The sequence below is a fragment of the Eulemur rufifrons genome, chromosome 18, assembly GCF_041146395.1.
Source record: "Eulemur rufifrons isolate Redbay chromosome 18, OSU_ERuf_1, whole genome shotgun sequence".
Taxonomy (NCBI): Eukaryota; Metazoa; Chordata; class Mammalia; order Primates; family Lemuridae; genus Eulemur; species Eulemur rufifrons.
Genome location: NC_091000.1, coordinates 29,757,733 through 30,334,448, shown reverse-complemented (window position 1 = coordinate 30,334,448; position 576,716 = coordinate 29,757,733). Strand labels below are relative to the sequence as shown.

Below are 576,716 nucleotides of genomic sequence, written 5' to 3'. Positions count from 1 at the left end.
AATGTCTAGTGAGCATATGCACCTTCTTGCAGCATCCTGGCAAAAATGATGAACAGCTCTCGCATACCTCTTTTATAGGGTCATTGATTTCATTCATGAGGACTCTGCTATCATGAGTTAATCACCTCCTAAAGTCCCCACCTCTTAATACCATCACATTGCTGATTAAGTTTCAACATATTAATTTGGGGGGGACAGATTCAGACCATAGCAATGGCTAAACACCCTTTTAAAAACTGTATCACACTGAAAAGGAACAGCATACAGTACACATAGCCATGTGTACTCTCAGGCCTACCATCATAAGAAGAAGAATAAATGATTGATGATAGGCATTCATTGTTTTAAGAACTACTGCTGACTTCCATTTATGGGTTTTTTTTTTTTCAGTTTTTATTTTTATTTTATTTTATGTTTTTTCATTTATGGGTTTTTAATTCTAGATACTGGGAATATAGCAGCCTTCAAAACAGACAGATAATCCTGTCCTGTTGGATGTTATGACCCAGTAAGAGAAAACATAGTATAAGCAAAATAAATAATTGTATAGTATTCTATAAAAGAACCATGGACAAAAGTAAAGCTGGAAAAGGGTATAGAATGTCTTTAGGTGGGGGTAGAATTATATATTTAAATAAGAAGGCCTCCCCTCCTTATTGAAATATGAAAGGCCTCCCCAAGTAGATTCTATTTGAGCAAAGACCTGAAGGAGGTCATGGGGCCAATGAATGGTTCTGATTAAAAGAATGAGATGATCTGACTTTCTGTTTACCAGGCTCACTCCAGCCACCCTTTGAGAATCAACAGAAGGGAAGGCCAGTCATTAGGCTATTGCAGTAGATGGTAGTGGCTGGGGCCAGGACGGTCGTATTGGAAGTGATATGTTCCAGAGATAAAGTTCAGTGTGAGTGCATCTCTAAGGCCCATGCTCTTTTCTGCAGAAATGCCAGGAGTTCAGGGGCAGACTGAAGGAGAGAGACCAGGGAATAAAATCTAGAGAGAAACACCAGGGAGATAGGAGGGGAATCTTTAGAAAGTGATGTCACAGAAGCAAAGACAATGCAAGTTTTCAGGAGATATGAACAATGCTCAGCACTGTAGAGAATTCAACTGTGAATGTATCTTAAGGGGGTACATCAAATTTGACAAATAAAAGGCCATTGGTTACATTATCAAGAGGAATTTTAGTGGGATTTGCTGAAGCAGAAACAACAGATTGATATTGGAAACTAAAGAGGATTAGACAGACTAGCCTGAGCAAGAGTGAGAACCCGTCTCTACTAAAAATAGAAAAAATTAGCTGGGCAACTAAAAATAGAAAAAATTAGCCAGACGTGGTAGTGCATGCCTGTAGTCTCAGCTGCTTGGGAGGGTGAAGCAGGAGGATTGCTTGAGCCCAGGAGTTTGGGGTTGTTGTTAGCTAGGCTGATGCCACAGTACTCTAGCCCAGGCAACAGAGGAAGTCTCTGTCTCAAAGAAAAAAAAAAAAAAGAAGAAGAAAAAAAAGAAAAAAAAAAACCAAAAAATCAAAAAACCAAAACTAAAATCAAACAAGAAAACCCACCAAAAATCAAAAAACAGAAAAAACAAACAAAAAAGAGATGTAGACAGAGAATATAGATTACTCTTTCATGAAGCTTGATAGATACAGATAAGTGACTTTAAAATTTTTTTTACCACAATCCACAGTATGAAATACATCTTATACTGTGATCTACTATACATGTACACATACCCCAAGATATATTGATGAAAATAATATTTTGTGACCTAATAACTACTTTTTATATGTGCAATGCACTGTGATATTTTCCATTCTCTTTCATATAATTTCCTTTTAAAAATGCTTGCCACATTCCAGTAAGCTAATCTTATAACCCACTGTAGGGTTTTGACTCACAATTTGAAAAACATGATCAGAGGCGGCAATCAGGATAGAAGATTACATCTTAGAACCATTGCCCACATTCTCTACCACGTCTTTCACTACTATATCTTGGCCTTTGTGCTGAAATTTTCAGAAACATAATCTCTCCCTTACGTATTGAATTTTTACCCTTTAATTTGTAGTCACAAACTGATAATCAATAGGAACGCCAATCCAAGCTTATTTTAATATCATTAAGACTCAGTGCACAGTTAAAGGCATTGGCTATGCTCATAGGTAAGTATTTCCTGCCAACAAAACAGTATGGGCAGGGTTTCCTTCTTTGATTTTATTCTGTCTGTGTGACTTCTGAGCTGGAGATCCAGGACCTAGGCACAGGGCGGTACCTGTGCTGGGGAGCTTTGACTTCTACTTGGGTTTAGAACGGATTTTTCTTGAGTAGTATTTGGCATGTACTAGAGGCTAGTAAATATCTATCAAATAAACAAATGGCATTGAGTAACTTATGTTTGAAAGAAAAGTAAATGTAGGCCAATAAAAATGATTATTGCTTCCTGGACTATAAATCTATACTAATATAATAGTAAAGTTAGTAGAACACTATCACTAATAAACATTGATCTAAAGAAAATGAGGGGTAGGCAGTAGGCAGAAGGGATTGGAAGCTCAAAGCAGGACCTGCCCTTCAGGATGGGACTCTTAATAAGTTGGGTAGAAAAACATAGTTAAAGATTCTTGAAATAAAGAATAATTAATTAGGGCCACCGTATTAGGGGAAAAGGTGGGAGGATTCCTCTTAAAGAAAAGAAAGTCCACCTCTCCTATGAGGTTAGATGGTTCCAATTATAATTAGGTTTATAGATTAGGAATGGGAAGATGAGAGGTTGTTTACCAATATCTCTGATTTTCTTTATGAATCAGAAATCAAGACCTTTTGCTGAGAGTGGAAGGGTGTATGTTAACAGAGTGTTTGAGGATGACACTGAAGTTTTTGGCAGTAATTGAGTAGAAGATGTTGATTCAGTATAAGGCATTGGTGTATATGACAGATTAGTAGTTACCTATCAGCAGTTTCCAATTCTGTCTTCTTTCTCATTGGTTTAAAATTAAGGTCTTGAATTGATAATTCACAGGAGCTGGATAGGGCCCACATATTTGTTTTATCTGTTTCCTGTTATTTTAATAAGCCAAGTTTAAAAATGAGGCACTTCATATGCAAATTTTAGATTTCCAGATTTAAAAAACCAGTCAGACAACTGGTAATAATTCACTGGAGTTGAGCAATATCTAGTCCTTTTAGACAAGGCCTGTATTCTACTTTCAGCTCAGCTCCTGCCATTACACGATACACATCTACAGGGGACTCATATCACTCATTCATGATGCTTGTCTGGCCCCTACAGATGCATGAATGTGAGATCCCTGCTTTAAACCTCAGCTGATGGGATTTGTCTTCGAAGTAAGTAGTAAAACCAGGCTTGCTTATTTAGCCTTAGTCTAGGACGATTGCAGCTTAATGGATTAATGGTTTTTAATGTCTGGTCATCAGTCCTGGTGTCTGAGCTCTAGGTATTGATTCATGTCAGCAAAACACACAGAAACAGAAATAGAAACACACACCCCTAACCAGACTAGACAATGAACAGGGCACCGTTTTCTGTGTGTGAAGGCCATTAAGGAGACTAAATTATTTATTCATTTACTGATACAGTCTCTCAAAATTGTTATTAAGTACCAACCATGAGCCAAGAAGTTGGCCATTTTCTGGACTTACAAAAGTAAACAAGATACATACATACACTCCACTCCCTTGTAGAGTTTAAAATCCAGATGGGGAGGCAGACGGCTTAACAATTAGAGCAGTGCTGTGCTCCAAGGATGCCAAAGTACTATGGTATTCACAGCCAAGGGAATAGCCATGAAGGCTACAGTCTGAGAGTGTTAGCCAGGCACAGAGGAGTGGCAAAAGACGTTCAAATGTGGAGAATTACATTTGTGAAGTTTGGAGATGTGAGAGCACGAGATGTGGGGAAAACTGAAAGAAATCCCCTGTGACTATAACAGAAGACAGGAGTAAAGGTTGAGAGATAAGGCTGAGAGGAGGACAAAGGCCAGTCCTGAAGGATCATGTGAGCCATCTTAATGGATTTGGATCTTATCCCACATGCAAACAGGGGCCACCAAATGGCTTTAATTTAGAAACTTTATTAGATTTCTATTGAGGAAGGTCACTCAAGTTGTATTGTGGAGAGTATATACCAAGCAGTAAAGCCGACATCATGGAGATACTATCTAACACAGTGAACTGAGTGTTTAGCTACTTGCCAGTGTTGTGACAGGACCTTGTACATTAGCTCATTTAGTTATTACAATAGTCCTATGAGACTGGGCTTTATAATTATCCCAGTTGTGAAGATAACGAGATGAAAGTTAAAAGACATTAAGTAGCACAATGAGTAAGTGGCAGGGGTAGAATTCAATCCCTGCCTGAAAAACGCATGCTTTTACACCATTAGGCTACATTACCTCCAATTGCAGTTTTCCAGGAGTGACACGTGGTGTAGGGTATGAACATGGGCTGAAGAGAAGTAATCTGGTGTTGGAAGTAAGAAAAATATGATTGATTTTGTGTGTGTGTGTGTGTGTGTGTGTGTGTGTTTGGGGTGGGGATGAGTAGGAGGCTTGGCAGGAAGAGAAGGATAATATTTAAGCTTTTTACTAGATCACCTAAATCGATAGCTTTTATCATTCACTGAGATACACAAAAAGGCAAAATCATTCTGTAGGAGGTGACAAATTCAGTGAATGTTTTGTATTTAAGGTCCATGGGTACACCTATAGGAACTGCCCAGTGCAGAAGCATGGTCTGGATTAGCAATAGAGAACTGACGGTGCTAAACACCAAGGTAGCCACCTCATTCAGAGCAGTGGCAGACATTTCCCAGGACATATGTTTGGCTTGGAAACAAATGACCTGGAAGAAGCAGCAGTTTAAGAGAAGTCAGAGGAGGAAAGAGCCAGTGGAGAAGATTGAGAACAAGAATCAGAGGGACATGCAGGGGAGAGTGGTGATCTTCAAGAAGCAGATAATGGACAATAACAATAAATGTTTTTGAAGTGCTAAATGAGATAAAAACTAGGGATTTATTAGATTTAGTGAATAGTCAAGTGGCAAAGTGATGGTCAAGTGACAAAGGGATGCAAGGTAGGGGCAGAAGCCAGATTACCAAGGATCAAAGAATGAGGAGAGGTGAGAAGTTTATAAAGAATTGACATTTATTTCAAGAGGTTTGTGAGCTGAGAGAATAAGTTCAGTGACCATCGGGAACCAGGAGTTGAGGTAGAGTTGTTCTTGTCATTTGTTCAGAAAAAAGGAATCTTCAGCATGTTTACCTGGTGACAGAGAAAAGTGAATAGAAAAGAAGGTGAAAGATGCAGGGAAGAAAGACCTACAAGTGACAGAGCTTCTTTACGGGAAGTCATACAGAGCATTGGTGGAAAATTAGCTTTAAAGTTAATTTCCCCCCAGTTCTAGAAGGAAAGAGGAAGAAAAACATATGTGTAGAAGCCCGCAAATGTGTAAGTTTTGTGGCAAGAATTTAAGGGAATTCTATGTGGTGGATCTGTTTGTTCCATGAAGTCATGAAGGCCATATATGTGTTGGTTATACAGGATTTAAATAAATGTCTCAAGGAGTAGTTTTTACCAAATTCTATATATGATTCATATATCATTGTACTCACCATTATGTAACTAAATGCAATTAAATTTTTATAGCAAAATTCTTACAGCAGAACTTCTCCAGGGATTTATTGCTGAAAATTCACTCTCTCAAAATGTTTTCAATGTGTTATTTTATCATCTCCATTCTGTACCTCTCCCTCCCCCATCATGTCTCAGCTTGTTTTGTTTTGTTCTTAAAAGTTTGCTTCATAGTGTTCTGGAACAAGTTCCTGTGGTTTGTCCATTATGACCTCCTTATGTTGCCATCCTGCGGCATCCTGTGTTGCTGGTGAGGCCTGGCTTTGTCTGCTCTGTGAAGCACAGCTCATTCTATTAGATATTCCTACTGATGCACCCTCATTGGCTTTGGAGAGTGGTACTAGCCTCCCTCTGTCCCATGGTCAGTCCTTGCTCCTGGCTAGCTAAATGCCAGATTTTGGAGACACCATCTCCTTCTACACAGTGAAGAAAATGTTCTCGTTATTGGGCTGCCTTGAATGGTACAGCTTCAGAAATTGGCCACTCTTCTGAGTTGCTTGTCTGGTATTACTGGAAAAAGGCAAAGACTGTGTGGTTCTCTTTGCTTCCAGCCTGAGATAGCTTCCTTTCACTACTGGACTGTGTCTGGTCTCCTTTATGCATTAGGGGATGGTGCCAATGCACTCTGTCCTCTGAGAGAAGAGCCCTTTTTTATTCCAGGATGAAATAATTCTTAGTAATGTTAATAATTGCAACACTCATTCTCTCAGGGATGATGGCACATGCTGTAGTAAGTTAAACTACCCCAGAGAAAGCAAGCTATATATTTATATACCGACAAACACCCAACCCTCTGCATCAGACCCTGTGCTGATTTGTTTAATGGGACTCTCTGGACTGATACTACATTTGGGAGTGCATTTTACTTCTGTTGTCCTGAAGCTCTGTTCTCCCTAGCCTTCCAAACACTCTGTTAAAGGCTGACCCTGCCATCTTTGCCCCTCATAAAGTCCCCCTAACAGTAAATCTGATCATAATAGTATTATGGACTAAACAATTAATCCAACTAACTGCAAAATGTAATATTGTTTTTGTAAGGTATTTGCTCATCTTTTTAAAACACGGAAAATTGTTTATTAATTAAAAATTCTAATATTTCAAATACAGATTTGTTGTTTGGAGAAAGTGGCTGTGTTTGGAAAGGCAAATATGACAGGGGCCCATTCATGAAACTGCTTGGATTTAAATTTAAACTGTCTCCAGCTGTAGAGTTTGTACAATCACTTCTGTCACAGTTTGGAAGTTGAGGACATTACAAATATCTCACTTATGTTAACTAAAGGATAGAAGTGGCCTTGAAAGTCTCATAAAGAGAGCAGGAGAGAGAGTAAGAGGCCTTGTACCAAGTTTTTTCCACAAGGTCTCCTTTTTAATCATTATATATTATTATCTCCGTTTTGCAGGTGAGGGAATCAATGCTAAAAAATTAAGTAACTTTCTCAAAATGACACAGCTGACAAGTTTCTTAAGCCCACATTTTTATGATTCCAAAGCAAGTATTCTGTCCAATTCAAGTGCTCTAGATATACTAGTGAGCTAGTCCTTCTCCAACAAGAATAGATATTAGTACTTCTTGATAAAAGACCTTCTTCAGTGTCATCTTACTTTAGATGAAGTAAGCACCAAAGTCAGTAAATCTATGGGACCAAATAAGAGGGATTTTTTTTTTTTTTGCAGATATCAATCTTTATCCAAAAAAATATGATAGTTTGCCAATCCAAAGTAAATTCAAAGGCCATGTCTTTAAACCACCATCTCTTGAAAATTTTCAATTATTATACATTTTAGAATAAATAATTTGGCTTTCTGGAATATGACATAATATGGTATAAAGAAGAGTAGATCATTTTTACAATGGCCCCATCAGTAAGAATTCTGTGAACCACGTACATAAAATAAACTCTACCCAATGCCTATTTGGAGTCTCTCGTGTCTAACAGAGAATAACTTTACTTAAAAAAACTACTAAAGCTTAAAGAGGTCAAAGCTGTGAAAGAACAGAAAAGATGAAAGGTGATATGTGTGGAGTTACAAGTTAGGAATACCTCGAATTATTAGGACTGCTAATAAGTCTCTCAGACTCCTCACTTAGGCTTGGCTTGGATAAGCTTCATTGTGAATAGGAACCTAAGACTTTTCAATAATCTGATTTCATTTAGTTCATTTTTTATTGAATAATCATAATAGCTAGTACTTTTAATTAACTTTCTAGTACTATCATATTTATATACTAGTATACCTCATATGTTAATGTAGATATCAAAATATCTAGCATATTTGAGTAAATGCAAACATTCCTTGTATTTAGTCAAGTTGGAGGAACTGAGGTAGTTCACTGTCAACTTATCTGTGTTTATTTGATAGATATTTAAAAGGGTAGGACCAGATTTTCAGCCTCTCCATAGATGACTCTGTTCTATGCACATCAGGATAGGGTGCTAAACCCTGACTCTTGGGAACTTTGAATATAAGCAATGATACAGGAAGGTATCTAGTAGGATAAATGGTAACTTTCCAATTTTTCCAACTGGAGTGCAAAACAAGATTCACAATTTCATATGTGTCAATATATACTTGATGAAACAGAAACAAGCCCGAACTGTCATCAAACAAGGCAAATCCTTTTTCCTTTCCATGAAACCTTCCTTTTTTTTTTCGCGCTCAATGCATCTTGCTACCATTTTTCATTTTCAGAGTGTTTCTGATAATCATTGCAGCCTGATTGCTCCATGGCTTCCCTCTGTGTGATTGGATCTGTGTGGCATTCCTTTAAGGATGACCTAGAATTCACTTGCCTCATTTTCTTGGCTGTACCACATCACTTCCTCTCTCCCTTTTATGGCATCTCCTTCTGTGCACAGAAGGGTGAGAGGAGAGAGTGTCCACTAACTACTATGGAAGCGAATGATTATGATATCCTCTCCTCTTGCCTTGGAACAGTCTGGGTTGATTATGACATAGCTTGGTTATCATCTGCATTTTCCCGACATGTCCATGTAGAGGCTGTGCCAGCAGTGGCATGCAGACCAGATTGTTCTTACAGTGTGATCTTCTGTGATTCCTGCTACCTTCCTGGGGCTCTCTTCTTCCCACCAGTTCTCAAAGACTGGATCTCTAGCCTCCCACCATCCTTGATATCTTCCCAATAAATTCCCTTCTGGCTTAAACAGAGCTAGAGCCAATTTCTCTTGTTTTCATTCTGAAGCTCTAACTGATACATGATCTTAACTATAGCAAGTTCTGAATGTTTAAATCACCTAAATAAGTGTAAAATATCAACATTTTGCAATATTTTAGACATAATAATAACTAAGTACTCTTGACCCAGATAGTAGTTATATTAAAAACTGGCATGAAAATATAAATTCAAGATATTTCACTGATGTATAAACACAAAACCACACATACGTTCACAGAAAGATCATGTGACCAGCTTCTAAGAAAAGATTATAATCTGAGGTAAGAAAAGCACCTGCTGTAAGAATAAAAAAATTAGTTCCATGCAAATGAACCAGGGCAAAAACAAAAGAGTAAAAGTGTGAGCAAATGTATGATAACTAGCTGCTTTCTTAAAAAAGAGTGCTCTTATTTAAAAAAATAAAGAATGAAGGAGTTAATAGAATTTGGAACAGATACTTAGAAGAAGATAAGAAATTATCCTACTATGGGAAGAAATATAGAAATATAATTTGATAGGAATCAGACTGATTCCATCATTGAAGATATAACTCTCTATGGGTTGAGTTGAAGGAATACCAGATGCACCACAAAGAAGAGATATTAAAGCCACATTTAACTCAGTATTGCACATTTATGGAAAAGAGAAGCCATAAAATCTGTCCAACTAATGCTCTTATTTTTTAAGTTAAAATTGATGCCCTATTTTAAATAATAAAAGGTTATCATTACATACACCCATGGACTGATACCAAATTCCTCATTTATTGAGCCTTGGGTTTGTTTTTTTTTTTTTTTTTTTTTTTCTTCACCTTTCTTGTGGTTCTAGAAGTTACTGTATGGCACCACCATGAGCACAAGCTAAAGGCATTCTCTGACCCTTGCATCCTGTCTTAGTGAGAGAGGCGAATCACTGTTCATTGGCTGGAAACTTTACTGACTGGTTAGCTGTTAGGTGTATGACCACCACTGGTTAGACAACAAGGATGCCACTGGTGATCAGATAACAGACTTTTTGATAGAGTGAAGAGTGGAAAAGCTTGACTGGAGTGATTTCAAGAAAAAATTGGAAAAGAAAATTTGAGGACCAAGAGTACAGGCTAATCTAGCAAGATGTTTTGCTGTACAGGGAGGGTGATTGTTGAAGTAAGTATTTTTTGTCTTGTTTTTTAAGATAGGAGGAATAAGAGCCTGTTTGCATACTGATAAAAAGGAACTAGTGGAGAGGGGGAAACTGTGTGGGGAAAAAAGGGAAAAATGCTAAAATTATGCTCTTGAGTAGGCAAGAGGGGTTGAAATCTAGTATACAAGTAGAAGGGCTGGTTTTAGCCAAGCATGTATAGCGTTCAGTCATAATAATGGAGAAGAGGCAGAATATATAGGTGCAGATGAAATTAAAAGGGTAGATATTGTATACCTTCTGATGAGAGCTTGCATACCTTCTGATTGCTTATATTTTCTTGTTGAAATAGGAAGCAAGGTTGTCAGAGAGACATAAGGATGGAGGAGGTTTCAAACGTTTAATAGGAAACATAGATTTGTAATAGTCCTGAGGTATGTGAAAGAGTGAATGGACCAGCAATATATAGTATGATTGCCAGGCTTATGATTGCCATTGAGGATGGAGATCATGGATATAAAGTGACACCTGTTAGCATGGTTATATTTTCTCCAGATACATTCAACTGCACAGTAGAAGGGCAGAGTGGGGAGAGAATTGCTTTTACCAAGTGCATGATTTTCCCAAGTGAGTATGATGAAGTGCAAGAGAGTGAAGGTAGTTTGGGGTTTAATTAAGTGGCTGAATGCAATGAACAACCATGACATTTAAGTTGGGTAAGAATGGAAGTGAGGACAGGAGGAGAGAAGGTGATTGTACGATGGATTGTAGATGTCAGGGACCAAGCTGAGCTGAGCTGCCAGGTGTCAGATAGCTGATTAAGACAATAAGCTAAAGTGAAAGTAACAGTCAAGCATTCACTCACTCACTGTAATAGTGTAAGCAAGAGGCTAAACCAGAGAAAGCACTGACCACTTCACCACCACCACACCCCTACACCACAGAGGTCCGTTTTTCTAATGAAACAGTGCTGGCTGAGGGTGAGGTAGGTTAACACAGATGTTGGGAATCACTTTATTGCCAAGGGAGCCCTGAATAATAGGCTCCTTTAATTTCATGTACCCAGGACCCGGGAGAAAGGGTGAAAAAGAAAGGGTAGGAGTGAAAAACTACTATAGAGTCAGAGTGTAGGAAAATGTCTTCAAGTTTCCTTTTCTACTCTACCAGTAAGACATGCTCAGCAGAGATTCCAGAAGGCCTTTGCCAAAAGTTCCTGATAAAGAATCCTCATGCTGATGTGCATAAGAGCATGGCTAGCCCTTGGGGGCCTGAGTCGCTGACAGCAATGCCCTTCAGCAACGTACCAGCTGCACAAGTCTGGTATGGCCAGGGCGGCATAGACCTCTTAGGTAGTCTATGTAACTGCATAAGGTTAATCCTGAAAGATCACACCTAAGTTTTCAGCCGGAAGCTGGATTCCTCAGTAGATACTGATGCAGTCTAAAGATAGTTGGACACAGAAAGTGAGTTAGAAAAATTAGGAAGTGAGATGCTTGCAATCAAGATCTGGAGAAAACCTGGATATTGGTAACAACAAGATCTAGAGTCTGGTAATGAAAATGAATAGTCCTAATAAAGTGGAAAAAAATCATTTAAGACACAAGACAGGATCATGTCCATGAAAATTGAAATTTCAAATAGTTATGACGAGAATAATGCTGGAAGGATAAATGGTGACCTATTCTTTCAGTGCTAAGGTTTAAAAATTTATATCATTTGTCTTTTATTCCATGAAAAATAGTTTATGAAAACTTTATTGATTTCAAATCTATCAAAATGATGGATTTATATCAGGAATTTTTTTTTTTTAAGTTGTAAGATATGTAAATGCATTGTTTTCTTTTACTGGTAGGGCATGTTCATTCTCAGAGTAGCCCTTATAAGATGGCTATGGTTGCTGATCTTGATTAAAACCAAGATTCATTTTAGCCTGAGTTTTTAATAAACAGACCAGAATTTTAACAACTTGTCTTTATACACTACTCTCCTTCTAAATTCAAGTACGTGTCACATTCTAAGAAGCTAGTCTTAAATTATATAGCCCTTTATTTTGTTAAATATTCAGTGTTCTGGGAATTTGAAATTCTCAAATGGAGTGTTTAAAATTCTGAGTTTATCTGATAAGGATGTTGTTATTGTTATTTGCATATGAATACAGGAGCAAAAAGGGATTTAAGTAAGTCAGTACCTTAGGAAGTGATTTGTAATGTCTTGTCTTGTCCCTATATAAGAACTTTTACCTATGCCAAATGATCTAAGATTTATTCTTAAGCCAATTTAGGGATCTGGATATGTTTAATACATGGTATTGGGAAATTCTCATGGATGCATTGTCTTCTACTCCTTGCACATTGCTTACTTTTGTCTACTGCTTTCTTGTAGGTTCTCAGTATATGCTCTGATCACAAAAGTAATGAAAAGCAGTAAGCTTTTGTCTTTTAATCATATAGAAAAGCCCACAAAGAGTACATTGTTCAAGCCTTTTTCAGTGAAGATTGGTTGACAGTTTTATCTAATTGGATGAGATTTTTAAGAGAAGATTAATAGAACATTATCATGCATGTGATTAAACCTACTTCCAGAAACAATAAACCTGGCTTACCTATTTTGACAGAGTATTAATTTGATTTATTCATTCATGTATATAAATCACTTTCACAGTTGATACCAGAATCTTTTTTATTGATGGCAACTCAGTAAGTTTAGGTGGCTTTTCCAGGAGTAAGGTTGTTGGCATTGGTGTAAAATAGGGAAAGCTTAACAGTATCCAAGGGAAGGATGATATTAGGGTACTTGCCTTATGTTCAGTCACAAATGTGTTTTCATTAGAAATAAATTATTTAAATGTCTCCTTTTCCTGGAAAATATGAAGCATTGTACAATAGATAATTTAATAACAACTTAGGCTGCTTGCAATCGACATCAACATGCATAAGATGTGATTGCAAGATTTTTTTCAAATTCATCATTTGGATAATAAACTATAACTGACATATTTTCAAACTAACAGAAAGTGAAAGCTTGCCAACTCCCCTATTGTGTTTCACTCTCTCTGACTTACCATTCTTAGAATAAATGCATACAATGGAGTGTGCTGGGCTGCACACTGAGGTTTTATCTGCTTCTTTGTTGGGGGAAAGTACTTTTGTAAAAACAAGTAAAACATGCAAAAGGAAGTAATATAATAAGTAATTTTACAACAAAAGAATGGAACTATAAACCTACTTTTTCTTGGACACCCTTAGTGTTATCCAATTTGCCTTCTCACTACGCCCCTCCACTGGCTGGCTGTAAAGGGTTGGTGAATTGAGAGGAACAGAAGTCTATGGCTCGATTTGAAATGTTCAGAGAGCTACGTAGGTAGTAGTTGATGGCAAGGCAGAGGGATGCAGGCTGATAGGCACTGCAGATACCAGGACAAGACAGTTTAAGTGGGTGTAAGCAGTGACGGCAACAAAGTCAGGGAGGCACTGATGGTGCAGCTTGTGTAGGAGGCAGATGTCAGGGCTGGGGTGGGGAAAGAGTGTCTGTGCCACAGGATTAGGCCCTGGGTCAGTTAGTGCTTTGCACTGATATGTGTGTATATTTTGTCCCCTCAGACAGATTTTATGCTCTTCAAGGGTAGTAGCCATGTTTTATAATTGTTCATATGAGCTGCTGGGCATAGTTAGGGAACAAAGTTGGTTGTTGCATGAGGATCTCTTGATAAGTTCTTCTGAGGCTTTCTGGCCTCTCCAGGATTGTTTAAGTAGCCTAGGCACACTCTCTGTCTTATCAGAGAACATGGAAAAGAGCAGAGAGGAAATGATTTGTTTTAGGATCATAGTACACCTCAGTTCATCTAATATGCTAGCGTCATCACCTGACTTCCTAGACCTTAGACAATGCCTTTCTACGCTCCCACTATCTTTCTAACCTTTCTTCCTCTGACAACTCCATCAGTACTTAACATTTTCCTGCTCGACCCAGGGGCACCTATCTAATTCTCATAGTCCCAGCTGGCTCTCTTGGAACTTGACCTCTCACCTGATCAGTTTTTAGGTTTTTATTCCTTCTGGCCTATCCTGTCCCTTGTGATATACCATCCTGATGAGAAACATTGCCTGGATCCCTATGCCCAACAATGAAGATTTAGTTCTAGATGACTTAGTACTGTGTTGGACAGAGCATAGTTTCTGTCTTAATGAGTAGTATATAACTGATTTAAATTCTATGACAGTTTATTAAATCATGTCTGTTGGGTAGATTCCTGTCTTTGAAGCATGCTGCTAATAGCATGTTATAACATCTTATTTTTCTTTTAACCAATTACTTATACCATAGACCTGTACATAGTATTTTAAAAATAAACTAATAATTTATAAATATGTCAACCTTAAGTAATGAGATTCAGAAAAATGTTATTAAGTATAGAGTTTATTTGAGCACAAAGCTTGAAGATGGCCACCTGGAAACACTGACTCTAAATGAATGGGGTCAGTATTCCAAAGTGGAAAAGTTAAGGTTTCACTTACGTAGAAATTTTAGCAGGATTACAGCATTTTCCACCCAAGACCAGTGCATACACCACAGAGCTTTAATAGGTTACAGATTGCTGTATTCCAAGGAAGATTACTTTCTTACTCTGTGGGGAGGGGCAGTGATCTTCGGGGTCTTATCTTGGTGCCCTTTGGTCTTAATTATTTATAGGAAAAAACAAAAAGGAAGTGGCAGCTGCATGCTGTATGACTCAGGCTGCATAGCCACATTCCTATCAAGGCTCAGAATACAGTTCCAATAGCTTTAAGTGTGGATTATTTTAAGTTTGAATTATTTAATTTTACAATTGCATCGGGAGAGTGATAGCTGTATTATACTTGATCCTTTACTTACAAACCACATTAAGAACTAAGAGACTTTTAGATCTTTTACATGGTGAAGAATGTCTTCAGAATTATTAAAATTTACTTCTATATATTAACTTTTTGAAAAATTTATATTTAGGGAAACAAAATAGCTATTCAATTTAGCAGAAGTGTTTGTTCTGGGATTCTGGCCAACAGAACCCAAGTTTCAACTTTGTCAGAGCTGTTCCAGTGTTAGCTCCATGTTTGGGACTTCTCAGTTCCTGGGTCATTGTTGGGCCTCAGTTTTAGAACTCTCTATCTTTGTGCAATCCTGAAATAGGGTGAGTGATTTTGATGTCTCCGTAATGGAACTTATTTTGTCACATAATGCTCTGTACAATTTATACATAATTTTATAGTTTTTACTACACAAACATAGATGTTATTTAACACTCAAAGTGAATGATTTTAAAAAGGTGTCTAAGTACAAAAACTTGTGCTGCAATTTTTGAAAATATCCTTGACTTTATAGATGTGAATAATATTCCTCCCCGCTTCCCTATAAGAGCGTATTTTTTTACTGGACCAATAGTGAAATATAGTGTTTTTAAACAAGAAAGTGGCTTCTCTTAAGTTTTTGCTCCTAGTATAGAAAGTATTTTCCTGAGAGCCTTTAGTTGATATCCTCCCTGTACATAGTAAAAGTAAGTACATTTTTCAAGAATGTTAAAGAAAAGCCAATTTGATAAATTTAATACAAGAACATTTTTAGGTTGACTGTAAATCTTGTCAGCAAATAGAAGGTGGAAAATTATAAAATAGTAGAGAGGATACTTCCTATTTATATTCCATATTTTTTAGTCTTCAATATTTATTTCTGTTTCAGTATTTTTTGTTTGTTTATTTCTAGACATCTATTTAAAGTAACAATAAGGCAGGTGAGTGAACGAGGAACTTTACCCCAATTAATCTGCCTTTTGTCAGTCGATTTTTTAGCAAAACTTTAGAGGTCTAAGGGGAAATTTTCCCTTGGCCCCACAAGAGAACCCAATCTGATTGTTTTATCTGTGGCTTCCGAATAGAAATCTTTAGTGGGACAACGAAATAATTTTACATGGCCCATAAAGTTTCTTTTTTGTGTCAAGATCCAGTATCAATCCATTTTGAAAACACTCTGTAATTCTTCATAGATTTTAAATTGGAATGGTTGGGGGAGGGTGTCTCCAATTCTCTAATTCATCCCCTTCATATCTTTTGTTCTTTGTGCTACAGGAGATGGCTCCGCCTTGACCTGGCAGAGGGAGGTCCTGGGTGGAAGTCATGGGTTTGTCTTCAGAGGAGATGGGAGGGAGATGGGAGGGAGATGGGACAATCAGAATCATCAACTGTACTTGAACAGCAATTGCCTGAAACTGAGAACTCACCCTTTAAAAGCTCTGCATTTCTGCTTATTATTGGGATGATGGCATTTCAGACAGGAGTCTCCATCCTCCTCCTTTGCCAGCAAATTAATAAAACTTCTCTTTCCTTCTCTTAAACTATTTGTTCTCCTTTTTCTGATGTGGCCTCGAGGAAAAGTGCTGAGCTTTCAGTAACACTTCCAGGTATCCTAGAAGGGGAAGCAAGAACAAAGAAGTCCTTGTAATCCAAGGTCAATAGGTTAGGGATTTTTGTAGTTGATAAGTATCCACCTCACACTCTATTTTCTGAGTTAGCCTGAGGAAATACAGAGAAGAGAGAAAGAAAGTAGATTAGTTAGTAGTCAGGGGATAAATTGAGGTTATCTGAGCCACGTAACTAGGATTCTGAGTTTGTATTCTTTCTAAATCTGGATTGTCGATGGATAAGGAGGCTCCATTTATTAATGACTTTGAGACATAGGGCACATTTTCTTCAGTGTTCTTCATTCCTTTGCTTGTTTCTTGTAAATGTGTGTCATGGTTTGACCATATATTAATCAGGGGAAGTTTTTCAAGTAGCATATGTTTTCCAAACACGGGCCTTGTGGTATATATCATATTATGTGAGTCCTGAGAGACTAAAATTGAAACAAAAACAGAAAGAAAAACTTTGCCCTTCCAGGCATTTTGGACCCACTGTTCTTTGCTTTTTTCCATAAGATTTCAAATTCACATTCAAGTGTCAGCGTAAGAAGGCCTGTCATTAGCCTCTGAGTTTTTTCCACTGGGTTTTTAGAGTTTGCTAGAAAACATGATGACAGGAGCAGCTAAAGGATACTGTTGCCATGAGAAGGAAAAGAACCCACTGGAGGGCCAAGATGTGCTTAGAGCTTCATGGTCTTGTGGTAGTGGATTTAAACAGATGGTTCCCACTGAGTTTTTAGCTCTGTGGAGGCCTGTAGGTTAGCTAGTCATCACAGGCTGGATCGTACACTTTATGGGAACTCGGAATTATATTCAGAACCTGTAACAGCAGTGTGAAAAACAGAGGAGTTGCTTTCTATAAACAGCTTCTGGGTGTGCTTTTCTAAAAATAGTTGGAGGGAAAAGGTCTTGGACTCTGGTTTCCAGTTTCTGGAGGTGGGTGAGGAGGGAGGTGCTGGGAGTCCTCAGAACTTATTTCTAACCCCTGGCTGTGCTGTACAAAGAGGTCGATTTCACTATTCACTGGGATAGAAAAGTGGGCATTGGGAGCCATTTTAAAAGTCTAAATTGGCTTCTCTAATGAAGTTGAAGGAGGCAGGGGAGGTGCTCTTGGAGGAATGGAAGACAACCATTTACAATTCCTTCTCTGGTTCTTTTTGCCAATTCTCCAGCAGTTCCCTGCAGGGGAGCCCAGGTTTCTTTCAAGATTGTTTCAGTGTTAAGTGGACACTAAATCAATAGCGCAGTAAGCCCCAAACTAGTCTTTTTAAGTGAAAAAAATGTTGAAGGCAACCAGGTCTCCTGGGGGCAGTGGGTGCAAAAGCAGCGAGGCAGCAGATAAAACCAGGGAAGAGGGTAGGAAGTAGAAATTAAAAGGCTTTTACATTTATTTCAAAATATGTCATCTGTCCTCATAGTTTTTTATCTCACTGCGTCCTCAAGTTTTATTTGTTTTATATGATGAATACTTTCCCTAGTCCAAAATAACAAAAATTACCTTTGAAACATTCTTCTCCATGCTCTGTTCCTTTATCGACCTGCATGGCACCTTGTTGGCTCAAGCTCTCAACCAGTGTCCTCGTGCTTTGCAGCACACCTTAGTCATATATTCATGGATCAGTAAAAGATGCCCTATTGTGTTTTAAAAGGATGTTAAGAATCAGATCCTGACTTGAAGTCATGTTGCTGGTTGATGGTGACTAAATAATCTCTTTTCTTTTTCTTGCAAAATATAGCCAAACATGTCACTTACTTGCTTAATAAAATGCCAAAACAATTTACAGGACAGTGCATCATTGTAAAGATTATTAAATGTACAAATGCCAATTTATTTTGTTATGTAGACAATAGTTGCCCTCTAGAGCTAGCTAGCTAGCTATCATTTTGTAGGTAAGGAAAGTTCATTTGACTTTTAAAATTGCATGAAACCAGAATTTAGTATTTAGTGGTGAACTTAGTTCTATAGGAAACGAGGAAGATAAATATCATTTTTAAAAGAATTAGTTGTGCATGAATATATGCATTTATGTACTATGAATTTGTTTACTCACAAAAGTTTATCTCTAAGAAGTATGAGACTTTTTAAAGCTTTAGAATGTGAAACGTATTTTGTGGCCATTCTATACCATCAACTTAGGATACCTCTTTAAGGAGTTTAACATCACATATCTTAAAAAATAACATCACTAGGTAGAGAAATACCACTAGCTCTTCAAATATTTTGTGGCTTTTTGTTTCAAAATGATCTGGAAACAAAGTTTTGGTAACTAACTCTGTTGAAAGCATCATAATTTTTTGTTTTAAACCTAACAAAATAGGTTATCATAGGCAATTTAGCACTGCCTGTTGAAAACACTCTTAACATATTTTTTGAGTAAGACATTGCAATTTTAGAAAATTTCATTTATTTCACAAATACTTATTGTCTGCCAGTGTGCTGAGACCTTCACATGGTCCTGGGTACTAGTCCTGTTTCTAAGGCATCCATAACAAATGAACATGTAAATTGATTGGTATGAGAGATTCATCTCTCTTTAGTGGCTACACAAGCTTCAGCAGTGATGCAAAGGAGCATCATTAGCTTCCTGATGTGGTTTCAAGGATGCATACAAGAAACACGGGTACTCTTGGCTGCATCTTGAAGGAAGAATGTTTTCCAGATAAAAATGTTATAGGAAGGAATTTCAGGAAAAAATATGTGCAAAGTCATGGAGGCAAGAAATATCATAGTGTATTTTGGGAGAACTGTACATAGCCTCACAGTGTTTCCTGAAGATTGCTCTCATTTCAGTATTCATAAGGGAAACAAATCATATTGCCTATAGCAGGTGAGATAGGAAGACAAGGAAATGGCCTTCAATTAGCTACTAAGGAGGGTGGCTTCATATCGATTACGCAGTTGACTGTGGTGATGAAGTGAGTCTGGAAAGTGTTATGAAGACAAAATTAAAATAATAATAATACTATAAGACTAAAAAAAAAAAAAAAAGATGGTGTGGAAGGGACAGTCATCTGCAGGAGAAGGCGGAGTGCAGCTCTGGTATCTGTCCACAGACTGGGGATCATGGGAAAATGAGTAGGGAGAGTAGTGCTGTTGGCGGAGAGTTGTTTCTTTCAAGGCACTGAGTGAAGTTTAGTCAGGTCTGTCACATTGGAACAAGGGTTACATAGGACAGGGCAGAAAGGACTAGGTGAAAGAAGGAACACATGAAGGATGAGGGAGGGAGCAGGTGGAGATTGGTATGAAGACTAGGACAGTGTCATCCTGACAATGTAGGTGGTGCCTGAGCCTGACAGGGGTGAGAAGTTGGGCTTTGGGTGTGCATCTGGTGATTGAGTCAGTCCCACAGCATCCATACTGCCTAGAGTGCCCAGCAAATATCTCCATGCCATTCATAGTCACTGCAACTATGTCTTCTATCCCTGGCAACTTAAATGTGACAACCTACACCTGTTGGGTGGGAGGCCCTGGTGTTCTCCAGGCCTCCCACCTACCTACTATTTCTGGCTGTCACCTCCCTGCCCGGCTTTGACCTGCAGAAACCTCATAACTCACAGGACTGGCCTAGCCCCAGGCTTTTGTTTTTCCTTCAAGGGTTTTCCTGAGGAAGGACGACTCGGTAAGACAAAGAATTAGCAGTCTCACTAACCCTGCATCCTTTTTTGCTTTGAATCCTAGAAGGATTAAAGCTGAATATGTTTCCTAGCTCAACAACTCTATAAGACCTTGTGCTATGTATTTCTTTGTGCACATCTTAGAAACGTATTTAATTACCTCTGGTTATTTTCACCTTTTCTTGATTTTCTCATTGTATAATTTTGGGCTTTAGTTTTAGAGCTATTTTAGAAAGTTCTCTGAAACCCTTTTGGAATGAGTTGAAAATAAGTAAAAATAATAAAAAAATCTAATTCATGAGTCCTCAGGCATAATTTTCCCAGTTTTTGGAGCACATTCCTGATTTCTTGTCAGTGGGTCAATTTCATATGTTCTTTTGTCTGATGTTCTTTCTTAATAACTCTTAGCACCCATAGCTTCTAAAAAAAAAAGTCCCCTATCTTACTAGAAACAAAGAAACTCTTTGTTTTTTTCCCAGTTTTCTCAAGAATAGCAAGATTTTTTTTTTCTCCTGAAATTATCACTGTTTCCCGTAAACCAGAAAGAATACCTTGCCATTTTTCCCCCTAAATCTATCTTATTCCTAAGAACAAGTCTTGGTCTTTATCCCCTATCTCCAGTGAAATGGACATTTTCTGCTGTTCATAATGGCCTGCTTTCTAATCTCTGGAGAGGGGAGGTAAAGGAGACACATAATCATCTCTCTGTTGGGGTTATTTTCTTTTAACAAAGACTTAGTTTTTTTCAAATTACAAATAGCATCTGAAACCCAAGAATAAATGAAGATTATAATTTATAATTAAAGCTGTTTTTCAGGTATGTTACCTGATCTTTGAAATGCATTTTATACTATGGAAGCTGTATAATATTTGAGGATGAAACTTAGCAGTGATGATAAAATTCAGAATGGTTGATAGACAATGTCAAAGATTTAACAGTATTTCGGGGATTGCCACTGACCATTTCTTTGCATTAAAATGGTGTGATGAGGTTGTTGCCCTGTGTTTTATTACTCAGTGGCCCTTTGATCCTTTGACCTTGTCTGTACTCCAGCCTCCATTAGGAGTCCTGATCTCTGAGTGTCAGAGCAGCTCACACAGAAAGCCAACTGGACTCTTGGCCTGGCCTCTACTTGGGCTTTTTCTCTTGGCTTTGACTCAACATACTACTATATATTGCTTATCCAAATTGGCAGCCAAGGTTATTAGAATCATCATTTCTCCCTACTCAGGATTCTTAACCTACAATTGATGAGTTTTTGGGTTTGTCATTCCCTGCCTGAGCTTGTCTTAACTTTCACTTTTTGTTATCTGAGACCGTGACTATCATCCTGTACCAGTCTAGCATTTGAATTCTGTCATTATACAGAATTTCACAAATCATTATGGGCCATCTAGGGAATAGAAACCATAGTCCTACTGTCTTTGAAACATTTCCAGTCCCAATTCCAACCTAGTTCTAGGACATGGAAAATCTGGGTGATTAGGGTTCAGGTGTATCCAACACTGCAAACAAGCCTTCTGGGCTTTGTGAGCTTTGTAGTTTATTGTAAAATTCAAAAATCTAGTTTTCCAAATCATATTTGTTTCTTCTTTTTAGAGACAGAGTCTTGCACTGTCACCCAGGCTGTAGTACAGTGGTGCAATCACAGCTCACTGCAACCTCAAATTCCTGGGCTCAAGCAATCCTTCTTGTCTCAACTTCTAGAGTAGCTGGGATTCCAGGCATGTGCCCACCATGCCCAGCCACCAAATAAAATATTTATTTAAAGCACATATATTCTATTTGGTCAATTTTTTGATATTTATTATATAACTATGGATAATTTTCTAGACTTACTATTTAAGTCAATTGTCTTGACACATTTAAAATGCAATGGGAATTGGGAACCTATTTGATTTTAGACTAAGTATAACTGGTTTGGAAATTTAAAGATGACTTTATCTGGAGAATGTAAAAAAAAAAATAAAGATAACTTTAGGTTAGTAAAAAAAATTCTTGACCATTTGTATTTTTAGAAATGATTATAGGTAATGGAATTTCAGCAGATTGAAAGTAGATCATGTCAAAAACCATACTGCAAACCTTGCACCATGGAAGTCACTAAAATATTTATTGTTTATAAAACACTTCTTTCTCCATTGAATAGTCTTTGAAATATTACTCGCTAAAAACGTCTCCCCAATGAAGGATTATTCTAAAGCGCAATTGACTGTTTTTCCTCTTCTCTGCGGTCAGGGAGGATCTATAAAATGGTAAATATTCAAATGTTCTTCTTGTAAAGTACTATATATTTGCCTGTCTCAGGCAAGTGTGGGACTGTGTTGGCAGAAGTCAGCTTCTGCTTATTAAGTAATATTGCTATGGCTTGTAAAATTGGGAAGCAGCGTATCTGAAGCTGCAGTACTCCTTTGATATATCACCGACTGTTATGCCTTTCAGAATTATTGAAGACATACTTAAGTCTGAATCAGGGAATAATGTCAGAGAAAATAAATATCCACTTTTTGGCAGCAGTTTAAAATATATTAAATTTTAGAAATGTTCAAAGTCACACGTATGTTCTTTGATTTATTCCCTTTTATTAATATATAACCAGCACGCAGTGTTCAAACTGACCTTTTGAGGTTTGGATTATCACTCTGGCTAATTTTTTTGTAGTCTTGTGCCAATTTAGTCCAATTATAAGTTTGCCAAGTAATTAGTAATGTGGAAGTGCCTTTTTTCTTATACAGGAATAATGTGACCAAGGCATATTTAATTAAATATATTTTGGCTCTTCATTTAAAATCTGAAATGGCTGTGGCTGACTATCAAAGATACCTTTTCAAAAATAATATCCCCGAATACTCAGGGAAATTGCAATTAAATATTAATGGTATGTACTATGTCATAATTAAATTATTGACTTTTTATTTTTAAATTATTAAATTACCTTACTCTCTTAAATTCTCAGGCCTTTCTTAGTTTTATGGTTGTCGAGCTATTTGGGAATTACTAGTAGTGGAGTTCTTTTGCCTCAGTAAGGGTGAGTGCTGGAGATAAGAGAAAATTTTATGGAAGACTTCATTCATACATTCAACTTAGACTGATCTCCAGTCTGAGAATATTGTCATACTCATTGCTCTGCAAACAAGCAATCACGAGCTTTTGGACAAGTTACATGAGCCTTTTCGATCTTGTTATCATGGGTCCCCACAAAGAGATCATATCCATCCAGTCCCTTTTGGGAGAGCCATTAAGGAATGCTCAGGTTGCAATCTAAGAATGTCTCATTTTGTCTTGTTTCATAAAACCCATCCGAAATCTTGTCAAACCTACCTACTGGGCAACCTTATTGGCTGGCAGCAACTCTCTGACTTGCAATCATCATGACCACAAAAATCCTAAACAAAGTTTTATTATGTATATAAATTGAAGGGGTTTACAATGAACAAATCCAAGTTATAGTTTCCAGATTTATTTTTTGTCACTTCATCTCCATATATACACTGTGCTTTAGCCTTCCCAAATAATGGCTAGTGCTGAAACACACCATGTTCTTTGTTGCCTTTGTGTGTTTTCCTCAAATGTCTGTCAATCCTGTTGCTGATAAATGTATACTCTCTTTTTGTGACTCAACTCAAACACCAGTTTCTCTGTGAAGTTCTCCCAAATTTCTCTCTGTTTACTCAGCACAGAATGGTTTTGGTACTCCTTTTTTTTTTTTTTTTTTTTTAAAAAATCACCCTATAATTATATCTGTTACAATATTTAACAGATTGCATTAAGATTTATTGGTTTGTTTACATGTATGATTCATATATCTTCAGGTCTTCCCCACCTAGACAGTAAAACATAGGGTCATGATATCTTGACAAAAAGGTGTTTGTTTGGCTTCATTCTCAAAAGATGATAGTCATGGAGTTGTTTCATATGAACCTATTAAATAGTCCTGTTAGTTACCAAGTGGTGGATATAAAAGCATTTTTATCTTCTACAGCATGTTTCTCTGATGCCCCTTGAAAGCTACCAAAGCCCAGTACCCTGTACTTTGTCTTTTCTCCTCCACATGGAGGTCTGTCTGGTGTTCTCTTAAATCACCATGTTCATTCCGGGCACCAGTGTCCTCCTAAAGCCTCCGTGATGGGGAAACTCTTTTCACTCTCTCTGGTACTGTGTTTATTCCACTGTCACCAAGAAGTCCTGTTTTGTGCTCTTAGTACCTTACAGAAATTTTTCTAAAATAACTGGTATAGTTCCTCTTCTGCAACAGAAATACAAAACACACTGACAAAAGGTGTTCTTTTTGTCCAGGGCTACAGCATTTAATTATAGGAGGTTGTTTGTATATCTAATATGCATGAACTGTATTAAAGATGACTAAGGAGTTTAAGAACACTATGGCAGAGAAGCAAAAAAAGAATAAGAAAAGCTTTTGCTGAGTTAACCTTCATTTATCTAGAAAATTATCTATCCCAAATCTTAAGAGAGAAATTCTTCTGAGACTTTTCATTCCATATATATATATGTGCATGTACATATGCATAATATATAATCATGCAATGCATTTTTTTTGTACGACATACTCTGCTTATTTTTCAAAAGCTAAAATATTCTTATTTTAGGCTGCCTTTCATACCTACTGATTGATATCTTATAGTACTTTCTTAGTACTTATAGTACTTAGTACTTAGTACTTATAGTACTCTTATAGTACTTATAGTACTTAGTACTTAGTACTTATAGTACTCTTCTTAGTACTTATAGTACTAAGAATTTTTTGTAATATAAAATTTCTGAAATGGAACACTCTTCTTTTTGAGGATGAAATTCCAGATGTCAATTCCTTGTCTTTCTCTCAAAATCCCATGGTAAGAGTCCCTGGAAAAATGATATTTTTAACCTCAGACACCGATACTCTGAGGGAATATTTTCTGCTTCCATGCAATAGAGAAAAAAGCTTTGTTTTTCAAGGGATTATACTCTTTTGTTCAGATATTGGTTGTAATAATCACTAAGTAAACAAATTTAGACATTTTGAAAATTGATAAAATATGAATGCAAAAGGAGAGAATTGGCCTTATTCTAAATTGATAAAATTTATTCGAATTAATTTGAATCACTTGTAAAGAGTTAATAAAAACTGCCAAAATTGGTGTGGGCAAGACAGCATTAATAGATAAAGGAAGAATTATAAAAATCTAGCTTTATACTATATCAGATTATTTTATAAGTATTTTCAAATTTTCATTTTTGTGTTGGAAGTCCCAAGTGATTATTCCCTAGAGGGATTCGCAGAACTTGGAAAAGCTGTTATAGTTACAGTTTACTACATTTTAAAAATGCAGATGAAAATCAGCAAAGATAAAAGGTGCAAAAAGCAGTGTATTAGGGTTTCCAGAGAAACAGAACCAATAGGAGATATAGATCTGTCTGTCTTTCTCTCTCTCTCTCTCTATCTATTGAGAAATTTATTATAGGAATTGGCTTATGCGATTATGGATGCTGAGAAGATCCACTATCTGCTGTCTGCAAGCTAGGGAATCAGGAAAGCTAGTGATATAATTCAGTCTGAAGGTCTGGGAACTAAGAGTGCTGATGTCTAAGGGCAAGAGAAGATGGATGTCACAGCTCAAACTGAGTAAATTCACCCTTCCTCCACCTTTTTGTTCTGTTCTGGCCTTCAGCATTCAATGATGATCACTTGTCTTGGAGAAGATGCTCTTCTTTACTCAGTCTACTGATTCAAATGCTAATCCCTTCCAGAAACACCCTTACAGACACACCCAGAAATAATGTTTTACCAGCTATCTGGACATGGCTTAGTCTAGTCCAGTCCAGTTGACAGATAAAATTAACCATTACAGGCAGAGCCCAGGAGAGAGCAGGCATGAGCTGCAGTGGAAGCTTTCATAGTGGAGTTGCATGGCACTTAGTTCTCCCAGCAATGATTTGTGACATGTATGAAATATTGCAAGCCAGGGAACCTCACTTGAACCTTGGTGTCAAGAGATTTCATTGGGGGTTAGATATGTAGCATGAGAGAGGGTACATCTCTCTCAGAGGTCAAACTGATACAGTAAACAACACAGACATTCACCATATAATATTGTTAACATAAACTACTTGGTATTGCCCAAGGTATACAAAGACAGTCTTATCAGCCAAAATGTTCCAATGGCTTATAAGCTATCTCCCAGGATCGGTTAAGAACCCATTCTTTCTTTGGATTTTGCAGGGTTTGAGCACCTCAACCCTGCTTAGTTAACCTTTTATTAAAGACTTCACTTTGGAGACCCCCCAACCTGAAATGATGCATTATAGTTGCCTTTTATTTAAGAAAGATGGTGATCTACCAATCAGAGAAGCTGTACTCAAAGAGAAGGCCTTTTTTCAACCTCAGAAGACAGGCAACTATGTATGCATGTTTATATCTGAAGTTAAAATAAACTGTTTAAAGCAGCGGATATCATTTTTATTTCTCTCTTTAACTGTTTTTTTTTTTTTTCAATTTTCTTACTACCTGTGCCAATCTCATCTGCTAAAAGACTTCTAATGAGCTTAAAATTCTCATATTCATGAAATGAAGCACAACATTAAGAATGAGGTGAAGATAAAAATATATGAAGTAACCAAATTATTCTCAGCGATCACAAATAGATGTGCTGCACAAATCATCGTCAGCATCCAACATGTTTAAATACCAATCAGCATCTGGTACTCTTCTTCACAGATGTGGCTCCAGGTTTCCATATCAAGCAAAATGTACCAAAGTAGATAGATGTGTACAGAAACAAATAACAGCATTTTAGTTTAGAGATGTGGAGGATCCTCTCCTTGTCCTTGTACTCCAAAGCATAGTACAGTGAAACTGACCTGTCTACACCCTGCCCCACCCTTCCCCATAGGCAGATGGGGGGATGTTTACAGCAAGTCCCTGTGATTGGATATTTTCATGCCCGCACACATTTTGCTTTATGCAACAGTATGTAACTTCTCTCTAAAGAATCCCTCTCTTCTACACATAAGTAGGGGCACTGCCAGAATTCTTAATACTGGAGGGAAGCATCAGCAGGACTACTCTAAAGATGTTCAGCTGTGCAATATATTGTTAAGGCCACGGTGCCGTGACTGTTGGTCATTGTCAATGCCCTGACATGGAAGCCAGAGATTGCCAATGAGTGAGCTATCGCTATTTTTATAGAAGTTACTTATATTTTATTAAATCAGATATAGAGCCGGACTGACAAATTAGTTAAGAAGTTATCCATTTAGATTGTGCTGTACTGAGCTTCAAGATATCCTGATCATCTAATGTTCCATATTTAATCTTATAGAAAAATTATTCTCATGCATAATTCACAAATTCCATTATAGACCTTTGCAAATATCTCTATACTGATGGTAAAAGTATAAAATAAAGAAAATTTAAATCTTAAATCAGCTTCAGAATAATTTTAAGAAAAATGTGAAGACAAACAGAAAAATATTAATAATCATACTTTTTATCCCTGAGGAAGATAGACATATTGAGTAATGAATTATTGACTCAGTATTGATGAACCTGAGTTTACCTTGAAACTTCTACCTTCAAATGGGGAACAGCTAGAGCTTAACCTCTTTTTACTGATTATGAACCTGGGTGAGATTGGAATAGCTCCAAAGAATATTTTATTAATATTTCCTTGACAAGGATATCTATGCATATAATGTACTTCATCCAACAAATATTTATTGCCATTTCTGTGCACAACATAATACTGGGTGCTGCTGAGAGGAAAAAAATCAATATTGTATTGGTTAAATATATACACAAGAGAATGGTGCTATGAAAGTAGACAATATAGAAGCAAGGCAATAAATTTTATTTCCAAACAAATATTAAATATTTAAAATATACACAAAATTATAAGACTGTTTTATGTGATAAGTCTGATTATTTCCTCTCCAACTAAAAATTGCCATAAAATGTAATTATCAACTTATACCTCCTCATATTTCATGCATTGCATGAAAATGGCATATTAGTATGCATTGATACAATATTTTATATGTTGAGAATTTATTTCATTTCTCATATTTTTTTTGCCTACATATCAAAATAGTTAGTCCATGATAAGCCTAGATGGTTATTTTGTCTGAATAAGCTTGTGATAGTATAAATGGAAATTATTTTTATACAATTGTACATCATGATAATTAAAAGTCCTGAATCAACTCTACTGATATGACCATCTCATATCACATAAAATTAATGTTCATTTTCTTAATTAAACTCTTTTATCTTGATTAATATAGCTTTATCTTATATTTAATAAATAGATTGTTGATTTTGTCATGTAAATTATTGCATAGTTTACTTTTCATCTATCACTGAATCTTGAGTGAAGTTATCATTCATATAAGTGATGTGCATGAAGATCTCAGGGTAATAACTCAATTATCTTGTTGCCTAAGTTGTTCTTGTGAAGCTTGCTGTGCAAGTCATCGCAATGGTGTCTTTGCATGAGAGTGAACTGTTTTAGGTAGGAAATGTTATGGGTGAATTAGTGATGCTATTTTAATGAAAAACACAATATTATAATTGTTTTACCACTGATACAATTTAATTACTTTTGAGGATCATAATTGTATTTGTAATATAGAAATATTGATTTTTTTCAAAGTTTATTTTTATTGATGTTAGAATATTCAAAAAAGAATATGATAACACACTTCAGATTTTTTAAGATGTCATTTTTTTGCATTCCTTGTTTAAGTTTAACTTGAGTAGGTATTGTTTTATAGCTGTAAGTGTGGGAGGAAGTGGGGAGAGAGAGAAAGAGATTCTTGCCAAGTAATTGCATTAAATATTCTCTTGGTGGAAGGGGGAATGTCAAAAAACGAGAGAAATTGTGGAAATTTATAGAATAAATTAAGTCTTGTAAAATCATTTTCCACATCATTAGAACATTTGTTTTCAAATGTCAGAAGCAGATGAAATAATTTTACTACAGATACTGCTTCAAGGGTAAAGCTAAAGCTCACAGAGCACTAGAACAATGAAAGATGCAAAACATCCCAAAAGTGTACATTAAGGTTAAACTGCACATTGAACAGAAAAATAGTGCTCTAAAATTGAACTTTTGAGTTGTTTCTGTATGGATTTAAGATAAGTATACATGCTGAAATATTGTAAAGCATAGACAGTAATATCTGCCAGCTGTATTTATTAAGATTGAATGCACTTTGGAGCATTAAAATGCCAAGTGATACAATTTGTTATGTTGAATTTTAAGAAATTTCAGGCAGATTATTAGAACATTAGAACAAATCACCTGTGTTTATTTTCTTCTATCCATCTTCCCACTATTGTTTTTTTTCTTTTTTTCTCTTTCTCTCTCTCTTATCATTAACAATCTTCATTTCTTTGGCAGGCATTTGCAGAAATTCACCTTCTTGAAAGCTTTTCTTTTACCTTTCCTTTCTTTTTTTCTTCTTTCTTCCTTCCCTTCTGCTCCCTCTCTCTCTTCCTTCCTCCCAACTTTCTCTCTCTCTCTCCCCCCCTCTATCCCTTCCTCCTTCCTTTCTCGAACTCTCTCTTTTTTCCTTGATGTTCTATTATCCAGATATACTTTAATGCCAAAATGAATGCTACTTTTAAATTCATTCTTTCATTTTAAGCTTTAAACACCTGACCTTTCCTGCCTATTTAATCTCTTTTTTTCTTCAGCTTTACCCAGTAGTTAAGGGCAGCTAATTAATTAGCATCCACATCAGAGGAGGAAAAACGGCTGTAACTGCTTGAAATGCCTTTTATTTCACTATTGAATTGTATTTAGAATTTTGCGAAGTCTGGTTTGGTTCAGCAGGCTTTTCCCTGTTTGTTAAGACCCTCAGTCTTGGCATCCTCAGGTTAAGTGGAATCGCTTGCTCTGAATGGGATAGTTTTCTTCTCTACATGATAATAGCCATATAATGTTTATGCTAGGAAAGGACATTGACTTCAGATTCATGGCTCATTACAAGACTGTGCAGAGTTTCCAAAAAGGACGTAAACATAAAATGTGCATGTTTTGGACTATTTAAAGAGGCATGTCATTACAATCAATAAGAATATATACTGAGTAAAACTACAGGAAAGTAGAATTTTATGTATGCAACCTGACATGACAGTGTAATTACATACATGGTCTGTGGACTTGAATGAAAACTAAGCCAGCCCAACAGCCTTTTCCTATAAATGTATAGCCCCGGGGCTAGGCAGGATTATTCCACTTGGCTCCTGAGAAGGGGCTTCATCAAGAGAATTCACTAAAGAGGAAATGATACTTGGATTTTCTTCCTATCATGAATGGCTGGGAAGAGTGTCTGGCTCACCTTTGTGTTGTGGGCACAAGTCAAAGCTGGTCTACTATGGCAGCAACTGGAGTACTAAAGTGAACCATGAATGAAAGGAAAGAACCACGGCCACCTCCATCAGTTCCAGTTTGTCCTGGAGGTCCAAGAACCTAAGCCTAAGCCCAAATAAGATCCCTGGGAAATGGAAATACGAAGACAGTTGATAAAGGAGACATTTCTTGTATTGGCAGCCCAATTCCGGAGTTGCATTTGATGCAACTAACACATCTCTCATAAAAATAGTACAAAAGTTCCTTTTTTTTTTAAAAAAAAAAAAAAAGTGACTTCAATTCCTAAATAGCATGTAGGTAACTTGTTAAATAAAGAGGCTTAAGTTATGCATTTGTTGGAAATGATTTCATGTCAAGTAGGAGCCTTTGATTCTAGAATTTTCCATCTTTTTATTTTTCATGGTTATTTAGAGATGAATATCCAACTATAAATATTTGGGTTGTTTTGCCATAGATACTTTAGGGGGGGAAATAAATGATTTTTTAATTTGGAAGCAAACTTAAAACAAATGATCATGTTAGTTGGAGTGCTTCCCTTGGGGGATGTGGTAGGTAAGCATGGGCAACAGGCTTTGGCATGGAGTAGGTAATTTTGGAATGCAGTGTAGCTAAGGAATATTTTGATCTGCTTTCCTGTTGATTTCTTGGCTGAGGTTCCTGGCACAAAAGGAGGAAATCAAATTAATAGAAATATGTGAAGTTTTAATATTTTATATTAAAATGTCATTTTAAAATGTAAAATGTAGTGACACAGGAAGTACTGTTGACGGGTGTGCAGCTCTGTTATAGCCCACTTGACTGACTGAAGGAGAATGCTCTCTTGGTACAATGAGGTGATCACTAGTATCTCCTGGGTAAGCCCCGAATCCTACATAGATAGCCTGAAGAGTTGTCTCATAGAGTAGTGCTTTCTCTAGATGAGGGCTTGTCAACTCTTCATCTTCTAGATCTCAAACCTCTGTATGAGTGTGAGGGGTTGATGGCACTGCGGAAGGGTTTGCCTACGGTTAAACACACACCAACCACAGCACCCCTCTAATATTTATTTTAATTAGTGCTTCTCAACCTTTCTGTTAATATAAAAACTATTTTAGAAGACCTGCTCTACTACTGTAAAATAAAATTTAGAAGTAATACAACCTACCTACACACATAATTTAGAAAAAATCAATCAAATGCCCTAAATGGAAAATTAAAAAGAAAAGTAAGCCATCATAAAATAATGTGTCTAGTAATAGGTATATACTTTACCAGAGGACCAAAAGTAGCCCCACAGTTTCCAAGAGACTTTTAGAGGAGTGTGCTAATCCCATTAGGATTCCTGCTTCAAAGAAAACGTACAAAGTATCTTGTCAAGCTCTTGGGTTCTAGATAGATGTTTTCCTGACTTGCTAAAGCAGCAGGATCCTCTCCTCCAAAGAAATCATTTGCAGGGGTGTAATGTATTAATATAAACAGTATATAAAAACTTTCCCTTAGTTCCTGTGAATTGCAATGGCTTCTTTCTGAGGCATCTCTGGTCTAGGGGTCTGGATAGCTGATTGAATCAGTGGTATCTTGAGAGTTAAAAATAAGTTGAAGTAGATGAAAGGAAATCTGTTTTTATTAGTAAGGAAGTGACTTCTTCCTTGAACATTCTTTTCCTTTTTTCTTAGAACAATAGAGAAATTTCCCCAGTCTTATTGAAAGGAATTTTTAAGGATTGGAGAAGATAAATTAATGTCTCTTGGGACGATGACTCAAGGAATGTTTCATACAATTAATTCTTCATTGCACATCTAAAGGAAATAGCAAATGTTTGAGTAGATGAGACATTTAACTTGCCAAATGCTCCGGGGTTGGTCTACCTCAGATCACTTATTCATGTTGAAAATGAAGCCGTTTGAGGACAGTCTTTCAACATTCCTTCTAGTTCAGAATACAGATTAAAAATTTGTCTCATGTGGATGGATATGTTATACATACAATTTTTCACTCTAACTCTTTCTATATCTTACATTAAGCATCAGATCTCTCTTATAATTAGTCTTCTGTTTTGGAGCAACGTATCATTGGATCATAGTCTTTTAGAGCCAGAAGAAACTTAAGGGATATCTAGTTCAGAATCATAAGGGAATGAGGCCAAGAGATATAATGTGATTTGCCCAAGATCACTCACAGTCATTTGTCTAATGGGGAACACATGCTGCCTATAGAGTATAAAACCATCTAATAAATCCCCTCCCAAAAGGAGCTTAAATATTTGTTACTACTTTGGACATTATCAGAGTCTGTGAAATGAATGGTTATTTTAGCAAAATGAGATTTGTTTTATTAACTGTTGGGAACCAGGAATGTTGTAGGATTAGAAGTCAACTGTGGTTGATCTCTTTGTGTATTTCTAATAGCCATTTATTAAACTTATGGATATAATTCAGCAGCTCATCATCATATTCTAATAAATAATGTCATGATGTCTGCCTTTATATTTATATTTCTTCTGAAAAGATAAAAATTTATATTGTCACCATTAATTGGTCTCAACATGACAAGACTGTTTTTACACATACTCTACACCCTTAAAAAACATATATATATATTTTTAAAGTTACTCCCAAAACTTAATCCATACACTGGTGGTTCTTGGTCAGGAGTGTACATTGTGAACAGCTGAGGAAGGGTTAAGACTATATAGGGCTAGATGGCACCTCAGAGTTAATCAGAGAGGACCTCTAGAGATGGGATGCATGCAGGTGCAAATCTGGACAGATCACCCAGGAAACAGATTCTGAACAGGTTCACATTCAGAAGGTTTATTGGAAAATTCTCTTGGAAGTAACCCTGTATGAAATTGGGAGAAGCAGCATGGGCAGAGAGACGTTGAACTGAAATGTAATTGCAATAGAGGCCTCAGAAATACCACGTGGAGAGCCTTGGAGTGCCCCTGGGGTGACCTGCCCATCAGACTGGTCCCAAAATCAGAGAAGGGAGCAGGGCTTCTAGGTTATACTCACCCTTGGCTGGAATCTCTGCTGGTCTAGGGGCTTACCTGGCAGACTGATCCAAATCTCTAAGGGATCTGAGCCCCTATTCCTATGTCCTGAGTAAGAGTGAGACCCCACGTCTACTGAAAAAAAAAAAAAATAGAAAAAATTAGCCGAGTGTGGTGGCATGCACCTGTAGTCCCAGCTACTCGGGAGGCTGAGGCAAGAGGATTGCTTGAGACCAGGAGTTTGAAGTTGATGACACCACTACACTGTAGCTGGGGTGACAGAGTGAGAGTCTTGTCTCCAAAAAAATAAATAAATAAAAATAAATTGGACTATCAAATTTGGAATCTTCTGCTCTTTGAAAGACATTGTTAAAAGAATAATAAAGGCCACAGATGGGAATAAAAATATGCAAAACACATCTAATAAAGGACTTGATTCAGCAACATATAAAGAACTTCCAAAACTCAATAAGAAAACAAAATGACCAAATATAAAGTAAAATATTTAAAGAGACACTTTGCTAAAGGAGATATACAGATGGAAAATAAGTACATGAAAAGAAGCTCAACATCATTAGTCATTAGGGGAAAGCAAATGAAAACTGCAATGAGATACTACTAAATGTGTGTGTGGGGTGGGGGAAAGAACCATTCTAAGAGCTGGCAAGGATCCAGAACAGCTGGAAGTCTCAAACACTGCTGGTAGGAATGCAAAATGAAACAAACAGCCACTGTCAAAAACAGTTTGGAAGTTTCTTATAAAAGTAAACATTCATTTGCCGTATGACCCAGCAATCTCTCTCCTAGGTATTTGCTCAAGAGAAATGAAGACTTATGTTCCCACATAGTACGCAGAAATCTGTATGTGAATGTTTATAGCACCTTTATTCATCATAGTCCCCAAAATGAAAACTATGCAAATGTTCTTCAGGTGGTTAATTGGTAAAAAACAAACAAACAAACAAAAAAACCGAATATGGAACATTCATATAATGGACTACTACTCAGCACTAAAAAATGAACTGCTGATATATTTAACAACATACGTTATACTAAGTGAAAGAAGCCAGACTGAAAAAATTACATGCTTTACAATTCCATTCTGGAAAAGATAAAACTATAAAAACAGAAAACAAATCATTGGTTGCTAGGCATTGAGGATGGAGTAGAAGTTGACCACAAAGAAGCATGAGGCAATATTTTGGGGTGATCTAAACCTTGATTTGGTGGTGTTTACTCGACTGTATGCACTTGACAAAACTCCTAGAATTGTACTTTAAAATTTACAGTATGTAAATCATTGTGTCCCCTGGTGGAAGTATTACCATCTAGAAACTAAGACTTCTAAACCTACAGAGGCTGAAGTTATGAGGACAGGTACAAATTTTCCAAGTGTGACTAGCAATGACAGTAAGAGAGACCACTTCCACTTTCTCTCCTTGCTTTCTGGATGCACACATTCTACTCAGTTGGTGCTGCAGCATCATACAGTGAAACTGAATTCGAGATGGACCTTGAAGGGAACCAGTTACAACAGGTTTATGAAGAGGGAGGAATTTCTGGGAAAAAGAAATTGTAGGAGCAAAAACTTGAAGGTAGGAAAATGCATAGTGGGTTACAGAGCGCGTTTCATTGGAGCACTATTAATGCTACTAACATATTAATAACTATTAATATGAATATATCAGGAAAAAGGCTCAAATGGAAAGTTGGATCACATGATGATGTGGTGCTGAAAGACTATATGTAATTTTGTGATCCATTCAAGAGCTTGGAGAGGCAAACTGGCTGATGATCGTAGCTGCACTTTAGGGAGACTGATGAACCTGCAGTCCTTAGGATGGATTTATATGGTTCAAGAGAAAAAGTCGTTATTATGCTCTTCTGACTTTCTCTCCATATAATGTGCCTCCAACCCACAACACTTTGGTGTTTTTACTTACCTCTATATTCTCTTCCTTACCTGGTACTCTAGAAATTATTATCTTTCCTGCTGGGCAAAATTTAAGACCTAGGTCAGCATTTCAAGTAGGTTTACATTAAGGTAGTCTTACTTTTTTTCCTGTCACTGACCTAATTATCTAAGCTTCTAGATTTTTGTCCCCCATTAAAAAAATTAAGTTGACAGATAAAATTGTATGTATTTACCATGTGCAACATGATGTTTTGAAGTATATATGAGGGCCATCGGAAAAGTATCCAGCCATGTAATATGATCTTGTTATATTAGCAATGGCTAGAGAGTTTCTGTATAGTCCTTGTGTGTATATATATATATATATCGTGGAATGACTAAATCTAGCTAATTATTATGCACATTACTTCACATAGTTATCATTTTGGTGGTGAGAATAATTTACATCCACTCTTCGCATTTTTCAGTAATGCAATATACTTTTAGCTATAGTCACCATGTACAAGAGATCTCTTGAACTGATTTCTCCTATTTAACTGAAATTTTGTATCCTTTGACTGACATCTCAATTCTCCCTCACCCCCACCCCAAACCACCTCAATTCCTGGTAACCATCATTCTACTCTCTACTTCTATGAGATCAACATTTTTGGATTGTACATATGAGTGAGGTCATACAGTATCTGCCTTTTTGTGCCTGGCTTATTTCACTTAACATAATGTCCTACAGTTTCATCTGTGTTGTAAATGACAGGATTTCCTTCTTTTTATGGCTGACTAGTATTTCATTGTGTATATGTACCATATTTTCTTTATCCATCCCTTGATGGACACCTAGGTTGATTCCATATCTTGGCTATTGTGAATAGTGCTGTAATAAATATGGAAGTGCAGATATCTCTTTGATGTATTCATTTCATTTCCTTTAAATATGTATGTCCAGTAGTGGTATTGCTGGATCATACAGTAGTTCTACAGTGGTCTCCCCTGATCTGCAGTGGATAAGTTCCAAGTCCTCCGATGTATGCCTGAAACCACAGATAGTACCAAACCTTATATATATTATGTGTTTTTGATTTGATAACTGGGATGGCTATTAAGTGACTTACAAGCAAATAGAGTATGCAAGGGGTATGCTGGACAAAGGGAGGATTCACATCCTGTATGAACACAGTGGGACAGCATGAGATTTCATCATTCTACTCAGAACAGCATGCAATTTAAAACTTATTTATTTCTGGAATTTTCCATTTAACATTTTTTGACTGTAGTTGGTTGACCACAGGTAACTAAACTCACAGAAGGAAAAACTGCAGATAAAGGGAGACTATTATTTTTTTTTATTTTTTTAAGAAAACTGCCTGTTATTTTCCATAATGGCTGTACTAATTTATTAGGACATTTCCGCTAACAGTTTAGAGTTCCCTTTTCTCCACATTCTGGCCCAAACTCATCTTTCTTCTTTTTAATAATAACCATTCTAATAAGTGTGAGATGATATCTCATTGTAAGTGATATTTCATTAATTTGCATTTCCCTGATGATTAGTGATGTTGAGTTTTTTCATATACCTGTAGTATGTTTGTATGTCTTCTTTTGAGAAATGTCTTCTCAGGTCCTTTGTCCACTTTTTAATCATGTTATTATTTATTTATTTATTTATTTTTTACTATTGAGTTGTTTGAGTTCCTTATATGCTTTGGATATTAACCACTTATCAGATGGGTTGTTTGCAAATATTTTCTCCCATTCGGTAGGTTGTCTCTTCACTCTGTTGATTGTTTTCTTTGCTGTGCAGAAGCTTTTCAGTTTGATATAATCCCATTTATCTATTTTTCCTTTTTTTGCCTGTGATTTTTGGATCATATCCAAAAAATCTTTGCCCACACCAAAGTTGTGGAGATTTTCCCCTTTGTTTTCTTTTAGTAGTTTCATAGTTTGGGGTTTTACATTTAAGTCATTAATCTATTTTTAGTTAATTTTTGTATGTGATGAGAGAGAAAGTTCTATTTTCATTCTTTTTGCATGTGGATATCTAGTTTTCCCAACATCACTTGTTAAGGAGACTATTCTTTACACATTGTATGTTCTTGGTGTCTTTGTCTAAAATCAGTTAGTTGTAAATGTGTGGAATTATTTCTGGGCTCTCTATTCTCTTCCATTGGTCTATATGTCTGTATTTATGCCAGTGCCATGCTGTTTTGGTTACTATAGCTTTGTAGTATATTCTGAAGTCAGGTAGTATGATGCCTCCAGCTTTGTTCTTTTTGTTCAAGATTGCTATGGCTATTCGGGGTCTTTTGTGGTTCCATATAAATTTTAGGATCTTTTTTCTACTTTTGTGAAGAATGACATTAAAATTTTGTTAGAGATTGAATTGAATCTGTAGATTGCTTTGAGTAGTATGGACATCTTAACAATATTAGTTCTTCCAACCCATGAAAACAAGATATTTTTCCATTTATCTGTGTCTTCTTCAATTTTTTTCATCGGTGTTTTATAATTCCGTGTACAGATTTTTCACCTCCTTAATTAAATTTATTCCTAAGTATTTTATTTTTTATAGTTTTTGTACATGCAGTTGTTTTCTCAATTTCTTTTTCAGATAGATCACTGTTAGTGTATAAAAATACAACTGATTTTTGTATGTTGATTTTATAACCTACAGCTTTACTGAATTAGTTTATTAGTTCTAACAGTTTTTGGGTGGAGTCTACAGGGTTTTTCATATATAACATCATGTCATCTGTAAGCAGAGACTATTTAATTTCTTTTTTCTCCATTTGGATGCCTTTTATTTCTTTCTCTTGCCTAATTGCTCAGGCTGAGATCTCCAGTACTACATTGAATAGAAGTGGCAAGAGTGGGCATCCTTGTCTTGTTCTGGATCTTAGAAAAAAAGCTGCCAACTTTTCCCCTTTGAGTATAATGTTCTCTGTGGGTTCATCATATACAGCTTTGTTGTATTGCAGTATATTCCTTTTATACCTAATTTATTTATTTTAATCATGAAAGGATGTTAAATTATTTTTCTTCATATATTGAAATGATCATATGCTTTTTGTCCTTCATTCTGTTAATATTATTTATTACATTTATTGATTCACATATGTTGTACCATCTTTGCATCCCTGGAGTGAATCCCACCAGATCATGATGAATAAATAATCTCCTTAATGTGCTGTTGAATTCAGTTTGCTAGTATTTTGCTGAGAATTTTTGCACCTATGTTCATCAGGGATATCAGTCTGTAGTATTCTTTTTTTGTGTTTTCTTTGTTTGGCTTTGATATCAGGGTAATGCTGGCCTTGTGAAATGAGCTTGGAAATATTCTTTCCTCTCCAGTTTTTTTGGAAGAATTTGAGAATAATTCATATTAGTTCTTCATTAAGTGTTTGGTAGAATTTATTAATAGTAGTGAAGCCATCAAGTCCTGGGCTTTTCTTCTATGAGAGACTTTTTATTACTAATTTTTATTACTCTTATTTGACTTCTAGATTTTCTGTGATCAAGATTTAACCTTGAATCATCATCACAGAAGTTTAGTTCTTGAATTGTACTCCTATACCCAATTATTTCTACCCAATCATCTACTCTGAGGCCTCCTTCTTAGACAGAGGGACTGTGCTCTCTCATCATTCTTTATTCTCTTGAAGGACTCACATTCTTCATTATCCTCAGATATGTTGCTCCTAGATCCCCTTACCAAGTGCTGACCATATGCAAGCCTCCTTTTGTGGAATCTCATTTAATTCTCAAAATAACCCTCTTGGAGATATTTTCCCAGATGTAGACACAGGTTTAGAGAAGTTAAGTGACTCATTTCTCTTCACTCAATCTATAAGCAGTTGAGATAGGACTAGATATCAGTAGTTTGACTCCAGAACCTGCACTCCTACATTCTCTAACGTCCAGGTAGCAGCCATATTCAGACAAGCCAATACAAGGCATTATAGTTATTGGGCTTGATGATTTGTACTTCGTGGATTCAGATTCTGTCAGCATCAAGAGGCACATGATGGTGGAAGCAGCCTTCAATATAAAAATATCAAGGTCCTAGACATTTGCATCAGGACGCTAGGGACACAAACTTGAGTATAGATCAGGAAACAAGAACAAAGCTAAGATATGAATATTGGATAAACACAACAGGGACAACAGTTGGTAGGCACACTGATTTTGAGAGCTAGCCCCTGTCATTCTATTTAGGGAATACTGTTACTTATGATGCCCTCTGATGGTCTGAACCTATTATGCTGTCAATATGGTCAGCATTGCCCCAGAATTTAGGCTTTCAAGTGCCAGACCACAATGATTGATCCAGGCTAAGGAAGATAGATGTTGACAAATACATGTCATGTTTAATGGTTTCCTTTATTTATAAAGTTCATGCTTAAGAATATGGGTGGGTATTTTGTGTGTGATTTATAGCAACTGAACTCCAGCAGCCATTAAAATCTGACAGAACAGCATGAAAATAGTCCCGGGCTATGTTGACCTTCCTTTCATATAAAATGGCTTATTTATTGAGCAAATGAATATTAAGGGTTATTAGTCCTCCTTAAGGAATGTTAGCAAATTAAAGGGTTGATAGATTACCCTTGTCTTTACCCTTTTGTTCCCAAGGCCAGTGCTGGTGATGTAATTGGACATTAACAAATTGTAGGTGTTCAGCAGCAAGGTAAGTACACACACACACAGACATACACACAGAATGTTAATCCCATGTTAAAAATTTTTATTTTCAAGAGCTGAATCTTAGAACAACTTCAAAGGTGTTAGAAAAAGGAAATTCATGTGTTCAGTTTTTTGGTTTTAAAAGTATCATTGTTCTCTGTGTTTCTAGGTTCTGAGCAATGACACCAATGAATCCATTTTAAAGAAACAGAAGAAAAGCTTAATTTTATGAGTTACCTTTGCCTTACTTCCCTCTTCCAATCTTATGTCTTTTATATTACATAAAATTATTGGTTTCAATAACTGATTTATATTTTATATTTTTAAATGTTTGATCTGGTTTAAAAAATAACACATTTGTATGTAAGTATGAAAATATGCTATGGACATCTTTAAAAAAATCACTTAGAACAAATCACTCAAGGAAATCAATATCAATTATCAATATTTTGCTGTGTCTCTTACAGTGTACGTTATATGTATTATACACAATGTAATCGTATACAACTTTATTACATGTATGTTCAATACATTATTTTAATATAATATATATTGCATAGCTTATTAATTGTTCTTACACTATACATACTATTTAGTATTTTATATGCTTAATATTGTATTATAAGATTTTTATTAATATAATAAAATATTAAGAGAAAATTTGATTTTAATGGCAGTATAATATTGTTAAATAACTGTTTCTTAACTCATGTAACTCATGTAACTTTATTTTTGTGACTGTATCCCTGATTACTTTTTATTTTAATTTACCTCTGACCTCTTTCTCATCTTTGTTTTTAAACTTTTTAAAATCATTTTGCTTTAGATGTAACTCTTGGAAATAGGTTTTTAAAATATTATAAAACTAACTTGAAATTATACACACATTTTTAACCTTTTGTTGCAAAAAGTCTGTTTCTTGCTGAATGATTAGGGATCAAACATTTAAAAATATAAAATATAAATCAGTTATTGAAACCAATAAGTTGAGGTGAATCCTTCAAGTAAACAATTAAAGCCACCAGGCCAGTTAGGTGCTTGGCATTCCTTATGTAGTGTCAAGTTACACTAATTGCCTCAAAGAATAGAAATAATTAAGCCATTTCTCTGATATATTTTGGTGCTTTGTCACCTTTTTGGGAATATCTGGAAATATTTTCCCAAGCTAATTAGTTTATTTAAGCACAAATTTTAAAAAATACTTTTCTTTTTTCACTTTCTTCTCACATTCCATATTCTTTAATTTTATCAGAGTGAAAAGTCTTTCACTTACTGAAAGGTTTTCTGCATTTTTGAAGAGATTTGTCTGAAAATCTAAAAACTATGGTGACAGTAGCTATAGAAATTCTTAGAAAAAGATCAAAACACAATTAAAATGGTCTTTTCAGCTTACAAATGAATACAAATCTATTAATTTTCCTTTATGAAAAATAATTTTTCCATTTAAAAAATACTAAATATAATTATTTTAGCAACTTGGATAGATTGCAAAATACACAATTAAGTGACTGTTTTTTAAAAGACCTACTGCTTGTATTAAACATAAAAAACCCTGTCTAAATATTCTTGTTCTCTAACAAAAATGTATTCCTTGCATTAAAATGTCAACTTAGTCAATTCTTAAATATATCACTTACCTTTATTCTCACCTCTCATTTTACTTCTAGACTTCTATATCCTATATTAGAATGTGTAATTATAAATTTCCTTGAACTTCCAGATCTAATCTGAAAGATAAATGAAATTAATTTAATCTTATTATCCTTCAATATACAGACCTGTTCTAATTACTCTAATTTATTAGCAATGATATTGATTTACTTTTCTTAGTACTTGACAGTTTTTAAAGAGCTGTCATATCTTTTTTTCTGACTTGACCTTTTAAGATAAACAAGATAGATATTAATCATTTCAAGAAGGAAATGGAGATGGAATAACTTGCCTGACTACTTCTGGTCTAGAAAAACAGCCATCGTCCTTTGTACCTTTCTCTCCCTCTCATCTCCATCTAGGCTTTTAATGTCTTTCAATTTCTCAGTTGCTAAATTGAATTTTTTCTTTATCCTGATAATTTATTTTGACAAGGGACCCCAACTTGTTTCAGTAACTTTTCACTCCTTACTAAAAAGGTTACTGTTAATATTAATTAAATATTTTGGACTAATGAGATGCCTTTTGATAGTTAAAACTTTTCAATGATTAGAAGAGCCCATGTATTTTAAGATTGTAACCATATATCTGACATTTCCACAGCTAGGAATCTTTTAAAATTCTATATATCAAGTTTTCTTTTACTTTACTTTTAGATTTGGAGTTATAGAATTACTCTAGCTTCTACAATTAATAAACGCTGAATTTTTATTTCTCAATTCTGTAAGGGTCCAATGTGGGTATTCCTGATTAATGCAAAGTTTTTCTCCATGCAGTCATTCAGGGAACTTGGGCTCTTTTCATCTTTTGATTCCACCATCCTCTGGTGCCTCTGAATTCTCTACCTCAGGTACATCTGCTTCTTTTTAAAAGCTTTAGCATGGAGGTGATGCAATCTCTTCTCTCATTCCTTTGGTGAGAACTGGTCACATGGGACACATTTGAATCCAAGTCAGCTAGGAGGTGTATCTCTAATTGGGCAGCTACCTTCCAGAATCATCAACTCCATACTCTGAAATAGAGAGGGAAAATTTTTGGTGGACAATAAGTCATCAATGCCATAGAAGATTAAAAATGTGAACACATACCCCAATGGTAACATATGTGATGCTCTTTAATAATCAGGCAATAACTAGGGAGCTTTAAGATTGTGCAGAAAAGTTTTCAACCTGGGTTCAACCTCTCTTACTCTACTGACTGGTTATGTTTTAGGATCCTGTTCATCTGGGTCCCTATTTGATCATTTTGAAGACTTCCGCTCAAGGTAGCATTTCCTGGGCTCCATATAGGTTATTTCCCACTATGCATCTGCTAATAGCTTCAAATAGACCACGTCCTGTGGTCTCTCTGAAGGGAAAGACTTCTAGCATCTGTAACTTCAGATGGAGAAAAGTCTTGTCTCACTCTTGCCTAGTCGGTAGCTGGTGCACTGAAGCTGAATGGGTTTGAAGGATTTCTGTTTTAAATAACCATCCTTAAGATCTCACAGAGCATGAAAGGAAGATCCAGCTGTATTTTAAAATGGTTTTTCAATTCTGAAAGAATTGCTAAGTTAAGAAGCCCACATTGATTATCACAAAAGATATAATATTGCAAGTGGAAAGACTCTCAAATATGACCTAGTATTCGGATTATAACCTATTTTTTCAAATTCTGCCACATCTTGTTGATATCCGTTTTAAGAACTCAATATCAGGGATCCATACAGTGTCTGATTGAAATTCCTTCTACTATAATTATTAATTAAGTCCATTTCTCCTTGTGCTCTTCTTCTGCAAAATAGAGACAATATCTGTTGATGATATTTGGCCCATTGAAAATTATTTTATCACTGCCCATATGTTTTTATTCCTTTATTGATAAGGTTAAACCCTCCCTAGGATTATGATTTAGTTTTGCCTTCAATCTACAGTACTTATTTTACCTGTATTTTGCATTAAGAATTAATGATCTATCAAATATTATATATATTATCATTGTCAATATGTAAGAAATAATATTAGCTTTCTAACTGACAATAGGTCTGCTTTTAAAAACCAACAAAAATGGAATAAGCTAGTAAGAATACAAGGAAAAAAGCAGCAAAATTAGAGTATAATAGAAGCTCCCATACCCTTCATATGGACTTTAAAGGAATAACACACACGAGACAAACCCAATTAAATTAAGTTTGTGATATACAATATGTTGTCACAGATTCCCATTTTTTATGCTCATATAATTAACTGTGCCACTCATTAACTTTACAGAATCCTTTTAAGTCTTGTTACTTAACCATAGCCTCATGCTAGTTAATTATGGAAAATGTAAGGCAAAGTTTTTTTTTTATTTTAAATATAATTCATTCAGGTGCCTTAAAGCATTTAACATACAGGGTACACAAAATTAGCTGCACTTCTCAGATGGTTTTCAAGACAGATATTAAGAATGAGCGTGTGGAGGATCCTTTTACTTACTTAGACTTGGGCCAAGTCTGAAAGAGTGTGTTTCGTTGAAATCGTGGTTCATGGTGTGCTCCATAATACAAAGAAGATTCACTGAAGACAGAAAATGTTAATCTGCTATTCCCTGTAAATGAAAGTTTAGAAAATAAAATGACAAGAACTGTAGAACTGTGGAGATAATGGAGCTCGCCTACTGAGCTGGACCACCAGGCGAGATGATTTTCATAAGTATCGTTTTAACCAGGAAAATTGATGCCATACAGCAATGATAAAAGGATTCATAAGGGAGTTTTTATTGTTTTTTTGAAGAGCATTAACTACTGAAACCATGCCTTAATGCAATGAATTCAAAGACCCAGAAACTCTGAATTCTAGATAAAATGTGTAACTTTTTATCCTACATACTGTTGGTGTGAGAATTGAATGAGATAATATATCTGAAAGAGACTGATGCATATATTAGATTCAGGAATCCTTCTAATTATGTGCGATCTCCTTTTGGAAAGTATAGTGGATCATTTCCCTGATGGTCACGCAGGAATTGATCTGCTGTGTGTTGTACTTACTTGGATATTTGTGTCACTTTGTGCTTTGAAACATTACTTTGAGGACAGAGTCTCTACCTTACTCACCATTTTATTCACCTCATTGCTGAACACATTTCTTTTGAAATATCCCCAAAATATATTTATTGATTTTAATTGACTAATTGGGTTTCAAATGAAAATGAAACTGTAGGCCTAACTTTGTTTATTCCTTTGTAATGTTAGGTGGGAGACACTATTTAGGGAATGAGGGAAGTCCAGGTTTGAAAACAAGAACTTTAGAAAATTCAAAAGGATGTGGAATAGGAAACAGTAAAAATGTAATTAAGCAGGCTTTTGATATTCCCTTGAAATGACAAAATTGTATCATAGTTTTGAATTTGTGGATCCCCTTAAGATCAGTTGGTTATCGTTGTATTTGCGTGGACCTGTGAGCAGAGAGGTAAGAGACCATTGCCCTTGATGGTCTCATTCCTAACTCATTTTATGTATTTTTCTGCTAATCTAAGCCTATTCAGTTTCATAGCCTTGCGTTGAAAGCAAATGTTGTAATTTAGCAGTTTATTAGGCAAAATAGTCCAGAAAACACCTGTTTGTATAGGGGATGGTCAAGAGAAGCAGTGATATCCTTATAATCAATTGGACGTTAAATATTTTCATGGTAAGCCTTGAAGAAGGTACAGGCTTGTTATCCACCAAACAATGAAGTCAGTGAGAAGAGCATTGAGCAAGGAACTATCATTTATCTGTTTTTTTAAAAAAAATTTGAAATATAACAAAATACCGAAAAATACACAAAACAAAAACAATCTCCACAATGATTTATCACAGTGAACACCCCTGTAGTGTTCACATCATCATCAGGTCGAGATTAAAATATCGCCAGCATGTTAGTGGTTTTCTTTGTGCCCCCACGGAATTGCTCCCCTCCTCGAATGTGCTCACTAGCATTACTTTGATTTATTTACTTCATTTTTCTGTATAGTTTACCACTTAAGTATGTATCCCTCGCCATTTATGTAGCTGCTTCTATTTTGACCTTGACTTTATGCAAATAATGTGAAGCAGACACTATTCTTATCTTCTGTTCCACATTGTTCGCAGTATTCATTCCTCATGTTTTTGTGAGAAGAATTAGTGGTTTTTTTCTTTTAATTTTTTAGGACTGTATAGCATTTCCTTGCATGAACAGGCCACATTTTAGCTATCTATTATTGATGAATATTTGATATTTGAGTTGTTTCCAGTTGGGAACATTATGGATAATGCTGCTATAAACATTCTTGTGTATGTCTTTGGGGGCACATGTATGTGCATTTCTGATGGGAACATACCCAGGAGTACAGTTATCGCATCTTAGTTGTGTTTATCTGCCACATTAGTAGATATCACCAGTTTTTGAAAGTTGTACTGATTTATATTTCTGCCAGCAGTAAAAGAGAATTTCCACTACTTCATATCCTCACCAAGAAATGATGAGGAGTCTTTTTAATTTTAGCCAATCTGCTACCAGTGGCATCTCATTGTAGTTTTTAATTAGCTTTCCCCTGATGATTAATGAGCTCGAGCACTCTTTCATATGATTATTGACAATTTCATGTCTTCTTTTTTCAAAATGCTTTTTAAAGGCCTTTAACCCTTTTTCTATTGTGTTATCTTTTTTAATTGTTATAAATCCTTGGTTGTATGTTTTGCAAATATCTTCTCCAGTTTTCTGAGTTGTCTCTTTATTCTATTGAAGTGAATTTTAATGAAAAAAAGTTCTTAATTTTAGTGTAGTTCAATTTATCCCTCATATCTTTTATGCTTAGTGCTTTTTAAATTCTTTTAAGAAATTTTTCTCTTTGCTGAATGGGAAAATCAGCAGAATTGTTGTTGTTGATGTTGTATCCCTATATATTACATTTTAGAAGCTTTATTGTTTTACATTTAATATTTAGATCATTTTTTCATATAGGTATCCAACTGTCCTAGTACAAATTATTGAAAATAATCTTTACTTCACAGCGCTGCTGTGTCAACTTTCTCATAACTCAACTATCTGTATATTAACTATTCTATTCATTCATCTATTTGTTAATCCATCACATAATTTTAATAACCATAGCTTTGTAATAAGTCTTAATTTCCAATAGAGCAAGTCCTCTCACCTTATTCTTCTTTGAGTGTCTTGATTATTTCTTTGGCATTTTTATATACATTTTTAAATTAGTTTTGCTAGGTACCACTGGAAAGCCTGTTGGTATTTTTATTAGGATCTCACAGAATTATAGAAATTATGACATTGTTTCTTAGTTTGCCTAGGAGAGTCACAGGTTATGCCTATAGTCCTGGTATCCTATCTAATTTAGTATTTATCTGAGGTTTTTCATCCTTCCACTAATCATTCAAATTATTACTGAATTACAATAAGCTGGGAAGGGTTTGGTACACCTCTACTTTGTAATTCCAGCTTATCCATGGTCTCATTTAGAAATGGATGAGACTTAGGTTCAGTGATCAGATTTCTCACTTTTACATGTGGTTAAATCTGGGAAAATGACCAGCAATGATCCACCTCTATGTCAATCCTTTCAAGTCTCAATGCTATAAAAACCTACCACTCAAAGACAACAAACAGGATGCTCCTTGATAAAATGAAATGAACTTGAAGAGCTAGGAGTAGCTAACTCATTCTGATCCAGGGTGGTAGTGGCAAAATAGTTGACTTTTCTATCTCTGCTAGAAACCTGCTCGGCCTTTGGTATGTTTGACATATTCTACCTTATGAAAACATTTGTCAAAATAAAAGGGCTCTGAAAAGAGGCAGAGTCAATACTTATGAAAATATTTGGGTGGATGCATTTTAATTAACAACTCTATACCCACAAATTTGATAACCTAGATAAAATGGACCAATTCCTTTAAAGACATAATCTACCAAAACTCACACAAGAAGAAATAGAAAATTTGAATAAGCCCATATAATCAATAATTAATAACCTTTCAAAAGAGAAAGTGCCAGGACCAGATGGGTTCACTGGTGAATTCTTCTGAATATTTAAGAAAGAAATGATGCCAAGTTCTCTACAATCTCATTCAGATGATAGAAGCAGAGAGGGTACTTCCTAATTCATTCTATTAGGCCAGCATTACCTGAATATCAAAGCCAAACAAAAACATTACAAAAAATGAAACTGCAGACCACTATCTCTCATGAACATAGATGCAAAAATCCTCAACAAAATATTTACAAATCAAATCCAAAAATGTGTAAAAACAATTATATATCACAACTAAGTGGGATTTATTTCAGGTATACAAGACTAGCTTAACATTCAAAAATCAACCAACGTAATCCAACACACCAACAGGTAAGGGACCTAAATGCAAAATGCAAAACTATAAAACTCTTAGAAGATAGCATAGGAGAAAACCTAGAACTTGAGTATGGTGATGACTTTTTAGATACCACATCAAAGGCACAATCCATGAAAGAAATAATTGGTAAGCTGGACTTTGTTCAAATTTAAATTTCTCCGATGTGAAGACAATGTCAAGAGAATGAAAAGATAAACTACAGACTGGGAGAAAAAATTTGCAAAAGACAAATATGATGAAGGACTATTATCCAAAATATATTTAGAAAACTCTTGAAATTTAACAATGAGAAGACCAACAAACTGACTAAAAAATGAGCAAAGGACTTGAAAATATACCTCACCAAAGAAGATATACAGATGGCAGGCAAGCATATAAAAAATGGTCAATATCATCTGACATTAGGGAATTGAAAATGAAACAACCATGTAACACCAACACACACCTTTTTGAATGGCCTAAATCCAAAACTCTGATGACACCAAATGCTGTTGAGCATATGGAGCAACAGGAACTCTCCTTCACTGCTGTTAGGAATGCAAAATTATACAGCCACTTTGGAAGACAGCTTGGCAGTTTCCTACAAAACTAAAGATACTCATATGATAAGATCCAGCAATCATGCTCCTTGCTATTTACCCAAATGAACTGAAAACTTATGTTCACACAAAAACCTGCACATAAATGTTTATAGCAGTTTTATTTATAATTGCCAAAACTTGGAAGTAACCAAGATGTCCTTCAGTAAGTCAGTAGATAAACTGTGATATATTCACAGACAATAGAATATTATGCAGTGCTAAAAAGAAATGAGCTATAAAGCCATGAAAAGACATGGAGGAAATTCAAATGCATATTACTAAATGAAAGAATGTAATCTAAAAAGGCTACATAATATCTGATTCTTACTATGTGACATTCTGGAAAGGCAAAACTATGTAAACAATAAAAAGATCAGTGATTGACAGGGCTTGCAGGGTAGAGAGGGCATAAAAGATTTGGGGGGCAGTGAAACTATTCTGGACCATACTACTGTGCTGGATATCTTCATTATACATATGCCAAAACCCATAGAATATACACTAAAAGTAAACTCTGATGTAAACTGTGGACTGGGTGATAATGATGTGTCAACATAGGTTCATTGATTGTAACAAATATACCACTCTGGTGCAGGATGTTGATAGTGGGAGAAGTTTTGTGTTTGGGGAGAGGTGGTATATGGGAGCTTTCTGTACTTTCTGCTCAATTTCGCTGTAAACTTAAAACTGCCTTAAAAAATAAAATTTAGGCCAGGTACAGTGGCACACACCTGTAATCCTAGCACTTTGGGAAGCTGAGGTGGGAGGATTGCTTAAAGTCAAGAATTCAAGATCAGCCTGGGCAACATAGCAAGGCCCTGTCTTACAAAAAATTAAAAACAATTTGCTGGGCATGGTGGTGTGCACCCATAGTCCCAGCTACTCAGAGGCTGAGATGGGAGGATCGCTTTAGCCCAGAAGTTTGAGGTTGCAGTGAGCTGTGATCACACCACTGTACTCCACCCTGGGTGACAATGCAAGACTTTGTCTCTAAAAAAAAAAAAAAAAAAAAAAAGAAAACCTTTTACTAATAGATAAAAAATAGAATTTAGAATATGACCCGTTTAGCAGATTTTAATGAGTGTACTTTAGCCATATTTAGAGAGTATTTGCACAATTAAAATATAACCTACAGGAAAAGTCATTGAAGATGTCAACAATTTAAATATCTGTAACCACAAAATAAAATTCTATAAATAATTGCAGGTAATTTTATGAAAATTTAGAAATAATAAGACCATATTCAATGAAAATAAAATTTTTTTTGGAATTGCCAGAGACATCGCATTAGAGATAGATAGTACTAAGAAATGGATTAAAGTTTACAAATATATAGCAAAAATAATTCTGCTTATATGATTTTTATAGTTTAGATAAGCTATATAAAAAGTTTTTTTCCTTAATGTATACCATTTAAGGTTATTTTAATTTTTTAAAAAGAATATCATTTTTGAAGAAAGTTGACCAGAAATATAAGTCCACCACTATAATAAAACTCATATCTCTTGGTCAATATATCAATATTTATAGCCTTCCTTCACTGGACTAACAATAATTGGAAAGAATTTGCATCTTAATGATACTGAGATTTTGAATTCATGAAAATAATATTTCCCTCTATTTATGTAGGTTTTCTTTAGTGTTTCTCAATATTTTATATATTATTTGTTATATTTATTTCTAGGTATTTAATTTTTATTTCATTTTAATGTAAATAATATTTTCTAAAAAATTAGTTTTTTTTACTTCTAACGTGTGGAAATGCAAATATTTTTGTTGATTTTATAAAAATCTTTCAATACTTATTCTAATAATGCATTGTACAATCTTTTGAATGTTCCAAGTATACAACCATATTTCTAGTAAATAATAATATTTTTATTTTTTCTTTCCAATTCTTGTACCTTTTATTTCTTTTTTCTTTGCTATGGCACTGAATAGAACCTCCACTACAATACTGAGTAAAAGTGGTAATAGTGGTCATACTTTTTAAAATTCCCAATCTCCGAAAGAAAGCTTTCAATATTTTACTATTAAAGGTGATATTTTATGTAATTTTTTCCATAGATCTCTTTTAACAGATTAATCATTTCTAAAAAAAATTTAATTAGGAATAGTGAATTTTGTCAAAATTTTCAACATATATTGAGATAATCGTATGGTTTTTATCCTATGTATTCTGTCAATGTGATGAATTGCAATGTTAAATTTTACATGTTAATTTTACCTTGCATTCTTGGGTTGAATTGGTTGTGTTGTACTATAATTTTTACATGTTGTTGGATTTGATTTTTACCACTATTTGTTTAGAGTTTTTGCATCTATGGTTATGAATTAATTATACTATAATTTTGATTTCTCAAAATGTTCCTGTTTGGTTGGGCTTCAAGGAAATGCAAGATTTGAAAAATGAATTAGAAAGCGCTTCCTCTTTTTCTATTCTCTGGCACTTTGTGAAAGAGGGGTTTTTTGTCTAAAGTGTTTCATAGAATTATCAGGAAAGCCATGAAATCTGGGGTTTTTATTATAGATCTAATTTTGTTAATACTGAGTTTTTATTATGTATCTAATTTTGTTAAGAGTGGTAGGATTATTCAGATTTTCTGTTTATTCATGTGTCAGATTTGTTAACTTTTATTTTAAAGTAATTTGCATTCTTTTAAGTTATTGAATTTATTTGCATTAAAATGTTTCTAATATACATCTTTTATCTTTTAACATCCTTTAATCCACAGGCTCTTTAGTGATGCTTCTCTTTCAGTTTATTTTATCTTATTTTGTTTTATCATTCTCTACAGGTTTTTACCAATTTTATGTAATTTTACCTTTTTGATACTCTCTAATATATGTTTTCTCCTTTATTAATGACTCTTTCTTATTTCTTCCTTTTACTTTGAAATTTTTATTTTACTCTCCTTTCCCAGCTTTTTGATGAACAATTTGCTCATTGTTTTCAGCCTTTCTTCTGTTATAATATAATATATCCATTTAGGTCTATAAACTTCCCACTAATCATGAGGTTAGCTGCTTAATTACACTGTTGACACACACTGTACTTTGTATGATTGTAGTTCTTTTAAGTGTGCTGAGATGCCCAGCAAGTGTCTTCAGTATTTACTTATTTATTTGGTTTGCTTATGTTTTCATAATGAGAAGATTGTGTTAGAATTTCAAACTGTTACTGAATAGTTTGTTTTTTATTTCTGCAAAGATTTGCTTTCTATACTTTGAAGCTTTAGTATTAGGTGTTTACAAATTTAAGATAGTTTAATCCTAGTGAATTAAACGTTTTTTTTTTTTTTTTTTTTTTTTTTTACTTAAGATTGCTTTGCCCATAATTATATGTTTACACCAGCATTTTTTTTTGGAAATTATTTATAGCTCATATGTATTTCCCATTCTTTTGCTTTCAATCTTTCTTTGTCCACATAGTTTATACTTGATTTAATTACTGGGATATTTTAATTCAATTTATCTTCTTTTAATTTTAAGTTTTAAAATTTAATATATTTATGTCTATCATCATTTAAATTTTGATTTTAAACCTACCATTTTTCTGTGATCCTTTTGTCTTGTCTTTTCTGTCTTGGATTGATGAATTATTTTTTTCTATCACATTGGTAGGTGGTATATTCTACCATTTTAGAAGTTATTCTAGAGCTTATTTTTTTATCAAAATTTAATCTTAATTGATATTTTCTTCTCATCCCTGATAATGCAAGGACCTTTGAGCATTTTAACTCAATTTATTTATTTATTTTATTTATTTATTTTTTTTTTTTGAGACAGAGTCTCACTCTGTTGCCCAGGCTAGAGTGAGTGCCGTGGCGTCAGCCTAGCTCACAGCAACCTCAAACTCCTGGGCTCAAGCGATCCTCCTGTCTCAGCCTCCCGAGTAGCTGGGACTACAGGCATGCACCACCATGCCCGGCTAATTTTTTCTATATATATTTTTAGCTGTCCATATAATTTCTTTCTATTTTTAGTAGAGATGGGGTCTCGCTCTTGCTCAGGCTGGTCTCGAACTCCTGAGCTCAAACGATCCGCCCACCTCGGCCTCCCAGAGTGCTAGGATTACAGGCGTGAGCCACCACGCCCGGCCCTCAATTTATTTTTGTCTTTAAGTACATGCTAGTGTTGTTGGGTATTTAATTCTTCATATATATTTAAACTAAAAAATTATTTTTATTTCATAGCATTAAAATTCATTTAGATATCTACATATTTATTATTTTCATTGTTCTTTATTTCTTCCTATATTTCTAACCTTTCATTTTAATTCATCTATATCAAGTACATAATTTAGCATTTTTTTTAGCATCTTCAAGCACCTTTGATATTTTTTAATATTTTATTGATACATAATAGATATATACATTTTTAGGTATATATAATAATTTAATACATTTATATAATTTCTTTTGTCTTTATTTTGGACTGTGTTGTAAAGTAGTATTTTTAAATTGGAGAAATAATTTGGGTCCTATCATGATGTTATTTTTCTCCAGTGAGGATTTATGTTGGCTACTGCCAGGCACCTGTTGGCACTAGCAATACAGGAGTGCCTCAATTCTATTCCAGTTATAGTGGCTTGAAGCTAAACTGCAATTTCAGTGAAGGGATGTTCACTTTTGGTTCAATGCCAATCCTAAGATTAAGCCTTTTCGTATCTCAACCCAAAGAGGCAGATTTACCTACCTCTCCACCATAGTAGGCACTGGACTCCAATCCCATTTTTCCTAGTGCTGCCAAGCTATGTAATTTGCTTCTTAGATGATCTTCCAGATTCCTAAGAAAAGTGGTCCCAAAGTCAGGCTTATCTTCCCGGACTTTTCCCCTCCTCTATAGCTAGAACTGGTAATTTTTCATTCTCTTATTAGCTCTGCAAAGACATAAAATGCATTATTTTTTATAACACTTCATCCAGATTTTTTAGTTGCTCTCAGTAGCAGTACTGATTTGTATTAACCAGCCTGCCATTAGCAAAAGTAGAAGCCTTAGTAGAGCTTATTTAGTTTACCTGTTAAAAACCTGAATCCTGCCTCACCTCCCAAACAGAATAAAGTATCACTAGTGTTTTTACAATTTAAAAATAAAGTACCTGAAATTTTTTAAACATTTAATTTGGCAAAAACTAAAAGACACAAAATAGAATGCAGACTTACTGTTTTGGTTGTAAATAACAGAAATCCAATTTTAATTAGCTTGAATATGAAAGTGTTGGCTTATTTAACCAAATTATTGAAAAGAACTGTAACAGGAATGACAAAATTGAAAGAACAAAACACTATGAGAATGACACCTTCTTTGGTTTTCATGCTTCTTCTGTCCTTTAGGCATTGACTTCCCCCTTCTGTGGACAAGCTTTCTCATCATGGCAAGGAACGTAACTACTGATGGCACTACTGCACTTATGTCTTTATGCCTTGCCTCCAGAACGGGGAAAAGGGGGTCTTCCCCTCCACTTGTCCTTCCATCCACCAAAAGGATTCAATGAGAGGAATCCTAGGAAATGTCTAGAACATGCTTGGTTGTAGGTCCAATATCTATCTTTGGATCATCACTGTGGTCAGTTTCTGTTGCTTGACTTAGATCCTGTGTTCATCCTTGGATCAATTTCTCTAGCGGGGGCTATTCTGATTGGCCACAGCAGGTGCTAACATTGGTATCACAGTCTGTATATAGCAGAAAAGAAATGGAAGAGGAGGACAATTGGACAGAGGAAAAGAGTTACTCCTGTATTTTGCTACATAAAATCTTTCACAAACAAGTTCCATCCTACTTCCGACATCACATTTTACTATTGTCCCTTTCATTCCTTAATTCTTGTCCAGTAATCTGCCCGTTCTTTCCCCCAAATGTGTCATGTCTTCTCATAACTTCATACTGTTTTTTTTTTTTTTTTTTTCCTAGAAATATGTTCTGTTACCCAACCTAGCATTGCCTAATCATTGTAAAGACTCAGCTTAAGTATCACCTCAGCGTGTTCTCTCTGCCGCCTCACTCGAATGCACACACACACTCTACCATAGATTCACACACACTCTGGAGTTTTCTTCAACTCATCTATAAATAAATAATCCCTCCTTCCTGAAGCAGAAGCTCTGCATTTATCCTGTTGAACTAATGTCATGATCATTTATTTTCTTATACCAGACTATGATCAACTCCAGTTCAATTGCCATTTCTTATCCTCATATGTACTCTTATCCTTTTCCACATCAAAAAAAGCCTATAAACATTTGTTGAATGAGTAAATTAAAAGCAACATCCTTCAAGGTTTAGTGCTTGGCTCAATAATTACTCAATATTGATTGACTGCCTATTCCCCGGGAAGCAGTTTTAATACATGCCCAATAATCTCCTCACTTTTCTAGCAGACTTGGTTTGAGAGCAGAACCACTGGGCATGCTCTTTACCCATTAATTACCTCTGTGTACACCCTTAGCCCTGCACGAGAACAGCACACTCTCATCTGCACTGTGGTATATTCTGTTTGCTGGGTTATTATTTGCAGGGTAGTGGGTTAAATTCGCTTCCATAAAAAGTGGACGGGATGAGAGAGGAATAAACAAAATGTGAGAGAGATATATTTGCCTCCTATGGACATATTGTGATTGTATTACAGTTGTGGATTATTTCTTGTGAAATGTTTTGTGTCATCTCTTTGATGCTCTGTGTGCCTCCCCAGCAAGCCTTCCTGGCAATGTTGCCTGGGCACTTATTTGTGTTTCTTATTTACGTGGGGTGGACTCCTTTGGAAGAATAAAGATGTTATAGAGAATGAATATATCTTCCATACAAAGAAACTATACATTAGGAATTCCATAATATAGTGGTACCCTATCTTTTGAAATGCCTGTAAGAAAGGACGAATCAAAGAAAAATATAAAACAACCTGTGCACCCACAGAATAATAATGGCAGGAAAATGCTGCTATTGAAACTGACAATCAAGGAATAAGTCTTGAGAGTGGCGCAGTTGGCTGAAGTGCACTGATATTGCAAGAGAGGTACCAAGATCGAAGAATGTCATTTTAGGTAATGTTTCAGTGTCACAGTGAAGGGCTCTTGTTTAAAATCTGGCAGCTGTGTATCAAAAACTTCAGCGGTAGCATGTATAGCTCTTACAAAAGTCTCTCAAGCAGGATCCTTTAATCATACCCAGTTATTTGGGGCTTTCATTTGGATGAGAAACACATTGAGGAAACTTAGATTATAGGTATTTTTGGGTAGAGATATAAAACAGGGAATGGGAGAAATATAACATCAAATGATATTTATTTGAGGAAATTTCACCAAGTGTTAAGAACAATTAACTTATTCTGCTATTTTGGGGAGCTAGTTAGAATTTTTCAAGTAGAAAAAGACAGAGAGGATATATTAGGGCTTTTTTATTGTTGTATAACAAATTCTTAAAAACCTAATGGCTTAAAACAATGCCCATTTATTTGTTCATGGTTCTGTAGGTCAGACATCTGGGCATGGTGTACCTGGGCTCTTTGCTCAGGGTCTTGTGGAGCTGAAATCAGGTGTGAGCTGGGCTGAATTCCTCTGGAGCTGAGGGTCCTTTTCCAAGTTCACATGGTGGTTGGCAGAATCCAGTTACTCATGGTTATAGAACTGAGGCCACTGCTTTCTTGTTGGCTGTTGTCTGGGGTTTAGTCCCAGTCCCTCGTGGCTGTTCTCACATCCTTGCCATCTGGCTCCTATATCTTCAAAGTCAGCACTGAAGAATCTCTGCTACGTCAAAGCTCTCTGCCTTTGAGAACAGCGCTGTCTCTTTTAAGGATTTGCCTGATTAGGTCAGACTCACCTAGGTAATTTCCCTTTTGAATAATTCAAAGTCAACTGATTATTAACCTAATCATGGGATGACAGTCCAGCGTGTTCACAATCCTCCCATTCAAAAGGAGGGAATTATAGAAGACGTGTAACAGGGATGGGAATGTTCAGGGTCATCTTAAAATTCTGCTGCCACAGTGGACCTCTGTTTTAGGAGGGTGACCGTGGCAAAGTATGAAGAATAGATTAGAAAGGTATGGAGATATAGCCAAGGTGTCAGTCACCTTGTGTGTCAATTCCAGTCACGTGGTGGGGCTTTCTGGAGCATGGTGCTGTGCTGAGGATTCACCAAGCCAGGAAGATCACTGTCATTAAGCAAAAGAGAGTGAAGTGGCATCAGATGCACTAGGTATTTACCACCCTGGAATTTTAGCAGGTGTCCCAGTAGTTCTGGAAATGGGACAACATCAGCTTCAATTGAAGTAGGTACAACGGAATTGGAGAAGATGCAGAAGATACACAGACTCTGAGGCTGTGACGGACCTTGGGAGAGGAAATCAGAGGGAGAAGTGAACCTGAGTCTGCTCTGCAGCATCTATGTCCAGGATTCCCACAGGCAGTCGGGTGTGTATGAGAACCTGGGATATGAGGATATTTAGGAGCCTACAGAGCAGTCTCAAGGGCCAAAACATCCCTTTTGGCAGAAAGTAATTCGTACAGGCTTAACAGAAATTTTAATTGATTGTGGTGAAGCCTGCACGATACTGAGTACTCTCTTTGTATACTTTAAACAGATGAATTTTATGATATATGAATTACATCTCAATAAAGCTGTTCCAAAAGTATCTGTGGCACAGAACTCAAAATGTATTCAGTGGAAGAAATATTTTTAATAATACCTGAATAAGGTTCTGAGATCTTGTGGTGTCTTCTCTTTTCTGCGGAGGCCATGACTGGCTGTGCCAACGTAGTTCCTTCTCTTGCATCATCACTGATGCTCATTGATGTTTCCCCCCTTGCTTCCCTTGCCGACCCTCTTCTCTCGGTCAAGGGGTTTACATGATGGGTCGGTCCTTTCTCCTCCACTCTCACAGTTTCATCATCTCTCTTCTTGCAGTAAGGCGATTCATTTATCAGAACTGGACTGCAAAACCTCCCATTTATGCTGTTTATTTTATGCCCCATCTCGTTTATCTACCAAATTCCCTATTGCTCTAGCCGTTGTGAATATGTGAGACATGCACATTGAGGTGTTGGGAGTAGCTGGGCATCTGGGTCCGGGCTCAGGAAAGAGGTTAAGGGCTAGGGACTTTTTTATTTTTTAATGGAAGCCTTCACTTTTGATTAACATTGACATTAAAAAGAAATCTCTGACTTTGTCGAAGGGAAAAATGTAATGAAAAGTATCAGTGTTAGCAAAATGGTTTTATTTACATAATTAACATTTGTAGCCCTGGCCCACATTGAGCTTCATGGGAGTCCAGTGAGATTAATTTGCCATAAAAAACACAAAGCTGCAGTTACAGCAGCAACCACTAATTGAGCATCTACTCTGTGCCAGGTCACTTATACATGAAGTAATAATGGTGAAGTTGTTTAAGCAGATGAACTTTGGAACGAGGATGTTTGGGTCCAAATCTTAATTTTTAATTCACTGACTGTATGACCTTCATTAAGTTACTTAATCTTCTGTATCTCAATTTTTCTATCTATAAAAGTAAGATAATAGCAGCACTTGCCTCTATATATTTTCTGCAAATAAATTATACTATTTACAGCATTTAGACTAGTGTCATGTACATGGCAAACACTAGATGTTAACTGTTATTATTTATATACATCATATTTTTGTTGATTACATATTTATAGAATACATGTGATACTTTGTTTCATGCATAGAATGTGTCATTATATCATCATATTTAATCCACATAAGTATCCAGCAAGGTAGGAAAGATTTTTATACTTAGTGAGAGCACAGAGGTTCGGAGATGTTAAAAAAAGCATGTCAGATATCTCAGAGTGAGCAGAGACTGAAGAGGCAATTTGAATCCCATTGAATAACTCTGGCAATCATGTCCTTTCCTCTTTGCCATGATCTTCTCTATTTATCTCCTATATTAGTACTAAATACAGATGACTGACATCCAAAACTATTTCTCTTTTTTCCTGAATGGTGATTCTGGACTAGATGTAATTGACACCCATCTAATGCAGTTTCAAGTGCACAGGGACTTTATAAATGGTGGGTAGTTGTAATCATCATCTATTTTACCATGAGGTATTTAGGACTGGCCTAAATGGATATAATTTTCTAAGTCTTCTAGTAGATCCACATTGCTTACCCCTCTACTGGCGAGTTTTTAGAAATGATATATTTTTGGGGGGAGGGGGGAGAGATTTGGTCAATAAAACAGGGAGAAGAACTTACATTTCATTCTTATTTCTTTATTTTGTATTTACATTTGGTGGTAGAAAAAATTGCTTATGATAAAGTTGTAGGCAACTAAATAAAACAGAATCAGTGAATAACAGACAAAACGGTTGAAACATAACTGCATTTTGTTCTTGATTTCCTACTGGAAATGACTAAGACATTACAGTGAAAAAGTCAGATAATAGATAAAATATTAGCTCATTCAATAACATCAAAGGTTAATTTTTTGATGTTTTTCATTTATTTTTTGCAGTGTACAGTTCTATGATTGTTAACAAATGTATGGACTTGTGTAACCACAAATGCAATGAGAACAGGGAGCAATTCCATCATCTTAAAATGCTCCCCCAAAAGGTTATATTTCAACTGAGTCTTTGGAAAAAAAATAAAATACAAAAGTTAAACTCAGAGATACAGACAGTAATGTGGAAATAATGAAACAAATTAAAACCTTGAACAAAATCTGAAAATCTGAGTTCTTCTCCTGATTCTGTTGCTAATTAGCTGGGTAATTTTGTGGACAACCTTAACTTTTTAAAACCCAATTGCTTCATCTTTTTTTTTTTTTTTTTAAAAAAGGAGGTTAGGCTAAACGAGTCCTACTACTCTTACCTGGTTTCAAATTTTAGGACTGTGATTCTGTGTTAAATTATGTGAGCCCAAACATTTCTGAAAGAATTATGACTTTAATTGCTAAATAAATATGTTTATCTCACTTCCTTTTTTTTCTTATGATACACTCCTGAGATGTAGTGCTTAATCTCATGTTTATATCTATTTCTCTTTTTTATTATTGTGATAAGAACACTTAACTTGAGATCTGACTTCTTAATGAATTTCTAAGTGTATGATACAGTATTGTTAACTGTTGGCATAATGTTGTATGGAAGACCTGTAGAACTGAGTCATCTTGTGTAACTTTATTAATAAAACTTTATGCCCATTGAATAGCAATTCCACATTTCCCCCTCCCTCCCATCCCTTGGCAACAACCATTCTGCTCTCTGCTTCTATGTATAATATTTGATTCTTTTATATAACTCATCTAAGTCTGTGACAAGATTATTTCACTTAACATAGTGTCCTCAAGGTTTCTCCATGTTGTTGCATATGGCAAGATTGCCTTCTTTAAGGCCAAATAAAATTCCATTTTGTGTATATTACCACATTTTCTTTATCCCTTCATCCATCAGTGGACATTTACGTTGTTTCCACATCTTGCCTATTGTGAATAATGCTGCAATGAACATGGGAGTGCAATTATCTTCTTTGAGATCCTGATTTCAATTCTTTTGGGAAAACACCCAGAAGCAGAATTGCTGGATCATATGGTATTTCTATTTTTAATTATTTTGAGGAACCTCCATACTGTTTTCCAAAGCAGCTGTACCATTTTACGTTATCAAGAATGTTTGAGAAATCCAGTTTCTTCACATCCATTCCAACACTTTGTTTTTGTAATAACCATTCTAACATGTTTAAGGTGATATCTCACTGTGGTGTTGGTTTGCATTTCCCTGATGATTAGTGATGTTGAGCATCTTTTCATATGCCTGTTGGCCATTTGTAAGTGGTCTTTGGAGAAATGTGTATTCCAGTTGTTTGACAATTTTTTATTGGGTTATTTGTGGGTTTTGTTTTTTGTTAGTTTGGTTGGTTTTTGCTATTCAATTATATGACTACCTTATCTATTTCGTATAGTAATCCCTTACTAGATATATGATTTGCAAATATTTTCTCCCATTCCATACATTGTATTTTCAATTTGATGCTTGTTTGCTATGCAAAAGCTTTTTAGTTTGATATAGTCCCACTTGTCTACTTTTGCTTTTGTTGCCTATGCTTTTGGTATCATATCCAAGAAATTGTTGTCAAGACCAATGTCATGAATCTTTTCCTCTATGGGTTTTACATTTTTTAGGTTTTATGTTTAAATCTATGATCCATTTTGTGTTGTTTTTTGTATATGGTGTAAAAAAAAGTCCAATTTTTTTTGCACATGCATACCTAATTTTTCCAACACCATTTGTTGAAGAGACTATTCTTCCCCATTGTGTATTTTTGACACCCTTGTCAGAGATCAGTTGACTATATCTGTGTGAGTTTATTTTTGGGTTTTCTATTCTGTTCCATTGATCTATATGTCTGTCATTATGCCAGTACCATACTGTTTTAATTACAGTAGCTTTGTAGTATATTTTGGTATCAGGAAGTGTGATGTCTCCAGCTTTGTTCTTCTTAAAATTGTTGTGGCTGTCAGGGTCTTTTGTGGTTCCATATGAATTTTAGAGTTGTATTTTCTGTTTCTGTAGAAAATGCCATTGGGATTTTGATAGGTATTGTATTGAATCTGTAAATCACTTTGAGTAGCATGGACGTTTTAACAATATTAAGTCTTCCAATATGCATTTTTAATATTACCCTATTAGAAATATTACTATAGTACATGAAGTATATAATTTTCCTTTATAAAATATGATTTTAATTACCATTCCATCATTCTAATGACATTTTGCCATGATACTACCTGACTGTGATATTTTGATTGTTAAATTATAATAATTTGGAGTAGCCTATTTAAACAAAAGAAGATAAAAGCTGAAGAATGACAAATGATATGAGAATCTCCAACTTCCATGCTATTTTCTCTATTGTATTGCCTGGAAGTGTGTTAACCTGACTACCTTGGCAAGGCAAGGTGAAGGAAGGTAAGTGTGTCCTTTAAGCCAGGGTTTTCTGTAGGATTTATGTTGTGGCTGACTATTTTAACAGATGATTTAAGCAGATCTATTTTCTTCTTTCATCTGTGCTATTTTCTCTGAACTTCAGGAGACATGTGCTTGGGAAGTAGACGCACAGTGCCTGGGATAGTGCCAGCTCTTCATTTATTGCTTGCAGGCTAACCTTTATGAAATTAATGGCAAAGCCTTCTCTCCCTATGTCACTGGAACTCATTTCCCCTGGTAGCTGTTTAGCATTCACTCTGGGTGTGAAGGTCTGGCTAGAATGTGGCTCTCCAGGAGTGGACTACTTCCTCTTGATACCATGCTGGTCTTCCTGTGGGGAGGGGAGATTATATTCTGGTCAGCAAGCAGTGGTCCCTGCCCTCAGGCATTCCCTGTCCCAGCTGCCGTCCCTGAGAGAAGGTGACCTGAGGGGGTTAGGGGGATGGATGCAGATGAGCTATGAATGTGTGCAAGTTGGACTGAATGTACGTCAGCTATGTTCATATCTCCACAGCCAGGGAATGGGTGGGATCTGCCTTTTTTAGTGTCAGTTTGTCAGTAGAAACAGTGGCTTTAGGCATAGAGCCTTGTGGCAGGCTAGAAACTGTTAGTATTCAAGCTGCTGGGTAGAGTTAGGAGTGTGAGGGCTCTCAGCTTGAGCATGCTTGGGTCAATTGAGGGTTTATTTTGATACCTATGTACCGCCCCTTTCTTATAACCATCACTGCTGAGTTTAAATACGAGTTTTTATTAACCAAGAATCTTACTGTGGCATGGTAGGATGCAGTGCATGTCTGACTCCTAATACAACAAACCCTTGATATTTGTGGATTTGGCCTTGGAGGACTCAGCCATTTGCAAACAACCTTAAGGATCATGACATATGATTTTTTTTACAATTTAATCAAGGTATGGATTTGAGTAATAGGCACCATGAGGCTGATGTGTAGGACTAAGTTATTAATTAACAAGCGAATCTAGCCAAGCACTCAGCATCTAAATATTAATGCTTTTTACATTCTCCATTTGTTGTCATATAGCTTTTTGTGAAGTAATTTAAACACTTTTGTAATGTGGTGGAAGGATATATTGAGGGAACATGAGACTCTGGACAGAAATTACATCTGTGAAAAGTCAGGGGTCTTTACAAAGATATATGTGTTGTGAATTTTAGATTTCCCAAGGCTCTGTGATCATAGATCCCCAAAATATTAAGAATTGACTGTAGTATAATTAGTATATGTAGATGGTAACTCATGAAATTCTAATGATTTAAAGTAGAGATGACCTTGGCAGTGGCATGTAACAGTCCTTTAACCCTGTGATCTCCAAGCTATTTTATTATACATCCTATGAAAAATAAAGAGCATGCATACGTTATATTTATGTTAATATATGTCTTATAAAATGCACTAATACGAAATCTATGTGTATCAGTTAAGCTTAGGTTCAGCTGCATACAATAGAAAAATTATTTAAAACAGATAGCAGAGTCTTAAACTAGATGAAATTTTATTTCTCTTCCATGTGAAATCTTGATGTTGGCACCAAAGGACTGTTTGGTAGCTCCATGAGATCATCAAGGGAAAATAAAAGAGCTCTTTTTTTTTTTTTTTTAAACTTCTATTTTCAACATGGGTCTTCTCACTGATGTTCCAAAGTAGCTGCTGCTGGGTCTCTAGCCATTACATTCACATTCTAATTAGCAGGAAGGGAGAATGGAGAATAAAGGCCACGCTTCCATTTGAGGAAGTTTTATGGATGGCACATTATTTCTTTTTTCTTTTTTTAATTTCAGAATATTATGGGGGTATAAAAGTTTTGGTTACATGGATTGCTTCTGTGCTGTTTGAGTCAAAGTTATAAATGTGCCCATCACGCAGATAGTGTACATTGTACACATTAGGTATGATTTCACCCATCCCCTCATCCTCCCTCCCACCTACTTGATTTCTATTGAGTTTTAGTTCCATATGTGCACAAGTGCTGTTTGGTTACTTCCAGTTTAATAGTGAGTACATGTGGTGTTTATTTTTCCGTTCTTGTAATACTTCACTTAGGAAAATTGTCTTGAGTTCCATCCAAGTTGTTACAAAGGTATTAATTCATTTTTTTTATGGCTGAGTAGTACTCTATGGTGTACATATACTACATTTTATTAATCCACTCATGAATTGATGGGCCCTTGGGTTGATTCTACATCTTTGCAATTGTGAATTTTGCTGCAATAAACATTCCAGTGCAAGTGTCTTTTTGATAAAATGCCTTTTTTTCCTTTGGGCAAATACCTAGTAGAGGGTTTGCTGGGTCAAATGGTAAGTCTACTTTAGTTCTTTCAGGAATCTCCATACTATTTTCCATAGAGGTTTTACTAGTTTGCAGTCCCACCAACAGTGTGTAAGTGTTCCTTTCTCTCCACATCCACACCAGCATCTGTTCTCTGGGACTTTTTGATAAAAGCCATTCTCTCTGGAGTTAGGTGATATCTCGTGGTTTTGACTTGCATTTCCCTGTTAATTAGAGATGCTGAGCATTTTTTCATATGTTTATCGGCCATTAGTCTATTTTCTTTTGAAAAGCTTGTGTTCATGTCTTTTGCCCACTTTTTAATGGAGTTGTTTGATTTTTTTCTTGCCGATTTGCTTGAGTTCTTTGTAGATTCTGGTTATCAGCCCTGTATAGGATGTATAGCATGAAAATATTTTCTCCCATTTTGCAGGTTGTCTATTTGGTCTGTTGATTGTTTCCCTGGCTGTGTAGAAGCTTTTTAATTTAATCAAGTCCCATTTATTAATTTTTGTTGTTGCTATGATTGCCCTTGGGCAAAGAAACCAACACACAGAAAATACAAAAACAATTTCTTCAAAAATTTTTGCCTAGACTGATATCTAGAAGAGTTTTTCCAATATTTTCTTCTAGTATCCTTATAGTTTAATGTCTTAGGTTTAAGTCTGTTATCCATTTTGAATTAATTTTTATGACTGGTAAGAGATAAGAATCCTGTTTCAATCTTCTACACCTCAGCATAGTCCCTTCCAATTCAAGCAAACAAGATGTGGCTGATTTATACTCGTAAGTACCACTCTCTATCTTAGAGGAAAAGCTGGGGGATGCAACCCAATTCACACTGCTGGGAAGAGGTGAAGACATCAGGTCAGAGGCAACCTGAGAGGTTCATCAAACCTGCTTGAACACTCTATAGGCAACTTGGGACCAGCACTTCTCTCCCTGCCAAAGTCAGGCATTGATCTTTGGGGACCCAGGGACAGGCCAGCAAGCCAAGCTTAATACCTGCAGGACTCTATTGAGAGGCCAGATGAGAAGGAATCAGCAAAAGAACTCCAGAGATATGAAAAATCAGAGCAAAAAGACACACCCAAAAGAAAACAATAACTCCTTACCAATGAATACCAACCAAAATGAAAATATTGAAATGACTGATAAAGAATTCCAAATATGGATTATATAGAAGCTCAACAAAATACAAGAGAAAATGGAAAACCAACACAAAGAAACCACAAAAACAACACAGGAAATGAATGAAAAATTCACTAAAGAAATCAAATTATTTAAAAAAATCAAACAGAACTTCTGGAAGTGAAAAATTCATTCAAGGAAATAAAAAACACCGTGGAAAGTTTTAAGAATAGACTAGATAAGGCAGAAGAAAGAATCTCAGAGCTTGAAGACAACACTTTTGAATTAAACAAGTCCGTCAAAGATAAAGAACAGAAAAATAATAGGAATGAACAAAGCCTACAAGAAATATGAAATTATGTAAAGAAGCTTAATATAAGAATAATAGGCATCCCTGAGGGTGAAGAAGAAAATACACAAGGGCTGGAAAACCTATTTGAGGGAATAATTGAGGAAAACTTCCCTGGTCTTGCTAGAAATTTAGATATCCAGGTACAAAAAGCTCAACAAACTCCTGAGAGATCCATCACAAAGAGGCAATCACCATGGCACATAGTCAGACTGGCCAAAGTTAAAATGAAGGAGGAACTTCTGCGAGCTGTAAGGTGAAAACATCAGGTAAGTTACAAAGGAAAACCCATCAGGCTAACTGCACACTTCTCAACTGAGACCTTACAAGCCAGAAAGGATTGGGGCTCCATACTCAATCTTCTCAAAAAGAATAATGGCCAGCCTAGAATTCTATATTCTACAAAACTAAATTTCTTCTATCAGGGAGAAATAAAGACTTTCTCAGATAAGCAAACACTGAGGGAATTTGTCAAGACCAGACTTGCCCTGCAGGAAATACTCAGATCTGCATTTTACATCTATCACCACAACAGACACCCAGCAGACACCCACCAGTGTAAAATCACCCAAAAGCTAAATCTCAGAGCCCATATACCATAACGCATCAAAGGTAGAACAAAGCAATAAGGTTCTACCCAACAGGATAAACACAAATCCACCATACTTATTGATTCTTTCAATAAATGTGTATAGCACATTACTTCTGATTACATCATAAGGTCCAAACTTAGTTGAAATCAAGTCCAGGAATGGCAACTTTTATTCTAAATGGCAACATATAAAGCTATGAATCAGAGTTCCATTATTAAATGAAAAGGAAAGTGCTATAGACTGAATGTTTTTTCCTCTAAATCCATGTTAAATCCTAACAGCTAGTGTGATGGTACTTGGAAATGGGGCCTTTAGGAGGTGATTAGGTCCTGAGGGTGGAGCCCTCATGAACAGGATGAGTGCTCTTAAAGAAGAAGCCCGAGAGAGTTCCCTCAATCCTTCCACCAAGTGAGGTTATGGTGAAAAGATGTCAGTGAATTAGGAAGTAGGCTCTCACCAGACACCAAATCTGTTGGCACCTTGTTATTAGACTTCCTGGTCTCCAGAACAGTGAGAAATCAAGTTCTATTGTTTTTAAGCTACTCAGTCTATGATATTTTTGTTATAGTAGCCTGAAAAGACTAAGACAGAAAGAATGGATCTTGCAGTAGGCAAATAGTGTCTACATATTATGTGTTAAATGTTTGTAAGGCCTAATTTTTCTTAGTTTTATATAAAAACTAGATATAAGTAAGAGTTTTAATATTTTTTTTTCTTTCTGCATACAAATGCATCATTATACACACCTACCAGAATATGGCCCCCTCACTTTGGAGACAGAAGCATCAAGGGAGGTTCAACTTGCTTTGCCAAGTCACTAGCCATTCACAAGAGAGGCTCAACCAGGAGGCACTTTCCTCCTCTCATCATTCCTCCTCCTGAAGGTGGTTAGTTGAGCGGAAGTGCTAATCACTGCACCTGTGTGTGCAAATGGTGTGTAAACCGGTGTGTGCTATACAGTAGGCTATAGAAACTTGTCCTTTGTGCACATTTGGGAATAACACCAATTGGGTATCGGACAGAGGTGGGGGCTGGGGGGAGGGGATGAGTGTATACCTACTTGATGAGTGTGATGCGCACTGTCTAGGGAATGGGCACGCTTAAAGTTCTGACTGGGGGGGGATGGGGGGGATGGGCAATATATATAACCTGAACTTTTGTACCCCCATAAAAGCTGAAATAAAAAAAAAGAAGATGCCAATTTATTTTTTGTACACAAATAAAACATTTTCACACATGAAAAAATAAAAGATATTTATTTTAAAAATACCAGGACAGAGTGTTTAATTCATAGTTGTTGTGTTATATGTTTGCCGTTACTTGCTTTTCCTTGAAGCAAACAAAACAAACCAAACAAATCTAAACTATTACAGATAATTATTTATAAAATATCAGCATACTGTGGTGGTTCAGAAAAACTTTTGAACTAAAGTTTCAGCCTCAAGATACTAGTAGATTCAAAAATTAGTGATTTTGAATCATATTTTTCTTTAATTATGCTTCCATTCTATGTAACTTTCCAATTAGCAAACTGCTCAAACATATGTATATATTTTTCATTTGATTCTCAAAAATATCCTCAAGGTAGTAACAGTAATATGAAGCCAATATAGAATCAAATAATTTCAGAGTTGGTGATTGATCACATGTTCTACGCTTTTGAGGTCTAAAGAAATAAAGTAGTTTTCCTAATGCTGCGCAACTAGTTAGAAATATGTAAACATACATCTTCTGACTTCTAAGGATTTTTCTGATCCACAGTCAGACACATTATCCATTGCACAACTGGCCCCGTGCTTAAGGATTTTTCTTTGTAAATATTTGTTTTTATTTATCCAGATATATGTGAACTACAAATATGAAAAGCATTTGCTGTTAAAATAAATGTCATTTTATCCTAAATTTATTTATTTATCCTCTGTATTTTAGTAAATACCTAATCTTAACAGTTTAATTATATCAGAATTACACTGTCTGATGCAGTAGTCACCAGCCATGTATAGCTATTTAGAGTTAGCTAACATAAAAAACCAATTTCTTCAGTCCTGCTAGCCACATTTCCAGTGCTCAATAGCCGGATATGGCTAGTGGCTACCGTATCCACCAGTGAAAATTCTACATTTCCATCATCATAGAAAGTGCTATGTTAGAAGGCTGTTAAAGTCACGCTTCTGGGGGAATTATAATTACATTCTTACTTCAGCTGGTGCATGGGAGTGTTATGAACAGTGAGCAAGCAAACTAGCAGTATCAAAGGGCTTAGAAAATAGTTGACTCTTCAAGAAACAATTTTCTATTCAAGAGAAAATAAGTATGCATGAAATTAGAATAATAAGTGCAACTAAGCAGTTAAATGGTTTCTAGGAAGTCAGCACCATGGATATTTTTAGATGGTACCCTAGATAAGCTTTTTTGGGAAAACATTTTGTATCATAATTTTTTATCAGCGATAAAGCCTTTTTGGGACAGTGTTATAAGTGTTCACTTCAGGGCCCTATCAGCAAAGTTTTAAAGTTAATATGATATCAACAATGCAAGGCTAAATATGATAATCCTTTGAGAAAAGGGAACAGAGAAGTACTCGGGGAGAAACCAGAGAGAAACCTGGGTATTTTCTCTTTTAAGATAAAAACACGTATTTACTTGTGCATACACAGTCACATACTTAAGGTCTTCATTGTAATTGCGCTGAAACATTCAAATTCATTTTTATAGCTTATACATGGCAATATTGTGCGTTTGGCTGGACCTGGCTGGTGAATTAAATTAGCCTCTCAACGATTAGTGGGTAGCCTTAGTGAGCTCTGAGCCTTCCACAGACAGCCTTGCAGCAGCCTGATGTTAATTACATTAAGACACTGCCGGAAAATTATTGGGAGCTATGAGGGGGAATCTATAATAATTGGAGAAGCAAACCACAGAAAAACAATAAGATAACAAAGTAATAAGTATGAATTCAAAGAGAGGAAATCTCAATATAAAATAAGAAGAAAAATGTTTCATGAAGCAAGACTTGAACTTCATTTGAGACATAAATAAGATTTTGAGAGGAGAGAAAGGAAGGTAGGCTCTTCTGAGTCAGGGATGAGCAGTCCCGAAGATTTAAATTTGCATGTAATTTGGCAAGGGTGAAGGCTGGGGAACAGACTCTGAGGAGGCTTGATGGGAACAGGAAGTGTATGTTTGTTGTTAGTAATAACAGCTTATTTTGAGTGCAATGGGTGGAAGATTATAGGGTATTAAGAAAGGAAAAGATAGTCTATAATGTATAGGAAACTTATAAATCCCTTATATTCAGAATGTTGGCATCAAAAAAGAGGTTGTTTTCTTTTATTAGGCTATTAATATTATCATATTCGGTTTAATCCTGTTTTCTCCAAATTCATCATAATGCCAAAGGTGTGATACTTTCATGGAGGTGAGAGAGGAACTGCTCTTTTATTGGCTTTTGCCGTATGCAAGAGGGTCAATGAAAGAAAGAAGTCCTGGTAATTCTGGCAGGAAACTCCAAAAGAAACCTCTGCCTTCATTTTTAGGAAATCGTTAACTAATGGGCAGGTGCAGCAGTCACTGCAGCTGTTTATAATTAGAAGGCAAAAGGCCCTTGATGCTTCATTCATTTAAGAAAAAACAACTTCTTTAATGTTTTAATGTTTACCTTGTGCCCTGAAGATATAGCAATAAATATGTCAGATAATGGGAAATTATATTGGTGTTGGCAGAGTGCCAGGGAAACATAGAACAAGGTTTGATGCTGGTGTCCTGGGAGAGTTTCATGGTGTCCTTGTCTGTAGAGGAAGCCGTTACGATTTGTACCCTAGAGCAGGAGCATAATCATTCATGTTGAAAAACAGATTTATCAAGGAATTGAGGGTGATAGTGAAGGAGCCTTTTCTTTCCTTCATCCTTAGCAGGTTATATGACTTCAACCCTCCTGATCCTAGAAGCTAATATGTATTCCTAAAAAAATGTATATCTTGTGTATAAATTTGTGTATCTTCTCTATAATCATTCTGTAAAACAAAGCTAATGTCAATGTGCAAAAAAAAAATGAAAGTACTGTAAGTCTGTACATAAAGACATGACATATTATTAGTTTTAAACTTATTTTGTACACAGACATCTGAAAGTAAAACTCAAGACTTATATTTTCATCTTGGGTCAGAATGATAGACCAGAATCCAGTGTGCATCCTCTAGAGATCAAGAGGTTTGGATGCAGACCGATGCTGGTGTCAAGCTTTATGTCAGCCAGGACTGGAGCACTTTAAAAAATATGTGAAGCTACATCACATACACATAAACACACATGACAATTTATAAATGCTTTACATTAACTAAGTAGAGAATGCACAGAACATGTAGTAATAAAAAAAGCTACCACTATAGCCTTTAGTGTAGCTCATTTGTACATTCACATATATTCAATTTATTAGTTTTATATTGAAATAAAATGTTTACCTGCTTTGTGTATATTTTGAAAATATCCAAGTAGTGAATAATTAAATGAATTATTGAATACCCATAGATTGAAATTTATACAACACTAAAGTTTGACTTTTTTATTTTTATTGAAAGGTATGGGGATACACTTATGCAAAAATATTGAGAAACATATGTAAGATTGAAAACAGTATTACAAAATATAGGATGAACTAATAATCATGTTAATACAATGTTATGTAGATTTATTTGTATTTGGGATTTATTTGTTTATATTTTTAGATTTTCTAATTCTATATTGATTATACAATCTCCTTTAATAAGAAAAGAGAAAAAATAAAATTTAAAATATTTAATCATAACTTTTCTTTGTGTCTTAAAGAATTTGGCTCTGATTTTTCAAGTATTTAAAAGATACATGTGCCACACAGATGGCTGAAATTGTCTTTTTCAGTACTTCTCATTTTATAGTTTGATCAGAGTCCAAAGTAAACTGATTTCAGTATTTTTTCTCTAATGAAACAGAAATATTGCCAGCAGCTTCCTCGTGGAATTTTAGTGCTTTCAAGGCCAGAATGTTGCATGTGAAAAGACTGAAAAATTCCTTTAGGCAAACATTCTTAAGATCCAAAATATTTGAAAATATGTATTTAAAGAGCTGTGGTTTAATCTGATAATTTTAAATTGTTTAGCTCTTCTTGATGTAGGAAGAATGCCTTAGTTTTGATTTTTTTTTTTTAACTAGAATAGTGATATTTCTAAAACAAATTTACTATAGAATTGGGGATACTTAGTTTTCAAATTGTAAATTCTTATTAATGAAAGGAAGGGAGTTAGCTTCCAGCTTTGTGGTATTTTAGTTGTACTTACAGATCTTGGTGTTCCAAAAAAAGGCTCATTGGCCTTAAAGATAGATAAACAATATTTACTATAGCAAAAAAAATTATTAATAAGTTACTACAGATTCTTATTTTTATTCAAAAATATTAATAATTCAGGGAGTGAAAGTGTTTTTGTTAAATGCATACCAAGTATAATGTTTAAGTCAGGGCTTTTGGTGTGCCTATCACCAGAATTCCCACCCTCCCCTCTTTCTTGGTTTCTCATGTCCTTTATATGGCTTTGTGCCTGTGTGTAGCCATCCATTAGCTTCCACTTATTAGTGAGAACATAGGGTGTTTGTTTTTTCATTCCTGAGATACTTCACTTAGGATTATGGTCTCCACTTCCATCTAAGTTGCTGCAAAAGACATTATTTCATTCCTTTTTATGTCTGAGTAGTACTCCATGATATACGTATACAACATTTTCTTTACCCACCCATGAATTGATGGGCACTTAGGTAAATTCCAATCTTTGTGATTGTGAGTTGTGCTGCAATAAACATTCAAGTGCAGGTGTCCTTTTGATAAAATTAGTTCATTTCGTTTGGGTAGATACACAGGAGTGGGACTGCTGGATGGAATGGTAGGTCTACTTTTAGCTCTTCGAGGAATTTCCATACTGTTTTCCATAGAGGTGTACTAATTTGCAGTCCCACCAACAGTGTTTAAGTGTTCCTTTCTCTCTGCCTCCATGCCAGCATCTATTGTTTTTGACTTTTTAATAATGGCTATTCTGATAGGGGTAAGGTGGTATCTCATTGTGCTTTTAATTTGCATTTTCCTGAAGATTAGTAATGTTGAGCATTTTTTATGTTTATTGGCCATTTGTTTATCTTCTCTTAAAAAATTTCTGTTCATATCTTTTGCCCACTTTTGACAGGATCATTTTTGTTTGTTTGTCTGTTTTTTTGTTTTTCTTGCTGATTTGTTTGATTTCTTTGTGGATTCTGGATAGTTGACCTTTGTCGGGTGTATAGTTTGCAAATATTTTCTCCCATTCTGTAGGTTGTCTATTCACTCTGTTGATTATTTCCGTTGCTGTGCAGAAGCCTTGTAGTTTAAGTCCCATTTATTTTTGTTGTTGCTGTATTTCCCTTTGGTATCTTAGTCATAAATACTTTGCCTATGCTGATGTCTAGAAGAGCTTTTCCTATGTTTTCTTCTAGAATTTTTATGGTGTCCTGCCTTACATTTAAGTATTTTATCCATCTTGAATTAACTTTTATATATGGTGAGAGACAGGGATCTCATTTCACTCTTCTGCATGTGGCTATCCAATTTTCCCAGCACCATTTACTAAATGGAGCTTCCTTTCCCTAGTGTATGTTGTTGTCTGCTTTGTTGAAGATCAGTTGGTTGTAGGTAGATGGTTTTGTTTCTGGGTTCTCTATTCTGTTACATTGGTCTATGTCCCTACTTTTATACCAGCACCATGCTGTTTGGTTACTATAGCCTTGTAATATTAATATAATTTGAAGTCAGGAAATGTGATACCTCCAGATTTGTTCTTTTTGATTAAAATTGCTTTGGCTATTCAGGCTCTTTTTTTTTTCCAAATGAAGTTTAGGATTATTTTTTGTAGTCTGTGGATTATCATGCTGGTATTTTGGGGGGGATTGCATTGAATCTATAAATCACTTTGAGCTGCATAGGGATATTTTAACTATGTTGATTCTACCAATCTATTATGAGCAAGGGATGTTTTTACAATTTTTTGTGTCATCTATGATTTCTTCCATCAGTGTTTTTTAGTTTCCCTTGTAGAGATCTTTCTACAAGGAAAGTATATTCTTATGCATTTGATTTTCTATGTTGCTATTGTGAATGGAATTGAGTCCTTGATTTCACTCTCAGCTTTACTGTTATTAGTATGTAGAAATGCTACTGATTTGTATACATTGATTTTGTAACCTAAGACTTTGCTGAATTTATTTCTCAATTCCAAGAGTCTTATAGTGGCATCTTTAAGGTTTTCTAGATACAAGATCATATTGTCACCAAACAGGGATAGTTTGACCTCCTCTTTTCTGATTTGGATGCCCTTTATTTCTTTCTGTTGCCTGATTGCTCTAGCTAATAGACTTCCAATACTAAGCTGAATAGAGGCAGTGACAGTGGGCACTATTCTCTTGTTCCAGTTCTTAGGGGTAATGCTTTCAACTTTTCCCCATTCAGTATGATGTTGGCTGTGGGTTTGTCATATATGGCTTTTATATTAATAATTTTGAGGTATGTTCCTTCTATGTCCATTTTGCTGAGAATTGTTATCATGAGAGGGTGCTGGATTTTATCGAATGATTTTCTGCATCTCTTGAAATGATCATGTGATCTTTATTTTTGTTTCTGTGGTATATAACGTTTATTGATTTGCATATGTTAAACCATCTTTGCATTTCTGGGGTGAAACTCACTTGATCATGATGGATTATCTTTTGATGTGTTGTTGAATTGATTTTGCTAGTATTTGGTTGAGGATTTCTGCATCTATGTTCATAGGGATATTGACATGTAGTTTTCTTTTTTTGTGTTGTGTCTTTCCTATTTTTGGTGTCAAGGTGATACTGGCTTCATGGAATAAGTTACGAAGCATTCTCTCTTCATCAATGTTATAGAATAATTTCTGTAGAATAGCTACCAGTTCTTCTTTGCAGGTCTGATAGAATTCTGCTGTGAATCCCTCTGGTCTGGGGCTTTTTTTGATGGGAGATTTTAGTTAGTACTTCTTCAATCTAGCTGCTCATTATTGATCTGTCCAAGATTTCTATTTCTTCCTGATTCAGGCTTGGGAGGTGTGTGTTTCCAGGAATTTGTCCTTTTCCTTTTCATTTTCTAGTTTGTGTGTGAAGAAGTTTTTATAGTATTCATGGATGATATTTTATATTTCTGTGGTATGAGTTGTAATGTCTCCTTTTTCATTTCTGATTGAGGTTATCTGAGTACTTTCTCTTTTATTTCTGGTTAATCTGGCTAGTGGTCTATCGATTTTGTTTACCTATTGAAAGAACCAAATTTTTGTTTCATTGATCCTTTGTATTGATTTTTTGGTTTCCATTTTGTTTAGTTCTGATCTGAGTTTTGTTATCTCTTTTCTTCTGCTGGCTTTGGCTTTGGTTCATTCTTTTTCTGGTTCCTTAAGATATGACATTAGGTTGTTAATTTGTGATCTTTCTGTCTCTTTGATATAGGCATTTAAGATTATGTGTTTTCCCCTGAGGGATGCTTTTGCTGAGTCTCATAGATTTTGAAAGCTTGTGTCCCCTTTGTCATTCAGTTTTAGGACTCTATTGATTTCCATCTTAATTTCATCATTGACCCAATTTCATCATTGATCCAAATTTCTATGACTTTGTGTAGTTTTGAGTGTTTCTCTAGGAATTGATTTATAGTTTTATCCCACTGTGGTCTGAGAAGATAAATAGTATGATTTCAATTTTTCTGAATTTGCTGAGACTTGTTTTGTTTTCTAAGATATGACCGATCTTGGAAAATGTCCCATCGGGTTATGAGAAAAATGTATATTCTGTAGTTTCGGGATAGAATATTCTGTAAATGTCTGTTAGGTTCATTTGTTCCAGAGTCCTGTTTAAATCCATTGTTTCTTTATACATTTTCTGCTTCAATGATCTGTCCAGTTCTGTCAGTGGAGTGTTGAAGTCCCCAGCAATTAAGATGCCAATGTTCATTTCTTTGCTTAGATGTAGAAGAATTTGCTTTATGAAACAGAGAGCTTGCTTCTGTGTTGGATGCATATATATTTAGGATTATTATGGCTTCTTATTGAATAGCTCCCTTTACTATTTTATAATTACCATCTTTGTCTTTCTTTACCACTGTTGATTTAAATTCTATTTTATCTGATATGAGAATGACTACACTGCTCGTTTTTGATTTCCATCTGCGTGGAATATTTTTTCCAACCCTTCCTCTTGAGTCTGAGTGAGTTCATATGGTTTAATTTTTTTCTTGGAGACAGCAAATACATGGGTTTTGTTTTTTTATTCATTCATCCGGTCTGTGCCTTTTGATTGGGACATTCAGACCATTCATATTGAATGTTAGTATTGATATGTGGTGTGCTGTTCTGTTCACCATGTTGGATGATACCTTATCATTTTGTTTTCCCTCTTGTGCTATTTTTTTCATAAGAGCTGTGGCTATAACTTTTGAATTTTTTTACACTGGTGGGCATCTATTGTGCTGTGGCATGTATAATGTACTTTTGAGCATTTCCTGTAGGACAGTTCTAGTAGTGACAAATTCCCTTAGTGTTTGCTTGTCTGGAAAAGTCTTTATTTCCCCATCATTCATGAAACTTAGTTTTGTAAGAGACAATATTCTTGTCTGGCAGTTGTTCTATTTAAGAAGATTTAAAATGGGTCCCTGATCCCTCCTGTCTTATAAACTCTCTGCTGAGAATTTTGCTATTAGCCTGATGTATTTTCCTTTGTAGTTTAGTTGTTGTTTTCATCTTGCAACTCGTAGAATTTTCTCCCTCATTTTGACTTTGGCCAGGTTGATGACTGTGTGTTTTTAAGATGTCCTATTTTCTGTGACTCTTCCCTAGTGCTCAATGACCATCTTGTGTCTGTATATCTGAATCTCTGGTGATACCATGGAAGTTCTCTCAATAATTACCTTGAATAGGTTTTTCATGCTTTTTGCTTTTTCTTATTCTCCCTCCAAAATACCTATAATTCAGATATTGGCTCATTTCACATAGTCTCATTATGTCTCTTAATGATTATTCATTCTTCTTTATTCTTTTTTTCTGGATCTTTGACTGACTGGGTTACTTTGAAAGCCTTGTCTTAAAGCTCTGAGATTCTGTCTTGTGCTAGGTCTTTCAGAAGCTTTCTCTACATTTTCTAATTCCCTAAATGATTGTTTCATTTCTTTAAGTTCTGTTATATCCTTCTTATGTAGTCTATTGCTTTAGTGAGTTTTTCATTTTTTTCATTCATGTCCTGGAACATTTTTTATGGCTTCTTTGTGTTGGTTTTCAGCTTTCTTTTCAATTCCATTCATCTCGTTTGCCATCCATATTCTGTATTCTATTTCTGACAATTTCCTTTTGGTTGGGGTCCATTGCTGTGGATAAATTGTGATCCTTTGGGGGTGTGGAAGTTGCTTGTTTTTTCATGTTGCTAGAATTTTTTTGCTGGTTTCTTATTTGAAACCTCTTCTCTCAGCTCAGGGCTAATAGGTTTGCAGAGCACCTGTTCTCCTTTACTTGGAACTCTCTTACTTTGTGACAAGGAGGAGAGGTCCCTAGATAACGCATTTGTGCCCTGTTCCTGGAGGATTGACCTGATGGGAGAGGAGCAGATGCACTGAGAACCTGTGACACAGCTGTTCTCCTATGTCATCTGAATCTCCTGTAGTTGTCACAATCCAAGCTAATGCTGGGGGATATTCATTCAGATTGGTGTATTGGTCCCCAGGCTACTGTTGGAAGCTCAGGCAGGGGGCTGTGTACATATTTCTCCACAGAGGCAGGTGGTGTGACCTTGGCTGGTGCCTGGGTGGGTCTTGGGACCTTGACAGGTACCTGGGTGTGACCCAGACCTAGGCCAGTGCCTGGGCAGGTCAGGGGATTTGGGCCAGTGCTGGGGGATCTTTGTGTGGAGTGGTGGATTGGTCCTTATGCCACTGTTGGAAGCTCAGGTAGGGGACTGCATGAGTCCCTCTCCACTGAGGTGGATGTTGCAAGAGATTGTTCTGCCCAGGTCTCCCAGTGGTGGTTGGAGTGGCTGTTTGGTGAGGCTATCTAGGTGTGGTGTGTGTAGGCTTCAGGGCTGCCAGCATTGGCTCCATCCAGGTCTAGGTGTAATGGCAGTACAGGCAGGGTGTGGCTTGTGGCTGCCTAGTATGTTTGTGGTGGAGAGCTTGACTACAGGCATGGTGTCATGGGGTGCTGTGGGGACGAGGCCTGTTGGCCCAGTGCATAGGGCTGGGGGACTGTTCAGCTGGTTGGCTGCCTGGCACACCGAGCCAAGTGGTGTAGGCTGCCCAATGGCTTGTGAGTCTGCAAGGGTGTGACCCACCATGTGGAGCAACGGTGGGGGGCGTGGCCTACTGGCTGTCGCATAACCACAGGAGGAGACTTGGCCTCCCCCCACCCCCGAGGCAGGTCTGCAGGGGCATGGCCCTCTGTGCAGCGTGCAGGGCAGGGGCTAGCTACCACAGATTCTTAAATGATGCTTGTCATGGTGTTCTTTGAGTCTTCCCATGTGGAAAGATTCTTAGAAATAAAAGGATTTATACGCAGTAGCAAGTATGCTTTTCAAACCTGCTGACAACTGCCTTCTAGAAATTAATCTTATCTCAGAAAGGATTATCTAGTTTAGGATAAAGAGGAGTTCCTAGTGATTAAAGGAGCCAAGCGAAAAATCACATAGCCCTCAGTCATCTAAGGCCTATTTATCTCAATTATTATTTCTTCTGACATTGTCTGAAAAGCATAGACAATTTATTGAGAAATGTTTAAGTACTAGCCTTAGCCTCATCTAAATCCTACGCCCGGTACATGGTGGCAACATTGATTCCCAGTTATGACGGTTCTGTTCATTATTTTCCGTATGAGGAATCATGAAATCTGCAGGTCTTATGGAAAGCCCCTTGAAATAAATCAGAACCCTCTTAATTTAGAAATTAAAGTAGATAAAGATCAGGAAATTTTACAAGTTCTAATATAAGATAGTTGTTGAACTGGAGTCCTCTCAGTTACCATTTGGGGAAACCTGAGCAAAAAATTTATTTTCTCCAAAGTCACATGCATCTTGGTGTTTTGAAGGTTGGATTATATAAATCCTCCAGCCCAACTGATAGTAGCTTTAATGAATGATCAGTGGCTTTGGAGCCTAGGAGGGAAAAGATGTTGCTTGTTTGGGAATAACTGAGATAACATTAATTTTGGAGACCAGAACAAAAAGCAGAAAATAAAGCCCTTTAATCTGTGCAGTTGTGTTGCCTAAAGGAACATGAGAATGGACACTGACTTGATACAAACTAAGCTCTCTATTGGTTTTCACAAAGAACTGGCCAAGGCAAGGTTGCCACTTTAGCTGATAGCAGAGGGGCTGTTTGCTAAGGATTGTGGTGGTTTTAAAACGTGCAGTCTTTAAAACTTGGCATCTTGGATAAATCCCAAATGGCTTTATTGTTTTTATTGAACTACAAGTACAGATGGGAGGAAAACATAATTTACTTTAAGCATGTGTTTTTAGTTATCTTTTGTTGTATAACAAAGTGACCCCAAACTTACTGGCTTAAAACTAAATGAGATTCATTATTTCTCACAATTCTGTGGGTTTCCTGGATGGTTCTTCTGCTCACATTACCCAGGCTCAGTCATTCGCTGCTGGTGAGTGGGGGCTGACCTCTGATAGGACAGGTAGGCCTGGCTGCTGAGAGTGTTCATCCTGAGCTTCTTCACATGAAGTTGGTCTCGGAGCAGCACTCAAAGATACCAGAGGAGAAGGCTGCAAAGTGCTTTGAGGCCTATACCCCAGACATCATGTAAGACCACTTCCTCCACATGTTGTTGGTCAAGGCCAGTCCAAATTCAAGAGGAGGGAAAATGGACTCTGTCTTTACTGGAATAAGTACCAGAATCACATAGCAAACAAGCACAGAAATAATTGTTGTGGCTATTTTTGGGGAAAAAAAAGTAGACTCTACTTCAGCATTTCATAAAGAAGTAAGGTGGATTTATACTTAGAAAAGTGATGTTATATGCCAACAATGTAGGGGAACTTGCTGATATGAAGAGTGAAAGCACAAAGCTCCCTCAAATGACTATGTAATCACTCATACTTTGCCAAGTTGATTGTTTGCCACAACTAGGATGACTATGTGTCCAGGTTTGCTCAGGGCAGTTCTGTTTCTGTCTGCTGGCCCAGAGTAAAAGAAAAAATAAATCCCACTTTCCTTCTCAAAATATCCAGTTAATAAATTTTATGTTCACATTCACATAATTCAATTCTGTACATTTTTTACCTTGAGATTCCATCATGCTGTGATAAAAATCATTTTGCCCAGCCTTTGCCCTTTGTGTACCACTGTGGACACTTTGGAGGAAGGGTGTATGGGCAGAGGGGAAATTAGAAAATATTCACCATCCCAGGGCCGTCTGTCATTGACATATTAGTCTGTAGCTATAGAAACTGTTAGCAAGAAGGTGTCTGTTGAGTGAGACTCATTATAGGAGCTGCCCAAGAGTACACTTCATCTAAGAGCAAGAATCAGGGAGAAGAGATACCACCAAGAGAGCAAAAACTCAATGTCTACCTCCTTTCACTAAGAATTAGGTGATGTACCAAACTAATTTTAACTAATTATTGAAGAAAATATACCCAAACAGGCATTTTATTTAAAGGGAAATACAAATAAAGCAAAGTAATGACAATAATAAAAATGTTGGAAAAGTCAGTGCAGGGAATAGTCAAAGAAATAAAAATGAAGTAACTTTGACATAGTATTTAATGCCATTAGCACTCCCCTTTTATTGCCCTCCTCAATTATAACATCTAAATGTTTGACATAGCATACCTAATTAGTCAATGAGAGAGGATAATTAAGGGGCCCAGTTCCAAGGTCAGACTGTCTGTATTTAAATCCAGCTCTACTTACTAGGCATGTAACATTGGGCAAGTTGCTTTCTCCCTGTGTCTCAGTCTTCTCATCTGAATAAATAGAGTTGACAATGATAATAGTATCATTGTCATATATGATTTTTGTGAGGAAAAAAATGAGTTGATAGATATAAAGCACTTATAATAGTAACAGGTACAAAATAAACATTTGGAAAATATAAGCTATTATTTTGCAGCTATTGACATTGACACACTTTTTAAAATACAAAATGGCAGTACATGTCAAGCCCTATAAAAATGTTCTTCTCTTTGCCTCATTAAACACATTTCTAAAAGTTTACCTCATGAAATAATTCAACAGAAGGAAAAAGATCTATACTGGGAAATCTTTAGGGCAATGTTATTTCTCTTTCATAAAAAATACTAGCAATTGCTTTAATTCCCAGCATTGTTTACAATGCTTGAGTTACTTGGGACTATTAATATTTTTCTTTTCATGTTACAAATTAGAAAACTTGGATTCAGCCTCTGGTGAATTCCTAAATGTCACCAATCAGTGACTAGTTCAATTTATTATGGTATATCCATAAAACAGATGTTATATATTTATTAAAAAGAATGAAGGAAATCTGGTTTTAGATACATGGAAAGATCTGAGATATAGTACGCAAGAAAACAAATCATTCAACACTATGTAAAGTATGACCCCGTGTGTGTGTGTGTGTGTGTGTGTGTATGTCTACATGTGTATTCAAGCTAAGAACATGCTGGAAGAATATGTAAATAACTATGGGAGGGGGAATAGAGTGAAAGGATGCTTTGACTTTGTGTTTTATGTGCTGCTTATTTTTTAAAAAATAACATGGAATAATTTAATGATTATTATTATTAGAAAAGGAGAAAAATAACTTTGATGGAGCAAGAGAGAGAGAGCTGAGGAATGGAAAGCATGCTGTATTCTAGATCCTATTTTTGCTAAAGTCTTTTGATTTTTACTGGCAGCAGGCTGAAGGATGGTGACTTTTGCCAGCCATACACAGTGGCCTAGGGTCATTGCTTGATACAGAGTTAAAGTTTATGCCAGGAAGTTGAGATGAGAAAATTGAGAATATTGGCCACAGAGTCATTGTAATGATGGGTCAGTCTGTGGATGGGAAGAATCAAAGACAAATGAGGGCTGATAAGGAGAAAGAAAGGGACCAAGTATCTGTAAATCCTGAGAAAGTTAAAGAACATAAGCACAGGAGGTGACTGAGTGAGGAGCTTGCAGAGGAGGAGGGTGGTTCTAGGCACATGATCTTTGCAATAGTCCTTTCTAACTTCCCTCTATTCTTTACCTCTGCAGTCCCCAACCTCTGGGTTGCAGATCGGTACTGGTACCCATCCTCCATGGTCTGTTAGGCACTGGCCCACACAGCAGGAGGTGAGTGGCAGGCAGTGGAGTGAAGCTTCATCTGTATTTGTTAGGTAGTTAGTGAGCAATTCTGGGTCTCCTAGGGACGAAAGTGGGAGTCTTGCCTTGGTGTAATTGCCCCACCTGGGAAGAAAGACAATGGTGGGCCCCAGGTCCCTGTCTTGGTCCTGCCCCACCTTAATCCTGTCCCAAGATACTACCATATCTGGTGCAGGTGGGAACACCCTATGATCTGCCAATCAGAACTTAGCAGACCAACTCAAAAGAATGCAGAAGACTTTAGCCCACAGGCCGAGCAGCGTGTACAATAGAGTCTGGAAAGTGACCTGAAACAGCCAGCTTTCAGAGAGGCTCATTGGAGATCCGCATGTATAGTAAGACTCAGGTCATATAACTCCCAATTATCCAATCAAAGTGGTTCCATGGTAATATCTGAACCACAAGGGAAATCTAATAAGTGTGTAGTATATCTTATTACTGTTTTAATTTGCAATTTTCTAAAGATAAATGATGTTGAGCATCTTTTCATTTTCTATTTGACATCTGTATATGTTCTTTGATGAGGTGTCTATTCAGATCTTTTGCCCATTTTTAAAATTAAGGGTTTTTTCTTATTCTTAATTTTAAGGAGTTCTTTATATATTTTGGATTTAAGTTAGGTATGTGTTCTGCAAATATTTTCTCCTACCCTATGGCTTGTCTTTTGATACACTTAATAGTGTCTTTGCAGAGGAAGTTTTTGATTTTAACAAAGTCCACCTTACCAATTTTTTTTTCATAGATTGTGCTTTTGTTGTTATATTTAAAAACTCATCACCAAACCCAAGGTTATCTAGATTTTCTCCTATGTTTTGTTTTGAAAGTTTTGTAGTTGTGCATCCTACATTCGGATCTATGTTACATTTTGTTAAAGGTGCAAGTATTATAGCTAGGTTTATTTTTATGTATATGGATGTCTATTTGTTCTGGCATATTGATGAAAAGACTATCTTTTCCCCATTAAAAATTGTTTCTTTGACAAAGATCCGTTGACTATATTTGTGTAGGTCTATTTCTGGGCTCTCTATTCTGTTTCATTCATCTATTTTTCTTTTCCTTTGCTATTTTAATACTCTGTTGATTGTTGTAGTTTTGAAGTAAGTCTTTGAAATTGGATATTATGAATCTTACAACTTTGTTCATTTTTAGTATTTTGTTGCCTATTTTATAGTTTTTTGCCTTTCCATATAAGCTTCAGAATCAGTTTGTTAATATCTACAAAATGGATTGTTGGGATTTTGATTGAGGTTTTGTTGAAACTATAGATCAATATCTTTCCATTTATTTAAATATTCTTGGATTTATTTCATCAGAATTTTGTAGTTTTCTGTATGTAGATCCTGTACATATTTTGTTAGATTTATACCTATTTAATTTTTTGATTCTTTTATAATAATTACATATTATAAAATTATATATTAGAAAGTTATACAATTTTTAATTGAACTTCTAGTTGTTCACTGCTGGTATATAGCAAAGAAATTGACTTTTTTTTTTTATATTAACCTTCTATCTTGTACACTTACTCTTCTCCCTAATTTGTTTCAGGAGTTTTGTACTGTTGTTGATTCTTTGTACTGTGGTTGATTCTTCTTGTTGATTTCTACATAGAAATCGTGTCATCTGCAACAAAAACAATGAGAAAAAAGACAAATTTATTTCTTATTTTCAGATCTGTATATTTTTTATTTCCATTTCCTGTCTTAATTTTCTAGGACTTCCAGAAAAAAGTTGAATAAGTGTTGTAAGTGAAGATATCTTTGCCTTTTTCCTGATCTTAGGGGGAAAGTATCTACTTTCTTACAACTAAGTATGATGTTAGCTGAAGGTTGTTTGTAGACAAGTTAAGGAAGTTCTGCTCTATTCCTACTGTTCTGAGAGTTTTTATCAGGAATACATGGTGGCTTTTATCAAAATGCTTTTTTTCTGTGTCACTTGATACAATCATATAAGTTTTCTTCTTTAACCTTTTGAGGTAATGGATTACATTGATTTTCTAATGTTGGACCAAACTCGCATAAAACTTTAATAAATCCTCATTTTCCATGTTGTATAGTTTTTAGAATAAGAGGACATGTTATTTCTCCTTTTGTTTTTCTGGATGGAATTGTTTAGAATTGCTGCCATTTCTTTCTTAAATATTTGGTAGCATTCGTCAGTGAGCTCATCTGGACCTGATGCTTTCTTTCCAGAAGGTTATTAATTGTTGATTCAATTTCTTTAATAGAGATAGGACTATCCAGATAGTAAAGCTCATTTCCCTATGGGCTTTCTTTTTCAGCACCATTTTGAAATCACTATACCCCAAGTAAGACCAAACATCACAAATGTACACATAGTGGCAACCACCAAAACTAGTGAGTTTTGTGGAAACCAGTGGTATAAAAAAACTATGACTTCTTAAAATGGATAGGGTATAATCTTATTTCTCTCATTTTCCCTCCTCACTACCCACTTCCCATTGCAAGATAAACCTCTGTGTTCCCCTATGGTTAAATTTACTTCTATTTAAAAAAAAAAAAAAAAACAGTTAATTCATAGTGGAAAAAGATTCCACCAACTCAATACAAATATATCCATAAACTTATTCATAGTTTACCATGTGATTCCCATCAAAGCCTCTCCATTTTGAAAATAGCATTCAAGGCCCCATATGCTCTCTGGCCTCAGTTCTCAATATACCTCTTCTCACATCCTACACTTCCACCGTATTTCAGAATTCATAGTCTTGCTAACAAGCACTGCCCTCCTTGACTTTCAGGATTTTGTGCATGCTATTTTTTACCTGTAACATGCACTTGCTTCTCTGCTGGTTAATTCTAAAACATTCTTCAGATCTCAGCCTAAATATCACTTCTCAGAAGTCTTCCTTAGCTGCACATATCATCAATTCCTTCCTAGCTCCTCACAAGGTAAAAAAAAAAAAAAAAAAAAAAAAAAAAAGTGTCTCTCCCATATTTTTATCATTATTGTACATTAATATCTATGACATAAAATTGCTGAACCTTCTTTCTTGCTACCAGTACTTACTACGACTAGCCTACGTGTCTCTGACTTATCATCCCCAGCACCTAGCTCAAAGCCTTGTGTGTTGCAGATGCTTATTAATGGAACAGAATGTGAAAATGTGACACTTTACCTGTTTTCAAAATTCTATTGACGATAATGGAGAAGGCAAACAAGAATCTACCACTTTTACAGAGAAGGGTTAGTCAGTTTGTCCGGGATTTGGAAGGTATATAGTTCCAAACAGGTTCTAGGATCCTTTGTCCCTCACTTGCCTCCAGGTTACATAAGAGGAGACTTAAGGATTCTGTGGGAAGGTTTTTAGTGTAAATTTCTTTGGAGATAGTTGTAATATCCTCTCCCATCTCTTATGCTCTCTGTCTGCCTCTCAAGTCAAGAGTTTGACTTATGCTCCTAATGTGTGGAGGACACAGAGGACACTGCCTGATTCACGCATTGTAAAGTCTAACAGTGAGAGTCTTTCTGGAATTTTTTGTGACAGCAAAGAAAGAGGAGGGGGCCAGAGAGGGAACATGCTGGACTTCTTCCAATGGTTGAGCAAGAATATGTGAATGTGGATATGTCTACTTCTCTTGTGGGCTTGAATAACTTTGAGAAGACCTCAGCCAAGACGTTTGCTTTTCTGGCTTAGATGATCCCACAGAAAGAGTTTGTTTGGGCTGTCCCACCAGAAGCAATATCTAAAGTCGTAGGTGTTAAGCTAAGGGAACATCAACTGTGCTAGGACTGTACAGTAGTAGGTTTCCAATAGGTACTTCTTTGAATAAATCATAAAAGCACTGCATAAGGAAGACAGAATATCTTCCAAGAAGCGAGCATTCTACAGCCAAGAAAGAATCACAGACAGCATTAGATAATTAAAAAAACAAAACAAAACAACAGATCTTGGTTTCTAATATTATTCTTCTATAAAAGGACCCAAGGAGAGTTGAGTCTGGGTTGAGTCTAGGGCCAAGACAGTGAATACAAAAAAATGGGCCTGGAGTATCTTGTGCTCCCATAAGGTAAGAAATTACTGACACCAACAATACACAACACCACCACCATCCCTTTGCCCTCCCCCACCTACCACATATACAATGCTGGGTATGTGTCAAAGGGATACAGGAGCCAACTGAAAGAACTCTTAGTGGCCAAAGCTGGAACAATTTGAGCAAGAAAATAAAGTAGTATCGGTTTATAACTCAAAGTTTAAAATAAATGCTCATGAGTTTATACAGATATAAATAAATAACTGAACACATAAACAAACAGGGGAGAGTAGATAAATCTCCCAGGTAGAAGGATTCCAAATAATTTGTGAAGATAGTTTGCCCTCAAGGAGGTAGAGCATAACTCCCCCTCCTAGATCTATGTGTGGTGGCTTCCTTCCAAAAACTACAGTAGGCAAAGGGGAAAGAAAGGAGAGTAAGTTTACAGTAGAGAAACCTAACAAAAGTGCCTCATCCAGGTGATTGAGGTCAACATCAACATTGATAAGTCATGCTAATAATATGTGATGTGATGAGAATGACACTTCACCTCTGTGTATTTCCTCCCCAAATCCCAATTTAATCATGGGAAAAACATTAGACAAATCCCAATGGAAGGACATTCTCCAAAATAGTTGACCAGTTTTCCCTAAAACTTGCCATCAAAAACTAGGAAAGTCTGAGAAAATGTCATAGCCTAAAGGAACATAAGGAATTATAATGCCTAAATGAAATAAGGTCCACTGGATGGGATGCTAGAATAGAAAAAAAAGACTTAAACAGAAACTAAGGAAATCTGAATAAAGTCTGAATTTTAGATAATAATGTATCAGTATTGGTTTATTAATTACAAAACATGCCATACTAATGTAAGATGTTAATAATAGTAGAAACTGGGTACGAGGTATATGGGAACTCTCTTCAACTATCTTAGCAATGTGTCAGATTATCTGTTCCAAAATTTTAAAACAATTTTGTTTTTAAAAAGTTTGTTATAAAGAAAGCAAAGCAAAACTCTTATTATCTTTTCCTTTAACCTTTTTCCCTATCAGAAAAGTAGAGTACAAGGAATATAGAATAAGAAGGGCCAAGGACAGAGCAAACCCATCTGTACTATAGGTTTCTAAGGCTGAGACAAGAGCCGGAGAGAAATGAAGAGAAGCTTTAAACTTACTGAGAGATTAAAGTGTTCGTTTTGAGTGGAATGGAATTGTTTAATATCTAATAATACAACTGAAAAAAGAAACTGAAAAGGCTATGGGACTTTTCTGGCATAGAATTCAGGGGAAGAAAGGGTTATCCAAAAGAGTGGATTTGAAAGCTACTTTATGAGGCACATGATATTGTTTCTTGATTCCACTCTGCAAATCCATCTAGTTCAATAAACTTGTCAAATAAAATACTTGTTGGGTAAATGAACATCCACACACAAACAGGTATTTCAGCTTCATGTGCTGTTTGTATATCATGCCTGCCTTTCAATTATCACCGGTATTTGTTTGGACTCATATACTTGCTCAGGGGCTTGTGTTTGGAAACTGGAAAACCTTGATAATCGTTTTGTTTTAGGTAAGGAATGGGAGAAGACAGATGGTTGGAAAGCATAGGAAGACATTTCTTTTCAGTTCCTTGGCCTGGGTTGATCTCCTATGGAAAGAGAGAAGGCTCAAAATAATTGCTGCAGTGGTGGGGGCAAGCTCCCTTTTCCTAGGAAGATTTGGGCAGTAGGAGTGGCAAGTGGGCTGGAAAGAAAAGGGACCATGACTGCAGTTGATAAAGTCCCTATAATAGACTTTTAAAACATAATTGATAGAGTCTGTAAGAGGGCTGATTTCTTGCTTAGGCAGGTGAGGTCTCAGAAGTTATTGTAATTTTGACCTAAAAATAAATTTGATACCATTCAAAATAAAAAAAATTGGCAAGGCTAGCAGCATTCGAGGTACATATACAGTGATCCTTGTTGGTAAGAGGCATATTTTTCTTACATCCATTTTTATGATAAAGGAAATGAGGCTCAGAAAAGTTCATATTTGCTTAAAGTCACACACCTAATAAACTAGAAAAACTGAGATTCAATCATAATTTATTCTCTACATCATATAACGTAAAAGCCAATATAAGTAGTAATTAATCTCTGATTAGAAGAAATTATATATTGGTTGAGCATCAATAGCAGAACATGCACTAAGCAGAATGCCACACTTCTAGGGTGTTATGACTTGTTCATGGAGATGGTATTAATCACTTTGGTTTTATAGGGAACTTATGGGGGCAGCTGTTCTTTATTTATCCTCATTTTTATTTAGCAATCACCGATCAACAAGGGTGGAAAATGCCAGATGAGGACGTGCGTCATGCCTCCTGCCTGTGGCCTGGCCTATGCCCATTTTATGAAGAGTTTGATTTCATACTCACCAAGCTCACTATCAAAATGCTTTTTACAAAAGACCTCCTTTCCTCTTTGGTTAGACCATTTTCTTTACAGATTGATTAAGCTACTATTAATAGTTACCACCATCCCCTTCATGAGTCACTGAATTCTTTTTGGAACACATCTAGTTCCAGGTGACATAAATTTCAATTTGCATCTTCTCTGCCCAACTTCTCCCACATATGGGAAAATATTGTGTGAGCATATTACTTAGGGCTTCATAGACCTCTGGTTACCTAGGTTTCTTCCCACCCACCTAAACAGGACCTAGGTAGAGCAAATGAAATTATATATGCTCCTTTCTCGTCTTATGTATTTTTGTGGCTTTACTTCACAGCTTTAATAAATGTAGGGCACAAATTCTAGGTCCAGTTTTGGGTCTTTAAAATCTAATTTATAATTTTGTAACATCTGCTTTTTCATAACATGAAGCCATTCGTAAGTAGATTTATTTTCTTAACCATTAGCTGATTATGTTTTTAGCAAATTAGGGGAATGAGTGGAGAAAGTGTTCAAGACCACTAAGGCTTTTACAGTAAGAACAAGTTGGCAGCAGCAGGTGTAATGTGTTTGGGAAGGGAAGTGGCATGTACAGCATGGCGTGCCAAATTGCCAAATAATACAGCAGTTGCTGGCTCCTGCAATGCACAGTGGTAGCATATCTTATTTTTTTAAGTAGGTTTTTTCCCCTTGGTGTGATTAATATTCTTTCATTTTAACACAATTGCGAGATACAGTGAGCCTCTCTCATGCCAGCCATTACCTCTAGTAATTTCTAAGTAATATCCACTGCACCATCCTCTACCCCTGTAGATTCAGGATCAGATGGTACAGGAGTCTTATCATTGTAAAACTCTGGGATAATCTCATATAAAAACAATATGCTTATACTGATGCCCAATTTGGAATAGCTGCAGTGGTCTGTTTTGCTATCAGGTAATCTGAAGGAAAATGAATTATTGGAAATAATGGTAATGGGCAGAAAATATAGCTCCCAACCATTTCTTGGTAACCCAGAGTTCATAGAGAATGGTTGTCTGCTGACCTTGATGATTTGAAAGATAGCATATCAATCAATAACCTATTAATCCGACAGTAACTTGGGTAGACTCTTTGCTTGCCCTTGTTTTCCAACAGGACTTGGGAAGCTGGATCTGAGCGATAACAACTGTGCAGAAATACTTGTGGGCTTTGCTTGTGCAGCACAAAAGTTGAAGAAAAAGCCTCTAAAGCTCTTTGAGGAATACAAAATAGGTCCTTATTTTTGTCCTTCTGGATTTCATATCCTTTCTTCAAAGTGTAAACCAGAGTATATTTTTCTAAGCCTGATGAATTTTTCCTGGCTGTCTTTTCTTTGGTCCTGTTCTTTATACTATAAATAATGACAAGATATGCCACTCTCCCTCCTGCATGTTCCAGTTCATAGTCCACACTTATTTTTAACATATTTCTTTTGAAAGTCTCACAATGATGAAGTCAGAGAAGAGTTCTAAATTATTCTTTGATCTAAGGATAAATCCTACCCATATCGCATAAGTAGGAAATGTCTTGAACGTGGAGGCAGATTCCACGTAGTAAGATAAAGTTCCATATAACGATGTTTGTATCAGGCCTGATGAATTATGAAACAGCACCTTGTAATCTGCCTCGGAAGCTGAAATTGTGTGGAAGGTGGATTAAATGATTTTAGCCCAATTTATTTAGTGTATCTGTCTCTCTCTGTTTTAACTTTATCCCATAAAATGGAATAGATTCTGCCTTATCTAAACCATCCAAATGTCTCAGGCATTTTGAGGGGGTAAAGTGAAACCAGTGAGAAAAAGTTTGATATTCAATACATGTTTTTGTCTTCCTTTAATATTTGAACATAAAAGTGGACCACATAAACACATTAATTGTTACCTGCACTGGGATCACTTTTTTAGTAGGATTCACACCTAGGTTTTAACCACAGCTATCACATGAAGTCTTTAACTTTCAGTTCTCCCGAATTAACTACATCTCTTAATTAGAAATTCTTAATTCAGAAAAACTTTAACTGTTAGAATTATCTCTTCAGCTGCATTTTAAAACAGGAAGTAAAATAAAGAGAAGAAATTGTGTGTTGGGCTTGTTTCATGTTAAGATTACTAATATTTGCTGGGCATGATGTGCCAGATACTAAATACTTTACATTGTTTAACTCATGTAATCCTTGCAGTGACTCAGAAATGCAATAACTCCTCTCTACTTTTAAAGTTAGAAAATTTTGTCTTAGTTAACAAAGCTAGTAAGTGGCAAGGATGGGATTTGAACCCAAGTATTTCAACCACAACCAAGCCCCTAGTGCCTGGGCCTGCCCGTCTTGACCACAATGTGCTACTAGGTAATGCTTGTGTGTGTCAGTTACTAGACAGCATCAACAAGACCTGCCCCTTTTCATTCCACCCCTCTGCTGTTTCTTTACTATGTTTTAAGGTCCTCAAACACGCAAAAGTCTGTCTGTCTTGCCTTGGAGGTCTTTGCATTTGCTGGCATCTGTATAGTAGGGTTCTCCAGAGAAATAGAAGCAATAGGATACACACACACACATACACACACACCGCACACACATATATGTGTGTGTATGTATATATAAAATTTATTATAAATAATTGACTCATGTGATTATGGAGCCTGGCAAGTCCCAAGATTTGCAGAATGAGTCAGCAAGCTAGAGACCCAAGTGAGCTCATGGTTTAGATCTAGACCAAAGGATGGTAGGCATGAGACCTGGGAAGAGTCCATGTTTCAGTTCAAGTCTGAAGGCAGGAAAAAAGCCAATGCCTCAGTTCAAAGGCAGTTTGGCAGGAAGAATCCCCTGTCACTCAAGGGTGGGTCAGTCATTTTATTCTACTTACTCCCTCAACTAACTGTATGAAGCCCAGTTACATTATGGAGGGCAACCTGCTTTACTGAGTCTACTGATTTAAATGTTAATCTTAATCCACAATTACTCTCATAGAAACACCCAGAATAATGTTTGACTAAATATCTGGACACTCTGTGGCTCAGTCAAATAGACACATAAAATTAACCATCACAGTTTAATTTGGAACCACTCCTTCCTTCCCTCTTTGCACAGTTGGCTCTTTCTTATCCTTATGTTCTTGAGGGAGATGTTGCCACCTCTTAGAGGCCATTCTTCCCCAACCTATATAAAATAAGTTTCTTCTCCTCCCACCTACTGACATTATCTTCTTTACGGAATTTATCATTTTTTTATAATTCACATTATGAATGCGATATGCATTTATTTGCTTGTTTGTTTAATGTGTGCTTCCCTCTTCTCTTCCTTTAGTTAAATATTGGCTCCACAAGTGTAGAGAACATGCAGACTTTGTTTTAGGCATTTAATACATTTTATTAAATTAATGAAGGCAGATGTTCAATATAATGTGTAACAGTGTGGGTTTAGCAAAATTGCAGTTATCATCTGTGTGTGTGTGTTTGTCTCTTTTGGCAGGGATAGATCATAAAGCATGTTCACTTTTTAGTTACAGGAGGCCACATTAACAAATTCCCTGAGAACTTAAAGCTAAGAGGACTATGATTTATTTTGAGACTTAAAGTTTCCCATGAAAATGTAATGGATTACAGTCAAGATGGGTAAATCACTTTAAAGAGGTTGCAGTAAAGTGAGGCCCAATTGTAAAGTCATTGATGTTGTAACATTTCTAAAAGACAGCATCTGTTATGGGTTAAAAGTTGTCCTCCCCCACCCTGCCCCAAATTCATATGTTGAAGCCCTAACCTCTAGTACTGCAGAGTGTGACTATGTTAGGAGATAAGGCTTTTCAAGAGGTAAGTCAACAGGAAGCCATTAGTGTGGGACCTAATCCAATCTGGCTGGTGTCCTTATAAGAACAGGAGATTTGGTCACACAAAGAGATGCTAGGGATGTATGTCTGTGCTTGGAGAGAAAAGACCATGTGAGGACACAGAGAGAAGACGGCCATCTGTAAGCAAGGAGAGAAGTCTCAGGAGAAACCAAACCTGCCAAAATTTTGATTATGGACTTCTATCCTCCAGAACTGTGAAAAGATACATTTCTGTTGTTGAAGTCACCGTCCATCATATTGTGTTCGGCAGTCATAGCAAACTAATACAGCATCTAAGAATCAGGGGAACGTTGGACCATGGAAAAAGAGATAAGATAGTCACACAGGCAGACCTCATCGTTAGCTGTTTAAGTATTCCTCAAGGAAGAAAAGCCCATGAAATTTGTGTATTTCTACCTTGCTGATAGGATTTTCTGTGATGGAGATGAGGTGAATTCATCAGCCTGCCTTATATCATTCACAAAACAACATCATTAAGTGGTATGGCAAACAGACTTTTCAGGTGGCCCTGTGACCTCCAGCCCCTGGTGTTTACACCCTTGTGTGATTTCTCCTCTCCTAGAGTGTGGGTGAAACCTGTGAGTTTCTTATGACCAATACAATATGGCAAAAGGTGCCAGGAAATACATGGCTACACATGTGTAACATGTAACATTATGTGTTTATGTTATATACTATTGCAGTGTCGGTATTGCTGTATATTATATACGGTATTATATTATATTATATATTATATATATTATATGCGGTATGTTATATACTATTGCAGAGTCTCCTTTGCTAGTTTAGAGAAAATAGCATGCTGGGAACCCAGGGAACCAGGAACTCTAGATGAGTTCTTGCAGCTTCAGGCCAACAGCCAGAAATTTGTGCTTTCCAATTAAAGTAAGAATGAAAAAGCCAACATTTATCAAGTTCAGGGCAAGATTCTATACTACACATAAAAGCAAATTCAATTCTAGAGATGGGTACCAATATTATGCCCATTTTACAGACAAGAAAAGCCAGTGCTGAAAACTAAAGTGATTTGAGTAAGCTGTCAGGACTGGTCAATGGTAGAGCTGGGACTCAGTCTGATTGTGCTGACTTTCACATGTTAAAATGTCTTTGTCAATAAAACCAGTCCCATCTTAACTCATGACTCCATGCATTACTTTCTTCTTTCTCTTCCCATTTGTGTTTTCTCTAATAGACAGAAAAACTCTTCTAGGACAGAAATTATGTAATGTGATTTTATATTGTCTGTAGAGATTAGCATAAGGTTAGAACTAAAAAATGAACTACATCTTTTGGACAGAAAAACCATACAATGGCATATTACTGAATATATCTTCCCAACTTTGCCTTCAATGATCTCATGTTGGTCACCTGAAATTAGCTATAATAGGAGTATTTTCACAACAAATAGCAAACACTGCACAGCAAGGCTTGACTTACTTTTTGTTGATTATCTAGACTTAAAAAAATGATGGACAGTATGCTAATTGTGCAGATTAAACTTAAAAGTGTTTAATAGCATAAAGAAAAGGTCACTTCATAGTTAAATTGGAGTCAGGTTGATCGGATATAAGAATAAGGGAAATTAGTGAAAACATTATTTAAGAACCCAATGGCTATATGGAATTTAGTATACTGCATATTTTAATATTTGTAAATTATGTGCTACCTTTGTATCTGTAAGATTTATAATAAATGTATACATGAGTATGTGTATATAGACATATATACATTTATTACTCTCATTACAAGTCTCCATTTTTTATATATTTTTAAATATTAAATAAAATGTTTACAAATAGCATGAACCTTACAACAGGAAATATAGCACTATTATGCTTGAATTGTTCCTTGTATGTGAAAACTTTAAGTTTAGATTGATGTTTCTATTGAGGTGGGTGCGGAGAGTGGGGTGATAGGTTGCAGTGCAAACCTTGAGTGTCATCACAACCACAGATGTGCTTTTGGTGGTTTAACAAGTTTAAGGGCATGGGCACTAAAAGTGACTTTTGTGCTTTATTGTCCCTTGGAGACATGATTATATGCCTTCCTTTTAAGGGTTTGGCATTTCTACTTTAAGTTATCTATACTTATTATCTTCATTACTGATAGATTTTTCTCATATCATATTTTTTTATATATTACTCTCTTTTATAATCCCTGGTACAAATTGGGAAGTTAAAAAGAATATCAGGAAAAAAATTGGTCATAATGTAGAAAGCCATACCTAAGATCTTACCAGATAGATTGCGTAATGTCAAGGTAAAAGACATCTTTTTATTTAAAAAAATCTGTTTACTTCAAGGGAAGCTTATACTTTGGGCTTAGTCGAAGGCATTTCCAAAGATATAAACACTCTTACTTCCACCTTTTATTATTTGAATCATTTCTCCACTAGAATGCAATTATAATAGGTCAGGGTTTTTTGCCGGCTTTTTTCACTGCTATATCCCGGCACCAAGTAAATTCTTGGAGCATATTAGAAGTTCAATAAATATTTGTTAAATAAATGAATTAGCCCCAGCTGCATAGTGAGTGGAAATGCAGCGGTGTTACATGTAGACTATTGGGAGATCACAAAAGGTATACAGGCTAGTTAAGCATTCGAATGTCCATCCTACAACTTGGTATATTTGTAACAACTATAAAAGGGCAGAGGTGGGAATTCAATCTCTTTAAATGTAACCTGGGCACAGACAATATGTGGTTTGGCACACAGCACTTTGAGTTATTTCAGTGACTAGGTAGGTGATATACATAGTAGCCCTGGGGCCAAGGGTACAATGGTAGAATGTAGTTATCATAAGCTTCATTTTTTGTGACATGGCATAGAATATGTCATATTGGTACTAGTTCTAGTTTCATGCCAGCTTTTCAGGAAGATCTATATTGATACAGACATATAATTGAAGCAGATGATAGTAGCTAATAATAGTTATATTTACTGAGTGTTTCCAAAAAGCCATTTCTGCCCTATGTACTCATTATCTCATTTATACTGACAAATTCTCTTGTGAATTACCTATTCTGATCATTCCATTTTATTGATGAGGAATTAGGGACTCAGAGGTGTTTATATTATTTTAAGTATTCATTTTTTACTCTAGAACTTTTAAATTCATGATATAGCAACAATAAAAATATATTAGAAAGGCAGTAAAATATGGTGGAGAAAGTAGATGGTTGGTAGAAAACCTAGGTTCACGTAATCAATCTTGATCAACTCACAACCCACACCAGGCCTCAATACTCTCATCTGTAAAATTAGAATGGGTCTTCAAAATCCTCTGCAGTTGAAAAACATTTCTATAATTCTTATTTTAATTTTATCCTTGAGTGGGTCTACCTATTGTTTCTTTCAAATGGAAAGTCTTCTTGTTCTTCTTTTTCCTCTTTTCTATTTTTTTTTTCCTTTTGTTTGGCCTCTCATCTTTATTCTGTTGTACTATGGGTCAAATGGGATTTGGAGCTGAACTGAGAGCCAAATGACATGGCTAGCACTTCCTAAGGGAAGCCATATTCCACAGTAAATTTTTCTTCTTTTGACCCTTATAAGAATTGAAAGTTGTTTCAGCCAAATTAAGAATTAACAGAGCTTCTGTTGGGTAGCTTGAGACTCTCAGTGCTAACTAAATGTTATTAAGAGAAATTGTGTTCTGGTTTCCACTAAACCTATATTTTCTTTCATTTATTCATCCATTAATTCCTTCACTCAGCCACAAGACAAACATTTAACGAAGCCTGGAGCTAATACCATAGTGGATCACTGTGAGTGTTACCTGCTTTACCTTCATGCAGGGAGCTCTGCAGCTGAAGGCAGGAGAGGCTGTATAAACAAATAAACTGAAGATTTAATAGCATATTGTAGTAAGCGCTGTATAAGAAGCATGTGCTAGTTATTATGGAGATGTAAGAAAGCTTACTGAATTCAGACTCAAAAAGTCAGAGGAGTCTTTATTGAGGATAGGATATTTGAGTTGAATTCTGACAATTTTGGAAAGTATTCTGTTGAAAAATTGGTTATTTCCTATCTCCAGTGACAGCACAACAGAAGGTGAAATGAGAACATATGTCTCAGGGGATAATCTTATTCTATGAATTTCATGTAACTTTCTCTGGCCAGGGTAAGGCTGCCAGTGACTGTCGAGACAACATTTAGTGTCAGGACCTACTCATAATGCCCACATGAGACATAGAAAATAACTGAATAGAATTCTAAAGGAGGAGAAACTGTGCTAGACTGTACAATGTAGGAAGGCTTGGAGGGAGGGTGGGATCTGAGCTGGATCTTAAGCAGATAGCAGATGGCAGAGATCCCAGGTTAAGAAACAGAGAATAAGGAGGCTGGTTGAGATTACAGAGTATGAAGGAGGGAACCAGTCCCCTGTATGAGTTTATTACAATGGGGGGCTAGCTTTACTAGAGTGAAAAGGTTAGCTGTAAACAGCTGGATATAATGTTGGAAATGGATGAGTCCAGATTTTGTAATGTCTTGAATGTCATATTGAGACATTTGGTATTGATGAAAACACCAGTCCAAGAGTTAAATGGTTTGAGTTAGAATTTTAGTCATGGTACTTTTTTTTTTTTTAATCTTTTGACCTCTGTAATGTGTCCTAAGTTCTTTGAACTTCACTTTACTCATTTTGAAAATGGGGATAACATCATATGCCCTGTAGGTTTGTTTCAGATAAATAAGTAAAAGAAGATGTATGAAAGTAATTTGTAAATTATGAAATTCTATACAAATAAATAGGTACATAGTAGCCAAGAAATTTTAAGTAGAGAGACATGAGAAGATCAGAGAATGGAAACTGTCAGTGGAATTAGAGATGGATTTGATGAGGAAGAGATTAAAGTCAAGAAAACAGGTGGCAGTATCAGTAGTCCAATATGAGGGCCTGTTTTCAGGGATCTTTTATGGCTACACTCAAGCTACATTTGGTCAACGTGTGATTTAGCACAAAAATCTATAATGGTGTACTAAATTCCCCATCATAAACACACATCCTTTTCACCAAATGAGTATGGCCCAAACCAGTGGTAATAGATAGAGGTTTTTTAAAAAATGGAATTTGAAGGTGAGAAGCTGACAGATATTCTTTTTTAGCACAGTAAAATTTAGAAACAAGCTGATGGAGGTAACTTTTCTCTGAGCTAGGTATATGATTGATTTTTAGAATTTTTATCTACAGGCTAGAATAACTTGTTGCCTCAAGAACAAAATCCTCCTCTTCCCCTGTCCAATTTCAAGGAACAATGGGTTGCTATCCATCCATGGTGGGGCCTTGAGGATGGAAAAGAGGCGAAGGTTTGCTAAAAAACAACAAAGCAACTGGGTAACACAAAGTAAGCAGACTCAAGTGACAAAGATGTTTTCTGCTCACAAAGGTGGTGGCTATGGAGTGTGTCCTGAGAGCACAGGCCGATCTGAAAGCTGCTCAGAAATACTTTTCAGATAGACCAAGGAAGGTACTTCTGAATCCCATCCCCCTAAGGACTGTCTGTGGGTTGACTTATACTACTTTAACCTGATATATTAATAACAATTAATTATTCTCCAGGTTTCCATTTATGTGTTCAACTGGCCATCTTGCAGGCCCCATCCCACTTCTTGTCACCAACACATAAATGTGTAGTTCTCTACTGTAGAAAGCAGTGGGTGCAGAGAGCCATATAAGGAGAAAGTGCACTAGAGGAAGAATGAGTTCTTTTTTAGTTTTACCTACCTAATGACGATTCTCTTTTCCATGATAAAGAGCTTGGTACTGGAGTTGGTATTTCTGTTTTCTCTCCTTCTATAGTAATCAAAAGGCTTTCATATATGGGTTGCAATCAGTGGAAGACAGTTGTAGGGGGAGAAGGATATATATTTATGTATTTATACTTATAGACAAATGCATATCTATTTACATTTTATTCATAAATGTATATACATTTTCCCATATTATTACACATGCATTTATTGAGTACCTGTTTAATGCGTGTAAGTCATTGAATATTTACAGAATACCAACCATGATACTCATAAACATGGATGGTAAGTATTATTTTTTCACATTTGTACAATAAGTTAAAGAGAGGTACAGGGAGTATAAGAATCTAGTCTAATATTATAGAGCTAGTAAGAGAGGGGCTGGAGCATTCTCATCCACATAAAATGTTCCATACTCTTGAAAATCTCAAATCACTAAATCCTTGCTCATTTCTCTGTATCTATTCTAATTCTTCAAGCTGAGAGGATCAGAGTAGTTTTCTGTAAATAATATTCACATATAAATTTCTCACTGATTTGTACTTTTTTTCTTTAATTATTTATTTCAGCATATTATGGGAGTACAAATGTTTAGGTTACACATATTGCCTTTGCCCTGCCCAAGTCAGAGCTTCAAGCATGTCCATACCCCAGACAGTGTGCACTGTACCCATTAGGTGTGTTATATACCCGTCTCCTCCTCCCCTTCCCATCTGCCTGACACCTGATGAATGTTATTACTATATGTGCATATAAGTGTTAATCAATTAATATCAATTTGATGGTGAGTACATGTGGTGCTTGTTTTTCCATTCTTGTGATACTTCACTTAGTAGAATGGGCTCCAGATCTATCCAGGGTAATACAAGAGGTGATAGATCACCATTGTTTTTTGTGGCTGAGTAGAACTCCATGGTATACATATATCACATTTTATTAATCGATTCATGTATTGGTGGGCACTTGGATTGTTTGAACATCTTTGCAATTGTGAATTGTGTTGCTATAAACATTTTAGTGCAGATGTCTTTATTATAGAATGTCTTTTTTTCCTTTGGGTAGATGCCTAGTAGTGGGATTGCTGGATCAAATGGTAGTTCTACTTTTAGCTCTTTGAGATATCTCCATATTGCTTTCCACAGAGGTTGTACTAGTTTGCAGTCCCACCCTCAGTGTATGAATGTTTTTATCTCTCTGCATCCATGCCAACATTTGTTGTTTTGGGACTTTTTGATAAAAGCCATTCTCACTGGAGTTAAGTGATATCTCATTGTGGTTTTGATTTTCATTTTCCTGATGATTAGAGATGTTGAGCATTTTTTCATATGTTTTTGGCCATTAGTCGTCTTTTGAAAAGTTTCTGTTCATGTCCTTTGCCCACTTTTTAATGGGGTTGTTTGATTCTTTCTTGCTGATTTGTTTGAGTTCTTTATTGATTATAGTTATTAGCCCTTTATTGGATGTGTAGCATGTGAATATTTTCTCCCATTTTGTAGGTTGTCTGTCTGCTCTTGTGATAGTTTCCTTGGTTGTGCAGAAGCTTTTTAATTTGATCAGGTCTCATTTATTTATTTTTGTTGTTGCTGTGATTGCCTTTGGGGTCTTCTTTATAAATTCTTTCCCTTGGCCAATGTCTATAAGAGTTTTTCCAACATTTTCTTCTAGAATTGTTACAGTTTCATGCTTTACGTTTAAGTCTATTATCCACCATGAGTTGATTTTTGTGAGAGGTGAGAGGTGCAGATCCTGTTTCAGTCTTCTATATGTGGCTCTCCAATTTTCCTAGAACCATTTATTGAATAAGGATTCTTTTCCCTTGTGTGTGTTTTTGTCTGCTTTGTCAAAGTTTAGACGGCTATATGAGAATGGTTTTATATCTGGATTCTCAGTTCTGTTCCATTCATCTATGTCTCTGTTCTTATGCCAGTACCATGCTGTTTTAGTTATTATAGGCTTGTAGTATAGCTAGAAGTCTGATAAATTGATGTCTGCCAATTTGATTTGTGCTTTTATCAAAACAGTGTTTTGGTTGTGAGAAGCAATGTTACATTTTGGTGTCTTTTCAAATTCCCACCTACTCTTCAGTATCCCTAAGAGATCACTACACCAGTATCAGTGTAATGTCTCTCTTATTACTGGAGGAACCTTCAGGAATGGAGATGCTCACAGCTATCTCCACAGGTAACCCTTCCTCTCAGGCTTTCCTTGGCGGTGCACACGTGTCAACATCTAGCACTTCTTAGGAGACTTGAAGCAAAATCACATCCTTGTAACTCTAGCTGTTGAGCAGACTTTCATTGTTTTATGTGCCAATGATACAGAGCTTTTTAGACCTAATTGAATTCAACAATAGGGCAGTATGACAGGTAATCTTCACAGACAGGAAGGGTTTGGAAAGAGAAGACAAAATTAATGGGACTTGCTACTGACAATCAAAGAAAATGAATCTTTAGCACTGACTGTCTGTGGAGCAGCAATACACAAATGAAGAATGTAAAATGGTTAAATATTTACAACTTATTTTAATAGTCCTGGTATAAACTAGAAAAATAATTCATTCATTTATTCATTCATCCACTTATTCACTGATTATTTAATTAGTAAATATTCACTGAGTGCTTTCTATGTATCAGGCAGTATTAAGCATCATGTATCAACATAGTCTTTAAAAATGCACTTGGCTAAAATATAGATCTTTTTTTTAACTAATTGGTGTTTCTTTTACTTTTGGAATAATTTGATAGAAATTAACTCTTTGCCACCCCTTTGCCAAAACCCTCAAAGTATCATTTTATTTAATTCCATGACTATTAACTTAATTTACCGCTTGTTGGGCCATGGTTTTCAATCTGTAGGCAGTTGTAAAATAATATTTCTTTGATTGTTTTTGCAAGAAGATAATTATTCTACTTGTGCAAGAGCTTATAAAGATTGAGCACATGTGATAAGAATATTGTTATTAAATGAAACAAATTCTCAGGCATTTATGATTATATATAATCGTTATTGATTTACTTTAAACATAAGTGTTAATCATGATTTGCCAACTTTTCTCACGTAATCAAATTAAAAGGAAGGTGATGGATAGGTTAATTTGCTTGACTGTAGTAAGCACTTCACTATGTATATCAAAACATCAAGTTGTATGCTTTAAATATGTACAAATTTTAAAAATTAAAAAAGTGTTCTCAGACTAACTAGGTTAGTAAGGTGAGAAGTCAAGGTGTGGTATCAAAATGAAAACTCAGTGGGAGGAAAAAAAGAGAGAAATTAAGAAGATGGGTGCTGGGTGGATGGGAAGCTTTTCTGAATGTATAAGGTAAGGTTTCCAGCTGGAAGTGCCAAGGCCCCATTGCCCACCTCCTGTCCCAATCTGTACTCTTCTATTTTGGGGAAACACCAAAGGACTGAGTGGGGACGCCTGGAAATCTTTGGGTAGGTGGCGTGGGGATAGTGAAAAGAGAATTTTTGATGGGAGCTAGGAAGAAAAATAGGAAGGTAATTATAAGATGCAACTTTAGGATAAAAAAGAAGGTCTGATGAGGGACTTTGGGTTTTTATAGAGGAAAAGTATATGTCTTCCTTTAGGAGCAGGGTAGGATTGATGAGATATAGAAAAGAGAAATTGGCCTGAAATGATGGGAGAAGGAAGTAAAATTCATTTACAGGTTGGGTGTGCTACACGTGTGCTATGGGTGGTGAAATCTATGATTCAGAGTTCATCTGAGGTGTGTAAGAGCATTTAGCTTTATGCAACAATGTTGAAATGACTTAGACTATTTAAAGATTGATAATGTATTTTTTTTTACTTCTTCTTTAAATATAGTATAAAATGGCTTAATCATAGGACATCTTCTGCATGTTTAGGTTTCCTATCACCTCAGATTCTGCCTTCATCCAACTTACAGTCAATTGCAGGGTACTGAGTCTTCTCCAAACTCAAATTAACTAAAAATTATTTTTTATCATACTTTCAATTTGTATTTTATCTGCCCCTCCAAATTATAACATTTTAGAAAGGTTAGCCCTATTACTTCCTAATGAAAAAAAATTGCAGTAAAGTATTACTTAATTTTCATAATGTGCTGAAAATTTTCAGTGACTATAGAACAAGTGTAATGAGAGCTGTAAGTTAACTTTCAAATGAGTGTTCAGGGATTTTTTTTTTTTTTTAAGAAGAAGATGGGACTCCTGGGATGTGGTTGTTTAGCAAGAGTACATATTATTAATGTCATTGAAAATCAGTTCATTATCTGGTATGAAACAAAATACATAAAGAAGCAATATTAGCTTGTTTCCGTTGGTTCACAGACACTGAAAAATGATATGACTTCTTAAGTACATATTGTGGTTCTCTAAGGGGAGGCACAAACAAATTTTTCTCTTAGTTTTATTTATTTTCTACTTCCTACAATTGTTTTGGAGGAGAGATTCTTATTGATTCTTGCACCTAGCTACTCAATCAAAACAATAAATCATATTGGAAAAGGGAGAGAAGAAAAATAATGTTGATTTTATTTTATTACCTATGTATTTCCTATATATAGAAAATTTATGTATGAGAAGTAGCATTTGTTAAGTGTATATATATTTTTCTAATGTGTCTAACCACTATATTCTTTATCAGTGGTAGGATGAAAGCATCTTTCATATGGACTTCTGTTTTATATGAAAGCTTTTCAGGAAAGAAAGCACATATTCAATGAACTACCAGAATGTGAATGTAGATGTCAGTGATAACTTTGACATTGAAGTGAATCTTCTTAGAACATAATCCTCAATTTTGAGTTACCTATATTTTAGAGAAATTTTTATGACTACATTGCAGAGAAAGGAACCAATGACCAGCGTACCGTGGTATTAAGGCTAGAGATACTGTTACAGACTGCCTGAGTTTCAATCCTGTCTCTTTAGCTAAGTTTCCCATCTGTATTTAAGTAGGAATGATAACAGTGTTGACCACATAAGGTTTTTTGTTAGGAAAATTCAGTGCTTTAATATTTATAAATCACTTAGAAAAGATTTAACACACACATAGCTGTATGTAGTTGTTAATAAACAAAAGTAAGCAAATCACTCCTTGGTGGGGTAGGAATATATTTAAACATAGAGAGGAATATATTGTTTTTCACCACAAAATTCATGCTTATTTGCAGTGGTAGGTATGTTTGCATGTTGATTTGATGTTCATTTTTGTGTACCTGTCTCCAATATTGTGATCTTTTTACACTTCTTAGGTGCTGATGCTGTCCCCACACCTTCCGATTCTACTTAACTTATTTTTCAGTTTGCTGCATGCTGTAAAACCTGAGTATGGCACATGGTTTACAATGTCATATAAGAAAATTTTTTTCTAATAATGTTTTCATTAGGAAAGTGGCTCTGCTGTGATGGGAGTAAATGGTATAGTATTGCTAAGAAATTGATATTGCCTGTTGTAGAAGGCTATGAAATTGAACAGACACTGGCCAGAATTATTCTTCACCTTTCCCAAATACAAGGTCAAAATTGAGATAAATAAAGGAAGGCTATGTAGTTTTCCCTTTCCTTCTTTCCATCCGGTGGCCATCTGGAATTTGTAAGACAAAGGGACAAAATGTGTACACGTGGGTGTAATCATGTATAATGCAGAAAATATTCTTCCCATTCATGCCTAAATACAGACTTAAAAATTATGTAGTATATTTAAATAATTCATTAATCTGATCTCTCATTTATCTAAAAAATTAGATAAATGTTACCACATTTAGTTTATTTTTAAACTCTAGTCTCAGCAAACAGTTATATTTGAAAAAGTCAAGTCTTATGACCTGTAAGTATTAATAATCCTTTTGCAATTACCTACAAATTTGTTCCATATGCCTATAAAATATGATTCTGAGCTACTGAATTATCACCTACTGAGAAGTTAAAAAATATCCATTTGATACTTTTTCAAACTGAGAAGCAATTCTGCTTCAATCCCAAGTAGTGCTGAATTGTATATTGAAGTAGGTCCTATCAAATAATATTATCTTCAATAGCTGTTAATTATATATCTATAATTATCTAACAGGATTATGTATTTCTTCTGCTCTCAATATATCAGTGATAAGAAAGAGACCATTTGTTTTGAAAGTTGTCACTTTTCGAATTCATATATTTTTGGAAAAATACATTAAGTGCCCAGGCTTAGAAATGTACATGATATTAAGAAGAGAGAAAAGGAAATGGCGATGATAGCAATGAAGCCCAATATCTAAATCCTTTCTTTATTTCTTCATTTAGTTATTGCTTAAAGTGTCTGAATCCCATTTTGTATATGAGGGAAAACAGGAAGAGCTCCATGCCAGCATGCCAATTTCTGGATGAGTCAAGCATTCAGGTAGTTCTGTGGCAGACTTTGGACCTTGGTGAGTCACCAGAAGTGATGAAGGTTCAGATCTTACAAAGGAAGGCTGGATTGGGGAACCAACTTAGAAATGCAAGAAACGACTTTAGAAAAACAACTTTCTTGGTAAGATCAGACTGCTCTTTCTGCATAAAATTTATAATATCCAACAGCAAATAGAAAGAAAGAAAGATAAAGGGGAAAGAATAATCATAGCCAAGCTAAAATCAGAGGCAAAGAATGCAGAGGGGAAAGGTTCAGCCCTGAGCTTATAGGCTCTCTCAGTTTAGCTCTGCTACGATAATCCTTCAACTGAAGCTTTGCTCTGTTCCCAAGCATTCAGCTGTTCCTAACAAATCTAATGGACTGTTTAAAAAATGTGATTGTTTGAAGCCAGCAGTGTCTTAAGTAAATTTGTGTTTTAATTGCAAGAAGCTAGAGTATGATTTGAGACTACCTGAATTAGAAATGTCTTTTAATTTCCTTTCAGGAGCATAAATAAATAAACAGCAATAATGAAAAACTTCCTTAGGGTAAGTAATGAGCTGTGGTTAGAGAAGGACTTAAGAATGTGATTACTTTGGCTGTGGTCATTTAAGACAAGTGCTGTGTTTATATAAGGAATATGCCTTTTTATGTGTACTTTTCCCAATATGTATATATCTATTTCACTCCCATTATAGGTATCAGAAATAAGAAAAAGCAATTTAGTGTGAATGTTTCAACATATATTTATTCAACTTTTTAATGTATTAGCAAAAATGAGAGATATTTTTCTTGTTCATTCTACCCTTTCTGCAGAGAGGCTGACTCTCTCCGTTTCTTTTAGCCTTATCATCTCCCATTGATGGAAGGCTGAAGTGGGAAATAGTGGGCTCAAAAAACAACTCTCGCCACCAGGAGGGAAGTTCTAGGAGAATGACAAGTTATAGTTAGTGATCAGCAACTTCTGCCTGGGCCATCTCTGTCAAGGCTGTTATGCCCTAGGACCCAGTGCATTGAGTGGTGGGTTTTCTGCCCATCCTCAGAGCTGACCTCAGTTGTATTGCTGCATATGGATTCAAACTTATCCGAAGAGTATCCAAAGATACTCTTATACAATGTAATTATTCTGGACATAACACTTCCATCAATTTGTATGGGAATTGAGACCAAAAACTCTAGCTTCTGACTAGAGTTTTTGGCTTCAATTCAAATAGGCTGAGTCAGTGGTCCCCAACTTTTTGGTGCCAGGGACTGGTTTCATGGGAGACAATTTTTCCATGAACATGGGGGTGCAGAATGGTTTTGGGATAAGCACATTAAATTTATTGTGTAACCAAACCTCTCTGCTAATGATAATCTGTACTTGCCACTGCTCCCCAAGTCTAGCATCACTGCCTCAGCTCCACCTGAGATCATCAGACATTAGATTCTCATCCCTCGCATACAGTTTACAGTAGGATACGTGCTTCTGTGAGAATGTAATGCCACCACTGATATGACAGGAGGCAGAGCTCAGGCAGAGACGCAAGTGATGGGGAGCAGGTGTAAATACTGATGAAGCTTTACTTGCTGGCCTGTGCTCCCCTCCTGCTGGGCCACCCGGTTCCTAACAGGCCAGTCCATGGCCTGAGGATTAGGGACTGCAGGGCTGAGAGATTTAGTGAACATTAAGTTACTTATAACAGTATCTTTCCCATCTAGCCTATATACAAATATTTGAGTGTGCAGGATCAGATTCCTTATCTGCAAAATGATAGCGTTTGCATGGATGATCTCTGAGCTTGACTAGGCTCTGGCAGTCAATCAAGTGACTATCAAAAACCCCTATGAGGCTCTGAGCGTGGTCCTCACTTCTGTATAAAGCCCGATGGAACTCACACATGAAAAGGGAACTTCACTTATTCTTTTGCTTTTTTAAAAAAATGAATTGTACATAAATCTGATTGTTCTGTATACTTAGAAACTGATAACTGCAGAGGTTTATAGTTCTTTTAAACCCCCTGGAGAGTCAAAATATGCACAGAACTTCATACAGGCCAAAGAAACATCTGAACTTAGGATAGTTGGATTTAAATACTAGTTCTGTTCCTTACTGGCTTTGTAACACTGGACAGGTTACGTATTCTCTTTAAACTCGGTGTCATGTCAAATGCAGTTGTCCCTATGCGTTATTCCCTCTTTCCCAGACAGCAATCTCGCCTTTCCTGCTACCTGATATTTCCTTTAGAATATTCCTTTAGAATAGATAATACCTCAAATATCTGTCTAGAACAGACCTTCCTTACCTCTCCTTCTATTGACTCACCTTCCGCCTAGGCACTCGGGTGCCTAGTTTAGTAAATAAGGACCTTTCTTTCCCTCTTTCTCCGTTCCCTTCACATTCAATGAGAGGAAAAATCATTTTGATTATTCTTCATCTTATTTCTCTGCTCACTCTCCTCTTCCCTATTTCTGTGGCCATTACCCTGGTTGAGATTATTATAACTATGTGCCTGAAATAATGTAATAGATCACTTACAGGCATCAATGCCTTCCAGAGCTTTCATTTCCACCCCCTTCATTTTGTATCCTACCCTCTGCTGCCAGTTTAATCTCCTTGAGGCACAGCTCTCATCCTATAATTTTTCTTCTTAAAAGTCCTTAAATGAATCTCTTTGTGAACTGAATGAAGGCCAAACTGAAAGTGCATCTAACGTATATGAGTGTACTCTAGTATGTCTAATACCAGGTTAACTAGGCTCTGACAATTGATACATTTTCTCTGATGTTTCCTCATATTTAAATTGTTTTGCATTTTTGGCAAGGATGCTGAAAAGTGAGGTTCTGACCTTCTCAGCATATCATATCAGAAGGCACTTGATGTTGATTGTTCCATTACTGAAAATGTTAACTTTCATCACTTAGCGAAAGTGCTGTCTGCCGGGTTTCTCCACTACAAAGGTACTGTATTTCCTTATACTTAATAAGTATCTTAGGGGGAAATAATTTGAGGGTATTTAAATATCCTGATATTTATCACGCCTTTACCACTAATTTTAAAAGCATCCATTAATGATTCTTGCCCGAAACGGTTATTACTGTGGCATTTGCCAAGTAGTCATTTTCTGTTTTAATCATTCTTTAATCTATAGATACTAATTGGAACTTTATGGTAAGGAAAGGTTTTCCCTTCTTCTTTATTCACTTATTTGTTTGTTCATTCACTTATGTATGTTAGTACAGACACATACATCCTTATGTTACTCTGTGGGTTATAATCCATTATAATTATGATTTACTTTGTTGTTCAGTGTTCCCAGTTTTGATCTTTAGGAGCCCATTCAAGTTGGCTCTCATGTCTTTTTGGAGTGTGCCTATTCACTTTTTTCTGTTTTAGTTTTTTTTTAAGCACTTCTGTAATTTCTGGCCTAAGATATTTCAGGCTCATCTCGTACTTTCTCTGCTCTAGCCCTAGATTGAGCTATTTCTTCAAGGAGCTGTGCTTTTCTTTTATTGGAGAATAGTATCTAGAAACCAAGGTCTGTGCATTAGGTGGGCTCATTGGTCCTGGGATCTCACAATACTTGGCCAGTACTCATGAAAATTGTCAAGGTCATGAAACACAAAGAAAGACTAAGGAATGGTGTCATATTAAAGATGACTAAGGAAATGATAACTAAATGTGAAGTGTGTTTTTGAATGGGATCCTGGACCAAAAAGAGCATTAGAGGGAAAATTGAAGAAATTTGAATAAATTCTATAGATTAAATAATACTGTATTATAATTTAATACATTTTTTCCAGATTGCAGCCAGAAAAAATCAGTCTTAAATATTGACCTAAAAATAATATGAGAGTGCCTGAGTCACTCCCTTTTGAAAATCACTTTAGGAGACCTCCTGTTGCCTACAGTGATGTTTTCAAAAGTGTGGACCATGAACAACCTGCATCAGACCCTCCAAGGTTACATACTGAAAATGCAAAATTAAAAAATTTGAAGCCCAAAGTCTGGGGTCCATCAGAGAGTTACTGAATCAGAATTTATGGGTAATAGAGTCCTCAAAATTTCTATTCTTAACAACAATACCAGATGATTTTCATGGACCCTAATGTTTGAGAACTACTGTCTTGTGCCTATATTAATATACTTCTATCCAAGGTATTTATAGGAGCATCTGAGGCCTTTCATGGTCTGGTTCTTACTAATTTCTTGAGTCTCACTTCTTGCCATCTGACTAAAACATTAAATTTTACTGCTCTAAATTCCTGCACCTCTCTGCTTATACCCTGCCATTCCACTTCTTCATACCTCTACCATTCTCTTTGCCTGACCTACCTCTCCTACCTTACTTCACCCTGGTCCACTCCTAAATCACTCAGGTATCCTCTAGTCCAAGCCTTCTTGGCAAACTGTGTGCCCTCATTGTACACCAGGAAGTTCTGTCTCCCGAAAGCACTAGTATTACGAAGCTTTGTTAACATGCTTGCATATAGTTCATGTTCAGTAACTGTTTGGCAAATAGACTTGTATGAAGCTTGTAAGAATATATGGATTCTATACATTGTCTTTTGTTGAACGAATCACTATTGAATTTCGTGGCTTTAAAATAACAACTACTTGTTTTGCTTATAGTTCTGTGGCTTGGCAGTTTGGTCTGGGATCACCTGGGCAGTTCTTCGGCTGATACAACTGGGCTAACTCATGTGTCTGTGGTCAGCCGCTGGTCAGCTAAGAGGCTCTGCTTCTGGGGATTGGCTGATTGTTGGGTAGAACAATAGCAATAGCTGTGCCGTGACTCATCAGCTGGAAGGCTAGCCTGGGCTTGGGGCTTGTTCAAATGGAGGTGACAGATTCTGAGAAAGAGAGAGAGGGAGAAGTGGGGTAGAGACTGCAAGTTCTTTTCACACTTCTACTCAGAACTGTCACAATATCATTTCTGCCACTCTCTGTTAGCCAAAGTAAGTCAGAGCAACAGCCCAAATTCAAGGATAGGCAAAAAGACTCCACTTTTTGATTGGAGGCACTAAAATGTATTATGATCGTTTTTGCAATGTACCCCATGGGTCTAATGTATATGAATCGATTATTGTTATTTGCAATGTAACTATAAACTGGATTCTAATTTTCTATTACTATCACTAGCTGTTACCTTATACATAGGCCTCATTTCATTTTAATCTTCAAACCATTCCATTGCCAAATGTTGCTGTTTCTTTTCCAGCTCTGTCATCTTATTCCTCTTCAATTAGCCTATTTTGGAGAACCCTTTGCATCTATTTATGAGAAATACAGATAATGATGTACTATTCAATTAATTACTTGGGTTTAGTTAAGTCTTAAAAAGAAGCCAACATTCCCAGGCACAGCAAACTGTAGGCTCTAAGTATAATACTGGATATGTTGCCAATAAGAAAACACACCATTTTTGTATTCTTGAATTTTACCTTTCATTTTCAGCTTTACTGCCTTAAAAATCGACAAAACCCTGCTTTCATTCTGTCATATCAGTTGACCTATTTCTTTTTAAAAGCGGTATTCATCTTTCTGCCTACTAGAGAGACTCTTCATTGCTAAACAGAGCTTTCTTTAAAGGCAAAGCCATCCTAGGGGCTTGTCACTTGGCCTCTTTCCTAGTAAGGTGAGGGATACTTTGACTTAGAGCTTGCACATTGGACCCTAGCATTTATTATTGATGTCTGAACCTTCTTATCCTGATTTCCATGGTCACTCTGGAAACTTCAACTACATTGGCATTTATTTAACGTTTTCATCAGGCCTTAGAAGGAAATACAGCAGTATCTAATATTTTTGAAAATAACATGAGAAGAGAGAGTGTCATGAAAATTAAGTAGATTTTTGGGTTTTCGACCCTCTAGCCTTTTTTTTTTTTTTTTTTTTTTTTGCTTTATTGCCTATCTAATTTTCCTCCTCATAGATTCTGAATAAAACTCTCAGAAATCCTAGCTTTTTTTTTTTCTTTAACACAAAATGGATTTTATGCAAGCGGTTGAGGACTGGACAATTTTTTTTTTTTTCAAAAGCAATAGGATTTCTTTCTTATTTCCAAGGGCACCTTGGTCACAAGTATTTCCCTGCTCCTGGTCTCCCTGAAGCTTGGCATCCAATCCTGGTATTCACTGCGGGGAAAAAGCCCTAGAATTTGCTCTGTGACCTGGGATATATGGGATGTAAGCGTGTGCTACAAAACTTAATGCATAAAGCTGCTACTTTTGATACAGTCTGGCTCATGGAGAGATGGGGTTTAGCTGCTTGTAATGAGAATTTGATGTGACTGGAAATTGAACAGAAGCATCTTTTTATTGAAGGTGCTGAGGCTTATAACAATCATTCAGTGGCAGAAGTTATTGTTTTTCACATTACTTTTCAACTATAAAACCTTTCAGAGCCTCATAAGAAAATCCTTATTTTTGTTCAAGCAACAAAAACCTTGGTAACTTTTCCTTTACATGCACTTAAAGCAAAATGATGTGGTGACTCCCTCCCCTCCCCCACCTTAAAGATCCATTCCAGTTTTTCTCTATCTTAAAAGACTTCTTTTCCTCTTTCTTTCCTCTTCTAGGGCAGAACTGTGGCTTTATGAGATTTCACTTTTCTTCTTTTTTCCTCTGTGAGAAGTGAGAATCTTAAGCCAAAAAAAAAAAAAAAAAAAAGAAAAGAAAAGAAAGAAAAAAAGGAAAAGAGAAGGAAAAAATAAATCTAGACATTGAAATGACCATAGAAACTCTTCACACAAAAAAATGTTTTTGAACCTTTAATTAGAACCTTTCTTACAATGTGCACATAAATAAACATTTCAGTATTTACAGATTTTTAGAACAAGATGAGTTCCTAAAAGATCTTGAATCAGGTAGTTGAAATGATGTTAGAAGGAAAACATTCTGTTTTTTGCTCCATTCACAAATCAACTTTAGAAACTTGAACAAGTCACATTATCTTTCTCCTTCCGTGTTTCTATTTATAAAATGGATATCTATTCAAGTAAAGGAATTTTGTGAATTGATTTTTGCTTTAGAAGTATATTTTCATCTCATCTCAATTCTCTACTTAAGCAGTATTATATTTTAAACTTCCCTTACAGAGAATAAAAAATTCAGTGAATAGAGAATTTTATAATATTTAATTTTGATCTTCCACCATGTTGAATAATTAAAAAAAAAGTTCTGATCTCTTATAAATTTGGGGAGTATCCTATTAGTGAGTTTAGCTCTAACGTGTATTTTTTTGTTAAATTTAAGTGCTGTCTTATGAAATGTCTTTTTGGGGAATTTATAATGTGGATTTGGCAAGTATTCCAAGTAGAAAAATGAATAATATTAAAAGGATCACTTCAGGCCAGGCCCACTGGCTCACACCTGTAATCCTAGCACTCTGGGAGGCCAAGGTGGGAGGATCGCTTGAGCTTAGGAGTTCAAGGCAAGCCTAAGCAAGAGCCCATCTCTACTAAAAATAGAAAAAATGAGCCAGGCATGGTGGCATGAGTCTGTAGTCCCAGCTACTCGGGAGGCTGAGGCAGGAGGATCACTTGAGCCCAAGAGTTTGAGGATGCTGTGAGCTATAGTGATGCCACTGCACTCTAACCAGGGCAACAGAGCAAGACTCTGTCTAAAAAAAAAAAAAAAAAATTAAAAAAAAGGGAATCACTTCAGTTTTCACCAAAATCACATTCAAAATTTTATCAACCAATGTGAGACTGATTTTGTTAAAATCAATAGTAGCATTTGTGAGCTTTCAGGATTAAGAAATACCTTACATTCCTCAGACAGGGCTGATTGCCTTGTGCCTGTGCACTCTGAGAGCTGCAGAAGAGAGGACCATGTCAAGGCTGCCTCTCCTCTGGCTTCAGCGTGCTTAGAGGAGGCCCATGGTGCAGCAGAGAAGGACTTCTGGTGTTGAGGATTAGATCTTTCTACTTCACTTCTATAGAATCTCAATAGAGAAAACAGTGCTCAATAAACCCCCTTCTGTGACATTAAAGAGGAACTGTTTGTTTATTTTTATTTCCTGCTGCTTATCTGATGTAGTGTCAGGAGATGGGATGAGGCTTTCAGAGATACCAGTCCTGCCGTACCACTCGGATGGCTCTAGGCAAGGGCGATGGACAGAGTGGCATGGACTTGATTCTTGCTATGCATTTTTAAAGTGTATAAAACTTTAACTCAGGTTCATGAGTTAAATGTAAATACATAACCGAAAACTTTTTTTTGCATATAATCCAAGGAAGTAGAGCAAGCTAGAATAAAGGGAAGTTCAACAGCTTTCTCTTCTCATTATTTTTAGTGTACTCTTGGCAGAATGATCAATTTATATACTGAGAGTTTAAAGTATTTTAATGCCAGGTCTAGTTAAACTAGTGGCATAATTTTTATATATGTAAATTATATATATAAAGTATATATATATATAGCAATCGTAGGTTTGTGTGTAAAGGGCTGTGATTATAAGTTAAATATATGTAGAAGTGTGGGTGATACTCTAGAATTAAATTACAATATTGATAAAAACTGATGCATATGATTTCACTATTTGCAAACCTGCTGTCATATTAAAATAATAAAAGTTGCTTTTAAAAAGACATCCTTGCTATTTTATGCTTTTTAATATTATATGCCATTGCACATAAAAATGAGAGGTTAAATGCTCCATTTTATCTCTCATTTTTTCAATGCATTGCAAGTGAATCTCAAATTAATCTCAAGTTTCATATTTTTAATGAATCTTAATTCATTAAATACAATGTACACTTTAGGAACTAACATTAAATAAAAATGAAACAAACAAAAACAAAACAGTGAAATGAACTTGCAGCAGCACCACCACTTTCTGATACCTTAGGTTCTCTCACCTTTTAACGTATGTGTTATCATTTCATCATCCTACTAGTTCATATTAATTCTCTTTTTTTATTATATTTTTTATTTCAGAATAATACGGGGGTACAAATGTTTAGCTTACATATATTACCTTTGCACCGCCCAAGTCAGAGCTTCAAGCATGTCCATGCCCCAGACGGTGCGCACCGCACCCAGTAGATGTGAATATGCCCATCCCCTCCTCTCAACTCCCACCTGCCTGACACCCAATGAATGTTATTACTATATGTGCACATAAGTGTTGATCAATTAATACCAATTTGATGGTGAGTTCATGTGGTGCTTGTTTTTTCATTCTTGTGATACTTCACTTAGTAGAATGGGCTCCAGTTCCATCCAGGATAATACAAGAGGTGCTAGATCACCATTGTTTTTTTGTGGTTGAGTAGCAATCCATGGTATACATATACCACATTTTCTCAATCTACTCATGTATGGATGGGCACAATTGTGAATTGTGATGCTGTAAACATTTGAGTACAGATGTCTTTTTTATAGAATGTCTTTTTTTCCTTTGGGTAGATTCCTAGTAATGGGATTGTTGGATCAAATGGTAGGTCTACTCTTAGTGCTTTGAGGTATCTCCATACTGCTTTCCACAGAGGTTATACTAGTTTTCAGTCCCACCAGCAGTGTATAAGTGTTCCTATCTCTCCACATCCATACCAACATTTGTTGTTTTGGGACGTTTTGATAAAAACCATTCTCACTGGAGTGAAGTGATATCTCATTGTGGTTTTGATTTTCATTTCCCTGATGATTAGAGATGTTGAGCATTTTTTCATATATTAGTTGACCATTAGTCTGTCTTCTTTTGAAAAGTTTCTGTTCATGCCTTTTGCCCACTTTTTAATGGGGTTGTTTGATTTTTTTTCTTGTTGATTTTCCTGAGTTCTATATAGATTCTAGTTATCAGCCATTTATCAGATGTGTAGCATGCAAATATTTTCTCCCATTCTGTAAGTTGTTTGTTTGCTCTCGTGATAGTTTCCTTGGCTGTGCAGAAGCTTTTCACACTTACTGCAAATCACTTTGTTTACTGCCAACTATATAAAAATGAGAAGTATTGTAAGGACTGCGTTAGTCTTTTAAAACAATTGTAAAACTTAGGAAGCCACATCAACTGAAATAATTGTGCTAATAATTGTTAGCATCCCCAACCTATAATTCTCCTCCCCTTTTTGGCTACGTAGAGAAGTTGAGCTTCTCAGAGCCCTAACAGATGGACAGGACCCTATGACCATTTTAGGTAAGAAGCAGGACAGAAAGTGAAATGTGTTAGGTCCAGGCTGAGGCAGCAAAAGCTCTCATGTGACTCTTCAGTCTGTCTACCTGCCAGGCAATTGAGAAGGACACATGTGCTTGATGAAGAAGCTGCAAGAAGTTGTGACCTCCTTTAACCCAGGTCCCTGGTTCCTACATAGAGTAGATTCTCCTCCACCTCCCAACACCTGTTGAATATATACCAAGAAGGAGAAATAAACTTATCTTGTGTTAATCAATTAAAATTTCTAGGTTATTTTGTTAACAGTGTCAAAGCATAGCCTACCCTGAATAATACCTAGGGATTGTAGAATTTCCTCCCCTTTGGTCTTCATATTTAGATGTATTATTAATAACTGTTTCTAAAAGAAGCTGTATTTCTTACCTTTCATTTTTTATCTTTCTTCTTTCCTTGTTTTGTGCTGCCAAAACCAAATTTTCATGATCACTATCTTATTTGGGACCAGATGGTGAGATTTGTGAGATAACAGGGTAGTAAGGAATGGGGTTCAGTACAAATAAATGCCATGAATGCAAAGGACTGAGGAGGATCAGACTGGATATTAAGCCACAAGAGACAAATGGACAAAAAGTGGGCTGAGTATAAAGGCTGAACTTGGAATTTGGGGGTCAATGTTTTGAAAACGGCTTGGACAGGAATGGTGTCATGATTAGAGAGAGCTTGTGGCTCCTCAAGAAGATTGAGATGGTGGTTACAGTATGGAATTCAGAGTAAAAGACTGGGACTGGTATGTCAGGGTGGAAGTGGGCAAGTATTGTTGTCTTGGCTGGCACCAGAGATGCGGGTCAAAAGCTGTTAAGGAAGTAGAGCTTTGGATACAGAAGAACTAGGCAGTGAAGTCAAAACTGAGCTCCAAACCCACCATGCTTCAAAGACAGAGGTTAGAAACACAGTTCACCTTGTTGCTGGACAGCTTGTTTCTAAGCAGAAGTTCCTTGTGGTTCTGGGAGCCAAGACCAGAACCTAGAAGGGGTCATGGGCAACTGAACCCATTGATGAGACTAGAAGCTCTGCAAGAAAAGATACTAGAGATCACTGGAGTGGGGGAACCCTACCATTTATGATGGACTTATTTTGGGGGTCTCCATTTCATTGTATATGGAAAATAAGTTATCTCAGTTTCATCTTATATTTTATCACAGATATTCCTTATTGTTACCTCTAAAATCTATTCTACTATTTATCAGACACCTCTAATGACTCCTGACAATTTGGGTGTTAATATTTGCCATGAACACATCTCAAGCAGGTTTTGTGATGTAGTATGGAGCTTTTCCTGGACACCTGGGACACATATCTGCAAACCTCAGTGTGTTCCCAGATTCTGACGCCAACACTTGTCCACCAACTCCCATCTGGGCATGCAGCCTCTCTGGCCCCAGTCTCTTCTTTGGGGAGGTTGTGTGTCTATGTGTGAGTGGGAGGTGGGCAATGGTGGACTAGGTGAACCTCAAGGCCTTCGTGTCTCTCTGATTCTCTGAAGTAATTCTCTGCAGTGAGCCTGACTTTCACAGAAGTTCCATTTCTGGGAAGTAAAGGAGCTTTTACACACTCCTTTTGTTCTCCTCTTATCCATGTTGATCTTAACATCTGAACCTAAATTCAGCTCCAGCTTTTATCCATTCTTTCTATTCTCCTCTCCACAACCCTTTACAACATTTCCTGTCAGCAGCCCTACAGTGGAACACTGCCAGCCTGCCTTCCTTCAGCCACGTCAGCAGTGTGAGTCCTTACCAAGATTCTCAACCTTGCACCCACAAACCTCTCCAGGCGGCCTCTTTGAAAGCATCTCTTAGGTGCAACTATGTGAAAACCTGACTTGGGGTGTGAAATTGGAGGTTGACTGCTGGGCCTCTGGTGGTCACAGCAGGGCAGCTGTGAGGAGCAGCTTTGTGCTGTATCACTTTTGATGCATCAGAAAAAGAGAAGAAAGAGGCCCTTTCAGCCTTCTGTCCTCTATTTTCTTGCCTGAATATGTGAGGAGTTAGTGCAGGTTTCCCAGGTATCAGCTTAGGTGATAAAAACTGCAATCAATACTTTCCCCTGCAATTTGTGCACCTCTTTCAGGACCTTATCCCTCCTACCGTAACCACTAAGCTTGTCTTTCTGACTCACAGTGAATATAAAACTGTCTTAGGTGATGTAAAACATTTCCCTAAATAACACATCAGCAGGAAATTACATGCATATTTCACCCTCTTTTCAAAGTTAACTTATCCCAGACTGAACTAATAGTCTTTTTCCCTGTGACCTGGGTGACCTCTTCGTCTCAGGTGACCCCATTTTGGTCATTGGTACCCACTTTCTTCCCAGTCTCGAAGTCTTAGATTTTTCCTTTATACCTCTTTCCCCTTTGTCTTATACCCACTCAGATATTAAGTTTTTTCATTTTTTCCCCGAACTGCCTTTTCTTCTATTTAAATTACTATAACCCTAATCCATACCCCCATTGTAAAAAGTAACTATTTTTCTCCACTTCCATATAATTAGAACTCCCATCTGGAGTCTGGAACCCAGCAATGATCTGCCTTAGCTACCAAGGGGTGATGTGGTGGTGTCCCCACACAGTTGGTGATGGTGGGAACAGAGCATACTTGGGCTGGAGAACTTTCTTGGCCTTGCTGGTATGGAAAGAGCAGACTCTCATGAATCATGCTTAGGAACCAAACCTCTGACCATGCATGCTATAGTAGACAAAGTCTCCCTCTAGCTGGCTGAAGACCTGGTGTCTGATTGTACCTTTTATTCTTATTTTATACTACAATGGAGTTCTGAGTCTCTCTTTCTTACCTACCAAGTAAAAGGTTCAAATTTATCTCATCTCTAAAGTCCTGCCTCTGCATCCAGCTGAATAGGAAAAAAAAAAATATATATATACACACACACACACACACACACACACACACACTTTCTGCTCGTAGGCAGAAACAGGAATGCTTTTTCCATTTTTTTTCAACTAGCCTCAAGGTCCTCACCCTATTAAAAGTTGGCTCTGGAGTCTATATAAATCAGCCGTAAAATTCCCATTTACAACTATTTAGAGTCTAATAAACACATGAGATAGACTGCATTGTAATCAAATCTTATAGATTATCCCTCCTTAACATCTTCCAGGTTTGCCCCTCCTCTCCAACCCTATAAAGTTTCTATATTTACAGATATGTTTACCACCTCTCACCTGGGCTGCTGAACTAGCCATCTAAATAGGATATCTTTGCCGTAGCAGTTTCAACCTCTGATTTGCCCTTCATAGTGTGCCAGAATGTCCTGTAGAAGCCCCAGTGGCTATGCTCTGATGGCATGAGGACCTTCTGCAGGTTCAGCTTCCTGCCCTCTCCCCCGGCCCATCTCCTTTGGCTTGCTGTGGTTTGTAGCCACCCTGAAGCCTGGTGTTTGACTTCTTCATGGTTTTTACTTTTAATCTTCCCCAGTTGTTGAATTCTCTTCAGGTACATTGGGTGCTGCCTGGGGGCCAGTCTTTTAGATACTGACGCCCTCTACCCACTACCCCTTTAGGACCCCAGCATGGATGCAGCTGATATTAGGAGAGTATATAGGAATTCCTAGGCAAAGAGTTTGGGGCAGAGCTTTCCAGGCAGAACGAATAGCATCTGTTGAAGTTCAGTGGCAGGAGAGAACATAGTATGTTTAAGGAATTATTTTCCTGAAAAAAAAAAATAAATAAAATATATATAAAAAAAAAGGGGAATTATTTTCCAAACTCTTTTGACTTTGATCTTTGATTACAAATATAATTTTCATCATGATGGAGTACACATATATTTGAAAGAAAAGTTCTAACAAATTATATTCTGGTATTTTTTTTTCCACCCATTTCTTTAAAATTGAATTTGAACAACTAAATTGTTTTCACACCTCACTAAAATCCATTAATGAGGCTGAAAAAACAAGAACACTAGCTCAAGGTTCATAGTGGGTGGAGCCCAGGGTGTGAGAGGTAGTTTGATGCAAGATGAAGCTGGGAAGGAAAACAAAAACAAATCCCACAGTGCTTTGAAATCCACTAGTTCAGCTCACTTACCAGGAGCCTGAAAGCCACTGAAGGGTTTAAACGCAAGGTGCTTGGGGAATGTGGTGTGAGCAGAGTTGCATTATATTCTTGCTGAGTTGAGGCGGTCAAGAGTGTAGGAGACCAGTGAGAGGTATCTTTTACTATCGCAGGTGAGAAAAAGATAGTAACTGGACTAGGAGGGTGGTGGAGGATATGGAGAAGTGGGTGATTTGAAGCTATTTCATAGACAGAAGTTGGAGGACTTGGTGATGGTGGATCTGGAGTGGAAGGGAGTAGAAGAGGTGAAGGTTGACTCAGGGTTTTCAGCCAGTGGAATTAGACTGATAGTACCCCCATTCACTGAGAAGGGAACACTTAAGAAAATCAGAGGGAAGATATGTCTTGGTCTTCTCTGGAAGCAGACCTCAAGACAGGGTTAAGGACATGTGGCTTATTAAACATCAGTGGGGGAGGGAGGAAGTGAGACAGAGAAGGGAAGACCAGAAATAAAAGGTACCTTTTTGATGAATTTACCACTGTGGAGTACAGTAGGCTATGCCTGTTGGGGAACTCTAGAAGCCATCATGGAATATGTACCTCAGAGTTATCCCACCTGAAGGGAAGGGGAGCTGGAGGATTTATGCCCCAACTCCTCTCCTGTCAATCATTAGCTAATTAGTGGCTATCGATTCTCTAGCACTTCACCTTGCCCTGTCGGGTAAGCAAAGTGGATTCCAACCAGGGAAAACCTTCAGACAGAGATACAAGTCCTGGCAGTTGGAAGTTGGGGGTATGAACTGAAATAATAAAGCCAAAGGAACAGGCCATAGAAAGCAACCTCTGCTGTGAGGTATGTTGTGGAAAGTGAAGATGGAGGCAGCAATCTTGAACTTAGTTTTAGATTTATTGCATTTGACCTAACTTTTCAGGCATGCAAGTCAGATATATGAATCTGGATTTCAAAAGAGACTGGGTATGTGGAGTCTTCTCAGAGGTGACAGTAGTTAATATTGTCTATTGGAAGAAAGAAAACAAGAGCGCTTCTGACTTAGTCTTAAGGAATTCCGACATTTAGTTGCCAGATAAGGAAGAATGGTACTGAAAAGAAAACTGAGACGAATTCTAGAAACATAGAACAGAATCTAGGAGAGTTCAAGCCCTAAAAACCAGGGAAGGATGATAAGATATTATTTAGAGAAGGAAGGAAAGGCTTACAGCATCCAGTGTTGTTTAGAGGACCAAAAATGCCTATTATATTATTATCTTGCATCATGGAAATTTATTGGTCTCCAAATCAAAAGCTTTTTGGTGGTGCAATGAAAACAGGAAATGGAGAAAGCATAGTGACTATGAGTGTGGACTGTAGAGCAGGACTGCCTGTGTTCCAGCGCCGGTCCAAGGCTGTGTGACTTTGGGCAAGGAACTTGGCCCCTCTGAGCCATAGTTTCCTCATCTCTAATATAGAGATAACAGTTGCTCCTACCTCATAGAGTTGCTGTGATATTAAGAATTAATGTGATAGAATACTGAAAACAGTGCCTGACAGATTTATTTTTTATTTTCTGTTTATGTCTGAGAGTCAGTACTTCCTCTTCCTCTGGATTCTCCCTAGTCTTTGGAATTGCACTTTCCAAGACTATCCCTGGTTTTTGGTAATATGTGACACCTACTAAAGACTCAAAAGCCTGCCTCATCACCAGTGTGCTATAAAAATCTAGTTTCTTTGAGCCTGTGCTCAGATAGGTAGTTCAATAAGTACCTTCTTTTTTTTTTTTTTTTTTTTTTGTGAAACAGAGTCCCACTCTGTCATCCTTGGTAGAGTGCAGTGGCATATTCATAACTCACTGCAACCTCAAATTCCTGGGCTCAACCCATCCTCTTGCCTCAGACTCCTGAGTAGCTGGGACTACAGTCACACACTACCACAACTGGCTAATTTTCTATTTTTAGTAGAGACGGAGTCTCACTCTTACTCAGGCTTGTCTCAAACTCCTGACCTCAAGCAATCCTCCTGCCTCACCCTCCCAGAGTGCTGGGATTTCAGGCATGAGCCACCGTGCCCAGCCTTCTTTATTCTTCCAAGAAGACTCCAAGTTTTAAGGAATTCTATATATGATGAGGTTAGTTTATTTAATAAGTTTCAAGGTCCTACATTGCTGATATCCCCAATCCCCAGGCTGCAGACTGATACCAGTTCGTGGCCTGTTAGGAACTGGGCTGCACAGCAGGAGGTGAGCAATGAGCAAGTGAAGCTTCATCTGTATTTACAGCTACTTCCCGTCGTTTGCATCACCACCTCAGCTCGCCTCCTGTCAGATCTGCAGTGGTATCAGATTCTCAGGAGTGTGAACCCTGCTATAAGCTGTGCATGTGAGGGACCTAGGCTGTGTGTTCCTTAGAGAATCTCATGCCTGCTGATCTGAGGTGGAGCTGAGGCAGTGATACTAGTGCTGGGGAGCGGCTGCAAATACAGATTATCATTAGCGGAGAGGTTTGACTGCACAGAGACCATAATAAATCAATTTCTTGCAGACTCATATCAAAACCCTATCAATGAGTGGCAAGTGACAATGTAATAACAGTAGAAATAGAGTGCACAAGAAATGTAATGCATTTGAATCATCCTGAAACCATTCCCCCTTCTCCTCAACCCCAGTCTGTGGAAAAATTGTCTTCCATGAAACCCATCCCTGATGCCAAAAAGTTTGGGGGCTGTTGGATATTTTTTTGTTATTTCATGAGAGACTTTATCCTTGTGATTCTAAGTGTGGACCCCAGGCCAACAACCTCTGCGTCATTGGGGAGCTGGTTAGAAATGCAGAATCTCAGGTTCTACCTCAGACCTACTAGTCCAAATCTGCACTTTAACAAGAATTCTAGTTGATTTACATGCACATCAGAATTTAAGAAGCACTGCTCTTGAGAGCTCATTTGGCATTTCATATTCTCGGTTTTCTGCCACAAGGATTTAATCGCGAACAGTTTCCTTACCCAAGTTCTGTAAGAGTGATATCAGAGTACTTTCCACAGCATTCCTGTGACTTTGTGGCAGAAATTCTATGACTGTGGTTGACGCTGAGTCAATCGGACCCCTCTGAAATAGGCCTGCCACAGTTTGCCACTAATGCTTCTGGTTCAGAAACAGGGCAGGGATTTAAAGAGGGTACAACTGTCTGTCACATCAGAGTTATAATGAAGCTGAACAGAACCTAAAACAAAGGCCCAGGATTATAGCGCACCCCTTCCTTCAAAAATAGGTAAAATTGACTCAAATTATGATTTCATACCCTGGGAAAAAGTCCCTCTCACCGTCCAACTTTCTGAAGTTTCCTATATGTGATTGACATTCTCTTGGCCATATGTCACTCTGAGCCTCTGCTGCCACTGAGCTGGTTTAGCTCATGGATCGGGCTGCCAATCCTAGCATGCTGCTACAGTTCCGCTCTGTGGCAACACAGACACAGAGCGCAACACTTGTCTCACTTTCCAGAAAAACAAATAAACAGAAACACTCACACAGGACCTTTGTGTGTGTAACACGTTATTACAGGTTTGAGAAGATGGGAAGCACTTACATCACTGAAATACAAACAACTTAATAGTAAAATATTACTCAGTCCTTGCCTTCAAATGCCCCCTTGCACAATTTTACAACTTGGGACCCAAGTTCCCGCCTTGTCCTTCCACCCTCCCTCTCTCCTTCCTCCTACTTCTGTGCAGTCTCAGAAAGGAAATCACAAAATGAAAAGGCCACCACTAATTCTTTTCATTGTTTAATGCACTTGAATTTGGTATTTGGGCTCCCTTTGTAAGCCCAGATTCCGCTGAAGCTTTCAAAGGCTACTAGCCATGCCATGGAACCAAAAGTGGAGTCAATTCCCTCAGAAACACATGGGCTGAGTGTCGGGGACAGGTGCCTCGTCCAAGGAAATTGGAGGCTGTTGCCAAAGAAAGGATGTGTGCTTGCTGGGCAGCCATAAAGCAACAAATGTCCACTTCATAAAACAACAAATGTCCACTTCATAAAGCAACAAATGTCCACTTCTTCTGGGCAGAGCCGCCTCCCCTTTCCTTTGTTTCTATGACTATTATTTCTTGGTTAGAATACTTACTAGTTTGTATTATCACTTCCTATGTTGTCTTAAGTATCTAATATGTGCCAAGAATACTACTCAGTGATTTATATACTGTGACTCTTTCATATTCACAACACCATTGGCAAGATAAGTATCATTATTGTCATCTTACATTTGAAGAGACTGGAATTATGGAATTTAAGTTTTACCCATAGTGACACAGCCAGATAATTATCTATGTAATTTATTTGCATTTCTGTCTGCCCAACTAGACTAGACTTTGTGAAAGCAAGAACCGCATGTTAGCATGAGGCTTTCAAGTACTTACTTGGTCCCCTGGTACGTTGCAGGGCCTCAGTAATTGTTTGAATTGAATGAACACTTCAAAGTGCACAGGATGAGAGGAAAAACCTAGCTTCGTGGTGTAAAATAAAAAAAAATTATATATGTATTCATATATATTTTTTTCATGATGGAAGTGAGAGGTAGGAGAGAAAAAACTTGAAAAGAATTTCTATTCTGGGCACATTCCCTATCTCAGAGACGTCGAACTCTCCTACCTCAAAGAGATTAAAATAAAGAGTAAGGTATGGCTGCCCTCTTGAGCCACTCCTCCACCAAGATTACTAACATCCTGGCTTGCTCATTTTGAGTTCACAGACCTTAATTATGTACCACACAGCATGAATCATCCTGTCTGTTCTTACAGGGAATACCAATTTGTCTTCCAGACTATGCAGCAAAGCGAAACTTCCTTCAGGCCCTCCGGGAAAGAGGGAGGAAGACAGCACGACAGAATCTCCTTTGCCTACTGTGTAGGGAGCGTTTTCCTCCCTGAGATGACAATAACCTGACCTATGAGCACCACTTGGAGCACTGGGCTCTAATATTTGATCCTTTAATCAGAGGCAGTAGTCTTGCCACTCACTGTTTCACCCTGGACAGGTCATTTCCCCCCTGGGAGCCTCAGTCATCTCATTTTAAACAAAAGGGCAATTCTTTCTGAGAGTGAAAACTCACCATCCTGCTAGAACAGGCTCAAATGCACCTGGCCTTTAAAATGCCATTGCTCCCTCTTCCTAATACATTGGGTTGTTGCCTTGTCTGTTTATTGACATGGAAACCAAAGCATAAAGTAACACCTCACCTACGTAGAATTTAATTGTTCTGAAATCTCAGAGAGCTCTGGACAAAGCCAGGAAGAACTATTTACCAGAGAGTAAGCAAATAAGACTAATGAACTGCCACAGGCTCCCTGCCTCATAACCAACGCCTATTGTCCATAGTTAAGCCTGTCAAGTTACTCACCCAGATCGCCATGACACTCCTGTCCAACCATCCAAGGAATGAGTTCTTTTCTAATCCAGGTTCAAATTAGAATAGTTGAGGGGCTTTAAAAACAAGCACCATCCCTCCCTTCCAGTGTGCTTATTTTCAATGCATAATCAACCTGGGGTGACGTTAAAAGACGGCACAGACATCTCAGCCATTGGAATTCACCCAGACCACTTCCCCTGGCTTGCTCCTTCCAATACCTTGTGCTTGGTACTTTGGTTTCTGTGCCCCCTCCTCACTTTGGCTTTATACCTTCCACCCCAACCTTTGGTTAGATCCATTGACTGAGCTCCAGGGTTAGAATACTCTTTAAATTTTGGCTCATTCTACTAAATTTTATCTGGACACTCCCTGAGAAACTGACTTTCAGCCATCATCCTATGATGCCCATGGGCTCCCCACACTCTCCCACACACCAGAACCACCCCACCCATCACTAGAGTACACAGTTATGGGAGGAGGACATGGTGTCACCAACAACTGTGAGGTGGGTGAGCGTAGAACATAACCAGGGAGAACAGAGAAAAACTGTAAAAAAGCAGGAAGAGTGAATGAAAGCATAGGTTGTGGTGTTGTGCAGTGTGGGTTAAATGAAAAGGCTCTGGATAAGAACTTGGCATCCTGGGGTGGATCACTGTTTGTGTCCCCTTAATTAAATCACATCACTCTTCTCTTGACATTAGTGTTCTCATCTGTAATTGAGAAGGCAAGACAAGCTCTCTAGTCCTGTTTAATTCTGACATTCTATAATTCTAAGGGCAGTAGAGAGTATACATTTTGGAGGGGCTCACAGGCATAATTTTATTACAGCACAGTATAATAATTAATATTCACAATGATGACTTTGGGTCATCAAGGAAAATCACATTATACCCAATGTGCTTTTAAGGAAACCTCATAAAATTTAATACATTTTAGAATGATTTTCTGTCATAATGTTAAATGAAATCTTCATTTATATTTTTAAGTACCAACACAGTGTGTTGAGATATCAGCACACTGTACTGGTACTTAAAAAGGTAACTCCTGTGTTATTCTGAGAACATGTCATCTTAAATGACTCACATCTCAAGGATTTTGTAGAGTGAAGATTTAGTGTATCTATAAATATTTGATCAAAATGACTGCTTCATACTAAGGTGTTTACCAGTACCAGAAAAATATCCCAAATTAAATCATTTAGATGGGTTGTTGTAGAAACAATTAAGTTTGCTTCCCCAGTTATGTGCATTTTAAGTTTTAATATGTTAATCACATGTCATTTTTCCCCCTCTGTAGGACAGGACCACTTGAGTTGGCCTCTTCTTCTACTAATTTATATATTGATCTTTTTGTTGACATTTCAGGAAGTAGACTTTTCTTTTGATGACCTTTGTTGTTTCTCCATTTGGTATTTATATTATTTGAAATACAGTTTCATTATTGACAGGAAAGCTTAAAACACTCAGGTCACTACTTAAAATTTCCACATGTTTACCATCAAAGCCATGAATCTCTCCATGTTCAGTCACACTGAAAACATTGCTCTGTAGTGACTGGTACTGGGCATCTTGATTCTTCTATCTTTTAAGCATTCTAAGATTTCTATCTCCATTGTAGAGAAGTTTGAGTGATTGTTTGCCTTTCAAAGTTGTTCATTTGGGCTTCTCTCCAAGCTTAACAGTGACCAGAGTCACAGCCTGTTTCCCCCCTCAAGTGTGACCTACGTTAGTAACAATCCTTAGCTTATAGATCTCTCCAAGAACACTGAAGAATGTTTCAGCTTTTCTCTCAATCTTTACAAGTTCAGATTCTTAAATAAAACATGATGGCAGTAAATTCATGAAGGTAGATTTTTTTACTTGAATATTGCAAGACCAATGATTTGTTATGGATTCCCATATTATATTTTAGTCTCAAGAAGAGACCAGATAGGATATATCATCTTCAAAACTGGTCCTTAAATTTGTTCTCCCTCCTCAGATAAGGAAATCACAATACAATAGAAAGTGAGGAGTCATTTTTTTTTTCAATGTAAATTATCAGAGATGAAATTTTCCTTTCAGGAAATGTAAAAGTGGTATTTTTTCTGCGAGCCAGGCTTTGAGCCTCGCTCAGCACACTGCCACGTCAGCCAAGTCACTTAACCTTCATGGTCTTTGGTTTTTCTGAGATATAAAATGGGGCATAAACTCAATGACCTCCGATGGCCCATTTGGCTCTTTTGCTCTCTGATTTGCTAGTGATCCACAAGATGAAGGACACTTCTTTTGCCAAATGTTGCTAATTGGGTTGCAGAAAATTAGTGCAGAGTTTTGAAGCCACTCATAAGTATTTAATGCTTAGCTATTGCCCAGGCAATTCTGCAAGGACCTGAGGGTTTGAAAGCTGAAACATCCTTCTTTACATCTGAGAGATCCCCAGAGTGTGGTGAGAGGGTTAGGGCATACTCACTAATTAGTCAGATGCTTTATTATTAAAAAGGATCTGGATAGCATTCTTAGAGACCTCTGAGACTCTAGAAATACTACTTACACACAAAATACTGATTTGGAGGTAAGTACTCTGAATGTGCAGGATGTAACTGTAGTTTTTTGAGGGCTATTTACTGCCCTGGTTGCCTTGGGAAAGTACATAAAAAACACTAGGATCAGAAAGAGGGGGATAAAGAACATATGTATTGCTATACAATGGGAAATGTACAGAATCAAAAGTATGATTTTAAAGAATCTTTTAAATGAAATAAATGCTCAAAACATTAAATTAAGTGAAATAATCTAGGCAAAATGATTTATCATACCTTAATTTTGCAAAAGAGCATAAAATATTAATAGTGTTTACATCAGGATGGTAAAATTATCAGTAATTTCTATATTCTTTATATTTATCTGTATTACTATTATTCAAAAGATATGTATTACTTTTATAAACTGGAAAATTAATTACATTAGAAATTCAGTATCCCCCTAGACAACTTCTATGTCCTCAAGGATGTATTTTGTCCAAGTTGCATTACTGTTGAATGGTGTAGCCTTTTATTTAAAAATTAACAAAGAATATGAAGACTCTACTTTGAAATATTGCTTGAGGACTACCATATGCCTAGTTAACAATATCACTAAACAGCTTTTAAACACTTCCACTGTCACTATCCAGTTTGACTCTTTGAACATCTCTGTGTTGACATGTTATCACAATAACTCATAAATGACATATCAAGACAGAGGACCTGGGCTTCTGACATCTGTCCTTCACTATGCTACCTAAGGCTCCTGGGTTTCTCAGTCTTGGACATGTTCTCTAATCAGAAGTACTTCATCAGTGGCATTTTACTCTATCAAATAAACAATTACTAGATAAACTGATTTCAAAAGGTGAATGTCTTGGTCATTTTTCCTGAAATTCGCATCCTCAATTATTTGGACTATAGACCATTTTGTTTATCTGTATTAAATCTAGTATGTCTTGTTCTTTGAACAAAGATAGAATAGTATGTGAAAATTGAATGTAATTCTTTATAAATGAGGCTTTGTGTGAACTAGAAGATGGTTAAGTAATTATACATATATGGGATTCCCTTTTAGGTAGGAAGAAGAGTTGTGTGATGGACTTGGACTCTTTTGCTCTGTACTGGTTGAGAGTTTTGTCTCTGGATCCATCTCTGTCACTTTAGTGCTAGCTCAGTGATCTAGAGTGAGTTACTCAGCCACCTTTTCTGTGTCTCAGTTACCTTCTCTTCACAATGGAGATGATAGCATTACCTGCTTCATACAGTTAGTGAGCGCATGGTGGAAATTCTCCCTATAAGGTGCTCAGGAAAATGTTGGGCATGAAATAAGTGCATAGTACATATTAAATGTTGTTATTGTTATCCTTAAGTTTAAAACTGCTGCTCAGTAGCTACATTGAATCTCTACCTCATTTTGCCTTAAATTAGTGTAAGTGCTGTTTTCCTTGATGCATTTTATTCTAATATTGCATACCTTTATTCTCTGAGCATTAATACAGATAAATTTACATACACCTATCATTTCTGGTTTTTTTTTTTTTCCTACACACCTATAGTCAGGATCCCTCAGATTCAAAATATAGATTTTTATAAACAATATAAGTAACTGAACAAGAACAACTCCTAGAATGTAACCATAAAATTTACATGATTTTGTTTTCCAGTGTCCATGTAAAACATGTTTAGTAGGAGAAGTTTTTTTCCATTACTGAATGAAAACTTCAACAGGTTCATTACTCTCGGGTAATGGAAAGTTCTAAGGTCACTGTCTACAAAGAATGCAGTCTCAATTCAGAAAATAGGTTGTCTAGTCCAATCTATTAGTCCACACTCAATCTTCATTCAATACCCTCCTCTGGCTGGGGCAGAGTTTCAGCCGGCCCTGTCTTTGCCAGGAGTCTGGTATGGTCACTTTCCTCTGTCTCCACACTGGCCTCTCTCTCCCTCCTCTTCTTGCTGAGCTGTTCCTTCCAAACCTAACGGAGTCAAAATATCATGGTAGGGAAGGAATATAAGGGCATGAAGGTCATTCTTTCTTGAGTCTAAGATCATAATCTGCTTTAGTATTTCTTGTCCTAGCAAAGATTTTTAAAAGATGTTTTGTTTGATGGATACTTGTATCAGTTCTTTAGAAAGTCCCCTCTGATGGCATTGCCTGTGACTTGGGAAAAGCCTTCTGTCCATCCGGCAGCAGCAAGCTGCTCAGTCTGTACGTGGCTCTTGTACATGGACTCTTGCCATTCTCTTTGTTCCATTTATTTTTTATTTTTCCTTTTAAGAAGAAGCATCTTTAGGCCGGTTTGCTCTCTTATGGGTTCCCATGTCTAATCCTCAAAGAGAAAGTCACAAATTTGTTCTGATGGACGTTGAGAGCCAGGCTGATTTTAACACAATAGTAATGCTGGTTGTGTTGCCAAAGCAGTTAGTCATGCCATCTCTCACTCTGTACATTTTACAGGAGGAAGAAGTCACACCTCAGTCCACTGTGTTCCTACACACACACACACTCTGAAGTAGTTGCACATTATACTTTCTGAGTAGACTCCATAAGGAGCTGCTCCCTAGGTTTCAGTTACAAGTCACAACATTCTCCAAAGAAAACTTCTGCACAAACTTCTCTCCATAAAAAATCCACTTCTGCCTTTTTCTACCTACATGTAGGGTGGGGGCTGTGATAGCCATGCAGCAGGCTCTTGGGATCTCTTCTGAGACTTTCTCCTGGGAGGATACTCCCACACTTACTTTGATATCTATTTTCTAATTAGCATCTTGGCATCTCAATTGAAATGTCAGATTTAAAATCTAGTTTTGAGGAACAGATAAGATTTTTTTTTAATTTCAGAATATTACAGAGGTCCAGACGTTTTGCTTTTGTGCAGTTTGAGTCAAAGTTGTAAGTGTGTCCATCACAGAGATAGCGTGCATTGTACCCATCAGGTGTGGATTTACCCTTCCCCTCCTCTCTCTCCCACCTGCTTGGTTTCCGTTGAGTTTTACTACCATATGTGCACATGGGTGTTGATTGGTTACTTCCAATTTAATAATGAGTACATGTGGTATTTGTTTTAATATAGTTTAAAAATATATCAGAAACAGATCAGTGATTATATATAGCATATAGTCTATTCACTTCCAGATTAAAAATAACTAAGGTCATATAGAATCTTATGCAATTTAAACATTGGGTAATAGCTGAAGATTTAAAGAGGAAAAAATGCTGTGCAATGAAGGAGAGCAAACATTACTGAGCAGCATTAGGAGGATTTTTTTTTTTAAAAAAAATGTTGACTCTACAATTAAATTCTAAGATTAAGAAAAAGAAAACACTTACATTACAATGAAGTAAAATGACCTTTTAGCTACACAGTTTGAAGTTTCACTAATGGATTTAGCTCTATCAGAAAAAAAATTCCATTTCATTTTCTGCCTATTATCCACAAATATAATAGATTATAATGCTAACAGGGAATTAGTCCTGTGACAGTGGAAATGAGTTTGCATAAAATTCATTTACTTGAAAATAGAAGAATTCATATTTACCAAATTTGCAGTTAGCTAAGAGGTGGCATGGTAACAGCAGAGTTAAACCATAGTTAGGAAAAGTGCACTACTCAATTGGAAACAGCATTTATTTAGTGATTAAATTGGAAAGATTGAAAATGTGAACAACAGTAATGTAATGTTTTCTCTTGGTATTAATTCACTTAAATGTAAGAATATTATGTTTTAATTTGTATGTGTAAACAAGATGCATTTTAAGTTGTGCACACACATCAATACTCTGAGAAATGGGCTTCCTATTACTGTTAATGTAATTTTTAGACCCCGGAAGTATGATATTTTCAGAGGATTTTTCCCCCGTAATAATGAGAAAGATGCTATTTTAAGCACATACATATGCATTTTTTTCCTTTCTTTGAACATCTGCTACCTTTTTTATTATACAATCAGACCAGTTGATGCTCATTTTGGACAAGGAAGATTTACACTGCTTACACATTATGAAAAAAACTAATTCATTCAATGAATGTTCATTGGTATATGTGGCATCTTGTTTAATCTTACTGAGTTATGTGTATTAGAGATGACAATCTAGTTATTATTGATTTGGCAAAATTGCTTTATTGCTTTACAGTGTTTCTAATGTTAGAGGGAAATGAGTTTCATATGAAGTTGGTTATTGAAAAAATGAGTATCAAAGAGCTGTGGCCCTGGACACAAAGATTAATTTGTAGCCCAAGAAGAGAAAACTATTTCATAACATTTTATTCTTTAATATTCAACTCCATAGCCTGAAATATGTTTAAGATTCTATTTTAAGCAATTGTTTCATGTGTATTAATTAAGAAAAGACAAGAAAGATTGTATTTAAAGATTAGCAAAAACTTAAATTTTTATCGGACATGAGATTCAATGAATTTGCTAGTTTTTCTCAGCCAGTTTCATATAATGAGTTTTCTTTATATGAAATGCCATATTTTCCTATAATATGGGAAAATTTTTTTTATTATTTTATCAGTGAGGGCCTAGTTAGGAGGTAGAACCACACATTAACTCGAACAGAGAAAGTTTAATACAAGAATTATCAACTATAAAAGGAGATTATAGTAACAAATAGAGAAGACTCCAAGTAATATTAATAAATATGGAGCAACCACTATTATCCAATAATAGATATAAGGACATAGAGCATCCAAGGAGGGTTTCCTCTCTCCTGCCTCCCCGTCAAGGGAAGCTAATGGGTGGTGGGTGGTAGTGGCCATCGTGATCTTCAGGAGCTGAGCACTGGAGAAGCAGCCAGGAAGCAGTTCCCAGTCACTTGAGAAACTGCCTGAGATGCAGGAGCTGGGGTCTGGGGAAGCCACATACATTGCAGAAGCTGGAGCTGAGGACACAACATGTGCTGCCAGAACTGGGTGCTGGGGAAGCCATGCATGTTGTAGGAGTTGAGTGAGTGAGAAGCCAGCTACTGCCAAAGCTTAGCATCTTCCTCACTGCTTCATTTTTGCAAAATGGGCATTAAAGTCTGGATTTGGAGCTGTGAGGCAGTGTATTGATAATTGGCACAAAAAAAAATTAAAGAAAAAAAAAGTGCCTACAGTCTTTTGGCCTTGAATTACACTAGCTGTGCTAGTCTCTAGGCACCTGTGCCTTGGGGCAAATCTGCTGTCCTGGCCCCATCTTTTCTGGGCTCCTGCCTATAAACTTCCATTCAAGTCAAAGTATAGTAAATTGGAGGAGTTAGCCTAGAGTGATAGCCAACCACAACCCCTGTAGACATTTGAGATTTCATAACATCTTCCTTTTGAGGAGATGTTCATTTTTGCCTTATCACCAGCTGCTTGGATTTCAATCAGATTTACGGCTGTGTGAAGATTTCCTTATGCCTCAATTTATTTATTCATAAAAGGGTGATAATAATGGCACCTACTCATTGTTTTCACTATTTTGAGGATTACATGAACTAATTAATTCAAGCTAAGTATTTATCGCCATATTTGAATGCTTTTTAAATGTTATCTATTTATATTAATAGCAACATGTTATTAATATTAGTTATTATATTGCTTTCTGTCGGAAGAGATGCTGGCTTTAGGAAGTCTCTGCCAAGAGCTTCATAAGATGTGGGCTGTTAGCATCCCAAACAATATGACTACAGTATCTCATTGTCCAACCTGGTAATAAATCATCCTTCTTACCTTTAATGAAATATAGGGAAGAAGTGAAAAAACCATAAAGTGGAAAAAAAATTTTGGCTTTGTGGCCAGAACATCTGGTTTCCTATCTTCTTCAATTATTAGCTGTGAGATTGATCTTTGTCAAACTATTTAACCTCAATCGTCTCTTCCATAAAGTGAAACTGTGTGTGTGTGTGTGTGTGTGTGTGTGATATGGCATCTCTCTCTTACACACACACACACACACCCTTAAGCTGCATAAAATAAGACAATATATTTAAAGCACTAAGTACCATTACTAGCATATTCCTTGCATAACAAAGATGTTTAATACGTATTACTTTTAGTATAAAGTAAAACTTCCTGCAGACACATCCAGACTTCACCTGGATGGCAAATGAGTATTTCTATCCCCAAGTTACTGTTAAACTCTAGGATAGTGGGGGCAGGCAGACAAATGAGGGTAAGCTCTAGTTTGGAAGATACAAGATTTCTGGGTGTTTTAACTCAAGTTCAGAATCTTCACATTTGTGATTCTCTGGTATCTGATAGTTATATTCTCACTACCACCCTATCACGTCTCCACAGTACTGCTACATTGAGCCTGGGTGAAAAAAATTCCTCCTTTTCACACAAATGTGACCATACATCTAGAAATTAAATAGTTCGGCCTCAATAAATGGAAGGCAAATCTCCTTTTTGGTTTGGTTTTTATTATCCAGGGTCTCCACTTCCATCTCTGCCTGAGACATTCGAGATGATGTGATAATGTACTGTTTTTTTCTGATCCTCAAATGATAAAATAGTTGTGTGTGTCTTTTTATTCCATTCAACTTGTATTAAAATAATAACTAAAGCTAGTCTGGTAATCCTAATAGACAGGGGAACTGTGTGAAAAAGTATTTCTCCCTCAAAAAATGACTTGGAATTAAGAGGGAGAGAAAACAAAGAAACTGAAGTTGAGATGTTGTAAAGGAAATGTGATAAAAATGTTAACAGTTCTATTAATGATAACAATTTTATAGGCTATCTGGCATGTGTGTTAGTTTATAAGTTATTTTAGTGCTAAAGGAAAATAACTGGCTACATTCTAGAGAAGGTTGGAACCTAGATGTGCTTTGATCCCAGGCTTATCCAGAATTTTGTTCTCAGCTACTAAATGGATATAAGTCCAAGGAACTGATTAAAAGTAAAGGGCAGATCATGATGAAAACAAAACAAAACAAAACAAAACAAAAAAACCCTCTCACTGGGAATAGAGGAAAACTTCTGCAACTTGATAACAAACATCTACTAAAAAAAAAAAAGAAGAAAGAAAAAAGTAAAAACAAGCAAACAACCTACAGCTAATATAATACTTAATGGTAAGAATCTCAAAGCTTTCTTCTAAGCTCAGGAACAAGGCAAGTACGTCCCTTCTTACCACTGCTTTTCAGCATTGGACTAGAAGTCCTGGCTAATGCAAAAAGACAAGAAACGAAATAACCTGTCTCTCTATGAAGTGTGCTCTGGGTAGTTTCTTCTACGTACTTCTCTCTTCAGCTGTATGTGATAATTTTTAAACCTATTTATTGAGTTTTAAATATTTATTATCATAATTTTTATTTCTAGAAGTTTTATTGCACGCCTTTCAAATCTGCCTTGTCAATTTTCATGTTCTCGTAGAGTATATATGCACAAACTTAAAAAAAATCTTTTAACACAGAAAGAATAGTTGGTTTCTAATCTGTGTCTGATATTTCCAGCACATTTCCAATTTATTAAGTGTTTTGGGATCTATTCCAGCTTCCAATTTTTTTCTTTTTTTTTTTTTGAGACAGAGTCTCACTCTGTTGCCCGGGCTAGAGTGAGTGCCGTGGCGTCAGTCTAGCTCACAGCAACCTCAAACTCCTGGGCTTAAGCGATCCTACTGCCTCAGCCTCCCAAGTAGCTGGGACTACAGGCATGCGCCACCATGCCCGGCTAATTTTTTCTATATATATATTTTAGTTGTCCATATAATTTCTTTCTATTTTTAGTAGAGACGGGGTCTCGCTCTTGCTCAGGCTGGTCTCGAACTCCTGACCTCAAGCGATCCACCCGCCTCGGCCTCCCAGAGTGCTAGGATTACAGGCGTGAGCCACCGCGCCCGGCCATCCAATTTTTTTCTTGCTAATTCTCTTATCATACCTTTTCTCTTTGTGTGTATGTTTGTTTTTTCTAGTCCTACTTATTGTACTTGAAAAAAATTATTTGTAGAGAATCTTTGATACCTAGAATAAAAGTGATGACTTTCAGATACAAGTCCTATTTGCTCCTCCACGAGCCTAGGGAAACTACAAGTCTGGGTCTCTTTCAAAATGAGGGCATTATTCTACTCCAGGATTTTTGAAAAACCCAGTTGATGTGAATTTGTATGGCAAAAATGCCCACAAGCCATCTAATTCTGACTAATTCTTAAGGACTTATTTTCCTTTCTGTCCTGTTTAGGTAACATTTTTTTGTAGACCCATGGGTACAGGGTATGGGGGTTCATTGTTACCCAATTCCTTTTGAAAATCTATAGATAAGCCAGTGTGGAGTGTCAAAGATTAGCAAACACTTTTTTGACTATGGACAAGTTGGGTTCCAAAGTAATAAAGACAACATTTTGATCTTAAAAAAATAAATGGGCAGATACACATCTATTATAATGGCAGAAATCTAAAACACTGTCAACACCAAATACTGGTGAGGATATGGTTCAAAGAGAACTCTCATTTCTTGCTGGTGGAAATACAGAATGGTACAGCCACTTTGGAAGTCAGCTTGGCAGTATCTTTAAAACTAAACATACTTTTACTTTAGGATCCATCAATCACATTTTTTGGTATTTACCAAAATAAATTGAAAACTTAAATCCACACAAAAACCTACACACAATGCTTATAGCCACTTTATTTATAAGTGCCAAAACTTGGAAGCAAACAAGATGCCCTTCAGTAAGTGAATGGATAAACAAACTTTGGTACATCTAGACAATGCAATATTACTCAGTGCTAAAAAGAAATGAGCTATCAAGCTATTAAAAGAAATGGAAGAAACTTAAATGCATATTACTAAATGAAAGAAGCCCATCTGAAAAGATGATACAATGTGTAAATCCAATGTGGCATTCTGAAAAAGGCGAAACTATGGAGACAGTTAAAAGATCAGAGGTGTTAGGGTGAGGAAGGGATGCATAGGAAGAGCCTAGGGGATTTGGGGGGCAGTGGTGGATACATGTCATTATACATGTATTCAAACCCATAGAATGTCCAACACCAAGAGAACTCTGATGTAAACTGTGGACTTGGGAGCTAATAATGCGTCAGTGTGGGTTCATTAACTATAACAAATGTAGCACTCTGATGCAGGAGGTCAATAGTTGGGACAAAAAGGGGGATGGTGTTTTGGGAAGGACAGGGGATGTATAGAAACTGCCTGTACTTTTCATTCAACTTTGCTCTGAACCTAAAAATTGTTCTAAAATATACAGTTTACTAATTAAAACAGTAAAGGGCAAAAATCTCCTTGCTTTCAAGTAGTAGGTCTAAATTTTACAAGTCCTCAAATTTAGGAGTGCAAAAATGTAGCTTCATATTTCTATGCTCAATTATTTTAAGCCCCTATTCTGCCTTATGGCAGTGAACATTATCATTGTCAGTTCTATGTAAATTCTGTTCTAGTGTAGACTTAACCAGTTCAGGATTACCCTCTTCTTCTCTGCTTGAGGCAGCAGTTCAGTCCTGGTGAGCTTATGTCACATTTAGGAAAGTGGAATAGGGAGGACGTGGGGACTGTTCTTCACTTAACCTCTGATCTGACCACGTCCAAATCACGGGGTACTAGTTCCTAAGCTTCATTCTGTCATCTCCTGATTATTTTTCTGCCTGGCCCTTGTCACTTTCTGTTGCAGTATTCATTGCCATGGTCCAAAATCCCTTTTTAGGCTCACTGGCATCTCCTACTTAATCTATGGGGCATAGAAATATTTTACTATTCTCCCACACCATTCTCTGCTCTTGGAGGCTTTTTTGGGTAGAGTAGACCTCAAACAACTTTTTTCTTGGTACGCCTGAAAATCTTCTCCACCCGTGCCAGTATAGTATGGGCCTCCTCCGAGCACCTGTCACCCTCCCACACAAAGATTCTAGATAAGATGCTGGCACAATTCTCTTCTATTTCCAGTTTACTAAATGTATCTGGAGCTGGGATTGGGCAGGGTCAATGCCTTTTTTTCTCCAAATCTTCTCTTATTTATTTTCCCAACCCTTTGTTTTTTATCGTCAGATCAGTAATCAAAAACTAAAAAGTAAATTCAAACATTAGATGGCTTTTCTTTTGGCTTTGTCACAGTAACTCCTCCCTGAGGCAAGAGAGTTTCTAAGCCAACCTATTAAATATATTGTAAACACTCTATCCTCCTCACTCTTAATCATTCTCCTTCATCCTAAATTTTAGGTTTCCAGCATGTCTCTAAAATCCACCCCACTGAAGCAAAGCAAATACTTCAGATATAGTTGGGAAGATGCAGAATCGAATGAATCTAATTGCCCATGATTTGGAGAGTAAACATTTATTAATATAACTGAATATTGCATTAATATGAGTAACTGCATCAAATATGGCTCATTAAAATTTTGGAGAACTATCACCTATACATGTTTCTATATAAATTACTCCCTATTCATACACATGCCATTGCATATTAGAACGAAAGCATGGAACAGGATTTTAATTAAGTTGTCCACCATGATATCTTTTAAAAGATATCTTGCAAAATGTAACTCAGTCATTTAATGCCTGTAACATCTTCTTGGCAGAAACAAAATTGCATCTAGAACATTATAGCAAGGGCATTGAGAAAGTTAGATTTTTGCTTTCCATGTTAGCAATTCTGGCAAGGAGTAGAGCATAGAAAGGCAGTGGAAGTGGATCCAATAGCTGGCATAAACATTTTATTTTCATATTCACTGCTTTTTTTCTGGAATTGGCCATTTCATTAAAAGTTTAGTAAATATTGTTGTATTTCTAAAGGTCATTAAAATATACTAATTAGTATACTAAAATATACTAATTTATCATAAATATATACCCCAGCTCTCCCTGACAGTTTCTCCTTCTCCCAAGGAACTCTTTAATCAAATGATATCTTAAACAAAAGCACAAAATATAGAACAGATTGAAAAGGAAAATTTAACATCAGAGCTGGGGAATAATGTGGGAGTGTTTTCCATTTGGCCAGTCTCCTACTCAACAGGTTCTCACAGGCTGTCTTGGGGAACCAGGAAAGAAACTTTGAGACTCACTGGTCTTTATTAAATAATGAAAGTTTTGTTCTCACAAGAAGACTCTGTGTGAATGAATAAATTAAGGCAAAGAGAAGGGAACAGCAGTACCTTAAATTGTGTTCTTTACCAAGACTACGGATCAAATATTTAGATGGAAGCGTCTGACTGGTTCAGTCAATGCAGCTGAGTTCAAGTGATGTGACTTCCACAGAGTCGATCTGCTGTTAAAATTGACCTCATTGATGGATTGGTTGACTTAACAGAGAAAAATCTTTTTTTTTTTTTTTAAACTGGGAAATATTTGGAGGTTGAACACAGATAAATCTTTAAAGACAAATAGTTCCGCCTGGTAAAATTCTTCAGTATATTTTGAAACATGTTCTGCTTCAGTAGGGAACATTTTTGTTGTTGTTATATTGTCATGTAGATGTGCAAAATAAATGCCATCCGGCTATTTTATGACTTTACCAGACATTCAGGTATCTGTGTGACAAATATAGGAAATGCCTAGCAGTTGGTATGAACAGCCTGCAGCAGGTCTGGTATTTTCAACTTGGAGATTGTCCAGAGTTTCTGGTTTGAGAATGAAGGAACAATTCTGGTCCACATTCGCTATCCGGGAGCCATGATTAACAAGTGAATGTCTTCTCAGGGTGATGGGTGTGTGTGTGTGTGTGTGTGTGTGTGTGTGTAGTGTGTAGTTTGGTTTGGTTTTGCTTTAATCCAGTATACAAGGCCGGGCGCGGTGGCTCACGCCTGTAATCCTAGCACTCTGGGAGGCCGAGGCTGGTGGATCGCTCGAGGTCAGGAGTTCGAGAACAGCCTGAGCAAGAGCGAGACCCCGTCTCTACTAAAAAATAGAAAGACATTACATGGACAACTAAAAATCTATATAGAAAAAATTAGCCGGGCATAGTGGCGCATGCCTGTAGTCCCAGCTACTCGGGAGGCTGAGGCAGTAGGATCGCTTAAGTCGAGGAGTCTGAGGTTGCTGTGAGCTAGGCTGACGCCATGGCACTCACTCTAGCCTGGGCAACAAAGTGAGACTCTGTCTCAACAACAACAACAAAAAAATACAGTACACAAAAAGGGGCTTGAACACGGCCAGGATCAAGTTTATATAATCATTTTTGAGTTGTCTTGTAAAAATATTTGGAGTTTATTTTTAGCTTTATTGAGGTGTAATAGATATAATTTCTAGACTCAGCATTGTCACTGATTTTCTCTTGTTTTCCTTTTATTTTTGTAAAGTGTTTCTCTTTTTTCTCCTTTATTAGAAAAAGAATATATGGTTCCTGACTATTGTCTTTCTGCAGTATCTAAGTTGAAGGAAGTCTTATTTCAATATGGAAATTGTTTTGTTAAACCAATTCTGGGGAAAATATTTTTACTTAACCTTCATGTTCATGCTTATGATGTGAGCATGTGAATAGACACTACTCATCTTGGAAACAGAATTTCAAGGTGGCTTGTTCACCAAGGTGCAATTTATGTACTTCTCAGTGTTTATAATAGGAGAACCCTTCAAATTTGTTAAGGTGATATTTAGCATGGATTATATTTTCTTCAACTGGCATATATATTCAAGGTATCCTTTTATGATATCACAAAGAATTATGATATCCAGTGTTATGGGCATATAGGAAAAATAAATATGAATTTGCTTAAAAGATTATAGGTTGAGTATTAAGCTTCATGTTTATGTGAATTTCTGTTATATCTGTTTTAATATGTATGTATACTCACATACCTATAATCCTGATGAATTTAGTAGATCATAGTTAGAATGTCAATGTTATTTTTGTAAATTTCTGCCCTGTCACAGAATTTGTACAAAATTATTTTTAATGTATTACCACTTTTAACACATTCCAGATTTTTAGCTGCACTTCTTGCCATGTGGATTTAGCCAGTTTAGCAGTCAGTGTTGAATATGTTCAGTGTTTATAATTTAATACTTACAAAGAAGGAATATGGGAAGCCATTTATATAAGGACTTAGGTGGATTTTTAGCAATCAAAACCAAGTTGTGCTATTTAGTGCCTATCCTATAAAGGTTATGCATGATGATCATGATTGTTTTCCAAAATCATCAGGTTTAGGTGAGGGCTTTGGTGGTGGTGGTGGTGGTGGTGGTGTTTTTTTTAAAGTTGGAAAACAAGAAGTTTTCCAACATTTTTTAAAAGTTAAAGCATTGAGAATGATAAATTTTCTTGAGACAAAGGTTCATATCCTGAATTCTAGCTTGCTTCAGTTTCCCCTTGCGTCCCCTTTCAAACCAACCTTTGAAAAATTCTAGGTATTAATAAATTTTAGCATAATTGTTAAATATTTCTGGGGTGCATGTGGTAAGATGCTTTTCCTATCTCTCTCTCTCTCTCTATATATATATATATATGTACAACCTTTAAACAAACCATTTTTTTCATCATCAACATTAAAAGGAAATGAGGCTGAACAAAATGATGTTATTCAAGGACCAGTTGCACATCATTTCACTTTAAGTTGCAATTTCAAAGAGCTTATCAAGGACTTGAGGACTTACTGTGTGTGTGTGTGTGTGTGTGTGTGTGTGTATGAAATCTCTGGTCTCTGAGGACTGGTTTTTCTTCTGTTCTATTCATTTAGGCACCATCTTAGACATAGGGACTCAGCCTCTATCTCAGGTATATACTTTGTTCTCACTTTAAGATCCTTGTTCACCCACTCTCACATTTTACTCAGGTCATATTTCTTTTACTCCCTGATTCCATCTCTATAAGTCTACCTTTACTGGCCACCCAGGACTCAGCAGCTTTCAGTTTGAATATATACTGCCCAAGTTTCCCTTGCTGCCTGTATGAATCATGCTCATTGTCCTGTGAAGCACAATTGCCCTGATCATCCCTTGGCTGCTTTGCCTGCTTAGAGGCAAGTTCATTGGGCTATCAGAAGTTTCCAGCCCTCCACGTGCTGAGATGACACTTTCCTATCTTTCGTGTCATTGCCTAGATTCCTGAAGTTCTGATAGGAGCTATTTGGTGAAGTGCAGGAAGAGACAACTTGAGCTCTAAAAATGCCAAGGCACATCACTCTATGTGCAGCTGCCACTTCTTCTTTGAGAAAATAACACTTTTGTTACTTAGAGGGAAATACTCTAAATTGTAGAAAGGCAGAAAATGATGATGATATAGTCTTTTGTTGATTTTCAGGTGGTTAATTATCAGTTGGATTAATGGTCATTTATCTTTTCCATTTGTAGAAATTTTTCAGTTCCAATTCTTAGAAGTTAAAATCAGAAACGCTTTCTGAAGTAGAAAATGGAGAGAAGGAGGACAGCTAATTATCAAGGCATACACAGAAAAGAGAGATTTAGCAAATCAGCCAGTATTGTTTATAGAAATATTAAGTATAAGACTGTTAGATTTCATGAATCAAGTATTGAATATTTTAATTCTTACACAGATAGTTGGGAAATTTAGTTTTACACTATTAACCTATAATAATTTTACTTACCCTTGGAAAAAGTTGTAACTATCTAGTGATGAGGTTGCTTGGTGCTGCAGAATCTTGCTCTGTGGGGAGAGTGTGATCAAAGAAAGGCTAGAACAGAGACTTCTAAATGAGGCCCTAATGCAAGTGCCCTACTCATGTAAGTCTAAGGCCAGTGCTGGGTTGGGGATATCATATGTAACATAGACATAAGGAGTTTGAGAAAGTAATGGGACATCCAGTTAGTAATGTCCTAGAGAGAATTAAAAATACCAGTCTGGAAATTAGGGGCAAGCATGTAAATTTAGGAATCTTATTTTTGAGTTGATATTCAAAGACTGAAGACTAGATGAGATTTCCACGGAAGAGAGTATAGAGTGGAAAAAAGAAGATAATTGAGGATTGAACTTGGGAAATATCTACACACATATTATTTATCAATTTAGATAATAATTGTTATCAAAATAACAATTACAGTTTATTGAGCCACTGCCACATGCCAGACAGTTTGTATGGATTAGTTCATCTAATGGTCACAGTCCCTGGAGGTAAGTGATAATATTACCCTTGTATTACAAGTGATGGATCTGCTATAGCTCAATTACTTTTCTTGCATTTGTTCTTAATAAATCAAGAATAGTAGCTGTTAGGCCGGGCGCGGTGGCTCACGCCTGTAATCCTAGCACTCTGGGAGGCCGAGGCGGGTGGATTGCTCAAGGTCAGGAGTTCGAGACCAGCCTGAGCGAGACCCCGTCTCTACTAAAAATGGAAAGACATTATATGGACAACTAAAAATCTATATAGAAAAAATTAGCCGGGCATAGTGGCGCATGCCTGTAGTCCCAGCTACTCGGGAGGCTGAGGCAGTAGGATCGCTTAAGCCGAGGAGTCTGAGGTTGCTGTGAGCTAAGCTGACGCCACGGCACTCACTCTAGCCTGGGCAACAAAGTGAGACTCTGTCTCAACAAAAAAAAAAAAAAAAAAAAAAAAAAAAAAAAGAATAGTAGCTGTTGCAAAGCAATTGCCCACTTTTGCTACACGGCCATAGAGTATATCTCTCATTTACATACAGAGTCTCCCAAGAAGAGTCTAAAGATCTCCCATGGGTACAGAATTAGGTAGCAGGTTGCCCAACATGTAGGAAGTATTAAATCTATGTTTGGAATTTTGTTTTTGTGTAAGGTCATAAAAATTGTTGACATTTATCTGGAAGCAAGAAAAACATATGTACCCAGCTCCGTGTAGGTGGATGCACTAAATTCTGTCTCAGCTTTTCTCTCTTTGAGTTGTTGCTTAACTCAAGGGACATCATCAAACAAAGGATGTGTTTCTGGATGCTCAGGGACTTTTGTTGAATCATCAACTGACTCATGAAATTTCTAATGTTTGGCATTGCTGAGCAAATTGTGCATAAATATAATCATTTGTACAGTCCCACAAAAATGATGTATACCCCTGTTGATAATGTATGATAATTTATGTTCTTTTAGATATTGTTATTATGAATGTTAGACTGGAAAATGCTACAGAATGAATCCTTACTTCCCCAGGAAACAAGGAAACACATTTTAATAACCAATGGTATTGTTTTCGGTAGCAAGTAAATTGTGTTATACCTGTGAGAAAGGGTGTAACAAATGTCCTGTTTACTCTTAGATAATTATAGAAATACATAAAGTTTTTCTCTCTTAGGTCAAAGAGCTTAAAAAAAGTCAGAGCAATGTAGAGTCAAAAATGCTAATGAATTGAAATCTGATGACATTTCACAATCTTTGCATCACTGGTCTCTTTCATTCTATCTATTCTATTTATTCTATTTATTATAATTATATAATGATGAGTAATTTATTAAATAATTTATGTCTTAAATATATAGGAATCTATCTTAGTCCATTTGTGCTGCTATAATAGAATGCCACAGACTAGGTAATTTTTAAAGAACAGAAACTTATTTCTCACAGTTCTGGATGCTAAGTCCAAGATCAAGTCATCAGCAGGTCTCTGGTGAGGGCTGCTGTCTCTTTCCAAGATGGTGCCTTGTTATGTCCTCACATGGCAGAAAGTGCAAGGGCAAAAAAGTACTCTCCTCAACGTTGTGCCCTTTTATAAGGGCATTAATTCCATTCATGGGGGCTCTGCCCTCCTGACTTAATCACCCCAAAGGCCACATCTCTTAATAGTGTTACATGGGGGGTTAAGTTTCAACATGAATTTCAGAGGTGACACCATCATTCAAGCCACAACAGCATCACATAACAGAAATTAAAATAATATTTCATGAATTGAGGTTGCAAATATATATCTTTCAGGATGGGCTAGGTTATGCTAGAGAAATGAACAACTTCAACTTTTAAAAGCATAAAACAGGAAAGATATATTTCTCAGTCAAGATATATATCCATAGTCTATTGGCTGGGACTTTAATCCATGTATTTAAAATTAGAGACCTGGGATCAAGGAGTTTTTGCCATCTGCAGCAATGCCAATGCAGTGGCAGTGGGAAAGGAACTTGGCAAATTGTGCCCAAGCTGTTAATGCTTCTACCCCAAAGTGACACCTATCAATTCTAGTACCATTACATTGGCCAAAGCAAGTTTGGCAATGCCATTCTAATAAATGCAATCACATCGCACCCTGTGCCCAGAACTTGCACTGATGACTATCACACTGGCTCTCCTAACTACAAAGTGAGCCCTCCCAGCCCTCGAAGACGTAAATGTGGGATTTGGATTTGGATGTTCATGAGTTGCTTTAACAACTTTTAAAGGTTAGTCGTATTTCAATGAACACACTTTTTCATTTATTTAAGCATTTGGCTGATGCAGTCAAAGTAAAATTTTTATTACGTTTTTGCCCTGATTTATCTAACTTTGTTCCTGAAACTCAAACTGTGCTTCTTTATAAAGTGTGATATGGTAATTGGAAAAAGTGGTTGAGAATAGATTTACTCCTTTGTAAAAATATCAACAATAATTCTTACTATGTTCACAGGGAGTTTTGGGGTCATCTTGTATGATAAAACTTAACATTATTCTTATTATTTGATTTTTTTTAAAAAAATATTTTTGTGCACTTTAGAATCTAAGGCAACGTTGATTTCTATTTGTTAAAAATCAAAACAAAAGGGTTGAAAGCTTATTATTCCAATGCTTTAGAACAGGTAAAGAGCGGATGAAGAGCCACCATACAATCTCCCTAGAAAGAGGCACCGATTTTTCCACACTGATGTCAGAGCAAACCGTCTTTTAAGCAGCGCTTTGTGATTGCTACAGAACAGTAGAACATTTGTCTCATGCATATATTCATACAATTGAGATTGAGCTCATTCAAACTGATATATTTATAATACATTTTGGACATTGACCTCCAAAACCAAATGAATGACATAATGACTTTTTAGACATGTAATTTTGGGCACTGTAGTACTGAAATGTTTTTGTGATTCACTTATTTTATCTTGAGGCTATGTTTTGGACATGTGTTTCATTTGCTTCCTAATGCATTAATTATTGGCATCTGAATCTCTTTCATAGCATTTATATTTTAAAAATCTAATACTTGCCATTGTGGTTTATAGTTGCTAACAGAAAGCAACACAAAATCGTAAGGTTTTCTGAAAGTCCATGAGGCAGCAGGTCAATAGATCAATGGCCTTTGAATGAAAATTTCTTTTTCTATTTTAATTTTATTCAATTTTGAAGCATTAACAAGTCAGTAAACAAATGGTGCCAAGGGGTATTTTAAAAAACAAATAAAATAAATAAATAATAAATAAATAAACAAAATTTAAAAATATGAATTTACCATGTTTCTTTTCCTACAATTATCCATTTCACTATTATAGTTTATTACTTAAATTTGCAGATGTTGAATGTATCCTTTAGTTTTACTTAAGTATTTATATATAATCCATTTTTATACTTGTTCTTCTTGTATTAAATGTTCCTCTTATTCTGTTTGGTGAATAATTTATATATACACATTTATTATTCATCAAGTAGTTACTGAGGTCCTATCTTACTCTGCGGCAGGTCAATGAGCTCTAACTGATGTGGGCTCCTCCCTATTGAAGCTTGAGGGCTGTCTAGTGGGAGAGATAACCCTTAAATAAAATAATCACACAAATTAGTTTAAAGTTGCTAAGTGCTTGATAAGTGCTATCAACTAGAGAAGCATGGGGTGATTAGAGCGTAGAACAGGGAGAATTGACCTCATTGGGGTGGGCTAGGGCGGTTAGGAAAATGGTCCCTGAAAAAATAAAGTAGAATGGCCAGAGACCTGAAGGATAAAGATTACCTAAGAGGGGATGAGAGTAAATTGTGTCCTGGCAGGGGAACTGCCTGTGCAAAGACCCTGGGCTGGAAGGGAGCAGCGCTAGTCCTAGAAAGGCCATGGGGAAGAGTAATGGGAACAGAGTAATGGCTGGGGAAGCCAATGGAGAGGCCAACCGCAGGCATGGGCAGGCCTTCAAGTGCCTTTTCATTATCCTATCAACAACTGGAAAACTTTGGAAGTTTTTAAGCACAGGGAAATGTTATCTGATTTGAGTTTCTAAGAGGCTCATTCCTGCTGCTCTGCAGAGAAGCATCAATGCGAGGTAGAGTGAATGCAGAGATCAAGTTGGACCAGGATGGTGGTGGTGAAGAATGGGAGAAGTCAATATATTTTAATAATCATTAGAAAATAAAGTTAACATGGTGATGAACTGAAAATAGAAATTGGATATCTATAACAAAAATTTTTGATGTCTGTTCTCAGTGCAGCCTCTTAGGATTTAATGTCTGGCTGCTAAAACAAAAGTAAATTAAAACCACAATATTGCTTATGTAAAATGTTCTCCTGCACTAAAAGTGGATGAATAATGCATATGTTGATCAGTTATATTCAGCTTAATAAATGCTTTAATATTACTATTTTGGAAAGAAACTGAGAACTGGCCTTTGTAGATGGCACTGGCAAATTCTGGCACTTTTTTTGAGAAACAGTCCACCCCTGACTGGTCTCCTGGTTTATTTGGTGGGTCTTTCCCCTTTGTCTGAGACTGTGGAATTGACAGCAAATATGACCTTCATACAGGCTTGTTAAAAAAATCTACTCAAGAGAAATTTTATTATATTTCATTCAGAGAAGGACAGTGCCATTTTACTCAAGTGTGGATTAGATAACAATAAATCAGATTGTAATAATGCTGAGGGCCATATCATCAGCTTGGACTAGTAAAAGAAAAATCACTGCTCATAACACCATTTCAAGGTTTTGATGCTAGATAAGCATGTTTTGCTTACATAGGATTCATCGTTCTTCTAACTGATATACAAAGATTTCCCTAATTCACAGAAGTAATTTTCCAGGAAAACCTACTTATTCTGGTACAGAAATCTTTCAGCTGAAAAGCTGAGCATAGACTCTTTCTTTCCTCCCTCTTTCCTTCCTCTTTTCTTCCGCCCTTCTACCCTTTTTTAATCTCTGCTTCTCTTTCTTCCTATTTTGAAGAGTGGTTGGTAATGACTCTTTCACACCCACATCATCTAATCTATCAGTATATCTATTGGCTTTGTTTTCAAACTGTATCCGGAATCCAGACAATTCTCATCACCTCCATCTTGGAGCTCTCATTCAAACCAACATCATCTTCTTCCTATGTTATTGCATTTACCTTCTGACTACTCTTCTGGCTGGCTTTTACTCTGGCCCCTGGGACTATAGTGCCCCCACAGCAGTCAGTAACCCTTTAAAAATGTAACCTATATCATAACTCTTTTTTAAGTAAATGGCTTTTGGCTACCTATCTCAGAGTAAAGGCCATTGCAATCCTTGTAGCTGTATCTCTGACCTCATACCCACCTCTCCTCTCCAGCACATGCTGGCCTCCTTGCTCTTTCTCAGATGGTCCAAGCATATTCCCACATGAAGACTTCTTCAGATGCTGTTTTCATCGCCTGAGTGTTCTTCCTCCAAATATCTTGAAGTATTTTTTAATTTAATCAGGGATCCATTCATAGTATGATCAAAGAGACCTTCACTGACCACCTTATCTAAAATAGCACCCCTCATATCATTCTCGATTGCTTTTTCCTGCCTTAACTTTGATATTTGTGTGTGTATGTGTATATATATGTATATCACTCTCCAAATATATATCATATATATATATATATGATATATATTTGTTTGCTTGTTTTATTTCTCCTTCCCCTAGAATGTAAGTTCTATGACAATTAAGCCTTTGACTTTTTATTCGGCACACTATCCACACAGCATTTAGAATAGTGTCTAACACCTAACAGGTGCTCCATTAATGTTGGTTTAAAGAATGAATATTGTGAGAATTGATGTTTTCTATATAAGCTGAAAAAGGCAGGAAACTGGTTCTCCCCTAGATCCCCAAGAAGGAAGGCAGCCCCACTGACACCCTGATTTAGACATCCGACCTCCCGATTGTAAGATGAAACATTTGGGTTGTTCAAAACAGGACATTTGTGGCAATTTGTTTCAGTAGCAACAAAAACTAATATATCTCCTGAGCTAAGCTGCAGCCTCAGAATACCTTTCAACTCAGTGGTTCAGCTATCTCTGCATTGGAGTTGGCATATGTAATAGTCATTAGTATTATTCACTAAATATTTCTGGTTTTCCTTTATTGCTTGTTCCTGCCCCCTGGAAGTTAGGTATGGCTATGTGGCTTTCTTAGGACAATAACTAGTGAGGAGAAGTAGCATGTGTAACTTCTAGATAAAGCTTTATAACCTTTGCATATTTTATCATACCACTGTATTTCGTGTTTTTGTGAGTGTAGAAACTGGATGAGATGTATTCTCCATGATCCTGGCTTCCTGAAAAAACAGGAAACACATTTTCTCAGCCAGCACCAGAGTGGACATATATTGTGAATGAAAAATAAATCCATTTGTTCAAGCTGCTGAGATTCTGGGGTTGTTTGGGGGGTTACTCTATTAAATTAGCAACATCTACCCAGTAGTTCTCAAATATTTTAATCTTAGGATTCTTTTACACTCCTAAAATCCATTGAGGACCCCCCAAAAGCTTTTGTATGTGGGGATTATGTCTACCAATATTTATCATGCTAGGAATTAAAATAGACATTTTAAAATAATTTTTAAAATAATAAATGCATTTCGTGTTCACTTAGATATATATTTTATGAAAATAACTATATTTTCCAAAACAAAAACATAGTTTTAGAAGAACAATGCTGATTTTACACATATTTATAAATATCTTTAATGTTGAGTTAATAGAAGATAGCTGGATTATTATATCTGCTTCTGCTACAATCAGTTGTAATTTGTTGCTGTGGCTAAAATATATGTAAAAGATCCAGCCTTATATAGTTATATAGTTAAAAATGAAGAGGACTTCTAGGAGGCAGGAACATGCAATAAAGGAAAACCAGTAATATTTGGTGGATAATACTAATGACCTTTTTAGATAATTGTGGATATTCTCCTTTGATACTATACTAAAGTTCTTCAAGTGATAGTTCCACAAAGGTTATTTACAACATAGAATCATATCAACAAACTTTTCATACTGTTACATCAGATCCATTGGTCTTGCACTTTAAATGGATGCAGGAATGATTCTGTCCCAGCATTCACTGGTCATTTGGAAAACATTGGCTCACTGAATTTCACAGATCTTTCAAATGTTAACATTTCATTTTACAACATCAAAACCTCACATTCTTTATTCTGCTTCCAGTCTCTTTAGCAAAAGCTTTTTCTGTTGAGAAATTGTTAAAACACTGTTGCCAGATACAGGTTTCCAAAATGCTAACATTCATTTGAATACTCAAATTCTATCCTTGGCAACAAACACTGTCCATTGTTTTCCTTGAAGTGACTAAACTCACTTTATTCATTTTCAACAAATACTCAGTTCTGCAAATATCTGCAAAATACCCAAGCCTGAACAACTATAGTTTGTTTGTCAATTATTCTTTCAATTGAAAACAGTGTTTAATGAAAAGAGCAGCTAGTTCAATTTGCAGCATGGTCCCACAAATGCTTTGCTTGAAGAGAACTATTGTTGGAGGCATATTCTGACTTGGTCTTACTGATTCTGGCTCCTTGGAATTCATGCTCTTATGTAATTCCTTCCCCTTGAGTGTGGGCTGGGCCTAGTGACCTGCTGCTGTCAAATAGAATATGGCAAAAGCAAGAAGGTGTCCCTTCTGAGATTAGATTATAACAGAATGATTTCTGTCCTGCTGGACTTCTCTCCCTACCTCTTCTCTCATTCTTGCCTGGGTAGAAAGGCCAATCTGGCAAGGAATGGAGAGTGGTCTCCAGCCAACAGCCACCAGGGCACTAAGGTCCTCAGCCCAAAAACCCTCAAGGAAACGAATCTAACAACAACCCCATGAGTAGATTGGAAGTGGGTTCCTCCCCTGTTGGGCCTTCAGGCAGTTGTGACTCCCAACTAACAACTTTATTATAGCCTTGGAAGAACCTGAGCCAGCTAAGTAGTGCATGAGTTCCTGATCCACAGAAACTGAGATAATAAATGTATGCTAGTTTAAGCTGCTAAATTTTGGGGTAATTTGTTACACAGTAATAGATAATTCAGCCCTCTGCTTCACCATGTAGTAGAAGTACTTTATACATACTTTTAATTCTTGTCTCATAGAATATTAAAATGTGTATGCAAGAGCCAAGACAATAAAATTAATAATATTACTGCTTCATCAAAGATAATTTCAAGTGAGGATAACATTTTAGTGCATGGTAGTGAAGCCTACTAGTACATCTTGATTCTATTGCCTTGGTTTTTTTCTAAAGCACCAGTAATTTTACCCATCAGTGTATTTGTTCCATTCGTGAAAATGCCAATATAGGGAAAGAGAATGCATGCTAACACAGTAAAAAAATAAATAAAAATTTAAAAAGGCAAACAGTAAAAAAGACAAATAATGTAGTGAGAATTGGTTTGACCTCACAGAAAAGGGTCCTGGGACCCCTATGGATCCAAGGATCATGCTTTTAGAAACATTCATCAAGATAACCCCAACTATTACATCAGATGAAGTGTTAATTTGCTATCCCTAGTCTGCATGTTACAACATAGTAAAGTTGCTCTAAGGAAAGGCAATCCACAATTCTCTTCTTTTAAAAAAGAAAAATAGGTTTTATAAAATTTTTAGATATTTTGTATAGAGTACATGCACATGATAGACTCTGCTTATGGATTCAAGACTATTGAAAAGTTGCTTCACCTCAGTGTTCACTACTGAATAGTCCAAGATCAAACATAAAGAGAACAGTTTTTACTGTCTCACTGTATTTGGTGCTACTGCTTCCTGAATCTTCTTTCTTAACTATTGAGAAAGACATTGTAAACGTGTTTTTGGTGTGCATGTATGTATGCATGTACATGTTTGGTTTTGATTTTGTATGAATTCTATAAATAGGATTCTGGTACAAGTTTGGATAACATATATATTTCCAATGATATATTTCATTTATATCTTATTAACATTGGTGCTATAATGAATAACAATAATGACAGGAAATTTAAAAAATAGATATTTATAAATGAAAAGATTATACAATTATACATTATCTTTCCACCAAGATAAAATCATTCATTACTAGCAGTTTTGTGTGTTTTCTTTCTTTTCATGAACTTGAAATTTGTATGGGCCATATTTTAAATTTTCTTTAACAAAATTAATGGGTCATTTCAACTCTATAACTTGCTTTAAAACTTCTAATTGTGGTTGTAGATGAATTAAATATCCAAGTAAATTGATTTTATTGGGAAAAATCATAATTTTACATCACAAAGGCAGCAGTATCCAACTATCCAAAATATGGCAAACTTTAAAGCTTTTTCACTGTGGGTTAATTTTGTCTATATTGCTAAACATGTTACCTAAAGTGATAATAAAAATGTTTTATTGGTCTACTTTTTACATGCTATCCTACATATTTTATAGATTTCTAAGTTCACATGTATGCATGCATGTGATACATAAATTATAAAGCAAAAGAAAAACACTCTCGTACTCCAGAATTATCTTGTATATAAAAATGATAGGAATAACATGTTTCAGGTTCCTGAAGATTGATTTTGTTTTATTAAACAAAGATTCACTGATGTTACAAAGGAGTCAGCAGCAGTTTAAAATCCAGATGGTACATCCTGTTTCAGAGCGTGTCATGGTTGATTTATCTCAGTTGTCTGAGATAAATTGATCCTTATTGATTGATCCTTGTAGTCATGTCTGAATTGATCCTTTGCAGCTGGAATTGACACATTCTGGTCAAAATTAGCACACTGGTCAGCTCTCTGACAAGTGATTGAAAGAAAATCTCTCATTGTTTACCCACCTCCATTTCCACCACAGACTCACTAAAACTCCTCAAAAATATATATAATGGAGAAATTTGAAAATACCAAATATTTTCTGTGGCTGGCTACTGCTCTACTCTTTGTGCACACTTAGACCTATTGGATACAAGATGAAATTTGTTTTTAAGATAAAAGGGCTCTTAAATAGTTCACATACAGCATGTTCTTTGCAGACTGATGTCTTTTGGGTGCCAGACAGGGGAGTTACTAGATAGATATATATTGATAACTGTTTTATATTTAATGGCCAGGGATTCCTACTATCAAATGCTGAGTTCTAGGCTATTACTACCCTCATTTATTATTGATAAAGCTCTGTAAGTGTACATGCTATTTAATGTTACATGAAATCGTGCCAAATTGCCTTCCCTGTGGAGCCTCCAAGCTGAAGGCAGGAAGAGAAAAATACAGGAGGATGATGTGGGAAGAGTGGAGACTGATTAAGGGTTATAAACGTGGCATTGTTTTGCTGTATTGGTGGATTGCAAGGAGAATTTAAAAGCTGAGAGATGATTCCAAGATCGGGAAGCTGTTCAGTAAAATAAAACCAATAACTGAAAGCAAGTAAAGGCATCAGAAAAGAAGAATTGTTGCCCTTTATGTGACAAGTCTGCATCTTTAGCTGAGACAGTCCTCTAACATCACGTTCACTTGGTGTCTCAGCACACCTCTCACTCATCATGCTGCAAACCAGTAGTTCTCAAACTTGAGCATGCATCAGAATCACCTGGGTCCTAGGTAAAATGCAAAGGGCTGTTCCGCACATCAGAGTTTCTGATTCAGTGGGTCTGGGGGCCCGAATTTGCATTTCTATCAAGTTCTCAGTAATTTCTGCTGCTGCTAAACCTGGAACAACTTTGAGAACCTCTGTCCTAAACCAATACCATCAATTCTTCCTAAATCTACTCTCCAAACCACAGCTTGGAGTCATCTCTAATTCTCATCTTTCTAGTCAGAAAATACCCTAGTTTTTCCTTTTCTTTCCTAGGAATTTCTTTAGGATTTGTTTTATCTTTTCTTTTCAAACTAACAGCTATTAATCAGATAGTACTCCTCCTCCTGCTACTGCTATTAGCAACAAGAATTAAAATTACTACAGTGCTTATAACTGTTTTGAATGCCTGCTATATGCAAGGTAGTATGGTAACCACTTTAAACTATGCTATCTTGTTAAATAATACTATCAGACAAGTTGTATTATCCCCATTGACAGGTGAAGAAATTCATTTGCAGCAAGATTAATTTACTTGCAGTGAGTTTTACAGAAGGGTTATAAATGAAGGTCAGGCAGACATGAAAATCCATGCCCTTATTGTGTCCAACCTATATTCAGACCCCAGCTGAAGGCCACTTCTTTCATGCAGCCCTTTTGCATGATTTAGCCAGTGAAATAGTAAACCCTCTCCCTTCTCTCAGCTACTAATGATCTCCTCCATATTACACACTTAGTGTATGATGAGGTAGCATTAGAAATCAGTACAGAATGGATACATTATTTAAGAAATGCTACTGGAAGAGCCAAATGTGGTGACATATGCCAATAATCTCAGCTACTTGGGAGGCTGGGGTGACAGGATCACTTGAGGCAAGAAATTCAAGGCCACAGCTGCAGTAAATCATGATCATGCCTGCAAATAGCCACTTCAGCCTGGACAACATAGTGAGACCCTGTCTCCAAAGGAAGAAAAATGAAATGTCACTGGGACAATTGAATGCCTACATGACACAATACACAATAGCAGAGGAATAATATTCTCAATGCAAAAATATAAAACTTTAAACATTTTAGTAGAAAATATAAGACATTACAGTACAAACTTTAAAAATTGATTAACAGTCTGAATGGAGGGGAAATTCCTCAAAGAACTAAAAGTAAACTTGTCATTTGATCCAGCAATCCCACTACCGGGTATTTACCCAAAGGAAAAAAAAGTCATTTTATCAAAAAGACACTTACAGTAGAATGTTTATTGCAGCACAATTCATAATCACAAAGATCTGGAATCAACCCAAGTGGCCATCAATTCATAAGCGGATTAATAAAATGTGGTATATGTATACCATGGAGTAATACTCAGACATAAGAGAATGAATACCTTTTGTAACAACCTGGATGGAACTAGAGACCATTATCCTAAGTGAAGCATTGCAAGAATGAAAAAACAAACACTACATGTACTCAATATTAAATTGGAACTAAACAATCAGCACTCATGTCCACAGATGGAAGTAAAACTCAATGAAAATCATGCAGGTAGGAGGGGGGAGGAGGGGAGGGGATGGGTGAAATCATACCTGACAGGTACAATGCACACTATCTGGGTGATGGGCAGACTTACAACTTTGATTCAAGCAGTACAAAAGCAATTCATGTAACCAAAACATTTATACCCCCATAATACTCCGAAATAAAATTAATTAATTAATAATGAAATAAAAAATTAAAATTGATTAACATAAAATCTTATAAAATACAATAAAAATTATCAACAAAATCAAAGGTAAATCATAAATTTAAAAAAGTTGGGAGTATTGTCAATTTTTTTACATATGGGGATTCTGAGTCTAGCAGAGGAGAAATAACTTGCATAGCCAGTTAAGAGGCAGAGCAAGATTCTAATTCTCCTTTATTATTGTATAGATGTTATAAAGAAGAATATTTTAGTTAATTCACCACTCTCAGTTTTAAAACTGTTTCTCAATAACAAACTAATTAACTCATATTTTGTGTGTCCTATTTATCCAAAGAATACAAATACTCAGTTTAAACAGATGAACTATTAATAAATCCATATGAATTATCATAGATATAGCTCCTAAACATAATATTGAATAAAACTAGTAAATCACAATGTATACAAAAATGATATTTTTTTGTAAATTTAAAACATACAGGAATCCTGTGAATTATTTGTGGACATAAACATATGAATCAAAAGTATAAAATCATGGACAAGAAGAATACATACAAATTTCAGGATGTCGGTAACCTCTGGAGGAGAAAGGAGGGAAAAAAAGGGTCAGGGTGGCCTTAACTGCATATGTGATGTACTTATTTAGATTATAAAACCTGAAGCAAATATGGAAAAATGCTAATGCCTATTAAAATAATGTGGCAAGTACTTGCCTTATTTTTTTCTCTTCACTTGTCTGCATTTTTGAAATTTTTCGTGATTAAAAAGAGACAATTTTCAAAAACACTTTTGGATATTCTGGGCTAAAGTATAGTCATTTTCTTTGCTACAAAACTTTTCAGTTATTAATATGCTAATGGAAATGCGAATTGCCAAGAGGGTAATGTCTTATAAAATATTTCCCAAACTTATTTGACCATGGTAGCTTTTTATTTTTTTTTAATGAAACGTCTATTAACATCTCATGGATATTTTGGGAAATGCTGTTATACATCATAGCACTTAATTTTCCCTAATTGTTTCGTGTAATTTAACTTAATTTTGCTGATTATATTTTCCATCTCCCTGATGTCTGGACCTAAGTCTTATTCCTTTTAGGCAGGCATATAATGGGCACACAAGTAATACTTTGATGGTTTGTTTGATTTTTGTGAGGAATTATTGTATAGGTCATTATATGACATGTAGGCTTGGGGTCAGGGGGAGGGAGTTTTATATGGCACTGAAAAGCAAATCTGAAGAGCTCAAAAATCAACATAAGGATAATAGTATTTTTTCAAGCAAATGGAATGTATTTGTACCAAAATATTGCCAGGATCAATTTCTGGAGGCTTTTTTCTTTCCTTTATTCATTCATTTCATTCATCAAATATTTTGAAATAACTGAGAAGTGATACTTTCATAATGTATGGATAGTGGATAAAAGGCAATGCATCAGATTTCTCAGAGTTACGTTATCATTGGCTTCTCAGAGTGAAATAATTCTGCCCTTTTGAAATTATAATAAGCCTAAGTTCAATTCACAATTTTATTTCAAGAACCACTTCATTTAAAGATTTGTAAATACTACACACATCTTAAATTCCTTGGTTAATAAGGGTATAATTTTGATTCAGTAATAAGTAAGATAAACAGAATTGATTAAGGACAATTTATTGACTTGATACTTTATTTCTTTTAAATTTTTTTTTTTACTTTTTTTATTTGAAAATATTAAGGAGGTACAAAAGTTTTTGTTATATGGATGCATTCTATAATGCTGAAGTCAGGGCTTTCAGCGTGGCTACCACCAGGACAGTGTTCATGGTACCCAATAGGTAAGTTTTTATCACTAATTCCCCTCTCAGCCTCCCCTCTTCTTAGTTTCCAAAGTCCTTTATGTCCTTTTGTGTACATATGCACCCATCATTTAGCTCACACTTATTAGTGAGAACATGTGGAGTTTGTTTTTCCATTCCTGAGATACTGATCTCCAGTTGTACCCAGGTTGTTTCAAATGACATTATTTCATTCCTTTGTATGCATGGCTGAGTAGTAATCCATGGTGTGTGTATATGCATGTGTTTTTTTGATAAAATGTTTTCTTTTCCTTTGAGTAGACCCTGGTACTAGGATTTCTGGATTGAATGGTAGGTCTACTTTTAGCTATTTGAGGAATCTCTATACTGTTTTCCATAGAGGTTGCACAAATTTGCGGTCCCACTAACAGTTTATAAGCATACCTTTTTCTCTGCATTCATGCCAGCATCAGTTGTTTTTTTATTTTTGAATAATGGCTATTCTGACAAGGGAAAGATGATATCTCATTGTGGTTTTAATTTTCATTTCCCTGATGATTAGTGATATTGGAACATTGTTTCAGATGTCCGTTGGCCATTTGTCTATCTTCTTTCCAAAAAATTCTGTTCATGTCCTGTACCCAGTTGATGATGAGGTTGTTTGTTTTTTTCTTATTGTTTAATTTGACTTCTTTTTTTTAATTTCAGAATATTATGGGGGTACAAACATTTTGGTTACATATAATGCCTTTGCCTCACCCAAGGCAGGGCTATAAGCATGTCCTTCCCCTATACGGTGCGTTCTGTATCCATTAGGTGTGAGTTTACCTGCTCCCACAACCCCCCTCCCACCTGACTGGCACCCAATGACTATTACTTCCATGTGAGCACCTTAGTGTTGATCAGTTAGTACCAATTTGATGGCAAGTACATGTGGTGCTTGTTTTTCCATTCTTGTGATACCTCACTTTGAAGGATGGACTTAAGCTTCAACCAGGGTAACATAAGACGTGGCTAGTTCACCACTGTTTACTTCTTTGCAGACTTCTGAAAATTAGTACTTTGTCGAATGTATACTTTGTGAATATTTTCTTCCATTTTGTAGGTTGCCTGTTTACTCTGTTAATTATTTCCTTTGCTGGCAGAAACTTTGTAATTTAATTAAGTCCCATTTATTTATTTTTGTTGCTGCTGTATTTGCCTTTGGGGCTTAGTCATAAATTCTTTGCCTAAGCCTATGTTTAGAAGAGTTTTTCTTGTATTTTCTTCTAGAATTTTTATGTGTCCTGCCTTACATTTAAATCTTTAATCCATCTTGAATTAATTTTTGTATATGGCAAGAGATATGGGTCCTGTTTCATTCTTCTGTATGTGGCTATCTAATTTTCCCAGCACTGTTTATTGAATAGGGCGTTCTTTCCCCAGTATATGTTTTTAATGTCCTTTGTTGAAGATCAGTTGGTCATAAATGATTTTCATTCTGGGTTCTCCATTCTGTTCCATTGGTCTATATCTTAAGTTTTGTACAAGTATCATGCTGTTTTGGTTACCACAGGCTTGTAGTAAAATTTGAAGTCAGGTAATGTGATGCCTCCAGATTTCTTCTTTTTGCTTAAGATTGCTTTGACTATTCAGGCCCTTTTTTTGGTTCCAAACGAAGCATAGAATTGTTTTTTCTAGATCTGTGAAGTAAGACATTGATATTTTGATGGGAATTACATTGAATCTATAAATTGCTTTGGGTAGAATAGAAATTTTAATGATGTTGATTCTACCAATCTATGAGCATGGAATGCTTTTTCCAATTTGTGTCATCTGCGATTTCAGTGTTTTGTAGTTCTCTTTGTAGAGATATTTCACCTCCCTGGTTAAATATATTCCCAAGCATTTTGTTTTTTTCATTGCTATTGTAAAAGGTATTGATTTCTTTATTTGACTCTCAGCTTTATTGTTATGTATATTATTTATATATAGAAATGCTACTGATTTGTGTACATTGATTTTGTAACCTAAGATTTTACTGAATTTATCAATTTCAGGAGTGTTTTGGTGGAGTCATTAGGGTTTTCTAGATACAAGATCATATTATCAGCAAACAGGGATAGTTTGACCTTCTCTTTGCTGATTTGGATGTCCTTTATTTCTTTCTGTTGCCTGATTGCTCTGGCTAAGACTTCCAATACTAAGCTGAATAGAGGCAGTAACAGTGTGCACTATTCTCTTGTTCCAGTTCTTAGGAGGAATGCTTTCAACTTTTCCCCATTCAGTATGATGATGGCTGTGGGTTTGTTGTATATGGTTTCTATAATTATGAGGTATGTTCCTTCTACGCCTAGTTTGTTGAGGGCTTTCATCATGAAACTGTGCTGGATTTTATCGAATGCTTTTTCTACATCCACTAAGATGATCAATGGTCTTTGTTTTTTAAAACATCCTTGCATCCCTGGGATAAAACCCACATAATTATGGTGAATTATCTTCTTGATGTGCTTCTGAATTTGGTTTGCTAGTGTCTTGTTGAGGATTTTTGCATCAGTGTTCATAAGGGATATTGGTCTGTAGTTTTGGTTGTTGCTGTGTCCTTACCTGGCTTTGGTATCTAGATGTTACTGGCTTCATAGTATGTATGCATTAGGGAGGATTCCCTCCTACTTGATGTTATGGAATAATTTCTGTAAAACAAGTGTCATCTCTTCACTGTAGGTCTGATAGAATTTGGCTGTGAATCATTCTACTTCAGGGCCTTTTTTGCAGGGGAGGGGGGAGAATTTTTTATTACTGCCTCAATATTGCTGGTAGGTATTGTTCTGATCAGGGTTTGTATTTCTTCCTGATTCAGGCTTAGGAGCTTGTGTGTTTTCAGGAATTTGTCCATTTCCTCCAGATTTTTTAGTTTGTATACATAGAGATTTTTGTAGTATTCATGGATGATATTGTGTATTTCTGTGGTATCAGTTATAATAGCTCTTTTTCATTTCTGCTTGAGGTTATTTGAGTCCTTTCTCTTATATTTCTGGTTAATCTGGATAGTGTTCTATCAATTTTGTTTATCTTACCAGAGAAACAATTTTTTGTTTTATTGACCCTTTGTGTTGTTTTCTTGGTTTCCATTTCATTTAGTTCTACTCTGAGCTTTGTTATTTCTTCTGCTGGTTTTGAATTTGGTTTGCTCTTCTTTTGCTAGTTCCTTGAGATGTGACATCAGATTGATAATTTGTGATCTTTCTTGTTTTTGATGTAGGCATTTAGGGCTATTAATTTTCCCCTTGGGACTGCTTTTATTGTATCCCATAGATTTTGAAAATGTGTGTCCCCTTTGTCATTCAGTTCAAAGAATCTTTTGATTTTCATCTTAATTTTATCATTGACCTAAGGATTGTTTAGCAGCAGGTTGTTTAATTTCCGTGACTTTGTGTGGATTTGAGGGTTTCTCATGTAATTGATTTCTAGTTTTATTCCACTGTGGTCTGAGAAGATACATGGTATAATTTTGATTTTTCTGAATTTGCTGAGACTTGCTTTGTGGCCTAGGATATGAGCAATCTTGGAAAATGTCCCATGTGCTGATGAAAAAAATGTATATCCTGTATTCTTTGGGTAGAGTGTTCTGTAAATGTTTGTTAGGTCCATGTGTTCTAGAGTTTCATTTAAGTCTAGTATTTCTTTATTGATTTTCTCCTTTGATTATCTGTCCAATTTTTTTCAGTGGGATGTTGAAGTAACTGGCAATTATGATGCTACTATTTATATCTTTGCTTATCTCTAGTATTATAGAATTTGCTTCATGAATTTGGCAGCTGCTGTGTTAAGTATGTATATATTTAGGATTGTTATGTCTGCTTGCTGAATTCCCCCCTTTATCATTATATAAGTATCATCTTTGTCTTTTTTTTTTTTTTACCATTTTTTATTTAAATTCAATTTAATTTGATATGACAATGGCTACAACAGCTTGCTTTTGGTTTCCATTTCCTTGGAATATTTATTCTATCCTTTACCTTGAGTCTATGCATGTCCTTGTGAGTTAGATGGGTTTCTTGGAGACAATATATACCTGGCCAATAATTTTTCATGCATTCAGCCAGTCTGAATTGGAGTATTAAGACCATTGACATTCAGAGTTAGTATTGATATGTGGAGTACTCTTCTGTTTATCATGTTGAATGATACCTTATTGTTTTATTTTCTCTCTTGTGCTATTTTATAAAAGCTGTGAGCTTTAAGTTTTGTGGGTTTTTACATGGGTGGACATCCATTGTGCTGTTGCATGTATAATGCACTTTTGAGCATTTCCTGTAGGGCAGGTCTAGTAGTGACAAATTCCCTTAACGTTTGCTTTTCTGAAAAAGTCTTTATTTCTCTATCATTTATGAAACTTAGTTTTGCAGGATACAAAATTCTTGGCAGGCAGTTCTGTTTTAAGAAGATTAGAAATGGGCCCCCAATCCCTTCTGGCTTGTAAGGTCTCCCTTGAGAAGTCTGAAGTTAGCCTAATGGGCTTTCCTTTGTAGGTTGGTTGTTGTTTCCATCTTGCAGCTTGTTAGAATTTTCTCCTTCATTTGACTCTGGTCAGGTTGATGATTATGTGTCTTGAAGATGTTCTCTTTGCTATGAATCTTCCCAATGTTCAATGACCATCTTGTATCTGGATATCTGTATTTCTTGTGGTACCAAGAAAGTTTTCCTCAATTATTCCCTTGAACAGGTTTTTCATGCTTTTTACTTTTTCTTCTTCTTTCTCAAGGATACCTATAATTCGTATACTGGCTTACTTTACATAGTTCCATATTTCTCTGAGTGATCATTCATTCTTCTTTATTCTTTTTCTTGCATCTTTGACTGACTGGATTAGGTCAAAAGCCTTGTCCGCAAGCTCTGAAAGCCCTTCTTCTGCTTGTTCTAGTCTGCTCCTGAAGCTTTCTGTTGTATTTTCAAGTTCCCTACATTACTTTTTCATTTCTTTAAGTTCTATAATATCCTTTATTATGTTGTCTATCTCTAGTGACTTTTTTACTTTTTCATCGATGTCTTGAAATATTCTTCTTCACAAATAGCTTCTTTGTGTTAGCTTTCAAGTTTCTTTTGAATTCTAGTCATCTTATTTGCCATCCATTTTCTGCATTCCTTTCCTGACATTTCAAAAATTTCCTTTTTATTGGAGTCCATTGCTGTAGGTCTATTGTAATCCTTTAAGTGTGTCAACCTACCTTGATTTTGCATGTTGCCAGAGTTCTTTTGCTGGTTTCTTCTCATCTGAAACCCCTTCTCTTATTTCAAGGCAGGTAGATTTGTTAGTGCTCCTGTTTTCCTTTTCTGGGAATTCTCCTATTTAGTGGGAAGAAGGAGAGGTCCCTAGATATTGATTTTTTGTCCTGTTTCAGAAGATGCATCCTCTGGGGGGGAGGGGTAGATGGATGAACTGCAATCTTGTAATATAGCTGTTCTGCACTGTTCTGTTCCCCTGTGGTTGTCACAGTGCAAGCCAGTGCTGGAGTATCTTTGTATGAAGTGGTGAGTTGGTCTCTAGGCTGCAGTCAGAAGCTCAAGCAGGGGGCCAAGAGAGTCTCCCTCCATGGAGGTGGGCATTGCAGGGGATTGCACTACCTAGTCCCCCCTATGGCAGTGGCAGTGGCTGTGGCTGTTTGGTGCGGGTATCTAGGTAGTGGCCACAGGTGTCAGGGCTGCAGGCTTATGCTCCAGCCAGGTCTCGGTGTGATGGTGGTGGTATGCAGCAGTGGACAGCTTTTGGCTAGCTGGTGTGTGGCATAGCATGGGTCTGCATGGGTGTGTCCTACCATCTGGCATGCAGGTCCACAAGGCTGTGGAACTTGGAATGGTGCACTAGGCCAGGTGGCTTCTTTGCTAGTCAGGGTATGGGGCTGCAGGGGTGCAATCTGTCAACAGATGCACGTAGCCAGGGGCGTGGCCCACCACATGGCATACAGAACTATGGGAGAATTGCCTACTGTGCTGTATGCAGGGCCAGGGGGTTTGGCCTACCAGCTGGTGTACAATACTAAAAGGCATGGCCCACTGCATTGTGTTGGTGTCTGTAGGGGTGTGGCTCACTAATCAGCATGTGGGGGCATGGCCCACCAGCTGGCATGTGGTTCTGTGGAGTCATGAAACTTTGCTTAGTGTGTGGGTCCACAGGTGTGGGTCGACAGGGGCATGGATGCCGTGGTGGTATGCAGGGTCAAGGGGCCTGTTCCATTGGTCCATGCACAGGCCCATGTGAGCTGGGCTGCTGGGTGGCTGGGGCTCTCTCCTCACACAGGTCCCACCAGGGCTGCCACTCTTGGACCTTTCAAGTGGGCTTGTTGCCCACCTCACTCAATTTCTTTGGTGTGGGTGGCACCTGGCTCCCAGTCATGGGTGTATGAAAGCATCCACTCTCCCCACTCCGTCCCCAGCCCAGCAAGGGGCAATGTGGGGGCATCTGCAGTGCAGCAGATCCCTGTGTAGATCATGTGCTTTGGACCCAAAAGCTCAGTGTGGCATCAGCCATGGAAACCTGGGAACAGAGGCCAGCAGGTCCCCACTGAGCCTGCTCTCTGATGCACATTTACTACACAGTCTCCAAGTAGTTCCCTGATCAGTATGGAGGCCGGTGGTGGTGGTGGTGGTGGTGGCCCTCACAGCTTGAGTCGAGTGTCCGCGAGGGGAGTATGGGGCTATGGGGCTTTCTTCTTTGTCCTTTCTCCTTATTGTAGAGGTCTCCTCAGGTACTTTATGATCTTAGTGAATGGATCTCCCCATCCCCCTCTTAACTGTCTAACTCACTTGTTTCACTACCAGCTGAAATAATATGACTCAATTCTGCCAGATAACAGAAGTCAACGACAAGATAGTAACTCACTGCTTATCACTGCCTGTGTAATAAAATGATGTCACCAATATTCTGCTTATGGTACTGTAAGAAATACAGTAATATAGACATAAGAATAATCTATTGTGTTACAAATTAGAGCATATATGTTAATGAAGATCAAACAGGTGGTATTGAGTTGTTTTTATTTCAGGATATTATGGGGGTACAAACATTTTGGTTACATGTAATGCATTTGCCTTGCCCAGGCCAGAGCTACAAGTGTGCCCTCCCACCTTACAATGCACTCCTCCTCCATTAGTTGTGACTTTACCCACCCTCACCCCTCCCACCTGACAGGCACCCAATTTTTGTAAGCAATTTCTTGGATGAGGACATTTCACAGATGGGCCTCACTGTATATACAGGTGCAACTATGGTGAACACATATATCTCAGAACATTAATTCCTTAAAAGTGTCTGATTATCAAAGTGTACATGTACACTTATTGCTCCTGGACATTTTGCTATGCTTCTGTGTGGAGAGCTTGCTTGAAATGTGTGTGTGTGTGTGTGTGTGTGTGTGTATGTGTGTGTGTGAGGAGTAGGGGAAAGGACATATTAATATATACATACAACATGAACCTCCTTGTATAGGGTGGAAAATCAGAATGAAGAGCTTTTCAGTTATCTTTTGTCTTTTGGCAAATTTCCCCCAAGCTTTGTGGCTTATAACAGTGAACATTTATTAATTTATTATCCTATATATTTTCTATTGATCCAGAATTCCTGAGTGGCTTAGTTGGGTGCTTCTAGTTGGGAGTGTTTGTGAGGCTACAGATGTCAGTAATCTGAAGGCTGCAGTAATCTGAAGGCTTGACTGGGGAAGAAAGGCCTGCTACCAAGCTGGCTAAATTATGTGACGGGCAGTTGGTGTTGGCTCTCAGGAGAAGGCCTCAGTTTCTCACAATATGAGCCATTCCACTGAGGTACTTGAGGGCTCTCCTCACATTGCAACTGGCTTCTCCTAGAGTGAGTGATACCAAAAAAATAAGGCAGAAGCAACAATGACTTTTGTGAACTAATCTGGGAAGTCACATGCTATCTTTTCTGCAATATCGTATTGGATATGCAGGTTATCCCCGATCAATGTAGGAGAGAACCATGTGAGTGTGTGAATAACAGGTTAAGATTGTTGGAGGAAGCCTCCAATGATCTTGAAGACTTAGAAGCCTTAGAGATTGCCTACCACAGGTAGTGAGGGAATGAAATACCATGTATAATTTGAAAGAACTATTATATCCTGATTTTACTTCAGGGCATTGAAAATCTCAATCACTAAAAACATAATTTCTGACTGATTTCTGCTGGGTACAGTATCACAGCGTTTTTTGATGTTACTATTTGTGCATGTAAATAACTTTTGTTTATGCCAATGACTTTGCAACCATGTCATTCAGAAAGAATTGTCATTTTATAGTGAGGAAGCTCTGTTACACATCAAGACGATGCCAGAGTTAGAGGAATGAGAGATCCAGGGTTCCTGACGTTTAACCTTTGGCATTGCTTTCTACCAGTCCAGGAGTGCTCCAAGAGATTCTTTAAATGTGAATTGCTGAAATAGCATTGTACTATGCATTCATCTTTAGCCATTGTTCTGTGAAATTGAAATTCAGGGAGATATCAATTTGTTGTATCTATTCCACTGGCAGTTGTACATGCTTATAGTTTTTAAGACCTTTGTGACATATTCTGATGATGAAATAATGAGGTTTGTGAGCAAAAACTGTATATAGTTTACCTCCATACACATTTAACTTTGTACCACGACATGGTAAAAGGAAATGCATCCTTTGATACCAACCAAGCCTGCTGAATTTTAGCTATGAAGATGGACTTTCTACAAGAAAACCAAGAATGGACGAATGAAGCATTACCAGCACTATTAAGGTAGATTAGGGGAGAGGAAGGGTTGGGTGATAATTTTTTATTTTTAATTATGGCTCAGGGTGTTCTTAGATCCCTTTCGATGGAAACAGCCTCCATTCTCCTCACTGGGTGGGCTGCTAAAGTAAATGCCAAGAGCAACTTAAGATGTTTTGAAGAAGAGATGCTAAGGTCAGTTCAGCTGCCCATTGTCTTTGTTTAAGGCCAAGACATACTCATAAGAATGCATTGTTTCTGGTGAATGGCTAATTTGATTGAAGGGACTACAAGGATGCACCTGGTGTGTCTCTGCACCATGGGATTACATTTTCTGGATATATTTTACTACCTGGTTCCAGGAAACCAACTATCTAGTATTGTCAGCTGCATAGCTGAGATATTTTATATTTAATTAGGCTAAATGTCTGATTCATGACACGTGAGCCAAGGCTTCAGCAAGGTCATTCAACTCAAAGAGACCAACACCCAACATGAGTAGCTCTGTTGCTGCCCTGCTGCTTGACACTCAGGGTGCTTTCTTAGACCCAATGACTATTACTAGAATAAAAATACTATTCTACTTGTAGCCCTCAATTCTGGCCTTTTACAGAAACTGAGAAAATTTTAAAATAATTTTTGCATAGGCTCATTGTGAAAGTAATGGAACTTCTCATTGACAGCTGCAGAATTTATCTCCTGGGCCTGGTATGCAGAGGGCAGAAGGGTGGGGATTGTGAGGGTTATGCTGTATTTTTGGTCCAGTCATATGCAAACTGGATTGAGAAATTTATGCTCTGCTCAGATTCTTAGAATGGTGAATTGAGAAGAAGTTTAACGAAAGGACTATTTACAAAGATGTGGTCAGAGTTTAGGGAAAATAATAAATTTGGTTCAATGCCCCAGTGGGTGTAATGGTGGAGAGCTATTGTTGTCTAAGTCTTTAGGGGCAGAGGAAGGGAGAGCTGCCTGAATCCAGAGTGGAGTGTGTCGTTTGACAGGAGCTGCAGCTTTCAGAGGGATGCACCCAACCAGTTGTGACCTGACTGGGAGGAACCAGGACAATAAATTCTCTAATTTCACTCTGCCCTTCACCTCTCATCTCTAGGTAGTGGCAAACCCATCTGGAAGCCCATTGATGCTATCCATGCAGGCTCCAGGGAACAGAGCAAGGTAGAAAAATGTGGGGTGTGGATCCAGAGAGGCAATTAGGAGGACATACTCAGCACAAAAAGCATACTTAAAATTGGCAGGATTTATATGAAAATATATTCTCTTTTTCCTTCTTTCATGGAAACTAAAAAGTAAAACATTGTGTGGTAATCTGTAGAGCCAGGATTGCCTGGGTTTGAATCCTAGCTCTAACATTGACCTTGGCAGTGACTTACTCTCTCAGGCCACAACTGTGAAAGAACATAACCATGGGGCTAAGCCTGTGGGGTTGTTGTAAAGAATAAATGAACTAATGTGTGTAAAGTACTTGAACCAATGCCTGGCACAAAACAAATTTTATATGTCTTTACTATTATTATTTAGTTAAATTCCCTATAGTATTTTGTAGTTATCTGCTCCTTTTTAAGATAAATAAGGTACATTGAGTTAAGTTAGATTCCTGTTGTTAGTGATCATTTTTCTGTATTCCTTTGGCGTTTGGCTATAACTGGGCATTCCATATCCAGGTTGTAGTAATTGAATTGAGATCCTTGAGGCCCTCACTTCCAACAAAAGAAGGCAGGGGACATTTCCCTGAAAATCCTCATGACAACCAGCAAGTCTGGTGAATTTTCTTGCCTGTAAAAGATGACTGGCTGGGCTGACCCTGTGTGAATTCGATTTGTGATAGACAAGTTTAGTCAACTGCTCCTGCTCCCTCCACTAAGTGAATGCCTTTAGGAACAACATCTTAAATGTGCTTATTGCACAGAATGTTAAAAGTAAAAATGTGTCTTTCACTTGGAACAATGCCTTTTCTTGAGAGTTATTGTCTAAGCACTTTCCCAATAAAACAAGTATTTACATTTTCACAGGAACCAAGAAACATCTGGAACGACACTGAAAACTAGCACTAGTATTAGTAAATCACACTACAGTTTACAAAGGGCCTTCACATTTCCTGGCTCATCGGTTTTCAAACTTTGGTTTTAGCCATGGAACCCTTTGAACAGCATAATCCTTAGATGTCTATATCTCATGAGAAAGGGGCTTTCCGGCTCAAGCCCATCTGAGGATCCCCCTTTCCCCGCTCTGAAGTAACACCAGTGGAGAGGTGCTGGGTTGCCAAGAAGGACAATATGAAGGTGACACCTAACAGTAAGGTGACCTTATGCATCTCTTTCTGCATTCTTTCCCTTCCTTCCTTGGGTGCAGGGCTCAGTTCCCCCACTGTCCTTTGGGATTCGATTCCAAATGCAGTGTGCTGGACCTCAAGACGGTTTTCCTTGAAAATATTTGTGTTAGTGTGGAGGAAGTCACCTCATTAGAACATTGGGAATAGAAGGAAACATGGAGGAGAACTGAGAGAAGGCTTTCAGCATTTCTTTTTCCTGTCTCACCATGATTGTGCTTGAAACTTGGCAAGAAGTCTGGGACCAAGAGTTAGTGGAGTTCAGGATTTCAGGTTCCCCCAATCCCATGTCAAATAATTCATCCAAGTAAAAATTGATGGATAGCCCATCTTAGATGACCACATGCCATCTCCTAAGCAAGAGTTTCAGGAGGTCATTCAAACAGTAATTTTAAACCTTATTGTTACTATTACTAAGATCTTTATATATACAATATTTAAAAGAATCTCAATTCAGGGTGTGTGTGTGTGTGTGTGTGTGTGTCCAATTTGTTGCTCTCTTTCTCTGGTTTGCTGCCTATTTATTGAAGCCTTGTTGAGTGTCAGGCTATAAGCTGAGTTCTCTATTATCTCTTTTAAAACTCACAATATTATTATTGTGATAAAGAAACTGAGACTGGCATACTTAGCTTTGGTAAGATCTTACCATTGGCACCTATCCATAGCCACAAGTGAATAAGTGGTTATCTTAACTACAACACTGAACCACTTGTACAAACGTGAACATATTTTAGCTCCACAAATTGTCACAAACAACAATAACAGCAACACAAATTTGAAATGTCAAGAATCATAGTAAATTTATATGAAAAGTTTATGGTAAAAATAAAAGGCAGTGTATATTTTAATAAGATTATGTTATATATTCTAATTACATCTTTGGTTAGAAGTTTAGGGAGGAATTTTGTCATGTCACTTCTCATTGTGATTGGTGAGTGATGTCACAAAGGCATTGGCCTCGAAGTGGCTTTTGAAGAAAGGGTGAATTAAGAATGAGGTGTGCCTTGACAGAAGCCACATGAGGACTGGTGAAGAAAGGGCATTTTGAAGGCTTGCTACTCTTTGCCTATATCTTCAAGAAGATATCTGTTCCAGGTAATTAAGAATTTACAGGAAGGTAGCATTATTCTACTCTTCTCATATTTACATATGCTTGGGAGTTTCATATGGCCGATTCCTACTTACCATTCAAATCTCGGATCAAACATTAACTACTTGGAGATGGACATCTCCCTGAGCACATCCTCCCTTTATAACCAGCCCTTTTCAAGGTGTCAGAATCTCATGACTGTTTTTCTGTCTTCAAAACAAGGATCACTGTCTGAAATTATATTGTTTGGGTTTTTTAAAAAAAAAAAATTTAGAGACAAGGTCTCGCTATGTTGCCCAGGCTGGCCTTGAACTCCTGGAACCAAGCGCTCCTCCAGCCTCAGCCTCCTGAGTAGCTGGGACTACAGGTGTGCAACATCTTGCCCAGATTTGTTTATTTTTTTTCTTATCTGAGTCCCCCTTCTATAATATAGACTTCCCAAAACAAGAATCTTGTTACTATGGTCTAAATTTTTGTGCCCCCACAGGTGATGGTATTAGGAGTTGAGGCCTTTGGAAAGTGATTAGATCATGAAGGCAGAGCCCTCATGAATGAGATTAGTGCCCTTATAAGAGAGGCCCCAGGGAGCTGCCCTGCTTCTCTGACCACGTGAGGACATAGCAAAAACACAGCCATCTATGAGCAGGGAAAAGTGCCCTCACCAGACTCCTAGTCTCTTGATTCCTTGATCTTGGACTTCCCAGCTCCCCCCAGAACAGTGAGAAATTAATCAATTAATTTTTGTTGTTTATAAGCTACCAAGTTTATAGTATTTTGTTATAGTACCCCAAAAGACTGACTGAGACACTAGTCTTTGTTTCTTTCTATGTCCTCAAAATCTAGAATAGCATCCAGTACATAGAAGACAGTAGGTACATATTTGTTCATTCAGTTAATATTACGAAGCTCTTGAAGTGCCCTGTCACTTAAGAATTTCAGCCACCCATATACCATTTCAAATGAAGGGATTTTGTTTTGTTTTGTTTGAGACAGTGCCTTGCTCTGTTGCCCAGGCTGGAGTGCGTGGTGTGATCATAGCTCACTGCAGCCTGCAGCCTCAAACTCTTAGACTTGAGTGATCCTTCTGCCTCAGCCTCTTGAGTAGCTGGGACTAGAGGCATGCAACCTATGGCCGGCTAATTTTACTTATTTTTTGTAGAGACAGGGTCTTACTATGTTCCCTAGGCTGGTCTCAAACTCCTGGGCTCAAGCTATCCTCCTTCCTCGGCCTCCCAAAGTGCTGGGATTATAGTTATGAGCCACTGCACCTGGCTTAAATGAAGTTTATAAAGAATTCTAAATGACATTTTAAAACTCTTAACATATGATGTGAAGAAAAAAAGCTGTGTATAGAATTTTAAATTCAATATAACTTTGTGTAAAAGTTTGATAGTTTGCTAAAAAATATAGTTGCTATGGTGGTGGGCTATGAGTAATTTTCACTGTGGTACAATCAGCACAAATTATTAATACTTTTATAAAGAAAATATAAAATAATCAAGAACTGAATAAATTTTAAAATAGATCAACAATTTGTTAGTGCCATAGTTTTTGCTTTCAGACACCTTTCTGACAGTGACAATTATAGTAATAAGATGATGATGACAATAATGACTAAAATTAGGGTAGTAAACGAGAGCAAGAAAGGAACAGAAAATTTTGGGAGGTGAGGATGCGAGAGTCATCTACCCTATATTTTTTACAAACCTGTACAAACTCAAGCAGTCATGTTTACATAATCAGTCATTTCTTGGTCTTTGGAAGATGGGGTATAGAAAAAGGCATAAGAAAACATTGACCAAGACAATCTGAAAATGTTATGTTATGTGGACAAATGGTAATTCATTTGGAAGTTGACATATAACTAATGTTTTAATAATATCTTGGGTTTACAGTGAGTGTATAGTTGGGATCATAACCTGTTGCCTGACGTACAAATCATGAGCTGGCCTGCAGGCTGATGAGGGCAAGAGTTATGCCTTTTCAGTTACTGCTGTATCCTCAGGGCCTAGCGTGGTGCCACACACCAAAAAGGTGCTCAGCTATTTTTTAATTAATAAGTTAATAAACTGGCTGTGGTGTTTTATTATAAGATATGAAGCCAGAAGGTTTTTTTCTACTATAATATTCTTATGCCAGATTTTATACTACTGTCTTGCTTTTGAGGAAGTAAAATAGAATCAAGAGTGACTGATTGTTCTGTTTCACCTAGAGTCAATTGAATGAATTAGCAATATTTACCTTCATATTTTAGAGTCTTATAAATGGCTATGGCACATCAAATTGCCCCAACTTAGATACACACATGTAGAAAAGATCTCACAGTTTTGCTGGAGTATTGTAAGAAAAGCATACAAATTTAAAAATCTATTTCGGTAGCAGCTTTAAACCTCATTTTAAATGCTATAGTTAGGGGTGGGGAAGGAATTTGGTTTATTCTAGCCATCAGTCATGAAAATATATCCAATTATTCCTTTTTTACTCTACGTTATGGTGGCAATTTTTATGAAAATCTCCCATCTCTTTAAAGCATTGGTTCTCAACCTTGGTTGCACATTGGAATCACCTGGGAGAGCACTTAAGAAAAAACTGATGCCTGGGTCCCAACCTAGATTTTCTGATTTAATTGATCTGGGGGCAGTCTGGGCGCTGGAGTGTTTAAAAGCTCCGCAGGTGATTCTAATGTGCAGCCAAATGTGAGAGCCACGTATTTAAACTGTTTAATATCCTATATATTTAGATTATAGTATTGTTTTCCAAATAAGCTAATATACTGACTTTTGTTAACTCAGGATCTATAACTGGTACTGATTTATAGAAAAGGTCCGACAAACAATGTCTATAGAGGACTTTTGGATAACATTTTTCTCCTTTAGATAGAATGTCAGACAGATCATTTTCCTTCTTGTTAGGGTTATTGCAAAGGGTAATTCTGTGGCTCACTCTTTATAATTCTTTTTTTTTTTTTTAAATTCTTCTTAGCATTATGTCCTGATCTGCACCTCATTGAAGTTACACCTAATGTCCCCCTTTTCAAAAGTACATTGAGGAGGATTAGCACTTTAGAGATTTTATTCTTTGACTTGAAATTTTAGGACAAAATTGAAAAATGAACGTAAGAGAAAGTTAAAGTAGGAATAGCATATTGAACTAACCAAAATGCACCCTGTGGAACTCATAAAAAGGGAAAGAAATTTGAAAATTTTAATACAACTCTGCTTTACAGAGGAATAAAAAATGAGGTTAGACATACTTCATTTCCCAGGATTTCAGAAACCCGAGTCATATTCAATTTGGAACTGACAAGTCTATCTGAAGAAATAATTAGTTTAGAAAATTTAGCAGAAAAAAAGTATTGTATTTGAACTTTCAGTTTCTTTTAGTTTGGTGGTTTAAAAACATTCTTTAGGTATTGATTTAGTAATGGATTATTGAGTGGAAACTGAAGGGATTTCATGCTTTTACTCCTCATATGCTAATGTATTTTAAAATTTAAACTACAACTCCTGAGGAAACTAAGGTAATCTTGAGCATATTGTCAAGAAGGCATAAGACAAATATAAATAATAGAAGCTCTAAATGCAGGACAAATACAAATAAGGCATGATACTTAAGGTTTATTACTCAATATGTAGTTGATGAAAATGCACTGGAGACTTACACTACGAAATAAGCCAAATTCATTTGCATCCAAGCTACATAAAAATTACTTTAGGCTAGTTTGTCCTAATATGGATTTTCAAGCTGTGTGCAAAAGGAGAGAAGTGTTTAATTCTTTTATTGTGTACTTGCCAAATAAAATGAGATCAATGTGCCACAGGTGAATTAAATTTGTTCGTTCCTTATTATTGCTACAATAACTGCTTTTTGAGTAAATGAAAAGGAAATCAGGTAACTTGCTTAAGTTAACTTGCCAGCTACTGAGAGAACATCTGCAAATGTAATTTCTCTAAGGTGGGTAGGGACTAACTGAAGAGCCATTCCTTTGTCAGTGAAATATGATAGGGGGTGACATTTTATGTTGGATTAATTATAGTTATTGTTGTGTAAATAAAGGGACTGAGATGAACCTCTAAAGCAGATAATGACAGAGTGGCAGCTCATTAGTCTATATAGACTAATTAAGCATCTAATTAGATTCCTACTAGGAAATACCTTCATGTAGATTATGAATCCAAAGTGACTCAAGAAACCCACAAATTGGATTATCTGGATCTTAAATTCTCATAAAAATAATGGTGTTAGAAGAGTGAGCTTGGTCTCAAAATATTAAATGATAAATTTAGGGATTAATCAGATGTCCTTTATTTCCTCATTGTTTATTACATAGTTAATTCTTAGATTTTCTATTTTCCCTTCTTATTGCAGTTTTTAAAAGCATTATTATAGATTTAGTGCTCACTATAAGCCACATACTAGGTTAAGCATGTGTCCTGTTGTTGAATCTTTACAACTGCATTATGAAGCAAGAAACATTATTCCTCCTTTATAACCATGAGAACATTGAGTATGAGATTTCAATAACTGGTCCACGTTGCCACAGTTAGAAAGTGACAGAGCCTGCAAGCTGTCAGCAAGTGGACCACGGCTGAACCAATGCAAACTACAGACTCTTTTGATGTTAACATAATATTAATAATTCAATATTCTATATATTTTATTGGTTCTACTCATGTTTCTCAGTGGTATTCTCTTCAAGAGCAATTTACAATTATTTCTCAGTTGCCTGCTTTTCTTGTGTTTTAGCAACTATAATTTATTTTGGTGTGGGCTTTTTGGCACAACCTAATTTCCTTGACCAGGCTGAGACCTAGGGGAAAAGTGCTCTTAGGATTATTTATAGCAGGCCTTCCCAACTATAGCATTATTAATATTTGAACCAAATTATTCTTTGTTTTGAGGGGCTGCCCTGTGAATTTTAAAATGTTTAGCAGTATCCTTGGCCTTTACCCACTAGATGCCAATAGCAAACTCCCTTCTTTTTCTCCCAGTTGTGACAAACAGTAGTGCCTTCAGACTTTGCTAAATGTCCCCAGAGGGGTAAAATTTGCCTTGGTTAAAAAAGCCACTGGTTTATAATGTCAAAAAAAGCCATTGGATAATTTTTACTAATTACAACTATTACTACTGCCACTATACCATGGTTGAAATGCTATAGAGGGTTGTCAAAGAATAATTGCATGGATAGAGTTAAACAGGCAAGGAAGACTTTTATAAAGACTCTTGCAATAGGAAGGAGAGATTGAACTCAACTCTGCTGAAACAAAAGGCAGAAGAGTTTTAAAAACACTGGAAAGGCTAGTGGAAAGCACTGGAGGATTTTAGGGGCAAGGTTGGTCAATGTGATTAGGCCGTCTATATTTACTAATTGGTGCTTATGGAAGTTAGTAAAGTTAGAAGCTCCTACCTGATATTTCATTTTAAAAAGATGGCCTCCAGGTCCTTGAGAAAAACATTCCTGGGTTGTAAAACTGGCAAGAAGCTGGGATATGTACATCTCAAAGAGGTAGCGAAACAGTTTACAATCTTAAATTTTCTAAAGTCAATGCTTTGAGAAAAGGGAAATCAGAGTGTATAGTCTTTAAGAAACCTATCTGAACTTTAGTCAAAACAAACTAAGGACAAAGTTAAAGTCATCTCAGGTTACGATAATGTTTATATACTAAGGGAGAATCTAAGATGTGTCATTACTAAATCAGTGGTTGAGTTGGGATTTATGCAACTCTCACACATTCTCTACAAAGGATATCTGTGGAGGGGTCTGGTATTGGAGCCAAGGCCTGCTCTATTTCCCTCAGACTATTCCTACGTCAGTTTCTATATCTCTATCTTGTAATCAGCTTGCATCCAGAGTTTCACCAACTCCACCACCACCAGTTCAAGCTGCTGGTGCTCTCAGCAAATGATGATCATGCATTTTCCAAACTGAGATATATTTTAAACAGTTGTAAACTGTTTAAAGGAATAGGATGGGTGCTTTGTCTTTTTTATCTTTCATTTGAAAGGCCTGACCCATAGTAGGAATTTAATAGTTGTTTGCTTCATACACAGGTAACACGTAGGTCTCAATTTTCCTGGGCATTTAGCTGTGTCAGAGTTACCTTGACTCTTACCTTTTAAGACCACAGGAAAGTGGAAACAACATTCTGTTGCCTGGGGGAACGTTTTATCCTCCAGATACATTGGGACAGACCAGACATAACAAGGTCCTGGAATTTGTGACTGCTTTCCATCATCAATTCACTCCACAACAATTGAATCAGCTAGTACGGAGTATGTAGCTTGAGCAAAAATACTGTGCTAAGCTGTGGAAATAAAAGACAAGTAAGACATGATGCGCATCCTAAAGGATCTCACTGTATTAGAGGAGTGTGACTATACTTGTGGCTGCAATACTGTATGATTGATGGGCTTTAAGGGCTCTGGGAACACAGAAGAAAAGATTAATTCATCTGAAGACATTATGAAAGACATTATGGAAACAGGGTCATGGAGGGTGAGACTAGAATGCTGGGAAGAATTTCAAGGGAGAGCAATATATGTGAACAACGTCAGCCAAAGCAGAGGGGAGAAGTAATGGTTTCTTATTTCACCAGTCAGTAAGGGATAATCAAGAAATAGGCTCATCCTTTTTCCCATCACTGTACTCCGACAAGCTTTGTTGGATCTCCCTTCCTTGCCCCTGGGGAATATCTCAGAAAGGTCCCAGAACTTTTCCAGAAATAATATTAGAACAGTCATGGGACATTAGGACTGTCATTTTCTAATATTAAAAGTATATACAGTCATGTATCATAACTTTCACCCCTAATCCAATTTAAGGCATCTCCCCATCTTTCCAACTCAGTTTTGACACAAAAATTCCTGAGACCCACGGTGTAATCTAGCACAGTGTTCTGTTTCAGATGCCCAATTGTTGGTCTTTCTGTAATGGGATGCTTCTTGAACATAGTCTGAAAATGAGGAGGTGAAAAGCCCAACCCTGCCCTCTTCTAGGCTAACAAGTTCTCTAAAAAGCTCCATTACCTAATCAACTTTATATTCATTACATAGCTGGTGGTAGGTGACAAAGAAGGTAAGGACATGTTTAGATTTATCTCAGCAGGTCTGGGTAGGAATGTCTGGCACCTCTCTTTAGAATGTGTGAACATTTATCACCTGCTGTCCTCAATTTTAGGAGCTCAGCCAGGACTCTTAAGGCAACAGAAACTTCCCATTAAATATCAACTGCTACATTTGAATTTTTTGAGTATTTGTAGAATATTTATAGAACACTTATATACCTGGATGGCAATGAGCTATATGAGAACAAATCTGAGGTTTGAAACTAGACATACCCAACATCAAAAGAAAGTTTGACACTCATTAAACTATGACAGTATTAGTTCCTTTGTCTTCAAAAGGGGGAAAAATAGAACATACTTTTTAGTGTTATTGCTTCTAGCACAGAGTCTGGTATGCAGAAGGTGATCAAAAAATGTGAGTCAATCTCTTCACTTCTATAATAGCAACCTTGGAATAGATATGGCAGGAATTGTTTGGAAAATTAATAGAATATCTGAGCATAGGAGAACTGTTGAAATTAGATGAAGATAGACTTTGAGGATCTTGAATGCCACACTAAGAGGTTTTAACTTTCTTTGACACCCAATTTTTGAAACCTAGGGAGGAAAATTTAAATATAGCAGCATGATTCCCAGTCACATGTGAACCTCAAAATCATCTTGCTGTCCACCTCTCCGTCTCCTCTTCTCTAACCAGGACCCAAATCTGGCTGATTTGCAATAACTATAATAAGAACCATAGTATTAATAGCCGATATTTATTTACCACTTATTATGTACTAAGTAATGTGCTAAGCCACTACTTAGCTTATGTCCCCAACCTTTTTGGCACCAGGGACCAGTTTCATGGAAGACAATTTTTCCACGGACCAGGAGAGGGTGAATGGTTTTGGGATGAATCAAGCACATTACATTTATTGTGCACTTTGTTTCTATTATTATTACATTGTAATATATAATGAAATAATTATACAGCTCAGCATAATGCAGAATCAGTGGGAGCCCTGAGCTTGTTTTCCTGCAGCTGATACCACCACTGATCTGACAGGAGGTGGAACTCAGGGGGTGATGCGAGTGATGGGGAGCAGCTGTACATACAGATAAAGCTTTTCTCACCTGTGGGCTGCTCACCTCCTGCTGTGCGGCCTGGTTCCTAACAGGGACCAGTACCAGTCCGTGGCCCGGGGGGTTGGGGACCACAGTGCTAAGCAGTTTAATTATTAATACATCACTGAATTTTATTCTCACACCATCAGTTCATAGATAAGGAAATTTTGAGCTTATACAAGGGGCAAATGCAATAGGAGTCTTACCCCCAGTTGGTGACAGAACTCAAGATACGAACTCTGAGTGTCCAACACCAAAGTCTGTGGCCCACTGGCTCCCTGTTATTTCCTAAGTGTATCCAGAGAAACTTTCCTAGTCACTGAGCAAAAATCTTTAAAAGCAATAGAGTGATCACCATTAATAATGGTGAAAAAATTATATTCTTATATGTAATGTTGCATATTTGTACAGTTTTCAGTTCTTTGATACAGTCTTTTTCTTATTTCTTTTTTGCCTGATTCTTCCCATTCTCCTCCATCTTCAACACAAACCCCATACTAATCACCTCCACAAGCAGGGTAATACTTAGCGACGTCCTAATATTTATTCTAGCATGTTTCTTTCCATTTCATATGATGCTATAATAACATAAATATGTTTGTGTGATTTGTAATTTATATGTATATGGCTATTTGTAAACATTTACATTGTACATATAGGTGATGTTTTACACATTTTTCTGTATCTTCTTTTTTTAAATTTAAGAATATAATATGAAAATATTTCCACATCAACTGGTAAAGCTCTAATTAATTATCTTTAATGGCTGAGTAATCTTCTGTTGTGTGATATATCATCACTTGTTCAGCCATTCTTTAATATACGGGAATTTACTTAGCAAGGTTTTATTGTGTATTTATTTTTGGTCAGAACAAACACAAGAACAGTAATCATCCCATACAAGAGTGTTAATACACGGGGACTTTTATTCTGTGGGCTGTAGGGGCCAAGAGAAAACTTCCCCTTCACCCAATGAAGATTCACTGAAAATCACTGAAAAGAGACAGATTAATAGGAGAAAAGGCATACAAATTTATTAACATGCACATGGGAGCCTTTAGAATGAAGACCCGAAGATAAAAAGCAAATAGTTTATTTTCATGTTTAGGTTCAAAAAAGTATGAACAACTGTTTAGACATATGATTGGGCAAGAAGGGTATGATCTAATGCTAATAGACTGAGCGGGAAACTGAGCAAGTCCTGCCTAGGTTCTTCTTGGCCTCTCTGAGCATGCATTTCTTCCTTCTGGGTATGGGGCAGGACCCTCTCTGGAATGGGAGCTTTATGACCTACAGTCAAACAAGGCAGGTCGAATAATTTGTTTATGGCCAGTTTTTACACAGAAAGGTGGAGGGAAATTTAGAGTAATATTTTTAGGTTTCATGTCTGGCTTTGGGGAAAAGAGGTTCTGGTTTCTAGGATCTGCCTGGGGAAAGAGGGATTCTAGTTCTGATGGCTGGCCTGGGGGGACAATGGGACTGAGAGATAAGAGAGCAGAAGTTCAGAGAAAAACTTTTGCTTTGCGGCTGTTTCTAAATGCTTCATTTCTGAGTACTGTTTTCAGGTCCCAACATTATTTCCTATTCCCTGGAGGGAGATTTCTTTGTAGAAAAGTATATAGATTTATAATTCTAATAGATGTTGCTAGATTGCTTTGCAAAAAAGCTGTAATACTTCACACTCCCAGAAACGTATTAGAGGTCCCTTTCCTCCCACATCCCTGCCATTATGTGGTGTTAGAGCTCTTTTTAGTTTTTGGAAGCCTGATAGGCATAAAGTGATATTTCATGGTGTTTTATTTTCAACTCACCATCTATTGGTAAATTTAAACATTTTTTTTCCTCTGTGAACTGTGCTTTCATAATCTTTTGCCCATATTTCTATTGAGTTTTTTGTGTTTTTCTTCTTAATTGTAATCCTATTTTATGTATTATAGATAATTAACCGTTAGTCTACCATTTGCTTGGCCAATATATTTTTCTAACTCTGTCATTTGTCTATTGACTGGTTTGCCTCAAACTGGGTTTTCATGTAATTGTAATATATATATATAACTTGTAAGATTCCAATTTTGTATAGATTTTCCTGCCCCTTGACCATAGATGCTGTTTTTTGTTTTGTTCTGTTTATAATTAAATCTATAACTAATATGGAATTTGTTTTTTGCAGATGGTAAAAGATGGGGATAAATCTTTATATCTTTAGATAGCTAGTTGTACCAGCATATTTATTTAGTAATCTGTTCTTTCTCTACTCACATACAGTGAGATTAATTTCCAGGCTTGCTCTCATTACATTGATCTGTTTATTTCTGTACCAGTACATATTGACTTTTTAATAATACAGTGCCTTTATCATAAGTTTTTAAGTACTTCCTCATTGTTTTTCTATCATATGATTTTATTAGCTATCATTTGGCACCTACTCCTATAAATCCCAAATTTTATGTTATCCAAAAAGATTCTACTTAAAATCCTGTTGGTATTTTATTTGCAATTTCATTAAATGAAAGTGCTAATTTGGGGGAAAATTGTCATTTTTATGCTGTTATGTTTTCCCTCCTAAGGATCTTCCTATTTGGTTCAGATCTTGTTTAGTAACTTTCAACACAATTGTATGGTTTTCTTCATATATCATATGTACCATGGCATTCTTATTGAATTGTTGAGTATTTTGTAACATTTACAAGTATTATAAATGGTATATTTTTCTCATCTTTTTTAAAGTTTATTATTTCTAAAGAAATAAAGGCTATTTTTATTTTTTTATATTTATCTTGTTTCAAAGATACTTTGCCTTTATCTGTTCCTTTTTTTTCCTCTCTTTTTGAAATTTCTATTATTTGGATATTAGATCTATTTTATTTGTTCTCCAAATCTTTTACTGTATTCTTCCATTTCATTAACTATTACTTTTACTGTTCCAGCTTGCATAATCTGGAAGTACATATGACCCAACTATTTCAGCCAATAACTAGTATTTACTTGACTCATCTTCCCTCATCTTGAAATTTCTGATCTGATTGTTTGGTTAATGTATTTTTCCAAGTTTTTCCCTCATTCACAATACATGGGTGGTACCCTATATACTATTGCATATTCTTAAATATTATTCTTTTTCCCTGATTCATGATAGATATCTTGGCTGATAAAACTATTCTAGTTTTGCCAGGCTTGTCTCTCAATTAGTTCTAAATTTTATTCCATTGTCTTATATTTTGCAGGGTTTCATATGAGAAATCCAAGTCTGGTTTTCTTTTCTCTTAGGTAATTTTTTTCTTTGTGTTTTTAATCTCATATAGTACTTTCACTGTTTTCAGACTTCTGGAATTTTAATTGTACAGGTCTAGGAATATGTCTTTTCTTATCAATTCAATCTGGAACTTGGTAAGACATTTCAAATACTTATTTAGATTTTCTTCTTAACCTCAGGAAAATTCTCTTCTATTGTTCAATGGTCACTTTGCCTTTCTCTGTTTTTTTTTTCCTCTTTTTATAATTTCTATTATTTGGATATTAGATCTATTTTATTTTTCTCCAAATCTTTTATCTTTATCCTCATATTTTCACCTCAACATTTTTATTTTGGATTTTATAACTCTTGATCTTTGAAGCTACTGTTTTAGTTTCTTGTGGTGATAATTCACTCCTTTAGTTAATTTAATGAAATCTGTAGTTTGGAAATCAAGTTTATTGCCTCCATTTGTGTGTGTGTATGCCTGTGTGTGCGCTGAACTGAAGTTCAAATATAATAGATAGTGTTCAAATATCCATTTGTCTTTTCCAGAAATTCTATTTCTCTGGGCAGATTCTTTCAAATTGTCCTTTTATCTCTGGCTGCTCATCAGCTAAAATGGGTTGTAAGTGTTCTTTGTTAATCCATTGTGGCTCAGGTCTTGTTATTAGGATATTCCACAAAGTATTAAAGGCGCTGGTTTCTGCATTTGTTAGCCTGTTACATAGGAGCCAGCAGCGGGCAGTCTCCGATGATCTAGTGAACATTAGTAAAAGTTGCTCAGTGTGATTAGGCTGCGTTTACTAATTAGTACTTATGGAAGTTGGGCTCCTACCCTTCTTCAGAGACTGGGAGGTTGGGGCATTATCTTTCTATTATTATTTATTGTGGTTATATATGTTTATATGAAACATGAGATCTACTCTCTTAATTTTTTAAGTGTTGTACATGGGCATGCTAGACAAACAGGGAGGCCACAAACATTCATATGAGGCTTTTTAGGATAACCAAAGTGAGGCAAAAAACAAAAGCAAGCAACTAAAAATGAAGCCCCCTCCAAACAATAAAGGAACAATTTCACCATCTCATTAACTAGAGATACATCTTCCTCTGATTATATAGCTTGAAACACCTTTTGTACAGATATTCCTCCCTTTTTCCCTCTTTTTGTTTTTGCTGTTTACCAGTTTGTAATTCTGTCTGCCCAAAAAGTGAGAGTGAATCTACATTATTCCTAACTTGCTTTATAAATACCAGTCTTAAAGTGATATTTGACATCATTACATTGAATATTGACAAGCAAATCTGTTGATAAGGAATTCGTTGTTGTGATAAAGTTAAATCTACTCTAAATAACTGAAGCAGAGAGGTGAATAATTCAAAGTATGAGTAATGCAAAGTCATTACACATTATGTTTGGCATAGCTGGAGTTAAAACACAAAGAACAGAATATATTGGAATATATTTGCTGCAAATATGATAGAATTAATATCTTTATTACATAAAAGATTGATCTAAAACAATACAAAAACAACACCCTAATAAAGAAGTGGCAATAGGTCTTAGAGAAAATACAGCAAATTGAATATATACAAGTGAAAATTCTCATACACTAATGGTGGAAATGCAAATAGAAACCACCATTTTGGAAACCTGTTTGACAACAACAATTAAAGATGAGCATGTGTGTACTCCTTGAGAAAGTATTCCTGACAAAAAATATATTTGACAAAAGATTATATCCAGAATACAATAAGAAGTCATATAATACAATATTAAAAAGATAAATGTCCCAATTCAAAATGAAAAAAGATTTGAATATCTAGTTCTCAAATGAAGATGTAACAAATGAATTATCAGCATAATGAAAATACTTAAAATTACAAATCATCAGGAAAAAACAAATTAAAGCCACAATTATGACTACATGGAGGCAGAATATCTAATATTAAGAAGTCTGGCCAGGCATACTGTCTCACGCCTATAGTCCCAGCACTTTGGGAGGCCGAAGTGAAGAAATCTCTTGAGGCCAGGAGTTCAAGGCTGCAGTGAGCTAGGATCAGGCCACTGCACTCCATCCTGGGTGACACAGTGAGAGCCTGTCTCTAAAAATTAAAAAAAAAAAAACAAAGAAAGAGAGATCTAACAACTCTAAATGGTGGGGAGAATGTGGAGAATACGTAACAACTAGAATTCTCATACTTTGCTGGTGAGAGTATGAAATGGTACAACCACTTTGGAAATTCCAAAATCTTAATAGCTAGCTTATTAGAATAAAAGTTTATTTCTTGTCCACATAAATTCTAATCTGGCTATCGCTGTTAGACAGAAGGCGGCCTTCTATATGGTCATACAGGGATCCAGGATCCTTTCCTCTTGTGGATCTGCACTCCTGTGGTGTCCTCCTCATTCGATTAGTGGAAAGGGAAGGGGAATATGGAGGACAGTATAGAAGGATTTTGTGGGTCAGATCTGGAATAAGTGTACATAACATCTGTCTGCACTCCATCAGCCAGATCTCAGTCATCTAACTGTGCAAAAGGCTGGGGAGCATTGTCTAAGTAGATGTGTGTACAGGAGCAAAGAGAAAAGGGTTGGGTGAATGTCTAGCCAGTTTCAGCCTTATTCATAGTGCTATTTAGTGATGGACAGATGTGAGAGGCAATTTGTATAAAAAGAACACTAGTTTTGAAGTGTGATTGCCAGTTCTGGTAGTAAATGCATGCTACCTTGGACAAGAAATTAAAAATATTGCGAGTTAAGAGTGTAGGCTTAGAATCAGATTTGTTCAATTCCCAATTCTTAACTTAGACCCTAATTAAGCCAGTTTGTGCAGTGGAGCTTATGGGGAGCTATTGATGTATTTTCTAGTTCTTAGAGATTCAGTTTTTACTTTTGTAAAATAGAAATCATGGTACATGCCCTTATTCATGCTAGATTTTCCCGAAGATCAAATTTAATAGTGTCTCTGAACTATCTGAACTGTATTATGAAAAATAAATTATTTGCCTTCTTAGACAACAAAGGAGTATTGATCTATATGTGATGTTTACATAAACTCAGATTTTGGAAAACAGAGCTCTTGTTGAGTAAGTACCATTATTTATTGCTTTTTGTGGCTCAAAGATAAAGACTATCAGCCTAGAAGCTAAATACCTAAAGTTTGTTTGTTTTTTATGAGAAAATTTCCACTCCAATGAGGTGTTACTAAAAGCATTTAAATAACGATTGAGACTATGTCTAGATTCAGACTGCTTTGTTCTCTTCTCTTAGCTTTTTGGCCTAATATCAAAGTTTCCTCTATCTGAGTAACTTTGTGTCTCCATTAGTGTCAGGTTAAAAGAATTATCAGTGCATGCCTTCTCCAAAGGCTATTTCCAGTCCCTGGAAAGGAGCAAACTAATCTCTTAAAATGCCAAACAGAACAAGGACTCTGATAAGTGGTCAGATATCTCTGTTTTCATGCCCCAAATGACAAATTAACATTCTGATAACTTCAGTTTCCTCTTGTTTGTATAGATATTTAAAAAATATAAATCATCATTAATCAAAGACTAAATCCAGGATCTCTAATTGCAATTATTTTCCTAATGGCTCAACAAAGAAATCTTTTCTGGAAAATCCCTTAATTTATGAATGTTTTATTTCATAAAATTATATATCAGCTGTTGTTTAAAGTGACTTTTGCCAAGTGTTCTCAAATTTTTTTTTAATCGATGATACACCAAGGCTCTTCTAATTCTAGGGTTTGATTGCCAATGAAAGTCTTAGAGAGATGGTTACTGGAGATTGTGGCTCTCAATCCTAAAGCTAGGTGATATCCCAGGTTTTCTGTAATAACTGTCTATAACTTAATTTTTCAGAAATTAAACAAATTTTTGTCAGATGTGTATGTATTTTCAGGATGTATTTGTAATTGGTGTTGATAAAATACTGATAATCTTACTTTCTCAAATCATATTGCTTTGCCCTGACACTTTAAGATTTGTTGAATAAATCTGTATTAAATTGGCAAGTTATGTTGATTTTTAAGTTGCTCATTTTTATGTTGATGTTGTTCCTCAGCTTCTGTTTCCAAGTTGTCAAAGTCATACCATTTGATCTGGCTGCAAATGACAGTCCTCGTATTTCATTCACCTAATGGTATTAGGTGCTATTTTCTGGACTTTCTTAAATTTTAAATCTTTTTCTTAAGATATTGTGATAAGAACTGTACATGATATCTCAGGACAGGAAAAGTCTTCTGGTATTTTTACAGTAACCCTCTCATGATGCATAAGAGTCTCTAGTCCTTATCAGTTACTCCGTCACCAAGATCCCTGTTCCCAAGCAGTAGTCTCAAAATTCCCATGTTCCATCCACTTCTTTCTAATTAATTCAGAGCCCTGGATTCTATGAATATGCCATCTTTCCAGTATCACAATTTTCCTTTAATAGCAAAGTAACAATAACCTTGCGTCCTCATTCTATACAATGGCAAGAAATCCAGGTCCCTCCCTAAGAATTTCTGAGAATCTCCAATGAGTCTTTTTGAATCCCACAATTCTACTTTACTTGCTACTTATCACTTTAGATCCGGCATCTTCCCAGCTTCCTCTAATCATATAGCTGCATTCATCTTGTCTTAGCTTCCTGCCTTCCAGTTTGATCTAAAATATGAACACAGGCTCTACATGAGTCCATAAGGCACACGGTTTCAAGTTTACAAAATTAACTAAGACCTGCAGAAACTGTGATACAAAAAAGAAAACCTAAAACTGAACATCAGCTATCACTATTCCTTAAGTTCATTAGTAATATCCACTCACAGAGTTCTCAATGGCCTTTGCTTTACCAGTATAAAAACCCCATGAGGGGGAGCTATTACAGCAACATGGTAAAGATCCCGGCTATCTAAACTGTTCCTGTTCTGACAGTTTTAAAAGTATTAATACTTTTTCTAGAGTGCTCCACATAATGTTTGAATATAATTACATTCAACAAATGGCGGCTGCTGCTGTGATCTGAGCACCATGATTATGCACTTTGAATTATCTAACCAGCCCTATTGGGAGACCCTAGACATTGACCAATAGAATGCAAGCGAAAGCATAGCCTGGGTCCAGTCATTATTATTGATTCCTATCATTAGGACCATTTTTAGTTTTGTATTCCTGGGGACTCTTACACTCATCCAAATGAGAGTTCTTTGGCAGAAACCTTATTCCTGGCGACTACACTTAAAAAAGAAGCCAAAAAATAACTTTGCATCACGATCTTTGTTTATACTAAAGACAATCGTTTATGTCATTAAATGAAATATTGCATTATTTATTTATCAAGCATCTTATGTATGCCAGTCATTATTCCAAATTCTGGAAATAAAATTATTTAAAAATATACTTGTTTTCCTCTCCTTAGGAGCTTACAATCCAGTGGGCATTGTAAGCTCTTTATTAGTGAATCACACAAATAAATATATGCTGTGCCAGAAAGGAGAAGTACTAGATGCTATGAGAGCAAATAATGGATAATTGGACCAAGTCAAAAAGGTCAAGAAAGGCTTTTATCTCATTACGAAGAACTTGCATATGACTTACTCCTCTGGTTCACAACTGATACAAACTGATATACACAGAGCCTGTATTATATGTCAGAAAGTATTAGTCAAATAGTGTCTCTCAGAAAAAAGGGAGTCCACCACAAATACAAATTTTACCTTTTATTTTTGAAGTCATTACATCACCAGAAATATTTAGAATTGAAGATCAGAGAAGGAGTGGGGGTCAATAAATTGTTTTCCTTTCTCCTTCATGTTTTGGAAGCAACTGACCAGTAGACACAGAAATCAGGCAAATGGAGGTCTGCAGAAGAGCTTTATTTACTGATAAAAGCTTGATCAGATGATGTGACATACTTGATGCCAGATTGAGTTTCCTAACATTAATAGTTCATTCTGGAATTAACTTTACCTACCGAGTGAGACAGGCTTCCTGCATGGGGCAGAGCTCTCTATTAAAGGCTTATGATAGGTAGGAAGCAAAACAAAAAAAACAAACAGTTTCTTCAGATTCAAAACAGAGTAGCCAAATGAATAAGCAGGGAGGAGAAGAGCAGGAGTGTGCTCCAGTGCAATTCCATTAGAAATAAGAGTCCCGAGGAATGGAAAGATCCCCCACCCCTAGACATATTTCCTTTCTCCTCTTAACCCATTTAGATTTAGCAGGCAACCCTACAGCTCACCAGAGTTAAGCCTGTCCCCTGTGGTGGAAGAGATTGTTGTTTTCTAAGAAGTCCTGCTCACTACTCATAAAGTTGAGAATAGCACTGGTCCTTTGTGCATCTGGTGGGAAGTTTAGTTTTTACTTCTACAGCTGTGTTGTCCAATAGAGTAGCCTCCAGCCACATATGACTACTTAAATTCAAATGAATTATAATCAAATGAAATAAAAATTCAGTCCTCTGGTCATACGAGGCACACTTCGTAGCTAGGGGATACCAGAACAGAACAACTGCATCATCACAGAGGCATCTTTTGGGCAGCACTACTGTGGAGGACACTGGAATATGTTAGGATAGCATATTAATGGACTCCAAGACCTTACTGTACCCTAAGCCAAAAATCCATTCTTTTATTTCTTATTCCAAAGTATGCCTAGTCACATATCCAATACATTTCATCAGAATTTATGCAATTACAACACATGACAAAAATGCTCCAACAATATAATGCCAATAAATTATTTTTAAATGTTATAAAATCCCTTATAAGGAGAAATTATATCCAAAGATAAAGCCAAAAGAAATAGAAATTCCAAACTTTCCTTCCCTCGATTTCTCATTCTGTTCAATCTCAGCTAGAGGGGTCCACTCAGAAGCTTGGGTAGAGCTGGGGTCTTCAGTAGACGTAGGGGCTGTCTGTCCTTGCAGCAGTCTAGTGAGGACGGTACGTCTTGCCTGATAATTTTTTCCAGTCTCCTTTTTCACATTTTTCAGGCCGTAAGTAACTTTTATCACTCTAGGGGTGGTGGAAATATTTTCTTCTGCTCATGTTTTTCTAAAGAATGACTTGCCTCTCATGTTCATTCCCCTGCTGTTCTCTCACATTGGGGGAAGGCTCAGGAGAGGATTAAACAATTTAATCTGCTTCTTAAGTTGGTTTCTTATTTTTTCTCTGCTTCATGTAGCACAGGTGCTGTTTGTTGTATCTGGGTACCTTCTTTATTTTTTATTTCGGCCCAGGAAATTGTTCTTTTTCTAGCATATTCTTCTGAATTTTTTATTATAGGAGCTCCTGGAGTGAGAGATATAAAAATCATCCATTTCTGATCTACCAAAAGCATCTAATATTTACACAAATTTTATTTATCTTCACCTCCCTGAATTGGAAAACATTATCTCAGAGGTGTTTTGTCATCAAGACAACATCTAATCTAGGCCTAGACGGGCTCTATCATTATCCTTCTTGGATTTTCTTTAGTGTGTCTCCTGAAATCCTTCCTTATTTCAGTGTCATAGCCCCGCAAATGTCTTGAACATGTCCCTTCAGGGCAGTGGTGTGCTGACAAACTGGATCTCTAGGAAACAAAACAAAAAGTCCTGATTTGAAGTGTTTGCCCATTTTCCAGGTAATACTTGCACCATGGCTGATTTCAGCTTGTAACAGCATGTCTCCCAGTGCAGACTTGAAGGGGCTGTGGCTGCCATGGGCTGGATCAGCTGCTGCGGCACCGCAGTGCTTCAGGGAACTGCAATGCCAGCCTTCCATCTACGATTACGGAGCCTTGAAACTAACCCAGTGGCATCCTGGGATTTTGACACCAATCTGTGTATCTTTGCTCCTTAAACATAAGCCTGGTTTCTGAAATCCCTTTCTTGAGCCATCTGGATTTTCCAGGCATGACTCTGGAAGAGCACGTACCGTATCTCAGTAGCTTCCTGGGTCCATCTCCCTAAAGAGAAATCATTCTGGTGTGTTCTTAGTTCTTGACACTTTTCTTTTGGCCTTGCTATTTTGGGCCTCAATCAGCCTTTCTAGTGGAAACAACTAAAGCAAGGATGATAATGAGATTCTGATTTTAGGAATAGGACCTGAATATAATAAATTCTCAAAAAAAGCAAACTACGATTTTAGGAGGTAATTTATGGTGTACCTTAAAATCCTTCAGTTTAAAAAGAGCAGCCTTTCAGACATAGTCTGTCTTTTTCTTCCTAAGGTCCTAAGTCCCAAGTGTACTCTGACCAATCACATCATCCTGGGGTTCACCGAGTCTCTAGCTGGCTCCTTTCCTTTGATATTTTAAGGGAAAAAACATGTTTTTATTTGCCTTCACACTTCTTGAAAGGTGGTCTGACAAGTCGTTTTTGGGAAGAACATTGTTCCTAAATAACTGTCTATAGGCTTTTTTGAGGGCTTCCCTGTCATCGTTATTCTGCCTGACCTTCCATGTTTTGAAAGACGATTTTTAACAGGTGACAATTTAGGGTATTTGATTGGTAGTATTTACTGCTGGTGCAAGAAGCTACTGGAAAGAGCAAAATTCCAAAGCTACATTATCTCAAAATTGATAAAGCTGGTTGCACTTTAAACAAAGAAAAAAATGTACCTTTCCCCTTACAATGATATCTTTGTCTCCTTTTATTGGCTGTGCCTATAGTTTTGATCCTCAATGTGTTTTTTTTCCTGGGCGTATAGTAAGGGATTTTGTAAACAAGCACGAGGATTCTTATAGGCTACTGACTTTTTCTATTTTAATTTAACATGAATTTTCGGCTAACACCCACATATTGCTGCGTTATGTCTTTTTCTCTAGTATTTAGTTATTTCTTTTGTTTCCTCACTCTCATGAGGACACTAAAGGTAATGTTATTGTGATGATTATTACTCTGCGGCTCACCCACAGTCATCTCTTTTACCACTTCCTGTGTACTAGACCAAACAGAATGGAATGCATCCTCCTTTCTTGAGAAGTCTAGCTACTTGTTCTAGGAAATAGATCTCAATCCTATCTAAACTTCCCATTGCTAAATCATATGCCTATCAATTTCTGCTTGGGTGATTAAAACCACTGTCCTTATGTTTTTGTCTGAAATGTGATCTAGTAGTTTTACCTCAGATACAATAGGATTAGTCATCTATTTTTTCCCCAAAGCTCACGAAAGCAAATCATCTGAGAGTTTTTTAGAAATGCAGCATACCCCAATTATACTGACTGAGAATCTAGTCCCCAAGTAATTCTGGCATGCAACATGCTTAAAAACTACTAATTTAGTATATAAATTTGCTTTACTTTTTCAATCATTCACTCAATAAACATTTTCATCTCTTACTATTTGCAAAGAGATAAGATAGTGTGAAGAGCCAAAAATGAAGTAGATTTGAGCTGGGTGCTATGGCACACTCCTATAGTCCCAGCTACTCAGGAGGCTGAGGTGGGAGGATCACTTAAACCCAGGAGTTTGAGGCTAGCCTGGGCAAGATAGTGAGATCCCGTTTCAAAAAGAGAATGTAGATTTGTATAACAATATACAAATAAACACATAACAAGCCACCCTAATATGCATAATGTGGGAATCCCAAGGGGGGATAACATTCTTCCTGGCATATGGAAGGAGCCTCTGTTGGGTTGGTAAAGTTCCAGCAGGTAGCAACCTGATAAAATCTGTCTCCAGACAGAGGAAATCTGCAGAGGCCACAAAACAAGACAAAATGCATGTGGAACTAGTAAAGTAGAGAACTGGAAGGGAGAATATTTTAAATGTCCTGAATGCACTTTTGAGGAGTATTTTAATCTTTTTTTTATGTGACTTATGAAAATAACAACCTCAGAAATTCCCTTCTATGAATTTGGCCCCAAAGATATTTCTGCTGTTGCTCATTTAGAGTGACTTTCCTCCTGGACCTCTATTGTTTATGTTCCTTGAAGCACTTGTTGCTTATAATCGCATTTTCCTGATTATCCTCTTGTTTTCAACTATTTCAGATGACAATTTTACCAAAGCTTTTATTCATCACCAAGTCATTCACTTTGCCCTCCTCATTATTTATTTGTCTAGCATCAGTATAGACAAATGCATGCTACCTGCCTGGGACCAGCTGAGCCTCATAAAATCTTTAACTCTAGTGGGCTGTGATGGAGATGGCCAGCTGTCCATCACAGAGCCTTGTTCCCTTCCCAGGTGTAAAGTTATGGCTTCCCAGTCCCCCTATGCCCAGCTGAGTCATGGGACACTTCCAGACTTGGCCTATAAATTGCTCACCCTTTCCCTTTCCTAGTCTCTGTGCTGGATGTCCATCTTCAGGGTGACCAAATGACCTTCCCGCAATATGGTGGGGTCTCTCTCTGTCTGGGTTACTGAAGGACTTCATAAACAGAGTTCTCTCCCCACCTTCCTGTCTTGATTAGCCAAAATTTAGATCAATGGGCTAATAACTTAAATCTAAGTGATTGAGATTTTACAGTTAGCTACTGCAAAAACAAATATTTCCATAACACATCAGAACCCAATGAATATTTTTTGAATGAGTGAATCAGGAGAAATCATTTTCAGCTCGTATTTAATATAAGTACAGGTTTTGCCCTCATTTATGCCTATGTAATCCTTCTCTATTTTTTTAAGGTGGGGGCAACTCTGGTCTGTAAGTGTGGGACATATAGATCTGTTGATTTCCAAGAGCAGAAAAAATAAATATCTATAATGTCAATCAGAAGGATAATTAACGACAGCGTACTTTTGATTTCAACCCCACTTAATACTTTCCCTGTTTGTTGGTTAAAAGAAAATCTTAAGTACAAGTGGAATGACATTGATCAACAGTTTTATTAACTTTACTTCTTCATATAGCTAATGACTTGAGGGATCTTATACTTTATTAGAAATCAAGTCATCAAATGTTAAGGATCTAAATTACATTTATTATCTAAATTATCCAAGGGACTTTGATTTTATAGGTCATAACAGTAGCCAAATCAGGACTGAGAATTGGTATTGCCAGATTCCCAGTTTTATGCAGTTTTGTCTAGCTACTTTGAGAAAAAATTTAAAAGTAGAAAAATTTTCCTTCCCAAAACACAAATGTCTGCATTTTCTATTAGATTTCAAATTTATTTTTAAACTATGGCCCAGTGTAACTTTCTATGCTTCTGATGAGAGTCAAAGAAACGATGAGTTTGTGATCTGAAGAGATCGAATAGACAGTGCCTCTGATTTAGCAATTCACATCCCTCCTTTGCAGCAACAAGTTACCTCGGGAAATCAGAGACTGATACAGAATCAAAGGAACCAGCGTGTGAAGTAGATATAAAGGCCTTTTGAGTGGGAGAGCTAGACAATGATTCCGAGGCACTGATACTGGGTATCTAAAATGGGAGCTTAAAGAATACTCAGATGTTGGAGATACAATCGGGAGAAAAAAGAACAGTTCAGCAATATATATTTTGACTCAGCATTAAAGAAGAACTTTTTAACAGTCTATCAGAAGATAGACTGTGTGATATTCTTCCTGAGACAGTGACTTACTGAGCACAATATCACTGAAGATGACAACTTGTTCAGGGTATGGGGTAAAGGTGATTCAAATGGCAGATGGGTGGTTGAACACAATGACATTTTTTCCACAGTGATCTTTGCAGGACCTTTCTAGCTGGAGAGTCTGATAGATGCATGGTTTTTTTATTTGATGCTATAAGCTACATTAATTTGTCAGATTTTTCTTCTTTTTCCTCATAAATGTATTCTTTTCCCTTTAATAAGTAATACCTACTTCTTCAAAGAAGTTGAGAATGCCTAAAAAGTTAAACAAAGTAAAAATTTCATTGTTGTTTTGCCATCTATACAATCAGGTTTCTTAGCTGCAAAAATAGAATACACTCTAGCTAGTTTAAAGAGAAAAGGAATTCATTTGAAAATATTTAGCAGGGTGGACTTAGCCAGTAGGCATAGTAGGTACAATGCCAAGGCCCACGTGCTTTTAAAATCTGAAAAAAAAAAAAAAAAAGAATTTTTAGATTAAAAAAATTGTACTATATAATATTAATATAGCTATCTTTATATTAATGTAGTCATAGAGGATGATTATATACAGATACCACTGTGTGTGTGTGTGTGTGTGTGTGTGTGTGCATGTGCTATAGAGGAAGGGGCTATCGAAAGCAAAAGTACCTAGGGTGCACTAAAAATCTTAAAGAACAGAGGCTCGAGCTTGGAGGCCCCCTCTCAGCAGCTCCAACTTCAACCAAATACCCGGGAGCACTGTTCTAGGAAAAACTCACTGCTGCTGCTGCTGGCACAGGCATCTCCACCCACACTGCTGATGCCAGGCCTGAGGGCAGAGCCTCTGTCCCCACTGCCTCTGAGAGCTAGCAGAGAGAGGTCTTAGCTCTCTGAACGGATGGCCACATGGATTCTGTGTTTCTGAGCTGAAGCCTTGTACAATGGCATCAGAAAAGCACAAGCCACATACTTGCACCCTGTGTGTAAGGAAGACTGAGATTTCTGGCATCTATCTCCGTGATGTGTGAACTTGTGAAGTGGGACATTTCCCAGACATAAAAGAGGCAGTCCAGAGGTTCTGGGCAGCCAAATCCACCACACAAATACAGCTACTGCCAACTCGTTCATACAGCATCATCCAGATTTTCTGGTGTGCATAGGTTTTGTTTTTGTTGAATAGTTTTAAAAAGGCTCTAACTACAGCTACTGAATATTTACTAGGCGGCAGGTACTGTTAGTACTGAATTATCTAATTTGATTATTAATTTAAAGTAGCAGCATTTTAGGATAGGCAGTATTGTTACTACTTTCCCATTTTATAAATGAGAAAACAGGCTAAAGGAGGCTGAGTAACTTGTTCATTGTGATAAAGTTAAAGAGTAGCGAAGATGGGATTTTAAGACAGGATTTTATGTGGAGTTTTACCTGCTACACTGCACCATAGTTGTAAATGAGTTATACAAATTTAAACACTGCTTTTTAACATTTAACATTTTGATATAAGCCATTTTAAATGTGAATTTTAAACTCTTTGGGAACATCTTTTTACTAGTGACCTAATATTCCATCAAATTTATAGGACACTATTTAAAGCTTTTTTGATATTTAGGATATTTGTATTTTTTTCTACTTAAGTCATGTGGTAGTAATTCTTTGTGTACGAAACTCCTTTCTATATTTAGGATACTCCCCTAGACTGGAAACTCAGAATTAGAGTTACTAGATCAAAGGGTATGAAAACATATTTTTGAGAAGCTAATGCCACACTTTTGTTTATTTTAATGAAGAAGAAACAAGCTCATTAATTCATCTATTCAAAATTCCACACATTTATTGCATGTTTCCCACATGCCGGCTACAGTACCTGTAATGCTATGATGAATATTTAGTAGTCATTTGCCTAAAGAATGTTATGGTTTACTGGGTGTTAAAATAGGATGTGCCTGAAACGAGCGTCTTGTGCTAACTACATATGGTGAGGATGCTTCCTAGATTTTCTGGGACAGGATAGGAACACTTTTAGAGAGTTCTTAGAAATTACTCTTGGGGATGTAGGAAAGTGGCATTCAAAGCTATCCCAAAATAGCACCAAGTATGGACATTTTTTTCTTCTTTGCCAATTTGTTAGACAAAATATTGTCAACCATTGTTTCTAATGGTTATTTCCTTGAGTATCAATGAGGTTGAACATTTTTCCATATGTTTGTTAATGAACTGTTTCTTATGAAATATCCTTTGAATGTTTCTCATTTGGTATTTAGCATTTGTATAACATAGATTTTGATGTACTGCAAATCATTTCATGTCTGATTTTATTATTATTATTTTTTACCCTAGGGAAGTGTTTTACACAGTCCAATCTGCCTGGCATTTTCTTTGTAATTTCTTCTAGCACTTCTGAGTTTCAGAAGTAGAACTGACCTCTTCAAAAAAGTGTTTAAATAATAAATTCCATTTTTTATGTTGTATTTTATTTGCATTTACTTCCATAATGCATTTGGAATTTATATCTGTATCCAATAGGACATATTTGGTCTTATTCCAAAAAGCTAGGTAGTTTTCTCAACAATATTAAATAATTCCTGTTTTATTAATTTGTGGTGATCATTTTATTATACACTGAATTTAGTTTCCTTTCTATATGTATCCATAGAGTCCTATGCTCATTTATATCAATTTCTATTGTAATTAAAATGTCTGTTAACTTCCAGAGCAGTAATTATATTGTCCCTTTAATAACTAGCACAGTGCTTGGCATATGACAGGCATTACATATTTGTTGAATTAATGAATACATAAAATTGGATGTTTCTGGGACTCCCATATTTTCCATCTAGTCTATACATCTATTTCTGAGCCATTTTTGCTCTGTGTTAAATGTTGGGTCACAATAATATATTTTATTATTAAAGCAAAATCTCTCATTAATATTGATATTCAGAATTTTCTTTGTGATCCACAACTTTTTTTTCAAATGAACTTAATAAAATTTTAACAGGTTCTACAATTACTCCACATGAGAATTTTTGTTGAAATTATACTAAAAATATAAATTAATTTGGAAGAGTTAATATTTACATTGTAAATGCTTTCCCACTTACACATGTTATAGTCTCTTATTTGTCTTTATAGATTTTTATGATTTTTTACAGTTATTCATAATTACTTTATTGATTTTGTTATGATACACTGATGGATTATTATTGCTGCTATTAGGAGTTACATTCATTCATTTTGAAAATTTTATTTTCTATTGTTGTTATACAGAAAAGTTATTGCTGCAAATTTACCTTGCATCCTAGGACTTTGCTTGGATTATTTTATTAGTTCTAATAGAAATTTTTTAATAGTTGCCCAGGTTACCTGAAGAATATTCAGAATAAAGCCATTGTCAGCTAAATTCTATTATACTTTGCCTTTACCATAAAGGATGGGAATTGGGCAACAAAAGTAAGATTTTTAAAGCCTGCTTTTAGAGATCATATTGAATTTTTATATCTATCTTAGAAACAGTTTCTTATAATAGCCGGTAACTATATGTAAATAATATATGAGGCAGGTATTTAAGTGCTGGACCATTTAGGGGACAAAAGTGTGGATTTTTCAGAACACACAAGGAGCACCATATTGCATAATTCCCTGACTTATCATACTTTCTCCCTGTTCTCTTCTCAACTCCACCCCCTTCAGCTCCTGCCTTTGGCTTAATATCCCTAAACCTCTCACTGATGCGGCCCTTGACCTGGAGTCCCCTGGGCTGTGTGGGGTCATCACAAGGCATCTCAAGCCCAGCTTTCTTCCACGGGCAACACAGAAAAGGCAAATAGTCAGCTTTGACTTTAGCTATATCCTCATCACACCAGGACTCTAGGGTAGGAGGAGGGACAGGATTTGATGAAAGCCCTATTCAGGGCCATAAAGGGATGGGTACAGGAAGCAAAGGCAGCACGGGCCTATATAGCATAAGTTGGAAGCCTAAGTGGGTCCACCCAGTTTTTTTTTTTTTTTTTTTAGAATGTTCCACTTTGTAATCCTAATCAATAATGTTTAATTCAGTTTAAAATCCAGAAGTTGTTTAAAATAGAATCTTGTATTTTCTACTTGAAGAAAACCTTAAGGACCATATCTTATTTGGTCATTTATTGTAAAGGTAATGACAAGTGTTAAATAAGGCTTTTTGTTTGCCTTAACTCTGTGGGATGTGTATTTACGGTGACCATACAGCTCAGTGGGTTTGAGTAAATATTGGCTCTTACTACATGATGGGAGCTGACAAGTAATGAATAACACTATAATGGGGACAAAACAAGTCTGAAAGACTCAGGCTCACATAACACGGTTGATCTTTCTACATCATAAATTTTGTCCTTTGAACTTGCACAATTATCCAGTTTATATTTGATGTATTTAGTCTTCACTATATGAAGTGTTGCCCTCTCTCAGTATGTTTTACTGAGTGGTTTAAAAAAATTATTCAAGGGCTTGTTTAGAGACCTTGGACCATGTGAGACTATGTTGACCTCTGTACATTCACACTGTATTTTCAGGGTAGACTCATCACCTTTGCAGATGTAATGATACCTCAAAATATCAAGAGGAAGTGTACATCTGTTCTGGTGATGAGAACAGGACACTGCCATCTGCTGTATGCACATCGGAGCATAATGCTTAGCTTTGGGTGGATTTGAAAAAAAGATAAAAGATAAATTACAATTTTGTTCAAGTGTTAGACTAAAGCTACTATCTCAGATGCCTAATGACCGTGGCTAATTATTAGACTAAAGTGTCTTTTGCAAAATCCACCTGAACAAAAGCTTGATATACCAAACATGACTTTACTATGTAACTGGTATATTTCTGTTTTGTGTTTAGCAATCAGTAGATAGTTTGCATTTTCTTTAGTTGTAGCCAAGTGATTAGTTTCATGCTTTCTCTTATGAAAATTTCCTTTTCTAACATTTATCTTAAAAGCAACTCTGGATCTATCAGAGTCAAAAAAAGTAAAAAAATCTTAAGAAAAATTGGGATAAGGTATTTTGTTTCCCCAAATTAAATGAAGCCTGGTGCGATTTCAAGCTTACTTTTTGTAGTTTCATCTTCCTATATTAAAAACAATATATGATGAAGAGCAATATATGATAATGTGAATAAGAAAATGTTATGTCACATCTGCATTATTGACATTACTAGAGGAAATTTGGTTCTGAATAAGGTACAGTAGTTAAAGAACTTTAGCCCAATAAGTTATTATTCTTCTTTTGACAGATAAAATGAAATCTTGGTAATTGGTAGTAAATTTACAATTTGAAAATTATCATTCCTGATAAGGAAATAGGAAAAAGGATTAGGTGGCATTTTTGATACACTTATTGTACAACATACAATAACAAATGTTTTGATAAACAACATGGCATAGTGGTAAAACGCCCAAACTCTGGAAGCACATCATTGGGTTCAGTTTCAAATATTGATACCTAAACTGTTAATAGCTGTGGGACTCTTACTGAGTTGCCTCACCTATCTTTGCCAAATGCTCTGTCTATACAATGTGTATGATAATAGTACGTACTTCACGGGTGGTGGTTTCAGGGGTCCCCATGACTATTTTCAGGCTCAAATGATTCACTGGAAGAACTCACAAGACTTGGAAAAGTTGTATAATCATAGTCATGCTTCATTACAGTGAAAGGATACGGATTAAAGCTCATGAGGCAAAGTCCCAGGAATAAAATTCCAGGTATCCCCTTCCCACTGGAGTCACAAAGGGATAATCTTAAAGCTTCCAGCAACAAATCTCTGACATGCGTGAAGTGTGGTGAACCAGGGAGGCTTAGCCAACTTTGATCTCTAGAGTCTTATTGGCTGTCAGTCACAAGAGCATGCAGCACTGGATGATGGACCTCAGTTTCCCAGACTCCAGACTTTCCTTCCCTCAAGCAAAAATGCATAGTCACCCTACATCACATATTAGAATAAATTTATCTTATCAAACTGGAACAGCATAGCCCAAGCCCCCATGTATACAAAAACACTCTTATCAGGTAGCCTATTACAAGAGCTCAGAGGTGATCTCCTAGGGGGAGGGTTTGAGTAACCCATTCTTGCCCAGTGGTTATGAGGAATCAATGAATTAATCCATGTAATTTAGAGTAGTGTTTAGTGTAGAATAGTGCTTGGCACATGTAAGCAGTAAATAAGGAGCAGCTATAATTTCTTCTAGTGGAGTTCTATGAGTTCAATAATGCTGATTAATTTGCAATAGAAATAAGAAATAGTTATGGTCCATGAATCTTGTACTGATGATAAGTCCCCAAATTGGTAATGATTGGCGCTATAAGCATGTTAAATATTTGAACTATGGGTGCTTTAGTGAAAAAGTTTCCAGTGAAACACTATGTCCTAACATTTTGTGCTTTGGTCCTTTGCAGAGCCCTGAAACCACAAAAACAATAATCAAAGGGAAGAACTGTTGAGGAATACAACATAAATCAGGTACAAGACTCATTCTCAACACACAATATTCATTTAAACTGATGATTAATTAATGCTTACTAACAAAATATTTTGTGATAATGCCAGTTTGGTGTCTTCAAATATGTGTGACTGCATGTTATAGGTGGCTTGCCACATCCTAAAGAGAAATTAATTTCTATGTGTACATTAAACTAATTTTGAGGGTTTTAGTTAGCCCATACATAGACAGAAATGTAAAGAAATTAACAAATTATTATGACCTATTATTAAATCAATACATATTCATTAAGGCCTGTTATATGGGCAACACTCATCTATAAGGCGATTTTACAGAAGTGGGCAAAGCAGACGTGATCATTCCTGCTTCATGTCACTTACAGTCCAGGAGAGGAGACATAAAATAAATAAGCAGATACAATATATGAGCAAAGACTTTGATAAATGCTATGGAGAAAAATAGCAGAGTTCTATGGGAGAAAATATTGGAAGACAAGGGAATCTACTGTGGATTGGGTAAACAGAGAGTATTTCTCTGGAAGATGACATTTAAATAAGACTAGGAGTGTGAGGATAGAATCACAGGCAGATGGAACAACAGTGAATAAAGAAAATAATTAAAGAAAAAAAAGGAAACAAAAAAATAATTAAAAGAAGGATGGTGTGGCTATAGCAAAGGCACAGAGATGAAGCGAGACATAGATGAACCTGGGTTGAATATAGGATGAAAATGGATATGAGAACTGGCCCAGTCCCACAGGGCTTTAATGTCCATGGTAAGGTGACTTTGGACCAGCTCTGCTTGGCCACTTTCTGCCCTTGGCATTTCTGTGATGTCGTTTGGTCTGACTCCAGCTGTACTGCTGCTTCTCCTGACAAAGTACAGTGTAAATGGGTTATTACTGTACAGAGAGGTTCTCAATAAGTTCATTCCTCTGAATACCAGTTCCACGATATGTTCTGCATAAAATGCTTTGGGGTTAAGAAAGTTTCAAAATATCTGAAGACTGTAACACTCTCAGGAGCTTTAAGTGCACATCTTAACATATTATAGGTTTGAGGAGTTCTACGGTGAAAAAGCAAAACCAAACCAAACCTATACACACACAAACTCATATGTGTGTGTACCTTTACTTAACTTAATATTTCCCAAAGCTATTTCCAGGATTATATTGGGAAATGTTTCAAAAGTTTCTCTCTTGGAAATATGCATTTTAAGAGATTTCTTGTACCCCTGAGACTGGCTTGCTTTGAGGTAACTTGACCTATTTTATGGCTATGCACATTGAACTATATTAGATAATTTTCTAGAATCCAGATAATTCAAGCCAGAAAAAAAAATCTGTTTGCTTCAATGGTTTAGTTTTTTTCTAGCAGCAGGTTTTTCTTGACCTGAATTATATGGTTAATTGCTTCAAATCCTGATTATACTTTACATGTGAAAATATAGCCTTAGGTACTAATAAAAGGAAAACTGGAGTAAGAGCTTATTAAATAATTTTCAGTATCAGCATATTAGTAATATTGATTCTCTTAAGTCAAACAGAAAGACCACGAAAAATACTGTTTGTACCTCGGCTAATCTGAATCATATGCCTTTCCATTGAAAATGCTTATTCTCCTTGACTTGTAAAATTTTCATAATTTAAGCTCCCCAAAAGCCTTAAAGTGAGGAAAATGTCTTGGGATAGTGCATACTTTAGTACTTCCAAGAAGAATTTGATCTGATATAAAATGTGGGGATTTTGTATTTGCAGCAATAAAAGCTCAAGGACTCAGAGTATTAGAGTTGACCTATGCTTATTACAGAGGAGAGGTTTCAGCATACATATTAGAAAGCTCATTGACTTTTCTAGATATATTCAGCATCTCTCAAATAAGTTTGCTGTTACTAAAAAAGGAGAAAAAAATCACAAAAAAAAATTTCCTAGGATTTCATAACTTAGAGACAAAAAGCCTTGTTTCATCCTCAGAAAGACAAGACAGCTGCTTTTTAATTACTGCTCTCACCATTTGCTTTCTGCAAGAGATGTGTCTCAATCTTGGAATTTAATTAGAAATCTTAATTGAAAATGGATTTTTTAAAAAGTTAAAGGAAGAAAACAAGATCAACATGGAAGCATAAAAGTAGAGAGGAAAACAGAAATGATAATATTCCAGCCAGATTGAATAATCACCCATCTGAAAATGACTTGGCCTCTGGGGAACATGTTATCTGGCACCAAAGTGAACTTTATTGCTTCTTCTTTCAAGAGGAATTTTCCCAATCAAATGAGGAGTCTTTTAATCAGTATAAATGGTAATTTTCAGAGGTTATATTTTTCTCAATGTAAAACAATGGTTTTTAAGTTCTGAAGCTTGGATTCAATCCCAACTCCCTCACCTGTTCCCTGTGTGATCCTGGACAAATTTTGAAACTATTTTTAAATCTCAGTTTACCCAACTCTAAAATGACATTTTCAAATTCCATTTTTCAACCTGGTTTCTATCTTGTTTTTTTCCTGACTTACACAGCAACTGGTATGTAATAGCAGTTTTGAAATTTCTTTTCTAACAAAAACATTCAAAATTTCCCTGTAAGCACTACTTTAGCTGCATCCCATAAATTAGATATACGAGTCTGTTGCCTAGTTCCCCAATATTTGTATTTTCCAGATATGTTCCTGTTATTTTATTCCAGTTTAATACATGGTTTAAGAACATGGTTTTAAGAACCATGGTATAAGACCGTGGTTTAAGAACATACTTAGTATGATTCCAATTCTTTTAAATTTGTCATTGTCTGTGTTATGGCCCATGTCAAAAAAAATGGAGACTGTCCTCTGATAAAAACCATGAGAAAAATGGAGGAGAGAAATGAAAAATTTACCCTCATAAGGTTAACTTCTCCAAATTTCAATTCTTTATAATAATTTTCCTGCTTTTATTTTTTAGAATCCTTAGGTAGCTTATTTTTTGTATTTACTCTTAATCAGTGGGAGAAATAGTCTTTAGTTTTCTTGTTTCATCTTGGCTAGAAATAAAACACCTAAAAACTTGGAATATATTATTTAAATCTCTCCACAATTTATTAGACAGGTATTAACATTTTCCCAATTTTTGATAAGGAATCTAAGGAACAGTATGGTTAAGTAATTGCTCAGGGTCCCAGAGTAAATGGAAGGGCCTAGGCAGGTTGGATCCATAATCAGTCCTTAGCCGCTTTGCTGTACCTCTCTCATGCTGAATTACTATAACGGTCAATGCCATGTTAGAGAGATTCAGATGTGCATGCTAGACTAACATAGCATTGAAGAACACAAGAAAGACCCCAAAACAGCAATAAGAAAGAGTCAAACAAAGTTAAATGTATTAACTTGCCAGACAAGGGAACACAAACTGGTGAAGAAATCCTCAGAGTAGTTCACTAAGGGGAAAAGAATCAGGGAGTTTTAAAGGGCAAAAAGTACAGGGGTTGAGGTGTGTGGGGTGGGGTGCAGAGGTGGGTGTTACGTTGGTTATACTAATTAAGGATTGAAACTAGTACTCAGGCAAGGGCAGAATGTAAAAGGAAACTTCTGTTTACGACAGTACACTGTATATAGTAGGTGCTCAATAAATACATGTCCTATGAATTAAGTATTATGGCATTTCCTCACTTTTCCTTACATGGAAAGTCCAAGTGATCCTAAAAGCTGGAGATCTTCCACTTGAGATAGAGAAGCTGGGAAAGGAAGAAGGAAGGTCTACACATGTTTTACTCAGTATTCAGGCATACATTAATGACATACTTTCACATAAAATTTGAGTGCCTGTCCTTCTACTCCCTCATTGGTAATCCTTCATGTACTCCAGCTGATCACAGAAGATTAGCTCACGTTATACAGGGGCTCTGTTAAATCAGTCTGTGATTTTCTTCTCATTCCATGAGATGCACAGAGAAATGCTAGATGAATTTGCAGGTAGAGCAGTGGCTTAGAACTTCACTGCTTGCCCTAGTTCTTTTGTAGATATTCCACCCAGTTCAAGCTTAGCAATTGAATTTTTCTTTCTCATTGTTTGCTCTTAGTCTTACTGCAGCGACGTTTTACTGAATAAATATTTTAAGGTAGACTATGTGGTTGTGTACATATTGGAAAGTAAGGAAAATGCTTGTAGTGAAAGGAATTAAGATGCATTATGTGTATGTAGTAGGCAGGAGGAATGAGAAAACTTAGTCATGCTATATTATTAATATATTCTTTTCTGATAACCTCAGGCACTCTATGAACGTCACTGGAGAGCTAAAGTGAAATTATAATCATCACATATATACATTTATTCTTGCCTGCCATAATAAAAAGCAGAAGATAAAATTTTAATTAAATCTGTTATCTGTCTTACTTTGAAATGTCAAATTCAAAAGAAAATGAGTAATTCATCATCAGAAACTATGGGTAATTTAGTCAATACTAATTTGAACCTGAAATGTATCATCATAAGGAATTCAATCAGCTCTAGGAATTAATAACTTGTGATGATGTCTGTATTAGAAATGCCCTGAGGATACGATCAAAGTTTTGCTTTTAGTTTTGCTTGAGCGCATGGAATTTAACTGGTCCTTGGTGTCTGTGTGACCACCATGTCTGTAAGGATTTGGAAACATGTGGCACTGCTGAGGCCACACTTCCTCAGGGTCCTCTTCTGTACTCCAGGTCAAAAAAAGAATCAATCTCCAGCCAAACCAAAATTTTCTCCATTCATTTCTACTGCTTGAGAAAGGCTGGAGATGGACTGTTGGGAATCATCATACTTGGAATATGCAGTTTTTGTTTCTGAAGAAAAGTATCAGGAAAAAAAAAACAAACCTGTCATCTTAAGTGTGGACAATAAACTCCTGTCCTTTACTTAGGTTTTCAGAGGATGACAGAAAAAGACATTTAAAAGTCCTTATCCATCCAGAGAACTGTAATATAACCCCTGGGTTTCTTTATTTTAAACCTTTGCTGTGTGATAGCAGTTTTTTTTTTTTTTCAAGTATATGTGGAGCTCAAGGTTTTCAAGTTTAAGTAAGCAAAATTCAACGTGTGACATGAAGTATTTATAGAAGAAAAAGTTGCTGTGAAATTTCAGTCTTTTCTGAAACAGCCAGTGAAAGTTCATATCCTTTAGATGACATGTGAGAAGGAACCAAGAGTGTCACACGGAAGAGAAGGATAAAAAGGTCACCTTAAGACAAAATACCTTTTTAATCCCTGTGTGGCCACTAGCCAGCTGGGTGCACAGAGCACTGCTAGTCTGTCTCTGGGCATTGATGTTTTCATCCCTTAAGTGATATGACCACTAGTTTGTTTAAGGCTCTTCGATTTTATATTCTGTTGAAACATTTTATCCCAGTATTTTATAGAGTGGTGATATGTGGACATATTTAACCAAACTGTTTCAAGGGATTGAGATTAAATCAAGCATGTGTCCACCTTTACTTTGTAATTCTTCAAGACACTTTCAATTTTGCTGGTAGACACAGACAAAATTGTACCTCATAAATACATAAAATTATTATTTGTCACTTAAAAAAAGGATGAAATGTGGGCTGTTGGTGAGTACATCCATTGGAGAGATATTTTGATAGTTAAGTATCAAGAGTTTTAAAATATATATAATCCTCTTTTTTCCAGAAATTCTATACCTAGGAATTATGCCCATCAAAATAAACGTATGTGTGCAAAAATTTGTGTACAAGGTTACTCATCACAGTGTTATTCATAAAGGTAAACCATGGAGAATAGTAGATATATCCATCAATAAATTATTATATATCTGTTGAACACTGTGAAACCATTAAAATGAAAGTGAGGACAATATTTAATAATGGGAAATATTCATAATATATTAATTAAATAAATAAAGTTATAAAACATGTGCAATATATTTCCAAATTTGCAAAAAATTTATGTGCATATATACTTTTTAAATAAAAAAAGATCAAAACTCTTTTATCATTTCTGATATATCATTTCTGCATGTTAGAATCAACATTAATTCTGTATATATGTTTTTGTATTTTCCAAAGTTTTCAGTAATAAATTTGTATATTTTTTAATTAAAAAAAATCCTAACAGCTCAAATGGCTGACCCTTGTATTCCCAAAGATGACCCATGTGTTCCCCATCAGGACATTGGGCTATTATTGGAAACTATTTAAATCCCAGTTCAAGTCTGATGCCCTATGAGTTCTTGGGATTAAGAGCATCTTATCACAGAGATTGATATAGAGCCTCTCTCTTTTTTTTTTTTTTTTGTATATAGTAGGGGCTGACATGTTCTTATCCTAATTAAAAACAAGTAACAGAGTGACCTGAGATTTACAGTGAACCAAAAGGACAGTGCCTCTGCATGCTGAGCCTAGGTGTCTTCATTGCTGCCTCCTGTGCTATCCTTTTAAACGCCAAGATTTTACTAGTTTCAATGATTGTTCCTTACCCATTGTGATTTAGAATTATTTCTTGACTGGACTCGTGACCTCCAAAAGGGAGTCCTATAATTCAAAGAATCAATAAAAGAAAATATTATCTCTGTGTTAAGTAACCAGAATGCTAGATCTGGACAATTGGATGTATTCAAAAATTAGATTATATTTTCAAACTTCAATGGTTTTTAATTTTTCTTCTTGATTTTTTTTCATGCTGGCTTGTCTACAAAAAGTATATTCATGACAAGACCCCTTAAAATAACCAGAGATGAGTATGTCTCCAACAGACAGGATATTATAAATGGGATTCTAAAAATATTTAACATGTCCTGATTTTCTTTTCTGCCTGTGAGTTGTGGTACTTGAACTCTAAATGCTACATTGATAGGTTATAGGTTTTTCAGAAGTTTTTATTTTTAAGAATAAGAATAATATAAATAAAAAACGGCAAATATAAGGTAAATGTCTTCTAGATCTCTCTTTTTTCTCTCTACACCTCTGCTCTAATTTCCTTCTCAAGGCACCATAAAAGTTTGAAAATTTTTGTGTATTAAAACTGACAGGTAGGTGGCACAGAGAACAGTGAAAGGGCTTTAAAAGTGGAGACTCAAGTTTACAACCTGGTTTCTCCAATTAGTGGGTGGGTCCTGGAACAAATTACTTTTTAAACTTCAATTTTTTACTTGTGAAGCTGGAATTACTTTATAAATTTGTTATGAAGATTAATTTACTGTATATAAAAGGATAACACAGAGCATGACACATAAACTTACTCAGACAATTATGACTACTGTGGCTAAAATGAATTTCAAAAAGAGTATTAGAGACAGGAAGGACTCTGTGCAGATTATGGATGGATGGCAGTAGGGCCTCCTTTGATTTGGTATTTCCAGACAGGAGAGAAGAGGGTGACCGTCTCATCAGTTGTATTTTATGATATTGACCATATCTCTGGTCTTCCCTCTCTCTCTCCCTCCGTGTTTCCATGTGTCACAATAGTTTGAACTGCTATATACCCTAAAACCCACAGTCCAGACATTTTCAGTGAATTGCCAGATTCTGGATGATCTTGCTTTGGTGACATTAAGACACTTGTTCTTATTGTGAGCTGCCCTCTGTCCTTGCCAACCTCCAACACATTCCAAAGTTTGGCATGCCATGAACTGGCTCTGTTTAGCCCCAGGGGTACCCTGGTCTGTCCCTGCCAGGAGCTGAGTGGGCTGCCAAGAGTCCGGCAGCAGAGCTGATGCTGAGGAGAGCAAAGATGAAAGAGAGTAAGAGCTGTGGACAGAATCTAGGCTGAATCAGGCCTGGTCAATGGCAAGAGTCCATCACAAAGAGGTGGGTAAGAGAGTAGGCAGGTGTCCAACACCCTATACAGAGAACCAAGATTATGAGATCCAGGACAGCCCAGAAGCACTCATGGTAGAACGTGGATCAATGGCTGGAGAGACTGTATCCCAGGCCAGAATCTGTGACAGCTCCTGGCAACAGTTTAGAAAGTCTAGTTAAGTAACATGAGCCTTTATCCCACAATGGCTCTTTATCTGGCAGAATTCCCTATTCACCTCTGCCAATGTATGAGCTGGAATCTGGGAGGTCTCCTACGCCTTGATGTGGTGTTTCTCAAATGTGCGTAAGAATCGTCTTTGCTGAAATGCACATTCTAATTTAGTTGTTCCGGAGTGTGGTTCAAAGTTCTGCATTTCTAACAAGCTTCTAGGTAGTGCAGATGCTGCTGGTCCAGGGACCAATGTTCTGAGTGACAAAACCCTTAAACACTGTTACTGTTGGGTCTCGCTCCATGTGTCTTCTCTATCTCATGTCAGCGCTGCTTCCCCGTGGGACACATGAGGAAAACATCGCTAACTAGTTGCAATGCTAGTCTTCACCTGAACTGGTTGCCTTCCAGATTTTTGATAAAACTGGAGCCCTGACAACTGTCATCTTTATTCTTCTTGCGACAAAGGAGGTCTTTACTGAATTTCATATTGGAAGCAAAACCATACTGACAGCCTGTAGAAATCAACTGTCTCCTGATGCAATTGATTTTCCTGGGCGGAAACATTGTCCTACCCACGCTCATCCACTGCTCTGACAGGAGTTATCCTCTGCCTAGTCAGGGGCCCCCAGGAGAAGCCAGCAGTGCCTTTGACCCTTAATACATGCTTGATTTTTTTTTTTTTTTCGGGTAAAATGGAGAATTGACTATTTATGCCATTTTCCTCGAAGGGGACATTTTTCCTGAAACCTTGGGGTTTTTTTTTAATTCTACTATTACTTTTTGATAATGTCAAATCAGAATAAATGCCTGTTATCTAGGACAGGAGGCTGGTTGCAAAACTCTGAGTATAGTTGCCCTACAATGATGGTAGCCTTCAAAGTAGTGTTTCCCACGTTTCATGTGAGGGGAAGGGAGCAGAGGAGGCAGAGGCCAATCCCCATCTGGATCATATTAATATTTCTCATTTTACCTCTTGTTGACATTATTCAGCATTGGAATGATCCTTAGTAGTCCTGCCCATCCACACTCTACCTTGCAAATTCCAAGTGTTTATAAGGTTTTTAAGGGACTTGGCATAATGAAATATATCTGGTTTTCCAGAATGAAGCCCCAGCTCCAGAAGTTTTGAGGCATTACTGTAAAGTGAACAAATTTAGCCACTGAAAGGCACATCATCAGCATAACAGAGACTTGCTATTCTGTTTCTTTTTGAGATCGATAGGAAATAATAATTCATTCAGCACTTCATATCTAAGCACTGTGTGGAAACCAAAACAAAAGCACAGGTATATAGCATCATCAAGCCTCCACACTCCCTGCCTGGGCCTCAGCTTGCACAGGCCAGGAAACATCTTTAAGCAGAGGTGCATTGAGCATGCAAGAACAGCTAATCATAGCATGCCTCCTGTCCCTGTCATCCCAGGATGCCACCTAAGCCACAAGCACCTTCTGTCATTGTCCTTGCCGACCACATCATCATCTCCTTTTGCCATGGGCTTAGTTGACTGTGACTCAATCTTCCCTTGATCTTGTCACTTTTAAAATATTGCATACTGTCCCCAGGGCCTTCCGTTTCTGTGGAAAACAATCTCTTTCACCTCCCACCTCTAGAACATTTTCTAAATGTTTAAAATAAATTTCTTTTGTTTTAAAGGGAGAATTATGTTGGTAATTTTTAAATATACCACAAAAAATTATTTTAATTAGAAGAAAACATTTTAACTTGTGGGAGGAATGGCAAGTTTCACTCATTGAAAGGACCTTCTATTTTTTAACTCCATAATTTGGTCTATAATAAGCACTCACTAGCTGAGAGGAGGTAAACAAAACAAACATAAATGAATACCATCTTTCAAATTTGGGTCCACTATTATTTAAATCTTCATTTGATGAAATAATTTAAGCCACATTAGAAAAAAATTGTGTTTAAGTATCTCTCTGCTAACCTCCCCTCTCCTTTCCTTCCTTCTCTTCCTAAGATAGTGTCACATGTATGAGGAAAAGGGTCTCACATGACTATGTGACATTGGACAAATGGAACCCCCTCGTCTCATGCTGTTACTGGGTGGATACTTGTTATTTTCCACTGAGGCATGGCAGTCTGGCCCAATCACCCACCTGCCTTGAGTGACCCGTAGACTGTCCTCTCTCACCCTGGTCAGCGCTTTCTGACTAACTGGGACTCATCTTGGCTCTCAATGACACAGAAAACCTACTGAGTTTGGGCCAGATCCCCTATCTGCTTCTTGACCTGTGAAGCTAATGCCAGAACCTCTGCTGCAGGGTCACCATATCCTATTAGTCAGGTATCCCAAGATTGACCTACTAGGTCTCAGCTCAGCTTCCTCGCTATCCCCACTTTGAGATCCAGTAGTCGTTTCTTCCTCTTCTTGTGTTATTTTATGTGCCTGTCAGATTGTCCTTTAAAATGTGAAGTATGCCCGGGTGTGGTAGCTCACACCTGTAATCCTTGCATTCTGGGAGGCTGAGGCGGGAGGATCACTTGAGGCCAGGAGTTTGAGACCAGCCTGAGCAAGAGCGACACGTTGTCTCTGCAAAAAAATAGAAAAAAAAAAAAAATTAGCCAAATGTGGTGGCACACACCTTTAGTCCCAGCTACTTGGTGGGGGCTGCTGAGGCCGTAGGATTGCTTCAGTCCAGGAATTTGAGGTCGAGTGGTGAGCTATGATCACGCCACTGCACACTAGCCCAGGTAACAGAATAAGACTCTGTTTCAAAAAATAAATAAATAATAAAAATAAATAAAATGTGAAGTGTATAAAATAATAACAAATATCTATTATTGCAGTGGTGAGTGAGAAATATTGTTCAATTAAACATATTAACTATAACTACCAATCACCTATTATCCCTGGGTAAGGGGAAGAGGACCAAAAGTATTTTCTGAATATTATGACCATTGGCTTTCAGCTGTTCTGTGTGAAACAAAAGATGTGAGAACTGGACTAATTTGCACCATGCTTAAAAGCTGTCTCTTTCAATACACTTGTGGTATGCAGCAACCTCAATCTATTCTTGTGCATGATCGCCAAACCAAAAAATTTCCAAACAGACATAGAAAAGGAACTGTTGTGCCTAACCATAACCGTAGGTAAAGTCTGTATTTACCAGTGAGAAATGCAGTTATTTTCTGGAGCTTTGTCATTGATTCCTTCTGAAGCATGTGCTTTGGTAACAAGTACCAAATCTTAAATTTGTCTTCAGTGAAACAAAGATAGAATGGATATGAGTAGAATCTCAAGAGGTTGTCACATAATCCTTGTTTTGTATGGTTGGCTCCATTGTCTTTACAATTGGAGTTATTTTCAGTTAGTGAACTAGTTTTGAATAGGCTAGTATGCTTAAAATGGGATGATGTTAATGACTCTTTGTAAACATCTTACCTCAGTCTTCTCCTCTCACCCCCAAATTACACAAGTGCACCTACACCTACACACAGAGTTGACATTTATTTCATTAATCATTCACCATTAATGAGCTGAATAGTTATTTTGCTAGGATTCATTCATACTGCTTCACTGAGGTCTCCTTTTCAGTTTTTAAGATGACTGACCAGGATTGTGGATTGAGTCTTTGGTCAAGAAATAAAATTAACAAGTTATCTAGTCCTTATGTTCAAGTCACACGTGCATTGCAGTCTGCTACAGATGTTATCTCACTGTTAGCATTTGTCCTTGGGAGAATGTGGTGCAATGAATATGTATGACCTTATCAAAAAAGACTTCTAAATTTAATAATCAAAAAAAACTCAGAAGCATTAGCTTATCTTAATTCAAAACATAATTTTCAAATTGATGGATTTGGTCTAACTGATGGTGCAATCGCCCTTTACCCCAAAAAGTATTCTTGGTTGTAGCCTTAGAAACCAATGTGTATTTATCCACCACTTTATTATAGCATTTTCTAAAGATTCAAGATGCTTTCTGGATTTAATTTTTGCCAGATGATTTTTTAAAACTAGAGCTGAATTATAAATGAGGCCACTTTGCTAAGAACAGCAAAGAATGTAGCTGCTGATTTGTGAAGTTTGAGACCATATCAGTATTCCAAAACCAACTCAATTGCTGCTCTCTCATTAAACAGCATTGGGCAGACATTTAAAGATTTTTATACACTTTAATTCAACTGGTAACTTGATTTAAACAACATCGATTTTTAAAAAATTCATTCTTGGCCATGTATATCATTATAAATATCAAAATGAATTTGTAACTATTTGAGGCTGTCTATATAACAGGGTATTAAATTCTTGGAGACACTTTCTTTCCTCATACTGATTTTCATCAATTTGCTATTGCTTTCATTGTCCCTTGAGATTTAGCTTTTTAGAATAATTATTCATTCTTTTCACCATATACCCCAATCATTAAACAATTAAACCTTTATCAGGCAGAGCAGCGAGAGACTCCATGGATAATAATGAGGTTGGAAACTCCTCGGTACAACCTGTTGGCTCATCTTGGAAGAAGAGTGTCATGCCAAATTATTTTTATGTGGTCAGGAATAATGTTCTAACAAGGGTAGATGGAGAGATGAGCATAAAGGGCAATTTTAATGGAAGGAATGAATAGTAATATTCACTTGGCAAAATGTGCTAATGCCTTGACAAGATACTATATGCTCTTGCTGCTAAAATTAGGTGCATATTAAGTTAGCAGCTCCTGTAGCTATGTGCTATCTTATAGAGTGAACTAGAGGAGAAAGAATATACCTTTCAGGATTTAGAAGTCCTTCATATGACCATATAATAATTGCTTGGAGAATACCTATTTAACCCAGAGTTTATGGTGCATTAACTGTATGAATTGGTCCTGAAAGTATTTGTAGAATAGGCAAGAAGTAATTTTATTTAAACGTAGTTGTAGTCTCTACCTACCTTTAACTCTCAGCTTTATACTGAAATCCTGAGTAATTGACATCTTTACTCTTGATGTTTCTTTCCTAAGCGCAGAATTTCAGAGTGGGATATCAGGTCTTTAGTGTGAAGCTACATCTACATTAAACCAGAAATCATTGGAAGTGACATTTGGAAAAGAAAACTTGGAAGTTAAACAACTGTGAACATTGATCATGGAAATCAAAGAGGAAGGGGCATCAGAAGAAGGCCAGCACTTTCTTCCTACAGCCCAGGCAAATGATACTGGGGACCCCCAGTTCACAAGTAAGTATGTGTGTGCCCCTCCCTCTGACTCTCTGAAGATACAGATCGTGTCAACTAAACACACATATATATGTGCATTCACAGAAAATGGTATGAGATTGCCTAAATAGATTTCCTTTGCACTGTTTACGTTGGTGTTGTGAGTGTACGATATGCCTCTTATCTTTTACCTTGGGTGAGACAGATGATAGTGCATGAAATGGTTAAATATTAAAGATTAGAATCAAAGTTTTTGAATATATACTAAGATACTAACAAATACCTTTTAAGTACATCTAGACACTAATACTTTCTAAGAACATTTTCTACTTGGCATTTATATAATCATATGTGGGATTATTTTTTGGACCATGGAACTTTCCTCTTTAAAGCCAAAAGGTATTAAGTTGAAAGCATTAGGAAAGAATGGTTATACAAAAAGCTCAGACTGCCACTGCCATTCCAGAGAGCGTTAAGTCACATTTATAGAGCGAGCATGGAGGTTTTGCCAAGATTTGCATTTGAACATAGAATTGGTTTTTGTGCTACTCAAGCCATTAAAATCATTAGAAAAATTGTATGTTTTCTCTCATGCTTAAAATTCTAGGGTTTGGGTTTTATTGTTTGGCATGAATTATGTCTTTTTCTTTTCTTTTCAGACAATTCCTATTGTCCAATTATTTAATACTGGCAAATATATGCCTAACCTTCTCATTTAATTTACATTATAAAAATAATCCTTAGAAAATGGCATTGGTTGGATGCATTTTTGAGAACTTTGGTTGTCAGAGCTTACAGCAGAGTTAATTGTTAATAACCTTTTTTAAAAATCCAGACATCTGAAGTTCACAAAGACTTACCTAATGATTGTCACTCTAACCTCTCTTAGAAAATCAGAAATTGTTAACCATACCATTGTTAAATGTCAGTAGGAGAAAAAATATATAGTAATTGTGCAAAAAAAAAAAATGCTAACACTGAATAAAAAAACAGATGATTTTTATTCAACAAGGTGGTTCTAAAAATATATTAGTGACCAAATAACAGTAAATTTAAATAATATCTGATGAATATACCAGCAAAAATAAGCAAGGATAGTATTTTTATAATATTCTTTCATTTATTGCCAAATGGTTAACTTTTCCATTCATTTTCTTTTGGCTTCTTTTGGCCACCCCTGATTTGTAACAAGGTGACATTCCATTCATGCACCCAGTGCTTCCACCTACCACATTATCACTTACTACGACCTGATCATTCTACCTTCTAACCATTAAATGTTTCCATTTCCATACCTTTGTTCTCAGACTCACTTTCCCTCTCACTTCATCTTAAATAATTTACTCATGTTGTTATAATTTTCAAACATTAATAACAAAAGAATGGAAACATTTAATGTAACTGTTGGTTTGAGCTATCAATAAATTATCAGAGAAACTAGCACCATAACCTATCCAGAGATATCACTTTAGTTAATAATTTACTATTTGCAGCAGGTCAGAGTAGCTTGAAAGAAAAATCCATTTAAAGGGAGTATTTTGGTGAGGTGGTTCTTTCAAAAGGTCCCACCTCTGTCCACATGCATCCAAAAGAAACAACTGTAGTTGAAATGTGTGTTTTATATTTGTCATGGGTTACAAAAACATTTTTTTCTTGGCTTCTTTATGGCCAAGAAGCTAAAAAGACCAATCAAATCTTGTTCCATCTAGTTCTGCTACATTTATGATGCCCTGCCCTGAGAACTTAGTCCTTTTAAGCCTGATTAACCAAATTTATCCATTCTACCAAATAATGTATTTATTCATTCTGGTCAGAGTGAAGCATAGTAATATATATTGTCATATTCTTGATAATGATTTAAATTTTTTTAAACCTGAGTGTGTACCTCTTATTTATAGGTATTCAGAAGACTCCAAATGAACCACAGTTGGAATTCATCCTTGGTAAGAAATTCCATCTTATTTGGATCAATCAGTATAAGAATTTGCTCAATAGTTTGCAAGTTGTACATACATTTCTTATATTGTTGCATGTTTTACAAACTTTTGTGAGCAATGTTCTATGAAAAAATCTGTTCTATGAGGTAGGTGTTATTTTCTCCCAGTTTATAAACTGAAAAATCAGAGTTGCTGAATAGATCAGTCTGCTACCTAAGGATTTAGGGTTCAATGATGATAGAGTTTTGCCTTTCAACCAGGTCTGCTGACCACAGATTTTATGCCCAGCAGTCATTCTAACATGGTGGCTGCATTTTGTTGTTAACTAATGTTTCTGGAAATCTGTTTGTCTAATTTTCTACTCCTAGGGGTGGATTCTGGACACACATTGTTTCCCATTGTGTTCCTTCATGGCATTTACAGAATTCTTGCTCCTTTCTGTCTTACTCAGAAATATCCTCTGACTCTTTCATATTGATTTTGTGGACAGATCTTTGCCATTTGAGAATTTAACTTTAAATCCAAGCTTTGACTGGCTTAAGCAACTCTAACAATCTGTCACATGCAGAAATTTGTAACTTTGTCCAAGGATGCTTTCAAAATGTCCACTCTGAGACTGGTCCTCTACTTACTTAGTGAGTGGAAACTGCTTTGTATTTGAATCAAGTATGACTGCAAAAATACTACTAGGAAATTAGTTGCAAAAAGTTATTTAAAGAGGGTAAAAATATGGTTCATATGAACTATATAAAGAGATCATTTTTTTCTCTCATAGTTCTGAAATATTTTGAAGGGGCAGATATATCTTTACATTTTATTATTAACTAGGTTTTATTAACTAACATATGCACTTATTCAATTTAATATACAAAGATCAGGTATATTTTAGTGTCAATCTTTACATATTAATATACATATTTTCTAAAGTTTTAGGGGCAAATTGAAATATATACATACATTATATTTCATTTTAGTGGTTGGAATTTCCAATTTTCTTAGGAATATATATTTTTATTAATTATGCTCAAATTTATATCCTTTGCTCAAAATATTTCATTTTGAAGTATAACTTATTGTGAGAATAATTGTGTGTAATTTATATTTTGGAGATTTTATTTTTATTATGAATGTAACTAAAATGTTCTATAAATTAAATATTCTAGATTTTTTAATTTTCCCAGATATTGAGAAATAGGCATAAGTGTGATAACTCAAGAAACTTTTGTGGTAACACCAATAAAGCTATTCTTTCTTTTTCTAGAGAATTTTTAGATGGTATCAGACATATTAATAAAAAGCACTTGTTTTCAGAAAGAGAGCTGAGGAGTGAAGGGAAGCCTAGTCACCTTTTGACTCACTGACTATAACTTTTGCTACTTGAGCCTTCGTCTATCCATCTTTCATTTTTAAGAGAAGAAACTCATGTTTTACTTTTTTGAAAGGTAAAAGTGAATATCTTCTGGAGTGCATTGGTATATTTCAAAGCGTAAATAAAAACTTTCTTGTTTGTATGTGTGAGGAGGAATCCAATGGAGACAGAAGGAATTGGAGTAGAGATTACCAGGTAAACATGGTGGCCAGCTTTCAAGAGACAGCCCAAATACCCGCCTTCTATTTCAATTAAAGTAATCTGCCTGAGACCACCAGAGTGCTAGCTGTCCTCCATTCAGGCTCTTTTCCTTCCCTGCCCCTCCCCCACCTACAGCTGACAAAAGAGGATTGAGCCAGGCCTCTCAGGAGAGGCTGCTTCCCCATGTTGATGTGCACACCCACATCGAGGCTTCCACAGAGAGTGGGCCTCAAATCTTTCCTCTCAACAACATGTAGTGAGCTCAGGGGTGCTTGGACTGTGAGCTCCCTGCTCACTGGCCAACCCCAGTGCTGCTTTTCCAGCTGCTCCATCAGAGCAGTGCACACCCTGAAGTGGAGGGACATCAAACCTGCTTGAGCACCCCGTAGGCAACTTGGGAACAGCACTCTTCTCCCTGGCACGGTCAGGGATTGATCTTTGGGGACTCAGGGACAGTCCCATGGTCCAGATTCTATACCCCCAGGACTCAATCATGTTGCTTGCGGGCACAGAGGGGAGATGTGTGAACTAACCCAAGAAGGCAAAGGAGCCCACGTGGGCAGAACTGAGAGGACAGTGCAATGTGGATCTGAGCTGCAGCACACTTGTGGAGCACCCTTCCCCCACTGGAAGGCCACACTCTAGGCCCGGGGTGGGATGCTGCATGGGGAGTTTGGCTGGTTTGGGCTCCTGTAAACTGGCAGACACTAGATAGAAGAACACTGCGGAGAAGGGGGGCGGGGAGGAGAGTGAAACCCACACCTGACAGCCAGATTGTGAATCTCTGATGGCTCCATCCCCAGAAGCAGACTTTCTGGCCTGGTGGGGCATTTCAGCCCCTCCTTGGTGGCCTGGAAGAAGTTGTAGTCAGTTGGGGCAAGGCCTGGTGAATACAGTGGATGACAGAGAATTTCCAAGTCCAGCTTCTGTAGTTTGAGCAGTGTTGTCTGTGTGACGTATGGTTAAGCATTGTTTTGCAAGAGGATTGGTCTGTCTCTGTCAACCAATCTCAGCTGCTTAATCACAAGCATCCTCATCATTTCATCCAACTGATTGCAGCAGACATCCAGTGTAATCGACTGACCAAGTTTCATGAAGCTGTAGTGGATAATACCAGCACTGGACCACCAAACAGACAACATTAACTTTTTTGGATGAATATTAGGTTTTGGAACTGTGTTTCAACACTTCATCTTTATCCAGCCATTGTGCTGAACATTTGCGATTGTCAAAAAGAATCCATTTTTCATCACACGTAATAATACAGTGTAGAGATAGTTTGCCTTTATGTTGTGACAGCAAAGAAAGGCAAGCTTCGAGAAGATTTCTCTTCTGATGCTCATTTACTTCATGCGGTACCCATCTATCCAGCTTCTTTACCTTGCCCATTTGTTTCCAACCGTCGAACATTGTTGGAATAGTAACGTCAAACCTTGCTGCTAATTCATGCGTAGGTTGAGATGGATTTGCTTCCACGACAGCTTTCAGCTCATTATTATCCACCTTGGTCTCAGGTCGCCTACATGGCTCATTTTCAAGATTAAAATTACCAGAATGGAACTTCTCAAACCATTGACACACTGTGTGTTCATTAGCCACATCCTTCCCAACACTTCATTGATATTTCCAGCTGCCTGCGCTACATTGCTTCAACGACAGAACTCATTAAAAAATAACACGAATTTTTGACTTAACCATGTTTTCACAAAAATTGCTCTCAAAAGTTTGAAAGATAATCACAAGCCAAACTGTGTGTTTGAAAGAATGAGGGTATACCTTCACAATAAAAACAAAACAAGAAGTGTCAAAGTGAAATGTCAGAGATGGCAACTATCAAACTTAGTACTTAAGGAAATCAGACATTTCATACTTAATAATATAATATAGATCTGATAAAGGGCTAACAACCAGAATCTGCAAAGAACTCAAGCAAATCAGCAAGACAAAAACAACCTCTTTAAAAAGTGGGCAAAAGATAGGAACAGAAGATTGTCAAAAGAAGATAGGAAATGGCCAATAAATATATGAAAAAATGCTCAACATCACTAATTATCAGGGAAATGCAAATTAAAACCACAGTGAGCTATCACCTTACCCCAGTTAGAATGGCTTTTATTAAAAAGTCCAAAAAGAGTAGATGCTGGCGTGGATGCAGAGAGAAAGGAATGCTTATATACTGTTGGTGGGACTGCAAATTAATACAACCTCTGTGGAAAACAGTGGGGAGATTCCTCGAAGAACTAAAAGTAGGTCTACCAGCAATCCCATTCCTGGGTATCTACCCAAAGGAAAAAAAGTCATTTTATCAAAAAGACACCTGCACTCAAATGTTTATTATACCACAATTCACAATTGCAAAGATTTGGAATCAACCCAAGTGCCAATCAGTTCATGAGTAGATTAACAAAATGTGGTATATGTATACCATGGAGTACTACTCAGCCATTAAAAATGATGAATTAATGCCTTTTGCAATTTGGATGGAACTGGAGACCATTATCCTAAGTGAAGTATCTAAAGAATGGCAAAATAAACACCACATGTACTCGCTATTAAATTGGAACTAACCAATAAGCACTCATGGACAGAGGGAAAGAAAACTCAGTGGAAATCAAGCAGGAGGTAGGGAGGATGGAAGGAATGGGCAAATACCTACCTAATGGGTACAATGAGCACTATCTGGGTGTTGGGCGCAATTATGGCCATTACTCAAGCATTACAAAAGTGATCCATGTAAGCAAAAACTAACCCCCTTAATATTTTGAAATAAAAAAATTAAAATGTGTCTTGTTCAAAGACCTAACTAGTTTCTTTGTTTTGAAAGCCTCGTTGAGCTCAGTAGCAATGCTGTTGTTATCACTCATATTTCTGGTTTTTATTCATAGATGTAAGAGATTAGCAGCTTTGAGAATTTATTCATAATAATGTTCCTCCAGTGTAAGAGAGCCTCAATTTTATTTTTTCTATTTTTATTCCAAAAACACACCAGAATTCTTAACAGATAATTTCATCTTATCAATTGGTGAGAAATGCCTAAGGAGTGAACAAAAGTTTACTAAAGAGTTATTTAGAGTCTTCAGGGAATTGTATTGTTGATCGTAGAAGACACATTCCCTAAACTGTTATCCTTCTTAGCACTTTAGGGTCCTCAACTGTACTATTTCTTGAAGAGTTTTTTGTTTTTTTTTTTAAACTACTCTTTCAAGGACATTACAGCTACACCCTTTGCAGGTGTATATTTTTGACATTTTTTTCTTTGGGTTTTTTTTAATCCCACAAGTCCTTCAACCTCACCTGTTGTATGAGTAATTTCTATTTATTTCATAACAAATAATGAAAGAATAATAGATTCTTAAATACTTTCATCATTGCTTAAGAATGTGCATATTTATGAATCAGAAGTAAAATTAGAACAAATTCTATCAAAAAGATACATGACAAGGCAGGGGGCTTTTTCCACCTAATTTCCCAACTAAATTTTTGGTGTTTTGACTCTCTACTGTTTACCAAACTATTAAAATAGTTTGGTAATTTCAATGGCCTTGAATTTTAAACTGGGAAAGCAGCCACAGTAATCATTTTGCTACGTGTCACGTTGCTTTGCTTTTTCCATTGAGGATTTGCTTGTCTGTGCTGCTATAAAATCATTACATCTTGCTGAAGTCCTCTGCTACATCTTTACTTAAGTAAATGAGGTAGGAGATACTTAGTCAATTGAGCAAGCTAATTGGCTAAAAATGTCCTGATAGCACAAGATAAGCATGTACTGAAAAAAATGAGTATCTCATGTCCATTGTTAACTATATTTCTAATGGTTGACTGCATTTAAATTAAATAATTCACTCTTACAACTGCAATTCTGCTTCCACAATTTGTTTCTTTGAGTGCAGCAATATTCTTTTTACTTTCACAAAGAAAGAAATAATTAAAAACCTAAGAGAATGCTGATTTTGTTTATGGTTTAATAAAATTGTTTTCATTTCAACCAAGCTGGCATTTAAGAAGAGAGATCATTTCTTAAGATCTGGGTACATTTCTTTATGGAAACTTATGGATAATGAATAAAGGCTAATCATGACAAAGATACCTAATACATTTTTATAAACTATTTTGACTTTATCCCCCTGATTATGTTTATAATGTTGATCACCACATGCCTTCGTTTGTTATCTCTAGAGTCAATAGTATGTTTATGAGACTATGTTTTCATAGTTTTATGTGTATAGCACATACATCATAAATCCAAAACAATAGGTACAAATATCTATTAAATACACAGGAGACAACGGCATGTGTATGTTTGCATGCAATCCTTAGGTTCTTTGACACTGAGAAGTCATGTTCTTGAAATTATTTTATCCATTGATGGCTGATTCTCAAAGGAAGCCAAATGATCAGATACAGAGTACAACAAAAGACACATTTTGTACATGTCAACGAGTGTTGGGGTTGATTATGTTAGGAATGGGGACACGGAAGCTAGAATGAAATCTTTAACAAGCACAAGCAATTTATTCATACAATGTATATTGGCAGAGGCATAGAAAACCTATAAATAAAATAATTCCAGATACTAAGTACTATGTAGACAGAAAAACATTGAGCATGCTTGAGGGAGAGGTAGTTAGCTTGGAGGGAAAAGGGGAAAAAGGCCTATTTTAGATACAGATTTCAAAGAAGGCCTCCAGGTGCTTATGCAGGGTCTGTAGATACTGATTTGGAAATTGTTTAGACTGAACCTAAGACCCAAGTGACTTTCTAAGCAGGAGGACACAAGCTATAGTAGATATTTAAACAGCAGATAAGAGTCCTGGGAATACTGGTGTTCAAGGGGAGTGAATTAGGTTGCTGGTTTGACCAGGCATGAGACCAGGTTACAGGTTGGTCTGGTCTTGAGGTAAAAAGAGCCACAGGGGAAATGGCAGGACAGTGAAGGACTATTAGCTGGGCTGCTGGAATGCCAAGGTCAGAGCAGAACAGCTGCAGGATAGACTAGATGCTGAGACAGCGAGACCCTACTCCTGCCTCCTGTGTTCCCCCATCACTTTCAGCCTCACCTGGGCCCCAGCTCTCTGGCTAACAGGATCAGGCCTGGTGATCGAGGCTGATGAACCTGTATTGAGAAAGAAAGAAAGAGACTTGGGATTGGAAGCCAACTGATTTTTAGATCTTTTTCTTTTTGTGAAGATGTTTTATCTTTTAAGAATCAATGTATTACTGGAATAATTTTCTTCCAGAGACTTTTTTCCTTTTGAATTTAAAATGTACCAAGTCCTCCCCTGTGGGTTTTATTAGTACATAAAACAGGAGTAATCTGAGATTCAAATTATTTAACAAAGCCTTTATTTTTCTCTAAAATGGATATAAATCTATGTTAACTGCTATAATTTTATGCTAATAGAGCAAAAATTATCACAAATAAAAATCAATAGTAGGCAATGTAGAAATACATCAGAGTTATCTCTAGAATATGATCACATATCATATGTTTTCCAACATAATTAACTCTTTTTATTCCTGTTTCATCATCTCATTTCTTGGCTTTTCTCCTAATACATCAAATTTAGGAGGGATGAAGGAACGTATAAGCCATTGTACTTCATCCCCAACTAAAAGTTGATAAGCACAAGCTATTGTTTAATTTCTAGAGTGAAACATACATTCTTTTTTTTTTTTTTTTTTTTGAGACAGAGTCTCACTCTGTTGCCCTGGCTAGAGTGAGTGCCGTGGCGTCAGCCTAGCTCACAGCAACCTCAAACTCCTGGGCTTAAGGGATCCTACTGCCTCAGCCTCCCGAGTAGCTGGGACTACAGGCATGCGCCACCATGCCCGGCTAATTTTTTGTATATATATATTTTAGTTGTCCATATAATTTCTTTCTATTTTTAGTAGAGACGGGGTCTCGCTCTTGCTCAGGCTGGTCTCGAACTCCTGACCTCCAGCGATCCACCCGTCTCGGCCTCCCAGAGTGCTAGGATTACAGGCGTGAGCCACCGCGCCCGGCCGAAACATACATTCTTAAGATGCAATACTAGGCTGTCATTAAAAATCATTTGTCAAAAAGGTATTTCATCACTCCAGAGAATATAAAAGATTTTAAAGCAGGATAACAAACTAGATGCACAACATGGCCCTCATTTAGCTATATGTGTTTGTGCAAAAGAACAAGATTGGAAGATAGGAGTGTCTTTAATTGCAGTTCTCACAGATTGGTAAAATTTTCATTTCCTTTGTAATGCTTTCCTCTATCTTCCAAAGTTTCTGGAATGTACCCATATAGATTTCATAATCGGTATTGTTTTTAATAAATGACCTGAATATGATGAACAAGAACAGTAGCATATCTGAAGAAGTAAAATTCTGCTCTTTCCTTAAGTCCGTTCATAGTAGAATTAGAAAGTAAAACTATGACTCCTGAAATTATTAAAAGACAGTTAAGGGCTAAGCTATTTCTTAGAATCTCTCAGATTGTTATGAATTTCATAAAGGATAAAAATTGTATGAGGAGTAGTCAGTGAGGTTTACTAAATAAGACTGACTAAAAGCATTTTTGAGGGAAGAAAACAGAATTGGAATATATAGATAAAAGGGGGAATCACATTCTAGACCAGGAGAGCAATGTAAGCAGACTCCAAATTCAGAACACACAAAGACACACAATAAATACTTATCTATTATTACACAAGCTATGTATATAAAGGCCAGCCATCTTGTCTTTCTAGAAAGAAAATGAAAATAACGGTCTTCTCAAATAGGATTCTTGATTCATCTACTTCCTGGTCCTTTGGGAGTAGTAGTATGTATAGAAAAATTACTGATTCCTTGTGTTTTACAGGAAATTAACTGCACATTCACTCTGTAAGCCATATTAGTCCTATCATACATAATATGACTAAACAGACAAAGCGAAGTGCAACACTTGTAGAAGCTCTGTTTTATCTATGGAAGTGGAGGATTAAAACAAAATGTCTGGTAGATATGCAATCCCCTATACACCTGTACCACGTAAATAGTGTGTACCATCCTAGAGTTCAATGATTAAAATTCACTTTTATCACATTATGTCCTGGTACAATGACAAGATGCCCTTAGGTAGGTTACTTCACGTATTATAGCAGATGTAAATTAGAAGTGACTATCCTCTTTGGTTGTTAAGGCTTTGTCCAGGAGTGTGCTGATTCTAAATACTTTGTTCTTCTGTTGAATCATGTATTAAATGATGTGTACTCATTCCGGAATTCATAGATCGAGCCACTATATAGCTCAGTTAGAAAAAAAGATTATGAAATCAAGTGATGGGATTTCTGTGTCGCTATTTAAAAGTGGATAGAAATCTGCCCAAACTGACAAGCTGCACAAGAAAGTCTCATTTCTTTACAGACACAGCATTTATAGCTGGCCATGTCCCTCCTTAACCTATAGGTCAAGTTCATTCATACTTTATGAATTGCTACAAATCAGACATTATTTTACACGTTTTGCTAAAAGAAAAAAAAAATCTTAGGAGGCCCAACTTACCAATTCTCTTCTGTATTCACACTTCTACTCTTTTGCTGGTCTGTGTTCTATAAATGATTCTAAAGCTCTGACTTTTTAAAAACTCCAGGGGGAGAATAGAGAATTTCAGTACATTTTTCTTAGTATTTTTACCCTCTACATGGTATGCTGAGCCAGCTGAGGGAATACCAAACACACAGGTATATTTTTGCACTTACTATATTGATAAAAATATAACTTCATGTAAGACGCAAGATGATCTTCAAAGCAACAAGATTAGCAACTGCTAAGAATTGGACAAGGCCTGTGCTTGCTTTATTTTGTTGCCTCATTATAAATGATTACCATTTTCTTTATTCTAACAGTAAAATACATATCCCTTATAAAACATTGCCTTCTACTGAACAACCATTTTCTGGGCACCTTCTAAAGACAAGACATTATTGTCTGAAGTACTGTGAGATCCCAGGAATAACTACCATTTTTCTAATATCTACTATATGCTTAGTTTAATTCTCTATAAACAGATGTCATGTATTCTTCACCACAGCTCTACAGGATAATAATGTTAAAAATGACTAACATTGAATGCATAGTTGTTTGCCATATGCTGTTCTAAATAATTTGCATAGATTACTTGAATTCTTATGAATTTATTATGAGTAATTGCTATATTATCATCCTTGTTCTACAGGTAAGGAAACTTAGACATGACTAGGTAAAGTAATAAGCCCAACATTTGAACCCAAGAGTCTGAGTCTAGAGTGTGCTCTCCCATATTATTCTCATTGGACAGGGGAAGAATCTTAGATTCCCAAAGATCAATTTTCTAAAGAAATTGAGTGATAGAATCCAAGTTGAGTTTTGCCTGATTTTAAAGCTCCTGCTTTTGAGCATCATGCTGCACCCCTTCCTGATTGATTCCTACTGTCCAGGAATTTCCAGGAGGTGGAGAGAATAAACAACTATTATAATTCTGGGCAGATTCTAATAAGAGAAAAAGGAAGGCATTAAGCCAAGAACTAGGGAAGCACTGAGCAAGTATAGATTAAATATAACTGTGGAATCAGAAACAGCATCTCAGAGGAAGAAGTATTTGGACCAGGTCTTGAAGAATGAGCAGGATTTCAGTGGGTTCAGAAGAAACACAAGAAACAATTCAGGACAAGGAAGTAGAAAAATGCTTGAAATCTTACAGCTCATTTTCCAAGGTGATGCATTTAATGTTCATTCACATTTCCCTCTTTACTACTTATAATCCCACTCTAAAATAAATTAAAGCTCTAGAAATCTTCTTGCAATATTTTACAATTATTGCATATATGGTAGGAACTTGTTTTAAAATTCTAAACGAACACGTCTTTAAACATTCTTTGATTGCTAACAAATTATATTTAGTATCATGAAGAATTGAGTCTGACTGACTCCAAGGCTATGCTAGATGAAACTTAGAGAAGGCTCAGGCTATGCGGAGCTAAACAGAGGGACTCTGTAGGTAGGTTATGCTCCTAACAATTGTCTACCTGTGTAGAGTTTGCATAGACAAGAGTCTTCCCAATGAATCTTTCTTTGAGCTATTTCAATTTTGACAATATCAGATAAATAGCAGTACTTTTGAGGGTTTTTTCCAGAATGACCATTTACTAACAGCACAACAACAACAAAAAAGGCAATTAATATAAATGGATTTGCATTCTAGGCTAAAGTTGAGTCTGAGTGTGGAGACAATACAGCTCACTACTAAGAATTGGGAGTGTGATACCTACTTGCTAGTGTTTGAATCTTGTCTTTGCTACTATCTAGTTATGTGACCTCAGAGAAATTGTACAATGTCTCTGAATCTCTGTTTCCTGGTCTGTAAAATGGGAAAGGTATCACGATTTACCCTATAAGGTTCTTGTAAGGATGAAATGAATTAATATATGTAAAGCACTTAAACTGGTAACTGACATATATTAAATGATTGATTAACCTATATTATTATGACTTATTTCCTTGAGTAAATCACTTTATCACATTCCATCAATACTTCTTTGAGCAGGCAGTCTTGGCACTGCATTTTGTGCATAATATTATGAGATCTAATATTATGACATCATCATATTAAGAGATCTAACAGAGTGAATGCAAGATTAAATAAAAATCCCCTTACATTTCTATTGTACAGAAGACTCTTTTTCCCAAATGCTTCTTATTTGAGCTTTGGTCTTTTGAAGCTGGAAAAGGTAATATTAATAATTGCTATCACTTGTTAAACACCTTCTAAGTTCCATGTGTTAGGCTGCACACTTTTCACATTTTCTCTCTGCTCATACAACAGGCTGAACAGGTGCTTCTCACTGTTTATGTTTCACAGGCAAGTTGAGTCAATTGCACAAGGGCATAAAGCTAGAATGTGGAGGAATCTAGATTTCAACACCAAGGGTCATGTTCGATTTTTAAAAGTACAGAAATGGGAAAAGGAAGAGCAATAAAAGGTTATTTAAAGCCTGTATAATGTTTTGTACTGCTAAAATAGAGATTTAATTGAAAGAAGAGAAAATGAGCCAATTAGAGCTTCTTTACAGGTCTATTGGTTGGGTAGCGGTTTCTGGCAACCCAAGATTTAGTGTGCTCTACAGTTGGATTGTAGCCTGTTCTTATTGACACTGGTCTAAATTCTAGCTTGGTGCACTCTGCAGGTGTTGAAATATGAGACATCAATTAATAAATGAGAAGCATATGAGAGATCAAACTTCTCTCCCACTTCCACTTGCCACGACTATGTCATTTAACTGAATTGTGTTGCCATAAAATATATCTATTCTTCTTGTCATGTTTCTTTCTAAGTAATATAGTGTAAGAGCTTTTAATTAAGGGATGTCTTTGACCAAAGTTAACTCCACAGGCTTGAATTGATTGTTCCACATGGATTAAGCATGCTAGTTATTAGAGTTTGTTCTTTTTCTAAATGTTTCTTTGCTACATTTTTTTATTTGTGTCTTTCATCTGTGATCAACATACCCTATATGGTTTATTTCTCCTTCTGTGTGGTTTACCGAATTACTTTCTTCCCTCCATTGTCTTAATTACTGAGAGCTCTGGTCACTGGAATAGCTCTACCTTTGCAGTACCTGTTGCTACTCGCAGGTAATTGAGGAATCCAGAGTACCTTGGGCTTTGTTCATTAGATGCATTTCTTTGTGTAAAACTGAAAGTCACCAAGGTCGTGAGGGAGCAAGACCCTGAGATGCTGCTGTGTGGTTAAAATTTGTCAGTCAGTCATCTTGTCAAGCATACAGCATCCAAATATGTCCTAGGACCTCTGGGAACCATGCCATGGGGAAGCAAAGAAATCAAAGAATCTTTAAACTCACCTATAACCTGTAATCCCGTGCTTCGAGATGTCTTGCCTTTTTGGGCCAAACCAATGTATACCTTCTATGTATCAATTTATGACTTTATGTGTAATTTCTGTCTCCCTAAAATGTATAAAACCAAACTGTTACCTAACCACAGTGAGATCACTTGCCTAAGGCTTCTTGGCCATGGCTCTCTGGGTCACAGTTGCAAATCCTTGGCTCAGAATAAAACTGTTTACATTAAAAAAAAAAAAAAAAAAAAAAAGATTAAAAAAAAATCCCCTTACATTTCCATTGTACAGAAGAGTCTTTTCCCAAATGCTTCTTATTTGAGCTTTGGCCTTTTGCAGCTGGCAAAAGTAGTATTGTCTCCATTTTACAATGGAAGAAACTGAGTCTCAGAGAGGTTAAGTGATTTGCTTGTGGTGACATTACTGGTAGAGGAAAGCCCAAAGCTTTTCAAGTGCTCTGTCTCTTCCTCCTCTATCACCTCTGCGTACCAATGACAAAGAGATTATTCTAGGCTGTTATTCACAGTGATAAGGGTGGCAGAAGTCAGTTGGTACATATAGGGTATTCCCAGATCAAAAATTGTTCAAATTCAGAATGTCAGTTTTATCCCAAAGCAAAACTTAAACACCCTTTCACTCTTTTTTTTTTTTTTTTTTTTGAGACAGAGTCTCACTCTGTTGCCCAGGCTAGAGTGAGTGCCGTGGCGTCAGCCTAGCTCACAGCAACCTCAGACTCCTGAGCTCAAGGGATCCTCCTGTCTCAGCCTCCCGAATAGCTGGGACTACAGGCATGCACCACCATGCCCGGCTAATTTTTTCTATATATATTTTTAGCTGTCCATATAATTTCTTTCTATTTTTAGTAGAGATGGGGTCTCGCTCTTGCTCAGGCTGGTCTCGAACTCCTGAGCTCAAACGATCCGCCCACCTCGGCCTCCCAGAGTGCTAGGATTACAGGCGTGAGCCACCGCGCCCGGCCCCTTTCACTCTTAAGTGATTTCAAGGCCTATGGTTTTAAATAATATTTATCAATCTTTGTTTCCCAAACTTGTACCTCTTCCTCTCACTTTTCCATGGAACTTTCTCTGTTCATATTCAACTGGCTACTGGATATCTACGCTTGCTTTTCTAGGAGGTATTTTCAAATTAAAATGGTTTGGGGAGCAAATGGAAAACTTCCCCTTCACCCTAGAAAGGTTTGTTGAAAAATCAACTCAAAATAAACCAGATCAACAAGAGAAATGCTACACAAATTTATTTTAACATGTATGCACTGGAGCCTTGAGAATGAAGACTCAACTCTTCAATGAGGTACAGAAGTTTTTAAAGAATAGGGGCTTGAAAGCAGAAAAACAAGTTTTGAGAGGCATGGGGGCGGGGACAGGCTTAAGTATTAAGTAGCTAGCAAAGGTGTGGTCTTTTATGCAAATGAAAATTTATTTATAGGTAGCAGCCCTTAGAGATAATAGATGGTAAATGTTGCTTTTCAGGCCTTTAAAGGTGTCAGACTCTCAGTTAATCTTTCCTAGATCAGGAAAGATTAGGTTTATAGACTTGGCTACATTCATGCAGATTCTCTACAGATGCAAATTTCTCCCCACAAAAGACAAGTTTGCAGTGTTACTTCTATCTGCGAGACTCATGGCAGCCATCTCAAAATATGTCAAGGAAATATATTTTGGGGTAAAACGTTTCTTCTTTCCTTCAGTATCTAAAACCTGATTTTTTGATTCTCACTCTTGTCCCCACCAATTTTTTTTTATTTCCCTGTGATGTCCATCTTCATAAAATGTACCACCATCCCCTCAATTACTCAAATCCCCAAACTACAACTCCATCATTCTTCATTCTTCCTTCACCTCACATTCACTCCATCATCAAGTCCTATAAGTTCTTGCTGAAAACGTGTTCTGAATTTGGCCACCTCTCCACACCGCATCACCATCCTTAGAGTCCAAGGCACTATGAGCTCTCCCCTGGGTCCTGCAGGAGAGTCCTAGTGGGTCTCCATTTGTTCTTGCCCCTGTCTTCCTGGCAGAATAGCCAGTCCTTTAAAAACATACATGTGACTTCCGTGCTCCCCTAGTTAAAATCCTCCAACAGCTTCCATTTCACTTAGAATAAAATCAAAGTATCTTAAAAGTCTTAAGGAGCAAACGATTCTCACCTTACCTTGTGCTACTTTTCTAGCTCACCCTCCATCAACAGCATTGATCTTCCTGCTTGTTAAAGGGGCCAAACATTGGAGCCCTTGCAATTATTGTCCTCCCTCAGCTGGTTCCTTGGTATGTTTTAGGTCACAGCTCAAATGTCTCCTCACCAGAGGAGCTTGTCCTGATCCACCATCCTGCAACACTCTCAATTTTATAATCCTGTTTAGAACTCTCACTAATTTTCTTTTTTAACGTTTTGTCACAGACTATGAGCACCATAAAAATAGGGAATTTGCTTTCTTGTTCATTCCTGTGACACTGTCACCTAAAATGGTGCTGGGCACATTTAGACATTCAACAAATATGCATGGACTGAATGCATGCGTGAATTCCATTGGTTTATCCTCATGCATTTCTTCATAAAATAAATTGATGTATTTAAATATGCCCTTGAAATGTTTTATAATTATTGCCAACATAATTATTTGTAAACAGTAATATATTTTAAAATTCCAAATGAATGTAATTATTTAACCATTAAATATTTCATTGTTTGTGTTAGGGGACTTGTACTGCAGTCTGAGAAAAAAAAGTTCTTGACTCAAAGATTAAGATAGGTTTTAAAGCAAGAAGTTAATTTTACTTTCCAAGGGAGGAAAGGGCACAGCATGAAAGGAAGAAAGAATCCTGGCCCTGAGGATGAGTGACTTGGACTTTTTATTGGGGTTTAGAAAGCAGAGCCGTAGTTATAGTAAAATGTTAAGAAAAGGTGGTTGTTTTCCAAAGAGTTTGTTGATGTGAAATGATGATGGAAGGTGATCCGTTTTCCAGAGCAGTTGTTTTCTGTTGGGCTGGTCTTACCTGACTTCTTGGAATGCAGCCTGGCAGATGCTGAGGAGGGGGGCTACGTGCCCTTTTCTGTTTGTTCAGTAATTTTCCAATTCTGCAAAATAAATTCATAAAAAACAAGTTAAGCCCCAGGTGGTAAAGCAAGAAGCAAACACTGGGGCCAGCACACCATTGTGTGCAGTGATGTTTTTGTGTTAGATGATTTAATGGTAAGGCTGTGCTTTCAGTTTGCAAGTTATATTTTGAAGGAATAGAGTCATACTGGCCTTGGGATTTTTCTAGAGAGAACTGATAAAAAGAATCAGTTACAGGCTGGGCTCGACAAGTTGTGTTCTGTAACTAGACCATATATCTGATGATTGCTCACCTGTGTAGCGTTTGGTGCCCAAAATTTCTTCACAAAGTAACTGAGATTCCTGTGTTGTGACATCAAGAAGCAAACAATCTTCTTGTAGAGATGCTCTTATAAACAGACATATACAAATAATAACAAGAGGAATAATAGGCAACTAAAATAATAGAAATAGACTGACATCAGGAGATTTTAGCACAAATTTTAGCTTGCAACATGTAACCCAGAGGGAAGGCAGTGCCAAGGTGGTGTTTGAGAGCCTGGGCTGGGCTGCCAGTCTGAGAGAGCCTCTGAATCCTGACTCTGCCAGTGGCTACCCATGTGACTCTGAAAAATTCATCTTTCCTGGGGCATTTTGCAGTCTACATGAGATAGCACACCTAAAGCACTAAAAATGGTGCTACATGTAGAAGTGATAGCTTAATGGTATTATTCTAATTATTATCTTGGGTTAATCATTGGCCTCTCTGAAACTCTGATTTCTTATTTGTAAATTGTAGATAATAATTCCTATATCAGAGTTGTTTGAGCTAATGTACATGAAAGTGAAAAGTACATTATTAATGCATTAGAAATTTAATACTTTTTTCCCCACACATTTTATTTAATAATAGGATCCTCACAGGCACCCAGTGAGAATAAATATAATTATCATCCCCATTTCCAGATGTGGATACTGAGACTCCATGACAAATCCTAAGTCACACAGTCAGGACTGCAATCTATGGCCCCCATTTTGTGGCTATTTAGAATGCAGAGCATGTAAGGACTGCCAAGAAGACCTTAAACAGAAGGTGCCTCATATTCTTTTCTTACCTAGGCTTCCACCTGTCCTGGCAGAGCTAAGAAGGTGGTTCTTTTTAATTTAATTTGGGTAGTATAAACTACTTGTCTTTTGTTTTGAAACTTCCTGTAGGCCTAGGGCTCTAAAGCATTCATTCAGCTAGCAGGATAAGCTTTGGTTTGAACTACTGTCCTTGGAGATCTCAAATATTCTGAATAGTATACTCTATGTTTCCTTCAAACTCTGATTCTCTTAGAACCACTCTTTATCACTTTTAAGTTGTTTGATCTAAGTTGTTTCCATAAACTGTTGGCATTGTTAACAGAGAAAAACTAAAACTCTGTAAAATAATTTAAAGAGGTTTATTCTGAGACTAATATGTGTGCCCAACATCCTGAGGGACATAGTCTCAAAACATCCTGAGAAAATGCACTGGAGCAGCTGGGTTACAGTTTGGTTTTATACATTCATAGAGATGGGAATTACAGGTAGAATCATAAATCAGTACATGGAAGGTATACATTGGTTTGACCAAGCGCAGGGGCTTACAGGTTATAGGTGGGTTCAGAGACTCTTTGATTTGTTATTGGTTTAAGAAATAAAGCTTTGTCTAAAGGCTTAGAATGCTTTAAGTTAAGAAAATCTGTTAATTAGAAGCAAGCCACAATATACAGACTCAAGTGATCTGTTAAACAAATTGATACCCTGAAGGTGTGATTTAACCTTTGCCTTGCATGGCCTCATGTCCTGTTCACAATTTAGTGTCTTATTGTCACAAAAAGTCTATTTTGTCAGTCTTATAATCTCTGTTTTAACATTAATGCTGGTCAATTGTAGTACTTAAACTCCAAAAGGGAGTGGGTATAACCAAGCGTGTCAGACCTCTCTTCCCTTCTTGGATGGGGAGGTTTTTCCGGGGTCCTTTGGGCCTAGAGAGAGTTTGTTTAGTTGGCAGGGAGGTTTAGGATTTTATTTTTAGTTTACAAAATGCTGGATTTTGCTCTAAAGAGTAATTAGACCCTTTTGCCCTCAAGCTAGCCTAATTTGCTTCCTCCCCTACAGACTCCTCCTTCTGCTATTTCTTATATACCGGATCACTAGTCATTTCTAGCTTCATCTTATCTGCACAAACCTTGTTTTGTTTCCTGTGAGTCAGCTGTCTTGTGACAGAAGAATTAACACTCTCAAATCCCCATTATTCAACATGAATATTGAAATTTTCTTTTGTCTATGGAGAATCACACATGTGATTGAAGACTGAGGTGAAATGGGGCGTTATCTTCTTCAGTTTCTTCAAAACTTGTCCTCCTCCCAGAGGATGATCTTGATGGAAACAATAAAATGAGAAGCTAATTATCCTTCTAGAGCCATTTATTTTTCCCATTCTTCCCTTTTCCCTTATTTCCTAACCTATCTTTTCATATGTCTTTGATTTAATATTTTAATTCTACTCATAAAATATTTGGCATTAGAGCAACAGCAACTTCCTAAAAACTATTATATTAGCTTCACATATAACTAGTAAGCCCAATACATTTATGGGAAAAACATAATATTACTGAAATAAATTTTGTTTACCTTCATTGAGACACCACCCCCTAAAATAGAAGCTCTTAAGTGCAATATGTACAACACAATTCTTCTAAAACATTTTGGTTTGGGAGAGCATGTTTGGGATTTGGTGAAACCCAGACCATGAGTCAGTATGTTGTATGTGAAATCATCCGGATTGAACAGCTGCTTCCCAGACTGCTTGTGACTTCCTGCCCAAACAAATGGACCTCAGATTCCCTCAGGAGACTGTCAACCCCTCAAGGCAACATTCCAGGCCCCTACTTCTTTGATTTCTTCCTCAGACTCCAAAATACCTGCTACACATCATTTTGTGTACTCACTTGGAGTCTAATAACCTTGAGTAGACCCCCCCTTAGCCATCCACCTTTGGTGCCTGAAGCCCTGATTTTCCTGCCACCCTTCCTGTAATCTTCTGTCCCCACCAGCCACACTGGCCTTAACTTTTGGTGCAGAGGTAGATCAGGGAAGCATCTATTCCCCAATAACCCACATGCAGTGCTGGATCCACTAATGGGCCATACGCATGCCTTGGATGGAAATCCTATTGATTCCCAGGTCAAGGTAATTGTTCCAGAAACATGTTGCCATCTCGACTCCTGGGGAAGTGGGGTAAAAGGCTTAATAAGGTTGTTCCCTGTGTTTCTTCTTCCTCTTACTTCTTTGATCCTAGTCCTAACGCTACAGATCTCCATTCACTGACTCACAGTATTTCTTTCAGTATTCAGGGGGACCTGCTCCCCTTCTTGAAATAACATTTTCATCCTTTCTTAAGCAGCACATATGTTCTCACTGAAAAGAGCAGCAGAAAGCTACAGGCACTGGTTGTTTCCAAAGTGGAACATGGATTTGGAGCGTACAGAGAAAGAGCCAAGTGTGAATGCAATGTTAGGCGGTGCTAGCCCAGCATGGGGTTTATGGCATGAAGCGTGGGATATCAAAATCAAAAGAAGAAACACTCGCACAGACTTGTTTTTAATTCAATTGCTTGAGAATGGAGTCTCAGCCACGTAGGTAATATTCATGGAAATAGGATTTTCTAAGGATTGACACAGAGAAGCTGAGGGAGTGGGGGATAAGCGCAAGAATGGGAGTCTTCTGGTACTGACAACAGTGATTTGAACAAAATTTGTTCTTTTTATATGCAAATGAGCTGTCTGCTGTACAGCTGGTGTCTTCACTGCTCCTAGCGCAGACCATCCAAGAGCATTTCCCGAGAGCACCATTGTTCCAGGCAGAGGTTGCATTGTTTTTCTTTCCCTCCCGACTCTTCAATGATGCTTAAATTGAGAACTGGTACTGGGTGTGAAGTTTATTTTAGTATCTATAATGTTCCCAACTGAAGAAGTGAATTTCATTTTCTCAGCCGTTTTTTTTTCCTTTCAAAAGGCCGACATGGTTCTATTTAATACAGAGACACACATGAGATATGGTGGCATATTTTAATATTGTGCTCTATGGGAAAAAGTAACAAATTTTATTTCAGGACTTATTTCCCAACAATCTGAACCTAGCCTTTTATACCCAGGAAATCAGTTTAATTTATAAGTGAATCAGTTGTAATGAAATTTAGGAGCAGTGGTGCTCAAATCTCAATGTAGCCAGAATTCTAAAGCAATATTTCTATAACAAAATCTCTTAAATTCCCTCTTGCAAATTATTACCTATATTCCTCAATAATTCTGTCATCTGTTTCCTCCCTATGGTATTAGACTCATCCTTTCTTGGATTTTTATTTGGATTCTGTTGCAGAGTGTTGAGAGTCTTAAAATTCTCATTACAAAGCTAAATCACCATTGACTATGCAGACCGAGCAGAATGACGTTGTTGAGAAGAAAATTAATTCAGACTGCTAAATCCTGAGCAATTGGTCAAATAAAAAAATAATTTTTATCTTTGAGCCATGCACTGTAATCTACAAATATTGACTGACTGATTAGTAAAAAATATGAATATGGAATTAATGGAACCGTGAGGCAATAGACACATTGCTGTTGTGGACATGAGCTAACTCCAGCAAAGGGTCTAACGCGAGCGCGGCGGCCTGGCACATAGTAAGTGTTTAGTAAATTATGCTTCCTGCCACCCCCACCTTCTCTGCATGTTTTGTGTATTATCTAAATGAGAACAACCTTAAAATATGGGTGATATTAGCATTTTATTTGCAGTATAGGAGCAAAATTATCTAGTGTTATTTCAAATATGCCTAAGGGATTCTTGCATTAGGATAGCTTTATTTGATAGCTTTCTTTATTTGTTGGTTTGTATGTTCATTCATTCATTTTATTTTATGATTTTGTTTTATGTCTTTGGTTTCTTTTTTGTTTTTGGTGTTTTTTTATTTTTTTGGAGACAGGGTTGCCTAGGCATGAGGGCAGTGGCCTTATCATAGATATACTGCAACCTCAAACTCCTACCTCAGCCTCCCTAATAGCTAGGACTACAGGTGTGAGCTGCCGTGCTGGGCTAATTTTGCTATTTTTTGCAGAGAGAGGGTCTCACTATGTTGCTCAGGCTGATCTCGAATTCCTCGGTCTCAAGTGATGCTCCCGCTTCAGCCTCCCAAAGTGTTGGGATTACAGGCATGAGCCACCATGCCCCACCTCATTCATTTTACTAATTCATTTATTTAGTGTGTGTGTTGATTCCTTAGGTTGATTTCTTATTTTTCAACCTGAAACATTAAACTCCTTTTTTCCCTTGATGCTATAGATACCGAAAATTTATACTATTGTTTCAAGTTATGTGAATATTGTCCTTCTTAGAAAGGTAGGCCCTGATTTTGAATTTGGGACATTAATTTTTTGAACTCTCCCTTAAAAGACAAAAGGAAATAAACAAAAAAAGAAAAAGAAAGGAAAACATTTCAAATTTTCTAATCACTTTCTTCACACCAACTTTTATACATTTCTTCTTATTTTTCCAACAAATATCGCTTATGTTGGCAGCCACACATGGTTCACACACTCTTTAAGGAAGTGTGGGTTAATTAAAATCTCCCACACGACAGTTAAGGAGAAAATAACACATTTTTGATTTATTCCTATAAAGACTTTAAAAATAGTTAACTGAGGGGAGAAGCTGTGGTTTGTTAAGAGCCATGAGTTCTTGACCCTGTGGTCACAGGTCTCGTAAATTTATGAGTGGTGACTGCTATAACCTCATCTTTCAGAGTGATGAGAGAAACGTAGTTTAGAGAGGAAATTTGGGAGGGCAGAGAAAAGAACAGAAAGGAATAGCCTCAAATGAGAAAAATTACAGAAAGCAGGTTTGCTCAATTGAAAATAAGCTAAAATGAACAGGAAGGGCAAGATGAGAAACTACACTCAATGAATTAAAGACTTGAAGATTTTACAGAGATTATAGAATAAAGGTGGAAGATATATATTAATACCAATGGCCATAAATCAGCTCAGCATGATATAGAGCCATGTTCTTCTAAGAAGTAACCTTAAGCAGGTATTTATTAATAATAGTGAATACAATGTTCCCAACCACTTATGCAGTTCTCATTGTGTGGATATTAGCATGAGGCAGGAACACAGTACATTCTGCCATTTTACTACACACAATTGAATTATCTTGGAACGTGGTACACTCAGGCCTAGAAAATTTTGTTTTCTAATCTACTCAGTGGATCTGACTTATAGGGGTTTACATCCTAGGCTTCATAAAATTGCTGTCTTCTTAAAATTCCTAAGGGGAAGGAAGAATGATGAGCAGAAAGGCAGAGGAGACTAAAAGTAGGAAAGCATATTATACTAGCAAAGTAATTAGAGAAAAGGGCTATTAGGCTTTTTAAGTGTTTCATATATCTTTTAATGTATGATGTAAATTGATTTAATCTAGATGTAATCACTGGTATAGAATGGTAACTGTGAAACCATATAATGGAGTCCAGTAATTTATTGGACTGGAAACATAACCTAAATTCCACTAAATTAGATTAGTGGAATCTAATTTTCTGGAGTATGAGGAGGAAGGATATATATGTGACATTTTTGAGAAACCTGAGCAAATATTAAGAATTTGAGAAGCAAATAAAGAACTGCAAAAGTCTTACCCACGTCTTCAGGGAAGTCGCTGATTCTCTTCACGGTAGTGGTAAGATGAGAACTGTGCTATTGAGAAAGGCTGCAAGCCAGACAGATGGTTATTTCCCTAAAGCCCTGTCTGTATGCGACCACTTTTCTATTTTAAGATGCCCTCGTCCTCTGTATGCTGGCCTTTTCTGCCCTTAACAGGCATGGATTTGTCTCTTCCATTTTTCCTATGAAGTGTCTACAGAGGGTACAAGGGGTGAGTTGTCATCAGAGCCACAGGCATGTTTCCATCAGGCTCTATTGGGTTCTAGTTATAACATTTAGTTTTAATTCCAAGAAAAAAGAAGCTTTATTAGCATTCACAGTCTTCCTTTTTGATGAAGAAAATGTGCAGAGCAGAGAAGCAGGTCTGGCCATGACCTCTTGGGGCATCTCAGTTAAGCTAATGTTCCCATGTGACCCATCATCTTCTGAATAAAGGAACACTAACCTCCTACTTAAACCTGCCTAGAGGGTGAGTTGACCATTTACATGTAGCATGTCTGCTGGGAGACAGAAAATATAGAAAATAAAGCCTTCTTTTTCTATTGCTGTCTTCTCCTTTGGAAGTGCCTGGTCAGAGGTGAAATAAACCGGTGTAAGTGTACATATCTGGTTTCACAGAAAGAGATATATTAAGGTTGCTTCTGATTTTCAAAATTAATACATGATCCAGTAAAGAGATTTTTAAATGTGTGTTTAGCTATATGAAGGCAAGAAGGTACAAAAAATGTCACAGATATATATTTAATAGATGCTTTTATTCAAAAAGAATAACTTTACACAAAATCAGGACCAACCTGGACTATCTTGAGCATATAATTAGCATAAAAATATGGGGTAGATAAAATCCACTTTTATGTTAATGTAAAGTATAATTATATTCATATTAATGTCAATGATAATAATTTAAAGGCCCTCATGTGCCTAGCATTCTATATGCATTATCTCATGTCATCTTTATAGCAAATTGTTACTGAAAGCTCTGCACTTGTCCACAAGGCCGAATCGGAAGAATGAGGACAAGTGGTTTCAGGAGGAGGAAAGAGAAATTTTATTACTCTGCCAACAGAGGAGGAGGATGGAGACGTCTGTCTGAAATGCCATCATCCTCATAATAAGCAGAAACACAGAGCTTTTAAAGCATTGGTTCTCAGCTTCAGGCAATTACTGTTCACCTACAGTTGATGACTCTGATCGTCCCCTCTCTGCTGAAGACAATCTTGTGACCTCCGCCCAGGACCTCCCTTTACCAGGTCTGGGCTGGGCCATCTCCTGTAGCACAAATTACAAAAGACTTACCCTGCCCTCCCAACCACTGGCCTGAGGCAGGGGTGGGGGTGGGGGGTTAGTTCTCACAAAGGAGTGGAGGGTGTGTTAAAGAGACAAAGTATTTTTGCCCTTTTATTAGACTGGTTATTTTTTTTAGACCATTCCCTCTGTTACATATTCCCCACTCTCAGTATTCTCTTCCATATCTATGGGAGGAGGGGTGACTACTCTCTTACAAAATCTCTGAAGTCTGTTTTTTTACCTTCATTTTACAGATAATGAAATACAGACTCAAAGAGATTGAGTAATTCATCCAAAGTCACATAACTGTTTAGGCTAGAACCAGGTATCAGGTACAGTTTTATCTTGAGTCAAGAAAGCATTTCTTAATCCTCTATATGCTATGCTATATGCTATATGTGTTTTCTCCTCTAAGCCTAAATCTCCTTTGGCTAATTTTGAGTATAGAATTGTAGAGATGTGGAAATTCTTGTCATAACCCTCCCCCCTCCACCCCCACACTCTCACCTGTGGCCACTGCTTTATTCTGGAGGAAGAAGAATAAACCTTGTTAGATGTCTCTAACACTGAATGGCAAGAATAGAGATGAAATGGGGCAAACCAAGAAAAAATGACCTGATTTTACAGAAGAAAAAGTTCCTAGGGGAAGAGACAGCCGCTGGGGTGACCATGAACCTGCAGCTCCCTGGTGGCCCCCGGTCTGCTCTCGGGAAGCCTGCGGCAGGCGCCTGCTTATTTACGCACTCCACATACAATCCAAGGCAGGTTTTAAAACTGCTTGAATTCAGGCCGTGCTGCTGAATTCAAAAGCACCTGAACGAACAGTTGTGTTCTACTTCAAATTGATTATTACTGAGACTTAGCTCTCTGATATGAGTCAAGAGACATTTTTAGGCTTCTAGCCAAAGCCGGCTGGAATGATGGAAAGGCTCTATGGACTCAATGGCCTTGACATGATTTAGAAACGATGGCTAACTGAAACAAAAACAGATATTTTATTTAAAAAATCTGTATTTTGAGGTAGACAGAATGTTTGACTCAACAAAAAACCTAAAGAGCCCTGCCCTTTAGCTTCGGTACTCTCAAATATTAGACTGGCTACTGCAGCAGAAGATAGTCTGCGCCTTCTTCCTAGAGGCCAGATAATAGCTGTAGGCATCAAGACCAGAGGTTGGCAACTTCCAGCCCTCAGCAAAACTTCTGGCCAAATCTAGCAACAAATGTATTTTGTGTGGCTCTTCCAATCAACGTTAGCCTGCGTAGCAGGGATCTCAAGCTTTGGGCCTTCATTGCTTCAGGCAATGAATTTGGACAGAGGTCCCCTATTTTGCTCAGTAGCTAGCCCTCCCTGGAGATATTGAGGCTCCATTTATTTTTATAATTCTACTGCCATGGAGGACTCCCTTCTAGTAGAGCGAAAGCTGCTTGGCTTGGTGATGCCTGTAGGCATCTCAGCCACAGCCACCCATAGCAGAAAGTGAACCCTCACGTTGCTGGTTACTATAGTAAAGTTAACGAGAAAAGCAGTCACTCAGGGCTCTTTTATTTTCTAAAGAAATGGTTCAAATTATTATTATTATTGTTTTTTAAATTACCCATTACTTTTTAGTGGTGTGATCATAGCTTACTGTAGCCTCTAACTCCTGGCCTCAAATGATCCTCCTGCCTCAGCATCCCAAATTGCTGGGATTATAGGGGAGAGCCACGTGGCTTTACCCATTGCTTTTATATTGTTGTTTATCCTCTTTTCAGTAAAAAATAGTCAGTTCAGTGGACACAAGCATATTTGAAGCCCAACTTACATTGTGTGTATTTAAACTCTTCTGAGTTCTGAGAATACTTTCAAATAGCTCAACCCAAAACAAAGCCAGTAAAAAAAGCAGAAATAAAAGCAAAAATCTATTGATGAATGATGATTGCAAAGTAGCATTTGTTTTTTTTACTACCCATTTGATTCAAGTGGGCAGAATTCTTAAATGAACAAAATGAAACAGTCGCAAAATCCCAAAACATTGTGTTCTTTTAGTCTTAGGAGTTGCCATTTATGCAGGCCACTCCTGGAGTAGAATTTTATTTAGGTCATGAGCAGTGGTAAGTAGGGCTGGAAGACTCATAAAACATTTTTGATTTCTGAAAACAGATTTTTCAGAATTCTGTGAATAATTCCCATGCACATTAGATTTTATACTGATCACATCAGTAATATCTTAATGAAGCAAACCAATTATTCATCATCTATCACTCCTCCAATGGGACAGTTTCAGTATTTATAGATCCGTGATGTGTATAGATTTCACCCTATGAAATGCAGTGACTTATGTACTGGTATGGTATTTACAATGAAATATTAGACCTGGTGACAGCTTTTAAGGAGGTGCCTGAATGTGACTGAGTCAATGAAAACCATTTTACTTAATAATGAAATGCCAAGTATTGACAAATATTGGCATTAATATTGATAAATGTTACTATTAGTATTTACTAATATTATAATATTAGTAAACTTTTTTTGCATGGAAAAGTCTATTTATAAAAAGGCCTAATTTCTTATTTACCTCCACCCTGAGAAGTGGGTGGACAGATGAGGCAACTGAGTGTCTGAGAGCCCATGTGACTTAATCCCACAGAACTATCATAGAAAGCAGGAAATCTGGGACTACAGCTCAGGAATTTTGGCTGATCTCAGGGTCTCTCCATGACATTTTGCTACATAAGCCCTAGAGTGCTCTGGGCTACTAGGAAGAAAAGAAATAAGAACAGTCCACTATATATAACTATTATTATATATGTTCTATGATTGTTTTTAGATACAGAATATAATGAGATACAAAGTGCCATTATTACTGTGTTTTTTTTCATCAATATTGGGGGATCTGCAGTTTGGGTTGGACAGAAACACTTCAGTTTAATAGCAAGTTTCTCTGTTTTTATGGGGAGCAAGTCTAAGTGTTTCTCTGATGAAATGGAGAGCAGCTGCTCACTTCTGGGAAATAACCACAGCCCACAATCAAGTCTGATAAGAACACAGAAAAGAAGTGACTTATTCTGAGCAAAGGTGTCATGAGCTCACAAGATGGAGATGAGGCTACAGCAAAAAGTGGGCAAGATGCATGTGTTTGAAATAGAGTGTCCCCAGCTTTAAAATCCAAAGACAGGTATATGTCAACATCAGTAAATGGAGAGAGAGCTGTTCACTGTGAGCAGAAAACCAGGAAAATGAGCAATAAAACACCTTCATAAGGCAAGTGGAGGAAATGATCAAAATAACCACCAGAGACAGTAAAAATCTAAATCTAGCCTTTTCTTTCCTTCCGGTGATATGTTGATGTTTTTGAAACTTTGCATCGGTACTTTTTAAACTGTAGATCTCTTGGGTTGAGCAATAAAGAATCATGGCAGTGGGTCTTCCAAAGAGAGGTGCCTTTTGTGGAGGAAAGCAAGTCGGTTTTCCAGGAAAAGAAATAGACTAGTGGGGTATGATTTTAGCAAGCTACCAGAGAATTCTAATAATGTAGATGTGAGCATTTAATGTTTCTAAACCACTGGTTCTTAATATGTAAAACCAAAATAATAATTCAAAGCATTATTTTAAGGAATAAAGAGATAATCAGCAGAATGCCTCAGAAATAGTAAGGGTTAAATAAGCTGTTGGTATTATTCTTTTCTCCATATATACTCTTGTAAGCTCTCCTGTGTTGCTAGAGGCATGTGGTTTAAATAAGAAAACGTTATGATAAAATGCCACACAGGCGTAACAGGATCCCAAGGTCTGGCAAGAAGAAGTAAAGCAGTTAAATAATTTTCCTTGCGTTGCTGAGCTATTTTAACTGGACTACAACCAGGCTCCTTAAATTCCAAATCTCACGCTTTTTCCATCTTGTTGTACTTCTATAAAAGAGATGATCTGTAAGTGATTGGAAGGTGACAATTGCATCCATAATTTCCTTTGCTCTCCAGTTTCAGATTTAAGCCTCATTTACCTCTGTCCTAGTGAAGGCCCTGCAGACCCTGGCAGTGCCACAATATAACTTAAATACTCCGGGCTGTCTTTTCTTTCCTGCTCTGGTCAGAGGAGCTGGGTAGGGATGGCATAGAACCCTCCACATCCTTATGGTGAAATCCGGAACCTGGGCTACTTCTCAGTTCCCAGATCCATAGCTCCAGCCTGCAGCAAACCACCAGACGCACTGCACTTGAACCCCCTCTCCTGAGGGCACTTTGCATCTCAGCAACCCAACTGAAGGGAGTGAAATTAATATTTCAAACCAGGGGGGGAAACATAGTGAGGAGAGGAGATGTTGCACTTGCTGAAAAGGAATAAGTTTCTTAATTTTTCTTCCGCAAATTAAGGGAATGATATGTGAGGGGAGAAAATATTCAAATAAATATGGTATGGTGGTGAGAGTCTGTAATATGAGCCTGGTGTCTCAGAGGAAAGTTCTTAACATTTGTGGCCCCTGGGCGAGAATTAACCCGTCTCTCCCAGGCTTGGCTTGAATTACGGACTGTGGAGCCTGGGCTTTTTCAATCCCTCCTCTGCTTCCTCCTCCCCTGCTTGTGTGCTGCAGTGGTGGGGTAACCACTCTCCCTGCCTTTGTTGGTGTGCGTGACTGTGGGAGGCCAGTTCTAGTGAACAGGTAGGTAAGGGCCACGTGTGCATCCAAACATTTGAACAAATCCAACCAGGGCCACTAAAGAACAGTATAGTTTTTCGTATATGGCCCAAATCAGCTTACTTCCTCAAGGAGTGTGAATTAAAGCCCAGGGTTTAATAACTAATAAAAGTCCCTGAAGTCCCAGAGCAGTGTGTGCATAGTCACACGTTAGAGCTGGGATCTGAGAGCAGTTACGACTTGCATGGCTACAAACGTGGTCAGTGGAAATGAACTCTCAATTCAGCTCCGCAGCACGTGACTTCCTATTTCTGTAAGGTACTTCCAAGGGACTTCCTCTGTAAAACCAGCCTGAGTCCCAAGAGATTTCCTTCAGCGCTGTAGCTAAGTTTACTTTCAACCCGGGACGGACGTTTTCCCTGAGATGTGGTGTTAGTTTCTTTTCTTTCTCTTTCCTCTGCCATTGCCAGCATGCAAGGACCTTGTGGCTCCTGTCCGTGATCGGAAACTGAATACACTGGTGCAGATCTCAGTAATCCACCCCGCCGAGCAGAGTCTGACAAGATACTCCAGCACCGAAATTGTGGAGGTGAGCATGCCGCGTGCCTGCATTTTTTCTCTCTCTCTCTGTGTCTCTCTCTCTCAGACACACACACTCACCCTCTCTCCCTCCGCCCAGCTCCCGCCCCCCTCTCTGGCTTTGAGCAAACAGCTGAACTTAGTTAGTTCTTGGTCCATTACTATATTATACTATGTTCTGTCTTCTGTCATTAAGAACTGCATACCTGAAGTTATTAAGCATGTATTGATAACTTACCAGAATAAACAAATGGAAAAACTTCCTTTTTTCATAAAAAGACCTTATTTTTCTCTCATAGAAAGAAAAGTTCCCACTTAAATTCCCAAAGAGAGAGCATAGAATAGAGAGAGGATAAAAAAAAAAAATACGGATTTTAAATTCAATGAAATAAATATTTATTGTGAGAAAAAAAGAAAGTTGTAAAGTACCCAGAGAAGTTTTAAACATGTTAAGTGGTTTGGCCCTTTTTATGCTTTTCCTGTATTCTTCAGTTTGTCAGTGGAAACTTTACATTCTCTGCTGTTTGCGTGTCTTTCAAAATATGATGTTTTTCAAGGAAAGGTAGGTGATTAATTTGAGAAACTGTAATGTTTCTAGGCAAAAGGTGTAAATGTTACTCATCAGACGAGAGCCTTCCTATTTACATTTATTGTTGCTAATGTAACATTCAAAATGTGTCAGGAGGAAACTTGTTATTGTGTTGGATCAGATTCAAAAGAGGAAGTACTTCCCTTTTGATTATTTTGTTCTGATCACACATTTCACAGCCTTAGTGAATGACAGATACTTGCTTAAACATGTGGGGCTGGAGAAAGTAGACTCTAAACTCCTTAAGATTTGCTTATTTTTCTTGGACTTGTGAGCTGTGTCTGTTTTGAATGAAGTTTCTCTATTAGAACCTGAGTAGCCTGTCCTAGACCTGGCTTGCTCAGTGCTGACCGCCTGCTTTGATGTAGTGGTGGGATAAATGATTCAGACTGAGCTGGAATCATTCTATAATGGGAATGAGCCAGATACCGTGTGTAGCCCTGAATCTGCCCTTTGGAAACTTTACATTCCAGTGGTGGTATTTTATAATGCTATAGTTGAATTAACAAAAATAATGTTACTCATATAAAGATAACTTGACTACAATTGTAAAACTATTCATTTTGTATAAAAAAATTCAAGTGTTATTCTGTTTATTTTTTAAATGTTGCCAAAATTAATTTATTTACTTATTTTTTCATTTACTTGAGTTTTCCTTTTTCTTCCCTTTTTATTGTGATAAAATACACATATAAAATTTATTATCTTAACTATAAGAAATGATTTATTTTGCAAATTTCAAAATTTTATATTTGAACAAGTTTTGCTATTTTGAGTTGTTTTATTCACTGCCTGCTCCCAAGTGTTTGGTACAGTGCCAAGCAAAAAGTATTTGTTGAATAAAAGAATGAATGAGTAAATGAACGAATAACTTGGGCTTTTAGAAACTTCCATCAACTATTGGTTTGTAGAAGTCTAGCAAACATCCCTATGATATTTGGCTATATATATATATATATAAAATTTAATGTTGGATGTCAGCTCTCTAAAAATGAATTCTGAGGCATTGAAATATCCTGTGCACTGCATCCTGAGCTAGTAATTTTGCAGCCCCAAATCCATCATATTTAGAGTTTTTTTCATTAGTTTTCAAGTCAGTCTGGGGAAAAAAAAGTCACAGCTGAACATCTAAAAACAAATGGACATTATCAGAGCGTGGCTTTCGATTGAATCATTCTAGAGAGGAAATAAATGGACAGCATAAGATTACCAAATGGTTCTCTATGAGAAAATAGCTTCATTTTAATTTGATCAGTCAATATCTTAGATTATTTGCATAAATTACTGGTTATATCCATTAAATGTGTTTTTAATGAACTGACCACTGACCCTAAGGAAGGGCCCTGCACGTAATGCACATAAACTGGTTTTCAAGACGCACCACCGGCAGCTCTGACAATGAAGCGGGACCGTTTACTACCAACAGCTATATTAGGACTTTGGGGCCCTGGGCCATGTTGTCCAGGAGCAGCACTGACGATTCAGATCTCTTTTCTAATTGAACTATTTCCTAGAAAAACAGACTCAGGCACACACTCTGCATTCGCATGTGTCACTCGCATGCTGCCAACCGCAGTTGCTGCTTTATTGAATTAAGGTTGTCTGCTCGTGCTGTTCCAGGGAACAAGAGACCCCCTGTTTTTGACTGGTGTCACATTCCCATCTGAGTATCCCATCTATGAGGAGACCAAAATAAAACTCACGGTCTATGATGTCAAGGATAAGTCTCATGACACTGTAAGTACTTGCACTTATTTCTTTCGGGAAAAGGAGGAGTTATGCTTTTTCAAACTGTTGGAGTTTTGATGTGACTGACATTTTTCAAAGAGGACATTTGTGCTGTGTTTATGCTCGTCTTATGTTTTTAGTTTACTGGGTTTTTTTTTTCCCCCCCCCCAAATTCATTTGGCTTAGTGCCAATTTGGCAATTGGTTAGGAGCAAAAGCTTTCAGAACAGATTTTTCTCCTTGTCAGGAAGGCTGACTTGATCTCTTGGTTTACATTTGTTGTAGTTGTTGTCATGTTGTTTTAAGCTGAAGGGGTAATATGATGGGCAGACAGCAAATGGAGAAGATTAAATAATATTTCGAAACTTTGATATTATAATTATTCTAAAGTAGGGGATTGAAAAAGTGCTCTACTCTTACAAGTTATTCTTTTGCATACTGTATTGAGAGAAACTCTCCCTATTTTTCCTGACATTGTCACTGGCCCCAAAACAAACAGAGAAGGCAATTGGAAACACTGGGCAGAAGCTTTAATTGATCTCTTTACATGAAGGCCATTCAAAATTTGTCCTAGATTCTTCAGTCTTCCTATCTGGTCTGAATATTTCTCCAACTGAATCCTCCCTCCTGGTTAGACAGTTAAGTACTCTGGCGCTGTCTCTAGAGGATACTCTTAAAATTCTTGTACAGGAGAGGATACTGTAAGGGAAGTTTTGAGAAGGGGGAGGCAGCCCTCTCCTTTAAATCTCTCCCACTAGCGTGAATTTGTGTGTTTTCAAGGCAGGAGCTGTGGGAGTCTCGGTCAATAGCGAAGCATGAGGCAGTAAACTCTTGCTTGGCTGGCGGTTGGACCAGGGGTTTCCAGGAGAGTTCTGGTTGAAGCTAAGCGATTCTACTGGACCTGGAGAATCACACAGTGCCTTGTATAGAGAAAATGTAGCTTTAAATTCTGCCCTCACTTAGGCATTTCTGTTTTACTCATGACTCTCTTCTTTCCATTCTTCACTGCAACCTAAATGACATAGAAAAAGGAACTTCTATTTAGTCTGGTGGTGGGAGTATTTAATGGAGAAAAATATTCTATATCGAAGGGATTTGTTTCTATACCTCTTAGCCCCAGAAAAGTTCATTTCTTTAAAATTGTAGAACAAATACCCAATTGAATACACAGCCTATGCATGGAGCAGACACACGTGTGGCAGTCTGGTACAGTTATTAAGAAGGCAGGTTCTAGAGCCAGACTGTCAGGTTCCGTACCACTTACTAGCTTTGTGGCTCTGGGAGAGTTAATTCGTGGTGCCTCTGTTTATTCCTTTATAGTATTTACCTGACAGAGTTGTAAGGATTAAATAAGTTAATAAACACGAAGTGTTACTAACTGCTACAGAGTAATTAATAAGGTTAATTGCTGCTACTATTGCTGTTATTGTTTTGGCTGCTGTTTTGTGGTCCCTCATAAATATTGAAAACCAAATAAGGGAATTTTAACCCAAATCTTTTTCTATATTTGCTAACTTTATTTTATCTCCCCAAATGGGCCTACATTTGTTGTTTCCGATTTCTTTGGAAAAGGGGTAAAAATTTGGGTTAAAATTGGCACCTGAAAAAATATTTACTTGGGGGTTTTGTCTTTTCCTTTCCATTTTTCTTGATTTTTGAGGTTACTTGTGAAAAAGGAGTAGATTGGGACTAGGACATTTGGACCAGGTTTGATAGACTGTGCACAAAGTTCCCACCCAGAGTTTGGTGGGTTTTTTGTTTGTCTGTTTAAACTTCTTCTAGCTAAGAGAGAGAAATGGAGAGAAGGGGGGATGAATCATAAATTAGGGAGATGGGCAATATGGTTCAAATAGATGGTGGGAGGGATTGATGCAACTGGAAAAGTAATAAGCACAGAAATGATCAGGGTGAAAGGGAAAGCAAAGTGGAAACTAAGGGATTTTATGTTCTGCAAAGCACATGATTAAATCCAATCCTCCAAAAGTCCCAAGGAATAGACAGGGCAGACGGTATGGAAGCAGCAGAGTTATAGGAACACTAAGCTATAAAAATGAAAATGTCACAGCTACACACTTGGGTTTGTGAAGTATTTAGAAATATCAGAGTTAGAAATATTAAATACCAAAAGTTTCTATCCCCTTCAAACTCCTTCATTTAAAATATGCATGTATGTTAATACTCTAGAGATAGACAATTAACTTATTAATTATGCTTTTTGTTGACTTCAGTTCTGGAAACTAATTATTTAGGGTCTTTTAAAGACTTTTTTCCTTGATCAGAGGTGTTATCACGTAAAAGTATAGGATGAACTGGAACCCCTGCTGTGAAGTAAGATGTGAAATTTGAACGTACTTAAGAAATGCAACCAGCTTTCATTTACCAAATGCTATTAATTAAGGCATAATCTCTTCCTTAAAATAGCTAACAATTAGCTCTGGTGATGGAAGTGTAAATAGAAACACAGTTCATTAATATGCTAACGGTCCCCATGGACATATAGTCTTTATCCTTGCCCCTTTGCTCTCATTTCTTAAGTTTGTCTTTGGAGTGAGTGGTGGGAGGAGGCAGCAAGTGGTTTAAAGTAGGGCTTATAATTAAAAGCACTTAACATCCTAAATATTTTAAGATCATAATATTTTTAAGGCAAAAGAAATAAGATTATGAATTATTTACATGTTTTGGAAGATAAATGAATTATGGACATGTATTTAAAAGCAGCTTAAATATTTGGTCTTAGCAAACCATTGATCATAGTATACTGACCCAAGACAATCAGATCTTCAAGACTGGTTGAATACTTACTAGTTGAGTCAGATGTCTTAGTTGCTTGTGTTTTCCTATTAAGCTTATTATTACTTAGAGTTAACAAGTCAAATAAATATGTTACTTGGCCATTTCATATTCATTTGCATACAGATTGGTATTGTATATTTTTAAAGATAAATGACCTATCCTCTGTGCCCTTGGTGCAGCTATTACCTCATCAACTAGTTGTTGTTCTTGCACTCCTCCAAACAACTGGACCTAAGATTGATTATCTTAGTAACATCAGCAGAAATGCAATTAATCATCATAACAAATGAGAAGAGTCTAAATGTTGATTCAGAATAGCTACTGTTTCCTTCTATGTCCTTCATCCTTCTCATTCATTGCAGAAAGTCTCCCTCTGTGGTCCACTGATACATAAAGCTTGGCAGGTGGGGGAAGGGGTGAGTTGTAGGGAGAGTGGGGTCCTTATTAGGATTAGATTGACCTTTTGGTTACTTCCCTCATTTTGAAGAAACTATTTTCTCAGAATGGGCTACTCTAACATCCAACTGTTTGATGGGGACTTTAAAGCCTGACATTGAAACCCTTGGTTAGGATATGAGAGCTCAAGTCCAACAGTGAAGTTGATTTCTTCGGGATGTAGACTGGTTATATGCCCCATTTTAAAACTTCTGGAAACTGAAACATAGACAAGTGTTTTAAGGACATTATTTATAGTGTTCAGCCCTAGGGAGTCAAGCTGGAATTCTGAGCCTTTCATATGTTACAGCAGAAACTTAAAAGCAAGGAGAAATTCAGGAAGGCAAAGAACATCACCATCAAACTTTGTCTCTCTCTTTTCCTTCCTTCCACACAACTTGGTAATTTGGAAGGTAATGAACAAGGTTCTTTCGACATCCCTCTGAGGACAGCCATCAAATCTGCAAACATATTAGGTCACAAAATTGTTTTTGCCCATGGTAGAAATTTGAATTTCTGCTCTATTTTGCAGAAATGAACATTGACCCCATTCTTTTTGTTCTGGGGGTAAATAAATGTTTACTATTTCCTTGACTTGTTAAATGTTCAGCCCATAGGTCAGAATTTGGTGTCCAGCAGGCACTGAACAGTTCTCAGCGGTTTGTCCTAAGACATATTTTCCTAATGGTTACTAGCAACCCCATTTGAAACTCTCAGAACAAATGACCTTATCAAGATTAGATGTAAATCTATTGTATCATGTGTGTTATATGGCCAAAGCAGTTTAGTTCTAATACAATTCTCTAGACAAAAATATCCAGTTTACTTTTTATGTTTTTCTATGGAAGATAAAAGCATTTTGCATTTGGTATACTTTGACTTCACTTGCTTTTCTAAATTGGCTTCTTAAGAAGTTTAAATCTAAATATTCCTGTTGAGATAACTTTGTTATCTGGCCTTCCTCTCTATCTGTAAGATATGGTGCAATGAGTAAGGAAAAAGGAATCAAAAATTTTGATCACTGAGTACATACCAACCACTAGGTTTAATGTGTTACATATGGTTTCTTCTTTAATTTTCAGAAAACTCCTATTATTATGCCTATTTTAAAGATGAAGAAATTGGTATTCTGAGAACTTAAGTAGGCAAAGTCAGAGATCCTTTATTTTTTTCCTGGCTATGTACATACATTGTCCATAGGATTTCCCTCACTTTCCCCCACAGTATGGCATTTTTACTTCAACTGATACTTTCAAAGCACTCTTCATTTGAAGCTTAAGAGTTGATTAAGAAAAAAAAAAGTCAGTATTCAAATATTGGAGAAAAACCTCTATCCAAATTTTCAAGCACTTAAATTAAGCATCTATAACTAATTGCATATGTCCAAATAAAGTTTATAATGAAGTGGCCAACTACTATTCATAGAAAAAAATAGCTATGGTTACCTGTTGTGAAATGGCCAAACTTATGTCTCAAACTTTTGCTTTTGTCCCATAGGCCTTTTATTCCTTTTACTTTTCTGTGTACTGCGTGGTTCTCTCAACCTGTTCATTCACTCAGCCTTTGCCTTTTGAAATAACTCCTGTATACATTGTGACATAGTTTGCAAGGGGAGTTACAGGTTCCACATGGAAGGAGCTCAGGGTTCTAAAATGTTGCTACCCTTTATAACTAAGTTCACTTCCTTTCTACTTGTTGATAAATGGTATATATTTACAAAGAACATATTAATTTTTTATTGAGGTATAATTTGCATGTAATAAAATAGACCACTCCTAAGGGTTCAGTTTGATGAATTTATATGCATATGCCCTTGCAACATTCACTCAAGGTAAGATATAGACCATTTCCATTATTTCAGAAAGTTACCTTGTGCCTTTTTCCAGTCAATTGCCACCTTGTACGACTGGAGACAACCATTTTCCCATAGATTTGTTTTGCTTGTTGAAATTTATGTGAATGAAACCATATAGTATCTGCTCTCTTGTATCTATTGTTCTTTGCTCAACATGTTTTTTAGATCAATTCATGTGCTGCATAAATCAATAGCTCATTCCTTTTTATTATATTCTGTTATAGTGATATCGCACAATTTATTTTCTTAGTGGTGGACATTTAGGTTGCTTACGGTTTTTGACAATGAATGTCTAAGAACATTTGGATACAAATATTTGTATGAATATGGGCTTTTATTCTTTTAGTGAATACTGAGGAGTATAATTGTTAGGTCATAGGACAGCTTTATGTTTAACTTTCCTAGAAACTGTCAACTATTTTTCAAAATTATTATATGACTTTATACTATTAATGCTACTCCTAGTAATGTATCAGAGTTCCAGTTACTCCTCCACCACATGATATTGTCAATCTTTTTCATCTAGCTGTTTTAGTGGGTATGAAGTGGTATCTCATTGTGATTTTAATTTGTGTTTTCCTGATGACTAATTATGCTGATCACCATTCTTTGTGCTTATTGGCCATTCAATCTCTTTTTAAAAATAAAGTGCCAAGGTCTCTTTCCTATTTAAAAAAAAAAGTTTTCTTTTCGATTTCTAAGAGTTCTTCATGTACAGTAGATACAAATGCTTTGGTTGAATAGATACATTACAAGTTTTTTCAATTTTTGGCTTGCCTAATAATTTGCTTAATAATGTATTTCATTGATCAGAAAATTTTAATTCTGATTAAGTGCAAAAATTTGTTAATTTTTTTTCCCTCACGGTTAGTGCTTTTTAAAAACATTGTTGTAAGAAAACTTAACATGAGATCTACCCTCTTAACAAAATCTCAAGTGTACCCTGCAGTATTTTTAACTGTAGGGACAATGCTGTACAGCAGATCTCTAGAACTTACTCATCTTGCATAATTGGGACTTTATGCCCATTCATTAGCAATTCGTCATTCCTCCCTACACTACAGCCCCTGGGAACTACAATTCTACTCTCAGATTCTATGAGTTGGACAATTTTAGATACTATCTGTAAATGGAAGCATGCAGTGTTAATCCTTCTGGGATTAGCTTGTTTCACTCAGCATAATGTCCTCAAGGTTCGCCCGTGTAATCAGATATTGCAGAATTTTCTTTTTTAAGGCTGAATAATATTCCATTGTATGTATATACCACTTTTTCTTTATTCATTCATTGATAGACAATTAGGTTGTTTCCACATCTTGGCTATTATAAATGGTGCTGCAATGAACATTGGAGTGCTAATATCTCTTAGAGATCCTAATTTCAGTTATTTTGGATAAATACCCAGAAATGGGATTGCTGGATGATATTGTAGCCCTATCTTTAAGCTTTTTGAATAAAGGTCTAGGAAGGGTCTTTCAACTCTCTAGATTTCATTTTGTTTTGGTTTATTTACATCCTCAGGTTTCTGATGGGTTTAACAAAATCACACTATGATTTTGTAGTGTGTCTGACTTCTGATTGTTACAACGGGGATGACAGTCTATTGCAATTTTGTATATCTTAACCAGAAGTGGAAGTACTACATATTTAAGTTCTTCCCTTGAGCACTTTTGCTACTCTGTATACATCTGCATTTGCATCTCTGTCTGTATTTCCTCTTCTCTGCAATTTACATATCAAGTGCATTACACTCTATGCTGTTCCTTATATTGTTTCTGCTTTTCTCTCATATTTCTATTTTTTCTTTGTCTTACTATTATCTGCGCTCTCAACAGTACTTGTTCTATATATTGTTCTCAGGGTACTTGTTCCTATATTGAGTACTTGTTCTCAGGGATTTTGTTTGTTTTTGTTTTCATTTTTGTTTTGGACTCTCACAATAGAGGAAAGAGTATTCATTGATACCTCCTCACTTTCCACAAGAAAGCAATGGTGCTCACATTGAGAAAGACTGGCTTGACAGTGGAATAAGAAAATGAGTTTAATCTTGAATTTATTAAAAAATCATTTGGCCCTGAAGCTATAAAAAACTGCTAGAAGAAAACAAACATTGGGGAAAAGCTCTGTGACATTGGTCTAGGAAAAGGTTTAAAAAGATGAGTATCATTCCCATTATTTCCACACAAAATATATTGTCCTGAAAAGAGTGTCACTTTCACATCATGAAGATTCAATACATGGGAGGGATGACTGTGAGCAAGTGGCAGCCTAGAGAAGTGCGGGTGGTGGGTGTGGGGGAGGGGCATCAGTGCCTAGGGACATGTGAGGGACCTACAGTCAGTGATCATCTGTAGGAAATAAAGGTAGCAGCTGAAAATATCACCAAGGTGGATCGGAGCAGAAGAGGAAGAGAATGACAATCATTCGCAATACTGGATGAATATTGAGAACTCCCTGAAACAACTGGGAGGTACTTCATAAAGTAACTTTAGTATCTGCAATAACCAAGTAGAAGCATCATCTTGGGCTATGTTATAGTCAAAAAACGGCAGAATTAATTCATGCTTCAAAGTAGTTCTAGGAACATTTATCTTTTTGCGTGCTAACACCAATCAAATGATCTGATAACTGACCACTGAGATTTGGGAGTGAAACTGGAACCCTGAACTGAGAGTTTATCTCTGCTTCACATGATTTCCCTAGACTCTTGGATATTCACCTCGTCCTTATAGTTTTCAAGCACTCTGCAGTTGTTACCATTTGACAAGTGGCTTAGGCCTTTAGCGTCTGGCTGGCCGGTTCTGTCTCTGTCTGTCTTCCCCAGCAGTGTTCTTGGCACAGCTGTAAGTGCAGGTGGATGCTTAGTGAACACTCTGTCTGATGGTGGCCATCCCTTAAACAGACCGGTGTGGGCGTGGAGGACACGTGACTTGCATTGGCTTCCCGTTACTGCTTGGTTTTGCAAAGCTGAAATGTGATGAATTGCCAAAATATTTCTTTTGACTAGAAAAGAGCAGAAACTAGTTATTTAAAAGGTTAGTCTGCTCTGGCTAGGAATAGCTTTTAATTACCGTAAGTTTATATACGCTGCACAGCAGGAACAAAAGGAAATTCTAAAGAAACATAGGCTTTCCTTGGAGTCATTTGAATGGAATGATAATTGCAACTAGGTTGGGGCTGGTATTTAAATTCATGTGAAAATTATTTTTAAACTTACTGAGAAAAGTCGTGTGTACCACACCAGAAGGTGATGTAACATGCTGAAAAATGCTAAGGGACATCTGTTTCCACATCGCAAAGATTTTCTTTTTATATTGCTATGAGCCAGGTTACTTAGGTTTCATGGCAATAAGTCAAGCTGTCTTTGAAGATGTGCTCACTGAGGATGGTGCTAAATGCTGAGGTGGCAGCTGCTCCTTATACCCTGTCCTAAGGAATTCAGTGTGTGAATCCACAAAGATAATGATCTTTCATGCAAAGTTGAGTAATGGTTTTCAATCCTGATAGAGAGAGCAGCTTTTGGAAGGCACCATGTAGATTTGTCTAATTAATATGGGGCCTATCGTGATATTTAAATTTTATATACTCTACTGATATTTTTTAAATTGCCATTTGGGTTTTTTGAAAAGGGCACTGATAGACATCTTAGTATTTTGGAATGTGAGAAGGCAGTTTCCCTAGAAAATATTAATTGAATAGGATTTAAGTACAAGCAAGAGCTCACTCACCACAACCCGCACTCCCACCCCCACTCAGGGAATTTGAAACATATGTTATAGCTAGTACATTTGTTTTTCATTCTTGAATTTAAGTTGAAACATGGTGAAATGTGCATAGCTGCTTGCTCTGGCCTCAAAGCAAAAAAAAGTGGAAACTCGCATTCAAAACTCTAGACATGTGGTTATGTATTCACACAATCTTAAATATGAGCATGTACACTAATATTCACAAAGTTTCATACATATGTGTTGTATTAGATAAAGCTTTAAACTTTAAATCTTAGGCTCAAGTTCATTTGTAGGCTGAAAAATGTCAAAAATATCCTTGGGGCAAGGCTACTATTAAGAGAAATTTTCTCCTCTCTATACAGAGAAACTTTCCCCTTAGTGTAGACTTAGAGGCAGAAGCATGCCTTTCAGATTCTGTTTTATTGCCTCCCCATTCTGCTTCTCCCAGCATACATGTGGAATAAATACTTGCTTGACTTTGAACTTGCAATCTAAGCAAGTATCTGAGAAAAGATAATACCGAACTAGAAATGAACTATTATAATAGACTGTAAGGGGCATTTGAAAACTCCACCAATGGATGCAAGAACAAAGTTTCTGAACACCATTGTGGGAAAATCAGGTACACACAGTATTGGAAACAACTGTACCCAGAACATTTTCAAAGTTGGGATCAAGGATACGTCTTTGTCCCCTCATAGATTTCTTCTCAATCTTGATGGCATATTGAGAGCAGAGAACATAAAATTCAGAGCCAGAAGCTCTAGCCTATGATCTGCTACTTACTTACTGTGTGGCTTTGGACAAGTTATCTTTCTGGGATCTCAGTTTCCCCAGATTTAAAATGGAGACTTTAATACTTGCTCTGTCTACTACTGGAAGGAAAATAAGAAACGTGAAAGCGTGTTGGAAACTGAAAGTGCAGTAGAAACGCAGGTATCAGTATCATTGACTGCAGATATTTTTCTTGCACTCAGGGGTTCTTTCCTGAGTGACATTGTGGATTTCCAAGAGAAGGATAAGTGGTCTGATAAAATTAGACTCCACAAGGTTGACTATATTTCCTGTGTATCGATCAGTCTGGATATCTCGTCTGTGTTCTTGTCAGGTGATTTGTGGCTGGGTACAGAGCCTATGCTGGTGCACCAGAGATGTTTTCAGTTTGAAACATATGAAGAGAATTGAATAAGAACCTGTTTTCTCTGTTTTTATTTTAGTATTTCATTACTCTGGTACTCTGTATTCTGATACTCTAACATTCATTTCTTAAGTGAGTATTTCATTCCAAAAGAGGAGAAAAACTGTAAAACATGATTACTGTATAGGCATGCTCATACTTTCCATTGTAATAAAGTCATTTTGATACCCAATTCTCATTTCTGTCTTGGGTTACAAATAGCAGTGTGTCTATCTTCTGGACCCACACATGACAAAAAATAAGAGAAGGAAACCCTTCTTATTTCAGATTCACTTTTCAAATCATACTTATATCTGATGGGCTGATCAGCAAGTCACTTTGTCCCTCTTTTTCACTCTTCTGACTCCAAGTCATCATCCAGTTTGATATTTGAAACATCATTCAAGCTGCTCCAGATGAAAGGCTTTTGTAGGATTCTTTGACCTTGAACATGGCAGAAAGTGAAACCAGTGGATAAAGAATTTTTTTTCCTACCTTCCTCACAATCATACTTTGCTTTCTTAAAGACACTTGTCAGGAAAAAGATTAGCAGAATTTTTCTTCTCTAGCCTGCCCTCATGAAATTCATGAATGTTTAACCAGGTCAGATTGTTTGGAGGAACTTCTGAGACCACAGCCACCTAAATATTGTGAAAGGAGTTTTTTTTTTTGTTGTTGTTGTTTGTTTGTTTTCCTATGAGGAAGATGGTTTAACCAGTTAGACTCTCAGGAAAATCAAAGATGAAATAGAAGTAAGACTCAAGTGCCATTACTAAAACATCCAGCCAGAGCACAAGTGATGTTAATTCATGGCAGATTAAAGGAGAGGATAACCTTATGTTACAGCTATACATTATCACTTCACCCTTTACAGCAGTGCCATTCTATTTGTGACATTACAGTAAATAAAGAACAAATAAATGGCATAGAATTCATTAATTACAAGGAATTTGCATGTATAATACCACATTTGAACCTCAGAGGGACCCTGTTGTATCACTATGTAGATCAGGGAGCTAGAAACTGAATTTAAATAACTTGCTGAAGGTCACACTGAAATGTGGGCCAAAATCTAGGTCTTCTGCTGTTGAACTCATTGGACTGTAGGAAGTTTCTCAGGAACAGTATTAAGTACCTAACTCTATTAATAATTTGATTTTGGTGATGACTTTCAGTCGGTTCACTTCTGAAGATAACCGTACTTGTAGATGTGGCTAAGAGCTTCCTCTTTAAGTTGAATTTCTTCAGGAGGAGGGGAAAGGAATTCACTGTTTGAAGGCTCTGTAGATGTCTAGAATAACTGCCTTAGATGGGGCATCATGCTCAGAGTCAGTGGATCTGAGTACACATACTAAAATGCAATGATGGCCTTCAATTGTTCATTTCAGTTTTGATAGCCCTACCTTACATTGCTATGCCATAGCTATGATAATTATAAGAAAATTAATATCTTTTGGTGCCTGTCTTGGGTTAGCCAAGTTACAGATGTGAGACTTTGGTGTAGAAGAACTGACATCTGAGAGGAGCTAAGCCATGTTGTCAAGTCATCACGAGATTCTATCCCAGGATGCTGATAATGTCAGGATAAAAATAGTCAAGTAGGGAAAAGAACTATATATCTTAATGCTGTTTCCTCTAATTGGAAGTTCCTAGAGATTATATTTGTTACACTATGACTTAGTTGTGTCACAATTTATTAATTCATTTAAATATTTTTATACTTATTTTCTAAAATATGCTGTTATGTATTAAGAAAGTAAAAAGAGATGACATATACACAGACTTCTTTGTATCCTTTTGATTTTCATTATGATAAATTTGACATGCAGATGGGATATCCATGTGGAGATATCTAAGCAATCATTTGGAAGTAGGTGCATGGAATTAAGGGATAGTGACAAAATTTATATAGTCTAAAAACATCTAACAGTAGCTTGAGTAATTAGGCCTTAATTTTTTCTTCTCACACAGCAAAAAGTTAACATGTAGGCAATTGCTGATATTGGTTCAGATGCCTAATGATGTTATCAAAGGCCTAGGATTTTTCTTTCTTTGTAGTTTACTACCCTAATCCTCATGACCTTTAGTGCACATGCTTGTCTCTCACTGCATGGTTGCAAGATAAATGCAGAAGTTCCAAGGCCTTATGTTTGCTTTCTAAGCCAGGAAGCAAAGGAGAAAGGAGTAGTACCTCTGATTTTGTCCCTTTTATTCAGGAAAGTGAACGTGTCCCAGACTTGTTCTCAAATTTCACTGGCTATAGTTGTGTCCCATAGATACCAATAATAGCAAGGGAAGCTGGTCTGTCCTTCCAAACCCTGTGTATTGGGATGTGCAAAAAAGAAAAACATTGGAAATTTGTTGAATTTTGGATAAGGCAAGTAACCACAAGGTTTGGAATAAAAATTTGGAAGGCATCCTTACAGAAGTGATCTTTGAAAATGATAGAATAAAGAAAGAAAAGTTGAAGGGGTAAACCATCAAAGTTAGAACTTTGCGAAATACTGACATATGGAGAATAAAACACGATCAGCTTTCAGTAAAGAGATAAAGAGTGGGAAGAAAACAAAATGCAGGAAAACAGGTAATGCAGTGTCCTGGAAACCAAATTATGGGAGAGTTCTGAGATGGAAAGGAAGATCAGTATCATGTACTTCCTAGCTCTATAGAGATATCAAGGAAGATGAAAAAAAAATGGATTTGTAGATTAGGAGGTCACTGGCCTTTCAGAAAATAGTCAGGTGCTGAGCAGAGGCTAGAATTTGAGGAATTAAGAAGTGAGTGGTGAAACCTCACAGGCTGGGCAGCAAAAAGAAGGAAGAGAAAGAAATGTGAGTGGACACACAGAAAGGTTGTTTCAGTTTAGAATGGGTTTGAACACATTAGTAGATAAACTTGAGGCCACCTAAGCAGACAGTGGTGAGTCTCTGGGAATTCCGGAACAGAGAGCTGGAGATTTCTTGGTAATTAGTCTTCCCTTTACTAGAAATCTCTGATTTTACTTTATTATTTTTACTTTTAAAATTTCTTCTGCAGTATTACTTAGGTTACAGTTTCTTCCTTGGATCAGTTTACCAAATGAAAAATAATAAAAAGCCTGTCTTGGACCTGCCTCGTTTGGATAACAAGGAGAATGGGGAGTTGTTTTTCGTGATGTGTTTGGAGATTCTGGTGGAAAGGAAACTGTCATGTAGCACAGTAACATGACTTCCACAAGGCACACGAGGAGATTAGTGGTGTCTAGTCATTTCTTAATAATTATAATAAAATATATAAAAAGATTATTTTTGTGTAATTTAACAAAACTCAGGGATCCAAAATAAATATAATAAAAGAAAATCACGTGAAACAGTGAGAATGACAGAAAGAATATATTCGAAATCACATTCAGTAATAGCTTGTGTGATGTTTCCCCATGCCATTTCAAAAACATTGCAATATGGAAAGTTCTCTTCCCCTCCTTTCCCCCCCTTTTTTTAAATCTTCTTTATTGTGCATCTTCTAAAATGTTTACCCAAATTAGTTTTGCTAAGCAATCCAGATTATTGAAAAAAGTTATAACATAAAAACGTTACCATGAAAAGTACATCTTTGCTTAGAACAGGGGTCTCTGACATTACAGTTAAGATTGTGAACTGTGGCTCACCTAAACAAAGATTTATATTCAGACCCCTACACTTATTAATTCTGTAAGCATGGGCCAGTTACTTCACCACCATGGGCCTCAGTTTACTCATCAATAAAATGGGGGATAAGAGTGCCTATTACATAAGGTGGTTGTAAGGACAAAATGAGATAATTGTTGTAAACCTTCTATCAAAGTGTCTGTCATACAGTGCTGCTTAATGCATGCTAGTTGCTATTGCTGCTGTTTTTAATATTATTATGTGATCTTTATTTATATTTTAGTACTATAATACTTCAGCACTAAACTTTGAAAAAGTTTTTTTTTGTTTTAATGATAACCACAGAAAACCGTTCAACTATGAATTGATCAAAGATAGTATTTCCTAAATGACTCTTGACCTTACATATGTATGTTCAAATATGTTTTACTTTTATTTTAAATATATACTCATTCTCATCTTTGCCATTGTAAGAGCAAACCTTAACAGCACTGTTCCATATCATACACTGTTCTTTAGGATTTATGTATTTGCTCATTTAATCTTCATAAGACTGCTAAAACATAGATACTATGAGTTTCATTGCTATTTTCTAGATTTCTTCAATTGCAGGAAATTGAGGCACAGAGAGGCAAAGTAGCTTTCCCAAAGTCACAAAACTATTAAGCAGAAGTTCTCGGATTTGAACCAGGCCATTTAGCTCCAGAGTCTGTGCTCTTTTTAATCACCACACTCTAAAATGACGACAAATAACATGGTAAATAATTATTGTTCAGATACCAATTATATTTTGCCACAAGAGTGTTTTTACCTGTATATTTCAAGTCTCGAAGCAATTCCAATGATTTCACTGAAATATATTTTTCTCTAAGTATTTGAGATTTATGATCTTAGGTTTTCAGAATCTTAAAAGGTCAAATGTTGTTACTCTATTCATCTTCTCAAACACTTTCTGCTTTATGAAAGGGCACCAATCTATTCAATATAGATGCAAAAATAGAATTTATGACACATACAGAACTTGGCTCTTCAATCAGAGCTCTTTCCACTGTGCTGCATAACATAGAGTCAGATTTTCAAAATAGCAATTGTTAGAGCCTACAGCTATTTGAGCCTGATTCCCATTCTGGCAAAGAAAATAAATGATTCAGTTTAAAATCCTCTATATTTCAAGTCCAGAAAAGAAGCACACTTCGTGCCTTTGTATGTGTGTATGTATGCATGTATTTTGTAGGCAGGTACAGAGGGTAAGTCCTTGGTTCAGGGCCTAGATTGAGGGAAAATCTACTTAAGCAATCATGTGAGATACTATTTGTGGTGATATCAAGGCAGCAGGAGTCAGTGTAGTAAAGATACTCGGGTTTCATTTCCAGTACTAGAAGACTGAGCTAATTACTCCTTCCTGGAGAGGAAACACTTCTGCTGATGATAGAAATGGAAAGGATGTCATCAAACTTATTTTTTGTCCTAGAGGGTGTGCCAAGCTGCTCCTTCAGAGGCACATATTTCTACCAGCTGTCAGAAGTCATACTGGAAACTAAGTAAGGATGTGGGAAGGAGACCTGCCCATCATTGAAATGCCTCCCAACCTTCCCTACCCTTCCCATTGCAGAACCAAATGCATATAATATTTTCTGCCGTTATTATTACCTTTTTTATTGATACATAATAATTATACATATTTATTGGGTACATGTGATATTTTGTTACATGCATACAATGTGTAATAATCAAATCAGGGTATTTAAGATATCTGTCACCGCAAAAATTTATCATTTCTTTATGTTGGAAACATTTCAAATCTTCTCTTTTAGCTATTTTGAAATATAGAATAAATTTCTGCTAACTATAGTCACTTTACTGTGCTATCAAACACCAGAACTTATTCCATTAACTATATGTTTGTACCAACTAATCAGCTACTCTTCATCTCCTCCGTCCCCCACACACATGCTCTCCAGCCTCTGGTAACCATCTCTCTACTCCCTACCTCCATGAGATCCTCTTTTTTAGCTCCCACATATGAATAAGAACATGTGATATTTGTCTTTCTGTGCATGGCTTATTTCACTTAACATGATGACCTCTAGTTCATCCATGTTGCTGCAAATGACAGGATTTCATTCTTTTTTATGACTGAATAGTATTCCATTGTGGTACATATCACATTTTTTTTTATCTGTTTATCTATTGATGGACACTTAGGTTGATACCGTATCTTGACAATTTTGAATTGTGCTGCAATAAACATGGACGTGCAGGTATCCTATTCATATACTGTTTTATTTTTTCTTCGCAGAAATATTTAGTAGTGGGATTGCTGTATTGTATGGTAGTTCTACTTTTAGTTTTTTCAGAAAGCTTCATTCTGTTTTTCATAATAGCTATGTTAATTTACATTCCCACCAACAGGATATAAAAGTTCCCTTTTCTGTACACCCTCATTAGCATTTGTTACTTTTTGTCTTTTTGGTAATATCCACTCTAACTGGGGTGAAATATCTCATTGTGGTCTTGATTTGCATATCCCTGATGATTAATGATGTTGGACATTTTTTGATATACCTGTTGGCCATTTGTATGTCTTCTTTTGAGAAATATATATTCATGTCATTTGCCCACTTTTTAGTGGGACTATTTTTTTTTAACTGTTGAGTTGTTTGAGATCCTTGTATATTCTCTATACTAGTCCCTGTCAGATGAATAGCTTGCAAATATTTTCTCCCATGATACAGATTTTCTCTTCACTGAGTTGATTGTTTTCTTTCCTATGCAGAAGCTTTTAACATAGTTCTTTTTGTCTATTTTTTTTTTTGTTGGCTGTGCTTTTGAAGTCTTAGCCGTAAAATCTTTGCCTACAGTAATATCCTGAAATGTTTCCCATAATTTTTTTTTACTAGTTTCATAGTTTTGAGCCTATGTTTAAGCTTTTAGTCCATTTTGAATTGATTTTTATATATGGTGAGAGATAGGGATCTAGTTTCATTCTTCTGCATATGAAAATACAGTTTTCCCAACACCATTTATTGAAGAGGATGTCCTTTCCTCAGTGTATATTCTTGGTGCCTTTGTCAAAAATTAATGAACTTTTGGTTCAGTATTGCTTTAACTATTTGAAGTCTTTTGTGGTTCCATACGAATTTTAGTATTTTTTTTTCTATTCCCATGAAGAATGCCATTAGTATTTTGATAGAGATTGTATTGAATCTGTAAATTGCTTTGGGTAATGTGATCATTTTAACAATATTAATTCTTACAATTCATGAACATGGGATGCCCTTACATTTGTTTATGTCATCAGGGTTTTCAATTGCTTTCATCAGGGTTTTGCAGTTTTCATTGTAGAGGTCTTTTACCTCCTTTGTTAAATTTACTCATAGTTGTTTTTTTTTTTTTGTAGCTATTATAAATGGTATTGATTTCTTTATTTATTTTTTCAGCTAGTTATTGGTGTATAGAAATGCTATTGATTATTGTATGTTTTTGTATCCTGCAACTTTACTGATTTATTTATAAATTCTAAGAGGTTTTTGGTGGAGTCTATAGGTTTTTCTGTATATATCTTTTTAAGAGCATGTTGTTTGCAAAGAGGAACCATTTGATATCTTCTTTTCTAATCTGAGTGCCTTTTATGTCTTCTTAACCTTTCTTTTCTTCAATGCACAGCATTAGATTATATACTAACAGATAAAAGATTTGGGGAATCTATTCAGAGTCTGAGCTACTTTTATCAGGATGCTTTATTTTAAAGGAAAATCTAAAAGAGTTTTAGAACTCTAGACACACTCTTTGGGGGCTCATTGTGCAGTGTTTAGTGTGTTTCATGAGAGTAATTTTTAAATCTATACTGCTGGACATTGGCCCAGGCTGGTAATTGACTATTATGAAGGCATTTATTTATATCCGGAAGATAGACATTGGGATGAATAGACTTGGATTTAAGTATTTATTGGCTATCTATGACCTTGAGTATTTAACTTCCCTGGCTATCAAGTTTTCTCAGAAAGGGTGGTATAAATGAGAGAATGAATACAAACTCCAATATCATTTAAGCAATCAATATGTCTGTAACTATTGGTATATCAACATGTTCTGTTGTAAGTTTCCTAAGCCTGTGACCTAAGCCAGAACAATGAGACACTATCTCTGATCTACCAGGATATTTTTTTCTCCTGGCCATACTGGGGGAAGCAGCCTTCCTTAGGATATGAAGTGAGACTCTCGGCAGTTATTTTGTTGTGTCTTGGGAAGAATCTGAGAGCACAGCCAAGAGAAAAATCAAAACCCCAAGAGTTTAGCTGATGTTTAAGCACCAGGGTCTAGGTTTGTCCAAACAAGAGTAACCCAGCTTACTTTAGGTAAGCTGACAAATTTCAGGCTTGCCTACTTTTCCAACATTTCTTCTTTCCTTCTTTTTCTCATTTTTTCAACACGTCCTCCCACCCTTCCTTCTCTTGGCTCCACTTCCTCCTCCTCTCTCACTGTCACCAGTGGAGAAACATCCACGTGGCTTAGCCTGGCATGCAAGTCTTTTCTTGAAGTGGCCCAGGCTTACCTTGACAAGTGTCTGTTTGTACTTTATCACTCTTTTGCACTCACTCGGACTACTATATTTCCCCCAAATGCTAGTTTTACCTACATTTTTGGCATCCTATTATGCCTCGATTTCTTTGCAGTCACTTTTCTTTCTTTCACTAATTGTCTTACAATCATCTGCCTGTTGTTTCCTGTGTAATTCCTTTGGGAAGCATTCCTTGATGTCTTTTTCCATTAATTTAGGTCATCATTTTCTCTGATTCTATAACAGTTTGTGCAAACATACATTTCAGCAATTAGTATCGGGTAGTTTGAACATTCTGTTTCCTTGCGTGCCTCCCTAACTAGATTATATGTCTTTTGAGTCACAGGTAGTATCTTTTACTGCTCTACAGCTTCTGTGTCTCTTGAATTAATTGGTTTTTTGAAAGAACAAATAAATGGATAAGTACAACTTTTTTCTTCTTTTTGTAAATGGTTACATGCTATATAGATATAAGTTATTATACAGATCAGGAAAAAATGTATTATTACTGATTTTCATGACTGGGGGAATAAGGATGCTATTGTCCAAAATGTTGAATATTAGAAGAAAAGGAAATTATTATTTGGTTTTGAAGACACTGAATTTAAGTTGATGGCTCTATTGAAAATACCAGAATTTAACTCAATGTTTTTAACTATAGATACAGAAAAGAATCATCATTTGACACCAAACCATTTATTATTATAATATAATTATGATTTTATTTTACAGTATTAGTTTAAAGGCATATTAGGAAAGAAGGCATTTTAATTCCAGTAACAAGGACAGTGACATTTATTTTAATGAGTTATTTTGTATTAGTAAATTATTTCTATTGTTTGGTCTTGGGGAGCTTACATGGTTACAAAGACAGTGTGGCTTAGTAGAAAAGTTACTTTAGACAACAGTGAGCTTTTTGTATATTTGGATATCTTAACACAGAAGGACAGGAAATACACAGGGGAGTGGGCTTCTTATGTGTTCATTCAAAAGATTTAGCATGTCGTATTTCTAACTCTCCATTTTCTATTTCCAATTTACTGTCTTTGGCCCAAGATTAAATTTATAAGGGAACTCATAATTCTTCCATCTCAGAGAACTCATTAGAAACTAGCCAAATACATAAATTGCATAAGATTGCATAGCAGAGGTAGGTCTCTAACCCTATTCTAGTGACAAAGCCATGAACCTAGCACAAATTCTCAAACTTTGAGTCTAGCATCCCTTGTGTGACTTGGTCAGATTGGTTATTCCTGTGTTCATTGGGGCAATAGACCATGATGTTAAGAACACATATTCTTGGCTCTGAGTTACTAACCATGTGACTTAGGGCGAATTAACACCACTAAAGCTTTAGTTTCCTCTTCAGTGAAATGGAGGCCGGAATAGTACCCTCCAGATAGACTGTTAGTAATATATAGTAATAAATAAATTATATTGCACCCTTAGTAGAGTTCATGGCATACCAAGAGTTCCACACGTAATTGTTTTTATTACTACTGCACAGCATCTGTTAGAAATTGTATATAAAATTTGAGTTAAGGAATTAGGGTGAGTTCTAGGGAATTGTGTCCTAAAGGAAGTTCACTCCTCCCTCTTTAAACTACTTCAACCAAAGGGTAATGGAGTCAAATTAGACTTCCTCTAATGACTGGCAAATATATTTAGACACACACAAATTATATATGTGTATACACACTATTTATAGCCCCCACCCCTTGCTGAGATTCTGCTATTGGCCGTTGTCCTTTCTTGTCATAGCCCCTGCCTGGACCTGAAGCCCTGCTCCTGGTCCCTTGTCTTAGCAGGTCCTCAGTAGGCCTGGTTCTTCCGCCTCTTCCTTTCCCACTAGGGGTGGGGAGAACTGACCAGATTCTTTGGCAGCATTCTTTGGTGTTTCACCAGTCCTTCTTACGTCCCTTGACCTTCCTACACCTCCATAAATGGTCCTTTCCTTTAATCCTCTTCAGTTAAACCATTGTGAGGGTACCATCTGTTTCTCATCAGGCCCTGAGTGATAGAGCAAATACAACTTCCTTTTAGCCAGTAAACATATTGGTTTGTTACATAGCATTTTGCTAATGGTGATACTTTCAAACTTCTACTCTTTCCTCTTTATATACTATAGCTTATTTATCTTTGCATTTCTAAATCTAGAGCAATCCTCAGTATATTGTATCCCTATACGGTGCTGTAAGGAACTCTTTATTCAGTTGAACTCAATTAAATTCACACTGAATTCTCTTATTTCCATTGCATCAGGCATCATAAGTTATACTGCTAAGCTGCATGTAGATTACTGAGTGACAATTTGCCTACATAAACTAAAATAGTCATTTATAAAATCACATTTTACTTTATTTCTCCTTTTTCATTTATGCTATTTATCTTAGTTATTCTCATGCTGAAACTTAATTAATGAGTCTTTCAAATTAGAAATTACTGCCTCTAATAATATTTTATTAGAGCCATTTATTCTTTAATATTTTATGCAAAATTTATGGTTGTCAGTTTATAATATGGGAAAACACTTAAAAATTATTTTTGAATTAAGGTAATTATAGGGTCAATTTGTACAATCAGGAGGAAAGACCAAGTGAAAGTTATCCTGAGTAAGTGAGGAAAAAAAATTGGTTATTTTGACTAGCATCAATAATTCGGAAAAGAAAACCATTGTAAAAATTTAATACTTTTTAAAAATAGTGGTGTATGATCTATAATGATGCTTTGTGGTTTTATGCCTCACTGAATCTTGGCTGCTTTTGCAAGGCACATGCATTATAATGAGCTGCAGTGTGGAATGACTAATGTTGTGAATACACATCGCATTTAATTGATGTAGCCACATGTCTGAAATAAATGTTCCTTGTAGTGTCAAGTGTAAACCTCTCTAGATTCTTCAACATGCCCTGCCCACATCTGAGTGTAAAAGAAGGAATCTGAAAACTGCAAGTACTGCTGTGAGAGAGAGCTGCAAATGTTCGCTTCTTTGTATTTCTTCCCTCTATTACTTACGGGCTGTTTTTATTCATTTCTGTGGAGGAACATACATAATATTCTTCTCTCACTGCTAAAGCCTGCCCTGCCTACTCCATGGTCTCAGTTGATTTTTGCATCTGTGTGTATCTGCTTTATGGAGAAGGCTTAGCTCAGTGGGGAACAAACATGAAATGATTTTATTTTTCACCAGTTCTTGCTCCCCTATTGTGTTATGTCAAATTCTTCTCCCCTGCTGGGTAGGAGATACCCCCCCCCCACCCCCGCAACAACATCCTAGGCAGATTCCATGGCTTTCAAGTCACTTCCCATTACTCAAATTCTGCCTAGTTGAAAAACACCAATTTCATCTCTTTTATAAAACTTTCCAACACAGCGGGCCAGGCTTGGGCTCCTTGATCCATGGGAAAGGTGTGTGACTGGCTTGTCTACTCCTCCTACCATTAACTTATTTTTAAAGATGCCTTCTTCTCCTTTTTTTTTTTTTTTTTTTTTTTTGGCATGGTGTGTGTGAAGAAAGAAAAAAAGAACAGCTTTCTCTTATATGACCGGTGCTGCAATAATTTTCTTTATTGATTATTGCTGCTTCCCAGGCTGTGGTTGCTGGCCAGTTGCACACCTGGCTGTCTCATGGGAAGCATGCATGAGTCTGTTGGAGGGCTCTGCTGGGGGGCTTCCTTCTCAGACTAATCCTTTGACACACCCCGTAGCATCTTGCTACTTGAGTCCCTCTCCTAGTGAGCAGTCCTTTTCTGTGGGGTTCTGTAATGTGATCCAGTCCAGCTTTTTTCCAAGATGCCCTCTTAACTGAGAAAACCAAATACTGGGAGTACAAGTTGCAATACTGAAATCAGCTTCCTCTGTCTTTTGTTGTGTTTTTCTTTTTCTCGTCTGCCTCCCCTTGGCTTAGACAGACATAGGGAAGATCAGGAACACCTTGCACGAATGGAAATCAGTGAGTGCTGGAACCCCAATATTTATTAGGGATTCTCTTAGATCCCTCTTAATTAGCATGTTGGACAGGGATTAGGTTTTATTTCCCATGAGGCCAAGAATCTATGGCAAAAATCTGTGGCTTTTGATGACCTCTACCTGTCTCCTTTCCCATTTTTAAAAGTGCACAGGGAAGGAATGTCAGGAGCCCGAAGTGACATTAAGTTTCTGAACATGAGGAACCCCATTATTTGCAGTTCCCTTTAGAATATGGGGTACTTAAGTTCTTTTTGTTCTTAGCATTAACTGTTAGTCACCAATTTGGAGCTAAAGGGAAAGTTCTACTGAAGATTCTGTTTACCTGTTTTCTCACGTCCCCATGGGCAGAAGCACCAGAGAGAGCTGTTAGAAAGGACAGTGAAATAACAGAGCTGTATCTCATTTCTGAAATTCCCCCAGCCTCACTCTCCCGCACCCCACCAAGTGCACTTGTACAGTTCTGTTTCCCAGCTCAGTGGAAAGAGCCCAAGGACGGAAGCCGCGGCTTGGATTCCAGTCTGATTGCTGCCTGAGCTCAGCGCTCACTGTGACATCACCCTTCCTTGTCTCAGATAATCCATCTTGGGAAATGCAGATGAACCTACCTGCCCCCTACTTATCTTTCAGGGATGTTGGAAGACAAATGAGATAATATCGGAAAACCCTGTGGGAGAAATATGGTGTATAAATCTAGGGCGACATTATATATGAGACAACACCTTAATCATTTTTTCACCTGCTATAAGAGATGATGTCTTTGTGCTGTTCTAAATGTAATAGAGGGATCGCTGGACTCAATGAATTTTGAAATTTTGGTTCCACTTGGCTTTGGGCACTAACTGACTCTATTTCTTTAGACAAATGACATCATTTATTTATATTTACTTCCATATCTAAAAAATGTGCAGCAAAATAATAATATTATTATTATTATTTGAACTTTGAGGTTCAGATAACACAAGGGATAAGAGAAGTCTGTGGGATGTATAATACATTTAGAAATATATCTGAGCATATGTATGTATGAAAATGTATACACATTAATATAGCTCTGTGTAATTACATGTACATATATCCTTATACCGTTCCACATGCATACATACATGCATACATATAGCCCTTTCATTTGTCTTAATTGCATGGCACAATTGGAGGAACAGCCCTTGAAGTTTCTTAAGTTAATATATATACAAATGAAATAGACAATTCATTACAACTCATTTTTCATAACAATTTGAAAACTTGCCATGTACTTGTGTGTGTGATGTATTAATCAGTCTCTCACAGGTTAACTAAAACTGGATTCTTAGCTCCAGCTTTTTCCATATCTTCCCTCAGGTGGTGGTGCTTTTGCCACAATTGAGACAAAAGTCATTTTGAGAATAAAAGTACAGGGAGATCACAGACTGCATTCAGAGATAAATTACTGTTACCCTTCATGCTTTCTGTAAGCTGTACTTTCTTCATTTCTCTCTTGTTTTACCTTTCTGCTAAACAGCTAATCATTATCTGTGCTCTTACCCTGAGAACTGATTCTTTTACTTTTTATCTATCAATTCTCAATTTGGACATATACAATTTTTAGTCGTGTTAATTTCCCTACTCTATCCCCATGAAGCTTTTGGTAGAATTTGTGTAGGACATCTTATCCTGTTTCCTTTCTCTCCCTCTCTCTCTTCCATCTCTGTAGTGTGCGTTCTTAAATCAGCCTTTTTAAAGCACAGTTATCACCAGGTGATACCTCAATGTAAGGGGTTATAGGAAGTGAACAAATAGAGATGATACACTTGTTTGCACCTTTTTTTTTTTTTGATAGACCACCTTCTGTTCCTCACACACAACCTGAACTTTCCTGCAGTGCCTTTTGAGTGTCCCCATCTGAGCTGCTTTACTCTCACCCAGCCACTCTCATCTCCCACCTCCCTTAAAATAATACTGAACTTTATTAATTAGTCTAGACAACCGTTATCCCACACTCTTCTCCCACTACTCCAGTAAGTAGGAATTTCTCTCTTTGCTGAACTCCTCTAGCATCTGTGCCATGCTTGTGACATTTGCCATCCATTAAGCTTGTTTGTGTCCATGTTTTTCCTTTGCACTAATCTGTGTCATTCTTAAGGGAACCAGCTGTATCATATTTATGGTTATATCTCCTACATCACAAAAAAAAATGATACCTTAAACAAATAAACGTGTGACAAATTTTTAGGGACATATTGGTTTATAATATAACTTACAGTGTTTGATCATTACTTACAAAATGAATTATTTTACTCATTCTATTATCCATTAACATTTATTTAATACTACTACCATGAGAAGTGACAATATCCAGCTTTAAATAATGCAGAAATGGTCATTACATAACTTGCAGAGGAGTTGGAGAGACACAAACCAACCAAAAAAATACATGATATAATTTACAAATTGTGATCAATGCTATGATGAAACAAGGTTTCATGACAGAGATTAACAGTAGGGAATTTAACTTTATATAGGATGATTAGGGACAGCCTCGTTGAGCAGTAACATTTCAATCAGAAACTTGAAAGAACTCCCTCAGCATTTATATTCATTTATCTATCATTGCCTGAAATCTAGTAGCCAAATGTAACTTCGAGACAAACTGGGAACATTTCAAATTCTTACAAAATTGGGATTATGGCAGTAAGGGAGAAGTGGCAAATCGACATAAAGTAGACAAAAAGCAGTGCCTGTCCCACCTACCAAAATCAGTCCATGCTCTTTTTAGAGATTAGGGTAGCGATATAGGTAGGGCAAGACCATGCAGGGTTTTCAAGATATTTTCATCTCATTTTATCTGACTTGGGAAACCAATGAATGAATGGCTTTAAGTAGGGATTGGACACAAACCCAGTTTTATTTTTAAATGATCACACTAGCCACTATGTGGAATATGGATTAAACAGGATGGAGAGAACAGGTAGAATAGATGATGGTGGGACTAGTGCATTGGCAGTAGAATGGAGAGAAGTGGTTGGATTTAAGATATACTTAGTGAAAAATAGGATAGAGTAGCTGAGGTGAAGAGAAAGCATCAAGGGTGATACCCAAAGAGCAAATAATAATGCATGCACACAAACTATATAAAATAAGTACATAGATGCGTATGTATAAATATCTGCTCTTGGTGAAACTCAGCTCTTACAACAAAAGTGCTGATACAGAGTTTGAGTTGCTTTATTAGATTTTTCAAATCACTGTATTTGCATGACAGTTGGAATGTACTTTTTCTACCTAATAGTTCATAAGTGTTAATCACTTTTTTTGTGAGTTGACATAATTAAATGGTATTACATCATTGTAGGCACCATAATCATCATCTTGGACTGTTATCTAAAATTATGTTTTCCTTTCCTGCAGCATGTGGATCTCTGACCTGGATCCTGCGGGATTTGCTGAATTAACATAGACATTATCCTATCCCTGAAATGACCTAAATTCTTCACAGCCTAGAGAGGGATTTTACCATTAATTATTTTCAGTGTATCAGTAACTACACTTGGCTTTGTAAAATGAAGTTGTCCTTGGAAATTAAAATGTCACAGATGTATTTTCAGGGCTGCTTTCTGTGAATTTCCCAGGTCTCCACCATGTTTGCTTCTAGAGTTATGACTTTGAAACACCTCAACTGTTGACGTCTTTCTATTCAGTGCAAAAGTCCAGATGGTTTTAGATGACCAGCTGTTCCTCCGGGACAAGACAAAGTACTAAATAGTGTTAAAAATCATAAGTGAGCATTTTTTATAATATGACCCTGTTTTTATATCTGCTAGATTGGCTACTCATTTACCCTTCTAGACAGAGGTCTCTGAAATGATTTATCATAATTACTGGTTGTGTGTATATTATCTTTATATTAACATTAGGTTCAGAATTCATATAGATGTTATCAGAATCTTGAGCTCAGGGTCTATAATAGGTTCCACTTTATGGTTAAAATTACCTCAAATAACATTTCTTTAAAAGCCCTTCTTATATATGAAATTTAACTCAAAAGGAAACATATTGTAAAATTCTGGTATAACTTTTAAAGCTTTGAAGTTCTTTCTACAATCAATACTATGCAATAATAGTTTTCACAAGTCCCATTTTTTAAAAATGGGCACAAAAAACAGACCTAGAGAAAATGGGATTAAAGTTCAGCATGACCGAATAAACTTTTTGACATGAAAAAGAATTTCCTGCCCAAAAGGGTTATTTTAACTCTACAATAAGTTCTTAAAGTAGGTTATGGGATACCAAGACCTAGGAATCCTTGAAAAAATTGAATCCAAATAACAAAGCATTAAACTAAAGTCAGTCAATATATTATTTTTGAATTAATATCTCTGAATATTATTTATTGATGATGACAAGAAGGAGAGAAAATGCACTTAATATATATTAGAAAATATACACAATTTGTTATCTGATAAATAGTTTGGTATTTTTACCACTTTGTTTTTCCTTTGCTATAATCAATGAGAATAAAAGAATAGGAATTTGTGTGGGTAAAAATTCTAGGAAGAATTCTGGGGAGAATTCTAGATGGTAACAATGCAAGAATACCTAAATAGCAGGAGAATTAGGAAGTGTAAATTGTAATAGTAATACTAATAAACTAATCTTTATTAAGCACTTAAATTCTAGGGATTTATAATTATTTATTTCATCTTCATGATAGTGACATGAGAGTGGGTACTATTGTTATCATAACTAGTTTTATAACCGAAGGAACCTAGGAGTGGTTAGATTAAGTGTGTTGCCCAAGATTGCAAGGTTAGTTGCTAATGGAACCAGGATTTACCCAGGCAGTCTGGCTCCAGAGCCTGGTTGTGGTTTTTTGTCCCCCCCCCCCCCCCCCAACCAGTGTTCTTTACAGCCTCCTAAAGAAAGATCAGAAATAATTCTATGCCTAGAATCTCAAAGGTTATTTCCTGGTACAATGGACAATATGATATGTGCAGGTGGATTGCATAACAATGCCAGCAAACATCTGCCGTATGAAACCCCTCAGAAGGCTGAGATCCTTTTCTGATGGTTTTTGAATTTCTCCAATTCCAGTCAGACCCACCATTGCCGTACCTAGGTCAGAATAACCCCTGAGACACAGAAATTATCCAGAAAGGCAAGATTACTTCCTTAGATTGATTGCTCCAACAAATAAGGATTTTCAAGTGGCTCTAAAGTAGCCCTCTCACCACTGTTCAGCTGAGACACAGCAGTTTTACTTCTAGGTGTATAACTGAGGCATTGCTAAGCATACAGCCTTCCCAGCCCCTCGCTAAAGAGTTTGGGGCCTGGGAATATGCATTTGTGACAGATGTTCTAGGTGATTCTCATAATCAGGGGAGTTGGGGAAATAACTGCTCAACATCATTCTCAACCTGGGCTGCATGTTGGAATCACCTGGGAAGTTTTGCAAAACACTGATGCTTTGATCCTACTGCTGGATATTCTAATTTAATCAATCTGGGCTGTAGCCTGGGCATAGCAGATTTTTAAAAGTTCCCTAGCAGATTCTAATATGCAGCCAAATTTGTGAATCTTTGCTGTAGAGCAGAGCTGCTCAGCCAGTGTTCCTGGAACATTGTTGGGCTAGAAATTGAGAAGAGTTTTCAATCTGGTGAGATTTGATTCTTCCCAGCCCTTGGGAGGTGGCTGGGTGTGTTTGGTGAGGCAGAAGTGGCAGTCCCCTTTCATGGTCTATGGGTAAACTTTTCCTTTTACCCCAATATATCCAATAAACATTATCATTTTCTAGGTCTGCCATAATGTGAAACAAAATGGCATGCACATCTTTAAGATAAGAAATCTAGATTTTTAAAAAATCTCCCAGGTAATTGTGATGTTCAGGCAGTGTTGCCATCAGTCTACCAGAATTTCTTTGAAGCATTTTTTTTGTATTAGTATAAAACTGTAAGAAATCTAGATATCCATTAAGATAAAAATAGACAAATAAATTGTATATTCATAAAGCAGCTAAGATGAAGTCTCTACATACATGGTAAGAAATAAAACATTTTTAGATAGAAATGTATGGCTATATACATGTTTATTAAAGATGTAAAACATGCATAACAATAATGAAAGCTAAATTCAGGACAGTTGTTATTTTTGTTATTGAAGGAAGAGAAGATGAAGAAAGGACACACAAAAGACTTGACACATTTCTTTATCTACATTTTTCTTTAAACATAGAACTAATGGGAATATGGCAAAATATTATGATTAGATTAATGGCAGGTATAGGGATATTTGGTGTAGTATGTTTTATTATTCTTTGTAGTTGTCTATGTATTTGAAAATAATTACAAAGTAGTTAAGGGGTCAGAGATTTACTGTAGACAAAATAATAAGTTTTACTGTAGATAAAAGTACAAGATCATATAATGTTAATGCCAAAAAACTGCAAAAATTATCTTATTCAATAGCCATATTGTGTTCATGAATATGAGGGCTTTCCTAGGGGAAGATGAGGTGTTTCCCCATTTACATATTGGTCTTGTTATTTTGAGGTTTGTCTGAGGAGAAAGGGAGGCTTGAGTGCTTGCCTTAGCCCTTCCTCTCCTCTCACTAGAGTGGTGGGATTGCCATGTAAACGTAGGAAAAACCAATGGTATTTTTGTTTGCTACACTCAATACTTCTGTGACCAGATGTGTGGATTTTCCACACTAAGCACTTCCCCAACTCTTTGTGGACAGCAACTGGGTGTCTTGTAATTTAATTCTGACACTAACGCAGAGTTAGCAGAGACCTCCCCACAGGTTAAGGGCACCATCCCGCAAGACTACCCCCAACTTCAGATGCCAATCACAACTAGTGGGTCCCCAGGTTACCCACAATTTCTATCCACTTGGCCACAAATCACAGCTTTCCACAACCCCCTTCTTGTGTTTTGATAATTTGCTAAAGCGACTCACAGAACCCAGTAAAACAGTTGACTAATTATTGCTGATTTAGTACACAGGATATTTTAAATGATACAGATGAACCACCAATGAAGAGGTACAGAGGGCAAAGTCTGGAAGGATCCTGAGCGCAGAAGCTTCTGTCTCTCTAAAGTTGGGGTACACCCCCTAGAACATCGATGTGTTCACCAAGGCAGGGGCTCTCTGCACTCAGCAGTTCAGGGATTTTTATGGAGGCTTCATCAGATAGCCATAATTGATCATTAAGTCATTGTCTAGCCCCTCCCCTCTACCTGGAGGATCGGGGTGGGCTCAAAGCTCCAAGCTCATAACCATGAGTTGGTCTTTCTGGTGACCAGCGCCCATCCACGAGCCTACCAAGAGTCATTTCATTACAAGAAAGGGAAATTTCAAGGGATTAGAAGCTCTGTGCCAGGAACCCAGGGCAGAGAGTAAATATGTGCTTTTTATCATGTCGCACCTGGACCTCTATAACTCAGCAGCAACTCTGTGTCCTCCCAGCTCCTCTTCACTCCTGCAGATCCTGGTCTTTGCTTTCCTGCTGACCTGGATCCTGAATGGAAGGCTGTCCATGCTTTCCTCATGTTCTCTCCTCGTCATTTCAAATATTTATGCAAGATTTATGTCTCTTCCTTACTTGACCCCTTCTCTGAGGAAAGCAGGCCACACATCTCCCTCAAGTGTAAACTGTTGGTGTTCTTGAGCTTTCTTCCCTGTGGTTCCTGCCTTCAGTGTTCTCGTGCGGTTTATTGTAGTAGATACTCAAACTCTTCCTAGTCACTTGTTTCCTTTGTTATCAACCGTATTCATTGTGTCCAGAATAATCTTTCTAAAAATACCACTCTGGTTATTTTATTCCATTGTGCAAAGACTTTCAGTAGCTCCCCATTACCTTCCAAAGCAAGGTAAATTCTTTTTAATCTGTCTCCAATCTACCAATATAGTCTTTTTTCCCCACTGTTACTTTTTTCTTTTTAGATCCTGCCTTCTCACACAATTATATCACTTTTTATTTTATTTTTTCTTTATTTTTTTAATTTTTAAAAATTTTTTTTAGTTAGTACTCAGCACTCTCCCTCTCCCTTTTATCTGAAATGCCTTCTTCCCCATTTGCTTCTGGCAATTATTTTTCCTATATTTAAAGGGATAGTGCAAATATCACCACCTTTGTGCAATATTTCAGATTCTGTAATATTATATCTTCCTCCTTCGAACTCAGAACGTGCACCCCTCTGCAGCACTTTATCATTTTATACATTGTAAACTAATTGTTTGAGACATCTTATTTATTTATTTATTTATTTTTTCCCTTAGCAATCTGAAAAATTCTGGAAGGATAAGACTACATAGTTCTCATTTTTGTAGCCCTAGTAATATCTCTTGGAGTACATGGCCCTTAAAAAAAAAAAATAGGCTTCTTACTGAATCATACTGTCTGTTTCCCTTGAGGTTAAGGAAGGACTCAGTAGAGGGCGAAGTGATCAAGGCTATCCTTATGTAAAAAGAGGTTTCTCTCTGTGAAATTAATTGGCCTATCCGAGGATCAAACCTTTGGCTTCGTTCATCCCATGCTCTGATAAGCTGCATTGCTTTACAAAGTTTGCATGATTAGTCACTGCCTGCCTTGGATGTTTTTAGTCTTGCCAGGAACTGGTAAGTTTTGAATCTCCTTTGTGTTGTTATATAAAGATTTTCTGTGCAAAAGTAATTGCTTTCCGCAGCTGAGAAGGTCATGACTTTTCATAATAGATAAGAATATGTGCTTAAGAAATAAACTGACCGCATCTATTTTAGTTTCTGTGAAACACGCCTATGCTTACTTCTGTCCCTACTGCTATGATTGTGTGTTTAGTAAGTACCAGTTATGATGTAAACATTGTGTGAAAGCATAGCATTGGCATCGTTTCTATTTGCTAGAATTCAAAATAATGAATTATCTGAAAAAATAAATCAGTGACCTCTAGGGTGACGTCTATCTTTAAGTACATAATTCTATTAAAAAAAGAAAAGAAACCAAATCTGCATTTCATTCAGCCTTCTGACTTCTCTCTTTTGTCTGAATGTGTTAGATTAAATATGCCTACAAATTCTTTGCAGGTCTCCCTATAAAGCATGGAGTCTATTTTCCTACCCTTTCAATCTGGTCTGTCCTTATGACTTGCTCTGATAGGGAGAAGGTAACAGTGATATAATGTGACTTCTGAACTTCTATTTTAAGAGGACTTGCAGCTTTTACTTTTGCCCTCTTGGAATACTTCCAGCAGCATGCGTAAAGCCAGATGAAAGATTGCATGGACAGAGGGAATTCCAGATGTCCCAGCCATTCCAGCCATCCTCCTGTAGCCCCAGGCACGTGAGTGAGGTTATCTTAGAGAATCTAGACCCACTGGAGCCACTAGCTGACTGAGCGCCACGAATGAGCCCAGAGGAGACAAGCAGAATTGCCCAGTCAACTCACAGAACCATGGAGAATAATAAATCATCATTAAGCCACTAAGTATCAGGTTGCATTGTTATGCAGAAATAGGTAACTGATACTGTAGCCATATGTCAGTTAGGTATATTTAGCTTGATTCCCTAAAGTCTAGAGTACGGAAAAACAGAATTTTCCCATTCACATTTCTCCTTTATGGTAGAATACATAATAGCATCTGAAACAAGCTGAACATAAAGATCATTCCAATGAAAGATTGGATATCTCTAAGTTTCAGTTTTCTAATTTGTAAAGTAAGGATATTGTGTTAAATACAATTTAAGATTCTCTTTTTCTACCTTCCATGATACCAGCTCATTTTGGTAGTTGAATTCTCTGGAAGAACTGGAATTAATGATTCTAATTTTTTTTCTTTGTCCTCTCCCTGAATTGTTCTGGCCAGTTTATTCCTTAAGGGCCCAAGATAGATAAAAGATGCGGAATGGAAATGGATGAGAGCTTAAAGTGTGTGGGGGAACAAGAATCTTCCTACTCTGCTTTTCCTGTGAAAGTTCTGTTCTTCCTACACATAATTGGGCTGTGCTCATCCAAACCTGTGTCTGAATTGCCACATAGTTGTGGAAGGAAAACCGGCTGGCACAGTCAGGAAGATGATCTGTGCAAAGTGCTGTGTATCCACTGAATTTCTAGGTGTAAAAGTGTGCACATTTGCTGAGCCCACGTCCCAAGGCTCCAAGAAGGTTCTTCACACATTGCAAAAGGCACATTGTGACTTTGCTTTTAAGGTTTGTCTGCTCAGGTGGTTTTGGCTGTTGCATTTGAGGTCTCTGGAGCTGACTGGTCATACGCTTGAGTTCTTATATGCTGGCTGGCTAGATGTTTTAGGTTTTGCTCTGAGACCTTGGACGTCATTATGTCAATTAAATCACACAGTGGAGAAATGACTTAGAATATCAAAAGTTGTTGAAGAAACTTTCATTTAGCATTGGGAAAAATTAGTGGAGATAACAATGCATAGAATTCTGAGGTCAGAAAATACCTTAGAAATCACATAGTGAGGAAAGTGGGATTCCTCCAGGGAGGATATATGCCCAAAGTCACTAAGCTAGTTAATGGTATTCAATGCAATTTTGAAATAAACAAACTCTATACTATTCTTGCATACTATTAGAAATCAGAAAAAGATATTAGGCTCTGATATTATGGCCAGTACACCAGGAATGCCAAATATTCCTTTGTACAATATTTACCTTCAAGGACATGGACATGGGTGGCTGAGCAAAGGCAGTAATCAGATAATCCTGTGTGCAGTGGTACATGCATATATATGATATGTGTATATACATGCATACATACAGAGGGCGAGGGCGGCGGGCAAAGAGGAGGAAAGGAATTTGCCAGGGCAGTGATTTAGTCTAGTTGCCACATGGAAGGCATGGAGAGCATGAGGAGAGCAGTAATTGCTTATGCTGACCTTTTCAACCCTCTCAAAACTTCAGTCCTACAAAACATGACCCAATCAATGTCTTGGAATCTGACCAGTCAGATCATTCCCTTGTAGGGGGATGGAATTTTCTCCTCTTTTCCTGACTTAGCTTTAGGAAATCTAAGGGGAAGAGCCTAGAGTTCCCCCTAGAGGCTAATACTTATGCTTGCAACTTAAAAAACACGCAATATAAGGATGTTGGTGTTTTCAAAGCCTGGACAATTTCCTAATGAATATTAGCATGATCGCTATGCATTACCTTTAGAAATTTTAACAGGATGGAAGTAGAATATTCACAGTTGTACCTCATTAATAAAAGATTGAAAACAGATTTTTTTATGATGGACATTTAAAAATATATACATTTAGTAACTTTTCACCTTTTAATGTGTGCTCCGTGGTAGCACATTGGGCTTCCATGATCCAAAGTACAGATAATCTCCAAAGTCAGGAGATACGGGTTTAATTATTTGGGTAGTGAGCTGGGAAACCACCTTATATTTCTAAGTGACTATTCGTAACTGGATAGGACTGAATAGGCCACGTGTCATCAGCCAAAGCTTCCCTGGATAACATGGCGCGTGACTGTTATGGGATGTTACCTCTAGTGTAGCAGGCTATATTCAGAAACAAGCAGAGGCAACTTGGATGCTATCATTTACCATTAGTTTTGCAATAGCAAATCTTGATAATCTTGGGCTTATAAATATGGGGGGATTGCTCTTTCATAGGTGTTTAACAAAAAGTAATTAGAGAGGTGGAAGGGTTTCTTTTCTCATTTCTTACTTTGTCCTTTGTTAGTGCTGTGCCATAAACCACCAAAAGGGAGTTGAAGTATGATCCTATTAAAGTAGCAAGTGAGTTTTGTTAAATTCTTGGTGAGGCATGCAGACATATGAGTTGGGAATGTTTTATAGAGTAGGAACGTAATCTATATATATTACTTTAAAATTACAAGTTTAATTTTCATATCATATGAAATATATATTTTAATATATTTATATAGCATAGTTACTATAGATGCAATCATACTTTTAGTCTATTTTTACTGTGTTTCAGTCCTGAGAATTTAGAAACAAATGAGGAAAGAAGAACAAAAGTTGATATATTGTTTTTGTAGCCTCTGTTTTCACTTTCTTTTGTTGTCTTAATGCTGCCATTGTGGAAGAAAGCCATTTGGGAAGTACTGCAGGTGCTTTCTTCAACTTGGTTAAGCTTTGCTGCCTGGGCCTCCAGTTGTACTGTAAAGGAATTCCTGTAATTTACAGGAACACAAAGCAGTCTTTAGAAACACATTCACTGAGCAGACAGGAGGGAAAAACCACACTATTTGGCCAACCAGAATACGAAAGCTCATGTCTGGAAAATTTTACTAAACACCCCATCAGGAAATACTCATTATTTTTATTCTAAATAGCAGTTTCCAAGATCTGTTTTTATATTTATAGATTATCTGGCAGCAAACAAATGTAAAAGAGAGCTACATTTTATTTAGTATTTTACTTTTGCTTTCTAAATTCCACTTTTAAATCTATATGGGAAATAATGAGCTCACAAGAAATGTTTTGGCATTCTTTCAATGTGTTCCCGTTTACTGGATCGTGACTGTTTATTATGCTACAAGAATAAGAATACATCTTAAACTCTTAAAACTATTAGGAATTATTGAAATTGAAGAACCTTAATGTGAAAATTAACCTGGGGCTTTGTACAAAAGATCTGACTTGGGCCGTGTTCATCTGGACCACCTTATTTACTTTCTACTTATGTTTTTTGATTGCATATGTAGAGTTATCTATGAGAATACTTTATTCAGTTTATAAATGGAAGGAAAGCATGCTAGAATTAGACTTTGAGAACCGAGTTCAAGTTCCAGGTTTTCCTCTTACCAATCAAGTGGTTAACAAAAATGTTACTTAACCCTTTGTGAAAGGGGGGCAATAATGCTTGGCCCTCACTGCCCCCATGGGGCTCGTGAATCAATGAGGCTCAATCAGGAGACAGAAACCACATCAGTGGTTTGAACGTAGATATTAAATGCACATAATTTTTAACTAGGCACAACATGGTTGTTAATGAGATAAATGAAAGGGTCAGAAGAGAACTCCAAATAATCATAAAGGTGGAGACTGTAGGAGGCAGCTACCATCTCTAGAGCAGGAGGAACAAAGGGGGAAGAGCTTGGAATTATTAAAACTTAGAACCTTGGAAGAAAGGACCAATAGAGCTAAAATTTATTCTTCCAATGATGAGCTTAGGAAAGTCCAGTAGGCCCAAGATTCACTCTGCAGAAGGAATGAAGTAAACCTAGGGTAAGGGGAGGTATGGTGAGAATTTGAATTATGTCAGTATTGGTGACGTATAAGAGAAACTGATTTAGGTTTTAGGTTTTTGTTTGTTTTGTTCCAAAGAACATACTTGGAAGAAAGGTCACCAAGAAGAGAGATGGTGAATGCTATGCATTATGTGCTCTGATTTATCTTTAAATTATGTTATAGAAATGGCAATTGAAACATGGATGCCAATTATTGAACAGAGAATGTGACAACAATGATTCCATTTTGATTATTTTGGTTAAATAAAGTAAGGGCTTACTATATGTTCTTGAGGTAACATTACAGATCATATTCCCAAACGCTCAGAGAAAAACTAGTAGCATGGGCTGTTTTTAACGGTGGAAAGCAACATAAAACCCAAGTTCTTTACCCTCACATCTCATGGTAATTTTCTTTCTATAGATTATTGCATGTAAGAGCATAAAATATAACTTTGATTGTGGTGATAATAATGTCTCCTACAGAATGATTTTTTTTAGAGCAAATGGAATATCTTTTTAAAAAACCGTGTCTCTCTATAATACATGGAGGAGAATAAACAGACACTCAGTGATCAGACAGTGGTGATTATGATGGATTTTTTTTTTTGTAACTTCTCTGACAATATTGATTTCAGGATGATCTGGAGTTATTTGAGTATAAAATTCTTGGTTTGTTTGTATTTTTCAAACTATAGCTTAAAGTAAAAAAGTGTTTTGTGAACCCTTGATTCCCCGGAGGGATGGGGAAGTATCTAAAGATGTGCTTTTTATGAAGGACGATTCTTGGTATTATATTCAGATAGAGTGATTAATATTTTTCCTTTTTTTCCTCACAAAATTTCTGCCTCAAAGGGTATTTTGTCATTATATAAGGAATATTTATAAAATATTTTCATAAATTATTGATGTTGAAGGGCCCATATTTTATATTTTATATTTTCAGTAAAATATTCTTATGCCACTGCAAGAAACTGCAAAATCTGATCCATGAGATTGTCCACGTGTCCAAATCATTCTTTGGTTTTAAACTATTTACTGAGAGTGATTTGACTTTCATTCTCTTAGAGGACCATTTAGTGCTAAGCTACTATAAGAAAGTAGATGTTTTTTTTTTCCCAAGAATTTAACTTACAAAGAGAGAATACCAACAGACAATACCAAAATAGCATTCATTTTATGTTTTCTTTCTTCCCCCCCCCCATTTGGAAAGTGATTCACAATGTTTCTTTTATCTCTTATGTATCAGTTGTTCTTGTTCTCTGGAGGAAATAAATAGAGGTATGCTGAGAATGGCCCATCTTTGTCAAACTTTTTATTGTATCTAAATTAAGATATATTGCTGATAATTGGCTCAAGTTAATTTATTTTAACTCAGATTGTAAATAAATGGCTGTCACCATGACGATCTTGGCTACTAAACAGAGTATATAGCAATAGCTAATAAACAGCCAAATGTGATAGAAATTTGGAAGAGGAACAAGAAATCTTTCTTCCTAAAGGAGTGTAAAAACACTAGAAAATTAACATCTGCTCTACCATTGTTCCTCATTGGTGCTGGCAAGGCTGAGCTGTAAATACCAGCTTCCCATAGCAGCATCCTCCAGGTCCCTATGCTGAGCTGGCTGTGAAGTACCTGAAATCACTCTTCCCTCTAGCAGCACAGCTCTTGGGAGTAGCCACTCACTGAAGTTGACATCTGGGGAGCCTTATGAAAGATAAGCCTTTGCTCTGGTAACCTTATGTGGCTGTAGAGAGAAGGACTCTTCCTTCAAACTGTTCACTAGGGACATTTTAGACAATCATTGCTCTGAGTTGAGCCGGTTCTAGTTTGCAGCCTTGGAGCAATGTTACTTTAGATTAATGTGTCACCACGCTCCTATTGAGAAAGTAGTTCTTTTACTTCCTTATATCCTGGATTTGCACTTGACTATTGTGAGGATGAAGATGAGAGGAAAAAGAAAGGGCCTCCCAAATGCTGACGATTTCCAGTGTTTCTGTGACCCTCGTCATCATCGTCAATGTTGGGAAGAATTGGAGGGGCAGGAGGGGGCTGTCGCTGGTGCTCAGGAATTAACCTAGTTAGTGATTCTTTGTCAAGGTAAAATATTCCAGAAATAAAATATTTTCTTTAAACAAGACCAAATACTAAAATGACTGAGTGGGGAATACTTTTAAACGTCATTAAAATGGCAAAAGTTTACCCCATTTCTTTTCCCCTGCCAAGAGAATTAATAGTGGAGGGATTGACTTAGGGACTGATGGAAACAAAGGCTCCTCGGTGACCTCTTTGCAGTAGCAGGGTTAGGGGTGGGCTCTACAATACCCCCTGCTCAGATCTCATGCCCTTGTCTACACCAGCCCTATGTCATAAGCAATGGCTTCAGGATGGAAGGATGTTATTCGCTAAAAGATAAGCTCACAGACAGCATGGTCTGTCGTGCTTCTGACAGTTATAGTTCCCTGTCTCCTCACCTCTTTAGGGTATCAGAAAATTGTTACTACAGAATGGGAATATCTAACCCCAAGGGGGGAGCATCATGACTCTACGTCTACTCTTTATGGGAGCTTATCACCCTTTTCTGAACCACCTCTGCTGTTATAGATGCGCCTAATTTTAGAAGAAATTCACCTAGTGCAATCTGTCCCCATCTCATAAATGCTTTTATATTTCATTTTCAGTCTTCTGTATCATGTTATGTAGAGAGAGGTTTCGGGAGAAAAGTTTATGTAGAAATTATTTGCTCAGATAGTTTCATTAAAGGATGTTTAAAATAAATGTTTTTATTGACATTTAATATTTTTCATTTTGATATTTCCACATTGGAAATTAAATGAAAATTGCAGCATCTTTTCTAATATAGCTAAGGATGAATAAATTAATTTCATTGTGAATTTTTTGAGCCCTAAGGCAGATGCTCAAACCAATATTTACTTGGCTTTTCCCAATCTTCATTTTATGTGTCAGCTGTGATGCAATGCTTTAGTGCCTCATAATGATAAGGGGTGTACCTTGCCCCCAGACCACTGGCCAAATAATAAGCAGGTAATTGGAATGTATGTAGCACTTCCATCTAAAAGACTAATTCATACTGGCCCTGACTCTTTAAGATTCTCTTTATGTTATCCTTATTGAGCAATTAGTTGAAGAATTTTGCTCCTGGTGGCTGGAACATAGTAGATATTAAATAGATATTTGTTGTATATCTATTAAAGTGGAAATTAAAGTGACATTGATCTTTTGTTTAAGCCTCACTGGGTTAATTTGAAAAAATTATTTACTGTATAAACTTACAGTAGAATGGCATTAAATGTGATGAAACCAATGAAATCAAATATCAGGACATTATTTTTCTCATCATTTTAGAGATGTGGTTGGTTATCTAGACATTCCAAGACAACATATTAGCTAAAAGAGAGGTTGTTTTAACATTCTTATATGGCAAACTGGGCTGTATCTACACAAAGCAAAATGGGAAATCAAAGCCACTATAGAATTTCAGTAAGCCTGGCATCTTTACCTGTAAAATCTGGGTCAGTCATGAAATTGAACCATGAAATTGAGCTGGGTCAAAGGTCTCTAGGACTACCAACCCTTAACTCCTCTGTCATCATGGAACTTGTTCTACCTCTTAGAATGTCATTGTTCAACACTTTTGTGCTACTCAATATTGCACCTTTATATATAAATGTTGAAAGATTCTGATTTTAGTTATCTAGATAATATAGGCTTGTGTTACTTAATTATTTGTCTAATTTGGTGGGTTGCTAAAGCCACAATTTTATTTAGGAAAATTTAGTTTGTTTAAGCAGCTCCCACCCTCTGTTTTTTTTTTTTTTTTTAAATATTCCTTATTCCTCTTTATTCTTGGCTATAATTTATACTTACTTACTCTTACTTCCTGTTTACTTGGGTGCTAATTTGGTTTATGAAAGAGACTTATATCACATTATCAATATGTCATTTTTTTCTAGTCTAATTTCATCTTCTATTATTTCATGTTATTGTATGTTTGAAAATATTTTGCCTTTTTGATTCCCTCTCTAAGCCTTCTTTTTCCCAAAGTCTCTTTAAATTATGGAGTGATCCAGGGCAAGAGTCAATAAGAATAAAAGTGAAATGAAATAAAGCTAATGACCAGTTTATCTTAGAGCTCTACTTGGATTTAATTACAAAGCCAACAGGGAAGATCCTCTGGGAAAGGAACGAGAATGTGTTGTTGATGTATTAGTTCATAAATTCGTAGGCTGCAGAGTCCATGTCTATTTAAATTAAGTGCCCAGCTCAGCACCATGTAAGATGATGATAATGATGTGTGATAAATTGGAGCTACTTCTACTGCTCTGTGTTCCTTTCTACAATGCCATTTCCTTGTTGTTGTGACTATATATGCATGACTTAATGAGAAAGATTTGCAACTGTATGTTTACATCAGCAAACCGAGGTGGACAGCTGAAATGAAAAACAGTTTATCCAAACTGCCACAATTACATAATTAAGAAAAAAAAAAAAGAAACTATAAGCCATTTTCCCAAAGGTTCACCTAATTGGTTAGGTGTATACACTGAAGAGGGTGAGTATTAGCAATTAGAGAAAATGGACAAGTATCAGTCCTACATTCATGTAAGCATAAACCCTCTGTTTGATTATTCTGGTTCTTTTGATCATTGTTAAAATAAGTCCAATGTGAATTACTGTGGTTCTGTTTTTTTTTTCCCCTATTAAGACTGTTGGAATTTATGGTAATTAAACTATTTAAGTTTGACTTGAATAAATTGATTATGTACCTCTGCTCAGATTCTACCCTTTCTAATTAATGTGGCCATTACCCAGGTTTTGGTGTCCCACCAAGTGTGTGCCTATGCATGCGTACTATTCCCAGTCCAAAAGGCCATGCCCATTGAGTGATATAACTCAGTGTTTATCCACATCTGAAATTTGAAATCCTTCTTTCATACCTCTCTGAATGAATGGTCTACATTTTTCTATATTTTTTTTGGTCACTGTCTTTCAAATGCTTTATTTTTCAGTGCTATTTTCCCCCCATGACTTTTTTTTAAAATCAGGAAATAATTATCTGATAGCGAATATAGATTCTTTTCATCAAGAAATGCCTTCTTTGTTTAGAGTTCTGTCACCTTTTGTGTGTCTTGTAATAGAATTTAATTAGTTATTAATATATCTGCTGCTATATAATGTCTCTTCTCCACTAAAGAATACTATTATGCCCTCGTAATGCGTAGATTCTTCTGAAAGATCTTTTTATTGTGCACGTTTCCCCAAATATGAGTGAGTTAGGTACACTTCAATGTTATTAGGTTGTAAATCTGAGACTGCATAGAAATAAGCAGAACCAAGCAAATTTAGCTTAGAGTAATCTGAGGAGAGCTTATGTAGCACTTTTATACAAATCAAATGAGATGATAGACAACCAAGAGAACAATGTGTTATTTTAAAATACTCACCTAGAGAAAATATTGTTTTGTACTGAATGACACAAAATGGCAAAAAAGTGGAAATTAGGGATTATTTTATACCTTTATATTTTAGAGAAAAACTATCAGTGTTTTAAGTGGTGAGCCTTCATCATATTGTCAAACAAAGTTATGTCCTTGTTTCTTGGATGACTGATGGGTGTATAGCTAGAAAAGGAGTTGATCTTGTTGCTGCATCTGATATATTTTCCCATTTATGTAAATTTACACCTTGTAGAAGCCATATGATTGTGAACTCTACGATTGTGTTGAGCTACTTGATAACAGGCATGATGGAAATAGGAAAACTCACCACACGTACATTTCCCATTATAATGTTGTCCTCTGAGTTACTCGTGGTTTGGCTAAAAGGACTTTAAAAACACTTTATATTAAAATATATACATAATATATAATTTTATTTAAAAAATATATTTATGTCACCAGCTTCCCTTGTTTTACACCCTGCATCTGGCTACAGTACTTTACTGTGAAAGAGACTAATGCTGTCTTTTGCATGTGAAAAGATTTCTCTTATTGCTGTGGTTATTTCTCTTTAAATGCATGCTATACTTTGGGGACTATTTTTGATAGTGTGAATGGATTAAAACTAATTTATAGCCATTATTAGATAACCAAAATATACTCAATATTAAAAGCAGCTAAATGGTGACATCTTGAATGCACAGGAAATCTCACTGATAATAGATATTATTAAATTTCAGCTTATTACTTAGCAAAAGTGATACTCAATGAGCTATTTACGGGCCAGAATTGATAACATTAATATTTATGGTAATTTTATGTTGAATTTACTTAGTGCCTTCCTATTTTCAATGTGCTTTCACATAGATTATTGCTTCTGAGTGTCCAAACAAAGGAAAAATGTGAAGACACTTTCTCTCTTTTACTAGAGACAAACAAAGCATCAAAGAGACTAAGTGGTTTGATCAAATTTACAATTAGTGACTCAAATATCACTAATAGCCAACTATTGTACTTCATTAGCATTCCAGTTGATGAGGAGGTAAATAAATCAGAATAAAGGGTAAATAAAAGTTGTAAAAGGCATTTGGGGTGATTTGGAGCTATTGATCATGTTTGCATCAGATCAGCTAGGAATTCTGATTATGGAATTTATATAAAAAGAAAAAACAGGCAAAACTCCAATTCTCCAGTTTAGCAAAAAATCAACTAACATTAGTTTGATTTATTATCAACTCTTAGGGTTTTTTAAGCTTTTACAAGCATAGAAATTTATGTGAGCCCACAAGCAAAGGATATTCATATAATTCATTAGAAAAATGTCCTATATCTGTCTATTTCCTCATCTCTAGGACATTAATATCTTTTTCACTACAAAATACAAAATCCACCTCTTAGGATGGACTGTATAGTCTACTTGGCTCTTGAGATTCCTGATTAATTTACCAGTCAGAATATCAATTTCAGTGGTTCTTATTTAAATGGTTATATTGTAAAACATCCTCTTTGCTACATGTGAATCAACTGAGACCAACCGAGACCACAGAATTGTTTCACATCAGCTTCTATGCAGCTAATGTTCAAACATCTTCTATTCACATGTTTGAACTGACAGGATATAAATGGAATCTTTTATCTTCTTATTGATGATTCTTCTTATAATGAAATTGAGGGATGGATGAAATTTTAGTTTTTGGTTAATGATGTTGATCTGTACCTGACACACTTAAAGTACTAGTCACCGTTTGCTTTGCATTTCTCCACTGATAACAGAGTTTGCATCCAAATTTCTTTATGATAGCATTTGCTTATAAAAATGGTTTATAGAATCTTTGGAATGAGGCCACCAAGTATTCTAACTTTAAAAATATCACATAAGTAATAATCTATTCAGTGTTGGTACTTGCTTTTTATTGGTAATTAAAATGATCTGAACTCAAAATGAGAGTAATAAATAAAACTCAGTTTCAGAAATTAAGGCAGTAAACAAGATAGTTCAAACTGCTATTAAGGAACACGAATGCTTTTTCGGCAAAATTTTTCTATACAAAATGTATGAAATCTATTTTCAAATTGTTATATATTATGGAAATGTTCACATCTTTATAAATATTTCCCTCTAATTTTAATTTAACTCCTTGTGAAAACATGCAACAATTCTTATATTCTGGCAGAAGAGACAATTGTGTTTCTGGTGTGGCTCAAGCAATTATAAGAAATTACTGAATTTAAAAATAAATTTTAACAGCCTCATAGAAAAAAAAAGATTCTCCACTTGAAAGTGATTCCCTGATCTTCAACATACACAGCTACTAAGAGAAACTGGGTACCTGAGAGCTGAGAGATTGTGGGAAGGAGGAAGTGAGGGCCGGCAAGGATAAGAGGAGGGTGTTCGAGACTGATTTATTTCTCAATTTTGTTTAGGACTGTTCCAAAACTTAGATGTAATAAAATTAAATTTTGTCTGGATTAATCAGTACTGTATTTGATTGTATCTTCACTAACATTAATAAACTCTCCTTTTTCTAAAGCAATTATATTTACTCTTCTGAGATTTAACTTTCTAGTATAGTATAGTACTGTACTATAATAATGTTACTACCACCTTTTCCATGGATCAGGTTTGGGGCCGTGTGTACTGAAAACAGTATCCCAGTTAAATGCTCACAACTACTCTGTGAGGGTCTATCATTTTTAATTTTAAATGTAAGGAATCTGAGGGATTAGAGAAATGTATAATAAATTACTGCAAATTTAGCAGCTTAACACAATGTTTATTTATTATATCACAGTTACCCTGGGTCAGCACTTGGCCTTAGCAGAGCCCTCCCCCCAGGGCCTCACAAGGCTGCAGTTAAGTTGTCGGGCAGGCTACGTTTTCATCTGGAGGTTCGACTAGGGAAGAACCTTTTTCCTTGAACATTTCCGATGTCGGCAGAATTCAGTTCCTTTTGGCTGTATGACTGAGGGCCTCACCTTTTGCCTAGCTTTTGACTTGAGGTCATCTCAAGTCCTAGAGGCTACCTGTAATGTTTTGCCATATACGCGTCTCCAATATGGCCACTTACTACATCAAGTTCACAAGAAAGGTCTCTAGCATCAGTCTGATGAAACAGAAGCTTATAGAATGGAATATAACTACAGGATAACATCCCATCAAATTTGCCATGTAACGTAGCTATCACAAGAGTAGCATCCTATCACCTTTGCCATATTCCAGGTTAGAAGCAAATCACAGGTCCTGCCCACTCTCAAGGCACGCGAATTATATAAGACAATAACAGTGGGTGGGGTGGAATGGGGTGGGGACCCTAAGGTCTGTGTGCTGCATTAAGTAAATTAACTAAGGTCACACAGCTACTGAGATTCACAGATAAATGTTACTGGCAAATGCCCAAGTATTAACCACTGCATTTTTTCCCTCTCCATAGAATACAAATGGAGTAAACTGCAACTATATGAGGTTATGTCTGTAGTACTTTGATAGGTTTTTAAAAATATAACTTAAGTGATATAACTCCTACGTATGGGGACCTTCTGCATCCTAACTTACCCCTAAAAATAAAAGATATACATGTTGTATCACATCTGTTTCGAAGCATAATAATTGGTGTAATGCTGAATTAGACATCAAATAGCATCAACATTAAGAGACTTTTGCTTTCGATGAAGTGTTGAGTGGGGTCAAAGGAGAGAGGAAAGTGGCTATTCCAATCAAATATGTATATTTATATATTCACTGTATAATTAATATGTAAATGCAGTGGAACCTGAGTAGTGTTTTTTGTTAAAAAGTGTAACATTTCTTATCATCATAATCTCCAGTAGAATAATGGTAAATGCATTGTGAACTGCACTTTAAGTTCCTGGACTATGATGACTTTGATGATGTGGCTATGAAGTTTTAGCTGTCTAGGTCCTTTTTCAGAATGGAAGGTGATTAAACAATAGAGCTGCAGTTCTCTTTTCTCCAGACGGTGCTTAAAGACCTAATGGAAAAAGCTCCTCTATGATTTTGTGCCTGCATTAGGGGCCTTCAGGTCACTTCCTGTTTAGCTGTATCACTGATTACTGACGGAGGGGAGGAATAGGGCAGAGGCTCCTCCCTGCTGGCAGGCTGAAGAGACGGACCCTGCATGGCATCATCCTTTTTAAAAAGTGGACTATCAGTACATGGAGGGGAGGGGAGGGGAGGGGAGATCGTGGCTGACTCTCATCTCCATTGTTGCCTCTGCTACCTGCTACAGTGTCTAGTAAGTTGGGGAGTAAGAGATCCTCAAGCTAAGCTGTCCTGACTTTTTCCTGTGGAAATTAGGCCACCTTTGCTACAGAAGAACAGATGGGGGAGGCCCCACTGCTGTTCCCCTCACCAGATACACCTTCTGTATTTCCTGTTGGTAATTTCTCTCCAATTGACGTGCTTTTGGTGATATTAAAGAAACCTAATTTGGCAGGATCTTCATTTCTATAGTATGTAAGCAATGAAGCTTTTCCTTAAGAAGACAGTCTTGTAGCTGAGAAATAAAAATATTTCTTTGTAGCATCCTAAGGAATATTTATTAATGTTGTTAATTATAATTGGTTCCTTTTATCGAGTTTAATAATTGCTATTTAGTTTTTCATGAACTACAAAAAAGAGGACTTGTAAAAATTTTTTAATACTATATCAAAGCATGAGAAAATAAGAGACCTGTACAATGAGGAATAAATGAGTGATGAATAAGCATCAAAACTGGCTATCATTTTTTTTTTTTTTTTTTTAGGGAGAGAGATAAAAACAATAAGGGAGAAAAATTCTGAATAAAGTTCAGAGTGAGGATTTATTGGGTCACTTGAAACATATTTCACTTTCCATCACTAAAAAAAGTTCCCTTTCAGTTTTATAATGTGGTCGCCAGAATGAATGTGTTAATAGTTAATAAGAGGGTGCTAAGAATTGTGTGAGGGAAGTGCTTTCTACCAGACTCCTGAAGGCTATTCAGCTGGCAGACAATGACTGGGGTCTACAACCTAGTTTTGGTGAAAAGAAACCCATCCTTCCAAAGGGAAGAATAATTTTGTTCTTCATTATTTATTATATTCCCAGGGCCTAACATAATTTTTGTGCTCCGTGATTATTGTCTGAGCTCTATAGAAAAGACTACTGGTGCTTCTATGTGCTTTATATACGAGCCTAGGAAGGCAGCCCTTACAGTAATCTACCTTAATGCTTTGTTTTGCTTCTCTTTTTGCATACAAGCATGGCTATTAAGTCTGTATCAGTCAGAGTCCCAATAGCAAACAGATGGTACTCGCAAATTAGGATAATTCCAGGAGGGTTTATTTACAAAGGGACTATTTGCAAAGTAGAACCACATAGAATAGTGCAGTCACCTGGTTTAATAATGGTACAGCTATTATCATTCTTAGATTTAAGAGGGAAGGGAGGGAACAGTTTCCAGAAAACAGAAAGAGTGAATCAAATAGAGAAGGCCAACTTGGTCAAGCGACACAGCTGGCCAGAAGCTACCCAGCAGGAAGAGAGTGAAGGGCAGGTATATTCTGACCTCCCTTTCTCCCCTAAACCCTCTATTCTCTTACCACGGCCCACCACACTGTGGACACCCAACTGAAAGCCAGAGGCTCAGGAAGCCCTTTGATGCAGTTCATAGAGCTCGTTCATGACTTGTGATGATCATAATAAAATAGCAAGTATTTAGTACTTATGAGGAGTTTAGGCTTTGAGAGATCTGCTTAATTGAGTTTGAAAAGCAGGAAAAACAATATCCAACTCACTCCTTAGTTAGGTTTGTATCAAGGCATATGAGCAGATTTCCATATGCAGGCTTTATTATTGTGTTTAAAAGTTGGCTTTAATTTTAAACTGCTAGAACAATTGGATGGCTAGTCTGATGTGGCACTTAATCACATGATTTTTTTTAAGTCACTTTGTTAGTGATAGGTCAGTATGTAGGTGTTAGGTTCTGTGGAAGGGAAAGTTTCAGACACGTGGTGACTCTTAAAAGCATTTGCAAAGCAACACATAAGAAATTCTGGGTTGGTATAGTTGAAATCAGATATGTAACTGCTGACAGATCATTTCTAGAATGCAAAATTGGAGATAATGACAATGGATACATTTTTAAGAATTAATTAGTCTTTTAAAGGTATACAATTATATACTCCTTTTTTCCCTCACCTTGTCATCATGCTTTTTCAATTATGAACATCTAAGAGAGTCAAGTGAAAAAGACACCATAAAAAGAATGAAAAGACAAGTTGTAGAACAGGTGAAGACATTTGCAACACATAAAAATCACAAAGGACTAAGATCCATTGTATATATAAAATGTATAAAGGACCCCTACAAATCAACAGAAATAAATAACTTCAGAAAAAAAGAACAAAAGATCCAAAGCAGCATTTCAAAGAGAAAACTCAATGGCCAGTAGACATTTGGGAATCAGCCTCATTAGTAATCAGAAAAATGTTAATTAAAGCTACAATAAAATATAACTGCACATATAAATATAATCAACAATTGGCAAAAAATTAAAAAGTCTAAGAATTTCAAGTATAGATAAGGATGTAAAATTTTTGTATGGTTCAAGAGTAAATAATATAACCATCATGAAAAACAGTTCAGCATTCTAGTCCAGTTGAAGATGTGATCTCTATCCAGCAGTTATTCTCCTGGGCCTGTACCCTAGAAAGTGCAAGAATTCTTGCACACATTTGCAAGAATTTCGTGGCAGTTCATTCCAGCTCATTTCAGCCAATACATGGAAGTAACCCAAATATCTATCAAGAGGAATAGGGATAAATAAATTATGGTATAGTCATACAATAAGTTGCTATATGACAGTGAAAATAAATGAAACTTAGGTATATGCAGCAACATGAATACATCTCAAAAAGATGTTGAGTAAACAAAGCAAGACAAAGGAATGCATACAGTATTTATGTATTTTATAAAGTGGAAAAGTAGGCAAAAAGGAAACCCACACTCTTCTGTTTAGGAGGGCATTCTTTGGTGGTAATACTATAAGAAATGAAATTGTTCCAAAAGGATGATGATCATCTCTGGTGGAAAAGGTTGGGGTTGGATTAGTAGAAAGGCTCAAAAAGGGGGTTTTCTAGGTTTAAACTGGCCAAGTTGCATTTTTTTCCACAGGTAGTGGTTACACACTGATGTTGTTTTGTAATTATTCATTAAACTGTACATGTGTGATATTGCAGATTCTTTCTGATAAAAATAGGTCAACCACTTTTTAAAAGTCAATCGATTCTCTTTCCTCCATGTTCTGCTGCATCATGGTCGACTCTGTCTCCTAGGGTGTTTAGTGGCACTTTTTGAATTTCAGATTGCATTTTAGTGTTTGAGAATTTAAGCATGAGTAGCTTAACAGGAAATGTGAATATGCAGTAGGTATTCATTAGACTTGCACCATTATTTCTTTCCTTCCAGCACTTGGAAAGCAAAGGTATCTTTAAAGTATACATGGGAAGTTTGGGGTTATGAGGAATAAAATTGATGGTGGCATTAATGGCTAAATTCTAAAGGATAGGATAATTGAGAGAATATGGTGAGAAGTAAACCCAAGGTAGTTTGGACTAGAAAAATAACAGGATCAGAGCTACAGCTAGGGAAGAAAGGCATCCTGTACCCCAAATAAATGTTAGGAACCAGTTCATGAGATTTTTTTGTTTTTATTATTGAAAGGTTTAATCTCAGTCACTATTAATAAAGAAAATGGGAGAAGTGAAGAAGCTCCCATGGAAATGGTGAAATGCCTTTCTTTTTATAACCCCTCCAGCTGCTTTGGGAATTTGTGGATCCTCAGAGAGATTTGTACTTTTTTTTTTCTTTCCTGCATTTTTCTCAGGAAGTAGCAGACAGGGCCTTAGCCAGCCTTCCTGAGTTATAGGCTTCATTCTTGGAAGGTCTTAGAAGGCCAAAATTTTAGCTGGTTTTCAGGGGAGTATTTACCACAGGGGTGGTTGCTTCCTAAAGAAATTATCCATTTGGTATTTAAAGGCAGTTCATCATCAACAAAATGAAAAAGCAACGTATGGAATTAGAAAAAATATTTGCAAACCATGTATCTGATGAGGGGTTAATGTCCAAAATATGTAAGGAACTCACAACTGAATAGCAAAAACACAAATGATCCAATTTAGAAAGGGGCAGAGGGACTGGGGGTGTGGCTCACGCCTGTAATCCCAGCACTTTAGGAGGCTTGGCAGGAGGATCACTTCAGGCCAGGAGTTTGAGACCAGACTAAGCAATAGAGGGAGATTTCTTCTCTGTAAAAATAGAAAAATTAGCCAGGGCATGGTGGGTGGCTCACACCTGTAGTCCCAGCTCTTCTGAAGGCTGAGACAGGAGGAGCACTTGAGCCCTGAAGTTTGAGGTTGCAGTGAGCTATGATGATACCACTGTTTCAAGAAAATGATAAAAAATGATAAAAAATAAATAAAAAGGGCAGAGGACCTGATGAGACATTTATCCAAAAAAGACATACAAATGGCCAACAGGTACAGAAAAAGGTATCCAGCTTCACTAATCATCAGGGAAATGCAAATTAAAACCACAGTGGGATATCATCTCACACTTGTTAAAATGGCCATTAACAAAAAGCCAAGAAATAAGTATAGGCAAAGACGTGGAGAAAAGGGAACCCTGTGTACTCTGATTGGAAATATAAGTTGATACAGCCAATATGGAAAACAGTATGGCAGTTCCTCAAAAAATTAAAAATAGAACTACTGTATGATCCAGCAATCCCATTTTGGGGTATCCAAAGGAACCAAAATCGGTATTTTAAAGAGATATCTGCATGCCCATGTTCATTGCAGCATTATTCACAATACCCAAGATGTGGAAAGGTCCTTTGATGGATGAATGGATAAAGAACCTGTGAGATATATGTAGTTTACCTATTCATTTCCCAAGGTCATTAAGAAATATTTTCGTTTTGTTTTAAAAAATTTATAGGAGCCAAGGGGAAAACTTCCCCTTCACCCTATGAAGGTTTACTGAGAAATCAACTCACAAAAGGCAGATTAATTGGAGGAAAGGCGCACAAAATGTGTTAATGTATAGACAGGGAGCACCACAGAGGATCACCCCACCCCCAGTGGGCTGCAGAAGCTTATAAATCATCCTGAGGTCACAGAAAGGGGGCTTGGATTGAGGCCAAACAGGCTCTGGGAGGGAGGGAAGAGCAAAACTGTCTTGTTATGGAGATGAAACCTCACAGGTAGCAGCTCTCAGAGAGAATAGATAGTAAATGTTTCTCTAGACTTTTGAAGGTGTCAGACTCTCAGTTAATATTTCCTAGATCTGGACAAGGGAAGGCCTGGCTGCATCAAGGCAGATTCTCGACAGATGCAAATTTTCCCCCCAAAAAGACAGGTTTGCAGGGCTGCTCCAGATTTGCTGGCTATCTGACAGCCATTTCAAAATATGTCAAAGAAATACATTGCGGAGTAAAATATTTTTATTTCCTTCAATAGCATTTAATACTTTTCTGTTCCATTGCTCTTTTCATGGCTACTGATATGTTCATGAAGGTTACTAATCTAACTATTATAAAACCTGTACTAAATGTCTAGCCATAGTTTTTTTTTATTTTAAAGTTAAAAAAAAAAAAGAGTCCCATTATGCTGTTGTAAATTTCTTTCCTTTTTGTTTTTCTTAAGTACGACCAGCTGAGGTCCCTGAAACATGGTGTAGTATAAGCACAGACTGTCATATTAGGTAGCATGGTTTGGAATAAGCTTTCAAATTAAAGTTATACAAGACAGCTGCACTAAAAATTAGCTTTTCTGAAGGAGGCGACGTTGTCTGCATTGTTAATACACTTAAAGAAGACTCTGTTGACTTAATTGGAGCAAATTTTTAAGATTCCTTAATGGAAGATTTTCCGAGTTTAGACTGTAATCTAGAGTCCTGCTTATGAGCCTATTTATGGGCTAGAGGATGCACTAACAACCTCAGGTTTTTTCCCAGCTTTGTGGTACATTCTGTGAGAGTACTTTTCTAAACACTGATGCATGACATGATCTGTGGCCTATGAGGGTGACAGTCATAAGCTCCAAAGATAGAGAAAATTTTGAAGTATCCAGTACTAGCTGCCAGGGCACTTAAAACTGACCCTGGAGCCCAGATAAGTCATGAGACCAATTCTGGTAAACCAGATTCTTGGTGTGCGTATGATTCTTTCCCATGGCCAAAGTTTCCATTGGTTTTAAAAGAATTCCTCAGCAACTACTGGGAATCTGATTGACTAGGCAGTGCTGGTCACCTCCTAGACAGACACTTAAAGTCTATTGAGTTGAAGCCTAATTAAAATAATTGGTTCAGAGCTGGGCACGATGGCTCACACCTGCAGCCCTCCCTACCAAGGAGGCTGAGGCAAGAGAGTTGTTTCACTTGAGCCCAGGAATTTGAGGCTGCAGTGAGCTATGATACAATGATTGTGCCATTGTACTCCAGCCTGGGCCTGTCTCAGAAAAAAAAAGAAAAGAAAAGGAAAAAAAATCATTGGTTTAAGAGACATGGTCTTTTACCCTCTGGCATGTGATACTACAGGTGATTTTATCTTTAAATTATTGATTAGAATATAGTTGTGTGAACTGAAATAAAATTCTAAGGCTCCCCCTGCCCGACTAAATGGACCCCTTCATTGTGGCCAAGGGGATCCCCAAGAAACCTTAAAACTGAGTTCCCAGACATGAGGGGATGGGAGGTCAGAAATACCTCATTATACCCCCTCCCTTGATAACAGCCATCAAGCTTTCTTCCCTAAAGGAGAAACAGAAACCAATCTCATGATTGTGATCTGCTCCTCCCCTTTTATGGATTTGGCATCACAGCTGAGTGCTCTTTCCTGGTAAGAGACCACTAACCACGGAGTGGTTCTAACCAGTCTATGGAGTATGTGCAGAGAGGGTTTTTGTGTACTCTGCTTCACCTTTTGACATCAGGGGGCCAAAAAATCCACCCTTGGATCATGCTAAGGCCACCACTTTCTGAACATGGACCCCATGAAGGGACTTGGAGCTTAATTGCACACACCTCTGTTTCTCCTTTCATAATTATTCATGACTCCTCCTATAGTTTGCTAAATATGTTTCAGCCACCCCGCTCAGCATAAATTCCTGTTCCCTGTACTATTCCTTTGAAGTACAGATTTGTAATTTCTGGCCAGAGCCTCTGCCTTCTCAGTCTATCAGAATGGCCACCTACAGGCTTCCTCCCTTTATTTCTCCAAATTTCTGAACCTTGTCATTTCTTCAGCTGACAGTAGTATACTAAGTTCTTTCTGGAATAGGCGCCTGTGCTACTTGCAGCCAGGCTCATGATATTCCAAGATCTGAAGTAGATCTGGGTCTCAAACATCTCTACTCAAACATTTCTCCAGAGTGATCTGATGGTGGTATGCTGGAGCCTGCTGCACCAGCCCTGGAGAGCTGATCCCACACATCTCTTCCCATCTCCTTGGTCAGTGACCCCAGGTCAGTAGCTGGAAATGGGCCTGGGTTGGGAGTATGTACACCACAGAAACTGGCACACACCATAAATGATAGCTCGTCCCATCCCCATCCTCTAAGAAGCAATTGTTAAATAATTACCTGCTTACCACTCTCCTTAAAGTCAGAATCCCATTCCACATAATCAGATTAAATCCCTTGAATTTCCTTCCCCTGTGGTTTCATCTGGTCAGTGCAAATCAAGAACACCCTTAAAGTTTCTTGCTTACAGCATCAAAGAAAAATTCACTTTAGGAAGTGGGAAATATAAAGCACAACTTTTGATAGGACAAATTTATGAAAATGTTTCTTGTTTCTCCTGTCCCTATGAATGGACATTGCTTAGTGCAGTTAGTTTAGTTTTGTTTTTTTTGTTTGTTTGTTTTAGAAAGAGTTTCGCTCTGTCACTATGGGGTCATTGTAGCTCACTGCAACCCCAAACTCCTGGGCTCTAGCGATCCTTCTGTCTCAGCCTTCAGAATAGCTGGGACTACAGGCTTGCTCCACCACGCCCAGCTAATTTGTCTATTTTTAGTGGAGACAAGGTCTCGCTCTTGCTCAGGCTGGTCTTGAACTCCTGAGCTCAAGTGATCCTCCTGCCTTGGCCTCCCAGAGTGTTAGGATTACTAGTGTGAGCCACTGTGTCTGGCCACTAGTTTTAAATAGTTTCCTCTAAAGTCCCTGGATCTCCATGCCAAGGTTGAAACTTATAAAAAAATAAATAAATAAAATAAAATACCTGGACCCACTAGCTCCAATTTTTTCCACTCTTTAAGCACTGAGACAAGAAGAATATGGAAAGTCCACTTTAAGCATAAAATATGCATTATGAATGACAAAGATACTCCACCTGTTAAGAATTTTAAATGCTAAAATTCTAGATTTCAAATATAGTTTCCTTGAGACACTAAAGTCCTTGAACATCTGACAAGGTATATTTTAAAAGTTTTTGAATGGTTTCAGGGAATATGAATATTTTGGCATTTATTAAATAGTTACAGTTTAATAGACTTGCATTGCTTCATTGAATATGTGTGTGTGTGTGTGTGCGCGCGCGTGCGTGTGTGTGTGTGTGTGTGTGTATTCCTGGTTCTGACTGCCAGTATACTTTGTAAAACAGACAGAAAAATTTTGATTCTAAAATAAAAGACCCATCTCACAGGCAGCTACTGCTCAAGTGCAGATGAAGAGTGTTTTGCAACTTTAAGCACCCAGAGATGGATTTCCCAGACGCATTTTAGTCCAGGCCAAATGATGTGCAGACTTGTGCCCACATGGAAAGATACTTTTCAGAAGTCCTGTTAATAGGCCCCTGGTGCTAGAAAAGTAGGAGGTTGGTTTAAAAAGTGAAGGCTCTGTTTTTCCATTTCGTATTCTTCCATACATGCATCATTATTTGCCGTTTCTGGATCTTTGAATCATTGCTTACTGATATGGTTCAAATGCAGAAAAGTAACAATGAATATATTTTCTATGTACTGCTGCCACAGGTGCCTTCCAGAAGGGCTGAGCTGAATCCACCCATAAGCAATCTTATTCATAGAGCTTTCATTAGTAATTATAATTTTGTTATTATCACTCAGTTTGCTCATAAATTTTTTCTAGATAATTGAATTCCCTCATACTTTATGTTAGTGTGGCTCTTCTGAATTTTCTTTGATTTCAAAAGCTGTGCTATTCTTTAATATTTACAAGGCAGATAGTAAAACATGTATTATTTAGCACTAAATTTATTTAAATAATTACTAATCCATAAATATTCTCATGACCAGTTGAGCATTATTATCCTCATAGATGAATGTAATTATACTTAGAGGGAATTTATACACTGACTTTATTTCTTTGTCAGTATCAAAGTGCTTTCTATAAATATTTGGAAACAACTCATGGCTACCCAATGACTATTCTTCTAAAACCTACATACCTAGCTTGATCCTGACTCTACAAAAAGAAGAGTAATGGTTTAAATAGTAGAGTAAGGGTAACAGAACTCTAATTTATACATGGCTCCTCATTGCTTATCCTTCCACTCTTGACCTCTTGCAGTCTATCCTCACATATCAGAGTACTATTTTTAAAGCAAAGCATGAGAAGGATCACATCACTTTTTGGCTCAAAGTTTTGGCTCCAGTTTCCCATTGTAATTACAATATGAATTCCATGTTACCAGAGCCCTGCTTTTCTTCAACCGGACCTCCCACTTATTTCTCTTTGGTTTTCCAGCTACTCTGGCCTCAGGGCCTTTGCACTTGGTGCTGCCTTGGTCTATGATACTGTTCTCTATTTTTCTCTGAGCTGGCTCCTTCGTAATGCAGGTCATAAGCAAAGTCACCTGCTCAGAGAAACCCACCCTCACCACTGTAAGTAAAGTAATCCCACCTATTTACACTTTATTTCATGACCCTATTTTAATATTTTACCCACTTTATCCATTTTTATATTTTCTATCTCTTCCTAATGGTAGAATACAGTCCATGAAGTGATTATTCCTTATTCATGACCATATCCTTTGCACCTAAAAGGACAGCTCAGCGCATGCAAAGGCACAGAGGGAGGAGAGAGCAAGGAGAGTTCAAGGAACCATAGTGGTTCAGGGTAGCTGGATTATTGGGTGCTTGTAGGAAACATCAGATCCACCTCTGAAAGAACCTCGGAGGCAGTAGCCTTCTTAGTTAGAAAGAGTAAGATCGGCCCAATGTTGAGGCCCACCTGTAGCAGTATTTCTCAAACCTTTGTTCTCAGGACCCCTTAACATTCTTAAAATTTATCAAGAATGCTAAAGAGCTTCTGTTTATATGGGTTATAGGAACTACAGACATTTCTGACATTAGGAATTAAAACTTAGAAATTTTAAAATTCATTTAAAATGACAAATAATAAACTAAATATATGTTAAATAATTCGTGTTTTTCATTGTGTTTTGGAAAACCAAAAAAGTATATACCAAGAAAGTGGCATTGCTTTACATCTTTGCAAATCTCTTTAATGTCTGGTCAATAGGAAGGACATGCATTGTCATGTCTGCTTTCATATGCAGTCTATTGTGATATCACATGTCTTGTGGTCTCTGGAAAAGTCCACTGTGCACTGGTGAAAGAATGAGCGTGAAAAACAAAAATACCATTTGAGTATTACTATGAAAATAGTTTTGACCTTGCAGAGCTTCTGACTGCATCACACTTAAGAACTGCTGACCTATGGGTTGAAATGTGGGCATTTCGTGTCTCGGCTGCTATCCACATGGACTCACAGGGTTCAGTATGTATCTGGTTTATTATAGTAAAACAAACGCTCAACTTAATGAAAGTGCATTCTCAATTTTGCAAATCCATTTTTTGAAACTTCAAATACATTTTTCCTATAGAAACATTGCGATATATCCTTATTCGCTTCCTCAGAAGAGTTCACAACATTGGATTTAATAACTTTGCTCTTTTATAACAATACCGAGTTAGTCGTGCAGTAGACCTGGGCCACGGCATAACAGTGTTTCTTGGATAAGTGACATGGCTCTAGTTCCTGTTTAGGATGCCAGGATCACAATTCCCTCTGCTTCAGGGAAACTGGGATCTTTGCTTTAACTTCCCTTCACTGTTTTTTGTGTAGTGGACTTGTACTATTATTTTGGCCTTAAGCTGTAGGCTACGTGGTAGAGGGGTTAAAGGCATTGGTTTTGGAATACAGCAGATCAAGTCAAAATATGTCACTCATTAACCACAGAACCTGGGAGAAAAGTTACTTAGCTTTGAGGGTTTTTTTTTTTTTTTTTTTAAGGTTGAAAGTTTCTTAAAGTCTGAGCCTAAGCCTCAGTTTTCTAAGGAGGTTGTTTTAAAGATTAAGTAGAAAGGGAAAGCAGTGGGAAAAAAATCCATGTGATTAGAATAGCCCCATTAAAAGAACGTCAATAAGTAGGGCTCTGCCATTGTAAAAGAGTAGTCATCCCTCCTCCCATAGATATGGAAGGGCAATATTGACGGGGAGGAATATGTAACAGAAGAAATGGCTTAAAAAAAAACAGCAAAAATGTTTTGTGTCTCTTTAAAACATCCCCACTCCTTTTGGAGAACCAGGACCTGCATCTCTGCCTCTGTCCAGTGGTCAGGAGGGGCAGAGGAATGTCTTTTGTTCTTTGTGCCACAGGAGATGGTTTAAGGGAATTGTCTGGGCACAAGCCAACGAGATCATCTTAGCCAAAGATGAGATTAATCTGGGTGGAGGTCACAAGATTTTCTTAACAGAAGATGGAATGAATCTGAGTGGAGGTCATGAGATTGTCTTAGCCAAAAATGGGATTAATTAGAACTTTTAAAAGCTCTGTACCTCTGCTCAGAAGGAGGATGTTGATACTTTGAGACAGGAGTCTGCCAGCCTCCTCATTTTGCTGGCAGATTAATAAACCTCTCTTTCCTCCTCTTCAAACCACTTGTCCTCGTTCTTCTGATGCACCTTGGGGACAGGTGCTGAACTTTTGGTAACAGCATGAGCATTTTTTAAAGTGTCTTTGAGTAATGCTAACATTCAGCCAATGTTGAGAACTGTTGATCAAACTATTAGATGCTTTGGTAGAATTTTATAGAGAAAGAAAGTACTGTGATGGTAGAATAGAGCTACTACAGTTATCCCATTTTTGCCTGGAGACAAACAGAACACATCATTGAATAGCTACATTGAAAGCCCCTCCACTCTACATCCTCATATACCTTTATTTTTTCCACTTCATTAAACAATATACTTCATAGGTTGATTATATAAATAAATTGCTTTTGTGGGGGGCATGGTGATCTTCTTTTGACTACAGTTACCAAAGTCCAGGTTGTAAATGATATACTGGAATCTTTAGCAATATCAGCAATATCAGAAAGGTTTTGTTTTAAAGCTACCTAGAAATTATTTAGCCTTCTATTTTGGGGACTAATGATTTTCAGTGAGCAACAGATTAATAGACATGTGCTTCTGTTGATATTACTGTTTTCTGTATAATGGCTTGTTCATTAGCTCATGACTGTGGTCTTAATTGGGGGCTGTTAATACCTAACGATGGTGTTTTTGAGTCTGGCATTGTGATAAATTGTATCTGTTTCTATTCCCTAAGGCTAATAGATTTTTGTGTTTTAACACTCTCATTAAGCAGCCCTAGGGAGGGCAATTATAGTCACCATCAGTCTGGGCTCTGCAGAGACACACTGCCATGGAAGGGGCACAGACTTTGGAAGCAGACTGTTTAGTATCTAATCTGCAACTTGCACTTGGTTAGAAGTGATCCTGAACAATTACTTCCAATTTTTTTGCCCAATGTTCTCATCTGTAAAATGGGTGAAACAAAAATAATACAACACAATGGAACTATAAGAATTAAATGAGATAATACAAGTAACAAAAGATTAACACGTGTCCCTGAAAGAACCCAAACGTTCAGTATAATTATTTCCTTGCTTCCATTATTCTTACTTATCAACTATAAGCTTTATAGTATTTCTTTCTAGGGTACAAAGTTTCCAGGGTAGAGTTATTCCATCCAGGTCTAGTGCTGAGGATAATGGATCAGCCCTAATACCGTTTTCTGTTTGTCAGAATGATGGTAAAATTATTTTTGTATAGTGAGACGGTAGAAAAGGAGAGAAAGGGAGATAGAGGCAGTTCTGGAGGTTTGACCTGATAACAAATTGTTAAGGTAGAATACATGAGATCTTAATTGAGCTGTCTCTGTATATTTCATATGTTAATCATATACTCATATGAGGCTTTGGGAGTCAGCAGGAATGGAATTCTCAGCTTATAAAGAATAGTTGTTTAGCAAGTTCTCAGTTATTATCTTTAGTGCATATAAAACATACTTTTAGATTGTGTTTTTGCAGTGCAAAGAGCTTTTTTTTATTTTCATTTTAAAAATACCTAAGTATCTCTTAACACTTAAAGGAAATCTGTTGTCTGTCTTGAATTGTACAGCTCTTTAGAGGTTTGTCCTTTTTGCTTTAGGTAAATACACAGGACGGGACTTGGCTCATACACATAGTGCAAGGAAACTAACGGGGTCTGCTTAATGCTAGTTTCCCAGCCTCTACTGTTCCTTTTTGGGAAGCTCCAGAAGTAAACAGCATGTAGGGCAGAATAGTTTACTCTCAGAACAGCTGTAGCAAGACCTCTTTGATTTCCATGAAAACCAAACCTCAGTCTTGGCATCTCTTATTTTCAGTAGAATATGTATCTTTCAGCAACTCTCTGACAAAGGAAGGGAATGTCTATAGATATTTTTCTGCTCAATATTCTTTTACCTGTCTGTAATAGATATCTGTAATAGTTGGAAAGGGAAAAGGAATGAAATGTGGGTAACGGCAGGGACACTCAGAGTTATGTGACCCTGGAGCCACATTTGCAGTCACCATTAACCCAAAGAACCACATGGCTCCTGTATGACTGGTATAATGGCACATTCATATAGAGAAATTAGAAGTGTTAAAGAGCCACCAATTAAACATAAAGGGACCCATGTGACCAGAGGGCTGTGGTGTGAACATCACTGCCTTGGAGAAATGGAAAACAGGTTAGAGCATCCAAACTGAAGGAGTGCTTATATTTGTCTTAACTATTATTTCTTTTTCACTTGGAAGTCTATAGAATGTCCTTGTATACATAATTTGGTATAGCATGCTTTAACATTTGAAAGATGATCACATTTGCCTAGTAAAGACCAAGACAGTATATCACACTCAATATTGTTGAATCGTTTCTGGATGATGTTTAGGCTTCTGGGTAAACTCTACTTTTGCCAAAAGAACCACCTGTGGTTATGCATTTGTAACTGTTTTATCAAAGACTTAACTCAGTAGACAGACCAACATATAATGGCATTCTTTCCTCTCCAATCTATGCTTTGTTGAATATAATGTTTCATCCCTTAACCACATGTTTGGAAGATTCCTTATCTTTCCAGTAACTTTTGGGTACTAAGAAGGTCAGTTTGGGTAGGATGCGGTAGGCAGGCAACCTATGCTCCCTCTGACAACACCTAAGAAAAAAACTAGACAGATTATAAAATCATGTGTTTGAAAGCACTGTCAAGCTTTGGAAGCAAAAACAACTAGATAGACTACATTTCCAGAGAAAGGAGGACCTTTCAATGTTGAGCTATCATGAACTATGATTTTTTTGTCTGGGGGAATTTGCTGACTCTGAGAGTGGGCTGAGGAATAGGCCTTTGCCTAGAAAAAACAGGGTTGCTCCAACAGCCTGGTTAGAGAAAGAGAAATCAGCAAAGCTTTCGGTAGTTGTGCTGGATGAAGTGAGAAATGGAGACTTCAGGGGCCTTAAGTATGTTGCCATTTTTTTCTCGGAAGGGACTTACTGAAGTCTCACGCTTTCCAAGATGCTAAAGAACCAGGCCAAAAGCTTATAAAACCCAGAGTGAAAACTCCTACAGTTTCACGGTGTTTAGAAAATCAGAGAGAGAAACTGAAAGCGGGCAAGAGATGCCCTAGAAGGAGTGCTGAGTTGACACCGAAGAACTAAAAAGCCATTTTTCACCTGGGGGCACTCACAGAGACTCTCTGTAGCAGGAAGTCTGAGTATCAAGGCTTTGCCAGACAGAAGGCAGCAGCTGGCAGAGGGAGAACTCAGAAGAGTTTCTGGTTTTCATGTGTCACTGGAATGACAGATTTGGAGACCAAAGGGGACTCAAACTCATGACTGGTCTCCCTATAAAGACATATGTCAGATTTTGAGGCTGTGTAGGGCACAATGCTAAAGAGCTATACTGAAACCTTGAAGAATCTCCTACGCTCTGTCAGGGCTGAGAAGCAAAGACCAGCCAGGTTTTTGGCTGAAAGTCCTGGAGGGCCACATCGTACAACACAGGTAGACTGAGTTTCTTAGTTGACTGGGGCTGCCCATAACAGATATCCTGGACTGGGTGGCTTACACAACAGAAAGTTGTTTTGTCAGGTTTAGTCTGAAATGTCAGTTCTTGATGTGCTCAGGGCCGAAGAATGACCAGATGCACCAAAGTGTAAGGCAAGCACAAAAATGAGATTTATTGAGGAGAGAAAGATAGGATTATAGGGTGAGAGCAAGATATAGGTTCACAGAGCATGATACATATGCCACAGATGACGACTGCACTCATTGTTGCAGCAAAGGTAGAGCAAAAGGAAGGGCAAAAAAGTGGTTGCTTATGGTCTGCATCTTGTTTTATAATGCCTGGATTGGGACCTCCCTAGTGGCTCAGACGTCACTGTGGACCCACTTTGATTGGACAGTTGGGAGTTGCATGACCTGAGTCTTACTGTGCATGAAGATCTCCCATGAGCCTCTCTGAAAGCCCATGCGGGGGTGAATCACAGCAGCACCCACTTTCGTCCCTAGGAGACCCAGAATCCCTCACTGTCTACTTAACAGTTTTATCATGGTTCTGGAGTCTAGAAGTCCAAGATCAAGGTGCTGGCAGTGTTGGCTTCCTCTGAGGCCCCTCTCCTTGGCTTGCAGAGGGCCACCCTCTTGCTGTCTTCTTCACATGGTCTTCCCTTTGGGCATGAGCTTTGCTAGTGTCTTTTCCCCTACTTATACAGACACCAGTTATGTTGGGTTAGGAACTGTGGTATTACATACATATATTGATGTTTCTCTTCAGTTCCTGGCTCATACCTCCCATACTGCTTGTTACAGTCTTTTGTTACAATGTTGGGTATGTTAGGCCTTGGGAGAGGTGTCAGGAAACAGTCTCTCTGGCATCCCCCACCTTTCGGATTGTAGCTCATAAGACCCTTATTCCAGAGAGGGTCCTGCCCCATACACTGAAGACTAATCACGTTTCAGACAGTTGTCCATAAAAACCCAAGAGGACAGGTTTAGAGAGCTTCCTGACAGGCAAACATGTGGAGGTTGCTGGAGGGTGCACGCTTCAGGAGGCTGTGAAAGCGCAGCACCCCTTTCCCCATACCTTGCCCTACACATCTCTTCAGCTGTATCCTGTGTGATATCCTTTATAATAATCCGGTAAACGTGTTTCCCTGAGTTTTGTCAGCTAATCCAGAAAATTAACGGAACTCAAAGAGGGAGGGAATTGTGGGACCCCCAACTTGGAACACAGTCAGCCAGGAGTTCCAGAGGTCTGCACCTCCAACTGGTTTCTGAGGGTGGAAGGTAATTTGGGAGACTTAGCCCTCACCCTGTAGGATCTGACGTATCTCCAAGTAGGTAGTGTAGAAATCGAATTACAGAATACCCACCTGCTGTAGAGAATACGCTGCTTGGTGTGTGGAGAAAAACTCCCTCGTTTGGTCACAGAAGCCTTCTTCTGTGTTGATGACCGTTGTGTTGACGTGGAATTTAGAGGAATGCACATTTTGAGAGTTTTCCTAAAGCAGGGCCCCACACCAAGCTCATGTTAACTTAATCACCTCTCTAAAGGCCCTATCTCCAAATACAGTCACTTTCTGAGGTGCTTGGGAGTTAGGGCTTCAACCTGAATTTTGGGGAAACACAACCCAGCCCACCACACTGAGTCTTACCAAAATTCCAGCCTGGCTTTGTCCCAGATCAGTCTCTGTCTTGATTGACGAGTACAACCTCCTCCCACTCCACCCACTATTTGCCTCGCAAAGGAAAGGGGTACCTCTGCTGGAAGATATTATCTGGAGCTTTTACAGGTGCTTGACCCTTGAAAAAATACCAAATATCTTCACAATCAGAATAATAAAGCTCATTCCTTGAATATCTACCATTCTCATCAGTGACCCATTTCATTCACAAGCCAGAGCTTCTCAAACATTAACATACGCACAAATGAATTGGGAACCTGATCAAAATGAAGACTGGTTCAGTGTGTCTGAAGTCAGCCTGAGATCCTGCATTTCCTACCAGCTCCCAGGGGAAGACCTGGAGTGATGAGCACACACTCTAAAGTCAGGATGTTTAGGAATATCGCCTAAAAATGGCTACTATCCCTTTCAGCTCTGAGATTCTGTTAACTTTTTTGTGTGTCTTTTTCAAAGGGAGCTTTATTTCAAGTCTTAACCATTGTACAATATATTTTTGAGACTTCTCATAGGATTTAGAGCTAGTGTATGAGGCTCACACTTACAAAAAAAAAAAAAATCCCATTTATTTTAGAGCAGCACTTCCTAAACTTTGGCTACCTATCCTTAAAAAACACTGATGCCTGGGGTCCTCCCCTCAGAAATTCTGATTTAATTTTTCTAGGATTTGGCCTTTGAATTGGCATTAAAAACAAACACAGGAACAAAAACATCTTCCAGGTGATTCTAATGTGTTGTCAGGGTTAAAAGAACTGTTTTAGGGTAGCACTTTTTTTGTTTGTTTGTTTTTAGTAAAATAGTAGTGCGCTTACTTTGACCCACTCACCTTATTAAGGAGGCATGTTTCTGATGAAAAATCAGTAAATACTAGTAGTAGTCCATCTACAAAAGAATTAGGATTTACCCATTGTTGATATTTGATGGAATCCTTCTCAGGATTTTTTCAATCATTTGGAGCTAGATATTTGCCAATCCTTATGGACTGGGAATGTGATTTGCATTTTGCCAGAGTCCTCTCCAATCGCTATGGTCTCACTCACCCAGCCCACTTCTTCATTAACTTAACCTGCCTGAAGCCTTTGGGTATGTGAGTTTGTAACAGTACCTTTACAATACTGATTTGTGAGCTAGTAAACTAGAAGTTAAACATGTCCAGGAAGAAATTTTAAATGTACCTCCCAGGAATATTTCAAATAAAATTTTCATATTGTATAGGTAGTTTTTTGTAGGTTAACTCTAAGATTCCTTTTATCTCTAAGATTCTATGGTCTAAACCATTTAGGTTTGCACATGTATCATTTTTTCCATGCAAAACAACAAAAATTAAACAATTGGAAAATCTTTTTTTTTTTTGAGAGCAAGAGAGCAAGCGAGCGAGAGAGTTTTGTTCTGTTGCTTGAATGCAGTGACATCATCTTAGCTCACTGCAGCCTCCAATTCCTGGGCTCGAGAAATTCTCCTGTCTCAGCCTCCTGAGTAGCTGGGAATATAGATACATGCCACTATGCCCAGCTGAATGTTTAAAAATTTTTTTTTTTTTTGTAGAGATGAGGTCTCACTATTGCCCAGGCTGGTCTTGAACTCCTGGCTCAAGTGATCCTTGGGCCTCCCTCCTCAGCCTCCCAAAGTGTTAAGATTACAGTTGTGAGCTACCGCACCCAGCCTGGAAAATCTTTATCTAAGACTAGCTGAAAGGTTTTATTTTTTATTTTTTTTTTTTTGAGACAGAGTCTCACTCTGTTGCCCGGGCTAGAGTGAGTGCCGTGGCATCAGCCTAGCTCACAGCAACCTCAAACTCCTGGGCTTAAGCGATCCTACTGTCTCAGCCTCCCGAGTAGCTGGGACTACAGGAATGCGCCACCATGCCCGGCTAATTTTTTGTATATATATATATTTTAGTTGTCCATATAATTTCTTTCTATTTTTAGTAGAGACGGGGTCTCACTCTTGCTCAGGCTGATCTCGAACTCCTGACCTCGAGCGATCCACCCGCCTCGGCCTCCCAGAGTGCTAGGATTACAGGCATGAGCCACCGCGCCCGGCCTAGCTGAAAGGTTTTAGACAGCTCCAGATTCTTAGCCATTATTCTTAGATATTTTGATTCTTACCATGTCATTGTTACTGCCTCTGGGCAAAAAATACCTTGTCTTCTTAATCTCTTACTCTCTGAGATTGCCAGTGCTTATAATAGTGGCTGAATCATAATCAGTGCTTAATGCATGTTTGCTGGCCTTAAAACAGTGACTTAGACTTAATAGTAGCTATTTTGCTTTATTTCCTCATAACCATGCACTAAATCCAAAATTTCATTTAAAATAAATGAAAGGTCTAAATTATGTTAGCTGCTAAATGTAAGCACCCAAATTTCAGTGTCTTAGCACAAGGGAAGTTTATTTCTTGATCATTGTGGTAGGCAGAATTCTAAGATGGTACCTGAAATTACCACTCCATTGTGTACATCCCTGCATATCCCCGGGACTGTGAGATGGTGGCAGTCTCACTCCCGTGATTAGGTCGTATTATATGGCTCAGTTGACTCTAAGACAGGGAGATCATCAGAGGAAAGCTGGATCTAATCAGGTAAGCCTTTAAAAAAGAGTGGGTTCTTCCTGAAAACAGAAGTGCAAGAAAGATTTGATGCCAAGAAGATTCTCTATTGCTGGATCTGATGATGGAGGAGACCGCCTGGCAAGGGATGCAGGGGTGTGGCCTCTAGCAGTTTAGAGCAGCCTTCCAGGGACAGCCATCCAGAAAATGAGGACCTCACTTCTGGAGCTGCAAGAAACTGAATTCTGAGAACAGCCTAAGGGAACTTGGAATCGCATCTTTCTCTAGCAAAGCCTCTGAATGAGGATGCAGCCAGATGACACCTTGATTTCAAACTTGTGAGACCTGAGTGGAGAACACAGACATACCAGGCCTGGACTTCTGACCTACAGAATTGTTAATGAATAAGTGGATGTTATTATAACAGCTAAGTTTGTGATAATTTCTTATACACCAGTAGTAAACTAACACAAGCATTTAATAGTTTAATACTGGTGGTGATGGTTGGCAGATATCTTTCTGTTATGTGGTCATTTTAGGTCCCAGGTGCAGCTCTGGCATCACCTAAGGACTGGACTCCTCTACTTCTGGCCATTGGAAGAAGAAAGAGACGTTGGAGAGGGCACACTATATCCATTTCTGGAAAATCCAGCTTGGATGCCACAAACATCACTTGCTCATGCATTTCATTGGCAAGAACTAGTTACATGGCTACACTTGGGTGCAAGGGGTCCTAGAATATATAATCCTGACTGAGCAGCTTCCTTTCAGAAAATTCATATTATAGAAGGGGGCTAAACATTTCTGTTGCAGTCAGGTTTTCGTATGTTTGAATATTAAGGCAGTTATGTGTCTCATTCCAAGTAGAATAAGAAAATGTGATGATATTATATATTCTATTTTGAGATACATAGAGAAGTAGAGCAACCTTTGTATTATGAAAAAAAGAATGTTCTTTAATGACACAGTCATTATCAGAGACATTACCAGATGTGACAATATACTTGGAAGAGGATCTAGGCTGTCTCCCACCTCGAAGTGTTCCTACTTATAACCAACTCCTTTCCCTCTGCCTTCCAGCTGAGACTGTGGGAGGCTCCTCCTTCCTCACTTACAGAGAGGAGATGCGCTTGCATCAGGTCCAGGCACTGCCAGCCCCGTGTGCAGACTCAGGGCCGCGTGGCCTTTCTCCTTCTCTGGTCTGAATCCCCAACAAAGTCCTAGCGTGTCAGGCAGCCCCACTGTCTCATTCTCACATACTTGCTTCTAAAAAATGCAGCTATCCCCACCTTCAGGACAGCAACACTTGTGCTCTTTGTAACAAGACTGACTCATCTGAGGAGTGTTTCTTCCATGGATTTGAGCATTAAAGTACGATATTCAGCCACTACAGTGGGAGCCCAAGCCTCTTGCTGGGGAACAATTAAGGTCTGTGAAGTAGTCTATAGGGATTTGATGAAAGAATGAGTATAACTCACTATATATTACCTGGTTTTGTTTTGTTTTGTTTTGTTTTCAAGATAAGTTTAGTTAGTAAAATTTTGAACTTCTCAGGTTGATAAAGAAGGAAATCCATTTTACATGAGCCTTAAGAAACATTCAAGATGGAATACAGAACATGATTTTCTACATAGTCACTGCTATCAATTGCTCTGCCTTGCTTTATTTGGTATCATAAAAGTCTAGACAAAAGGAAGCTATAAGAACTTTAAATTTGCAGTAAGGAAGACATTCTTATGTTCCAGAAAGTGACAGGGAGGGGGATAGTGAAGAAAAATAAGGAGAAGAACTGCTGATAAGACCAAAAAAGGGAAAATGAATTCCTAAGGAAGGCTAGTAATTCTCAGGAGACATGACATTGTCCATGAACTGGAACATTCCAAATGCTACAGTGACAGCCGTTGCTTCATCCTCTCCTCATCAAGAGGTCTTATCTAAATCTGTTCAGAGTTTATTATTTTTCAGTGACTTATTACTCCCTTCCTCCCTGCCTCCCTGTCTCTCTGTCCCTGTCTTCCTCGGTCTTCCTTTCCTTCCTTCTTCTTTCTTTTCTCCTTCCTTTTATTCTCCTCTTCCCTCCTCATTTTCTCTCTTCCTCTCTCCCTCTCTTTCCCTCTTATTTTCTCTCTCCTTCCCTCTCTAGGTTAGGTGCTGTTCCACATGCTGAAAGGATGTAATACCACAACCTATGGGCTCTGTTATTAACCCCATGTTAAATAACTGACACAAAGGCTGAAAGGTGGCTTGAGAAGGGTAAATAACTCTCCCGAGCTGACTCAGAGGCAGAATTGGAATTACTGAAGGGGCTCTGATCATGTCATTCCTCTATTCAAATGCTTTCTCTGATTTCTTGTTGCTGGAATAAATAAATAAATGAAATCAAACTTCAATTCTATTAACATTATAGGTAGCCTTCTACAGCAAATGATCCCAACCTATTCCCCCAAACATACGTAACCCCAGCCACTTCCCTGCAGAGCCTGAATAGCGTCATCAGAATATTCACTCTTTCTGAAACACAGCTCATCTCTTAAAACTCTAGGACATGTGCTTGTTATGTAATACCCTGCTTGCTTTATCATTTCCTTCCTTGCCTAAAACTCCTACTCATCCTTAAAAACCCAGACTACCTCTTGTATGAAGCCTTTCCTGACACTCACAGGCTGAACTAGTTATTAGTGTAACCCATGTACCATAACCTTAGTAATATTGACCTTAAACATAGTTTTAGAACTATACATATATACTGATTAAATAGATGTTTCATAGGAAAATCTAATTTTATAGAATTTAGAATTAAAATCTAACTTTATAGAATATGGAATTTGGAATTGTCTTTCCGTTTTTTCTAAATCAGGAGCTCTGCTAGTGGCTTAAACATGCCTCAATATAGGAAAATGTGACACACATGTACTTGTATTATGTAAAGTGAAAGTGAAGTTTATTTTTTCTCCCACTGCCTCTCATTTTCTCTACACCACACATACACACACATGCACACACATACACTGGATATGGCAAACTAGTCCATGAATATCGTTAGGTTTTTTTTCACGTATACAACTTTGGGATAAAAAAATCTTCTTTTTCCTCTGTAGTTAATTCATATTTATGAGAAATAAGTGTTCTACTTAGAAAATTAAAATAACTTTAGTTTAATGGACCATGGTACAAGAATTTCAGAATTTTCCTATTTTTGTCTAACATTAAATCACATAGTTTTATATTTATACATGTACATGTATATTTAATCCTAATCAAGTATTTCATACAGTTGTAAATAAGTTGACCCTTACCAATTTCTGACTGTTTTTAAGACTTAGCTTGTAAATTCAAGCATATCTTTTTGGAAAATGTTATTAGGCTGTCAAATATTTTCTTAAAATAATGTATATATGCCCACACATATGTGAGTATGTGTTGCATGTGTGTGGACATTTATTCACTATATATATATATGGAGAGAGAGAATTCATATTTATATACACTGTATGTAGAGTCCACATATATACAGACTATATGGTCTACTGTAGCCTACTATTTATATGTGGTGTCTTCATCCTTTGAGGCCAGCTAATGACTTTCAGATAATGAGACTGAATGGTACATCTGGGCCAAAGAACGTTAATAAAGCTACCAAACTGCAAATGCTCTTAGCTAGTGGGCACTCTGTCATGCAATCCTGAGTTGATTGTGTTCTACAAATTGTGTTGTTTTCTCTGTTGGGATCTCTCCTGTCATTTATGTTGTGCTCTGGTGAACAATTTTGAGTTATAATGACTGACAAATTGTGCAAGAGAGATAGTGCTAGATCTATCATAAAGAAGCAAAGAAAGAGAGTTAAGGTAGAAGTTAAAATGCACATTTTACTATGGCTCAAAGCTTTTTTTCCAAGGAAATGGAAATTGTGTTAAAGATTAGCAGACCATTAGGGTCTGGATCAAATCTTTTGCCATTATTAGGATATCATAAGCATTCCTTCAACCTGGGAGAATTGCCCTGGTCTAGTCAGGTATGTCAGGACTGAAGGGATTTTAAGAGAAGTATAATTTGCTGCTGTGCCCCCAAAGGGATTTTTGTTAAAATGACCCCTTAAAATGTTGGTCCATTGAGTGCTTCTGGGCTGCCGTTCCCACATTCCTCTCTTCTCGCCCCGATGCTCTCCAGTTAAACAGGGTGTGCTTGTATATTGCTCTGTATTCATCTAACTTGTTTATCTCATGTTTATTTCAAATTAAGACATACTGGATTTACATTTGATGTTTTTTCTTGCTTTTACTACCTTTTCCTGAAGTGAAAAAGATAATCGTAGTTTTCTTTTTCATTTGAAACATTTTTTTCTTAAGACAATCGTAGAACCAGTAGCTGTGCATTAGAAGCAGAATATCTGGGGGCAGGGAGGATCACCAAAAGTTTGAAAAGGTCCCCGGGTGATTCTAATGCACAGCCAGGATTGAGAATCACCACTCAGTAGAAGATACATGTCTACTGATTATCTAAGGAGTCGATATTTCACTTGGAACCCTTTTATGTAAAGCTTCCCCAGATGATGGTTGTTTTACACTATTTCCCTTTCCCCAGTTGATAATTACTTTTCAAATGAATTCAAATGATGGTATCTGGTAATTTTGGCCCCAAATTTTCAAGTGGGGTGGGGTATCCTATAAGGAGTGTGGGTTTGGACACTCATTCAGAGAGTAAATATTTATTGAGCATGCATGGAATTTCTTTCCCTGCACCAACTCTTTCGTTTCCTTTGAATGTTGAATGAAGATTGCTTTTTTGGGAGACTAAAGGTGATCTTCCTAAATCCAGTATAGCTCTGTATTTGATAAGGAAGCGATGGGGTGATGATTCAGGCAACTCTGCCTCCTTAGAGAAATCAGGAAGTTTAGGAATAACAATACAGTGACATTGTGGGCAGCAGGTGTTGCACAGGTAACTTTTTAATGATTAACACAGAGTCTAGATTGACACCAGATGAATGAAATTGAAACCAAGCACCTGTTTGAAGCTTCTGCACTAATTTCTATTCCAAAGTCATATAGAAAATGTTTTGTTTTTCTCCATAGGTTCGAACCAGTGTCCTACCTGAACATAAGGATCCCCCGCCAGAAGGTGGGGTAAGTGTTTCGTATGTTTCCAAAAGACACACGCATTGCTTCTAAATTAATCCTTTGGATTTTCTCTGGCCTCCTGCCTGGTAGCTGACAAATGAAATTGAGTTAAATTAACAGGGTGTGACTATTTGAGGAGGCACTGTCATGTATTTTCTGAATTGCATGGAATTCATTCCTTGTCTCCTGAAAAATCATCTGCAAATGAATTCATATTTAGTTCAGCTTGCTAGAGAGGAGCCTAGACATTACCCTGCAGGTAGCTGAATTACAATTCAGAGCCAACATTCCTGGACCAACAGGAGGCTAGGGAAATTACAGATGTGATCTCTACCGCTTCAGGAAAGGGGAAGAGAACCAGCCATAGAACTGCGATGTCTTCTGCTTCCTGCCGCTTAAATACTGTAATGAAGGTCAAAAGAGAGGCTGCCACCACTGTTCAGGCCATTGGTGGAAAATCCTTCTGAGGTTTTCCTGCTGCATCTGAACATCACATTTCCAGGCTTCAGAAGTTGGAAGAAGAGCAAGAGGGTACTGGGTGCTTTCTGCTTAGACAAGGCTAGAGTGGCCAGTGGCAGCTCCTAAAAGATATAGCTCAGCAGGCTGAATCCCTGAAATCTGTGTGTTCAGAGAGGTGGAAAAAGTCTGGAAGTAAATTGGGTCTAAGAAGCCCTGGGGCTGAGCCAACTGAAAGCGCTATTTGAAATATCCCTGAAAGCCTACAGGGCACTTGACAACCTTCTTCCAGTTGGTGTGTGGAGCCCGACCCTAGGTGCTGCTCATTTTCTCATTGACAGCAGCCACTTTGCAAACCTGCAGAGGGAGTGCTCCAAAAATATGCACCGAAGTGTGCGTTGAGTGGACTGAGCAGAATGTCGGCTAGCTCTGCATTTGGTGGTGCAGAAGAAGGAGAAGCCTAGTGTGTGCTTGCTCTCTCATGCCCAACACAAACTTCCTGCCTCTTTCTGGGGAGAGATTAAGTAACTCCTCTGATACAAGTGAACCTTTACACTTTGTCTTCTGCCTGGCCCTTCCACCTCTTGTGTCACTTCCACCTCTGCTGTCACTTCCACTACCAGTCTCTGTGCTCAGACTACACAGGCCCTCAGAGGGCTCAGCAGGTCCTCCCCAGCCTCAGGCCTGCACAGACACAGGCACAAGCCCGCTCTTGGCCTGGGCTGCTGCTCCCTGCTGGCTCCCTCCCCTGCTCAGGGCTCAGCTCCCTGTTGGCCTCCACTGCTTTCACCTCCCGCACCCCTGCAGACTAGATTCTTGTCCTCCAGGGCACGCTCTCATGCTCTCATCACACCCTTTAAACTGCCTCGTGAAACGCTGAGACCCTTTAAAATGTGCAGCCATTAATATGGCTAATATGTTATTTTACCAAGCTGTTCCATTTATTTATTGAGACTCAAGAAGGATGAGCTGGTTTCATTTTTTTCTCCTCTAAGTTCCATTCTCCCAACTACTCCTGTGTTGAATCCCCCTTGCCTGAAGCTTTAATGATATCTTGGCCTGTGTAAATCTCTCCAAACAAACAAAAAAAAAAAAAAAACTCACAGGTTCTTGGGAATCCATCTTACTCATTTTAAACCTTGAGTCTCTTCGATTTTATTTTCTGTCACCTCTTCCTCCCACCATTTCCCACTACTGGCTAGATTTTCTGTGACTCTAGCAATGTGCAGTCGTGGGGGAAGAAACATGATCTGAATCCCACGCGTGTCCTGCCATTTCCTCTTCTTGTTACTCAGCTGGTGTGGCGAGAAGGAAGAGAGGCAAACAGAGGTGCATTCTGTGTTTGCCCACAGAGAGAGGGCGAGGTTTCCTTTCTCTTGGATTTGATGCTTCTCAGGCTAATGCCACCCCACCTACCAGAGTGCTGTGTGTGGCAGATGTAGGAATTGTTGACTTTCTTGTGGGGCACACGTGTAGATATTTCTGGGGGGCTTGTCAGGTCCTCCCCAAGGCATATTTCCGTACCATGGAGGTTCTGGTTCTGGACCGACCTCTTCCACTGCCCACCTGCACCCTACACGCCGTTGCTGTGAAATCCACTGTTCAAGCTTATGACTCCAGCCACTTTCTGTGCTATGTCCTTGTTGCATGTGAAACTCACATGTATTTGCCATGCCATATGGAAGAAATGCAGGCTGCTGCACTGTGTGTGCTTCCGCTCTCAGCTCAGCTGTCTTTCTGCTGACCCTTTCTGTAAGCCCCAGCAGCCTCAAGTACTAGGTAGCAATCACTGGTTCTCAGAGAAGAGAACAGACCTGGGTGGAGGGAAAGATGGTTTGGACACCTCCAAGCTTTGTAAGTGAGTCTTTGGTAACTGACCCCTTGGCTTTGGCTTTGGGCACAAAGATGTCTTCCTGGGGGATGATTAAGTGAGAGCTAGTATACCTTCCAGGATGCTGACCTCCCCTCTCTTCCAGCCTTACCTTTATATTAACTGGGTGGGGTGTGTCATGATTACTTATGGGCCAGCATCTCTCAACTGGCTCCCCATTAAGCATCATAGTGAGATTGCTGGCCCCAAACACGGGCACTTCTCTGAACTCATGGTGGGGTGCATTTAGTATATTGTGTCTTTATCTTGTGTCTATAATTCCTGGACCAAAAGAGAAATCTCAGTTGACATTCCGTGACTTGCCTATTGTAGCAATTAGGAATGCATTTCAAGGCAAGTAACCTGATAAACTGTGGCTTAAAAGTAATTAAGAAGTTTGTTTGTTTGTTTGCTTTTCATGTTATAAGAAGGCCTGGGAAAATTGTTCAGGGCTGCAGCTACTCAAAAATGACTTCAAGCAGCCAGACTCCGTCCATCTTCCCCCTCCTCCTCGCTTAGAGTATTGCACAGTCTGGCCACTGCATCTCCAGATATCACATTCCAGGTCAAGTGAAGAGTAAAGGACAAGAAGCTCAGATTAGCTGACCTGTTCCTTCAATTCTGGAAGACAATAACTTTCTGGGAAATCTTGGTTAGCTGCCACTCACTTGTCACTGGGAAGACCTGAGCCCCTAGCTAGAGAGGATTCCCCATTTAAACAAAATCAACGTGCTATTAGCAATGAAAATTGGGCAGAATGGGTATTTGGTAGGCAATTAGCAATGTCTCCACACTCCTGCTTGATGTTACACTCCATGATAGCCAAGCCCTGTTTATTTCGTTCACTCTAATATTCCTAGCTTTGTGCCTGGAAATTAGCCAATATGTGATATATGCATTGAATGAATCAAGAAGCATGCCATGATTTTGTCTTGCCAATTGTTTTATATTTTTTAGAACCACCAGAAAAAAAAAAAGTAGCAGAAGTCTAGAAATTATTACATTAATACAATAATAATATAGTAAAAATCTAGCACATTTTATGACCCATCAGAACTCAATAAAATGGCAAATGTGACTTTAGAACTAAATTTCAAGCATAGTATGAATGAGCCTAAAAGGAAACAAGTCAGCATGTCCTGGCTTCCTAATATCCTCAGACTATATGTTACTTTTGATAGGGAAGAGTTAACACATCGCGAGCACCTATGGAGTACCACTAGTTAATATATATACTATTAGTTAATCCTCACAATATTTCTTTGGACACTGCAAAATAGGTCTGAGAGTTTAAGCTCTTGGCCAAGGACATATAGCTAGCAGTGGCTCTCTCATTGCAACATGCTAAGGACTCTAGTCTTTAAGTACTCTAATTTAAAAAAAAGACCTGAAATGTTTTTTACTGTGAATCTTTCAAATATCTTACATATATTTCTATACATTCCTAAACAGCATTTACTGGATACATTCAAATATATTCTTGATGACTTAGTCAAGCAGATACCAATATGTGCTCTTAGACCTTTTGAGCTACATTTGCAGTAAAGATACAATTTTATAGTAAATGACTTTTCCTTAAAGTGCTTTTTAATGTTTTCTTGGGCTACTCACAAGCTTTTTATAGATTTCCTCACAATTATTTTTTTCTTTTTGATGTCACTTTTAATGTTGATAGTTCATGTATTCTCTTTCTCTTCCTATGCGGTGGGAAACAATGTAACCATATCTGTTATGGTTGACTATGTAAAAAGGCCTGCCTATAAGTTATGTGTATGAGATGTTGTGTATCAGCCTTATGATATGAACTTCAGCTGTCCAAAGACCTTCTGAAATTTCCATCATAGTTCCTGTATATAGTTTTATGAGAATGGCCCCACTTTTCCCCACTCTGTTTGCTATTACTTTCCAGCCAGGTGAGTGAATGAAATCGTGCATCAAGCAATTTAATGATTATCTGCTTTGGGGTTCTTGCACCAGAATAATAACTGTGAGTGTTCCCTTGTCATGAGCAGGCAAGAAAGGTTAGAGCTGCACGTTGTGCAGGCAGAAAAGCTGTCAGAAGGAAAGAATTGCCACCTGTCCTGGAAATGAGGCACAGCGTGGTGGGGATGAAAGAACGCTGGACAGAGAAACAAGAAACCTGGGCTCTAATTTGGCCTCTGCATACTAACTAGTTCTGTGACATGTGTAATCCACTTCACTCTCAGGGGCCCCAATTCCTTCATCTACAGATTAGCAATGCCTTAACAATCCTTAGGGTTCTTTTGACATTCCACACGATCTAATACAAGTTTGTGCTATAAGGAATCATAGCTAACATTTTCTCCATAATAACAACTATACAGAACTTTAAAACCTTTGTATCTTTTTTTAATATTTTATTTAGAATTTCTTCTAATTTGTATTTTCCCTAAATCTAATTTTTATTTTTAAATGAATATGTTTCTTTTTGTATTGCTAGCATTTCTCATAGACTTCTTCTTCTTTTTCTTTTTTTTTTAATACTTTGCCTTTTCCAAAGGGTATTTAATCTGTATATCAGATACATTTAAGGTTCTGACTTGTGAATGTATCACTTTAATCACTATGCAAGCTAATATTTATGGCATGATTTCCTATTTTCATGGCAATGTACTGGATGATTTGCCTGAATTACTTTGATTCTTATAACAGTAACTATGAGAAAGGTACAGTTATCATATGTAATTTTTTTTCAGGCAGAAACTAAGATCTAGAGTAGTGGAGTGACTTGTCCAAGAGCACAGACTTCATCAGAGAGAAGACAGGAAACAAGAGCTGACCAGGCCTATCAGTGGGGGGTGAGCCTGGGGGCTGGGAAATTGTCCAGGTTTCCATTTTTGGACAATAATTCAGGGCCACATTCAGACCTCTGGGCTCCAATTCTATTGAGGCTTTACTTTTTTTGTTTGTATTTATTTCCTCCGATAGAAACAGCACCAGAGAAGATATGGAAACTTTGCCCCTTGAATTATATTTGAAATACAAAAAAGAAAAATTTAAAGAAGTTCTTTTAAATTCTATGGTTATGATTACAGTGACAGCAAAGATAAAATAGATGTACGTTAAGGTATTCTTTTACATTAGCGTCATGTGGTATAGAGAAGACTTTTATAATTCATTCTGTCACTCTGTGTTCAGTGAATATCCACATAGATAGATTATTTCTTTTCTACCTTCAAGGGTTGGAGGACCCTATTTTTATTTATATCGAGGTAAACAAATAAAAACCTGCTAGAAAGTAAACACATAGGAAATTCCATTGTTGGGTGTTGCAAGGTAAAACAAATATAGGTTGTCTTTAAATGTTTGGATTGTATTAATGCACTTTATGCAACATGTAGTCCCAATGTACAATTACGTTAGAATAAATAACATTTATACTTAAATAACACCTCTTCTGTTTTGACAAGATTTCGTAACGTAATGCTTTGGTGCCATTACCAAATTGATTTTCAACAGATTATATTATTTCTGTAAGTGCTCTCATCATCCTTTGAGATCAAGCATGTGGCTGACAGTCGCGGTGGCAAAGCCTGACTCATGGGCATTGTTCTTGGCACACTGCGTGCACTCACGGTGGAGCCCCCTGTGCCAGACACTGGGCTTGGCCAGGAGATGGACAAGCCAAGGTCCTGCTTCCGCAGGAGTTCCTGCTCTGGTGGACAGAAGAAGCATTCAGTAGCTTGTGGTCATAAATTTTACTTGCAGCTGTGCCTTATGGTGTGTCTGTAGCTTATGTCCGAAAATAGCGACTCCACCTGTCTCTAGTTGCCACAGTCTAGTCTTGGGTGTTTGCTGCTTTTATTGATGACAAGACTGCAATAATCTCATGACACTGTAGTTTGGTTTATTAATTCTAAAATCATCCACATCTAAAAACATCTCAAAAGGCAAACAGAGAATAATTTGGAATTTTAGGGCATCGTGAAATTTATGATTGGTTAAGAGGTTTTTTTTTTGAGTGCGAGTAATGAGTGAGAGGTGGGAATTTAAATTAAAAACACTGATTATCAGTGAAAGGGAAAGTGAGATAGCTCTTTAAAATATAAAGTGCTAAATTGAAATTCACTACAACAGTATATAATCTGCACACCAGAAAATTGTTCTGATTTTCTACATTTAAGTGAATTACAATAGTTTATAAATAACTGAAGAAGCATTTCTCCTATATCTGTAATAATAGAATAACTTACTTGAAAGCTAGTGCCTATGCCATTCATTTGTTCATTGGCAGTCTGTATTTATCACGTGCCTAGTGTGTGCTAGGCAGTGGGGGCTTATCAAAAAACAAAATAAAGCTCCTCTGGGGCTTCAATTCTCTATTGTTCTTTTTAAAGGGCTACAAAACAATTAAATATATAATATATCAGGTGGTAAGTGCCAGTGGAGAGAAATAATAAAACAGGGTAAGGAATAGAGAATAACAGAATGTCTATGTGGGAAAGGAGTCGTCTTTTATAGAGGGATGTTCTAGGGGCATCTCTGATGAGGTGACATAAGTGCTTTTGTTCAGTGGCTTCTCTCCTGGGCTCTCTCTGTTCCTTGCTGAAAAGTCACCCTAATTTCTATGTGCCCTGTTCACATAGCTGCTGAATTTCCTTCCCTGCTTTGATCCACTCTCACTTCATCACTCATGGATATAGCATCAGAGCTTGTTTTCATACATCCTCTATTTTTGTCTAATGTTCTTCACCTAATAATTTAATCTCAGATTTTTCAGACTTTGGTAACTGGATATTTAAACTAGCTCTTTGAGTTTCAAGTTGATTTGGGGTTTATCGTTAATAACGTAGAAGCATCTCCAACTTTAGAACGGAATTGTATTTTCAAATGTTTGACTTTAACCTTTTAGAACCAGCTCTTCTAAATTAGAGTTTTGCAAAGAGGGAGAAAAATTCTGACCTGAAGCTTTTTCCCCCTATGCCCAAAATTACTCAGTGTGGAACAATTTCCTATTTACTTCTAAAAAGATCCAATTGACCTCAGCCTCCTTAAGTCCAGCCCCTCATTCTAGTGCAGCCCAGCAGCAGACCTGTGATAAGAGAATGTTCTGGAAGAAGTTGCATTGACTTCTTGTAGAGTATTACATTGTGTTAGACAGCAGAGGCCTAGGTAATAATAGGTGTTTGATATTTTCGTGTTTACTCCTTGACCTTAAAGTAAGTAAATGAAAAATCTTATTTATGTTATTTATACCATGGTATTGTGACTTTTAGATCAGAAGTATCCAGGGATATTAAAAAGAGATGAAAGAATTTTTTTTTATCCTAGAAAAGAAAAAAAAAAACAATTTGGTGTATTATTCTTTACACTGAGTCAAAAAAAAAAAAGTAGAAAGCAGATATTCATAGTCCACACCCAGTATAATAGGCTAAAAAAGCAATTTTAGAAAATGTAACTGAATAAGTACCACTCATTTTTGTGTATTGTAATGAAATTGCCCCATGCTAGTAAAGAAATAACAAAGGAAACAAATGCTTTTAAATGTTGCCGTGATGGGAGAGAAATATAGCATTTCTATTTATAACTTGTACAGAGTCCCACATAAAAATAGCTCTAACTAACAGATTTGCTCATATCTGGAATACAAATTGTGGCTGCCAGTGATTTGAGGAATTCTGATAAGAAAAACGACAGCGTTGGTAAATATCGAAAATTTATCATTTTTTTCTTTTACCTCAGTTTTGATATGTGGAGAAAATTATAATTAGTGGCAAAGTCCTGGCTGTTGTCATTTTACATCTTGTTATTTTCTAGGCTATTGATCACTTTGTTTTTAATGAGCATGATACGTTTTCACCTCTCAACCCTAGCCCAGGAGGTGGATATGTTAGGAAGAATTGTATCTCTGTCAGTGAAATATTTGTCAGGCTAATAGATTTAATATTTCATTTTTCAACAAAAGTATTAAGATCCTCAGAAAGTTAATGAAAACCATTCTTTTTTCTCTCATTTTCAGAGAAGCTTCTTGGGCTATGCCAGTTTTAAAGTGGGGGAGCTACTGAAGTCAAAGGAGCAACTGCTGGCCCTGAGCCTGAGGTGGGTCTCTTGGTTTGTAGAAACTGTGGGAGTTAATAAGCCATGATATTTATTGATGGCCAGGGTGGTTGAAAGTCACAATTATTGCAGATGTTAGATGCCAACTCTCAAATAGCTTATGTTCTCCATAACTGCAACAAGTTATAGTGAAACAGAAATTATTCAAGTTCACATTCAGGTTCAGGTTTCAGCTTATGAAATGTTATTAGTCCTTGTAGGTAAAACAATATTACATTTATCATTAAAGTGATGAAATTCTTTGAAAGTAAGAAAGGAAATATGAATTATGATCATGCTATTAAATAATTTTTCTATTACTTATCAAAATACTTTTTAAATCAAGTAAGTTTCTAGGTTGGAAATATGTTAGAGGCAATATGGTAGCTTTTTGATGATAGAAAGTAAGGAGCTTATTCTTTTTTCAGCCTATTTTGTTGTCACACTCTTAATCATGAAACACTTATAAGTTAAAACAAACTCACTGAAACAGACAATAGATCACAGCTAATTCTGAGATGAGTACAATTTGTTTTGATATAGGTGGTGAAACAAGAATCTTTAGGACGTTGCAGAGCATTTTAATACTGAAAAGGATATTAAATAGGATAAATATTTCTTTTTAAATTCATAATAAATTTGAAGACAATACTCTGCTGTTTTCTGTATAATAACTTGTATAATTATATATACATAGGGAATACTATCTTGCAATATTTGTATAGTATGAATGAATATAAAAATTATATAGAACATTATTTGTAAATATTAAGAAGGTCTAATTTTGATGAAACATAGAGACCACTTTCAGGAAACCAGACAATGTCTCCAGTGTGTCCAGTTTCCCTCCAAGGACCCACTTACAGCTAACAATTAATTTTAATAAAGATACTGTGGCTTATGCTAGACTTTGTGCTCCTGGCTTTCTCTTTTTCTGATTTTTCTTGATCCTTATAGCTCTGCATTTGATTTGCTAGTATAAGATAATTTAACATAAGCAACACTCCAAGTAGAGAAACGAGTGTTGGTGGGTTCTAATGAGGCTGCCGTCTCCTCTCCAGCTTTGTTTAGGTCCTGCGTCTTAAACATCTGGTGTTGGTGTTGATACACTTTGTTTGGGAAAACATATAAAAATCTTTAGAGTTTTTTGATGTTATTCCCAATAAAATTTTGCCGCTGTTATTATTTTCAGTTTGAAGTATAAAAGGGCCAGCTGAAAAGGCTGGCTATCAGTGTCACTGATACCCTAGAAAATATCATCATTCCAGCATGACCCATTGGATCTGACCTACATGCCCTGGATTCATGATATGAGATGGTAAACATTGAACTAACTTAGGCTACTGGCAGTCCACGTGTTTTCTAGGTCAGATGCATAGCACTTTCTTCCTCATCTTGCTGACTCACAAACCACAGTATCGATTATATCATAATGGTCATTAACATCAGCAGTATGCTACACAGTGGTGCAACATTTAGAGATTGGTTTGAAACAGAAATCAGAGGACCAGAAAGTCTTAGTGAACTGAAAATTAGTAAACACACAGAGTACCTTAGAGAGAATGTAAAATCAGAGAAGGATCAAGCTTAGAGTACTACCACTGTTGGAAGGAAAAAGGAATATATAAATTTCTGATTTAGATAACAGCAAGACAAATTGCTAGTTTTAATTTGAATACCCCTGATTCCTAGTCATTTGATCTTGATTGTATAAAAGGAGAAAAAAATTAACAAAATATTTGAGTTTTCTCAAAAAATAATTTTAGAAAACAGTTTTGAAATGGCTAGGTTATGATTTCTACCCCTTTTGTGCTTTGCCAAATGTGTGGTTTTCTCGCCCTGTGAACCAGACAGATTATAGATTTATCATAGCCTTTTGATTTCTGGTACATGTTGTTTTTTATTTCTGATGTAATTTATCTTCCTTCCACTGACTGTCTCTGAGGTATTGAGTTGGAAGAACATTAGGTCAGGGGTAAGAAGCATTTTTGTTTTATTTTGTTTTATTTAATATTCCTATGCACTGATTATTTCTGACTTTTTTGCCTTTTGTATTCTGGTTGTTAATTTTAAAGCAATTTAATTTTCAGATTTCTGTAAAACAAATTAATAGGAAAAAAAAGATCATATTCATAGGCACCATTCTTTCATGGGGAAGTTCCTTTTCTTCCTAGTGTGTTTTAGCTTCCTCCAAATCTTACGATTCTGCTTGTGCTCACTACCCCTTTCGGGGCTTCTTAGCAGATGATTCCAATTTTAAACTCTCAAACTGGTTCCACAGAGCACCATAGTATAATGTGGTTTCTGTGTCATATGTGCTTTGAACTTTGAGATATTTTTTTCCTACAGAAAATTTAAAGGGGCAAGAAGTGCACATCTAATTTATAGATGTAGGCTCAAATTCCCAATTTATGATAATGACTTCCTTATATTTTTGTGGATGCTAAAGGTAAACCTGTTAGCAAGAATTTATTTCTGGATGGAATCAATCTGAATTAGTAAATATGATATTGTGTGTTTTTGAAGATGTAAAATTTATTTGCATGTGTTGGGGAAAATGCATGCAATATATAAAGTGGTTTCTACTCATATAATATAAACTCATTGAAATGCCTGGTTTCCTATGTTGATGAGTGTTCTAGCATCCCAAATGGATTAGGTATCTTTATTTAGTATTAACCCCTTTACCTTTATATTGCATCCACTTTGTTTTCCTACATTACCTTTGGTAGTTCCTAAGACCACTGCCTTTTTTTGTTTTTTAAGACTGAGTGGGTCTGTGGAAACTTCTGACTTCTTTTATATCTCAATTATATTTTCTGTTTTTGTTCTCTAGCACATTACTGTATAATCCTGACTTCTATACTATAATGTAAACAAGGCAGAGCTCTTATAGAGTATTATAATTTTAGAAATGAAAGATACTTACTGGGTAATTTTAGAATAATGATGATAATGATAAGAAGAAGAAGAGGATGAGGAAGAGGAAGAAGAAACCACTGTGTGCTTTATGCTCTAAGTATATTAGAGATGTCTCATTGACCCTTAACAAACTAGCTTATGATGTTGTTATTATTTTATCCATTTCATAAAACAAAAAACAGAGGTATTGAAAGTAGCAGTTAAATAATTTGTGCAAAGTTATGATGCTCTTGGATGGGAAAGGCAAGGTGTGACACCACCCCACATTTTTCACTGCAAAGCCCATGATTTTAACGATCCACATCTTGTCTCCTTCAAGAAAGGGGAAAGCTGAGAACCAGTTGACATGCACGCTACATGTCATGTAACTTACTCATGGCAGAGCAAAGCCAGGACTCAGGTCCAGGACCACTTGTTCACAGTTTCTTTCATGTTTGATCTCACCACAGTGCCTGGTCTTACTACAGTAGATGATGACTAAATAACTGTTAACATGCCATGGAGAACTCAGGAATGTCAATCATGAGGGCAGAAGGTGGGAAACAGCCTATTAGTTTAAGGAGTATTAGAGACAGAGAAACCTATGGAGTATGTTCTCACCCTGAGTCATGACGTTATTAGGACTTGGACCCGGCTTGCTGCCCAAGCACCTGGCAGTATTTGCTCTACCAACCTGACATGAATCTCTTGGGACCATATAAACAGAACTTTGGAACATCATAATACTATCTTATGACTTAATGATTTAATAACAGAATGGAAAAGTTAGTCTTTGTCTCTGGGAATAGTGCTAGCAGTCAGGGAAAACAATTACATTGCTCTTAAAGTATGTAAACAACTACAAATGTAAAACAACAACAGCAACAAGAAGCAACAAAAAAAGTAAAACTTCTTTCCTGAGAGATCTTTCCCAGAGGGACAGAGACAGATGGAAGTGTTTCAGTCTTGTCTGGGCTTTGCTGTATGCCCCCTCACAGTGTAAGGGCTCATTCGGTGCTCATTCGTTCAGCAAGCGTTTTGCTAAGAATTTTTCATATGCTGAGTACAGGAGTAGTGTCTTCAGAAAATTTAAAAAATGGCAACAGAGTTAATATTTTGCAGTTGATGTCATCAATAACATATTTAATGAAAAATCTCCTTATTTATTGGCATCTACAAGAATGCAAGGACTATGTTAGGCACCTTGTATACATTATCTTATTTAATTCATGCAGCACGATCATCTCTGTTTTATAGCAACTTGACTAGGATCCTACAGATGGTGATTGTATAAGTAGGATTAGAACTTAGTTTGGTCTGACTCCAAAGCCTGTTCTGTTTTTATTCTACTACCTAGTAGAAGGCTCAAGATGTAATAAAATCTTTACTTCCTTCTCTGTTTTATAGTCTACCCTTTGGAGAGTTTTAGGGGTCTCAGTTATTTTTTTCTTAATGCTTTACTTTAAAATTCAATTTTATATGCCTACAGCATAGCAGAGGTTAAATAATTATTTGTTGGGATTTTGATTTACCACGGTGGCTTCCTTATATTTTTATGGATACTAAATGTAAACCTGGTACCAAGAATTTAATTCTGGGTGTAATCATCTAAATTAGTAAATATAATGCAGCCTAAGCATTAAAATATATTTGAGACAAGTAACTTTCAGAGCAATGGTGAGTGATAGGTTTTCTGCTTGAAAAGCTGGAAACCTTATTTAGAATTTGCAATTATTTCATACAGGCCACTTTACCTTGAGCCTTTACCTTGTCACAGAAACTTTCAGCTCATCTTAACAAGTGCTCTATTATTTCTTTTGTGTCCTTCTACACTTAAACACCCCCAATTAAGCAAACACTTATATCATTTTACCATGGTTGGATATGATAAAATGTTTTCTCAAAAACAGATGTGCAAGCATTTATTCATACAAGGAAAATTTGTTTTCTTTCCGTTTATTACTTATGCCACGTTTGCAATAGTGCTTTTATGGAACAAATAACATAGACACTGATTGACCTTAAACGGACATATGCTGTCATGTTTTATAATATATAGATGTATGGGAAAGGCTACGAAAGAGAAAACATTCAACTTCTACTGTTTATTTTTAAATTTTTCCTATTTTATGTAGCATTTATATGTGTACATATGCATGCATATACACACATATATATCATCGATTGTGTAGATGGATATGTGTGTGTACCTTATTTTGCTTTCTCACAAACATGAATACTTATTGTCAATTTTTGTTAAATGTGCTTAGAAGAAGGTAAGATCCAAATTGTGAGCATTTTAAGTTTTAATTTTTGGTGATTTGCTTAATTTAATCTCCTTAGACACATACACACACACACACACACACACACGCACACACACAGAGTTCTATTTTGTTGTTTTTGTAAAAAAAAAAAAAAGAAAAAAAGAAAGAAAGAGACCTACAATTTTAAACTTAATCTCCCAAAGGAATGTTCTTGAGAGCTGAAAAAAAGATGAAATTGTTAGTAGCATCTCATAGGTTGGGATGCCAGACATGTTCTATATGCCACGGGGCAGTGGATCAGAATAAGTTTGTTCCTGGAATCCTACAAGTGGGTCTGAATCCCCAAAATGACATGAGAACAACCCTGTCCATAAATTGACAATAGGGTTTTTTTTTAATTTATTTTTATTTTTTTGAGACAGAGTCTCACTTTGTTGCTCGGGCTAGAGTGCCGTGGCATCAGCCCAACTCACAGCAACCTCAAACTCCTGGGCTTAAGCAATCCTTCTGCCTCAGCCTCCCGAGTAGCTGGGACTACAGGCATGCACCACCATGCCTGGCTAATTTTTTTCCTCTATATATATTTTTAGCTGTCCAGATAATTTCTTTCTATTTTTAGTAGAGACGGGGTCTCGCTCTTGCTCAGGCTGGTCTCGAACTCCTGACCTCAAGTAATCCTCCTGCCTCGGCCTCCCAGAGTGCTAGGATTACAGGAGTGAGCCACCGCTCCCGGCTGACAATAGAGTTTTAAATAATAAATTTCTTTTTCCTTTCTAATGAAATTACACATTCTTAGACTTTTAATTTTCTATTGCTACTCTTTTCTTGCACACAGATAAAGGTTATATGGCTCTTCTCACTTTAAGCACAGGATCTATTTTTTAAATCGTGTGTATGGTGAATACTTCTATAATGATATGTTTTCTTATGTCTACTTGAACTTCATAGATGATTTTAAAAATCATAGCAAGCATCTTACTGGTTATTTTGCATACATTTCATTTTCTTTTAATAGTCTTCCAGTTAGCTTCTATTTAGGTACTAGGAAACTAGGATTATGGCAGAAAATTCTGATGGTCTCCACAAAATATTATGTATGTCTAAAACATTTTCTATATTAAATAAGGTCAATAGAAATTGACTGATGGCCAACAACCCCTTTCAGGAGAGAGTAACACATTTGTGAATAGTTCTGAAACAGAATAGTGTTGTACTTTACTGAAAGCATCATTGTAAAACTTAGGGGATGAGAATGGTGCATAAATAGCTAACTTACTTGATGCTTTTGCACAGAAGAAACTAAAAATTTATATCATAAGCTCTAAAAGCAATGCATCAAAACATTGCATTTTTCTCCTTGGGAGTAAACAAGCAGGAAAACATGCGAGTCAACGGCAAATGCACACTCACGAGTGATCCAGATGCACAGGAGAGAGCTGCCACCCCTGGAGTGCCTGTGTCACTGTGTGTTTGGCAGGATTGAAATGAAGGTGACAGGTAGCTCCTCCTGTGATAGCATGACACTGACTTGGACCTCAAACATGTAGGAAGAGGAAATGAATACTATTTGATGTTTCTGATATGTTAAGCATTTCCAACATTTTATCTTATTTTATTGTCTAACCACCTTAATCTTCTAATGGCCTAGAAGATATTATTCCTGTTTTAGTAGTAAGCAAACCGAGAAACAGCAGTTTGGCTTCCTAAGATCACAAGGCTGGGATGGGATGGAGAATGGAGATTGTTAGGGAAGAAGGGTTCTCAATATGAAGGCTTTTTCAGAGCCTTTGTGTTTTGTTTAGAATCTTACAATTAAATTATTTTAGAGACCAGAAAAAGATCTTGAAACTGGCACTTCTTCTTGGACCCCTTTAGTGAGAGGGGACTCACACTCACAATTTTTTTTTTCCCATTTTCAGACAGGTCTAGTGTTAGAAAAGTATTCCTATTAATATTTTATCCCAAATTTTATCTCCTTACTGTGGTTCCAACTCTTCTTTGTGGAGTTAAGTAGGACACATCTCATGCTTTAGCTCTATGACCACATTTGAAAGCACCTCTTTTATCCAACTTTAAATCTCTCCCGTTTTTCTCAGGAAGAAATGTGAGGTGGTAGAAATAGGACTTTGATGCCAGACTTGGGTGTGAGTCGCAGCTGGGTCACCCAAGTGTATTGTCTACTTTCTTTAACATCTGTTAATGGAAGTAGTAATGACTTCCCTCCCAGGGTGGTTCTGAACAATTAATACACACAGTGAAGTTCCAAACCACACTTTGCATTAGAGAAAAACAGTCCATAAATATCATTTCCCTTGCTTCTTGAGTGAAGATTCCCTCAACCATCTCTTAAACTTTTGCCTAGTTTGCTTGCTGAGTTTGTTGAAATTCTTTTTTTAAACATGATGGCCACATTCTCTACACTTGGTCAGTGGAATTGTGGTTGATTTAACCCTTGATTTGGATACAACATTTCTATTATTTAAGAAAGAAAAGCTTACCTGAAACCTAAATTCTAGTTTTCATCACTCTGATGTCATGTTTGGCTTATTACTAGGGTGCAGATACCAGCAAAAGGTGTATGGAGAACAGTTTGGTTGAAGCAGGCAGCATACCAATAGACTTGAGGGGAAAATAAAACTTGTTTTGACTAAAAATATTAGTAACATAACATTGAAATCAGGACAGAAATTCATAAATGTAACACAGGGTATCAATTGCTTTTAGAGTTTACTGATGCATTTTATTGCTGACTATATCAAAACTGTCCAAAGAAGTAAATTCAAGTGGCACTTCTCGGGGCCGGACTGTGAGAATGAAGGGAAACATCAAACACCAAAATTGGGGCATTTGCTTATAAAACTGATTATGTTCTTTTATGTAACCATGCTAAAGGCCCTTAGGGACACAGTTGCCTAACAATTTTCAAAGGGTGCTAACAGCCATTTTGTAACAACTGGTAAAAATGCCATCAATTTATAAAATTGGAGTAGAATGCAAAGCATAGCAATATGAAACTAGGACAGTGAAGATGCAGAAAGAGCACATGGTTTAGAGATATACCTGTGCCCAAATCCTGGCTCTTCTATTGCTAGCAGGATGGCTGATTCCTCTAAGACTTGTTTTTCTTACCTGTGAAATGGGAATGAGGGTGGTGCCTACTTCACAGTGTTTGATGTGAGAATCACCAGTTACTAACATGAAATGCTTACAACAGTGTCTGACACATAGTAAGTGCTTGATAAGTGTTAACTATTATTTTTATAATTTTTATTTATTGATTAGCTTCTCTATTTTGTTTTTTTTTGTTTTTTTTTTCCAGGAGAGGATTAGGCATACTGTACACAACCTGAAATGGTATCTCATGCAAAGCAGGTGCTCATGATATTAGCTATTATTTAAACTATCATCATCAGTATTGTTATTTTCCATTTCATTCATCTAGACTTTCTTTCATTTATAATTTAAATGGCTATGCAGTTTCATAGTCTGCATTTTTCTTTATGTTCCTAATCTATTTGCATAAAGCTGTAGATATGACTATAGAAACCAATTAGCACTTTCTGAGTTTGCATTATTCAAAAGATGTCCGATTGGTTAAATTGCAAATTGGTTTAGAGTTCCCAGTAACTGAAGGGACAACACATACTTAAAAGTACATTTCAATAGCTCCTCTGTTTGTATAGAAAAGGCTGAAACTTCCTCTCTTAAAATGCAAATCACATAAAGTTAATATCTGTACACAAAGACCTACCTGCTTAAGAAGTTTGAGAGCTAATTTAGCTTTGAAGATAATTTGCAGAAATGATTAGGCCTGAAAGAAATTATAGTTGGCCTGAAAATTCTGTATTGGATTTGCCCATATTTACCAAAGTCACTTTCATCGTTATCACTGCGTTTCTGCTGCTCTGGACACATTTATATCAGCTTTTTCCAAATAGTGTGTTTTGTAACACCACTATCCCTTTGGTTATTAGGTTCTGTTCTTTGAATAAAGGAATTCTGCAGTGAAATAAGTTTGAGAAGCCCCTTTTTGAAAAAAAGTGAAGTGGGTTTCCTTGCTGTATGGATTTTCAGAGCCTTTGTTAGCCGTTCAAGGCCCTTTGGGACTCTCAGAGGACACATCGCCTTCAGCTTTTCTTAAATTAATTTGAGCACAAGAAGGTCTCTTCATGGAACACTTATTAACAGTTTATTAGACACTGTGTTCCAAGAAACACAGTTACGTAGTTTAGGAAATGCTGATTTAGAAGAACAACAGAACTATATTTTCCAGAGAAATATATGAGTGACTGCCCGTGTGTATTGATGCACTTTTTTCTACATCAGCAAATTGTCTAACATACACTCTGTAGGCAGGTTTGCAGTCCTCACCCTAATGGCACTTACACCCCCACCCCTGCCCCACATTATTCCCCCGTCCAATGCAGGTGTCCACCCCCAGGTCTCCCCCACACCCCCCACCCACAGTCACTGACAGACCTGTGGCATTTTATATTCATGCTCGTGGCTTTTATAAACAATAATTCATGACATTTGCACAAAATATGTGGGAAAAGAATGGCAAAATATACAATGTCTCTTTGATATTCATTGACAGATTCTTTTTGAGCTAGGATAAGTGAACACATACTTATCATCATGTGATAGTTTAACTGCCCCAAAATGAACTTAGCTCTTCCTCTGAAAACTCTACTCTGCCTTTTGGTATTTTTTTTTTCTTGTTTTGGTTAAACTAAGGTACTTAAATTCACCTTAAATGTAGCCCAAGCTAGAAACAGCAGCATTATTTTCAAATTGTCCTTTCTAAAATTCTTAACTGGTTATGTTCTTTTCCTTTTTGAAACTTTATATGTCCTCTTCCCCTTCCCTACACTACCCATCTGTCTTCAATGAGTGTGAACATGAACATATGTATGAAGAGTCCTCAGCCAAGGTATACAAGTTCTCCATCTATGGCCTCCTTTAAGTCTCATCTGTAGCACATGCATTACTCTTGATGGTGACTGACCATCACTTCCTCCCTCACTTATAGTGGCTTATGGGTACTTAATGTGTTTTGAGGGTGGAGTCAGAGTTCCTCTTCTCCTGTTCTTTGGGCTCAGTTTCAACTTCAACCAGCAAGAGAGCACAGGTTTGTAGGTGCAGATGGTTTACCTTAGATTCTTCCCTACTCCGATGTCCATTTTTTCCCTCCATTTTTTGATATCCCTTGCATAAGGAATATGTCTTTTCCATCTAGAAGACCCTGGTAGTCTCCAAATTTACTCTTATTAGGAACCGAGAGGTAATAGTCTCAAGGCACATCAGTGAGCTCTAGTCACCATCCCCTGCCACAGCTTACCATTTGCTCCTCAATTTCCTAAGACCAGTGACTGTCTTTCTGTCATCAGGCTTTTAGGTGCTGGAAAAAGCAGGTCAGAGCATACCATTCCTGCTCTAGCTAAGAGGCTTATGATCATTAGAAGCTCACCATTTTTTAACTGTTTCCAGTGAGGTTTTCTTTTGCTTTTCTATTTATATACTGTGAGTTCTCCTTAAAGCTACACTAAAGTTACCATCCCTGAAAGGATAAAGAAAGCCACCTGCCCCTTGATAATGTGTTACCCCTCATAGCATGCCCTGGCCCAGGACTTTCTACCCTAATCTATTAAGTAAAATTCACTGATTTCTGATGTGAATAGCACAGCTGGCATAGCATAGCTATTTCATAGTACAACTGTGGCTAAGAGAGATTGTTTGCAATGGTGCTTCAGTAGGTAAAGAATTGAGTCAGGGAAAGAAAGAAGAATACAGTTTAATTCATGGAAGATAGGGAAACATAGAAAATACATGTCAAATAATATAATAAATAAGGTTTTAAGAAGGCAGAAGAGAAGGATGAGATCCAAGAGAAAAGACAAAAACATGTAGAATAAGAGACAAGAAAGAGAGAATAAATAAGTTTATTTTGCTTCACTTAAATACATCTAGTACCGATATAAACAGATTGCTCTTCTTAATGCTGTGCTACAATAAGGAATGGTTGCTTTAGGCCCAGCCAATGGTTTGATGGTTGATCTACTGGGTTCCCTTATCAATGTACTTAAGCTTATTAGAATTAGATAGAAAACAATAGGTAACTAAGGTTTCTTTTTTATAACTTTATGTTGCACCTATGAGTTTGTTGCATTGTAGGGCAATTTTACCATCTGGTACAGAAAATAATGCTTTAAAATTAACCAAAATTATAAGAAGGTTTCATTGAACCTGACTTAAGTGTTAGTGAGCATATATTGCATTATATAAGAAAATCAAATGACCAAATTCCCTTGTAGATACATGCTGAATTAGTATTTCCTTCTGATATTCACATATGTAATTTGGGAAGCAAACAAACACATTCCTTTAGAACTTAATATAAAAATTTATTGATAAAATCAAATTTAAGATGTCATAATAAACACAGTCTAATCTTTGTCCATCCATCGAAGACCAGAGTAGATAACTTGAATTTTATTTCATTTTTTAATCTTCCCTAATATTTCTCTGATGTAGTCTGTCATTGAAAACAGGTTTAAAAGTTTCAATCCTAAACTTATACATGGTGTATAGTGGGGATTATTTTTCTATTATCTAGAATCAAATTGAAGATTTTCCTGGGACTCACACAATAAATAGGAGAGACGGTCTCTAGGGTTCTTCGGTTTGCTTGTTTGTTGGGCAAACTGCCAACTAACACTAAATTTCTTGGCTATTAAGACTTGCCTCTAGTACCAGTAAAAATGACTTGCTTCTATGCTCAAGTGATATAGCCTTTTAAGCACTTTAAGGATAGGCCTGTGATTGTAACATTGACGGAAGTTAGAGTTCCATTATTGTCACTAGGAGTTAATTACTTTGCTTAAATTTCCAAATCTGTCTAGTAGTGATAATAATACCACTGAGATGGCTTTCAATTATAGGTTCATAAGCCATATTTAAAGAAAAGCATCCCCTTACACTTTAATAGAAAAAGAAACTGTTTTCTACCTAATCTTTCTTCCATGCCATCTCTCCTTTCTCTGAACCCCAACTAGTCCTTGAAACAAGTGCTGTTTGAGTGATGTTATCTTTCCCAGTAAGTTTATTTGAAAAATATATTGAGACAATAAAATATGTGTGAAGGGTCCAGAGAGGAGAAATGGTAAAAACACATTTAACTTGTTTTATTATATTTGTTATGAAATCATACTATTTTCTTAGAGATTGTTTTTGTAATGTCTTTAAATTCCTTGAGTCTAAAGATAGTAGTCATGGATATGAAATAATACAGCAACATTTTCTTTCTGTTTCGGGGCTAAGGTGAATAAAAAGTGGAAATATATTTATTTTCTGGAGAGTATTTTTCCTTTTTCATACTTTACGGATCCATTCCTCAATGAGAGCTTTATAAACTTTCCACCTGATGCCTTCTCTACAGAGAGGTAGAGCCAGAAAGGTTTAAGAATAGGATTCTGGGCAACTATGAAGCTAGAAGAGAGGCTGAGAGCAGAAAACAAACAGCATTTTATAACAGAACATGAATAGTCATAGTTTCCTCTTCTATTTTTGAGTCATACGTATTAGTAATCACTGTATAAAGCTGACATACGAGTCCAGTGCAGGCTGTAGGGTGGTCATGTACCTAACCTGTGATGTCAGCTGGGACTGGAAACCAAGTCACATCACTCCTAAGAATTGTGCACTAAGTTCTGCCATTAACCATTGCTAGAACATGACTTCAAGAAGTAGATGTTTTGTGCTTCAATTTTATCATCCTTAAAATGAAGAGTTTGAATTGGATGAGTTTTAAATCTCTAGCGTTAGTTGTATGATGATCTCTCATAGATGGAGACAATGCTTGCAAGAGATGGGAGGAGGGGAGAGAAGAATAAAAATTACTTAGAGGATCTGATTAGTGAATTTTACAAAGAAAGGTTTGGGTCTTTACTGGATAATCTCTGTGTTTCTGGAAAACAGCCCCTCCAGGATTAGGTTTAAAGAAGTCTGGAGACACAGGCACTGACTAGAGCTCTGAGGACATCTCACAATCCTCATCTATAATTGGGAATAACAGTAGTATAGTCCTCAAGGTTGATCTGAGACTTTTTTAACAGTAATAAATGCAATGCAATTGAAATTGTGTCTGGTACTTTGCCCCCAAGAAATATTCGTCATCATTACCATTATCATCATCAACCTGAATGTCTCAGAACATTGAGCCCTTCAGTGTTCTTTGAAAATGAGCATCCACCTCTGCAGTGTTTGGTGCCTACCTGTCTTTGGTCATATGCTCTCCCCACTTATGGCCAGCCTGGTCCAGTGGGTGATCAGTGCCAGTCATACTGGGAAGATGACATTTGAGCAAAAACTTGAAGGAGAAAATAGCCATGCATATATGATTTGGGAAGCGGGGATGGTGGTGGTGGTGGTGTTTCGAGCAAAAGGAATTGGTAGTGCAGAGGCCCTAAAGGAGGAGCTTCCTTGGTGTATTCAGGGAACAGTAAAAAGTCCCATGAGGCACGAATTCAATGAACAAAGTGAGGAGGAGGGTTAAATAAGGCTAAGGAGGTAACAAGGTCCAGGTGGTTTAGGGGTGAAAGCCATTGTGCCTGCTTCATGCTTTACTCTGAGTAAAGCTGGGAGCCATGGTAGGGTTCTGAGCAGAGGAGCTGTGTCATCTGACTTACGCTGAGTTGGAAATAGGCAGATCGTGGGAAGGGAGAGTGGCAGCAGGAAGACTCTGGGTGGGGAGTGATGATGGCTTGCCCCAGGGAGGTAGTTTGGAGGTGGTGGGACATGGTCACATTCTGGATACATTTTGGAAAAAAAAAAAAAAAAAACCCAGATAGGATTTGGTGACTGCATGGATGTGAGACTTGAGAGGAAGAGAGGAAACAAAAATGACTCCAAGGATTTCTGTCTAGACTTTGGGAACCAGGGAGTTCCACTGAGTAGGGGAAAGCTGCAGTGAAGCAGGTTTTAAGAGAATGGTTGGGAGGTCAGTTTTGAACATTAGTAAGTTTATATGAGTTAAATTTGTAAGAATGAATCAAGGAACTAATAAAGAAAATCATGAAATAACCCTGGGAAGCCTATAAGAGTGTCCTAAATTATACCAAGAGAAGCACATTTCTGAATTTGTAGATAGGGAAAAGTCATCACCATAGTTTTAAAATTCGTTGATGAAAGAGTATTTTAGAGAGTGTGTTTTTGATGCTATCAATAAAGTCCCATAAAATGTCAATTTATTAAACAAAAACAGGATGAAGAGGAGAGAGTATGATAATCTCAGACTTCCAGCCTCTAGAACTATGAGAAAATAAATTTCTACTTTATAAGTCACCCATTACATGGTATTTTGTTCTATGGTATTTGTCTTAAGCACACTAAGACAAAGAGTTACTAGATCCAGATAGAGTTTTTGAATGGACTGGATTCTGATAGAGTTCTTTGAATAGACATTTAACATCATATTCTTATTAGACCTTATTTTCTTGTTGTTACCTATAAGAATTAAATTATAAAAAGTTACCACTATCGTTGTAAGTCTGTGATAAGCCACGGGCTGAGGGTTTCTGCTCCACAGGATGGGCTGTGTTAGGGTTGGTAAGAATAGGACCTTCTTGAAGAGATAGCAAGTGAGATTTAGAAAAAAGCAGGAGGATAAACTGATTACTATGCTTGGAAAGGTTTAGTAAACCAGAATAAAAATAATACAACACACCCAAATACAGAACGACGTTTTGTGTGACCAACAGAGAGATCATTTTTCTGATTTCTTATGCCTATAAAAAAGGGGATATTATAGTTCGTGAAGTTCATGCTTATGAACTCCTAAAGCATGGTATGAAGGTATTTTGTATTTGTAGAGATGAGGTCTCACTATGTTATCCAGGCTGGTTACAAATTCCTGGTCTCAAGCAATAATCCTGTCTTGGTCTCCCAAAGTACTGGGATTACAGGCATGAGCCACTACGCCTGGCAGTATTTTGTATTTGGCTGCAGTTTTTGCCAGAACTATAACGGAAAATAAGGTTTTGGGGATTCTGAAGGGAGCTATGGATAGAAGCCTGTCCAGTCCTCATAGTACCAAATGATTCCCTCAGTATAATTCAGAAAGCAAGGAATTCAATGCCAAAGTACTTCGGCAGCACATGATGGATCAGAACAGATCCATTGCAGATCCTAAGTGTAATCTAGTGGAAGAAGATGGAGATGCTTATAAAGTATAATTATCTTAATGCATAAATATAAATGGGACCTCAGATGTGGAAGAGATATATAAGAAAGTTCATGCTGCTATACTAAGAATCCATTCTATAAGAAGAAGCCTGAGAAAGACATTTAAAAGAGGTAGAAAATCTAAAAATTGTCTCTCGCCCTAAAGAAAGATCAGCTAGCTCAGACAGAGGCAGGTTTCTTCATAGCTTAGTAGTGGGCTGTTGAGAGCTAAACCAAATCATCACAGCTAAAACAAAAATAAAAAGAGGAGTAAGTTACTACCACTTTATGTCTTAGTTTTCAGAAATAAATTTTAAAAAATTAGATGCAGCCTTCTGATTTCTACTGTTCTTGGATAGACCCCAGGGCTGCTGATGATGTAAGGTGGCCGTAAGCCTTTCACTTAACCTCTCTGGGCCTTGGTTTCTACAAAATGTATTGGATGATACTGAAAGTTACCCTGTTCCCTAAGCATTCTCTGAATTTAGTCAATCCTAATACTAAAAGTTCTGAGGAGTTTATCTCAGAATAAGAGAGATAAACAGCTACATCCAAGGTTATTTGAAACTAGTGAACCCTTTCTTTAGAACACAAATTTTATTTCAATTCTCAAAAATTTATAAAAATATATAGCAATCCCTCCTGAATTGAAAATTTTAATCCTGTGACTCTGAATATGTACTGTCTTTCTACTTCCTATAAGAACCTGTGTGCCAAATACCAAAACCTATTCTTTTTCTTATATGGATTCTTTTTAAGAAATATAATAAAGACCTTTTAGTTACTAATACATATATTCCCTTATCATCAGAAATCTTGAAATAATGTTTTAAAAGGGAGATAGAAAAAATGTAGATGGATTTCTCACGTACTTTATGTTGAAAAATGGATACAGGGCATTTGATTTATTCCTGCTGATCTTCAAGATCTACTTAGCATGAAAGCAGAACACTGTTTCTGTGTAGCAGAGAATTCTGAACTTTGCTTTAATTACTTTTCTTCCTTTTAACAAAAAAAAAAAAAAAAAGTTCTGTAGGAATCTTTATTGTTCTATATAGATTGCATTAACTGTGAATCAGTCACATTTTGACCTCTAAAATAATTACCAGATGATTTAGTGATGCAGAGTTGAGACTGTAGAACAGAACAAGTTAAAATCAGAAGATGGGAACTTTCAGGTCTTTATATAGTATTTTAAAATTAATGCTGCCCTGCCTGCCCTTGCATATTTTGCCTAAACTGAGTTCCTTTATTGTGGCTGTAACTGTTACTCGTTTTCAGGTGATTTGTCACCACACAGAAGCCCTGGATCCCCAGGTCATCATTCATCTGCATGGCCACCCATCCTTCTGCCTCTTTGTCCACACCCCTACTCTGGCTCCAGTAGCCTCTGCTCCCTAATCCCATTCTGATACCCAAGGTCCATCTCAGCCCTGTGACCTCTCCTCCATCATTTCCGTTTATTTAACTGGAAGCTGGCTCTCTCCCCTGCAGCCCTGCCATGTGGCTGCCTCTCATAACTGGTGTGGGACAGGCTTCCTCTGAAATCACTTCTGCATTGAGGCTGATGGCCTCAGACATACCGATTCCCCACTTTGCTGAGGTCACCTTCAGGTGTCACCTCTCATTTTATGAGATTTTTTTTACTTGGGGTGCACTGTCTCTCTCTTGAGCTCTACTCCTCTCCAACTTCTTGTGAACAGTAGCCACATGGATCCAGTTCATTGGCCTCTCAGGCATTTCTCCACCTGACTTCAGTAACCCACTGCCATGCTCATCTTCTAGATTTTGTCATTCATCCCACAGCCCCAGAGTCTCAATTTTAAGCATCCTATTTTCTGACTTCCATCTCCTGTCTTTCCAGAACACTCCTTCTAGTTGCTCTTTGACCTTACTGAGTCCACTCTTCTTTCTTATCCAGGTGAGATGCCTGGGTCATCACTGAGAAATCACAAAATAATTCCCTTGCATATACCTTCAATTCCTGTGCTCCTCTTTCCTGTTGCTCTACTCTCTGAGCAAAATACAAATTGATTAACTAATTCATCAATTTAAAATAAAAACTACAACAAAAACTGTGGTTAAGCCCAACATTTTACACTTCTGCTCCACACCTGCATCCCCACAGCTGAACGGGCTGGGGAAACCTGACTGCCACACTTACAGGTTTCATTTGGTACCTACGCGACCCTTAACCTGAGCGGTGCCCTCAGCAACAATCGATAGCCCTACTACGTTTCCCTGGGCATGTGCGCCCTCCCACTCACTGGGACCATTTTTTTACACCCCCTCATTCCTAAAACCTCCACAATATCTGTTTCTTCTCTCTTTCTCAGCTGATTTATCTGGTTTTTGTTTCCCTGAGAAGAAGAATCTGACAATTTTCCACTCCGTTTTTACCAGCCTGTCAGCTGATTTACCTAGTTTCTGTTTCCCCGAGAAGAGGAGTTTGACAGTTTCTCATGCCATATTTACAAACCTACCCGCATCTACTCTGCCTTCCCTCCTGTTATTAAACTCCTATTTCTGGTTGAAAGTCAACCATTCCACTAGTGTTTCAGATTTCATCTCTTCTCACCTATTCAGGAACATCATTGCAACAATTATCTCCTTTGTCTCTTACATCATAAATTATTTTCTCTGTGCTAGATATGTCTATCAGCATAAAAAATGCTGTTGAAGCTTCCACATCTTCTAACTTTGGCTCCATTTCCCTGCTCCTGTTTGTAGCAGAACTGTAGTAAAACCCGTCTCTACTTTGCCTGCTCTGATTGTCTTTCGAACCCATTCTCATCAGGTTTTCATTCCTTAAACAGCATTTGTCATGATCACTAATGATTCCATGTTGCTAAATCTAGTGGATAATCCTTGGTGCTCCTCTTACTTGGCATATCTGCACAGTGGATCATTTGTTCACTCCTTAAAACATATTCTTTGCTTGGTGTCTGGGACACCAGACTTTCTCTTTACCTATGGCTATTCTTTCTCTGTTTCTTTTGCTGGTTGCTCCACATCACCTTGAGCTCTGCATGCAAAAGTGTCCTATACCTAAGTTTAGAATAGAAGCTCTTCTCTTTTCACTCTTCATTCACTCTCTTCCATCCAGTCTCAAATCTTAATATCCTTTAGATTCTAATGATACCTATATAGTCGTGTGCCATATATTGATGTTTCAGTCAACAACAGACTGCTTATAACGATTGTGGTCCTATGAGATTATAATGCCATATTTGTACTGTACCTTTTCTTTACTTAGATATATTTAAACACACAAATACTTATCATTGTGTTACAATTGCCTACAGTATTCAGTACAGTAACATGCTGTACAGATTTGCAGCCTAGGAGGAAAAGGCCATACATATAGCCCAGGTGTGTAGTAGGCTAGATCACCTAGGTATAGTAAGTACACTCGATGATGTTTGCACAATGACAAAATCGCCATAACAATGCATTTCTCAAAATATATCCCTGTTGTTAAGCGATACGTGACTATATTTATAACTGTAGCCTTGGCCAATTGCTTGAACTCTCGGCTTTCACATCTGACCACCAAAAGATAACTGAACATTCAATAAGTGTCACAAAGTGTTCAAAACTGAGCTCCCCATTTCTGCTTACTGCCCACCATTCCCCCAAAATCCTGTTTATCCTCAGTATCTCTTCATCTCAGGAAATTGCAATTCTCCCCCTCTCATTGTTCAGGCCTACATCCTTACGGTTCCTGATTCCTCTCTCTCAGATTCTCTATATCCAACCAATCACAATGTCTTATTTGCTCTACCTTCAAAATAAAACTAAAGCCTTACACATCTCACCTTTATCCTTATTTCCCCTAATTCATCTTCATGATCCTCTTTTTGCCACCCTACAGTTTATTTTCTACATGGCAGCCCAAGTTCTCATTTTAAAACTTATGTCCATTCAAAATCTTCTACCGATCATTCTACCTCACTCAAAGGAAAAGGCAAAGTTCTTACAGTGGTTTATAAAGCTCTAGATTATTTCAACTCCTCCTGCTTGTGGTAGGCAGAACGGTAAGATGTTCCGTAAGATTCGCAGCCCCTGGTGTACATGCACTGCATGATACCCTCCCCTTGACTGCAGGCAGGACCTGTGAATAGGATGGGATCGTCAGTCCCTTCATCAGGTTACCTGATATGCCACCTGTCATTACACATAGGTGGCTGGAGTAACTATGTGTAAGACAGTGTCTTAGCAGACTGGAGATGGACATTCTCATGTGTACTCGAAGAAGCAAACCCCTGTTGTGAACTGCTAACAGGGAGGGTCTCATGGCAAGAACCTAAGGATGGCCTTGGAGCCAAACCTTACCCCAGGTGATAACTAGCGAGGAAATAGGGACCTCAGTCATAAAGCCACAAGGAAGTGAGTTCTACCAACAACCTGAATGAGCTAGGATGCAGATTTTTCCCTAGAGCTTTGAGAATGCAGCCCAGCCTACATCTCGGTTTCAACCTTGTGAGACCTTGAATAGAAGATTCTTGCTGGACTTCTGATCTACAGAAATTGTGAGATAAGTCCAGAGTTTAAGTCACTGGGTTTATGGTAATTTGTTATGCAGCAACAGAAAAGGAATATATATGTGCCTGAGTAGGTCTAATAGTCCTCTCTTCCCCATCTGCCTAGCTTTAGCCGCATTGGCGTCTTTGCTGTTCCTTCAATATAGGAACCATGATTCATTTCAAGGCTCTTAGACCATCTGCTTTTTTCTGAAAAGATTTTGCCCCAAGAAAGATGTATGGCTCACTTTCTTACCACTTTAGGCGTTTGCTGAAATGTCATCTTATTAAAAAAGGTCTTTCCCAACCACTGAATATAAAGTAGCAGCACCAACCCAGCATTTCACCTTGCTTAATTTTCTCCAGGGCACTTACCATATTTTGACATATCATTTATTTGTTTACCACTAAAATGCAAGTTCCACAAAGGCAGGGATTTTTGTTTTGTTCTCTGTTGTATCGTTGTGCATGGAATAGTGCTTAAAAGTGCAAGTAGGTACTTAATACATGTTTGTAAATCAATTAGGGTTTTTTTTTTTGTACCTTTGACCTTACTTTTATATTTCTGTGGATCTTTATGTATTTTGGAAATGGTTTCGGTCATAAATGTCAGATTAAAGGAGAAAAAAAATGGATGTAAAAATTATAGGATTATGTAACTGAATTATAGAAAAATTTAAAACAAATCCAAATGCAATTAAGCATAAAAATATAGGCAGTAAGAATTGCTCAGTTTCAAAGTACATGCCTTACTGCGTAATTTAAAGCTCAGAGAGTTTCTGACTGCACAGGTTTGAAATATATTATACTCTAAAATTACATTCATACACTGTATAACTTTGACCTTTCAATACTAGCATTTTACAGATATTTCTTTGCATTGTTTCCTACTATTAAAAAACTGACATAAATCTAAAAGCATAAAAATTTTCATAAAGTGTATGTAAATCAAAATTTGAATATTAAATATCCCATCACTAGTACTTAATTCTGATTATTTAATAATTGGATCCTCCAATTCTCCATGCTTGTTATATAAGGAATGTTTTCAAAGTGTCTAAAACCATTTTGATTGGTTTTGTGACATTTGCAAATCATTTGTGTAAAAAGTTTTTGTTGAAGGAGGCCAGGTGCAGTTGCTCACACTTATAATCCGAGCACTTTGGGAGGCTGAGGTGGGAGGATCGCTTGAAGCTAAAAGTTTGAGACCAGCCTTGGCAACATAGGGAGACCCCATCTCTAAAAAGAAAAAGAAAAAATTATCTGACATGATGGTGTGTGCCTATAATCCTTGCTCCTTGGGAGGCTGAGACTAGAATTCAAGGTTACAGTGAGCTATGATTGTACTACTGCATGCTAGCCTGGGTGACAGAGCAAGACTCTATCTCTAAAAAAAAAAATAAAAAATTTAAAAACATTTTTTAAAAAAGTTTTTATTGAAGAAGCAAAAAAAAAAAAAATTTGCTTAGCTACCTATCAAGATTGTGTGCACCTGGAATTAAAAATGTATATATTTTCTGCTTTTAAACATTTCTACATTGTCAGTTTTCCTCATCATCCCTGTAAAACCTCATACAATTCCTTTCTTGCTATTATTTCCTTCTTCTTTCAATAGTCTTTGCTTAATATGTATAGCACTCTTTTCCTCCAATTTTTCTCATTCTCTTACTTAAAAATTCAAGCAAATTAATACAATAAATTAACCTGACAAGAAGTCTAACAATAGTTTCTATTCTGTAGGTCTAAATGGGATAATTTTAGATGATAGATGACCAGCTCATTTATACCATGAACAGGAGTCTTTAGCTTGGTAAACTTATAGTACCTCCTGAGTGAGCATTTTCTATCGATCTGTGATGAAATGTTTCCCATTGTTTAGGTAGAATATCTTTCTCTCCTATGTGGAATTTCTAGTGTCCTTCAATATTTTGAATGTATAATGTGTGGGATAAAATCCACACTTTGACTCCAGCATCCCAAGTAAATGTCAGAAATTCAATTTGGTTGACACGCAAGAGAATAACCTTTGAATAACATGTGGCTTTTGTATTCCTAAACGGCTGGGTTTTTTTGTTTTTTTTTTTTTTTTGCTTTTAATTATCAAAAAATAAATGGCTGTGTCCTTTCTTATTTATTCTATTTTGTCAATTAACAGAGTAAAATTGACTTTTAATTGTTGTACAATTCTAGGAATTTTAACACATGTATAAATTCTTGAAACCATCACCACAATCAAGATACAGAACTGTTCCATTACCACAAAGAAACCCCCTCCTGCTGAGTGGATGATTTATATCTCCATCCATGCTAATTCCTGGCAACCACTGATCTGTTCTTATCACAACAGCTTTTTTTTTTTTTTTTAAGAAAGACATTGAATAAATTGAATCATACCATATATCATTTTTTGAAACTGGCTCCATTAATTCCATATAATGTGTTTGCAATTCATGTAAGTTGTATGTATCACCAGTTTCTAAGTTTCTTTTTATTGCTGAGTAATATTCCATGGTATGGATATACGACAGTTTCTTTAATCATTTACATTAAAACATATTTGAGTTGTTTCCAATTTTTGGTGATTATGAATGAATCTGCTCAAATTGTCATGTGTAAGTTTTTTTTTTTTTTTTTTTTTGAGACAGAGTCTCATTCTGTTGCCCAGGCTAGAGTGAGTGCCATGGCGTCAGCCTAGCTCACAGCAACCTCAAACTCCTGGGCTCAAGCGATCCTCCTGTCTCAGCCTCCCGAGTAGCTGGGACTACAGGCATGCACCACCATGCCCGGCTAATTTTTTCTATATATATGTTTTTAGCTGTCCATATAATTTCTATTTTTAGTAGAGATGGGGTCTCGCTCTTGCTCAGGCTGGTCTCTAACTCCTGAGCTCAAACGATCCGCCCACCTCGGCCTCCCAGAGAGCTAGGATTACAGGTGTGAGCCACCGCGCCCGGCCGGTTTTTATGTGACCCTAAGTCTTCACTTGTCTAGGGTAAATATCTAGCATTGGGATTGCTGGGTCATATGGTAAGTGTGTGTTTAAATTTATAAGAAACTGCTGAGCTATTTTTCCTTCCAAGAATGTATGAGAGTTTCAGTCAATCTTAATGTATCAAGATCAAGCCATTCAAAGGTGTCAGCCATTCTAAGGTGTTAGAGTGGCATCTCATAGTGGTTTTAATTTTCATTAAAACCATAATGGCCAATAATGTTAAACATCTTTTCATGTGTTATTTGTCATCCATATATCCTCCTTTGAAACCTGTCTGTTCAAGAGTCTGCACATTAATTAGGTTGTTTTCTCACTGTAGAGTTTTGAAAACTCTTTATATATGTATATATATATATATATATATAGAATACAAGTGCTTTATCAGATATGTGATTTGTATTAATAAATATTTTCTCTTGGTCAGTAGCTTGTGTTTTCATTCTTGTAACAATGTCCTTCACAGAGCAAAAGTTGTCAATTTTAGTGAAGTTTAGTTTATTGATTTTTTTTTCTTTTATAGAGCATGATTTTCATGTCATAACTAAGAACTCTTTACCTAAGCCCAGTTCACAAAGATGTTTTTTCCTGTAATCATTTTAAAAAGAGTTTTGTTTTGTTATGTTTTACATTTAGGACTATGAACCAATCAATTTAAGTTTTGTTTATGTTGTGAAGTTTAAACAGAATTTCCTTTTTACAAATTAATGTCTAATTGTTATAATACCATTTGTTGAAAAGACTGTTTTTTTCTATTGAATTGCCTGTAACTTTGTCAAAAACCAATTGGTTATATTGCTTTTTTATTTTATATCATTTATTAATATGTCTATTCTTTCTCAAAACCACAGAGGTTGTTTATTTTTTTATTTTATTTTTTGAGACAGTCTCACTCTGTTACTCCATCGAGAGTGCAATGGCATTATCATAGCTCACTGAAACCTCAAATTCCTGGGCTCAAGTGATCCTCCTGCTTCAGCCTCCCAAGTAGCTGGGACTACAGGTGTGTGCCACGATGCCCAGCTAAGTTTTCTATTTTTTAGTAGAGACAGGGTCTTGCTCCTGCTTAGGCTGGTCTCAAACCTCTGACCGCAAGTGATCCTCCCACCTCGTCCTCCCAGAGTGCTAGGATTATAGGTGTGAGCCATTGCGCCCAGCCCACATAGTTTTGATTACTGTAGATTTACAGTACATCTTAAAATCAGTTAGTACAATTCCTCCATTTTTGTTTTTCTTTCTCAAAATTGTTTTGGCTATTCTGTTTCCTTTGTCTTTTCTGATAACTTTTCAAATCAGCTTGTCAATATCTGCAAAAAATGTTGCTGGAATTTTGATTGGTATTACTTTATATCTATAGATCAATTTGCGAAGAAATGACATATTTATAACGTGTGTCTTCCAATCCATGATCAAAGTATGTCTATTTATTTCTACCTTCTTTGATTTTATTCATTAACATTTATAGTTTTCAGCATCAAGACTTTGGATAATTTTTGTTAGAGTTATTTCTAAACATTTTATTTGTTTTGGACCTACTGTAAATTTTTTTTTTAAATTTCAGTTTTTAATTGTTCAATGCTAGATATTTTTGTGTTAACCTTGTGTCCTGTGAAATTTGTGGCTTCTATCTCACTTCTGTTTTCAAACACTTTGTAGTGTTACTCAGACCAGTTCCTCAGGTTTGTCACCCAGGTAGCCTGGGACCTTCATGGTATTCTGGTCCATAGATCATTTCTCAAATTTTCTGATATGCTTTTTAGTATCAGATCCATGCATGCACAGCTTGGGGTGAGCCCACAAGTTCATGAACAACATTAAGAATTCTCTCTTTCCGAGCTTCTTCTTCCTCCACAATCTCCCAGGCACTTCCTGTTTCCTGTGGCTTCTCTTTGATCCATTAGCCAGAAAGTTTGGGTTTTACTTACACACTCTCCTGTGCAACTCTACCTTCTTTCTGGGCCACGTGGCAAGAGAACAGAGAGATAAAAGATAAAGCCTATTTGCCCCATACTCTTGGGATCACAGCTTCTCCAATCAGAGAGTAAACCTTCCTCCTCTCCTAGTTTTAGGCTCCTGGGAGCCCTGGTTGCTGCCACTTTGCTTGCTGCCAACACCACAAAGATTACTTCGGGGCTGGGTCATGAGAGAGTGGAGAGAAGAAAAGAGATCTCTTGTTCTTCTGATCATTAGGAGACCTCTTTCTTGCTCCTTCAACCAGAACTAGAAGGGTTCTCCTAGAACTCTCTTTGTCTACACCAATGCCCACCTCTGGATTTGGGGCTTTTTTGAGTAAGTCTAGGTTGGGACATACCAGAGGGGAAGAAATGGTAGACTCACTGCTGGTTCAGTGGTATTTAAGATTCTGATCTTCTTCCCTGATTTGCCTAGTGCTATTTACTTTCAGAGTCTTCAAATAGCTTCTCTATGCATTCTGTCCAGGTTTTATAGTTCTATTTAGCAGGTGCAATAGGGTAGAGTATGATTACTCCATCTTCCTGCAACTGGAATCCAATGTTCATATTGTCATATTAATTTTAGTCTAATTTTGGTTGCTTCAGAATCCTCACAAAGATATTTATAAGATGCCAACCTTGTTTTCTCACTTACTGATAGGATATTTCTTTATTCAAGAAGATAATTTATATTTCACATTTAGCATTAAAACAAGTTTCCAAATATAACTTGTTATATATTTTTGAAATAGAGTCATGAGGAGGGCAAAATTTGCCTTAGCTTATTTGCATTTGTGGAATTCCTTATATTTGGACAGTATAATATTTAGCAGTAAGAGGAATCTAAAGCCAATTAGTCTGAAAAACTGATGGTCAACATTTCCATGATGTTCTCTTGAAGCTTTGTGGCTCAGGCAATATAACTAAAGTACTCATTTCCATGTACTAAAGCGTTTTTTATATTTAAGCCTAAGATCTTTTATTTTTAGTCACATAAATCTTGCAAGATAAGTAGGATGGTTTACAATCTTTATATTTTATAGCTGGAACATCTTTATAGAGGCTGAGTTGCCTGCTCACAATCACACAGCTGTTTACTGTGAGAGCTGGCACCATAACCAAGGACTTTGTTACTCAAAGTTCACTGCACTTTCTCCTAAATCATACTTCATTATTTAACAGTGCATGATGAGGTAGATTTGTTTGAGCCAAAAATACTGAGCTGTCCACAAACTTTGACAGATCCTGATATATAAGGCCTTGAAAGACGGGCTGTATAGTTCAGCCTCTCTGAGTAGGTGCTGGGCAATGTCTAAGGACTTTTAACACAGAAAAGAAAGTGAAATAGTGAAATCAGGGCTTTAAGAAAAAAAGCTGGTATGGAAGGAATGGAAGAGAAAGATACTGAAGGATGAGAAGTAGGTTCTTTAAGTAAAACATAAGAGAAGTGATGAAACTAATTGGGATGGGACACATGTAAAAGGCATTAGGGAAGAAGAATCAGTAGGGCTTAGTGACTGATGAGAGGGTAAGGCTAAGGCCAAGGTAGAGATGGAGTATTCTTGGTTTTCATTTTTGGAGAATGACGTGCTATTGATATGAGTGAGTTCAGATCTGAGAAAATTTAGGGTTAGGTTTCAAGCTTGTAGAATGTAAAATGGTAGGATCAGGATAAAAGGAATTTGGAGTTCTAGATCAGAAAATCAGGAGCAAGTTGGGAATATAGAATTGTGGCAGATCTTCGTAAAAGGCTGATTGAATCCCATGATAATGGATGGGATTTCAGAAGGCCAGCTTATTGTGAGAAAAGAGCGGAAAACCAAGGACTAAACCTTAGTGAGCATAAGCTATTGATACTAAGAACTACTGAAAAGCTTTATTTTACTATAGGTTTGAAAGTGTTTTATGGCTTCTGTCATTTGTGAATTTCAGCTAGAATAGAGGTGTGTTTAGTTATACATAAATAGACCTCTAAGTTCTGTGAGCCCTAAATAAATGTAGCATTGCTGTATAATTGTATTCACCAGAAAGATCATCAGAGTGCACTTACTCACCTACTGACAACATTTGTTTACTTATGGCCCTTGTTTATTTTCCTGTCTGGGTGAGATTTTCATCTCCTAGTTGTATATCCAGATGGTTTAAATGCAAGGCATGTCTTGCAGCTGAAGACTCCCGTGCGTAGCACCAGGACTACTTTATATTCACAAAGACTGACATTGCTAATGATGGATTTTCCCTGGATATTTACAGAGTCATTTGTTGGTTTGTATCTCTGTGGCATTTCCAAAATAGAGGAGTTATTTATACTTTACTGTTTAACATTTCCAGAGGTGGTTTTTTTCCCCCTCCATTAAGGATGGCAGAATAGGTGGGAAAGAAGTTTAGGGAAAGGGTGTCGTTAAATTGTTCTTTGTTAGAAGACTATTTTACATCCCTTTTCCTTCAGTCTTCTACAAATATTTGTATGTTTCACCATGTGGGATTGAATATTTCATTAGGAAGCATTAGGGGAATTATTTTAAAGGCAGATTTTAAAGAACTTTAATCACTAGTGTATTATGTATGCTGAAAACCTAGGTAAGAAAGGAGTGTAAATTTCTGTTGCTGAAATTTCTCCCTTCTTTGTCTTCCATATCTTGTTGGCATGGATGGTTAAGTATTAGTTTATCTGCTGAGGGAGGAAGAACTTGATGTTGTGATTGAAATACTGCAGTGGCCATGAACTATCCATCTTTTACTTCTCTCTCAGCTCTCTGCATTAAACAGCGGTAGTGACCTGGCAATAGACTGAAATGGCAGAGTTGTTTTTTTCTTGTGTAGATTGAGATATTCATTACTGCATCCCTATCTTATTGTCACACAAATTGGTAGGAAAAGGTATGAACATCATTTCTGTTTGGGGTTCTGTAAAATTGGTATCCTTGTAAAAATACCAACATGCAGTTCTATAATGACCATATAGATATAAAATATGTGTAATATGTGACATAAGATAAGCTAGGCTTTTTTCTTTTTTGTTTGACTATAAATGTTAAGTTACTTCTCAAGTTTGCCATGCATTTGGTTTGTCTTTGGGGAAAGTAGAATGGGAAGGTGTGGAGTGAGGAGGAGACACTAGAATGTGCCTAAGATTTTTCTTGAGTCTATGTCAACCTGTAATAGCTTATGAAGCCTTTGTTGGAATCATAGGTGTGATTAGAGCTGATACTATGGCACAGCTGTTAGAGACCAACTCTTTGTTTTGCAGTAAAGGAGACTGAAATGCAGAGAACTGAAGTGATATGTGCTTGGTCACATAGCTAGTTAGTACCTGAGTTGGAAGGAGACCCTGGGTTTCTTGATTCCTAGCCCAGAACTCTCTTCAATGTATCTTCTGTGCAGATGTGATGAATTTCCATTAGATAAAATTTGGTAGAATTTTGGTGATGAATAATGGTTAAGCTATTATTACTCACTTCCACAACCTGATGGGTGGTAAATTGAAAGCATAATTAAGCATTTAAGAATGAATTTCTTTTTTCTAAATCTCTATGAAGCAATTTTGGAAAAGACCTTTGGGAACATGAAATAGATAATGCATTTGTGATTCTCCTGACCGAAGAGAGCTGTTGATATCTGTACTCTTTGTGTGGTAAATTACTACAGAATAAATAAGAACTGACTTCTACATTTTACTTTCAAGTTCAATGACAGGGTGAACCATGCTTTTGAGTATCTTGGGTTTAGTTCTTTAGTTTATAACCTGGATTCACCATTCTGTTTCCCACAAATCTCAGACAAGGAGACAGACTTTAAGGTTCTCAAAAGAGTTGCTTATCTAAAATAGTTTTGGGGAAAAATTGATACTAGAATACTATAGTGTCATAAGATTAAGCAAGCTCCTTGCTTGGATTCTACTCAGCAACTGAGTAGAATCTTGCTTGGATTCTACTCAAGGAGATAAAGAGAACTGGAAAACCTAAAAGGCATAAAAATCATTGAAAACGTAGCCAGATAACTTTTATAAAGGGAATGGGTAGAGCTATAATTCAGAAGTTTACTCCCATAGTACATTGCTTATTCATCTACTTTAGTATTTTTGAAAGATTCACTTGCATTGTAATTAGTAAATTTGTGTTCTCTGGAGTAGTAGGAATGTAAGCTTCATAACATCATCTGTTATTACAAAGTCTTTGTATTTCCAATGCGTATTTAATCACTGTTGAGATGCATATACCATGAAATATTAATAATCTTTTACTGTAAACTTGAATATCTATTGCAGTAAAATTTCTAGAGAGAATCAGATTGAATATAATTTAATACATTAATGACTATAGCAGTTCTGTTTTTGCTGCTGCTGCTCTTGCTCCAATACTGCTACTAGGACAATTGCAGAGAGGGGAGCAATTATCTTGTGTAAGGCACTGTGCTGATGATCACTTTACTTTAATCATCTCTCATAATCTAATTCTTAAAACAAGGTTATTATCTCCATTTTACAAATGAGAAAACAAAGTTTCATGTGGTTAAGTGACTTGCCCAAAGTCATGCAGCTAGCAGACAACTCAAAACTCTTGAGTTTACACTTTTAACAATGGCATATATCAGTTATTACACAGCTGTGAAAAATCTACCTACTCTTTCACACCATTTGATGCAGTATTTGGATTAGTTCAGTGAAAAAATTTAGAATATTATACCATAGGTTTTGCATTCCTAGCAATTAAGCTAGCTTGTTTGCTCAAGCAAATAAATCTAAACAATTCTTTTGAGAAGAAAAAAATCTTTACTTTTTATAAATAATCAGTTTTTTTTTGGAAAAAAGTCTGAAGATCTCTAGAAAAAATTATTAGTAATACCAATGAGGATTCTTATTAAATTCTTTATTTAACTACTAGGTACTAGAGAATTATACAGAGATATACCACATCATGACTGTGACAAATTATGTCATATTCAAATAAAAATGGTATAATGAATTATTTAAAACAATCCTAGAGTTGGAGCTAATATAATTTTCTGTAATATTACAGATTGATCATATTGTCACCTGTATACATACCTTCTTTGTGATGAATCTTTAAGTTTTCTATGTTAATTTCAAATAATTGAATCAGTATTATGATTTCCATTTATTTTAAAATCTCCAAGAACCACTTTACTTCATATTTTAGTAAGACATCTTAATATAATGTAATAAATCACTTTTCTTTTTCTACGTGTATCATTTTATTTCACTATGACGTCAGCTGTGTACATAACACCAGAATTATCCTATTTTAATTTACTTAAAAACATAATTCAAAAAGTGTGTTTTAATTTGTACCTTATCTAGTAACATAATCAGGTTTTCATTTAATGAATTTATTATTTTAATTAGCATTTTGTAAACTATTTATATTAATTTTCCTACTCCTCTTTTCTGACACCTCTAATAATAAAATAGCATTTTGAAGGACGTGATTGAAAGAAAGATCTCACTGGTATTCAGATTAAAGCTAAAAACACATTTCATGAAAGAACATGACTAAAAAGAAAATGAATTGTCATACAACCAGTGTTACTCAGTCAATTCTGCTTAGATGGAAGTTATAGCAACACATCGTACCTATGGGGTAGCTTGCCACCTATTTTCACAATAAGACTCAAGGGAAAAATATCATTATGTGTCACGGTGCTTTCATAGTATAATGGCACTATTAATTCCTTAGATTTTCTTACCCAGAAAAAGCAACTAGAGAATCTTAAAATGTGATGGTTCTTAATTTTACTTTTAATTATTATTGCCAACCATAAAATTTTTATGCTGATAAAAATAATGATGAAAATCTTAGTAATAAAGTTATTATCATCATTAAATATAGAAGAGTTGTCAGTGGTCAAAAGAGTCCAAAAAGATAGAAACCTGGGTTTGCCACTTTGTTACCTTGGAAAATGTTTTTCATCTTTTTGGGTCTCAGTTTCTTTCTCTGAAAAAGTAAAGGGTTACACTAAATGAGCTCTAGGGTTATAGTCTGCTTTCATGCATACCTTATGTTTGCTAGGAGAGAGTCTTCTTTATCTAATCTCTTAGAAAAATGTTAGGGAAAGGGCACAGAGTCAGATTTTGTAGCCAATGGCCCAGTCATAATGGAATATTGGAATGTTTGTACTCTTTTCCATGTTATGCAGCCACAGTTTATGCAGTAGACATGTGCAATATCTAATGCAGTTGGTATAGATGGTCTGTTGTTGACGCGGTTGTAGAGATTTGACGGTTGCTAGTAGGGCATTGATCCATGACACAATGTTTTGTCCTCGAGGTTCCTCCTGAGAGCCTTGAGGAAATTTCATCTTCATGAGGTAGTTTTTGACAGTTCATGGTCTGACCTCATGAATCCATAGTTAATTTTCATTTGAAATTAAAAACACCAATGCTATTAACATGTTTTGCTGTGTGTCATGCAGAGCTGTTTAATTAAATGAAGCAAATAGCGGTGCTAGTGGTTTTTAGAAACAAATGTGTTTTGGACATGTTTTGAGGAGAGAGAAGATTCTTACCATCTCATTTCCTTTATTTCTGATTGCAGAACTTCAGATGGTGGCAAAGTGGTTGGCACCATAGAAGTCAGTGTCGTGAAGATGGGGGAGATTGAGGATGGGGAAGCCGACCACATCACAACAGATGTGCAGGGACAAAAGGTAGGATCTTGATCAGTTCATTGCACAGATTAAATTAGAGATGATCAGCCTTGCCAGATGCCTGCATCACCAACACCTCTGTGGGGTTTAAAATCTCATTATTCAAGAGTTAAATGAGAAATCATCTCTGGAATTGGAGTACAATATGTGTGTTTCATCCTCTGAACCAGAGGGCGCATTTGTATGGAACTATGTAAAAGCAAGGTTCCATTCAGAAGCACCTTCCTCTTCACTGCCAGCTCTCTTGTTGACACTGCCTCTTCTCAGCTGGAACAGCGGTATTGATCATTGTTGCATTCTACTGTAATTAACCCTGCGTGAGATGCACAGGAGATTCTAGGAGGGCTATTGTCAAAAATAACTTGTTCTCTACTCTCCAAACCCTCTTTGGAAAGAGATGAAATTTTGATTTGGATTTCATTTTTATGTGAGGGAGGGCAGATTTAACAGGAACTCTATGCCTTATGAAATTGCTCAGAGAAGCAGGAAATAGTATATGGCAAATGAACAGCTCTGGAGGACAGACAATGCCAGCTGGAGGAGAAGCCCAGAATAAAGGCTTGATGTATATAAATATGTGTCCAGGATTCTCTCTTTCTTTCTGTTCCTTTTCTCTAGGAAAGAGAAACTCAGTATAAATATTAGTCTTAATTCCTTTCTTAGAAAAACAATTGCCTATTTTATTGAGGCAATAGAAACACATGGGACAGATTTAAAAACTGCTAATAGATTCTTTTAGGAAAATGAATTTTCTTATGCACTATAATTTCTACCTTTTCAAAAGTGAGTATTTTAAAAACATTTAATGTCATTTTTAATTGAGAAATAAAATTATATATATTTACGGGGTACAATGTGCCGTTTTGTTGTATATTTACATTGTGGAATGATTAAATCAGGCTAACTAACATATCCCTCACCACACATACTTATTTTGTTGTGATGAAAACATTTAAAATCTACTCTTTTAGCAATTTGGAAATATGCAATGCACTATTGTTTATTACAGGCACCATTCTGTGCAATAGATAACTAAAACTTATCCCTCCTGTTTGCAAGTTATACCCTTCGATCAACATCTCCCCTTTTCCCATCCACTCTCCTCTCCCAGCCCCTAGTAACCATCATTCTGCTCCTGACTTCTGTGAGTCTGACCTTTTCAGATTCCACGTATAAGTGAGATTATACAGTATTTGTCTTTCTGTGCCTGGCTTATTTCACTTAGCATAATGTCATCCAGGTTTATCCATGTTGTCTAGATACAAATGACAGAACGTCCCCCTTCTTTAAGGCTGAATAATTTTCCATTGTGTATATATATATATATATATATATATATATATATACCAGACTTTTTAATCTATTCATCTGATGATGGACATCTAGGCTGCTTCCATATCTCAGCTATTGTGAATAATGCTGCAATGAACATGAGAGTGCAGATATTTCTTCAGCACATTGTTCTCAATTGCTTTGGATACATACCCAGAGTGAGACTGCTGTGTCGTATGATAATTCTAGTTTTAGTTTTCTGAGGAAGCTCCATGCTGTTTTCCATAACAGATGTATTGATTTACATTCTCAACAGCAGTGCATAAGGGTTCCCTTTATTCCACACTGTGCATAGTGCTTGTTATCTTTCATCTTTTTGATAGTAGTCATTCTAATAGGTGTGAGGTGGTAGTTCATTATGGTTTTGATTTACATTTCCCTGATAATCAGTGATGATGAGCATTGTTTATATATCTATTGGCTACCTGTATGTTTTCTTTTGAGAAGTGTTTATTTAGGTCCTTTGCCCATTTTTTGATTGAGTTGTTTTCTTGTTATTAAGTTGTTTGAGTTTCTTATATATTTTGGATACTGACCCCTTATCAGATGTATGGTTTGCAAATATTTTCTTCAATTCCATAGGATTTTTTTTTTATTGTTTTCTTTGCTATACAGCAGCTTTTTAGTTTGATACAATTCCATTATTTGGTTTTGCTTTCATTCCTGTGCCTCTGGGGTCATGTCCAAGAAATCTTTGCCTAGATCACTGTCACAGAACATTTCCTTTGTGTTTTCTTTTAATAGTTTTACAGTTTCAGGGCTTACATTTATTTAATTCATTTTGATTTTTGTACATGGTGTGAGAGAAGGATCCAGTTTTATTCTTCTGCATGTTTATGTCTAGTTTTCCCAATACCATTTAGTCAAGAGACTGCCCTTTCTCCATTGTGTGTTCTTGACACCTTTGTCAAAAATCAATTGACAGTATATGCATGAGTTTATTACTTGGCTCTCTGTCTTGTTTCATTGGTCAATGTGTCCATTTTTCTGCTAATAGTATTGGTATGCTATTTTGATTACTATAGCTTTGTATTAATTATAGATTTTGAAGTCAGGTAATGTGATGCTTCCAGCTTTATTTTTTTTACTCAACATTGCCTTGGGTATTGGAAGTCTTTTGTGGTTCCATTCACATTTTGTGATTTTTAAAAAAAATTTCTGTGAAAAATGATGTTGGAATTTTGATACAGATTACATTGAATCTTTAGATTAGGCAGTATAGGCATTTTAACACTATTAATTCTTCTAATCCATAAACCCAAGATACTTTTCCATTTATTTGTGTCATCTATAATTTCCTTCATCAATGTTTTATAGTTTTCGGTATACAGATCTTTCACCTCCTAGGTTTAATTTACTTCTAAGTATTTTTTTGATGTTATTGTGAATGTGATTGATTTTTTAATTTCTGTTTTAGATAGTTTGCTGTTAGTATAAAGACATGCTACTGATTTTTGTGTGTTGATTTTGTACCCTGAAACTTTACTGAATTTGCTTATCAGTTTTGACAGATTTTTGGTGGGGTCTTTAGTGTTTTTTTACATATAAGGTCATGTTATCAGCAAACAGAGATAATTTCACTTCTCTTTTTCTTCTTTGGATGCCTTTTCTTTCTTTTTCTTGTGTAATTGCTCTGGCTAGAACTTCCAGTACTATATTGAATAGAAGTGGTGAGAGAGGTCATCCTTGTCTTGTTCTTGATTGTGTGGGAAAATTTTTGTAGGTGAATAATTTTTAAATGATAAAGGCAGTTGTGACTTATTTTCTGGTTTACTATCTCTTATCTTGGAGCATGTTTGATTTTTGGTACTTAGGAAACATCTACATGGGAGAAGGTATTTATCCAACAGTTTAAAAATAATTAACTTTATAAAAAATCTAAGATTTCCTTTCAAAAAATTTTTTTCCCCAGAATAGGCTAGGGTCTTCTCTGCTGCCCCAAACCCTGTTCTTCTCTGTTCTTCTGCTCCTCCCTTGTAACATATCCCACATTATGAAGATATTCTAAGGAGGCCCAAAGTTTAATTCAGGTTGTTTGCTAATGTGAGTACTGTGGTGAAGTTTTGGCACAGGTCCTCTTTGGCTTTGTGTATTCAAGACCTCTGGGTCCTTTCATTCCCTTTAGAGTTCTGTATAAGATTCATCTTTGTCACTACCACTTGAATGATTGTATCAAGATCAAGGAGAGGGATTTGGAGGCTAAGCTGGGGAATGAGAGCAGAAATAGGCAGATAATCATGCCTGGACCTGTAGCAATGCACCAGGAAACCAAGAGCAGGAACACTTCCCATTTCAAAATAAAACTTCCCCTTTTCCTGACTCTGACTCTATTACTAACCACCTTTCCTTTCTCCTCAAAGCTTGCCCTCCCCTCACTCCAGACTGTTTCACTACAGTGTATTATAAGGTAGTACAAATTGAATCATGCTATTTTCATAAATGGAGAACTTGATACCTAGGAATATTCCCCACCAAAGTCCCATGTAATATTTCTGGCATAGCAATGTGAACTTAAAAAAGAGCTATTCTAGAAATAGGAGGTGGCAATGGCACCACACACCGTGTGTGAGTCATAAGCTAACTAAAATGGTAAACACGCCAAACATTGTTAGCATCAGCTCCACCCTGTCTGGATTCTTTGTAAACCTTGACCTTTTGCAAACTTTTAATAAAGTGACTATATGCTCCCTTGGCATTCCCTAAGAATATTCATGACTGAGATTTATAGTAAGGCCCAATATGCATGGTATTTACTGTGTCAATAACTTTATCTCAGTGTTTTTCAAAGTGTGGTCAGAATCATCTGGAGTATTTTTAGAACTGCAAATGCATGGAACCTTCTGTATATCTGCTAAATCAAAATGCACATACAGTGGATTAACCCAATCTGTTAATAATGATTTAAGTCCTGAATGACTAACATGGATGGAAAGAGAAAGTCACTGAAATAGAAGTTATTCCTTTTTTTTTTTTTTTTTTTCATCTTATTATGGGGGATACAGAATTTCAGGTCACATACTACCGCCTGTCCCCCCAAATCAAAGCTCCAGGTGTGTCCGTTCCCCAGACAGTGTGCGTTGCACCCATCATGTAGGTATATATCCATCCCCACCCCCCCTCCCCGAGTCAGCACCTTCAAGCGTGACCATTCCCCAAACGGTGCGCAATGCACTCATTGTGTAGGCATACACCCATCCCCTCCCCCCACCCCCCACCTCAGTCTGATATCCGATTGGTATCGTTCCCAGATGTATATTTAGGTGATGATCAGGGAAACCAATTTTCTGGTGAGTACATGTGATGCTTAAGAAATAACGAAGATATGACATGTCTATGGTTCTCCTGGAGAGAGTTGGAACCCATTATATTAAGTGAAGTATCCCAAGAATGGAGGTTATTACTTTAAAAAAAATTATTAAAATATGGCCACCCCTCCCAGGCCAACCCTCTGCAACCCCTTTTTTATTTATTTTATTTTATTTTAAATTTATTTTAAAAACAGAGATTATTCCTAAAATAACCTCCTTCTCACTGGTTTGCATGAGTTGGGAGAAAGGAATGAAATTTCTATCAGCAACTATAGTCATGTGCTATGAGAGCGACACGTTATCACTCATGTAGACTGAAGCAGATATTAAAGGAATGATACTTGTATTATTCAGCTTGGGCTGTCATAACGAAATACTATAGTCTATGTGGCTTAAACAACGGAATTCATTTTCTCACGGTTCTGGCGGTTAGGCTGGTGAGGCCTCTTTTCTTGGCTTGCAGATGGCCTTTCCTCTATATGCACATAGGAAATGAGAGAAAACGAGAGAGAGAGAGAGAGAGAGAGAGAGAGCGCGCGCGCATGCCTGTGCATATGCTCTGGATCTTCTCCTTTTCCTATAAGATTACCAGCCCTGTAGGACTAAGGCCCCCCTTTGTGAGCTCATTTAACCTTAATTACCTCCATAAAGGCCCTTATCTCCAAATACAGTCACACTGGAGATTGGGGCTTCAACATATGAATTTTGGAGAACACAATTCAACCCATAACAATACCTTTAATGTAAAATACTACATTTTAATTTTGAATCTTACATAAATTTCAGAGCATAGAATAAAATATAATAAAAATATAAATTCTTAACTCCCACTTGTTTCCACAAAATTATTAGTAACTATTTCTCATCAAGGGAAGACTGTTCAGACAGTTATTCATTATATTAGACTGGTTCAAACTTTGATATATACATAGGAATAGAAGATAAAGTGTTAAAATCACATACATAGTAGTAGAAAGAAAAATTTTAGAAGAAAACTAAAATTGTCTTTTTACAAACCTATTAAATATAACTTTAGAGTATCTTTGACTCCTTTATTCCTTTTATACTCACAGTTAATATGTTAGCAAATTTTAGGCCGGGTGCGGTTGCTCACACCTGTAATCCTAGCACTTTGGAAGGCTGAGGTGGAGGATTGCTTGAGGTCAGGAGTTCAGGACTAGCCTGAGTAAGAGCCAGATCCTGTCTCCATAAAAAAATAGAAAAATTAGCCAAGCATGGTGGCACATGCGTGTAGTCCCAACTACTTGGGAGGCTAAGACAGGAGGATCGCTTGAGCCAAGGAGTTTGAGGTTGCAGTGAGCTATGATGATGCCACTGCACTTTAGCCTGGGTGACAGAGTAAGACTCTGTCTCCAAAAAAAAAAAGAGAAAAAAAGAAAAAGAAAAATTCCATTGACTCTACTTTTGAAATACATCCAGAATTCAACAACTTGTGACCCCTTCATTGCCACCAACATTTTCTGTTACCTAGATTTTTACAGTAGTCTCTTAAAAGTCTCCCTGATTTCTTTCTTCCTCTTTCCCTGATCACTCACTGTACCTCCTACATCACAGTCTATTCTCAACAGAGCAACCCAAATAATCCTATTAACATGTAACTTAGAACATGCCATTGCTCCAACAGTTTCTCAGCTCCCTGAAAGTATAAACTCAAATAAAAAAAAAAAATCCCTTCAGTGACCTAACTTACAAGGTTTTACAAGAGTTAGCCTCCTGCTATTTCCTCAACCTCATCCCAACTCCTCTTTTTTGCTCATTGCAATCTAGCCATGTTGTCTTCCTTATGGTTCTTTGAACATTTCAGGTACATTCCCAACTCAAGGTCCTTACACTTTGTTTTTCAATCCACCTTTGAAAGTGTTTTCCCATGGTAATTGTGTGATTCATTCTCTTATTTCCTTCTGGTCTTTATGCAAAATGTTCCCTTCTCACTGAAGCCTTGCCTTGCCACTGCATCTAAAATTGCAGTGTCTACCCCAAAACTTCTTATCTCCCTTCTCTGCATTATTTTTGTCTTTAATGTTTGTTGTTGTCCAGTGTCACATATATTTTACTTATTTGTCCCATTTATTATCTATTTTCCTCACTAGAATTAAACTTCATGGTACAAATTGACCTATTTTGTTCTCTCTTTTAGCCCCAAAACAGTCTGACACATAGGAAAAAAAATGAATGAATGAAATCAATTTTCCTATAAAGAAGTAAAATCCAAAATTGTCTGATAGGGAAAATATTTAGCTGCATATAATGCTGTACCAACTGGTGGATCAATAGATAAAGATAGGATGTAATGATGAGGAATGTCTGCTTGTGAAGGAAAGAGGAAGAAATTGAAGAAACAACCTTTGAAGTAGTCAAGAAAAATGCTACTAGAGAAAGGAGGACTAGGAAGTAAAATCATCAAATCAGGTGAAAAATGAGAAAACCCAAATAAATAACAGCCAGCAGGATTGACTGAGACAGGCCAAGTCTTCCCCTTGAGGATTTCTTTGCCTGCAGCAGAGATGTCTCAGCATCTTGGCAGGGGGTGTACCAGGAGGAGCATCCTTCAGTGAGGCTCTGGAGGAGCTGAGTTTCGTTCAGCTCCTGCCCTGTCTCCCTTGATTGTTTAATATTGTGTTTGAATGTGGCATAATGCTGGTGATCAAAGTGATTGTGATGTCTACAAAAGGAAGGAAAATGCCTTACTTATTTATGATACTGGCAAGGATGGGATAAATGAAGTCATGATACATCTCCTTTTGACTATGAACCTAAGTTAATTAGTATTTTCATGACATTCGGTTTTTTAAGGTTATCTTGCCCTTGTTCTTTGAAGCTTTCAGTGGACTTTTATCAGCAGTGGTCAGGGAAACAGGTAGTCTTTGGGTAGATGATGACCAGTCTCTGAAGGTCCCATCCCCTTATTTTCTCCAAATATAAAACTGAAAATAATAAAACCAGCCTTACTTACCTTATAGAGAATACCTGAAGGCATATAATAGTCATCACTCATTTATCAAACAATACTGCCTCCTATGTTCTAGGCATTCTAATAGGTTCTGGGGATCCAGCAATGAACCAGATAGATACAGATGCTACCTTCAGGGGAAGTAAAGAGGTAAAAAATTAACATGTATTACTTATTGATAGTGTTGATCAGATGGGTCTATGCTATAGAAAAAATAAGACAAGGTAAAAGGAATAGTGGAGTGCTGGTCGTGGTCATTTATACTGGATGGGCAAGGAAAGATTCACTGATAATGTGATATTGATGCTGAAACTTGCAGGAAATCAGGGAGTGAGACATGTGGACATATGACAGGAACAAGGACTATAGGTAGAGTGAATGGCAAGAGTGAAGGCTCTGAGTTGGCAGTATGCTTGTGTTAAAGGAACAGCAAGGAGGCTACTGTGATTGAAGCCCACGAGTCAAACAGGAGAGCTGTTGGGGTTTCAGACAGAGGTTCTTGGAGCAGGGAACATAGATCATATACTCCATTGTGGGCCATTAGACTCTGAGATAAATGTAAACCCAATGGGGGATTTTTGAGGATAGTTGTGAAATGATCTGTTTTAAGAGGATCATTTTGGCTTCTGTATTGAGAATGGCCCCAAAAGAAGTAAGTACAGAAGGATGAAGCCTGGTTCAGAAGTTATTGCAAAAATTTAGGTTAGAAATGAAGATGAGTTGGAATAGGATAATATTGATGGAGAAAGTGAAATGCATCAGACTCTAAGTGCACAGGACAGCCAAAGAATAGAATTACCATTTGTTGCTATAAAGAAAATTATAAAAAGCAAGTAGAGGAACACAGGAAATTCTGAGATGTTAAGTTCCATATTCTTCTTACACGTTCAAGTACAGATGTAAGTAAACAGTTGGAGGTTTATGTCTGGAATTCAGGGGAGATGTCCAATCTCGAACGATATATTTGTGAGTAATCAGACGGTATTTGGGTGGTATTTAAAGTCATGAGCCTGAATGAGATCACGTAAGCACAGCAATTCTCCTATTTTATATTCAAAATTTACATTTATGTGAATTTCATCAATTGATATTTACTGTATTAGAGATTTTACTTATTTGGACTATATAGACATTTATTATATTAGAAATTAAAACAAGGATGTTTAAAGCAGAAGATACGCAAGCACACTTTTAATTGGCCATAAAATGATTATGTCAGATAGCCACTAGAAAATTCTACTAGATGCTTATAGGAGAAAGAGAAGAAAGAAGACAAATAATGTTTTAGTATTATTGTGAAAATAGTTTTGTCTTTGCTCTGTGCATGATGCAAACTTATCAGGTCTTCCAGGGAACTCTGGACCAAACTTTGAGAATCACAACTTAAGGAATAAAATATAAAAGTGCTTTGCCAAGTATTGGTCTTTGATGGATTCATGCAGAGCTTTATGATCATTTTTTTCTTAAAACTTAGCTAGTTTTCTAACTCAATGCATGGCAAATTGATATGACATTCAAAATTACTAAGCTCCAAGAGTTTTACATATCTTGTGTTTCCTTGGGCTCTTACTATCAAATGACAGTTTTTTTTTTTTTCAGTATTCATTGAAATCAAGAGGCTTATGGTGCTATGTATGACACAAAGAGCATATGACATTTACTATTCCTGCTCAGAATCACAAATGTGAGATTATTACATTAAGAGCACACACCATATAAGTATATAAGTAACACTGCAAATATCCATCATGATAATAGTTAAATAACAGTATATACAGCTTGAGCCTCTTTAAGATTCTACATCATTTTTCTCTTTTCATCCTCTGTAGCATCTGGCACAGCATGAGAATGAATCTATAGTTGGTTGTAAAAAATTAAATAAAATAAGCAAAAGAATTAGGATTATGATTCTTGGCTTCAAAAAATATTCAATCTAAATAAAAACACAGAGGTCATACAATATAAGTTACCACAATTGAAGAAAATAATTACTGAATCCAAATAGGAAAATGTTAATTCTTTTCATAAATATTGGATATTTTTTGTTTATATGCCATGATTCTAACGCTTGAGAATATTCTGAATACTAGGATTTTAAAATACAATACAGTTGCAAAATAATAATTCTATTAGGTTCAAATTGTCGTAAATATCTGCCTTCCAGTTTGGATGGAAGATATGAGTGTGTGAAAGTCATATTTCTGTATCCATTTGGTAAGATAATACAGACCTGTTAGGAAACATAAAGTTATCTTTGATTACAGGAGGCAGGGCTGCCTCTATGTGAAAGCAGTCTCAGAATAATGGCTTGGTTTTTATGACTTACGGACATCCTCACTCAGAAGGTTTAATTTAAACCATTCCTGTAAGTTATGTTGTAGATGATGATATTCTTTTGGTAAGGAGTATGGCTCATAGCTATATACCTAATTATTAGGTGGAAGGATGTCAGGGACAAATTATGAAAGGATTTACAGACCAGTCTGAAAATACTGGATTTGATTGGACAATAAGTAGTCATTACACATGCTAGAGTAGAACACTGATGAGTAAAATGTTTATGAAAGATTATTTTAACAGCCCTATATAGGCTGAAAGAAGTAGAGGAAATATTGGAAATAGGAGAAATAAAGAATTTCAAGTATGTCCAGGCATCATTGCACATCACTTTAGTGATTTGGAAAGTGCATTTCCAAACTAGCTGTGGATTAAAAGAAGAGACCACCTCTGACTTCTGATATTCAGGAAAATGAATTAGAGAACATCAAATTTTAAGAGCTCTTTACACTCATTCATTCTTTCAGTAAACTAGGACTTCAGTAAAGAAATTATGAAAGCACATTGTTCCCCATCAAGAAATTTACTAATGTGATGAATGTTGTGATGGAGGAATAAGTAGTGGAGGAATAAGTGGAGGAATAAGTACAAGAATACAGAAAGTAACATTTAAATCAACATTTTGAATGATTTGTCTTCCTCTTCAAAATGTTTAAGGAACATGCATATTCCATCATTAACAGCGACCTCAATGTCCATGATTCTCAAAGGGGAGCAGTTGGAGCAGTTGAGAAGTGGCTCGTGCAATTCTGCTGCAACCTGGGGGGGCTTGGTCTGAGCCCTCGGAGTCCCCTGAGAAGAGCCATGCAGAATCTACAAAAGGATGGCTGCTTCCCTTAGAACTCCTTACCAAAAGAATTTTCTCAGCCATAAAAAAGAATGAAATAATGTCTTTTTCAGCAACTTGAGTGGAACTGGAGACCGTTATCTTAAGTAACGCAGGAATGGAAAATAAAATATTCATATTCTGACTTACAAGTTGGAGCTAAGCTATGGGTGTGGGTGGCCATACAGAGTGGAATAGAAGATACTGGAGACTCCAAATGTGGGAGGAGGGTGAAGGACGAAAAATTACCTAATGGGTATAATGTACACTATTTGGGTGATGGGTACACTAAAAGCCGAGGCCTCACCACTGTACAATATATTCATGTAACAAAACTGCACTTGTGCTCCCTAAATCTATTGAAATGCTATTATAAAAAATGTTCTGGGCTTTGTTTTGTTTGCATTTACTTGTTTATATCTGGTATATTTACTTTGAAAATGCACTCTTCCTTCTCCTGTGCATGTTTATTTTTGTTTTGTTTTTGGCTAGAGATAGAAGGAAACTCATTTGAAGAAACAAATTATAGAGTGTGCTTATGTGAAAATAGGTCTCTTGTCAAGCTCCTGGGGCCAGAAGAGTTTTGTTTCCTCTCTCAGTTACACTTTTATAGGAAGCCGAGGGAAAGTGACAACAGTTGGTGATGCACTGTCTGGGACATCTTCTGCCATCCTGGCTCATTCACTGGGAACATGTCAATGTGCTCTTCTACGTCTTTTTGCTCCTTCTGTCCAGAGAATGTCAGTTCCGTAAAGGTCATGGGCTTAATCAATTAATTACAAACTCCAGAGATCAGCTTATTTATAAATGGTCCCCATACTTTATAAACAAGTGTTTATATTGTTTTGCTAGAAACAAAAATATTCCTTTGTCCTATGTAATTAGTTTCCTCAACATATTTTATCTTTTATTTAAATTGCCATTACTTATACTCTAGAAAGTAATTTGCTTTCTATTGATCTGAAATAACCGAGGTGAAAGAAATACAGAATGATTCAGCTTGTCAAATATGATTTACTGTACTAAGAGCATATCTCTAGCATGCTGGGAACAATAATTTTCCTCTTTTTACTTTCTTCCCTGAGTAGCCTTTAACTAGAACTGAAATGTAGTCTATAATTATATAACACAAAACACATTATATATAAATATAAGTAAATCACAGGTTAAATACTCTTCATAGTAAAGATAGGTTGGAAATAGTTTTACAAAAATGTTTTGTTTAAAATGTTTTGAAACCATGCACATAGCCTCATGTTTTGCAAACAAAAGTTTATCATTTTGATTATTTTTAAATGTTTTTGTTTTTTAACTTCTTTCCTAGTGTGCACTGGTATATGAATGTACAGCCCCAGAAAATGTGAGCGGAAAAGATAACTTACCTTTTTTGAATGCAGGTATGTAACTCAGTTTTGGATACTTATATTATTTGCACATGAAAATAATAACTTCCTATGAACTCAATGCTGAACCATAGCAGAATTCTCACAGTGTCATTTGTGAAACTTAGGAAATGAGCTAGTAAATCACTGGGAGGCAGCAGAATGAGGGCAGACTGTACAATCCTATAGGAAGGTGGTATACATATGTCAGCTATATGGCCAAATACAGTCACACACTACTTCATGACGTTTTGGTCAACGACAAAGCACATATAAGACAGTGGTCCCATAAGATTATAATGGGGCTGAAATATTCCTATCACCTAGGGACATCTTGGTGATCCTGACCCTTTGTAGGCCTAGGCTAATATGTATGTTTTTGTCTTTGTAACGAGGAAGTTTTAAAAAAAAAAATTTAAAAATAGAAAAAAGCTTAGAGAATATGGATATAAGAAAGGAAATATTTTTGTACAACTATACAGTGTGTTTTAAGCTAAGTGTTATTACAAAAAAGTCAAAAAGTTTAAAAAAATTAAAAGAGTTATAAAGTAAAAAAAGTTACAGTGAGCAAAATTAATTTATTATTGAGAAAGAAAAATTTTCAATATAAATTTAGTGTAGCCTAAGTGTACAGTGTTTATAAAGTCTACAGTAGCGCAAATAATGCCCTAGGCCTTCACATTCACTCACCACTCACTCACCCAAAGCAACTTCCAGTCCTGCAAGCTAAACCATATAGCCTAGTCGTACAGTAGGCTACACCATCTAGGTTTGCTTTGCCTAAGTACACTCTATTATGTTCGCACAATGACAAAATTGCCTAATGATATATTTCTCAAGAGTGTACTCTCATTGTTAAGCGATGCATGACTGGAAATTTCTTTTAGCTATCGAATTATGTATTATCCGAAACAGGCTAAGTAATAGAAATATGAGGCTCTTATTTAGTTTGACTTCCTAATTATATAACTCATAAAATAAAGTTGTTAAAACAATTAGATATATGGATTTAGTAGGAGAAATTCTTAATCACATTTGTACTTTCCTGCATGTGTATGTGTGTACTGTGTTACTCATAGTAATATATTTGAATTCCAACAAGGTACTAAAGCATAATTAAATGTTTTTATGAGTAAAATTTGACACATATGATACAGTTAAAATTAATGTGATAATATGAATATGTAAAATTCTGTAATTAATTTTAAATGATAATGTAAATTATGTACCATTAATAATAGTAAATAATGACTACTGCAGTGACAGACAATATTCTAAATGCCTCCCATGACTCCCCTTAGCCAATCCTTTAACATGTGCTGTAAGGAAGGTGCTATCATTGTCCACATTTTGTAGATGAGGAAATTGTTCAAGGTCATCTACCTAGTAAATAGTGGATCCAGATTTTAAACTCAGTTTTGATTCCAAGGCTCCCAAGTACTGAGCTGTGGTATTATTATTACTAAGAAGCCATTAATCAACAAGTTGGTGTCTCAGTAAAATGCCTTACTATTTTTTCTAGCTCTGCCATGTTGTACATTTAAGCAATGACATAGAAAGCATGACAATCAGATTAATGAATAATACAGAACTTCAAACGCTTACTCATACATAACCCGTAAGTTAGCAGCAGTTTTTTCTGCAGGAGGCAGCTAATAGTAGGGAATGAAGAAGGGAAGGCACCCCTTAGGCTGTATTTATACACACAGAAAAGTCAAATAAAATTTAATTAAGAAGCATGTTTAAAAAAGAAATCAACTCTACTTATACAGAATGAGGGATTATACCAAAGAACAGCTGCTTCTCAACCTATGACCAAACGGCATGGGATTTTTGTTTGTTTTCATAAAGATTTAATATTGGGAGGTAGGTGCATTAAACAGTTGTGAAGGGTCTACCCAGACAGCTGGATCAGCCATACAGCAGAAAAGTACTTAATGAGTTATTAATATGGTGAAACTGTCTAAAGAATTACCAAAGGGTCCTCCTTGCATTTTTTTTCCACCTGAAAGTTGACTAAACCTTAGATCTTTACTTTAATATAGTCAGATAATCTATTTACTAAATGTCAATTTATGAAAATAAATTTCAGTGTGACAGATATTAAATTCATGTTAAGTACAGTTTGACTCAGGTTAACACCAAAATTACCTATACCAGCAGTCCCCAACCTTTTTGGCACCAGGGAGCGGTTACATGGAAGATAATTTTTCCACAGGCGGTGGGTGGGGGAGGGCAGAGATGGTTTGGGGGTGATTCGAGTGCATTACATTTATTGTGCACTCAAACCTCTCTGCTAATGATAATCTGTATTTGCAGCTGCTCCCCAGCGCTAGCATCACCGCCTCAGCTCCACCTCAGATCATCAGTCAGGCACTAGAGTCTCATAAGAAGCCGCAACCTAGATCCCTCGCATGCGCAGTTAGCAGTAGGGTTCCTGCTCCTATGAGATTCTAATGCCACCACTGATCTGACAGGAGGCGGAGCTCAGGCAGTGATGTAAGTGATGGGGGAGCGGCTGTAAATACAGATGAAGCTTCCCTGGCTTACCTGCTGCTCACCTCCTGCTGTGCACCCGATTACTGACAGGCCAAGGACTGGTACCAGTCCATGGTCTGGGCGTGGGGAACCACAGATCTATACTATAGTTTTAATACTTAATGATTCACTTATGTGAACCTTGTAACTTTTTATACACACAAATATGCCATTTTAAGATACTGTTTGGTTAAGTATAAATTTCAAAGAGAAATAAAAAAAATTACTCTTGAAATAGGCAAATGTATTATTTAAGGAAAAAGAGACAGAAAGAACATATTGAGAAATAAATCTACCTCCTGGTACCTGTGCCATGAAATCTGTAAGGTGTGATCTTGGAAGCCATACTAACTCTTCCAGACTACTAGAGTATTGTCATATGCAAGCAGTACTATGACAGAGCAACTGACATTAAATTGATGTGAGCACCAGCATTCTGCAATTTGAATACATTTAATGGGGTGAAGGATGATTCATTACCACTTTTCTCCTTTCAGGGAGGTAGCAGTTTTGGTGGTGATAGTTCGCTTAGTTCTGAAGATATTTCTAAATGTCCTGAGTCCAGGAAAATGAGGAGGTTGGGGGCAGGGTGGTAGAATTTACAGCCCAGGGTGGCGCACAGAGCTCAGTATATTTGCCAGAAATATTTCTTTGAGTCATCTTACATTAGGGGGAGATTAGACTGAATGAAAGTCAAATGTTATAAAGTCTAGATTTTTAAAGAAGTTTTAAAAATACAACTAAATGCTATTCATAAAATACATCTGTTCAAAATATAAAAGGGAATTTCACAGGTATAGAATATGTATGGCTTTGGCCCGAGTGTACCTTATCTTTTGTTCTACTTATCTATTTAAACTCAGCAACTTTGGAATTAATCCATTATATTCCCATGTGGTATATTTTTAAAAATCTGTGGGCAAAGGAAGCTATAGGCATTCTCCAGTCTTTATATTAATGTATTATATGGAACTTGCCAGTCTCGAGTGAGTTATGAAGTACTTACTGAGTGAGTGGGAGAGAATGTCGTATCTCATATCAGCTCCTCACTATTCTATTTACATCTCTAGAGGTTTCATTTATAAATCAGGTCATTCATTTATCTACTGTAAAACTGAGAAGAAAAAGCTTTTTCTCCTAAGGTCTCACCCTTTTCAGCGCTTGCATGTTGAATATGTATGTTGGGAGTCTGAGGAATTGAGGGTGGATGGAGAGAAAAAATGAGAAAAAGCGGGGAGGAATTTATAATTTCCTAAACAAGCTGTAAGTGCCTTAACTATATGGGAAAACAAGGTCCACTAGAAGACATAGTGAAGTATTGGATATGTGATGCTTTTAATTCAACTTTCTAATCATATAACTTATAAGATAAAGTTGTTAAAACAGTAGATGTAAACTCCTTAGTTATTTGCTCATTTATTTAAGCAAAATAGTACTAAGAAGGCTTAAAACTATTGATGTTTGATACTGGGAGTGAGGGGGGAGTAGGGGAATTTTGATTATAAGGAAGTGTTGATGGTCAAGTCTCTCACATGGCCGTGGAGTTGGGTGTTCCTGCTAAGTCACGTTAACTGAGGCACCATGTCTGCAACTGAACGGTAACAAAAGATCTCCTGTGGTATTGATAGAAGAGCACTGGACGGGCTTTCAGAAGAACTAGTGTCAAACCCTAGGTGTGTCAACCAGTAGTCACCAGTGTGACCCGGGAAGACAGTTCAGCTTCTTTGCATGTCACTTCTTTTAAAATGATCAGCTTGGCCTGAATAGTTTTTGACTTCCTTCTTGGCTTTCAGATGTTTGAAGTTGATCTAGCGTAGTCTAGCTTTTGCTTTTTTTTCCTTCTTTTTAGAAACATTTCATGAACATATTCAGTTTCATCAGTTTCACATGTAAAGTGTTTGTCATTGACACTTTCCTTTCTAGGAGTTATCCCTTACAGTTAAAAACCCTGACCAGAGATAAAACTTTTTAAAATTTTTGTAAAGACAATTGTCTCTAGATTTCTCAATTCTCCCAAACTTTTTGGTAAAATTATCATTCTACCTAGTACTTCAGCCCATGGACCCTTATATTATCATGCCCTGTCTAAGGACCTAATGGGCCCTGTCACAACATGTCCTATTAGTGTCCCAGTTTGAGTGAGTTTCCCCCTGTCAGCAAGCATCAGATATGATAGAGCATTTTCTTTTGTTGAATTCTATACTTCTTGAGTCATGAAATTATCCTTTATATTCTTTGCAGAACACTCTCATGCTACATATTAATGTGTTAATGTTAATTCACATTCAGAGAGGGTGTACCTGACAGCAGTGATTTCCGTGACTGTGAGAGCTGGAGTCTAAACACAGTTGAGGGGACTGTGCTATCCCATAAATATGCGCAGTTCGCCCTATTGGAAGAACTTAGTGGTGTCTGTACTTCTTATTTCACAGTTGAGGCATACCTGTTCTCAAAATAGGCCACCATAGCTTTGATTCTTTTACCCAAAATAGGGTTAAACCATCTACTATTTTTACTTTGCAGACTATGCTAGATTGTAAGCTACTTTTAAGAAAGAACATTGCTTTTCTTTTTTTCTATTCACAGTATACATTTTATTTTAACAAGCACTGAACCCTTAAATCTTATAAATTGAATTCCACATTATTTAGCATGCATCCTTTCCTGTTGATCTAATAAAAATCTCCCCTCATTTAGAACTTGGCCAATAATTTATTGATAAAATAATTTTTTTTCATTATTAAGGAACAGAAGTGTTCAGCCCTGCTATAAGTGTGCCTGAAATTTCAGGAGAAGCAGACAAGACAGCCAGTTCCCCCACATGACCCTTTAGATAAAGGCCATTCCCTAAGCTTAAGCACACATGCGCGCACACGCACAAATGGGGTTTTTCTTTCTTAAATCTCATGGGAAACAGGCTCTAAAAATTGAGGGACTTGAAGTCTAGATGTAGATATAATCCAATCACTGGCACCCTCTTAAAAAATGAAATGCCCAGAACTAACCTGACCTTGGGGTGGGCGTGGTCATCAGCCAGCCAGGCATCTTTCTGGTGATGTACAACATAAACATGTCCTGGGAGCAGAAGGTGGCTGGAGCAGCCGGAGCTCAGGAGGCCGGAGCGCAGGTGCAGAGATGGCTCAGAGTGGCGCTGCCTTCCTTACTCCTGAACACGCTGAGGATCTCTCATATTGGAATACAATTATGCTTTGTCAAATGGCAGACAACAGGTGCATCTAATTTGACTTTATGCTTCAGGAAACAGAAAATTGCATTGTTATTCTTTGCATGAGAGAGATGGTCAGATTTAATTATTTAGGTTTGGAACAAAAGAATTTATTACTTTCCTTAAAAATTACTAGCAAATTCTCATTGAAAAATTTTATTCTGCCTCATATGGCACCATAGATTTTAATTGCCTCTTGCAATACCACACAACTGAGCTAAATATTGAGATAACTTTCTCCTCTCTACCACCCCCATCCAAAGCAATGCATGATTCAAAATAGTTTTGAGGCTGTCAAAATTATTTATCTTTATAGTCATTCTGAGTCCTGATGAATTCCAGCCAAAAAGCAAATCCCTAGTTCCCCCCACCTTTTTTTTTTAACTCATGTGGTACTAAATCCACTACTTTGTCAAATGTCAGATGAAAATCATTTCTTATTAACAGAGATCTTTTCTCCATATAACTTAAATAGATTTTCCCCTTGTGCTTATAACTCTCTGATATATAAAATTTGCACTCATTTTGGCTTATAATATTGGCCCTTGATCCTTTTTACTTCCTCACTGGATTTATTTGTCCTTTGCTGTTTTAACAAATGTGATATGATCAATCCACCCTGTGGTTTTAGAATTTCTATATATTTTCATTACTGAGTGCTCACATATTTAGGTTGTTAGGCAGCTTCAAATGGAAGAGTGAATTTCACTATCTAATAATCAATGGAACCATCTCTTAAATGCCTCCAAATATTTCAATTGTTTTCATGTCATAAGTCCATTTATCTCCTCCCCTGTCCTGCTCAGATAAACTAGAAGAAAAATAATAAAGACAAGGAGATGAAATAGTCAAAAATTTAACATTTTGTGAAAGAATGTAAGGAGAGCTTTCAACTATGGTTAATCTCTCATTCTGATGTCTGTGCTCTTCCTTGAGATGGAGCTTTTAATTATGTCCTTTCCTCTTGCATTTTCCCCTCTCAATTTACATAATTGCTGCCATGCCTCTTTTCTTCATGGAGCAAGTAATGATGGGAAACATCTGCGTTTTTAAGGTCTAAGCTCCTTTCTGTGGAATGTTTGCATTTACTGGGCATTGGGCTCGGCTTGGGAGAAAAAAAGTGAGCAAGGGACACAGCACATTCCCCTCCCTTTCACAAAGCTCACACTCTCACGTGGACATGGACCACTAAACGGATTACTGTGGTACAGTTGGTTAAGAACCCTGACAGAGATGGGGTGTGAAGTGGAAAGGAGAGACACCTATAGGCAGCAAGGTGATGGAGGCTAAGGAAGGCTTCCTGGAGGAGGTGATAGCTGAGCTCAGTTGAGAGGATGATTATATGTGGTTAGGAAAGAGGGGACTTTCTGTGAGGCACAGGAAAGTCCTCGAGCAGAGAGGCATATTGGCAAGAAACAACTTGAGTACAGTGGACTACGGGTAGTCCCAGTTTGCTCAACAAGAAATGTGAGCCAGCTTCTAGCTTTTCTAGTTGTATCCTTTACTGCCAGAAACAGAATGGACAGAGTTAAAGCAAATCCTTTTTCTGACTGCCCAAAATCTAACATCCACATTCTACAGGAGTATATTCACCAACTGTCACCAATTGGAGACAAATATTACTTTTATGTTTTATTATGACATCTGTTATAGTTTTTCTTATCTTGGCTTTAATTTTCAGATGGAAGGCCAAGAGTTTGTAGGTTTGACTGGATTAAAGATATCTCTTTGCTGTATTTTCTGAACTCCTCTCATGTTTTTCTTACCTTCCCTTTTCTGTAGCCATGCTCATGATAGTGTTTCTGTGATCTCTGTTTAGGTTTTTCAGTTCTCGTCCAATCTTAAAAGAGCTAATTTACATTTATTATGTACATAAATCTAAGATATTTTCAAATACAAATGAGGGTATGTCAGTATCTTATTGGATTACAAAGACTTATTCTTAGTAAATATACTGGAGCATTTGAAGAACAGGCAATATAGGTACCTTCAGCTGAATAATTAAACAATTAAATGACTTCATAATGAAAACTACAGAATGAATGGATACTCTACAATAATCTGCAGTATATTAAAATAATGATTTTGTAAGGCCTGAAGCCAATGGAGTCAGATTCCTTTAAATATGTAACTTCTACCACATTTTGAAAACAAGAAAGTGTGTGAAGATAATCACAGATTAGCTTCCTCTGAAGAAATATATAAAATAAGCTGTCTGAGCTTTTTGATTATCTCCTGGACTCTGAATCCATATTTCTAAAATTCCTTGTCCAATCAACCCACTAATATCCTTAGCACACCTTTGTTTACAGAAACATAAAAGAGAAAACCATCGCTATGATATCTCTTTGTTTTATCTTTTCTGCCCCAGGTTGCTTAAAAAGCAGTCTTTTTTATATTTTATCTGTGTTGGCTTTGTTGAACATTTCCTTGGCATCCTTACTTTGGGTAATTCAGAATTGCAGCAGCTTGGCTTTCACAATTGCTGAATCCCATGAACAAGCAGGTGGCATGCTACCTTGTTAAATGTCTCTGTTACAGAGTCTGGGAGAAACAATATAGAAATTTGAGTTGTGCTGCAATTTCAAAGGGAAGAAAAAAGTCTGTTGTTTACTTTCTTTACTTTTGTTCTTCTCAGGGGGTGAACTCGTATCAGTCAAGATCTGGACAAGTTTAGAACTTTATCCTTATTAAGTCATCACAATACCATGCTGTGGTCCAAAATATTTCAGCAACTTTTCGCTTGGTAGAATCTGTCACATGATATTTTCAGAAATTGTTTTGGCAAAAGCAGGGGAAAAAAATGGGCATGTGAATACACACAGGGCTTTCTTTAAAAGGAACTTATTATGAGTGTTACATAGTTATTGTTATTGGTAGAAGTCTATTGTATGGTCAGAAAAGCATCTCCTACCTGAATAAACACTTGGCAACAGTGGAGAGCCAGAACTGGAAGTCATTTACACAGTCATCTGCTCATTTACACAGCTGGAGTGTGTGTGAGCAGAGTGTATATCTCTGCTATAGGGAAAAAAGCATTTTTAAAAAATTGGCAAAAGCATTTATATTTTGTGATCCATTGTTCAATATTTGATACATGGGTACCATGCCTTTCTTTTATTTGAGGATGACACAACCTCCCCACCATCAGCCCAGCAAGAATTTTGAGTTGAAAACATCTTTCTTGTGTTTTCTCTAACCAGTATGGCAAATCTGCATGGTAGTTAAAGTTCAGACCATATTTCTTCATTTTTAAAATCATGCTCCATTGTGCTATATTTTATGATCCACAGTAAGTGTTCTTGCTTAAGACGTAATAGGTGTTCAATAAGCAGCACTGCTGGATCAAACTGGGTTGCAAAGTGGATCCCACTATATCTGCATTGAGATCCTGATAAATATAATATTATATATGCAATTTAACATTAATGTTGGGAGATCTATGAGGCTCAAATGATCAGAACCAATAACATAAAAGTTAGAGAGGAGACATTATTGGGAATTTTTTCTTTGTATGATCAAGTTGTCTGATTTTTAAATTATTTGCCTCAAGTGTTTCCTTCAAAAATAGTAGCATTCCTATAGAGTCCTTGGATGATGTGTACTTGGTGGCCAGAAGAGTATTCTGGAGCTTATTAATCAAACCACCCTTGATTTCTGTTTGAGCTATTATAACAAGGGTTTGTATTTAGAACACATTGAAGAGCATTAAAATGAAAATAATAAAACCAAAAGTTGAAGTACTTGTTTTGGGATCAACAGAGAAAATGAAGAATTATCTGTTGTGACATAATTCATTCAAAATACAACTTTTCTAAAATATAATTATTGATGTATAATAGCAAGAAAAATCCAAGGATTTTTAACCATCCTTTGGGAGATACAAAGATTCTGTATAATCTTGGAAAAAAATAGAAATTAAAAAGCAGCACATATACTGAGTATAGACAAACCAAGTGATTGAATATTTACATATGTAACTAAGAAACAAGGACATTTCAGAGACTGAGATTCTGTCTTACCATAAGATGATGCATTCATATTCCTAATCATTTCAAATACTTTAGAATTCATGAGAGCCCATATTTGTTGTATGGACAGTATATCAAATTCAATATATACTTAAGAAAATTTTCCTACTATAGAGATGATAATAGAGGCAGTAGTAAAATTCTTATATCTTTGAAATATTGTCACTTTAAAAATGAATGAAATCTTGTATTTTCTTTCATTGACTGGCTGAGGTTTTATATTTCAGATTAAAGAAAATAAATATAATGAACTCCTTGTTTATATCTGTGATATAATCTAATTGACAAAGCTTAAAGATCGTGCTTATATTCAATAAAATAATCTTCCGGGGCATACAACTCTAAATTTTAAAATACAGTATTTCTCCAACATACTAGAAATAGTCTACTTTCTGTTGGCTTTCATTGGTGCTGTTGAAAAGGGAGCACTCTATTTCTTGGCAGGGGGGATGTAAGTGTGCTAGAAGATTTGAATGTGCTGATTGAAGAATGGTATGTTTGAAAACAAGGTTTCCAGTATGGTACCAATTTCGATAATGATAATATCCAGATTTTATCTTTGAGAATGGATGATTGAAGAGGTATGGATGACTAGATCCTCATTTCAATGTTCAGAAAGATATTATGTGTTTGCCCAAGTAGTGACTAAGATATGGTCATCTTATAGACCCTAAAAGTTTGAAAGGCATTTTTCCCTGCACATCGAGAAGACCTGGCCCACATACCACGCTCAGTATTATCTGAAGCCTTTCCTCCACTTCACTAACAATTGTTGTTTTTACTTTTTTTTTTTTTGAGACAGAGTGTTGCTTTGTTGCCCAGGCTAAAGTGAGTGCCGTGGCATCAGCCTAGCTCACAACAACCTCAAATTCCTGGGCTTAAGCAATCCTATTGCCTCAGCCTCCCGACTAGCTGGGACTACAGGCATGCGCCACCATGCCTGGCTAATTTTTTCTATATATATTTTAGTTGGCCAGATAATTTCTTTCTATTTTTAGTAGAGACAGGGTCTCGCTCTTGCTGAGGCTGGTCTCGAACTCCTGACCTCGAGCGATCCACCCGCCTCGGCCTCCCAGAGTGCTAGGATTACAAGCGTGAGCCACCATGCCTGACCCAACAGTTGTTTTTAATCAGCCTTATTGGTAAACTGGTGCCAACTAATCATAGGTTTTTGACTGGTGATTGACTTGATATTTTATTGCCCATAAAACTTTTATATTCTTGTAACAAAGGCATTCACTGCCTAGCGGCCATGTAAATAAACTTCTGACCTGAAATAGATGGATTGGAAGTGTGGTCTGAGTGCGAGCTTCACAGATAGGTATTAAGTATTACCTTAATATCTGACCTATATTCTTTTTCTGAGTCTTTTAAAATCCTTGGTTGCATGACCTTGTTACTTCTCCTCTAATCACTACCCACTCACCTTAAATACAATTTCTTCACAGTCTCCCTGCCTTGCCTCTGATAATATGTGGATTCAGGAAAATGTGTTATTTACTCATTGGCCCTTAAGTATATGGAATATATGAATTTTAATAGGTCTTCAGCTAGAAAAAAATGGACCTTTCTGAAATTTAAGAAATAAATAATTTTTAGTAGTAGGACCTTTTGCAATGTCTGAAATAACATGTCAGTTTGTCACCTACAATATAAGTAGGTAAAGTTGGCTAAAAGTGATCAGAAGAAATTCAGAAATAGATTTGTTCAGAGCATATATTATTCATATATGCTTATTTTTATCCATATTTATAGATACATATGTTTTATAAAAACTTCAGAAGAGCAAAGAATCAATAGGTAGTAAGTTAGAGAAACACAGTAGCCATACAAATTGCAGTTGAATGTATCATTTTTTTTTTAATTTAACAAAGGCTTTCTATCCCAGAAGGTACTGAAAAAGTAAGATGTAAAAATAAAATTCTTACAAATTCAAGTACACTAATAGATTCTAATAAAAGCAAAATTTTTGATCAGATATATAATTAGAATGCTACCTTGATTAATGAGTTTGTTAATGGAGCTTCACCTGATATGCGTTTGCTTCTAATTTAACTATTGCCATTTTATTTTTTCTTTTTTTCCAGTGTTAAAGAACCCGGTGTGTAAATTATATAGATTTCCCACATCTGACAATAAGTGGATGCGAATCCGAGAGCAGATGTCAGAGAGTGTACTTTCTTTTCATATTCCTAAGGAATTGATTTCCCTTCACATAAAAGAAGACTTGTGTAGGTAAGAGAAAATAATTTATTGTTGTGTCTCACATTATTTATTTCTATGTCATTTAAAAATTTTTTAATTGACAAATAAAAAATTATATCCATCTCATGTACAACATGTTGTTTTGAAATATGTATACATTGCAAAACGGCTAAATTGAGTTAGTTAACATATGCCTTACCTCAGGTACTTATAATTATTCATTTTTTTCTCTATAACATTTTTTCTTAAGGTATGATAATAACATAAAAATCTAAACCTGCACTGTCCACTGTGGTGACCACTAGGCCTATGTGGCTGTTGATCAGTTGAAATGTCACTAGTCCAGATTAAGATATTCTATAAGTGTAAGATACACACCAGATCTTGAATTCTTAGCACCCACATACATACACACAGAGATGATTTAATAATGGAAGGTTAAGATTTGGGATATATTGAGGTTAAATAAAATACGTTATTGAAGTTAATCTCACCTGCTTTTGCTTTTGTTTTTTACTTTTTAAATATGGCTACTAGAAAATTTAAAATTACATATGTGATTTTCATTTGTGGCTTGAGCTATATTCCTTGTGGGCAGCTTGGTATCTGGCCAATACCATGAGCTTTGACCTTATAATAATTCTTGTGTCTTTACCTCATCTGCTCATGGTTACTGTTTCTCTGTAAGGAATCCCTGTTTGATTCTTCTTTGGACTTCTCATTTGTAGCAAAGACTTGAGATATTTGTTGGTCTAAAAACTATTTGAGATGACTGACAAAATATGCTATGCTAATGGACAGTGTTGTACAAAAAATTACATCAGTTGCTATAATAAGGCAAAAGGATTTGAGAGCTGATTCAGTGATAAGAATATCTTGAACCATGACTAATCAAACAATTTGTTTCTCTGCCTTTCAAACAAACCTCTAATGACTTTGAAAATGCTGACTACTACCTTGTACTGAATGCTGTTAAGGCCCTAAATCTCACAAAATGAGCAACCTTTAAAATAGTTAACATTTTATATTTGCTAAAATATATAGCAGAATGTGAAATGTCCAGCAGTTTTATTTTTAGCTTATGTTCACATTAGTACACATAGTTATTTAATGATGTTCTCCTTTAGTAGACTCTAAAGCCTCCAAGGATTCCATGTTGAATGAAGCCAGTCAGGGCACCAGGGACAGGGCGGGTCAAATCTGGCAGGTATTAACAAAATTGGTTAGATAGAAATGACTGCACAAATACTGTATGTACAAGTGAAGAGAAAAGAAAAAAGAAAAGATAACAGATCCCAAATTTGGGGGGAAATCAGACATAAAACTGGATTATAAGAAAATGATCTGGACCTAGGGAAATAAAGATGGAAAGGGAGACAGAGAAGTGGATATTTAAGAGTAGTAGTAGAGTGAGAATAATGAGACCACGGAAATCAGACGAGTATTGACTCAGGCCAAGAGAAGCTGTAACATGTCCACAAATCTAAGTGGACTACATAAGAGCCAGCAGCAACAATGAGTTAATAAGCCAGTCTTCTGAAATGGGTTTGCAATTATTTTCCCTACCTAGAGCTAGTACTATGAGTAGACAATGGGCAAAACAAAGCCCCTGGAAATATAAAGCAAGCTTATATATCAGAGTAGAGGAGCATGGGGTTTAGATATTTGAGGTTATCATCCTCAACATGGTTGTATTCTAGACCAGTGGACACTAAGAACAAATCCTACTAGAGCCATGTAAAGATCATTTCTTACTGAAGGGTTGTTCTCACAGGGTTTATGTGCAATAAGGAAGGACTCTCAGTAGACCAGCATGAATTACAGGTGCCAGGCAGGACCTAGCACCTTCACTCAGCTAAAAAACACAGAAGAGAAGTTGCCAGATGAAGCAGATTTATGAAGTTTTACCCAATAAATGGCACCTGAATAGCTACATCTAACTTAGCCAATCATAAATTTCTAATTATGGTTAATCATAATTTACTTTATATTTTAAAATGGCTAGAAGAGAATGTTCCCAGCACAAAAAAAGGTAAATGTTTTAGGTAATAGATATCCCAATTACGCTGACTTTATCATTGTGCTTTGTATACACGTCTCAAAATATCACATGTACCCCAAAAGTATACACAGCCATGATATATCAGTAAAAAGTAAAAAATAAAATAAAATGCCAAAAAGACATAGAAAATGAAAAATAATGACATCATAAAACACTGAAGTCTATTAACATAATACCATATTATTATATAATATACTATTTTTAACATAATTAATTTTAGGCTAATATTTTGAGATTGAAAATCTTAGTTAGTGGACCATTAGTGCTATTTCATTAAAAAATACAACAAGCTAGTGAGAAAGTAAAGAGAAAGATCCCTACTGGTGCCCCCATCTGTCTTTTGTCATCAGTTTAGAAGCATCTCAAAGGATTTGAGGCTTTCTATTGCATATCTACTACATTTTTCCTCCACCTTTTCAATGATTGACACATATCTGCTACTTTTGAGTCCCCCATAGTGCTGTCTCCAACTCCTACCTCCACTACCACTCCCATTAATGTCCCTCTATCTCTATCCATTTTTTGATAGTAAATCCAAGCTGGAAATAGGAGGAAATTAGGAGAAAGAGACTATTAAGCTGTTGAATTTTTATAGGCATCGCCAGGGTCATTATCTTAACACATCAAAGTGTTGTTCACCTGCTCTGTTCTTATGCCTTTCCCTGTATCTCTTTTTTCCTGCATTTATTCATAGCAAAAAATTTGCTATCACATGGAAGGGGCTGGTGGGCAGTTTTGATGGAGACAGAAGAACGGTGTCTCCAAATACGAAGTTTCATTTCCAGAGACAGAAGTAGGAACTGGGATTGTTCGAAGAAGAAAATCACATTTTAATCCTATAAAACCAAACTGTATAAAGACCTGATAGATTCTGAAAATTGGCTAGGGACTGTGATATCTAAGCTGTATACTTTTGGCTGTTTTCAACACCTTTTCTGTATAAATCTCCCATTATTAGAATTTATTAAAAAAAAATTCAACAATGAATCTCTAAAATTTTATAAAGAAATAGAGATTTAAAAGAAATTCCTGAAGACTCAAAAGGGAAGTAGGACAATTTTGTAGGAAAATTTACCAGCTGTCTCAGTAGAGTTTCAGAAAATATTGTTATTATGAAACAGAATCAGAAATCCGTATGAAATTAACCATCTAAAGAAAAAAGCCAAGACAAAAAAGATAATAGAGGAAATAATGAAATTTTAAAATCGAGTAGTTAAATGAAATCTACAGATCCAGCAGAAAGGATTTGACATTTAGAAATTATTAATATATCAGTAATGTAGAAGACAAACATGGTAAGCTCTTACCAAAGCTAAACAAAGGTGAAAAAAATCAAACAGATGAAAGAGAAGATGTTAGATGTTCAGGTCAGAAAGGTGGAAATGACTAAATAATTTTAAGTGTTCTTAGGGAAGAATAGTGCAAAAGTTTGAAAGAAAACTGAAAAGTCACCGAGTCTACAGTTTTGTTTTGTCCTTTATGTGCTAAAATCAGGCTAGCCTTATATTTCTTTGTAGAACTCAATGGCAGAATCCAGTAGAACAATATCTCCTGATTTCTGAGAGAAAAGCCTGTGACCTCACATTATTATATAGGGTTAGGTTATAAATTTTTTATGAATGAAAGCAGACATACATATGCAGAAACTCAGAAAATGCCACCCACAAAACTTTCTTGAAAAATCTACTTGAAGATATATGCCATCCAACTGAGAAAATAGTTTAAATTAAGAATTATATGTATAATATAAATTAATATAATACAAATTAAATTACATTATAATATGAAATTAATATAACATAATGTAAAACAATAAATTAAGAATATAAGAGTGGGAAGTTGTCCTGCAAAATATCTTGAAACCTTTTTCTTGGTTGGGTGTAATCTCCAGCCAGGACAAAATTTTACTCCAGAGATTTTGTCCCAGCTGCTCTTCCACTAGTCTTCCTCAGATAGCAGAAAGTGCTGTAATTGCACCCACTTCCTGCCCAACCCCACGATGGTCTCTCTTACTTTGTTTAAGGAAAATGACAGGTGCCATAATATTGTCCTCTTTCAGTACTTGCAAACAGTACAAAACCTTTATTTATATGCTTGGAAATCTGTCCTGGGAGAATTAATAAACAAAAAGCTTGATGGTTTTTATCTTCAGAAAAAAAAAGTTGCCTGGGCAACTTTATATTATGGTCATTTGCATTAATAAGGAAACTAAATTACTGTTTTCTGAACTTTTAACATAAATATTAACTAAATTGTATTATTATATATTTTATGAAGAGTAATAAGCCAGCAAGTAGCAGGTATAAACTGTCACTAAGTCTCTTTCATATTCTGTTCTATGTGGGACCTGTGGGGAGATATAGAGAGAGAAAGAGAGAGAGAGAGAGAAACATACTTCAGAAATATTTCATGTTCCATTCCAGAACACTCCAATAAAGTGAATAATGCAATAAAGAGAGTCACATAAATGTTTTGGTTTCCCAGTGCATTTAAAAATTATGTTTATACTATACTGTAGTCTATTAATGTGTAATAGCATGATGTCTAAAAAAACAATGTGCATACCTTAATTAAAATACTTTATTTCTAACATGGTAACAATAATGTGAGCCTTCAGAAAGCCATAATCTTATTGCTGATGGAGGTTCTGGCCTCAATATTGATGGCTGCTGATCCATCAGGGTGGTGGTTGCTGAAGGTTGGAATTGCTGTAGCCATTTCTTAAAATAAGGCAACAATGAAGTTTGCTGCACAATTGACTTTTCCTTTCACAAAATATCTCTCTGTAGCATGTGTCTGATAGCATTTTACCCACAATAGAACTTCTTTCAAACTTGGAGTCACTCCTCTCAAACCTTGCCACTGCTTTATCAACTAATTTGATTTAATATAAATCTTGTGCTGTCACTTCAACAATGTTCACAGCATCTGCACCAGTAGTAGATTTCATCTCAGAAAACCACTTTCTTTGCTCATCCATAAGAAGCAACTCATCCATTAAAGTTTGATCATGAGTTGTGGCAATTTAGTTACATTTTCAGGTTCCGCTTCTCATTCTACTTCTCTTCCTACTTCTACCATGTGTGAAATTGCATCCTTCACTGCAGTCCTAAACCCCTTAAAGTCATCTATGAAGATTGAAATCAACTTTTTACAAACTCCTCCTAATGTTCATATTTTGACGTCCTCCTACGAAGCAGGAATATTCTTAATGGCTCCTAAAAGGTAAATCCTTTCTGGAAGGTTTTCAACTTCTGCCCAGATCCATCAGAGGAATCACTATGTAAGGCAGCTGTGGCCTTATGAAATGCATTTCTTAAATAATAAGACTTGAATGTCAAAATTACTCCTTGACCCGTGGGCTTCAGAATGGATATTGTGTTAGCAGTCATGGAAACAACATTAATCTCCTTGTACATTTCCATCAGAGCCCTTGGGTGACCAGGTGCATTGTCAATGAGCAGTAACATTTTGAAAGGAATCTTTCTGAGCAGTAGGTCTTAACAGTCAGCTTAGAACTGTCCTGTAAACAGATGTGCTATCATTCAGACTTTGTTGTTCCATTTCTAGAGCACTGGCAGAGTAGATTTAGCATAATTCTTAGGGGCCCTTGGATTTTCAGAATGGTAAATGAGCATTGGCTTCAATTTAAAAGTCACCAGCTGAATTAGCCCCTAACAAAAGAGTCAGCTTGTCTTTTGAAGCTTTGAAGGTAGGCATTGATTTCTCTTCTCTAGCTGTGAAAGTCCTAGATGGCATCTTCTTCTAATATAAGGCTATTTCATCTACATGAGGACTCTGCTGTTTAATGTAGCCACCTTCAATTATCTTAGCTCAATCTTTTAGATTACTTGCTGCAGCTTCTACATCAGCACTTGCTGCTTCACCTTGCACTTTTATGTTATGGAGATGGTTTCTTTCTTTAAACCTCATGAACCAACCTCTGTTAGTGTCTAACTTTTCTTCTGTAGCTTCCTCACATCTGTCAGTCTTTGTGGATTTAGAGAGTTAAGACCTTATTCTAGATTAGCCTTTTGGTTAAGGGAATGTTGTGGCTGGTTTGATCTTCTATTATGACCACTAAAACTTTCTCCATATCAGCAATAAGGCTGTTTCACTTTCTTATCATTCATGTGTTCACTGGAGTAGCACTTTAAATTTCTTTCCAGAACTTTTCCTTTGCATTCACAACTTGACTAACTGTTTGACACAAAAGGCCTAGCTTTTGGCTTATCTGGGCTGTTGACATGCCTTCCTCACTAAAATAAATCATTTCTAGCTTTTGATTTAAAGTGAGAGATGTGTGACTCTTCCTTTGAACACTCAGAGGCCATTGTAAGGTTATTAATTGGCCTAATTTCAATACTGTTATGTCTCAGGAAATAAAGAGGCCGGAGGAGAGGAAGAGAGATGGGGGGAACAGGGGAAACAGCTGATGAGTAGAGCTATCAGAACACACACATCTATTGACTTAAGTAGGCAGGCTTCTATGGGTGTGGTTCTCGGTGGCCCAAAACAATTGCCATAGTAACAACGAAGGTCACTGATCACAGATCACTATAGCAAATATAATAACAATAAAAACACTTGAAATCTTGCAAGAATTACCAAAATGTGATACAAGAGACAGGAAGTGAGCACATGCTGTTGGAAAAATGGCACCAATAAACTTGCTTAACTCAGGGTTGCCACAAACCTTCAATTTGTACAAAATACATTATCTGTGAAGTACAATAAAGCTAAGCACCATAAAACAAAGTATGCCTGTATGTGTGTGTGTATATGTACATATATACGATTTTTAATGAAAATTCAGTAAATACAGTATGAACTTAGTCATGGCTCCCATCAGGAGTCAGCAAAAAGCTTTTTCTTAAAGGGCCAGATGAGTAAATATTTTTGTCTCTGCAAGGGATATGATCTCTGTCCTACTACTTAGCTCTGCCATTGTAGCACAAAAGCAGTCATAGACAGTGTTTGAATGAACAATTGTAGCTGTATTTCAACAAACTTTATTGACAAAAAGCAAACTTTTCTTCTTAATTACCAAGATGATGCATTTGCAAGCATAGTCAATCCTCGACTTCTATGAAGTCAGGATTTTGAAAATCCTATACTTTCTTTCATGATAAAGGGACTCTCTCACTTCCCCTTTTCACACTGGTTTTGAACTTTTCTATAAGCTGATCACTAAATAGCATCAAAAATTAAAAAGACTGCTATGATATCAGTCTTACAAGGTCACAGATAGAGGTTTCCTAAAGTTTGACTATGGATTTAATTGTGAAGGAAAATAGCAGTTAAGGAATAGAATTAAGGGAATGTTACGGGTGTGTACGTGTGTGTGTGTGTGTGTGTGTGTGTATGTGTGTGTGTATATATATAATATGTATTTATATATATATAGTAATAACTGTCTTAAAGACAAGATATTATTAGTGATTTCATAATGTTTTTTTGAATGCAGTGAGAATGAAATTTCACTCATAACATTCCAGTATATTATTAACTTTCACACATCTCAAGTTGGTATATACTTGACAGAATAAGTCAGTGTGAGTTTGCAGGGACCATGTGTGTGCACTCTTTGCTTGTTTGTACAAAGCATACACGTAAGTGTAAATAAGGAAAACATTATCCTTTGCAGCCAGTCCTGACATCAAGTGTAACTGCTGGCAGGGACATAGCAGTACAGCAGCTGCTTCCCCGTCACTTGCACACAGTGCCTGTCCTTGCCTGCAGCTGCCATCTGAAAGCACTCTTGCTATTAGTCTCTTGGTCTCAAAGTGTGACATTTGGGCTCAACGTGAACTGCTTTTATTGAATTTGAGATTGTACATACACAAAGTCTTAGGGTTGTGATAGACTTTAAATCCTTTGGGGGCTTCCTCCAATTGGCCTAAGCATTAACACCTTCTGAGTTCAAGTTTAGATACATAGTAGCTTTTGAATTGCCAGTGAAGTGTTCTTATAACACTACATTTTTTACATTCTGCCTTAGTTCCAAAACATTCACAAGCAGGAAATCTTAGACATTACTCAAATTATGTTTACTGCTGTGAAGAAAAGCTCATATTGTGCTTAGTAATTTCCTGATTCTTTGCTCCTAGAGCCATAGCTTAGAAATATATAAAATATATGTTGAATTTTTACTATAAAAATAATACATCCTCACTATAGAAAATAGTAAAAATGGAGAATATATAAAAAAGCAAAAGTAAAATCACTCTAAATCCACCACCGAGAAGGAAAATGGTGTCTTCGTTGTTTCCATCTCCTCTCGTCTTCGTAAGCATCACTGTGGTGAGCAGAATTTTGCCAGCCTGACCATCACTCCCTGGTATCATGCTTAATGTTTCCACGTCTGAGTTGTATTCTGAATACATCTGTGATTCTACTATAGGATGTTAAATAAAAATGTAGGATACTAATCAGTTAAAAATATTTTATCTTAATTTTAATTGATACACTTAAAAAGACTAGAAGGAAGTATACAAACATAATAACAATAGTTGGTTCTGGGTGGTGAATTTAGAATGGTAGTTTGCTTTTCAGCAAGATAAAACTAATATTCTAACGCTTACAAGTAATATAAGATACTTAGACTTGCCAGTTAACAGTCCCTTGGTTTTTTCTAGTATAAACAGCTTACTTTCAACCTAAATATCAAAGTCTATTCGAAATTTGGCTTCCCCTCAGCCTTGGTTTAAAAAAGTTTGGATGACTATTTTTTTTTAGAAAAATCACTTGTCTTTTGGAATTTTACTTTCCCCCTTCCCTACCCCAAGAATATATATAGGTAAATGAGGCAGGCTTTCTGTGTCTTCGTAGCATCAGGGACAAAACGCTTCTTGGTTCCTGGCAATATACTTTGGATACCTTTCAGTTTCCACTATGGGATGACTGGTAATCACTGAGATGCCATGGACTTTATCTGGGTTTTGGGGCAATATCCTGGCATTGCTATTGGTGTTCCTTTGCCTCTGATCTTGAAGTGCCTAGCCGTGGTAGTATCTTGGTCCTCATCATATACCTCTACCAAAACAGTGGCATTTTCAGCACTTCCACAAGCCCTCAATAAGATATGTGTAATCTTTTAGATTTCTGATACACCATACAATGGCCTTGGGGGAGAAAACGCAATATGCATCTATCTGTCATCTTTTCTCCATCAGTTCCATGGCATGGCTTATACACCATGTTGAATAAGGCATCATTGTCAAGGCTGCAGTTCATGGAGTTCTGTATATACTCCTATATGCTTGTTGAAAATTATACCGTACTGCACATATCATTTTGTAACTTCACTTTCTCCTCTATATCGTGAATATTTTCAAGGCTTCACAAATGTTTTCCTAAAGTATGGTTTGTAATAATTACATGATGTTCTGTCATAGAGCTGTTCAATAAGAACAATATAAATTGTTTAAATGTATATATATAATAAATTTATATATAATATAAATAATTTTAATGTAAAAATCTCATAAATACATATTTTTATATATCTTCAGTATGTTTTAGGTTTAATTACCGGAAGTAAAATTGCAGACAAAGTGCACGTGTGTCTTTAGGACTTGGTGTCATATTTTCAATTTGCCTCCAGAAAATTTGCATCAGTTTCACTTCCATTAATTGCGTAGGCAAAACTGCAACTTTAGTTTTTTAGCCTGTATTTTTTGATTACCTGTGTGGTTGAACATTTACCTATATTTTTGTTACAAATACACATACACACCTATGTGGAAACTGAGATATGTAACTAGATGTGGTGGCGTGCATCTATAGTCCCAGCTACTCAGGAGGTTGAGGTGGGAGGATTATCTGATCCCAGGAGTTCGAGGCTGCAGTGAGCTATGATGATGCCACTGCATTCCAGCCTGGGCAACAGAGCAAGGCCCTATCTCTAAAAGATTAAAAAATTAAAAAAAAGAAACTGAGATATTCATATTTTTCCTTTTGATTTGCAAGATGCTTATATATTTGGTATATATTCAGTATATATTTTATGATATATATTTTTCAAATATTCCTAATTTTTTATTTTAAATTTTATTATTTTTATTGTAAAATTTCATGTATGTCTTTTCCATGGTGCTTAGTTTGTCTCTGTTTATTTTACATTTTAAAATTTAATTATCTGAAATTAGTTAACATGTTATAAAATGAGATACCCGATTACCCACATTTCTGAAAATTTAGTCAATTTTCATTTCTTTCTCACCTGCTTATGATACTGCCAAGCTTCCATGACTCCCCACTGTCAGCACCATAGTAATTAAGAAAATTAAACAGTGACAGCAACAATAACAAAATTACTTTTGAAGGAACTGATATCTTTGGACTATTCACTCTTTACATTCAGGAATATGGTCTGCTCTCGACTTCTTTTATATATACAAATACACTTTTATAGTTTTCTTCATTTAGTTTTTGTATATTTCTTATAAGATTTAATATATATAATTTTTATTGGTCTTTTTTAAAATAATTTTTATGGATTTATTAATTCTACTCTTCCTATTGTCTCAATCAAATCAATTATTTCTTCTTTTGTCTTTATTGGCCTTCGTTTTTTTTTTTTTCTGAACAGACTTCTTGCATGGACTGCATGCTGCTTTTATGTCTATTCTGTCTATTTAAATGATGAAACTATTAAAAAACTATGAATTTGTGATGAATAGATCTTATATCACATACATAAATCCAGACATGTATGTTGTCATTTTTAGTATTTTTGAAAGTCTTTAATATCAGTTTTGTTTCATTCTTGACCAAATGTTACTTAGAAAATTTTATTCGTTAAAGATGTAAGAGGACTTGTTTTAGTTTTTTGTTTTTTTTCTTCCTTGGTTTAAACTTTTTAAGTACTTTCTGGCTTTATATTTAGATTTTTTGTAATGTACTGTATAATTTTTTCAAATGCTTTATGAACACATGAAAATAAATGGCATTCTATATCTGAGATGTAGAAAGCTGTAATAATTTTTATTAACTTAAAATTATCATTGTCACTGTTTTACTTGTATTCTCATTGTTCTTTCTCAGTCTCTCTTTTTTTGTTATTTGATTCATCAAATGTTAAAAGAGCTATATGATAAAATCTCCCAATGACAGATTTGTCATGAAATCCAATAAACAAGGTTAATTCTTCATATTTTTGGCCTCTCAGCAGTATTCTGCTGCTGCTCCGACAGTCTTCCATCAGCTGCTGTGGCTTCCTGGTAGCCAGTGGACCCTCCCCTGCCATGCTTTCTATGTCTCTATCGTAGGCTCTTCTTTTTCTATCCATCCCTTGCAGGCTGGTGTTTCTTCATGCTTTGTTCTAAATCTCCTAGCTCTCTCACTGTATTTGTTCTTCTCATCAGTAACCTCTACTCCTTTGGAGTCCATCCTCATTTACATGCAATTGTTTTCTAAATTCTCCAACTCTCACTTTTGTCTTCTGAGTTCCAGATATCTCTACCCAATTGCCTGCATCTTGCAGTTACCTCAGACTCAACATGTCTAAAGCTTAACTCATCTCTCCTTTCAAAATCATTCTTCATCAATTAGTTCCTATTTCAGTCAACAATACTAGCCTCTGCTCACCCAGCAGTTCAGTGCAGAAATGTAGAAGGTATCCTTTTGTCTTATCTCACTACATTGACCCACCTTCAACTTCAAGCATCAATTTCTGACCATTCTAATTCCACAATTTCTCCCAGATCCATTTAATTTTTATATCATGGTCCCCCTGCTCTAATTAAACCACCTGAGATAGTGCAAGAGTTGACTAATGGTTCTTCTGCCTACAATTTTATTTTTTTTCCAAAATTCATGACTCATGTTTCAGGCTCACACAATCTAATTGAAAATATCATAAAATGCAGAAGTGCAGTAGGAGTTTTCTGGAGACAGTATTGTTATTTAACCTCTTGAGAAATTATACTGGAATTATGGGAGGGGAAGAGAGGCAAATAGTTCTGTTTACAAATACTCAGCATACCATCTTCTTTTTGAGAAGTTTCATAAATTTTTCCACAATCATGATACATAGGGATTTGGTATTGAAAAGCAAACTACTTCTTTGATCTAGCATAATTGAGGGATAGGGGAAATGGCAACTGGTTTATTACGGAGTAATTGCAGTGAAAAGAAGAGAGTGACATGTTGAGAACAGCTCAGAGATCCTATTTATATTTAAAGTTTTTGTGTGTTTATATTTATTTGTGAGTGTGTTTGCTTGTGTTTATAGTGCTTTAAGCTTTACAGTCCTTCAAGCTTGGGTTGAGTGCAGACAAGTTATGTAGGTCTTGCCAAACTACCACCAGTAAAATTTTTACAGTTTGTTTTAATGTTGCCATATATTTTGTTTATGTTGAGTATTTTCTTCAAATTTTGTACTATTTCAAAGGTTTTCTGTACTCAGTCTACATTGAAATATGTTAGTTACTAGACAAAATGATGGTACCTGTATAACTTAAGCACAATGACAGCTAAAAATGTGGTATTATATTATGGTATGCACATGTATATGTTTAGATTAGAGATTCTGGTTGCCATATAGTATTGGCTTTATCAAAAAAGTATACATTTCTAAGTCCATAAAAGGTACAAAGTGTTTTAAGGAAGCACCTAGAAATATTTCAGTGAAAATGAACCTTATTATCAATAATTCTTCCCCAGGAAAAAATTAATTTCATTTATATCACATTTTATTTTTCTCTTTTTCTCCTGCTTCCTTCCATTTTTAGACACAGTTTTTATCATTAAAAACATTAATTTTTATCATTAAGGGATGAAGAGGGGGAGAAAATTTCTAGCGTATACTGTTGGGAGTTTAGAGGAAAGAATAAGAATATTTCATATTCTTAACTTGAAGCCTTTTTAAAATTCCATATAAAACAGATAGATATATTTGTGTGTATTATGCAAAAGGAAAAATCTTATAAACAAAATATATTAAAAAATGAACCAAATACTTTAGTATAAAGTATGGTAGAGTTTGGGAGATACAAACTTTAAAGTTTTATGGGCCACTTCTTTGAAGGAATATACATGCTTTGTCTTGTATATCACAATCTTAAAATATTGAGCATATACTAGACTCATGGTGAGAAAATATTTTGTGTCAATGATAATCATGTATATTTTGTTCATCACTAAATATTTCAAATATTCTATATTTTAGAACTATGACAATTATATCTATATAGATATGTATCTGTATCCTAAATCTATTTTTCAAACATATTAATAGTATATTATTATACATGAAAAAAATGGCCAGTAAGATTTTTTTAAATCCCAGCTTTGACATCATAGTTGCCACACAAGAGAATATGTTAGAGAGACATATTCTACACATTTACTTAAATATTTTCCTGTACTATTGAATTGGTTTTCTAAGCAGAATAGCTATTCCAAGAGACAGAAGATATTTAATTTTCTGACTTTGTACCTTATCTTAAAGCATTTTTGTGGTTATCATTTAATATACGGTTCTTTCTTTAAAATAAATATTTTGAAATATTTATTTCAAGATGACAGCACTTCAAGAACTCCTTTTAAAAATATTTAAAGTATATGTTAAAAATTATACAGTCAGGTATAGCCAGGTAAATTCTATTTCAAAAACATCCTCCCTATGCAAAAAGATATACAGTAGGATTTTAGTGTATAGTGACTTAGCCTACCCATTTAACATGATTCGACATTCTAAGATGTGGTTTTTGTACTTTTTTCAAAATCTAGTTATTACCAGACAGAGTTTTCCCTTCCCCTGACCTATAAGGCAAGCATGATCTTATGTCTAATTTTCCAGCTTCATCTTAGTCCTTGTTTTCTTTGGCATGGCTAAAGCACATGCCTTTTGGGATGTCTGTTGACATTTGAATACTTGGATAAAACAAAGGCACACTGAAAATCTTTACTGACTTAAAAAAACATTGATTAGTGGGAAAAGCAATAGGGAGCCAGCTACTCTGTGTAATCTCACATATATCAAATAAACCTCATAGATGTTTTTGTAGTTTTCTGTCTCTTTCTCTGTTTCTCTTTGTGTTTCTCTCTCTCTCTCTCTCTCTCTCTCTCTCTCGTTTGCTGTCTCTGAGAGTTTTAAGCATCTGAAAAGATGCATAAAAAATGTAACATCAGGACTCTACTGTTGACTCATACCTGATTAATGTTATTTTTTCTATTCATTTTTTTCTTTATGCAGTATTGTTGCACAATAAGAATACCATGTGGTACGGTGTTTGTCACGTAAAGTGAATTTGCTCTACCAACTCCTAGTATTGAGGCAGATGCTGTGTGCTGTTAAGTTCATTGTTATGGATTCTTGGTATCATTTAATGAGAGATCCTGCAGAGCACTTAGTATCACACTGGCAGTAGGAATATGCATTTTATTTTACTTTTGGGGTATTAAAATATCCTCACAGGAAAGAAGAATGCAAAACTCGTTCAGAAGCACACTTCTTTCTATTGTGCCAAAATTCTTTGTTTCAAATGGATCGAGTAGGGGAGAGTGTGTTGTAATGATAAAAGCACAGAATTGGAATCCTTATAGACCTCAGCTCAGAATCTATATCTACCACATACTACACACTTAAAATTTATAGAAAATTACTTAATCTCTTAATTTCCTGATTTTTTAAAATACTTTTTTGATTATAACATCATCATTTATCTTTCAGGGCTACTGTAGTAATTAAATGAGCAACCATGAGAGTTTAGCACTAAGATTATAAGGTTTAGGGGGTGGTGTGTGTGTGTATGTGTGTGGTACAGCCCTAGGTTTGAAACTTGTCTCCACCAACCCCAGTTAATAGCTATGTGACACGGCATAATTTACCTAACTGCTCTAATCTTTCATTTCCTCAACTTTAAAAAAAGGGACTAAATAATACATACACATGGTTATTGTGAGATTTAAAATGAACTATTGAGGAAAAACATCTGGTGCATAGACATATATACCTTTAATATGTGGAAACCATTTATGTAAAGAATCATGTACACAGTAAACACTCAATATATCAGAGCTATTATTATTGTCATTTCTCATGTCAGCTGAGAGCCGGTAGCATCTGAGAAACAAATCTGAGTCTGTAATTTATTTTAATCTCCTTTGTCTTACTAACCTAGCACACATCATACGTTTGTTCACTCTCCTGTGCCACAAATTCCCAAAGGACAGATAAGCAGGCAAAGCAAAGGCAGGCCTTCTGTCCACAGAGCTGGTGGGTTTGGAGCTGAGACATTGCTTTTGGAATGATAGGCAGGCTCCAGATTAGTTAGAGCCTTCTGGGCAGCATAAATGGAAAAACTTGTCAATTGTGTTGTTTGTATTATTCCTAGAATTTAGCACAATACCTAGCATATAACAAGCACTCAATACCGTAATATTTCCCCTAAGAACAACTGAAATTTTGGGCAACATGATTCCATTTAGAAAATGGGAGAAAGTGTGGAGGGAAAAGCGTTGTGGTTGCCTAGGTTTATGATGAGGGTGGTGGTGGAGGAAATGGAAAACATACACAAATATGAGCTTTTTAAAGGAGCTAAATCAACAGGACTTGGTGGTGGATTACATTTAGAGGTAAGGTATCAGGAAGACTCAAGCATTCTGGTCTACCTAACTGAATAGATGAGTATAAGTCCTTGGTATAGAAAACAGCGAGTAAGCACCAGTTTTAAAAGAAAAAAGAAAACCTCATTGGCTCTTAGTTGAACTATCTAGGACTATGTTTTCCAATACCATAGTCACTTAGTACATGTGGCTATCTAAACATGTTTAAATTTGTTAAAATTAAGTGACATTAAAAATTTGGTTTCTCATTCACTCTGGTTACATTTCAAGTACCAAAAGGCTACATGTGCCTAGTAGCTAGCATATTATATAGCACAGATATAGAACATCTCCAAATTCACAGAGAGTTCTCTTGGACAGGGCTGATCTAAAATAAATAGCAGTGGCATTTATAACTTTAAAGAGAAGAGCTATAAGAACATAAAAACCTCCTGTCTTCTGGCCCATTAGAATTTAATGTGGAAAATGAAAAGACTGACATCAAACTTTCCACTTTACCCTTATGGACAGGATAGAAGTTTGTGCTCATTTTGCTTTGTGTTTTCCCCAAGTTGGTAGTGTCAAGATATATGTTCTACGCTGAAGTTTCTAATGACAGAGAGATGGTGTTATGTTTCTAATAGAACATACACATAGCATAGCAGTTTAAAGCTTGGGCTCTATTTTGGGCTGAATTATGCCCTCCTGCCTCCAAGTCATATGTCGAAGCGCTAACTCCAGTACTACAAGATGTGACTGTATTTGGAGCTAGGACCTTTAAAGAGGTGATTACATTTAAAAGAGGCCTTCAGGGTGGGCCCTCATCCAGTCTGGCTGATGTCCATATAAAACAGGAAATTTGGACACACACAGAGACAGGGAGGGGGCATGGGGATGTACACAGAGGAAAGACAATGTGAGGACAGTGAATAGTTGATTATCTGCAAGCCAAGGAGAGAGGCCTCAGACAAAACCAAACCTGCTAACACCTTGATCTTGAATTTGTAGCCTCCAGAACTCTTTGAAAATAAATTTCTGTTATTTAAGCCACCAACTTGGTCTGTGATATTTTGTTATGGCAGTCTTAGCAAACTTATACTGGCTCCAAAGCCAAAATGCCTGGGCTTAATGCCAGCTCTGCTACTCACTAGGTGGGTGACCGTGCGTGCATTTCTTAACTGCTCTGCACCTCAATTTCCTTGTGTATAAAATAAGGATGATCTTAATTGTTCCTACTTCAATGAGTTGCTATGAATAGTGAATGAGTGGATATTTGTAAAGTGGTCAGAACAGTACTTGGCATAGAATAAGCACTACATAAATATTTGTTAAATAAATAGAAAATAAATAAAAATTTTGTTATGTCAATTGACATTCCAGCAGTTAGTATGGCCAAGACTGTCTGTCTAATGCATACTCCAGGAAAATATTTGAGCTAACTCTCTTGAACTGGATAGAAGTTATTAATACCTTCAGATGAGTCCCTCAGGTAGAGACTCCAATATTGTCCTCCTTATTCAGGGATGCTTTCTTAGGAGAAACTGACTCACCAAGAATGAAAATAAAAAAAGATAACAAGATTAGCATTCACAAGACCTGGGTACAAGTTTTGATTCTGCCATTTGCTAGCAATGTGGCATCGAATAAGTCACTTCACTTCACAGTCATATTCTTCTCATTTGTCTAGAGCAATATTGTCCAATAGAACTTTCCATGATGATGAAAATGTTCTGTACTGCCCTGCCCCATATGATAGCCATGTGGCTATTGAGCATTTGAAATGTGCCTAGTGTGACTGAATTTTTTATTTTGTTTAGTGCAGCTCTGGAACAATGATCTTCGAGGATTGTTGTGAAAGTCAAATGAAGAGATATATTCTATGCAAAATTAACCCTGATTATCAAAAGGGAGAGATAAGAATTGACACCTAGAAAGTTTTATGCTGTCCAAGAACCAGATAAGTGTGGTATAGAATATCCAATGGGGCCTCCTGAATTCCATCTACCTATGCAACTTAACTGGGCAACATCCTCCCTGTAGGTCCAGGGGTAGGAATTTGAAGGGATGATATACACAAATGTTTGCAACTTCTGAAAGTGTGGGCATGAATAATAATTTTTTTTAAAAAAAGCTGGTGAGAGTGCTAGCACATGTTCTTACTTTACCAGCCTTTCAAGTACAGGTCATAATTTTCTTGGCTACTTAGAATGAAAAGGCATGTAGTTAATACATGTGGATTTGGGAGAAATCGTCACACAATGCAGCATACCCCTGCTTTAAACATAAGTGGAGCACTGAGGTTTAAAATATTAAAAAATATTGCCCTTGTTTCATAACTTTAAAACAAACTACCAAAGGTAAGCAAGATGTTATTTAGAAATAAACAAACACCAATTCAATTTTATCAGAAACAGCAAATAGTCTCTCAGTCGTAGATATACTTATTGTTCCTCATTTTTTCTAATGCAGTTACATAAAATTAAATTATGGAATCTGGCTGTTTATCAGATACAGATTCTGTGATTACGACTAAAACCTGTAATAACTGTGTTCCAATTCTTAGTCCTTGCATATAAGTTGAAGCTTTATTGAGTGTGTAGTGTAATAAGCACTTATTTTAACTTCAAGTGAAAATCAGAGTGAATGACCACTCAGAATATCCATTTGTTTTTCAGTGAAATAGTGGCTCATGGATTGCAACATTAACTACATTGTCATTTATAAAAATAAATTTAAAAAAAGATAGGCCTGTGATTTATGAATGTGGTTTTTAATCCAGGTATGGGTTAAAGCGCAGGCATTTTGAGTTGTGACCTGAAAATACTGTGAAACTTGACATCCAGTTGAACTTTGCTCAGTTTTATGGTGTCACCCAACCACTTTATGAAATTGAAGCCACCCACTAGTCATTTATGGGGTCTATTCTTCACTGACAATTTAGTATTTAATTTTTCCCCTAGTGGATAAATTTTTTATGACTTCTTTTAAGTTTGATTTAAGCTCTAATTTTGCTTAATGAATAAAAGCAGGTTGGCTGTTAAACTTTCCACCCGTGCACACCACGTGTAGTTTTACTGTGTGATAACTACCAAGAGGCTCTATTTAAATTGTGTAGCTATTTTTATTCTATAAAATGGTATTACAGAGCTCATTTTGGGAAAATAGTTCTATTTACTTAAATTATAACAATCTCAAATAACATTTTATATCTTTCTTATTGAGCTATATCCTTTGGTATATAAATTTTTATCAGGCTATTTGGTCTTACTATATTTTTATAAATGAATTAACTATTATTCTCATGTACTCTTTATTACAATAATTGCTTTTCATAATTTCAAAAATTTGTGAATTTATATACCCAGATTTTTAAAGTTTATTATTCTGGGTTCACACTTCTAATAAACTAAGTGCTTACATGTAGAGCTTTGGTCTCAGAACTAAAAAGATTTCTTGAGTGTGTCCCTTAGGCAAGTTGAACGTCTTTATAGTCATTTTTCTTTTTAAAAAGTCAGAAAAGTATTTGTAAGATGGGATGGGAGGAATAAAAGGCCATGAAAGAACCTAAACTATATTTCAGATGTTCCCTTCCATTCCCCTCTCACCACCACTGCCCCCTCTTCTACCCCGGGTTCTTATGCACCAAGCAGAGAGAAATCTTCATGATGGGATTCCTCCATAGTTTGTGTATTAGTCGGGGTTCTACAGAAAAACAATATATATATATGTGTGTGTGTATATGTATATATATATGTGTGTGTATATATGTATACATATGTGTGCATGTATACATATGTGTATATGTGTACATATACATATGTGTGCATATATATGATTTTTTATAAGGAATTGGCTCATGTGATTTTGGAAGCTGACATATCCCACAATCTGTAAGGTGAGCTGGCAGGCTGGAGAGCCAGTAGAGCCAGTGGTGTAGTTCTTGTCCAAAGACCAGCAGGCTTGAGACCCAGGAAGAGCCAGTGTTTTGGTCTGAGTCCAAAGGCAGAAAAAGCCAAAATCTCAGTTCAAAGGCAGTCAGGTAGGAGAATTCTCTCTTCCTTGGAGAAGGGTTAGCCTTTTTGTTCCACTCAGGCTTCTGCCTGATTGAATGAGGCCCACCCCATTTAGGGAGGCAACCTGTTTAACTCAGCTCATCAATGCAAATGTTAATCTCGTTCAAAAACACCCTCACAGAAACATCCAAAATAATGTTTGACCAAATATCTGGCCACCATCAGCTGAGTTGACCTATAAAATTAACTGTTACAGTATTAAATGCCCTATGAAGATAAACTTTTCAAATCTTTGTCCCTAAGAAAGGCTTGTCTGATCCAGGATTACAGACCTGGTTAGAGCACTCATATACATCATACAAGGTTAGAGCACTCAACACTGTCTCATTTTTCCATTGCAGCTAAGGCAGAGCTCAGCACACCACGTTGAGGTTAGTCTATATTCTGACTTTATCCCAAATTTTAAAAAAATCTCAGAACAACAATCTGCAAGCAGACTTTTCATTCAGTCAGTCAACAAACACATATGGAACACGTCCCATGAGTAAGGGACTGTGGTCAGACAAAAAGCTGAATCAAGTGTCTCTGCCGCTCACAGGCTCAGAGCACATCTGCCTCATGTTGGAATCTTCCCTTGACTACATCATCAGTGGGCTTTAAAGCTATGTTTTAAATGGAACCTTTAAATAGAAGCTAAAATTTCCCCTGTTCTTACTATTTTCTATTTTTATGGTCTTAAACCTTTTTATTTTTTCTTTTAGCTATGGAAACTTTTTTTTTTTCCTAAACAGAATTGTACACAGAATTCCAATACAAATTAAAGTGATGCATTTGGAGCTGGTGGGTGGACAGAGGAAGAGAAAGGGCCCGATGCCTGTTCATTACTTGCCCTGCTTTGTCCAACACCCTCCCCAGTCCCTGTACTCACGACAGCCCTAAGGGTGTACAAAACAGAATTTAAAAACTGTTTGTCTATTTAATATTTTTACCAACGTTTTATGCACTATAATGGAAAAAAATTTAAAGCAGGTTTGGTTATTTTTCTTCTAGTTCCTCTCCAACTGATTTTGTATCCAATTACTTCTCTTCGTTCTTCATAGAGCTGTGTTTTTTTTTTAAATCTCATTTTCTCTTTATGTTCTTCTATGGTTTGTGTTTCAAACATGTTATGTGATTAGTAGTGTGTTCCCCTACATTGTGCAAAGTTCAGAGGATCATAATAACCTCCAGGAACTTGGCAATTGTACGGCAAAGACAAAGCATGTGTTTTGAAACATTTAAAGAAAGTAAGAAAAAATAAGCCATATAGATAAAAAGTACTTCATAAGGTTATTTCCGGAGATCTGTATGAATATTTCATTAAGATCAAGAATGTCATACTTTGCATTTGGAATGCCAAGATCTATAGAGTACTAGATATTTCTCAATTAGGCCCTAGCAATTATCTGTCTCCTTTGGAGATTTATTTTATATGATTTGCCTTTTATTTTTTTTTTGTAGGTAGCAAAGGGAAATGGGACAGATGGTAATATGTGACAGAAAGTGTTTAATGTGTTAAGAGGCCTAACCTTATTAATATTTCAATAGTCTTTTCTTCCTAACTTATCATGTCTACCTGTGGACTCTTGGAGAATTGGGAGGAGTTGGAGACAAGCTAAAAGATTTGTTTTAGAGACAGAATTGTAGTGAGAATAAAGCAGTGAATTTATGAGATTGTATGTGTTTAGCAGAAGGGTGGGCTTTGCAGGAAGAATTATTTTGTTGTTGCAAAGTAGTGATTGAAAGAGTTTTTGAAAACAGAAGCTATTGTTACTGGGAATAAAATAAGAATGTTTATAAGTGGGGAAGGAGTATTTTAAAAACCATTTTTCTCTGAAATAAATAAAAATGCATTTATGCAGGTAATAATCTCCTTTGCCATTCACCCCAAAGGCTTAGTAAAGATGTGTAACTATTTAAATATAACACTAATGCCAGCTTGCTGTTTATATCAGTGAAGCAACATGCAGAGATTGGACCACAGGGGAGGGTGGAGGCACCTTCAATATACCTTGTGTCTCGCTGTTCACTGAAGGCACCTAGGTCGGGGAGGGGAAACCACCCTTACCTTTTCACTGGGCTCCGAGTCTCTCTGGGTTTGATCTATCTTCTTCTTTCTCAGCTTCACAGTTTTCCTCCATGGGGTCCCCTGATGTCTCTGTTGTCCTTATCTGTGATCCACACCTAAGCTGCAAACTCCTCTCTGCTTTCCTTAGTCCAATATTCTACCTTCTAGCCAGGACGGTCCAACAAGCAATGTCTCTAATCAGCCATCTTGGCTCTCTCAGAATACTAAACTTTCTGACCACATTTTGCCAAACTTCTCTTAGGCAAGGGGCTGTACACCACCCCAGTATCCCACAGTGTAGTCAGGGGCTTCACTGTCACCCCTCCTCCCTTCCCTTCTCATCCCTCTTTTAATTATTCTTTCTCATAAAGATTTAGACAAAATATAAATTATAAACCCATGGTGCATCCATTAGTATTAAACAGGAATACTTAGCTAATATTTTCATTATAACTGTACAAGAAAATCCTGAGACTTTCCATGTTAAGTTGACCTATCGTACTTGTTATCTAACTCAGATTTGACCTAACTGCTCAGGTTCTTCTAGACTTGGATAGATCAAGCTTTTGAAATTGTTTACTTTAGTGGCTGTTGGTTTTTTTTCTCAAAATTTGAATATCCTGCCATTTGAGTGCAGAGAATTCACCTCCCCAGTTCTTCAGCCTTCCCTCTTTCTCCCCTTTGGTCATTAACTCCTTTTACTTTCATTGTCTACTGCTTAATTACTTTTTCTCCCATGAATGTTGTGTGATGAAAGCTAATTTTTGGAAAAATTAATAATAAGATTAGTGTTCACAAAAATTTTGAAGACATCAGATATAGCAATACTATGTTGCATTCCTATTGAAGCAAAACAAAGGCAGTTACAAACATTTGAAAACAAGTCACATTTTCGTACACCATTCATTATTCTTGCATTTAATAGAATGTTAAGGATTCTACATCTTCTGAATTTATTAGCTTGGTATTTAGCATGTTTCACTGCCAAAATAGCAAAGAAGGTTCATTATTACTGGTTAAATTAGCCTCATGAAAATGTTGTTGGTAAAAGGTTACAGAAATGAATAAGAGATCTAACTAAGCAGCATATTGGACCATTTATCACTATAATTTTAAAAAGGCATTCTGATGATTTAAATTAACTTGGCTAAAGGGTAGAGATTTGGGTAAAAGTCAATAATTAAAACCTAAATGGCATGATTAGCTCTTCCTTTTGATAAAGAGGGGACAGCACTTATGCATCTAGTATTTACTTAAATGGTCCTTGTGGGAGGAGAAACTGCAGCCAATAAAACCATATCTGACGATATCCTTTATTTAGTATTTAGGCTTTAGGGTTTTTTTTTTTTTAATTACAGCTATAATACATATAAATTGAGTTACCTGAGTATCTCTTGTTTCCATTAGACACAGTCAGCCCTTCTCACATTTTTTGATTTTGGATAGTTGAAGCCTAGAATTTAGCCATATTTTTCTTGAGATTTTAGTATTTGCTTTTTAACTGAATGCTCTCCCTGTATATTAAGGATAAGTCTGCCATCTTTGTGAAAATTTTATCAGGAAATTTAACCTTTTTTTTTTTTTTTTTTTTGCCCATTGACATAATGGTTTTTGGTTGTATGGTATAAATACTCATATTTTTCCTTTGTGTTAATATTTTTTTCTTTTTAACCTAATAACCTCATAAAGCTTTCCTGAGAAGGATGGTGAAACAATTTTTTATTAACTTGGCAACCTTGATTAAGGATTCTGTGTCTATGGATTTAAGGTAAAAATAGTTTCTTCTCTTTTCTATTCTTAACAGAAACCAGGAACTAAAAGAACTTGGTGAACTTTCTCCACACTGGGACAATCTACGAAAAAATGTCCTGACTCACTGTGATCAAATGGTGAATATGTACCAAGATATTCTGACAGAACTTAGCAAGGAAACAGGTGAGAAAAGCAACTTTACTCACTCAAACTGAATTGCATTTCATGCATGTGGTGTAAAAATGATAAACGTTATTTTATGGAGATAGGAGAGCCAAAGTTCAAAAAAAATTAAAAAAAACCCTATTTCTCATTCTAATATCTTAAAACAAGGAAAAAAACTGTCCTCTTCTATCATATGGTATTAATGTAAGAATAATGGATATAAATTTTTTAAAAAATTGAATTTTATTAATCCACTCAATACATGAGTGGATTAATAAAATGTGGTATATGTATACCATAGAGTTCTATTCAGCCACAAAAATGGTGATCTAGCACCTCTTGTATTATCCTGGACAGAGCTGGAACCCATTCTACTAAGTGAAGTACCACAAGAATGGAGAAACAAGCACCACATGTACTCCCTATCAAGTTGGTTTTAACTGATCAACACTTAAGTGCGCATATAGTAGTAACATTCATCAGGTGTCAGGCAGATGGGAGAGGGAAGGAGAGGAGGGGTATATTCACACCTAATGGGTGCAGTACTCACCGTCTGGGGGATGGACACGCTTGAAGCTCTGACTCGGGTGGGACAAGGGCAATATATGTAACCTAAACATTTGTACCCCCATAATATGCTGAAATAAAAAAGAAAAAAATTGAGTTTCTGAAAGGAGAAGCAGGTCATATAAATACACAATATGTTTTTTCTTTCTGAAATTCTTGTAACTTTTTTTGTCAAATATATCCTTCAACACACACAATTTGTTTATTTGCTAATAATGTTCTATCTTTTTTTTTTTTTTTTTTTTTTGATCTAGGGTCCTCTTTCAAATCCAGCAGCAGCAAAGGAGAAAAAACATTAGAATTTGTTCCAATAAATCTGCATCTGCAAAGAATGCATGTACACAGCCCTCATTTGAAAGGTATCATTATATATTATTCTTTTATAAATGGCAAATTATGTTAGAGTGAGTACTTCTTTAGAAAGCTTGACTATTGAGAGAATTCAAAACTTTATTATATAAACATGTAGATGAAACAGTTGAAGCTGGTAATGACCCTAAATACTAAAAGAGAGACTATGATATTTTTGTTGCTGTATTTTGGGGCAATTTTTTATGAAGGTGGTACCTGGATTGATTCAGAAATGAAAATGCAAAATGAACATCAGTTCCCTTAAGTAGTATTGATGGGTAATAGTTAACAATTATGCTACTGTTTGAAATAGAAAAAAATAAAGGTAAAAAATCTGGTTCATTTTTTACCCATTTTAAGAAACCAAAGCACAAGGTGGACTGATACATTGTTTCTCTGACTTACTGGTGACTGTCAACAGAAATACCCACTTCCCTATAGGCATGATGTAGTAAGATTTGTTAGGTAGAAGGTGGTAGAGTATTTTGATATACTCAGTTGTAAGAAACATTTGTCAAGGAAAAATGTATAGGTTTTTATAAACATACCTGAATAAGGTCCCCACTGACCAATATGGTGTCATATTGATTACCATTCTACATAATCCCTTGCCATTTCTCAACAAAATATGTTTTTAAACACTCTTGTCAATTCCCCTTTTGTTTAAGTAATTGCTATAGCAATTTTCATGCATATCTTGCATAACCATATGACCTGGTTTACCAGCAAAAGTCCCCAATTGTGCCTGTTGCCTCAGCATCATGGTTAATGGTGCCTCTCACTCACTTCTCAAAAGTCTTCCTATTTGAATGACAAATGCTGTGATCATTCTCCTAGGACCCATCTTCCAGGTGGCCGAGGGTTACTGTACAGCATCAGATCCTTTATGTTAAGTACATTAACATACACATAAACATACGTACCCAGAGATATGTAAAGACTCATTCTGACACCCTGTTTTGTAGCCATTGTCACAACGTAGTAGCTACAGGGTTAGAAAAATTGAAATGCAAGGACTCTTGTACACTGTTGATGGAAATGTAAATTGGTGCAGGCACTCTGGAAAAAAGTACGGAGGTTCATCAAAAAATTTAAAATAGAAGTACCATAAGATCCAACATTCCAACTTCTGAGTATTTATCTAAAATTATTAAAGTCAGGATTTCGAAAAGGTATCTGCACTTCCACATTCATTGCAGCATTATTACCAGTATCCAAGACCTAGAAGCAACCTAAATGTCCATTGATGGATGAATGGATAAAGAAATTGTGCTATGTATAAAGAATGGAACATTATTCACCCTTATAAAGAAGAAAATCCTGACATTTGAGACAACACGAATGAACCTAGAGGACATTATGCTAAGAAAAATGAGCCAGACCCAGAAGGACATGTACTACAAGATACTAGTCAAACTCATAGAAGCAGAGAGTATAATGGTGATTGCTAAGGGTTTTAGGGAGGAGGAAAAAGGGAGGTGTTAGTTAAAGGGTACAAAGTTTCAGTTGTGCAAGGTGAGTAAGTCCTAGAGGTCTACTGGACAGTATAGTACCTATAGTTAACAATACTGTAATGCATACTTAAAATTTGGCTAAAAGGGTAAATCTTTTGTTGTGTTCTTATCACACACATATAAATAATGATAATACATAAACAGGGTGAGAAGAAATTTTTGGAGCTGATGGATAGGTGTATGCCATAGACTGTGCTAATGATTTCAAAAGTATATATTTATCTCCAAACTCATCAAGTTGTATATATATATATATGCAACTTTTTGTAGGTTAATTATACCTCAATAAAGTGGTTTAAAAAGAATTAAAATGAAATCTCTATTCTGCTTTAAACTGTCTGAAATTTTATAATCAGAAAAGTTAAACTATATTCTTTTCTAGTTTGTGCATACCAATCATATATACACAAGTAGCTGATATGCAAGTTTAAGGGTGATTATAATTATTTGATGTATAATTTCATTGTATTTGATAACCCTTGTCAAATATCTAAAATTTTAATTTAGGTTGTATTCACCACAAATTATGTCAAATGAAAGAACTGAAAAAAAATTGAACTTGATTGGCCAAGGCAGTTAGAAAGTGCTATGGTCTGAATATGTTCCCCAAAATTCATGTGTTGGAAACTTAGTACCCAGTGTAACAGGCCGAGTGCGATGGCTCATGCCTGTAATCCTAGTACTCTGGGAGGCCGAGGCTGGTGGATCCTTTGAGCTCAGGAGTTCAAGACCAGCCTGAGCAAGAGCGAGACCCTGTGTCTACTAAAAATAGAAAGAAATTAGCTGGGAAGCTAAACATATATAGGAAAAATTAGCTGGGCATTGTGGCACATGCCTGTAGTCCCAGCCACTCGGGAGGCTGAGGTAGAAGGATTGCTTGAGCCCAGGAGTTGGAGGTTGCTGTGAGCTAGGCTGACACCACGGCACTCTAGCCCAGGCAACAGAGTAAGACTCTATCTTAAAAAAAAAAAAAAAAAAAATACCCAGTGTAACAGTGTTGGGAGGTGGGGCCTAATGGGCCTAATGGGAGGTATTCAGGCAATGAGAGCTCTATCCTTTTGAATGGATTAATGCCATTATAAAAAGGGCTTTCAGGAATAAGTTTGTCCTCTTTTGCTCTTCTGCCATGTGAGGACACAAGGCTCGTCCGTCTTCTCTTGCCCTTACAACTTCTGCCATATGAGGATGCACTAAGAAGGCCCTCATCTGATACCGGTGCCCTGATCTTGGACGTCCCAGCCTCTAGAACTGGGAGACAATAAATTTCTGTTTTCTATAAATGACTCAGTCTGTAGTATCCTGTTAATGCATCACAAAACATAGTTAAGACAGCGGCTCGCTCTTGATTACTGAATATCTGTCAATAGTTTGAATATAAAAATATGTAGTGATTTTAAAAATCATCAAAACCTGAAGTGTCAACAAGTAATAAAAGAAGCTAAAATACTTAAGAGCTCTCTGATAATCAACATTTTTTTTTCTAATAGCCAAAATAAAAAGACTTTTATGGTATAGTGAAAACTATATATTTTTGAGGGTAACAGACCTGGCTTTGATTTGCAGCTCTACCACTTTTTATATATGCCTTACATCTGTTATTTAATCTTTCTAAAGCAATTTTTTTTCTCATTCCTAATTAAGTAAATTAGAGTAGTGCAACACCTAGAATGATACAATAATAGTAGGTTTAGTATACATATGGCATTTGCCATCACTGGAACAAAATGGATCTTTCAGCTTTACTAGGGCTAATAAAATTGGAGAAAAATGATCAAGTTAAGAGCCTGTTAAGAGACAATTAAGTCTTGAACTAAGGAAATAGCCAGGTATATAATAAGGATGATTTGGGGAGGCATTTTGGAGAAATCATCACATGCAAGTACTTAACGACTGGTGGAATAAGGCAGTGAGGGAAACGTATAATTTGGGTTATAGCCAGGGATTATCAAACCAGTGTCATCAAAACAAACAGACTGTTTGGGGCCAGATTGATATGAATTTATATTTGATTATCCATTAAAATATTTGGTGGTGAAACTTAAAATACTTCCACCAAGGAGAAATTATTATTTAAGTGGCCCTTTACTTCATGCTTCTTTCTTAAAAATGAAAGAACTATCTATAGTATGCTGTTTTCCAAGTTTCTATATGAAAAAATAGACTAGAATAAGCTATGATGAAGACAATATGTTTAGTCTCCAATTCTCTGATTTGAAAGAAAGAAACTGGCAACTAAAAGAAAGAAATTTAGAAAAGCAAACAAAAGGAGTTTCTTTTATTTGTTTTTGGTTTTTTCTAACTAGTTTGGTTTGAAATACATTATCAGTTTCCTGGGGCTGCCATAACAAAATACTGCAAACTGGATTCCTTAAACAATCCAAATTATTGTCTCACAGTTTTGGAGGCTAGAAGTGTGAAATTAAAATGTCATTAGAGTTATGCTCCCTCTGAAACCTACAGGGGAATCTTGCTTTGCCTCCTGGTTTCTGGCAATCCTTGGCTTTCCTTGGCTTGCTGATGCGACCACTCCTCCGTCTTCCTACGGTGCTCTCCTGTGTGTCTTCAGTTGTCTTCCCTCTGTGTGCCACTGTTTCTGTGTCCAAATGTCCCCTCTAAGAACACCAGTCATAGTAACTTGATCACATTATTTCCAAATAAGGTCACATTCTGAGGTATCTTTCTTGGGGGTGCACAAATAAACCCACAACAGGATATAGAAAGAAATTTCTTATTTGTAATGAAAAATATCAAGCAATACAGAGACAAGAAAAATTTTAATATTACAGATCTAGGGGACAAACCCATCAACTAGAGGATTTTTGACAAAGCAGTTAGCAGAAAGACTGGTTCTTCTCGTTGAAGACCTAGGAAGAAAATATGGGAAAGGACTAAATATCCTAACTGCCAAGTTAATGGGAAGGGTATTGAATTGTATTGCATACTGATATTTTTTCAAAGCTATTCGTGTATATCATACATAAATGATCTATATGAGATCATGATATGTGTATATATCATATATCACGCATAGCATGTTAAATTATCAAGCTTATGTTTTAAAAAATATTTGTATAAGTTTAAAAGTTATTATTTAAAACTGGAGCTCAGTTAAATTAGGTGCTATATAGATTAGATCAACAACTACGTGTTATAATAGAGATTGAAAATACCACTGAAATTTTGGGGCCCTACCCCTGACTGCTTCAACTTTGACCAAGTTATATGACCTCTCTTGATTTCAACTTTCTTACTTGCAAAATAAAAACATTAAAAGTTGTGATAGGTGGTAATGAACCAAATGTTTTATTTGCTTATATAAATTATAGTTAACAGATTTTAAATTGCAGTTAAATTTAATTTAGATTTATGGTTACGGATTTGAATATTTAACTGAATTACAGAGAACATTTTGCGAGGTAATGGTGCAGATAAGATTGGCCAAACCTTAGTGTTTCACTGGTGAGTTATTTGGATAAACTACTTTTTTTTCTTCATTTTTACCATTAGTAAATTGTGTCTACACACATGTGATTAATAAGCCTGCTATATTTGGAGAGGAAGCTTTGCAAACAATAGCAGGCAAATTCACCATATACAAGGCTAATGTCTAGCTCTTGAAACAAGAAACTGAGCAGAACTAATGTTGTCATGTCTCATACTGACAGATGAAATAACCTCCAGTTAACTTCAGGTGTCCCCAGACTCATTAAGTTAATTTTTCACCCTTATTCATTACTTAAATTAAATGCAACAAATAGAATACCACGATAGAGATCTTAGACAGCAGTGACAACAATAATAAATACAAAACCCCACAAATTAAAACAAAAGGTTTTACTCCGATATACTTCAATAAATTTTATTTTCATAGATCAGTTGTGAATATTATAAAATATAAATTATTGTAACATTATGATATTCTGTTTTAATTATTTTATATGTTGTAGATATACTATAGCAAACTATTACATTTTGTTTTAAAATTTAATGAATTCAAACTAAAGCAATTGCTTTTTTCAGAGACCAGACATAGTTTATGGACCTGTCATAATTTATAAAACTAAAATTCTCCTTTATGTAACTCTGCATTATCAATGCATGGTTGACCTTAAACAGGAATGCTTTGTAAATATGAGCTATATGGCCATGATTTTACTTTGGGGGCCTAGTCCCCTTAGACACAGCTGATTGAATGATCACAGTGCCTGACACATAGCATGTGCTCCAGAGAAACAGAGAGGGGAGTGACCAGTTGACCTAGGCTGAATCAATTGAGTTTCACTTATGGATTCAGTTGTGGGATTCAGAGACAATCTCTGCTCATGAATTTAACTCTAATTATGTTCTAGGGAACCAACAACTTGTCATCTTTTCTATGGGGAAGAAAAATCAGACATACAATGAAGCAGGCCACAAGAAAAGAGAAAAGATAGAGATAGCCTCTGATGGTGTTTCGGTTCCTGACTTGAGCCCACAGGGAATGGACCTGCCCTTAGCTTGCATGAGTGAAACACACCTGCCAAGCACATCCCCTATTGATAGTTTCCTTTGTTTGTTTTACAAGTATCTCAGGTAGGGTTCTGTTAAGTTGCTATGCAAGCTTAGCTAAGGCTTGTTTAAAAACAAAACAAAACTATTCCGTACAATAAAGTTGCATTTGGAGTCAGGTGCAACATTGGCCAGAGTTTACCCTGTAACTATGGATGAGTTTTAGAAGCCTCTGGTCCTTCCTCTAATCACCACACTGAGGGCAGGAGCCAACAAGAGGAGGGATTATAGAGTTCCCTGACTTCTATATCTCAAGAGTTTGGGATATCGCCTCATCAATGAAGCATAATTGCCTTTAGTTATGTTTAATGATGAAGCCAAATTGTTTGAATTATTTTGAAATAGATTTCCCTTAAAAATCCCCAAAGCCTTGTGATTCCTGTCAAAGGCATTTTGCATGCCCTTTTAAAATCAGGGATGATGTTTAAATTGTTCCTTGACAGGAGATTAGTGGGCATACATTTTTGTTATCAGCATTATTTTATAGCTGTAGGAATTTTAAAGAGATCTTCTGGGGGGAAAATAGAGTTATTATCTCATTTCTATTATTAAGTGGTCTTTAAAAGGCTGCAAGGCAGCCCTATTATTAGATCTCAAACCAACCTGGTCTCTTTGGCTTGATGAGACTCAACAACTTAAATTCCACTTCCCTATTACATTGAATACTCGGCCATTTTCACAAAGCCAAAGGCAATTTTGGAGATACTGTAAAATGTCAAAGAAACAAGACACACATATTTTTAAGAAAGAAAAAAAATCTTAATTTTTTTGCTTAAATTTCCTGTAAAAAATTCCCTTCTAGATTTTTATAATTGTCTCTTGATACCAAAGATCTGATGGCTTTTGTTATACACAGCTAAGGGCTATTTAAATCATGAAGATACATCATTAAAAAACAAGGTAAAATAAAGGGATTTTAAAAATAGTAATACAAATTTTACTGATCAGATTGTTACTTTAGAATTTTAATTTTGTTTTCTTATTTTTTGTATATTCTCTCTTGGAAGAAAAGAATCAATTCCAGTGAATTCTAAATTTAAAGGAGTACAACTGCCCCAGCTAACAATGAACAATGGTGTTTTAAATGTATACCATTCTTCATCAAATAAAGAAACCTGGGAAAAAACCACATAGTGCATGTAGATTAATCTGCTGTTTTCGTAGTAATTGCAAGTGAAATTCAAAGCTGAAGGGGCCAGAGGAATTAAACATATCTGTTCCAACATTTAGATATTTGTGACTGATAAATTGACAATTGTAAAACATTAAGAAGATTCCCTAAGATAATAAATTTGTAATTTTCATGGAAAGTGTTTGTATTGTAAAAATTTGAGTGATCAGTTTTAAGTGTGACAGAAACTATCTCAGTTAAGGCTAAAGATTACATAACTGTATACAATGTGTTCTTATTTCCGACTACATGGCAAACTGAACATACCTGTAGCTGGAGAGCAAAGCTGTTTCTTTTGGCTTAAATTCATGTCAATTCTGAGAATAGCATTCAGTAGCTACTTTCCAATTGTTTACTTCAGAGTCACTCTTTGGCTATCAAAATTCAAAGTTTAAAACTCCAAATCAGGCCGGGCGCGGTGGCTCACGCCTGTAATCCTAGCACTCTGGGAGGCCGAGGTGGGCGGATCGTTTGAGCTCAGGAGTTCGAGACCAGCCTGAGCAAGAGCGAGACCCCACCTCTACTAAAAATACAAAGAAATTATATGGACAGCTAAAAATATATATAGAAAAAATTAGCCGGGCATGGTGGTGCATGCCTGTAGTCCCAGCTACTCGGGAGGCTGAGACAGGAGGATCGCTTGAGCTCAGGAGTTTGAGGTTGCTGTGAGCTAGGCTGACGCCACGGCACTCACTCTAGCCTGGGCAACAGAGTGAGACTCTGTCTCAAAAAAAAAAAAAAATAAAAAAAATAAAACTCCAAATCAACTTTCTGAAGACCTAAAAATGTACAAAGACCATTTAAGCCCAAGCTCTTTGAACTTCTAAAATACGTGCACATAAAGATTCTAGCTTTTGAGGAATGGTTCTGATCAATATAGGTAGAATCAGAAAGCAGTTAGAGAGAGGGAAGAGAGAGGCCTTGTTTGCTTTTTCAATATTCAGACATAAACCCTACCTAAGTGTCTCCATAGACAAGACCTGTTGATATTAATAGAATATGATGGTTAGATTGGAGGGTGAGGAAGTAAGTGCAGTGCCTTTCTAAAATATAGATAAGGAGCTACACCTATGCCAGCTATGCAGGCTTGTCAATTTGAAATTTATTCTATGAAGTTCAAAAGGGAGGAATGTTTGGGGGACTTTTCTATTTTTTGCTTCTTAGCATCTTCACCCTTGAGAACATGTAACTATGTCTATTTTTTTCAAATCCTGTTTGTTTTGTTACTTATCATTATGTAAAGTCTTCCCTAAAATTTCATATCCCAACTTTCTGTATTTTTAACTTAGTTTTATTGTGTTGTTTAAAATGACAATAAATGATCAATAAAATTATAAAAATGATTTAATGAAAAGAATGAACAATAATGGATAGGGATAGATGATGATATAAGTACAGATGTGTGTATGCGCTAGTTAACGTACGTGCATATGTTTTCTAGCTGTAGCCACTGAAAGAGATGGAAAGCAGTGACAGCCCTGTAGCAATGAGCATAACTAGTCTCCAGTGCTTGATTTCTAAATATAATACTATTCTCCAATAAAAGGATCAGCTTTCTCCTTAGAAAGCTGGTTCATTGCAGAATTGGCGCAAGGAAACTACAACATGAGTCTGGAGTATCTTGTGGCTCTAGAAAGCAAGAATGTGCTAAAAAATAAAAATTTAAAAAAATAGAAGGGGCATATTTAAAGGGCAGAGGAGCCCACCTAAAGGAGCTCCCAATAGACAAAGCTGGCCCAACTTGTGCAACATAAATATACTATTGGATCATATACCAAAGAACAAAGTACCAGAGAATCAGCTGTAGGAAGTGGCAGATACTCCAATGCATCAAAGTTACCCTCAAAACAATACATAAACATACTCCCTGATACGATGCTCTGAGGACATGTCGCCTCCGTAGTGTTCTGCTCCATATCGCAGAACCTCAATCGCAGAACCTCACGAAAACACATAAGACAAACCCAAACTGAGGAACATTCTGTAAAATAACTGATCAGTATGATTCAAAACTGTCAAGACCATAAAAGACTGAGGAATTATGGACTGGAGGATATGATGGCTGAATGAAATGAGGGATTCTCGAAGGGAAAAGGGTGCTGGTGGAAAAATCAATCTGAATACATTATTTAATAACATTGTACCAGGATTAATTTCTCAGTTTTGATAATTAATCTGTGGTTATGAAAGATATTAACATAGGGGAACCTGGGTGAAAGGTATAGATGAACTCTTCCAATTTCTCAACTTTTCTGGAAGCTTAAAGTTATCTCAAAAATAAAAATTTTGAAAAGCATTCAATTAACAATAAAGACTTTCTAAAAAAAATCCTATATGTATATATACACATACATTCCCTGAAGGGGTGTGTGTGTATTATATATCCAGATTCTCATATAATTTTTCTTGATAGTATATCTAGATTTTTTATTCTTCAGTTAAGATTGGTAATCTCTGTATGATCTAAAGACAAACAAGACAAACTGAATTGAATTTCAAAATATTTTTGTTGATTTACTTATTGACATTTTTGAGTACCTGTGACATGCATATTAATATTATTTGTGTTTGAGGAAAGACAGAGACATTAAACACACAATGACTGTGTTTAAATTGTCTGAATCTTAGAGAAGAAAGTAATTATCAAAATTATTTATGCAATATGAAAAGTAATTAAAGTTATGATAAAAATAAGGATCTAGGGCTATGATAGCACAGAGGAAGAAATAAGTATTTTCTGCTAGACAAATCACACAAAGTTCTCTATGCAGGAACTAATGTAGGATCTAGACCTAAATGTGAAATTGCAAGCATGGATTGTTTGATCTCAATAAATGTTTAGTTCTCTTTTTGATGTGATCAAAAGATACTTCTGTTATAGAAATAAATATCTAAAACGTTAATGCAAACAAGCTTTATTGAGCATCCAGTAAATATGCACATCATTGCTCCAGCTAATGGATAATCTAAGCATGACTAAGACACTGAAAATTGTTTGTAACGTAAGTTTGTTTAGTAAGTCAGATGTTGGAAAATATGTCAAATCTCTGAAACTTACTAGCATAAGAATAGACAAATTATTCATACTCAATCTTAAGGAGAATAAGTTTCCTTTTAGAGCTTGGAAAATAATATTTATTTTATAGGATTATTTTGAAAATTAAGTGAGATCCTGAATGTAGACTGCCTAGTAGGATCTAATGGCACATGTAAACACTCAAACATTAGCTGTTGTCATCATTCATTCATTTAATAATTTTTACTGTGCTGTTACTATAGTCCAGGCATCATTATTAGGATTGTTTATTTATTAAGTAAATATGATTCATTACTGCAAATAACATAAATACAATGGAGGAAACAGCACTCAAAATAATTATAAAAATTTAATGGCCGTAGTCATTATTTTATTTGGATATAGAAGCTATCGTAAGGAAGAAATGAATAAATCTTCAAGGTGAAGACAAAGCAATGTGGAAATATAGATAAAAGAAGCTGTTATTTCTGACTGGAATATTCAGGAAGGCTTCAAAGTGAAGGTGATAATTGAGCTTGATTGTAAATGAGAGGATTCAGTAGCCAGTGGAAAAAAAATGAGAAGAGGGTGAGTATGGGAAAAAAAATTGAGAACACAAGGACAAAGATATAAAGGCTTCAAAGTATATATGATATTTAAGAAATATAGAATTGTTGTAACTAGGCAGCAATCATGCAGTACATGACAAGTATTTCCAATATGCCCAGCACTGAGTACATTCCCTTGAATTTGACTGCAATCATTTCCACTTTTATGGTGCTTATAAGATACTGGATGACGTGACCAAGTAGAAATTGGAACCAGATCATAGATGGACAAAATATGGCCTTGAGATGTCTGAATGTCCTTCTGTCAATATTTGCAGTTTGTGAGGAGGGATCAAGTGTAAAAGCCTATGTTTCGGGCAGAGTGACTGACTGGCCACCTATGTAGGAGAAGCGAACCACATCTGGGTGCAGAGAGACTAACATTAAAGAGGTGGTAGTGACCCCAATAGGAAATGAGGAAGTTTCAACACTAAGGTAAAGATCCTTAACATGGACAAGAAAGAATTAAGATTTTGGTGGCAGAGTTGTTAGAAGTGATCAGATATAATAAAAAAAAGAGAGGAATTGAAAATGATCTTGAGGACTCTCCTGTGGGAGGCTTAACAAAAATGAGTTGTCTGTATTGGTCAGAGGGATCCAGGGAAGGTTGGGATCAAGAGTTAAGACAAGGTAAGCTTAATAGGCTGGTTGACACTTGGAGATGTCCATAGGGCAGCTAGGAATTAGATTACTTTGTTTGGAAGAGGTCAGAACTAGGCAGGAGATTGTATAGGCCTCAGTAAAAATATGATGTGAAAACCCTAAAAGGAATGAGCTTGTAAATAGAAAATAGAATGGAAAGAAGTTAAAGTCAGAACTTATGGAACAGTTTGTCCACAACTTTAGAAGTTATACTATAGAAGGTACTGTAGACACACAGACTTCTTCACTGAGATTTAAAAATAAATAATCAGCTCTTTATTATGAGGAGAGGAAACTATTCCAACAACTTGCTTCCTTCCTTTGCCTGCTACTTCAGAGTCTTTTGGTTTCTTCATAGATGACTAGAATTCCCATGATTAGTGAGGTGGATGGATAGAGAAAGTTTCTGTTCCTAGAAAGTAGCTTTGGAGGATGCTGAAATTATGGATCGATTGAAGAGACAGATTCACCAGGAAGCTAAGAAAGCTGAAATTTCAGGGCCCTTCATTTGCATGGCCTCCCACAGGGAGTACCAGTAAACTGTAGTCAAATGTTTTTGCACATTTGGCAGAGGTAAGTTATTTAAACCTCCATCAGTTAAGGATTCTGTCTCTTTCTACTCAGATGTCCCTTCCTCATTCTTCCCCTCTTGGGTGGTACAGAAGAGGCCACCGGCTTTATCAAATCCAGTGGAGAGGCTACAGGCTATTTTTATGGAAGTTGAAGTGAGAATACATTTAGTAGGACATATGTACACATGAAAGGAAAAAAGCTTCATTGAAATAAAATTGATATGCAAAAACCTGCATATATTTAATGTACACAATTTGATGAATTTTGGCATATACCTGTGAAACTATCACCACAATCAAGGTAATAGACATATCCATAACCTCTAAAAGTTTTCATAGCCCTTTGTGGGTTTTTTTGTGGTGGTAGTTATTGTTTTCAGAGCACTTAACATGAGATATACCCTCTTAAATTTTTATGTGCACAGTACAGTGTTGTTAAATATAGGTACTATGTTGTACAGCAGATCTCTATAACTTTTTTATCTTGTGTAATTGAAACTTGCACCCATTGAATAACAACTCCCCATTTCCCCCTCCCCTCATTCCCTGACAGCCACCATTATATTCTCTGCTTCTGTTAGCTTGACTATTTTGGATACTGCATATAAGTGGAGTGTTTTGTCCTTCTGTAACTGGCTTATTTCACGTAGCGTAGTGTCCTGCAGGTTCATCCATATTGTGACAAATGGCAGTATGTCCTTCTTTTTTAAGGCTGAATACTATTTTTAGTCACTCCGTGTATTATTGGTATTATTGGTCACCCAAATTTGGCAGAAACCCAGTGATTTGTATTGCATTGTCATCATGATTTGTTGCTTTGCGTTTAGTTTAAATTAAAACAGGAGCTGATCTATTTAGAAAACTGAGCCTCAGCATCACTTTCCTTTTCAAACTGGAAAGTTTATTTTTATGGGGAAATAAACAACAGTTAAAATATCACCTTTCTTTGTTTAATTGGTGGGATTGCTCCTTATAAGGGAAAATAACAATCATTGATAATATTTACTGAATGCTTATCACTTGTAACTACTTTCAATTCCATTTTATAGCTGACAAAACTGAGATATAGAGAAATTAAATAATTTTCCCAATGCCACACACTTACTAGTGGCAAACTTGGGATCCAAAGCTAGGGACCAAGGTTCCAATCAGTTACTTACCCCTCCAGGGAATACTGGTTCTCTGTCCCTGGCTGAGATGTCAGAAGACCCTGGATATAAAGTCTCTGGGGCCTTTGACAAATCAGTTAACTTCTTATGATCCTCAGGATTCTCATGAGATAAATGAAGGTGGACTGGAATTTAGTGTTGGTAACTTGGAGTGATCTCATGACCCTTTGAGTAAGCTCTTAGGCTGTGTCCTCTCTCCATGGTGGACAATAGATGGACGCATATACATGGACACCCTGAAACCCATTTCTTGCCCTAGGTTAAAATCTCCTGGCATAGAAAATATTTAAATTTCTTACAAATCTAATATTCTGCTATCTTAAGAAAAGCTGACTTCAAGTTTATTGGTCACTTTTTGAAAGGGCAAGAGTTTACCACCACAATGACCTATTAAGTGATTGCTCAGTATGTGCCTTATTTATAGGTTGGTTTGGGTTGTATTCTTTCTTGTGACCTTGAATTTTCTGCATGCTGCTGAAGTCTTTCAGTTTGAGGACATTTTTTATTAAAAGAAAAATTTTGAGTGCATCTGGATTGAACTACTCTGAAGAAGTTATGGTGTTTACCTGAAGCTAATAAAATAATTTATGTTTTCCTAGTAAATGAGATCTGAAAAAACAACCAATGTGTCAATACCAAAATCAGTTTGAAAAGGATCTACTATGAAATTACATTCCTCAAATAAAATGTAGTTTAACAAGAAGGCATTCACTTTGTCTTCCTTCTTATGGGGATAGTTTTCATTAGAATGTAGAAATGATGGCATGTTTGGAAGCCATAAACTTAATATGTATCAAACTTGATGGCTTTCAAGATCAAAGGACTGAGTTTCAATTTAAATGTATGGATTTTTTATTATAAAAACGAAGTATCTTGCTAGAAAATAGATCAAGACATTTTGTGTATTCTCTGTCACCTAAGGAAATTGCAAAAGCATGTGTTCAAAATTGTGTAAGATTTAGTATACGCAGCAGGAAAGTACTCCGTATAGATTTTTTTTAAAAATGCACTACTACTGTTCTGCCCTTGAGCTAAAATGCATTAATATTTTGATTCTTTTCTATGTAAAATTTGGTTGAAAGATTGTTCATTATTGTTGAATTTCAATATGATTGCAAATTAAATGATGCAAAATCCAATAAAGTAAAATACACAAAAGAGCAATTAACATGTTATCTCAGTAAGTATATAGAAGAATGAGAGAACATACTGTTCTACACTACAGCATATAATTAAGAAGTAGTCATCAATCAGGGAAATATTATATCTTGTTTAGGTGCACAGGTGGCTTTTAGAAAGATTGATTAGCTCTTCTTGCCCCCATGAGAAGCAAGTTTGTAGTTATTCCTGCAAAAATTAAACAGAATAATTTCTCATACTTCCCGCAGTATGTATGCTTCAATGCAAATAGCATGCCACCGGAGATCAATGGGAAGTGTTCATCTCCTTGTCTGTTCTATTCCAGATGCTCTCTACGATGTCATCACTGTGGGAGCCCCAGCTGCCCATTTTCAGGGATTTAAGAATGGTGGTCTTCGGAAACTGCTTCATAGATTTGAAACAGAAAGAAGAAAGTAAGTAAAGATGGAAGGAAAGCACACAGTCCATTAATATTATATTCACTTTGAGGAAATCTATATACAAGGTTAGGATAAAGATGGTTGGCCCATCACAATGAATAGTTCTTGACATCTCCAACCCATTCTGTAACATAGTGCTGTTGAATTTCTCAAAAGTACTTGAGAAGAAATTAAATTAGAGTAACCAAAATGCTTGAGGATATTGCTTATTGAGTAGCCCTGTGCTGGCAGGAAATTTTCCTAGAAGCCATGCTACCAAGAAACAGGTGATAGTCTAATATCAACCATTGCTCACTCAAAGGAATGATGTTTATTCAGATGGAGATTCTCCTGGAAACATAGTCTGATTTTACTGTGGAGCCCAAGGTACTTAATGGAGAGCATGGGTCCTAATTTTTGACTCTTACCCTATTCTTGATTTCCACTGTGGCCTGGGACCATGCACATAACTGCCCTGTCATTTAATTGTTCCATTTGAAAAAGACATCAGTACAGAATTCTATGTTAAGTGATGAGATTATATGAGAAAATCACCTATTCCTTAGGGAAAAGGCATGACACAAAACTCAAAGTATTATCATTGTTATTATAATCTTAATATTCCCTTTCTCCAGTTTTTGATTTTAGCTGCTTTTAAAAATTGCCCTATTAAGCTTTCACATCAGTAGTTTATCCTCCTCCCCCAGGTCCCATCTAGCTGAGCTTATCCTGTAAATTCTCTGGCTATGCCTATACTCGTATAAACCATAAAGAGCATTGCCCGGGTATGAGGAATAACTTTCCTTTTCAAATAATGACTCTTCTTGGATTACGAACTCAAATTTTAAAAGTTAATGAAAAATAGTCATTCTTTAGGTGGGGGTGAGAGGAAACTTCCCCTTTTTCCCAAAAGTTCACTGAAAGATCAACTTAAAATTAAGGCAGATTAATAAGAGAAAAGGTTTATTTACTGTGTGCACGGGGAGAATCACAGAGTGATTACCCGATATCCCAGTGGGATCCAGGTATTCTTATATCGTCTTCTTAGCAGGGAGGGTGAGATGAGGCGTATACTAATTCTGTTTAGGGGCAATAAATGGTTGATAGGGAGGATGCCTAGATACTTGGGAGAATGAATGGGTTGGGGGGAAACAGATTAACTTGTAAATTAACCTGAAAGACAGGTATTATGTTTAAAATGATTTCGGACAGGTCTGGTTGCATTCTTGATCTTTTTCCTGCAATATATGAATATAACAGGGAGCAGAAGGGAAGTCAGTTGTTCTTTTGATGGGTCCCTCTGGTTATGCAGATATAGGGGAAGCCCCTTCCAAGGGCCTGTTGATCCATATGGGCCTTTAATTCAAAATATTCTTTATACCAAGGAGTGGTATATTTTGGAGTGAAAGTTCCTGAGCTCCTTCATTCATCACAGCCAACCAGTTTGGTGATAGTATTAGAAAATCTGTTTCAGTGGCAAAACCAGAATTTTTTAAAAAAAATTTATCACATTTATGACATATAAAATTTGGTTTTTGATGCCCAGAGGTTCAGAAAGAAAACAATTAAAGGAAATTAGAGCTAAATAATTGACATGCTGTTACATAAGTATGTAAACTTACCAATGCATACATATTTTTCTTTTTTTTTTAGGGAATTGACTTTGGTATAATATTATTAACTCAGCTTTAGCTCTTGTTCTGATTTTCCCAGTTTTGGAGGAGTTTTTTGTTTGGTTTTTGGTGGGGAGGGTTTATAGTTCTATGAAATTTTATTGCATGTGTAGATTAGAGTAACCATCACCATAATCATTGAGACAGAACTCTTGCATCTTTTGTTTGTAGGTCCTCAATATTAACTTTAACACATATCATAAATTATATAGGCATGGACAGTCTTCTAGATGTTATATTAAAAAAAGAAAGAAAGAAAGAAAGAAAAAATATATAGACCATTTTTTCTGAGTTCAGTAAGATTTAGAAATAAACAACATCAAATTAAAAAAAAGAACTCTTGCATCACCACAAAGAAACTCCCTCAGATTACCCCTTAATATTTACACCCTTCCCCCAAACTTTTCTGCTGTAGAACATGGTTCTGTTGCCTTATCATTGCAGTGAGGAGTGGAAGTCAGAGTTCCAGCCACAGGTTCTACAGGGGAGGGGCATCTCCTATTTACTTTATGGGAGTTGGAAGTCCATTCAAACCCCAGAACCCATAGGGAAGGAATGCCATCTCTTTACTGAAGTGAGGATGGAGTGGAAGACAGGTTTCTGTCCATAGGCTCTACAGAGTGGGGCACAAGGGTGTTTCTCACTGACCTCTTACGACATCATCCTTTGAGTGGGGGAGGAGCATGACTTTTTTTGTGGTATTCATTTCCAGAGCTATTTAGTGTACTCAAAAGGTTTGTGTTATGTTAAGCCACCTTTTTTCCAGTTCTTTGGCTTTCCTTCAGTGCTATTTTGGGGGCATTATGCTGCATTGAAGGCTTCTCTGGTAAGAAAAAACCCATGGAACTCACTGTCATGTCATTCCTTAAGTCCTGAGGCCCCTAACCAGTATATCTTTTTTCCTCTATCTCTTAGAGTCATTTGTTAGGTGACATATATATTTTGTCTAGAGTGTTTTATTGTGATTAGCAGGAGAAGTTAAATAGATTGTGTTTGTTCCATCTTGTCTGGAATTGTTAAGTTTCTACCTTGAGAATTGACTTAATCTATTTTTTCTCAATTAAATTTTAAATTGCATAACATAATTAGAAGACTCAAAACTCTCCACAGGGCATCCAGAATCTAGTTGAGCATATAAAGCATCAGTATGTGAAACATGGAACTTAACCCTATAATTTTATAAAATATCACTGTATGTTACTGGTAAAGAAAAATGTTGAGTAGTATTTCCCTGAGTAATATTTCTTTCTTTTTTTTTTTTTTTTTTTGAGACAAGATCTTTCTTTGTTGCCTGGGCTAGAGTGCAGTAGCATCATCATAGCTCACTGCAACCTCAAACTCCTGGGCTCAAGTGATCCTCCTGCCTCAGCCTACCAAGCATCTGGTACTACAGGCATGTGTTACCACCCCTCACCAATTTTTCTACTTTTTGTAGAAATGGGGTCTCACTCTTGCCCAGGCTTGTCTTGAACTCCTGGGCTCAAGCGATCCTCCTGCTTCGGCCTCCCAAGGTACTAGGATTACAGGCGTGAGCCACTGTGCCCAGCCCCGAGTAATATTTCTTAAGTTTTACATATCTGTATGAATATATGAATCCTTCTCTATTCATCACTTTCTCACTGGGATACTACACATCAACACACACACAGACACACACGCACACATATACAGACAGCTATGAGATCAAATTTAAAATAAAAGTAAGAGAAAAGTGTGTTCAATGCTTGTAAACGTTGAATGCTTTAGATTTTTCATATGTTATATATCCTACTGTTTTATTAATGTTAATACAATGAAAAATGTAAAAGAAATAAAAACAATTTAGTGTGGAACTTAAAAGAACTCTCCATAGGACATATTTGTATACACAGGTGAACATGGTATCAGCCTCTCCATTAAGAGCTGACCTGTGCATAGACATAATGCCTAAAGAGATAACATACCACGCCAATAGTTTTTCTGTAGGCTCTTCCATTAACAAATACTGCATTTGTCAGTCAATGGCAATATAAATCTGACTATATGAAATTAGTAACTTGGACTTTAGGTTAGAGTGAACAATTACATTTTGCAGGACAGAAAATCACCTTAAGTGAAGGAAATTCTCTCTGCCTCTTCTTTCTTTTGGTATTCTCCCAAAAGATAGCTAACCTGGTCTATTAGGCCAGGTTTTGTGGGGAACTACCACAGCCATTGTACTATTTCACCTTCATTTTCTTGTTAGCTAAGCCAATGAAATCTTGTCATTTGAGAACAGATGCAATTTATGTTTCTGTTCCTTGGTGATCTATTTCTTTCTTTCTTTTTTTTTTTTTTTAGAAGTTGCCATCTATGTTTTTTATCTCTTTTTTTTTATTTCAGCTTATTATGCATTGACCACATAATGAAAAGGATTTTAGCATAAGAAAACCTTGCTTACAGTATTTATATAATGCAATTCAGATCACATGAAAACATATTCTTTAAAAGGTACAAGATAATTAGGAAAAGAATGATCTTTTTAAAGCACAATATCTGAACACATTTTACTCATATACTCAGAAACTTTGAAGAAAAACTTATTCATTATGCATTCAAAGCCTTCATGGTTTTACCCCACCAAATTTCTACCTTCATCACCCACTTCTCCTGTACTTGTTTGTTTCTTCAATGCCATATGAACTATTTCCTAAATGGGCTTCACACATTTCCACCCTTTTACTTTTCCTCATTCTGTTCTCTTTTACAAGGAATTCTGTTCTCCTCCTCCCCCAACTATTTTCTATTTCTTTCTGTCAAAATCCATCTATACAATCCTATTAACATTTCATTCATTCCTGCAATGTCTGAGGAAAAGAAAAAAACCTCCAGAATTCTACACATGGTCCATCCTAAGGGTCTACCCATATAATTATGCCTTCCTCATTTCTCAAGTCAATTTGACTCTCCCCTCTAATATTTTATTTTTACTTCCCTTGTAGCCTTATTAGGTCACAGTAATGATGTATTAGAGTTTTTTCTTTTCTGCTATTTCCATAACAGGTTGTGCTCTCCTTGAATAAGAGATGGTGCTCTTGAATTTTGGATTGTTTGGAGTGTCCCACTGAGCACTTTTTGTATATAAGTGTTCCATAGATCAAATACAATAGGCATTGGAATTCATATATAAATCACACATAGACTATGACTTAAAGCACTAAAAACTCCAGTGGGAGAAAAAGATTCACAAATAATCATAATGCAATAAGATTAATAATATATAGAACAGGGGCTCTCAACCTTGTCTGTACATTAGAATCACCTTTGGAGCTTTAAAACATTTTATATATGACAGGACATCACCCAAGACAAATTAAATCAAAGTCTTTGGTAATGGGGCCCCGGCATTGGTACATTTTGAAGGCTTCCCAGGTGAGCCTAATGAGTAGCCAGGCTTGAGAACCACCAATACAGCTGTAAGTGAATAGTGCTGTGGGAAGACAGATGAGGGGTGTGGAGAATAGAAACAGAAATAGCTACACAGATGAGTTTGAACTTGAAAACACTGTAGAACCTCAAATAGTATGTATCAGGAGAAAAGAAAGTCTACGTAAAGAAATATTTGTTGAGGTAAAGAAAAGTATTATTTTTATGTCATTCTAGTTTTATTCTACAGAAAACTGTTGAGTGTCAACCCATCCATCCTTTATCGTCTATTCTAACTAGCATACACTGCACAGGTTTTTGAAGCTTTATTTTGCTCCTAAGCAATATATACTTTTGCCTCATCATTGTAATGTCTTTTAAAGAAAAGCATCACAACTCACTTACTGGAAATTTTTGTTTGGAGAATCCTAAACTCATTAGACAGTTGCAAAATGGAACCAAATGTGAGAGTAAAGCTATAAGAATTTTATCTGGGACAATTTGGGCTTGAGTCACATGCAAACAAATCGAACATTTTATAGAATTTTTCATGCTGCAAACTTAGTTCTTCTAGCAAAGTCTCAACACCGTAATTATACATATTTTTTAAAGACCAAAATCAAGGTGTTTGTAACCCAGGTATTCACTTGAAATATCAAACATCTACTTGTACCCGGTGTCAGTGATTTACCTAGACACTATGTGACAACTTGTGGATTATCTCCCTCAAAATATGAATCCATTTTTTACTTTCAATATTATTTAAAAGAAAGTAAAAAATTATCCCTACAACATATATTTTGCTCTCTTTAAACATTTCTAATGTTGTCAGGAACATCAGATTCAGTCAGAACTTTCACTAAGTAGGATCATGACCTAAAGGTCTAATCCTTTCATTAAGATAAAATAGGACCTCATGAAAACCAAGAGCCTTTGTAAAGAAGAAAAAAAGCTAATGAGGGCCGTGTTAGCTCTTTGAGAATTTTAATTCCTTATGTCTGTTCATTTGAAACAAACTCTCAGGACTAATGCGCTGCAAGTGGTCCTAATGCCAAACACCTGTCTCAGTGATTGCCCAACTTGCCCACTCTCATCCCCACAATCTGCTCCAGATGCCCACCATGAACACTTGCTTCCCCATAATTTCAATCTGAAGAGGGAAAAAAATTATTAAGGAAATTCTTAAAGACAAGGAACTAAAATTTTACAGATTAGAATGTTGTAGACTATACTTGGGCCTATAACAACTGTAGCCTATGCTAGAATCTGGAGGAATTTTCTGAAAAAAAGTAAAAAGACAGTATTAGTTCATCCTGCTGCTATAACAAAATACCTTAGATTAGGTAATTTATAAACTATTGAAATTTATTGTTTACAGTTGTAGAGGCAGTGAAGTACAATACCAAGGCACCAGCAGATTCAGCGTCTGCTGAGGGCCCATTCCTCCTAGATGGTGCCTTCTAGGAGGATGGTCCTTACATGGTTGAAGACAGCTTTTGGGAGTCTCTCTGTTAAGGGCACAAATCTCATTCCCCTAAACACCTGCCAAAGGCTCCCTCTTCTAATATCATCACCTTGATGATTAGGTTTCAACCAATGAGTTTGGCAAGGGATACAAACATTCAGACCATAGCAAACAGTAACACAAAGAGTTAAACCAGTTTTACCTTCTGTGAGGTTAATGGTCATATAACCTCATGGCAAAAACTCTGAAACTAAGGAAAGCTTCTTTTCTATTGTAAGAAGAAATACAAGTAGATAATTTCTTCATTCTCAGTTATAAATAGGAGGCTTCTTGCGTAAAAGGAAAAAAAATAACATCAGGGAAAGAAACTGTCAATAGCTTATATTATAGTGTAGCAGGCATCTAATAAACTAGAAATAGGAGGACTGGATGCAAAACCTCATACCACTATCCTTGAAATGTATTTTTCTGATAGAATCTCTAACCACTGCTTAATTTAGGGGAGAGAAAACATAAATTAACAATTTTAGTTAGTGGTATAAAAATGGGATATCTAAGCAAAACTTTCAGAAAGTTTTTCAGTTCTTCCCTTTCTATGCCTTCTGCAGTAACAAGTGAGCAGACTGAGCAGTAGTTACAAAAATATTTGTTTTGAAATCCTTCACTGCCATGTTTAAGACTGAAGATTTTAATTTTTTTTTATAAAAGAGAATGAGTGATTCAGAAGCATTCAGGGAAAGCAAGATTGTATCCATGATTTTATTGTGGGTGACAATTTTTTCCTTCCTACTTGGAGCTCCTTTTCTGTCTCTAGCATGATCTCAGGATTTCTTTCAGACATTTGTCTTCTCTCTTATTGACAGAGCAATTTATAGTCTGAGATCTTAATTCTGCTTAGTATTTTGTATGAACCAATAGATATGTCATATTTAAGTAGAAATATTTTTGATCTTTAAATGACATGTATTTTAGTAAATAATGTTATTGATATTTTTCCAATTTTGCAAAGAAATATGCTTATTGGAAAACATAGAAAAATCAAAAGAAAGAGATTAAAAATACCCATAATATCCCTCTCCAACAAGATAGCTACTGGTAACATACTGGAAGCCTCTTGTTCAGTCTTTTTTCCCACATATTATCTACATCTTTACATTTTTTTCTACTAAAAATTCAAATATGCAGAACTGTCTAAAATGACTTATTCTTTTTTTTTTTTTCTTTTTTCTTTTTAGACAGAATCTCACTTTGTTGCCCAGGCTAGAGCGAGTGCCGTGGCGTCAGCGTAGCTCACAGCAACCTCAGCCTCCTCGGCTTAAGCGATCCTCCTGTCTCAGCCTCCCGAGTAGCTGGGACTACAGGCATGCGCCACCATGCCTGGCTAATTTTTTCTATATAGATTTTTAGTTGGCCATATAATTTCTTTCTATTTTTAGTAGAGATGGGGTCTCGCTCTTGCTGAGGCTGGTCTCGAACTCCTGACCTTGAGCGATCCACCCGCCTCGGCCTCCCAGAGTGCTAGGATTACTGGCGTGAGCCACCGCGCCCGGCCTAAAATGACTTATTCTTAAAAATCATATACTATATTTAATATAAATATAGTGCTTTTCATTTTTACAACAAGTGAAATGTTTGTGTTTCTTTGGAAGTCATGCCCAATAGTCCCAAACTAATCTATTTAAAAATATCAGTCTCAGAGGCTATCGCTAAAATTCATCTCCCATTTATTTTCAAATATAGCTTTTTTTTTTTTCTTTTGGAAAGAACAATTTCAATAACAAAATTTTCTTTTAAAAAGTAAAGTAAAATTACACAGGCACTATGGAAATAAGAATAAGTTAAATAAAAGCTTCTATCAATCCCTTTGTTTTTCATTTGAACTGTGTTCAGTAGCTGACAGTATGTTATTTTGAAGGAGATGGTAATTAAATTTTTGTGTTGATTATAATTTAATCCTTTGGGAGTATAATTTCTTCCTCTTTTGAGTTAGTGCCATGTTGGCTGCTCTCAGCTCTCAGCTTAGTTCATATTTTAGCAAGTACAAAGCTAGGTCTGCAAAACTGTGCACTAGGTTTTTCTTTTTCAAGTGTACTTCCCTATATACAGCCTCTCGTGCACAACACCAAATCTTCAAGAAGTAATGAATTTTATATCTTATGGAGATATCCCAAGTCTATAGTTTGGGATAGGAAGGAAATAAAGTGCTTTTAATTAAATAGTCACAATGAGGTGTTTTGTTTTGTTTTGTTTGAGACAGGGTCTCACTCTGTCACCTGGGCTAGAGTGCAGTGGCTTCATCACAGCTCACTGCAACTTCAAACTCCAGGGCTCAGGCGATTGTCCTGCCTCAGCCTCCCAAGTAGCTGGGACTACAGGCATGCATCACCACACCTGCCTGATTTTATTTATTTATTTACTTATTTATGTATTTATTTATTTATGTTTGTTTGTTTGTAGAGACAGGGTCTCTCTATGTTGCTCAGGCTGGTCTCAAAATCCTGGGCTCAAGTGATCCTCCCATCTCAGCCTCCCTAGTAGCTGAGACTACAGGCACCTGCCACCACACCTGCCACGGTTTTAACATAATGTGCAAAGTAGCTGATGAGGCTTGCAAAGCATTGAACTAAATGTGGTCCAAGTGAATGGAAGGATTTTTGCTAAATTGCATTTGATCCAAAATGAATTTGTAATGAAGTTTTTTTCCTTCTTTATTCTCATTTTAGCTGTATACAAAAATAAAATTTGTAGCCCACAAATTCAAAGTGTAAAGAAACATATATAGTTGAAAGCCTGTCTTTTCCAATTCTCTCCCCTAGAATAAACCAGTGTGAGCATTTTATTTTGAATATTTTGCTACAAGATTTATTCTAGGCTTGTCAAATTATTTAAGTTTTTAGCTGTTATTACTTTTAGTCTGAAAACTCAAATCATAAGAATGTAATGTTCTTGACTTTTCTATCTCTATTTAATTTTTCTGGTTCCCATTCTGGGCCAAGAAGAAACTTTCATCTCAGAGAATTCATAGACTCTGCTCCCTGCATGGATTTGAAGCCTGGTTCTAATATTTACTGTCTTTGTGACATAACTCAGATTACCTCACCTACATGTACCTTAGCTTCTTCTTTTGTAAGGTAGAAATCATATTGCTTACGCCATAGTGTTGTTCGGAAAATTTGATGAGTTACTATATACCAAGCCTTTATATTGATAACTGTGCTTGGTATATGGTAAGGACTTAATTGATATTAGCTATAATTTATGTGAAATATATAAACAAGTATATTTTCACTCAAAAATGTTTTGGCAACTTCTCAATTCAGTACATGTAGATTTTAATTTTTCTAAAAGCTGAGTAGGATTTTGTTGATTGGAGGCAGCATAATTATTTAACCAATACATTATCGGTGGTTATTTAGATTTTTTCTGTTTTTAGGTCATAACCACGTCTACTTGCATGGTACCATACATTCTTATTCATACATCTCTGCAAATTTATCAATGTCTCTCCTTGACAAATTTACGAATGTTTCTTCTTGACAAATTCCTACACTTAGAACTAACTGTGATTACACTTAACTTAGTTAAGAATTCCTAGAAATTAAAAATTTTCATTAAGAAAGTGGAATTTCTTAGTTAAGAGGTGGTTAAATTTTAGAGATGCTGCCATAGTTCCTTCCAAAAAAGTTGTATTAACATGTGTAATATGCCTAATTTCTCACTCAGTCTTGAACACTGAACTTCAGACACCATCCCTGTGTTAAGTCCAGGTACGGCTCATGAGGTCCAGATATATTTTTATAACCACCTAGCAGGTAGTTCCGCCTTACTGGTATCTTCCATACACCTCAAGGGGAACATATTAAGTCATTTGATACCTCCTTGACCCTCAAACTTGCTTCTTTGTTGTTGTTTTTTTTTTTTCCTTAATGAAAGGTACTGTCATCCACTGAGCTATTCAACATAGAAACCTGGAAATCCTTGACAACTCTTCCTCTCCTGCTTCTACTTTTTAACACAATTAATTCTGTCAGTTCTGCCATTTTATTTCTTTGGAAGTCATTCATTTCAATAATGAAGTATGGGTTAGGACGATCTTAACCCATAGAACCCCTATGGGTTAAATATTCCACTGCTGAACCTTTAAATCACTCTCCTTCCTTCCATGCTGGCTCTCCCTCAATCTATTTTTCTCGTCTTTGTTGGAACATTTCTAAAAGGCGCATATTTAATGTTTTGATTTCATAGTTTAAGCATTTCTTAGCTGCCTCTTAACCCAGAGGAAAATGTCCAAAGTGCGTAATATGTTCATGTGTGGTCTGGCTCTGCTTTCTTGTCCGGCTTCAACCCACACCATGATGTTGTCATGTTTCCCTCTCATACCACCCTCTGTAGTGAACCAGAGGGAACTTCCTCACCACTACAGACCTTAGCTTAAAATCACTCCTGCCTGGAAACCTTCTCTGACTCCTGGCCTGGCCATGTTTGCTTTTGCTTTAAGCCTCTACTGTACAGACATCCCTCTAGACTGTATGTACTCAGAGAGCATGGACTGTGTCTCTCCGGTTTAACCATAGTATCCCCAGGAACTAGCTTGATAAGTGTTTGCTGAATGAATAAATACATGAGGGAGTGAATGAATGAAGTGAAAGGATTGCCTGCCCTAAGAGTAAAGGGAAAAACACAGTATTCTGCCTGAAAAACAGTGTGCCTGAATTAGGTAACAGACATAGGGACTTTTTGTGGAATTAGGAAACAGGCAGAAATGTAGGGGCACTTGTGGAAAATGTCTTGTAGGCTTTAAAAACAACCATTTGGCAGGTATTAGAATGCTAGTGTTTGCTTACACCTCACTAGGAAGGGGAAATATACTTTTATGTCTTCTGAAAGAAGAAAGGCAACAATTTTTTACAAAAATAACCAACTTAAAACCTGATTCAATATTAGTAACGCAGTGGTGACTTTCACATTTATAAGTTGCAGACATTCTTCCAAGAACCTACCCGAAAGCTTGTGAGGCAAAGTATGATCTGATGTTTAGGCAGGAAGCACTGTGCATAAGATGACAGTTCAGAATTTTTGAGAATTAAATCTTTCTTTTAAAGAAAATGACTTGTTTAATTGTAAATGACAGTGTGTTTGCTAAACGATCCCAAATTTTTAATAATAAATTTGGTGAAGAGAGCAGTGCCTGAAAATGGCAAAACATACAACCAGGCTTCTTGTGAGATTTCAGAAAGCTATTGAACTTCTCACCCTTTGGTTTTCTTATTTGCTCTATAGATGTGGCTATATGTAATAGATATATCAGAAGAAAAAAGTCAATAGGAAGATTAAGACTTAAAGGTTAAAATGTTACATCTACTAAGCAAATTACAGAAAAAACCTTTTGTTCTGTTTACTTAAAAAACTAAATACAAAAAGATAATATGATTTGAGGATTTATTTTCTATAAATCAGAAGTTACATTTCTCCTTCACTGTAACCTGAAACAGTATTTTAAACTATGACACAGTATGTTATCTCAACTAGTATGCATCGACTCCAAGGAAGAACTTCTGTACTCAACTTAAACACTGAGTGATTTCCAGAATATTTTTAAAGCTCCCTATTAGTCTAGAATTTAATATCCATCATTTCAAAGGCAGCACACACCAGAAAATAAAGTCATCTACAAATGAATTGCCAGAAAAGTAAAAGTACCATATTTTTCAAAGCTTTAAAAACTAACTGTAGAACGTATCAATTTTTTTTGCAAGATTACTAATGAAAATACTGTACGCATGAGAGTTATGTCATGGAAAAATCAGACAAATAGCTTGTGTGACATGAGATAAATAGCGTTATTGCAAAATCTTTATTAGATGGAACTTTGTCTGAATGATTCCAATGTCCTCTTCTCTGACATGAGGCTTGCATTAAGTGGTTATTGCGGTGACTCCATTAGAGGAGGAAGATGGCTTGGCTTAGGGTGTCAGCACAGATGGCGAGAAGGAGATTGATTACAGAGGTATTTAGGAGGGCTTGGCAGTTGCTTGGGTTGTATGTATGTATGTTAGGAATGGGAGGTAAGAATCTGGAGTTATCAAGGAAGACTCCCACACACACCTGGGATATGGTGGTGCCGTTCACTGCATCTTGGCTTATAAACTCCAGCAAGAGCAGCTGGTTGAGTGTGTGTGAGTGGGAAAGGATATAAAGCTGGGCAGGGAACAGGGGCTACTAAGGACACTTATTTGCTACATCAGATCCTGGCAGTTCACCCTATAGGCTAGGGGACAGGTTTTTAGTGAAGATTGACATGACCATTTGTGCATTTTTAGTGACAGTGTGGAGAGAACTGAAGAAGGGCAAACAATTATAATAGTGATAGTGACAGAAAACAGGTAGCTGTGGAATTGAAGATGTTAAGCAAACATTTAATAGACTTTAAATCCAACTGGATGAGGGCTTAAGGGAGACTGGACAAGGTTGAAGGACTCTTGTGTTTCTGGTTTATATAACTGGGTAAATGCCAAGTTAGCTGGGAAAGGGAATACAGGAAATAAACCATTAGTTTCCATTGCTTACTTAATAAGGTCAGTCATCTATATTCAATATGAAGAGACATTTTGGGAAATAAGGAAATCATTTTGTCAAGTCTGTGCTTTTTTGCATTAAAGAATCTTGTTAAATCTTAGAATTTACAAAGGATCTCAGAGACCATGAATTTCCCTATTTATTTTATTAATGGGAATACTGAGGACCAAATATTGAATCACCCACACAGCTAATGACAGAATGAGAGCTAGCAAATTAGACTTCTGTCCTCAGTCTCAAGTTCTTCCACAATCATTCACCCTCATGAAGTCAGAAGATGTTCAACATAAAACATATCCTTTTAATAAATGAGCAGTGTTAGCTTATGGATGACCTTTCTAGGAACTGATTTTTCTACCTACCAGAGAAATAAAATATAGTTGGTCCATTCAACTCCTTCTGAGTCTTTATGACAATATAATTTTAAAAGTAAATTACTTTATTGATGTATTAAGAAAAACATGAATTGATGTGGTGATTCGCACTCAGAGTCAGTTACTATTTTAATCTGCTTAAAAGTGCTCCATAGTCAGTAAAAATATTTTTTAAGACTTTAGCCTTTTCAGTTTTCTATATACAGCCCTCTCAAATACACCCTCAGAACACCACTTTTTTAGAAACATGGCCCACAATAAAAATAAAAGAAGTAAATTTTTCAGAGATGTTCATAGATTACAATTCATAATAGTAAAATATTATAAGCATCTTGAATGGGTAAGCAAACTATTCTGCATCACTAAAGTAGGATACTAAATAGAAATCATTTCAATTCTTATATAGATTATGAGGTATGTAAAGATGTGTGTTAAAAAATGTAACTAAAAGAAAACATGAAATTATATATACAGAAGACATCAATCTAAACATATCAGTGAATGTCTTAGAAAAGTTAATAAATTTACTTACATAAAAATACAGAGATACAGAGTTCTATTCTTTTTAGAATAGTTTTGATTTCTTTCTCTCCTCCTTCTCTCTCTCTCTCTCCCTTTCCTTTGGTTGTAAAGTAAGAGAAATGTCTTCATAAAAACCCTTTTGCAACTTCTACTTCCAGCAAATATGGAAACTAGGTAATGTGAAAAAAATGTCTGTAACTACAAAGTACTTAGAAAAGTTGGATGCAATGTGATATCCTTTTATGTTTGTTACATCCACTCTGTACTAGGTAAGGAGTATAATACAGAGTGCTGGTAAGAAAGCCCGGGAACTACGGCTACCTCTCAGGATATTTACATACATCAAGAATATAGAGCCTTAAATTTGCAAGGTCTTGTGGGAAGAAGACTCAGACAAAAAGGTTTTTCCCTTTTTCTTCTTTCCTGCTGCCAGCTCTGTATGTGGCATTTAGTGAGCTGGAATCATCACATGGAATCCACTGGAATCCACTGATTATCTTGTTAACTGACTACCTCTAGCTTTTCACTTTCCTTTTTCATTGACTGAGTAGTAGTCATTAAGTATTTGTTGAAAGTAATTTACTATGAAATGATGCTCAAATTATTTCTTTAGTCTAATCTGTGTTATAAAATAGAGTCATACATCTTCTCTAATGAGCTTTGTTTTAATTAGAAGATGAGAACTTTTCAATTTTGATATTTATAAGCTATACTCATCATTATGTTATTAAATTAAAGATGTTTCCCATATTAGTTATGGCTTTATAATTTTTCCAAATTTAAAATGGGTCAATACTATGTTCAAGAGATAGTAAAACATAATTAGGAATTCAAACTGTGCAATAATAAACACCTGGTTTTGAACTTGGTTCTATCATCTACACTAGTTGTGTAATCCAAGCCAAGTGACTTAACCTACCCAGGCTTCAATTTCTACACCTGCAAAATGGATTAATATTTGTTCTTCAGAGAGATGTTATCAAGATTAAATATTAAAATCCCTAAAAAGTATTTACCATAATGCTAGACCCATAGTATATACCCAATAATTATTAGCTAGTATATTGACATACAGGGAAATTTGATAATTAGTATAAATTATACAGTATAAAGTATTGGCTTTATTAGGGATCCTCTTAAAATATTATCAAATTTAACACAGGAAAAAAAATAAAATGACTCATAAATGTACCTTCTGTTTTCCTGAATTCTTATTGCAAAATCATAGTCATTAACACTAAACACTTGCCTTTTTTAAAAAAGATTTATTGTAGTGTAGTTTGCATAGCATAAAAATGACCAACTGTAAGTGTATAATGATTTAATGATTTTTGGTAATTTGTAGATTTGTATAGTCATCATCACAATCCCAATTTAAGACATTTCTATCACCCCAAAAAGGTCTCTCATACCTATTTGCAGTCAAAGTAACATTTGCATTTCCTGCATATTTGGGAATGTTTTCCACTCTTGTACCTTTCTTACTCTACACTTTGATTAGGTACATAAGTGGATAAGGTTCAGGATGGCATTGAGAAGTTTTTGAGGTTGGAGGGAATCAAGGGACCTGGTACGGGCATTATTCCATCACAGCTTGGCAGAGGAGTGAGCATGAAAATTCCAGAAGCCAAACTAGGCAGTGAAAGAACTGACCAGACTTGGAAGCTGGCAAAGGAAATGAGGGCAAGTGAATTCAGGGAGAAGTGGGAATAGACCGTGGAAGGAAATGAAAACATATTGGACTTTATTTAAAGATCATATGGTAGTACCTGGAAAATTTTTATAAAGGCAAGAATAGGGCTAAAGAAAGGATATACATAATAGAGAGGTCTTAATGATCAAGAAAGTGCAGGCAAGAACTTGCAAACTGAAAATTAACATAGTGGAAGCCACTGTGATCAGATCCAATAAACAAATTTCCTTAGAGGTGGCATATTGAACAGAAATGAATGTTAGGTTTTTTTCCCACTTAATTAGCATCTCTTGTCACAGAACTAATAAATGGCAGAATCATATTTTGATCAGAACACCCTCCAATTCTAAAGTTTTCATGAAACCAAGATTTGTTTTCAGTAAGAGTAGTTTTAAAGGTAAATATCAATTTAAGCATATGTTATATACTTCAATTATATAAGTGAAATTCACAGGAGGTTAAAAAAAGTACCATTTTCCTTCTAATTCTTTTCTCCAAGCCCTACTTCCAGCAGAAAATGGAAAGGGTGCATGAGGGAAAGCAGAGAGGTACGCTTTTACTTTCTACAATACTATGAAGCATGTTAAGCCCTATGAAACCAGAAGGGTATATTTAAGTGCACTAAGGTGTAAATTTTCTTTTGTTATCCACATGGTTTTCTTCTCAGTTAGAACTGCCAGCATTTCTATCCCTCCCTCTGGATTCAAGAGACCAGTTTTTTATTTTTTTATGAGTAGTGTTTAAGTTGTGAAAAAATAAGTGGAAATAGTTTTTAGATTTTTTTTCTCTCGAGATTTAATTCGGGCACAGGAGAAGAGACACAGTACTCTAAAGCATTTTTTCCTAAACTAATTAGTCCCAATCCCCTCTGGCCATGCCCAACCTCCCATATCTTTTCCTTCCCTTTTCCCTCCTTGCCAATTGATCACCTTTCAGCTATATTTTTCCATAACTCCATTGCCCAAAGTAGTGGCTTGGTTGAGCAAACAGTTAAGGAGTAGCAATGGAACGGGGAAGTGACAAAGCAAATTCCCAGGACATGGACTTGTGGTCAGGGAGCTAAAGAAGAGCTGCTTTATTGCTCTCTTCTTGCCTGCCTCCTACCTTCTTCAAACCCTAAGCGTAAGTCAAGGATTTCAATATCTTAGAGTATTATTTACCTGTCAATAGATAAGTGTGAGGACACAGCTATGACAATAATCCTGGCAGCAGAAAATGATGGTGGTTTACACCAAGGTGGTTGCAGTGAATGTAGGAATATGTGGTTGAACTCTGGGTATATTTTAAAGGAAAAAGGCAGAATTGTCTGAAAAATTGGGCATAAGGTAGGAGAAGAAGAAGAGAAGAGTCATAGACCACATCAAAGGTATTTTCCGTAAACTAAGATGGGGAAGGGTGCGGAAGGAGCTGGCTGTGGAGAATGGGGAGTAGATCAAGAACTCAGGTTGGGACATGAAATTGGAGCTGTCAAGAGGCCAGCTCTTGTTTAATTGTAGTTCACGGAAAGGGTCTCGGCTAGAGATGTAATTTGGGAATCATTAGCACAACAGGGGTATGTAAACTACGAGATTAAATGAGATAAAAAAGGAAGAGCATACCAACACTAGAGGGTGGGGAAATTAGGAGGACTAGCAAAAAGGGACTGGGGCAGAATATATAGCTGGGAATATACAGGTCCTTGTTGTAATTGTATTTTGTTAGCAGAGTTTATGAATATGAATGTAACTTCACTATGTGCTTTATCTTCTTTTACATCTTCAAAATACGACATGCCTGGTAACGATATATACACACCCACATATGAGGATGGATATTTGTGTGTGTGCCTTTGAATTAAATTGATATTAAATATAATAAATTAAATTACCATAATATATATTAAAGTGTATATATGTATATATCCATATGTATCCATATGTACACTTTAATTCACTGTCTAATCAATAGAAAAGTATTATGAAACTAATTTCAATCTTTATTTTCTATGATTTGCAGTATTATATCCTATAAAATATTTTTTGTTCAAGCAAATATTTTGTCTTTCTTCCAGTTTTGTCTGATTGATAGTTGACTCAAGTGTTTGGATTCGGTTTAAACTTCACACCACTATAAAATAGAGTTTGGCTATATTCTTTTTATCTAGATAATTAAATTATACTTATAACTTTCCATTTAAGAAGCTATAACTGTTAAAATATATGACATGTTTAAAGAGTAAGGCACTGAAGAGGTAGATGAAATTTATGTATAGTTAAAATTATTTTGTGGCTGGTGATATTTTTACTCCATACCATACTATTTCATCCTGGACACCAACATTGGTTTTTATTGTGGAAAATGAATCTTTCAACCTCACTAGGTAAGATGCTCATCGTTAAAAGACTTCATCAGAAGAACCAATGTCTGCTACATAACTCTGCTCCAAAAAAGATTGACTTAGGAGCAAGCGGCAGGAGTTAGGGTTACGTCCCATGATGGTGATTGAAGAGTGTTTTGGGGAGGGATGGGAGTATACTGGGAGGGCAAAGATGAAAGAATGATGAAAAAGGTTAGGACAGGAAACACTGGCAATGACAAGGAAACCAAAGCAACTTGTGCTGTATATAAAAATGGAATATGAAAGTAGATTTGTAAAAGGTACTAAGAAAATTAGAGTAACTTATGGAGGAACTTTAATCAGAGTCATTGTGTAGCATGATCAAAGGTTTAGAGGGGATCCCAGAGTCAAAACAATGGCAGCAGGTGTCTTTAAAGATGCTCAGTGTCCACCTGCATCAGGATCTCCTGAGGTGCTTATTACAAATGCTGCAGCCTGGTGAAGCAGAATCTCTTGGTGTTACCAAGCCTCCATTTTTTCATTGAACATCCTACACCCTGTCCTCATACCCAATTGAATCTTATGACTGCTAAAATCTGAGCACCATTAAACCAGGTATAAGTAAACAACATGTGAAAAATAAATTTTGCAAATATATGTATTAGAACCAAGTGGAGTAGAGACTCTAAGAGAATTTGCAGAATAAGAAATATGTATAAAAGACAATGGATATAGGTAATATTTGGAAATAAAGTAACAGTGAGCTGCCGAGGAAGAATAATCTGAGCAAAGAAGGAAGGCAGGAGTGACAGCAGTAGAAAAGAATGAATGGGAGTGAGTGTATGAGAGGCTCAGAAAGAGGAGTCATGTGAAGAGAAGGATGAAGACCATGCATGGCCACAAGCAACTAGCTTTCCAAGGGATAAGCTGTAGGCCTGCCCGTCCCCTAAGGTGACACCAGGAAGCAAACTCCACTGGCAGAACAGCAGACCTGTGAAGAGGGATCGTGGAGCAGCTTCCACACACTGTCCTGGGTTGGGTCTGCATAGGCCCTGCTCTCTGCTCGCAGAGCTGCTGAGTATCAGTCATTGTCCCCACCCTAGTGACCCATCTGTATCTTTAGCCATTTTCTTTGCAAAATAACACAGAGTTGTTTGATTTGTCAAGGCCTTAATACACTCCTGCATGAGATCTTCAGTCTCATCCACACAGTGAAGCCAGAAAGAGACATAAGTAATTGGCACGAACAATTGTTTTCTTTTTCCTCCTCTCAGTTGTTATTTTTCATTTGCTAAAATATATGTAATAAGTAGTTAAGGTATGTTTTATTTAAAGGCCTCACTTCTGATGTTTAAAAATCTACAAGACATTGAAAGAAAATTCTTGTAAGGGTGTCACAAACTTCAAACTAGCAATGTATTTCTTAGCCTTTATAAACCTGCAACCCTCTTTGACTTCTTGTCCTGTCTTCTGAATAGCCCAAGCATCCAACGGCATTCTTTTAATCGTTTTGCAAAATCAATCCATCAATAGAATAGAAAGAATAGAATAGAATATTCATTACATGTTTGCAAAACAGTATTGTCTCCTTAGAGATTCTGATAATTTCCCCTGAAAAATAATTAGGGTAACACCAAGAGGGCAGAGAATGCTTCCTAGATATTCATTTTTGTTATCGGTTTCTGACTTTTCAAAATGAGACATGGAATTATGTAGGGGGGATAGTCAATAAATACTCAACATAGGCTGCAAGGCTTTAAAATGGAAAAGTGCGTCAACAATTGAGTGTTCTGGGAAACAAGCAAGTGTGCACCAAGCTGTGCCTGCACCAAGACCTCCCTCTTCTCTTCTTCTGGCTGATGTTTTGCTGTCTGACTGCTTTCCCTGCTGGAATGCCTCCTTCATCTCTCCTAATGAAACTGGCCAAAGATTCCTTCATTCCAGGAATCCCTATTCCCATAATGTGCTTGATCCGTTCCTAGATGATGATTCCAAAAGTCAATATTGCTTCAATTAATAATAAGTTAGATGGAAAACCACAAGGAACAAAAAGGGCAGTGATAAAATAACATAATGGAATTTTTATATTATAAATGTCCTTTTTTATCCAATAAAATTGTCTATATGCCCACTTAGCAATAATTCATTTTCTCCTCGTTTCTCAGCTATTAGATTACTCCCTCCCACTCTCTGCTTAGTATCACGGGGGAAACTCTAGGAAGCAGATATTCAGTGCTTCCTCCTGCCAAGCACTGTCTTAGGTGCTTCATATGATTGATCTCTAATCTTACGCACCCCATAGAATTGTTTGGATAATTATTTCCACTTTTCTGATGAGGAAGCAGAGGCTGCCCGCGGTCGTCAAGATAGTAAGCCGAAAACCAGGATTTAAATTGAGATTGGCTTGAATATAAAAGCTGACACTTTTCCCTCTGAACTATGTGGCCTCAAGTTCATTGGAAATTAATATTAGTGCTAATTTGTTTTGAATATTATTACTTGACGTACAATCATAAAGAATCTTCCTAGTGGCTGAGCTTTACTTAGTCTTAAAATGTGTCTTCGTCATCTTAAAAATTGCTGGAGCATCATAAAGATCTCTTAGGACAGTTCTTATCTGTTTGATAATATATAGTGATACATGGAGTTCTCTTTATCATTTGCCATCTGATATTAAGGGCTGAAAATTCTTTCTGCTCTTTGTGTAACTTACCTTTATCTTTGTTGTTGCAGTACTGGATACCAGTTTATTTACTATTCACCTGAAAACACAGCCAAAGCAAAAGAAGTCCTCAGCAACATCAATCAACTACAACCTCTTATAGCAACCCATGCAGACCTACTGCTTAATTCTGCAAGCCAGCATTCTCCAGACAGCTTGAAGAATTCTTTAAAGATGCTTTCGGAAAAAGTAAGATCCAAATCATCACTACAGTCGGGGAAAATGAAATACTCAAATCCCCATTGGTGTTGCTTTCTGCATACATTGCCTTTCATAGCATCTGGAAATGTAAAATAGACCAGGTTAGAAAGTAGGCTTCAAAGTATTGCCATAGGATCAAAATGAATTGGCCTCATTCTCTTTTCAAATCTTACTGAGCACTAATTTTTTTTTTCTTAGTCGAAAATGAAACCTTTTATTTGGTTGGTGTATATCTTCTCTTTTCCTTGGCATCTTTTACTTTCTTTGGTTTATGATTTTATTAAATGAATTAAATTAGATTTTGAAAATTATTTTCCTCTAGTTATCACCTAATTTTTATGCATATAAAGCTATACATTTGAACAGGAATGTCACTTCATTAGAAAGAAGAACTTTGATGTGGATTTATCAGTGTCCTGGGTTACTACCTCTGCCCCAGTTTGCTTTCTATAACATTATCTACTGGGAGAAGGTTCTAAAAATTTCTAAAAATATTAGTTATTTAAAACGTGGTGGAACCTAAGCCTTAGTTTTTCCAAAGGTGACTTGCTCCTGTATCTGCGGAGGGGAAAGGCAGTCTGGTATGGGGTAGTACTTAATATCACCTTCCAGAACTAATTAAGGTAGCCATAGGATATGGAGAAAACCAGGAGAGAAAAAGACAAATTACAGCTTGATTTTAAATGTAAAATTAGGTATCCCGGAATCCAATTCCAACGTGCTCATCCTTCTCCTCTACATTCTAAGGACATCTTGTAATTTATTGTGACACACTTCCAATAAATATGCCCTTGAAGAAACCTACAAAAGAAAATTCTATATTATAATTCTAGAATAAGACAGCAGTGTAATTCCCCTCACCTTTCTGAAGAACAGAGTCATAGAACCTGGATCTTATGTATGTCTATACTTTATATTCAGCTGTGTTAATTTATATTATAATAATGATACCTTATACTTAATATTTTAGTTTAAATTGTACATTTTAATACATTTTTATAGGAGAAAACTAATATCCATTTTCATTACAAATGAGCTAATATCTACTCAGAAAGGTCAAGTGAATTGTCTAGTAAATTAAAAAGTGAAAAATCAAAACTCGAGAGTTGTAGTTCAAAATGCAGCATTCCTTCCATGCCAGAACAGGTGCCTCCGTCATGAAAAGAAAGGAAAATATTGACCCCAAGTACCTACTTTGTGTCAGTTTACAGGTACCTACTTGGTGTCAAATAAGGCAAGGGACTTCGTGCCTTATGTTATTTCATTCAATCTTCACAATTGTGAGAAACACATTATCTCTATTTCACATAGGAAAAGACTAAAACTCAGAGAATTTTTTAAAATATGCAAAGTCAGGCAGCAAGAGTCAAACCCAGGATTCAAACAAAACTAGGGTCCAAAACCTGGTCTGGGTGACTCTAGGATGGAAGGTCTTTCTGGTATCTTCCATCTAATATATGGGTTTTGACATTTCCTTATTTAAATTTTTTTTAAAAATAATTTTGTCAGACTGTCTTCTCAGCAACGATTAAATATGTCTTTAAGGCAAGGGAAAAAGGAAAAAAAAGAGGAGGTTGTCACAATATAGTAAAACAATATAATTTCATTTCGGCTCATTTCTTTTTGAGAGTTATAGATGAGGTAAGATTTTTCTGGGTTCACCTATGCTGAAAATTTTAGCAAATAGCACAGCACTGCAGTGATTACAGAGCAGTATTTATATTCTTCCTGTGAACTGGGCAGGGATTTGCCATTTCATACATCATTTACAACCTGCTGCGGTGATTTGGGGGAGGGGGCAGATATTTTCTTCTTTAATCCAGCATTGCTCCAACCTTTCGCCCTCTGTTTTCTACTGAGTAGACAAGCTTTGTCTGCTAATCACTCTCTCAGCCCTTAAAATTAGGAGAATCATTTTTAAGTTAAGTTTGCAATTCATAAAGTTTCCTTTAAGAATTCATGCCTGGAATTTCAAAGAATTATCAAAGTTAACAGTTTTGTGTAGTCCATGAAAACTGTTAGTAGCTCATGGTTTGGAATAAAGTACGATCCATGAATTCAGCATGAAAGAGAAACAGTTTTAGTGGCATCTTCAATTTAAATGTAATTTAATATTAGCAGGATTTAAGATCTGCCTGAAAGTTTTGTTTTTAACTTTCAGGGGTCTTGTATACCATGAGCTAAAGAATAAAAATCCATTCTTTATTGATAGGGTCTTGTTTCTTTTATTGATTCTGAACTAGTATTTTGGAAAATTAATACTTAGAGTTGTTTCCTTAGGGATTCACCCATATAGTGTATTCCAGGCCCAATAGGAATTGTCTATATTTATGTGTATGAGGGACTAATGAAGGTTTTATAGGCTTTGAGCACCTGAATGTGGGAGAGTTCACTGTGGTAAGCTGGTGTGATGGGGGAAGGCTGCGAGGAAAGCCCAGGTGTGTTGAGGAAAGAGGTATTCAATTTTGTGATGAGATGGCATCTCTCCTCTTAAATATGCCCCTTGCATCTGGAGATGATAGGAATGAAATCATTACCAATTAAACATATACTCAGAGTCTGGGAGAAAAACAAGGGCAAATTAGAAATCCTACTTGCTAATAGGGCATATTCAGGGAGTCTCAGAGTAGGCAATATTTGTAGATCCAAAGGCGATTCACATCATCTCTACTGCCCCCGAGATCCAGGCCACAAAGCTAGGGCTCCCCAGCAAAATTCCATCCATCTAAGCACCCACTGATTGAAACAACAAACACAGTTTATAAGAAGTAAAAATAATTCCTGAATTCTTACTATTTGCCAGACACTGTGTCTGACTGAAAGGGTACAATATGGAAAAAATAAGACAAAGGCCTGTTCTTAGCAAGAAATTCAAGATTCTTGGGGTAATAGTTGTGACGATAATGACGATGACAATAATATCTAGCAATTACTGGAGGCTTAATAACTGTAAGGTAGAGTTATAAGGTCTTCAGTTTTCACAATTCCATGAGATGGATACTATTATTTTCAACATTTATTCTTCTTAATCCTATAAAGTAAGTATTGCTAATATTCTCATTTTACACAGTGAAGGAAACTGAGGTACAGAAATATTAAGTAATACGCTCACAATCACATGTCTTGCCTTCTGGCTCCGGATTCTGTGAGCTTAACCACTATATTGTATCTTCAAATGTACCCTAAGTGTAATGGTGGATACTTGTTCATAGGACTAAGGAAACATGTGGTGTAGGACGAGAGTATAGCTGATATTTCACAAGAATGAAATTATATTTTTATAAATTTTTTATGTTCTAATGTGCACAGTTAAATTATACTGTAATTTTTAAATTCTTAGTATGCCTTCTGATGGATGATTGGGTTTGGTTTCTATATATTAGTTCATGAAAATATTAAAGAAATAATTTAATCTTATAATGTCATATACAAAAGGTAAGCTCTGAGTTTATCTGAATAATTCCAACAGAGAAGACAAAGGATAGGCCCACATTTTAACATAAGACAAAAAAGGTTAATAATAGAGTGAGGTAAAAATGCATTTTCCTTTTACTTAGACTAGAAGTATGCAATTCTATGAAAAAGAGAAATAATATAGGAAAAAAGGTAATGTAAAGAAACTCAAACTAAAAAAATAAGGGGAATAAGGGCCTAAATGTAGGCAGCGTGTATCTTTCACAGCTCAGAAATATGGGTGACATTAGCTTTCAAATGCCTATCACTTTCTCCATTCCATTGAGATTGATAGACCTTGTTTAGAAAGTCATTATAATCCTGCTCATCAGAAAGCACTATTGAGCACTTAATTGTGTGTGATATTGTACTTGATGCTATCTGACAAATACTACATAGATATGGCCCTTAACTTTTACAACCTAAGAATTTAAAAGAATTAGGGGTGTTTTACAATATTACCATTGTTAAATGGTTAAAAATGGGTTTTGTTGCAAATAGAAGCTATGTTCACAGTACATTTGAAAAATTTTCACAGCTTCTAATTCCTAGTATCCTTTCAACCTCAATATACTACCAAAGATTCTGTTATATTCAAAGAAAAATAAAAATCATTTTATTCTCAAACTTAACTCAGGATTTTCTTAAAAAATATTCTGTTTTCTGTAATAGCAATGCCAGGCAGCTAGTATACTTACAAGTTGAAGATACAGATAATATAGAGAAGAATATTAATTATGTTCACTAGAAACTAAGAAGGAATTTTTTGTTTAATCACTTTAACCACTTCTAGGTCTATGTTAATCCAAACTGAAGGAAAGAACTTAATAAGTAGAGATTTTCTTCATCTGTTTTTTATGTTTGGTGAAAATATATTTTAGTGGCCTAAGGAAATTTAAGAATTACTGGTTTAGACTGAAAATGAAATTTCAGTATTAGAACTTATGTTTCTTTTTTTCCACAATGCCCTTTAAACAGTAAATATTTAATTGGTGAAATAAGTAATATTATACGATAAATAAAATTTCTGTTCTTTAGAAAATTAGAGAATAGGAAAAATAAAGATAAGAAAGTAAAATAACATTAAGAATGAGACTTATATATGAAATGTATGGAATCAGAACTTCTGCTGTGTTCATGATGGAGTAAGATGGATTCTCCTACCTTAAACAAAAATAATGTTTCTCAGGCATTGGAAAATAGGTAGCACAGAAATGTAACAAACTGTGTGATCTTTATGATTATCTAGATTACTTAGAGCAGTTCCAAGGCGATAGCAAAGGGAGCGGGAACCCAAAGTATCTTTTCCTGTTGAGGAGACATAGATTAGAGTTTGGGAGGGCCAAGAAAGCTAGAATTCACAGAGCAGAGGAGAGGAAGGAGTGTCACACAGACAGAGCCTTGGAGGTCTATAAATGAGTGCCTTTGAATCTTTACCTGAGTACTGATCTATGCATGCACTAGAAAAGACTATTCAGCTCCAGGGACAAAAATATCAGAAATAAGCAGATAACAATTCCTGGTGGTCACACAGGGCTGGTAATAGTTTATCTCCTTACCCGCAGAGTGATAGACCTTGTCATACACAGGGAATTGATTAGAGCCCTTGGACATGTATGGCCCCAGTAGAAGGGCTAAATTAGTCCCAGAGTAAAGGCTGCTCTTGACCTACTCTAAAAAGTCTTTAAAATTAGGTTTGAAAGAATCCCAGAGATTCCAAGTAACTTTACAACAGAAAATCTTCCATTATTTAAAAGAATACAATAAAATCTGGCAACCAAGAATGTAAAATCAAAATGCCTGCCATCCAATAAACATATACCAAACAAGCAATGAACTAGGAAAATATGACCCGTATCCAGAAGAAAAAATCAAGGGCTATCAACAAACCCAGAAATGACAGAGAAAATTAAATTAGCAGACAAGGATTTTAAAATAGCATTTGTAAATATGCGTCATATACTTAAGAAATTAGAGAAAAATATGGCCAGGATGAAGTGAATAATGGAAGATTTTTAAGATAATTAAATAGAGCTCATGGAATTGTAAAATATAACTTCTGAAATAAAAATATTCTGGATAGAATTAACGATACAAGACTAGATATTGAACTTGCAAACATAGATTTGAAACTATACAAGTGAAGCACAGAGAGAAACAAACTAAAAAACATGACCAGGATGTGAATGACATATAGAGCAATACCAAGGTGTCTAACCAGGTGCAATTGAAATCCCAGGAGAAAGGGAGAGACGGAAGCAGAAAAATATTGACAAAAATGATGTTTTGATGAAACCACAGACCCAAGAAGCTCAACATACTCCAAACAGAATAAATATAGAAAAAGAAACTCAGGCACATCATCATCAAATTGCTGAGAAACAGAGATAAAGAGAAAATTGTGAAAGCAGCCAGAAAAGGAAACAAAAAAAAAAAGTACATTATGTGCCGAGGAGCACCAATGAGCAGCACAGCACACTTCCTATTAGACACTGTGCAAGCCAGAGTCAATGAAGTACCATCTTCAAAGTACCGACAACAACAAAAAAGATAACTTACAATTTCATACTCAGAGAAGATATCTCTCAAAAATAAAGGTAAAATAAAGACCATTTCAGACAAACAAAAAAAGCTGAGTGATTTCACAGCAGGCTTGCGCTACAACAAATATTAAAGGAAAGTCTTCAGAAAAGAAGGAAGTGATACCAAGAGAAATTTGGCTCTACTCAAAAGAATAGAGAATGCTGGAAATACTAAATATATGAATATATATATATTTTTTTAAAAAGTCAAATATTTAATTTGTTTAAATGTATTTAGTCATCAAACAAAAATAATACCAATGTATTGTGTGGTTTGCAGCATACTAGCGTAGCATAGGCATTGAGATCAATGGAACACAATAGAGAATCTAGAAATAGACCCACACATATATGTTCAAATAACTAAACAAAAGCACAAAATAATTAGAAAAAGGATACTTTTCAATATATTATGCAGGAACAATCAGATATCCATATGCAAAAAAATGAATATTTATCCTTACCTCATACATATACAAAATTGGATCATAAACTTTAATATATAATCTAACAGAAAACAAAAGTGAACAAAACTTTTATAACATAGGAGAAAATTCTTGTCAACTTGGGTTAGGCAAAGATTTCTTGGAACATATAAAGTATGAGTGAAAAAAAGGAGAAAAAATGATACACAAGACTTTATCAAAATTGAAACCTTTCATCCCTCAGGAGACACCGTTAAGAAATCACAAAAGCAAGTCATGAATTGGAAGTATTGTAAAATACATATCTGTCAAAGGACTTGTATCAGAATATAAAAAATATTCTTACAACTTAATACTAACAACTCAATTAAAAATGGGCAAAAGAATTAAAAATACACTTTACCAGAGAAGATATATGGATGGCAAATAAGCACTTTCCAAGGTGCTCAACATCATGGGTTTTATAGAAATGCAAATTTAAACTACAACAAGATACCACTAACCACCTGTTATAATAGCTGAAATCAAAAAGGCTGGATATATAAAAAGTTGGGAAGTATATGGAACTGGATGGAAATTTCATGCATCACTGATGGATACACAATTACTCGCGCACTTTGAAAATGTGAAAGTTTCAGCAGTTTTTCATAAATTAAAAAGATAAAAATACTATTGCATCTAGCCATCCAAGTCCTAGTGATTGACTCAAGAGAAAGTTTATTCTGTAGGCACTGGGAAGGCTGTTGCGGAAGGATTAGATGTGTGCATTGTGAAGATCATCCTAATAGCAATATACAGGCTGAGTTAGGACAGTGGAATTAAATTATTGGACAGTACTGAGCAACACCAAATGTCAGCAGTGCTACTGGGGGAGTGTGCTAAAAATGAAAGTACCAATTTGTGTATGTTTCATAGTCCAAGGCTGTGATCCAAGAATCTATATTCTAGTATTGGTGGCCCTTGGATAACAACCTGAAAGAAAAAGAAAAGCTGGTTTAAGACAATTAAACCAGCCAGTAATGAGACTATAAAAAGGATCCATATGAAATGCAGAAAGAATCTTAATTGGGACTAGCTATGGGAATGTAAAGTAAAGGTCAGTGTTTGAAATTATTGGAAAGGTATAACCAGAAGAAACTGATGACTTATCCAGCAAATAGATGTTACTGAGGATGATTCAGAAGTTTGGATTCTGAGTTGCTAAATATTAATAATCATGACACAACTCAGATGGAAAATATGGGAAGAACCAGTATACTATTCATAAAACAAAACAAAGCAAAACAAAAAATTTGAGTTCAAACTGGGGCTTCTAAACTGAGCGGACTTCCAATGGGAACGGTCGATAGAGCTCATTCAAGAGATAGATAGAGATGGGTTTTAGGGACCTCTGCATAAAGATGATACTTGAAACTATGGGAAAATGGGTTGCCTCATTAATGAAATGAAATTCTTTTGAGGAAGTGAAAGTCCCTTGGGGCCCACTTATCACATTTTGGGTGACCAAAGGATTATGAATCAAAAATAAAGGTCAGTCAAGAAAGAGGAGCATTAAGAAGAGTGCACTTCAGAGTTTACAATGTACTCCCATGGGAGTGTCACACGTAGACACTGTAATTTTGTATATACTAGGAAAAGTGGCTACATAATTTATCCAAGGTCAAATGGATAACATATTTGAGCTACCTAGATGTCAAATAACCTCCTGGATCTTAGTCTAATACTCTTTCCTTTAGGGAATGTTGAACACATATCAAGGCACTAATGAGAAGAGTGTAGCACTATTTCTCTACCAAATAATTAAAATAAATATCAAAATAAACAGGATTCTTTCTTGCTACATACATGATTACTAAAATAATAATCACTTGCTTATGCCATTGGCTACTTCCGCATTACAGGTGGAATTAGGCATTGCCTTAAATTTTTTTTCAGTGAAAATAAGGAGATTCTAGATAGAATAGGACTTTGCTAAATTTGTTGAGATCTCTCGTTGAAAAAGAGTGGTTTTAAATGAACATATCCTAGCTATTCCTCTGCCATTAATATTCAGAAAACTAGGAAACTCTCTTCATTCATCCCCAGGAGAAGTAATTTTTAGTCGTTTTATACTTGCAGATAATTCTGTGTGTTGCTTTGAAGAATAGTTATATGGGGATATGAATTGGAAAAATGTCAGTAAGGCTAGAAAACATATCATTTTTAAGATAGCATTTCTCTTTCATTTTCTAATATCAAAAAGTGAAATAGATCTGCCTTAAGTTCAGAATTTCTTTTTTTTTTTTTTACAATATTAAGCTGATATTTTACATAATTATTTTGCCTACTCTTATGATGACATTTAGAAAGCCTTTCTTTTTTCATTTAATATAGTGCAAGCTGGATCAGAAAAAGAAAAAGGTTTTCAGAACAGTCAATAGCAACTTGGAGACATGGCCACATCCTTTCCATGATCTCAACTTCCCTAGTATCATCTCAGTTGCAAGAATAGCAATACAGTAGTACCCCCTTAGCACCAGGGTATACTATGTACACATTTTTTTCTTATAAATACATACCTATTATATAGTTTAATTTATAAATTAGGCAGAAAAAGACACTAACAACAAGAACTAATAATAATAAAATAGAACAATTATGATAATATATTGTAATTATAGTTATGTGAATGTGGCTTCTCTACCCCAAAACATCTGTACTGTACTCACCCTTCTTCTTGTGATGATGTGTGATGATACCATGTCTGCTGGGATGAGATGAAGTGAGGTAAATGACGTAGGCATTGTGATGTGGCACTGTGATATAGGATCAGGCTACTATGTAGGGGTCACTTGAACACAAGCACTGCAATACTGCAACATCGATCTAGAAACTGAGATAGCTACTAAATGACTAACGAATGGATAGTGTATACAACCTGGATACACTGGAAAAAGGGAGGATTCATGCCCCAGGTAGGATGAAGCAGGACTGTGCACAATTTCGTCATTCTACTCAGAGCAGCACACAATTTAAGACTTAGAAATTGTTTATTTCTGGAAAATTCCATTTAATATTTTCAAACTGAGGTTGACTGAGGGTAACTGAAACTATGGAAAGCAAAACTGTAGGTAAGGTGGGACTACTGTATACAGTTGTGTTGGGATTAAATGACTACATTAATCTCAAGCTGATTTCTTTTGGCTGTAAGACATCCAGGGTCTATACTGGTCTACATTACTAAGTAGTGATCGTCAAAAAGAGTGAGATTTTTTTAGGTCACATGGATATTGCAATGGAATATTTAGGCATTTTCTAACAAAATATTATTCTATGCACTGGATACTGTGATACAAGGAGTTCCCAAGGAGTCAAATTTTGACAGTGCAGACACAAAGTGAAATTTCAGTTAATATTTTATTTAAGATTTTGTGCCTTGTTTTCTGTTATCCAAAGAAATTCTGGGTCGTAAAACTGTAAGAATCTACTGCATCATCTCCTTTGCCTTTGGTGGTAAATGAACTCAAATGATATTTGAATAAATGAAGTGGAATCTCTGTATGTGCATGCTGTGGGAAGAAAATGATGGTGATTACAAGTACTGGAGAAGATTTCATTGCGTATGAATAGATATTTAGCTACATAGTAATTATGTGAGTATTGTGAGGACCGGAGCTGTAGTAGCAGGAATTCAAAGAAGGCAAGCTGTTTTGCTCTAAAAATAAATCAAAAGAATTTATTGAAACCATCAACAGAGAAATAGTTTAGTTAAGCTGAATGAAAGTAGATTCACATTTTTAATATTTAAATTCACAGTGATAGGCACATTCATGCTATATGACAAATTATGTAAATAACATGTTTCCTCATTTTGCTATGACTACGCTGACTTGTTTGAGTACCGTCTAGCCAATTTTTCCATCAGCATTTTTTTATGTTTTCCATTCTCATTTTAACATTTCATTGTGAACATCAGTGAACACTTCTTTCTGTGCTTTCCCAGTGTAAGCTGCCTTTTTATTTTGTTTTCCTAATTTATCCAAAATATTTTCCAATCTTTTATTCTTATATATTCTGTTTTTCATATGTCTTGTTTTCTCACCTTCAAAGTGGCATCAATATGACTTATAAATCACCAGAATGTTTAAAATATCCAACAAAATTGAGCTATAAAGATGTACACGGGCAATTGCGGGCGCATTTAATTGTGAACTGGTAGTTGTTCGAAACACTTGGATGGTTGGAGTTAGGGAAGACGAGGAGGAAGGACAGAAACATTAGTTGATGGTGGGTGGTGAGTAGTATGAAAAAAGGAGAAAAGCTAGTGACTTTGTTAAGAAAACTTTGGATGTGTTCTATTAGTGCAGCCAATAAGCTATATGCTCTAAAAGAGATCACCACATTGCTTTCTTAGTTTTCTTATCTGGTTTAATGAAGAGGTCAACTTTAAGAACCTTATCAGCTCTAGAAAATTATGCTCTATTGCAAAGATGTAACTATGCAGATGTGGCAAAGTCTTATGAGCACTGTTTTACATGTGGTTTAACTGGTTTTCCTCAATTGCTGATGCTCACAGCAGCAAGATTTAGAGATAATTTAGTAACCAGTAACCACTAGTTAGGTGTGGAAATGCACCAAGAAATAATTACCTTGAGTTGCAGCAATGGTGAAGTCAGCATTATATCCAAGGGTGTCTCATTAAATGGTGGTTATATCAGTTATTATTCAGTATAAGGCTATGAGTTAAAGGGCCCCTTCCTAACAAATTACAGAGCATGAATATTGGAACAACATGGGTCATTGCTTGACTTATTTCTTTATTCTGAACAGATTGTTAGGACACATGTGTGTTAAGTGTACTATGATACAGAAAATCAGTTACTGCACCCTTCAGTCTATTATGGGGTGAAGCTATTAAACATTTCATTAGGAAATTGCAAAGTACAGCTGTGAAGTTCTTTATTGTTTGGAAGCTTCATTACTATAGCACTTACTAGGTATTTGCTACCAGCTTGTAAAATCTACCATGCCAAGTTTCACAGTAACCTCGTTAAACAATTGAGTGGAAGAGAGCATTTAGGAGGTGATAATATGGAATAAAAGCCAAATGTCTTCAAGAGGAAGACTGCCTATGTCATCTCTCCTATTGAGATCTTTCCATAATGCTAAACAAATAAAGTCTCCTGACTATTTTTTTAAAAGATATATCTTTCTTTCTTTAGCCTTTGACTCTGTTTAAAGTATAAAATATACATAGTCTGATCACATTGTCTTTTGAAGTGTGTTTGGAATTACTTGAAAGGTGCAGCAGGTATATAGATGGTGTTCAAATGATAATCCCCAGTGAAATTCATCTCCAAAGACAGGATTTGAAGCTAAAAGAAATGAGGTTGGGGAGACAGATGGTGTTTATAGTACATTTAAAACCTCAGCATTAACTTTAAAACAGGAGGACTTAAGGCCTTGGCAGTGCCCCAAAACCAAACTATTTTCCATTGATTGGTATGAATCATTTTCTCTCTTTGGTGTCTGCACTTTTGCCTCCATACACACCACTTAAATACCAACAAATCTGCAATTGACCTTTTCATAGCTCTAGACTGAGAGGCCTACCATGGTGTTTCTAATCCTTATCAATTTCTTTCCAGACAGAGCTTTTTGTACATGCCTTCAAGGATCAGCTGGTCAGGAGTGCTCTTTTAGCACTTTACACTGCAAGGCCAGGAGGCATCCTTAAGAAGCCGCCCTCTCCTAAGAGCAGCACAGAGGAGAGCAGTCCCCAGGACCAACCCTCGCCGATGAGAAGGCAGGACTCCATACCGCATCATTCAGACTACGACGAGGAAGAGTGGGTAAGGCTCTTGCACATCACTTGCTTCTCAATGTTTTACCATGAAAAATAAAGCAAGAATGGTAAGAAAGTGCTGCGTTTTTAACAAGAGGAAAACAATCATTATACAGATTGTGGATAAATAGGTCAAATTGTCTTTAGGGGCACATAATATTTGGAAGTTGTATTCCTAATCAAATTTATTTGTTATAAAATTTATTTGTGATCAAATAAATCATATATATAACCAAGAATGTGACATCAAAGCAAAGATGTCACAATTACAAGACGATTTTTCTTTATTTATTGCCAAGCTATATAAAACATTAAAATTGTTCTTTAGAAAAATAGTGAAAAATCATCCACATTGCCACTACTTGCAAGCAACAAATACTTTCATTGTTGCAATCCAGTGCTTTAGTTCTGGGCATACTTTTAAAAAGTATTTACATTTAAATAACAGTGAACATAGAAATCTCATAAATTCCTCCTGCTTGTGATTCTATGATTAAATAGAAGATATTGCTCTAGGTGCTCTAAAATTGACAGAAGAATGACCACATAAAAAGATATGAAAAAAATAGCTAGTAAAGACAAATAAACAAATGAAATAAACATGCAGAGAGGAATTCTAGTTGGGCAGAATAGGATGGGAGGAACACAAAGATATAGGTTGGTGGTGGAGTAGTGTTCTATTATGGAATCAATACATAGAAATTATCTGAGTCCTCCAAAGTATGCCCATTACACACACACACACACACACACACACACACGTGAAACCCTTTACTGTATCATATGTTTAACCAAAAAAAAAAAAAAAATAGTGTGCTAGCTGTATTAGATGTTAAGCTTTTAGTTAACAATTGCTTTTCTTGCCACTCTAGAATTTCAGAGTGTTTGTGGAGTAAATTACTTGAAAGGCCAAGATCTCTCAAAAAAATTTCTATCTTAAGGGTTGTGAGGTGTGAAGCCTGCTCTTTCTTTTGGTAAAATTTCTACTGCAGGAAGGACAGAGCTGGGCTCCAAGAAGTAAATGCTGAATAAGTGTTTGTTGTTGCTGATTAAGATTACATTTCTCCCACTGAAACATTTTCAAAAGAGCAAATCTAATATTTCTCCTTTTCACCTTCTTCCTCAATTTTTTAACAGCTTCAAGGTGTTCACACCTCTTAACCTCTCTGAAGTTCCATTTTCTCAACTGTAAAATGAAAATAACAGGACCTGTTCTGCTTAGCTCTTAGGGTAGTCTGGAGATAAATCATTTACCTATGTGATCATGACCCATTACCAGAACGGCCTAGGCATATGCATTAGATTACTTTAATATCATTGTTATATGTTTTCTTTTTTAAGAAATGTGAATTACATAATATTTCTATGAGGAGCAATATTATCCCTTGAGATGAACAGGGAAACTGGATATATCATAAAATGCAGAGTATAAATTTTAAAGAGTTGGTTGTATAAAGAAGTTATATTTATTTAATTAAACATACAATACAGTATTAACCTTTTGACAAATAATTACCACTTTATATTAAGTCAACTGAGAATTTTGGAATTGGGTAGCTTTTGTCTTCATCATTTTCACCTAACTGTGTTATGCAAACCCCACACCTCGACCTTCTCCTCCTGTTCATAATTGTCCCTCCCTCTGCTTCCCTCCTTGTTTCCTTTTCTTTAGTTAATCTTTGAGACCTTCAATCTAGTAGGTGCTCCAAATGGGAAGGTAAGTATGCTAGATGCTTACTACTTGGAGCTCAGAGTCTAGTAGTAGATAAAAATAAGTTAATAAATAGTTTATAAAATGTTGCAACAAAGGTTGGGAGACACAGAAAATAGAAGATAGCTTCTGCTAATATGACTACAACTCAGTATTTTCAATACATATGATGGGTAAGGAAGGAAGGCAGTGGGAAATGTATCATCAGTTAAGAGGGTTTACAGAGAATTGTTCCCTTCATTTGGTGTTACTGAGCACCTGTTCTGCCTGATTCACTGTGCTACCTGCCGGGGACGCAGGGGAACAACCCAGGGCCTCTGTGACTCCACAGCCTATTTAGAGCTTTGGAAAGACAAATGACAGTTACAATGCAGCCTTAGGGGAGTACATGGTATACAGCAAGAATATGGCAGTAATGCTGGGATTCCCAAAAGTAATTCTGGAGATGTAAACATGAGTAGAATTTAGCCATTCAAGAAAGAGGGTGGAATGGCCTTTTAGACAGGACCACAATAGCTGACATATAGAGGGAGGTAGATGGTGTGTGTGTGTGTTTGTGTGTGTGTTATTATTATTAGTTACTTGCTTTATTTTAAAGTAGGTGAAATATGAGCATGTTTGCATTCCAAAGGCCATTTGAGAGGCACAGACCTGGTAACTGATGGAGCAAGGTCCTTGCAAGAGAAGGAAGAGAATCAATGCTAGTATGCATGTGGAAGGACGAGTCTTAGTTAGGCAGAAGTGCTCTCTTTTGCTGTGACTGCAGAGGCTGTGAAGATGGATTTGACTTTTGTGAGAGTGAGTGGGGCTAAGATGGCTGCTTTATGTGTAAAGTAGAATCATGTGCTAGGAGAAGAATATGAGAGGACAGGAGAAAGGGAGTGCTGAAAGTTTCAAATAGGCGCCAAAGCAATGGGTAGCTGAGCTTATCAGCAACATTTGAAAAAATTGGGAAGCATTTCCTTGTGAAGGGCCGGACAAGATTGAAGTATCAGTCTGTGTCATTGTTGGCTCAACCTTGATCATTCTCTTGGGAATGCTTTACTAGTCTTCACGCCAGGAAGAAAATGTCTTCCTGATTTCTTTTTTCCATTTGATGGAGTGGCATCTCAGTTTTCTTGCTTTCTTTCAAAGGCAAAAAGAGTAGGGCAATAATGAGAATGGTCTTCTTTCTCTGCATCTCCTTTCCTCATTTCTGAGGAAATTTCCATATCATTTCTGAATCTCCTCTAGAATCTATTGTTTCTAGAAAGCATATGAATGCTTTGTCTAAACTTACCACAATTATGAGGGAAATTTTTCCCATTCAGAAAAGTTACTTCTTACTCTCTCCTTTTAATGTAATTCTATTCTTTTTTGCAAATAATAAAACTTGATAACCAAACAAGTTTGATTGTTATATGACATTTCATTGTTTTTCCTTAGCAACCACTTTCTATTAAAAAGATTCCTTCATCGAGGGATGTAAATGCCTTATAAAAAGACAGAAAAAAATATTTCACCAGAGTCATAACCATTTAACATTTTTTTCAAAGCTTTGTCTAACTTTGACAAATTGAGTAAATCCAAAGAAAATGTAGCTAATTGAAGATGCCTTTAGAGACTGTGCTATTATATGAATTGGAAACATAACTTCATGTATCCCTTTTCTTAATTAGTTGTTAGAAAAGTTTCAGTGCTGATTACACGTCTAGTCAACTTCTGGAAGTAATTCAGTGTTTTAAGTTAATTTAATTTGGTTTCTTTGATATCATATGAACATATTCCCTGATCACTTAAGTTGGCTGATGCTTGCAAATAAGTTTATATTAATAGTAACTCTATGTTTTAAAAGTCTGTTTTACTTAATTTCTGATAGTGACTATAACAGTTACCTAACTTGAACAACTGCACTTACCTTCTTATAATAAATATTTGGGAAGTGAATATATGTTAGTAAATTTCTCTTCAATCCTACTCAACATGTAATTTTTCTTCTGAGGTCAAGGAGAATCTCTGTTCACTCTAAGTTAGTATGAGGCTGTTCTTTTTCTTTTCAACTTGTTTTCCTGAGAGAATTCATGACACGTGAATCTGGATAATAATTATCTAGTCAATATGGTAAAGATTGAAATGAAAATGAATGCTTACAAAAATTGTTATTTGCTGAATTTTACTTATTAAATAATTAAACGCTTTAAGGATTTATTTTCCTGAAAAGTTAGTAAACAATATAACCCCAAAGGAATATTTCGGATTTTATGATAATCTGTGCCAAGAAATAGACTAACATAGCATTCTTCATCTTTTAGCCAGTAAAGATGACATATTGCTGTTCTTTCTCTACATCTCTACAACAGATGCTTTCAGCAGCTGGGATTCCAAGATTAGTTGGTCCAAAATATGAAAGCATGTCGTCTAACCAAACTATTAAGTTGACCTAGTTTTTGTGGCTTCCAGTAATTGAACTATTCTCTAGAACACTGGGATTTAATTTTAACATTACTATATTGATTGGTTTAGGGCTAAATCTGCCTACCCCTCTTCAAATAAATTGTTAAAAAATAAACTTATGATCCTTTATATTCTGATCCATTTTAGCAAAGTGCAGAACTAGAAGAACTATTCTTACTATTGAGGCATATCCCAAACCCATTTTTAATTGAACTATATTTCCATATCAGGCAACATTTCAGCATCCAAGTTACTGAATTAATTCCCTTCTTCATGTTGCAAACGTAAGTCAAATTTTAAATTTTAGTCTTCATTCTTAAGCTAGAAGAACACTTGCTATTTCTTATTATGGTAAATGTGTTTATGTCACATAAGTAAAATGGATGATCCATGTTAATCCATAATTTTTCAATAATTTTATAGGTTTTAGAAACAATAGCACAAATTCATAGTAATACTAATATTTATGTCAAACATCCCATTAATAAAGTCCATATATAAGCTAAAAATGTTTTAGCTATTCTGTAACTCAATAATACCAAATCGTGTTTTGGAATAAGATTTATATGAACCACCTTTTGATATGTTATTTACCAAAATCATGCAGCTCATTTTGTGCTATACCTTTCTCTAATGATGACTAGAGCTAATATGAATGCTTAAGCTTTACCAGGAGTATTAAAGAACTATTTATATTGCCATAATTGGTAACAGGAAGCATAAGATAGTTGCAAAACATTGCCAACTGTTAAGGACAAAACATATTTAGCCAGGTACCTCCTCAGGCAATCTGTAGTGATCTGTCTTCTCACCTTTTCTTGCCCACTACTGGGTCCATCGTAGACCTTACTTCCAGGGAAAAAACATTCATGCCATGCAGACTGCAGAGGTACTTACGAAAATTGCCATTCAAAAGAAATTTTGTTCAGTTTTCTGAGTGGCCAGAATTATGTTATATGAAACGATTGACCTTATCTTAATAGGAAGGAAATAAATCATTCTCATTCTTTAGAGGTAATTCATTCTTAAAGACTGCTTGATACTAACCTAGGATTAAACTTTTCCAAAGCAACACCTTATAGCTTAGTTACCTAAATGAGTAGTGTGTCTACTAAAACATGGCTATTAATTTCCAAATGTAAATGATAGATAGATGTACATACATATATATATATATATATTCAACTCCAAATAGTTTTGTATAATAAAACATTATTCTTGCATTCCATGGAACACACAGCATAATAAACACTGAATTATAATCAGATGCTCATATGTGTTTCTTCCACGTATTTATGAACTTTATGAGCTCCTACAGAAAAAGCCAAAGTCTTGCTCACTGTTGTATCCCCGCAGTTAGTGGAGCACTTGTACACAAAAGGTACTCAGTACACACTTATAGAATAAATTTGACTTTGAAGTTTGTCCCCAAATTGTTTCTCTTATTTGTCTTCTTATTTTGAAACACAGAATATTTAAATTTAATATATTTCTGTATTATGTCCAGTACCTTTTTCCCCCAGTAGAATTCATGATTTCTTTTGAAGATTTTGTTTCTCCTTTCCAGTGAAAAGTATCCAGTTATTTCCCTCTCTTCTTATTTCTTATTTCCCAGTGTCTTAATGAACTCAAAGATGACTATTATAACCATCTTCAAAATACCCACTCTTTGGTGCATGTTTCCCAGTGTCTTAATCAACTCTACAGGGAATATTCAAGTAATCTTCAAAATATCTCTAAACACAGGAAGTGGTAAAACTCAGGAGGGACACAGAGCATTAGTGATGACCAAAGCTAAAAGCATGACTAAGTAAGACTTCCGAAGCCTCCAGAATACCAATGGTGGCAATTTTAACTTCATTTGATTATTCATGTACCCATTACAAAGGTCTCAGTTACACAGAAATAATTTCTTTAGGTGTTTCCCAGGAAGCGTAAATTGAAAGCAACTATTTTCCTCTTGTCCCAGTTTTTTTCTTTTTTTTTATCCCTAAGTCACACCTATTAGAGTTGCCTGGTTTTGTTAGTATCACAAAGAAGAGAAGACATTCAAAGCATTCATTCTCCTCAGGAGAAAGGACAGGCAAAGGTAGGCAGAACTGGGCCAGCTGCTCCCTATATGGCAATGGGATGTGTTCTATCATCTGTTTTCTTGATGGATAGGAGACATTCCTGAACTTCTCCAGTCCATTTCACCCAAGAGAAATGTGCTTTGAATACTTACACAATATTGAAGTCCACAAAAGGTGATTAAGCAAAGTTCATGACTGTCCATTAAAATGCACAAATGTTCTATTAAAGAAAAGAAACCCCAAATGAGATCTTTATGTGCATGCATATTCATGAAATCCTGCCAATTTCTAGATTTTCCCACATGCGGTTAATACTTTCACCTTCAGTTCCCTGTTTTACAATATCTAACACAGTGTTTCACACATACTAGTTCAATGTGTTTCTCAGAGTTAACGTAGGAACAAGTGCGAATGGATGGATTTGCTGAATCAGCAGCTCAGCCTCCAACTCAAACCTGTATTTTTAATAAAGATATTTTATTTCTATTCATGTAATGATTATGTAAAATAATGTAATGGGTTTCCTGTGGTTTTATATTGAATGCCATCATCCCTCTTGGATACTTTCCAGACTTTTTAAATGCCTGTTTCAATGTCAGATATTTTCATGTGCCTGTGTGTAATGAATGTGCAAACCTGCATACACACTTTGGAAATTTATGATACATTCAAATCAAGTGCCCAAGGTTTAATATATTCTATTGTGAATAATGAGATATTATTTTGTACACAGAAATTTTTGAAACTCCCAAATTTAGTGAATAAGTAAAGGAAATGCTATGTACATACAGGTAGACTATTGATTTCATATATCAGGGAACATACAGTTAAAAAGAATCATCTTTGAAAGTGGTTGTATGCAGGACACTAACTGATAATATCATACAATTCAACCAGTTGTGCAAGTATTTAATGGTGTGGAGATAACATCCAATTACCAATTTAAAATTAAAAGCGTTAGTCAGTCAGTGGAATTTTCCCCCTAATTATTAAACGAACGCTTTATTTAATATTTTCACTGAATTGAAAGCTTTAGCATGATGTGGCATTTATTAGGGTGAACTCAGCCATTCAGTGTATGAGCTTGGTTCTAACCTCAATGTGAAGATGCTTGTAATAAGAACTTCTTGTAGTTGTACCATAACTTTTTTTAACTTCTAAATAGAAGGTTATTAAGTCAATCAATAGATGTTCATTAAGCATAAATAGTGTGCAGCAGCGCTATAGACACTTATATGAAACATGACCTTAAAAGCCATATTGTCTAATTCAAGTAAGATGACTAGCAGTCATAAAACAAACAGATATTTAAAGATATTTCAAGAATGCAGGTGGTTGTGTGATACACGTTACCAATGCCAAAAATATTTAGAAAGAAGTTATGTGACAGTTGGAAAAGATGGAGGAATCATCCCTTTGTTCTTTTATTTATTCATGTATTCATTTTTCTCTTATTTATCAGTCACCTCTTGAGGACAGTAAAAGGATTAATAAATAATAGTCATTTCCCTCCTAGAGCTCACTGTCTATTAGAAAGAAAAAGTATGTTAAGCAGAGAAAGTAATACGAACAATTCTTGGAAATGGTGACACTTGAAAGGGTGAAAATTTATATTGATAGAAGGGAGAAGGTATTCTAGGCATAAAAGTCAGCATGTGTCAAGGTATTAGAAATACTAGTTCCTCCAAAGTTTCCTTTATATCTTTGGTGTTTATCACTGAACAGGCGTGTGGCAGATGCCTAGTAAATAGGTGCTGATTTAATTTAGAGGCATGTTTCTAGGACAGCAAGAATACTGATCTGGATGAAAATTTCATTTGGAAGACTAATGAGAAATAAGAATAATTACCTGTATCTATCCAACGGTAGATGTGCCTCCAGGCTGAGAGAAGGATGTAATACTGGCTGTAGTACTAAGCCTGCTTTTGATTAGGAGTAATGAAATAAGCATAGTGATCAATGAGGGTGAATGTGGTACTTGTGGATAAACTTGATTGTGTGGTAGCTAAGAATATAGATCTGGGCAAGATCCAGACCAGAGGAAGATGGAGAGGGCAATACTGGAGAAACAGTAGCTAACTATCTGAATCAATCTGCTTGTGTGACCAGGGACTAAATTTCAGGGTGAGGCCAGGACTGAATTTTAAACTAAGTGTAGTTATTAGGACACGAAGATCAGGGATTTTACATGAGGAAGTAGGTGAAGTTAAAGCAGAAGTATCAATGGAAAGCCAAGATTTGGGAATCTCACTTACTGCTGATGGATACTGCAGGTCTGGTTATTTTTAGTGGATATATGTGTGTGTGTGTGTGTGTGTGTGTGTGTGTGAGATGTGTGTGTTATATAACTTGGACTAAATACGTGCCAGTTTGAACCATAGAGTATCTTAAATTCATCTCAATTTACCTAACACTCTGGATAAAGTTAGGATTCAGAGATAAGAGCTATCAAGCTGTTGAAGGAATAAAGGTTTGCTTTATTAAGGAACTTGGCCAATGTAGAGCACATTGCTGTCAGTGAACTCAAGGATAAACTGAAGCTTCTTTTCTAAGATGGGATTGGCCTTGTTCATTCACTGCCTTTCTAATCAAAGTCCTCAGAAATTGATAATGACAAGAGGGAAATTATTCATGGAAACATAGATATGACAGGGCTATTTTATGCCTCCATATCAGGTCTGGTTTAGTCTTCACATTCTTGCTGATGAAAAATTGGCCTTAGAAAAGATGATCAACTAAGCATTACTAAATATTTTTTTTAAGTTTACTACTGATCCAAAGCAGTCAGAATTCCTCTTTATCCTACTAGGCTCACAAATGTGTGGCATGCTGAGTAGGCGTTTTGCCCTCTCCCGTCATGGCTCACTCTGCCAGGTGTAATGTTCCCCTGGCAGCATCCATCCGATTTTTGCATCCACTGCCACAGAGTTTGACCTGCATGTTAGCTTAGGTCCTAACCCAGAAATCAATAAGGACCAATCAAGCACCTGACTCAGAATGAAATAAATATTGCTGCTAGTTTCCCACTGACTTTGTGCTTTTATTGACCAGAAAAAGTTTATAGCCACTTCTCCTACAAGGAAAAGGGTTGTTGTAAAGGTTACAATGTGGTTATGTTGTCAATTAAATAAAGATGAGACTTTAACCCACTGATTTCCCATTACTACCCTCGTATAGCAGGAGACCTAGCAAAATATGGCTGCTATTTCTGAGGAAAAGGCCCAGCAATCTGTTTTTCTGATTGTTAAACCTTCTCATGTGCCAGGGGAGCTAAACAAGATCTGGTGGCTGTTCACAGCCCCCTGGCCTGAGCCGGGGAGGGATGAGGAGCCCCGTGTACTGCAGGCATGTTCTTGTGCTTCCATTTTGTTCCCACTAATCAGCCTGCCTTCATCAAGGGAGCAGTCTGAAACTAATTGTGTGATTTTAGTAGAGAAGAAAGAAGAGTAGGCCCCAGCCATACCAGCAGTCTAAGTAGAAAGAATTTCCTCTGTGGACTGGCATAGTGAGTAAAAATCATCAGAATGAGAATGCATTTTGGCTGGTAATCTTCCTCTGTGCATGTTTTCCACAGAGATTTAATGGAAGGGAGCTTATTTAGGAGAAGACTCAATGATCCAAGGCTCCCTTTCAAGAATCTTGCCTTCCCTTCTGTAGCATCCTAGTTTCAAAATAATTGACAACCTTGTACTTCAGCGTCCTAGTAATTGAATTATCATCTTTCCTCTTTGTAACCCACACCCTGCTTTATACTGTGGTCACACGAATGGACTTTGGACCTTGATCTTAACACTGCCCTCTATTAATGCAGGCCACTTACGTCCTTTGACCCAAGCTGATTGGCCCTTTAACCAAGTGACTGCTCCCTCCGTGCTTATGTGACACTTTTGATCTCAGACCTAAGGATACATGTGACCAGCCAGTCCTTTCTATAGAGTCATCTCTTTGTCCAAGATCTTCCACTGGACTCATCTGCAAGTCTCAGATGACTAAAACCTAATCTTGCTCCTATGAGGAGGCACATACTTCTACCTTATCCTTCTGGGCTCCTTCTCCTGACTTCCCTTAGTCTAGTTTGTGGTTCTTTGTACCACAATTCTGTGAGAGATCATAGTGGAAGAATCAAGTCTTTGGAGCCAAACAGAATGGAATTTCTGGTCCATTTATACAATTTTTTAAAAACTTTTTAATTAAAAAAAGATTTTTTTTTAAAGGCTGGTCAAGTGAAGCAGTGGGAGGAGAGAAGGAACAAAGGGATCTGTAACTTGTTGTGATCAATTAGTTATAAACACCACTGCACTTGGACCAGCCCCATTTATACCATTTTAATGTTGAATGTTATTCAATATCTCTTGCCTGAGGTCTCTTCATCTCTAAAAACTGAGTCTATAATTATTATTATTTGGTGGTTTTTGAAGATTAAGTTAGCTATAGTGCATATACTGAGTGAATATAAATGCCAGCCTTCAATCTGTCTGTGGGTTGGACAGCCCTTTTCTCCTCCCTCCCTTGCTTTCTCCCTCTTTCTCTGCCTTTCTTCCTTCCTTTCTTTCAACAAAAATTATTGAGGGCTAGGCGTCCCATGCTGCATAGTGAGGACACTGCTCTCAAATAACTCATAATCTGTGTTAAGAGACAGAGGCACAGATCAATAACTTTGCTCTGTGAAGGCCATAAAAGGGAAGGAGGGAGAAACCAGCAAGGCTCCGAGTTCTCTCTCCAGCAGCTAGGCAGGATCTATTCTGCAAAAGATAAAGAAAGAGTAGGATGAGTTTTCTCAGGGTCTGCCGAGTGGCCCTTCAAGAAAATATTTGATTTTGCATAAATTTTGTATTCATATTACATAAGGGACTGCTCAATTTCTCACCCCCCAAACATCCTCCCAGGTCCTGTGTCCTCTAAGCATTAATGACTAAATGTTTTTCTTCTATTTACTGTGTAACCCTTTACTGCGTGGTTGTTGGTCTTAGTCAATGAACATGCTTCACTATGCTTCTCAGGCTCACTCTCTCATACAGAACTCTCTACTGGCTGCAAAGGTTACCTGTCTACCAGTAGATGCCTCTAACCCAAGGTATCTGTAAAGGAAGAACAATATAAAGGTGTGAATTTCAAGTCAAATTATCTTTTAAATACCTTTATCTTCAGGCTCTTCTGAGATGTGATGAAGAGTAGTTGATCTATCCTTCTATTCTTCATCTAAGAAAGGCAGCATGTAATACCACTTGATCTTTGACCAAAATACAAAGTTTCTTTCAAAATGGACAACAGGAAGAGAGTTGAAAACTTATGAACAAGTCTAAACTGGATAATTGAGAAGAACTGTTCTCTTTTTATTCCTTAGCAGCAGAGTTTATTCCCACTATTAGCTGTGGAGAGTGTCTTCATTCTTCAATTTAATTGCCTTAAAGATGCAGTTGGTGGTAGTGACTACGGCATATTCAGAATAGAGGACATTCAGTTTGTTACTGTGTTCTGAAATGTAAGCTCCTCACTGAATCCCAATAGGAGTGATGCCAGGACCTTCAGCCTACTTGCCTTTCCCCAGCACGGCCCCCCGCACTAGGTGAGCTTCCTTAGTAGTCCTGCCTCATGATTCAGAGGTGCATCTCCCTCATTTTTTCAGACAATAGACAGAAGATAATATACTTTCTGAATGTAACTGATGTCTTAAATTTCCTTAGAGGGGAAGTGCTTTCAGTTCTTTGAGGAAAAGATCTACCTTTAGAGAAAAGATTGTTATAATTATTTGTGATAAATAACATACTTCACACTCATGAATCCAGGGTGAAGGAAAGCTTGATTCATTTAGGAAGGCCCATAAGTACTGGATGTGATTTTGCCAAATTATAATAATTTTATAATACCAATTGCTTTAATAGAAAACACAGCATTTGGTTTCCCACTGCAGCATGATGAGGTAGGTATGGCAAGAATTATCATTCCCAGTGAGACAACTGAGGTTCTACAGGGAGTAGGTGCTTTCTCCAAGGTCTCATAGGTAGTGGTAGGTAATTTTGAAGTCTTTTCTAACTCTCAATGTACTGCTTTTCTACAAAACCCTGTTACTTCCTCAGCTAAGGTATGCATGTATGTATACTTAGTCTTTACATAAAACCATCACGTAACGTAAATTCAACTAGTGTTTATTCTGTAATTTATCCTCCCAATAAATTAGTTCATATGCTTATAAATTAGCAAAATTAACTTAGGCACAAAATATACATTTGGAGAAAAATGTAGAAACCATTAAGGACATACTATAATAGAGTATGGTCTTTACCCTAAGTGGTACTCCAGGTGCCTGAAATAGCTCTGCTACAGAGAAAGTGCCTACCGAAAGGTTGCTGTACAGCATGATGTCAGGAAAACACCATAAAACCATTTAGTTCTTGTGCCTGGAGAAAGGGATGGGGAGTCAGTGCCATCATCTAAATAATCTAGGAGGACCAAGAAGGGAAGCCCAATGATGAAAGGCTTCCATCATGATAACTATATTTAAAATTTTTATTTAAAAAAATTAATGGCCATTTTTATAAACCAAAAAATTCAGTTTCATGCATTTCCCTAAACAAAAATGGGTGCTAGTCAGAACTGAGATTAGTGACAAAGAGGCTCCTTAGTGATATAGGCTGCTTCCTAGGAAATAAATCACTCAAAATGACTCATTATTTAGCTGTAGCATATAATATTGAGTAGAAGTTCTAAGACTTAGTATGGTCAGAAGCACCTGGGGAGCTTGTCCAAATTTCAATTTAGAGTGCCTTGGCTTGGTGGGACCCAGGGAGCTGCATATTAATGCTCTAGGCTGTTGAAGACAATACTTTCAGAACTTCTAGAAAGCAGAGTAGTCAAATTCATAGAAACAGAAAGTATAATGAAGGTTTTCAGGAGCTGGGAGAGGGAAAAATGGGAAGCTCATGTGTAAGGGACACAGAGTTTCTGCCTGGGAAGATGAAAAAGTTCTGGAAATGGATGGTAGTGATTGTTGCAGAACAGTGTAAATTTACTTACTGATGCTGAACTATGCTCTTAAAAGTGGTTAAAATGGCGAACTTTGTTATGTGTATGTTATGACAATTAAAAAAAAAACCAAGAATTTCTAATGCAAGTAGTGGCCCTTCTTTAAAAATGTTGATGAGTCTTTGCTTTCTTACTAAGCATTGATAAAGAAAATAGATATCTCCAGCTTAAAATGTCATAATTTGTGATCAATTATGGATTAATATTGCATGGTAGTTCATCATTTCTTTATGACAGAGCAAAAATAATAGACTAACTAAAAGGATTGATAACGCTTAATTTTTGCTTTATTAAAGGAAAATAGATTTCTTGTATATCCAATAGTCTGAGCAAATTAATGGGAGTATTAGAGCTAGTCACTCAATCTGCATTGCAACGATTGTTGCTCCAACTGCTTTTCTAAAATAGATTCAACTGATTTTGCCTTGTTTTTGCAATAAAAATGTGTAGTGATACTCATGCTCTTTTCAGGATAGGGTGTGGGCCAATGTGGGGAAGAGCCTGAACTGCATCATTGCTATGGTGGATAAACTGATTGAAAGAGAGGCTGGTAGTGAAGGCAGCGGTGGCAGCCAAGACGGGGAAAAGGACCCTTCATTAGCAGACTCCATCACATCTCCCCCAAGAGGTAAGGAATCATTTTCTCCCAATCATTGACTGAGTAAACAAAATGAGAAAGTCATGATAAAATGAGGTAGAAAAAGAGGAGTCAATAGTGTCTTTGATGAAAATGCTGATAGCATACTTTTCCACTGCTCTGGCTTGGATGATGGAAAGCTATTTATCAAATTTCATCTCAATTGTATTTTCAGAACTGCTTGCAATGCTTATTTTTTTTCCCCCACTTACTACATAAAAACATTCTTGAAAGGAGGACTGTGTTTTCTTTTAAAAAGTCTGACATAGTTTAATTTATTTTACACATTCCCCAAAAACCTTACTAGGAGGAGAAACAAGCATCTACTTTTAACCCTTAGAAACACTGAGAAATATCAAGACTGAGTATCTCATAATGTTCCTGAACAGAGAACAATATGATAGAATGATTTTTGCCTTATTCTGAGAAATATTTTTGTGGATTATCCGAAAAACATAGAAGAAGGTTTGATTGTGAGGAATATGTTAGTACATTACTCCAAAAATATATGACAAGGCTAGCTTTTCATGAATACATGCATGCACACAAATGCACACACATGCATATTCATGCATACACATGTGAGTGTATACATGTGTTTATGAAAAGATAGGTAGATAGGTATGTAGGTAGATAGATAGAGACTTTAAATGTATGTCTTGTTAGAAGGCTGGCTAGCAAATACAAACAAAATTTTAACTACAGATGTGTTCCTATAAGTAACTTTTTAATTTTTTTTAATTTGATTAAAGTTGACACAAACACGAAGACAAATACTTGCATTTCTGGTAGTAGGAATTGCTAGTAGGGTGGTCCCACACTTTTGCTAGGTATCTTAAGTGTTTGGAGAGAATAAACAATATGCTCTACTCTCCTCTTCTGAAATCTGTTCTTTTACTTTAAGAAAATGAGTCATAAAAAATATGAACATTTAAAAAAATTAGATTTATGCTTTTCCAATTTGTTTTCCTGATTTTGCATAACTCATATTTTCATCAGGAGTTTAATTATGCAAAACATCAATCTTTCATCACTTGATTAACGGTAAAACCATTTCTAAATCATATTTGTAAACTATGGCTTTCTAAAGTTTTCTTGTTATAGATGGTTCCTCTTCCTTTATTATACCATTACATAGGTGAAAAGTCTACACTAATGTTCTTTATGTTCACACCTACTTGGTCTAGCTGTATATGAGCATTTTCTTACTTAATAATATTAGTTTTATTAGTCAATAAATCTAGTCCAGTTTCATAACTTTACATAGATCAAAATGAAAGCTTGTCATAGCTGTGTCATAAAGAAAGAGTATACTTCAATTTTCTTTAATTGAACATACATTGACTATCAACTATGGGTCAGACGTTGATGTGCTCTGGAAAATGAGGCAAGTAAGAAGAATTAATTTTAGTGACTTATAATTTTCATTGATAACTTTTCAAGACATTATTTTTAAGCAGAAATAATATAAGAGATAGTGGACTTTGCTATATTTATCATGTAGCTATGTTATCATATAGATGGTACTTAAAGGCATGAGCCTGAATGATGAAAACAAGGGATTAAACAGAGAGAGAAAAGGTAAATAACCTGTAGATCTGCGGTCCCCAGACCAGTCAGCAGACTGTTAGGGACCAGGCTGCAGAGCTCCACGGTGCACCCACCCCCATCTCCATCTGTGGAAAGATTGTCTTTCATGAAACCGGTCCCTGGTGGCAAAAAGGTTTGGGACTGTTGCTATAGATTATGGCTGAGCACATTCCAGTGTTGATAAGTTAGAAGGAACTAGAGGAACCAGCAGCAAAGTTGGTTAAGAAATGACCAGTGAGGTAGGAGGACTATCAAGAGGGTGTGATATCCTAACAGCCAGAGTGAGAAAATAGGTCCAGCAAAATGAGGACTGAGGGGTGGTTTTGGATTCAGTAGTGTGGAAATCTTTGGTGACATTGACAGGTGTAGCTTTACTACAGTGGGTAGGGATGAAGTAAAGTGAGTTAAGAGAAAGAAGAAGAGGGACTGGAGACAGCACATATAGAAACGCTTTTGAGAAGCTTCACTGTAAAAGGAAACAGAAATAGGGTAGAAGCTATTAATATAAAGGGAGCAGGATCAAGACTGAGATATATTTTTAAAGATGGAGAGATAATCATGTGTTCTTTTGCTGATGGGAATGATCCAGTAAAACAAGGAAATATTGCTAATGTGATAGGAAAAGAAAAGAATTGCTAGAGTGACTCTCTTAAGTAGGTAAGAGAGTTTGAGCTGGAGAACAAAGTTTATTCTCAGAAATAGGATAAAAGTAAGAGCATAGAGAATAAATGCTGGTAGGTGGGAAGATGAGGGCATTATGTAGAAGTTATTTTATTTCTATTGTTTTAACACAGAAGCTAACATTTATGGGTTCCTTAATATGTGCTAAAAACTGTTTTAAAAATGTTGCCTGCATTAACTCATCTAATGCTCATGACACTCATAGAAAAAATAATTCTGCACAATTAATGTATGAAGAAGCAGAGCTGAAGTAACCTGTGTGCACTGTCATTTCCAGGGCAGTGGCAGAGCCTGGGTTCTGGCTGCAGAGCCTGCCCTCATAACTGCTATGTTGCCTCTGTTCTCTCCAGGGAAGAAAAGCTTCTCTAACCTTATTCTGTACGAAATTTTTTTTTTTTTTTTTTTTGCTATCACCCTTTTAACAGAATGTTAAGTTGTATCAGGCACAAATTTAAATATTATATGATAACTTCATAAAAATCTATCCCATAGGTAGCTCTTAAAGGTTTACTGTGGAATTGTGTGCAGAAATTAAGAATTAATAATTATACTTGAAAAATTGCTTAACTTTCTCATAAATTTGGTGATACACCCACAGAGAAGCTGGGATAAACAGAGGAAAAGCGAGATGATAATTCCCATCTGGGGACCCTAGGGCATAGGATTATTCAATGGGATCAGAAATGTACTGTGTACATTGTTGATTACTTGCCTGCTTACTCAGCATCTATAAATTAAATCTATATATAATGCATGAAGCTCTATTAAATTTCTAGAAATAAAAAAAATAAACTAATGCACTATATGCTACAGCCTTGAACATTACTAGAAAACTACTAGATTCAGCTCATTTGCCTTGGGGTAGAAATGTAGCACCCAGTCCCTCCTCTGACACTTGAACTCTGATCACACTTCATCAACTCAGCATCCAATACCTCTCCCTTCTCAACCTTAGGTGCTGGACAATATTTAAATGATAAGAGCTCTCTGATGCAGATGTAGTGGTGATTTCAAGTTGCCCAATGACCTCTGACCTATGCAGCTTGTTCTTAAATACCTAGCTTGTTTGAGGGCCAGAGTCCTGAGGTGACCGTTTATTTAAGGCCAACAAGAAAAATAAGCCCAATGAATGTGAGTGTGTGACTCCTCCAGTCCACACATAACCTAAATTTAAAACTTTTGTGTTACAACAAATACAGGGCTTGTTTGATTAATGGATTTGGTTCCTGGAAACTGTCTTAGCAGAATTTACTTAAGGCTTTCAACTTTGTCCTACGAAATGAGAAGTTTAACCAGGATATCAGTTGATGCATTTCCTTTGCTATTTTTCTAAGAGCAAGACTGGAAAGTTTTATGACACTATGTTCTCAAGCTGGCAGGGTTTAAACAAACAAGGTTCCCTTGACATGAAAAAAGGTTGCCTTTGTTCTTCTTGTAGCAGTTTGTCTTGGGTTGAACAGTCTACTTGTTTCTAATACATCTGGAAGGTGCCAAGATCAATCATTTACCTTGCATCGTAGTTTAGTGGGTGCTACAACGATTGCATTTTAAGACATGTGTGTGTTTGTGTCTGTGTGCGTGTGTGTGTGTGTGTGTGTGTGTGTGTACCCTGAGGGCCTTTCAGGCCTTTCTGTGATAGAGACAAAGGAAGGCACAGCATTCATGACTACCTCCCGCCCACAAACCTTGCTTCATTTTCTCTGCCTGATACCCACTGTTTCTAGATTTGGCCTTGCTTCTTAGCTTTTGGATCTATCCATCCATACTCTGCACCATCCTGTTTTTCTTCCCACCCCTACCTACCTCCATCGCTTATCCCTACAATGGTGACTGCCCACACCTAGTTTTTTATTGGTTTTATCCCATGGCTTCAGGCTCAACATTCACTTCCACTTTATTCCTGCCTACTCTGAATCATTCAGACTTCTCAGCCATTTCTCTCCTCCCTCCAGCACTCCTCCTTATTGCTCCCTTGCTCAGTTTATGGCACCCCTTTATGGGAATTGGCATTACCAAACCAAACACCCCTCCCAGACTCTATTTCTACAAAACCTCGCTTTGTAGGTGTTCACGACCTGTGGCCATGCAACCTTCCCTGAACTTTCTCCACACAGGACTTTTTTCAAGTGTTCAGCAAATGCCACAACCATGAGTGAATGCAGTCTTCTTACCAGAGATGAACTTTTTTGTCTCTAAACTCTTATTCTTTTAAACTTGTCTTGTCACTGTCCCAACTGTTACAGCACTTACCATACCGCCTTATACTGTAGGTATTCCTTTACACCTCCTACCTTCCCTTCTATATTTTAAGCTCTTTGAGAGTAGGGGCCATGAGCTTTAAATATTAGCATCTCCCATGAGACCTCATATAGAAGACATCTTATTTGTCCAGCCAATGAGTATCCTTCTCATGATGTCAGTGAAAAAGGAGCGGGCTGGTGATACAAAGAAGACAAGTTAGCATTTGTTAAAATAAGATAAATTCCAGTTGACTTTTCAGTTCCTAGACCAGAGACAGTGGAGGCTCCACAGGCAGTGGAGCCTAATGAGAGGGAAAGGATCTGGAAGGCTTGGGCAAGGACATTGTGAGTGGACAGGGAAAATACTGGAGCAGCTGAGTCTCAACAGGTGCTTTTCTTTCCCTGATTACTCATCTGTAGTCTGGAATTAGTCTAGTTTCTTTGCCCCATATCCCTGGAATGTGTCCAGTTATTTAGGGGTCTCCTATGCACAGGTATCTAGGTCTATAACCAAAGTTGTCCACACATATTATATTCCTACAAAGGAGTTTCCTGACAAAGTATCTGCAGAGAAAGCCTCATTATTAACTGACCCTGATGTTGTGATGTTCATACTGTAAAATTGTACCCTGAAAAACGAGGCCTTCACTCAGAAGGGGCACATCGATAGCCATATCTGGGTTGGTGTAGGGCATAGGCCCTTCAGGGTCAACAAGAATTCTCTGAGCAGGATATCAATATCCCCCACTAACAATGCCCCAACCATGAACCCCTTGCCATTTCTGTGCTACCAGGAGTTTAGGCATAGCACAGAAGCCCTGCTGGCTGTGGGTTTAGATTGTGTTCACCTCACAACCGTGGGAATTTTCTCACCTTCCTTAAAGGCCATTCTAATTGCTTGGCTTCACGGTTGATCATCTTCTTACCTTAGGTAAATCTTTCTTCTCTTATCTTTGCATATAGTTTAATGGATGTGCAATCTTTTAGCTTTTCTTTTTTCTGTGTCTGAAACATTGTGATAACAAAAATAACAATGGCTACAATTAACTTTTGTGAAGTTAATTATTTTAAATGAGCAAAGAAGACCAAGCACCTGAGAAGAAAATGGCTCAGAAATTGGAAAGCAAGCATTACGCACTGCTACAGTTGGTTGATATTTGGCTCTTTTATTTTTCTCCTGAGTAACATGAGAGCCATTGAGCTCAGGAGGACGTGAACATCCTGTACAGGAAATAGATGGCATGTGGAGGAGGTGAAGGGGGCGCCCAGCAGTTGTTCTCTGAATCCTTCAGTGAGCTTCACTTGAATATTTTGGAGACGCAAGAAAGGGGCTGAAAAACAGAGGCTCCGCTTGGATGGCTTCCAGCACACTCCACAAAGCTCAGGAAAAGCTCGGCTAAGCCACATGCATTTTATGTTTTCCTGAAGAAAGACTCTGCTTGTTGGTCTGAGGGTTAAGGAGTCTCAGCAAGTTTTTTATAGAGACACTAAAACATTCTCTTCGTATTTTCCTCTGTCACTGAGAGAAGCCCGGGGGATAAAATCACACTTACGTGCCTGCTAGGCCAGTTAGCTCTTGTGAGAGGTGTTGGGGCTGTATCCTGGCGCACCCTTAGCTCTCCAGCTTCCTGGGTATATCGCAAATACATGTGTCTGTGTGTGTGTGTGTGTGTGTGTGTGTTTGCACCTATGTGCACGCTTAAATATGTATATATATATTTATATATAAAACTTCAGTTGACACTTGAAGACACTAAACTCAGAAAAGTGAATGTGTGCATTGCAGGATTTCTTACTTTGACTAGATAATGCAGAATGCACACCACACTCTTTTCATCCTTATCAGTACGTAACTAACTTTATCAGGAGGACAAAATAAACCCCATGCAAATCGTGAAATATGGCGAGACACTAAGATTAGGGGCAAGTAGCAACAGTCTCCAGGCTATCAGTAGGTAGATCTTTTCTGCTTTGCTCAAAACCATCTTTTAAAGAGAAAACTAAAGCATGTGCTACACTTTTGTGAGAATGATTTGGGATGTTCATTGGAGCAAAAAGGGCATTTATGAACCGACTTCAGCCTTGCTGTGGCCTGTCATAGCCCACTGTGTTTATCTCAGAACCCAAGATTTATACTGACTGAATAATAACAGAGAAGAAAACCTGTAGTCATTGCAATTTGCATTTGCCATTGCAATTTTCCTTTATCTGCTGGATTTAAATTAATTGTTTCTTTTCTAGAAAAATACATTTATTTTTAGCTTTCATGCTTACATTTCTTCATAGAAGGCTCACTACTATCTTTAAGACGTTTCACCTTGCTCACAAATTTGCAATTTTCTCATTCATAATTAATGCTTACTTATATTGTCATTTTCCTTAAATTTCAGCCATAAAAAGCACATATAATTATACTAAATGGAGACACTGGAATATTGGTATATCAGAAGTATCTAACAGCATTACTAGATTTAGAATGTCAGAATATTCCTTTTTTTTCCAGGCTTCCATTTCTATTCTTGTGGGAATGGACATCAGACTCTTTCGGTTTTGTTTTTAGTTATCTAATTGTAATTTATGATTAAGTTAAGAATCAACTGGTTAAATGAGTATGAGCATAGATTCAGAAGTGAATAATGAAATTATTCTTATGCCAGTAAGCAAAATCTGCAAAGTGTCTTCTTTTAAAGACCTTCAAGGAAAACTAGTATTTCATTTGAATTGTCACTTAATATCTTTCAAGAAAAGAACGTGGAGGAGATCTACGTTAATTTTTTATTTTCTAACTAAACAGAGCATATCATATTCATGACCAAGTTATTGACCACTTAATGCAGAATGCTCTTTGGGAACTATGCAAATGTGTAAAAAAGTAAAAATCAGTTGCTTTCATGCACATCAATGACAGTGTTGATTCTACTCACCCTGATGAAGCAGCGCCACCTACTGCACACAAGCTTTATTTTATGTTAGGAAATTCTTTAGCAGAAACTTCGCAGAGCTAAGCACAAAACACCATCAGGTTTCAGTCTGTTATCTTTCAAGACCTAGTCTGGGTCAATTTACTGAATTTTTTTTCCTAGTGTTTTTCTGTGTGTGTGTGTGTGTGCATTAGTCGACTCATTCATATTTAGAACAACAATTCAATAAGAGAGTGAGGGAGAGTGGGAGATAATATGCAAATATGAAAACAATATAGGAATATAGGATATTCATTCTTGGTACCTATTTCTGTATCTTTCATTGTGAAAGTGAGTCCAAGGTACCTCTGTTTACCCTTCTACATATATCAAGGACATAAGAACTAACAGTTAACCAATGCTCGTTTACATAGAGCCATCGTGCACATTTTATCGTAGCTACTTGTAAGTATATTCTTTATTAAATTATTATAGATTAATAGGCTTTCATTGAATTCTCCTTTCTCTAATGTTTTTTATTCCTATAATAGCTTAAACAATAGTTTCAAAATAATAATTCCTGGTGTTACTAGTGTATTTTACAGTATAGCATCACATAGGCATTTACATAGCATATTAATAAGAGTGTCTTTTTATTACATTGGGGTCATTAGTTATCCTTTCAACCATTTCGGTTTATTTCATCTAGTCTATTACACCACAACATAAAATAAATAAGTGACAGTATGCATGGTACAATAGTGATTAGGATTCTTTTTATTGTTCCCTATTACTCTTTCAAGGTCTTAACTGGTTATTGACCACTCACATCACTCACAATGATGCCTACACTTTAGTGCTGAGAAGATTATATCATTTCAGATCCTGCTTCATAATTAATTTTGCAGTGTGCACTCATTCATATTAAATCATATTTGCCATCCTATGTTAATTTATTTATATATTAATGGGATTTACACAGTCCAGAATTTATAATACTTGACATTTGCCAGGGTTTTTATCTCCAAATAAACTGAAATAGAATATGAATTGTGTCTATATCATACCAATGTCATAATTGTATAATTGATTCATGTTAGAAATCTAGACATATAACTAGCACAGATGGTTGTAATTTTGCATCTCCATTTGGAGAAAAGCTATTTGAATCCCAGATACTGTCAAAAACTTAACTTTCTTATATTTGTCTACATCTTTAAAAATTTTTGTTGTATTTACCATAACTTTACTCATTCAATTAAAGCTTATCCACTGTGTGCTGGGCACTATACTAGGTTCTGGGGATTCAGTGATTAAAAAATAAATTCCTTGCCCTCAGTGAGCTCCGTTTCTTGCAGAGGAAAACAGTGTATGAATAGGCCTATTGCAGTAAGGACAAAAAGCTATGGGCACAAAAGGAAGTCACCTCAACTCAAACTTCAGGGAACAGGGAAGGGAAGTAAGGAAGAAATCAGTAAAGACTTCCCAAGGAAGAGAAATTCTGACTTGAATTTGCAGAGAAGATAAAATGTTTATCAGTAAGATAAATAGAGAAAAAAGAGTGTTCTAGGAGAGGAGATAGGATTTGCAAAGACTGAGATGAGAGGGCAGGATGAGTTTGGGAAAATACATGTTGTTCAATTTATTGGGACTCAGGACTGCAAATGAAGTTCTGAAAAAATGAGATTGGACAAATAGGTAGAGGTTAGATAACTGAGAATCTTTCATGAGTTTGGACTTTAGTGGTTTTATAAAAACACAGAAGGAATTGAGAAGTGAGTGATGGAACTGGAGTCAAACTGATGAGTAAGGTCCTTTGAGCCATACTATTGAGAAGGTATTTCAGCAGAGAATACCTGGAGGAAGGGAGTGGGCTAGGAGGTGATCCAGGGGACAGCAATAAATGGTGATGGGAATGGGCAAAGGGGAAGATCAATGTTTAATGGATTATTACAATAGTAGAGCTATTTTAATGACCAATTTAATGTGAAAGCTATAGAAGAAGCAGCGCAAACTTCCGTTTCTAGTATGAGAAGAGTTTGGTGGCACCAGCCACTATGATACAGGCTGTCCACAGATTAGAGATGAGCAGAGAGGACAGGCGATCTACTATAAATATGTTAAATGCATCCATGTGGGGAGATCCAGTGGGCAGCTTCAAATCTAATTTTTGTGAATCCTTAAGAGTATGCATAATTTCACTGCAAGAATAAATAAGTTGGTTCCATATTCCAAGACCTTTCTTCATCTATCCCACTGTTCTCACACCCCCTCCCCCCAGAGGACTGGTATGAACAGTTGTACCCCCTCATCCTTACTCTGAAGGACTGCATGGGAGAAGTGGTGAACAGAGCCAAGCAGTCCCTGACATTTGTGCTCCTGCAGGAACTCGCATACAGCCTGCCCCAGTGTTTGATGCTGACGCTAAGAAGAGATATCGTCTTCAGTCAAGCAGTAGGTACCTGTTGTCGTTGTTAGTACAGAACAGTGCTGAATTGTTAACATTCTATCCTTGATGAGAATAGAGAGCTTATTTAGGCAGTTTTATTTTTCAAAAGATGCTTTTCCTAAAATTTTGGTACCCCATTTTTGTTATTCGTAATACATACGAATGAAATATCACATGGAAACTGTTTATGAGATTTTAAGTACTTGCCCTTGAAAAGAAATGGCCAAGCCTCCGGAAGGTACATTCTGTTTCACAGTCCATGAAGTCTGTGAAGAAAAGGGTTGCCCATCCCTGTATTATGCCCTGGTGTCTACATGCAGACTAAGGGAAGGGGCTGCTGCCTTGCACTGCAGGTGATGAGCTAGGACTTGGCAAAGGGGTTCTGTTTACAACCCCCTGTTTGTAAGTTCCCCCATGAGTCCTGGGACAAGGTTTCACAGTGGTCTCTTATTTTATTTATAAGTTTTCAGGGACTTAAGGCTTGAATGGCCTTTGCCTACACCTAACGCTATTTATAATGGCAAGACGGCCAGTCTTCATCACAGTGGCTATGCCAGTGGCTTCCTTCTCCCCACCCGGCCCTCGCCCCCATGGTTGAGTTTTATAGACAGAGCACATGGAGGGAAAGAGACAGAAGCCCTCTCTTTTTAAACATTCCAGGCATAGGGGATATTTTAACCAAACTGTTCCTTTCTCCCACTACTTCATGGATGGTCCAGTGGCAAATGGAGCTAACTAGGTGTCAGGTGTCATCTCTGCCTTATACATATGTTTCTTCATTGTGTCCTTTTAATGACCCTATGAAATGAGTACTATTATCTTTATTCTACGTGTGCAAAAAATAGTGATAATAAGATTTGGCAGTGCTAAATAACTTTTTATGGTTTCACTGTTAGAAATGGTAGACACAAGACTTGAAGACAATCAACCTGACTCTAAAATCCACATTCTTTCCCCTTTTGCAATATTGCCAAGACTTTTACACACAGAGATGCTAGACCAAATACTGTCAACTTGTTTTAATGTGCATTTATAACTAGTAGTAGTTTTGTTACCTATGGTTGAGAATATAATCTGTGATGTCTCAAATGTCTTAAAATATTTTTAAATTAAACTAATAAGTTTACTGACCACAGTAAATTTCTTCAATCGTTTTTTTGTTTGTTTTTTTTTTTTTCCAAGCTTGCTGGATTGGTTTGTGGTTTTATCATCAAATTACAGACAAGTTTGCATGACCCCGGCTTCCTACAGCAGCTTCACACTGTGGGGCTGATAGTGCAGTATGAAGGACTGCTAAGTACATACAGTAAGTACTGCTTTAGCACATGTTAAAATCACGTTCCTATTTGTAGAATTCTTAACCCGTACATTTTTCAGGTAAACATAAAAATGAGAAGTAAACCTTTGTTTCATCAAGTATTACAAAAATAATGTAACTTTGACTTTTTTGCATTCATTCACCTTGTAACTTCTTTTTGCCTCCCATTATGTTTTGAAAATGGAATTATGGATTATTTCAGAGTGGACTCCTGAGCAGCCATCTGGCTTTTTTTTTAATATAAAAGGCTCTTTGCCAACATAGTTTCAGTGACTAGATTTTAAAGTCTCATCCCTGTAATATCTAGAACTGCACTGTTCAATACAGTAGGCTCTTGGGACTATTGAGTACTTGAAATGTGTCTAGTCCAAATCAATGTGTACTAGACATTTGCACCAGATTTCAAAGACTAGTAAAAAATTATATTAATAAATAATATTTTTATATTGATTTATGGTTGAAATGGCATTTGGATATATTGGGTTAAATAAAAGATACTATTAAAATTAATTTCACCTTTTTTAGTTTATGCTTTTAAAAATATGACTACCAGGAAATTTAAAATTCTATATGTGGCTGACATTATGTTTCTATTGGAAAGTGATGCTCTAAAATCTTAATTGTCTCCTTCTCAGGCTTTAGTTGTCAGCATATACAGATACAGAACTAACATGAACCTGCATCAGTGTTCATCAATTCAGCCATCTCTATTATTTCTAGAAATTAAATACCAGCCCTGCCAATGGAAAGAAATATGCACAATACTTTGTTTCACAAAGGGGTTAAAACCTCTCTCCAGCCTCTCAGCAAATGTGTACATTCTTCCTTCCCTCAAAGGGTACATTGACTTCTGAAGTCCATTGAAATGGTTCTTATTTCACTGATGAAAACCTTCGGCCTCCCAGGAAAAGCATTTAGAATGGATTCACTTCATTCAGAAACTCATTCACTCAAATGCTAGAACAAATTCCAGCAGGGAAGTATAGTATAGCTAGTGACATTTTCTTCAAATAGTATGTTTGTAACTGGGCACTTTTTCCATTGTTTAGGTGATGAAATTGGAATGCTAGAGGACATGGCTGTTGGCATTTCTGATTTGAAGAAAGTAGCATTTAAAATAATTGAAGCCAAATCCAATGATATCTTGCCAGTTATAACTGGAAGACGGTAAGTGGTGTCCATTGTCTAAAGACCAAGCTTTGTTTAGACATCTTGTATTAACTTCTGTCAGAGAAACCAAGGAGAATTCAGATTTGGTTTGAGAATTTTTCTTTTGTTCTCTTTTTGTTTTGGGTAAGAATAAGCATAAGTTATATGGTAGGGAAATGTCTTGAAAAACTACTCGAATTCTTAAGAATGTTTGTAAATCGTAGTGAGGTGAGTATAGCAATGGTCTCCCATGAACTATGAGAAATTCAAAAGAATACCTGCATGAGAAGAACATTTTTCTCTTTATTACTATCTAGTCTAAAGCTCTGGATGTTTTTACTTTTGCGGGAATCGTTCAGTTAATAGCGTCATAATTCTTGAGATGACTTTAAATTAAATTCAGTTAAAAGCAGCAACATTTTAGAAAAGATATATTTCTATATCAGGGGAATATACCTCCATTTTTCTTAATTATTTTTGACAATTCACTCTTAGACTGAGAGTTCCGAGAAGAGTTTTAAATAAATAGCTTTGAAGGTCAGTGTATGATAAGCAAAATACCAGAAATAATTAAGAAAAATGATCGTGTGTAGAATAGACCTCCAATAGAAGAATTATGCCCTAGAGTAAGTTTTTTTCAATCAGAAGTTTTCCAAATTTTAACCATTCTGGTGTAGTACTTTTAAATGCTACATGAGGGTATTTATAATTTGAAACATTCTCAGGTCACAGTGAAAGCATATGAATATACAAAGAAAGAGTACTTTTCACGTTAGAGAGAGAAGACAGTAAGTATAAAAGTTCAAAGTAAACTTATTTTCCTGTCTATAGTAAACAATTATTTTAAATTTTATGTGAAGGATGCCCAGTGCCATGTGGTTGAATGAATGGTATAATAACTGTTTCTTACACACAAAGAAAAACCGTATCCTCATAAAACTAAATATTTTTTTTCCTGGAAATTAAAACTTACTTTGGCATTCATTGGAAGAAAAAGGAATAACTGCTCATACACACATCTGGAAAATAGTATAACTCTATATCAATGGTGAGAAACTGATAATTTTATCACAATTTATAAGGGAAACTTGCCAGGCCATTTGATATAGTCAGAGTGCGGGATAATTTTTCTGAGGCAGTTTCCCTTAAGCTGTATCTACATTCAGAAGTTATCGGATAGATGGGGGTGGGACTCCTAGAATGACAAAATGAGAAGCTTAGCAAATCCTATCTCCAAAAACAGTATTACAATTGGAAACAATTGTTTAAAACAACCATCTTAGGACTAAGGCACTAGATCAAATGCATGCGACAAATTTAGAAGTACTTGTTCATGAACAACTAGTGGCTATTCGGCAACAACAGTGGGAGTCTGTGGCATTTTGCTGAGGGCTGCTCCCGTCAATCCCAGCTGTGTCAGCACAGTTTTCCTAGTGCAAAGCCAGCCAGTAACACCGGAAGCTTCACTAATGGAGGGGGGCTGGCATGACTTGGATTGGAGAGTAGGAAAACACACTCCTAAAAATTGTCAGAAATAGTGGTAATTTATCATAGATAACAAGTCCATTCAAAATAGCATCAGAAAGAATAAATAGTAATAAATTTAACAAAGTTAGTCTAAGAATTCTATACACAAAATATTGCTGAGAGATCTTGAGAAGATACAATAAATGCAGACAGTCTGTGTCCATGGATTAGAAAACTGAGTATTGTTTAGTTAAGAATTTTCCATAAATTGATCCACAGAATCAATGCAATCACTATCTAAATCTCAGTAGTCTTTTTTTTTTTTTTGCAGAAATAGGCAAGCTAAACTTAAAATTTATATGTAAATGCAATAATACCCAAATACCCAGAATACCCAAAATAATTTTGTAAAAGAAGAACAAAGTAGGAGTAATTATACTTTTTGGTTTCAAAACTTATTACTAAACTACAATAATCAAGACAATATAGTACTGGCATAAGTATGTATGTAGATCAATGGAACAAAATTTAGAGTCCAGAAATAAACTATTATCTTTAGAGTCAATTGATTTTCAACAAAGATGCTACGAAAATTCAGTGGAGAATGGAGAGTCTTCAAAAAAATTATGGTGAGACAATTGGTTATCTATATGGATAAAAGAAGAATTTGGACGCCACTTTATACCACATACACGAATTAACTCACAATAGATAATAGGTCTAAATGTAATTAAAACTCTGAAACTTACAGAAGAAAACAAGAGAAAATATTTGTAAGTTGGGCTAGGTAGTGAGTTCTTAGATATGACAAAAAAATCAAGATCCATAAAAGAAAAAAATAGAAAATAGGACTTCATCAAAATTATAAACTTATAAGTACCAAAAGATAGCATTAAGCATATGAAAAGACAAGCCACAGATTAGAAGAAAGCATATACAAATCATATACATAGAAAAGGATTTGTATCCAGAATAAAGAAAACTAACAACTCAATGACACAAAAAAGCTAATCTAAAAGTAGGCAAAAATTTGAATAGCTATTTAACCAAATAAGATATATGATTGGTTTATAAGCACAAGAAAACATACTCAACATCATTAGTTATTAGGAGAATAAAATTAAAACCACAATTAGATATGAATTCACTTTCTCTAGAATCCTCATAATCAAAAAGTCAGGTAATAACAAGTGTTGGTGAGGATGTAGAAAACCTGGAACCCTGGTGTATTGCTGGTGGGAATGTCACTTTGAAAATAATTTGACAGTTTCTTAAAAAATTAAATATAAAATTACCATATGCCCCTTATGTACACATCCAACAGAAAATAAAGCATATGTCCACACAAAAACTTATGCCTGAATGTTCATAGCAGCATATTCATAATAGCCTAAATCGTAAAATAATAAAAGTGTCTGCCAGCTAATAAATATGTAGATAAAATGTGGTTATATCTATACAAGAATTCTTTTCAGCAACATAAAGGAACAAACTACTGATACATGCTACAACACAGATAACTTCAAAAACATTATGCTAAGTGACAAAAGCCAGACAGAAAAGACTACATGTCATATGAATCCATTCATAGGAAATATAAAGAAAAGTAAAATATGTAGAGATAGAAAATGGATGGGTGGCTTCCTGGGGCTGGCTGTGGGAGTGGAATTGACTGCAAACAGGCACAAGATCTTCTTAAGATGATTGAAATGTTCTAAAACTGGATTATGGTCACGATTGCACAATTCTGTAAATTTGCCAAAACTCTGAATGAAATACTTAAATGCATGAGTTTGTGTCGATTATATTTTAATAATGCTGATAAATGCTGTTATCACAAAGAAATTATACAATGCATTTCACCTTCAGAACAACTTTTAAACATGAACTGACTCACTGATGCTTCTTATATTCCTGAAAGACTTGAAATAAACATCCGCCCTCTGTTAGGAAGGCTATTGCAAAGGCACTGAGAACAATTAAACAAAGAAAAATAATGTGTCCATCCATCTGAAGATAGTGCTAATATCCCTGCTGACTAGATTTCTGGTATTTCCCGGTTCTCTAGTTCAGTTAGGAAGAAACAAGTCTCAGAGTCAATGATACATACTGTTTATCATAGTGCTTTTCAGTGATGCTGTATTAGGAGATGTTATACTATACTTCTTTTCCCAGTACATGTATTACAATCTCACCACTCTATATAGACCTAGAAACACATGGATTTTCCTAACTTCTGGGAAAAACTCTTTACTATACTCAATTCACACTGCATCAGAGGATGTCAAATTTCAAAATATATAAACAGCTAGTCTCATTGACCATATTTTATGAATCCTAATTTAAATTTTCAACAGTAAACATTAGGAGTAATTTTTTAATAGAAATTTTCAATGAAAAATGCTCCTGTGATATACTAATGTTTCAAAATGACGAGGACCCCCCCAAAATTAACACCTTAAGTTATTAAACCATTACATTTCTATCAGCCTATCATAAACAGGGAGATTCATCAATAATAATGACAATCAGACCATGATAAAAAATGTTCTAAATGATTTGGTTTATTAGGCTTCACTATATTGAAACATCCATCATTAAATTAATTTTCTTATTCTTAGGACTGATTGAATTTTAAAAATAATTAAAACAAGAAAAAAAATTGAGGCTGTCTATGCACATATCCCTGGCTACACAAACATAACCTAAGCATTCATCCTTTCATAAAGGATCTCAGAGTAAAGTAGAGAAATCATTTATATAAACAAATTCTTATCATATTTTATGCCAAGTAACTTAAAAAGATGAGTGAATGGGGAATGAATGAATGAGGAAAATAAGCATATGAAAGCCCAAAATCTAAATCAGTGTTATATATTCCAACTCTATTATTGTTTCTTTCCAATGAATCCAAAGTAACATAAAACAAATGCAACCAGTAATGCTTCTTCCCTTTTTCCTCTGCTTTCTTCAGTGAACATTATGTGGTAGAGGTCAAGCTTCCAGCTAGAATGTTTGAGTCGCTACCTCTGCAGATTAAAGAAGGACAGTTGCTTTATGTGTATCCAGTACTTTTTAATGTTGGCATCAATGAACAGCAAACTCTAGCTGAGAGGTAAGCTTCAGGTATAAGATTGTACTTCAGTTTTTCTTTTTTCTTTTTTAGGGCATGCTGAGAAATCCCACATGTTTCCGCATATAGAACTTAGATAGATTTATGAGTCCTCGTCTTCTGGACCCCTCTCTCCAAGCTGTCATGGGTATAGTGGAAGATTGGTCAGATTGAAAAAAAAAAAAGAGAGAGCAGAAGGGTCTGTTATATATGCAAAGATGCAGCCCTGCAGAGGAAGTGCAGCATAGGGTGGGGAAACTATCATTAACTGAGTTATCAATTTTGTACAAGCACAGGGACTGGTGTTTTACATATGGTATTTCACTTAAGTTCATGTTTGATGATTGTGAGGATATTTTGGTGTGTCATATGTGAATGGTGGAATCAAGGCCAGTGAAAACTGGAATAGGTTTGAAATCACCATTGTGTAAGATAGCTTAAAAAATGAGAGACACTCCTTCCTTTAGAAAACTATTGCCATCTATTTAAAACAAAAAGGTAAAAAGTGTTACTTTCTGGTGTTATTTTATAACCCATAACTGTTTCCTTTTTTCTATTTTTAGGTTTGGAGATGTCTCTTTGCAAGAAAGTATTAATCAAGAAAATTTTGAACTTCTGAAAGAATATTACAAGATATTTATGGAAAAGATGCCTCCTGATTGTAAGTATGCAAGTCACAGAAAACAACAATAATTTCTTGATTATAAATCTTCAGAAGGGGTCAGACAGAGAGACCAATGGAGCAAAGAAGCACAGGGTAGGGATTTGAGAGTGATTTTGAGATTATCTGAACCAAAAGACTGATTGCCAAGGTGGCCGGGCCAACACCTGCCTCGTTATCTTGATTGCACTCTTGAATGTGTCCTGCTGTTCATTCTGAGACATTAATTTCAGTGCCATTGGAAAATGTCAAATATTAAAAATGTGAAACTTATAATTAGGAATTTCAATTAAGTCAATAAAAATATATAATTCTTAACCATATAAAAGACTTTAATAAAGCTTTAAATCTCCATTTATAAGATAATCGGACATATCACATATATATAAGGAGAAAATCAAGTAGGATAAAAGTTATACAAATAATATTAAGTAATATAAATGAAGGAACCAATTTTTTTGAATATACTTATTGCAATATTTTATGCAAAAAAATTAAGGCCTAGAGAAATGTGTTTTACACTTCCAAAATATTTTTTTTGACATTGTTCAGTTCTGCTTTCCTTTTCGCAACAATATTAAGCAATTAAGCACATGACATTTGAGCAGTCCAAAATCTGAGAATTAGGAATGTATGTGGAGTTCTATAAATAGTATAAATATGTTGAAATATTTAGGTATTCATAATGATAAGAAACTAGGTTTTTATAAAATAGGAAATACTATAATATTTTAAATCAAAAGTTATAATCAAGGTCTACTTGTTACTACGTGTTATCTAATCATGGGTAATTTGCTCTCTGGTTTATACTATAATACTTAGTTTGACATATCTTAGGTGGCAGAGTATTTAGGTCTTTTCATAACCTAGTGAATGTTGTATCAAAACACTATAATGGCAGATGTGTGCCCATGTATGGATAATTAGAAAATGTTACCTGCAGTTTTTAAATTAAGTTTTATATTATTTTAATGCACACCAAATATTATTTTTTGCCAAAAAGAAATTAAGTATATGGAGATTCTTTAGCTGTCAGCATACTTTGAATTTTAAATTTGTTAATTACCTGAAAAGTTAATCATATAAGCAAAACCATTTTCTTGGTAATTAATGAAAAGGAGCTCATTATAACTTGGATGTTGGTGTTTTTTTTTTTTAACAAGTTACTTATAATTTGGCAGTATGGCAGTCATTAGTGCTTTACTTTCTTCTTGCTCTGATTTTCCCACTGGGTTTGATAACCTCAGATGTTTTCAAGTCTCCTTTCATGTCTACCTGAAGCATTAAGACACTTAAATTTTGTGTTAGAAATAAAACAAAATGAAATAGCACATCTGTAAATCACTGGTACAAACTGCTCTGTGTTTTAAAGTTGCCATCACATTTTGTACATGATTTGGGGCTCCTAACTTTGGTAGGAATAGTGAGCAAATAAAGCACTTCTGTTTTTCTCTCCCCGTTAAGGGAGGAGGGACCAACTGTCAGTGTATTACATGTAAACTCTCTGCCTTTCCTTTAATAATAATGTCTATATCTTTTATATTTTATTCAAAACAAAGGAGAAAGATATTGCCATGGTGGTCTATTGGAATGGTATCACTTATTGACTGCTTTGTTAGCGCTATAAAGGTGGGTTGTCTAGCACTGTGTGCTAAGAAGGAAAAGCAAGCGGGGCTTCTTTTACTGTTCTAAACTCTTTCTACAATATTTGACATCCCTGTGTTATGTATATTATTTCATCAAGTACAGCAATAAAAAGCACATGCAAAATACTTCTTAGAAAAAAAATCTTAGGTTTGTAATGAAGATAAGTAGAATGTTGTCTGTTCGTATATGTGTGTGTATGCACTTTTTACTGGAAGCCTCACATTCAATTTATCAGACATTGGTGGAGAACATACTATGTGTAAAATTCTGTGCTAATCACTATGGATAATGAAAGATGAGTAAGATATGGACTATACCCCTAGTAGCTTACAATTTAATGGCTCAGTGTAATCAAGGAATAATCTATGTTAACTCTAAATGTCTTTCCAGAATAATAGTTGCTATTTTGGAGTGTTGATCGTTTTTCTGAATAATTTAGTGTTCTTGTTGATGTTGTTCAAAAAGTTTTACTTTCTTACTTGACCATTGGTGACATTCATTGTGTGGTTATGCATTGTCACAGATTTTATTTCTGCACCAGGAATTATAAGGCACCTTATGCATCTTCCCATTTGCAAACATAGGAAAATAGGATAAGAATCTAATATTTTATGAATCATGAATTTAAAAGGAACTATTTGAATAGTTTCTATGTAGTCCACATGGAAAATATACATTATAGGAGGAGAATGTCCATAAGTATAAGGAAAGGATGACTAAGGAACCCACAAAAAATAAGGAGAAATTATTCAAGATTGAGGCAAATAAGATAAATGAGAAGAATACTGCCCAGGGGGAGGTGAGCAAGAATATCAAATGTGCTGATGAAGAAAGAAGAATGAAGATTAAAGAGAAGATGTTTGATTTGGTGGTTATAAATAATTGATGACATTTGATAGAGTCATTTTAATTAAAAGCATGGAATGAAACTATATTACAGGCATTTAAGGGCAGAATATGTGTTATATAATTAGAGAGACAAAATGAAAACCACTCCCTTAGGAAACTTATCAGTGAATACAAAGAGAAAAATGAAAAAAAAAAAAGAAAAAATAGGCCAAAGGCAACTGAATCAAGTGAGAGAGTTCTTCCCTGATTCTCTTTACTTTTCCAAGGCGGGAGGTCGATGCCTTGGTAAAGGCTGCTGGAGATTTCAGGGTGGCAGCTGTGCATGTAGGACCTACTCTTGATCCTGCTGAAAGGTTCCAGAGAAGGTAACAACGATCAGGCTCCTGAAATGAGCCAGAAAGCCAACGAAGAGCCCCAAGAAAGAGCAGAGGACTAGGCCTCCCATATGATTCAGAGACTGAACCTTATTTGACAGAGGGAAGAATAGTTATTCTGCCTTGTAGGAAAAAAAACAAAAACAAAAACAAAGCCCACTATGCCTGGTTGAGGTCCCTTTAACACCTGGAGAATTCTGCCAAAATGTCACACATAACTCTTTAAGGTTGATAAAAGGTTTTCACAGTGTCCAAGTGTAGTTTGGGATTGGCATTCAGACCCCTCCTGGTCCAACACTGTCTTTCACATCTCCCAGTGTCCTCCGGTGGCTTCAGAGGAAAAAGCTTCAAAAAAAGATTTCATTCACATTCTTTTTACTTTAAAAATCAGATCAATCATGGTAATACCAGATTTCCTCTGAACAGTTCCATTTACATAGAGAGACCCTTTCTGAATGTTAGGAGGGCCTCTCGGCATTACAGATCAGTGACACCAAAGGCTATCATTTTATTCTCTCAACTAAGGTTCAGCAGTGGGTGACAGAAAGCACTGTTAAACTTGCCCCCTTGTCACCTTACTCTCTTTTCCAAATATTTCTTTTCCCTCTACATCCTTTTCACTGTCTATAAACTTTAGGGAGGAGGTCAGGCTATGCCAGAAGGGATTAACCTGCCAACAGGATCAGGTGGAGAAGGGCAACTGAGTTAGACAGAACATGCTAGCCTAGGCTAGACTGTGGAAAAACAAAAAATAATACCAAATTCTTAGTGGCTTTGTATTCATCAGGCCCCAGTCAGAAACACAAGAATTCTAGGAATTTACAAATTAAGCAGGGTTTGATGAAGCCAGCCAGAGTTTAGCAATAGCAAGAAGTTGATACAAATTCAGGTGCTACAGGGACATAGGTCAGGGGTAGTGTCATCGGAGTACAAAAGCTGGGGCCACCCAATGTATCTAGATTCTTGGTGGGGACTGTGGCAGGAGCTGGGACCACGGATGGAGGGGTTGCCCAGTGGGAGCTGGAGCCATGAAGCACACCACTTGGGGAGACGTGTAAGAGACAGAAAGATGGTGGCAGGAGTATGCCGGCTTCTGGCTTCCTCCTTCCCTTTACTCTCCCTCTGCTTCCGCATTGCCTGAACTTAATTGTTAGTCAGAGGGCGCAAACCTGGGAAGTGAGGTTTCCTGAGATAAAGAGCAGAATGGGGAGAGGCGCAGGTGGATATGAGAGCCAATCAGCAGGTGATCAGCACTGTCTACCCCTTTGCTGCTCAGCACCTCTCCTTACCTGTTACTCACTCAAGAGTCATTTCACACAAATCCGTATCTGGACACGGAATCAGCATTTTGTGTTTTAACAAGCCCTCCAGGTGGTTCTGCTGCACGGTAAGATTTGGGAACCGGTGGCTTATGCTTGTAAGATGTTACAGAGTTAGCTGTCGAATTGTAAACTTATGTTTCTGCATTTCATTTATACTCTAGGCATGACTATAAAAGAAGGTGAAATCGCTCAGAATATTGAAACTGTTTATCTTTTGTTTATTTGTTGTTGAACAAACGTTTATAGTTGATTGACCTAAGTTAAATGTGCATGTGTAAAGCAACTCAGCGGTAATGATGATTCTGGTCAATGTGAGATTGCCTCGGTTTATTATGTTAAGCTAAGTAAGTGTGTCTTAGTTTCCTAAATGCAAAGCATAATCTGAATATTACAGAATTTTTTTTGGTATTTTAAACTTGAAGATACAAGGATTTGAAGATATAAGACGATACAAGGATTTTCTTAAATTAACACATGAATATCCTTCCAACAGGAGCTATAAATTGGATTAAATACATAATTTACTAATAATTTTTGTTTTATAGACATCTCAACTTTCGTACTATGTAGACATTCAAATATACAAGTGAAAAATCCAGTCAGTCATCCAAATATTTTGCTTATTTTAGTTCAACATTGAATATTCAGAAACATTGAGATGGCTGAGGAATTCTTCGCATATTATCCATATGTTTGGCATTGCATAGATATACAAGAAATGCATGAAAGAGACTGGCAGTATAGGGGAATATTATATATGTTATACTGCAGGACAAGCTCAAGGTGGAAAATATCCCAGAAGGAGCACATAAAAGTAGGATTCGAAGATTACTGGCTATCTTCAATTTTTCTCCACCCATTTTTCTCCTCAATCCATCCCAGTAAGTCTTTTGTCCACATAACTTCACTGAAACTGTTACTGTCTAGATTCTACATTGTTAAACCCAAGGCTTAGTTTTCTGGCCCCATCTTACTTAATCAAGCAGTAAGTTCAGCATGATTACTTACAATTAATACCTCTTTCATCACTTAGCTTCCAAACCACCACACTTTTATGGGATTTCTACCACTCTCTGGCTGCTTCTTTTCACCTCCATCACTGATTCGTCATTATCCTTCTGACCTATAATGTTGCAGTGATCCAGGATTCAGTCCGTGGGTGTCTACTCTGCTCCCTTACTGAAGACAGCCTCGTTACTTTGAATACCCTCCATCAACTATCAACCTTCACCTGTACCTCTGCAGCCCACCTTTCATCCCTGAGCTCTTGTGTCCTGCTCAGCACTTCAATCGTTGTTCCTGATATGCCCTTAAAAATTTCCTGCAGTCTTTCCCATCTAAGTTTATATCAATTCCAATCTTTTAGTTGCTTTGGGAAAAAAGAATAGAATCACCCTTGACTCTTCTCTTTCTCGCATACCCATTTCCAATCCATCTAACTGGCTCCACTTTCAAAATATATGCCACCAGTTCTCACCCCGGCATTGCTACCACCACCGACCACTGGATGCAAACCCTTCTTCTCTCTCTTTCTGATGATGGCAACAGCCTCCCTGTAGTGTCTTTCTTTCCTCTCTCACCCTTCCTTCAGTCTATTCTTCTCACAGCAGCTAAAGTGACCATTTTAAAACAAAAGTCTAATCATGTGTCTTCTCAAACTCTTCCATTAGTGCCCCAGTGTTTTGTTTTTCAGAATAAAAACCCATGTTGTGGTCTCTAAAGCCCTGCACAGCCTGGCCCCTGTTGAACCTCTGAGCCCTCTGCTACCTCTTTCTCCCTCACTTGTCTCACTCTGCCGCACATTGGCCTCTTTGCTGCCTCTTGGAGATTTTTTAATGGCTGTTTCCTCTGCCTTAAGTGCTTTTCTCACTTATGGATCACTCACTCACCTCCTCTAAGTCTTTACCCAAATGTCACTTTCTCAATAAGGACGTTCTTGTTGACCTTCTTTAAAATTACGATTTCCCATCCCCAGGCCCCCTTCACTTTTTTCCACAGCCTCTATCATCATCTAGCATGCATGACTATGTCATTTACCTCACTTGATAATGCCTCCTCACCGGAGTGTAAGCTCCAAGAGGACAAGCATCCTTGTCTATTTCTTTTCTTTTATTATTTCAGCATATTACGGGGGTACAAACGTTTAGGTTATACATACTGCCTTTGCCCCACCCGAGTCAGAGATTCAAGCATGTCCATCCCCCAGACAGTGCACACCACACCCATTAGGTGTATATGTACCCATCCCCTCCTCCCCACTCCCACCTGCCCAACACTCAATGAATGTTATTACTGTATGTGCACTTAAGTGTTGATCAGTTAATACTAATTTGATGGTGAGTACATGTGATGCTTGTTTTTCCATTCTTGTGATACTTCACTTAGCAGAATGGGCTCCAGCTCTATCTTATGCAAACTACCAAAACCAATTTCTGTTCTATAAATATTTGTTAAATGCATGAATGAATGAGATAAATTGGATCATTCAGTTGGATATTTTAAAGAATCAGAGAACAGTAGAAAGCTACTATATCTTGGAGCTACTCTAACCTAGACTATGACAGGGAACACTATTTCTGTTAATAAATATTGAGTGATAAAAGGATTATATATTCTAATTATTTCGAAATTCACCATCATCACATTGACAATTTTGAGTAGGTCTATAGCATGGTTGGCAAATTTTTCTGTAAAGGGCCAGGAAGTAAAATAATTCAGTCTTTGTGGACCATATGATCTCAATCATAGCCATTCAACTTTGCCACTGTAGTGCACAATAAACCATAGACAATATGTAAATCAATGGACATGGTTGAATTCTAATAAAACCGTATTTATGAAAACATGGAACTTGATGGGTTTAGCCTGTAGGCCATAGTTTGCTGACCCAGGTCTGTAGTGTTTAAAACTAATTTTGTTTAAAATAGCATTTTTTTCATCATGGGGGCACAAAAATTTATATGACATGCCAACCAGCATTTTGCTAAATAAGTGCTCCTCAGAATGTAGTTTAAGAAATACTGACCTAGTCCAACCCTGTTTTTTGCTATGAGGAACTTGGGGTCTAGGATAGTTTTTAAGTTCACACACCCAGTCAGTAGGAGAACAGGGGCTAAATTCCATATTCTCTGGCTCTCAGTTGAGTATTCTTTTTACTTTTGTGCTGCTGTTCTATTACTGCTGTCTAAGGGCTTCTGGGCCAAAGGTTCAGATGTTTATATATTAGAATATTTCCAGAACCATGGTTTTATATATATGTGTGTGTGTGTGTGTGTGTGTGTGTGTGTATGTGTGTGTGTATATTTGCATGCCTGTAATTCCAAATTTATTTTTAACTTACTGCCAAAGAAACTCTGATACACTGACCTTTTGAAATTTTGAATGCTCTCTTAGCATTAAAAAGATTGAGAGAATTTTTTTTGTCTGCAGTCTTTTGAAGCACTTCAGCTTCTTTTTGAAAGGAAGAGTGAGGCCAGGCGCGGTGGCTCACGCCTGTAATCCTAGCACTCTGGGAGGCCGAGGCGGGTGGATCGCTCAAGGTCAGGAGTTCGAGACCAGCCTGAGCGAGACCCTGTCTCTACTAAAAATAGAAAGACATTATATGGACAACTAAAAATCTATATAGAAAAAATTAGCCGGGCATGGTGGCGCATGCCTGTAGTCCCAGCTACTCGGGAGGCTGAGGCAGTAGGATCGCTTAAGCCGAGGAGTCTGAGGTTGCTGTGAGCTAAGCTGACGCCACGGCACTCACTCTAGCCTGGGCAACAAAGAGAGACTCTGTCTCAACAAAAAAAAAAAAAAAAAAGAAAGGAAGAGTGAGACAAAACAATACTTAATTTTAATCTCCTCAGTGCATGTAAAACCACAGACATAGACTTTTAGTGTCCATTAAATAGTTGACTAGATCAAAGTATGGAATACAAACAGCACCGCAAGCAATAAAGATAGCAACATGTACACACATGCAAATGTCTACCTGTCTGGCCAACTAGGCCTTGATCTCTGCAACTTCTGTTACTTGGTAGTCTTCACAAATTAGATCCGTCACATCTTTTAGTTAGCCCTATTCCGTTGTAATATAAGTAGGTACAACCTTAAATTTCTTGCCCTCAATCATCTGTTCATTTTAATCATTCTTTCCTTTTCACTGGGGCTCTTACCCTTTTAGAATGTCTAAGTTTGCGTTCCAGATTTCTCCGCTCATTGAACATTGGCTGGCCTCCCAGTATACCAGTCTAGTTAGACGGCACATAATGGCATGAAATCAAAAGACATGAATTCAATTGAAAGCTCACTTAGGTGAGTCACTTGATGTTTTGAATGCCTGCATTTCATTGTCAGCCAAGGGAGAATAATTAATATGTATATACCTTGTACTTCAAAGTACATTCTACCATTATCTCACCAGGGAAAGGAAGTTTAGATTTCCACTGTCAATTTCTGTGATGAAAAGGTGTCACACTGCCCTTACGAATGTTAGAAAGATGGTTAAGATAATGTTTGTAGTATACTTTGAGTTTCTCAAGAGAGTTATATTTCTCCTGTGTACAAACAAGTCAACTTATCAATCTAGTTAAATTTGATTATAAAGGTCTTCCTATAGTTTGAACCAACCTACATCTCTTCTCTATTTAATGGTCTCTTTCTTTCTCCATCTCATCTGTAATCTTTCAAATCCATATTGACTTTCCTGAATTTTTTTCATAAAATCACTGATTCTCTGATAAGCTTTAAAAAAAAGACATATTTTTTCTTCTTGGAATACTCCATAGATGAGCTCCTGAAATCATCACTGTTAGAATAAGTTCCACAATCCCAGACTGCAAAGTAAGATGGATGCTAAAAATCTTAAGACTCATGATTTCTTTTGGAAATAAATATCTGAATTTGACCTGAATTGATTCCAGGGTCCTCTATAATTTAGCTTCATCATAGTGTCATGTCCAATAAACAGACAGACACTTAAAGGTGACTACAAATTAGTTCCAACCTTCAATTAAACATCAAAGCAACGACAACTAACAACTGTGATTTCTCTTTTTAAATCCTTTTTTCCAACTCTCTAATTCACTCAGCTATGTAGCATAGCACTCTCTCAAGCATTCGTTCTTTATTTTCCATTCTACTCCATCCCAAACCACAACCGCAAGGCTCTTGTTTCCAGTTCACCTTTTCTTCCATCTTATTTCTTCGTTCTTCCAGTTCTGCATCACAAAACTTCCGATAAAGTAGAATTTTACTTGAAAGCCAGGTAAGAAGGAGAAATTGAAGACTCAAAGATAAAATTATCTCTTTGTCAGGTGGGTGAGAAAAGAGCAGTCTGAAAGCATTAATAGATTCATAAATTTTGTTGCTGTTAATAAACTGTAAATATATGAGTTTCTCGGTTTACCACTTCAAGTTAAAAAAGGAGCCATATGAGTGGAATAAAACTTAGGCTTTATATTCTCATTACTTCTTTCCCTTTCATTTTGGAACCTTCCAAAGCAGCATTATTTTCATAATCTTCTTCCTCTATTTTGCTTCATTTCTGTCTTTCCTAATACTTCAGGAGTTACTTATTTTATTCTACATAGTAAGAAACATTTAAGATCTCATTTTTGCTTGCCTCGAGGAGCCTGAAGAGATTAGCCAGACACTGTGACTGCTGGAAAAGGGCCCAGTCTTCTCAACCAACTCCCTTTTTCTCTGTCATTCTTGCAGTTTGGCAGTCAGTTCCTAGCGCATTATCAGAATGAGGAGGGGCATGGAAGAGGTGAGCTCTTCTTTTCTGGAGATGGTCCTGTTGTGTCTCTGCCTCCCTGGACTGCCATTCACCCTTGGTGCATTTCACTGGGAGTCTGGCTCTCGGATGGGCAAAGAGATCAAGCATAGAAATCACCCCAAAAGCTGCTTTCCTTCTCTGCTTAAACTTTGAGAAATCTGCTCTTATTCTGGTTTTCAGACTTTTATGTGGAGTATGCTCTCAAAGGTCCTTTTCTTACTGGTGCTATTGTTTGAGTAAAATGCAGGGACTTGGAAGTTGGCCTGGGTAAAAAGAAGGACACCGTCCAACTCCCATCGGTGCCAGGACCCAGGCTGCTTGCACACAGGCAAAAGTAGCTTTCCACACAGTTCAGTCTGGCTGATGCGAAGGACAGACTGTGAACCTCTTCTCACACTCAAGTTTTCTTTCCCACACAGCTCTGTTGTTTGTGCATCAAACTATCTTGGGCATCTTGAGGAGACGAGAATTTAGATGTTGAAGAGCCACTTAACTACAAATCATCTTTCAACCTTTGACATGACTTTAAATTGTTTAGAGATTTTGAAATCAAATTTTGAATGCTTTCTTTAAAAAAAAAACAAAAACAGAAGAAAAATTAATATAATTCTATTCCCTCCCTGCACACCACATCCCATGGCTCCCTGATGTCAGTTGAGGAAATTTCAAAGGATTTTAAATACATTGCTTTGAATATATTTTATCAATTGCTTTTAAAGTCTGTTTTTGTTTGTCCTTTTGTTATGGATGATGTGACCTTGAAATTCATTTAAGAGGAAACACTGAAAGTGTGTAGGTCAAAAATATCCACCTCTGACCAGGTTGGAATTTTGATATTGGATTTGTTGCATTGCCTTCTTCACAAATTGGAAATACAATTTAAATAAAGCTAGTTTCAGTGAAGCTTTGTCTTTTTATATTTTTCAAGATTTTCTATCATCTAAAAGAACATAATTTCCAATTTTAAGACATCTCATGGCTTTTACCTAATTGCATTTGTTTGCTCACTAGTAGGATTAACTATAATTATTTTAGAATTATAGAAGAGACTTGATATTACAGAATATAGTGCTAACCAGAGGGGACTTTGAAAACATCATTCTTCATATGTTAATTTGTTCACACTTGAAACAGACCATTCTAAGTTGTTTTTATTGTAGTTTTTCTTTGTATTTGTTGCCAGATAACAAACTATCCCAAGTTTGCTGATGTAAAATGAGAATTATTTCATCTCTGCTCACGGATTCTGTGAGTTCCATGTTCAGACAGGGAAAGTGGGGAAGCTCTGTCTCTGCCCCCATGCCATCTGTGACCTCAGATAGAAAGAAGAACAGCAGGGGGTCACTGGACTGGCTGAGAACTGGATGCATCTGGAGGCTTCTGTGCTCACGTGCTGGCACCTGGGCCAGCTTGACTCAGAGGCTGGGCTCCGCCGTGACTGTTGACTAAAGCACCTAAACAAGGCCTTCCATGTGGCTTTGGCTCTTCCAGCATAGTGGCTGAGTTCTTACAGGGAGCATCTAAAAGGAAGGATACAGAAAGCAAAGTTCCAAGGGAATAATCAGGCAGGAGCTGCAGAGTCAATTAAGGCCTGTTCTCCAAAGCTACATAGCATCACCTGCGCCATATTCTATTAGTCAAGGCAGTCACAAGCCCGCCCTGTGAGGGGGATAGATTCCACCTCTCAATAGAAGGAGTGTCAAAGAATGTGGGACCATGTTTTAAAACCATCACTTAGACATGATTAATTTGCTGCTCTCTAGAAATACTTAGTTGTCCTTTCATCACTGTAACTCAACTTTGAGCATCGGCAATATAGCTGGTCAATGTTAGCAATGCATATATCACAATTTATTTACCTTAGAATGCTTTTAGTTGCAAGTGACAAAAATCTTAACTTAAACTGGCTTAAACAGTAAAGAAAATTTATTGATTAACATAACAGAAAATTCTGGCTGGGAGGCAGGCTTCAAGAGAGGGTCGGTTCAGTGACTCAGCAGTGTTATTGTAAAAATTATCTTTCCCTCTGCTGCTCTTAGTATGTTGACTTTATCCTGCATCTAGTCCCCTCGTGACTCAAAGATAGCTGTCATGAACTCACCCATGCTCAACCTAAGGGCTAAAGAGAGCTTCCTTCCCTCTTCTTGAGCTTCACTGGACTTCAGCAGCACAGGATACTTGCATACCCTTAAAACAATTGCTGAGGTCAGAGTTAAGTTCTGATTGGCTTAGATCATGCTCATCTCTGAACTCGTCGTGATTTCAAGGAGTATGGATTATACCACGTGATTTCAGAGTGGGGGTATAACTGATCCCAGGGAAGTTTTATGTCTGCTCCTCAGTGGGAAATGAGTGGATTTGGTGCTGCAAAGGCAGGTGCAATTTCAATTTCATCTTGGAACTCTTTCTGGCAGCATAAAGTCATTTGACCATAAGGGAATGAAGCCACTGCCTTCGTATCATTGGCATCATAGTTCAATCAAATGAAAGGTTGTGGTCCTTTTCCTGTTTACTGGTCAGCACCCTGCCTTTGATTCAGGCCAATGTCATATTCGTAACTCTTGCTGAAGAAACCCCACTTGACGACACAAGGAGAAAACAGGTCATAGAGAGTGACTTTCATCTTGGCTATTCTGTTGCACTGGGGAGTGGTGGGAGAGCGGTCACTGGGGTTGTGAATGTTTGTGATGGATATATGTCCCTTGTGTGCAAGGAGACTGTTTTCTTGGATAAATTCCAACTTTCTCCTGAGAAACTAGGCTTCCCATCTCAGGCTGTGAACTTTTTGAAGTGCTGCTAATACTTGCCTCTGTTTTTCAGAGTTGACACAGAATTTAATAAGGTAGCTTCTTCTGCCAAGACTTTTATTAATTGTTTTCCACTACAAATCAATGAAGCATGACAAGGTTATTGTCCTCATTTTGCAGTTGAGAAAATAGGGACAGAGGGTTAAGCAACTCGCCCAAGACTACACATCAAAGCAGGGGTAGAACTGGCATTAAAAATCATTTTCCTGGAATGTTGGCTCAGGGCTTTCTTTAAAAAGAATTATGAAAGTTTTGAGCAAACAGAAAGAACAAATCATGAATAACAGACACTTGGGAACCCATTACTGAGTCTCATAATTTTTGCAAGAAACAAATATTTGTAGATAATGTGAAAGCTCCCTTTGTACCCCTCCAGGTTCCCACGCCTGACCCTCTCCTTCTATGAGAAAATCAGTGCCCTGAATTTGATGTTTTACATGCTCATATACATTTTTACTCTGTATGTATCCATAAAAATATGATACAGTTTTACATATTTAACTATATTATTGCTGTTACCTTGTATGAATTCTCTCACAGTTTGCATTTTTGTTCAACATAATTTTTGCAATATATCCATGCTGACACATATAGCACTTGTTTATTCATTTTACATATTATATGATATTGCATTGCATGAATATATAACAATTTATCCATTATGTTTATGAACATCTAAATGGGATTTTGCTCTTTAATATTATAAACAATAATGCAATGAACATTACTGTAACTTTTACCTCTGATTACTTTCTTGAACCACATTTGAAAAAAAAATACTCTTAAGGAGATATACATACAGATTCAATTGCCCCATCTAAATTTGGTGTGAGAGTAATGCTGGAGTAAGTAGTAAAAACAAAACTTATTGGCTATATTTACACTTGAGGAGATACAGTCTAAGCCTAAAACCAATCCATGTTCTGTATATACCATGATTTTCAGTTGATACATCAGGATCTATCCTTACATCTTGACATCTCACCTGTTAACAAATCATTACAAATTAATCTCCTTTGCTGAACCAGACCTGAATGTCTGTGGCCTGCAGTATTGGGTTGACAGGGATATGCTCTGAATAAAGCAAGTTTTGTTATTATAGAAATAGATGTAGTGGCCTGAAAATTTAAACATCAAAATGACTTCCTTCTAAGAATCATGCCATGGGAAAAGGTGTGAAATTTCTATGAGACGTCTTTTCTGTCTATTCTAAAGCACCATCTTGATTGAGAGGGAATGGTCAAAGGATGCCCCGTGGCTTTATTTACATTTAGGAGCCTTATAATCTGTTTAGAATGGCTTATTAAAAAATTTTCTGTGTCAACAATGAAAATAAATCATTTTGATAAATGATTATGCTTTGTTCTGGAGTCCCAGCATTCTAAAGCAGTTGGTCTATTGTGTTAATAACAGAGCTATTTTTCAGAACCATCAGTTGCAAAGACACCAGCACAGATTTGGAAGAAATTACTGGCACAGGAGTTGGGAGACTAGGTGTTAGGCTTGACTCTTCTTCTGACTATAAACCTTGTGAAACAGTCACTGAAGCACCTTGGACATGGGGTTGCTCAAAATCAGTGCTTTGCAATTTTTCAGGCTGACCCTCAGGATTGTTAAATAAATTTGGTGTGTTGGGACCAGAAATTTTTTAAAGAATATGAAATAGAACAAAAAACATTTAGTGCATAATGTATACACTAAAGGTAAATATTATTTATAAAATTTTTATTACAGGGGTGTGTGTGTGTGTGTGAGTACTGTAAGATGTGGTGTACTTTTTTCTTTCCTTAAATTAAGGTGTATTTGACAATTAAAGATTATATATATTTAAGGTATACAATTTGATGATTTAATATACATATATTATGTAATAATCACCATAATATAATTAATATATTCATCAACTCAGATAGTGATCACTTTCTTTGTGTGTGTGTGTGTGTGTGTGTGTGTGTGGTGAGAACACTTACGATCTACACTCTTAGCAAATTTCAGATATACAATACAGTATTGTTAATTATAGTCACATTATTGTATATTACCTCTCCAAAACAGTTCATCCTGCATTAAGGAAACTTTGTATTCTGTATTGCTTTCAAAATGTTTGAAAGCCATTTGTACAAGCTGACATCAGGAAGAAGCTCAGGGACCTTACAGATACGGTTAACTCCATATTTAAAACTCACCAGTTGTTCCCGTTTTGCCCAGATTGCCCAGCATAGCAGAGCAGACCCTTCATGAATCTTGCCCCTGGGACTATCCACTCCCAGGATGTTGTGAGCTGCACTTTCCCTGTTTCAACAGTACTGCCTCCTGTCTCCATGCCGCTGCTATTTTCTCCTTACCCTCAAATGCGCTCAGTAGCCACAAAGCATTGACTTTGCTAGACACCCTTCCACACCTGCCTAGTCTTATAGAATTGCCCATTCCTTCCCTTGAACCCATGTGTCTTTACTGGCTTATGTCATAGTCCACAGTACTTTTTTGCACTTTAATAGTTTAAATATCTATCCCACCCTACTAGACCATGGAAATTTTGAAGTTGGGTCTTTATATGATATCATAATAATTTAGGTTCTTTCTTTTTCTCATACATGTATTCTGTTCTCCATTGGTCTTAAAATAACTTTATTATTTAAAAGCAATACATGCTCATTCTAAGTGATGTAAAAAGGTATATGGAAAAATTACACCAAATCCTACATCGTAAGGATGACCACTGCTAATATCTAAACCAATATCTTGGTCTGCCTGTATACCTATACAGGGAGAGGTCAACATATGCACAGGTGTACACACACACACACACATGCAAAATGTTATATGAATAAATTCTTTCATTAACGAGACCAATTTTTCCTTTCAACAATGTCAAGGACACTTTCTATGTCAGTGATATACCTGCACATAATTTTTAATGGCTGCTTATAATTCTAATTTATGGATTACCCTGGGTTTGTTTGGGTTGCCATTTATCAACATTAAAAGCAGTGATGGTGGACTTGACTTCTTATTCCTTGTATGCCATGACTATAAATTAAAAAGCACCATTATTGTCCTCACCTTCTTTGATTAGCCGCAGAGTCCTGAGTTGGTTTTAAAACTCCCTTCGTGGCATTCTGCATTCAGCTGCCTTCTCTTTATTTGTGGACTGTGTCCTGTTAAAATTTCTGTATATTAGAGAGTCTTCTGCCCAGCAATGTGGTAGTTTTATCAAACTTTCTCTTCATTGTATTAATCATCTGTAGTTACAAAGTAAGTATTTGGCTTTTGACAGCTTTCCCTTTTAGGAACTAAGACACTGGAGTTATGCATACATTTTATATGAATATTTTGAATCTCACCTCACTACCATCTGAATTGCACCCAACCTTCCTCTAGTCTGAGGTCATAAAATCCAAGGAGATGTATGATTATTTTCAATGGAAGTTTCCACTTTACCAACAACTGCTCTTTAATAGATAGAGTACATTGGGATACTTCCTTTCTTCTCTGGAGCTAACATCAAGAACTACTCAGATATGTTGTTTTGCTAAAATGAAACATCTGGTACAAATTTGGAAAGCACAAAGCCTCATTACTACTAAAGCTAATTTGTGTCAGTTTTTGTGATCTGAGTCAGGAATATGTCATCTATTTCTTCAGTGTAACTGGGTATATGCCTAAGTATAGTCTGTGGTTCTTATTTATTTTCTTTTCTTTTTAAATGAATTCTCATCTTTTTAAACCTCATTTTAAAGTCTCGGTTTAAGCCTACGTCAAAGCTCTCAGGAATTCATCCCTCAGTTTGTGGATTTACATTAGAATGTATTTTCATACTATACAGCACTAACTCAACCTCTCGTTCAGGACACCTTTTTGTTTCTATCACTATATTCTAACCTTTAATCCCATCTCGCCAAGTCTCGGGAAAGTTTGTGTCATAATGTGCATTGCCTCAGGTTTTAATATAAAATGTGTGCTATTTGTTACCCATGCTTTAGGTCTTAGTATGTAGATATTTGAACCAGTGCTCCCTACCCATTTATCTCATTGCCTCATGTTGTTCCTCTTTCCATATCATACCTGTGCTCCTCAGTGGTTCTCAACCAGGATAGATTTTTTTCATCAAGGGGCATTTGGCAATGTCTGAAGACATTTTTTATCATCACAGTGGGAAAGATTCTACTGACATGTAAATGATAGAGGTCAGGATTGCTGCTAAACATCCTGTAATGCACAGTATAGTTCTCCTACCACCGCCCACCCCCCACCAAAATGTTAAATGATTCAAAATGTCAGTAATGCTGAGGTTGAAGGAACTTGCTATATGAAAACTGACTTCATGTTTTTTTTATTTGAACTTTCATATTTCTCCCTTTGCCCCCAAGATGTTCAATTTAATATATTCCCTTGATTCAGACTAGCCACTCGGTAAAAAAAAAATGGAAGGTTATATCTCGTGACATCTATGTCTTATGCTTTGGTTAATGTGAGGAAGCAACCATTATCTTCATCAAAAATGTTTCGCTTGTTGGTAAAATAGTACTATATGACCAGTTGACATCATCACCAGTATACAGAATAGAGAATGGGGAAACTTAAGCATGTTTCCAAGTAACGGATAAAATTAGAGGAATTAATGGGTATGATTATCCTCAGATATTCTCTGCTCCAAATGACAGTTGTTGTTATAAAAGTTGCATTTGCAAATACATTAAAGAAAACTCCAAGGGCAGTTTAATACTAACATTGTTTCATTTTTTTCTCCTTCCTTTTCCTTTCTTGTTCCCTTCAGACATTTCACATTTTCAAGAACAAAATGATTTAAAAGGATTACTAGAAAATCTCCATCAAAATATTCAAGCCAAAAAGAGAAAGAATGTGGAAATTATGTGGCTGGCTGCAACGGTGAGCACTCTCATGTCAAATCTTATTTCCTGCCGCGTCGTGACCAGCGAGCATTATCAGCTCTCTGCCCTGCAGGGTCCAACCCCTGCATTTTGGGTTACCAAGTGTCATCCTCCATTACTCAGGGGATTAGGCATTTTCACTCTTGTTGGTAGCTCTGTCAATAGACCAGAACATAAGATGGAACGAGGTGCACTCAACAGGAAAAAATCTCACTCATTGGCTATTCTTATAAACCCTGGATGTGTTTGGCACTCTGAGGTTAAAATGAAGTGTCTGTGATTTTCTTGATATTTCAGGTTGCAATGTCAGTTGCCCATATCAACCAGGATTTTTAACTGCTGTTCTAGAGACATATGGCTTCAACAGTATGTGGTTATCAGATCTCTTACTCACAGCTTCAGTAAGGCTCCTGGACATATTGTTCAGTTAATGAGCTTATAAATGTGTTTGTTAATTTAGATATTGGCATTGAATTTATTACTGATGGATTTTTCTTGGGGTAATGGGCCGTATTTTGTATAGTTCTTTCTAATTTGATGGCACCCTTAGGGGGTAGAAGATCTTCCTGCCTTCCCACCCTGGGTTTCTACAAGAGTTAGGGAGAGAGAAATGCCCGTATTTTTTTTTTTTTTTTTTTTTTTAGCTCTTGTCTGGCAACCATTGAAGCATAGCTCATATGAAATGTGTGAATTTTGTTACACATTCAGACCCAACGATCTTTTTATTAGGAAAGCATCCTTTCATCAGGAAGAAAACACACTGAAGGTCTTTATGATAAACACCATGTTTATAGTTTGCTCAGTCTTACTCTTATAATTTGGAGTTCAGGTTAACCAAGCTTCTAGCATAGTCTATTTGTTCTCTACCAATAGCATTTAAAACAAAACCTTTCCCTTACTGCCAGTGCTTCAATTATAATCCAATATTACTTACTCTCTTTTGGGAAAAAGGAATAATTTACCATGAGACTATATAAAATAATTTACCATGAGCAAGGCAGAAGAAAGCTGCTTTGGTTTCTGTTAATGCCTTCCTGAAGCCCCAGGGAAGAATATCAAAGGTAACAATATGAAATGTTGCTTTCAGGCAGCTCATTTACACTGGTCCCAGTTAGCACCATACTGCATTACATAAAGGTTGTTTTTAAAAGTTTTTTCCCATTCTGGCTTCTCTTTGTCTCTCCAAAGACTACTGTGGTTGTTAATTCTAACAAAAATTTCACAGTAGTAAGTCATAAATTATGTTTTATATTTTACTGATAAGATAATAGCATAAAGGTAGTTTGATCATTTATCAGGGCATCTGATAATTTAGGAATACATAAATATGTCATTATACTGGGAACGACATCAATCGGATATCAGACTGAGGTGGGGGGTGGGGGAGGGGATGGGTGTATGCCTACACAGTGAGTGCATTGCGCACCGTTTGGGGAGTGGTAACACTTGAAGGTGCTGACTTGGGAAGGGGGGGTGGGGGGGAGGGATATATACCTACATGATGGGTGCAACGCGCACTACCTGGGGAACGGACACGCCTGGAGCTCTGACTTGGGGGGAAAGGCGGTACATGGGCAATGTATGTAACCTGCAATTCTGTATCCCGCATAACAATAAGATGAAATTTAAAAAAATAAATAAATAAATAAAAAATATGTGATTATATACATATTGCAAAGTTATATAAATAGACAAATTAAGGATACACATGTGCAAACACACATGCACATTTTCTCTTTGTATATGCAGTTTTCTATTCACATATATGAAATAGTTTTCCTCCAACTCTCACACACTTCCAAAATATTTTTTCTGAAATATATATAATGACTAAATATGGCTTACTCACAACTTACCATTGAATGGATGATTAGTAGAATTTCTGTAGGCTGATACCTCAGTTTCAATATCCTATTTTTAAACCAAAGACCTTAACAATACCTTTAAAGTAAAGAAATTTAGAAACTCTTTTTGACATTTCCCAAAAATCTTTTATGTATGTTTCTATTTTGTTTTCTCTCTTCTTTAAATCTATTTAATGAAATATTGCTTTTGTTAATGTTTTACATATTTTTTTTTTTTTTTTTTTTTTGAGACGGAGTCTCACTCTGTTGCCCGGGCTAGAGTGAGTGCCATGGCGTCAGCCTAGCTCACAGCAACCTCAAACTCCTGAGCTCAAGGGATCCTCCTGTCTCAGCCTCCCGAGTAGCTGGGACTACAGGCATGCGCCACCATGCCCGGCTAATTTTTTCTATATATATTTTTAGCTGTCCATATAATTTCTTTCTATTTTTAGTAGAGATGGGGTCTCGCTCTTGCTCAGGCTGGTCTCGAACTCCTGAGCTCAAACGATCCGCCCACCTCGGCCTCCCAGAGTGCTAGGACACAGGCGTGAGCCACCGCGCCCAGCCAATGTTTTACATTCTAAATGAAAAATATAAAGTTATTTGGTTTTATCTTGGTTGAATGTAAATAGTACAAATAAGAACTTAAAGAGGCCAAATACCAATCAGACGTGTAAAATCAAACCCATATAGTTCAAGAAGAAATTCAGAAATCAAGACCCAGCCTGTCTACTCTGATGAAATCGGCGCATCTCCACTTGACTTTAAACTTAGAATACTAAATCATCTAAGTAGGATAGTTGCATATAATATTAATAGTAACAATAAATTTTAAAGAATATTAATTCCTTTTAAAAATTATACCTGTAAGTAGACATTCTGTTCTGTTTTGTTACTATGAATGCAGTCAAGCTTTTTTAAAAAATGAAATATTGTTTATTTGAAAGGGTTAGAATTTTCTAGATGTAAAATGACTGTATGGTGAAATCATGCTCTCACATTCCTCTAGTCACTTATGTTGGAAATAGAAAGTGCCAAAGTTCTAAATTAATAAAGGGATGCATAAATCCTGGTTTAGGTATCAGAATCACAATTAAATCATGGTAAAAGTCCTTAATAAACTGTATTATTATATTTTCTCCCCAAATTGAGCAACTTTTAAGGCCTTCCTTAGTGACAGATAATAAAGCAGGCCTTTGTTATATCACATCAGATCCATTTTAAATGTACACTGATTAGCACTGTGATGCTGAGGTTGATTATTGGTATCTCACATCAGAACCCTGCCACGGGATAGAAGAGAAAGGAATGAAGTGATTCACCTGGTAGCCATAAGGCAATGAGATGAGAGAGTATTACTGCTCAGTGATTCTCCTCTGACTTAAATCAGAATAACAAAAAGAAAAAATTAGAGAAAAAGAACATAACAGAAATTAAAAGACTTAGTGCTTGAACTTAAGCGGATCTGTATTTGCATCCTGGTTCTGCTCTGTTGTGTACAAATTACTTAACCTACCTAAACCTCAGTTTCCTCACCTATGGAATGAGAATAATCATACCTTCCTCTAGGGTTCCTGTGAAGTTTATTGAAAGAGAAAATCTATCAAATGTCTTAGCCTTGTACCTGGTACATAGTAGATGTTCAATAAACAGTGGCCATTTTTAGTTTTCTCATTCTTCATGTTGATGAGTGGTCCCCTCATCTGTTGTGAGGCACCATGTGGACATTGAAAATCTCATAATAAAAACCAAGACTAGCAAAGGTTTTGTAAATGTAAAATAGGAATATCAGCTATTTAGGATTCAAAGCAAGTGTCTGATACAGTGACTATAGGATTTTTCCCCCTTTACAATTAAGTTGTTACTCCTAAACTATTGTTATCATCATCATCTGCTGCAGACCAGGCACCCTCTTGGGCAGCACTACTCATTCTGCTGCATATTTGACACCTCTCACGACTTGAACAGTCCCACACATCATGTATAAAGAACTAAGTAAAATAGATCTATTCCACTGGCTTTGGAAATGAAAAGGTAATGTTCTTACATTGATGGGGCAGATTGAACCAACTGACTATCATTAACATAAACCAAGTCATATTTGGTGTGTTTAGCTTCGAAGTGTTTGGAGGAGGCCAACACTTTATAGTAATCTACAAATGACCAATAACCATTTCAACATGTGTGTTACAGATTTGCCGCAAACTAAACGGTATTCGTTTCACCTGTTGCAAAAGTGCCAAAGACAGGACTTCGATGTCGGTGACGCTTGAGCAGTGCTCCATCCTGAGAGATGAGCACCAGTTGCACAAGGACTTCTTTATCCGAGCATTGGATTGCATGAGAAGGTATTCCATAATTCCGTATGTCTTTATATATTTTTTTCTTTTAGGGTCATTTTGAGTTTTGTTTTGTTTTTTTTTTCCAAAAATATCTACTTTACTAGAAGACTAAATATTTAGGAACTTTGCTATATTTCCATGGCTTATAGCTCATGAGGTGAGGGGTAAAATACTTTTATCTCTACCTGTACAATAATTTTATTTCTATGTGTATTCTTCCACTCATTTTTAGGCAATAGAAGAAAATGTGCCCATGCACACATTTGATGATGTACATGATTATATATGATATTTCATTAGCTCATTATCTCAAGTTAAAGGGCCCTGCACATGCCATATATAACACCTGAAGGGCAAATTTTCTTGACATATAAGTAGTTACAAGTACACACAAAATAACTCCAAGTCATTTTTGAAACACAGCCTTTCCAGATTCAACTAAGAGGTGATCTTCCCCATGGCCCAGGAAGGGTCTCTGGGTCAGTAACCTCTTTCCTAAAATCATTGTCATATCACGCAGCATAAAGATGGAATGACACCGATACTTTAAAATAGAGAATTAACATTGCTACTCTGCCGACATTTAAAATGCTATGCCCGAAGTTATGTTTCTTGATTCATTTCCACAGTAATTAACTCTAAAGTCTAAGCCATAATGGGAAGGAAAAACTGCCTCATTCACAATGTCTATCAGCAAGGACACACGTTAATTAAAAAGTTAAGCAAAATCTTCTCTTTGCTACAAAGACTAGCTCAGAAGCACACCAGGCAGTGTGGGGCAGGTTCCAGGTTTCCAGAAGTGAATGTCATGTGATGCTCTAGAGAGGGCAGCTTCTTACTGGCATGCCGTTAGCTTGCACTTTTCTTTTAACCGCTGCAGTCTTTCAGTGGAGGTGTTGACGTTTGCCTGCGCTTGTTCTATGCCTGCATGTTTTCTCACTAATGAGAGGTTTCCGAAGTCCTCTATTTTATCCCATTTCATGTCTCTGGGCATTTTCATTGTTCAGTAGAGTTCTATCATAATTTTTTGATAAGTTTATGAGGATGTCTTGGAGGCCTGACATGAACATCTCAGCCATATAAAACACATTCAGTTGATACAAAAAAAACTTCTTTCAAAAATAATCTCTCAGCGCTAACAGAGAAAATGCAGAATCTGGGTATAAAATCTTCTAATGTTCAGAAAAAGAATTCAAATGTCACTATGGATACAAACACAAAAGTGTTTGGTGAGGAAAGCAAGAGTGCATGATATTATAGGCTAGGTGCAACATGGGACTAAAGCAATTTATCTAACTAATGTTCTGGAAGGTGAGATTGGTACCTGTTTGTTTAAGGTAGAGAGAGGAGAGGACCATTAAATTAGAAAGATAATCCTTCGAACAGGTAAATAAGGGACATATCTGTCCTACATATGTTAAACTATAAAATGACATATTTTGGTATTGCATAAGGTTGTGTGGAATTGATGTTATTTATGCAACACATTTGCTCATGACAACATTTATGTCTTATTTTTGAGTTGTTAAAGTAAGGCATTAGAAATTTAATCTAAAAACACTAAAGGTCTTAACTTCCATATCCTGGCTAGTCTGTTGATTGCTGTCTTCTTCTGATTTTGTGTATATGTATGCAAGTATTTAAAGAAAATAAGATGTGTTCTTTTTGTATTAACTGCCTTCATTTCCCTCCTTGGGTATTCTGTCTTATAACACACAAGCTCTTAAGTTGATAAGCTCTGGCAACATAGCAGAGTAGATAAGAGAATGGGGCTTGGGAGTAAGATGAGTTTGAATCCAGGCTATGTGCCACACACTGCACACAAGCAAGTTAATCTCTGACTGCCTCTTAGTTCTTTAGGCAACCCCTTGGGACCTCAGTTTCCTTATCTGTAAAACAGACATGATAATAGTAGCCACTTTTTATGAGTGTCTTAAGGATTAAATGAATTGATATGTGTAAAGTGGTAAGAACAATGTTTGGCACATAGTAATTACTATATAACATTTATTAAGTAAATAAATAAATATGAAGGGTCATGATGTTAACATTCTGATCTTCCAGATACCATAAAATTTAGCTATTTATGATTCTTGTAGTTTTTTTTTTTTAATTTCAAACTACTATGGGGTACAAATGTTGAGGTTATATAAATTGCCTTTGCACCGCCCGAGTCAGAGCTACAAGCATGTCCATCCCCAGACATTGCGTGCTGCACCCATTAGGTGTGAATTTACCCATCCCTTTCTCCCCGCACCCTGATCTTGTAGTTTTATGTTTATAAGTGTATTATGGCATAAGCTGGACTCTAATACTACATATTAAAATAAAGTGTCCTGGCAAGTCTTATAAATAAGGTTTCAAATATAATTTTTCACCCGTTTAAGAAAACAAGCTCTTTAAATAGTGCTTTAAAAATGTGCTTGTGTTTACAAATGCCATACTAATTATGAAAGCACTGAATTCATTAAAGCAAGCTTGAATAGGCTTTTTTATAAACACTTTTTGATGATAATATGTCTCCTTTGTATGTCCTTACAAATAATCATAAAATTTAAGATCAAGAAGTCACCTTTAGAAATTTACTTTATAAATAATGAAACTGAGCTCTAGAGGGTGTTTTGTCAGAGCCTACTCAGATAGGAAATATTAGAGCCAGCACTAGACCATAGGTCTCCTAGTTATATTTTAATGGCATTTTTTGTACCAAAAAAAATAAAATACTGACACTTAAAATTATTTCTATTTGCTTCAAACCTGTTAGATAAAATATTAAAGTAAGTCATATAAAAATATATACTTTTAGAAGTTCAAGACTGTTTGCAAAACCAGAGTGGTCTGCCCAAATCCTGACACCTTGAAGAGTCAACTCTAGCTCTAAAATACAAACTCTTTAATTTCAACCTTATCTCTGATGTTAACCATTATAACCAGGCATGAAGCACAGTGTCTGGTTCATAGTTAAATAAATATAAATAGTGGTTGAATAAATGAATAAAAATCTACATAGGAATTCATTCTGTTGCCTTCTGCTTTTCAGAACCATGTAGCAACTTCATTTTTTAAAATTATATTTTAAGTTATGATCTGCGGCAGTGATTTGTAGCCCATGTGCCAGTGTATCTTAGTGGTCAGTCAGTGATGGTCAGAGGGTGTGCTCAAACAACTCAGTCTGGTAAGGCTCTGCCGATGTGTGTGTTTGTGGGTTGGGTGCACATTCAAAGTTCAGGTCCACTTATTTACTTTTGTTGTTGCTGTCTGGGGGATGGACATGCTATAGCTCTGATTCAGGCGGTGCAAAGGCAATTTATGTAACCAAAGCATTTGTACCCCCATAATATTCTAAAATAAAAAATAAATAAATAAAATTTTTTTTTTTAAAGTTCAGGAATTTGCAAGTCTGCCCTGCCTTTTATTTCCACCAGGCCCTGTTAGGTCCCCTGGGTCAGCCAGGATTATGTAGAAGCTTCTTAAGGCCCTGGTAAATTTCTAACTTGTCCACTCCTCTGGAAAGTGGCCCAAATGGGACGGAAATCTCAGGCTAGCTATGAAATTGGCTGTCAGCCTTTGCCACCAAGAACACTTATGTTTCTGACAGTGCTTAGAAGTGGGGTTTTTCCACTGTCTATTTCAAATCCATTTAACCCTCTCAGGCAGCCCTGCCCTGGTGGAACTTGACCGGGAGTGGCAGGGATGAGAGCAGCGCCAGCTAAGACCACCATAGACGCCCCCCTATGCTTACCCCCCATGCCGCAGTTTGTCATGAAAAAACGGTTCTCAGGTTGTTGTTTGACTCTGGTTGATTATCCGGGACCTGAAATGGTGGGTTTGAGAATATTTTACAATTTGTCAGTTTTTTGAGGGGAAGAGGATTTGCCTAGCTCCTCTCTCTGCCATCTGGGGAGTCCCAGCCTCCAGACAGTAGCTTTGAAATGAACATCAGCAGCACTTCTGGAACTTCTTACCACTGCATACTTTTGGACCCCGCATGAATTATAATTGAGCAGATTTGAGGTGGATCCAGGGATCTAAATGTTTTAAGAACATTATGAATATTCTGGGGCAGAACCCTGGATTAAAAAAAAAATCAGAGTTTGTAAGGAGTTTGATTTTTATGTTTTTGAACTTATTGCAATTTTTAATTTTATTTAACATGATTTGCAGTTTATTTTACCTTTGAATTATTCTAACTACCTTTCAGGCTATTTTCTCTAGATTTCTTAAGAGTTCACCCAGGTTTTAATATCGCTGTTTTCCTAGTTTTATTTTTTCTTCATCACATTTTCTATTGTATTATGTTTATCTCTGTAACAGTTTCAAATTATTTATGAATGAGCAAGAGGTTATAGATAAAAATAAATAAATACAACTTCATCTAGCTGCTTATTCAGAAACCCCCTCACCAGAATAAGCTCCATGAAGACAGGGATTTGTGTTTTCCTTTGTTCACTGCTATATTCCCAGTACCTAGAACAATGCCTCGTGACAGCAGGTTCTCAGTAAATATTCGATGAATGAAAAATGAATGAATGAAGGACATAGGTTTCTAAAACATTCAGGTCCTATATATTTGACAGTTTTGTGCATATAAAGGCATTTGGAATTTAGCATATGAAATTATCAATCAACTGTGATATATTTATAAGCAAAGTTCCAGAGGGTGAAAGTAAAAGTTTTGGAGAGCTTATAATCCTAATTGAAATCAAATAGGCAATAAACGAACAACTTTAACTCATAGTTTGAATCCACCCTTTGTACAGTTTTCAAAAATTTCAGACTCTGTTTTCCTATATATCTAACATTACTTTCAGCTACACACTCCCAACATGGCCTCAGTTGCAATGTGGTTAAAATGAAGAAGCAGAAGAGCCTCTTCAGATTAGAAGTTAAGGTGTCTGGGGGGATCTGACTCTGTAAGGATCTCTTAGTGATGGTCTATATCATAAGACCAAGACAGTGATTCTCAACACTCATTGCCCATTAGAAACCTAGAAAACTTGAAGGAAAGGAAAAAAAAAAAAAAAAAGGCAAGAGTCCTGTCGCTGGAGCCAGGGTTGACAACCACTTGACGAAAGTCTGCTTTATTTAAACCAGCTTTAATTTTAATCAGTAATTATTTCTAATGTATTTATGATAAGACTGCAACCCTGGTATATCTGTCCGTTCCTTGAGTTTTGAATATGTCTGTTGCCAAATTCTTCCTTGATCATCTACAGCTGGTTTACAACAACAGTGGCTGAATAATTAGCAGGGGTTTTTTTGTTTTGTTTTTGTTTTGTGTTTTTAGAAAAGACGAATGCGTTATTAGCACTCAGTTTTCAGTTATGGACTCTCCATTGAATGCTAAGAGCCATCGTGTCCCAATGCCTTTGCAGAAAGTATTTTTAGTAGGGACTTTCAAACTTCCATTTGATTAATAGATGATTAGGATTAGACATTTCAAAACACAATAAATTCGACTGGATTAAAAAAATGTCATGGTTAAGCAAAAAAAAAATTGTGTTGGGAAATTTGATTGCCACTATAAAGTAAATTAAAACAAACATGCCATTTCACTGTTAGTTCCCTTAATAGGAACTCTGGGATTATGTGCATATATAAAGTAACAATGTGAAACCATATTGCTTAATTGTCTGTCTGTCTTTTATTTATCTTATGTTACATTACTCTCTCAATCTGTCATTCTATAATGGCTCCATAAAATTGGGATAGTTGATATGCCATTAGTAAGATGAAGGAGGATAAGTTTCAGTATACAACCTATTTATCACCCTTAAGATATAGAGCTTTAATCATTCTGTTTTAGTAACTATTTAATTTACAAGAGAGAGATTAAAGGGCCCATCACCTTTATTGAGTTTTATTATCTTACTGAATGTCACATTCTCAACATGTTGCACCTGCAGTTTACCTGTTGGGGTAACATAATCTATGAAATGTTCTGCTTTATAATTAAGTGACCCTTAACCAAAAGATGTCAGTAAAGGTTGTATTTATTTATGGCTTATTCCCTTGTAGGGTTCACTTTTGAGTATTGTGGTTCATTTGTGGTTGAAATAGAAAAGTTTCTTCCTTCTTTCCTTAGTCTTGTTTCCACTTGAGCTTATTTACCTTTACCTTTGATTGTACTAGCTGGAGAAAAGCTGCTTTTATTTTGTATTATATCCTATTTCAAATATTAGAGAGGATTATAAGCAATTTAGACATAGATAATTGAAGTTTATAGCTATTTCCTGACTGCTGGAAAGGGATGTGTTTGTAGAGAATAGCGTAATTGGGAACAGTTTCTCCAAGTATTGTCTCTCCCCTTGAGAATTTCAGTGGCGTGTTTGCCGCATTGCTTCAGTTCATATCTGCAGCAAATAATGGAAATAAGCCCAGGTGGGATCACCTTCATCTTAGGGTTGTTAATAGTAACATGAAAATTGACCTTGTTTAGGATGTTTTTGCTTCAGCTGAAGGTGAGGTGAAGGATACTGCAAAGAATACACATCCTTAGAAGTCATGTCGAAGCAAGTATGTGTTATGTCTTGTTATATCCACCGATAAACCACCAAAAGAGAACTGATCTTACTGGAGAAATCAAAGAATGGTCTACAAAGAACTTTCTACTTCCTGAATAAAATGTAGGTCCTAATTTTAGGGGATCTTCTTCCTATATTAAGGTGTGACAAGATACATTGTCATATTATTCTATTAGAAAAGCAGTGGTTTTGAGGTTTATGTCTTTTCCCTAATTTGTTTTGTAGATAGTATTTGTTTTCTAGTCTCAGTGACATGAGACCTTTTGAGTGTGAAGCTCTTCATCTGAGGCAGCCACCAGCTTTATACACACCTTTCCAAGTCATTCAATGCTTTCAATTCTTGAAATTATTAATAGTAACCAGGGGCCCAGATATAAGTATATGAAACATATGGCTTTCTTAAAAAATAATTTAATGAAATAAAATAAAATATGAATGAATCTAATTGAAACAAATAATGTTAACTTCTAACACACACAGGCTTTTAAACTCAGAAAGACCTGGGCTTAAATCCTTATTTTAATACTTAAGTATCTGTGCAGTGTTGGACAAGTTAATTAATCTCAAGACCTCAGTTTCCTAATCTGTAAACTAAGGGTGACACTCCATCTCTCGCGTGTAGGTGTTGTGTTCCACGAGATCACTTATTCACAGTCTCTGCACCCAGGGGGTTTGAGGTATTCTGCTTGATCCGTGTTGCCCTGGCGCTCTGCACTCTTCCCATTCCTGTCTCCCCTATTATTCTTCCCTATCCTATGTTTCTCTGAAAGTGTCTCCTTGGATATTCTTAGAATTGAGGGATTTTCCTGGTTTTCAAGATCTTAGAAAAATATCTCAGGATTAACACTTGGTTTCTGAAAGGCTTAAACTATCTCTCAGTGACCATGGGCTAGGCTGGGAAACCTTGCTAGAGCCCTGCTTGCAGCATCAGGGAATCTAGGAGCAGGTAAGCGTGGAATAGGGGTTAGTGCTCCTCATCGGGGTCCCCAGAGAACAGCCTGCAGCACTTAATGGGTGGAACTTGTGAATGTCTAACTCTTGAGTGCCCACAGACTTTATAGCAAGTTAGGATATCTTGTAAATAATGTGTCAGGAGCCTCTGAGCAAATAGATCATTATTAGAAATATGTCATCATCATTTTCATAGTCAAAAGCAAACATCTTTTGAGTATCTACTATGGGAGAGCACTGTGCTAAACAAAGGGAGAAAAAATTGTAATAATAATAGCAGCTCATAGTCAGTGAGTACTTACCATGCACTATGAATTACTCTAAGCATTCTATGGGAGGAATCTTTGTTAATCCCCACAAAGATAGTATGAGACAGATGAGTCCACAAGTGTAGGAAGTGTTAGTTATTAGAGTGGTTCACAGGATAACAGGAATCACTGTGGCCTAGTGGTATCCTGGGGGAGGTAGGATTTGAACTATACCTTGAGGATAAATAGGATTTAGGTAAGTAACAAGGAGGAGTCAGGACGATCTGGACTGGGACTGTGTTAAGCCTAAGAGTCATGCTCATTTGTTCATCCAACTTGCCAAGTGTTTCTGTTCACATAAATGATATCATAGTACATGTCACATTGAACGACTTATTTTCTTTAGTTGGATATGTTTTTGAAATGTGTTTTTATATAAGGTCTAATTATCTCCTTTTCACAATTGTGTAGTATTCCCTTGTATGAAGAGACCACAGTTATTCTATTCTCCTCTTTAATTTTGTTTCTGATATTTTGCAGTTATAAACAATAGTGTAGTAGGCATTCTCATGTGTATATATCCATGAATACAAATATGAGAGTCTCTCCAGTATATAAACTAAAAAGCAAAATGGGTGGTAAGGTATTTGTATTTGTAATTTTACTAGATGCTGCCAGATTGGTTTTCCAAATAGCTGTGCTAATTTATATTCCACAAGCCAGGCACTTGTGTTCCCATTTCTCTACATGTCCCAACACTTGTAAGAGTTTTTACCGATCTGATAGGAGAAAAGTGACATCTTGGTTTTATTTGTATTTTTCTAGTAACGTAAAGTGAGAGAGAACATCAGTTAAAATATTGATTGGCCATCCATATTTCCACCCATTTCATCTTTAATGTTTCATATATTGGAGTTTTGCATATAATTGTAAGTTAAGAAAGGATTCCAGCATTTTTAAACCACTGGTCTATTGTATTTAAGTTTAGAAGAGGGTGTTTCAGGAATGGTAGATTTTTTTTAAATAATTTTTATTTGTTTTATTTTTTTAAAAAAGGAAAGCACATTGGAATAAGACAGGAGGGTCCCTTAGGTCTCATTAGAGAAAGGTACCATGTTGTGACAGGAGCCTGTGACATGATGTGAGACTATTGGGCAGGAAGGGGCAGAGCTCCATTTTAGACAAGGGAAAGAATCTTCCAGCTGAGAAATAAATAAAGTTGATTAGGGAGATGATTGATGCTTTTGCACTTGGAGAATGAGGTGTAGCAGGAACTAGTCATAGAAAGGGCTCATTCTCGTTAAAGAAGGCCAAGATGCAGGCAGCCCAAGCCTGAATGATCTATGGAGAGCAGTTATGTCACAACCTAGAAAGTCGGTTTATGCCCCTGGAAGGTTTGAACAAGGAAGTAATTCCCAAAGCTCATTCATTTAACCACCTAATGATTTTTTCTACAAATGCCACCTGAGAAATTATTTATTTTAGTCTTGTCCTAGGCAATGATAGCCATGAATTTATATACTGGATGTGTCTGTTATGTTTGTCATCACACATGTAAAAATAAATCTAAAACTATTCAATCAATGCGTAGTCAGTGTACTGCCTGAACATTCTTGCCTTCCATCAGAATGCTTACCATGGTCTGCTACACATGTCATAGAAGGGTTTCAACCCTCCTCTAACTTAAATTTTGGTTACAGTGCTCCAGTGTCTGGTCCACTGCACTGGAAGGCAACAGTGTTTACGGAAAAGCAGCCAAAATATTGCACGCTTTTCTCCGGATCAGAAGATCACCGATGACAGAGTTCAAATGCGGCATAATACATTTATGCCCAAAGGATAATGGCCTCAAGCCCTGGGGGCAAAAATGTGTTACGCACAATTATACCTCCATTCTCTTCTATTCAGTGAGCATATCAGAATTCATGTGAGTGTGACTGACATCATTATAGGGAGCAAGAGTGTAATTTCTAAAGAATATCATTTGCAAAATTGGTAGTTTATTAGTAGTAGCAAATCACATGTGATATCTCTCAAGTATCCCAGCATCGTCTGGGGGCAATCACTGCTCTGAATACTCTAAACTCTAACAATTAAGCCAGCTCAGCTGAGAGAAGATCGCCTCAGTATTTATTGCACACACGGTGAGGATAGTACAGTGGTTAAGAAGGACTTTGGAGTTAGAGTGCCTGGTTTCCCCACTTCTCAGCAGCGGGAATGGAATTCGGAGAGCCCTTAGGTTCTTTGCCTGTAAAATGAAACAGTGTGTATAAAGAAATTGGTAACTGGGTATAGTTAGTAAACGCTTGATAAATTCAAGTTATTATTGTGATAATTTCACCAGCATCCTCATCTATTAGGGTTGTTGTGAGGGCTAAAAGAAATAATGATCGTGGAAGCACTTTGTGCTTGCTACATAGTGAGGATCAGTAAATATTATTATAAATGTTGCTATAGCTGTTACTGATATGTGATGGTTATTGCTGCTGATATTATTGCTGTTATTACTTGTTTGTCATACTGGCTTCCTATCAAATTATTTGTACTAAACTCTGAATTGACATGATGTCCTCAAACTATATTGAGGAAAGTAAAAGAAACAGTCCCTTCAATTATTCATATTGTCTATTGCACTGGTCCTCAAAGAGTGGTTCCCGAGTAAGCAGCATCAGCATCACTCCAGAACTTGTTAGAAATGCACATTCTCAGGCCTGACCCCAGACGTACTGGATCAGAAACTCTGGGAGGGGGTCCTGAAATCAGTGTTTTAATGAGCTCCCCAGGTGATTCTAATGCACACTTCAGTTTGCTAACTACTGGTCTGACGTAAAGATATTACATTTTTTTTGCAGCACTTTTGTGTCACATACATTTACCAGACCACAGATATAACCACTCACATAAAGTATGAAATTCAATCTGGTATATACACAGAGTTGTGCAACTATCACCACAGTAATTTCAGTACCTGCTTATCACCCCAAAAAGAAACCCTATTTCCACTACTAGTGTCTCCGCAAAGCCATCCCCCCCACCGCCAGCCCTTGGCAACTGCTAATTTTGCCTATTCTGGACATTTCATATACACAGAATCATATAATTTGCGGTCTTTTGTGAATGACTTCTTTCCCTTACCATAATATTTGCAAGGTGTCCATGTTGTCCGACATATTTCATTCCCTTGTAAAGTTCCGTCTTTGTGAGTATTCTCTGCGATCTTTTCCAGAACATTAACGTTAGGCTTGTTTACAATTTTATGCAACAAAACAGGTGATTTGTGTATGTGTGGGGAGCGAGAGCTGTGTCACAGTGTGTGTGAGAATACATATTTCAATTTTGTGACTTCCTTTCTGTAGACACTACTGCAAGGCTTAAGGCCAATTTCGTGATTCATCTACTTCAAATGTATAGCATTCTTTAATGGGCTTAAAAATATAAGTATAATGGCCTCCTTCTTAGTTCCATTTCATGACATAACTCTTGCATTTGCTGTTTCTTTCTCACTTCTCATTCTTGATATCTTACTGAATTTGATCCTTGTAAACTGCCTTAAATTCTTTTTAGAACAAGGCAGGCTGTAAATACTTAAATAACAATAAAATCACGTAAAGCATTCACTATATCCTATGCTCAAGATTCTTTCTAAAACTGCTCTTAGCATTCTTCAATCCAAGCTGAATAATACTAATTTATATTTTTTTCAACTGTAAAATATCTAGCCTCTTATATTTGAATTTATGTGTTTTCAAAATATCTGTCTTCTCAACTATTTGAGGAAATAATGTCATTATATTTTATATGCTTTTGAGTTTGCAAATCACGTTGACTGCTCTTTTTCTCCTGAAAATAGAAATACAATAGCATATCATCTTTTGTTCAGTTTCTGTTTCATAATTTAATTTTATAACAAAAATTCACACATAGAATTTTTGTAACACAGTTGTATTTGATTTTGTGATAAAGGTTTTTTCCTCTTGAAGAGACTAGAGCAAAAGTAAGAAAAAGGCATATTAGAGCTGTAAAGAGATATTATTTTTGCCAAAAAAGGAGGAAAATGCCTTCCTCTTCACAAGAATGAACTGATTTTACAGCATCTGCTCTTGAAATAGATTTATTGAAAACAAGTATCTCTAGTCACTATAGAAAAACAAAAAAAATCTTTCTTATAAGGTAATAAAAATCTCACATGCATATATGCAAGGTACATGTAATCAAATATTGGTCATAAAGTCAAATGCCAGTGGAGGCCCTTGTGTAGACCTGCCATGGGTTAAGCTTGACCACATGAGAAACGTGTCGTTGACAGGCTGTGGGTAGCTCATATTCTGACAAGCATTTGATGAGTTTCATCTTTTCTTTCTCTGTGGTTTGACTCCATACATACACTTTTATTGTGTATGTTAATAACTTAAAAGTTGCTAATGTATTGTGTGGTCCCTAAACAGAGAATTGAGCTGATTTTCTTTGATAAACTTAAGGATCAATAAAAGATATGATGCTTTAGAAGGAAGTAGAGACAATCTGATGCCATATAATTTTACCTTACAACAACTTTGTAGCAAGGATTTAGTCTTGAAAGTTGCATTCTTACAGTAAATAGTCACTGTCCATAATTAGAAATTACTTCTAAATCATGGGACATTATTTGGAGATTAAAAAACTTGATTTTCCAAAAATTATACAGTTTGATATTTATGTAGTCAGTTATAAACTTCACATAATTCAATCCTTAAAGTTGTTAAAGTAAAATTTTATGTTGCAGAGGCTATGGTCTCAAACCATAACAGAAAATGGAAACTTTGTTCCATTTCTATTTATGGTAAGGTAAAAGAAAGCCATGTTTCTTTGCAGTTTGCTTTACAGTTTTATGATAAATGTGTGTATGTTTATTTTGCTACCTTTGCCCACATCTCTTGAAGAATAACAACAACAAATACATTAAAAACCTTGGTACAGGTGCTGAGATAAAAAGAAAAAATACTCCACGTAGGTATACACCCATCCCCTCCCCCCACCCCCATCCTCCCCAGTCAGAACTACGAGCGTGTCCATTCCCCAGACAGTGCGCATCGCATACCCACATGATGAGTGTGATGTGCACTGTCTAGGGAATGGACACACTTGAAGCTCAGACTCGGGGGGATGGGGGGCATGGGCAATATATATAACCTGAACTTTTGTACCCCCATAATAAGCTGAAATAAAAAAAAATAAAATAAAAAAATAGCATAAAAAAATACTCCATTTTTTAAAAAGCCTTAAGAATTTTGGGATGTCGGCATATTAGTGCTAGTGAAAATGAATTTATGTGTGTGCATTTCTTAAATTTTAAGTTCAATTTGAAAGTTAGTTGCCTTTTGATTATCCTTATCTTCAACTAAATTTTAAAATAATATTAGCACGTTTTGCCAATATTTTGCTGAACTTAGCTAATTTTCTCCTAGAGTTTGATAAGTAATAGAAGCAACATTTTGATTTAACTAATTAATCATAATCAAGGGAAAAACAAATTAAAAGAATCTTGGAAGAATCTGGACCTATGTTTGTGGACAGTAGAGGAGAAAAAGAAGCTTTCCAATTTATTTAGGGTTTGAGGAGGTAAGAGCGTGTGTGAACTTCTTTCTCTAATTCTCATGGCGGAGACCCCTTGGCCAGGGCAGACCGTATGGGTTTCAGACAGGCAGGGCTTTCCTCCCCTACAGAGGCAACATGTCTGCTTGAGCAGATCACTGGACTAAATGCTTTCACCAGCAGCTAAAAGAAAAAGTTGCTACAAGGAAGGTGTCTGCACTGCTGCCCATGGTTGTTGATTTTTCCTCTAAGGAAAATGTTTGGCCATCTGATATTTTGGCCATACTCCTGAACAAAATAACTGTTAAAAGAGAAATTCTGTGGGGTCATTTCTTTGGGCACGGAGAGATACCTTCATGAAAAACATATAAGAGAAGGTGACGGTCCACCCGATGTACAGAGCGGGACAGTGAACTGGCACATCAGAGCCTGAGCTAGCTGTACTGTATGCCATCGGTGGGGTGGAGCCATGTGCCCCTCAAGAGTCTACCTACCACCATAAAAGGCAAATTTACAGCATGATGGTGACCTATTTCTGCGCTCTGTTTCTTTCTGCAGCACAGAGCCTACATAGGCCGACCTTGGTTGATTTGGTTGCCTATGAATTTCTTCTACCAAAAGTATTTTATTTTATTCTGGGTTATTATTCCACTAGACTAGAAGCCATTTACCCTAAAGAGTAGATGTTTCTGAGCACTCTCTTGTGTCAAAGAAATAAGCGATAGTCGAGTGCAGATTATTTATTAAGAATTATGATTCATATTAGAGATGCATATATGAATATGTTGTGTTCCTTTGCCTGAAAAAGCTATTTATTATAAAAACCTATTGGGAGATAATTAAGACTTTCATACAATTAAATAATGGTAGATTAAGTCTTTTATGGTATTGTGTACAAACTGCTTTTGGAAACAGAGATAAGGGAACAATTAAGGGAGTGGGTGGATGAAATATTATGGAACACTGTCAGAGGGACAGAAAGAAGGTGAATGTTAAGCTGGCATCATTGCCAGATAGGTAAATTGAGAAATGACACCTTCCACCCACAGGAGATATTGACGATTCTTATTTTTAAAGTTACTGCTTACTCTTGAAATTTCAGCATGTTTTACCAGATGCCTAAGTTTGAGATACACTGACAATATATATTAACAGTAGATTACTTTATCAAGTTAATTCTCTGAGAAACTACCTTAAAAACTAGAAAAGGGACCATTACACGTTTCCAGGTTTGGAGCACTTATCCCTCCACAAATTGTTTTGGCGACTTCTACCTGCCTGCACTTTCTCCCTCTGTATTAATAGCCGGTTTCATCAGACTGAGGCAGGAAAGATAGTTATTTGGGCTAGAAATCTGTGAAACAAACAAAAACCTAATCTTTACCATCAGTTTCAATTTTAGTTGACGTCCTCTCAATTCTTGTAAACACTGTTATTGCTCAGCCCAAACTAACCTCGAGCCCTTATTCTTAGACTTAAGGAAAGCTGGTTAAAGCCAGACATCTTGCAACCGATAATCGTAAGTTGGTTTTGTCCAAAAATCCCCCCACTAGTTTTAATATTGGATTCAAAACTGTTAGTGATATTAAAAATATTACTTCTTCAAAACAAAATTTTATTTTTTTCTGTTTTGTTTTTAAGAGTCTCAAACCCTTTGTTTCTGAATGTTTCATTCGTAATTGTTAGGCGAGAGTGGTATATGAATTCTTCAGTGCCTTAAATGTAATATTGAACTGGAGGGTATCTAACCCCTTATACTACTGTAGGCCTAAAATAGCTTCCTCGAAGATGCTCTAAGGGAATAAAACCAAGAACAATCTGAGAAATAACAGTCAGTCCTATTGTATGTTTGTTTGAAAACCATTTGTGAACATGAAGGATTGTTTTTATTTGAGTAAGTCCAAGAAATCAGAATTAGAATTAGTCCTCATTTTCAAGCCTTTTTGATAGTATGAACTGATTAAAAGATCAAATCAGTATAAAATATCAAATAACTATTACTCTCAATTTCAGTGTTGTGCTCATGACCTTCTGGTATTTACTAAGACATAATCACTTTTTGTCAAATGCATTTATTTGGTTATTAAGTAACTAGCATATACATGGTCCAAGCACAGGGTACCGTCCAAGAGAATAGCACGTGGCTCCCCTGGGGGATCTTGACTCATGCAGCATTTTTATATACCGTTCTTTAGTATATAGCACGTTAGGTAGATAAAATATGTTCCTTGCCCTAAACTAACTCCAGTGCAGTAGGGGAGACAAGACACACAGAAAGGGAGAAAATGCAGGGCTGCATGTGGTGAGTGCCATCTGGTTGAATCCAGAAAGAGCTCAAAGAGCTCACAGGAGGAGGTGACACCCTCCGATGTTTTCTTTATCTGGATCATTTGACTTGGGTCTTGAAGAATAATAGACTGATTAAAAAATGGTATTTTTTATTTTTACTAAATCATAGGCACTGTGGATTCTAGAAATGTTAAAAAGGAAGCAGAAAGAGCACTGCACAAAGAAGGAATGGGTTTGCAGAAAGTTTTAGCGAATAAGAAAGCAAATTTGATATAATTTTAGCATGAGTAGCCCAAGGAAATAGAATATTACCAGTTCTGGATTTTATGCCTTCATCTTGCCTGTGGGTATGTAAGAATTTCCATAATCTTTATACACAGGCATATTTATTTCTGGTAGCCTATAGGTCTTTGTTAATGTTCATGCCAATACCAACTAACCTCTTAATTTCAAGTCCAACGTTGGGAGGGTATGTGTCAAACTGTCTTTTACATATGGAATACCTACTGAGACTTTCTCTTTTTTGAATCTTAAGTAGAAATAGATAAATTCAGTTACTTATCTGAATGAAGCTTTACTTCATTCTCCCCTTTGATCTCTATAATCACTATAATCAAATAAAGAATTTGATTATAGATTGTTTCTGCAACTTTAGAATAAAATAAACTGATAAAATAATGCAGACAGAAAAAGCTTATAATTGATTTCTAACATCCTCATATTAAAATGGGATATTTTATCATTACAAAGTTCATGTGAAATGAGCTACATTTCCTAATTATTGATTTATCATGTGATAATGTATTCATAAAGTCCCCATCTTTTCCCAGTGTAATTACTTATTTCCGTGGTGCCTGTCATTCTAGAACATGGGTATCCTGACATCACAAAGAGGATCGTATAATACAATTTAAGAGAAAAACGTGTCTCCTTAGCATTTTTTACCACTTGATCATTTGTTGTTTGACAAGTGAAGGGTGAAAATTCTGATCAGAGCCTTCAAAGTTCCCAGGCAACCAGGACAAGAGAAAATGGTAGGTTTCAGCTGCAAAATGCAGTTCAAGGTTGACGTGTCTCCTGAATTTCCTCTTGTCACTAGTATTGTTCAGATTTCCAAAGGCGACTAGAGGACAGTAGACCTCCAACTTAATCAGTGTATCCTATTATAACCATGGACATAAAGTATTAATGTTACCAACCCTTTCCAGATTTAGATTTTCCAATTTAGCACTTGAGGCTGTTCATTTCCTTGTGAAAAATGTGCAGCTTTTTAGGCTTAGCTGCTTCCAGACATTTTTGGCACTGTGATACCGACCAAAACTTCCAAAAAGTAGCTTCTTTCTGGGGCCTGGACTTTAGGTTGTCCTGGATATCAAAAGTCCTTGAAGCGCACTTTCTTTATCTTCCTATCACTTTATCTTCCTTAGTGAGATTAAATTTTTATAGATACCACATCATCTTGTTCTGTTTATGTAGTATCTGTTCTATAAACCATGTGCCTAATTTCCTAATCAAAGGTTTCCCTGACAGTTTAACATTTTGCAATAGGGAGATACCATTTAGCATTTTATCTTCTGTAGCTTAAATTCCTATTAAAGTCAAGTTTACTTAGGGTAGTAGTGTTCAGAGAGTTTAAGAGTCTCACACACACAAAAGCATTTCAAACTCACAACCTATTAAAATGCTAATTGCTTTTGTTGTTGCTATCCTGATTTGGTTAAAGGAGCCTTTTTACATTCCACAGAATAAAACTTTCTATAAAAATGAAATATTTTGTAGCAAATTAAATAAGATTATACAATGTTGAACAAATGCTATTACAACACAAGATTTAAAGTGGCCACTTTATGATTACAAATTCTGATGGCCTAGGATATGATGTATATAACAAAGTCCTTTAACTCAAACATCAATGTAATTCCATTTTTGTGCAATTTTTAAGAATTTAATGGACATTATCTCCTCTAGCCTTAAAGTGTATATCAGAATAAGATAAAAGATAGAAAATAACTTTCCTATTTTATAGAGACCTGCTTTACTTTATGAATTTGGGATTTATGGTTGTATTTACCACGGCCTATTCTGTGCAAAAAGTTCAAAATCCATCTGTATCTCAAAATCATGTATATCATTGTAAATGATAAGAAAAATGCAGAGTTTGAGTCTCTGTTTAGGTGCTTTTTAGAAATCAGTGATTGCCAATATTAATAGCAGTTTATTTAACCATCAAACCAACTTTATTGTACTATGCTACTGAAAATGGTGTTCTTGACATGGTGTTCTTGTCCATCCATATTAATTACCTCCATAGTTAATGTTACTTTGGAATTATAAGTGGACAAAGTAAGTCCACAAAAAAATATTTATTAAGTTAATGAGACAAAGTCAAGAATCTCAAGGTTTCAAACTAGTGCATGGGGTCTCACACACACACACACACACACAAACACACATATACACACAAACATACATACACACGTACCTACTTGCTCACGTTATTTTTATTTCAGAATACTACAGGGGTACAAATGTTTTGGTTACATGGATTGCTTTTGTACTGCTTGAGTCAGTGTTATAAGTGTGCCCATCACGTGGTAGTGTACATGTACCCATTAGGTATGATTTCACCCACCTCTTCTCCCTGCTCCCACCTGCATGATTTCTGTTGAGTTTTACTTCTGTATGTGCTCATGAGCGCTGATTGGTTAGTTCCAATTTAATAGTGAATACATGTGGTGTGTTTTTTTTCCATTCTTGCTATATTTAGCTTAGAAAGATGGTCTCCAGTTCCATCCAGATTGTTGCAAAAGATATTAATTCATTTTTTATGTCTGAGTAGCACTCCGTGCTATACATATACCACATTTTATTAATCCATTCATGAATTGATGGGCACTTGGGTTGATTCCACATCTTTGCAGTTGTGAATTGTGCTGCAATAAACATTCCAGTACAAGTGTCTCTTTGATAAAATGACTTTTTTTCCTTTGGTTAAATACCCAGTAGTGTAGTGGGATTACTGGATCAAATGATAGGTCTACTTTTAGTTCTTTGAGGCCCTCCATCCTATTTTTCATAGAAGTTGCACTGGTTTGCAGTCTCACCAACAGTATCTAAGTGTTCCTTTCTCTCCACATCCATGCCAGCATCTGTTGTTAAGGGACTTTTTGATAAAAGCCATTCTCACTGGGGTTAGGTGGTATCTCGTGGTTTTGATTTGCATTTCTCTGACGATCAGTGATAGTGAGCATTTTTTAAATATGATTATTGGCCATTAGTCTGTCTTTTGAAAAGTGTCTGTTCATGTCTTTTGCTCACCTTTTAATGGGGTTATTTGATTTTTTTCTTGCTAATTTGCTTGAGTTCTTTGTAGATTCTGATTATTAGCTGCTTATCAGATGTGCAGCATGAAAATATTTCCTCTCATTCTACAGGTTGTCTATTTGCTCTTTTGATTGTTTCCTTGGCTGTACAGAAGTGTGTTAATTTAATCAAGTCTGATTTATTTATTTTTCTTGTTGCTGTGATTGCCCTTGTGGCTTCTTCATAAATTCTTTGCCTGGACTGACATCTAGAAGAGCTTTTCCAATATTTTCTTCTAGAATGCTTATGGTTTCATGTCTTATATTTAAGTCTGTTATCCATATTGAATTAAATGTTGTGAGTGGTGAGAGATATGGATCAATCTTCTACATGTTGCTATCCAATTTCCCCAGCACTATTCATTTATTTATTTTTGAGACAATCTTGCTCTTTCACCCAGGCTAGAGTGCCATGGTGTCAGCCTAGCTCACAGCAGCCTCAAACTCCTGGACTTAAGCGATCCTCCTGCTACAGCCTCCCAAGTAGCTGGAACTACAGACACATACCACCACACCCGGCTATTTTTTTCTATTTTTAGTAGAGATAGGCTCTGACTCTTGCTCAGGACTCAGATTGGTCTTGAACTACTGAGCTCAAGTGATCCTCCCACCTCGGCCTCCCAGAATGCTAGGATTACAGGCATGAGCCACCATGCCCGGCCCCAGCACCATTTGTTGAATAGAGATTCTTTTCCCAGTGTATATTGCTGTCTAATTCGTCAGAAATCAGATAGACAATGTAGATGGTTTTACATCTGTGTTCTCTGTTCTGTTCCATTGGTCTCTGACTCTGTTTTTATGCCAGTACATGCTGTTTTTGGTTACTATAGCCTTGTAGTATAGCTTAAAGTCTGGTAAAGTGATGCTTCTCGATTTGTTCCTTTTGCTTATGGTTGCTTTGGCTATTTAGGCTCTTTTCTGGTTGCAACCAAAGTGTAGAAATATTTTTTCTAGATCTATGAAAGATGGTGTTGGCATTTTGATGGGGATTGCATTGAATCTATAAATCAGTGTGGGTAGTATAGACATTTTAACAATGTTGATTCTGCTAATCCATGAGCATGATTTGGTTACTTTTATATTACTTAGTAGGTGATGTTTAGCTAATGATTTTAGCTAAAATTGCCTGGTTTTAAAGAATCCATACAAGCTCAGTAGAACATATCATTCTGAATAAGGTAACACAGGTATAGGGACCTTCATCTATTCTGCTTTTATGGAGAGTACAAAATATAGATTGTGTACCTTATGTACATTGTTATCTGCATCTCTTAAATACTGGATGCCCAACAATGTCATTATCTGTCAGTGGAGGTATTTAAGCATGCCATAGGAATATTTTTTGACTATCCAGTCTCTTATAATCACAGCACTAGTTTTAGTAATAGATCAGAAAATATTAAAATAAATGTTGCAAATCCAATCAAGCAGTCACCCATGATTAAGTAAATTCTCAAGAAAAGAAAAAAATAGGACCCTCTGGACTATCTGTAAAATTATCTTATTTTTAGATTAGTGTGTGTCGGGGGGGAGGGTGAACTATCTCAAACTCTGTTTTCAGCCCCAGAAGCAATCACTCTCCCTATCACCATGAAGCATCTTTCTCTAAGCAGCACAATAGGGATAACAAAACCCATTTCAGTCTCAATTTAAGTTTTAATTCCCCATTGGAACTTGAAATGAGGCTGTAATGACCTTGAACTTGCAACAGTGATTATCTCATACGTGCATATAAAAGTGTTCAGATATAGTAGTGGTGTTCCCAGGTATTATTCTGAAGGCCACTCAGTTCTTCAGAAACAGATGAAAAACAGAGCATTATGGTTGAGCATATTATTACATTGAACATGGGGCAGCTAGTCAGTTTTTGTTTTATTTTACTTTATACTGAATAGTATAAAGTAAGAACAACATATAGCATGATCAGAGAATTTTTAAGTAAGCTCTGTAAAAATATTTCCATCAGAAGTTTCTGAATTAATTCATAAAACATCAGCAATGTTACCCAAAGAAAATACATGAAAGTGGGGTTGATTAGAATTATAAAATATTTCAAAGAAACCAAGCAGATCTCACCAGCCTCCTAAGAACTCCCTAAAACCATTTGGGCTTTTAGGGAGTTGTATTCATTCCTCCAGCTGTCCTGTTTTACGGCTAAAGTACTAAATTATATTCTGTGGACATGAATGATGATTGTGCCTACTTATGCATTTTATAGGCCAGAATTCAAGTCAGAATAACTTAGGCCTCCAGTGGATTAGAGAATGATTGCTGAGGTCTAGGTCACAGGTAAAAATCAGCCCACCCAAATCAAAAAGAACTGAATTTGAGTTCTTACTGTAACATCCTTGTTCTCTGGTAGAGGTCAGCAATTGGTAACTCACTACTCTTACCCAAATTCTAGGTCTAGGTTATCTTTCCATGGTTTCCTAGAGACAACTTCAGGTTAATTCTGAATTAAACACTCAAGTGTATCCAGAGTTATTTTCTGAGAAGTTAGGTCATAGCCACAGGCACAATTTTTAACTTTTTTCCATGCGAGAATGTGGTGGCCACCCTTAGGACAAAGAATGTAAGTCAGGATGTCCATTTTTTTCCCCAGCAAAATATCAACATGGGCGCCAATATCACTAGCATCTAAAATATATATACATCCTTCATGTTAATGACACAGAATGTCAGATCCACTTCTCGTTTTTCTTAATTCAGGTCTGACCATCTCTCACCAGATTCCCCCTCCCAACTGCTCTCTGTGCCCCCTCTGTGTTAGCTGCCCAAATTCATGTTTCAAAAAACACATCTGATCTGTGCACTCTCTGCTTAAGAACAGCCTATCTTCCTGGACTTTTCCATCTCTGCAATTTTTCTCCTCCCAGACAACCCTCCAGGTCCTTGAAGCCATTGTCTTTGGCACACGTTGTCCATGTCTCCTGTGCCCTTTTCCCCTTCTCTGCCTAGTAAACTACCACATCTTTATAAAGTCTACCCTGGATGACACCTCGTCTGCGATGGTTCTTTGTTCCTTTGCCTGTGCTTGAATATCACTGTTCACCGTGAGATCTAGGTTTTAATATTGATTTAGATATTTTTTTCTCCCTTTAATTTTTGAGACTGAAGGCTGGAACCATATTTATTCATCTTTCCAGCATCTAATACAGTGCCTGATATGTGGTGAATAAAGAATTAGAAATTCAGAGTTAGAATTCTACAAGTAAATGTAGAAATGTTAAGGTAGAATATACTTTAGGCTTACTGAGTATGTAGAGCAATTCTCTCAAATAACATTTTTGTTAAATTTAGTCAAGTTTATATACACAACATTAGCTGGTGTTTCTCTGATGTTTCCTCTGTGGTTCTTTGCACTAGTATGGTGCTCATTTGCCAAATCTCCCCCTCCCACTTTTTAATTATCTTCCTTAAAAGGAACCCTTCTTCCCAATAACTGTGCATGAGTCCCATCAGTGGAGTTCTTACACTTCTAATGGAGGTCTTAATGATTCTTAAGAAACTCTAAAATGACTACACAGTTTATAGAAAATCTAGGGAAAATAAGTTATTTGTACATGTCATGTCTCTTGCAAATGTTTTATGTCTGTAACTATTTCCAAAATGTAATACACAATACTTATTTAGCACAGGAAAATTAATAAATCATGTTTTTTTAGAAATAAGTCTAAAGAACAACAACAATAGTTTATATTTATCAACACAGAAGAAGATGTTTATGCATAAGTAATCAGGCAGTTATTTCTGTAGAAATAAATTTTAAATAAGTAATTCCTAGGGAATAAATAAGCTAGTTTAATAATAAAAGAGCAACAACATTTCTCTTTACAAATCACTGTGCATGTTAATAATTTATGCTGCATCTAATCTTTTTAATTATCAATATCTAAATTATAATAAATTACTTATTATTAAAGATATAAATATTTGAACAAAAATCCAATATATATAAATGATTTCTGATTGGAAGTATTGTAGCAAAACATTTTTAGAATTTAATAATTATTTCAGGTAAACTAAGATGAATTATAAGATCGAATGATTCAGTTCTTTTATTATAAGCATGACTAAATTAGTTCTTGAATTATAAGCATGTAATTAGACATTTACTTTATGTAATAATAAAAACAAGCAAGCAATATTTTACAAATAAACTTCTTTTTGTTAAAAAGAATCAAACTTTGCTGAACAGCCCATCAAATTTGGATTTGTAAAGTATAAGAAAAATTTAGAGACAGTGATGCAATATGTATTGTTCCTATATATAAATCAAAAAAATAAGGTAATATTAGAGGTTAAATAATTATAAGGTTAAATGCTCTTTTTTGAAATAATCACTGTGGACTATAAAGATAATAGAAATAATTCTATTTTACATTAGTAGACGTATCTTATGGATTATTTTACTATTATTTATTAATAAACATTTATTAATGCTTATAATGACACTAATAGCTATCATTTGTTGAGTACAGTCAGCCCTCCATACCTGCAAGTTCTGTATTAGACAATGTGAGGTTTGGTTGAATTCATGGATACAGAGGGCAAACCATAAGGGACTTTAGTAGCTGCGAGTTTTATTATCTGCAGACACCAAAGAACAATGTACTCAATACATACCAGGCATACCAAACATTCTACATGTGTTCATGTTTATGTGTGTGCATGTTTAGCTTTCATATTAATCTATGTATAATAATACTATTATCATCCTCATTTTAAATATGATACAATGAATCCTTAGCAAAATTGTGTAGCTTGTCCAGGTAACACAAGCTGCAAGAGAAAAAGCAGATTCAGACTTAGGATTTTCTGATTCCCTAGTACGTAAGCATTATTCTACATATAGAATCACTATGTACTGTGTATGGTGTTATCTACTAGAACTTTTTTTAAACCTTGATATTTATAGAATTATAAGAATCTATAGGCTAATAATTTATATTTTCGTTTTTAACCATTACTTTTTTATTTATATTTCTCCAGTGGGAAGTATTTTAAAGTAATGAGAGAGGCAGCTAATTCTTTTACTAGAATGGCATCCATTAGGATACAATCCTCTAAAACGAAAGGATAAATGTCATGGTAAATTTTAGCTTCATATTTGTACAAAAGAATGTCTTAGGTATCTCATTTGTACTAAGTCAATTCTTCAGACTCCCCTAACCAACTTTTGGCAGCAGTTTTCAATGAATTATTTGCTTTTATTTAGAAAAAGGAATTGAAAAAATGAAAGCAAGCATTTTAGCCACATGATTCTGGAGCTGGACAATAGTAATCATCATCTGATGAAAAATTATAAGATCAGTTTCTGATATCAATGGTGTTTCACATGGATATGACCATAGACCTTTGGTTAATTGATTTGTGGTTTTGAGTAATGAGATATGGTGTTTTAATTGCCTTCCATATTTCTTGATAATTTTTATTTTAGTGCATCTTGCAAATTTCCACTTATTAATTTGGCCATAAAATGAATTTCTACCTATTCACATATCCACCTTTCTGAAAAGAAACATATTTAATGCCTACCACATACCCATGAAACACATATTTGAGCCAAGTGCATCTATTGCACCAAGTCTTGAGTACCAATCATAGATTATATGGTTGGTTTTATTATTTGCATTTCTTCATTCTAGGGTCCACCTCCAGAATTTGGCGTACACAATATATACTTCTTGACGCAGTCTTAACTACTTACTGTTGCTACTTTTTTAACTCTTATTTTTTTCCTATCCCTTTGCAGTTTGACTTCCAAACTACCAGTCCACTTAAACTGTGCAGTTGCAAATCACAGATAACTACATACTTGTCAAAGCCAGTGATGTTAAAAAAAATATTATTTGTATTAGATAACTATTTTTCAACTTGAGTCATGTGTAGACCTCTTTAATGGAAAATAACTATTGCATACCTTCTTTTTGGACATAAACTATTTTTAGTACAGGATTATTTATATATGTACAAACTTAAAACCAGGCCTAGATTTTCTACGTCTTTAGCTCTTATACAACCATAAGCCAAAATAAATGTACAAATTACATAAAACAAAACCAACAAAATTTGAGTTAGCATAATTCATATAGCATGACGTAATACTGTTTTGCTGAAATTAAAGTGCATGTGACAGCAATTCAGGTGGCCTATCTTTTACGTGCTATGTGATAATAGGATTCTTCCATTACTTTTCTTAACTACTATAAAAAACTTTTTGGTAAATGTACCATAATTTGAGTTTGCTGGCATTTGGCTCCAAACTTCATGAGTGCAGTAAGCCAGCTTCTCCTATTCTCTCACTGCCCATGATGACAGCATCTAAAAGTTGGGGCCAATGCAATTGTAAACAATGATGTAAGTCTTAATTACTTGTGTGTGGACTGAAATTCTGCCATATCTTCCCCTCAGTGTGTGTCTTTTGGCTTGACAAGTGCTCTGTGCCACCTGCTTCTTTTTTATTTGCCTGACACCTTGGTTATTTCAGTATTCTTCCCACTGGCTTTTCTGCTTCCAATCTCTCTACTGCAATCTACCCTGCACAGTATTTTCAAGTCAATATTTTAAATGCAATTATACTATGTAGAATCGTATGATCTTGCAGTGGCTTTTCTGCGCCTGACTCTCAAGCTCCTTTTGCCTCTGCTGGTCACCTACCTCGTCTCCTCATCCCTTCATCAGGCCCACCCCTCTCGCTGTGTGTCTCTCCCACTCTCCTTTCACATAAATCCCTGCCACCCTCACTCACACAGCAAACATGTAACACACAGACCTAACAAACACCACGAATCCTTGCCTCTGTCTTGTTTCCTTTTCTTCTTTTTTCATACTGTACCCTTCTGCTAGATGTCCTCTACCATCCCCCCATGTCAGTCCTGCTGGGGCAACAGGCACAAACCAGGCCTGCCGCAGGTCACCGTAAGCCTTAAGCCCACACTGATAGCCTTTTAAATTCTAAATCTTCATTTCATTTACAGAGAATACTACATATTTTTTTCTAATTATTTGGGGTATATTGAGCTCTTCTGGATATTCTGTAGGGCCATGTAGACAAGGATTATAATCTGCATAGTTCCTTGCGCAATGCAGAGTGTAGACAAAATACAGCACAGTTGTTAACAGCAGAGACTTAGGAGTCATCTCTACTTCTTATTAACAGTGTGAGTCTGAGTATGTGAACTAATATCTCTGAGTTCTCCCCCTTGCAAAATGGATCTTTGCACCTACCTCACGGGAGTAGTATGAAGGCTAAAGGAGATCACTGGGGTGACGTGATCAGTACTTGTGAAAGTCAATACTCAATACATGGTAATTTTATTATTGACATTTTAGGAATTTAGTTGATGCTTTATGAACGAGTGTTAATTTCCTTTCTTCTATGTCCTGTGATTTTCCGTGGCTTATATGTCGGTGCAATAGCAGCTGCAGTGGCAGGTTCAGAAAGGCTAATTTCTCGACGTAATTACTTCGGAAGAGGAAGGAAAATGCCATGGAGGTTGCTGAAGAACAGAGAGATCTTGTGTCATATAGGCATGGTCTCTCTCTCTGCTCCCTTCCTGGGAGCATTTCCTTGTAATACACAAAACTTGAAAAGTGAGAAAGGGACTCCTTTCTCTGTTAGAGATGGGGCATTGGAGGAGAGATTCTGCTTCATTGTGTGGGAGCCGAAGAATATCATTAATCTAATTGTTCTGCACACAATCCCAGCTCTGCACCCCATAATGAGATCTTGGGCCTCCTCTGGAGGCCTCAGCTTTCTCATCTGAAAAATGAAGGGGTTGGACCAGGTGATCTCTAAGGGTCCCTCTAACTCCAACAATCTGAGTTGAAGAAAAGCTTTAAGCAATTTAGACAGAGCCTAAACAAAAGAGAAAAGTAGAAAAAAAAAAATACCCCTTTTCTAAGCTCCGTGGCTTTGTGTCTTAGTCAATTGAGCAGAACAGTCGATACAGAATGTGATTTCTGACTGATGTGCAACAAAGCACAAACCAAATGGACTGAAAAAGAAACTGTAGTGCCCTTATAATTCTCTTGGTTCTACTAGAATGAAACTACTGAAAAACTCTTTATTTTTATCAAAAAAGTTAACACTGAGCAATTACCACTATTGGCTCCGAGTGATATTTTGCACTCTCCCTGATAGCCATTTTCTTGGCAAACAACACAGCTATTTCAAGAATTATTGCAGAGAATTGTTGCAAGTGTCAGAAATGATGGCTCTGTTAGACTCAGTCTGATTATCTGCTTTGTGTAGTTACAGAAAGGGATAGAAAAGGAAAAAAATGTATCTGAGATGAAGTACAGTCTTGGAGTTTATAATTGCTCCCTCTTGTCTATAATCCTTATAAGGTGAGTCCTTCACAGCATTGATTCGCCTACCTCTATCTTTCATATATGGTCTCTCGTTCATTTCTATTTGTCTTGCCTTACTCCAGACCTTTATGACTTTTCACCTGGACCATGGCAGTGTTCTGTTAATTGTTCTATTTTCTCCAGTCCTCTCCCTTTCAATCTACTTTACACATTTCCCACAAAGAGTTTTTCCTAAAGTTCAACAATGATCAGGTCTCCCCCCACTACATGCAGAGCAATGGTAAAATTGCCTGGAATTTAGGGGCCCCTGTCATTTCAAGATCAATAGACTTTTTCTACCTTATTAACTCCTTTCTCTTTTTTATCACTCTAGACTGTTTGGACTTGTCACAATTTCCTGCAGATGTCTTTAATTTTTCCTTTTCAGTGCTTTGTTTGTGCTTTCCTTCTCCTGAGTGGTTTATCCCCTTCCTTCAACTCTACCACCTCCATATATCTTTTAGGCACCAGCTTGGCTTCCACGAGAGCCTGTGAAGATGCCCAGGGCCAAACTAATCACTCTCTCCTCTGGGCCAGCACTTGGTTTTGGTGCTCTCATCACTGTCTTCCATCGTAGCTGATTTTAATTTTGATGAGAGTCTAAAACATCTTATATACTCAACAAATACCATTTCTAAAATTAAACTGGCATTCCAGGCTATCTTGTTAAGCTTGTTCCTTAGCTAATGATAGAAGTTTAAGCTGCCATAAATCATACTTGTTCTTATTATTAAATAATTATTACTAGAACCAGATTTGGAAAGGTAGGGGAGCATTGTAGGTTGACCCTTCTCAAAGTTTGTTTTGTAGGATATTGTTCCACAGACTATTATTATTATTATTAATCAAAAAAAAAAGTTGTAGAGTAAAATTAGTTTTGGAAATGCTCCTCCTCTGGGTCTTATTTTTCTTCAGGGATTCTATTATTACCTAAAATAATATATTTATTTGTTTGCTTATTACCTGCCTCTTTGACTAGAATGTAAGTTTCATGAAAGTAGGAAATTTATCTTCTTTATTTTTGTAACCATGTTACTTGAAGCTTAGCACAATGCCAGTACTCAATAATTCTTGGATAAGCACATTAGAAATCCTGTTTGAGGTTTTTAACCCAGCATTTTCCCACCTTATTTAATCACACATATCTTGAGAAATATTTTTCATGGAGTTATATTTTGTATTCTTAGATAGGCTGAGAGCTACAGATCAAAAATGGAAAGAAATTAATCTAGACCCATGGTCAAGCGACTCTAACTTACAATGCCACAGTACCAATTTAAAAAAAGAAAAGAAATACTCAGCATTAAACAGAAAAACATAAGGAAGTAGCATCTGGAAAGTAGATGTCCATCTTTTAAGATCATTCATTAACTCTGAGTAGATAATGAAGTCTGGAAGCCAATTTTAAGCCTTTCCCAATAGCCATGATCAGAAATAGTATGTTGAATACAAAATCTAGTGCCAGATAATTAAAGGTCATTAGTGGTTATTAGAAATTAAAAGAACAGTACAACAATGCATTTTAGCATAGTCATTTTGATAATTTGTGTTGATAAAATGCTTCTAATTAGTAGTGTTGTGTTTACATGTTCACTGGAAGGCTTTAAACCATGTAACCACATGAAGAAGAAATCAGTTCAGGAAATATATACACTGAATTGAAATTTGTATGTGTACGTACACCCTTGGGACCTACATAACATTGGGCTTTAAAATTATATGCAAAGATGCCACTTTAAACACACTATCAGCAGTATAGATGTTCTAATTTATTTTGACATTAATGGTTAAGTGCTCAGAATTTCAATCTTGGCTTTTTATTTTTTTAACTAAACCACCAAGAATATATTGCAAAAACTTATTATGGTGTCATAAATGGAAACAGGTGAATTTTCTAATTAGGTCACTTTCCTACATTCCCCTCCTCCCACTCCCTGGACACCTTTCTCTTCCGTTTTATGTTGAGATGAATGAGGGAATACTTTGAGGTTGTGAACTCTGACTTACTAAGGATTTTTTGATAAGCATTGAAACTTACCTATTTCATGGCTAATTCTCAACCCATAAAATATCTTTGTTTTTATTCCTGAAAAAGAAAACAGATGACATCCTGTATTCTTCTTGGATCTTCCTTACTTTCTCTGTGCCTCCAGGCACACTCACCTCACATACCCTAGAACAACTGTATCAATCCCATTGGCCCTTTGAGGCTCTGCACTCTTTTCTTCCTTTCACTCACAATGCTCTGAACATAGTAGCTTAAATAGAATAGAATCCTGCCTCCCATTCTTCAATACTCATTCATCAGCTACTTGTAACTGATGATTACTTGTAACTGGTTCCCTTTCCTAAAATTCTACTGAAAGTCAAAGGCTACCAACCCCGTAATCATTGAGTCCAGTGACCTTTGGACCTTTGTTCACTTTGTAACCTCCTTGCTCCAGCTGCAGCATCTGGCACATGGATGACACCCAATTTCTTTGAATTTGTGACTGTTTTCTACATCATTGTCTACGCTGGGCTCCTTCTTCTCTAGCCTTACAAATGCAGGCATCTCCCCAGAGTTTTGCCCTGAGCCCACGTCTGGGTATCTTCATATCCATGATTTTAATCTAATTAGCCCACTTTTTGCATGAAACTTCCCAATTTAAGGTAGAGAACTATAGTATAGATCCTGTCCCAACCTACCTTCTTATTATCCATATCTTACTAAAGTCACACATCAAATTTAGCATGTTTAAATGTAATGCATTTCCCCCCCGAAACCTGACATTTTTTAAACTTTTTTTTCTCTTCCTGATCTTCCCCTATCTAAAATCTTCACATACACTCTATTTTTAAATTGCTTCTGTTTTAGAATTTGTAACTTTTTCACTCTTCCCCTTCTCTCCCAGCTCAAGCCCTCACCATTTCGTGCCTTTGCTATTGTAACGGCATCCTAGTCAGTCTCCCTGTTTCTAGGTTACCCCAGCCCTGTGCAGCAATACTGCTCAGGACGCCCCTACTTACCGTTGCCAGGTGCCATCCTGCAGCACATAGCTAAGCACCCCACTTCACTGCCCATGAAGGCTCCGTGTTTGCCCACCCTCCGTCTAGAGAACAAAATCTAAGGTTTTATCTTCAACCACAAACCTTTACAACATAGCCCCCTCTCATTTTAAAACAAGGCAGTTGAGTTTCTTACTGCAAAATATATTTGTCTTAGAAATTGTATAAAACAGATAAACAACAAAAAAGAAATATCCTAGCATTTAATTTTCCTGCCTTCACTGCTTTCTTTGCTGCTTCATCATTATAACCAAAGTAGACCACGGATCATTCCCAAATATGTCTACCCTTTTCCTATTTCCATACCTTTCCATGTTATTTACAACTCCCTCAACCTCACCCAATTTTTAGTCACTGAAACTCTCTTCAGCCTTCTCTATGCATCACAAAACTCTATTTCTCTAAGAAAACTTCCTGGATCTTTGAATTCCTATAGCAGAGATTAATGATGATATATGTAAAGCACTTTGAGCTACACCTTGGGAGTTATTCCTCTCTGGTATATTTTATATTTTGTATTCTGCCTTTTTCATAGTTATGCAATTCCTTATGTTTTTAGCCATGTACTTATTATATCTAAAAACTACACTTTAATATTCTCAAATGTGTCTTATTCACTTTCCTTGGGATTTGCATCAGCCATATGTTATCCAGGAGTTGATAACAAATTGTAGCACCGTGCTGTTTGCATGGTATGCTAGGATTAAAGAGAAAAGTTAGGAAATAGAAATGGGAAAAGAATAAAGGCAGGGGAGAGAGAGAGAGAGAGACCCTATCCTTCTAGGGAAGATGATTAATACTATAATAGTCCCAGGGACAAAAATGCTAAGTTGATTCTTTTGGAGAGTCCAATTCAAAGAGTGGATCAAGATGAATGTTTGAGAATATACAGCACTGGGAACAGTGGTGTTCACTTGAAGTTAGTTCATACTCAGCTCCATCCATTTCAGATGCAACAAGGAAAAGCAGGATTCAATCACTGAGAGAAGCTGGTAGGATTCATCTAGTAGCCTATAGTACCTTAGAAGTGGCAGTGGTAGGAGGGGATTGAAAACTTTGGAAACCCACAAGATTGTTCCTCCTTGAGATTCAAGAGCTTTCATCTCTTTGTGCTGAGCAGTTGAAAATATTTCCACTTTCCTGCAGATGGATAAGCACCACTGCTATTTTGACAAGCTTGGGTCCCTGTGGACAGCTGGGATGCAGCTGAATTTTCATTCCATAAAAGCTCTTCAGGAAATATTTTTATAATGCCACTAGCATAGTGCATTGCTTGCCTTCTCATGTGTCTAAATGGATGTATTAGGACTTAGTGCAACTTACTAGAGCGGCAAGTGTGTTAAAGACAGGAAAACAGCTTCTGATCATAGAACAAGATGACAGTAGATTACAGTCAGGCTGTAGCAGTGGAGATGGTGCCAAGTAGAATAACTTGTTGATGGATGGATATGAAGTGTAAAGAATACAGAAGAATCGGGAGGACTGAGGTGTTTAAAAGGAATGTCTGAGAGTGGGTGAGTGTCATTTCTTGTGACGGGAAGTGAGGGAGGAGCTGATTTGAGGTGGCAGCAGAGTATATGGGACTTAAGTTATGGTTTAGCCTTACTACCTTACAATGTCTGTTAGACATTTAAGTGAAGATGCAAGATGTGTCTGTAATTCAGAGCAAAGGTCTAAACTAGAGAGATAAATTTAAGATACATCAGCAGAAAATGACATTAAAGTCATGGAACTCTTTGAACTAGAGGAAGTACATGTAGCATGGGAAAATAAAGTGCTGTCCTAAATCCTAGGGCACTTCAAGATTAGAGAGAAAGGGAAGAAAAAGCCAGAACTGAGCAGCTGCACATCGGGTCAAGGTATTCACTGCGTATGAACTCACATTTAGCAAAGGAGGGGAAACAAATAGGATTCTTAAAATTTATTTACTTATTTTTACTATTGAGGGTGTGTTGAGTGCCTTTACACAATTCTCACAATAATCCAATGGGAGAGATGTTAAGATTTTCATTTTAAAGGGAAGAAGGTGAGACTTAATTAAGTTAGGAAAGCAAATCAGCTCAGCTGCCTGTTATCTGTTACTCATGTCTAAATTTTTATTTGGTGTTATTGATTCCTGCTATATTTCCCAAGCTACTGTTGGAACAACATAGGCTATAATCTCAGGGTATATATGAACTTTTACTTTTATTCGGTAGCTTAAGAACATCCCTGAAGTCAGGTTGCTTACCCTGCTGGGTTTCCTGCTCCAGTAAGGAAGGTGTGGTGATGGATTTATCTCTTTGTTCTCTAGTGTTACAAAGAATGGAATTAGAATCTTTATGTTGTACATTTACATGTTAATACTCTCAACTGGGGAGTAAAAGATGTCCCAAACTCCAGGAGAGTGACAGACTAAAGGAATGAAACATGGTTGTTTACCTTTTTAAATATTTTAGCAACAAACACACTTACAGAATGTTTTAGTGACCAGTCTCCTCTGTTTTCTCCGACTGACTTTGAAGCAATTAAAACTAAGTCATCTTGTTGGAGTTTCTGTAAAAAGAAAAGCACAATTACATTATATGGGAACTAGAAAATTAGTTATAGGGGTATATCTACACCTATGTATCTATTTCTTTGTAGAAATCCCCTATTGGTCAACGAACTAAGATATATAAGATGTAATATGTTTTTATTTTGTTTTGTTTCTTTTTGAAGATTTTCTTTAGGAGCTTCATTCCACATTTCAGCTCCCATACAGCCAGGCTGAGGGAAAGCCAACCTCTGTTAAATCTGTGCTGTCCTCCTGCCCCAAGTCTTACCTTGCACAGAAGCTTTGAGACTTGTCCGCATCAGTCATCAGCCACGATGTGCCCATTTCCTATTCATCACAGTACCATCAAACCCCTTTGTTTCCCTGTATCCCAGCCAAACTCAAGACAAGAATCTTTGGTAACGCTAACCAATGACTGCGGGCAGCCTCCCCCATGCATCCTGCAGCCCCCCTCTGGTGGTTCCTCCCCAGGCACCGAGAACAATGAGCAACTTCAACATCCTGGCACCGAACTTCATCCCTTTGTCTTCTCCCCAGTCACTGCTCTCCATGTCTGTCTCTCTCCGCTTCCTCCCTTGTCTCCTTCGCCTCCTCCTCCTCTTTCTTCTCTCTCCCCTTCTCTTTGTCTCTCAACCCTCAAAGATCCTTTTACTCTCATTACCCTTCCCAATAGACACCTCCAACTGTCTCTGTTGTGAAAGAAGAGCAAATTTAGTTCTTTCAGGCAGCTCTTGCTTTCAGCGCTGCTAAAATCCCTAGAGCACGTGCTTTCAGCTACAGCATAAAAACTAAGAGGAAGAAGAGAAAACAGAGAGCAAAACACAAATTGATATATCAAAAGTCATTTTACCACATGTCTTAATATGTTTAAATATAGCTATCATGTCACATACTAGCCTTCTTTTATCCAAACGAAACTAACCTTAAACATTTCCTCGTAATGTTTTTTCCTCAGTCCTTTAATCATTCATGATATTTCTTTCTGAACCTGATCCACATATTCTCCTTTCTAAAATTCAAAGATCAAAACCAGAATCGGTTTTCTGATAAGGATCTGACAGAAGCAATTATACTTTCAACTCATTCTCTTTCTTTTGTCTTTCCCTTTTTTTTTTGTTTAAGGAAACGCTTTTTAATTTTATACCAGGCCACTTTCGTAACTATTCTTGAGTTATAATTCTGGTCATATGTACTTTCTTTCTCTTCAAAGTAATATTTAGATACCATCTGAAAATGTCACTACTCGGTTGGAGCCTTGCTTCTTCTGATGAGAAGATATTCTTATTTTCTAGGAACTTTCTAAGACTAAAACATGGAAGTGGAACAAAGAATGCAAAAAAGTGATACCAGAAATTAAATTAATACAGTTAAATATATGTTTTTTTCTTTTGTTTTGTTTTAATTCTCAATATTGATTGTAAAAATAGGTACAAATGAGCAGTGACAACTGTAGAGACCAGATAAAATGTCAACATGCTTTGCATTCTGTGAATTTGCCCCAACTCCAACTATTTCTTACTGAACAGGCAACTATTCTATTAGTAGAAAAAATATGTATCTCTGGAGTACTGCAGTTATGTTTTCATAGGATCAAAGAATCACAGGAAAGTAGAGATGAAAGTAATTTTAGAGGTCACCAAATCTAATCTTACAGCTGGCAAGTAACGGCATCTGCCTGCTTCGGAGAAGTAACAGGAAACCTGTGTTTAAGGGATGTCAGCCACAAAGTGAAACGAACATGGTTTTTTCATTAGACAGTCAGGAATAAAAGCCCTGATCTGCTACTTGATTAAGTTTTGAAACCCTTTTGAGCCCATGGAGACAGTAATACTGACCAGTTTGACTGTTTATAATAAATGAATAAAATGATGCATAGGCAATCTCTCTCTACTTCACACACTTCCACTACAGGCCTTAGTTTGGGATATCTTTTACTGCCCAGTTGAGAGGATACACAGCATTTGACTATGTGAAATAAATAACCACCTATGCATAAATTTTCCTCTTCTCCAATGACTTCTACTCATTTGTAAAGTCTTCAGTCTTTTCTGATATGCCAGGTTCTCAAACCCCACTAATATCATCCTGGTGACCAGGCTCTGGTATCTTCTGGTTTACAGCCACTCTCCACTTAGAAGGCGGTGTCCGGAAATGCATGCAGTGCACGAGGGGTGGGACTCACACCCCCTCTGAGTAGGCATTTTGCTTAATGATGCCCAGGACTGCTCTTTATTTTGTAAACTTGTCCATAATCATTAGAAACAGTCTATGATCTAGATGTTAAAAACAGTGACATTATCTTATGTTTTCTGAGTAACCTCTTCATTTAGGAGTTTTTCCTGTGGTCGGCACAATGTATTCTAAATTAGATTCTAAAATCCACTTAGAAAGAAGAGGACATTTTAACTGTGGCAGTGGGAGTTATCTCTCTCTTGATATCCTTTTATTAAAATTTCTCCTACATTTAAATACAGGGTGTCCCAAAAGTCACCACGCATAAGAAAAATAGGAAATTGTAACTACATGTACCTTTATTTACAAAATACTCAATTGTAAAATACAAAATTTTACAATTTTTTTCCTTTGTGTGGAGACTTTTGGGACAGCCTATAGTTATAGTTTTTGAAAAGTCCTAGAAATATATTTTCAATATTCTAATCTTTGGAAGGTTTGGGTAATTTATCATCTAAGAGTATTTCAAGTTATTTAATTTCATGGACCTTGATCTAAACTGAAAAAAAATCCGTCTCCATTTATCTTATCAGAGCACGATACAAGCAAACTGTGAACAGAAAAACCACATTTTCATGATTCTATACTTGCTACTTGTTGCTATAGAAGCATAAGGAAGACTTTTAAATTTATTTCCTCAACTATAAAATGTGTACATTCAACTTGAAAATTTTTAAAATCATTTTTGCATCTGAAAATCTATAATCCTATGATTTTGTATTCTCCCAAAGCTATTATTGATACCAGACCTGCATTATATTCAGTTTTACACAAATCTGTTGGGTTTAAATCTCATACAATTCAGCAGTCCAGGGCCTGAAACATGGTGCTCTATTAATATCGATTCATCAGATGTATTTTGAGTCAAAGCTCTGTAAGATATTGGTTCTTAAATCTTGGCTCATAATTTTAAGATGGTGTCTCCATCCCTCCGAACTTGAAGCATGTAATTAAATGTGAAATGGTCTCACTTAGCATGGGAGGAAATCAGTGTGGTGGGCAGAAGCAGAGATTTTCCAATTCATTTTTAATTGGTAATTTTCCTTTGGGGTACTTGAAGAGCTATAGTGGTTGAAGGAATAAAATATCAAGTAGGAAAACTATTAATGAATAATTACCCAGCAAAGAAGATAGGAAGATTCTAACTTTTATTTTTAGAGGTCTGAATGATTTGAGAGGTTATCTGCAATAGGTGAGTGTGATGTAGGATACAGCACAGTAACTGACAGAAGACAGGAAATAAGCAAATATCGTCAAGTCACGCACATTGGGTTTTATTTAAGGAAATGTCTCCTCATGTAGGCAGTGATGTGCTTAAAAGTGAGACATTTCTTTTTACTCGTTTCTATTTTAAGTGATTGCTTTGACAGGTCTTTGAAGAAAAGATCATTTTCTATCCTGCAGATTCAGTTACTGCCCTTAAATGTCCGATCTTGTCACAGTTTCAGTGGAGACAACATTGTGATTGGCTTCCTTGGTGATCTACCAGTCAGCGATGGCTAAAACTGATGACACTGGAATGTCAGAGTACCTTGAAAGCCACTGATTAGTTATCTGTCATAATCTCCCAGTGAGAAAATTACTAATATTACTACTTAACATATCTTCTTCATTGTATACTCGCAGAATACTTAAAAACTTATAGGTGGCCATGCAGAAATGACCATGTGTGTTATTCTTAGAAGGAAGCAAGGAAGCAGTCCCAAGATTATCTGTGTCTACTCTGTGGCACAGTCATGGGCCTCAAGCTTTATGTTCAGTGGCAGCCTCCTAGGCCACGTTGCTTTAATTCCAGCTGAATATTAGGAGAATTATATGGGAGGCATTTTTAATGTGTTATTCTAATCTCCAGAGCTGAAAGTTAGTAAATAACAAATTAATTCAATTATAAAACCACCCCTTCAAAACAAAAACAAAACCTTTTAATTTAATGATTTTCACTTGAAAGGCACATTCGCGTAGACTAGAAAATTTTAAATGTGCTCTGGCAGTTACAGCAAAAAAGCCTTAAAGTATAAATTAGCCCCCTGTATTTGGAGTAAGGACGATTATTACAAGATACTTTCAACTTACTTTTCAGCCTAAGTACTACCCCTCAGCCAGGGCCTATCTGTAAGGCGGTCCCACTGGGAAAGAGAGCATTTCTGTACTATTATACTGATAGATTATAGCCAATATTTTAACCTAAATTTGTAATCAGCATGTGATTTTTATACTATGATTGATTAATTGATAGATAGATAGATGACTGCATACATCTCTCCTAACATTGGAGAGGAGCCAAGGTTTTGCCAAAGTTAAGACATGCTACAGGTAATCTTCACTTTAAACTGTACAGATGAGGAGGGAGAGTTAGTGAGGATAATATTAATGATAATAATAATTACAATAGCTAGCATTTATCCAAGCCTTATCTCATGCCTGGTACTGTGCTAAGGATTTTTCGTATGTCATCTTATTTAATCTTTTCAACAACTGGTCATACGTGTATGGAGAAATTGTAATGGAAAGAGGTCGAGTAGTTGCTAAAGTTTATGCAGCAGTTAGGAGGTGCCAGAGATGTAGTTGGAAAACAGGCAAGCATTACTTCAAAGCATCTCTGTTGATTTTGTACATTTGACAATATAAGAAGACCTTAAAGTCATCCTCCCAGCTCCCTGGGCCCTTTATCCCAGCCCCTCCCTTCTCCCTCCATTCCATCCCTGCCCATGCATGCTTTGGCCAGCATACTCATAGCAGGCTGTGGGTGGAAATGACTTCTTTGAAAAGTGTTTTCCCTCATTCCCAGAATTATTCAAGCATGAGTTAGATCAGTTATTTTCAACTATTGTTTTCAAACAGACCACAGCACAGTTGGCTTGGTATTTTAAATTAATTCAGATTACTATGTGGCCTGTTTGAAATAATTATGACTATTGTTTGCTTGAACGTGGCTTGGGGTAGTGTACCAATAAATTCCTCTGTAGAGGCATGAACAAGTGATATGGGTACAATCAGACTGTTCCTCCACCCACCCCTCAGCACACCCACTTTTGAGCTCTAGTGGGGCTAAACCTTTGTTTGATTATATATCCCTACAGTTAAAAAGGTTCTAGAGAAATAGATTTGAAAAGGTAGCAATGTAGGTGCACAAAAAGCATTGGCTCAGAACGTCCCAGAGGAGGGTCTCCGAGCCCATGCCAGTGTGAGCGGGCTGCACTTGATTTGTACATCAGGCCCCCACTGGGCATCACACACAAGGGGAGCAGAGCTGAGTTTGCTTTACGGACAGACCTCCCATGTGAAATTTGACTTTTCCCCTTTTTGCTGACTTGGCCAGTTTAACAATAGTCACCCCTGGATCACAGGAAGCACATTTTTGCTACAAAGTCTCTTTAGAGACCTGCATGGCCCTCAAATCAGCAATAATCCAGATTTCTTATATTTTTTTCCTTTCCATAAGAGTGCTTTTCTGCCAAAAGACATATTTTAAGAATTTTTCTTTTTATTGTTCCCAGGGCGAGAAGCTCTAGGGCCTCGTGATACATATATATATATATATATATATTTTTTTTTTTTTTTACTATGCATCAAGGAGGGGAATCTAGAGCCTTTGGTTGGGGGGGAGGTGAAGAAAAAGCCCAGTAGTTAAACAGATTCGAGTTACACTACCAAGGTGTGTGTATTTATTGATACACAAATGTTATAGCAATAACTGTTACTGAATGCTTGGCATATGCATTCTCTGTGCTAAGAACTTTATAAGTATTGACTTATGTGCTACGTCATAGCAGTTCTATGATGTAGGAATTATTGTTATTATCACCGTTTTACAGATAAGGAAGTTGAGACATGACATGATGAAATACTTGCACAAGACCACTCAACTAGCAAGTGACAGAACTCAGAACTGAGCTTGAAGCAGCCGGTCTGACTCCAGAGTCTGTGCTCTGCCCTAGTGTATCACAGCTGCTTCTACATGTGCTATGCTACTAATAGATTATATGATTTGGGGGATATATGAAAAATAGAAATTTAAAATAATGAGACACATATTGGTAATACTGATGTTCTCATACTTTTGTCTTCTGCCCAATTAGTCATCTAGAACCACCTCTGAGATGCATGTGCCCCCTCCTTTGGAAACCCCCTTGGGGAGCTCTTATAGGGAGAATTCAAAACACTGCTCTCAGTGGGCTTAACGTCCTTTTCTGTCTTTGGATTCTGTGACGACAGTGAGGTCCATAAATGTGGAGTCTCCCCTCCAATTTGGTCTGTCATCCATTGGTTCAGGCCACTTCCCTCCCTACCTCCCAGCTGCCCCTGGTAGGTCTGGGCTTTCCCACGGAGACCCAGCCAGGCTGAACAAAGTCTCTCACCATTCCTTCATGTTATTTTGTCCTCTAGCCTAAATTTGCCAGTCCTAGTAATAGGCCATTAAATATGAAATGTCCAATTTCCAATCAAAAGTGTAGTTTATTATATCTCACACGAGAAGTGGTACAATTAATCAAAGTATGCACCAAACTATCAACACGGTTTTTGCTGTCTTATGGGTATCTTGTTTATGCCAGCAGCAAAGAAGCCTGGAGAGTGAGTGGCAATGAAATTGTGAAAGGCCTTTTCCACAGCTTGTTGAGAATTGAATATTTTTCTTTGCAAGAAGTGGCCCAAAGCCTGGAAGAAGTGGTAGTCAGTTGGTGCAAGGTCTGGTGAATACAGTGGATGACAAAGAGTGTCCAAATCCAGCTGCTATAGTTTCAGCAGCATTGTTTGTGTGACATGAGGTCGAATGTTGTCTTACAAGAGGATTAGCCTGTCTCTATTGATCAATCTCAGCTGCTTAATCAAAAGTATCCTCATGATTTCTTCCACTTGGTTGCAGTAGACATCCACTGTAATCGACTGACCAGGTTTCATGAAGCTGTAGTGGATAATACCAATGCTGGACCACCAAACAGACACCAGGTTTTTTTGGATGAATATTCGGTTTTGGACTGTGTTTCAGCACTTCATCTTTATCTAACCGTTGTGTCAAATGCTTGCAATTGTCAAAAATCATCCATTTTCATCACACTTAATACGATATAGAAAGGGTTCTCCTTTATGTAGTGACAGCAAAGACAAGCAAGCTTCGAGACGATTTCTCTGCTGATGCTCATTTAATTCATGCAGAACCCATCTGTCCAGCTTCTTCACCTTGCTGATTTGTTTCAAGTGGTCCAATATTGTTGGAATAGTAACGTCAAACCTTGCTGCTAATTCGCACGTAGGTCGAGATGGATTCTCTTCCACTACAGCTTTCAGCTCATCATTATCCACTTTGGTCTCAGGTCACCACATGGCTCATTTTCAAGATTAAAATCACCAGAATGGAACTTCTCAAACCATCCATGTACTGTACGTTCATTAGCCACATCTTTCTCAAACACTTCATTGATATTTCGAGCTGCCTGTGCAGCATTGGTTCCACAATGGAACTCATATTCGAAAATAACATGAATTTTTGACTTATCTATGGTTTCACAAAAATTTCTCTAAAAAAATTTGAAAGATAATCACAAGCCAAAATGTACGTTTGAAAGACTGAGGATGTGCCTTCACAATAAAAATAAAATAGGAAGTGTCAAAGTGAAAATGTCAGAGATATCAACTGTCAAACTTAGCAGTTAAGGAAATCGGACATTTCATATTTAATAACCTACTGTATCAGGAAGCTGCTATAGGTAATGCACTAGCACAATGAAGAAATTAATTTGGGCATCCACATGTCTTCCCCCCTTTCTATCTTCAGTCTGTGATCAAGTGCCACCTTTCTGAGAGAGCTTCTCTAACCACTCTATATTTAAAATTCACACACACACGCACACACACACTTCTTTCTTGCTTTACTTTTCTCCACAGTGCTTTTGCCAGATGTTAGTCTTAATTTTCTGTCCCCCTCCTCCAATTCAAAAGTAAACTTCATGAAGTCCACTGTATTCCCAGTGCCTATAGTAGCCACTGGGTCATAGTGGACACTAAAAAATTTTAGTTGAACAAATGAATAAACTATTTTTCTGGGATTAGCAATGTAGGGATTTCAAGCAAATAGAAGAAACAATATAAGGCAAGGGAGCTTTTCTTAATCACATTCAAAAGTATCAATGCCTTAAATGCTGCACCTTTTCCACCTTGTGTGCAAGAGAAAGTTGAACAAGTAACCAAGTTATGTGTACAATTGACAATAGGAATTATGCAGTCCAAAATAAACCCCCTTTTGCTCAATAAACCACTTGTTTTCCACACAAACTTCGGCACAAATTGCATAGTCCTTAAGTCTTACCAAACAGCAAGAAAGCACCAGAGCATAGCACAACATGGTTGATTTGATGTTTTAAACTAACTCAGATTACTGTTTGAAATAATTATGCCTGTTGTTTGTCCAAATGTGGCCACTGCTGTGGTCAATGACTGTCAAAATTTTTCATATAGGAAGTATTCAGGGACTGCAAACACGTGGAAAGGGACCATGGCTAAGGAGCTTCTTTAGAAGTTTCCTTTGCATGGAACTTTTTGTAAGACTGAGCAACAGTTTTCTGCCTCAAAATGTATTAATAGAAGAGATTATACCACCTTTTAACCATTGAATGTGACTGAAATTTTAACTACTCCGAATACTGATGAAATAGGACATATAAAAGAATTTTCAATTTATATCAGTATGGTATATTTTTCAGATTTTCCATAATTGGAGCTGCTTTTAAGAGAATTATAAAAGCTCATGTTTCACTTACAAAAACAATACACAACCTGAAAACTTAAATCTTTTGTTTTCAGAATAAAATTATCTTTAAATGTGTATCTTTCAGATCAGGTATCCGTGGGACATAGATTTGTCCCTGTCTAAGTAAGATGAGCAGGAGACAATGTAATTTATGGGCTGGACTAACAGAAGGGCGCTGAGTCGGGTTTTGTTAAACTAATATTATGGCTGGCAAGGATGACATGTCAGATGTTTCATTCATTTTAAAGACCAAGCCATTTTAATAAATCACTTTTATACTTTAAGTACATTATATAAGTACAATACCAGTAGAGGGTGTGTTTAAATGTGCCAGACACATTCGTTTGCTTCACTACATCCTGTGTTTCCCATTTCATTTTTCGAAGATGTAGTTCTCAGATTATTTTTGTGAGCCGATCCATATTTTAGTTTTATGCATTGAGTCTTGTTTATCGGTGCTGTCATGGTTATTTTATTCTTCTTGTATATACATATTCAACCCTCATGAATATCATCATAGTCTTTCTCTCTTCCTTCTTGCACAAACAGTGAAAAGAATCTCCTTTTTTAAAAATACCTTTGTCAATATAGTACAATGAGAAAACAATACATGAGATGCACTCGGGACTGTTTAGCATAAAAACTTCATCTGAAACAGCTATATCGTATGAGACAATGCATTGTATTTCAGAATATTTAAGGTTGCATTTCTTTACTGTGTGAACGCTATACTATTTTCTTTTCTCCCCTAACTCCCCCGTTTAACAGCAGACAAACCCAGGAAGCACTGAATGAATCCGATGATCCTGAAACAGGCTGTCTAACTGATAACAAGCCAACTTCTCGACACTTCTATCCTGTCGCCTTGCTGCTTGTCAGCTCGCACCTGCTAGTTGTGTGGCTTATTTTAAGTCTTGCGTTACTATTAGCCAAATACCAATAAGTCTTATGTTGTATTCCTTTCTTTTCTACAAATGACAATGGACTTTAAATCATGGGGACAATGCTGTAATATTTCTACATTTTCAGATTCACAGAATTTAACAAAAAATGTTTAAATTATAAGTGTTTTTGTTTGTTTTTCCTAAAATCTAAAAAACGAAAAGTACTATGCATTAAGTGAATTATTTTGCTCTTTTGTTCATGGAAAAGTGTTTCCCACTGTTAACTAGCTCAAGAAGAATTTTTAAATTACTGTCTTTCGAATAAGACAAAGAACAGAATCCTGAAAGCTTGAAGTTCTGAACCTCCTGTTCCTCTTCCCCTTCAATTTATTAAAGAAATTAAGACTGAATTTGCACAACACACTGAAACCCTGAGACAAGTTCTAGAGATGAGGGAGGTTGCAGACTTGATTTCCACTGTGCTAATATCATAGTTGTCATCAGCGGATAGGAATTTCTGTGTTTTTGTTGTTGCTGTTGTTTTTTTAACCTGTTATTTTATTTCTTTGCCGCAATTAACCCTTTTCTGTCAAGTAACTTTATGGAGAGAATGGCTATTTATGTTTTGTAATTAAATTTACCTGTTTTGTAACTATTGTTTGGGTTAATTTGGCTTTCAGAGTACTTTTCTATTCTTTTTAACAAGGTCTCGTTTGTGTCTTGATGCACCATTTCCAGCACTTGTGACTTTTGTACCGTCTGTGGACAAGCACTCTTCCTTTATAAAGCTGAGACTTGGACCAGGCTGTTTGGGAAGCCATTTTCTCCCTTTGTTGCACAGCTAAAATTATGAAGTAAAAATAGAGATAAAACTTTTCTTTAAAAATCTATAGGGCCAGACTTAATTAAATGCCTTATTCCTAGAACCTGCATCCTTAGGGCTACATATAGATTTTAATGTGTTTTAAAGAGACTGCAAAATTAATTTGTGGAAAAGTTATAAAAAGGCAGATATATTTATGAAACGAAAGTGAAGCTGTATTGTGGAACAGATTATATTTAAAGAGTTTATTAAACCTTAAATGTCTGTTAAGAGTAAAGAGACTTTAATCATCTCTTTCTGAGGGCAATAATGGTATTGGGCCTGGCCTAGGATTTAATTTTGTAAGATGTATCATCACTTGTGGAAAAAAAAAAATGTAGAGTTGAATCTTTGTTATTTTTACTTGGACTGTTGCTGCAACTCTGCATTGAACAAATAAAGCATATTTATTTATTCTGTGTTTCATGAAGTTGTACTTTTTCCCCTTTCACCAGAGAAGGATGCCGCATAGAAAATGTACTGAAGAATATCAAATGCAGAAAGTACGCTTTCAACATGCTACAGCTGATGGCTTTCCCCAAGTACTACAGACCTCCAGAGGGGACTTATGGAAAAGCTGACACCTAAGTTTACCAACCTGTAAATAAACAGGAACACAAATACGTTTCAGTTGGATACTCTCCATCTTGGTCTTTTTTATTTTTTTATTGTCATGAATTTGTGGGGAGAGACGATCGCAGATGTTTGCCCAAATCTAGGGCTTACTTGAATTAGTTATCAGTGTATTAAAAGAAATCCATTTTTTAAAGCCTTACATAATACAATATTGCTGTTTCTAGTTCTAAGCTGCTTCTATATTTGACTTTAACTGATTGCGATTGGTTCAGAAGGTATCCATTTCATTTATGGAGTATTTCAATGAAAAATGGTCTGAGAAGACATAGATTGCTTCGGTAGGAGCAGAGGTGATTCAGAGAGAGGCACTTTCCATCCAAAATGAGGAGAGGAGAGGGGGCGGGGGAGAGAGACTTTCTATGATACCACTTCATAGTCTGTGAGAACACAGATGACCTGAGAACACATTTATAGGATTTAAAACATATTTTACTAGTGAGTCAAAATCAGTTAGAATTACTCATGATCTCAACTGCTGAAACAGGTTGCAGGTGTGTGGGTAAAGACCTTTGCTATCTTGTGGAGATGTGACTTCTCCTACTAAGCAGGTATATGCACAATTAGCAAAGCAGTCAACAGACCTTTCAAAACCATTGCATCTTTTCAAAACTCTGACTTGGGGTTTGTAACCTAGCAATTACGGAGAAGAGTGGCAATATAGAAAGTTTAATAAGATAATAGGCAAGGAACTAAAATTGCAAGGAAATTAAAGATGAGCAGCTTGTTGATATGCAAAATGAAAATCCCTATCAGCCAGAACTTGATGTTGTGAAGATCATGAATGTGAGTCAGTGAAATATCTTTGGGCTGTTTTCCAGCAGTCACCTTGGTGTAATTATGCAGTGTGGCATAGGTTAGTATATGTAAATACTTTAAAACATATGCAACCATAGGTAATGATAAACTAAAACAATTCTTTTCTGTTACTCTGAATTTCAAATTTCTGCTTAGTAAAATAACAACATTCATTAAGCGTTCCAAAATTTCAGTGTAAAAATTTCCTTAGAGATCATCTTGTATAACATCCCACTATTCAAAAATGGGTAAGCTAAGGCCAATCATCCCCAACCACCCAATGAGATAATTGCAGGATTATGATTATAATTTCTTTTACCTTCTTATTCTCCTTGACTTCCTAGCCTGTGGCTTGTCCCTGTGGCTTATAAATTGCTATGCTAAATATGCATGAAAATTAAGGGAGAATGCTAGTTAGTTAAAAAGAAATAGGATTAATCACTGGAATTGAAGCTTAGAGTACAAAAGTCGGCACGAGTGAAACCCATTTTCTCCAAACTTTAAGAATTTACTCTTTTTTCCTTTTTCATCAGAGGAGCATGTCAATGAATGTGTAAATCTCCCTTGAAAATGCCAGAGGGTTATTACATAGACCTCTCTTAGCTATGACTACATTTAATAGATGATCATTATGAGGCTTTCCAAACCTTATGTGATAGCTCCTTGCCAAAGATTCCCATTGAAATGACTCTAAACAGATTTCTAGCCGCGTGCTGAGTTTTTAAAATTACTGCATATTTTAGATGCCCTTTGGGGATTTTCACACTAGAATTATCAATTTATTACTTTAGCTAATAACCGGTGGCATTAGAATTGATGCATTAACCAAAATATTTACAGCCTTTGTAATGAAAGAATGCTGAGTGCTCTGAATCTATTCGTGAACAAAATTACCTTGATGTTTTCTGTTTTACCTCATTCTTTATTTCAGTGATTAAATATAGTCTCTGAATTGTCCAATTTCATTTGAAAATGGTAGGATTTGTGGTTATTATCATTATCCCATAGGATTTGAGATAAAGAGAATAGGGTGACAGAGCTCTCCTTGAATAGCTATGAAACCTTATTCAGTATGTCAAATGGTAGTCTGAGTCTCCAGAGACTTTAAGTAATTTAGCACTCTATAAATATTCTAACAAACAATAATTCTTGTTTACATTTTTAAAAAATCAAACCTCTTGACTCAAATATGGAAAATGTTTTTTAACTAGAAAGCCAATAGCAGGGTTTTCTGAGTTTCCTATACTTAGAAGACATTTCAAAGATTGTTTAAAATAAATACTAATATAAAAGTCTCAAAGGGTAGAACTTACTGTCATACAGATGCATGTGAGTTTTTATTTATTAGCATAGTCATCTGTATTTCTTTATAGGAAGCCTATATTTGTGCAAACTTCTAAAAGTAGATTTCATCAAGAAATTTATGTTTCGTATTAACAACGATATTGCTTTTTTCCTGAGAGATAGTCCAAATATCCTTGAACAACCACTTTACTATTTCTTAAGTTATTAAGGGTTTCTAAATCAAAGAGCAAATGTTAAACAAAATAGTTTTTAAATCTCCCTTGAACAAACACAGCTGCAGTCACGCTATTCTATCTATATTTTCATTTAAAAGATACACCAGCAAACCTATTTTAGGAGATCACATTGAATCAAAAAAATGAACCAAGAAAATGACATTTTCAAATAACATTTTTTTTTTTTGGCTCGAAAAGATGTTTCCTTTCTAATGTCATCAAATGCAGATATCAATTCTGGATTAGCTATTTACTGAGCCCTTGGAAAAACATAACAAGGAAAGGTGGAACTCTGTTTATAGTTGAACCAGTGGCAAAAGATCCACAGTCTGAAAAATGTTCCACAAAACACCAAAACACTCTTGGACTTTGAAAGTTTAAAATATTTGATTGAGGCAGACCCACCCTTAGATGCATTCATTCATTAATACCTCTTATGTGGTTGATTTTTTTCTTGTAAATATTGCCTTGAATTTTGTCTATACTCTGCTAAAACACCTCTTTTGGTCAGTTCAATAACTCGATGAGGCAGAGAAGCCATTTGATCCAGATGATAAATTGTACTACAATGACAAACTGCCCAGTTAGGGCAGTACTCCAGATAACTAACCTTCAACCCTCACTTTATAAGACTAACACCTCTTCTGAAAAACTGTGAAGCCTTAAAAGCTAGCATTTGAAAGGAAGAGAACTTCTTTTTGTTCCTTCAACTACGTGTTATTTTACATAAAATAAGAGTCAGAGGGAAAAAGGAAAACACTGTGATTTGTATAGAGTAATGCTTTTCTTCCCAAGCAAATCAAACCTCTCCCTACGTAAAGATTGATAGGTGCCGGTTCTAGCATACCAGTGGTGTGCTAGAACTGGCTCGTACTGACGCATGAAAGTTGGTCATTAAATTATCAGAAATTTTGTAAACAGGTTGTTACAACCATTATTAAATATTAAAATATAAAATGAAATTGAATATATTTTATTAAAAACAACGGTAATAATCAAAACTTACCACTTCCTAATTATTTTACATTTTATTATTTATCTGTGCTCTTGAGGTTATTTAGGTCTATTGTATCTTTACAGTGAAAATACTGTATAATAGTTTTCTACTGTGCATCTCTTCCTGACTCTAGATCCAGTAACATCATCTTGGTAGCTTGAGACTGTCCACAGTATTTACACCATAGAAACTGGCAAATGCTACAAGCTAGAGTTTTTAATTCCTGGAAAGGCAGTTATTAAACATTTACCAGCATAAAACTGAATGCCACCATCCCTTTTTCCAATAATAAATTATTGAAACCAGTATAAAATTGTTAAAATGGTATTAAATACAATCACTCCTCTTCAGATGGCTATAATTTTGTTTTGGTTTTTACCCTCTTTAAAGACTCCTATGAGGCTAAAAATTATATTTGGGCTGATATTTTATTCACAACTAAATGAGCAGATCATAGACATGAGTTTAAAGACTTACCTCTTGATAATATTCTGCAAGGGAAATTGTAGCAATGCAGCTTTAGTGTAAACATTATCTCAGGGCTAAATTCAGGGAATTGTTAACCTAAGCAGAGTATTACTGAAAATGTGCTTCAGTATCAATTTTTTAGTTTATAATTTTGGCATTTGCTAAAAGTAGGAAAAATAGTAACAGATCACTGTGCCAAGATTCTAATAAATATAACTCAATTGAAACCGAAACTGTTAGATTAAACAAATTAAACTCTGGCACTATGTTAAATCACCACAGATGTTTTAGGTGTTTGATTTTTCAAGTAGGATGGTATATCATTTGTTTCAATATACAGGGCATCTTTTGTAGTCTTTTAGGAAATAAATTAACTTTTATCACAGATTTAAAAAACTGATCTTAGAAAAACTGTGATCAGCAGTTACAGCGAACAGCAAACATATTGAACACAAAGCATCCCTAATAGCCAGAGGCTTTACAAATTATATGCTATTGAAAAGAATGATTTGCTGAGAGTTGTGTAGTTGATTGACAATTTTGGTGTGAATTCACATTCATTTAGCCCAGCTGCAATCTGCATAAGCTATGCTTTTTTCCCCCCATATTTATGTTTCTTAGTTTTATAAAGAAAATCCCAATATATTATATCTTTTGTTTCTTTGGCAGCTTTAAGTTAGAATTTTGCTTCCAAAGGATGCTACCTATAGCAAAAACTGTCTTTAAAAACAGGAAAATAAAATTAATGTTTTAGATAAAATATTGCAATCCGTTAGGTTTGGAGTTAAGTTATGAGAATTTGCATTTTTTTTCTTTCTGAGTCATGGTGCACATTAATCATTCTTTGGATTTTATTTCTAAGCAAGTGAAAGAAAAGCCCTGGACCACATGGGTTCACACCTGAATTCTACCATACCTACAAAGAAGAACTGGTGCCCATCCTACATAAACTATTCTCCAATATCGAGAAGGATGGGATTCTCCCCAACACTTTTTACCAAGCCAACATAATCTTGATACCAAAACCAGGAAAGGATTCAACAAAAAAAGAGAACTACAGACCAATATCCCTTATGAATATAGATGCAAAAATTCTCAATAAAATCCTAGCAAATCGAATCCAAGTGCTTATCAAAAAAATAATCCATCACGACCAAGTGGGCTTCATCCCAGAGATGCAGGGATGGTTTAACATATGCAAATCTATAAATGTAATTCACCACATAAATAGAAGCAAAAATAAAGATCATATGATCCTCTCAATAGATGCAGAAAAAGCAGTTGACAAAATTCAACACCCTTTTATGATAAGAACACTTAACAAAATAGGCATAGACGGGGCCTATCTAAAAATGATACAAGCCGTATATGACAAACCCACAGCCAACATCATACTGAATGGGCAAAAACTGAAAGCATTCCCACTTCGAACTGGAACCAGACAAGGCTGCCCACTGTCCCCATTACTTTTCAACATAGTATGGGCAGTCCTTGCAAGAGCTATCAGGCAAGAGAGCAGAATCAAGGGAGTCCAAATAGGGACAAAAGAGATCAAACTCTCACTCTTTGCTGATGATATGATGTCATATCTAGAAAACCCCAAGGATTCAACCAAGAGACTCCTGGAATTGATCAATGAATTCAGTAAAGTCTCAGGATACAAAATCAATACACACAAATCAGAGACATTCATATATGCCAATAACAGTCAAACGGAGAACCAATAAAGGACTCAGCACCCTTCAAAATAGCAACAAAGAAAATAAAATACCTAGGAATATATGTAACTAAGGAGGTAAAGGACCCCTATAGGGAGAACTATGAAACACTGAGGGAGGAAATCACAGAGCATGTAAATAGGTGGAAAACCATACCATGCTCATGGATCGGTAGAATCAACATTGTTAAAATGTCTGTACTACCCAAAGTTATCTACAGATTCAACGCAATCCCTATTAAATTACCAACATCATTTTTCACAGATATAGAAAAAATAATTTTACGCTTTGTATGGAACCAGAGAAGACCCCGTTTAGCAAAAGCAATTTTAAGCAACAAAAACAAAATGGGAAGTATTAATTTGCCAGACTTCAAACTATACTACAAGGCTGTGATTATAAAAACTGCTTGGAAAATCTAAAACATTTCTGATTTAAAAGAAACAAAACATGTCTAGCTATTAGTAACTAGGAGATAGAAAAAACTAGTAAGGTAATATTAAGCAAAAAAAAAAAAAATGTACATGAAATCAGCTTTCCTGAATTGGAATTTTTATACATTGTATGTATACTTAGAATTTTATATTTAAAAGAAAGCTCATAATTAAGTATGGTAGTGAGAGAGTAAATATCAAGGGGAAGAAGACCTTAGTACAAGTGATGTTGCCTGATAAACAAATGTTACCAGTAAAATATACCTTTTAGTAAATATAGTTCTTTAAGAAGATGTTGCCTTTTCACACTCGTAGTATAAATACATTCACAATATTCTAAAATCATCTAAATTATTACCAGGTCATAAAAGGACCCAATACCACAACACATCTTTAATGATGACCTTGTGTGATTTTATTTACTAACAGGCAACATTGGTTCAAATTTTGGCAAGATTGCTTTATTATCTGTATAATTATTATGATGCTTTTATATCACTATCAAACTATTAAAAATAGTTCATGTTAAGTAACTTTCAGACTTTCAAAAGTTGGAGTGAATACTTCTCTAACTGTATAGATACTCTCCCTGCATACATATACTAGCTTGAACACATATACTTCTTATATGGATATTTTATTATTTTATTTAATCTAACATATAACTTTTAGATTTTTGTGGTACTTATCTGAAAGGTTGGCATTTTTTATGTTATATATATATATATATATGCTAGATGCACCAATAATGTGTATTTCTAGGAAACGAGGCAAAAATAGATCAGATCATTTTATATTTGCATTTAAAGAAATATCATTTTTGTTTTATTCTGTGTAAACCATATTCATTGTACACTGTGTGTATATTTTTGTTTGAATAAATGTGATTTTTATTTTTTATGTTTCTGTCTTTTTCTCCCTATTATACATTTTTTTTCATTTTCATCAGTGTAGAAATGTTTAAACATTAATTAAAACATAAGACGTGTAGACTAAATATTTTAAGGAGAGTAGGCTAATTTTCTACTGAACCACAATTACAGTGAAATTTCACATGGATACTAAGTCTCATTTTCACTAGCAGAATTCCACTTTTCAGGGTTGCTAATCTGTGGAGGCAGGATCAACCACAACGTTTAAAAAGGTTCAAGAACCAAGGCCGGGCGCAGTGGCTCACGCCTGTAATCCTAGCACTCTGGGAGGCCGAGGCGGGTGGATCGCTTAAGGTCAGGAGTTTGAGACCAGCTCTGAGCAAGAGCAAGACCCCCGTCTCTACTACTAGCCCGGGCAACAGGGCAAGACTCTGTCTCAAAAAAAAAAAAAAATACAGATTGAACTCCTTGTTCTACTACTTTCCCCCCTCCTCACTACGGTTCAAGAACCAGGTGTTACTGGTTTAAGATTGAGCAAATCATTGATCTTTGTTGTCAAGATTATATGTAAAGTCATTTGAACACACCAGGATAACTTGCCCTTATAGACTATTTGAATCTGATCGTTTATAATTCATTATAGCAGTTGATAATAGAAAGCAAATTCCAAAAAGTTATAATTAGATCTTGTTGCAAAGGAATTAGCCAAATGAGGCCCTGTTTGCAGGTAAAGAAAGAATGAAATTTTGCCACCTGGAGAATTTCAAGGACCTATCCGATCTTGCAGCAAGAAACATTCCTATGCTATAATGTCTTCACCATTGGTAAATGTTTGCACTAATGTGTCTTTCTGTATCTGAGCAGGAACCAAGCTGGAGGTGGCCACATGGTGAAACAATACGTGGTGAATTCTAGCAAAATGCTGCCTGCTATAAAGCCAGAAGGGTGGCCTGAACGAAGCAGTAGCACTCTGTTACCCTAAACATCCATGCAAAGGCTCCTCGAGTGTTATAAGAGAATGACATACCACTCAAAATTAGAGTACAACAAGGGACTCATAAAATTTGTCCCAGGACTTTATTTTGGATTTACCAGAGAGTGGAATCAGGAGGGTGGGAGGATGTAGTGGAATCTTGTCAACCCAGAGCTTGTTCTAAGCCAAATTAGCCACAGGGCACGGTTCTGTAGTTCTGTGCATCTAACAGCAAACACAGTTCTCTGTTCTCTCAGTGGTTCTAATGAATAAAGGTGATTCAGAACCCTAAGTCTTTTGATGAACTTTAAGTGAAAAGTGAAAAAGATGGGGGAAAGCATGTTTGGGTAGAACACAGGAATGTGGCACTCAAGTGTGAAAAGCTATCTTCTATCTCTTCATCCACATGACTTTGTTTTACATCACAGCCCTTAGTTTCAGAATAGTAATAGTGACAATAATCACCTGTCTTTTGACTAGTATGATTGCTTCTCTGTTCTTAAACCAATTGACCGTAAACCACCACCTCCTTTGTAATAATTCACCTCCTCTGACTTTGAGTGCCTACTTCTAGCACTCTCTAGTCTCAGCTACCTGCTTCTGCTTCCTTCACCTGTTTCTTGCATTTAGGAATTGCCCGAAAGTCTAAACTCAAGTATTGCTCTTTCTTCAAATCACAACTACTATTTCAAAGAGGAAAACTCCAACAGAAGGCTGAGGAATGTGGGCTTTTGAGTTAGAATGCCTGGATACAGATTTTGGTTCCCTCACTTACTAGATGTGGCTCTATGTCAGGTTACTTAGCATTTCTATGACTTCACATTTTTCCACAAAATGAGGGTAGAAATAATATGACTATTTCTTTGTGAGAAAATATCTGTACGGCCCTTTGCACAATGCCCATTGTGCCACATCTTCTCTGCCCGCACTCGGCATCCATTTCCAATATATTTTATGTCCCTGCAGTCCCGCCATCTGAAACATAGACTGGAAGACTAAACACTACATTTCCCCCACACACTTACCATGAGTCTTCATGATATTCTATAGGTTCTGCCAATGAGATCCGCTTATACCATATTTGGATGGCAGAAAGGAATGGGAGGCAGTTTATCTTGTTTACACCAGTGTGGGCACACAGGCATATTGCAGTAGAGTGTAAGCAGCAATTGGACTCCTTTATCTATTGTCAACTCACCAGCTTGCCAGTTGGGATGGCTGTCACTTCAGCAGTGGTGGAAACCACAGAAACAGCATTTTTTTGACCTCTAGCTGCCAATACTACTTCCTAACAACTGGATCAGAGGTATTTGAAGCCAGAAGCCTAATAAGGTCCACTTATGACATAAGTTTTCTCTAGGTTTTCCAATGATCATACAAATATCTAATTCCCTATATTAAATGTACTAAATTATCTTCTGCTGTAAATAACTAGACTGGATTTTATTTCCATAACTGAACTCTCTCTGATATGCTTAACACAGAGTACATACTCAATAAATTTACTTTTTTGATAGTTGTGGCCAATTAACCTGTTTATCTTTGATCTTTTAGCTGGGGTCCAGCACGGTCTTCCCAAGTAACTGCTGGCTATTTGTGAATGAACATGTTTTAGGATATTCATAATTCCATGGCCCTTCCTCCAAGTCATGCAACCTTCTCATTCCATTAACAGCCTCCTCTGTTAACAGAATCCATATCCTTGTCACACAGGGTCACAAGTTTGAATCGGCTTTAAGACTTCCATCTCTGTTGGCACATGATATTCTGTTTGTCACTAAGGTTTGTAAATTTTACCACTACTTCACCTCATAACTGTTACCTCCTCTTTCATTGCCAAAGGAATTTCCTTTTTTTTTTTTTTTTTTTTTTTTTTTTTTTTAGACAGAGTCTCGTTCTGTTGCTGGGCTAGAGTGCCGTGGTGTCAGCCTATCTTACAGCAACCTCAAAATCCTGGATTCAAGCGATCCTACTGCCTCAGCCTCCCAAGTAGCTGGGACTACAGGCATGCGCCACCATGCCTGGCTAATTTTTCTATATATATATTTTAGCTGTCCATATAATTTCTTTCTATTTTTAGTAGAGATGGGGTCTCACTCTTGCTCAGTCTGGTCTCGAACTCCTGAGCTCAAACAATCCACCCGCCTCGGCCTCCCAGAGTGCTAACATTACAGGCGTGAGCCACCACGCCCAGCCTCTATGAGTCTTTTGTTACTCCTTTAACTGTTGTTGAATCCAAACTGAATGAAGTCTGGTATTCAATGATATCCCCAATTTCATCTCACCTTCCCTACTAAAGCTTGTTTTCCATCCCCTGTGGTTCTGTCCTCCACACACGTCCGCACTAGGAATCTGTGTGTATGACGCGTGTCCCTTACACACATACACACACACACAGGCAAACTCTCTCTTCTAAGTTTCCTCTAAGGCTATTTCCTTTATTTTCACCATTCTCAAAGCTTTTGCTCAAGGATTAATACATATGCCTCTTAATCAAAAGCAATCTTTCCATATCAGTCTAAATGGAATTATTCGCCTTTGTTCTAATTCTTCTATATCGTAACTGTATGATTCACTTACTCATTCATACACTCATTTGTATATTCTTTCATTCAGCAGGGACTTTTGAGTACCAGTGTAGCTGGCACTAAGTTAGACACAGGGTATTTAGTGGTAGGAAAGAGATATGATTCTTCCATTCATGAAATGTGCAGTCCAGTTTTGTGAGGGAAGCAGACAAAAAGAAAACTAAATAAATGACAAATAATTATTAGTCATCATGTACGATATGAAGTTAATGATCCAAAGAGCTTTGATGGAGAATCATGATGTGGGTCAGGAGTTACTTGTTTTAGAAACAGTGGTCAGAGTTGATCTTCCTGACAAGATGTCATTTAGAGTGAGCTATGAAGGAGGAGAATCACCCAGCTAGAGGAAGTGGGCAGCAAACAGCAGGGCAGTGTGTGTGCGGCCAGTGTACGGGCCATACAGTAGGGGCCAGGGGAGAGATGAGATTAGAGTTATCAAAGGTCTTTTAGACCACGAGAGGGAATTCAAGAATTACTTTATGTACAATGGGAAGCAAGTACAAGCTTCCAAGCAGAAGACTAAAGTGACCTAGTTTGTGTGTTTGAAATATTATTCTGGGTGCTGGGCAGATTATGGATTATAGGGAATCAAGACTGAGTGGTGAGGCAGCTGGATGGATATAGCAATACCGTGAGAGACAGCCTTGGCTTGGACTGACACGGAGACTGTAAAAATGAAGGGAAGTATAACATTTGGAGAGTACAGTGGCAGGTCTTGATGGTTTGGAGTTGGAGAGGAGCCAGAGGAAGCAGGTAATTAAGGTAAGTTTCAGCTTTCTGACTTGAGCGACTGAGAAGTGGTGAGAACTTAACTTAGATGCAGAAGTGTGAAGCAGGAATGGAGTTTGCTGGAAAACCAATAGTTCGGCTTCGAACTGCCTGTCGTCTAATACAAACAGAAAATCGAGCGTATACACAGAAATGAATCTAGAGTTTGGAGGGGAGTCAAAGTGGGAATAAAGTGGGCATGTAATAGTGTAAGCTGTCCTCATATGTAAATGTATAAAAACACTTAAAATAGGAGTCAGCATTTATTGTTTGAAAGTGACCTAAAAAAAAACTTAGCTGGCTTAAACAAAAACTCAATGTGTTGACTCAAACTGAAAAAGAGCAGGGGTTGAGCTTTAGGCACATCTGCTGTCTGATGTTTAAATGATGATATCGGTTCTCTCTACCTGCCTCCTGTGCACGCTCGCTTGTTCTCTCTTGCGCTATATATACATATGCTATTTATATCTGAGATATATATAAACACACACACACACACACACACACACACACATATACATATCGTGCTGCATGAGGTTTAGGTTTTGACTACACTTTCCTCTCTTAGTGTCATTTTTTGGAAAATCCTTGCCAGATCTAGGCTTACATGGTACTTTCAGCTTATGTCCCACAAGAAAAAAGACATTCTTTCCCTGTTAGAAACTATATCAATTCTTAAAATAACTCTTCTCAGTCATGTGTCCTGGGAGAGACTCCGAGGCGCCAGCTCGGGCTGCCTCTCCACCTCTGTGGCAGGTGAGGTGGGGGACTTTTAATGACAGCTCCACCACATCACATGGCACTAAGCAGGAGAAATTCCCAGAGGAAAGAACAAGAAAAACAGGCATCCACTTCCTATGAGGAGTGAGTGTAGTGAGAAAAAAGCCTGAGACCAAGCCCCCAGGAGCTCCAACATTAAGAGGCTGGATTATAGCAAAAGCAGCCTGCTTTTGATAAGTATTACTTTACTGTAAATTTGCATTTTATTTAGAGTTAGATTCTAAAGTGACTAGTAAGATAAAAATAAAAAGCAATTTCACTGAGACATAAATGTAACTAAGGAAACAATTATAATACTACAATGAGAGGCAAGAAGTCTAACTGTGTCTTGTTTTGCCATTAACCCTGAATGAGTCAGTTTACTGTTATTTTCCATTTTCCGGTATGTAAACTAAAGATAATGTAACTTTATCTATGCCTGCCCCTTGATAGCTTCATGAACAACTAGTGAATTCACTAGAATTCAAGAATTCTCTGAAACATGCATTGCCTCTAAAATATGGATTGATTTCAGAGGTCTCTGACTTGCTTCTAGAGGGAAGGATAAACTTGAATTTTATTTTTAGAGAGAAAAAAGAAATATAATGGTTAATATCCTTTCATCTTTGTTTCATGTTTTTACGTGAGAAAGGTTCGGTTGGATAATATTTATGGTCTTTCCTGACATATTATACAACTTGCCATTCACTCGGGGACTTAATTGATTGGCAAATGTGGGAGGAGGAACTGAACATGCATGGTTTACCCACCATCTTTCTTTCTTTCTTTTTCTCTATTTACTTACCTATAGAGATCATATTTTCTTTTAGAAAATTGCATAGGAAAGAATATTTCCCAACTCATTTGATGAGGCCAGTATTACCCTGATGTCCAAACCAGACAACATTGCAAGGACAGAAAACTGCCAACCGATGTCATTTGTAAAGAGGTGCAAATTTCTAAACAAAATTTTAGCAAATCAAATTCATTAAGTGGGGTTTATCACAGGAATAATATGGTTTAATATTAAAAAAATCAATAAACATCATGTATCATATTAACAAACTAGAAAATGAAAACTGTACGATCATTTTTATAGATGCTTAAAAAGCATTTCACAGAGTCCAGAATTCATTTGTGAGAAAAACTAAGAAAATTTAAAGTGAAAGGGAAATTCCTCAACAGATAAAGGGCATCCTATGTGGTCTATGATGAACATTTTACTTAATTTACTTTCGATAGTTCTTTTTCCTCTGAGATCAGGAACAAGACAAAGATCTCTACTCTCACTACTTTTGTTTGACATTGTACTGAAGGTTCTAGCCAGATTAATAATGCAAGAAAAATAAGTAGAAGGCACACATGCTCAAAAGGAAGATGTAAAACTATATTTGTGGACAACATGGTCAACTATGTAGAAAATCCCATGGAATCTATATAAAAGCTAAAATAATTTATAATTTAAACAAGGTTGCAGAACACAAGGCCAACAGACAAAAATTAATTATATTTTTATATTTCTAACAATAAGCAATTTAAATGAAATAAAAGGTACAATGGTACAAAGGTAAGTCAATGAAAAAAATGATTTCTTATCTCATGGTATCAGTAAAATCAGGTATCCATCTATAAAAAATAAACTTTCATTTGTACCTCAAACCTTATACAAATGTAAAACATAATACAATAAAACTTCTACAAGAAAACATAGGGAAAATATGTTTGGCCTTGGGTTAGACAAAGAGTTCTTAGATATAGCATAAAGCAGAAGCATAGATCATAAAAGAATTGACAAATTGAACTTTATTGAAATTAGAAACTTTTGGTCCAAATTTAACATGCTAAGAGAAGGGAAAGCCACAGACTGGAGTAAAATATGTGCAAATCATGTATTTGACAACAAATTTGTGTCTACAAATATAAGTAACTCTCACTATTTGACAATAAGAAAATAAACTTCCCAGTTTTAAAAAATCATGAGCAAAAGATTTGAATAGACACATTACCAAAGGAGATATACAGTTGGTGAAGAAACACATGAAAAGACGTTCACCATTATTAATCATTAATGAAACAGAAAGAAAAACCTCAATGAGATCCCATATGAGCATATGGAACAACTGGAACTCTCCCACGCTGCTGCTTGTGGGAATACAAACTGGTACAGCCACTTCGGAGAATAGTTTAACAGTTTCATAAAATTAAACATGTTTCCCATCCGATCCAGACATCTCACTCTTACTGTATTTACCCAAGAGAAATGAAAATTTATGTTCATACGGAAACCTGTGTGTGAATGTTTAGGTCAGCTGTATTTATAATTGCCAAAACCTGGGAACATTTCAAATATCCTTCAATCACTGAATGGATAAAGAAATTGTGGTACATCTGTCCTTTGGAATACTACTCAGCAACACAAAAGAATCAACTATTTCTATTCAAAACAATATTTATGAATCTCCAATTCACTTTTGCTAAGTGAAAGAAGACAGACCCTAAAGGCTACTGTATATGACATTCTGGAAAAGGAAAACTATAAGGACAAAGTACAGGTGAGTGGTTGTCAAAAATTGAAGGTGAGAAGATTGCTCGACTGCAAAGGGATTTGGGGGTGATTGAACTATACTATGTCTTGATTGTGGTGGTATTTACAGCACTCTATTACTTGTCAGAATTCAGAATCCACATAAAATGAGTAGATTTTACTACATCAATTGTCTAGATTGTATGTCAAATTTTAAATTAATTAAATTTTGAAATATTAAAATCTTTAAAATAAAATTTTTAAATAAATTAATTTAAAAATACATATTAAAACCATAAAGAAATACCATTATACACCCAAAACAATCTCTAAAGTTGAAAAGATTTTACCAACTGTTAACAAGAACATGGATGAATCTCAAAATAATTATGTCTCATGAGAGAAGCCAGACAAAATAGGAGTTCATACTATGTGATTATATTTATAGAAATTATAGACTTATAATGAGGTTATGTCCTGATAAACTCATTGTAAAGTCAAAAATATCATTAGCCAAACCATTGTAAGTTGAGGATTGTCTGTAATTTTGTTCTATACATACAGAATGGTACAGGAAATTTAATTCTGTGTGTTTGATATACACACATAAATGCACACACTTGGATTTTTTTTTTCTGCCTTTACATTTTTTTCACATTCATGTCTTTGCTAGCATGGATTTTTCAACATTTAAAGAATGTGAATCTTCAACATTTACAACTGAAAGAATTTTGAAATATTTTCTTATAAATTAATTTAAATTTCATAAAGTTGCATATAAAATGGATTAAAATCTTTAGGTCATCTTGGACCAAATGCTAAAAATGTTCTGGACAAGAAAAGAGCACTTAGATAAATGTAAGCAAATGAACATATTATCTGACTCTTAATACCTTGGAACCAGAAACTGATATGAGACTATCAAAAAAAAAAAAAAAACTTAAAAAATATTTTAAGATGCATAATAAATTTTCAAGAAGAGAAAAAGAGAAACTTCCTGGAATATGGAATTGATTTCTCTAACAGATGCTGTGCTAGAATAACACAGAAAGGTAATATAGTAAATCATCGACAAAGCTAAAAGGCACCTACTGCTGTACCAAGCTGATTTCCACTTCCATTAAATCCAGAGGCAGGAGATGAGCAAAGAGAGATTACTTACTTAGATAATACAAGTTTAACTACCTAGAAAGTTCAATGTGAACTTCCATGTAAATTTTAATATATGATAGACATTCAATGACTGTTTATTGAGTTGAATTGATCATTGATTAGAGAAGGCTGTGTTAGTGGCTAAGATATAGAATAAAACATATTTCTTCTCCAATAGGATAGCATTTAATATTATTAGGAGCAGAAAGCAATAAGTAAACTACTATACCCTTTTTTGATGAGAACTATGTATTATACTGCAACTATCTGTGGTTTCTTTTTTTTCAATGTGGGAGTTTATAGAAAATTTTTTCTTTGTTTATTTTTTTAAATTCTTTGACAGCTAATATCTGCCTAAAATAGTTCAGGTTTTAGTTTACCTAAAGTGGTAATGATCCCTTGGAGTCCCTTTTGCCCTAACTATTCTTTGTTCTCAGTGTAATTTTAAAATAAACATATTAGAGTAGTGACATCAGCAAGATGGCAAAGTAGAATGTCTCAAGCTTCACTATCCCCCACAGAAAGTTCAACTAGCAACTATCCATACCTCTTAACGTCTTTGTAAAAACCCAATACTTGGAAACAAGCCTAAAACATAATGTGGTCCACAGAATTGACCAAAAACTGAATTCAAAGGTTAAGCAGAATGGTCCTCCTCCCCCAGGTTGGCATGGCACCAAACAGAGTGGATTCCCCAGGGATCCATGGTTTATACAGGGGGAAAGGAGAAGTGAAAGCAGTCATCCAGCTGCCCTAGCATTATGAGTTACTTTCCAGGAAGCCCTTTCCAGGCTTATTTCACAGGGAACACCGGGATAGTGGCATGGTTAGAACATCCAGGGTCAGGTAGAAACATAGAAAAGAGGTAAAGCTCACAATGACCAGCCCAGGGACCTTGGTAGTTCCTCTGTTACTGATACTTGTGGCACCTACTGGAGATACCAGCCAACTGCATAGCCCACCCACACAACTGAGCTGGTTGCTTTCAGAAGCATGGTGGGAAATTCAACTGGGCATGAATCCCAAAATGACCAGTGTCCATGCCCAACCTCAGAGTTCACCTCAAAGTCCCACACAGGCAAGGAGACAACTGTCTACATGCATTTTGGAGAAGCATAGAGGCTAGAACAGCTTCACTCAAGAAGCTACAGAGCAGCTTAGCTTAGCAAAAATACCCTCCCCAAGTTCTCACTCAGAGAGAGAAGCAATTCTCAATGGTGTATTCTAGAGAGCATAGCCTTTTGTCCTTTCCTAGCAAGGACTCTACCTAACCTCAGAGCCCATTCACACTACTTGCTAAAAAGTAAAATACCTAGAAATATATTTGTCTAAAGAAGTAAAAGACCTGTATACTGAAACCTGTAAAACATTGATGAAAGAAATTGAAGAAGAAGCAAATAAATGGAAAAATATCCCATGTGCATGGATTGTAATAATTAATATTGTTAACATTTTCATACTATCCAAAGTGATCTACAAATACAATGCAATCCTCGCCAACATTCCAATGTCATTTTCCATAGAAATAGAAAAAATCCTAAAATTCATATGGTACCACAAAACAAACAAACAAAAAAACAAAACAAAACAAAACAAAAAAACCACAATTAGCCAAGGCAATCATGGGCAAAAAGAATAAAGCTGAAGGCATGACACTATCTGATTTCAAAATTTACTGCAAATCTATAGTAATCAAAACAGCAAGGCATTGGCACAAAAGTAGACAACCTATGGAACATAATGGAGAAATAAGAAATGAACACACATATATATTCTATTGATTTTTGACAAAGGCTTCAAGAATGTACAGTGAAAAAAGGAAAGTCTTTTCAATAAATGGTGTTTAAAAAATTAGATATCCTTATGCAGATAAAATTGGACCTTTACGTCACATCATATACAAAAATCATCACAAAAAGGATTAAAGACTTAAATGTAAAACCTAAAACTGTAAAACTACAAGAAAAAAATAGGGTAAAAATTTCTATGAAACTGGTCTGGGCAATGATTTTTCGGATTTGACCCTGAAATCATTGGCAATGAAAGCAAAAATAGACAAGTGGGATTACATCAAACTAAAAAGCTTTTACACAGCAAGGAAACAATTAACAGAGTGAAGAGACAACCCATGGATTGGGAAAAAAACTTGCAAACCATAGACCCTATAAGAGGTTAATATTCAAAATATATCAGAAACTCTAATGACTCAGTATCAAAAAAAAAAAAACCTGATTTAAAAATTAGAAAAGGACCAAAGTATATATTTCTCAAAAGAAGGCACATGAATGGCCAACAGACATGAAAAAGTTCTCAGTAACACTAATCATTATGGAAATGAAAATTATGAGATATCCCCTCATGCCCATCAGAATGTACAAACTAAAAATAGAATTAGCATATTATAGAGCAATCCCACTACTGGGTATTTATTTACTCAAAAGATTTGAAATCTTTTGAGTTTGTTAATGAGACATGGGCTTCAGACTGGATGCTGTGTTAGCAGCCACGAAAACATTGATCTCCTTGTACATCTCCAATAGAGCTCTTTGCTGACTAGGTGCACTGTCAGTGAAATATCTGCACTTCTGCAATCATTGTAACTCTATTAATAATTGCCAAGTTATGGAATCAACCTAAGAATCCATCACCACATGAATGACCAAAGAAAATTTGGTATACATACACAATGAAATGCTATACAGTCTTTAAGAGGAAGAATATTCTGTCATTTGTGGCAACATTGGTGGAATTAGAGATTATGCTAAGTGAAATAGATCAGGAACAAAAAGACAAATACCACATATTCTTACTCATATATGGAATCCATAAACAATCAAACTCATAGAAGCAGAATGTAGAATGGTTGTTACCAGAGTCTGGGGATGGGGAGAAGTGGGAGATGATGGTTAAAGGGTACAAAGTCTTAGACAGGAAGAATAAAGATCTAATTTTGAGATCTATATTCACAGCATAGTGAATATAGTTAATAATACTGTATTGACATTCAAAATTGCTAAGAGTGTAAATTTCCAATGTTCTCAGCATAAAAAAAATGACAGGCATTTGAGTTGATGAATATGTCAATTATCTTGATTTAATTATTCCACACAATACAGGTATGATTCAAAGATATTGCAGATTAGGTTCAAGATTACCACAAATAAAGCAAATATTGCAATAAAGAGAGTCACGTGTAATTTTTGTTTCCCAGTACATATAAAAGTTATTTTTACATTAAACTATAGTCTTTTAAGTGTGCAACAGGATTATGTCTAAAAAAAATCACAATGTACATACCATAATTTAAAAATATTTTATTGCTAAAAAATCATAATGATCTGAGCCTTCAGAGAGTGGTAATCTTTTTGCTGGTGGAAAGTCCTGCCTTCATGTTGATGGTTCCTAATGATCAGGGTGGTAATTGCTGAAGGTTGGTAGTGGCTATGGCAATTTCTTAAAAATAGGACAACAATACAGTTTGCTGAATTGATTGACTCTTCCTTTTGTGAAAGATTTCTCTATATAGTATTTTGCTATTTTATGGTATTTTAACCACACAAAAACTTCTCTCAAAATTACAGTCAATCCTCTCAAACCCTGCCACTGCTATATCAACTAAATTTATGTAATATTCTAAATCTTTTGTTCACAGCATCTTCACCAGGAGTAGGTTTCATCTCAAGAAACTACTTTCTTTGCTCATCCATAAGAAGCAACTCCTCATCCATTCAAGTTCTATCATGATATTGCAGCAGTTTAGTCACATCCTCAGGTTCCACTTCTAATTCTAGTTGTCTTGCTACGTCTGCCAAATCTGCAACAACTTCCTCCTCTTGATATTTTGACTTTTTACCTTGAATCATGAATGTTCTTAATGGCATTTAGAATGCTGAATCTTTCCCAGATGATTTTCAATTTACTCTGTCCAGATACATCAGAGTAATCACTATCCATAGCAGCTATATCCTTATGAAGTGTATTTCTTAAATTGTAAGACTTGAAAGTCAAAATTACTTAGGGAAACTAAGCAAAAAAGATCATACCTTTTTGACATAGGAACACTGATAAGGCAATGGGAAAATTAACCATTTTATGTTTGTACTATGTCTATCTCTGGAGTTCACTTCTCGAATGTGTTTATGATTTATTTATTTTTTAAAAAATTTTTATTGTAAATTGACAAATTATAATTATATATGTTTATGGGGTACAAAATGATGTTATGATTTATGATTATAGGCATATCTTATTTTATTGACCTTGCTTTATTGAGCTTTGCAGATAATGTGTTTTTTTACACATTGAAGTTTTGTGGTAATGGTTTTGAGCAAGTCTATTGGCACCATTTTTCTACTAGCATGTGTTCACTTCATGTCTCTGTGTCACGTTTGGTAATTCTAGCAATATTTCAAACTCTTTCATTATTATTATATCTGTTATGGTGATCTGTGATCAGTGACTTTTAATGTTGCTATTATAATTGTTTTGGGATGCTATGAACCATGCTCAGATAAGATGGCAAACTCAATCCAATAATGTTGCGTGTGTTCTGACTGCTTCACAGACCAGCTGTTCCCCTGCCTCTCCCCATTCTCCTCAACCCTCCATATTCCCTGAGACACAACAATATTGAAATTAGGCCAATGAATAACTCTAAAAGGCCTCTAAGTATTCTAATTTCCTTCAGCCAAAGCCTAATCCAAAGCAAGGCCCTAGCTTTGTTCAATTCTATGAAGGCTTAGAGAGGTTAGGGAGCTAAAGAAGAGAAGTTTGAAGGTATCAGGTGTTAGTTAGGTCATGAGGTTTGAGAAAAGAAGCCATCGCTATAACTTAGAAGTGCAAGGTGAAACTGTCAATGCTGATGGAAATATGATATTTGCCCCCAAGTCTGCGTCCAAAGCCCATTTTGCTCCCAAGTACTCAACAGCCTACTTCCTAACTTCCTTGCATGGTAGGAGTTGTGAAGTCATGAGCAACCTTGGAAATGAAGTAGTCCCTCTCAGACAGTATATGTGAGTAGGAAAATGAAAAGTTACAGGTATTTTTCATTTACGCAGCGTTTTACAAACATTTCCTCTGCATATTAATTGGCATTCATCACTACAAACTGCTTAAACTCACGGAAACCTAAGAACTGATTTTCTCTCCTGGCCTTTGTACAACTAGGGTAATATCTGCCTTTAGGAAGCCCATCATTAGATTCTAGAGATTTGAAAATAAAAGTAAAGAAAAGTCATATTACTTAAAATAAAGAATATGTCTGATGTTAATTGTTTTGTCAAACACCACTCAAACTAGAGAAATCTTATCTGTAAAGAAGTAGTATAAGTACACATTTACTGCATGTTATTTCCTGTAGCATTAGGCCAATCTGTTTAAGCCCTGGTGATGGTAAAACTGCTCACATTGTTTATTCCATGGAGCCCAGAACCCCCACCTCAGTGGCTAGGCCTATCAGTCTAGCTCTATTTCTAATCACAAGAGGTCATAGATCTTTTCTCTCTCCACCACCATGAGGCAGCAAATGGGGAGGGGGGCACTTTTCTAGATCTAATAACCAACCACACACTCTTGGAAACCCTATAAGCCACTTTTAAAATATTATTGAAAAACTATATCTGCCTATTTTTTGAGGCATTGCCACCAATCTTGAATACTTTGAAGGGGTAATTCCTGAGTCTTTCCAGTGGTCGAATCTGGATGGGACGCTTATTCTAGGAGGATAACAATTTTTGGGGCCAGTTTGAGTCCTGGCTTTATAAGTTACACAGATGGAAGTATCCTCAGGCACCTTGATAACCTGCCAATCTCTCCTGAGACCCATTGGAAGTCCAGGTGCATCTAAAAACTAGTTTAGAATGGATACAAGAGTACCCTGCCTGACTTCTAGCATGCCCTTGTGGTGATGTAAATGTGGTAATGGTGAAGGGGTAACAATTGTCCCAAGGTAACCATAAGGTTGATGATCATATTAATATAATGCATGGACCTGAATAATGCTTGTTTTTAATTGTCTGAAGATAATTTGGCTACCTACAGCTACTAGATTCTTTGTGACAATAGTTAGAAGTAGACGGGAATTCAGATCTTCTGCTTCCTGTGCTGTTAAATGAAAGAAAGTTTCAGACTGAATTCTGTCACACATGCAGATATTTACAAGCGGATATGAAACAGGCACACAAACCCTTCTGCATTCATGAACAGTCCTGGAGTGTTCTGACAAACACTGAATGAAAAATTCACCTCAAAGCAAATGTGACACTCTTTTAACTATGTTAATCCAAGTCATGTGACCAAAAATCTATTCAAATCACTGGCTAAACATAAGACCATTTAGGAATGAGATCCAGGTAGTCGATTCTATGATAAGGGATGAAGAGCTCATTCTAGATTTTTATATTCTATTCATGCAGCTTTCTCTACATTTCAGCCCATTGGCAGATCTTCAACACCATTTGTTTCACCAAAGAAAGATAATCTCTAACACTTATTGCACAAATTAAGAAAATCTGATGTTGGAGAGACATAAAGATAGTTGAAACTTGTGATAGCCACATCTGGAACATGTCCTTTTAATTAAATGCTAGCTAACCTGTCCTGGAATGTATAGAGCATTTGACCACTCCTAGCATACAGACTTAAACCAACATTATTAAATAAAAAAAATTTCATAATACAAAAGAATGCCAAGTATTTGGAGATTTTTTGTTTATTTAAAATTCCATATAGCCTGTTTAGTAAGCTCTTTCTAGATTTTTTTTTTTCCAAATATAGTCTAAGGTCTTAATTTGTATAACTAAAAACTTTCAATTCAGAGCAAACAACATAGTCACTTTTTAAGAGTTGAAATAGAGTTAAACATCTAGCCAATTGTTCACTATATCTCATCTAATTTCTTAAGTTAGAAAGACTATAGTATAGAGGAAAGAACATAAACTTTGAAGTTAGTCTTAAAATCAAATCCCAATTTTTCTACTTACTATATAAACTTGAACAGTTTGCCAAAGCAAAATTTCAGTTCCTTCATTTGTTAAATGGGTATAAGTTATGGAATAGCTGTGCAGATTAAATGGCATAACAAAAAATAGGTTCTTGGCACATGAGAGATAGTCACTAAATAGAATTATCATTATATCTATTATCAGGAATGTTTTGAAAATAAAAATAAAATAAACTATTGGTAGTTTTTATTTAAATAGGTGAAAGAGTATGATCTGTAGTTCAAAAGGCTTAACAATCCAAAACTATTCTTTGTTCTGAGCGTGCGTGTTAGTGTTCTGTGTTTGTAAAGGGAAGGGAGGCAGAAAAGCTATTCAGGCTCTGACTGTAGAATATTCATGTTCTCAGCTTTTTTTCCCCCCTCCTCTAACTGCCTTCTTTCTAAAAATACTGTAATTGTTCATTAGCATTTCACCTATCAGAACTGTAGTATAATTATACTGACAAGAAAGGAGGGGTTATGTAACGTAGGAAATAAGGAATTTTGTTGTCGTAGTTTGTGGTTTTATTTATTCCATTTTGTTCCTTTTTGATAGGTGCAGAAAAAGAAATGTAGGCCTTATAGCCAAAGTTTTAGGCCTTATTTCTTCTCTTAATAGATCAATACTACACTCCTTCACTCTGCAGGTATTAGAAAAACACATCTCTAAGAGTCGTTTCTTGAGAACAGCTTTTCAATACTCTTGGAGTGAAAGACAGAAAATAAAATTGTTAGGCTATTGATTTACCAGCAGAGCTTAAAGGGCCATGTCTAACAAAAGTTTTCTTTAAAAGGCTGTAATAATCTCATGAGGAAGCTCAGGAACTAATCCGTTAAAACCATTTTTGTATCTTCAGAAAGGGCGCATAGTTGCTACTGATTCTCATTACCCAATGGGGAAGATGTTGACTTTGGGCTTTTGTTTTAACTGGAGCTACCAGCATGCTTTAGTACAAAACAGTTAGGAAGGTCATTAAAGGAGTGAATGAAATAATTACTAATATCTGTACTGCAATTTACAATTTATAAAAAAGTACATAAGCAGAACATATAGCTGCTATGCTATAGATTGGTTGCAAATATTTTGAAGGTTATGTTGATTTTTCTTCATAAAAGAAGTGCGAATGAAGTGATTACATAATTGGAATTTGACAGTAGAATAGAAAGCATTCTTTTCCGTGTGAATTTATCTGAAGGTAATGAAAAATGATCAAGAATGATGCTTTCTTTATTCCATTCCTAGGCAACTAAAAACGAGTTTGCCATTTTATGACATTGTGTGTGGTGGTCAGCCATGTCTTAAAATTATGCACTATGCAATAATTACACTCTTAAAGACAAGAGTACAAGTGGGATTACTAAATTACTCAGCTATCACCTGCTAGCTCCAGCTGGGAATTACACATAGAACCATGCACTCTCAGGGAAGATCTTAAAGATGTTCACCTAGTCTAGACTCAAGTTTGCTATTTAAATTTTCTCTGTAGCATAACTTTCAAATTATGGTCCAACTTCTTTTCAATATCTGTAATAGTAGAGAAGATACTACTGGGTGAGGTACCACCATGCCCTTGAAAAATAACATGATGCCGTGCAAAGAGTGCCAGACACAGGAATCAAAAGATCTGGAGTAGAATGTTGACTGGTCCTTACAAGCTTAGGTAGCCTTTGAACTTAACTTTCCTTTCCTTCTCCATAAAATGAGAAAGTTGTGCTAAGATACATTGTGAAGAAACTCTTTACTTCAGTTTAAATGGTCAAATAATATCAGTTTCTTCAAAACCTCATTGTTCTAAATTTTCTCCAAGCTAAGGTGAAGGCACTGCCATATCTTGCTCAGTTTCACAATAACAGTTTTCTAAACTCTGTTATTATCTAGCTGCTGCTTCTAGCCTTTGTAATTCCTGCAAATCAAGAACTGGAACTACTTGTTAGGTGAGTGATATATAAGTAATACTTACATATTAATACATTACATCACATCAGAAAACTTACTTTCTAGTTGACCAACCATTAGTGTTACTAAGATTAAACATTGCACTAAGGGGCTGAAAAACTGATTGTTACATAATAAGGTTATTTTTTTTCCCATTTGCAAGTCAAAGATATTCAGAAAGGGGTTATATTTGCAGTATTCTATGTTTCCCGTCAATCATTCACCTAGTTGTTTTAGGTGATTATCCTTAACTGGATAAGTATTATCATTAAGGTTTCCAAAATGATGATTGCATAATCCAGTAATTTCTACATTTTCTTATTCACTATTACTCCTTTACCAAGCCTGGTAAAATTTCTATGGGATCTATTCCATTACATCTACTATAACTTTGCTTGTTTGTAAAACAGTATCATACTGCCTATACACATATTGATATTTGACCTGTAGTGACTCCAAGATTTCTTTATTGTAGTTAGACTCAGCTAATCATATCACAGTATTTCCAGTTGCTTCATTTTTGCTCCAGCCCAGTTTAATCAATGCACATAAGTCCATTACAATTCATTGATTGCTTTTATTAGGCAGCACAAGTGTTCAAAGTATATAGAGAACTTTATCCTAAGTCTCGGTGCCCAAAATGAGGTTGCCATTTAGTGCATGAGATAATTTATTTGCTAAATTATATGCGTGTGGATTTTTTGTAACAATAGCCATCCCTAAATGAGAAATTCTCTCTCACCTGGTAATCTCTCTGGACTTGTGGATCACACGTTCATTTATAGGCCACAAATTTTTGTTTTTGTTTTTCAATCAAATTACATCTATTTTAAACATTAAGTTACCTACTTAGTGTCTTCCCTTTCAATAGACATGTTTTATACCATAATGGACTTTTAAGAAAGACTTCAGGGCATATGTTAATGTAAAATTTTAAAGTCAATTTTATTATCTCAGTAATTCATTTGACTAGTTACCTAATCAAATAAAAATATGTTAAGTAGTTATACAATGCACAGCTTATTTCATTAGTTTCCAGGCAAATTTTTATATGACAATGACTTTTTTATGCAGACCTAATTATTTTCAATTACATAGAAGGTTTAAGACACCAATATATTCAAAAGATCTTCAATATAAAGCAAGTCTCATTTTTCTTGGCTTCAAGTGTGCATAGGTTGTTTTTATTTCCACTGAAATAGTTAACAAGGTTAACCAGAGTTAATAAGAAATTTTTAAGTGTTCTAAATGTTGATTTTTTTGACAAATGGTCTCTCAATGTAAACTGCTAAAACTTTATAATCATACAAAAGCAACTTCAGCCTTTTCAATTGCACAGACGAGTTTCTTCCCTTTTCAAATCATGTTTAATATTTTCCATGGAAGTATTTTAACAAAAATTATCTCTTTTACTATTTGTTCCAAAGTATGGCTAAGAAGGCGAAATATTAAATCATAGAGACACTTAGGATAAGAGACTGAATTTATGTGAGGTCTAAGGAACTAAAGTTTGCCACAGAAAATGTTCTCTTCCCTTAAGGCCACAGTGGGAAAATATTAAGTTATAATTGGTATTCCAAAAACATTTTTGTGAAATTTCAAAAACACAATAGCATGCTTTATCTAAGAAGCTAGATTTCTTATTGGGAACATTTTAATTATCCCAAATGAGTTAGCGAGCATTTAAATCAAAAAGAATTGACAAGAGAGCCTTTCACAATTTATGGTAATTATTTTTAAAAGGAAATAAATAAACAAATAATGATAATTTTGAAAATGTCTTAAGGATTGATATTCTCATAACTTTTTTTGAAGGCCAAGATAATTGGCTTCAGTAGAAATAATACCATATACAAGCATTTACGTATTTCTGATTTAATGAGAGTTACGAAATGATGACAATGTGACCCATTCTTACCACAGTTTAAATACTATCTTCTCAATTTGAGGACCATTCTCAGGTCCCATTGGCTACAAAAAATGGATAATCTGTTGAGTTTAATAGTGGGCATTTTACAAGACTATCAGAACTACATAATTGTAAGGAAGGTTATATTTGGGAATTTTGAAACATTTGAGCTGAAAGTAAATTTCATCAACAAAAATAAATATATTCATCTAAATTTCATTGATCATAAGATGGTAATGGCATATACATAGCTATAATGCCATTTATAATGCCATAGTACCACTCCTCCAAGAAATAGAGCAGTTTTGATTTTTTTTTTAAATAATCAGAGTTCAATAAATGAGATGAGTATTTTAGTTAAAAGCAAAACTCAAATATTCTTATACTCTGCCCACCTGTGTTGTAGGAAGTGTCAAGAAACTCATATAATCTTTAATAGGGATATATATGACTTTGGCAGCAGCAATTGCAATGGAGGTAAACTTACTGCCATATAATATTAATATTAATAGAAAGTGTGTGGCTTTGGAGTTAGCCAGATGTGATTCAAGTCAAAATTCCTACCTACAACTTCAGAAAAGTTACTTATTTCTTTATCTAAATCTGTGACATCACTGTTATTACATCTACCTCACTAAATCTTCTGAAAACTAAATGAACTGATATTTGCAGAGGAAATAAACAAACTATGTATGGATTGGCATATATAGTTTGAACAAGGAAATACCGACACCTAGAATAAACTTCTAGCTTTAGAAGTGGAGAAAATGATAAAACTGTAAGAATGCTCAAAGATATAAAAAAACAAAAACAGAAAAATATATAATCAACATGAAGAGAAAAGAAAGGTGATGAATAGTATTCATCTATTAGCATCTCCAATGAATGAAAGACGTAATTTTCCATTTCCACCTTCTTTGTGCCAATGCTAAGAATTAAGCAGATAAGATGAGTGGATTTGACTTTGCAATGAAGAGCTGAGTTGTGGCAGAAATAGAATATTCTTGGATCAACCTTATCAAAAGACATTTTGTAACACCTGCTAAATTTGAAAACATCTCCCACCATCACATCTGAACTTACTAATGTTTGTAAAAGCAAATAAATGAAACGCTGTGCTATTACAACATTTTCTTATAAACCTTGTCCAATGGTTTATTACATCAGGATGAATTGATCTAATTATCTTCATTGTATAATTTTCTACACTTATTATTAAAATATACATTTGGCCCTTGAACAACATGGGTTTGAACTGCACAAGTCCACTTATATATGGATTTTTTTCAGTAAATATATTGAAAAAACCTTTGGAGATTTGTGACAATTTGAAAAAACTCACAGATGAAACACATAGCCCAGAAATATTGAAAAAATTAAGAAAAATTTAGGTATGTAATGAATTCATGAAATATATGTAGATACTAGTCCATTTTGTCATTTACTACCATGAAAATATATACAAATATATTATAAAAAGTTAAAATTTATTAAAACTTACACATACACACTTATACACCATATATAGCACCATTTGCAGTCTAGCAAAATGTAAACAAATGTAAATATGCAGTGTTAAATCAAAATTGCATAAAAGTAACTGTAACTCATATTGTACTACTGTAATTAATTTCAAACCACCTCCCATTGCTGTTACGGTGAGCTCAAATGTTGTGAGTATCTACTTAAAAATGCCCTGTGATGATAATTATATGCACGTGAGCAGTTCATCTCTGTAGTAAATTGCATATTGCAGTAAACATTGATCTTTTGCAGATCTCTTGCATTTTTCATCACATTTAGTGCAATATCATAAACCTTGAATAACACCATAGGACCTATACAAAGTGCCAGTAGTGATGTGGGAAGTGCTCCCAAGAAGCAGAGAAAAGTCATGACCTTACAAGAAAAAGTTGAATTGCTTGATGTGTACCATAGATTGAGGTATGTGGCTGCAGTTGTCCACTATTTGAAGATAAATGAATTCAGCGTAAGAAAAGAAAATCTGTGAAGTCATCATTGCAACTATGCCAAGAGGTGCAAAAACCTTGTACTTTTTGTGAAATACCTTTTTAACTCATATTGAAAATGTAGCTTTTATGTGGGTGCAGGATTGCTGTAAGAAAGTCACACCTATAGTCTCTAATGGAATTCAAGAAAAAGCAAAGTTCTTCTATGACAACTTAAAGCAAAAGGAGGGCAAAGGATTTAAACCTGGAGAATTTAATGCCAACAAAGAATGGTTTGATAATTTTAAAAAGAGGTTTGGCTGAAAAATGTCAAGAAAACAGGAGAAGCAGCTTCTGCCAATGCAAAGACAGCAGACAAGTTCCCAGATGCCATTAAGAAAAGCATTGTAGAAGACAGGATATCTGCCTGAACAGGTTTTTAATGCAGACAAAAGTGCTCTGTTCTGGAAAGAAATGCCACAAAACACATTTATTAGTAAGGAAAAAAAAAAAGTTGAGCATCAGGGTTATGGCAGAAAATGATAGGCTAACTCTACTTTTCTGTGCAAATGCAGTCAGGTTTGTGATTGGGAATGCCCTTATCTATAAAGCTACTAATCCTGAGCATTGGAGGGAAGAAACGCACACCAGCTGTCAGTCTTTTGTTCATACAAGAAGAAGACTTGGAAAGATTATACCGTTGAAAATGCCATTGTTGCTATAGGAAAAGCCGTATAAGCCATCGAGCCCCAAACAATAAATTCCTGGTGGAGAAAACTGTGTCCAGATGCTGTGCATGACTTCACAGGATTTACAGCAGAGCTAATCAAGGAAATCATGCAGGAGACTGGAATATGGCAAAAACGGTGGGGTGGGATGAAGGGTTTTAAGATGTAGATCTTGGAAAAATTCAAGAGCTAATTCCACCACATTCTAGAGCAATTAACAAACGATGACTTTGTGGAGATGAATGCTTCTGAACCAGTGCCAGATGATGAGGAAGAAGACATAGAAGCAGTGCCACAACAGAAGGGTTTTGATCATTCCAGACTACTTCTGACTTCTTTTACAACATGGACCCTTCTATGACATCGGCACTGAAACTACAGCAAAAACAGTGGAAGAAGGATTGGTACCGTATAGAACATTTTTAGAGAAATGAAAAAGCAGAAAATTCAGACAGAAATCATCACATATTTCCTTAAAGTTAGAGCGAGTGTGCCTACCCCTCCTTCCTCCCCTTCCGCCTCTGCTACCACTGAGACAGGATCACCAACCCCTCCTCTTCTTCCTCTTCCTCAGCCTCCAATGTGAAGATGATGAGGATGAGCAACTTTATGATAATCCACTTTCACCTCATGGATAGTAAATATATTCTCTCTTCTTTATGATTTTCTTAATAAGATTTTCTTTTCTCTAGCTTACTTTAAGAATACAGTATCTAATACATATAATGTGCAAAATATATGTTAGTCGACTCTGAACGTTATCACTAAGGCTTCTGGTCAACAGTAGGCTATTCGTAGTTAAGTTTTGATGAGTCAAAAGTTATACATAGATTTTCAACTGTGCAGGGTTGGGCGGAGGTCGGCGCCTTTGACCACCACCTTGTTCAAGGGTCCACTGTACTTAGGTGGTAAAAATTGTCAGTGCTAGGCCTATATATTTTTGGTAAGCATTGTCTGGAAAAGGACAGTTTCACATTATAACCATTATATATGAAACTTTTAAAAAGTATTTTTGGGAGTGGCTAATGTATAAATACTTTATCTTTAAGCATTTGATAATGTAAAAATCTAGTCCATTTTTTTTCCTTTTGAGAACAAGTATATTAGAGAAAAAGTAGGTTTATTCTTTTATATTTTATAGAAATATTTTTATTATAAAATTTTATTATATATATGTTAATTTTTATCCACCTTAAGATATTTTATCCCCAAAAAGCAACCCCAACATATAATAATGGTAATTCCATCCAAATTTACTTTATGTTTTTAATGGATTATGAGCTATCTATTGAGAAAAAATTCCTTTGAATCTCTTTCTTTCTGCTTCTTTGGCCTCTCTTCAGAATGACCTAGTGGCTTATCACACCTGATAAAAGATAAAGGATAAAGTCCTTTCTCTGCTCTTGTTTGGTGAAAATGGGAACATCAAGTGCTTTCTTGCCTGTTGTCTCTAAAGATCACACTCCACAAAACAATAGAGATTTTGTTTAATGATGAGCTCCAGGGTCTTGTTTATTGGTCTTGGTTCCTTATTTTTTGCTAATTCTTATTCATGCCTTAATTTTATTATTTATTATTTAATGTACTTTCCATAACAATTGGAAGTAGGCAATTAATAGTCACAGACAGCACCCAGCAAATATGCATCCCTGGGAGCTTTGGAAATGTTATATCATTTTCAATAAAAACAAATTAAGCAACCCAGTTAATGCCAACATTAAGAACATTATGAGGCCTACAATACTTCTTTAGAGAGTGCTGCCTAAATGCTCTTTATTTT

The 576,716-nt window shown here is 36.4% G+C and overlaps 1 protein-coding gene across 6 annotated transcripts; it reads left to right on the top strand.

Annotated features, from left to right (window-relative positions):
• Positions 1-209,197: 209,197 nt before the first annotated feature.
• INPP4B (inositol polyphosphate-4-phosphatase type II B) lies at positions 209,198-545,830 on the top strand. Of its 6 annotated transcripts, none has more exons than XM_069492951.1 (23): positions 209,198-209,288; positions 211,166-211,210; positions 239,792-239,910; positions 242,110-242,226; positions 311,657-311,707; positions 320,008-320,087; positions 351,492-351,603; positions 363,702-363,774; positions 375,642-375,789; positions 399,300-399,430; positions 400,234-400,338; positions 415,036-415,144; positions 435,867-436,044; positions 448,144-448,347; positions 462,051-462,207; positions 471,909-472,081; positions 473,259-473,382; positions 474,444-474,561; positions 478,985-479,125; positions 479,686-479,783; positions 497,324-497,436; positions 501,476-501,630; positions 545,687-545,830. In XM_069492951.1, exons 1-23 carry the CDS (start codon positions 209,198-209,200, stop codon positions 545,817-545,819), a joined length of 2,775 nt encoding a protein of 924 aa, XP_069349052.1. In that variant the 3' UTR covers positions 545,820-545,830. The 6 variants fall into 6 exon arrangements, with proteins under 6 accessions (XP_069349052.1, XP_069349051.1, XP_069349056.1 ...); XM_069492950.1 differs by lacking the exon at positions 545,687-545,830 and adding an exon at positions 544,254-544,428; XM_069492953.1 differs by lacking the exons at positions 209,198-209,288; positions 211,166-211,210; positions 239,792-239,910; ... (1 more) ...; positions 311,657-311,707; positions 545,687-545,830 and adding exons at positions 319,624-319,690; positions 544,254-545,645.
• Positions 545,831-576,716: the final 30,886 nt, after the last annotated feature.

Excerpts from the sequence above, each read along its gene's own strand:
- INPP4B (XM_069492950.1), top strand. The coding sequence starts at position 209,198 with ATGGAAATCAAAGAGGAAGGGGCATCAGAAGAAGGCCAGCACTTTCTT. Across the intron at positions 320,088-351,491 it reads CTGCTGGCCCTGAGCCTGAG|AACTTCAGATGGTGGCAAAG; the intron begins GTGGGTCTCTTG and ends TTCTGATTGCAG. Across the intron at positions 363,775-375,641 it reads CTTACCTTTTTTGAATGCAG|TGTTAAAGAACCCGGTGTGT; the intron begins GTATGTAACTCA and ends CTTTTTTTCCAG.